At 44.7% G+C, this 576,716-nt stretch overlaps 6 protein-coding genes and 1 pseudogene across 20 annotated transcripts; 2 read left to right on the top strand and 5 right to left on the bottom strand.

Moving 5' to 3' along the window:
- The first annotated feature begins 2,280 nt into the window (after window positions 1–2,280).
- Window positions 2,281–25,134, top strand: HMGCS1 (3-hydroxy-3-methylglutaryl-CoA synthase 1). 5 transcript variants are annotated; one of them, XM_090038025.1, is made up of 11 exons: window positions 5,851–5,951; window positions 7,215–7,672; window positions 8,134–8,259; window positions 8,831–8,995; window positions 9,704–9,872; window positions 9,992–10,162; window positions 12,550–12,656; window positions 12,977–13,102; window positions 13,431–13,594; window positions 13,949–14,055; window positions 23,583–25,134. In XM_090038025.1, exons 1-10 carry the CDS (start codon window positions 5,902–5,904, stop codon window positions 14,039–14,041), a joined length of 1,629 nt encoding a protein of 542 aa, XP_089894151.1. In that variant the 5' UTR covers window positions 5,851–5,901; the 3' UTR covers window positions 14,042–14,055; window positions 23,583–25,134. The 5 variants fall into 5 exon arrangements, with proteins under 5 accessions (XP_089894152.1, XP_089894151.1, XP_089894150.1 ...); XM_090038026.1 differs by lacking the exons at window positions 5,851–5,951; window positions 23,583–25,134 and adding an exon at window positions 2,281–2,445 and having other exon boundaries at window positions 13,949–15,669; XM_090038024.1 differs by lacking the exon at window positions 23,583–25,134 and having other exon boundaries at window positions 13,949–15,669.
- On the bottom strand, window positions 15,816–29,984 carry NIM1K (NIM1 serine/threonine protein kinase). Its single transcript, XM_090038029.1, has 3 exons — window positions 29,342–29,984; window positions 18,698–18,966; window positions 15,816–18,000 (listed from the first exon to the last, which is right to left on the bottom strand). The coding sequence occupies exons 1-3, from the start codon at window positions 29,631–29,633 to the stop codon at window positions 17,257–17,259; spliced, it is 1,305 nt and encodes a 434-aa protein (XP_089894155.1). The 5' UTR covers window positions 29,634–29,984; the 3' UTR covers window positions 15,816–17,256.
- A 59,123-nt stretch (window positions 29,985–89,107) lies between these two features.
- Window positions 89,108–118,578, bottom strand: ZBTB35 (zinc finger and BTB domain containing 35). Of its 5 annotated transcripts, XM_090038017.1 has the most exons (8): window positions 118,296–118,578; window positions 111,671–111,809; window positions 106,789–106,890; window positions 106,019–106,163; window positions 101,372–101,735; window positions 101,047–101,269; window positions 92,636–92,766; window positions 89,108–91,311 (listed from the first exon to the last, which is right to left on the bottom strand). In XM_090038017.1, the coding sequence occupies exons 1-8, from the start codon at window positions 118,512–118,514 to the stop codon at window positions 90,637–90,639; spliced, it is 1,998 nt and encodes a 665-aa protein (XP_089894143.1). In that variant the 5' UTR covers window positions 118,515–118,578; the 3' UTR covers window positions 89,108–90,636. The 5 variants fall into 5 exon arrangements, with proteins under 5 accessions (XP_089894143.1, XP_089894142.1, XP_089894146.1 ...); XM_090038016.1 differs by having other exon boundaries at window positions 101,047–101,735; XM_090038020.1 differs by having other exon boundaries at window positions 101,047–101,735; window positions 118,454–118,573.
- A 35,040-nt stretch (window positions 118,579–153,618) lies between these two features.
- SELENOP (selenoprotein P) lies at window positions 153,619–163,330 on the top strand. The gene is given in 5 exon segments (XM_090038021.1): window positions 153,619–153,775; window positions 155,507–155,722; window positions 158,418–158,630; window positions 159,228–159,345; window positions 161,480–163,330. Coding segments are annotated over 4 exon segments (951 nt in total). The 5' UTR covers window positions 153,619–153,775; window positions 155,507–155,519; the 3' UTR covers window positions 161,897–163,330.
- Window positions 163,032–197,236, bottom strand: CCDC152 (coiled-coil domain containing 152). Its single transcript, XM_090038022.1, has 8 exons — window positions 197,162–197,236; window positions 194,437–194,542; window positions 182,335–182,403; window positions 174,685–174,749; window positions 173,242–173,344; window positions 165,149–165,276; window positions 163,829–163,915; window positions 163,032–163,567 (listed from the first exon to the last, which is right to left on the bottom strand). The coding sequence occupies exons 1-8, from the start codon at window positions 197,207–197,209 to the stop codon at window positions 163,445–163,447; spliced, it is 729 nt and encodes a 242-aa protein (XP_089894148.1). The 5' UTR covers window positions 197,210–197,236; the 3' UTR covers window positions 163,032–163,444.
- Window positions 197,237–217,304: 20,068 nt separating this feature from the next.
- GHR (growth hormone receptor) lies at window positions 217,305–422,382 on the bottom strand. Of its 7 annotated transcripts, none has more exons than XM_090038010.1 (10): window positions 422,198–422,380; window positions 368,872–369,006; window positions 320,561–320,641; window positions 231,893–232,022; window positions 231,414–231,574; window positions 229,508–229,686; window positions 226,808–226,976; window positions 224,489–224,576; window positions 220,700–220,769; window positions 217,305–220,423 (listed from the first exon to the last, which is right to left on the bottom strand). In XM_090038010.1, exons 3-10 carry the CDS (start codon window positions 320,628–320,630, stop codon window positions 219,443–219,445), a joined length of 1,848 nt encoding a protein of 615 aa, XP_089894136.1. In that variant the 5' UTR covers window positions 320,631–320,641; window positions 368,872–369,006; window positions 422,198–422,380; the 3' UTR covers window positions 217,305–219,442. The 7 variants fall into 7 exon arrangements, with proteins under 7 accessions (XP_089894136.1, XP_089894137.1, XP_089894138.1 ...); XM_090038011.1 differs by having other exon boundaries at window positions 422,203–422,380; XM_090038012.1 differs by lacking the exon at window positions 422,198–422,380 and adding an exon at window positions 422,029–422,127.
- Window positions 422,383–465,161: 42,779 nt separating this feature from the next.
- Window positions 465,162–465,837, bottom strand: LOC149868119 (uncharacterized; annotated as a pseudogene).
- Window positions 465,838–576,716: the final 110,879 nt, after the last annotated feature.

The raw sequence follows: 576,716 nt of genomic DNA, 5'->3' as shown, positions 1-576,716 counted from the left end.
ACTGCTATTCCAGTCACATCTGGAAGCCCTTGCACAGTCAAGGAACTACGTTCTTTCGGTTTGTTTCCCAAGCTCCGTGGGTTTGTGTACAGACATCTGAGGTAGCTAGTCGATTGCTCTACTTTCTCAGTAAGACTGAGAATGCCTTCCCTTTTGCCCCCTCCTGCTTGTGCTTCTTCCATTTCACCCATTTCCCCACTGACCTCAGGACTTTGTTCTCCATCCCCCGGTGAACCCATTTTAAAGCCCTCCTCAATGTTAGTAAGCCTCTGAAGCTGTTCTTCTCCCTTTTCATCAGGTGGATCCCATCTCTTTTCAGCAATCCTTCTTTTGGAACAAGATCCTGTGGTCCAAGAAGCCAGATCCCTACTGGTGACACCAAACCTGAAACTGGTTAAAGTGTCCTGCTTTCTGGTGGGTGTAACAAATAGATGTGTGACAGGAGTATGCTACTGGAGCTTTTCTAGTGGTGACTCCACCCTCCTGTTATGGGCCAACCACCTGCTTACTTGCCTGTCATGCCTTGACCTTAATTGATTAAATTGGTTGAGTAATTAGCAGGAGGCTGCCCCACTTTATGCACCCTGGTGCCAGGGGCGCTATCTGTGGCTCCTTTTCCTCCCCTACACCACAGCCCAAGCCTTACAGATGGTACTGATGTGGTTTTGACCTGGGCCCTGTTGTGACTTGGCCCTCTCCTCTGCCCCCTCACTTCCCACCTTGCTCTGGGACTGGGGTCAATGCACCCCAAATGCTGCACCCTCTCCAGCACCTAGGTCCCCATGCTCCCATGGAGCCCCTATAAAGCCTCCTCCAACCCCTAATAGCCTCACCCAGTCCTCTGGTTAAAACAGCAAACACAAAAACACAGAGCCCCTGACTATAACATAAAAAGCTAAGCCATCTAGCCAAACAATGTTCAGTCCCTAGCAAGAAAACACTCTAACCCCAGCAGTGACCAGGGGATGCTCAAGCCAAGCCCTAGCTCCTCCTCCCTCAGCCACCAGAGGGGAACTACCCTCCTGGCCTCCTGCCTGGGCTTATATGGGCCAGGCCCTGCCCCTTCCTATCAGCTGGCTCCCTGGCGGTTGTCCTGGCAACCAGCACCTGTTACCCTGGCTACCCTGGTAACTGACAGCTGGGCCTCCCTCTTCTTGCCACTAAGGGTCTCTCCGGAGCTGTTTTCTGCTCTCAGGTGCAGGGCACCTGAGGCCCTGCCACAAGATGTCATGAAACCTACTACTGCTGACTACTAAGGGAGCAACTTTGTGAGTGATATTTTGTAGCTCGCTGGCCCCCCTTTTATTCCCAGCACACTATCCTGGCAAGAGCAGGCCTTTTGGGTGTTGGCAGTCGTAGGTGGCATCTTTACCCTTTCTGTACCTGCCAGGAACCAATTTGTGGTTTTGAACCTGTTATATGCTGTTGAGATAAGACTAATACACACTTGCGGGCCTAGGGCACCCTATCTTGCATTTAACACACTTACAGGCCGCCATCACATGAAATATCCACCATGTTATCAGCTCATTGGGCCTGGTGTTATATGGCATCAACAGACTGGTACAGGCTGTGGTGGAACGATACACCCAGGATGGCTGCCGCGAGCCGGGGCAGTGATTCATAGATGTTAGGGGTTGGAAAGGACCTCACAAGATCGTCAGATCCAGCCCCTCCACACGTGGGCAGGAAAGATGACTGCCCATATTGCCCCAATCGCAGGGCATTGTGGCGACAGCTGTTTTCTGCCCTTGCACAAACTCAGTTCCAGGCAGCTGCCCAGCTACAGCCACGCGGCTGGTTGCAGTGCAGTGCAGAAGGTAGACGGGTGACAGCATTGCCTGCAAGGCCATGTCATGAGGGGAGCCCCACGTGCCAACCCCCATGTCCCCCATGCCAGGGTGGGGAGCGAGCCCGCTGCAGGCCCCCAAGCAGGGCAGGGGTACAACGGGCGCACGGCGGCGGTGGCGGATGGTCCCGGTCGAGGCCGGGCCGCGCGATGCTCTACAGCCTGGCTCCCGTCGCTAGGCAACCGCCTCCCGAACCCCGCGGGGACCTGCGGCCGCCCTACCGTCACCCGCCGTCGCCAGCGCGCCTCCCATTGGCCGCCGGGCCGCGGCGCCCTGCTCCCATTGAGCCGCCAGCCCCTGCGCCGCGCTGCCATTGGCGGGCCACACTCTGGCCATGTACGTCACTTTCTCACCCCATTCCCCCACCGCTTTCCTCCCCGCTCGGCCAGTGGTGGCGCCGCGCCGCGGGGGCGGGCCTCGCGCAGCGCCGCGGTGATTGGGCGTCCGAGCTGCAGCTCACGGCTCCCGCGGCCGCCGGGACTGCGGGGCAGGTTTAAAGGCGCCTCGGCCGCCTTGCGGCTTCATCCCCGGGGCGGAGCGCACGTGCGGAGCGAGCAGTAGCGGGACCCGGACCGGGAACCATCGCCTCGGACAGGTGCGGGGCGGTGCAGTGCACGTGGTCGGGGCGCTCAGAGCCGGAGCGCGTCCTCCTGCCAGGGAGTGTACGTGTGCTGAGGGCGGGCGGGCGAGGGGTACTCGGGGAGAGGCAGGGTGTCTTAGGGCGTCTCTCGCTGGAGGGGAACGGGTCCAGTCAAAGATCGCCCTAAGACATCTTGGTTACAGAAAGGGCTCTTCAGGGAGGCTGCCCAAAAGCGTTAAAGCCGTCGTCTTGTAAGGAAAAAATGTTTTGTGTCTTTGCTTGTTGTGTGGCAAGTCATTCATTTCTCGTGCCCCGTGAGCCTTCCTTTCTTGCATGAAAGAAGAATGGACAGGAGGTTTTTCATTGCCTTTTCTAGTCTTTGGTGCATTATCTTTCTTGCGTAGCTGATACATTTTTAAATAGCTGAAAACAAAAAGCAAATCTGCAACAGTGCTTAAATTCACTGAGGGCTTCAGACAAATTGCAGCATTTGGTGGAAAATCTTGCTACTGGCATCTTGCAACCATGGCAGGAATCATCAAGAGGGCTGCTGTGTATGGCGTGTCTCCTAGAGGCTTTTTAAAGAGACACAAAGTGAAGTCATTCCTCATTGCTTGTATTTTATGTAATCAGTGCTATGGTTTTTATAATACCGAGCTCTTGCTAACTGCGCTCTCATTTTGACTCTGACTTCTACACATCAGCCATCTTCACATCTTCCCTTGGTAAAACTTGAGTGAGATTTGGACAAGAGGTCAAAACCCATTCCTTTTCCCACCTCTTCATGCAGTTCCTTTGCTGTAACAACTAGGTTTCCTTGATACAGCTTGTGTGTCACTTGTCCTGGGTCAGGCATCTTGAATGATATATGACTTGATGTGAAAATGGCAAGGGAGCTGTTGTGAGTATTTATGGTGAATCGCCTGTATGTGGGTAGCATCAGCAGGACATCATAGAAATAGTTTCCCTTACAACCTTTTTACAGAGATGGAAACCCTGGCTAAACTAATAAAACACTTTAAAGATGCTTGCTGTATGAAATACATTTTTTTTAATAGAAGAGCTTATTAGATCTTAGAACTAGGGAACTTTAAATACCAGATGGTCTAGTAGCATGGAAGAGGTAGGCCTTCAGAGCTGCTAATCCAGTGCAGGAGGAGTGCAGTCTCCTTTCATGCAGCACTGTTAATATAACAGCCCTGGTTCAGCCCCCAGCAGCTAAATAGAACCTAATTAATTTTCATCAGGATTCCAAATCCTTTTGGATACTGACGATCAAGCTTTCCTGAGAGCTAATATGGCTGCCAGCTTAGCAGAAGCCATCGCTTTACCAGTTGGTATGTCGGGCATCTTATGCACGATCTTAACAAGATCTGCATTAAGATGACATGAAGATGCCATGGGCTAGACCTAATAAATGACTTGGGCCCCTACAAGTTAGGAGCTTGGAGCACAGTGGCATTGACAGACCTGTGGTATGAACCTAGACTTCCTATACAATACATGGAAAGAGTTGGGCTCTTCAAATGGGATCCAAAACTGTTCAGGTGACAAAACATAAGAGCTGCTTAAAGCTCAACCAGGCAGCTCTTAGAACTTCCTACCAGCTAGCTGTAAAGGGTAGAGATGTAGAAATATGAAATCCAGCATCTCTGTGGGGCTTAAGTGCCTCATTTTCTGGACTGCCAGAAGGTATATCTGTCAGCTTGGTGTCATATTTCATGCAGAAACTACCATCTCTATCTTACAGAAAGGCAAGGGTTCCCACAGCTGGGGCTGGAACCTGGGACCCTCACTCTGACTCCCCCCCCAGTTGCCATCACAGTTCCGCTACAGAGTCACTTTCTGTCCTTGGCCTAGTGACTTTTCTGTCCAGTGGCACCGCTTCCACAGGAGGGCTGGAGAGCACTCCCCCCAGAATAGCTGGTGGGCTGGTGATTGCAGCACAGGGAGAGGTGAGAGATGCAGGCCTGAACTACCTTTAGCCAGAAGAGGAAACTCTGGAGATGGATATTCCAGTAACTTGTGTAGTGTTTACAACATTTGATTGTCAAAGCCTGGGCTCCAGATGGCAGTTAAGAGGGCATCAGTAACACCACTTTTATTTATTTATTTATTCTTCAATAGGGAATCTGATGCTGTGCACTAGACCATGCTTACTGGCTTCACTTCCTCAGGGGGCTTGGACAGAGAGATGCTTAATTTCTGGATCCTTTCTGGATTTAGGCATTAAGTAGATGCCAACTGGCTTAGGCCTGTCAAGATTGGGGTAGTTTTGGGCACATACAAAGGCCCCTGAGGAACTTTTTAAAGTCTGAATAAAATACTGGATTTAAGCTTTTTGAGGGTTGGGCAGCAGCCAAGCAGAGGGGTTTGTGTTTTCAGTTGCGCTTCAGGACTAAGCACTTTGTTGGCACCCAAAACTGCAACCAGCTCCAGTGTTTCCTTTTGAGGGAGATACTACTTCTCTGCTTTTGTTTGTTGTAATATGACATAAATGTCCTACTACTCATTACTGTTGAGACCTAATCTCTTTTGAGTCTTCAGAACAAGAACTGACTGTCTTATTGTACAAGCATCATTCAAACTACTGTAAATCTATAAACACCCACCCTTCACTTAAAGAAAGCTGGGGCAGTTAGATTAAACTAAGAGGTGAAAAGCTGCACTTGTCCTACCTACATACTAACCGTGCCTGTGAGGAAATCTGTTTTTTTTGTTCTGTGGTTGGCCTTGCATTGAAGTGAACCTCTCGTGGGCACTGCAATGCGACTGTTCATCAGAAAAGTCTGAGTCCAGCCCTATTGCAAAAGTCAACACATGACCCAAGTATTTGCAGCCTGTTTTGCAAACACTGAAGGCTGAATGAACCATGTGCATCTGAAGCCAGCTTTCTCCCCGTACATTCCCTCCCACCCCACCCCCCACTCCCAGGCACTGTGCTTGGCAGCTTAAACTGTGATTCAGCTCCTGCAGAGACACCAGGCTGGACTGGGAGTCTGCAGCCCTCCTTTGTGTCGGGCAAAAAGGGCCCTGCCAGGGGTGGATGAAAACTGCCCAGAAACCAGTGCACTTTTCAAGCACTAATTTGATAGTTGCTCAGCTCCTTTTACAGCAGGGCAGCCATCTTTATCCCGTGGTAATTTCTTTGCAAGTGCAAATTGGCCCCGGATAAAGTGACACGTGCATCCATGACAGTTACACCGCGCAGTCAGTGCGAGGCCAGCAGAGACCCCGCTCCCCTCCGTCCCTCACGGCTTGCAAGGAGGCTTCCAGCGGCGGAGGCTGAGCTGCCCAGGGGCCCCCGGCACCAGTCAAGCCTGTTTAAACCTGACAATTGCGGCAGCCCTCGGGCCCCGCCCCGCCGCCAAGGAAGGCGCTGCCAGGGACTGGCGAGGCGGACTGTGCATGCGCAGCCTGGCCGGTCAAGGTGACAGCGGGGTGGGGGCGGGGCGCGAGAGGCTGTCGCCCATGCGCACGGCCGCGGCTCGGCGCCGTGAGGCGATGGGATTCCGCAACGTGTGAGTGAACCCGCTGGGTCCCCGTACCCCTCGCCCCTCCCCCGGGGCCTCGTTTTGACCCGCCACCCACAGGCTGTGCCCCGGGGCAGTTGTCTCCCGCCCGGGTGCGGCTCGCGGGGCTGGGCCGGGCCGGGCCGCAGGGGCCGAGGGAGGCTCGGGTAAGAGGTTGCGTCGGAAGAGGGCGGGGAGCAGCGGCCCTGAGCGTGGGGATCAATTTAATCCTTGAATTTAGGAACATAAGTAAAATGAGCGGTGGGGTTTTTTTGTTTTTAACTTCAGCCTGACGGTATGGGGTCAACTTTAAAATGTTGCTGATTTCTGCTAATTTTACCTTTCAAGAAAAAGCTTAGAAGTAAATGATGAAGAAAAGGCATTTAAAATGCCGGTGCTGAGAAGGGGTTATAGTTATAACTTTATTTAATTTTTTATCGGGCAAAAAAAGAGCTGAAAGCTGAATTCTCTGAGGCCATCAGGGTGGTTCACGTGTCATTTGCAAAACAGGTTTAGTCCCAAAGACGAAAACCCCTATCTCATTTGAAAGAGGCTTTGATGGTATAAGATCTTTGTCTGGAAACCAGTAACTTAGTGTTAAAATGAAAAGTGATTTGGATTTCCTCTACCTTAAGAAGGTATTAGAGGAAATTTTCTACACATACCCAAAATAGTGCCTGACTTGAAGGAAATTCAGTGATTTTGAAGGTCCAAACCCCGTGGAGTATGTTTGGGCACTTTAGCATCCTCGTTTGTAGGAGTTTGAAGTACCAAGCAGCATTTTTAGTTACAAAGACAGAATGGGTTATTTGCATATCACTTTTGCATTTGAGGTTGTCCTCGTGGATAGAGCACACTCATGTGGCCTTTGATTTTGTGTCTGTGTCTGCTTAGATGAATGTTTTAAACATGAAACTTGGAGGGCTTTTAAAAAAGACTATATAGCATTTCAAAGTCAACTAATGGACAACAGTTTAAAAAAAAGTGTGTCCATTATAAAGAAGGAAATAATGACTAAACATAACAATAGAAAATCATATTCAGATTAAAAATCATTTTTGACATATGCACATTTAAAAGCTGAATGAATATAAATAACACACAATGGCATACCCTCCTAACAAAGACAAAAGCACTCCTGCTTGCTATGAGAGAATAACATGTAGCAAACTGCTGGATGGAATATATAGGAATTTAAAACGTGAAGTGGATGTCCAACGTGAATGTGCCCAGATAACTTATATTTTGTTGGTCTTTTTTCCCCTTCTTAAGTTCAAACACCATGCCTGGGTCTCTTCCTGTAAATGCTGAAGCCTGTTGGCCAAAAGATGTTGGAATTGTTGCCCTGGAGATCTATTTCCCATCTCAGTATGTTGACCAGACAGAATTGGAAAAATTTGATGGTGTGGATGCTGGGAAATACACCATTGGCTTGGGCCAGTCAAAGATGGGTTTCTGCTCTGATAGAGAGGATATCAATTCTCTCTGCTTGACTGTGGTGCAGAAGCTCATGGAGAGGAATAGTCTCTCCTATGACTGCATTGGGCGACTGGAAGTTGGAACAGAGACAATCATTGACAAATCGAAATCTGTAAAGACTGTTTTGATGCAACTCTTTGAAGAATCTGGTAATACAGATGTAGAAGGGATCGACACAACGAATGCATGCTATGGAGGCACTGCTGCTCTCTTTAATGCTGTTAACTGGATTGAGTCCAGTTCTTGGGATGGTAAGTATGCCTCTTGGCAGTAAGCAAGGATATAGCTTTCCAAGTATCCAAATAACTATGAAGTGATTATTTAACCACATCAAGTACACATTGCAAAGTGTGGGATTTACACACCAAGCCTTTCAACAAGCTGAGGCCTATTTACTAATAGTGTCTTTGAGAGTAACCTAAATGAGCACGTGGCTGATCTGTATCTCCACAGAAATCTAAATTTAGAATATACATTATAGCGATGGAAAGTGATACTGAGACAGATGCACTGTTTCTTGCAAACCTGCATGGTATATTCCAAGAAGGGTTAAAGTAGAAACAAACTTGAAAAACTCTCAATGTATTAAAAGATTCTTATTCCTTCAGCCATCTATTCTGTAAGGCAAAGCTATAAGAACTGCTGGCTGATATTATAGTATAGTATCCATGAGGTTCCTTTTCACAAGATTCCTGTTTCTCTTCTTTTACAGGGCGCTATGCACTTGTTGTTGCTGGAGACATAGCTGTATATGCCACTGGAAATGCTAGACCAACAGGCGGAGCTGGTGCTGTTGCTATGCTAGTTGGTCCAAATGCTCCTTTAATTTTTGAGAGAGGTTAGTTTTAGCTTAGCTTAGTGTTTAAAACAAACGCTATTTATAAGGATACTGAATTTTCTCTGAACTCAGAAGCATGTGCCTGCTACTCCTGGATGCCCAGCCCTGCTGCTAGCATTTTCCCTGGCCCCCAGAGAGCTAGCTTCCTTCTTAGCCATGTTGTTATAATTCACACTTTCCATCTCTTGGCTCTGGGCTGGCTGCTTATTTCCCTCAGTGGAATTCAGCTCGGGTAGGATAAGGAGGTGCTTCTGCCTGCCTTCCCTTGGGGCTTTTTCCAGTGCAAAAAAAGAACTGTACTGGCTAGGGCTTGTCAACATCACTTCTGTTTGCAAGAGGAGGCCTTTTGGCCATTCTTCAGCATTTCCAGCTCCCACTGAACTGGGGAGTGAGATCAGTTGTTATCAAAGTAGCATAAAAGTGCAGCATGTTACCACCAATAAGCTCTTCAGCCAGTCTCACTTTTTTTAGTTGTTTGCAACTGACTTTGGGCAAGGTATATTTCACTAGGCATATGAAATGATGGAAGAAATTGATTCCTTTAATCTTTCATCAATTTATTTTAAAACAGGATTGCGTGGGACCCATATGCAGCATGCCTATGACTTTTACAAACCGGATATGGTGTCTGAATACCCTGTAGTTGATGGGAAACTATCTATACAATGCTACCTCAGTGCATTGGATCGCTGCTATTCTGTTTACCGCAACAAGATCCGAGCTAAGTGGCAAAAAGGTATGTTTTTATTATCAAATCTTGCTTCCAGGCCCTGGTGATATAAAATGGATCTGTCAGGTCTTGGAGTGAGAACGTGATTTCTGAATGCCAGACACAAAATACAGGCATTTAATGTAAGGACTACTCGTAGATACATGTGTAAGAAGCCAGATTTTGCTCATTTCAGTTTGTTGTGGAGAAAAATTTTGGAAGTGCACATTTAGGGACCGTCTTGCTTTTGCCTTGAGGGTGAAGGTAACAGACTTTGGCAAAGCAGCAGCCTCGTTCTAATTTTCAGAGTGTGATACCTTGCTTTTAAGGGGTTGTGCACGTTTATCTTGTGTTAATCTGTTCTTTAATTCAGAACCGTCAAAGTTTCATTTTTTAGTAATTGTTCAGAATCAATGGATTCATTAAACCTGGTCTCATCTTCAAAGCTGTGCTGGTGAAATTTAGATACATATTTAACTAGCTTCTTAGTCTGGTGCTTTCTGAGTACTGTTATTCTTAAATAATAGCTTGATTGCAAATGTTGCTTCAAAAATAGGAAATGTTTGCATTTGGCACATATAAAGGACTTTTCTGTAATGACTTCACTTTGAAACAAATTACTATATGTATAGTAACTGGTGAGCAGAGTTTAGGGCTTTGCAATATGGCTTTTTTTAATGTGAGCACTATCTATGTGTGGCAGTGTTAAGATTTTTGGACTTTCTCGTATTCCAGAAGGAACTGACAGAGACTTTACCTTGAATGACTTCGGATTCATGATCTTCCATTCGCCATACTGTAAACTTGTACAGAAATCTGTGGCCCGACTGCTGTTGAATGACTTTCTTAGCAACCAGAATCCACAGATAACAAATAGTATCTATAATGGGCTGGAAGCTTTCAGGTGTGTTGCTGCTATCTGTTTTTTGAACTAAGGAAGAAAGAAGTATCCTACCTGTTTTTTCCTTCTTTCATCTGCATACCAACATTTTCTAAATGCTTTTTTTTTTTTTTTTTTAATAGGGATGTAAAACTGGAAGATACATACTTTGACAGAGATGTAGAGAAAGCCTTTATGAAAGCTAGTTCTGAGCTCTTTAATCAGAAAACTAAAGCTTCTCTGCTTGTGTCTAATCAGAATGGAAATATGTATACCCCCTCAGTCTATGGTTGCCTCACTTCTCTTCTAGCTCAGTAAGTATAGAGTCAGAAATATAAGTAGTTGTTAACTGTTAACTCCTGAAAAGGTTTGGGAGGGTAACTTTTGGTCATAGCAGTCCAGCTGAAAACCCACTTGGCATGAAAATTAGAGGTGCACCGATTTTTTTTATATTGGTCCAATATCAGATTGGTACCAATATAAAGAAAATTGGCTGAAGTGGCTGATAACCTGGTTGAAAAATGCCTGTGCATGTGTGCAGCCACAGTGCAGCACGCATGCAGAGAGGAGTTGAGCCCAGCAGCGTGCAGATAGTAAGTTCGTTGTGATGAAAGGGGAAGGAGGAGAGAAGTGTGGGGGGTGCAAATCGAGGACTCCTGCAGTAAGGGGGAAGGTGCGCTGCCCAGCTGGAGTGGGGCGGGGCACGGGACCCAGGACGGAGCTGTGACTTGTGGGTGAGGGGCACCTGCCACTGTTGTGTGCGCCCTGGGAGGGCATGGGGCTGAGGCATGTTTTGCTGGATCAGTGCAGGGCAGGGGCGGGCAGGCTAGACTCCAGACCTGCACTGGGTACTTCTTGGCAGGGGTTGGGCAGCCGCGGCACTAGGATGAGGCTATGAAGGGGGCTGCAGCCACCCCAAATTTCACCATAGCCCCACCTGCCCTCCCCAGTAGTGCCACTTCCAGTACCGCCACCACCCGCCTGGTGCAGCCCTGGCTCTTCCTGGCATGTGGGTGGAGGTGGGGGTTCAACCAGGGCTGTGCTGGGTGGGTGGTGGGGCTACAGCAAGACTTGGGGTGCCTGCAGCCCCCTTCTAGTGCTGCTGCTGCTGCCTGCCCTAAGCCCAGCCCTTGCCGGGAAGAGTCCAGCACAGTCCCAGCTCTAGTCTGCAGCTGCAGCCTGCCCCGCCCTGCCGTGCACAGATCCAGGGGCACACAGATCCCTGCATCGCTTTCTGCAGCCCCCATGCCCTTGCAGGTGTATGCAGCAATGGGTGCTGCCCCCTCCCTTCTTTGAGCTCCTGCTCCATCCTGCACCCTGACTGGGCTGCCCCTCGGTGAACATTGCCATTCTCCAATTGACATTACAATGGAGAACATTAAGATACCTCTATGAGGTGGGAAATTTAATAAAAATGAGGGTGGGGTAGGAAAGGAAAAGGGATTAAATGTTAGTTAACTTTCACTGTACAGTAATCCTTAATTACTGGAGCATGGAAACCTGCTTTAAACTCCTTGAAAGGCTTTGTTTTAATAGTCCCCAGCCCCTTACCTCCCCTGTGTGGGGCATTGATCTGCCCCCCCACGCCCCTTCCCTCCCCTCTTTCCTTCCACAGCACCGGACTTACCAGCTGGAGGTAGCTCTATTGGAAGTTGGATCAGTATCGGCCAATATGCCTCCTTAAGTATTGGCTATTGGTATTGGCCCCAAAAATCTCTATCAGTGCACCCCTCATGAAAATCATTTTGCTTTAGTAAGCCAAAACACAGAAGCTCACTTTAGCCAAATGTTTTTTGTATGTATGCAGTTGTTGTAGGAAAGCAAGTTTCATAGATGTTAGGGTCGGAAGGGATCTTTTAGATCATCAAGTCTGACCCCCTACCTTAGGCAGGAATGAGTACTGGGGTCAGATGACTCTAGCCAGGTGTCAGTCCTCTGGGTGCTAGGGCTGTCCTAATAGTTGCCTTGCACAAGGTGATCGTACTGGAACTTCGCAATAAATTAATAATATGCTTGTATGGAGTATCCACATCAAATGGATCAGTACTTGGCCTCATGGGGGCATGTTTCTGTGTGTTGAGGAATTGGCAAAACATTTTACACCATTCATGTAAAAAGACCTGAAAAGATGCTTGTGGTGGCTAAAGATTAGAAGACTTTTCCCTCTCACCATTTATTATAGGAGGACTGAGAAGGTGATTTACAATGATCAGCTTAATCCCTAGTATTTATTTTCTGTCAGCATTTTCTTCACAGACAAATCGCATCTAGACAGACTAAGAAGTCATAGAGTAGCCTGAAAATTGGAAAAACCTTGCTTTAAAGTCTAACATTTTGGGCATTAACTTATTTTGCTTAAGTTGGTCTGAGTGTAACTGCCAGGTCTGGATTTGTTTTGAAGGCTACTGTTCATATCGCATGATGAATTGCCATAGCTCTGTGTGAAAGGTTTGGAAGAGTCCTGCCCCAAGACCTGTAGTTTAACGAGAGGAATGCAGTGTGTAGATGCTTTACATTGATCACTTGTCACAGTCATAAGAGGTTGGGAGTGTTCTGGTTTTTTGATGTTATAAGAACTCTGATTGTATGCAACCTGCCTTGATCCAAAAAGCTACATCGTGGAAGCTAGATATCACTCAACTACTTTAAAACTGGCCCTTGATCTTGGCTTTTTCATTAACAACTGTTACTTGATTGGCAGGTTCTCCCCCCAGCAGTTAGCTGGACAGAGGATTGGTGTGTTCTCCTATGGTTCTGGATTTGCTGCCACCTTGTACTCTATTAGAATTACACAGGATGCCACACCTGGTAAGTTAACTTGGATATAGTCAGTCTCTCTGTCTCTCCCTGATGTACGTGGTTTTGCAGCAGACAGGCTAGCATTGATCGGACTAATTCTTCATTGTTAGGTGAGAATAAAACCCAAGATGCTGTTTTGCCATGTTTTAATCCTTAAAAGGCTAATTTCGTAGCTCATTCTTCTAGCACATTGATTCAATTAGAGGACATACACTGACTGTCCTTCAGTGATTGTGTAATCCAGACAATAGCATATTCACATGCTTTTGAAATGCAGCCACAGTCTTCAGAGCAGTTGTATTGCCTGACTTAGAGGTTTTATATTGCAGGTTCTTCTCTGGATAAAATAACTGCCAGCCTTTCTGATCTGCAAACAAGACTTGACTCACGAAAGTGTATTGCACCAGATGTCTTTGCTGAAAACATGAAGATTAGGCAGGAAACTCATCACTTGGGTAAGATTTTAAGTAAATGTAATTCACATTGTGAGTAACAAAGTGAACTTCTGATCCTATAAATGAATCTGCCTAGGCCCACTCATATATTCAACTGCAGAGGGAGCTAAGAATAAAGGAAGTCCTTATCTTATGCAAAACTAGGAAACTTAGGTCTTAATATGCTTTCCTAGCACAGATAAAGTGATGGCACATCCTTGTATCTTGGTACACGTGCTTTTCTGGTATAGATGCAGTTTAGAAGGGGACAGTGGAAAGATCTTTTGTGATGTAACTTTTATTTTTATTAATATATTTAATGTTGTATTATCTACTGGCTTCTCTTTAGCCAACTATATTCCACAGTGTTCAGTAGATGATCTCTTTGAGGGGACATGGTACCTAGTACGAGTGGATGAAAAACACCGAAGAACTTATGCACGGCGCCCATTGCTTGGTGATGGCCCTTTGGAAGCAGGAATTGATGTTGTCCATTCAGGAATTGTTCACGAAGTAAGAATGCTGCACTTCTTTAATGCTTAAAGCAAGTGACCATAGCATTTGTGCAGGCTTGTTTGATGCAAAGGAGGAACAGGAGTTGACAGGCTATGACCTGTTCTGTTAAAACAGAGAAAATAAGAGCCAGTAATGAAAAATGTAAACTGTAAATGTAAAAATGTAGGCCTATTCTCACATTAAAGTTTGCAGAAACAGCCAGTTAAACTTGGACCATACTATTATGCCACCAGTGTTTGGGATGAGAGAAAGCTGGGATTTGGGGAAGGAAGCATGTTATTCAAATGGAAATTCATTTGACACAAAAATCACATACATGATTTTTATTACATTTGTTTCTTTGTTTTTTAGCACATCCCAAGCCCTGCTAAGAAAGTGCCAAGAATCCCTGCAGCAACAGAACCTGAAGGTGTTACTGTTGCCATTTCCAATGGAGAACATTAAGATACCTCTATGAGGTGGGGAATTAATAAAAATGAGGGTGGGGTGGGAAAGGAAAAGGGATTAAATATTAGTTAATTTTCACTGTACAGTAATCCTTAATTACTGGAGCATGGAAAACTGCTTTAAACTCCTTGAAAGGCTTTGTTTTAATGTGGTTTGCTGACACTTCATGCAATGGTTTCGTAACACTAAAGCATGAATGTATTGTGGAGTGGGGCATGCCAAAGGCTCTGAACTTGGTCTCTAAGAAAAGTGGTTCTGAAATGGGTGAGAGTCTTGTACTTGTACCAAGGAAATGGGAATTCTGCCTTCAAAGCAGTTTGAGACTTTGAAGCAAAACTAAAGCCCCCTCCAAAGTCTGACCAAAAATAATTTTGACCTGTAAGCTGCACTGTTTTAATGTTAGGGTGCTTGTGTTGCCTTGTCTGAATATTTAGCACCCAAAAGGGATAGGGGCTGCAGAGTCCTTGTTCAAGGTGCTGTTAATGGACTAGAGTTGCTTTCCAGTTAGTTCAGTCAGATGGATTAAGTTGTGATGTTTTAAAAATCCATTATTGTCCACATCCTGGTGTCCGTATTCCATCATTCTAATCGCACTATAGACCCTAGTACCACACACAACTTTACATAGCAGGTTTTGGCAGAACAGGGAGAAAAGGGCATCTGTTCAAAATAAAGGGTTTAATTTCCCATGTTATCTAACCAAGCTGGCACTTTTTTCAGGCATGTTGAATGCACTTTTCTAAAAGACTTAAGGATTTGAAACAACATAATTCTAGCATCCAATTCATAAATACTATCAGAACCTATTTTAACTGGCAGACCAAGAAAGGAAAAAAAATGACAATTTTTCCCTAACTTTGGTCTCTTGCTTTTCTTGTGTGTGTGTGTATGAATTTTCTTACTGAATTGTGATTTGGGATTGGCTTCCTGTTTCAAGCTCTTTATTTGTTATACAGCTATAAACTATTGCAGGAATACCATGATTTTCTTCAACTTGCAAGCTAAGACTTGTTTGGTATGCAAGGAGGAAACCTACAAAGCTAATGAGGAGTCCATTTGGGCAGCTTTTGCAGGCCCAGACTGGAGGAGAACTCTGAGGAAAGCTTTGCTAGCTTGTAAAATATATTTAAACTGAGCTAATGGATAGAACTAAGTCTTGTTAACTTCTGTTTCACTGTCCAATTCTGCCAAGGTTCATTGTCTAACACAACTTTGCAGAAATGACAAAATGTGTATCAAGATACAAAATGCAGACTTCTGGTGTAATGTAGTGTTTGTATAATCTATTGTATGTCTGTCACTTGTTCGGCTTTGATAACATTTTGGATTTGTACAGTTGAGTTGCTAAAATAGTATTGTTTACTATGAACTCATGGAGGTCAATGGCCTAAGATCTTCCACCAAAATTGATGGAAGAATAATGCATGGAGATTTTATTGTGCAAGTGTTTGGGCTTTAAGTTTCATGAAAGCAAGTTGATGTGGTACAAGAAAATAAGTCTGTTCTAGAACAAAGTCTGTTGCTGGCAATGGACAGTCCAAGAACTACTGGCACAAAAAATTAACCTCATAAACCTTGCTAACACTGAAGAAGATTCTTTGTAAAATAAAGTTTTAGAGATATGGCACACGTTTGGATACTGAATTGTTCGGGACTTTCAGTGGACTAGGATAAATGAAGGTTTAAAAGTACAAGTCCACAAACTGGGGGTCTTCTGGTACAAGTACCTTTTCTCTTAAAATAGTCCTGTTTATAAAGCTGAAGAGGCAAGTAAACTGAAATACGTAGATTCTAGGGTGTACTTTGCAGTATAGCAATCCTGCTTTTGAAAACCCAGCAATATATTTTCCCTGTTCCAGTCCTTTAGTTACCTTACCTGAAGGAATGATGGTTTCTGTGTGCCAGTGTGATGATTTTAAGAGTTCCATTTCATCGGTGTACAGTCATTGGTGAAACATCTCTTCCATTTGCACTTAAACAGAGTGCTGGAAGGGGAAAAGGAAAATAGACCATATCTGGTGACAGCAGAAGGTTGGGCTATTCTATTCGTTCTGTCTTTTTATTTAGGGTCTTCAGAGTGCAGCCATTTCATAACAGGGCACAAAGCAATTGGATTAAATAAAGCAAGGAGGAATGTATTGGAGACTGCTGCCTAGGTACCAAAAAAATCCTGCTTAGGTGTTTTTTTTGTGGCTTGTAGTAGTTTGATATCAAAATAGTTTCAGGTTACTGTGCCTGCCTCTTGCTGAGGTAGCAACTAATATTAGAAGCACTAGTCTGTGGTGCACTCATGTCTTAATAAGATGTGTTTGCTCAGGGCTTTTGCAGTGCAGCAGCATTGGACTTCTTAGATGACATGTGTTGAAGTAGGAAAATGTCAGGTGAGAGGTGTGAAGTCAGGGTGTTCTTGTAATATCCCTTGTCTGTGGCTGGAGTAGGTTTGGGTAGCAAATAGTTTTCAGCTCAAGAAGCTTCAGATGTTTTATTAACGCCTTATTCATTCAAGAGACCAGTAGATGGCAGTACAACTCATCATACAAGATGGTTTGTGACTGCTAAGGGCTACTTGCAGGGTATGAACTTATGATGGGATTTGCTACAGCTAGATAAATCGGAGAAAGTGCTGAGGTTTTTCAAGGGTGTAGGTTTTTCAAAGTGCTGAACCTGGACTTAGGAGCACAAAGAGAGGGGGTGGAGGTAAGGGAGGTTGATAGCTCTGTTTATATCAGTCAAGGTATAAATGTTTAACAGTGAAGTCCTAATATACAGCTATTTATAAATTATTCTAGGGTTAAGTGCCCAGCTGTAGGTTCTTTACGAGTAAACATACACTACTGTTCAGTTTTTTGATTTTTGTGTCTTCCTGTACAGTGGTGACCTGAACCTAAAGTAGCTACCCTTTTCCCCGTGTAAAGTACAGATCTGCTCCATTTTTATTAAAAAAGACACCTTTGCTAAGCAATATTTAGTTCTTATACAATCAGCTGGGCTATTTTTAAATGTGAACAGTCATGGGGACAAGATGCTGGCACAAATAAGTCTGTTAGAAGTCAGAGTAAGGATGCCTATCCTCTGGTGGGAATAACACATTTGCAAATAAAGGCATCATTTTCAGTTTATTTAAAAATTTAAAAAATGTAACAGCAGAATTTACTATGAAAAATGAGTAAAACCCCTCTGTTAAACACTAAATGTAAAGCCTGCAACGCACTCTATAAAATAGAACACAGCTTGGACGTGTGTCTGAAGCCATGATATGACCCCCTTTTTAAGTCCTGCTCCTTGGGGTCTGGTTGTGTGACAAGTGGAACACACTCCAGTGCCCTCTTCTTTTGTACTCTGTGCAGAACTATTCTGTAGATACCAGTTATTGAGCTGCGAGCATCCTTTCTCCCGTTATTTTGAATATGTTCTTGTGTGATTCCCAACTCCTCTAAAATACTTTTCACTTCAGTTTCCTCCTCTTTGAGTGTATTGGTCTCTGACAAATACTTTGGATCCAGTTTAAATGGTTCCAGTGGTTGTGGATACCACATCCCTTGCATCCATTCACTACTCATAATAAGTTGAATGGAGTATCGTTCACTCGGCACTGGTTGAAGGACTCCTCGAATTAGTTTCTGGCAAGGTTCTGAAAGGGATGGGGGCAAACTGTACATTCCATCAAGAATGCACTTCTTCAGTCTGGCCACTGTGTCTGCTCGAAATGGCATGGTACCAGTCGTCATAAAATACAGGAGGATGCCTAGCGCCCAGATGTCTACATAAACACCAACGTAGTTTTCATCTCGGAAGAGTTCTGGAGCAGCATAAGGAGGAGAGCCGCAGAAAGTGTTGAGAGTTTCTTCTCTCTTACTTATTGTGCTGAAGCCAAAGTCTCCCACTTTCACGCAAGTATTACTGGTATAGAATACGTTTTCTGCTTTCAGATCCCGGTGAATGATACTGTTCTCATGCTGTTGAACAAAGCAGGACAGTTCAGTATTAATTTAGGTACAGGAAGGCTTTTCCCAGTTTTTCTTCTGTATGCCCTGAGGTACAGAAGTTGTTTGCCATGATAAAGACTTTGCCAGCAGTTACTGTACTGTGGGTCTCAGCTATTGTTGTCTTCCCCTCCCTGCAAGTGTTAGGGCACCTTTAGCAGCCAAAGAGGGGCAGGAAAATGCAGGTTTGCACAAACAAAGTTACTCTGCCCTGTACTTCCATCACCACAGGGGAGGGGAAAAAACCTACTCGATCAATGAAACAGAGATGAAACAGTGATATGGTTGCATGTGCTGGGTCAGTGCTCAGGGCAGGAGGAGGGGTGTACTGGCTGCCCCTGGACTCCTTCCTGATTTCCAGCAGTTTGAAATACCAGAACTCTCTTCTTTCCCAGTTCTTAGATGTTTATGTCACAGAGGAGGGAGACTATTTCTGGTTGGAAAGGGCATGAGACAGTGCAGCCCAGCCTTAACTCTACATTAACTGAGGCTTTTGTCAGAAGCTACCAGGGTTTTTAATAGTAAGACAATGGGCTTTATAGGAGCTACTGATCATTCAGTCCTGTCTCTGGGCTCTGTTCCTCTGGAAACTTCAGCCTGTTTCTTTGGAACCTTTCATTCATCTATGAGGTCTACTAAACTGATTACAGCCATTAGAAAAACAACTCACCATGTGTTTCACAGCAGATACCACCTGAGAGAAGATTAGTTTACTTTCTAGCTCTGGTAACTTTCCCTCTGTGCTGATCTTACTGAAGAGTTCCCCTCCTGCTGCGTACTCCATCACCAGATGCAGCTTGGACAGCGTCTCCACCACTTCATACAGTCTGATGATGTTTGGGTGATGCAGCTTCTCCATGCTGGAAATCTCCCGGGACAGCAAGCGCTGAGTTTTCTGGTCTAACTTTGTCTTGTCCAGAATCTTAATAGCTACTTTTTCTGGAAAGAAACACGACAAGTATCAGTTCATGCTACTGTTTCAAAACATTGGGTGTTCAGTCAGTTGTAAAGGTAAATCTCAACTCTTCTACATACTATTCACTTAGATGCTAAGACAAGTCCCATCACATTCCACCCGTTCAGAGCCAAGGCCCTTAACTTTTTATTTCTTAGACTCTTCCAAGCTGGCCAATGGGATGGTATAACTTCCAAGGGGTTAAGTTAGCTACTGATCTAGACTACTGTTAACACCACAGTATCACCACAGTGTGTCTTATAGTCTTGGCTGCTGGGAAGGGATGTGAGGGAAGGCCTTACTTATTAAAGTAGAAAAGGTTTGTGATATGATAAGGACATGCTAAGGCTATATGTTTGCCATCTTTCCTCTCCTAGTCCCATTCCCCCAAACCATGCTTGATTACCACTACCACTGTTGTCATGGTTTGTCCTTATTCAGTCTTCTGGTTTGCCAGTCAGCCATGTTCAGATAAACACTGGAGCAGCAGCCAGTACTCTTACCCATTACTGTAATTACTTGCCCATTGGGCATGTCCACACAGCTGAGGGCAGAGCCCCCTGAGCTAGCTCCAGTACTGGAAGGAGCATGGCTACATGATGCTCTACCCAGCTGAATAGGCTCTGGTTCTCAGCAGGGTATAGCACTGCCCTAGTACCTGGTATGAGAGCCAGCTTAGCACTGTGTTGTGTCTTATACCATACCTACTGGGTGCATCTACATGTGGATATTATTGCTGTTAACTAATTAGCTCTGGCGTCAGATAGTACAGTTCCCAGCAGCACTATCTTACAGGGGAGTAATTAACTGATCAAACACTCATGTGGACAGTGACTGCCAGGCACAAATTGCACTCAGCCCAACCAGCAATGGGCCAGATCCTGGCTCTGTCAGCCCCGCTCAGCACTGCCACCTGAAGCCCAGGGCTGACACTCCTGTGCTCCCTGCCAGCCTGGGGCTGCTCCACCCTGGCTCTAGTTGCTGCGGTCCCAGGAGCACATGTAGACTCTGTGCATGACAGCAGTTAACTCCAGTGTGAACTGCTCCAGAGTTTATTGCCTCACCTTAATAGCACATGTAGATGCACCCACTGTGTGCACTTGTGCTTCATGCTGTGGAGAACACTGAAAAAAAGCTGGACCAAGTTTTGTGTTTATATGCTATCTGTGTGCAAAATATATTCATGGTGCTGAAGCTAATTGCTCATGAGGAGGCAGAAGGAACAACAGAGGTCAGATCTATTAGCATAACCAGGTTTACCCTGTGCCTACATGATGTACCTGGTAAAGTCAAGGAACACAGTCTACTGACAATGTAACTATAACTTTGGTAGGTCTGCATCACCAGGATACTTCAAAGCAGGAGAAACAGTTTGTTCAGTGTCCTATATTTCTGTTTAAGCATTGGACTGTGACATCTTTGCATTGCTACTGAAAGCAGTTGCATTCAAATGACTGACCCAGTCAAGGTAAGCTAATGGTACCTTTGCTTCATCAGAACAGTATGCTCTTCATATGTTCTCTAATCCAATTTCTCTTGCTGAAATGTAGGTGAACTCCACTACAAATGTAAGGCCAAACCAGAAAATCCACTTCAATTACTAGCATATTAGTAGTAAATGAGGCCACAGTTATAATGTTATCTTCTAATCAAGTATTACACTTTGTTCTAGCCAGGTCATACCTCCGTCCTCCAGTTCTCGTAACATATTCATTGTGATTTCAAAAGACTTAATTGGAAAAGTAGTTTTCTGGAATGCAGACAACTACTGTTATGGAACTGGAAGGCGGAAACATCATGATGATAATCGTACCCTCAGCCTTCTTTGATTTGGATACAAGCCCTAACAGAAACACTGCTATAGTCCATGTCTCACTCTCTTGTCTGTCAGTTCATAGCAGTGACAATCCAACAGGTTTTTGCACTTGCCTAAGTTATATATATTAACAGCTAATCAAACTGGTTCATGAAACTGGGGTAAGATGCAGAGGAATATGTTTGGCACCAAATATATATATCTTTAAGGGGCTTCTAACTCCAAAAGAAGTGAGCCAGAAGACATCAGCTCAGAAGCCTCCTATGTGCCTAGATTCAATCAGCATCTACGTTTAGGCCTGCAAAAATCACTAGGTTCCGACAGTCAGGGTGGAATTCTATTGCAAGGCTAAGCATCGTAAGAGTCGCATGTAGCTTTAAGTATCTACAAGATCTTCCTACTTCACTTTGCACAATGGCCTGAATTGTACAACGATGATTATATTCTTTATGCTACTACATTCTGTACCTACATAACTAAATCTGCCCTATTGCACATGCCTGGAAGAAGGGAAGTATGGCAGCAGAGACATTCTTCTCCATTTATGCTCCATTGTGATTTGGAGAGGGTCCAGAGGAGGGCCACTTGCATGATCTGGGGGCAGCAGGGCAGGCTCTACGAGGAGAGACTATGGGTCCTGAACCTGTTCAACCTTCACAAGAGAAGGCTGAGGGGGGATCTGGTGGCCATCTATAAACTGGCCAAGGGGGACCAGCAGGCAATGGGAGAGTCCCTGTTCCCCCGAGCACTACTGGGAGTAACAAGGAGTAACGGCCATAAGTTGACTGAGAATAGATTCAGGTTGGACATCAGGAGGCGTGACTTCACGGTCAGGGTGGCTAAGATCTAGAACCAACTTCCAAGGGAAGTGGTACTCGCTTCTACCCTGGGGATCTTTAAGAGGAGGCTGGACAATCACCTAGGCAGGGTCTTTTGACCCCAGCGTCCTTTCCTGCCCCTGGCAGAGGGTTGGACTTGATGATCTGCTCAGGTCCCTTCCGACCCTACCAACTATGAAACTCTTGGAAATGCTGCACTAACCCCTGAAATAGTAGACAGTGGCACTCACTGTGTGCATCTACAAGAGATGTTTACTGTGAAGCTACCTAATTAGCCCTGTAGTAAAGTCTCAGTGTCTACATGTGCGGCCCTATTAAGCCACAGGGAATTAAATCCACGGCAGGTTAATATTTGTAAATACAAATGCTATCCTACATTGGAGTTTTTTTAGTGCACAGCAATGCACATGTAGATGCTGATGGGGCTGCCTGGGGCATGAGGGTGCTTCAGTGTGGGGGCAGCCTGCCAGCCAGCCCCTCTGTCTCATGTTGAGCCTGGCCAGAGCAGCCTCAGGCTGGCAGGCTGACCCCATGGACCTTCTGCCAGCTGGGGCTGCTCCGACCCAGCTCAATGCTCTGTGGTCCTGGGTGTATGTTTAAATGCGATGTCCAGGAGCAATAAACTCTAATATGCACCAGAGTTTATTGCTCCGTGCTAATAACGTGTAGATACACCCCGTGGGAACATTTACATGAGACACTGACTGCACAGTAGCCTAAAAATACTGCGCAGTAGCACGTCACAGCGTGGACAGTGCTAATATGCTACTGCATGTTATTATTAGGTTAGTGTGCCGTAGCATCACTTAAAAGACATTCACTGATGTTACTGCACAGTAACCACTGCACAGTAGTGTCTCATGTAGATGTGCCCTGTGAGTAGTGACTGTTTGACAATGAACTGACCGTTCTGGTAGTACTGCCACCTTTCTTTTGCTCAGTAGCCTTATTCCTAGGCCCCATGACTCTGCTGGCTGGCCAGTGGGCCAGCTTCAATAGGAAGGAAATGTAACGTGCTTTGAGCCATTTCTCTATGACCACTAGGTATATACCATGCTCTGCTGGGTAGGGAGAGCCTAGGTCTCCTACATCTTGGGATAGTGCTCTCACCACTAGCATTTCTGTAGAGAAAAGGAGGAGGATCCTTATGCTGGTTTTCTGCATACATAGGGGATATGGTTTTCTGCAGAGATGTCTGTCTGCTCCAGCTAGATGCCCTGCTCGGACAGCAGGCTGAGTAGCCATCACTGAAAATAATTAATTGCTGACCATCAAAGTGTATGGGAGAGCTGTGCACAACTGCTGGGTGAGGCAGAGCTCACCTCTGGGGACATGTGAGCTGCATACTAGTTCCCCACTGAAAGCATGGTAAGACACATAGCAAGCAGAGTGTCTTCCAGGCCCCAGGTCTGTAAGCCAGGGCTGCTGATAGCTATAGTTAGTGAATGGGCAAAATAGAATTCACACCTAGGCTTCCATGCTTGTGCAAAAGCATCCCTGCTTGAACCACTACCTCCTTGCTATCCCCTGCTGTTAACCAGAGAAAAGGCAGAACAGTGCAAGAATGAGATTTTCTTGACACTCATTTTTATGTACATTCAAACCAAGATGTGAAGAGATTCTAAGTTAATTAAAGCTAAGGCAGGTTTTGTTTTTCCACGTTATTCACCACTGATTCCACTCCCTGCCCCTGTTCTTCTTGTCACAACCTCTGTTGTAGCCTGCAGAAATCCAAGAAACAATCTGGCAATCTGGTCTTTTTGGAATGTTGCCTTAACCTTGCACCTGGTCTCAAAGTCTTTTCTGCTGCTATTTTTTGTTTGAAACAAAACAGGTAGAAGATGCACATCAGCAATGAGGGAAGCCAGCTGTACTGCACCTCTTTAAGGGAAACTTTAGCCATAATCAGTTTATTTCCTAACAGTTAATCTCCTTAACTTTTCAGCTGGGTCAAAAGTTAAAACCTTGAATCCTGTGAAGTGCTGAACAACCTTGGTAATCAGCAGCAGCAGAATGGCCCAGATAAAGGAAGCATCACAGAAATCTGTCTCAGGGCCTCACCCTGGGTGCATGGTGGCTATTAAGCTATTTACTTCTCCACCCACATGCTGGCATAAACAACTTTGTCTTAAAGAGTGTTGAAATAATTAACAGCCTTCACCTTCAGTAAATACTTCATCCCATCTTGGTGAAATGTCACTCTCATGGGTACTATTTTGCCCCTGGACAAATTAAGGAACCCTTATTTTCCATATCAGTTATATTACCTGATAATTTTAAAGTATTGTGTGTTTTCCTGATACCAACGCTGTCTATACATTTTAAGTGAATTCAATGTTTGTGAAATATACTGAATTATTTGCCCAATATATGGAAGTCCTTTAAATCCCAGAAGCAATATGCCCAACATGAGCCATTGTAAGGCAACCTCCCACACAGGTCCCCCACTCCAGTTCTTTTTGATGACACAGCTAGAAAAGCTAGTCAATTTGGGGTGCACGTGATGGATGACTCAACAATGTAGATGCCTGTGCAAATTGACTGGGCTACAGATCACTAAATTATTTTGCATAACCAACTCATGACAAATGACAATGCATAGTAAATACAGCAGGATTCAGACTGCTGACCTAAAAGGCTACTGTGTCCTGTTGCTAATCCTCAGGTCCATCCACTTGCTGACAAGGGCATAGCAGTCTACATTACACTTGGAAATGGAATTTAAAGTCCTGAATCAGCCCCTGTACACAGGACCTTTAGTGTGATAAGTTTCTGGGTTATATGTAATAAATGCCCATTAGCCAGTTTAGGCTAGAATCAAAACTTAGACTTGTTACAGAATTCCAAGAAATTGAAGCCCAAGGATTTTATACAACAGATAAGAAACTGAGGGCACTAAAGGGTTATCATGGTGGTATGGAAAGTCCCAGAAGATGAGGGCACTAAAAGTTCACCACGGGGGAAAATTCCACTTGGTGGGTAAAACTTTCCCCCCAAAGAAACTATCTATGCCATAATATCTGAGCCCAAATTTGGGAGTAGTGACGAGTTTGGGTAGGAGGGGCCCATGACGGCAACTCACCCAGTATATAACCCATAAACTACAGCCCCAATTTGGAGGTAACCTCACTTGCAGAACAACGAAGGAAGAATTGCAAATGTAGGCCAGATCAGACTGATCACCTGAACCACCCTCTCCGTGAATGCGAATCTTTTGTTCATGCTGAAGCCGCGGATCGCCCGAGTGGGACCAGAGCAAGGGGACTCGTTCCTACCACTACCGAGGCCAGCCCATTAAACCTCAATTAAAGAACAAACAGATATCTGGGTATTTGGCGTCTCAGAATCCTAGGACTGTAAATATAATGTAAATAATAATAGTTATATCTTTTCTAGTTCGAATTTAACTTTTAGTTGTAATTTTAATTGTTCTTGGAGTGCTGTTCTTAGTATATGTAGTTACAATGTTTTGATGTCTGTATTGTTCTTAAGACAAAGCAAAGTGTACACAGTAAGCATTTTTCAAATAAAATTGTGTTGTACGAATTAAGGGTGTAATCATTGTGAAATCGTGCAATTAGCCAAATACTCCCCAGCCAGGCGCATCAAACGATTCAGTAAATAATGCAGAATCTTTCTCCAGTCCATAACGCACTAGAGAACACCTGCACCCCCAAGAGTCATACAGCTGGTCCAGCTCTGAATCAGCCCCTGTACACAGGACCTTTACTGGTATAATTATGGATCTTGGAGTAATGATACAGATCTGGTGGATGCAACCCCATCCAGAGGTTGTACAGAAGAAGTCACAGCCCTTACTCCAGTCTAGGACCTGGAGGAGCAGTTGCACAGAAGCTGAAGACCCACACCTATCCTCTTCATTGCCCAAGCCCTCATAGGGTGATGCTGTCTGGTCTGCCAGAAGCAATGGACAGAGGGAATCAAGCAGAGCAGAGACCAGCCAGCTGCCATGGCAGCTGTTCCCAGGGCTGCCAAGGTGAGAAAGGAAAGACAGAAATCAAGCTCCGTTTGTTAAACTGGAGCTTATGTACCTGTTCCCAAGGGCTGTGTGCACACATACCTGGAGCAGGACTTCAACAGGCCTTTGAAAATAGACATTGTGGTGTCTGGAAGGGGCCTGCGGTGAAACGCCCACTTGTCCCTGGATGCCCTGTGGGTGTGGGTTGTTAGTGTGTGGTGGTTCTCCCTACAAGCTGTGAGTGTGTGCACTGTTGTATCCTGTTTCCTAATAAAGACAAAGCTATTTATCATCCCACCTGTCTCTGCTGAATGAGGGCAGAGCCCCCAGGGCGTGGAGGTCTGAGTGAGTCCCCCATCCCTGGAGCCCAGTGGCCTAGAGTAAACGTTATGTGGTGTCAGAAGTGACCTGCCTCTCGGTGGAGTCATCAGCAGTCTGATTATCAGCTTTCACCCACAACTAAAAAAATAAATTAATGGAGCATTTCAAACCTCCACCAGCATTATCCTTTACTGGAAAACTTGGGGAGACTTGGAGCTGGGAACAGAAGCTCTGATTATACCTTGCAGTCAGAAAGGCCAAGGAGGAGGCAGAGGATTATAAAATTGCAGTCATGCTTCACTGCACTGGAGATAAAGCCCTAGAAAATTACAACAACATGAAAGGGGTGTTTGCAGATCCTAATAACAAAACCCTTACAGAGGTGCTAGCAGCATTCAAGAACTACTGTGAACCCAGAAAAAAAACCCTGTTTTTGAAAGTATCAGTTCTGGCAACTTAGATACAATGAGGGTGCAAGCATAAATGATTTTGTTACAGAGCTCAGAAGCAGAGTACAGCATTGTGAATTTGGACCAGCTGAGGATGTTATGTTGAGGGACAAAATTGCCTTTAGCATAAGTGACTGCAAGTTAAAGGCCACCCTCAAAACGCTGGCAGCTATGAGAGTCTTTACAAAGGTGACTAAGCCCGCACCCTGGGTCAATAGCTTTGTGATCACACAAAAGAAGGATGGTTTGCTACTATTTTGTCTAGACCCACAAGACCTCACATCTTGTCAAGGGCTTCAACCCAGTACTCAGAAAGAGCCCATGATCTCGCAAGAGATCCCAGACCTGCCTTGGTTAAAACTAGCAGTGGACATTTTTGACCTACGGGGACAAGCTTATTTGATAATAGTCGACTATTACTCCAAGTACCCTGAAGGTTTGCACCTGCCATACAAGACAGCTGGCATGGTGGTAGCCAAAATGAAGTCTGTGTTTACTTGCCATGGCATACCCAAATACATCATTTGTGATCACATGACACTTGTAAGTCACATGATGAAACAATTTGCAATTGACTGGGGCATAACCATCACCCATTCTAGTCCCGGTTATCCACAGGCTGAATGCACGGTTCAGACCATCAAATCAATGTTTAAGAAGACTCTGTGGGACAGCGTTGATCTACACCTGGCTTTATTCAATCTGAGGAACATGCCCATTACAGGCTTTGAGTACGTTCTAGCACAGTTTCTGGTGGGGAGACTTTTGCGCAGTACCCTCCCTGCTGCAACGGCCGTGCTGACTCCTAGGCTACCATCGAATGGCTCCCACAAGTTGCGGAAATTTCAAAGGTGCCCAAAGAAGCACTATGACCGCACGGTTGCATTCTTGCCACCTCTATAAGAGGGGGAGAAAGAAAGGATGCAAACAAGTACAGGTTGGATACTAGTATCCATTATGGCAAAAAGGAATGAACCGTGTTCCTACATTGTAAACTCACCCTGCGGTAGTGTCTACAGGAGGAACAGAAGACACTTAAGAAAGGATTACTCATCGGTACCAGCAGAATACGTTGATGCACCTCATGAGACAGCAGCAGAACAAACATCAGAAGTAAAACCAGACCACCATGAGCAAGAGTTTTGTCACATTTCAGAGAATCCACCAGCATCCACAGACAGACCCAGTGACACCGCACAAACTAAGAGTAGATGTGTGGTAAAGCTGCCTGTGAAGTACAAGGACTATGTAATGGGACAGCTGTAGAGGCTAGACACCATCAGTGAGCCAAGTGCTAGCAACCTCCAGCTCCACAATCCCAAAACTTTCTAAGTTAAAGTAGCTACTGATGAACATTCAACTATACAAGAGGAAGCTCCCAGAGTAAAGAAGGGGGATGTGGTGTCTGGAATGCACCTTTACGGGGTCTGCGGTGGAGCAGTCCGCTTGTCCCTGGATGCCCAGTGGGTGTGGGCTGTTGGTGTGTGGTGGTTCTCCCTGCAAGCTGTGAGTGTGCGCTGTTGTATCCTGTTTATCCTTGGTAAAGACCAAGCTGTTTATCATCCCACCTGTCTCTGCTGAATGGGGACTCGAGGGCAGAGCCCCAGGGGTATGGAGATCTGAGCAAGTACCCCATCCCTGGAATGCAATGGCATAGAGTAAGTATAGACATTATCCTCATGCATGCAGGAAAATGAACATCAGCAAGAGCCCTGGTGCACAGGCAGCTACCCTTCAGAGGACACAGACATATAGCCACTGCACATGTACACTGTGGGCTGGGCAGGAAGATGGTGCCTGAGAAAAACCCCCCCAAATCCACGGGTTTTGGCCAAATGCACAAGCAAAAGTACTGTTTTTCACTGAAGGCCAATTATTAAACTGCTATTACTGCGAAAGGTAGGCAACACTAGTCCGACTGCCCTGTAGCAAATAAAACAAAGCAGGGCTTCTCCACGACACCCTTAACAATGAGTTTGCATTGAGGAAACTAGCCTTCACAATAAAAAGGGAAAATAAGAGAAAGCTAGAACAAGGATTGACGTTCGGATCTTACCGTTGCTGTTACAAGGCTGCAGCTGCCACTGGCTTTGCTGAGTGAGCAGGGGACCTCCCCAACCCACAAGTGCTTAGAGTGCAGCACATGAGGTGCATTAGGTAGCTCCACCTAGAGTTTGGTTTAGTTCACAGTAGGAACACTAAATGAAACATGGGAATAACAGGAGGAAAATGTTTCATCTGTGTGATGCAGGAGGTAAGAGGAAGTTCCCATAAATGCCCCATCTGGTCTTAACATCTATGGAAATCCAGTTCAGGCTTTTCCCCCAGACCTGGCTCATCTCCAGGGACTGCTCAGCCCACACTCTCAGTCCTCTGGCTCTGCAGAACCCCTTCAATCTCCCAGAGCTGTGAGTCAGGTCAGGAGCAAACTTCAACACTGAGGCGGCAGCACACTTGCAACTTTTCTCACCAGCCCCATCATTACCTACAAACCAGAGCTTTGTCCACCGTCAGTAGGCACATTTAGTACAAGTAATACCCACTCTTGCTAGCTTTGCCTGAGCTGCTTCTGGAGAGCAGGGTACAGAACTACACTGACTGTAAGGAACCCTTCCACGTGCTGCAGAGAAATCAAGTAGTCACCTGCTGTTATGACAAGAAAGAACTAGCCCAAGCTCTGCGCCATTTGGGACACCACAGAGTGCAGCCCCTGCATGTCCCAGTGCGTAGAGTCTGCCGCTTTCCTGAAACTAGTATAAGAAATGCTAGACTGAGGGCATGCTTCTTGGGGCTGTTTAAGGTCAAGGGATAATCCAGCATTTACCTGTGTCCCTCCCTATAAATACTTATTGCATAAGCTTGAAACCATCTATCTATTCAGGACCGAAACACTGCCTTTTATTTCAGGTCATAAATGCACAGCACCACAACTGCGCCCCAAGGGGCATTGCTTACCTTTGGTTAAAGAGTGAATTCCAAGCTTCACTTGTGAGAAATTCCCGCTTCCTATTTCCCCTCGGACTCGGTAGAAGCCAATCCTCTTCCCCAGAGTTAACTCTTTCACCACTTTTTCATTCTGGGTCATATCCTGGGTTAGTTTCTCGAATGGGGTCAGTCTCTGCTGTCTGCCCTCTTCGTCTTCCCCATACCTCTCGGTCCGTGCCAAGTCCTCCATGCTGTCCTCCCGGTCCCACCTGGCATAACGCTGTTTTCCCAGACCACCTCCATTCATATATCCTGTTGTCATAGTCCACAGAATAATCACCTTCCCATTTGGTTCAACAGGATGCTCCAATAGAAGGTTTAGGTAACATACTTCTGTATAGAAACACAATGTTGGGCATAATGCTTTGATAATCTGAACAAAAAAAAAGAAAATGTTGAAGGTCACAGGATCAGTTTAGGGATGATTTAGGAACCAAACCTGCATTTATTTGCATTTCTGCTCTGTCCAAAAATCAGAAATACAATTTAAAAGTCAGTTATGTCCAACTCCAGTTAGCAAGACCTTTAAGGGTAAAAAAAAGCCTTCACAATTAAAGTAGAAAACTGCGCATGTAGAAAAATGAGCTGTTCCTCTTCTCTGGAGCACAAACAAATGCCGTATAGGTGACACTTGAAATTTCAGGCTTTAGTCTGCTGCCCTGGAAATGACTTTGATAGGTACAGGTCAGACCAGCAGGTCAGCAGCTTTGAAGAAGTCCAAAGGCTTTCAGATCAGTGCAGACTGCTGACATTCAGTGGGAGTGAAGCAGCCCTTGGATCTTGGTTCAGGTCCCAGCCCGAAAGTTGGATTTTCTTTTGATTCATTAATTAGGCAAAGTTTTCACTGAGGTTTGAAAATGCCCGACCTTGCAACCCTGCAGTAAAAGTGCTTGCTGCTGCATTCTTTTGTTTCCATTGCTGGCCTGATGCAAACAAGCGATGCTGTAGGATACTGGGTGAAGCATACTTCGTGCATCAGCAAAAGAAAGGTTGTGCCTCAGTATCACTCCAGTCACATGGAAGGATAACACAGGATTAATTTGCTGCAATGTCACTTTAACCCTCCTTTATTTAGATGAGCCTTCTTTAAATCTTTGAGCCTTCTTGAAATTTTGCTACATGTGTGGATATGCTAAACAGAGAAATGAAGAAAGTCATTATAACATTTCCACAGCAGCTCTGGGTTTGACTGAGCTACAATATTCCACTGACAATTTCCCAATTTTGTTTTAATTCCAGGTCTTTGGATCTAGAACACATGCAAATTATAGGTTGTATTTGCAAGCAATCATGTAAGTTGATAGTAATGCATCTTCTTTCCTCTTTACCTGCATGCTGATATGATTCCTTCTCATGCAAGGTCATCAGTCACTGTTAATCACAAGTATACCTTGCAGTACCAGTCTGCATCCTTAAGGCACACAAGCAGGCTGCACCTCAGTTCCCTCACTCCAGCTCAGGAAATGGAGCAGTAGCTTTACATAGTTAATTGTTCCTGTCCGTTAGTTTGATGCAATCACCTTCAGCACGTTGCCTCTCTGTGAAGGCAGTGAGGCTGTCTCCACGACTCAAGACTGACCTCAGGCAGGTAAGAGTCACAGTAGTGCCACATTTAAGGGGGGGTGGGTGGGAAGGGGACTCTCATTCATTGTAGATATATAGCAAGATGGAACTGGTAGTCTAGAAGCAAGTTGCCTACATTAAGAGGGTGCAGTGGAGAAACGGAAGGAGCCATGAAACGACAATGCAAAGGGATTTGGGTACTACCTCGTCACCAGGGACCCGGATACCATAAAGAGTATTAATGTAAGGCACTGATACGGTTAAACTCTTCTTGCCATTCAGTCTTCCAGACTAGGGACAGAAGGTACACATAACCTGGTTTCAGTGATCAGAAACTGGTTTAAACCTGTAACAGAACAAAAGTTCAGTGCACATAAACCAGTTTCAAAATCAGCGAAACCAGTTTGAGATAAACCTGGAATATAGTATCAGACTTAACTAACCGAGGTCAAACCAATTTATGGAACTTCTGTCCCAGACCTCAGCCAGTGTCACAGTGTCCTGGGGACCACGAGACTCTTTCCGGGGAGGGGCTGGGCTGCTGCAGACTGAGCGGGGCAGCAGTGGTGGTGGGACTAGGGAGGGCTCAGGGGGCTACAGCCACCCAAAAATTTGGCTTAGCCCCAACAGCCACCCCCCTGAGCCCTGCCGCTGCCACTCGACCTGTGCAGGCTGTGGCAGCTATGCCCACCCTGCTTCCATCCACAGCACAGCCCCCCCACCGGGTAGAGACTTGCACTCCCTGGGACACCATGACAGTCACTCCCCCCTCACCGGCCCAGCAGCAGGAGTGGGGGCATGGCCAGATGCCAGCTAGCATGGCCCCCTGAGGCGAAGGGGGTAGAGAGGAGGTTTATTCCCCCCTCTGTCCCCTCTCCCCCCAGAGACTCCCATCCAGGGTCTGCCAGCTGGGTGCAAGCAGCAGAGGTGGCGGCCAGGGCTGTCAGACCCTGACCACGGTCCCCTGAGGGGAGAGAGGGGGGAATAAACCCCCTCCCTGGCCCTCTTGCCTCAAGGAACCATGCTAGCCAGCATCTGGCCACCACCCCAGCCCTGCCGCTGCAGCAGCTGGGGGGGGGGGAGCAGGGAGGGGGAACTCTACCGTGGGCTGCTGAGTCCTGCCAGGCAGACCCCAGCTTGGGTCTGTGCCAGTAGGACAGGGGACAGAGGGAGGGGGAATTAAACCCCTGTCTCCATTCATTTCACACTGCTGCTGGGGCTGGCCAACACCCCCTGCCGCTCAAGTGGCAAGGGCGGGAGTGGAAAATGCCTGGCGAGGGCTGCTTCCTCCTTCCCCCTCCAGACACACCCCGGCTGGGGTCCTTGCAGGCCACGGTGGGGGTTTAAACCCCTCCCCACTCATACTCAGCCTGTTGGAGCCTGGCCACATGGCCCCTGCTCAGCACAGCTTCCCTACAGCTCTAGCCCCCACCCGGCTTCTAGCTTGAGCTACTGCAAGCATGTGGCTTTATTTCTGGAATCAAAAGCGAGTGTCTGTTCACTTGCAAATTGGTTCAATCTATGCAGGTAAACCTAACCTGGAAAGATTGAATGAATTCAGGATCGGGTTTTTTGAATGTCTGTACTTAGCCCCAGATAGGCAGAAGCTCAGGTGCTGGGCAGTGCTTCCAAGAGGTATGTTTAGCTTCCTGCACTGACATCCTGAGAGATGCTAGGCACCACTCTGCACCTCGTATTTAGAAATAAATGATGCCTGTGAGGCAGAGATTAACAGGACAGTCTCATCACCCGTCCCCTTTTCAGCTGAGGGATTCAGACACAGGCTCCCTGCATGACTGTAGTCAGGTTACCCCACTACACCAAGATGCGTGAGCTTGCTGTCTGAAAACTGGAATAACAAAATCATCCTGTCTGTCTACCTCTTCAAGGTAAGGGCTGTCTCTTCGCTATTGTACATACACTTCGTGTGAACCTCCAGGCATCACTGGAGGACAAACAATAGACTATAGGAGCACGGTTAGAGAATGTATCTCATGATATTTCTTTTGTCCTTAGTGGTCCAGGTTTTTTATTTTAATGGTTTGGTTCTTTTAATTTTTTCTAGAACATAAATTGCAGTGTTCAGCCCCACTGCCACTAAAAGAGGCTATTTTCATAGTTGTCCTGGGATGAATATAATAAATAAGCTACAGAGCAAAATAGATCTCATAGCAACATGTGATCAACTCGCTGGAAACAGACAAACACCAAGAGAAATTTGTGGAGCAAACACAAAGACAGCATTGTTTGCAAGTTAACCCCAGTACCATTTAAATGCACTTTACATTTAGTTCTTTGGATCTAACTAGAAACAAAACTCTGGGAAGTGCTGAGCCCCTGCTGTAATGAGTGATTCAAGTCCTGTTATCCTCAGTGTGCCAAAACTCTTGATCAAGTTCATCCGTTTTTTACTTGAATAAGAAATTAGTAAGGTCTTCAGGATCCAGCCCACTGACTTGAAAAGGGAGCAGCTGGTGGTAATCAGTTGTTCGCAGCTGAAGGAGAACTTGCCATTCCACAGAGCTGGCAAACGAAGACCCTACATTCTCCATTTGTTCTCTTTTAACCCAGCCTAGGAACAGCAGGGCCTAATAGATACAGAACTGGACTGTCTCAGGCGCTGGACAGTATTCCTATTTGATGTCGGGCAAAAGTCAGTGTGGTAAACTTGGACCTCATCTGATGACCAGCTTCCCCATCCAGAAAATGAAGATTACTGAGGCAGGTGAGTATTGTTGAGAGCTGCATGTTTATGGCTGAAAATTACTACATAAGTGTTTACAGTAAGTCTACTAAAGCCCTTATCACATCACAGCAGCACAGCTTCTATTCATGGCCAGATTCTGGCTCTCCTGCCTGGGTGCAAAAAAGTGGTGAGGGGCACTAGAAGCCCCTTCTCCCTTGTGCCTTTCACAGCACAAGAGAGAACAGGTTAGCACAGCCAGAGATGTTGCAGGCCACAAAAAGATGTGGCTGAATGGCAGGGCTGGGGCCCAGCAGCCTGCTCTGAACCAATTCTTGGGTGGAAGCTGATGCTGGTTGACAGCACAGGTTGCATCTTTAGGGCCTGCTCCCTTTAAAAGCAGCATGTATTGAGCCTTCAGCAGAGGCATTAAATCAAGTACAAGACACGTCTGCCAGCCTCCAGGCACTCCTGTGGAACTATCTGCTACTTGTGACTACCAAAATAAAGTTCTGCGTTGCTGTCGAAGTCAGCTTTATTTGCAGTAGAACCAGAAATGTAGAAAGAGATGCGCTATTATAATGGCAAAGAAAATCTTGGTTTATTCAATCCGCTATGTGACACACTAAGCCAAGACTACCCATACTAATGGCCCACACTGAGGCTGCTCAACAGCTCATCTTTTGCAAGAATTACCCATGCCCTTTTAATCAGTTATCTATACAATAGGACTAAAGAAAATGCTACAGACACAGAGCCAGGCCGTGGCAAGGAAAATCCAGCACAGAATCATACAATCCATCCTTGTATAAGTATTGCTCTGGGCAAAGAAGCTCGCTAAAGTAGGCTATGCAAAGGCTTGGAATCAGTGACAAAAGCATCATGACTATAAGCATGCCTTCACCAGTTCTCTTTTTTACACAGATAAAATATTTGAAGTACCCGGTCCATTAAGAATTTGCTCCTACATAACCTTGTGGGAGCCCAAGGTTCTCAATATTTGTGGGAGCCCTGTTTTTAGAGCACAGATTAAACTAATATTTTCCCAACTTGCTTAGAACTCACTGGCTCTGCAATTTCCTGGCTTTCATCCCACTGGCTAGGTTTCCCCAGTTTTTTAAGATGAGCTGTTTTAGTGATACAGGAGCTAGCAGCACATATACCATCTATTTATGGTCTCTGTTCTCTTATTTGTTAACCTAAACCAAGAAAAATGCACCATATGGCACCCTGAAGGGCACTTTACAGATGTCTATAACAATAAATAATAAGGATAAATCAGAGAGGCTGAGGAGTTGACAGATTCCTAGTCTGGAAATACATGTCCTGAAGGGTAATTTATATCCCATAGTAATTTACTTGGCTTATTCGTGACCTGCAAACACTCAGTCAATTGCTGTCTAATATAAATCTTTGCAAAAAATACTAGAGAGACCAGAACCATGAGTAAGACAGAACGAATAGAGATGTTACACTTGAGGAAACCATCCCACCGAAGGTGGCCTTTGCTGTTAGTACCTTACTTTGCTATTTAAAAATGTTCACAATCAACACTGCACAAGTTCAACCCTACTTGATGATTGGCACCTTTTCATCTGCAAGAGATGGTGGATATTGCATCCTATGGTGTAGATGGTTTGCAGCATCTCAAGTGACTGAGTAGTCCAGTCTGAGATTTGCATGATCTGTGGCAGCGGTTGTAAGTGTATGTGTCATGATTGGGTGCTTCGGGAGCTGCTAGCTTCCTGTAGACTGTTCTCTTCAAGCAGCTGGAACCAATTCCTGTCATAGATTTCAATGCCCTGGTGGAAACGGTGACGCCACTCATTCTGATTGCTTGCCAAGGCTTCCCAGTGGTCAGGAACAATTCCAAACACCTTCACATCTCGCTTGCACCCTTCTTTGTAGTGGAAGTTGGGACGTCTTGTTGTCCTTGTTCCCTCTGATAGTTCCTCATATAGCATGTCCTTGGGAATACATCCATCTTCCAATCCCCTCAGGTGGCCTAGCCAGTGCAGTTGTCTCTGAGTAGGGCTGTCACAGTTGGTAAATTTGTCTTTTGAAGAATCTCTGCATTTGTAACTTTATCTTGCTATTTGATGGTAAATATGCAGCATAAACAACGCATGTGGAAGCTGTTTAACCCTTTTTCTTGATGTGCATAAGTTGTTCGTGTTTCCCCACCATACATGAGAGTGCTGAGTATGCAAGCTTTGTACACTAGCATTTTGGTCTTGATGGTAAGCTTTGAGTTATTCCATGCTCTTTTAATTAATCTGCAGGTGGTGGCAGCCCTAAAAGGTGCTCAGTTATCTTCAGATCCCACTCACCATACTGAAACCTGGGACCTCAGATCTAACCTATCATTACAGACTTGGGAAATACAATATAACGAAAGGAGAAAACCAAGAGAAAGAAAACCAGATGCCTCTACTTGAGCTCCTATATCCCTACATTGATATGTCAGTAAAAGCGGTCTAAATTGAAGGAGTGCATACTGGGTCACTTTTCTTTAGGTTTTCTAAGCCCTGTGTAGGCACCTATATTCAGGCACCCTCCTAGTGTTAATATTTTGGAAACTGTACTGTATCTCACAGCATGTGACGTGTCTATTGTGTAATGACAATGGAACAGCTGCTGAACAGGATTTTTTCCAACTGTAAACAGGGAAGAACATGAGATAGTCTTGTACAGACAAGTCTTTGGTGCAGCAGAGATCTTTAGGAAGAGGTCTCTAGGGACTGTTGCCCCTTCTGATGCTAAATTTATACCACCTTCCAGCCTTTGAAGATGAAAATAGTCCAGAGAGCAAGTGATTACATCCATTCATCTGATCCCTCTCAAATGCTACACAAGTTATCCCACTATTTACTGCGTAATGTTGTAATGGGACTGAACTCAACTAGTAGAGTGTTGGATGAGTTTACTAACAAAACATTGGTTCTATTCATTCAGCATACGTGATTTAGATATAATCCTAGAAAATACTGATAACTGGATTGATGGAGCTCAACTACTGAATGGATGGTAAGGTGTTTAACCTCAGCCAACTCTGAGCCAAAACCAAGACCACCCAACCTCAGTACACTGATGATGCTCTAGTGCGCGCTCACTCAGAAGCAGACCTTCAGGCAATCATCAGTGTTTTTACCAAGGCATACAAGAAAATGGAACTGACACTTAAAATTCTGAGGAATAAGGTTCTTCATCAACAAGCTCTTAATGAGCTATCCCCAGCTCTGGTCATTCAGATTCAAGATGAGGCTGGAAAACATTTGAATATTTCCCATACCTCAGAAGCCATCTTTCACAGAAGGCTGACATCAACTAAGAAATCCAACATTGCCTCAAATGTGCAAGTGCAGCCTTCAGATGCCTGAGGAAATGGGTGTTAGAAGATTGCAACATCAGATCCAAAACCAAGCTCATGGTTTATCAAGTAGTTGTGATCCCCACTTTACTGTACGGAGCTGATATGTGGACAATATACAGGAGACATCTCAAGTTTTGGAGAAGTACCATCAACACTGTCTGCAAAAGATCCTTCAAATCCAGTGGGAAAATAGATGCACCAATATTAGCATTCTCTTGCAAGCTAACACTACAAGCATCAAGGTGGTGATCATCTGACATTAGCTTCACTGACCCGGCCACATCATCCAGATGTCTGACTCCAAACTCCAGAACCAAGTTCTACTTGCCCATCTCAGTCAAGGTATCTGCTCATGTTACCTGTCAGCACTGTGTTCCTGAGGGAAGCCTGGCACCCACCTTGCTGGTCTTACAAAGGACTGTTTCTTCCCCACCCCCACCCCAAACAGAACCAAGCAGAAGAAAAGTTTAATAGGCATCTTGAGCTGTACATTCCCCAGTCTTAGTATGGGAGGTCTATTTAAACTTAAATTGACTAAAACTCGGTTGCCAGGCTAGGGAATGCTGAGGCAAGAGACCGAGTCAGAGCAGGTATGGGTGACATTTGAACAATGGTTAAGGTATCATCACAACGTCCAGCCTGTTGGAGCACTGATCACAAATGCTGTCAAACTTTCCCAGGATGCCTGGTGGAAATCCTCCCCACAAAGTTTATGAACACTCCAAGTAATCCCCTTAAGTATGTTAAAAGTGTACAGCAAGATCTGAAAGTCATGCTAAGCTGAGGCTTATTCACAACAGGTAAAATACAAAACACTGATGCTGACTTCACAGTGCAAGCATAACTAGGCCATCTGAGAAGAAGCAGTGTGGTATCCCTCCCAGTATATCTTCTATATTCATAATAATTTCAAGCTGGCTCCTAGGTATCTGGTTACGCCTTAAAACTTTATGTTTTTCCTGGTTGTTAATCAGTTTCCTGAGATATCAGATAACCCCTTGTCACTGAAAAAGGTAATTCATTCACATTGAAACTCTTTATATGACAGGATTTTCCCTGTCAATTATGGCCTGGGACCCTCTTGATTTACACCATTAAAAGAATGCTTTGAAGAGGCTGGACTAAGGGTATAAGAAAACTGTAAAGCAGCAAACAGTGTGCTTCGGCATCATCTGCTGTTGTGCTCCTTCCTGCCAATGGCAGGGGGTCGGACTAGATGATCTGTCTAGGTCCCTTCCGACTCATTGATTCTATGAGTCTATGAGTCTATGATCATTTTAGAAGGTTGACCTTCTATCAAGGGTAAGAACACCAGCAGACATAACAGGCCTTAACCCGTGTAGCACAAATCTTGTGGGGGTATCAAAAAGTTCTCTTATACAGTCCTACAGTAGGCTGTTCAGAAAAAGGGGGAGGGCAAGGTATTTTAAACTTCCCCAATTCTGCTCCTTCACTTGTCTCATTGATTCACTGCATGACTGAAGCAACCACATGAACCTTCTGTTGCTGAAGGTTTGCCGTTAGACTTTGCTCAGTACCTTAAATGCCCTTAAATCCAAAAAATGCCCTTGAAGTATTTCTGCAAGCACTGGAAAGCACTTATGGACCAATTGGAGAACTCCAAAAGAAACATACCCTGTGTAAGTTATGAAACTTGGAGGCAGATGGTTTGGTGGGTAATTAAAAAAATGTCAATACACAAGCACAGTCTGTGAAGTCAGATTGTTTTACGTTCCCAACCCCAATAGGAGAAAATATTTACACTTTTCTAAGCAAACTGTGAAAAGTGTCCAGAAATAACTAAACTAACCTCACTTGCAAAGCTCCACATTACCAGCTTAATTCTGTCCTCAAATTATTATTGTTTATTTAGTGCAGAGTTATCACTCTGTAAAATGACTGTTTGCGGAGACATAAAAATCTCCCTTTTTTTTAACCATACAAATTCAAAAATAAAACACACCCAATACCTTCGTGGTTCTCCATGCATGGATCATCTGTGCATACAACAGACATGCCTAATGAAGATAAGGACAACTGCATATAAACTCTTAAAAACATAAAAAAACCCTGTCCTCATACTAAAGGCATGTCCTGACAAAAGGAAATGAGAAAATTAATTAAGCTACTGAATGGGGAGGCAGCATATTCCTTGAGCACACTGTCTAGTAGCATTTACTCTCTGGTATTATCAAATTTAACATGTTTTAAATTCTGACAGGGACTCAGCCATCAGATTTACATGAACGAATATGTAGTGATGAACCGTATCATACCAGTAATTTTTAAGCAGTGTTCTTCACTCTGCATAATAGAGGACCTAGAAGAATGGAAGTTTTGATCTCTTGCAGTGGCCCATAGGTGGAAATAATGACCACTGTAAATCTGCAGATCACTGCAGGGGAATTGTGAGTCAATGTCTGTTGGCTTCTTAATTTGCACATGTAGCTCACATCTATACATTGAGAAACAAGTGAACCTTCAACCCAATATGCTTATCTTGTAACTAAAAATTACTACTTAAATAAAGGACTGCCCAGATATATAAAGGTTTGTTTGGCTGTTTCTTTTCCTGGATCCACTATATGGTTGGGAGAGATGTTAGATACAATTTCTAGCAGAAAATGGGAAGAATAGTTACAATTTAGTCAAAAAGTTGAAGGAATTTTTTTTCTTTTTTTTCCTTAATCAATGTTTAAGGCTCAGTTTTCAGTGAGTGAAATATTTCATTAACCATTTCAACAATATTTTTGGATACAAAAGTTACTTCAGATATTTTTAAAAAATGAAAGCTTGACATTTTTCCAATCTTTTCCCCTTAAAAAGCTCATCTTGTCACAAAAATACAAATAACCACTTTGGCTAAAACATGTTACCCTGCCCTGTCTTGTAAAAGATGTTCATTCTGGTTTACACTGAGATGCTGTTTAAAATGAGTGTTAATTGGTTTATGTCATGTTAACATAAACCCTTCAGCTCGATGTGGTCTGAGAACTGACCACCTTGCGGCCTTATGGAGCACAGTACAGGAACACAAACAGCCATTTGTACTGGTAATTATCTATCTGGACTGTGGCAGGGCACTATGGGTGTCTGCCACTTTAAGGCCCTGGAGCTGGCAGCCTCCAGATGCCTAATGGGGGCAGCCATTTTAGACTCAGGACTGCCTATATAAACAAGGCGGTTTGGCTGCCTGGAGGCAGGCAATAACATGGACTGGCTTGAAGGCTGCTGAGTTTCATTGGGAGGTAAGGGGGGAGCTGTAGGGATGGTAGGAAGGTCTGGGTCCTGGCTGGAAACTACACCCTGCTGGGAGTGGGTGGTCTGGTGGGGCTCCCAGTGGTGTGGGAGCCCCCAGGAAATGCCAGGGCAGTGATCACCCTGGTGAAAGATGGGTTGGGGTGCCTTAACCCCTAGCCATCACCTTTGGGTGGGTACACTGGAGGTAGTTGTGGGGGTACAAGCCCTGATGAGGAGAGTTGGAAGCCAGGTGTGGCCAAGGCTACCTGAGCCCTGTGGGGGTTTGAGACCCTGAAGAGGAGAGTTGGGGCCAGGTATGGCTACAGCCACCTGAGCCCATCTGTGGAGGGAAGCCCTGAGACCTGGAGTAAAGGGGGTGCTATGAGTGTGTGGAGCCCCCAGTGTGAGGGGGGCAGTGTGTAGAGCCCTGTGAAGGGAGAGGGGACTCAGCCAGAGAGTGAGAGTAACCCAGTCCTTACCCCAGTAAGTCCTCCAATGTGGGGAGGCAGAGTTTGGGTTGAATATAATACCAGTAGTAGCACTACAACCTGCTGTCCAGGGGGGAGTGAGAGTCCCCTGTGAGACCCTGAGGTACCAGCTGTGGTGTAAGGTAACCCCAGCTCTGGAGGACCCAGAGAGGGGGACCCCAGGATAAGAGTATGGGTCATACAGTGAGGCCTGCCAGAGCTTCCCCGACTGGCACAGGCGGGGCCAGGACCAGGAGGGTCAGAAGGGCAAGGAGGCCCACCCAGAGGGACACCCAAGAGTTAGGGGTCCTGACTGGCTTGGAGGTGGGCTGGGGCTAATGTGAGCTGAAGGTCCCAGTGAGGGGACCACACCCAAAGGGGAATGGATGGCAGAGAGATTTGTGGCCCGGTATGATGGTGGCAGAGTCCGCCTGAAGGGAGGAACTCAGTTGGGGTCCTATAGAAGGATTCTGGGCCCTATTGTGGGGGATGTCATCTGCAAGGCTTAGACTGCGGTGTAGGGGAGGAATGGAGCTGCAGATAGCACCCCCTAGCAGTGGGGCAGTAAATGGGCAGCCTCCCACCTAATTACATCTATTAATTAATCAATTAAGACCAAGGCATGGCAGGTGAGAAGTCAAGTGGTTAGCCCAAGAACAGATAGGTGGGCCATGTGGAGATCGGCCCTGGTAGGCCCCCTACATGTACAAACACTGACTTCACATTTTTTTCCATTTCTGAAGACTTTTTCAAGTTTGCTTAGAAAAGTGTAAATATTTTCTCCTATTAGGGTTGGGAATGTAAAACAATCTCTGACTTCACAAATTGTGATTGTGTATTGCCACCTTTTTTAATGCCCACCAAACCACCCATCTCCAAGTTTCATAACACACATGGGGGATGTTTCTTTTGGAGCTCTCCAATTGGTCCATAATTGGGTTTTTTTAGTGCTTGAAGAAATATTTCAAGGGCATTTTTTTGGATTTAAGGGCATTTAAGGTACTGAGCAAAGTCTAAAGGCAAACCTTTAGCAACAGAAGGTTCATGTGGTTGCTTCAGTCATGCAGTGAATCAAAGTGACATGGGGCGTGAAGCTTCTACAGGTGGTCAAGGTGTCCACATAACTTGTAGAAAGTGGACTGCAGTGCAGCAGAGAAATGCCTGAGCTAGCTTTAAACCCAGTAGCTCAGATAGGGAGCAGTTTAGCCACAGCATCAAGGAGCTTGTTGTGGATTCATTTGCCTTGACAAGAGGTCATTTCTGTGACATCTGTGATTAACTGGGTGCAGAGGACCAGCAAAAGTCCCATGTATAAGACCCAGTTAAGGGCTTAAGTGATAACTAGATCATATATTGCCTACCGGCACAGGGTCTGAATTTCATCCAGAATAAGTGCAGTCAATGAAAGACCTGAAGAAGGTAATTTTGCCTTGCAGAGTTCTTTGCTATTTCAGGATAAAAACAAACATGTAGCCTGAAAACTAATCAAAATCAAAGAAAAAAGTGAAGTTTTCAGACTTGTTTTCATCTACTTGTACCCAGCTGTGAAAATACGATCAAAGAAAATGAGCCAGCAGTTGGTAATTTATTTTGTATGACTTCACATGGCAATTACTAAAGCTTCAGTGATATCTCTCTGACAACCTTTTAATCTCAGTTTATTGGTGTGATCTGCTTTAGAGCAGCCTGTAACATTAATCCTGGCTTTCACTGATGCAGCTCAAGGAAAAGCAACGTTGTATTGGAGAGAGAGGTGCAACTACAACATGGATATTGCTTCATAAATTCAGCATTGGGATCTGCAAACAGACTGGTCCTTCGTGAATACAGTGCAGATGTACAGACTGAAGATCTGAGGATGCAGTAGCAGCCCTGAGGCTGCTGCTCCTTTGTGGCCTGTAGGAAGAAGATAACTTCTCCACCTGTCCTATAGAGAGATCAGTGACAGAGTCTGTGATCTGTGCACTGGGTGCCAAAATTAGCCTTGACCTGCTGTAATTGAAAAGGATCTAGCTCCTTTTCTAACAACCAGAGCACCCCAACTCGCTAAAAATACCAAATTCAATGTAAAGGAGAGTCTGCAGACACTGACTTGGGCTAAAGGAACACAGTGATGGACTATAAACATTGGATTTTACATGTATTTTAGGGAATTAGGCGTCTCTTTATCAAAGGACAAATTTAGCAACTAAAGTTGGATTCCTTAATAAAGTTTAAAACTCCTTCAAATCACAGATTTTCCTGAAATTTTTTTTTTTTTATTGCATGCATGCATACATTTACGATTTGCTGCTGCTTAAAAAAAAAAAAAAAGATAAGCGTGTTCATTAGTTTACCTACTTCTGACCTGTTCAACAAAAAAATTATCCCTATATAAAATGCAGAAAGCTAATGACAGATCAGCACAGTCCTACTGTAGCTTCTGCTAATCCCTGTGTCTTAGAAATGGAGCCAGCCCAGAGGGTGGCTTTGCTTCCTGGTGGTTATTATGTATTTATTTTGCTTTTAAAGCATGTGTCTACATATAAAACTGTTTGTTAGCATATAGCACACTCAGTAGGAATCGCTCCTTTCTGCATCCAAAGGAAATATTCGGAAGGCAGCATGGCCTATACATGCACCTCAACAATGCTCGTCTGACATGATTACTTACTAGAATTTCTGGTAGCCCACACATAGTGAATTAGAGCAGTTGTCAGGCTGCCCTAGCTTGTATACTGGAAAGCAATCTGACGCAGAGAGACAGCCTAGGGTAGAGGGGAAAAAGAAAGACAACTGTGTGTCATCCCTTCTGAGCTGCACCTTTGGCATGAATACACATTAATTACTGGGCTGGAAGTTGGTGGCTGTCATGGAACTAATGATTATGACAGAACTGTATTCAACAGGGCAAATGAGGACAGTTTTAACCAGAAGCACATGGGTATACACATGGTGCTTCAAAAGGGCTAATTTCCCAAAGCTAACGTGTGAAGGCCCCTCTCTGACTTTATTAAAATAATTTGGAAATATGCTTAAATTATTTGCTGGATTTGGACAACAGTGCTCAGGACCTTCCATGATTCATTCCTTAATAAGATTCATTTGTAGGTCATATGGTAGGAACCTATGTTTTTAGTAGAAGGGCCCAAGTTTAACCCTACCTAACACCATGCCTTTGGTCTGCCTAGAGCAGTGGTTCCCAGCCTTCTTTATACTGCAGACAAGCATGCTAACTCAAAGAATTTTTGCGGACTGGGTATAGAAACAATCTGATTTTCATCTTTAAATTTGTACCTGGGTGTGGGTGGGGCACCGCAGCTGCGGGCACTGAGGGACCCTGCAGGGGAGGGGGCTGCACTGGCAGTGGCCGGGGGGGACCAAGCTGAGGTTGCCCAGGAAGAAGGGGCTCCACTGCCTTCCATAGGAGCAAGAAGTGGAGCTGCCTCCCTTCCCTCTGACCTGGGCACTTCCCTGCCCGCATCCCCCCTTTCCCAGCTGCAGGTGAAGCTGGGGGTTCCTGCCCAGCTTGGCACAGCCCCCAGTACCTGCTGTGCAGGCAGTGCCTCACCGAGCATGGCCATGGTGGTGGGAGTGGGACAGAGCACACAGAGACAGCTGCTTTCCTCCCAGGGCTGCCCCCCCACCCAGCTTTAACCCTGGACATGACTCCTGAGCAGACAGACAGCGGTCCAAGTGGGGGGCTTGTGCCATGACCCAGCAGCCAACCCTTTGTGGCCCAGTGGTTGGGAACCTTTGGCCTAGTGTGTGTGCTGTGCGGTATGACTGAAGTCCCATATTGCCAGGGCCATTAAAACCTACCAGATTTATTCAGGGCAGTTTGACTCAGGGGCACCACTGTTGGCCAAGACACCTTTCCCACTGGCCTTCCATCCTGCAGGGACCAAACCAGGAAAGCCAAGGCTGCAACTGAACTCCAACTAGCTTCAGGCATCAAGGACAACAAAAAGTCCTTTTTCAGATATGTGGGGAGCCGGAGGAAAAGCAAGGGCAATGTTGGACCCCTGCTAAACCAGATGGGGCAACTGACGCCCAGGAAAAAGCCAACCTGTTAAATAGGTGCTTTGCGTCAGTCTTTCATCAGTCACATGGGATGCCCATGCCTGCTATGGGACAGGGAAATCTGGGTGAGGGGGATCCCCTACCCTCCATCAATGCTGACCTCGTGAAGGAACACCTTGAGAAGCTGGATACCTTCAAGTCAGCTGGCCCTGACAACCTGCACCCCAGGGTACTCAAGGACCTGGCGAGCGTCATAGCCCAGACCCTGGCACGGATCTTTGAAAACTCCTGGCGCTCTGGTGTAGTGCCCGAAGACTGGAAGAAGGCCAATGTGGTGCCGACCTTCAAGAAAGGGAGGAGAGTGGATCCGGCTAACTACAGGCCCATTAGCCTGACTTCTATCCTGGGGAAGATCTTAGAAAAGTTTATTAAGGAGGCCATCCTTGAGGGACTGGCCCAGGCTAACATTCTAAGGGACAGCCAGCACGGGTTTGTTGCGGGTAGGTCTTGTTTGACCAATCTCATTTCCTTCTATGACCAGGTGACCTATCACCTGGACAAGGGAGAAGAGATTGATGTCATATATCTTGACTTCAAAAAAGCTTTTGATCTGGTATCCCATGATCACCTCTTGGCCAAACTGCCCAGTTGTGGCCTTGGCTCCACCACAATCCGCTGGCTGGGAAACTGGCTCCGTGGTCGGACCCAGAGGGTTGTGATTGATGGCAGTCACTCATCATGGTGCCCTGTGACCAGTGGGGTCCCTCAAGGCTCTGTCCTGGGACCCATACTGTTCAACATCTTCATTAACGATGTGGACATTGGAGTCAGGAGTGGACTGGCCAAGTTTGCCGATGACACCAAACTTTGGGGCAAAGCATCCACGCCAGAAGATAGGCGGGTGATCCAGGCTGACCTGGAGAAGCTCAGCAAATGGGCAGACGAGAACCTCATGGTGTTTAACACCGATAAATGCAAGGTTCTCCACCTTGGGAGGAAAAACCTGCAGCATCTTTATAGGCTCGGCAGTGCTACGCTGGATAGCACTACAGAAGAAAGAGACTTGGGGGTCATCATTGACCACAAGATGAACATGAGCCTCCAATGCGATGCTGCGGCTAGTAAAGCGACCAAAATGCTGGCTTGCATCCATAGATGCTTCTCGAGCAAATCCCGGGACGTCAGTCTCCCCTTGGCCTCGGCCTTGGTGAGGCCGCAGCTGGAGTACTGTGTCCAGTTTTGGGCTCAAATTCAAAAAGGATGTGGAGAAGCTTGAGAGAGTCCAGAGGAGAGCCACGCGCATGATCAGAGGTCAGGAAAACAGATCTTACGATGACAGGCTGAGAGCCATGGGACACTTTAGCCTGGAAAAGCGCAGGCTCAGGGGTGATCTGATGGCCACCTATAAGTTTATCAGGGGTGACCATCAGGATCTGGGGGAACGTCTGTTCACCAGAGCACCCCAAGGGATGACGAGGTCGAACGGTCACAAACTCCTGCAAGACCGTTTCAGGCTGGACATAAGGAAGAATTTCTTTACTGTCCGAGCCCCCAAGGTCTGGAACAGTCTGCCAGTAGAGGTGGTTCAAGCACCCACACTGAACACCTTCAAGAGTAAATTGGATGCTTATCTTGCTGGGATCCTATGACCCCAGCTGACTTCCTGCCCTTTGGGCAGGGGGCTGGACTCGATCTCCCGAGGTCCCTTCCAGCCCTAATGTCTATGAAATCTATGAAATAAAGATGAACTTGCTATGGGCTGCCTTCTCCAATAAGGCTGTGCTCAGACTTTTCCTGTTTCCTGGTGAATTTTGATTTCAGTAGGATGCAACACATGGCTTTATTTTTAAAAATGACCCCTGTCCAGTGCTACCTAGCTGTATTGTTCTAAACAATTCAAAAGGCTCTTTGGAAATCTAGTAATAAGGAAACCATTTAGTTTGGAAATAGATGATGTGACACACCTTGACTCCAAATATAGTTAGCTCCAAACCCTTCCTGCTGTCTGTTGATTGACCACTGAGAATAGACTGAGGTGCTACAAGGGTCACCTTCCTGACCTATAGAGCCTCAGCTTTACTCGCCTCACTCAGTTTTTGCCAGCTCTTAGCAGAGGAGATTTTGCCAAGTAGAAGAACCACAGCTCTGTCTGGATGCAAGTTCAGAAATAATAGAGCCTACCTTCCAGAAAAGAAGGCTGCCTGTGTAGTAATGCTCACCATTACCACTTTTCTTATCTCTGTTAATTTTGGCTGAATAGATAACTTTATAACTTACTTATTTTCAGTAAAATAAGTAATTTATAAAAGATAACAAAAGATGTTTCTTGTGTTTTGCTTTTTTTCTATGATACTAGTAACTGTGTACTAAGATACAGACAGAGACAGAAGAATAAATAAACAAAAGGAAATATCGGAACAATGATTTTCCCTTACCTCTGCATCTTTGTCCTAAGCTCTCTAATGCAGCTCTTACTCAGCTCTACAGGTTAGAAAGCAGCTGATGCCTCTGACCTTCCTATCAGGGTTTCCTGCAAACTCCTATTTCACTCAGTCTGAGGCTGACTCCCTGAGCCTGCTGCCAGCCCATGGCTGCTCTGCCCTGGCTCAAACTGCTGTGGGCCAGGGCGCGTGTGAAGATGCTGGGAAGAGCTGACCCTGGTGGAGTTTATCACATCACCTTAATGGTACATGTAGATGCACCCAGCCATTACTTTTTTCAGTCATTTGGTTTTGATCTTTCTCCAGGTGCAAAACTCACTGTTTATGGAGTACCACTTAAATCATTATCACACTATGCAATCATGACTCTACTATAACATAAGAAATATATATCTAATACTACGATTCATACAAATGTACGAATGATAAGGCTAAACACAGCTTAGTGATGCCTATCTATAGTGACCACACTTTCAAAATGAGTCAAATGAATTCAAGATAATGTGTGACATTCCATAAGAACCACAAAATATTGTGAGTTTGTGACAGGTGAATATAATGTATAGAAACAGATTCATGTTTAAAATTCCTTTGTGAGCCTTCTAGTGGCCCTTCCCATAATTCAGAACCATACCAGATTAGCATATTGTATAGGTTTGACAAGTATGGTTATTTAGATACCCCATTCTCCCCACCCCTGTCTGGTTCCTACACATGACATTATCTCATGGAAAAACAAAAGATATACCAGTAGCTGTCACAAAATTAGGTCAATTATATCTTCTTAAACTGTCCACCCATCCTCCTATAAATAAGAATTTGCTCCTTAATGTGGATAAGTAAGAAAATATTTTAACACTAAATCTGCACTGCTAATTCCTTCTTATTCTTCGGGTTTTCTTCATTTGTTCTTTTTTTTTTTTTTTTTTTTTTTTTAAATAATTGCTGGAACAGCAGCTGACAGTTTGGTGCTAAGATGATAAAACAGTCATGTCCAAAAGTTTTTTATGTTCCAAGCTAAAAAATCATATTAGCCCAGGGGTGGGCAAAATGCAGCCCAGGGGCCGGATGTGGCCTGCCAAGCTATTCTATCCAGCCCGCGGAACCCCTAAACATTTAGAAAATTAATATTTATCTGCCTAGGGCTGTCAGTCATGTGGCCCTCGATGGATGACCAAAACTCAGTAAGTGGCCCTCTGTCCAAAATAATTGCCTGCCCCTGCATTAGCCACTGACAATTTGCTAGGAGAGAAAATATTACTTAAAGCTTCTGGCTAAACAATAACATCTGAAATAGGGAAGGCACTTTTCTTGTTTAGTAAAACTGGCTGCACTATTTCAGCAGAGGCAACTAAGCGTAGTCAGATAGTATATGATTTTGCTGATTGCTGTACACTGGCTCTGAGGTTTCTTGCCAGGCTGAAAGTGTGTTGGGTCATAGAAGGTCACAGATCCATGCAACAAAATTAAATAAAGAGCTCCAAAGTAGATGCTGGATGAGCTCACTGCTGGTAGGAAGCATTACATATGCATTTAAACAAGCCACAGGGGCCCTAACTGGGTTATAAACCAGTGACATTCTCAGTGAGAAATTACTATTTTAAGTTATTTCAGACCCATTTTAAGCATCTGTTAAAATTGCATGTACTTGTTTGGCCTGCTTACCTACTAGATGCCATTAGTTTAATTCATTTTGTTGAGAGAGGAATTAGACTGCCTGTATGGTATTTCTGGTTGTACAGATTACAGTTCAGACTACAGTGCTGATTACAACTTTGTTCACCAAGCAAAACAAATAATGCAAACTAATCACCTCCTTTGTTAAAGCAATCAATTTGAGAATACTCAATTCAGTTGCAAGTTTAAAATACCTGCATCTGCTATAGATCTGGGTCCTAGCGTAGCCAGTGTAGTTTCAATTTTCTCAGCTATGCGCAGACTTTAGAGCACCATACCCTGCTGCAGACACCAAACATAGAAGGAAAACCCTGTGCACCAGGGAATTTCAAACACCTTGAGAAGGGGAGAACTCATACAGTTGTCTACCCAGAATTACACAGCTCCCATTCTGGATCTAGCTTCTCCCCTTGCACTGGAGTCTCCCCTGCCTGTGCAGATAGGCAAGAGGTTTGTCAAGTGGGGAGATGGTGTGGCTGCAACCCACCCTCAGACCCACATTACTTTAAATTATATATGAATCCCCACAGGCAGAAGTCCCATGTAAGACTGTCCAACAATTAAGTCTCACTTCAGTCAGGTGTTTTGGGTAGAAGTCATTTACATACCATCTACACCCTATTTAGGGTATTTAAGAGAGAAACCCTTCTATGGACTCCCCACCCCAGGTTGGATCTCATACATAAAGCACAACTACTATCCCTACCTGTAAATTTTGCAAAGTATAATTTAATGCATGCCTGAGGACTCTGGCTCAGCCAGAATACATATACCTATTTGAAACTGCTGGCTGAACTAACGTCATTCATATTTTGGCTGACTCATCCATTGAATTTTAGTTTCCCTGGACAATGACATGTCTTTTTGTCTTGATTTTCACATTTTATCCTTTTCACAGGGTGGGGGGAGACATTACAAAGCTCTACATAAAAGAACAAGAGGAACAATTCCTGACATTTTTCATTTTACCATTTGGTACAAATAGCGCATGCACCACTGTGATGTACATACTTTTCAGTAATTGGCTTCTCTGACATGTAAATAGCAACAGGGCCCGATCCTGAAAACATCAAGCACGTGCCCCATGCAGATCATGTTCTGTAATTCATAGGCATAATTCACCAGTGGTACCAACTTCTCTACTGATAGCATAGATTCATTCTTCCAGTAACACGTAACACAATTTTTAGGTAACTATAAGGCAGATCTATTACACAGGCTCTGGTCAGCTGAGAATTAAATATTCACCAGCAGGAAGTAGCTAAAACAGGTTTCCAATCCCCTCTGAAGTGTGGCATTGTGAACATCTTTGCTCAGAAGCATGCCTGGATCTACAGTGGATGGAGCAACCACAGCAGTGAGTAAGTTCTGGGCAATTTGCTGATCCCTAAAATAAACTACCAGAACTGAAAAATCCTGAATTTGGTGATTCAAGTACTGTTCATACTGAGGGCATTGTAACATGAAACAATGTGCATCTCTGCCCTCCTCTAGCTAGGCTCAGATTCGTTCTATTCTCAACCTCTCTCGTGTGTAGGGTAGCTGTTGTGTGTCAGCCTTAACCTGATCTCCAGCAGTTGAAGGCTGGCTTAAGAGCTAAAACACAAGGTTTAATATTCCTCTGTAGAAACATCCAGTTCTTTTCTGAACCCTATGCTTCTTCATTCCAGAGGGTGGTTCTGTGGGCAGGGGTATGTGGGGAGTGGATCACGGCTCTGCCCCAGACGCTGACCCTACACTGTTATGGCCCCGCGATCCCAATCCTAGCCCTGGCTCTGCCTCCACCCATCCTGCTCCCAGACACAGCTCCCACCCACTCACAGCCCCATCCCATGTGCCTGGTCAAGTGCGCCTTGCCTGCATGGGTCCAGGGTCAGTCTCCATGAAGACCCCAGGGTCACTGGGCAGTGACAATGCAGGGCCAGGGCCAAGGCCAAGGGCACAGCTGCAATATACTCCCCACATGTCCCTGCCCTCGGAGCCAGAGCCTGTCACAGGGGCATGCAGGGAGCAGATCACAGCTCTGCTCCCAGCCCCAGCCCTGTGCTGTCACTGCCCAGAGATCCCAATCTCAGCCCCAGCCCTGCCTGTCCCGCTCCTGGATGCCACTCCCCACCCACCCACAGGCCCATTCCAGCTGCCTGTCTGAGTGCAGGGCAGAGCCACATAGACTAGTTTAAAAATGGCAGAATTCAATCTAAGACTTGCCCCCACTCCCTTCCCCTAGCAAAGGGTGAACGTGTGTTCTGTTCCCTACTGATCTAAACTATGCCGCTTAAAGAAAACCACATAACGTAGATCGATTCTGCCTCGGGCTTTTTCAGTGTCTGTATCTAGCCTGAATGGTGAATGGGGTCACAGGATAAAGATAGCACATGTTGATGTAATTAAAGTCTATTTTGCCTATTAGACACCTAAGTATGATCCTGTTCCAGTCTGCTTAAGTCCCTGAAAAACAATTAATGAAAAAGATAGGGGGGTAGGTCCTCCTGCAACGGCATTCAGGATTTAGTTGCACAGATAGGATAATAAAATATTACAAGAGTGAGTGAATTCACATCCTCAGGGTCTTGACCTGGGTAGTGTAGAATCACACTTATGTTCCTAATAAAGTGGAATAGGATCTGGTCTTGTATCACCATGCAAGTGCATAAGGGGACTGAATTAAGGTTTCACAGGCAACTTAAATCTTACATCCCCTTAGCTTGAGTGCTTGCCCTTGCAACCTAGTAATGTCACTTGAGAAATTATTCTGTGTAATTTTCCGGCTTTCTCTTCATTATGTGGCACTCAAATGGACTTTCAGTCAGGTTACAACTTTTAGATCTTTTAGCAAAGATTGCTGCCGCTTCACCTGACCGAGTAACTGAAACAATACAGAAATTGTAGATAAATACTTATGTGGAAACAAGGGCTTGTTTGTTTGGGTTTGTGGTGGGGAATTTGGTGATTTTATTTAATTGGACCAGCTTAGCTAACATCTCTTCTAGCTATACAGTTGGTTCAATAAAAGATATCACCAAAACCCCACCTTGATTCTCACATATTTCCTGTACTATCATGGCTACACTTACATACTAGCTCTACTATTTTATGTGGAAAAACACTTGATCAAGGAGTGCCAAGGCATTAGCCAGAAGCAGAGGAATGGTGTCAGTCAGAAATTGTGGGTTCCAGCAGTCTCTGGAGGGAAGAGGGGTCTCCTGAGCACAGATCCATTTGTCTGTTTCTCATGGGCTTGTTACTTCTGCTCCCTCTTCTCCAACCTCACTTTGTCCTACTCCTGTTTTATGCCCTGCCCTCCCTTGCCTCTTTGCATCATCCTATTCTCTTTGCCCACCCAGTTCCAGTATCCTTTCTTTAGCCTTTTAATCCAAGTCTCCTTATGTAGGAAGTCACTACCCACTGTTCCGGTCTCCCTGTCTTTGTTCTCTTCTACTTGAATCCTCATCCCATCTGTTTGTTTTGCTCTTCAGCCTGCCATTCTCCCCAAGCTCCTCATCCAGTGTTATATTGTGTGTCCTTGCTGGCTCTTTATTCCAGCCTTTTTGCCTGGCCAGTCTTCTACCATCCCTGCCTTCTCCTCAGATCCTTCTCTTTTTCTCACCTGTTCCTGGGTCTCCCTGCTTATCCAGACCCAGTCTCTCCCAAACACCTCATCTGATCTTCATCTCTTTCACATTCATAGCCTCCCAGTGAATGTTATTTATTTAGATGGAAAAAGAAAGATGCTCCTCTTTGCTTTTTGTTGGTTTTAAATATCTTGCAGTGTTTTTCATAAGTGGAATTTGGCGACTAACCTTCACCCTGTATCTTCTGCCAATGAAGTCACATTCAGTTCAATGCACAAGTGATTTGCAGTCACCACTTTGATGGAGAAAATAACAGTGCGTGCATCTACACGAGATGTTTACTGTGCAGTAGCCTAATAAGACTGTGCAGTAGTGTGCCAGTCAAGAACCGTGCTGATAAGCTTTACTGCGCAGTGTTATTAGGCTACTGCACAGTAAGCATCACAAAAAACCATGCACCAGTGCTACTGTGCAGTAACTGTAGTTACTGCACATTTAGTTAGTACTTCATTAAGCAAGTACTAAACTAAGTGTGCAGCAAGTACTGCACATTAATGAATGTGTAGATGTGCCCAGCGACTCACAACACGCTGCACAGACATGAGGACTAAGAAGGTTTCCCTTACACTAGAGAGAGGTTGATACGATAAAAACCCTTTAGTAGAAAATTTGGGCTTGAAAGTTAATGCACAAATCCTATTTTTTTTTTTAATGACAATTGCTCTCGGCTCCAAGGGGAGCTGTTTCCCATACCCTGCTCTAAAATTTGTTGACACAATTATGCTTCTTCCTTTAAAAAAAAAAAACCAAAGTGTCTGTACAGAATAAATCTGCATAAAGCCATTCTTTGGTTGTGTCCAAAGTGCTGAGATTGAAACTGGTACAATACTCACCATCTCCATTCATGGGCCATTTAAGTGCCAAGCTAAGCCCTAGATACAATCTATCCCAATTACCAAAGGCTCTAAAGAGCCAAAAGATTAGTCAGGGATCATGGATTAGCAGGTGAGTCCCAGACATGCTCCCTCCTGCTCAGGAGCCTCAACATTAGGTTTGTACAACTCTGCATAGGGATGATCCTCTCATGACCAGAGCTTAATTTTCCACCAGCCATGTTACATGCAAACATCTGGCCCCCATGTTTTGAACTGTACAGGGTTTACTTCAGGCAAATTACAGGCAGCTGATGAATATAGTGCATCAAAAAGGTTTATTTTGCCTTTCAAGTCCATGAACTAGAGATCACAATATGGAAAAATTCCTTTAATCATTTTGCTGCTTTGTATGATAACAATAACTCAGCATAACATTAATGTTAGAGTTGCTTACATGTGTGCATTCAAATTCAACACCTTTTTAGTCCTTGTTAGTAGAATCCATTGATTTTCCAATTCTTTGAAATGCAGGACAGGCATCAATGCTGAGTTTAATAAAAGGAAGCTGTTTCCTGCCTTTTGAAATGGCAGACTAACTTGGCCAGTGGTTCTGGTTCTCTTCTGGGACATCAACATAACTTGTTCAGATCTGCAGCAGAATTGCTCCCGTAAGATATAAGCAGCTTCAGTTAAGGACACCATATTTTCTTCCAGACAATACACCTTGGAATAAGACACATATCTTGTTTTTTGAAAGACAAAATAAATAAAGAAAAAAAAAAATCTTTCTTTGTAGTAGGTAACTGAGTAGTAGCAGCCAGGGCCAGAGTCTGCCCATTGTTCTGTGCCACACATACCGTGTGCAGACACAGTATTTATTTTTGCTTTTGCCCAGTAATCAGCAAAAACTGCTTTTACCATATTTCCTCACACATAATACACACTCCAATTTCTAGCAGCTGTTTTTTTGGAAAAAATGTATGTATTATATGTAGGAAAATGTAACTAAGGGAATATGCTAAGGGAATGGGAATACAATAAAAAGTCCCTGTTAGCATTTAAGTAATAGGCCAAATTTATACCCAAATCCATCACTCCAGTGGGTTTGTACCAAGAATGAATGGACCCCAGTGACTTCCACTGATAAAATAGGGAGCCAGAAAAAAAAGTGGAAGTTACAGAATGCCCCGAGTCAGCTTCCACTAGGAAAGCAAGCAAATTAAACACCTCACATAGTAGCATTACAATAAAATGCACTACTTAGCGTATAAAAAAAAGTTTATATTCAAAGGAAATGATTGTCCATTTAGCAGACTATACAGGTAAGAGGGCTGAAGTGTTGTAGCCGTGAGCTGCTTTCAGACATGAAAAAACCCAAACAAATCTCAGTGCTTTACTTTAAGCTTGGCATGCCCCTATGCAGAGTGCAGCACATTAGATGGACCTGGCTCACCCACTGTCTGTATAGAGAAAAGTGGCAAAAAGGCCTAGTGGAGTGCCCGGTCTATACAGATGCTACAAAACCAGGTTGAACTAACACCCCACCTCTTCTGACGCTGCAGAACCAGGCTGAACTAACATCCCACCTCTTCTGATAAAGTGCTGTTCTTTTTCTTTCTTCACGTGTGTCAGTGCCCATGAAGAAGGGAACCTGAAGGGCAGTTTGAGCCTGAAAGCTTGTTTAACATTGGTCTCAGCTATAAAATTGGTCCAGTAAAAGATGCTACCAAAAAACACAAACAAACAAACCCTTGATTAATGCAAGCAAGAGGGAGATGACTTACAGTACTGCAGTGATTTGCAATTCCTGGCTACTAAAGGAAAATTTGCATGCCCTATTTTCTATTGCACTGTACTTAATTTAGCCCAGTGGAACCCCATTATTCCTCACCTGTTTATTATATGACCCTGACACTTGCAAGTTATTTAGTTTTGTCTTGTGTTTTTATTTCCAAATGTACTAAACAGATCTGACCCAGAAACAAACCAAACCAAACACCAACAAGAGCAGGAAAGCTCCAAGGCAGTCCTCATTAGTTACCATAATAAAATGTCAAACATTAAAAGGAAGACTAAACTTATAAAGGAAAAAAAACCAAACACACCCTTGTAACAAATCCTCATGAATAAATAGCCCTAAAACACTATTCTCATGAATGCCTGTAAAAGTCAAATTTAATTAAGACTAGTACTAGAAAATGAACTCAGAGCAGAAGATGAATACCTGAAATCAGACAATCTGGTCTAACTTCATTGAATTATACAAAATAGGCAAGTGGTGAATGAATAACCATTCTTAAGGTAATTTTTCAAGGGATCTCAGAATGGTATACATGCAATTAATATAACCATATTTACCTAAATCCAAGATGACTTTGAATTTAAAATGACCACCCCCCATTAGATTTTATACGTGAAAAATTCTACCTTTCTTAAAATTTTCAATGCATATAATTATTTTATTTTAGGGTCATTTTACATTAAATTCCCCCACTGCTGTGGCAGGGAAAGCAGCAACAGGGACCAAGCAGTGGGGAAGCAAGTGGTGGGGGAGAGCAGGTGGAGCTGACAGCCTGACTACAGACCCTTGCACCCCTGCACCTTGCCCCCCTGCTACTGGCTTTTCTACTGCACCTGCATCACTGCACTTTGCCCCTCATGCCTTTCCCTCTGGTGTTTGCTCCCCAGATGCTTGCCCCCGCAAGCTCCCCGCCATTGCTGCTGCACTTTTGGTTGGCTCCGCACTGGGTCTCTCACTGCTCTCTGGTTGTGTGCTGCATCCTGTTGCTCCCTGCCGATTCCCTCACCACTCTCTGGCTCCCTGCAGAGCCTGGGAGTGGTGGAGAAATCAGCAGGGAGCTGGAGAGCAGCAGAGCCCAGCTACTCCCCGGCTACTCTCTGGCTCCAGCCTGATTCCTCCACCACTCCCCGGATCAGCAAGGAGCAGTGCAAGACCCAGCGGGGAGCCAGAGAGCAGTAAGGAATCTGAGCTGCTCTCTGGCTCCAGGCTGATTCCTTCACAACTCCCTGGCTCAGCAGTGAGGGGGCAAACAGCGAGGGAATCGGCATAAAGCCAGGGAGTGGGGCAGGGCCCGGTTGCAGGTACTCGATTCTAAGATGAGGCTTCTTTCCCCCCCACGATGACCAGGGACAAAAATCTCCTCTTGGGATCAAGTAAATATAGTTATTTTTGAAGGTGGGGGGGTGTCACGGGGCGGGGCACAGGGGCAGCCATGATCCCTCTAGTGCTCCCCCTACCAGGTCAAGTAGGTGATCCAGCACCCTCTTATCTCGCCCGCCATGTATTTGATGATATCTGGTTCTATATGGGAGGCTGCCTTTGATCCCCTAGTACACGGTGTTATGCTGGAACGATTCCCCGTTCTGTATGGGGTGACTCGGTGCACCCCAGCCTTAAGGGCTATGTGTGCCTCCAACCTCCCCTTTAGCACGCCCCAAGCCTCGCAGCTGTACCAGACGTTCTCGTGTCATAGGCTCGCCCCTACCTGGGGTCTCTCGATACGCGCACTCCCTCTCTGGGGTTTCTCCATACGTGCGCCCGATATCCTCACCCCTCCCGGGCTTCTGTCTACCCTTTCACCCTTTCCGGGCCTCTAGTTGCGCACTCGGCTCTGTCAAGCTCCTATCAGCCAGGCCCCTATCCGCACGTCCGCCCCTCTCCAGGCTTATTCTCGTGCACCTGCCCCTCTCCGGGACTTCTACCGCACGCTCGCTCTTCCCCAGGACTTACTGTCAGTAGGGTGCTAATCAGTTGCCCTGGAGCCTCCTATTTTAGTCTGCCCTCCGGGCTTGTCCTCATGTGCCAGCCCCTCTCCAGGACTTTTACCGCACGTTCACCCTGGCGTCCTGTTCCCGCGCACCCTCTCCGGGGCCTGTGTCGTGCTGCCCACGCGCCCCTCGCCCTCTCCGGGGCCTGTGCCGCGCTTGGGCTTCCCAAGGTTGGGGCTCAGGCGGCCTTAGCCTTACCTGGCCCCAGACCCCTTTCCTGGGTCATACACCCTACTGGGCAAAATACCACCCTCACGGGCTGGGGTCTCAACACCCCACATACCGCGCCTCTCCGACGCTCACCCGCTGTGCCAGCTCCGGCACCAATCACTGTGCCACCTTGGCACCGCTTGCTGTGCCCTTACTGGGCACCAGGAACCCCCAAGCTACTGGGGAGCTCCTGTGAGGCCTCCTCGCACCCCTACAGCCTCACCCGGTCCTCCGGTATTCACACAAACAGCCCTACTGCAAAGCAAACTACTAGCCAACCGGCTCTAACTCAAAATAAGCCTACCGGCTATAACATAAGGGTCCAGGCCCAAACTGGCCCTCTTGCAGAGGCCTCTCCGCCCTCACCAGGATTCTCTCTGCCCTCACCATGCTGCGGCCCCTCAGGCTGCACCGCTCATCTCTGCTCTGCTGGGCTCTTCTGCTGAGCTCCCGCACCTCAGACTGCCAGAAGGGAACGGGCTCTGGCCTCAGTCTGGTCACTTATAAAGGCCCGGTCCTGCCCCCTTCTAGCCAGCTGACCAACATTAGTTGCCCCGGCAACCCTCACCTGTGCTGCCCTGTTGGTTGGCAGCTGTCCTTATTACTATTACTAGTAGCGAGCACCCTAGTGCTCTGCTACAGGGGGTTTTCTGTTTGCTTGTTTTAAGACTCACACTGCACTTTAAAAGACATCTCATGTTGTCTGACCTCAAGACAATTACCAAATGATTCCAGTCAGTGTCAGGGAAATATAAATCTTGGAACCCCACAGGAAATATTTCTTGAATGTGCAGTCAGCTTAAAAAGCTGTTTAACTAAACATCTAAGCAATAACCTGGAATTGAATTTAGTTAGTGGAAAAAATATAAACAAATATCTGGTATTCAAAAATCAGAGTTTTAGAGAACAAGTTCTAAGAGCAAGAAACTCATTTACTCCATCTCCAAGAGTTCAGGATTGATCTCCACAGTATATCTGCAACTACTTGATCCGTGTCAGTTTTAAATGTCTCAGTTAGTGTAGATACTGCCAATGTCTGAGAAGAGGTGTCTATATAGAAAGTGAGATTTATTTCTACTTTGTGTAGAAGTGTTCTCAAACAAACAATTTTTAGTTATAAAAATCCCCAAACATTTTGACTGGTGAAATGAAAAACTGAAACATTCTATAAATCCTAAAAAGCTCCCAAGAATTTTTATATCCTAAAAAGTTATATATATCCTAATATATATCCTTAAAAGTTTCCAGGAACTTAGACGTCAAATGGTCACAGACTCCGGGAAGATCGTTTTAGACTGGACATAAGGAAAAATTTCTTTACTGTCTGAGTTCCCGAAGTCTGGAACAGACTCCCCCCCAGAAGTGGTGCAAGCACCTACTCTGGATGCTTTTAAGGCACGTTTAGGTGTTCATCTTGCTGGGATCAATTGACCCCGGCAGGTTTCCTGCATCGCAGGTGGGGGGGCTGGACCCAATGATCTTGCAAGGTTCCTTCCAGCCTTAATGTCTATGAAAATCTATGAGGATATCATCTTAAAAAACAAGTCTACCTCAATGATGTTAAATTGCCTCCACTGTCCTTAACAATAACTAGCAACCTGCTTCAGCATGGAGTCCAGAGAGTGTGCATATTTTTAAAAGCCTACGAAACAGATAAAAAAAGCAGTACTTGCATTTTCAGAAGAGAAACAGGAATACAATGCCTGCTACTTGATTTCTTTCCTTTTGGAAACACTGGGCTTGATAAAAACAAATCTGAACAGAATCCCCTTAGCATAAACAATGGAAAACTTTATTTAAATGGTAAACCAAAGATTTAATTAGAAGCAGCTTGCTTTGTTCCTAAAAAATAGCAGTGGTTTTAGGAATAAGTAGTAATGGCATGACGTGCTGAATGTGCTTGTTTGTTAGTGTGAGAGATTTAAGTGTTTCCTACAAGAGAAGTTATGTCAAATTGCCTCCATATTCTCTGAAATAGCCTGTCTTAATACTAAGCAATGTACTGGTATGATAGGTGATTGGCATTTCTGAAAAAATATTTTAAGGAGACTGAGAAATAGTGACAAAAACTAATATTCAAGGGGAAAAAAAGAGCTTCCTTCTTGTAAACAGATGTTGAGGATCTAAATGGAAAACCTGAAACTTGGTGGATAAAGAAGATTCTCACTATATTTTTAGAACATACTGCGTGTCTCTACACATGGGCATTTAATGTGCATTAGCCCAGTTTAAGGCACATTAAGGGCTTATGTCTACACGTGTGCATCCTTAATGCACCTTAAAAATGTCTATTTTAGCTAATTGCACCTAAATTTGAAACCTGCATAAAGCAAATATCAAATTTAGGTGTGATTAGTTTAAGTATGATAATGCATATGTAGAGGTGTTAATACACATTAACACAGGGACTTCAGTGCTGGGTCTGCCCAGGGCTCCAAGGCTGGGCTGCACTCTGGTAGCCCCTAGCTGTAGGGTATACAAGCCTCAATCTCAGCTCTATCACTTAGCAGGCACTGTGATGAAACGCCTCTGCTGCATGCTCCCCATCCCTGGCTGTACTCCTGTCCTGGGTGTTGCTGGCAGCCCTTCAGGTCTAGCATTGCAGGGACAGCCACACAGTGGCTCAGACAGTTGGCATGGGGAGCATATCCAGCACATTGTCCCCATCTAGCCCTGGCCCTGCCTGCATACCCATACTCATCCTTGAGTACCTGGCATGAATGACGTGTGTCCCTGGAGGCTGGGGGGCATGGTGACCACCTGCAGGTGGTGGCAGCAGCAGGGGTGTAGTGACAGTGAGCCGAGAGCTCCCGCAGGCAGCTGCAGGGGTGCTGGTGGCTGGGGGAGGGGGACCAACCGCAGACGCCGCCAGCAGCATTGGCATTGGCCAGCAGTAATTGGTGACTGCTCACAGATGCCGCTGGTGGTATTGGCGGTGAGGGGGGTGTGGTGAGCAGCGACCACCCACAGGCACCACTGGCAGTACTTGTCTCCGGGGTACACTGCCAATCTCAGGGGGTGCATGTACACCTGCATGCACTCCCTACACATCATCATGGGTGCTTGGGGCCCCAGATGGACCCAGGAGGAGGTGTACAACCTCATGGCTCTCTGGGGCAGGGCCCACATCCAAAGGCAGTTCGCATAGGGCAGGTGCTCAAATGCCCACATGTATGAGGCCATTTCAGCCAGGATGCATGCACAAGGCCACTCCTGGATGGCATGGCAATACCACATGAAGGCCAAGGTTTTGCAGGCACAGTGGGTGGCCATGACTGACTTCAACTGTCAGTCCAGTTGTGCCCAAAAGACCATGCCCTACATGTGGGAGCTGACCTGCATTTTGGTGCCCCCAGAGCCAGGCTGCATCCCTGTGAATGCCACCAATAGTCTTGGTGCACTGTGACCAGTGGGGTCCCACAAGGCTCTGTCCTAGGGCCTATACTATTTAACATCTTCATCAATTATGGGGACACTGGTGTCAGAAGTGGACTGGCCAAGTTCACCGATGACACCACACTCTGGGGTAAAGCATCCATACCTGAGGACAGGAGGGTGATCCAGGCAGATCCAGGCAGATCTGGACAGACTCATGAAATGGGTGGATGAGAACCTGATGGTGTTCAATACCAAAAAATGCAAGGCTCTCCACCTTGGGAGGAAAAACCTGCACCATGCTTATAGGTGAAACATTTCAAAAGTTTCGAAACCTTTCAAGTTGTGAAGAACCCCAGCTGAGTTCCCCCGCACCCCCGTGCTACAGTTGGGTTCAGGAAGGGAATTCAGCTCAGCTGGACTGAGTTCCCTTCCCCAACTTGATTGGGGTGGGGAGGGGAGCTGAGCTCAATCACACAGCCCCCCGATCTGCCTGCTGGATGAGAGAGGCTGTTTCAAGCTTCCCCATTGTAGCCTATGGACAAAATATTGCAACAGCATCAAAACAAAATGGAACAGTGGTTTCAAATCAAAACAAAATTCAAAATGAATCACTGTTCTGTCAAAATATTGAAACACAAGTCAAAATGGAATGGTGCCGTTTTGCACAGCCCTACATCTTACCTCTGCAATGTTGCAAACTTGTATAAAAGCCTGTCTCTTGCTTCTTCAGGGCCAACATCTGAACATGGGAGAGAGGCTTCAGGGCCCTGTGGGAATGCCACAGCAGGGTTGATGCCACTCACTGATGGAGTCACCTAAATGTGCTGGCTGTGCCAGCGGCACACCAGGAACTGGACCCTCCTGGTTGAAAATTGGACGGCACAGAAGCAGGCACTGCAGCAGGCATGAGAGGCGTGGGAGCTGGGTTGGTGGGATGAGGACATCACCCAGGATGGAACATGTTGACCCACTCATCCCATTCCTGCAGCACAATGCACTGCCACCAGTGCTGGCTGGCACAATGGGGTTGGTGGTACAGGAGGGTGACAGTGGCATCCTGGAGCCCATGGTCACCAGGGCTGGTGAGAGCAGCTACACAGTAGTGGGGGCCCTGGAAGGCCACACACCAGTCATCCAGCAGGTAGCCAGAGTGGATGGGGGAGCTGGGCAGTGCAAGGTGACTCAGCAGGAGGCAAGTGGAATGGTGGCACGTGAGCAGGCCAGCTGCAGCAGCCCTGAGGAGCAGGGGACCCTGTCCCTGGGTGCCAGGGCCAGGAACTAGGGCAATCAGGGCTGGGAAGTGCATCTGCAGCAGGAGCAGAGAGGGCACAAACTGCCTGTTTCTCTGCCTACTGCTGCTCTGACACAGAAAGCATCAGCCCAGAGGTTACAGTGCAGAGGATGTGCTTTTAAGATAGCTGCCAAGTGCAGGCAGGCATGTGTTTCAAGGCTGGAGCTCCACCCAGTGGCCACAGGGGCACATGGCAGGGCTGCACTGACCTGGGACTAAAGTTAGTTCCATGTCCCACCACGTGTAGACACCTGCCAAAAAACGTTTAACATGTATTAGCTCACTGCATATTAAATTTAAGCCCACTTAATTTCATGTGTAGATATGCCCACTGAATGTGTCTACAAGAGGCACATTACTATGCAGTAGACTAATCTACTGTACATTTAAAAATCACCATGTTGTGGGCTCCACAATTCAAAAAGGATGTGGAGAAGCTTGAGAGAGTCCAGAGGAGAGCCACGCGCATGATCAGAGGTCAGGAAAACAGATCTTACGATGATAGGCTGAGAAACATGGGACTCTTTAGCCTGGAAAAGCGTAGGTTCAGGGGTGATCTGATGGCCACCTATAAGTTTATCAGGGGTGACCACCAGGATCTGGGGGAACGTCTGTTCACCAGAGCGCCCCAAGGGATGACGAGGTCGAACGGTCACAAACTCCTGCACGACCGTTTCAGGCTGGACATAAGGAAGAATTTCTTTACTGTCCGAGCCCCCAAGGTCTGGAACAGTCTGCCAGCGGAGGTGGTTCAAGCACCTACATTGAACACCTTCAAGAGTAAATTGGATGCTTATCTTGCTGGGATCCTATGACCCCAGCTGACTTCCTGCCCTTTGGGCAGGGGGCTGGACTCGATGATCTCCCGAGGTCCCTTCCAGCCGTGATGTCTATGAAATCTATGAAATCTATGAAACCATCTATAGGTGTGGGGCATTTACCGTATTTACATACAGGTATTAGCTAACAGGTACTACATTAATTGTGCATTAGCACTCATGTAGCTGCTGACCTGGAGATCTCTGTCCCTGGGCCTCACGCTGCTGAGTTCCTGGCTCTCCACAGGAGCCAGTCTGCACCAGGACTGGAGAACTCTCTGCTCCTTCCATGCTAGGAGCCATAACAAAGGGTGGCCAGCCCCTACTTGCCCCCTACAGCAATCAATTCCATGCCAAGCAGGGCAGCTGGCGATGAGTCCTATGCCTGCTGCCTGGCAGGAGGCTTGCTGGCAGCTGCCCCATGCCTGGGACAGCTCCCAGTGAACCCCCTGCTGGGCAAGGAAGCCCCATGTAGCAGGGGGCTCCCTGGCCAATAGGCATGGGGCCAGGAGAGTTATGCCCACTGCAGGGGCAGCTATCTCCTGACTTGGTGCACATCAGGTTCCCATCCCTCAATATGCACGGGGCCAGGAGACAACTGCTGCTGCAACCAGCAGAGCACAGTGTACATTGGGACACATATAGACATGCTCCCAGGGAAGGCTTACTGCACGGTATTTTGCACCGCAGTAAGCCTAATGAAAATTAATAGCATGTGTAGATATGCTTTCTTAGTTTCATAGTTTCACAGTTTCTAGGGTTGGAAGGGACCGGAACAGACCATCAAGTTCGACCCCTTGCCCTGGGCAGGAACGAGTGCTGGGGTCATAATACCCCAGCCAGATATCTATCCAACCTCCTCTTGAAGACGCCCAAGGTAGAGGAGAGCATGTACAGCAAAACCACAAATGCCAACAAACTAGACCAATCCAGACTGATATTCTGATGGTGTCAATTGGTACAGATCTGCTGATTTCAATGAGGTTATATTAGCTTAGGATCTGGAATAGTACTGAGGTCTAATAATATTCTAGTTAAAAGTTTATACAAATTTACTTGCCTGAATATCCACTAATATTTGGAGATCACCCATTTCATTTTCCATTTAACTTTCTAAATTATATATAGAGAGTAACAGTTCATTTTTTTCAGCAGATTCTTAGGCCTGTTAAATTAATACAATACAGTATTTGAATTGCCACATAAAGGGCACATCTACATGTGCTATTAGTGTGCTTAAATACACTCTGGAGCTTATTGCTCTAGAGTTCATTATTCCTGGGCACCGCATCTGCACATGCACCCGGGAACACAGCATGTTGAGCTGGGTCAGAGCAGCCCCAGTTGGCAGGGGGCTCTGGGAGTCAGCCTACTAGCCTGGGGATGCTTCCCCCAGCTCAATGTGCTGTGGAGGAGCTGGCTGGGGCATGAACAGTGTGTGCCCGCAGTGGCTGCGGGGGCACAGCTGTGGTGGCGGTGGCAGGAGCACACCGGTGGCAGCGTAAGCCCAATGGCGGTATGCTTGGAGCTCCTGCAGACAACACCAGCACTGTTGGTGGCGGGGAGGGGGAGGTGGCAAACGCTGATCAGGAGTCAGTGACCACCCATAGGTACTGCCAGCAGTGGCAGCCAGTGGCGATCATGGACCACCTGCAGACGCTGCCACCAGTGTTGGCAGCAGGGTGGCAAGCAAGAACTTCCCGCAGGTACCACCAACAGTGTTGTCAGTGCCTTTTTACAGGGGGTGCACATGCACCGGTGTGCACCCCCTATGTGTTGCCCCTGGGCTGGGGAATGAATGTGCTTCAGTGCGGGGCTAGCCAGCAGGTAGCCCCCATACTGAAGCACCCTTGTGCCCCAGCCAGCTGGGGCAGCGTCTACAGGTGCACTGCTGTAGAGTTTTTACTCTGAAGCAGGATAGTACTTGTTTTTACAAATAATATCCTGCCATGGAGTAAATTAGTTTCCTCCAGCCTAACAGGGATGCATGTGTAGACGTTCGATGTTTACTGTGCAGCTAATTAGTCAACTGCACAGTAAACATCTCATGTAGACATGCCCAGAGTGACTCATGAAAATAAGCAGAATGAACTTTCCGCTCAGATGATAGCACAATACCTATTTGTTTAAACATTTAAATTGGTAATTAAATGTGATATCAGGAAGTGGATTCTGATCTTATCTGCAAAATTATAAATTAATTATAAACTCACTGAATATGAGCAATAAGGATTCTTATTTTCTGCAACTACTGTTTCCCCACTGACCAAACTATAAACATGGTCCACTTACTTTTGAGTGAAAGAAAAATATTATTATGTTTGTACAAGCTGTCCACCTCTAGTTTCCTGCAAGCATGCAAAACCTTCACACTTTACTTTCTTATACTAATACTCACTTGGCAAAGCAAAAGTAATACTCACCATTCAGTAAACGCAGAACCCCTGTTAGCACCACATGCCTTCATGATGCAACAAGAAAACTTTGGGCAACAAAACCTAACATGTCACGCTGACTTCTTTCCCGCTAGATCTTGAATTAAAATTATTAATAGAGAATATAGCATAGTCTACAGTGTTGTAGAAGCTTCAAGCTATTACTGCTTGACTAAAGTTCTGAAATAGCCCTAGCTATTTTTACGCCGATATTAACACAGTGCTGCTGGCATTTCATTCACTGACTAATCCATCCTGGATTTGCTTAATACTGTGCCTCTTCATGGCAACCACCCACCAACATAAAAAAAGACTGTTGCTTGCATGGGAGCAGAACTGGATGAGGACAGCAGAAATAGAAAGGAAAAACAAATCAAGGGGGGAAAGCTGTCTAACTCTTTTTAGTTTATGATAGAAAAAATCCAATAAAAGAGCTAATGGTATTCTAAAATAACAATATTAATACTGGAAAGTGTCAAGAGTGACAACAGGACCACAAAATAAATTAACTACATTCCCATTATAATAAACATTTATAATTGACTAAATCTGATGGGACTGGGGCAGTGTGGGTGCTAAGGTGTAAGGTTGGCAACCCAGAGGTTTCAAATAGCAGCAGAAGTGCTTATGGTGCGGCCCTGTCAGAATCCAATTAGTCTACAAATTCTGCTAAATACTGCATCACAAGGACATAAAAAAGGACAGGACTAAATCTGAAACTGGAAGGCAGTAGGGGAAAATTATAGGTTGGAATTCATCAAGTGAATCTATCAGTAAAATTATCATTTAAAATTTATTCATATTAAGCTACAAGCTGTGGCAACAAAATATACCTTGGGAAAATTCTTGCTTTTTAATATTGAATAACCATGCCAAATCTGAAAAGCTTATGGTTCGAATAGCTATACATTTAAACCAGGGGTATATTTTTAAGTCTCACTGGGATCTTTGGGTTGACTCTGTGAACAGATGAAAGTTAGAAAATGTGGCTGAACGGCCCCATCAGATCTCATAGGCTAAACAAGCTTAAACAAAGACAGCAAGATAAAATGAGGTGAGAGATTCCTAATGATAATCTGGATGCTACAAGAAGTGATGCCAAAAATTCAGAGTGGCATTACTCACTTCGACTCATTACTAAACTAATGTCTTGTGCCTGGAAAGCATGATGGGCCAGATCCATTACCCAGTGAAGTCAGTGGGAGCTCATGGATGTAATTCCATGTAAAATCAGTGGAGCTCTGCCAGTGTACTCTCCTGAGAGAGGTCCCCTTACACATCTTTGGCTATTCAAGTTCCTATAGCTTTTAACAGAAGTGCCTTCCTCAGTGAAAAATTTCAAAGCACACTGCAAATTATACTAGGTAGTTTTAGCAATACAGGGTGATGGGAGACAATGTTTAAGGTCTGGTTGTGAAAAATTATTAAATAGATTACTCTTATTTTTCCCGTAATGAAAGTGACTATTAAATAGATTACTCTTGGCATGTACATTAGTGGAGAAATGCATGTATATTAAATAAAGATGTTTGGCTTGTGATTTGGATTCTTGGGAGCACCAACCATGTTCCAGTAAGTCAAAAAGGTCAAAAGTCCACCTGAGCCCATAAGGCCATCAAGTTAGCATGGCTAAAGCATAGCAGATTCTGTGATCAATGCCACACAAGAGAGATGTGGTTAATGCCCTGTTCTGTCATATTTGACTCGTCAGTCTAAATGACTAGTGCCCATTTATATCTGGGTTAGCTAGGAATGACTTTTGGCACAAGCCCACAGCAAGGCTCAAACTTACACTTCACCAATTAGGCTTCCCTATGATGACCTTTTAGAAAGCAGAAGCTTTTTAAAAAAAGAAGCAACCTTTGAGGTGATGAATTGGAAACAATCTTTCAGCCAGACAGCTTGCAAAGGAGTAGGCATGAGATCAGCTTTCCCAGTGGGGTCTCTGTTTCATATGAAATACTGTGCTTAACTATTATAGTCTACCTTTCTGCCACTAAGCTTTTCACCATCCAGTGTATTTATCTGAGAGAATTCACCTGCTTTTATACAGTTCTTGGGATCTTAATCTCCACCTTCATCAGATTGATCCCTCCATGTTTCATTTGTGAGAGCAGCATTCCTCAGCCCTCATACAAGCACAAAGAGCAAACCAAACATTTATGGGATGATCTTCCCAATGCAGTGTCCCATAAGAATAAGGCAGCCTAGCCTAAATGCTGCCTCTCTAACTTCCATCTCAAGCAGGCTACTAACATACTTCTCTATTTTGCTTCCTAGCACAATCAGCAACTGATCAACAACAATCATTCAGCATCCACAACACAGCTCCACATCGATTCTAGGGGGAATTAATTCTCTTTACTCTGCTCTCCTGAACTGGATATAAATCTAAATAAGTCCTGCAATTGCTTTTAACAAATACACTTAGGGCCACCCACACTGGGGGTAGGAGGTGGGGGGCACTGTTCTTCTCAGTTCTGGTCTAGGTGGGTCATTTTATTGACCTTGTCATAATAGAGTCCTGGTCCTGAACTCGCTACAATGTGTCATCTGCAACAATATATTTCAGCCTGCATTGTCATAACACTGCCCATTAGAGCTCACCCCTCAGTGGATAAAAATCTGCAAAGAGGGAAGTGGGGGGAAGAGTATGGCTTTCACTTCAAGCTCTTCAAGTTCAGATTTCAAAGCGGAGGCTCTTCTGGGATACTGTTCCAATGATACAGTGTCATATGCTTTGTCGCACTGCTACCCAGACGTTGCAAGTTAGTCTGCCAAACTCTAGCCTGTAGAGTCAGGTCTTTTGTCAGCTGTCTTCAGTTCACACAGCTCTAGTTTTGACTTTATGTGGTTCCCAGCATGCCCAAGAATTACTTTTCTTAAGTATCTTTCCAAATAACTAACCTTCTTTGACTTCTACCTGCCACTTGCCTGTAATTATGACAATAAGCTGAAAAAGCCCTTTTCCATGTGTGAAGGCAACCATGAGAAAAAGTATCTGGTCTTTTTAATTCATTATTTATTTATTTAAAAGTTTTCTACAAAAAAAAATCAACAATAAAAGGCTTGACTGAGGGAGTTCTTGGTAGGTTCTTTCCTGTACTTACAGCTCTGGTTTTGAAGTTATAAAGTATAGAAAAATGGTAAAAAAGTGAGATGTATATTTTTGGCAACCCCCACCATGAGCACAAAAGAAAGAAACCTCCACTGAAAAACAATGCTGTGATGAGGGCATTCTCCTGGGATGGGAAGACTCAAGTTCAAGTGGTGCTAAACTGTGGGGTCAGTTTCAAGCTCTGGTTTATACGAAGTCATTGGGCCACAAAGAGGACAACTTTACCATGCCAGGTTAGTGCATTCATCCAGCATTTGGGAGATCCATGTCCTAGATCAGGGAAAGGAGGGACTGAATCTAGGACTTCCATATCCCAAAGGAGTATCCTAATTACTGGGTTGTTCTGCAAGTCAGGCACAGGTATACACTCAGTTTCTTTTCTCTCTCACCGTTAGATACAGTTTCCAAAGGGATGGGCTGTTGGTTGGCTGAGATGCATTCCCGTTCTGACAGTTCTTCACAGGACTTATGAGCCAGCTCTTAAAGTCCTCTACAAGGGAAAATCTTTTTCTTTTTTTTTTTAGTCACTGGGACATTCACTCCCATAAGGACTGCAGCAACGGCTTTTTGTGTGAGGTTACAAAATGGGATGATCCTGCATCATTAAACCTCCGCAGTAATTTGCTTCTTTTGACATAGCCAGTAAGCATGGAGGATATTAACAACTCCAAGATCACAACCTAGATTCCTGTATTTTTCTTGAAGCCTGTATTTTCATGTAAAATGGGAGGCCAGTTTGTGGTAGCTGTACAAATCAGCGCTTTCATTGTCCTGCCAAATAAGCATTCAGAAGCTCATCAAGCCTAGGGTCACTCAAGGCCACCACCACCAAAGAGGTGATGTAATCTGTGCCTGGGAAAGCTGCCAAACCTACCTCTTACAAGGACTCCAGCTCTGACTCTGGAGGGAGTCCCTGAATCATTCTCCTGACCTAGCAGGACATTGGTTGTTTCAAACGGTATGGAGCAACCAAGTGCAGGAAGGGGGAGGGGAGATAAAATGGGGAGCTGGGAGAGAAGGCTTGTGAGAAACACACACACACACACATCCTGATGCAAGAACACACTAGAGTTTATTACCACTGAATTCTACTAAGAAAACTCATCTTACAACAAAGCTTTGATGATGTTTCAATTAAGATACTTAAAAATGGACAATTACGTCTTTGATGGCTAGCAGCACGCAGTTTGCACTAGGATTACTCTTAATGCTTTCTTTTGATGTCTATTAGAAAGCCTATTTTACCAGGTACTGTACACCTCCTGAATGGTGCTGAGGGTCTCAATTCCCTCCATATTAATGGGAGCTCAAGATTCTCAATATGCAGAGAAAACAGCCTCAGTTCAGAGCAACCTTAGGAGCAAATATTTGCAGAGTCCTCAAGAAAAGTAACTGCACAGAGGAAAAAGAGAACATCCACTGCAGGACTTATTGTGGGTGAATTCAAACAGGAGAAAGTACATATTGCATTGGCAGAAAGGTAAAAGGAAATCTTCATGTGCATGAACAGTATTTTTTTTTAAAAGCATATTCAGTGTGTGTGCGTATTTACTTGTAATGTCTGGTGTCAAACGTGTCCCCTGCACTTTTGCCAGCCAGGTCTTCAGTGTTGCAAAATCTGACCCTTTGCTCTAATGCACAAATAGGATCACACCCAATGTAAAAATCCCATTATCATTAAAAAACGTAACACATTTAAACATCAGAAAGACAATCTGTGGGTAGCTGTGAAAGTAATTACTGATACTCCAGAGATCTATGCCTGACTAATGTTACTCAAATGAGAATATAGCTATATTGCAGAGGACCCAACTTATTAAAATAAATGAAGAGGAAGAGATACCATTGGCTTTGATGCATGTGCTCTTTTTAGCTAACCTCTGTAAATTATTGAAGAGCAGAGCCAATATTTTATCGGTCCGATGACAACACTAACCTTACAGAAGTTGAGAAAATGAGGTAACGACTGACTTGTTCAATGATCGTTTGAAGAATATCCCTATCTCCTGGGACAGGAACATTTCAGTAGTACTACATACAGTTTCAGTTGTTTCAGTGTTTTGTTCCTATCCAAGTGGCTTCCTGGGAACCCTGTACAACATTAGAAACTCATGAACTAGCGCTATAGGTAAAGTACAAACAACTGGTTAGACTGAAAGAAAATGCACTCCCTTCTACCCCTTGTTCCCTGTTTTTAAAAGGTTAAAAGACTCTCCTTAGAGGTGTGTAAATGCCTCCCCTGAAAACTGAGGGCACTCAGAAATGAATAGATGCATCCTCTTCAGTTTTTGAGGGTGCTGTGTAGATGACCTTAAAGATCAGGAGTGGACAATTTGCGGCATCTATGTGATGTGGTAGGATAGAAGGAGGCAGGCAGATGGGGAGAGGAGCAGAAAGTAAAGTAGCAGGTCAGGCAGGAGAAAGGGACCAGAGTGGTTCTTGGGGAGGCTTCAGGGCTAATTTGTGGTACAGCTTCCAAAAAGGTTGCCCCCTCCACCACCACCCTTAGTTCTGGATTGTGCTTAATTTGTATTAAAATATCATCCATACAAAGACATTTAAACATAAAAGAACAATAGCTTGTAATCATTCAGTATTAAATAAGTGCAAGGGGATTAGCAATACATGATGCAGAAACAGATTAAACCATCAATAAATATAGTGCTGTAAAGAGAAGAAACGCATTGATCGCCCTATTTTAAGGCAATAAATCATCTGGAACTCTCTCCAAAGGGTGTTACACTGCAAACATTGAACAGGCAATCACAAAATAGGGCCACAAAGGCATAGAATGCTATTAACATGCTATTAGTATCTGGAAGGAGATGTGTAAGTAGCAATATTAGTCTGTTTCAAGGCATTTTTTGTTTTAATTTTAGCTAACAAATAATGGAGCCCTGCTGTGTGCTGCATGTAGGTGCTGGAAGGAAAAGTATGCGGCTCTTTCTAGCTGGCTTTCTAGCTAGAATGCAAGCACAAGAGCTGGCCACAACCTCAATGGGACAGAGCCACTGAATGGTGAGGATATGTTAACCAGAGACTATTATTGAAGCCTGCACTGAGTTCAGTTCTGTACAAGTAAAGTTGCTGGAAAATTATGAAGAAATTCTAGACTAGAGTTTCAACTACATTGCCGATAAAATGAATAATTCCTTTGGACTAGGAGTTATAAGTTAACTCATAACTTATATGGAAGAAAACAAAATCCCTGAACCTTTGTCTTATTATGAAGAAGAAATTAAGGTTGAAATGCTGGTACTATTGGCCGTGATGGTAAAATTTAAATTCAACTCAGTACCTAAATGATGTGCTTTGACACTGTGTTGGTGGTTGGGTGAAACCTCACTGGAGCTAGTGGATGCAACAGCTACTGTTCATTTAGGCTAAATACAGAAAAAACAGTTAAGCTCCTCTGTGGGAATAGCTGATACAATAGGAGCTCCTGCCCCAAATACAAGTCACATGCAAGGCCAGTGAGGCACCTGAAGTATGTAGGTGTTACACTGGGGTGCTGAATGCAAATGTAAGGAACAAGGTGTTGTTTGACACAGCCATATGCACATGTGAGAGAGAAAGAGGCATACAGAGTGTGCAGAAACAAAGCTCCTGAGACAGCCAGGGAAGCACATTCCTCATTATATATAGAACATTCCTCAAAAAAAGAGGTTTTTGGAAAACCACATGTTGACAGCCTGTGGGCAGGATTTGGCCTATGGAGCCATTTGATCTGGCACACTACATGGGGATTTGGTGGTAGTTGTTTTATGGGAGGAAAGAACAGCAGTGGTTGGCACTTTCCCTATACCCCATGGGGAAAAAAAAGCAGTAGTGGCTGGGTCCTAGAGCCCGCCCATCCACCTGCCTGCCTCTGACCCAAACTGCGTAACTCTAGCCCACGGCTTAAAAAGGTTGCTTGCCACTGGGATAGAGTGCTGGCTACAAAAACTCTTGGAGCTGTGAAAAAAGCTCCTGTTGCTTAATTATTACTATTTTCAAGAATACAGGACTTTGTAAATTCTTTATAACAAATACCACTGCAACAAAGAAACACGTGACTCCACCATCTGTCTCCCTAGTGGGAACAACTTCAAACACTGGCTAGCCATGTAGGTCAAAGGAGGTAGCAATATTCATTTAATTGTTGCTGCAGAGATCTACACCCTTTGAATAGCAAGTGGCACTTCTCTTTCGAGCAAAGTTGAAATTCTGCAGTGATGTTTTTGCACCTCCTGAATTCCATACCTGAGTGGGAGTACGGACTGAGACTCTCAGAATGGACATTAATGTAATAAAGGCATATATTCCATATGAAGGCAGCTGATTATACAACTCCTTTGTTTAAAGTGTCCATAAGGGAGGCAGAGTCCATGTAGAATTCCCTCACTGAATTGTAGTCCACCAGCATGGGTGAAGAACGGAGGAACTGGAGAGAACCACGTTCTACGTATTCTGTGCTGACAAAGTGTCATAAAGGGCAATTACTCTGATAACTCTGAGTCCACCTGAGGAAAGGCTGGCATAGAGCTTTATAATACTGTGGGAGTCTCTTACTTTATGCCACCTGACCATGGACCAATTGGTGGAGAAGCTGAAGGAGATAGGCATCCAAAGAAAAAGAGGTCAAAGGATACAGGACCTGATTGAACTCATGCTGGACTACAAGCAAACCAAGGAATTGTCCACCCCAGTTCCAAGTGGGTGTGGGGATGAAAGCTAGTCTTTCCAACTAGCTGCTGGGAGTGAGCCCCCGAGCTAGAAATGCCATAGGAATGACCCCTCACAAAGAGGGGAAGTGAGGGTTAGGCCCAAAATGGCAAAGTGGGCCGCCTCCTGCATAGGTCAAACCACCCAATTTGGAAAAGAGGGGGTGCTATAGCTGTGGGGAGCCAGGCCACATCAGGTGCAGCTGCCCACAACTAAGCACCAAACCCAAGCCAATCAGCTGTGCAACAGCTGTAAGCAATGGGGAGGGTGACCCAAGCCACTTCGAGGGTGTACCTATTGCTACAGGATTACAAACCTAGAGAAGGTGATAGCTACCCACCAGACTGAGATAATGGTAAAAGGGAGAACCCTTGTCAGGGAACTGGACAAAGAAGCCAGTGCATCATTAATCAATACCAACCTTGTTTCACCTGCAGATATAGCCCCGGGATGGACCCATACCATACAAGGGGTAGGGCCCCAGTCATTTGAGGTACCAGTAACCCATCTCCCCATTGAGTGGGGAGGCTATGGGATGTGCACAGTGCTAGGAGTGCTGGAAGAGGCTCCTGGCCCCATATTGGTGGGGCAGGATATTATGGAGCTTGAATACCTGCAAAGGGTGGGGGACCACTTCATAGAGCCCTACCATGTTAATCTGGTGACTCGTCAACAGAGCAGAAAGGTTAAAGCAGAAAGGGTGGAAACCTCCCAGGGCCCAGTCACCCAACTGGCTGCAGAGGAGGAGAAGGAAGAGACTCCTCCTGACTGCAACCATCCACAAGCTGCTGAAGGAACTGGCAACCTCGAGGCTGGGTTAAGTGACAGCCCCAGAGAGGAGCCCAGTCAGTCAGTGGAGGAGGAAACTGAGACTCTTGGGGAGAAGTTAGAGAACATCTGTGAGGGTGAAGGTGCACTCCTTAGAGGAGCACCAGATCTCCCCAGACAAGAGGAGTTCAAGCAGGAGGTTCTAGAGGACCGCTACTTGGAGAAACTTTGGGAGATGGCTCAGGAGCCAGAGTCCACCCCAGATAAGGGGGAACAGGTGGTCTGGGATAAAGGACTCCTCTGTGAGTTGTGGGTGTCTATGAATGATGCTGAGACCTGGGAGCACTGTTGCCAGCTCGTAGTATCTCTTAAGTTCAGACAATAGCCTTCCATGGCTCATGATTTATCTTGTGCTGGCCACATGGGCAGAGAATGGACAAGCCAGCAGCTGCAGGAGAACTTTTATTGGCCCAGGATTGCCCAGAGTGTGATAGACTACTGCAGATCTTGTGAGACATGCCAGTGGACAGGCAAAAGTGGGGACAAGAGAGGCTCCCATACAGCCCCTCCCTATCATTGATCAACCCTTCAAAGAGTGGTGGCAGCACCACCCCCAGACTTGCGGGTGTGGTCCAGGAAGGGGGCCGTCCAGATGTGAGGCACCCCCAAGGAGGTACTTGGAGCCTGGAAGGTTGTTGGGTACAGCGAGGTGGGTGGCTCAGCACAGGAGCACCCCCTACCAGGCTGCCATAGAGACCACTGAAACCTTCCAGACATCACATCTCATTGAAACCTCACATGTAGGCTGCATTTAAAAAAAGGCTTTAATTAAGCTAAATTATTAATGGTTGCTGTATTATAACAAGGCCATGCCAAGAGATCCTAAGTAGCTCAACAGTGACAAAAGACAACGAATGATGGTTTACATATCGATAGGGCCACCCATACCTAAGAAGGTAAAAGTGCCTTGTAAACATTTATTAAAATTAACACTTCTTTTAACACCTCTACTGCACGTTTGGGGAAACTCGGGTGTTAAAAGACTGGCCCAGGGATAAAAAGTGACTGAGGAAAGGATGAACCCAGGGATCTTGATTCCTAGATGGCAGGTTTGACTGTCAGACTGCAACTCTGCTAAACCACAAACTAAGAACTTTGTCTCATAATCTTTCTTTATATTTTGATTCATGGTGAAACAAAGACTTTAATTTTAACTTGTCTGCACAGAAATTGTGCCACCTGTACTCCAATTTCTTCCTGTAGTCTGCAAGATACTGTGTACCTTTGCCCTGCTTCATCTGTCCTTGCTTATTATTGTGTTGCCTGCCATGATTTTTCCTGCACTAGCTCTGTCCAAGGAACTCTAGTAGGTTATTCCCTTTCCAAGCACTCAGCTGTGTGTTTTATAGTGAAGTACATGGAACTGCTCACACCTTTAAAGTTAAAGTTAACCAGCGAACCAAGATATCAAACCCCTTCTTAGGATCACCTTCAACTGTGATATGAGACTTGTGGCAGACACTGAACTATTTAGATTCTTTGTAGTTGAACACACACACGTTACCCCCTATAAACAATAACAGAACTCATGGCTGTTGTCACTCCTTTTTTCCCCAGTGCAAAAAGTCAAGAATTGGTAAATATCCATATATCTAAAAACACCAAACAGATCTGAGACACTGATGTAAAATAATAATAGCTGGATCAACTACTTTTTTTATAGGGTCTAAATACATTCCTGCATGATGTCACATTTTTTGTGCAAGCTTGTTTGGTTAGGCATTATTTTGGAGGAGAAGAGTCAAAAGCATTTAACCCAGCTGTTATCTTGCAACTTGATATTGATGAGCTAATCCTGAAACTAGATTAACCCACATGGATTAACATGAAGCTTTACAGCTGTGTAGTCGTGGCTGTCACGACAACGAATAGAAAATGTATCCTACTAATCCTCTCTGAACAGATCTGCCTCCATGAAGCTTTAACAGGATTTATCACCAGCATTGACATACTTACAATAATTTTATGGCAGATACCTAGATTGGTATAATCTCTAGCTCTTCATGTCTTAACAAATGGCAAAGTACTTATGAATGAATTGCAGTTAATCAGAGGAAGGGAAAGTCTGTCCTGTGAATGAGGCAAGAGATCTTTATTTTACATGTATAATTTTGATTAATAAGAGATTATTTGGATTTCCAAACATTTGTCAGGGGCACCCATCCAGAAGGAGTAAACAGGCACCCTCTGTCATTTTATAAATCTAGTGGAATGAATAGCAATAATAAATATACAAAGCACCTGGCATTTTTGATGCATAAAGAAAAGACCCTTGTATTACAAACATAGGGCTTCTATCTTCCTCTCAGACAGCTTGAAACCAGAGTTCTACTATTTTTTCCCAATACCTTGTTCTTCTTTGGAGGGAAAGACGCTTTGGTTTTTGACCACAGGAAAGAGAGCCAGGTAGCTTGGGTCTGGTTCCAGTTCTCCCATTGACTCCCTGAGAAACCCTAGGTAATGCATTACTTTTTCTGTGCTCCTATTACCAAAGCCGTACGATGAGAAAAACAAACATTTGCCTACTTCTCCTGGATGGTCAGAGGCCAATTTAATGTTTGTAAACAGAATCATAGATTATATTTGACATAAACTCTATGTAAGTGCTAAGACCCAGGTTGTTTCCCATCACTGAAAACCCACACAGGGGATGGGACATTGCAGGAAAATCCTACAGAGTCTCAAGATTACTCCATTGCTGGGGGTGAGGTCAGGGGTTTGTGTTCAGGTTCTTCCCTTAAGAAAAAAGAAAAGAGAAGTGGAAAAAGTTTACTTCATTTCTGAGTGCCAGTGATATGCCAGAGGTCAAGGCTGCCTAGGCAGAATCTCTGTGTTCTGTTTCAGACCTAGGGCACTCCGCCCACTTCTGGCCATTACAGCTTCAGTTCACATGCTCTTGCTTGTATTTGCTTCAATGAAAATTAAACATTTTAAAAATATCACTCTCTATATTCCTCTGTTTTGTATCCCTCCCCACTTGCCAGACCTTAATCCTTTCATGGACCCTAGACAAACAAACTCATGCCCCTTACTTAATACTGTATATTTATATTACTTTTTTCACTCAATAATTATAATATGTAAAATAAGTACAACTGGACCCCTTCTTCACTTGGGCCCTAGGCATGTGTCTAGTTTGCCGATGCGTTAATCTGGCCCTGCCCCTTGCACAGGCTTAGCACTTCAGCTGGGATGATATGTCCCACCTGTCTATATTTTGAATCTCGATCTATAGTGGGAACTGCTGGCATACTTACTAAAGAGGACACACGGGGACAGATCCTATCCCATTCATTAGGCACCTAAGCATGTTTCTTTTCCACCCTGCTTAAGTCCCTGAAACAGTTAAAGCACAAAGTGGAGAGGCCCTCCTGCTTTAGGATTTACTTGCAGCACTGAGATTATGGCGAGTCACAAAAGGTGGTGTGTTAACACTTTTTCTGGGACCTGATCACAATGAAATAGGAATCACGTTTGGGCACCTAATTCCACTTGGCCATTTAAGGGGAGGAATAGGATGTGGGCCATTATGATTCAGTGACAGGGTCCAGAAAATTCTACCAATTGTTTTAACTCCAGGGTGAATAGGTCCCAAAGGGAAGACCTATTTAGTAGTAAAAGGTTTATCAATTGTATTATTATGATTCTACCACAACAAATGGTCAAATTCATATCTGATGTTGTTTAATTGCTTGCACTGTCATTTATTATAATTAAATGTTTGTACGGAAGTGGCACATATCAGGACTCTAGTCACGGAGCGGCCACCCACTGTGGTACGATTGTTCCGATTTTCACACAGAACACACACAGAGAACAGAAAGATGATCCCTACCCCCAAAGAGCATGGATTTTAAGGAAAACTTTTGATCAAACCAATCTAGAAGCACAATACTTCTGCCACCTTGGACACATGGAAACAAGATCCTAGCATCACAATTCCTGACCTAGTACATCAGAATCTGAAAAGAGCAGAAGTAAATATATAGGGCAGATTCTGATACCACTATGTTTCACAGCAGTTAATCTCCAAACACATCTACTGATGACTAGTACCACCACCTGCACTGCTTCAAGGATGGCAGTAGGACTGTTTCTGGAGTAAGGTTCTCTTTACTGAAAAATACCTAATTCCGGCAGGAATGTCAGAGTCTGGCCAAGGTATTTAAAATTGTCAAAGGAAATAAACTGAAGAAAGTTACTGCCTCACATCTTTAGTGAATGGGATTGCTTAGTCTGTGAAATTTAAGATAAGTAGCAAAAATACTTGCAGGAGAGAAACCCAAAAGACGTTTTCTTGGTTTTTGGAGGTGTGCCAGTAACTCAGAACCGATAGGATGTGTACAGTGGGGTGGTTTGTTGTTATATATAATATACATACAAAGAGGGTGCATCTACACGTGCGCTTTACTGTGGACAAGACTAGTTCTGTAGTAAATCTTCACCGTCTATGAGTGCCAGTATTAGGGCGCAGTAAACTAATTAACTGCCATAGGATAGCACTGTCAGGGACAGTACTAACTTATGGTGGGGTACTTTACTGCACAGAAATTCACATATAGACTATGGTGATCAGGGGGCATAATTTACACCTGGTCAGCCCAGCCAGCTGGTGGCCTACTCTGCCCCAGCTTGAATTGCTGCTGTCCCGGGCACACATGTAGACAATGCACCCAGGAGCAGTTAACTCCAGCTTGAACTGCTCCAGAATTTATTGTGTCACATTAATTGCATGTGTAGACGCACTCAGAGAGTATCTTTTTCAGGTCGTTGTACACTTTTCTATTCTTTTCTTTACCTTTGGAAAAAAATAAATTGTTAAAATATATGCAACTTTAAAGAATACTCACTGTGCATAAAGTTAAATACGTGTGCGTGTATGGAGGATAAAAACTTAGGCTGCAGCCTGCAGAGCACGTGCCAGCTAGCCAGGTCACAGGGCAAGACAAGTCCAAGAGTAGGGTCTAGGGGGAGTATGTGGGGGAGGAAACAAGGTAGGGGGCTGGATCAGATGCCCATGACCTGGGGCTTTCTTCCTGGGGCAGGGACAATAGCTCCTCCAAAAGTCTCTTCCTTTACTGTTTTCAGCCACCCTGGGGAGCATGACCAGCACTTGTCTCACCCCAATCCCAAATCCCCAGTTTATTAAAACATGAGACCTTTTTCAATTTACTTCCTCTTTATTTCTTTTTACAATTCTTTTTCTTTTTTTTATTTGATCCCTCCAGTGGCTGACTTCATTCCACCCACCCCCATCCCATTAACTCTCCACCTCCCAGCTTTATGTCACTCTCCCCTCCTTGCCCCCCATCTCTCATACACTCCCACCTAGAGCTGGGATAGAAGCCTGTCCTGGTCCACCAGCCCTGTAATGGCAACTCACAGCTGTAGCTCCTAGTCAGGCCCCTGTTTCCTAGTACTCTAATGGCAAGTCATAGCTGGGCAGGTGGCGGACAGTCAGAAAAGGTTTTTATTTTGAAGGTGCGGCAGCTCCAAACGTGGCCTAGCATTAACATGGATCAAACTTTGAGCAGCTCAAAGCACAACATGTAACAAGGCCCTACATGCGACATGCAACTTGATTCAATGCCTACTGAAGTCAATCAGAGACTCTAATGATTTCAAGGAGCTTTGGATCACCTCTTAGGTTATTTTTTACCACTATGGAAATTAAAATTGAAATATAAGGGGAAGAAATTATATCATACAAAAATACCATGTTAGAAGAGCATTAGTAAGTGCTTAGAAGTCAGCTGTTCTTTTTATTTAATAGATTTCATAGACATTAGGGCTGGAAGGGACCTCAGAGGATCATCGAGTCCAGCCCCCTGCCTGAAGGGCAGGAAGTCAGCTGGGGTCATAGGATCCCAGCAAGATAAGCATCCAATTTGCTCTTGAAGGTGTTCAATGTAGGTGCTTGAACCACCTCCGATGGCAGGCTGTTCCAGACCTTGGGGGCTCAGACAATAAAGAAATTCTTCCTTATATCCAGCCTGAAACTGTCTTGTAGTATTTTATAACCGTTCGACCTCATCGCACTGCATTACAACCTTTAATTACACGATCATATTACAGCTCAGACAATAGATTATCATTCCATTTTCCCTGCAGCTGTAGACTAACACCAATATTATCTGGTAATGTTCGCCATTCTCTTTATATTAGCTTCATTTTTGTAATGTTGCTGTACATCATTATTGGCTTATGTCTTTTGTACAAGGTTTTTTTTCCTCTTATTTCTATGGCATTTAGATTTTAAAAAATGTAATGGGTACTATAATGAAGATTTTAAAGATGACAAGGTCATCTAGGTCATCTTGTTTGGTTGATGAAAACTGACAGTCATGGACTAGATTCACAATCTCAGTCAATTGAAGTACATCTCAATATCTCACACTTGTCAGAATATCACACGCGTGTCAAATCTCTCTTGCACACAAGGTAAAACTTACGTCTTGGCTTAATGCTAAGTCTCTAGGTATGTCAAAGCAGAGATTTATCCTGTGCCCTTTCCACAGTCGCTATCCCTTCAGACATTCCCATCTTACAAATGCCACCGGCACTTTCCTTGGGCACTTTACCAGGCACAGTGAGAAACCGATGTGAACGGAGGGGCTTTTCCAAGAAAGTGACTGTCCAAGCTCAGATAAAGCCATCCACCCCTCAGAGGATGGTAACAGCTGCCTTTGCTTACAGAGCAGGAGTAGCTGGAGAAATGAGCTATTCCCTCCAGCTGCAACAAGCTCTGGAGGCGGCAGATCCATCGGCCGCGAGGGCAGGCTCAGCCTGGCTTCCTTCAGACAGTTACCGTAGGAGAGCAGCAGAGGGAAAGCCAACGGCGAAACTTTCCCGGAGTTGTTAAACCGCCCCCCGGTTTGGGCTGGCCAGTGCGCGGTCACCTACCTGCCAGGCCGCCGCCCGCCTTCTCCTGGGCTCAGCTCGCCCCGCGCCGGCCCGGCCTCCCGCCCGCCCGCCAGGGGGTGCCCGGGGAGGGCGCTCCGCCTGCGCCGGGCACCGCAGGCCACCGGCCCCTGCCAGCAGCGCCCAGCTTCAGCGCCCCGGGCGGCGGGCGCGGTGCGGCAGTCCCGGCGCGCGGCCCCTGGCTCCGCCGCCCGCGCCCGCGCCCGCGCCCGCGCCGGGCTCCCGCCTCCCGCGGGGCCTATCAGCGGCGGGGGCGGGCCGGGCCGGGCCGGGAGCGGGCGCCTCGCGCCGCCGCCCAGACCTTGGACAGCTCCGCGCCCGCGGGCGGCTCGGCACGGCGGTGGAGGGAGCTCACGGCGGGACAAACCCAAGTGGCTCATCCCGGCCCGGGCTTCGGCACCCGCGTCTTCACAGCCTCCAAGGTCGGAGATCCGCAATCCGCTGGGGGCAGCCTGCTCCGGCGTTTTACCACCCGCCCCCTGGGAAAGGGTTTCCTCGTAGCCAACCTAAACCTCTCTTGCTGCGAGTTGAGGCCGCTGCTCCTTGCTCCGCGACCCGCCGCCACCGGGAACAGTCTCGCTTCCTCTTCTTTGCAACGTCAGTCATCTTGCTCAAGGCTTCAAGTGGTGAGTACACCCGTAGGCTTGTAGAAAATGAGGGCTGGAAGGGACTTCAGGGAGGCATCTAATCCTACCCCCGCTCAAAGCAGGACCAACCCCAACTAGAGCCTCCTGGCCAAGGCTTTGTCTTAACAACCTCAGCAAAGAAAAAAAACTGAAGAAAGAAAAAAACCTGAAGCTCTGCATTTTCTTCTGGGAACCAAAAACCTTCCAGCAACCGAAGAGCACCGAGACCCAGTGCCTTTCACAGTCGAATAGTGCTCAATCCATGCAACAATCCCAGAAGACAAATAAGTGAAATTAGACCCACCTGGCAGGCTGAGGTCTGTGGGCCCAAGACCAACTTTTCCAAACTACGACATAATTTTAGACAACACAGGGCACAACCTCACTATTGAGCACAGGTGAGGCCACCCCTGGAGTACCATGTTCAGTTTTGGGTCCTCCACTACATAATATAATTATATTAATTAAACCTAACATTCAGAAAGCAGATGTTTAGGCAGCTCTGCATGAGCAATTGTGCAAACATTGCTAAACATGTGTGCACACTCCTTACCCTGCATATGAACATGACTTGATAGTTACAGGCATGTCCAAATCAGGTGCTACTGGCTGGTGCCAAATTTGGAAGAGTGAGATAATAGTGAAAGTCTTTGCATCTCATTGCAATTTACTCAGTCATTTATTATTTAAAATAGGTAACACTTTTAGAAAATAAATAAACAATTGATCATGCTGTTGGCTAGCAGCTAACAATGCAATTTATTTAGTTCAGAAGTTTGTCCCTCAAGATAAACAGCTGAATTATTTATTCATCTTGAACAAATAAACTGATTATGTTTTGCTTTGTTGCCAAATTCTGATGGAAAACGGTTTCTAAATATAGCACTTTAAAAACACTTACAACTGCACCTGGAAACAAATTGAATAGCTATAGTAATAGTTCTCTCATTTGAAGTCTTTAGGCTACTGATTTACTGATAATTTCTATCATATAGAATCATAGAAGTTGGGTCAGGAGGGACCTTGTAGATCTTCAAGTCCGACCCCCCGCCTGGGCAGGAGAAAAACCGGGCTCAAATGACTCCAGCCAGGCATCAAGCCTCTTCTTAAAGACCCCACAGGGTAGGGGCCAGTTCTTCCACAGCATAAGAATTTGTCTATTATCCCAGTTAAAATTGTATGGTACAAGACCCTTATCATCTACTCTATAAAAAAAAAGCAGCAGACTCCCAAAAGATTTACTGAGGATTTAATTAACTTGATCTTATACATTTTAAAAAGCTTTCAATACTTGTGTGAGAGTTCAAGGCACAATCCTATGTCCATTAAAGCCTGCGCAGGGACTTGCATTGACTTACTAGACTTACAGTTAATGAAAAGTGACTAACAACTTCAGAGACTGAAGTCTCCTTATAACAGGCACAGAAAGCTTTCCTGACTCCAATATAATTCTGACCTCAAGTTGTTCAAATAAATTGTTGTCCCTGGTGTCTCAGTTGAGGTTAATAGGAAAGCTTCCTTGTTGCACTTAAGTGGAGTGGTGGATTTTGTGATGCAAACTGGACCCAGGCTATGAAATTAAATTCACAAAAGCCATAGAACATCCATCAGAAAACAGCAACATTTACTTCCTTCTACCAGGCTGGACTAAACTTGGATATAGTTCCCTGAGTTTTATTTTTGCAATACATGTGGTTCCATCTTGTGAGAGCCAGAGCAGTGCTGAGTTACGTGTTCAGGGTTGCTCCAAGACATCTCTTCTGCAATTGGCAGGTACCAGTAGGTGAGAGTAGGCAGGATTTATTCCCTGGAGCATGTCCAGGCTCTTAAAGAAACAGCACAAGATACATTCGAAAGGTAGCAAAAGGATGACGAGGTCGAATGGTCACAAACTCCTGCAAGACCGTTTCAGGCTGGACATAAGGAAGAATTTCTTAACTGTCCGAGCCCCCAAGGTCTGGAACAGTCTGCCAGCGGAGGTGGTTCAAGCACCTACATTGAACACCTTCAAGAGTAAATTGGATGCTTATCTTGCTGGGATCCTATGACCCCAGCTGACTTCCTGCCCTTTGGGCAGGGGGCTGGACTCGATGATCTCCTGAGGTCCCTTCCAGCCCTGATGTCTATGAAATCTATGAAATAAAGCATTCTATAAAAGCATTGATTAGAAGATCAATATAAGCCCACTCCCTTACTGAATGGAGAAGGAAAATGCAGAGAAGGCTGAAATTTGATTCCTTTTTTTAAACTTCAGTCTTAGAATCCCTGTAGTGCTCCATGCTAACAGCACGTGTAGATGCATCCAGTATTTGGGAGGATACTCCCAGTTTGGAGGATAAGGAGGTAAGTGACAAACCAGTGTGGATTTGTTAAAAACAAATCAGGACCGGCCAGTCTATTTTCTTTCTATGGCAAGACAACAGACCTTGTGGATACAGGGTGAATGCAATATACCTCTACTTTAGAGTGGCTTTTGATGCTGTCTTTTATGACAATATCATAAGTAAACTAATAAAAAATGAAACATGAAACTACCATAAAGTTAGTGTAAAACTAACTGGATAATCATGATTCATCATTCAATATCAACTTTGGGGGAAGATACTGAATGGAGTTTCCCACAGATCTGTGCTTTTCAGTGTCTTCATTAATGACCTAGATGACATAATTGAATGCACTCAATAAATATACAGAGGACACCTGGCTGAATGGAGTTGCAGGCACTTCGAATTTCATCCTGTTTACTCAAAGTGCAGGTTACTACTTTTAGTAAAAGCAGTCAATTGCACAAATACAAAAATGCCGAGTGATGTCCTAGACTGCAATACTGGAGAGAAAAAAAAAGATCTGGTGGGTATAGCGGATCACAAACTGAGTACAGCATAGTACTATTGCAAAAAAAGAAACATATTGGCACTTACAAAATCAGAGGAACTAATTCTTCCACTCTGTTCAGTACTGGTGAAGACTTACCTGGGATATTGTGCCCAGTTTGGGACACAATGCTGAGTGAGATATAGATAATCTGGAGAGAGTCCAAAGCAGAATAACAAAAATTAGAAGTCTAGAAAATGACACAATGAAAAATGGCCATCATGGTTTAGACAGACATGATCTTGCTATTAGAAGGGGATTGAATTAGATGTCCCCCTAGGTTCTCTTCTTTCTAACCCTATTTTTTTTTTATTGTGGTGTGAACCTCCAAAAAAATTAATCTCGCACATCCTCAGGATCTTGTTAGGGTTAAGCAGTTAAATACCCTATTCTATTTCTAGTGGGCACAACCCAGTCCTGGGATGTAGAACCAAAAAAGATGCATTCTGCAATTAGTACTCCCAAGAGCCAGGGCCTTTCTTGGTACTGGGCACAAGCATTGAAAGCAGACTATGTCTTACACCCCTGAGCAGGGAAGAAACAGTCCGATTAAATCTGGGGACAGGAGGAGCAGCGCAGCTTGGGAGTGCTGATGCAGAAAGGGATGGAGCAAAGAGCCAAGGCTAGCAAAGGAAGGCCTGATCCTCAGGGAAACATGCAGAAGAGTCTGTAACCACTAGAGAACACTCCCCTAAAAAGCTTGGAATAGAATTAAGTTTCAGCACCATCCTGCTAGCAGCAAATAGCTGTGAAACTCAGTATAAAACTGTGGTTCATCTCCCTCTAGTGGTTAGCGCACGCAGACGGTGACATTCTATTGCGGGGCTCTCTCAGCTGAGGTACAGCAATCCGAAACCTTGAATTTCATAGCCCCACGCTGCTGATGAGCCATAGGGGTGTAAACAGGGTGTCCTAAAATACTAATGGTATGTTTGGGTTCTTTGCCTCCAGCTGCTTTTGTTAAAAACCTAAAACATCACAAAAACAACTTCATGTTTTTAGAGTTTGAAAAAAATCAAGCTAGACATTTAGGGTATGCCTGAATGCCCTTCAAATCTTGTGTTTCATAGCACAGGATTCAATGACAGGATCCTTTATTTTTATGAACAAACACTTCCTTATCTGTGTAAAGTTTGAAAGGGGAACAAGAAAAAAAAATCAATGTTCTCTTTTTAAGCTGAGTTAAAAAATGGTTTCTTTGCTTGGCAAATGTGTCCCATTATCCTCTGTTTCTCAATAGTGTGCAAATTGTTGCTATATTTGCTGCGGTGGCCAATCAGAAGCATGCATGTCACAAATGGCAAAGACATTCAGCAGATCAGAGAGGGGACAGGCAGCATAGCAGTAGATAGGGTAGGGACAAAAAACAGAGAGCAAAGAAGCAAATCAGACATGGGAAGGGGATTGGAGCAGGACTCACTGAGCATGTGGAGCTAATGTGTTGAATGTGTTCCAAAAATATTGTCCCACACTGCTATTTTGGATCAGATCTGTAGTCTACTGAATACACGGCCTCTAAGCTAGGGGCGAGCAAAATATGGCCCGCAAGCTGCATCTGGGCTGCTAGGCCCTTCTATCTGGCCTGCAGAGCACCTAAAATTTTTAGAAAATTAATATTCACCAAGATGACAGGAGCCAGGGGCAGTAGAAGCTAGGGAAAATCAGCAGCAGGACTAAACAGCTGCAGCAGCCGGGTCAGGCTGGGCCAGCCCTGTCCCACTCCACCCCCTCCCCAGCTGGAAGTCTCTGCCTAGCAGGAGCTTTTGGCTTGGGGCTGTTCCTGCCTCCTTGCACCAGATGGAAATACAGATAAGGATGGGGGGAGGGAGGCAGACAATTGCCCCAGTCCTCAGGGCTGGGCCAGCTCAGCTTCTGCAGTCCCAGTGCTGCAGCTAGGAACCACTTGACACTGGACTGGCTGCCTGGCCAGTGGGTGGACAGGGGGCAGGGGGGAAATGGCTGCAGCAGGTGGAGGAAAGGGACAGCGAGCGCGTGCAGCAACAGCTGGGTGGGAGCACAGGACAGCAGGAGTGCAGGGTCCAGGCTGGCAGGAGCTCTATGGAGCCAGGCTGTTTTCTCCCATCTTCTTGCTGGCGCAGCCCAGCCCAGCTCCATAGAGCCCCTGCCAGCCTGGGCCTTGCGCTCCTGCCACCCAGCACCAGGCCCTGCTGGAGCTCATCCTGATGCACCAGCCCTGCACTCCCACCCAGCTGTCGCCGTGCTCTGTGCGTCCACTCGCTAGCCCTTCCCCCCACCTTCCACAGCCATTGCCCTGCTCCCTTCCCCCACCCCCCACTTGCCTGCCCACCAGCTGGCCAGCTGCTTCAGCAGCACATGGTGCATGGCTGCAATGCCAGGACCGCAGGAGCAGCTGGGAAGTGGTGCCAGAGCGGGGAGTGCGGGGCGATGGGGAAGTGGCAGGAGAAAGGCAGCAGTGGCAGATGGTGGGGGGGGACAAGCAGCACTGAGCAGTAGCACTGAGCGGTGCCTGCAGGCCCAGAAGTGGCAGGAACGCAGAGCCTGGGCTTGAAGAAGTGATGATAGGGGCTCTGCCTGCCAGGGGTTGGGTGCGGGAGGCTGTAGGCAAACCCTCCCCCCCCACATATGCCACAACCCTCCCCAGTCACCCTCCCCACCACGCACTCACAACCTCCCACAAACCCCATACCCACCCACATGCTCCCCCACCTATCCAACCCCCACAACCCCCCCACAAACCCAACACATACATCCACTCTCCTACACCCTACATACCCAGCCACAATATACAAGAGTAAGTCTTCATTTTAAGCTAGTATGAGCCTCTATGGGCACTATACAAATGCATGTAAATCAGGACAAAAGTATTTTTTTAAATCAAATTAATAAATGTTGTAGTACGTTTGATTTTTAGAATATAATTTGGTAATTTTCTAGTTATGAGATGGCAAACCCCCTTGCTGAAAGGAGTACTTCTGGGGGGACAAAGGGATGGACTTCTGAAGGCAAAGGTCAGGTGTTAGGGGGCAGGACTTCTGGTCACAAGATGGTAACTGGGGGGGGCAGGGCACCTGTCAAGCAGCAGGGATACCCATGCAGCCCTTGATGGATTGCCAAAACTCGGTAAGCAGCCCTCCACCCAAAATAATTGCCCACCCTAATCTAAAAGATGAGGTTTAACAGTCTTTTTTTTTTTTTTTTTAAAAAAAACCTCTCATTGGGCTTTTATTCAATCCTTGGGGCAGGTAGTTCTAAATGAAGAGCTCGAGGCCACAGCAGAAGCACTCATGGCATGTAAGCATGTAGGTGATTTGAGCAGCATGGAATGGGATTATGCCAAGTCCCTTAAACAATTATAACAAAAGGTGGATGGATCTTCTTCCTGATCACCGCTTTTGAGACTTTACCACAAGACCAAGAAGATGCTTCTTACAAAAGTAGGTGCTGATCAAGGTGGAACAGCATCACTTAGGTGCCTAATAAGTGGAACAGGATTGGCTTCCTACATGTCCAGGGAGCAGGAGTAAAAAAAATGATGTATACATGACTAATGGCAGGGGCACTGGGATGACAGCTTGGAGACCTGATACCATCCATGCGTAATTTTCACACATCAAGAGATATTGGTCTTCTGTTTTTTCAGATTAGTAAATTGCCCTTAGGTCATGGGCAGCTGATGCCACGTTAGACCAGTCAGCAACTGGAGGTGGGCCCCCATGGCCAATGTCACCGACAGGGGGCCCCCTGTGGCCAATCGCACCCCCATGAATCACCACTGTCTTAGGTGTTAGCTATGTAAAACTTCTGCTATGGGGGAGATGTACGCTATTAATCAAGTAGCCTTTACTTCTGAACTGCTTGTTGCTTTTAGTGTATGAGTAAGCCCTCCCCATACCCTTCCCTCAAATTAAACTGGTGAATACTTCATGCCTTTTTAATGTACACTAGACTACAGGTATCAAATTCACCCCATGCCAGATCTGGACTGTGGGGCTACTTGTAGGCTGGTTCCTGCCTGGACAATGGGGTGGCTGCAATGGTGGCAGTGGAGGGACCGCAGGTGCTGGCAGGACCAGCAGAGACACCAAAGGAGACTGTGGCAGCACCTCTGCAGGCTAAATGTTTGACCCCCCCTGCACTAGACTAGTGATTAGCCTGAATTTATTTTGGCTTTGTTACTTAAAAACGAGTAGTTTAAATTTGCAGTAATGGGCAACTGCTTACATTTTGCTGCTTTTACAGGAACAGTGTGTGAAATGTTACATGTGGTCATGTGCACTTAATCATAAAAAAAACCCCAAATCCCAACAAATCTCTACCCTTTCAGGTACTCTCATCTGCTTTTTACTGGCTTTTTTCTGGTTGTTACTAAAAACATGCAACTCCTGAAGCACATCTGAAGAAATCCTGTAAGTGACTAAAAGAAGTTATCACTTTTGCTTATGTATTTAAATGTTAAATATTCACATTGGTTTTCTAATTACTTACTTTAACTGAAATTAGTGAAACTGAGCATGGTGAATTGACAGAAACCCAACAAAGGAATCAAACACACACAGTGGACCAATTTCTACTCTGTCGTGAACAGGGATAGGCCAAGAACAGAAATAGGCCCTATACTTACAAAACGCATTGATTTTTTAATGTAAACAACAGCATAAACAGAAACAATGCAATCTATTTCTCAAGTTGCTGGAGAGCTTAATGTACATCCATATTTATAGTGGAATAGTCTCTTAAGGGAAATGATGGAAGATAAGAATCATTTAGAATGAGACTAGATTAAGCACCTGGATTCAAGAGGAAGAGTAATACCGTACTTTCAGGAGCATAAACAAAATAATCAAATCAGTGTAAGCAGTCCTGCAGATCTTAAGATTTTGTAAGAATTTAATTGCATAAAATGTTTCCTTCCTCAGTTATGAGAATAAATATTCCTGTTAATGAGAAGTGGTGAACACCCCTGCATTTTGCTAAAAAAATCTGTGGAAAATGAAAATCCTTAGCATTCTTGAAAAGAAATTCAAACACTTAAGTTCCATATATGGAGCTAATTATTCTATCAAAGCAAATCTGGAAAAAGTTCATTTTCATTAATGAGATAAGAATCTGGCCTATAATTATTACACTAGAAGAAGAGGGAATACTTTACAACATTACAGCTAAATAAACTTTCTTACCATTTGTATATAGATAACAAGTGCTAAAACTGAAGACAATTATTTCCTAATTTATTGGATGAAGCAAATAATGCCAAAGTTTCTTTTGTGGTTGGTACTGTTTTATTGTCTAATAATACTGATTAAAATATTTACAGTCCTACTTTTAAATGCACAGTTTAGCACTCATACCTATGGCTTTAATTTTTAGCACAAGATTTTTGGGTCATGTCAGAGCAAGTTTCATTAAAAAAAAAAAAAGAAAAAAAAGCAAGCCAGGAACCTGATATATCTTACAGACATGGTTTCTATCCATGTGTTTTTAAATGTATTCATAAAACGAAGCTTTTAAAAACATCTGGTGAAAAGAGGATTTTAATTCAGCTCATATTTAACAGATTTGGCTGAATTTTTCCTATATTAAGTAGTCCTCTTCAGGACTCTCACAACGTGGAAGCCATTTCTTCCTCCATTCCCATTTAAATTGCATGAAAAAAAATATAGCTGACAAGGTGAAGCAAAAATATAAAGCACTATAACATTATCTACATTGCTTTTTACTGCATTAGCTTCTTAACCCCTCTAGGAGCTTTGTGGAAGTTTAATTAGTCAGTTTTAAAAAGGCACAAGAATTTTTGCGCTTCAAGAACTCAATAGTGCCAACACTTCTCCTCAGTCTAGAACTTCAAAATTTCTAGCCTGAAAAAAGGCTGCTCAATTAAGAAGAAAGTAAAGTGAGGATTGCTGCTACTGTAAGGCATTGTTTCTGGATGACAAACTGATCTGAGCTTTTTCTAGATGTGTAAACCAACTGTTCTTAAATATCCACACATACATTAGAATGCACAGATTCTACTTTTTTTTGTTTTTACTGCCACACACACACACAGACACACACATACACACAAAATATATTAAGAAGAGCTTGCTTCTGCAAAAAAAAAAAAAAAAAGTCAGTGACAACTACATACATCAGGGCATGGTATTCCACCAGTTATTAAGCTTCCCATAAAGCTGCCCATTGCTGGAACAATTTTTGCTCCATGCTATTACAAGAAAAGGGAAAATCCTTTCTGCAGTAACAAGACGAGACTTATATATGAAATATTCTAACTTTGGTCCACTTCTCTGGTTTCCTAAGGGCAGCAGTATTGGAAAGCTGACCACTGATGGTGCAAAACTCAATGCAAAAGTTAACAAAATAATTTGGTATTTCATTCCTAAAAATGCATGGTCCAGTCATTAGTTTTCAGCATCCACTTTTTCATCTGATGTGTCCACTATTTGTTGAGTTTTTAAATCTTCAGCTTGGTCATGATCGTCTGTATTTGTTTCCATCTCACCTACTCGACCAGGTCCACTTTCCTCCAGGTCCCTCTGATTCAAGTTTTCAGTCTCTATTTGTTCTGGATCGGCTTCCTCTACAAGTTCTGCCTGTACCTCCTGCATTTTTATCTGATTTACATGTTCAACATGAAGCTCCTCTACATGTACTTCAGCACCGTGGTCAGTCTGAATATGTTCCACTTCTAAGTAACTGATCTGTACCTGCTCTTGTAGGTCATCCATGTGTGTACCTTTTACCCGATTGTCCTGTATAAGATCAGGATGCACCTGTTCCACAGTTACTTGTGCAGGGTCCACTTGTACCTGAATTACGGGTAGCACATGAACTTGCTCTACTTGTTCTATAATAGTCATTGAAGTCACTGGTTCAGTTTCCACAGCTTCCACTGGGAGAATCTCCTCAGCCACTATTCGCTCTGAAATGTCATGAATGTCTTTGAGATGACGTCTCAGTTCACTGCCTTGCATAAACCACAAATCACAGAAGGTACAATGGTTGGGTTTTTCCCCTGTGTGTATTACCAAGTGATCTTTAAATTGATCCCAGCTGTTAAACACACTGTTACATACCTGAAATAACAGATGCAATATGTTAAGCAATGCTAATAAAAAACTGACAAAGAAAAGTACATTGCATATTCTGGATCAGAGGTTAGATTATTAGGCTGTAATTTCTTTTTAGAAGGATTTTAAAAAGTTATGGATTAATACAAATCTGGCAAGAGAAATCTGGAATTATTACAAGTAGATTATTTCAGAAGTTGAATATGCCACTTAAATTCTGGCCTGTGCCTACCATGAAGATAGTGATATACCCTTGGCACTTATACATTGGTTCTTCATTTTTTATGAAAATGAAGAATATTTTAAATGTGCAATTCATATATTGTATTCCACTTTGCTCCTGAGGAAAATCAGATCAGAGAGCTCTGGCCATCCCTTTTCCTCTACCAGTTCAAAAGTTACGCAGTAAAGTTGCCAAACTACTGAAGAAAGCATTATGCCTTTTTCCTAAAATTAAGATAAGGTTCTGGTGGCACTGCCAATTTGAAGCTTGCCCAACATTTGCCACCAAACCATAAAAAACAACAAATGAATGCCCATACTTTTAGCTCCTTACAACTTTGGCAGATTTGACAGTTTAGACTTTAATTCCTCATGCCAGGTGTCTTTTTTTTTTTGTAAATTTCAGTTAGAGTAGTTTAGCCATTTCTAAGAACAGACCTCGAGAAAAAAAAATACATTGTTATGTTGGCTATATTAAAAAAAATAAAAAAAAATAAAAAATGTGATGACCTTTTCCTTGTATTCCCATGCTTTTGAACAGAGACTGGACGTTTGGAAGGTGGTAGCAGTTGTGAGAAGTGCCTGTGAAAAAACATCTCCATCTGGCTAAGTTATAAAGCCACTGTTGTTTTCAAATGCTCAGTAAAGCCTTTGATTTTAAATGTGAAAATCTTGAAAGATTCCATCCACCTCAAGAGCAATTAAGCCTCTCACAGCTCCTAGTGCTATTTAGGCTGCGTATACACCATCTCTACATTACAAATGACCATATTTTACTCCTTCAACTGGTACTGGCTGGGCAAGGAGACTGACATTGGGCTGAGAATCCTGTGGAGAAGACAAGGAGGGAGCGAGCAAGGACTAGGAATAAGGCATGGAGCCAAGAATGCAGAATACACAGGACTGAGACAGTAACAGGCTGGAGAGTATGGGGGAAAAACCAGTCAGGCTTGAGGAAAAGAACAGGCAGAAAAGAGAGTAACAGTCTTTTGTCCACGACAGAACACTGCTTTAGGGCTGAGGAGAACCAAGATTCCCACTTTAGTGCTCTTGAGCCACTAGTGGTGAGCATCCTCAGACTCTCCACCTGCCTCTTCTTATTACATACCTGGCATTCATACAGTTTCTTTCTTCCCTTTTTAGCTCCAGCTCCAGACTGACAGGCGGTCAAGTGACATTTGAGTGTGCTATTTCTAGCAAAACGTTCATGACAGTTTGGACATTCAAACGGTTTTTCACCTATTGAGAAAGAAGCAGGAATTTATAGACATATAGAAAGAATAAATTGTTTTAGCTTTTTATTATATAAAATTACGGGATCATAGGAAAGTCGGGCTGGAAGGGACCTCACAAGGTTATCTAGTCCAGCACCCTGCTCAAGGCAGGAGCATCCCTGACTAAACCACTGAAAGCATGCGTTTGTCCAAACTGCTCTTTAAAGATTTCCAGGGATGAAGACTCCAGTTTCTCTAGGTAGCCTGTTCCCGTGCTTGGCCACCCTCAGACTCAGGCAGTTCTTCCCACTATCCGATATATTAATATAATATACATGTATATTACTGGCAGTTTAAGGATTTGGAAATAATCTTTTGAATGTGTAAGAGAAAGTAAGATTATACTAATAAAAGGGTTGTTTAATTTAATTTAAACCAAAAGAAGCAAAGGAAGCAGTGGCTGCTGATATTCACACCAACTATAGGCTATGGGGGAAAAATGATGCAATTGCTAGCTAGCTGTTTTTAATGGAATCATTACTTGCATGTGGAAGTTATATAACTTCATAAGGAACCCTTTTTTGGTAAGGCTTTGGTTTCATCCAAACAGTATTATAACTTGTTAAAATGAAAAACTAAAGCAAGGACTGAAACTGAAAAATTGCAAACAGCTTTGCATTACTTATGTCCACTTCAATGAAGTGTGTGTTTGTTATTCAACAGAAACTGTGAAAGTCACATTTGTTTCAGAGTTAACAGAAATCAGTAATAATTCTCCTAAAATTGGTAAAACTCTTCCAGGACAAAGCGACTTAATATTTTATTAAGTTTGGTAACTTCATTTCAAATCACATACACCAGACTTAACAGAGCAACAAGTCGACAAAATGCTTCACAAAAAACCTTCCACAGTATGACAAATTCAAAAAGCACCTGTTATTTACCATAAAAAGGAGAAAAGTAAGAGCTAGAATACAGTTAAGTAAAAACAGCCATTCAGTGATAAAAATAGGCACTACTATTTACTTCTTTCATCTTACAAAAATAAAGTTACCTGCAACAAAATTAAAGAGTATAATTGCAAGTGAAAACAAGGATATATTTTCTGACACTCAATTAATAATTTACCCATGAAACCCACTGACAGTGCAATATAATTGAATCAGGTTATTTACAAAGGATGAGATATTTATATGAATCACAACATCTACAGTTATGATGGCTAAGACTGAAATGGATGCCCCAAAACACTGATAGCTTTTTTAAGCACTCAGCTGAGACTGGAAACAAATTTTATTTCTGCTTCTGAAGAAAAAAAATATTTTCTTAAGTGCTTGAATGTCTAAAACTGACACGTAAAAATCATCAACTGTCTTTAAATGTTTGAGTGGATGGACTTCTGAAATAATAAGATCAATATATAAACTAGGGCTGTCCAACTGCAGTGTGTATGCTGGACAATGCACACACCATAAGCTGTGGGGGTGGGCCTCCAGGAGTTCCCCCTCCTCGGCTGCTCGCTGATCAGGTAGCACTGATGGTGCACAGCCCCTCCCAGATCCTCCCCCTCAACATGGCAGTGGAATAGGAGGCTTAAGGAACTTGTGGACTCCCAGTTAGACAGCCTTGATATAAACCAAATCCCAGGATCCACTGACAGGACAGTCACACAAGGATGCTGCTGGGAATAGAAAAGGAAAAGAAAAAAGAATAAAAGAAAAAAAATAAGGGAGACCATAGGGGGGGAAAGAGCTGGATGCATGAGAGGAAGAAAAAAAAAAAAAATCACCCATACAGGAAGATAGGAAATTCTCAGTATCCTCTAGGTTGTTCTGACAGTGGATGCCAGGATATTAAACCAAGCAAAAGCAAAGCAGTTAACTCCAGAACCAGTTAACTCCTGACAGCTAGATACCACAAACCCTGTTAGTCAACAATTCTGGGCTTCATTGGAGCAATGTAGAGAACATACAAAGGGAAAGCTCTAGGCACCACAGATCAGTATCCACACTTTAGCTTCATCCTGATTCCACCGGGCTCCTCATTTATAAGAGAGCACAAAACAAACTGCCACTCAATAAATGGGCACACACACTATCTTTTAGCTGAAATCCTTGAATGCAGGATAAAAATCAATGATTAAAAAAACAAACAAACCCCAAACTCCAAAAAACAAAAAAACCAACCCCAGATTTTTTATTTAAATTGGATTTTTTTTATTTAATTGTATTTTTATTTTTGTTAAGATACTTCTTTAAAAAAAAAAAAACTATATAAAAAGATAGTCTTAATTTAAGCTATATTAAAGCTCAAAGATATCATTCTAGAATAGGGATTATAACTTCTAATTATATACTTTTTGAGATCACATATTCATGTAGCCTTTTTAGAAAAATTTTATAAATAGGTCACAATAGGCCATAGACTATATTAGGGGCCCAATCTTATGGGGTTCCCAGAGGCTGCTCTATAGATTGGTAAAGATTAAAGAAAACCATTCTATCCAATAGGACTCTGTGCTTAGTCTTGAAGAATCTATTAATCATCTCTGCGATGCTCAGTTTCAGTTCTCAAACCGTAGATTTGTCTCTCGAGAGATAGCATCCTTGTTAACAGCAGTGTATGAAGATGAGATATAACAGACCTGATTACCTACCCATCAGCTCTATTGTCTCCCCGCAAGTTTGTGTACATGGAGTCAAGCCCTTAACCTCCTGAAACTCTGCACTTTTAGAGAAAGGTAAATGAATAGAGGATTGTTGGAGGTGGAGTAGATCTGGGCAAGGAGAAGGTATCAAGATAAATGCAAGGAGGGAGGGACAGTAGGAACAAAAAGAAACATTTTGAGCAGAGGATTCCAGAACTTTGAGTACAGCCTCTCCACTAATTTGAGATCTAGTGAGGAAATGGTATGGCAGAGGGGAAAACCTATCATGGCAGCAGGCTTGCCAGGCCATAAGAGAGAGAAGAAATCAAAGATGAGAAGAAATCTAGAATAAAGTGAAGGAAGTCTGAAAATAACAACATATGACTGCAATGGTCATTTGATGTCCTCCTAATATAGCATGGCAAAGATATCCTCCAAATATCTGTGATTAATCTAGTGAATAGGAGATAGTTCACCTCCCAATGGCTTCACAAGTATCTGCTTCAATTAGCTTTGGTAAATAACATAACCAAGTCATATTGCTATGCACGCTTGCAAACTTGATTACCCAGAGATAAACCCAGAGATTTTGAATAAGAACTCAAAGTGTAAAAAAAATTCTGACTTGGTGTCGTTTTTTAAACTGCAGCAAGTTTTAGCATAGGTACTCCATAATTATACTTTTAAGCAATGTTTTTGTACCTACTTATATATAGTACAAACTATGCGCAGTTGGTTTGTTTCAAGGGCCAAATCAGTTCCAAATTCTACTGGGCAAAACCCAATAGTCAAGCTCCAAGTTTTGACTGAGTAGAACTCAATCATTCAAGTCTGTATGGCTCTACCAACAGCCAAGTATCCTCCTTCCCAGACTCATCAGCCTGGGGCTTCAGGAACTCCCTAACTCTGTAGCAGACATCCTACATGCAAGTCCAGGGCCCAGAAAACCTGGGATTCAGATACCCGCAACCTCAGTTGCTCTTAGCCAAAAGGCCAGGGAGCAAGTCAGAAGGAAAGCAAAAAGGCCATTACCACAAAATTGTGTAGTCAAGTCTCTTGTATTTGAGGAAACTCACAGGGATCAGCAGGCCAGAAGTGCCAGGGTCAAGCCCCGGGGAAAGCCACATTTTTAGCCCTCAAGAGACCTGGTGATCATAGTATTTCCTCTGCATAATATTAATCAAAAGCCAAAAAGCTTATAATTTACCACATGGTTCATTGGGCTGGGCCCCAACAGTCAACAGCATTTCAGGCCGTGGTGACCCCATGGCTCAGAACTACTCAGTATGTGTATGTATTCAGATACCCCCTAACAAAAGATCCATGTGCTAATTAGCCCCAACTCATGACTGGAACAAGGGGTTCTTGGCATAAGGGCCCCATTTGATGATGTTTGCCAGACATTTAAGGCTGATGAAGAAATAGGAATCATTGGTAGTGGGAAAGAAAGGCACAGCTCATCTGTGGGAATGGAGAAAAACACAATGCAGTCAATGTAGTGGCTCATTAGGACTTACAAAGGAATTAATTATGAAGGGGACTGCACTTAATGGGCACTACCATGCCTTATTCAAAGATACCATAAATCCTTTTGTCTCTGATCAAGAGCGCTTGCAAATAAATAGCAGCCTCTTGTGGGCCAAGATCACTTTGAATTGCACTGTGTCCTTAAGGGTAGAGACCTGTCCAATGCACTGTGGGTAGACCCCCCCCCAAGAATCTCTTATAGTCTCCCAATGGGAGGATCTTGGCTAAACATTATATTTTTATGGAGAAGAGAGATTTCTCCCTAGCTTCCTCCTTTGGCCTTTTAGCTAAGGGCAAGTGAGACTTGGGAGCCTCTGAACTCCAAGGCCTCTAGACATGGGGCCTGCACATAGGGTTTGGGAGTATCTGAAGCCTCAGGCTGAAGTCTGGGAGGGAGGATACTTGCCAGTGGGAGTGTCACACACAGACTTGAACGATTGAGTTCTGCTCAGTTGAAAGAATTTGGAACTAATTTGGCTAATTTGGCCTGACAAACAAAATTACTACCCCCCGCCCCCCCCCCCCAAAAAAACCAAACCAAAACACCCCAAAAGCAAATAAACCTGGCAGTTTTAAAAATACTACGATCACTTGGATGGTTTTGCTAGGTTGAAGCCTGTTTCTTGCACTCTGGGCATGCTGACCCCTGTGAGTTTCCCTAAACAGAGGAGACTCAACCACATAATTTTGTGGTAATTGGGGACTGCTTTCTTGCTTTTCTTCTAGCTTGCTCCCTGGCCTTTTGGCTAAGAGCAAGTGAGATTCGGGGCATCTAAGCCCCAGGGTCCCTGGGCTTGCACGTAGGATATCTGCTACAGATCTGGAGAGTACCTGAAGCCCCAGACTAACAAGTCTGGGAAGGAGGATACTTGGTTAGTGGTAGAGCCACACAGACTTGAATGACTGAGCTCTGCTCAGTCGGAGTCTTAGAACTTGACTATTTGGTTTTGCCGAACAGAATTCGGAACCGATTTGGCCCTTGAAACAAAAAAGTGGTGGCTCCCATCAGTATGTTTGCCCATATGGGCCATGTATTTGATAGTCATGCTCTGTATTGACTGTACTTAATCAACTTCATAGCCAGCTTCCATTACTGAGGACATGCTGCTTTGGGCAACAGTTTAATGGCAGATAAAGTATTTAATGAGATTTCCTTGTATTGAAATGTAAGATGGGGATCTTTTTTTCACCCCATGCTGATTGGGAAAAAATAACACATCTTATAATCAAGTAAATATGATACTTTGAGACTGATCAAATCACTAACTGCACTATATATAGTTCATATTTTCAAAATTGTATCTTACTGAAACTAACTCATGATGTGCAATCAAGATATTGTTATTTCCCCTCTAAATGTGAAGTAATGCGATAAAGAGAATGCATCTTGCCTGGTTGACATTGCCATAACTATTTTGCAAATTAGTTTTTTTGGGATTGATATACGAATCCAAAGAGAGTGCAGTTTAGTTGTACACAGCACATTCAAGAAGCTCAGACAGAAGAGAGCTGGGTGAGTCAGGAAAAGCCTTTTCATTACCAAGTTGCATGGAGGATGTACTTACTGATATTAGTGAGAATTTTGTTAATTTTCCTTGGCAGATACTGAAATCAATCTGTCACTATATCAAACATGCTGTTAGCCTGGCATTGCTAATTAACAATTCTATTAATGCCCAACATGCCAGACTTTCATTTTGCAATTCCATTTTTATACTATTTGCTACAGAGTTTGCCAAATATTAAGTGTGGTCCTAAGGGCCTACTGAGGGTCAGTGAAAGTCTCCCAGTGATATCAGACCTACCAGCAAGTTTAACTTAAAGCTTTAAGCTACTTTTTAACTATTTACTTTGTTTGTCTCTTTGAAAGCCAAATTTTGTTTTTGCCGTAATATTTATACAGTGTCAAGAAATTCAAACAGGATATGGAAAATAAGTACATCTAGAATGCCTTCAACATAGTGACACAAACTTGTTTTGTTTTGCCCTAAAATAGCCCACTGTCAAATAAACACCAGCTCTGGTGTAATCTGTTATTTTGCCAATCCAGTATAAGCTATTTTCCTTAAAGTCATCATGCACATTTTCTGTAGGGTTACTTAAACGTAGCTTGGTTATAATTAGGGTGACTGTACATCCTGGTTTGGCTGGGACAGTCCCAGATTTTGAAGGGTGGCCTTGGCTGGTTGGTGAAAATTAAAATGAGAATCCTGGCATTGCAGGGGTCTGAGGTATAGCCCAGAGAGGAGGTGAAGTGGTACGGTGCGCCAGGCAGCTCCGCCTCCCTGATAGAAGGCACCTACGCCTGTGGCTGCCAGCCTGTGCCTGCAGCAGCGCCGCTGACTTGCAGGGGAAGGTGGGGAAAGTGTCTTGGGTATCCTGGATTTCCTTATGGTCACCCTACTCATAATTAGGGACCTACCTAATTTGCAGGGACTGGCTCCCAATTTTGTGGGCAGAATGTGAGCCTGGGTAGCCATTTTGTAGGCAGAGCATGGCAGCCCCCTCCCCCCTCCACTGATTGGCTGTGGCCTAGATGGCTGCTCCCCTGCCCCTCCCCCCAACTCCTTGCTGCTGACTGGCTGGGAGGGCTGTCCATCATGCAGGCCCCCCCTCCTGATTGGTGGAGAGGGGTGGGGCCACATGACAGGCAGCCCTCACAGCCAGAAGCAGGGGTGTGGAGGGAGTGGGGCAGCTGCCATCTTGCCCACAGCCCTTCGAAAGGGCAGCTCCCTCTGAGAAGCCAGCATTTTCTTTTCTGTAAGTTTTGTTTTTTTTTTACCTTGCAGATTTCACAGGCAACGCTGGATTTCTCAGAATTCGTGAAACCGCAATTTTGGTAGGTCCCTAGTCACAATGGATCACATTCCCACTTTTAAATGGGCCTGCCTAAATCCTACAATACCTCTACTCACTAGGGCAGGCAGCAGAGGAAGCGTGACGGAAGGGTGCAGGGGAGCAGTATATATGACTGTGCATTTGGAGGAGCAAGGCCCTTCTAAATGACAGTCACAAGATTAAGGAATTATGTAATGTCCGATACCACAAATGAGAAACTTTTTATAGTGAGATCACAAGTAATGTGGTAGAGATTCACAAGGATCTCAGCAAAAATAGGAAAAAACAGTGGTCTAATTTTAAAAATAAAATAAAAAAATCTAGTGCTGTCAACCAATTAAACTGTTTGATCACAATTAGTTGTGCGATTAAAAAAAATTAGTCACAACTAACCACAATTTTAATCACATGGCTAAAAACTTAGTTATGCACAGGAAAACTAAGTTATGCAAAATTATGCAGGTACTTTTTATGCTTGGGAGGGGGTGTTCTACATACCCTGGCAGGACATGTGATACTGTGAGTCAGGAGTGAGGGACAGCAGCAGGGTTGGGGGGGTCTGTGGCTTGGGAGTGAGGGGTAGACATGCAGACACACAGACACACCACCCAGCAGGTAAGTGTGTGGGGGCGGGGGGAAGAGTGTGAAGGGCAGATTGAGGCCCCCCACAGTGGGGGACGGAGTGGGGCAGAGGTAGGTGAATGGGACCCTGGGGCCAGGTGGGGTTATGGGACACCACTGCAGCTCATCCACGGTGTATGTGCGTGGGGGGAGGGGCTCCCGCTGATGCATGCACCCCCAGGTTTGTATGTGGGGTGGAGATAGGTTGCTGCTGTGTGCTGGGCTCTGTGCCCTGCTGCCGTTGCCCTAGGAACCGTGCAACACCAGGCTGTGCCTCCTGCCAGCAGGCAGGGGATGTGGCACAGCCAGTGCATGGCACTCAGGACAAACGCACTGGGGCAAATAGCCCAGCTTGCAGCAGCAGTCCACCTCTGCCCTGTGCACAAATCTGAGGGGCACATGCGCCTCATGTCTTCCCAGGGGATGCGCGCAGAAGTCTTTAGAAGTCTTGTTTTTTGACAAATGTCTAATGATATTGGAGATTTCCATGAATAAATGTTATTCATTAAGATTTGCATTCACTACTAGGTAAAAATCAGATTTAGAGTTTGTAATAACAGGAAGCATTTTTCAGGCATATGGTCCCGCCCCCCCCCCCCCCCCCCCCACAAAAGAAAATCAAATCAAAACCAAAGGAATAGGAACATGCCTGAAATACAGAAATGTTTTTACCTGTGTGTTTCCGCAGGTGTTCTTTAAAGTGTCCAAAGTGGTCAAACTGTTTATCACAGTACTGGCATACATGTATTTTTTTGCCAGGTTTTGGCTTCTTGCTGGCACCACCTTCATCAAGGTGGTAACAGGTGAGGTGCTGTTTCAATGCACTCTCTCGTAGGTACCTTTTATTGCATATGTCACACTTGTAACTCTCAGTGGAGTGAGTTTTCATGTGTTCCTTAAAATGGTAAAACAATTTAAATGAACGGTTACATTTCTCACAGTGGAATAAATTGTTCACGTGAGACAGCTGAAGTTCCACAATTTCAATACCTTCTACCTGTTTGCATGTGGGATCAGTTGCAGTGTCACCTTCTTCTTGGATGTGGCATTCTCTCCCCCCTTGGCGATACTTGCTGGTGATATCTGCCAGAAGAGCCAAAGCAGACTCATCTGACGTATCTGTAGTCTGTATATATTTTATAGACTGCTCTGCTGATGCCACTTCCTCAAGTGTTTCAATGCTGTCATCTTCCACTTCAATTGTCCCTTCAGCAATCTCCACCTCAATTTCAACAGGCTCTGATTCTGCTGATGGCAACGTTTCTGTGATAACATTGGAGGTTTCAGCTATCTTCCTCTTTTTGGTTTTATTTTTACCTTGTGTTTGATTGGAGTCTAGTGGTGATGAATTTTCTTTGTTCCTGTAACGTGGGTGTATGTAAACAGTCAATATCTAAACCCAATAACAATTTTTTGCAACGTACTGAATGTACACTAACTTATTCAAGCAGTATTAAAAAAGGTATTCAGAAGCACCACACAATATTAATTACATTCTATTTAAGAAATTAATTAGCATAGTTCAGGGGTTGGCAGAGTGCCAAAACCACCTGCAACCTCAACTTGTAAGATGTTGGTGTGCCAGGGGTGGACAGCAGGGTAGCTGTGAGGGGCCTGATCCTTGTTGTGGCAGTGCAGCCCCAGCTCCTTCCCTGTCACACACTCCGAGGCACACATGCCAAGCAACATGCCTTTGTGTGCCATGCTTTGGTACCTGTGCCAGGGGTTGCTTACCCCTGATCTAGTTCCTGCTGCTGAATGTCAGGGTTAATGGACCAAGTCTGACAGAAGGTCTGGAACACCACTTCTACTTGAAGCTGCCAAGGCATTTTAAACAACTCTACCCAAGATAGACTGAAGGCATGATCTAGTATCAGGCCCCCAAAAGAATGAAGGAGTTGCCATCAGGCTAATTAGTTTCTCACTGGGCTAAACAAACACTCAGGATCCCTGTAAAACATTGCACTTGATGCTTGTGGGGAGGGAACAAGGATGGCTGGGAGGGGAAAAACAAAACAAACAACACCTTTGGCTTGTGTGGCCCAGAGAGGGATCCAAGTTCCCCTGATCACCCTCTGCCTTCCAGGGCCTTTGCTTGTGCTGTACTCTGGGTGATCATAATGCCTGCAGTTCTGCATTGAGATGACGACTTATAATCAAATGTCATGCTCCAAGTCTCCTGCCAGTTGCCTCTATCCTTTTCACACTGCTGATACGTTACTTGGCTTTTGGAACTTTTTTCATTTTTCTTCGGAAGAAACAGAGACTGCAGCTAGAGAGATGGTCTCCCGTGATCTTCAAGGGCACAAAGAAAGTTGCTCATATGCCCAGGATAACATCAAGAGTCAGCTTTAGCACTGGAAATATATTTCACCCTGGTTAGACTGAAAGACATATGGAACTGTACTTTTCTTTATGTGCAGCATGGAACATTATCTCTTCTTGATTCCCTGCATTATAGAGAACTCTAGCCTTGGTGGCATCTTGGAACTCTCCTATTTTCTACCTGTAGTATGCACTTTGAGTCCTCAAAAAACATTTAGCAAAAATATAGTCCTAGTTCTTGACATGAGATACCTGCTTAGAACTTAATGGTCTGTCATACACAGGAGGTCAGAGTTGACGGTCTAGAGGTCCCCACTGGTTTTAAGTACATTCAAGCAAGGAAGCAGTCACCGATCTTGTTTGGACTGCAACCTCACTTCAGTGTTCTTTGACTCATCCACATTCCAGCAACTTTCAATCTAAGCCCATCCTGAGTGACCAAATGTCTGCAGGGTTTATAACCCAACTTAATTTTGGAATTTCTGCACTGTGGGATTATGCTGCATCAAATCACCTACAAACAGATGTAGCTGAAGATGTCTAGAATCAACATGTAGACAGCTTTCATAGTAGAAATCATCATCTATTTTTTTCCTTTCCTGCCAAGTGTTCTCCTATTCCTCTACCCCTCAGAACACTCAAGTTCTCTCATATGCACCACAGCCATTTTTTCTGATTGGAAAGACTGGTTGACCCAAAAACGAGATGTGCGCAAAGATGTTCCTTAACCAGAGTTTGATGCCAAATGATGACAAAAAGAAAAACCTTGCTGCACCTCTAGTTCCTGACAGCCCAGGTTACAAACAAGAAACCAAGATAAGGAACAGAATCCAGCTCTTAAATTTGGCCTTTAGACTGCTTTTTGTCTTGTACATAAAAGTATTAAAGACATTAGTCACTTTTATGGATCCATGATTGACAAGAGTTCTCTAGCCAAGAAGCTCTCACTGTGAATCATGTGCCTTCTATTTGAAAGTAGGGACTGTTAGCCCATAGTTACATTATTTTTGCTTCAATACTTCATATTAGAGATGGATAAACTAGGACAGAGATTAAGTGGACAGTCAAGCAAAAATTTAGCCAAAGCTTATTTTTTCTAACAAATAAAGCACTTCAAAAATCTAACACCAAGGAAAATATTGCTAAAAATAATACGTTTGTGTTTTTTTTAAAGCAAACATTTATAATTTCCTTGCAACTCAAATATTGCAGCATTACAACTAGTACATGAGATTTTGAATAAAGTGTGTTCTCCATCTTCCAAGTCAATGGAACTGTAAGTCGTGAACTGCAAATAGTGATGCTGGATTTATGTTTTTAGTGAAGATACAACAGCAATAGAGGTTTCTAAATCTAGACTGTTACATGTGGCTGTCTGTTTTTATCTAGGAACAAAACTGGCCAAAGTTGGTTCTTACTCCTGCTGTTAGCATTACATTGCACTCCCTTCCTACATCAGGAAAATTACAAATTACATGTTAAACTCTACTGCCAATCTGAAGAACAAATTAAATATTGATGCTGAAAACATAACTCCTAATCTGTAGCATCACTGGGCATGTCCCCACAAGCGTGAATGTGCATTTCCCCAGGGACAACCATCAGTGGCACATATTTGTGCTGCTGCTAGTTTGTTCTCAGGCGCACCACATGCGCGCTGGCGCACACAGCAAATTGCCCCAGGTTGGGTGGGGGCGGGGGCTGGGGCCAGCACCTGAGCTGGCATCAGCAGACTCATCTGGGGTTCTGGGGGCCTCCCAGGGCTGCAGCAGCAACAGCAGCAATCCAGGCATACAGAGCCTGGCAGGCAGCTGAAGCTTGGCTCTGGCTGGCCAGGCTCTGGGCTCAGGCAACAGGCTGCAGCCATGTTCATATTTTAGATACCATTTGCGCTGCAAACATGCAGCATGGCAAACAATCGTGAACACCATGTGCACACAGCACCTCAAAAGGCTTCAAGGAGCTGTAAACTGCACGTTCCTGCTTGCGGGGATATGGCCACTAAGTTTTTCTTTTAAATACCTACTTAGAAACAAGCATTAGGGGCATTTATACACATACCTTTTTGTCCTGTGATGTGCCAGAGATCCGCCACTTTGGAGCAGAGTTGATAACAAATGAGTCTGCTCCACATGCGAGCTGATGCAAACTACTGTGCCACATGCAGTTGTATAAGCAGCAAAATGTGCATCAGCGTGCAGAAAATGGCGGTGGTTCACTTTTGAACTAAAACACCTTTTCTGTGTTTTAGTTCAAAAGTGCACCACTGCCATTTTCTCAGCACTGATGCGCATTTTGTTACTTATATAACTGCAAGCGATGCAGCACCAGTGCTTTTCAGAGTGCTCAGTGCTGCGGTGCTTGCATGTGTAAAAGTGCCCTAGGAGAAGAATGTAGTCAATAACTTCTCCACACTGCTGAATGTTAAATAACTTGTTATCTGGTGAAGAGGCCACTGTGGAGAGATGGAAAGGAAGAAACAGCTTTCCCTCATCTTTCTTCTAGTGCCTGCAGACACTCGCCTGCATGAGTGCCTGAATGGAAAAATGGGATATGATTGTTGGGTTTAGAAGCAACATTATTTCCCCATCATAGGAAGCAGAGTAGGAAGTGTGGAATAACTAGGGGCCTGGACACACCACATATTACCATCTGGGTAATTTACCTCAGGTTTGTACTGAAGTTACACCAGCATTTAGAGTACACAGACAAGCAGCTTTTGTCAATGTAGCACAGTCAGTGGGAGTGGCAGGGGTGCTGGTAACAGCCTGTCTGCACTGTGCAAATGGCTACCATAGTTTGCTGCATATGCATAACCTCTATGCTAGTGTAACTTATACTGACATAGTTCTAACCTTGAATTTTTGCAAGTAATTCTATGCTAGATTGGAGAAAGTACAGTTTAGGAGTCTATACTTTTACACTGGTGGAAAGATCAAATAAAGATCAGTGTGTCACCTGTTCAACCTAAAAGAGCACGAAGAAAAAAAAGGATCTCCAGAGAGCACGGAAGAGGAAAAAGCTCTCCAGGGTTGCATTCTTTTTTCCACAGGTGTTCAGGTTCAGCAGGGCTTATAAACCATGTTCCAGACACCAAATACCAACTCACAAAGTTTGGAGCTCAGTTTTACCCTTTCTTTTCCTCTTCCCTCCCCACAGGAGAAGGCTTAAAGGCCTCATACTAGACTTTGAAAGGACACTACAGAAATTCTTAAAGAAAAAAACAGCACAATACAGCTGGCTGCCAGCTTCAGCCACAAATCTTCCTCAGCTATTACACATCTGATAACACTGAAGTATAAGTAAACTATAAGCTTACCTAAGTTCAAGTGCTTTAATGGCTTCTAACATCTGTAGATACTCAGCTGCTTTCCAAACATCATTTGCTTCTTCTTCACCCTGAACCATGAGTTTTGCTGTGTAGGTGAACTCAATTAAGTGACGAAATGCCATGTTGCTTACACCTGTTTACAAGCAAAACATCAAGTTGCATTTACAATTTACTCAGATATTAACTTTTATGTGACAGATGTAAGAGTTTTGTTGCTTACCAATCTTTTTCTGTCATCTAGATTTTTGTCCTGTTGATGGCTCCTGCAAGCTACCTTCTTGAAATGTTTGCAAAGCCTTCACAAAGTCGACTACTGGACACACTGGAACTTGGATAAAAGCTCACTCACTAGATTCCCTCTAATATAGGTACTATGCACCCCATAATATAAAGTTATGATACAATTAACTTCATGTCTGAAAAATGTGACACATCAGGAAAGTAATCACCCCTTCGCCTGAATTAGCTATGTACAGAAGTTTGTAGGGAGTGAATCTCCACTAGACAACTATTGCCATTAGGGGAGGAGGGGAGCAGGGGGAAAGGGAGGGAAAAAAATCAGCCTCTGCTCAAAATAAGTTCTTAAAACTTTGTATTTGAAAGAAATCTTTTGTTGACAGTTGGTGCCTGAGAACAAGAATAAAGCAAGGTGGTTAGTACCACCAATGCCTATGCATCAATAGGTGTCATTAATGTTATAGTTAGTTCTTGTTTGGACACAGAACTACACACATTTGGATTTGTATAAAACAGATTACCTTCAATCTCTACTAAAGGTTCCTGAGTGAAGTCTTGGAAGAATTTATAGAAGAACTGGCTGCAGGCTGCAAGAACAGCTTTATGGGCTTTGAAATGATGGCCTAGAAAGAGAAAATTGAAAATAAAATGTTTTAAGCCAACATATGATCATTCATAGTACAGCTGATGCAATGGATTCAGGCAGGGACAAAAATGAAATCAGCATCCAAGTCTATCATAGGAAGGTGCACTCTGGGTGCCACCTTGTGGCATAAATTGGATCTCCACTGACATACACAGCTTCAGCAAATTAAATGATGTAATACAGTAGGAGGACCAAGTTATTGCAGCAAGAGTTGATCCCTCCTGGGGTATCTTGGAAGCAGATACAAGAATAACCTTCAGAAGATTTTCCATAGCTGCTGGACTCAACTCTCAGCCCTTCCTAGCTTTACCTCTCCAATCCAGTACTCAGCCCTTCCTAGCTCTCTCTACAGACTCAGTGCTTTCTCCTCAAGCATAGTTTCTGTGAGAATTTCCCCAATTCTCCTCTTCAACTGAGCTCCTACCAGCCTTTGTAAAGAGCAGGGAAACAACTAACTCAAGACTGAGTAGGGATGTGCCCCTTTAGGCAATGTTTCATCCTTGTCCCAGCATGAACAACTGACACTAAAATCCATATATCTGATAGGAGTGTTTGTTACTAATATTGTTGTTTGTACAAAAATGTGGTATAACTCAACTACTGTCAACTACTGTTTATTTTCCAATGGGACAGAAGAAAAATGGAGAATACAAGAAATTAATACATTCCTCCTTATGCCTCCAGAGTACACGAAAAATGTAGAGGCAAATTCATCAGCCTTATTTTAATTCTACATTTAAATACTAGGCAGATATACAGAAGACTGTGTGTAGCCATATTTCAGTAATTCTCTAAAAGCAGTGCTCCTGCTTTGAAGTTAGCCACATGGCACAGAAACTCATACTCCTGTTCCAATGCAGATATGATTATTGGTTGAAATTAAAAAGAAAAAGTTAATATAACATAGCATGTAAACCATAGTACAAAAGAATGCAAAACGCAAGCCATCTGGGAACTATTTTATTATCAACAGATATCTAGCTACTTGTCTGGAGAAGTGGCTCTATCACCACATCAGTACTCTTTTATTATAAATGCTTCATTCCCATAAGCCCCAAGCATATCCAGCATCCCTCAGCTCCATTTTTTCCACACATTGCAATGAAGATAAGGTTTCAGTCACTGAAGTATGCAGATATAAATTAAGAGAAAGCAGAACACATGAAGATTCTGGGACTGCTTTGTCATTCTCCTTCAAAACTGAAGAATGTTTCCTCTTTAGTTGAAATATGGGTAGCAGAAGCATCTTTGTATTCTTGGGGGATTGACTGTTCTTCTCATGACATATCAACTGAAAAAATCTGGGAGATGCTGGATTATGTAGCTCTGCTAGCCAAACTATTTACTAATAGAAGGAGGCCAGAATCCTAACCATATGACTAGAACATCATAGCTGTGCCTTCATGCTAAGTATAGGCAAAAAAACCTTAAGTATTTACAATTCGATTGTGCCATCTTAGATTCATAAACATTTCCATCCAAGTTGTTTGAGAAAAGTTCACCTCCTTAACATGTTGGCTGCAGGGTACGCATAACTCAAACACAAGAAGGAAATCAGAACTACTGTCTTGTAGACTTACAATTTGGGAGGCAAAATTATGCTCCTTCCATTACAAAGACATTTACATACTTTTCTAAAGACTGCGCTAGCTTTAGTGAGTTGGTTGGAAACATTAATGTGAACTTTGCTTTAGAGATTGCTATCCAAGTAGGTGACTTAAATTGTCATGTGAAGTAAATGCCGTTCACTGGAGGTATGTACAGCTTATTAGAAGCAGACTGGTACATCATTTCTCTATTTTCTTTTTTTAAGGTTAACAATGAAACGTTACGTTACATGGATTGCTAGCTTCCAGAGAATGGGTAACCAAAAATCAACAGCCAACAGAAGCTCATGAACACATTTCCCAAATACATTTGTCCTTGCTCACAGCTGTTTGGGGTTAATCAGTTTTTCCATCAAATCTAAATATAATCCAAATACTTTTATTAAGATCACAAAAGCAACCATTGGCCCAAAATGCTAGACAGTGGGAGTGCACAGACTCATCCTTGTTATACACTATTAATTACTGGAAGTGAATGAAAGATACCCTTATCTTCCATCACTCTCACCTTCACCCCATTATGAAACTGTCTAATCACTACAGTGATTTTTCTCAAGCCAGTCACTCTTAGAAGCTTCTATGGGGGTTTTTTCTGCAGGTGTGAAGTTCTTTTGACCTCTACTGTGTCTCTGCTTATTTTTTAATGTTCCTGCTCACTATGTTTCTTTTGTATTTGCTGTGCAGCAAAGATCATATCTGCTGTTCCTCTCCTTTTCTGGAACTGCACTGACTGTCGGGCTAAAGTTGCTCAACTATGTGACAAATAAATGTTTGAGCATGAGTCTCATGAGGAACATGCCATCAGCCACTAATAAGAAAACTTCCTTCCATATAAATATGGATAAAAGAAGCATCTTTGTATTCTTGAGAAATAGTTTTCTTATGCCACATCAACTGAAAGAACTCGTTTGAGAGATGCTGCATTATATAGGCTGTCAGCTATACAGATTTCAACCAAAACACCATCTGATTCAGGCGCCTGCCTTCTCAGTCTTTGAGATAACTTTGGTAGTGAGAATTTCCATTTGTGACTTATTGTAGTTGATCTATAGCCTCAGTGCTGCTGCTGGATTCCTTATTATACAAATTTTACTTTGTGATCCTGACAATCCTGTAGCGATTCAAATGCAAATATCTGGAATGGAGCTACACATGGCAAGTTTATTTTGGGAGCCAGAAAGGGCGCCTGGAACATCATGATTACGTTCAGCACACTTCCTTACAGAGACTATTACTCTTGCACCAAGGGGAGAGGGCAGCACCACAGCTGCACTATGGGGGCATTACCACTGTCCAAGGCACAGAACTAGGGATGCACCACTAAAGATTTTTTAGGCTGATACCAATGGCAGATTATTAACAATCATATTGGCTGATACCAATCCGATAGCCAGTATACAGCTGACAGAGCAGTGTCCAGCTGGTAAGTCTGTGGGGGAAGCGATATGGGGAAGCAGATCAAGGCCCCCATGGTGAGGGAAGGAATGGGGCTGGTGTAGGTGCTGCCCTGCTGGGGCAGGGCACAGGACGGAGCAGTGAGCAGCTTGTCCAGGGGCCACAGGAGGACAGGGAGGGGAGGCAGCTCCCCACTGCTGTGTGTACCCCTAGGGGAGGCGGATTAGTGCATAGAGCAAAGGTGGGCTGCCTGCTGCAGGCGTGGGGCCAGGGGTTATGCCAGCCTCTTTCCAGAGGAGACTGGGCTGGGGCTTGCACTCAGGGCAAGCAGCAGCAGTGCTTAAAGGGGTGGCTACAGTGAATTTTGGGGTGGCTGTAGTCTACTCTGTAACCCCTGGTATGGACTGATATATCTGTGCATCTCTACACAGAACCTCCCTTTGCTGTTGTACACCTTGGCTGTTGTATTACTAGTGTTGCGTTTGTCAATAATACGCTGACATGTTTGATGGCCTGACTTATGACATGCACTGAAGTCACACTCAAGATAACAGTATGTCTCCTTTTGGTATGGGACAGATGGTGTATTCCAAATCTTGACAGAACTTACAAGATTGCTCACATGTGGCTGGAGAACTGTTAGACAGGGATTCATTTTAGCCTGACAACTAAAAGGAATGGAAGAAAAAATACCCAGAGTGAATACAGGTTTATCTTGCTTTATGAGTGTTCTGTAATTGCAGATTTACTCTTATGTGATGACCCTTTTTATACCGAAAATTTGTTATATGCAAGGTAAATTCACTCTTATGTGCTCAGTGTGTGGGGGAAGCCCACAGTCAGCTGCTTTGGACATTGCATTGTGAGAATGAAATGCACCAAAAGTCTCCTGTATTGATCTGTGCTCCTTGCTCGCTGTCTATGATGTTTTTCTGTAGTTGCTGTCCCCATTATGAGTGCCTTGCACTTGTATGCACTGTCTGCTGTTGATGAGTACCAAAACTATCTTGTAAAAGTGGCAGAAACGGATCTGGGGGTCAGTACAGTTGAGGTCTTGGAACCTATCCCTATTTGTTACATTGTAGAGTGGGTTCCCTTTATGCAAAGTCGAGTTCTGCAGCCTTTTCCAGGAATGCACATACGGCATAAAATGAAGGAAACTTGTACTTCACTATTAATCCTGACATAAAAGGAAGAATTGCATTACAGTGAGGGAATCCCCTCTCCCCACACTTCAAGAGGAGCAGGAAAGAGAGCTTGAGGTTGTGAAAACTGGCGGAGGGGGCAGAAGTGAATTCTTTTTACTTGGAAAGGACTGGAGAATGGATCAAGCTCCACCAGGATGCCTCTTTTAGATAGCAAATCTCTTGTGGCCTCATTTCCTATTTTCCCCTACCTATACCTACAGGTGGTAAGTGCAAGGCATTTTGCCTAGGTTGATTTAGGCAGGACTCCAGAAAATGTAAACTTTTGTTTTGCTATGAACAACAGGACCAGACTGAACACAACTGTAATTTAGTGCTCCTGATACCTATTAAACTCTTAGCACGACTCATCAGACAGTTAGTTTAAAATTTTATCATCTTTGGTATTCAGAAGTCTACTTGCAATTTACAGTACTTCTTAATGAAACTGGAAGATATTGGTTCTCAAACTGGGCAAATCTTAAACTCATAGGTGACAAAAATCATAATGAAAAATTCCATTCCTTCCAGAATTATATTTGTATCAACAGGTTCCTAGAGCAATACATACCATCTACAATCAGGGTGATATCTGTAAACTGATCCTGCTCCCGTTGTTCATTGAGTCTGTCCAAAATAACTTTATAATGTTCTGGGAACTCTTGAATGTATTCCATCATCTCTTCAGCTTCCATGATGGATGGACTAGTCTAAAAAAGATTATTAGTGAATTAAGATCATTTCAAAAAGGCTGTATGAACACAAACTAATTCACGATTGCTTTATTAGATCTAGTAAGCATTTTAAAAAGTACCAGGGAAAATAAAATGTGATTTAGAGTAAGTGCATTACAATTAAAATAGGTCATCAACCAGTATATCCAAATTTAATTAGCAGATAGACAGTATAGGCATTTGGACACATGACGAAGATAGCCCTTTTTTGCAGCTTAACTGCATCACACTTTACACCTATGGGAGTTTGTTGAGCTTTAAATGAGTTTCTTACATTGCAAACTTAACCACATCCCCATAGTTTCATAGTAGCTAGAGTCGGAAGGGACCTAGGTAGATCATCTAGTCCGACCCCCTGCCTTGGCAGGAAAGAGCACCGGGGTCAGATGACCCTGGCAAGGTGCTCATCTAACTTCCTTTTAAAAATCCCCAGGCTAGGAGCCTGCACCACTTCCCCTGGAAGCCAGTTCCAGGCCTTAGCCGCCCTGACTGTGAAGTAGCGCCTCCTAATATCTAATCTAAACCTACCCTCCGCCAGCTTGTGACCGTTATTCCTGGTCACTCGTGGCAGCACACGGGGGAACAGGGACTCCCCCAATACCTGCTGATCCCCCCTGACCAGTTTGTAGCAGGCCACAAGGTCCCCCCTTATCCTTCTCTTGTGGAGGCTAAACAGGTTCAGGTCCCGTAGCCTCTCCTCATAAGGCCTGCCCTGCTGACCCCTGATCATATGAGTGGCCCTCCTCTGGACTCTTTCCATATCGTCCACGTAGCTTAGTTCGCAACTTGTAACGTTGGAGCCGTCAATCTGACAGCTCACTCCTTGGCTGTGAGAGAGGTGGGCTGAAGGAATAAGTGGTGAGGAACCTAATTCTTTTTTCCCCACCCACCCTCCACAGAGCCTGCCCACCTATCCTGCAGCCAGGGGTGAGCTGCCAGCAGGCTGAGCAGCCCCTGAGCTGTGGGGGATCCCAGTCCTTCCCTCTGCAGCAGTAGTGCCAGCTGGGGCTGCCCCAGCTGGGAGGCAGCACCTGCCAGATCCAACTGTTCCCTGAGCCTGCTGGGGCTTCCAGTGCACCATCCCCACTGTCTCCCTGCCACCTGGGACTGTGGGAAGGGTAGGCAGATCTCCCCTCCCCCAAATCAGGCCTCTTGTTGTAACAGAGAAAGAAGCCCCTAAATTGAAATGGTGGATTTTTATTCATTACAATTAAAAACCCACCATTTCAATTTAGGGGACTAAACCCTTGTCATGTGTACAACCACCCTATGAGGGTTAAAAAAAGAAAAAAAAGAAAGCCTTTATTATAGACATTGTTCCTGCAAAACACAGATAACTGCAATTTCAGTAAGAACTTGGCAATATAGTACCAATGTATTCATATGTTTGCTCTGAGGAACCCTGCAAAGCTACCTGACGGCAAAACTGTTTAATCTTGTACTTGGTGGTCTAAAAATCACCTATTGTAAAAGCATGTGTAGACGCACCCACCATCTACACATGTAGGTGTAGTAACATTGTGTGCGCACTAGCTTGGGAGTAAAGTTGCTCCCAAGTCAGTTCACACAAACAGGGTTACTGCACAGTAAGGCATCTACATGTGCCTTACTGTGCAGTAATTACTTGGGAGTAAATTTGCTACCAATATCATGTTTTGTGTGGAGTACGGGCATGCATGTGTAAATATTTGCCTGTACTGTGCCGTAATTTTCAGATTGGTAAATTGAATTCTAGCTCCTGCCCTCCCATGTGGCTCTGGGTCCCGCAGCTCCCCTGGTGGCCTAGCCACTAAATGAGACCAACTACGAACTGATCCAAATACAGGAAACCCTTGCCATTTGCGAACTCCGGGTATGTGGATTCAAATATTTGGGAGGAGGGCAGAGCCGGGTGGAGAGCACATGCCAGGGACGTGGAGGTGGCATCTTCTCCCCTGCAGGCAGCCGTGGCAGCACTCAGGTGGGGTGGGGGTCAGTCCCCAGGCACTGCGGGAGAGCACTGGGGACAGGGAGAGAGGCGGCAGCGGCATTTTCTCTGCCACTGGAGGCGGCCGCAGTGGTGCTCGGAACTGCTGTGGCAGCGCTTGGGGGGCAAGGAGTCGGTCCCCAGGCACTGTGGAGGACCCTGAAAACAGTGGGGGGGGGGGGGGGAGGGGCAAGGGTCAGCTGTGGTATCTGACAGGGAGCCCCGTCAGTATTCATGGATTTCGCTATCCATGGGGATTGCTGGAATGTATCCCCTGCGAACGGCAAGGGTCTCCTGTACAAAACTATGTATGCCGTACATAGTTTGCACAGAAGGCTAGGGAAGTTGCTTGTTAGTTTTAGAAGGGCTTTCAAGGGCAAACGATAAACAGTGAATTGGTAAGATCCAGTACAGAACACCAAACGAAAGATCAAGTGACCTGGCAAAGAGGTTCCCCTATTTGGTGGAAAGGGTGTACTAATTGGCAAGAACTAGGATGTGCATGACATAGAAGATGCCTTTGAACTGTACTTGACTACATGAGGGTTATATTCATGCCTGTGCCAAGCCTGCAAATGACCCAAATAGCACCATACATGTTAGTGTTCAGATTTTTTTGTAGACAATAAATGTGGCCAATTTCTTTTTTTACTAAGAACCGAAGCATCAGCAGATGCATGACAAGCTCCAAGGAGATGATACTTCCCCTCTATGTGGCATTGGTCAGACCACAGTTGGAGTACTGCATCCCATTTTGGGTGCTGTACTTCAAGAAGGATGTAGATAGATTTGAGAGGGTCCAGAGGAGGGCCACTCGCATGGTTAAGGGCTTACAGGACAAATCCTATGAGGAGAAACTGAGGGACCTGGACCTCTTCAGCCTCTGCAAGAGAAGGCTGAGAGGTGATTTTGTGGCCGCCTACAAATTCATTGGGGGATGCAGCAAGGGATCAGACATGGTCTGTTCACCAGGACGCCTCTTGGGGTAACAAGGAACAATGGCCAAAAACTGACAGAGAGAAGCTAGATATCAGGAAAAACGTCTTCACGGTAAGGGTGGCCAAAATTTGGAATGGGCTTTCAGGGCAGGTGGTGCTCTCCCCTACCTTGGGGGTCTTTAAGAGAAGGCTGAATAGGCATCTGGCTGGGGTCATCTGACCCCAGCACTCTTTCCTGCCTAGGTAGGGGGTCCGACTTGATGATCTGTTGAGGTTCCTTCCGACCCTAGCATCTATCAATCTATAAAGCCTGCAGTCGCTTCCTTGTAACAAAGACGTGGTTAAGCGCACAGCATCCCACATGGTATCCTGACAGTACATGCATAGACCATCCAGACTGAGGGAGCCTGACATGACGCCTCGATGCAGGAGGAGGGGTGGATGTCGTATACTTGGACTTCAGGAAGGCCTTTGATACGGTATCCCACCCCATACTGGTGAACAAGTTAAGGGGCTGTGACTTGGATGACTGCACAGTCCGGTGGGTGGAGAATTGGCTGGAGGGTCGCACCCAGAGAGTCGTGGTGGATGGGTCGGTTTCGACCTGGAAGAATGTGGGCAGTGGGGTCCCGCAGGGCTCGGTGCTTGGACCGATACTCTTTAATGTCTTCATCAGCGACTTGGGCGAGGGGGTGAAATGTACTCTGTCCAGGTTTGCAGATGACACTAAGCTATGGGGCGAAGTGGACACGCCGGAGGGCAGGGAACAGCTGCAAGCAGACCTGGACAGGTTAGACAAGTGGGCAGAAAACAACAGAATGCAGTTCAACAAGGAGAAATGCAAAGTGCTGCATCTAGGGAGGAAAAATGTCCAGCACACCTACAGCCTAGGAAATGACCTGCTGGGTGGCACGGAAGTGGAAAGGGATCTTGGAGTCCTAGTGGACTCCAAGATGAACATGAGTCGGCAGTGTGACGAAACCATCAGAAAAGCCAATGGCACTTTATCGTGCATCAGCAGATGCATGACAAACAGGTCCAAGGAGGTGATACTTCCCCTCTATCGGGCGCTGGTCAGACCGCAGCTGGAGTACTGCGTGCAATTCTGGGCGCTGCACTTCAAGAAGGATGCGGATAACCTGGAGAGGGTCCAGAGAAGGGCCACTCGTATGGTTAAGGGCCTGCAGGCCAAACCCTATGAGGAGAGATTAGAGAAACTGGACCTTTTCAGCCTCCGCAAGAGAAGGTTGAGAGGCGACCTGATGGCTGCCTATAAGTTCGTCAGGGGGGCACAGAAGGGAATTGGTGAGTATTTATTCACCAAGGCGCCCCCGGGGGTTACAAGAAATAATGGCCACAAGCTAGAAGAGAGCAGATTTAGATTGGATATTAGGAGGAACTTCTTCACAGTTCGAGTGGCCAAGGTCTGGAACGGGCTCCCAAGGGAGGTGGTGCTCTCCCCTACCCTGGGGGTATTCAAGAGAAGGTTGGATGTGTATCTAGCTGGGGTAATGTAGGCCCAGCACTCTTTCCTGCTTATGCAGGGGATCGGACTCGATGATCTATTGAGGTCCCTTCCGACCCTAGCATCTATGAATCTATGACTTGACCCATGAACAACACTAATGGAGTCAGGTAACAACACTGATGGAGCTTGCTTTGACAACACGGGCGACACCCTGGAGACCTACTTTCCTCACTGCCTACTACTATAAAGTTCAAGCTGAGGTCGAGGGGAATTCTTAACGTGTACAAAGATTCTATTTTGTTAGCTCACTTGAATCAGATTCATCTGGCGCCTTACCGTGGCTGGGCAGTGCCTGAGGCCCCATTCCCACTCCCTCACTGCAGGGGCCTTGGTCTGCCCCCCCCCGCCCCATGTCCCTTCATTCCCCCCACCTCCAACACTTATCAGCTGGACACTGCTCTCCAAGCTGCCAGGCTGGCGGCATGCATACTGCGGCTGCACATGTGTACGCGCCGTTTATCAGTGACGTTATCAGCTTTTTTTGTCTGATGTGGCCAGTAAAGTCCATTTTCCTTTTATTGGTGCTGATACAGTATGGATCAATGTATCGGTGCACCTCTAGTCAGCAACCTTTTCAGGCTGCAGACTAAACTGACCCAGTTTGGCTCAGAAGCAGACAAGCCACTGCCACCATCACTTTTCCCCATGGCAACATGTGGAGTGTGTTTGCAGCCAGGACTTTTCCCTGCACTAGTGGGGGGCTTTGGTAGCAGTAGGTTTTCCTGCCACTGCAGGGACAAACACTGGCTTACCACATGCACCCTGAGAACATCCAAAATGGAGCATGTGGCAAGGCACAGAAGGTCAGATTCTCCCATGTGGATTCTCAGTTTGGGGCTCTAAGAGCATGGGAGGTATTACATCCTCTCTAGCAGATCTTAAGAACATAAGATCTGCCATTTACTTCGGTGGCTCCCAACCTTGGGTCGTAACCCAGATTAGGGTCGCAGGGGATCTGCCCCTCAAGCCTGCGAGGCTGTCCTAGCGCACAGTCCATGCAGCTCTCGTCACCGCTGCCCCCCCCGCGATGCTGGCTTGGGCTCTGCTGGACATGAGTGAGCCAGCGGCAGGGGTTGCAACCCAGATTTAGGGTCACAGCCCTATAAGGTTGGGAGCCACTGATTTACTGGGTCAGATCATAGGTCCCTCCTGCCCAGTAGTCTGCACCACAGCAGCAGAGAGCAGAGGCTGAAAGGGATAGTGAACTTGAAGTTTTGCCACTGCTCCCCCATCACTTGCAGTCTCCAGCATTTAAGCCCCAAAAAGTTCTGCTTGAGAAGCTGCACCCTAGTCTGCAATGCTTGAGAGCTCACCACAATGCTCCTTTCCCTGTCCAAGCCTCTTCTGAATCAGGCTAAACCAGCAGCTTCCATAGCATCGGGTCGCAGCAAGGTCCCCACTTTACTGACATGCTGGGCAACAAAGAACTTCCCTCGATTCGTTTTAAGCTTCCTACCTGCTAGCTTTATGCTGGGAGTCCTAGTTCTCGTCTGACGAGACAGGGAACAGCAAACCCCTATGGACTCTCTCTCCGCTACTGAGCCGTTTGTCAACCCTTCTGTCCCCCTCACGCCTTTCCCCCGAGCTGACCAGGCCGAGCTTGGGAAGGCAGCCTCGCCACCCCATCTCCACCCCACCTCTGCCCTCTGAACAGGGCGGAGTAATTACTGGACCCCCAGGGCCGCCTCCCCACAAACACTCCGCTCGAACCCCGCGCCTCAGTCTCGCCCATGCCCACGTGGCCACCAACTCGCCGCCCCACTGGCTGGCTGCGGTGTCCATCAAGCCAGCCTCAGCCAATCGCGAAGTAACCTCCCGGAGCCCGACAGGAGAGGCAGCCAATGAGAGACCGGCAAGCGCCGGGCGCGGGAGAAGGCGGAAGGCCTAGCGCGCGGGAGGTGCCCGGAGCACGGGCCCCATGTGGGGCGCCCGGGGCCGGCCGGCGAGCCGCGGGGACGCTAGGCGCGCATGGGGAGGCCGCGGCGTTGGGTCGGGGGGGGGGGCGGGCCGCGCCCGGCACTCGGCGGCACCTCGGGCTCCGCGGCCGCCGTTACGTCATCAAAGCGCGCATTAAAATCTTCGGTCCGCGCTGCCTGCGCCGCCCCCGGCCGCCTGCGCGCCCGCCCCGCGGGGACAAAGCTCCGGCGGCCGCTTGGCGCGAGGGGCCCGCGCGCGGCTTGCTCCTTACCGCTTCCTGCTCGCCAGCTCGCCCAAAAGCGGGGCGGGTGCCGGCCAATCGCGACTCGCATTCCCGGCCTGCCTTGCGGGGAGGAACTGACGACGTTGTCACCTCACACGCCCGGAAGCTCTTGGGAAAGTAGGCGGGGCCCGGTGCATGCTGGGAGTTGCAGTCCGACCACATCGGGCCCCATTGGCGCGGTGCATGCTGGGAGCCGTAGTCCGACCTCCCCGGCGGCCCCCCCAGTCCCTTGGCGCGGTGCATGCTGGGAACTGTAGAGCTTGCCCTTGCTCTAGGAATGGCAGGGCACTAGAGCAGGCTGCCTGAGTGAAGCCTTTCCAGCGAGGCTGGATGGGACATGCCTGGGATGCTGGGGTGTGGTGCCATGCATTGTAACACCGACACTGTAGATGATGCTCTGAAAACAGCTTACTGTGCAGTAAATGCACATGTAACATGCCCACTGTGTACAAGATTAACCTTGAATATTTAGAACAGTTTTGCCACCAGCTCGGCAGTGCCATACCTAGATTCCTGGCGGCCCCAGATGAACTTTTGGTATCCACCCCCGCCTGCGGTATCAATGTCTTTAAACAGTTTGTTCTTGGTTGATAACATTGCCAGTCCCGTATATGCACAATGTTAGAACTTTTGTGTTTGCAATTGTAATTTTTTTTCCATTGTCAGGCCACCTTTCTGGGCCATGTGCAGCCACCCAGTTCACCCATGCCTGTGGGTCTATGGCTCACCAGAGGCAGGATGAGAGGCTGTGAGGAGCCTTTCCTTGGGCTGTGCTCTGCTGAGAGCCTGCATGTTGTGTGCTGAGCTCTGCCGTGAAATCAGCCCTGGGGCGGGTGTCACCCTTTGTGCTTCCTTGCAGCGTTTCCAGCCCAGGCCCATCCACTCAAGTCGAGTATTCCTAAGTTTGGGAAGATCAGTGGAAGATCACAGGGGAAGGCTTTGCTGCATTCCTGCACCTCAGAATAGGTGAAAGCTCTTCAAGCACTAAACGGCTGCAATTGGGCTTGGTTCTGACCTCGTTTGAGTTAGGGCAGCGTCAGTTGCGAATCCATGACATTCATGTAGGGGTGGGAAAAATGGCGTGTTCAGCTGATGGCCGGACACCATTTCCCTGCAGCCCTTGGCTGCATCGCTGGGGTTGGTTTCTATGGAGACCCCAGTAGTGGTGGTGCCATGACAGCAGGGGGCCAGGGTTTCCATGGATATCAGCCCCAGCAGTGCTGGAAGTGTGCGCACCTGGGTGGAGAGCTGCTCTGGGGCTGGGATCTTGTGGTGGTGACAACAGGGCAGAGCTGCGATCCACTGCCTGCATACCCTTGCCTGGGGTGTGCAGACAGTGGATCACAGCTCTGCCCTGGCTCTGGACCACACGGTCACCACCACAAGATGCAGTCCTGGAGCATGCCCTGCTGGTGCTGCTGGGCCTGGTCTCCTTGGAAACCTGGCCCTGCACTGTTACAGACCCCTACTGCTCCTGAGGTTTCCATGGAAACCAGGCAGGGGCTGTTGGGAAATGGAGTCTGCCACAGGCCTGATCCAGTCTGCTGGTTGGAACTTGCCCATCCCTGCCTTAATGTAACTACATTGAAGGGAGAATCTCCAGTATCACAGCAGCCAGGTTGTTGCTAGTGAAAAAGTAGAAATACTAGCTTCCCACAACCTCTTCACTCACCAGGCTGTGCTGTCATATACAGAAACTGAGTCTGAGGAGGTTGCGACCCCTGCCATCAATGCTAGTCACACTGGGTAAGTAATCCAAAGGTTAGAGATGTAAGCAGACCCATGTAATCTGCATTTCAAGGAAATTTTATTTAGATAATATTGGTCCTGCTACTACTATTGCCTAATCCACTTTCCCGGGTAGCCACAACCTCAAGCATCATATCCATGGCTTTTCTAGCAAGAGTGGCATGCCAAACTGCAATTACTAGTAGCTATAACCTGGGATAAGGTGGCTGCTTTAGGTGATTAAAAAAAAAAAAAGAATAGTATTGCAAACCAGTCGAAGCAGGAATGTGAAGGTAGCTATTAAGGTTGTACCTCTAGGGCATTAACAACAATAGAAAAACAGACTATTTATATTATTACATGCTCTTATGAGCTCACCTGCATAACTGAGTTAATCTCTAACAGGGCTAGATCCTTTGGCAGCTGCTTTCCTCCAGGCCCACAGTCACTTGAGCTCCCTGATCCTGGAACTTCAGGTTCCCCTCAGTTGATGGAGTAACTGCTTGCAATTTTGGCACTACTGCATACTGAGTAAGCACTACTGACATCAAATAAAACCAATGTGCAGTGAAATTCAACTGGACATTGGCGAAACTTTCCTCCTTAGGTATTTGAAATTGCCTGCCGTTGTTTTGTAGTCCATACTGTTCATAGCATAAGAACACAAAATGATTGCCAGTGTTTGTTAGTTTCAGATTAATAATTCTTAGTTTATAATCCTTAGTTTTTACAGGCATTACAGTTTATAATCCTTAGTTTTTATGGGCATACACCAGGATTACCCTGGTGAAAGGTTATTGAACTAGAAACCTGTACCTTCCTGTTTGTGATGTTTACCATTTTAGTAAATAAGCAGCAGTGATATTTAAGAATTATTGCATTTACTTTATTTTGTGATGTAAAAGTTAAGGTGCAACCATTGTTTTCAACTATTTCTCTGTTGACTACAATTTCACATGTAATGCCCCTAAAAACTTAATAATTAGCCATCAATTCTAGCTCTCGCTCAGACCATATGATTACCTTACAATTTAACTAGAAACTATTGGCCTATGGACTTTAAGATTGATTAGGGGAGAGATGCAGTAATTGGCCATGGACAGGGAAAAATAGTTCAGCCACAAAGAAAATATCTTGATGGTCTGTGGTCATTTCCTGATGACTAAGTTGTTGTATTAAATTTGCAACTGCAAGTAAACTAGCTTTACGAGCAATTTGACAGCTCCTCAGAGCTGTCAGACAGGAGTTGGTCTTGAAAAACAACCCATTTACTTTCTGTATGTCCTTTCCAGTTAAAATAACATCTAGCCTCTCTAACAACTGCAATTGTTTTCCTGTGTAATTAGAGAGAGAGAAGTTTGTTTTTATCTATGAGATGTCCTTTTCCTTTTCCTTTTGCTCCGTTCAATCCTGTGGCTGCACAGCACTCTGGTGAGTTCTTTAAGGGACTGGAAGAAGTATCAAAGTGTTCTTGTACCGTCCCTTAAGGATCGTTGATTGAGTAGCTTTCCAGTACCCCTTTCCAGCTTCCAGGCAACTGTTAATCTAAACCAGGGGCAGGCAATTATTTTGGGCGCAGGGCTGCTTACTGAGTTTTGGCAATCATTGAGGGCCGCATGACAGGCAGCCCAGGGCAGATAAATATTAATTTTCTAAATTTTTTAGGGGCCCCGTGGGCTGGATAGAATGGCCCAGTGGGCCACATCTGGCCCCCGGGCTGCATTTTGCCCACCCCTGATCTAAACTCGACATATTCATATAGTAACACTTTGAAAGCAAGGTCATAAAGCACTATCCAGAAATTATTATAAAACATTTCCACTTCTGCTAGAACCTAACTATGAGCATACAAGTGTGACTTCATTGGCTTTAGTAGAGTTACTTACCCTGGTAAAAAAAAAATGCCAGTGGACTTCTCAGCATGTACTATTTGAGATTCTCTTTGTGCTCACTTTGCACAAGTATAAATGACTGTAGAAGGTGGTAAAAGAATCAAACTGACTAATTCATTTTAAAATGTGCTAACAGGAAAATAGAAAGTTAAATTTATGTGACTTACACCAGCTGACAATGTGGCCAGTTTGGGCTGATTGATTTCTTTGCCTAAGAAATTAAGGGGAGTGGGGGGGCAGGGAGAGTTTGTTTTGTACCTGTTGTTGTTGTTGTTTTTACTTTACCACATATTTTGCACCAGTACAAGCACTGGTTATAATTATAAAATGCAAGGCTCAGTAAATTGTAACTGAACTGTGAATTGTTTAGGTAAGTTGCATATCCTCACATGTTATATCTATAAGACAAACAAGTCAGCTTGTTCTTTCATTATCTGTAGGTTTTTTTCTGAGGAAGTACTTGATTAGCACAGGATGTGCATTTATGTTAGCTGAGGAGTTTCTGCTGGCTTGCAAACCCTTGGGCAGAACTGACCTCTCACTTACAAGTCTTATGTTGTACATCAAACAAGTTACTCTCATTTGACCCTAGTTCAAATGAAGGCAGAATTGCATCCTATTCTTTTTGTTCCCTATGGTGAACAATTATGCTCATGAAACAGGGATGAGGGAGGTTAGAGTCCATCCTTTTTTATTTAAATGGTATTTTCTTTTAAAAGATCCTATGGTTATCCCATCAGTCTAAAGCAAGACAAAAACATTAAGTGACCACTTTAAAATGGGGTTACATTCTGCATAACCAGGAAAACTGAATTTTGGTTTAAGAGCTGAAGCCTTATGGGTGCCCATACATGAGCAGGGTGGCTGCTACGACATGCTGTAATTCCAGTGCATCACAGCAGACTCAATTAATTGAGTCTGCTGGACTCTGGCAGTTACTGCACTCCAGCAGCCTCCTGCATCTCGTGTACCAGTGTCCCTGCGCTTCAAAATGGCAGCAGGAGCACTTAATCTAAAGCTTATTCAGCAGGCTTTTGACAAAGTACCCCCACCTTCTTTTGACACGTGGGGATGCTTATACACAAGACGCTCCAGGTACTTTAATTAGAAGCACACTTGGAGCCACTCTAATGAAAGTGCCCCCTCCCCCGCACACACACTCCCAGAGCACGTGTATAAATGCCGTATGAGTTCAAACCACTGTAAGCCTAAGCATTTTCTTATTTTCTGTTGTTATTCCAGTAAATTCAGCAGAAGAGCTCCTCCAGACCTGATTGAAGACTGTAAACTGTCAGGTCTGGAAGACTTCGGGGCAGAGCCCTGGAGCATATAAAAGGAGCTGCGTGCCCAGCACAAGGGGTGGTGCAGTGAGGGACTCAAGAAGAGCAGAGCCAAAAAAAGCTGGGGAGGTCTCCCCCAGCAGGCAATAGGCCCGAGGTTCCTGGAGCTGCCAGTGGAGGAGCAGCCTTGGGAGTGGTGTGAGACTGCTTGTGCTGTTGACGGTGCACAGGGCTGGTGCATGGAGACCCGGCCCTTGGAGCGGTATGCGACTGTTCGGGCCCATTATGGTGCACAGTTCAATGCACAGAGCCCAGGCTTTGGGAATCACATGTGGCGGCTCGAGCCTGCAACCCTGGCAGGGCCAGCGGGCCACACAGTGCATGGGGCAGTGCATGAGGCAAAGGCCTTGGGGCTGCAGCAAGGCAGCTCAGGCCCTATCTCCCGGCAAGCAGCCAGGTCCCATGGTGCGCAGGGGGCACACAGATGCAAGCCTTGGGAGTCAGGGAGCCGTGGAGGCTGCTTGGGTTAGCCATCCAGCGTGAGGACGGCTGGCCAGAGCCTGAAGGGCCCTCAGTGTCAAACCAGGGCACAGGGAAATGGTAGTGCTGCATCAAGGCCCAGCACTCAGGAGCCAGCAGCAGTGGTGCAGGAGCTGAGAGGAGCTGAGCTCTCCGTGCTCACAGCGGGGCACAGGGTGGGGAGGAGTCCAGCAGCATGGGAAAGGCCTGGAGAGGTGCTGCAACAGAGGAGACCCCATTGAGCTGTGCCTTGACCACCACCACCTGAGGCAGCATGAGTCATTGGGCCCTTGGGTCCCACAGGGGAAAGACGTTTGGGACGGGTAAACCCAGAGAAGGGGCTGGGTGAGCAGCCCCCCGCCTAGTCAAGGCCGTAAGGGACCCCATTGGAAGGAGGACTCGGGGACTATATCCTATCTCCTTGACGGCTGGCAGGCTTCATGGTCACAGCAGGGCATAGCAGGCCTGCAGTTTTCACCCGCTTGTGCCCCAAGAGAGAGACAGTCCCACAAGCACCCATGTCATGAGTTCTGCCTGTTAGCAGCATGAGGTGGGGGCCCCGAGAAACCCCTGTATCTATCTCCTTGAAAGCTGGCAGACTTCATGGCCTTAGCAGGGGCCACCATCCCTGCAGTTTTCACCCTGCTGTGGCTTAACACGCACATGTGAAATGAGTTTTGCATGTCCGCAGCTCGAGGTGCAGTTTCCCTCAAACCCCTGCACCTATCTCTTTGAAACTTGGCAGGCTTCATGCCCTCAGCAGGGGCTAGCATGCCTGTAGTTTTGACCCCACTGTGGCTTAACGGATATATGTGACATGTGTTTTGCTTTCAAGATTTTAAGTACAGTTTCCCTGAAACCTCTGTACCTATCTCCTTGAACCTTGGCAGGCTTCATGCCCACATACGGGGCTACCATTTCCGCAAGTTTCATCCAAATCAGGCCAAAAATGACCAAGCTATAGGCTGTTTCAAGCTTCTCTATTATAGCCTATGGGCGAAACGTCAAAACAGTGTCAAAACAGCAAAACTGTTTAGAATTGAAACAAAATTTGAAATGAAACGCTGTTCCATTGAAATGCCAAAATGCAAGTCAAAACAGAACAGTGCCATTTCACACAGCCCTAGAGACCAGCCCTGCTATAGCTGGAAGAGCTTTCACTCTGTGGTGATTCAGGCCATCGTGGACCACTGTGGCTCCTTTATGCATGTGACCACAACACCTGCGTGTTCTAAAACTCCGTGTTGCCAGGCCTTGCGCAGAGTGGCCACTTCATGCTGGAGGATCCCTGATACCAGGAATACCAGCTGTGGCAGCAGCAGCAGTGACACTCCCCCTTCCCCGCCAAGGTCTCAGGCAAGCCATACACCTGCCATGGGAGGCCAGAGCACCGGGTGCAAGTGGTGCTGATTGACCACATCCTCCTGCACTCCCTGTTGTAGCCAGCCTGCACTGCTGCCCACCAACCTCCCACCCCCCCCAGCACCATTCTTACTACAGACCCATCTCAGAAGAACAAGTTTTTATTTCTCTCACATCAAATAGAGCTCCCTTCCTCCCCAACAAACAGAGCTCCCCCCTCAAAACAAAGCCCCTCCACCACCCACCCACCAAAAATAAAAAACCCTCTTCCCTGTACAAACCACTTAAAAAGTGCTTTGTGTGCTCTCCTGGGGTGGAAGGCCATGGGGCAGGGGTGCTTAGGGGACAGAGCCCAGGGATAGGCAGTCAGCACCCCGCCTTCTGGCTGTTTCCCCATGGGTGTGTATGCCATGACAAGCTTGGTGGCCAGGGGGCACGCTCAGTGGTGACAGCGGTCCCCCTGTGCAGGTGGCTCCTCCTTCAGCAGCCAGTTTCCAGGGCCAGCGTGCAGTCCTGGCCCCACTGCAGGCAGCTCTGGCTCCACACCCACTACAGCAGGACATGCAGTCCTCCCACTCCTGGGAGCGTGGGGCTCTTGGATGACTGGGGCAAGGAGTTGCCCACACCCCCACCCTCCCCACAGGGTTCTTCTCTGGGGAGGCACCCTGGGCCCAGCCCCCTCACATGCTGATGCTGTGCCCTGAGTGTGCCCCTGCTGTACGTGCCCCAGACAGTGTTTGAGGAGCTGTTTTCATGAACTGAGGGGTGCCTCGCCCACTATGCCCTGCTGCTGATGATCACCATGGTGCCATGGGTGCGCCTGCAAACCTGGCACAGGTCTCTGAGCTATGATGGTTGCGGGGGGCAAGCCTGGGCTCCCCACAACTTCTGTCACTGTCTGGAGGGTTACCTGTGGTGGAGCTACATGTCCCTGTCCTCCACAGCTGAGGAGGATATTGCTCCCAGCATCAGTGCATTCCTTGGCATGAGAGAAGCCTATGCCCACCTAGCCAGGGAGCTGGAGGGACAGGTTGCTGCAGGCACAATTGGTCCTCCCCTGGTGACACGTCACCATGGGTGCCACGCCAGGGTGGGAGCTCAAGTAGGCTGCCTGTGCTGCTGTACACAGCATAGCTGCAGCTTGGGCCTCAAGGCCCAAGGATGGTTGTCAGTTGCCGCCTAAAGGGCGTAGACCTGCGGGCAGTCCCTGACTGATCATTATGGTCGGTCATTGTGATCCACTGTGCCTGCAAGACCTTTATGCGGCACTGCCCATGCTCCCGCATCCAGCCTGACAGCCCCTCATAGATGTTGGCTTTGGAGTGTCTGCCCCTTGCAGACTGGCACTGTACTTCATCTAGCCCCACAGTGCCACTAGGTCGCCAGTCTTCTCCATGGACCAGCTGGGGCCCCAGGTGTCAGGCACAGATGACGCCATCAGGGGTTCTGCACTGGCTCTTTGGGCCTCTGTGTGTAAGTCCCTATGTTGCTAGGCCTGGGCAGCTGCCTGCAGCACCCAACTCAGGGGCACGGTGTGGGACTGGGAGCCACGTGGCTGTGCCCCAAGACAGACACAATGGCCCACAGTATCTGCAGGCTTTGGACAGGCTGCTGGGAGTGGATTGCAGGCAGCTGGAGCTGGTTCCAGCAGTCAAAAGCTGCCTGAAGCTAGGCCTGGGGGCTGGAACACCTAGAAGGAGCTTGCAGCACCCTGCAGGCCTGGACAGCATGGGCCTGGCAGCTGCAGTGTCAGGCAGTGGTGATAGGATGCAGGTAGGCTAGCACAGCTGGCCTGCAGCCTGCCCAGGGGGACATAGGGGCCTGAAGTTGCCTCAGGCTCCCTGCCGATGTGCCCCAGGGCTCAAAATGCCTGCAGGTTTTTAAGGGCCTTAGGCAGGGGCTGCCAAAGAGGCAGCCCAGACCCGAGGCAGCCCAGCCCTGGCTCCTCCCAGCCCGGAGCCCTGGGGCTAGCTAGCCTTAGGCTGGCCCCTAATGGCAGGGCTGATTGGGTGCAAATTTGCTCCTGGTTGGCATCTACACATGCATTACTACGTTGTAACTAACTGTGAGTAAATTTGCTATCTGCAAATGCTACCCATGTCAATACTTCAGATCAGTAGTGTTTCGTGTGAGATTAAGTCCATGGAATCACATAATGCTGTAAAACTTTACAGACACCTGCAAATGCAGGCAGCAAATTTACTCACAATTAGCATAATTTACTGCGCAGTAAGTGTGCACATGTATAGACATGCATGGTTACTGCATGGTTACTGCGCAGTAAACTACACTACCGCATAGTAAAGTGTCTCATGTAGACACACGCACTGTTTATTTACCAGGCTTGTATTACTTCCCTGGCCATATAAAGACTGGCCAAAGATCTTAGGCCTGTAACGTACCAGATGCTGTGGAGACCCCCTGTAAGAATTATCCAGTTTCTCCATACTGGGAGTGTTTACACATGCATTTATTGTGCAGTAACTTACTAAGCAGTAAACAGTTTTTAGGTCGGCATCTACATGTGCAGCACAATAATGCTATGTGTAGACTGACTTGGGACTTGGCACTTTTGGCCTAGTCTTGTACTTAAAATCAATGGGAGTTTTACCATTAACTTTTGTGGGAGGGAAAAGCAAGATCTTTGGGAACTCTTTGGAATGAGAGGGGAAAGTTGTGTGGCTTCTAGTAGCTTTAATTTTGTAGTCTGTCTCCCACTTCAAATGGCTACTAATTTCACTAGAAACAAAGCCTAAGACTTTACTATCAGTGTTTGTTTTAAGGATGACATGATATTTCATTTTACAAACATCTTTTGGTTCCTTCCCATGCATTCTCACAGGAAGTCTGGCAAAGACCTTGCAATGCTGGATCAGCAAAAATAAGCTTCAGTTTTTCCTGTTTGGTGCCTGGCAGAAGTTCAGAGAAATACTAGCTTTCAATTAGTTCAGCAGAAATGCTATGAAAAAAAGCTGTGGTGCTTTGGAAGTACTTTGCCAAATACAAGGAGTTTACCACGGGACTGGAGAAAAAACCCCCCATATGCCTGATACTTAACAGCAGTAGCAGATAGCTGGCATGTACTAGCAGACTGCCCCAGGGAAGTTAGGGAGTGGTGGTGGATAGGCACTATTGCTTTCTTCATGCCAACAAAGCACCCAGATATCTCACGCAGCTCCTGTAGCTTTCTGCATCTGGAAAAATGGGGAGCCATGGAAGACAGCTGTTGAAATTTCCACTTATGACTCCTCTTCAGAGTTATCAGGCCAGGACTCAGTCATTGCTCAGGTTCCATAGGTTAATCCAATAGGGATGGGTTGGTGAGCAAATATGAGAGGCCACAGTAGATCTGATCTGCACTCAGGGGGAGTCCCTGCTCCCCCGAGCACTACCAGGAGTGACCAGGAATAATGGTCACAAGCTGGCAGAGGGTATATTTAGGCTAGGTATCAGGAGGCGCTACTTCATGGTCAGGGTGGCTAGGATCTGGAACCAACTTCCAAGAGAAGTGGTGCTGGCTCCTACCCTGGGGGTCTTTAAGACAAGGCTTGACAATCACAATCACCTTGCTGGGGTCGTTTGACCCCAGTACTCTTTCCTGCCACAGTTTCATAGTTTCATAGTAGCTAGAGTCGGAAGGGACCTAGGTAGATCATCTAGTCCGACCCCCTGCCTTAGCAGGAAAGAGCACCGGGGTCAGATGACCCCGGCAAGGTGCTCATCTAACTTCCTTTTAAAAATCCCCAGGCTAGGAGCCTGCACCACTTCCCCTGGAAGCTGGTTCCAGGCCCTAGCCGCCCTGACTGTGAAGTAGCGCCTCCTAATATCTAATCTAAACTTACCCTCCGCCAGTTTGTGACTGTTATTCCTGGTCACTCCTGGCAGCGCACGGGGGAACAGGGACTCCCCCAATACCTGCTGATCCCCCCTGACCAGTTTGTAGCAGGCCACAAGGTCCCCCCTTAACCTTCTCTTGTGGAGGCTAAACAGGTTCAGGTCCCGTAGCCTCTCCTCATAAGGCCTGCCCTGCTGACCCCTGATCATACGAGTGGCCCTCCTCTGAACTCTTTCCATATTGTCCACGTCCCTCTTGAAGTGTGGCGCCCAGAACTGGACGCAGTACTCCAGCTGCGGCCTGACCAGTGCCGCATAGAGGGGGAGGATCACCTCCCTGGACCTGCTCGAGATGCATCTGTGGATGCATGACAGGGTACGGTTGGCCTTCTTGACTGCCTCCCCACACTGCCGGCCCATGTTCATCGTGGAGTCAATGACGACTCCAAGATCCTTTTCCGTCTCCGTGCTGGCAAGAGGGGAGTTCCCCAACCTGTAAGTGTGGTGCCGGTTCTTCCTCCCCATGTGCAACACCTTGCACTTATCAGTGCTAAACCCCATCCTATTCTCATCCGCCCACCGTTGCAACCTGTCAAGGTCAGCTTGTAGCCTATTGCACCCTTCTAGTGCGCCCACATCCCCCCACATCTTAGTGTCATCAGCAAACTTGAACAGGGTGCTTTCTACCCCCTCATCCAAGTCACTGATGAAGATGTTGAACAGTGCGGGCCCGAGGACCGAGCCCTGCGGAACCCCACTGCCCACATCCTTCCAGGTCGAGAAGAACCCATCCACTACCACCCTCTGGGTGCGGCCCTCCAACCAGTTGGCGACCCATTTGACCGTGTGGGCATCGACACCACAGTCTCCCAGCTTTTTGATGAGGACAGGGTGAGAGACAGTGTCGAAAGCCTTCCGGAAGTCCAAAAAGACTACATCCACAGCAACCCCTGCGTCTAATGATTTGGTGACCTGATCGTAAAAGGCCACCAGGTTGGTCTGACAAGACCTGCCACTGATGAACCCATGTTGGTTGCCCCTGAGCATACATTCCCCCGCAAGGCCTTCCTGGATGTGTGCCAGGATAATTTTTTCAAAGAGCTTACCCGGGATTGAGGTCAGACTAACTGGCCTGTAATTTCCCGGATCCTCTTTTTTTCCCTTTTTGAAGATAGGGACCACATTGGCCCTCTTCCAGTCCTCCGGCACCTCGCCAGAGCACCACGAGCGCTCACAGAGCCGCGCCAGGGGTCCCGCAATGACCTCGGCCAGTTCCTGTAGAACCCTAGGGTGAAGATCGTCCGGACCAGCGGACTTGAACATGTCCAGCCTCTCCAGAAGTACCCTAACTAACTCCTCGCTAACCCTTGGCCCAGGCGTGTCTCTCTCGGGGCCCGAGGGGGGCCCAGCAGGGAGGTGGCTGAACTGGTCCCTACTTAGGAAGACAGAGGCAAAGAAATCGTTAAATATGTTAGCTTTGTCATCTGGCGTGATGACTAAGTTGCCCATCGTGTCCTGCAGGGGCCCCACATTACCCGGGACCCTCTTTTTACCCCCTATGTATTTGAAGAAGGACTTCTTATTGTCCTTAATCCGGGAAGCTAGTCCTATCTCCAACTCTGCCTTGGCCCTCCTGACTGCCCCCCTACATCCTCGGGCGACTGTAACATAGTCCTTCTTGGTGATGACCCCATCTCTCCATTGGGTATATGCCTCCCTTTTAGCAAGGAGACATTCCCGGATGCTCTTAGTGAGCCATGGGGGTTTATGTGCCCTCCTGCTCCCTTTGACCTTTGTTGGGATTACCTCCCTTTGGGCATGGAGGATCGTCTCCTTAAGGAGCAACCACTCACCTTCGACATCCGATTCCCTTCCCCTCTGGGTCCTCAGCGCTTCCCCAACGATCCTCCTTAGCTTGTTGAAGTCAGCCCTCCTAAAGTCTAGGGCTGTTGCCTTGCTGCAGCCCTTTGCCACCTTACGCTGGATGGTGAATTCCAGCAAGCGATGATCGCTGTCTCCCAGGTGGCCCATCACCCGCAGCCCCCTCACCAGGTCATCACCCGTGGCCAGCACCAGGTCCAACAAGGCGTCTCCCCTGGTGGGACTGTGCACCTCCTGGGTTAGATGGAGGTCCTGCACTCTGGCTAAGAACCGACGTGAGCGATCAGACTTGGCTGACTGCTCCTCCCAGCAGATGTCTGGGAAGTTCAGGTCCCCCATGATGACCACATCCTTAGCCCTCACTGCCTCTGTAAGCTGACCTAAGAATTCCTGGTCGAGCTCTTCTCCCTGGTTGGGAGGTCTATAGTAGACTCCCACCATTAAGTCTCTCTCCCCTGGACTGCCTTTTACTCTAACCCAGAGCACCTCAGAGTGCCCCCCCTCTACCCCCTTGCTAATTAACGAGGAAGTATATTCCTCCTTGATGTAGAGTGCTACTCCTCCACCTTTCCTTCCTATCCTGTCCTTCCTGTATAGCCTATAGCCCTTGACACTCACCGCCCAGTCATGCGATGAGTCCCACCACGTTTCTGTGATCCCTACTATGTCAGGGCTGGTGACAGCTAGGAGGAGGGCGAGTTCCTCCTGCTTCTTCCCCATACTTCGAGCATTCGTGTAGAGGCATTTGAGGCCTTCAACGGTTGTGCCCACTGACCCCCTAGTCTCAGCAATGCCCCGTCCCCCATCGCTTACCTGTTTCTCCCTTTTGACCATTGGTCTGGGCTCGCTGGCTGTTGCTGGGCCTGGTAGTTCATCGTCTCCTCCGCCCTCATCTTCCCCCTCCCCCGACGAGCCTAGTTTAAAGCCCGCCGAAGGAGGTTCACCAACCATGGCAGGGGGTTGGACTCGATGATCTGCTCAGGTCCCTTCTGACCCTAGAAACTATGAAACTATGACACTGAATTATTAGGCAAATCAAAATGTTCACTCATATGTGTTTAAACATTTAAAATAAAAGTCATGTAAGTAGGATGATAAAGACTGTTAAACTCCTCAGTGTGCCAATGAGTGTAGATTTAGTGAATCCTATCGGGAAGTTTTGGGTGGCAGTAATAATCATTACATGCAAGGCACTGGGTTGTTAGTACCATTCTACTTGGTGCTGGCTAGACATCAGCTGGAATACACTTCGCAGTTATGGACACCACAATTTAGGAAGGATGCTGAGAAACAGAGAGGCTTCAGGAGCAAGTGGAGAGGATGATAGAAGCCTTGGAACGCAAACTATGAGGTCTGTTCTCCCTTGACACGGAAAGTAGAACAAGAGGCAATGGGTGTAAACTACAGCAAAGCAGGTTTAGATCAAATTTTAAATTTTAGGAAAAAATCTAACTGCAAGAACAACAGTGCAACAAAACAAGCTATCCTGGAAACCCCACAGTGGAGACTTTAAGAAGAAGATGTATCAACATCTGTCTGGGGCAGTTCTGGATGAGAATCCTGCATCAGCAGAGAGGGTTAGATGTTTATGGGTCCTTTGAATGATCTAAGTGTGATGGCAGGTGCACAGATTATCTAAAGGTTGACAAAAAAGAATTAAATCTCTCCTTCCTTCTCTGACTATAGAAAGTATCATTGCTGCCTCCCTTGAGTGCTGTGGACTCAGTTCTGGGATTTCTTGGTGATTCATAGAGAACCACTATAGCAGAGTACAAGACTGCAAGTTACAATAACTTGGGTACCATTTTTACTTTGGCTGTATCCTAGCTAACCCCAGAGTCCAGGAAACTATGAACAAATAGAAGAGAGTGGCATCACTAAGGCAGATAGAAAGATCCATAAACAGACAGACATATAGAGTAGGCAACTGTCAACTGGGCTGGATTAACCCTTTAGTAGGCCCTGGGCAAACAAACTTATGGGCCCCGGGCTGGTTGAGACCCTACTCCCCTCCTCACCCCAGCGCTGCTGCCCACGGGAAGTGGGACTCAGATCAGTGTTGTCAAGTCTCACAAAAAAAAAGTAGTAGGCTTTGAAAAAAGCCCAACACATTTCAAAGAGAGGGCAGTGGGGGTGGGAGGTGTGTTTGGGGGTTGTAAGGGTGTGTGTGTGGACAATAGGGTAAGTTGCGGTGTATATGTGGGAGGGGGATTCTGGGGGCAGGGTGTGGGGTGTCAGAGATCTGGAATGGAAACAGCCTGTGCAGACTGCAAGATGCTTGGACCTGCATGGGATAGCTCAAGGCAGCTGGAGCCCACAAGCATGTGATGAAAGGAGTGGGAGACTGCCCCACTCTCCATCCATTGGGCAATAGTTGGAGTGCTTGGCTATTAGTTGTATATAATTAATTAGGGGATCAATACAATGACTATTTAATATAGGGCTTATGCTATTGGTTTTGTATTTGTTATCTTGACCACCCCTTAAGTGTAAATAGTTATCAACTGCTATTTTTTGTATAAACCCATCTTTGTCTATTGTAAGTAGTGTATTGCAAACTTTTGATAGTATTTAATATTCGCTTGCATATAGTAATTATTTTCTGTATATAATTACATTTCTGTAAGTAGTTACTCCTGAGTCTGCAAGGTCTCTGCATCATGAAAGGGAGCCCCTCCTCTCAGGGAGCCTCTGGCCAGTCCTAGGTGAGCTGAGCAGGGGTGAAGTTACCTGGCACTCCAGGGCCCCAACATATGGACACAGCTGCAGGTAGTGTCGCCCACCAAGGTTTATATAACCAACCTCTAAATAAAAAAGTCCAAATAACTGCAAACAGGAGACTCTCAAAATCAAGGTAGCTTAAAAAAAAACCCAAGCCCAATTCTGCTTATTATAAGTGGATTTGGCAACACTAGCTTGGGGCTGCTGCTAGGGGAAGGGAAGGGAGGTGGATGAGGCCATTCATGCTTCTGCCATGAAGGGAAGGACCAGGCACCTCAATAGCTCAGAGCTCTAAACATATGCGTAGTTTGTCTATGCATTAATCTGGCCATAACTCTGAATCCTCTGGATCATGGTGTATGTGTAAGAAGTCTAGTCACATGCCTGATGAATCCACTTGATGGTGTCCTGCAACCATCACACCAAGACCTTCTATGTGTACACCTAGTCAAGAGCATAGAGGAGTGGAGACTGCCCAAGACTGACCATCCCTGCTTTAGACCATTAAGACAGAATCCAAAGGCAAGACCAAGTCCAGATGTTCAGTGCCTCAATGGTTTTAGCTTCTGCCAGAAAGTAACAGATAAGAACTGCTGCTGACTGCCTAATGCCTCAGCAAGGATGTGATTCTGTCAGGGTGATGTCCCTTAGCTTTCTCTAACCAAGGAGTACCCACAATGCAGTGGGGACAAGGTTTTCAGGTGCCGTATATTTGCCTTACTTTGAAGGTTACAACATTGTGGTATTTTATAGCAAGTCATATGAGGAAAGACTGTCAGTCTGTGGAAAAGGCACTTAAGAGGGGACATGATAGCAGTCTTCAAATAGTTGAAGGGCTGCCATAAATAAGAGGGAAAACACCTTTTCTATCTTGCTGAAGAGATGAGGATGCAGACCAATGGCTTGAGGTTGCAGAAAAGTAAGTTTAGCTTCTTCACTATTAGAATTGTGAGGTAGTGGAATAGACTGTCTAGAGAAGTTGTGCACTTTCCTCTCTGGAGGTGTTCAAGGAGCTGGGCAGCCACTCGTCAGGGATGATCTAGACCAGGGATGCTCAACCTCCAACCTGAGGGCCAAATGTGGCCTATGGAGCCTTGGCATTCAACCTGTGGAACTCCCCTTGGGTCAGGAAATTTTGCTGGGGAGGGGAGAAGCAGTGGCCATTAATATGGTCACCCTCCCTGCTCCACCAAATTCCCAAACCCCGAGCCCTGCAAAGCTGATTGGACCAGGCTGTACCCCCTTTGTCCCCAGGGCCAGGGCATGCCCCCACCCTCCACATCTGGATCAGGGCCTGGCAATCACATCTGGATCAGGGCCAGGCCACGCTCCCTTCCTCGCCCTCCCCTCTGTGGGGCCAAGTTATGCCTCTTTCCACCACCCTGTAGGGCTGGGTTGGGACTTGGCCATACCCCCTTCCCTCACAGAGGTAGGTTGGGAATGTGTTGTGCCCCCTTTCCCCTTTAGGGCTAAGCTATGCTTCCTTCCCCTGCAAGGATGGCTTGTAGTCATGGGGATGGGCTGCTGAATGGTGCCCATCACAGGCATTGGATCAGGACCACTGGCTGGATCCAGCCCACAGACAGATGGGGCACTGATCATCCAATTTATCTATACATACCTATGCCTATGTTCTACTATAGGTATTTCCTGTGCTTCTGGGCTTTGCTGGTTGCCTCCATCTGCCCCTTTTCTGCTACAAGTGTCAGGGTGTTTTTAAGCCTCCCTCGGAGGCACAGGGTATTGGCTAGAGCCAAGGCTGGGGACTTTGATTGGGATGTGCCAATGCTTCTGCTGAGACCAAAGCTGGAGGTTCCTGGCTAGAGGGTTTTGTCCGTCCTCTCAGGGTCAGACTGATCACCATATTTGGGTTCAGGAAGAAATGTTACCCCATGGTCAGATTGGTATACACTGTGGTGGGGGGTGGGGAGTGTTGCCTTCCTTTGTAGTGGGGGGCATGGCCTTCTACCTGGGATCTCTTGCGCCTATATTGACAACATTTTACAGAAGCAGGACATTGGCTGACATGGTTTCCCTGCTTTACCCATGGAAGATTAAGACATTAGGTCTGTGTTGTGTCAGAGTTTACAGTAGTCTTATGTAAAGTTTAGATTATGGTTTGTATGGGATGGTTTGGATAGGAATGATCCTGCCTCAGGCAGGGGGTTGGACTAGATGACCTCTGGAGGTCTCCTCAAGTCCTACGTATCTATGATTCTATGATTTGTACAATGGAGTAGAGTTGTGCCCGGAGTGCAGAATGCACATATTGCACAGCTCCCTTTCAAGGATCAGTATTTTAACTGTTGAAGGTTTTTTTCCTCCCTTAGGCATTGCCATCAGAGGTGAGGAGTATAAACCAAGATCATTCTGTTAGCAAAGTGGTTCTCAACCTTTTCAGACTCAAGTCACCCCTCGTTAGACTCCAGGCAACCCTTGTGAATTGTGTTTGTACCCTAAACAGTGCTAACATCGCATGGCGTCCCTAACGATGCTTGAAAGGATCTCAAGGCACTCCAGGATGCTACGGCACCCTGGTTGAGAATCATGGTATTAGCACAGGCCAAATGCAAAGCAGCTGCCCCTTTCATTCACACATTTATGCAGTGACACTGAAGTTAAAGAGAAGGATTCCATGGGCAGCTGGTGAAAATCAGACCTCTACTGGGGTCAACAGAAATATGCTGACTTCTATCAGCTAAGGATTGGGCTAGCCAGATTTTGCACTGCAGGAGTCAGCAGTTCTCAGGATATGGTTCACTGAGTGAGGCTCCTGTGGACTGTCAGTTTAGCTTTCTCTCTCTGCTGAAGTGGCCCTATGAACTCTGGATGTTGAGAACTAAGTGCGTGATCACAGCTTCTCCTTTTCTCTTGGGGGAACACATATAACCAACAGTTTGATATGATTGTAGGTGACAGGACAGCTTCTAGTTTTCCATGATTCTGCAAAGCACAATTCTATCATTTGCACCGGATCTTGATTCAAAGGTCATTGTGCTATTAGGAAGTCCCTTTTCTTCTGAAACAGTCTCTTAATTCCTTAGAGCTGGAGCAGGTGGCTGTGAATGTATGCTAATTGGCTGGATGTTGTAGCAGTGAGGGGCACTTCTGCTGCTAGGTATTTAACCTACGTATTTGTTTTGTTCCATCGCAACCTGGTTCTGCAGTTCCCAGATAGCTTGCTGTTGACTGTACCTTGATGTCAAAGTAGTATGTGTACTCAAATCAAAAATGGCAGTCAGAATGCTCCAAAATGGCTGATTACCAACCAGGTTCTTCAGGTTTGTGTCAGCTGCAGACCTGTGTGTTCTTATCCTGTGAAAAGGGACCCAAGATTCTTTTCTTGCACGTGTACAATTTTCTAGGTGCTGACATCGTATGTTCAATGGGAAACACCACGAACACCAACATGCAGCATAGGTGGTTAGATTCTTGGCTTCTGTTAATAGATGTAGCACCACTGATTTAAAACACAAGCTCCAGTTTGCACCATCTAAGTACCTGGCCCTAAAACCTCTACTTCAGAAAACAAAGTCTGCATGTGAGGCTATACACTTGGGAACGATAACCAATATGATGGTTGAAGTAACATAAATCTATTCATAAAGTCATGACCGAAAAATATTGTTGTGCTCAGTTTGCCAGTTATAAGGAAAACGTTACTTAGTTCAATTTTAAGAATGCAATGACAACAGCCAGCATCCTTCTTGCTCACTGGGTGGGCCCATCAGTCTCCCCTTCAGTCACATACATTTTCTGCACATACAGATGCAGAAAGCAGAACTTGAATTCAGTCCACTGATCACTGCAATTAGTCAGCTGATCACTGAGACCATGAATGTGTGTGTCATATTTTCCATGCTTTGGTTGGGGGCACTGTAGCAAGGTATGCTTGGAAGAGCAGTCATAAATCATTAACAAGAGCTTGTTGTTCACAAGAGTTTCTGGCAAGAGCCTTTTAAGGTCACCTTGAATGAATTGCCGTTGGTTTATCTATAAGTGCTTTCCCACACTCCCTCCTTCCTTGATGAAAATTGCCTGGTTCGTTCACTTCACAGAAGTTTAGGGCTGGAAGGGACATTGTGAGATCATTTGGTCCAGCTCCTCTGCTCTGGGCAGGAAAGACTGCTGTGTTTAGTTGTTCTTTTTAAGGGAGTCTATTCCTGAGTCTGGTCACATGAACTGTGAAGAAGTTTTTCTTTATACCCATTCTGAAACCTTCTAGGAGTTTATGACCATTGCTCCTGATTTTCTCCTGGGGCACTTTGGTGAATACTTGTTCACTTAGCTCCAGATGCTCTCCACTGATATATTTGTAAGCTGTCACCAAATCCACCAAGTCTTCTCTTTTCTAGGCTTAACAGTCCCATATCTGTCAGCTTTTCTTCATATGGCTTGCTCTTCAGGCCTCTAATCATACAAGTGGCTCTTCTCTGGACTCTCCCAAGCTTCTCCACATCCTTCTTGAAGTGTGGCACCCAGAACTGGATGCAGTGCACCAGCTGCTGCCTCACCTATGCTGAGTAGAGCAAGAGAATAACTTCCTTAGTTTTGCTTGAGATGCACTGGTTGATGCATGCCAGTGTATTGTTTGCTCTGCTAACTGTAGCATCCACTGGTGACTCATATTCATTTTATAGTCAATTATGACCCCCAGGTCCCTTTTGGATGTGGTGCTAGCTAGTGTAGCACTACTGAGTCTGTAAATTTATTGGAGATTTCTCCTCCCTAGATGGAGCACTTTACACTGCTCAGTGTTGAACAGCATCTGGTTTTGGTCTGCCCACTTCATAGATTCATAGATTCATGTTTGGGTTGGAAGGGACCTTAGCAGATCTTCAAGTCTGACCCCCTGCCCTGGGGAGGAAAGAGCATTGGGGTCAGACAACTCCAGCCAGGTGCATGTTTAGCCTCCTTTTAAAGACCCCCAAGATACGGGAAAGCACTACCTCCCTTGGAAGCCCATTCCAGATTTTGGCAACCCTTATCGTAAAGAAGATCTTCCTGAAGTCTAATCTAAATCTGCTCTCCATCAGTTGTGGCTGTTGTTCCTAGTTACTCCAAGGGCTACCCTGGTAAACGGAGCATCTCCTATTCCTTGCTTTCCCCCCCTGCTGAATTTGTAGGTGGCCACAAAATCACCTCTCAACCTTCTCTTGCGGAGGCTGAAGAGATCCAGGGCCCTCAATCTTTCCTTGTAGGGTTTTGCCTGCAGGTCCCTAATTATATGAGTGGCCCTCTTCTGAACCCTCTTGAGGTTGTCCACATCCCTCTTGAAGTGTGGCGCGCAAACCTTGATGTAGAACTCCAACTGTGGCCTGACCAATGCTGCATAAAGGGGAAGTATCACCTCCTTAGACCTGTCTGTCATGCCCCTGCTAATGCATGATAAAGTGCAGTTAGCTTTACTGATCACTCCATCATATTGATAACTCATGTTCATCTTGGAGTCAATGGTGACTCCAAGATCCCTTTCTGCTGCTGTGCTGCTGAGAAGGTCCTCCCCCAGCCTGTAAGGTGATTCCTTCTTCCTAGGTGCAGCACCTTGCATTTGTCCTTATTGAACTGCATCCTATTCTGTTCTGCACATTTTTTCAAGCTGTCCAGATCCACCTGGATTCATTCCCTACTCTCTGGTGTGTTAACTTTACCCCATAATTTGGTATCATCTGCAAATTTGGATGGAGTGCTTTCCATGCCCTCATCCAAGTCACTAATGAAGACATTGACTTGGTCCAAGGACTGCACCTTGTGGGACTCCACTGCCTGCCTCTTTTTAGTTAGACACCGACCCATCCACCACCAGTCTCTGGTTGTGACCTCTAAGCCAATTTGCCTGACTGTGTAATCATCTATGTCACAGTTGCTCAGTATATCTAGGAGAATATAATGAGGTACTGTATCAAAGGACTTTAAAATCCAAGTAGATGACATCCACCTCTACTCCTGTGTCTAAGCATTTTGTGATCTGGTCATAAAAACAAACAAGGTTAGTCAGGCAGGGTCTACCTGCTATGAATCCATCCTGGTTGTGCTTTACCATTGCTGTCCCCACTGGACTCCCACAAATGTGATCCTTAATATTTTTTTCAAAGTTTTTCTGGAGGATAGAGGTGAAACTAACCAGTCTATAGTTACCCAGATCCTCCTTCCTCACTTTCTTGAAAATAGGGACCATATTGACCCTTTTCCAGATCTGAGTGCCAAGAGTGCTCAAACAGCTGTGCTAGCAGCCCTACTATGACACTGGCCAATTCCTTCAGCACCCTTGGATGAAGACCATGAAGGCCTGCTGACTTAAACACATCCAGCCTCTCCAAGTGTCTTTTCAGTAAGTCATTGTAACAGTTGGTGGGGTTTCACCTTTATGCCTGTCTATGATCCAATTCGGAGATTTATCCTGATCTGAGTTGAGGAGTACAGAGGCAAAAAACTCAGTCAAGTGCTCAGCTTTGCCTCCCCTATCTGTCACTAATTGCCCTAGTTTGTCTTGCAGGGAGACTGTGCTACCTTGTGCCTTCTTTTTGTTCCTTATGTACCTGAAGGACTTTTTGTTGTCTTTAATTTTTGTTGCCAGTCTAAGTTCCATTTCTGCTTTGGCCTTTCTGACTGCCTCCCTACAAGTGCAGGCCAAGTAGATATACTCTGCCTTGGTAGCTACCTCCTGCTTCCACAGCCTCTTTTTTTGCCCCTAGGTTTTCCTGGACTTCCCTGTTCAGCCAAGAGGGTTTCTTGGCCCCTTTGCCCCCTTTCTTGCACAAAGAGATTGTCTCCTTCTATGTCCATAGAATTGCTCCCTTTAGGAATGACCACCATTCCTGGAATCCTATTTCACCAATTTTCTTGTTCTTCAGTGCCTTGCTAACTAACCTCCTAGGCACACTGATGTTAGCCTTTCTGAAGTCTAGCACTTCTGCCCTACTGGTAATCTTTCCCACCCTACTTCAATGGTAGTCATGTACATACATGATTATATATATATACAATTAAGAACAGAATTTGAGCCTGATGTGGAGAGGTACACAGTGCTGCTGGCAGGGCATAGGATCAGAAAGAATGAATAACAAAGGATCCTTTGAACTTTTCTTTGTTATTCATTCTTTCTGATCTCTCTGGCCCAACTCTAGTGTGTTAACGTATTTCTTGTGACGGAATGCCCAAAGCTGATTTCTGCATCCCCAGTAGACTTTCATTAACATCAAGGAGGTAATTATCATGTTGCTGGGATGAGACTATGGCTGGGAGGTTTCTAGATGAGTATTACTCCTACACCCACTGTTTTGTTTGATTCATGATACAGCAGTGATAATAAGATAATATTTTACAAGCTCAGAAAGCTATTTGAGGAAGCACTGGATTTTTTTGCCTGGGTCTCTGTGACAGCATGAGCATGGGTGGGTACTATTACTTCTTTCAAATGCTATTCCTAGAAGCTAACGACCTTAACGTACAAATAGAATGTCCTATGTGAGGGGAACACCTTCTCCTACCCCAGATTATACTGTGTTTTTGCCAGGGAGCTGCCCCACTTTCAGCCCTTATCAACTCAGCTGCAGCAGTAGAAGGCTGAGCAGTCAGAGTGAGCTGAAGAAACTTGGAGGCCTTCTTTCTTGGCCACATAACTCCTGAAAGGCACTAAGTATTATAAATAACACAGCACAGAAGAAAACTACTATTTTATTAGCCCTTGTCTTTTACCTGTCTGGGCTGTAGCCAAATACATAACAGCCAGATGTGTGCATTTTTCCAAAAACAGATTAATCAGGAATCTCAATCCCCAGCTTTTTATAACTAATAAGCTACTGCAATTATTTTACAGCAAGCTTCAAATATTAAATAGACCCAATAAGAAATCCAGAGCAACTCTGGTCTGTTGAGTTTGTAACAAGTGCAATGGTCATGTCTCATGATGAAAAAGAGATTAATTTTGGCAATTACTGTGTGCTACAGATAGTAAGCTGTTCCATTATAATCACATAGTTTCCAAACTGAAAAGCAATATTCAGACAAGTGTCCAAAGATCAGATTTCTCACATTATGTCCTTATATAACTCTGGCTGTATATATCAGGTGTTTCAGAGTTCACAGAAACAGCCTCTAGCCCTGTATTTCAGGATATCAACTGTCTCTGCTTCTTACAAATTCTGGGAAATGTATATCTGGTTTCATTACATTTGACCCTAAATATCCCATGGTACAACACAGGGGACCAAATCCTGCAGTATTTATTCTAGGAGTTACTTTAAACATTATACTTTTGGTTCTGATTTTGATTTTCCTGAAACCAGGAACTTGATTGGCATTCTCAGACCCTTTGGGCAGGTCCCCAAGTCTAGGGTGTGCAGTTTGTAGCACCACAAACCGCATGCAGACAATGTGAAAATGTTCAAAATTTGCTATCAAGAAATCCTGGTAGCAAAAAACAAAGTGCTGGAGCACAAAGCAGCACAGCACACACTTATTTTGTATACTGTTTAGCACACCAAGTAAATGTGAGCTGGCACAAACAGAAGCTGGGCCCTCCAGAACAATGCTTTGGCCGCAAGCCAGGCCCCCATGCTGCCTCTGCTGCTCCAGCATGCCACTAGGCTACCAAGTAAGACTGCTAGGGCCAGCATAGGTGCAGGCCCTGGCCTCCCCTACTCCTACCCAGGACAATGTGCAGGGGTTGCGATGGAGCAAAAAGCAGTGGCACAAGTTTGTGCTGCTGCTATTTGTGCCTCTACAGCCGGGTCCAGGCAAGCAAAGATGCCCTGTCTGAGGCGTCATATACTGTACAGATGCAATCATCTGGATGAGGCCTACAAGTGCATGCCTCTGAACATGGGGACCCACACTTTGAGTCAATACAAGTTTGCCTTGATGACCATGGAGTAATATCTGTACGCTTCTCTATGGCCTGATTTATTTTAGTGTAAATTAGAAGTAATCTCACTGAGGTGAAAGGACTTGCACTGACGGAACTAGATTCAGCTAGTTAGGCTAAATGAAAAAAAAAATCAGGCCTCCAGTAATAATTTATGGATTGAGCAATGGACTTTGAATGTCAGTTCTCAAAACTGACTGTGAGATACCAGCCAAACTTTTATACGCGTCAGTCACAGAATCAAAGCTGTTATCAAAGTCTTGATGCAGTTAGGACTGGATCCTTCTCTAACCTTGTCTCCTACAATGATAGTGTATCTCAGGTCATCATTGCATTCCAGATTATTTTACCAAAGGAGAAGTCTGGACGGCTTCATAATTCTCTTGTAGTTGATTTTCAGAAACCTCCATGAGGCTCTCCAGGCTACAGGGCTGTACCATCCCAGCTGATTACAAAAGTCCCTATCCAGGCAGAGCTCTTGTCTTGACATACCACTTGCTGACATATTTACCCATGGATAGGTTTCACAAGTCACAAAAGGGCATCTTCTCATGCAATGGCTTTAAAAGATGCTTGTCAGAATTCTTCTGCTGGCAGGATTTGGGGCTGGTGAAGTTGGCAAAACCGAGTGGGGAGATGCAAAAAGGCACTGCATTCTACAAGGTATGAAGACTTAAGAAAATCAGCTCTGTGGTATGATTTAATAGTCATCCCAGACTTATTTAGTTCCACAAACATTCTGCTATTTGTAGAAACTGGATCATTTCTGTACAGCACTGAAAGCAAAAGTATGTCTACATCATTCAGTTATGATACAGGCAGCACCATGTTAACACATACTAGGTCTTCTCTGAATCACTTGTCTCCTGAACCGAAAGTAGAATAGCCACCTTAGACCTGAGAGGCCTTGACCATATCACTGTCTGATGGCTGGGGAACTGGCTCCTGGGTTGGACCCAAAGGGTACTAGTTGATGGGAACAAATCGACGTGGCACAAGGTTACCAGTGGAGTCCCCCAGGGCTCAGTGCTAGGGCTGGTACTCTTCAATATCTTCATTAATGACCTGGATTCAGGCATCAGATATGGACTGGAAAAGTCTGCGGATGACACTAAACTATAGAGGAAGGCAGTCATGCTGGAGGACGGGCTGGAGATACAGGCCAACCTGGACATGCTTTCAAAGTGGGCAGACCAAAACCTGATGGCATTCAGTGTAGAGAAGTGCAGGGTACTCCAACTTGGGAGAAAAAAACAACATCATACTTATAGGCTCGCCGGTTCTATGCTCACTAGCACCGTGACTGAAAGGGACTTGGGGGTCTTAAATGACCACAAGATAAACATGAGCCCCCAATGCAATGCCATGGCCAGCAGAGCAAACCAAACTCTGGCATGCATCCACCAATGCATCTCAAGCAAAACCAGGGACATCATCTTCCCGCTTTACTTGGCTTTAGTGAGGCCGCAGCTGGAGTACTGCATCCAGTTTTGGGCCTTGTCCTATAGAAGGGATGTGGATAAGCTTGAGAGAGTCCACAGGAGAGCCACCCGTATGATCAGAGGCCAAGAGAGCAAGCCTTATGAGGAGAGGCTGAGGGACATGGGACTCTTCATCTTGGCAAAGAGAAGGCTCAGGGGGGACTTGGCTGCCTATAGGTATACAAGGGGGGTACACCCGGATCTGGGAGAACAGTTGTTCACCAGGGTTCCCCAAGGAATAACTAAGTCCAATGGTTACAAACTTCTAGAAGGCTGATTCAAACTTGATATAAAGAAGACCTTCTTTACAATCTGAGTATACAAGGTCTGGAACAGACTCCCCTCAGAGGTGGTCCAAGCATCTACACTGGATTCATTCAAAAGGCATTTGGATATTTATCTCGTTGGGATCATCTGATCCCTGCAGACTTCCTGCCGTTGGCAGGGGGGGCTGGACTTGATGATTTTGCAAGGTCCCTTCCAGCCCCTAATGTCTATGAAATTTATGAAATCTATGAAATTAGGTCACATTCTGAGCTCCCTTATTTAGAGACTGGCATAAGCCCATTAGCACAAGGCTTCTGGTCACACACAGAGGCAGCCTGGTGTACTTGTGTCATCTGTGCCATGGGTTGGCAACTCCTGCTTTATGTTTCCTAAATTAGATGTTTGAATTGAAGAAAGGGATGTATGATATCTTGGTGAGTAGCTCCATGTGCACTGGTTATCAATGATAACAAAACTGGTTATTAGGACAACTCCAAGCAAATGTCCCTTTTGAATGTTGTTGAGTTCTTCATCTCACCATTTTCTTATGGTAACAAACCCCACAGTCTAATCATACATTGTGAGAAAGGGTATTTATTTTTATTTCCTTTGAATTTTCCTCCATTACATTTCATAGAATGGCTCTACTTTAATGTTATATTATGAAAAGTCCCTATTTATCTACCTTGTCTAAATCATTCATCATTTTATATACTTGAGCCATGTCTTTTCCTAGTCACCTCCCTTCTAAGGTGAACAATCCCAGTCTTTACAGTTTCTCTTCAAAGGAGACCTTTTTCAGGCCCTTGATAATTCTCATTGTTTTCCTTTGAATTCATCTTGTGCTGCAATATTTTGCTGAGTCAGGGTGACTAGTACTGCAACCAGTAATCCAGAGAAATCAAATATTTATATAATAGCATTATAATTTTTTTTTGTTATAGTTCACTGCCACATTCCCTGTTTAATTTGACATCTTTGCTTTTTGACTCCAGCTGCACATGGAGCCACTTGCTGAGATATCATACTCAGGTCCTTTTTTTCAATTGTTACAGCTCAGGGGTTTTCAACCTTTTTTAATAAGTGTACCCCTGATGGCTGGACATTGAGTGGGGGGGAGCAGGGAGAGGTGGCATGTGGCCGGATGCAGAGTGGGGGACGTGGAGTGGGAGGGGAGGTGGTGTGTAGCTGGATGTGGAGCAGTGGCAGCACAGGGTTGTGGGTGGCATGCAAACTTCCCCTTCCCCCATGTCCGGCTGGCCGGGCGGTGCCTGTGTGGCCCACAGAGGGGTGCTGCAGCCCTCCCCCCCACCCCCAGCCCTGCTCCTGGGAGGTGGTGGCACAGGGTGGTGGGTGGCAGTGCTCCATCCTCACCTGCCTGCACGTACCCTCTAGGGCCTTCCCATGTACCCGTGGTTGACAACCCCTGATATAGCTGATTTAGGACACTGTTTTGTGATACAAATGCCAAACTGGCACAGGCAGCTTCTGTGTGTGGCATGTGGCAGACTACGGAGGGAACAGGCAGCACACTGGCAGGAAGCAGAAAACAGATCATCAGATCAGGCAGGGGGCATAGGGTAGGAAATAGAAACCAGAGCATCAGCTTGCGGAGGAAGCACAAACCAGGGAGCAGAAAGCAAAGCAGGAGTTCAAGCAGGGAAAGGGGATTGGAGTGACACTTAGAGAGGGTGAGGGGCTAATTTGTGGCATGCCTGCCAAAAATGTTGGGCCCACTGCTGTAAAGTATATGTCATTAGAAAACTCATAAATTTGAAGGATAATTTAGGATTCCTAGATCATAGAAGTATATTGAAATAGGGCTGAAGGAATATAGGATCAAGTCCAAATGATTATCTAACTTGCACTTAACAACTTTGAATGATGGAGATTCTGTACCTCTCTAGGCAGTCTGTTACAATGCTAACTGTTTGGATGGTTAGAAATTCTTCATAATATATTACCTAAATTTCTCTTGTTGCAATTAAGCCCATTACTTTTTGTCCTGTGGACACAGAAAACAACTAACTACTTGCCATCCACTTTATAACAGCACTCTTTGTAAGTAAAGACAAAGACTATTACCAAATTCTCTCTGTCTTCTCGGCTCCAGACTAAATTATTTCAGTTCTTCCAGTCTTTGCTCATTACATGTCTTCCAAACTTCTAATTTTTATTGCTCTGCTCTCCAATTTATCCATTTCTTCAAGTAAGGAGACCAAAACTGGACAAAGTACTTAAGTCAGGCCTTACCAGTACTGTTGAATAGAGTGGAAAAATCATTTCTTGTGACATGCATATGACACTGCTGTTAACGAGACAATTAACAAAAAGGGATGATTCAGAAGCTCTTGCTTTGGTTGCTTAAATCATCGTTTAGATGATTAGGTCTCACCAACTAAGTTTCTAAATGCTAATTTCATTATCACTGAGGAAAAGGATAGTTCCAGTGCTGTGACTCATCTGAAAGTTTAATCAAAACAGCTCAGAACACTGAGTATCTTAAATTCGACAAGTAGAGTGCCAAGAAGCTATCACTTTGCCTCTCCCTAAACAGAGTGAGTAGAAATAGGACAATAATTAAAAATACAATTCTGAAATTAAAAGCCTTTCAAAATTAGAATTAACAGCTGCCTCCTGAAGAGAGACAGGAACATGGCCAAGAGTTGATAAAATATTTACTCTAGCATTCACAATTAGGGTTTAAGACAAGTACTTCCTAGGAAGCTAAGGTCTGGGAGATTGTGACATTCCTGCAAGCTCGAGGGCAGTAAAGGTGGAGAACACAATGGTCTGAACATTATTCTGTAATTGAACAATTTTTAATTCCATGATGGCGCTGTTTGCAAAATAGAAAAGGATAAAAGGTGCATTTTTTGTGATTCTTTTATATTCTAGAGTGTTTTTATCTTACATAGAGGTAGTGTAAATTGGTTTAGATGTGAAGGCTACTTATCCAAATGTTTTCTTACTTACAAAAGGTATATCTTCAGACTAGAGTTTGGACAAAGTTTGGGTTAATACTTATCTGAATTGGCTGGGTCATCCTTTCCCACAACCATTATGTTAGTACTTCCTTGTTACTTGCTTTCAAAGCTGGGTGTTTTTTTCCCCTTGTCTAAATCTCTAAGTAATATAATAATATTAAGTAATTGAGACAGTAAATGAGTAAATGAACACTTTAAAGCTAAGTACAGACAGTCAAAAAGCCCAAGGCTGAATCAATTCAGTCGCTGCAGTCTAAGCTGCAGAAATTGAACTAATTTCCAAGTGAATAGACAGTCACTTTTGATTCAGGAAATGCAGGCACATACTTTTGGGGGCTTGAGCCAGAAGCAGGGGGATGCTGGAGTGCCCAGCCTGCCAGCTCCAAGGTTTTTCCTCCCTTCCTGCTTGAGCAGAAGGGCATGGCCAAGTCCCAGCCCAGAGCTAGCTGGAGGGTGTGCCTGCGTGGGTGTGGCGGAGCAGCACCTGCCAGGCTGAGGGGAGGTGGGTAAAAAGGTAGTGGCATTCATAACAGCTTGAACAAGAACAGTCCTTTCTCTGAAGTAAGCATGTATTGAACAGAAGGGAACAACTCTGCAGAGTCCTGCTAGCTGTGATCATGGATTACAAATCCTTGAGGCACCTGGAAGCAGGCATGAGTGCAAGTGATGAGCAAATCTGCAGAGTCCTGCTGCTGTGGGTCATGATTGCAAATCCCAGAGACTGCAGGGGCAGGAGGAAGAGGAAGTGAACACACAGCCTATGCTGGGGGATTCTGATTTCACTTGATCCAGGAAGAGGTCTGGGACAGAAGTTTCATAAACTAGTTTTTACCTAAATCAGTTAATTATGATACTACTTTCAACCAGGTTTATCTTAAACTAGTTTCAGCCATTTTGAACTGGTTTATGTGCACTGAGCTTCTGTTCTGTTACAGGTTTAAAACAGTTTCTGAAGACCTAAACTGGTTTATGTATAACTTCTGTCCCTAGCCCAGAGCAAGATCTCTGTGATAGTCACACTAAACCAGGGGTGGGCAAAATATGGCCTGTGGCCTGGATGCAGCCCGCCAGGCCATTCTATCTGGCCTGCGGGGCCCCTAAATTTTAGCAAGTTAATATTTATCTTCCCCTGGCTGCTTGTCATGCAGCCCTCGATGGCCTGCTAAAACTCAGTAAGCAATCCTCCACCTGAAATAATTGCTCACTCCTGCACTAAACATTTCCAAATAATTTTTTAAATATTACAAACTCACATACACTGCTAGTTGTTAACATTTTTTGCCAACAGATACTGTCCAGTTGTCACACTGTTTTCTTTCCTAGTTCAGGGCAGTTTGTGATGGCTCAGGAATCATTGCTAATAACTGGACAAATTATGACTTTTTAATGGTAACTACTGCATGTTTTTATCCTCAGCATGACTATGTAGCCAAAACAGAATGGTAAACTTGCAGCTCTAAGATGGTTCAGTTTGACTCTGTATTTACCTATATACCAGACTGGATGACACTAGATTAGTAGTTTCCAACCTTTTTTAGACTCAAGGCACCCCTCAGAAAATGCCAGCTGTTAGTTTTCACTCGTTTGTTGACTACAAAAAATAATAGAGCAATTCTTCTCTTGTAAAGAACTCAGAAAGATCTCAACAGGTCAGACTGTTTTTAACACTATGGATCCCTCTTGGGAATCTCTAGGTTTATCTTGTGCATCACATTTGCACACCTACTAGTGCTAACATTGTGTGGCACCCCATGGCATCCTTGAAAGGGTGTCAAGGCATCCCAGGGTGTTGGACACTCTGCTTGAGAATCACTGCCTCTGACATTTAGTGGAAATACATATAGGTCTTATGAAGTTTTGCAGTGAGCACCTCCCAGAAAACACCCCTACACATCTTCCTCAGCCTCTGAAACAGTGACGGTAATGGAAATTGATCTTTATACTTCTGGTCTTTCATTCCATGAGGTAATAACTGGCAACAAACCAGTCAGGGTGCCTGGAGATATATCAGGGTGTGTCTACAGGTACATTTACACTGGCTTAAATTTACTGTGCAGTAAGTTACTGCACACTAAGTGTGAATAGGCTGGTGTCTACACGTGCAGTGACCTAGGACTAAATTTGTTCCCAGGTCAGAGCAGCATGCCATGTGGCCCTGTGGACACTGGGAGGAGCTCCAGCCTTTGGCCACATGGTTGCCAACACTTGGCAGCCATCTTGAAAGCTCACCCTCTATACTGTGATCCCTGAGCAGACACTTCCTGTGTCACAGGAGCAGCATGGAAGAGGCACAGCCTGCATGTGCCAGCTCTCCTCCTGCCTTAGCTGCATCTCCAAGCTATGGCTGACCCTGGTTCTGGCCCTGGCACCCAGGAACAGGCTCTACTGCTCCTCCAGGCTGCTGCAGCTGTCTTCCTCATCCACTGCCATCTAAGTCCCAAGCGGCAAATGACAGCCATGTCCCTGGGTACAGCAGCCATGGAGGAGTGCAGGGCAGGGTGCTGAATGCCTGATTCCCCTCTCCCAGTGATGAGTTACTGAAGTTGACAGGGTGGGGCACATATGTGGGTTTCCAGGCCACCAAAATGTGGGTCAGCTTCTGCATGGAGAGCATGGTTCTGGGGGCCCCACTGGACTGGCAACTGTGGCCAGTCATGGCCACCCACTGGGCCCATTTTCTCTTCATGTGACACTGCTGCACCATCTGGGAGTGGCCCCACCCATGCATCCTGGCCACTCAGGCCTCATAAATGGTGTGTTTGAGTGCCTGCCCTGGGTGAAATGCCTTGGGACTTCCTCCTGGCCCCACAGTACAACAAGGGCATGCAACTCCTCGTGGGCTCAAATTGCACCCATGGGGCTGCAAATGGGTGGGCTCACGTGGGCGGGGTCAGGACTGGAGATGGATGAGGTGGATGACATGTTGCCCTATGCCAGCTGACTGGGCCCCTCTGCAGCTGGCTTTGTGATGCTAGCCCTGAAGGACTTGCAGCAGCTGTGGAGTCACAGCTGTGCAGCCGAGGTACTTAACCATGGTCCTGCAAAGAGAGAGAAGTGTGGGTTGAGCAGCAGAAGGCAGCAGGTGCTATCCTGAGGGCTCAGTCATCAGGGCCAGCAGCCCTAGGGGGATCACAGGGCTGGACAAGGGACACATCCAGCTGCAGCCCTTTGCTGCACTCACCAGTAGCCAGAGGACAGCTTGGGAGGGGAATGGCCCAGGCATAGCCAGCCACTGGGCTGTCCAGGGGGCACATGGGGCCTGCTGGGCTCCTGGACAAAGAGCAGTTCCTGCTGGCTCCCTAAGCACCACAAGGCACAAAATGGTTCCTGGGATTTCTACCTTGCAGCTAGGGGCTGCCAGAGAGCAGCCCAGGCCAGCACCTGGAGAGGGGGGCAGCCAGGAGCCCTGGGGTTGGGCTCTAGCTGGCCCCCTAGGGGCTAGGTGGAGCCAGCAGGGAGGCCCTCTGGGTTACTATGCAGTAACATGTCTACATGTGCATTACTGCTCAGTAACTAATTGGGTAAGTAAGTTACTACTCAGTTACTACTCAAGTAAGCATAAGACGCCATATTTACTGTGCTGTACAGGCGTGCACGTGTAGACACATGCCCGTACTGTGAAGTAATTTCAGTTACTACGCAGTAAATGCACACGTACATGCGCCCACTGTGTCATAAATACAAAATCCCATGGAATATATTTATTTGCTCATTTGCTACTGCTCATTATTGTTGTTGTTATTATTCTCCATCACGATCTCCTAGACAGGTGTCATTATCTAAACAAGGATGGAAATCTTTCACTTTGTGCTCAGGATCATTGTCTCAGCATAAGAAACGTGTCTAACTAGCAGCGCGCTGGAAATGCTGGGTGCTAATGGAAATGTCCAGGGTGCTTGGGCAAAGTACTTAGAGCACATGACAGTCTTAGCTGTACTTCAGCTCTGTACATGTGTGGGGTGGATCCAAGGGTGTGCGAGCATACCCTACTTCCCAACTGAGAGCTCTGGTCTCAGCCAGCAGATGCATGTGCAACAAACTTGCTGCTGTCGCTACACCCCCGCTTTGCTGCATTTTGGAACTGTTACTGTGCATGGGTAGGACTTCTGGACCACATATGATAAATGACCAAAAGGACTCTGGTGAGGAAGCAGCATAGTGGCTTATTCTCTGTAGTATTGGTGTTACTGTGGTGCTTAGGGGACAGCCAAAATGGAGCCCCAGGATGCTGGACATGGTGCAAACACGGAAGAGTAGAAAGCCCAAGGAGCTAAATAGACAAGCCAATAAAAGGAAAAAGAAGGCTATGACACACATATTGAGCAATCTGATGGTAGCAAATGGCATGTTAGTCTCTGGTTGGATCTTCTCTGCCATTTCTGTTGCAAAGGCCCTGTAGCTCTGGGGTGATACTGGGTCCTAGTGTTAATATTGCACAGGTCTGGGGCTGTGGATCTGGAGGAATGGCCTGGGCAAAGCATCATTGATTCCCTTTCCTACTAGTGAAACAATATTTGCATGAAATGCTTTGGGCAGATTCTGTCCTTGTTTCCTGGGTGACAGCAATACTGAATTACCATTGAACTTGAGAGATCCTTGGACTTTAGAAACTCTAAACAACCTAAACACCATCATCTGGCCTTCAGGAAGCTTAATGAATAAACTACCACCAGCAATATCAAATCAGTGCTATCACTGCAGCTATGTGGGACCTACTCCTTAGAAAGCAGATGACACTGCTAATAACATTTCCATAGCAACACCAGTTGCTACGAGCATGCTAGACATGTCTTCTGCTCTCTGCCCAGCTTCTCAGACAATATCAAGCAAAGATTAAGGTGTCAGTCCTTCCCTTCAAAGCACTCAGTGGCCTGGGCTTACGATACCGAGAAGACCTCCTAAAGCTTCTTGGATGAAGTGTGTGGTTGACATCTACACCCTTCTGACACAGTGAAACTTACCACCATGGCTAGGTACAGATATTTTAAAAGCTCAAGGTGGAATTGATATAAGTTACATGGATTTTTGTAAGCAGCATAGTTGAGATTGGTAGCAAACAGAACACATATTCACCTTTGGTGTAGGGGCAAATCTTAGACTGGTGTTCTAAAGTAAAAAAATTTAAACCAGTCTGTATGTGCTGAACTTCAGTTGTGTTTTGGGTATAGACCAGTTTCCGATCACTTATACCAGTAAAAGTGTAAAGTCTGTACATGGCCCATAAGAGAAAAGTTCATCTGTGCACTAACCAGAGCTTTCTTAGAGCAGGATGTCCATATATTCTCCAAACCTGGAAATATGTTGATGAGGCTGCTCCAGGGTTGCCATCAGTGACTACCTTTAAGTATGGCAGGACTAAAGTCTCAAGACTGACTGCAGGCACATGTCCTTGGAGCAGCTTCACTAGCAGCTTCCGGGTTTGGAGCATAAGGGCAAGCATGGGTGCCCCTCACATTCTTAGGAATAGTCCAGTTGTGACAACCTGCTGCCATCATATTGACACTGCTCCCAAGTGCCAGCATCAGGCACTGAAACTGGACTCATGAATTTTGCCACTCCAAGGGCAGGGTCTGTTTCTTCAAGAATGTACCTTTTTGGTCAGGGTGCATTTCTTCTGTTTGCTTTCTCTAACATAGGCACTGGGCACTTCATATACTTACAAAACAAACCCAGCCACTACCAGAAGGAAATACTTCACGGCACACACAGTGAGGAGAGGATGAGTGAGAATTGGAGAGGTTAGAAGATAGTCACATTGGTTAACACATTACTACAACAGTGCTCAGATACTGTAGCAACAAGGCCAGCATAAGAACCTGTACAGGACAGAAGGCAACAGAACAGAAAAGCTATTGTCAACCAATATAGCCCACTGATTTCAACAGAGCCACATTGATTTACACCTCTACCACTTACAGGTGTCAATATAAGGAGTGTTGTCTGTATGTACCAGTACAGTTTACTGGCAAGATTATTGAATTAAGAACAGTTTTTAAGGAAGAGTGTTACCTTTGCACATACACCAGACAGGGCACACCACAGTGTAAGGCAAATAAGAGATAAAGGATCGGAGAACAAACTTGCTAACTCAGCAGAAGTATCTATACTTTTTCCTCTTTGTGGCCTGGAGTTAGGAAAAGAATGTGACTCTCTGGCCAACACCCTTCCTCTGACTGTACCACTGCCTCCAAGTTACTGGGGTAACTGGCAAGCTACATAGCCTCATACTCACATTTATTATGTTAAAATATCTCCTTGTATTGTGTCTAGTAGTTACTGCTTTCAGAGAGTTAATCAAGAAATATTCGGTCTGCTTTACTAAGGGACTTTGCTTTGCTTGCAAAGTCGTGAGCAGTGAGTTCCCTGAACTTTGAACCACATTTGAGAAGTGAGATAAACAAGAGCAGTATAAATACCGGAGTGCACTACTGCCGAGGCTATTTATTCTGCAGAACAGAGTAAAGCGGAGCTGCCAAAAGGAGGAGGGAAAGGGTAAGTGTTCTGTTTTGCTGTGAATAGCTTCAAGATTTCTGGCTTGGCAATACATTAACTTGGTTCTGTGGTGAGGAGGGTTGGAAAGTGGCATCTGAAATCAACTGAAAAATTTATTTTTGACTCAAACATAGAAGAAAATATAATTCAGAATGCAACTCACTTTCATTGCGTATGCTTGACAGCTGCTGTTGGTGATTGTATGCCAATATTCCAGAAGACTAAAATCATTGAAGATTCACAACACATACTGACATTTTATATATATCTGCAACAGACTTATACGAAGGGCTGCAGTTATGCAAAATGCGTGCAGGGACTGAGAGAAAAATTCTGGCCCCTTTGAGGCTAGAGGGGCCAGAGTTATAGCTGTGTAACTTGGAAATTTTCCTTTTACAGAAAAACTTTTTAAGGGTACATGAGGAAAACACCATATTTATCCTTATTTTGTGTTTATAATGTTAAGTCATGGAACTCAAATGTATGTGAGATCAAACAGGATTAGGAAAGGGAGTCTGGGGTACCTCATACAATACTACAGTACAGAAGAACTAGTGTAATTTTTCAATTTATCTCCTGTATTGTGAGAGGTTTCTAAAGCTGCTAAGCCAAGAGGTGCTCTACTCACGTGCCATTCAGAAGAGAAGTTTTACAATAATCGTTATGTTTTACGATTGTCACAAATAGAAAATGAGCTGTGCGTGCAAAGCAGATTTTAAGAGATTTAAGGAAGCCTGAACAACTTCGTATTTTTTCATTTCCTTTTTTCTGTTGAGAATTTGTTTCTTTTGTCTGCATTAGGTTGGGGCTTTTCCTGGCTGCAAGCCAAATTGAAACAAACTTCTAAAAGTTCTGGATGAGAGGCAAGGATTTTGGTGATATTTTTTATTAGACCAACTGTATAGTTGAGAAAGCTGTTTTGGCAGCAGGTGCCCTTCCTCGTGTCCTTGTTAAATGAGGAAAGCATAATATTTATTCATATTTTTTGTTTACCATATAATGTTACCTCATGGAAAGCAGGTCCCTGAGGAATGGCACTAGTATCCCAAAGCTTGTTCAACAACTCTCCCAACTATACTGTTGGTTCAATAAAAAATAGTACAAACGATCCATTCCTCTTACATTGGCTGGACCATCACAGCTACGACAATACTCCAACCCTACTGTTACAACTTCTAGAGTCTTTTGGTCTGCTTGCAGTTTTTTTAGCAGTTGCTATGACCAACATACTCGGGTAGTGCAACTGCTCTGAAGTCAGTAGACTTGCACTTGGGATTTGTTTGGACCAATGGGCCAAATCTTCACTCAGTGCATGCTGGCTGAGTACCATTAACTTCAAAGCACAAAGAAGCTAGAAGCAGCAACACCAGAGTCAGTTCTACACGTATTCAAGTTGCATTTTGTCACAAAAAAAGTCAGGATTGAAAAGTAATTCTTTTAATATCAAGGAATCACTTAATTGCTTTTACCATTTATCCATCATAAAATACAGCAAAATCAAGTGTTTTCCATTATGTAAGTGCTTTCCAGAGTCAAAGGGATCTTTCCAATAAATGTGCATTTGTGTTCTCCAGAAACTCAAAGGGATATTGCCAAATAAACATCCTGGGCCAAATCTGTGCATATTTCCTGTGCAAGCCCAGTGGAGTCAATGGCCTGCTGTGTTTTGTTATGAGAATTTCAGCAGCTGGGTTGTCTGAATGCGCATATTTTACTTTGTTATCTTTGCAGGGGAGGCCCAGCCATGTGGGCAGGGCTGGGGCTGGCCCTGGTTCTCTGTCTCCTCCCAGAAGGAGGGACAGAGAGCCAGGGTTCAAGTGCCCGTTGTAAAGAACCTCCAGAATGGTATATTGCGGGCCAAGATCCCATGCTGAATTCTAGAGGCTCAGTGACTGTGGTAGCCCTCCTCCAAGCAAGCTGACACTTGTGCTTGCTGCAGGCTTCCAGGTAAGAACATGTCTTCTTTCTATGTCTCTCTTAAAATGGGACAGAGCAGTTTTTAAAGGGCCTGAGGAATTTCATACATAGACATGGTCACCTATCCAGAGCTTCTTCAACTGTTTGGGAACTAAACAGGTCCTGTGAGGCTGAGACAGCATAACTCCAGCAATTGGGGTCAAGTTTCTCAATAGACAAAGCTGTTATAGGAGTTCAGGTTCCTTGATCATGCCCCAGTATTTCATGACAGACAAAGTGATCAAGTACAAGTTTTGCCAGCTTCCAAAATCAAGATTTTATTAATAAAACCAAACCCCAAATAACTCCAGTCTCAGCTGAACATGCTGGAAAGCCAAGTGGGGAGGGGCCTGCAGAACACAGCAGAGGACTGGACTGTTGCTTCTGCCTGGCTGGAGAGTGCTGCTACCACTGCATTACAGTTTTCCTGGAATCCAAACTCATCGAAATAGAATTTCATGTGGGCGTCTGATTCCACCTGGGTGCCCTAACTGGCCACAGTACTTTACTGTGGAACAGGCTAATTAGCTGCAGAGTAAAGCATCACTATCTACACATGTGATGGTAGTAGTCTGCAGTAGACTAATTTATGCTGGCGTAAGATACTGCTGTTGGGACAGTACTTTCATACACTGGGGTAATTTACTATGATTAAATGCGTGTGTAAATGCTGACCGCAGGTGTAAATTGTGCACGGTTAGCCCAGCCAGGTAGAGGCCAGACTTCTGTCTCCTATCTGCTACCTAGCCACATGGCTCTACACTTTCAACACTTGTGGAGGGGAGGGGCTCTGCCAGCCCCTCCACCGCGTAATGCTGCCACCTGGAGCCTGGGGCTGACTCCCCTGCCAGCCCAGGCCTGCTCTGTCCAGGCTCAAATTGCTGCTGTGCACTCAGGAATAGTTTACTCTGGCTCAAACTGCTCTGGAGTTTATTGTTTCACATTAATTGCACATTGAATCCTTGGCCTGTAGGCACACATTGAATCCTTGGCCTGTAATAGCGAAGAAACTCACATGGAAGACAATCTGCCAGTACATTCTGAAGCCCTGCTTTAAGCAGTAAAATCAGATGCTTAAGTCATGTCTATACAGTGACTTTGCAGAAAGGTAAAAGCAAATAAACTACATCCTTAAAGGAAGATTAAGATACAATGAACTAATGCCATCTTATACCCTGATGGGACTTTCCACCTTCAGTGGTTAGCAAGCTTGATTTCTGCCCATTGATTTACACCTCACTTGGATATTCTTCACTTTGCTACTTTTCTGGCTGTCCCTGTGCAGGCAACAGGAAAGAGAGAGCAGTGTGAAAGCAGAATGAAGCCCGTGTTGAGTTTTAGGAGGAAGGGTTTCAAAGGAGCCTGTTCCATTAATCTCCTGACATATCCTAGCCATAAAGTTCAGCTATATACATTTCATTTGAAATGCATGGACACATTCCTCCATTCACAGGAATGTCCTTCGAATCAGCTGACTGAAGCTGCAGACAATGAGGAGGAGTCTCTACAGCCTTGCACCTTATACCCTTCATTGTTGGAAATCAGGGTCACGTACAGATAGTGCCAAAGCTTATGTTAACAGCTGAACACACAGGCTGTTTTCTTGAGTTGAAAAAAGAGAAAATATAGGACTGGCTTGAGGTTTACTATCCCTTTAAAACTGCAGCTATTTCTTCCACATATATAGGACCATTTAACACATATCATTATACATTTCACCAGTTTTTCACCTCATAACAAATCTTGAATACTAATTTTGCTTATTCAAGATCTGAGTGGAAAAAGACAACTCAAAGCTGGTAGTTTAATGTCATTTTCCCCATCTGAGTAAGGGTCCATTTCCTAGAGCTAAGCCAAGGCTTATAGGGAGCCATCTCCTTGTTATATATTTATTCACTGCCTAGCACAATGTAGCATTCTAAGCATTATTACAATTCAGGTAAGTGAAAGAATAATAGTAGCAGTAATAAACAAACTGGTTTTGAGCAAGATGAAGCAGCAAGTACCATAACATGAATTCATATTACACTTATGAAATCACTTTGGCTCAGAAAGTGACAGTGCAGGCAGGTTTCACAACTTGACTTGTTTCCCCAGTGGGCTGTCACCTTAGATTAAAAACAGGTTTAGTATTTTTGTCTCAAAAATAAAATTTGAACAACTAAAGCTAAAATTTTTGGCTCCGCTGAAGTCCAAGTCAGTTTTGTCATGGACTTACAAGGAATAGGCAAACTAAAATTTTATAATGGACCAGAGGATTTCAAGGTTTTACAGTAATAAAGAATTTAATCTATTCAGTTTATAGAGCAAATGTGTTAAAGGAATCTGTTTAAATTGAAAAAATGATCCATCACCACATGACAAAGAACCAACCCTTGTCTTGCTAATTTTAGAGGCAAGAGTTTTCTCATATGCTGGTGCTTGAGTTGTCCATTAATAATAGACAACACAAACCTGCACAAGCAGTGCAGCTATTCTGTTGAGCCAATGGCAGGAGTATCCCATTTCCAGCTATTACAATAGTTTTCATAGTAGCTATGATTACGTAGGCCAGAAGCATGGGAAAGGAAAATCACTCATCCCAGGATGCAAATGTACATTTAAAAACATAACATCTTTTTCCCAGGAAAAAGATCAAGATGATTCTTACCTGGTTAACAGTCTTTCTCCTATAACCCTTCATTAGCTTGGAAGACTTGCGTGTGAAGTTAGAGAACTATGGGCTTGTCAACATTTCATATGTGGTGGTCAATCACCAAGGAATCACTTCCCAAGAGAAAATTCACTTGCTGAGAAAGGAGGTCTCCGAGCATATTGTTGTTTACCAACAGGATGAGAATCAACCTGATGTCTGGACTACCTTAAATGGAAACAAAGATGATTTTCTTATATATGACAGGTTTGTATAATAAAGGGGAAATCAGGGAACGGTTTAGATTTCTGGTTATTTCTGTATTTTCTCCAGTGATTCTCTAATCTAAATTCCATAAAGAGTTCTAGCAGTCAGGACCAGAACCAGGATTCCCTTCTTCCATGAGAAGACCCTCATCACTAGGTTAGAGCCAGGATCCCTCTTGCTTGCTCTCCTTCTGATCACATTAACTTCGTATTGCTGACTGGCCAGTGGCTCAGATTCAAGAGACAGGAATTTGGACATAGCCCTGTACTATCAGATAATTCTGGTCTATCTGCATCATCTGGAGATGTCCTGCATAGAGATCCTAGAACTCCCTAACTCTGAATTGCTCTTCAGAGACATCTAACACTGTATTGATTCTATGAGACACAGTTATGGCAAGCAGGAGTCTGTAAGTAATGCAGACACTACTTTCAATTGCAAGCATTTTGGTGCAGGAATCCATTTTTAATTGTGTATTTGTATGGCTTATAGCACAAGGGGTCCTGTTCATGACCAAGGTTCCCATATACAACCACGATAACAGTAACAAAAACTCATACACTTTGTGCTTAATGATTAAACTATTTCTTTCATTAGGTGTGGCCGTCTAGTGTATCACCTTGGGCTGCCTTATTCCTTCCTGAGTTTCCTGTATGTGGAAGAATCAATTAAGATTGCCTACTGTGAACAGAACTGTGGAAATTGCTCTTATATGGTATTTTCCTTATTTCATTCTTTATTTATAAGTGCGGGGGAGGGGGAAGATTGACTGAAATTTAGAGGATATATTTTAACCTGATTTATCTCAGACACTGAATTTCACTGATCTAGGCATTTTATGGTTTTTCATTAGTAGGCAATTTGTGAAACGATTTTCAAAATGGATCAAATCAGTATGAAATAGACTGAAATCTAAAGGTCGAATTCCCACAGCTCTGCAATGAGGATCCAGTCTAGCTTTCACTGAAACCAGGAGAAATACTCTTATTAACTTAAATGTGTCTTTGGCAAAGTACTGCATTGTATGCAGTAGATATATAGATGGAGATGCTCTAGTGTATCTGAGGAAGAACCATTCCTTTTTGAGGCAGCATGTAAGGTCTGACTTGACATGTATTTTAAATGCCAAATGACACCTGCTGGGATTTCCACCATGTCTAAGCACCTAACACATTGCTTTCAATGGGTGTGAGGTGCTGAGGTACTTTAAAAATCCTACCAGATGCTCACCTGCATCTTCGGGTTACTTAAATACTTTTAAAACGTGGCCCATAGTACACAGCTGCTTAGAGTTTATGATTTCACCTAAGTTGAATGGAACAGATGATTCTTGGGAATTGGAGAATGCTGTAGAGACTCTAACACAGCCAGAAATTTGCTCAACAGTAGGTATGTCTACACATGCACCCCACTGTACAGTACCCACCCATACTGTACAGTTCTGGGAGTGCGTGGATCATTTCTGACCCTACTGTGTAGTAGCTCATTGCTACTGTGTGATGGTGGTGGCATCACAGCTAGTGCCCACCAATACTACACTGGTGTAGTGACAAGCTACATCACCATAGCTTGTTGCTACAGTGACATAGCATCTTGTGTAGATGTGCTCAGTATGTTTTGTTTATTAGCATGACTTGCAGTGCCAGCAGTGCCAGCTGTGATGGAGATTTTTTTTGTACTGAGGAAGCCTGCTATCTAGGAAACATATAAGTAGCTTGTTTCACATGCATGCAGTAGCTTGAGTGTAGAATTTAATTTCTTTCTCAAATTTGATCATCTTTTCAATGTTTGCAATGGTATTTTATAGGTAAAATAAGCTGAGGGAAGGGGTTGTAGTTCTATTTAGCTTTCCTAAAATCCTAAATACAGCTTTAGCAATGTGACCTTCTTTACCTAGTTGTTACCTAACCTATCTATTTACGACTAAATTGTGTCAAAAAGGGACAGACTAACATCAGTGGTGGCTTATATGCACAATGCACCAGAGTGACATCAGGAGAGATGGTGCCTCAGAGGGATCATTCCTTCCTGTGTTTACAGTAGACTTAAATGAGGTGCTGAAAATGTCTTCCACTGGGCCAGCTTGATTTGTTTTTTCCCTGTCCAGTTAATCCTGAGAGAAGCAGACTTTGCCAAGCAGTTATGAGCACTTGTACCTGTGACTGGGATTTAGTTCCCTTAAATTGAAATGGTGGGTTTTTAATTTGTGGGTTTTTAATTATGACCCACCTTTTCAATTTAGGGGTTTCTGTCACTGTTACGGAACAGCAGCAGGAGGGTGGCTGGGTGTGCTGGTGGTCAGAGAAAGCAGTGGGGACAGTGCATGGGGCTCTAGAAGCCCGCCAAGCCTGAGCTACCTCTAGCATGTCTGGGCTTTGAGCACCCTGTGCACTGTCCCTGCCACTTTCCCCTGCTGCCAGCTCACCCATGTGACATGTACACATGCATGATTTTTTTTTTATCTACAGTGGAACAATTTGCCACAATCAAACTAATCCAATACATTGGAGGTGGTCTAAGTTGCCACACTCAAAGACATTTTTACAGGAAAAAAAATTGTGCACGTGTACCTGGTGACACCATTATGTTAGACAAATGACAATTTCTCATCACTTTTTGTCACATGTACATGGCCCTATCATCATGTGTACAAATGTCCTGTGATCTCTTGAAAGCTGGGAGCTGCCCTGTAATGTAACATAACATAGTTGCCTCCCCTTCCTCCAAAGTGAAATCTAGACCCTACATTTTTTTGTCATGTAGAATCAAGCTTTCAACATTTTTTTTAAAAAGTTCATTTACCCAAAGCTCAGCACTTACATTATGTCACATTAATGTTTATTTTTCAGACACCAGATGTTGAAAAGGTTTGCAATAACATAGATAAGTCAACTGATGAAGAGCCAGCAGAGATCACACCTGAACAACACAACCATCATTCCCATCAGCCAAACCAGCACAGACACCATGGACATGGGCACCATCACCGGGAAGAGGATCAGCTTTCAGAAGATCAGAACCAACAGGCTCATGCTCAAAGACATCATTCCCCTGGGAATAATCGACGTCATAACAGGGTTCTGGGACGTAATAGACAGGATCAGGCAGGTAGCCAGGAAAGGGTAGAAGCTGTCCCACAAAGAGAAGTGCTTGAGATTCCTTTACAGAGTAAAAGGCTCTGAAAAAAAGGAAATGCCAGTTGCAAAAATCAGTTAACCTGAAACTTTTTGAAAGCATCAGAATCAACTTCTAGTAGCTGATGCTGACACTGACGACACCTGTTATTTGAAGAAGTGGGGAAGGCAGCCACCTGACACTGTCGAGGAACACTTCCAGATACCTGCAGGTGACAGGGCCAGCTGCTGGCAGAGAACATCACTGAATCTTGACAGTGACGTTTGCTCCCAGCTGCTTGACAGTCACTAGCAGAAAGAGAGCATGAAACCAGTGACAACTGACAGTGACAAGGGAAGACTGGAAACTGAGCCTGAAAAACAAACTAAACATCTTTAAAATCAGGAAAGACCCCTTCCATTTGAAGGCACTTCTTTACATTACAACATGTAATAAATAGCTTTAAATTTATCAGTCATACAAGATATTTAATTTCCCACAATTGCAAAATTCTGCCCAAGACAGAATAAAGAAATGCATAAAATTAAAATACAACATTGTAAGCAATTTGATGAGTGCTACAATCATGCTCCTTTCAGCTACCATCAGGAGAGGGCTTTTTAAACAAAGTAATGTTATTTGACCCTTAGTTTGTTTTTTCAGTGCTATTTGGAAGCTGGCTGCAGTCTGGTTAATTTGTCTTTCTTGTCTCTTTTCTAATATTCTGCATGCATGAGTGAAGGCAGAAGCATAAACTATAACCTAGGGGCTTCTGTTTGATGTTTAGCAACCAAGAATGGAAGAAGACCAGAAAAGACATTTTAATCATGTTTTCTTACTTATGTTGAAAGAACATGGAAAATATTCAAAAGGGGTTTTTTTCTAAATGAAAGAAGTGACAAAATGATCAAATCATATTGTTGTTAAATACAAATTAGCTTACACATAAGCAACTTGCCAAACCAATGTTTTAGTTCAACTGTAATGTATGTTATAGCCAAATACTACATTGTTCAAAAGTAATAGTTTTGATATTCTTTGATATAGTTTAGGGACTGGAACCTTTATCAGGATGTAGAAAAAGCAGACTCCTGCATCATTCCCATTAAAATTAATGGACACACAAAGTAGTACTAGTAGATCTTGATGCAGGATGAGAAACTAAAACATGACTTTGGCCGAATTTGGTCCTAACAGAAGTAGACACAACTCACAGTGAACTGTGCCTGTTAATATTAGGGTGGAATTTAGCCATCAATATTGATTATTAATATAGTTTACTAATAAAACTTGTATAACATCTCTTTCTGTAATTGTTATACTTCACTTATCTGAACTGAATGTAATGTAGTATAGGTTGAGGGATTAATGAAAGAAAGAAAAAAGAATATTCAATACAAGTGAACTGCTCTGAGAGCACATACCATATTAATGACGGTTTAATAGGGAAATCATAACTCCTACAGAACCTGAATCCTTTTATGGTGAATGCTGATCAGCAAGAAAGTAGTATTGAATGTAAGCTGAATGTAAATGTATGGAAGATTTGAAAAGGGAGTTTTCAATAAAAAGTAGATGACATTTCAGTTGTGTCATATATTCTGATTTTACTTTCTAAGTGCATGGCTCAAGTTATTGTACTTATATTTTTCAGTTGCATTAAGTCAGGAAAGGATTTCTGCAATACATGTTAAAAGCTCTCAAAACCGGCTCCGTCTGAGGTGGAAATCCGGGCTTCTGCCGAGCCGTTTCTCCAAGTCTCGAATGGTGTTACGGAGAATTTCAATTTCCTTGTTTTTTTCTTCCTGGAGATGCTGTAGCTTCTATAAAAGTGCAAACAAATATTTCTTTGTTTCACACAAATTGGAACTGAAATACAGAATCAGCATATAACACAATATTCTGTTGGCATTGGGACATTTTTAACTACAATATTAAGATTTTTTTACAATATCAGTTGTATTTTACAAGGATAATTTTACAAAATCCTTTTCAAAGCACAGCTGCACTTTGAAGCACTGTATATCATCCACAAATACCCACTAGATATTCTATACAAGTAGCAGTATTGCTTAAACACATACCCTTCTGTAGATATTTTGAGGTAAGGCAGTTGTATCTGGAAATGATTTTGTTGCTTTATTCTGAACTCTTGCTAATTTAGCATTGAACTAAAATAAACAAGAAAAAAAAAGTTAAAAGCCCAACAGATGAAAATGTCTTTACTTATGTAGGTATAATTCTCACTGTTCTGCATGTATTTGTACCTTTAACTGTAACTGGCAGTGTGACCCATGGGCATTGCAACTACTTAATCTGGAGATAATGAGACAACTTCATTTTTAAATGTTAGCTTGAAAAATACTGCCCCACTTCCTGGGTCCTGATGGTTCAAAGGGACCATAATGCCAGCTTACCAGCTAGTGGAAAATTCCCTTGGTGTAGACATTGGGTGCTGTTATCTAGCTTAGGACTTGAGAGCTACATGAACCACATTTTCTACCTGTGCACTAGTGCCGAGAAGACGCCAGTCCTGAGAGTTGTGCTTTTTCTTTTTTTTAACATGTGGAGGATTTGAACTCTGATTTGTTTATTTGGCAGAAATAGAGTGGCTTTGCAACCTCAGGTGTGAAATACATCTCTGGCCCTGAGGCTTACAATCTATGTGTAGACCTCTACTTAAGTGTTTGGTAGCACATTGTAAATTACAGCATAAGAGCACCAGGCTCTCGAGGTTTATATGCAGATCTCTTCTGAGCACTGTGAAACCCAAAAAGTAAAAAGAAAAAAATCGAATTATTTATCCATCCTTCCAGTTACATGTGGCTATGTTTTCACAAGGATAACAGCTGTATTTAAACCAATTCTATCACAAAAATAAGAACAGACTATATTGTAATACTTTTTATTCTCCTTAAATTTTAGTTATGCCACCATTTGCAAATGGCAGTAACTTGTATAAGACAGACAGACAGACAGACAGACACACACACACACACACACACACACACACGAAGGAGAACAAACCCCAATTTCTTTCACACAGCCATCTTTGAGGGGGTCAAGGACTTTTTCCTCAGCTCAGTTAAAACCCATACATCTCAAACAATGTACACTGCAGGATTTGCCCTTTATGATAATAGAGAACAGAGCAGCCATATCACATTACTAACTGGCAAGAATTTCTGTGGATGAAATCTCTCCTAACTATGCAGTTGATCCAAAATAAGATATCACCTACAAAAATCCTTGCTCACATATTCTCTGGACCATAAGGACTATATATAACTCCAAACCTACTATTACTAATGGTAAATTTTTTTAAAATCTAGACTCTTCTATATAAATATACATATAAACAAGATATATCTAGTTGTTCTTTGATTTGACTTCCTAGTACATACCTCTATTTGTAGTTTGATTATCTCATTCTGTTTCTCCTTATCTTGAGTTCTCAGTTGCCTGGTTAACTCTAAAACCTCCAGCTCTTTTTTCCCTATTTGTTCTTTATGTTCTTCTTCTTTTAGTTCAACTGAAAACAGAAACACAAATGACAGAACATTATAATTTTAAAATATAAACACATATACATATTATAATTACAAGAGAGTTCATTGTATTAACAAAGTAGACTTAAAAGATGGCAGAAGCTATATTGTGGAATAAATTAATAAGTGAACTAAAAGCATAAACTGAAGGAACTTAAAGTCGTATAGGGTTTTTCTTTTTATTTTGTTATATGGGATATTTTTGGTACCCGTATTTATGGTACCACTTTCCAGAACAAAGATTTGAATGGAAACATCTCCCATGTATTAAGGTTTTCATTAACCTGCAGTATTCATGATTTTACAATAATGCATTTCAGTTGACCAAAAAACCACACTCTTAAAACTATTTGGAGTCCATTCCCACTCCTTACCACAAAGTGGATTCTCTCTTTTACAGGGTCTTAGAACTTCAGAGAGAATTTTCTTTTAAATAATGTACAGGAGTGATCTAAGGGCCTAGGACTCTATTGTAATTTACATTGGTTTGTGTATTCAGGAGACACAGATGAGCACGTATCTGGGGGTAACCACTTATAATAGGCGCTATTATGGAGCCTTGCCATTAAGTGGTGAAAGAGCAGGCCCCTCTATATCAACAGCTAGTCCCAGGTATCAATAGATATCTGACATGGCATTATTGTAATTTACATGACTGTAATTTTATCCCTGATTTTTCTTGGGTGGAGTGAATGGGAAGGTAAGTCTACACAAGGTTAAAGCAAGTTTCTCTGGTATATGCTTCCATATTATATCACCATTCTGTTTACACCAGTTTAATGGCTAATTACACTAGTGTAAAGATTGCAAAATGAGCTCCAAACTAGGTATAAATTTTTCTACCTATTGTACAATGGGTATATTGGTAAATAGTGAGAATGAGAAACTGACCTTTAAGTATTTGATGACATGCTCTGGACATGCTAAAAACTCAGTGCAGCCTTCAGAAAACTTACACTTCCTATTCATGATGCAGAGTTATGCTTCTTCATTTAAGTTTTTGGCCAAACATTCAGCGTATTTTAGTTATACAAAGAAGCTGGTGATAGAATCGGCCTTTTTGATACTATCTTGTTAATCTGCAAATTATTGTGCCACTACCCTAATTGTGCCTGCCACCTTCAGACCATTAGACAGGCTGTGGAGCAGCCAGTGGGTGAGTTTAGGCCCAATTAGGTGTAGCCTGATTGCAAGCACCTGCCTGATTAAAGGAGGGCTGGGCAGACAGGGTATAAAATCAGAACCTTGGGAGCTGGAGGAATAACATTGCATGCCTGAGGGCTGCAGCTCCTGTAACACCTGGAGGTTAGGGTAGGAACTATAGGGATGGAGGCGGTTCCTTTTGGTCCAGGGTAGGACCTGAAACTACACCCTGCTGGGACTGGATGGTGTGGTGAGACTGCCTGTAGTGGGGCAGCCCCCAGGAAATGCTACACCTCTGCCTCCCCAGTGAAAGGGGAGGATGGGGTGCTAGCAGGGCCGTTCCTAGGGGTTGCAAATCGGGGCCACTCACCACCCTCGCTATGCCCCCCACTGCTGCCACCACTGCCACATCTGGGCCCCGCACCTGGCTACAGTCATCTCTGGGTGCCAAAAAGCTTCAGCCCCCACTGACTTCTGAGTCATCCCATGGAGAGGAAAGGTTTGGGGCCAAGGTCTGTTAGGAGGAACCTGAGGCCTGAGGTGTGAAAGGCCCAGAGAGGGGCCAAACTCCACTGGGAAGGACCTGAGGCATACAGAGCATGAAGTGTGGCTCAGTGAGTGTTCGGATAATGGTGGCACAGTGAGGGGCCAGAGTGAGTGTGGTCCAGTGAGAGGCTGGGGGAGTTGTGCAGTGAAGAGCCAAGGGGTCAAGACCCAGTGAGGTCTAAGTGGGCCAGAGGCCAAGTATGGCCCAGTAAGGAGCCAGGGGAGTAGTGGATTTGGATGCCATCTATGAGGCATGGGACACAGTGTATGGGCAGTTCAGAGCCATGTGTCTGGCCCATGGCACCAGAGCCGCAAATGGGGCAGTCTCCTGCATTACATATATTCATTTTACATAAAAGGCATGGCAGAAAGAGCAGGCCAGACTGCCCTAAAACTGGTGGGGAGCATCTGTAATGGGGGTGCCTGGGGAACCCCATTACACTGTTAGAAATGGAGTATTGTTAGAAATGGAATATTGTTAGAAATGGAGTATTGTTAGAAATGCACAGCTTGCATCTTGCGCCTGATAAGAAAGAAACACTGCCAAGGACTTTTTTTTTCCTTGGCCAGCCTTGCCACAGTTTTTCTTAAATCGCAGACTCTCCCCCAGCCTCCCCCTAGCCTTTCTCATGCAGATTATAGAAGCTGGAATTCAACTGACTGTGTCCTTGAAAGGGGGGGTTTAAACTCTTGGTGACCTATAGAACTTTCTGAGCATGCTTGATTAGCTGATGCATATTTACTTCTCCGCCCTGCATGCTTAAGTAGTTAATTATAATGTACATGTGATGGATGTAGTGATGTAACCACATATATGTTTGTATGAAACGGAAATGAGCTGTAAGAGTTCCTGTTTCTGCACACATGCCCAGGAGGAAAAAGATAAATACAGCCTGCAAAAATTTCTTGGTGGATTCGGAGTAATCTGAGTCTTTGACTCTGCTCTGACCCTATTTGCAAATACACCTTTTGTGCCATCTAATGTGTGTCTGTGATTTTAGTGGCCTCCAAGAAACGGACCGCAATTTTTTGCAACAACACTGTAATGTAAAAGTTTTTGCAATGTAAAAGTTTCTGTTTTCCTGAGCACAGCAGGAATTAATCAACAACGAGGGACTGAGGGGCCGGTGCAGCTGAGCCGGATCCGGAGGGGAAGCCCCCCGGGTCCCTCTTAGCTGAGCCGGTAGGGAGCCGCGCTCCCGAGCCGCGCGAACAGAGCGCGCAAACAGGTGAGGGCTAGGGGGTTGTCCCCCAAGCCAGGGAGTGCCCCCCGGGACTAGCCTAGGGGAGCAGGCTCCAGTCTCACCAGATCCCCCCAGTGGGGGTGCTCAGGGGGCGGGATCATTGACAGGCACTTCCGGTGACACCGGAGCGCCTGATTGGTGGGTAAGGCAGCGGCGGGTAATTCAAACCGCCTCCTTTATAAACGGCGGTTTGACGTAGCTTCCGCCACTTGGAGGTCAGGAGCAGGGGGGAGAAGAGGGACACAGGCGCACGTGTGTCCTTCCCACACGTGTGCCTCCTTTCTGGACCTGGAGCGGAGGAGAGTGCAGCAGTAGCAGCGGCGGCGGCGAGCGGAGCAGCTGAGGGGGCAGCAGCAGCTGATCCCCCTAAGGTAAGTGGGGCTGAGGGACTGAGGGGCCGGCGCAGCTGAGCCGGATCCGGAGGGGAAGCCCCCCGGGTCCCTCTTAGCTGAGCCAGTAGGGAGCCGCGCTCCTGAGCCGCGCGAACAGAGCGCGCAAACAGGTGCAGTCTGTAAGAGCGCGCCGGCGTTTGCGGTGGCGTTCGCGCTGGCGGGCGAGCAGGCGGGGCCCGGAGGCTGACCCCTGCTCTGCTAGTAAGGGCAGCAACTCCTGCGATGGTGTCGACACGGAGTTCTGCCAGGGCCCCTGCCCGGGGGGCGCGGCCTTCCCGGGGCTTGTCCGAGGCCTCCACCCAGACAGAGCCCTCGGGGGGGCTGCCGTCCTCCAACCCCCTGGCCTGCGGGAACTGCCTGGCAAGGTCTGGGGGGGCAGGGACTGGGGACTCCTGCACCTGTCCTGTAGGTATCCGCCTTAGGACCCTGGAGGAGCGGGTGCAGGAGCTCCTGGAGGAGGTTAGCAGGCTGAGGGGAATCCGTGAGGCAGAGGAGGAAATTGATAGGTATTTTCTTTCTCTGCAGGGTGATACAACAGAGGAGAGGGCAGCCCGGGATGAGCCCTCCACTGCTGAGTGGCAGACGGTCTCCCGCGCCAGGGCTATTAACCATGTTGCGGCACCAGTTCCTCCTGTCCATCTGGAGAACAGATATGAGGTCCTGGCAGCCCTGGAGGAGGAGGGAGCAGTGGAAGATTCCAGGGAGGAGACTTTGTGCACACAATGTCCTGTGCAGGCGGCGGGAGTCAAGAGGCCTAAGAGGAGGAAGCGTCGCGTCATCGTGATTGGTGACTCCATCCTGAGAGGTACGGAGGGCCCCATCTGTCGCCAGGATCCCTCAGCGCGTGAGGTCTACTGCCTGCCCGGAGCGAAGATTCAGGATGTGAAGGGGATGCTCCAGTCCATCATCCAGCCCACGGATTATTACCCCATGGTCCTTGTCCATGTGGGTACTAACGATGCGGCCAGGAGAGCCCCTGATCGCCTGATGGAGGACTACCATGCTCTGGGAGGCATGCTGAGGGAGATGGGCGCACAGGCGGTCTTCTCTTCCATCCTGCCAGTGAGCGGTCGAGGCAGACGTCACGAGATGTGCATTGCGGAGACCAACTGGAGGCTACAGGAATGGTGCTTCGAGGCGGGCTTTGGCTTCCTCAGCCATGACTGGCACATCGTGATGAGAGACATGCTGGGATGGGATGGGCTCCACCTTTCCCCTAAAGGTAAGCGTGTGTTCTCTTCCAGGTTGGTGAACCTCCTTCGGCGGGCTTTAAACTAGGCTCGTCGGGGGAGGGGGAAGATGAGGGCGGAGGAGACGATGAACTACCAGGCCCAGCAACAGCCAGCGAGCCCAGACCAATGGTCAAAAGGAAGAAACAGGTAAGCGATGGGGGACGGGGCATTGCTGAGACTAGGGGGTCAGTGGGCACAACCGTTGAGGGCCTCAAATGTCTCTACACGAATGCTCGAAGTATGGGGAAGAAGCAGGAGGAACTCGCCCTCCTCCTAGCTGTCACCAGCCCTGACATAGTAGGGATCACAGAAACGTGGTGGGACTCATCGCATGACTGGGCGGTGAGTGTCAAGGGCTATAGGCTATACAGGAAGGACAGGATAGGAAGGAAAGGTGGAGGAGTAGCACTCTACATCAAGGAGGAATATACTTCCTCGTTAATTAGCAAGGGGGTAGAGGGGGGGCACTCTGAGGTGCTCTGGGTTAGAGTAAAAGGCAGTCCAGGGGAGAGAGACTTAACGGTGGGAGTCTACTATAGACCTCCCAACCAGGGAGAAGAGCTCGACCAGGAATTCTTAGGTCAGCTTACAGAGGCAGTGAGGGCTAAGGATGTGGTCATCATGGGGGACCTGAACTTCCCAGACATCTGCTGGGAGGAGCAGTCAGCCAAGTCTGATCGCTCACGTCGGTTCTTAGCCAGAGTGCAGGACCTCCATCTAACCCAGGAGGTGCACAGTCCCACCAGGGGAGACGCCTTGTTGGACCTGGTGCTGGCCACGGGTGATGACCTGGTGAGGGGGCTGCAGGTGATGGGCCACCTGGGAGACAGCGATCATCGCTTGCTGGAATTCACCATCCAGCGTAAGGTGGCAAAGGGCTGCAGCAAGGCAACAGCCCTAGACTTTAGGAGGGCTGACTTCAACAAGCTAAGGAGGATCGTTGGGGAAGCGCTGAGGACCCAGAGGGGAAGGGAATCAGATGTCGAAGGTGAGTGGTTGCTCCTTAAGGAGATGATCCTCCATGCCCAAAGGGAGGTAATCCCAACAAGGGTCAAAGGGAGCAGGAGGGCACATAAACCCCCATGGCTCACTAAGAGCATCCGGGAATGTCTCCTTGCTAAAAGGGAGGCATATACCCAATGGAGAGATGGGGTCATCACCAAGAAGGACTATGTTACAGTCGCCCGAGGATGTAGGGGGGCAGTCAGGAGGGCCAAGGCAGAGTTGGAGATAGGACTAGCTTCCCGGATTAAGGACAATAAGAAGTCCTTCTTCAAATACATAGGGGGTAAAAAGAGGGTCCCGGGTAATGTGGGGCCCCTGCAGGACACGATGGGCAACTTAGTCATCACGCCAGATGACAAAGCTAACATATTTAACGATTTCTTTGCCTCTGTCTTCCTAAGTAGGGACCAGTTCAGCCACCTCCCTGCTGGGCCCCCCTCGGGCCCCGAGAGAGACACGCCTGGGCCAAGGGTTAGCGAGGAGTTAGTTAGGGTACTTCTGGAGAGGCTGGACGTGTTCAAGTCCGCTGGTCCGGACGATCTTCACCCTAGGGTTCTACAGGAACTGGCCGAGGTCATTGCGGGACCCCTGGCGCGGCTCTATGAGCGCTCGTGGTGCTCTGGCGAGGTGCCGGAGGACTGGAAGAGGGCCAATGTGGTCCCTATCTTCAAAAAGGGAAAAAAAGAGGACCAGGGAAATTACAGGCCAGTTAGTCTGACCTCAATCCCGGGTAAGCTCTTTGAAAAAATTATCCTGGCACACATCCAGGAGGGCCTTGCGGGGGAATGCATGCTCAGGGGCAACCAACATGGGTTCATCAGTGGCAGGTCTTGTCAGACCAACCTGGTGGCCTTTTACGATCAGGTCACCAAATCATTAGACGCAGGGGTTGCTGTGGATGTAGTCTTTTTGGACTTCCGGAAGGCTTTCGACACTGTCTCTCACCCTGTCCTCATCAAAAAGCTGGGAGACTGTGGTGTCGATGCCCACACGGTCAAATGGGTCGCCAACTGGTTGGAGGGCCGCACCCAGAGGGTGGTAGTGGATGGGTTCTTCTCGACCTGGAAGGATGTGGGCAGTGGGGTTCCGCAGGGCTCGGTCCTCGGGCCCGCGCTGTTCAACATCTTCATCAGTGACTTGGATGAGGGGGTAGAAAGCACCCTGTTCAAGTTTGCTGATGACACTAAGATGTGGGGGGATGTGGGCGCACTAGAAGGGTGCAATAGGCTACAAGCTGACCTTGACAGGTTGCAACGGTGGGCGGATGAGAATAGGATGGGGTTTAGCACTGATAAGTGCAAGGTGTTGCACATGGGGAGGAAGAACCGGCACCACACTTACAGGTTGGGGAACTCCCCTCTTGCCAGCACGGAGACGGAAAAGGATCTTGGAGTCGTCATTGACTCCACGATGAACATGGGCTGGCAGTGTGGGGAGGCAGTCAAGAAGGCCAACCGTACCCTGTCATGCATCCACAGATGCATCTCGAGCAGGTCCAGGGAGGTGATCCTCCCCCTCTATGCGGCACTGGTCAGGCCGCAGCTGGAGTACTGCGTCCAGTTCTGGGCGCCACACTTCAAGAGGGACGTGGACAATATGGAAAGAGTTCAGAGGAGGGCCACTCGTATGATCAGGGGTCAGCAGGGCAGGCCTTATGAGGAGAGGCTACGGGACCTGAACCTGTTTAGCCTCCACAAGAGAACGTTAAGGGGGGACCTTGTGGCCTGCTACAAACTGGTCAGGGGGGATCAGCAGGTATTGGGGGAGTCCCTGTTCCCCCGTGCGCTGCCAGAAGTGACCAGGAATAACGGTCACAAACTGGCGGAGGGTAAGTTTAGATTAGATATTAGGAGGCGCTACTTCACAGTCAGGGCGGCTAGGGCCTGGAACCAGCTTCCAGGGGAAGTGGTGCAGGCTCCTAGCCTGGGGATTTTTAAAAGGAAGTTAGATGAGCACCTTGCCGGGGTCATCTGACCCCGGTGCTCTTTCCTGCTAAGGCAGGGGGTCGGACTGGATGATCTGCCTAGGTCCCTTCCGACTCTAGCTACTATGAAACTATGAAACTATGAGATTGTATCTTTGTTCCCAGTTTCACTTTTGCAGTCAGCACATACCCAGCAGGACCATATTCCCCGTGCTCATTCTATCCAGTTGTTCCTGATTTTCTGCTAAAACAGAGCCCTGTACACCCCTCTGCCTGCACATTCTTAGCATGTGCCTTTTTTGGACCAATGACATGGGTGGAGACTGCTACAATTTCAACTCTCTAGTTCCATAAAGATGCTTACTTCTTTTGTACATTTAGCTTATATGAAGACCTGCTACACCTATTCATTTCAGCAAAGTTTAACCCAACTCCACGAACCTGTAGACTTTAGAAAACTTACATTTTCTGTTCATGTCACAATAAACCTTTGTTAATTCCATCTTGTGGACTTCTTCTCTGTTTCTAATTTCTGTCACCAGTTTGTTGATTTGACTCTCATATTCCTGAGAATGTAAGAAATATATTGTAACAAATCTTTAGCCACTTGGACCACCCTGGTTACCATTATTCACTACATACTTAAAAGGGAATAGAGAAGAAGGTACTGTCTGCCAGTTCCTTGCATTCATAATTAGCTGTCACTTAGGCCATAAATCTCTCAATTATTTCATAGGAAAATGTTATAGTGATTAGTTAGAAAAATTCCTGTGAAACAGAACATTCATAGCTAAGTCTACTTTTCATATTATACAGTATTCTTTATTTTCTGCTCTTTCTGGTCTATTCAAGGTGTCCAGTTATCTCCATATCTTGAGTGAAGTCTTCAGTTTTATTTTCCATCTGCGCAACTCTATCAGTAGACAATTGTGTACTAGTATAATTAATACTGTTAATTTTTCCCCTTACTAGTGGAGCAGGGCTTGTGGAGAAGTAACAACAACCCAGGGTTCAGGTGTGGGGCTTCAAACTAGGATTTAAGTAATAATCCTATATTGACTTTATTAGGTTATGACTATTAGACTGTGCTTTATATAGCATTTAAAATGTATAATTTTGAGAAATTCCTTAAACCAAAGCACCTATATTACCTTTTATAATGTAGGTAATAATATCAAATTACCTACATAAAATAATTACATCTCATCTTGCAGTACTTTTAATCCCCAGACTATTGACATAACCCCGTATACTGATATGTTTGTTTTACTAAATAGCTCATGATTAATATAAATGAAATAAAAAATCCGTAATAAGGTTGCTTTTAGTTATTTGCAGATTTAAGATACAAGAGAGGGTAGATGCATTCCTTTCCCCACCGGCTGTGCCCCTGCTTAGCTTTCACAGCTATCTTAGATTAGAGTCCATCTTAATGCAGCGTATTAATGCCAATTAACACCACTGCTAACCAGCACTGGTGATGTTATTAGAAGGAAAGGGGCAGGTGGACAACTGAGTCACAGAAAAGTCACAGACTGAGCATGTTGAGAAGTTGGTGGAGTTCTGTGTGTTTTCATGGGGCTTCAGGAAAGTCACAGAATTTCATGGAAATTCAGACTACATTTTCATGCTCCTGCTACCACTTTGTACTCCCCAAATACAGAGCATAGCTGAAAAGACACAATTTAGCTTTAAGGATTAGAAAGCTTTTGTGGTTTTCTGTTGTACCTGTCAACAAGTTTAGGGATGCTGCAACTACACAAAATTAATACTGGAAAATCAGAATTTCAGACTCCAATTACTCAAAGAGCTAAAAATCATTTCTTGAGAGGCTCTGGTTGAAAGAAATATATGGTAGATAAATGTTCTTTTTACTTTGCATATAAAATGCCCAGTCACGTCTCACCTGTTCATGAGCCTTTAATTTCTTTTCCAAGATATGGATGTTGTTCTTCAGCCTTTCATTTTCATCTGTGTAAATAAAATATTGTATTAGGCAGATGAGATTTAACTTTCTCCATTAATTCAAAGGTAAAATAAAGGATAGTTCCACATGTATCCACCTGAAGTTTAAATTATAAAGCTTCCTTACATTTTGTAAATGCCATTATGATATCACTTACATATGGGGGTACTCAAGTACATTTTTTATAATTTTTTTAAAAACACAATTTTTGTGTAATATTTGTCTTAGTTTTATACTATTGATTTAATCAATCCTTTTACATGCCATGCTCTTTGGATTAGAAACTAAGGGTGCCTAAACACATGCTTCTGATTACAATGTGTTGGAGTAGACTCGATTGAGTCTGCTCGAGTGCTCTAATTAGAACAATCCAGTGTGCTGTAACATTATGTGTATCAAAATGGCGGCAGGGGCACTTTAACTAACTTGTCAAACAAACTTCAGTTAAAATGCCCCATGGCCATTTTGAAATACAGAACACATGGGATGCTGCAGTGTTTTAATTACAGCAGCTCTCCAGGAACATGTGTATAGACACTCTAAGAGTTAGAACCAGTAAAGGGTTCAGGCACCTACAAGTTAGACTTCACTTGCATTCCGCATAGGGCATTGCTGTTGCTGCCTTTATCTTAAAATAAAGCAGCCACAAATGTATTTTGTGGAGTTATACGTTATTTACCACTATGCTTAAGTTTTAGGTGTCTGGCTCCTGCCCAGAATCTAGAGTTAGGGCACCTCAGGAGGGGATCCTATACAGAACAGAATGTATGATTCATGTAGCTAGAAAGAGCAAAAAGAGGGTACCTGATTTTGTACCCTAATATTTCAAGGGACATTCATTTGGGACTCCTGTATTATAGTCTTGGCAATAGATATTTGCTGTTCTGACATTTTACACTCAAAAGTCATTGTATAAAATATAGAAACACTCCATGCATTCTTGCTGATCAATGAGAGTTTTAACGAGGAGGGTTGAAAATAATTGTCATGAACCTCACTATGGTGGTTTGTGGAGGTTGTGCAGATTTGCATTTGCTGTACTAGATATTGCATTTGTTGTACTAATATGGCATATGCAGTCTTGTTGAAAAGCTGTATCCATTTATGTTGCTGCTATCACTGTATAGAGTTTGATATGCTATCTGTGTGTCTTTATGATTTGGACATGGTATAGCCAAGGAACTAAGGAATACACATTTAAAGAAAAGGGCATGGACAGAACTGCTAAATATCTCTTTAGCAGAGATATTTTTATTGCCCTAGTGACACTAGGCAAAAAGAATTACCACTCCCAGGCAGAAGGAGACTATTGGGTTGGGTACCCAAGGCATTGTCTGCCTGTAAAGGGGAAGTTGACTCTTCTATAGCAAAAGCATCTGAGAGGAATGGAGCATTAGTTGGAGGAATGCCAGATGTCCCAGGGAGAGCAACTTCTGAAGGATTCTGAGACTCCAGATGAATTGAGACATTGAGGATGGTGTGTGTGTGTTTTGTGTTGGGGAGGGGTTGGCTTTGATACATTTTAAGGACTGTCTGTGAAGTGTCTGAGATCTTTGGATTTTTCCCAGGATGAAGAAGGGTCCAAGCCCCAGCATACAGAATCAGTGTATAGAATCAGCAGAAAGGCTGATTTCTGGAGATACTGGCAAGAGTCTCAAGGTCCCTGTCAAAGAAGGTCAAAGAAGTGGAAGGATCATCGCACAAATGCCAGTATCCTAACTGATGCTAACACCACCAGCATAGAATCATTGATTATTCAGCATCAGCTGCAATGGACAGGGCATTGTGTGAGCATGCCTGATGGATGTTTACCAGAATAACTGCTGCAATCCCAACTCAGCCAAGGACAAAGGACATGTGGGGACAGAGAAAACACTTCAAGGACATCCTCAAGGTGAACATTAAGAAGTGTGGCATTGACATCACAAATTGGGAAAAAACTAGCTTGGCACAGGATCCATGGAGATGCCTTAAGAGAAAAGGTACACCTTACTTTGTGGAAAACAGTTTCACCCTGGAGGCAGAAAAACAACAGAAATGGAAGGAAACGAAACAAGACCAAGAAACCCACGGTTTGATCTCCCTTTAGCCAACACCTGTGGCATCTGCCAAAGAGTCTGCAGATCTAGGACGAGCCTTCTTAGCCATCAATGGACTCATCTACAAACCTTTATTTCAGTGGTTTCCAACCTTTTTTATACCATGGCCCAGCAGGATGTGGTGCATGGAACCAGCTGCCTCCATCCTGGGGTTGCCCCTCCATGCAGCTTTAACTCCAGTTGCTCGCCTGGGCAGACGGATGGAGGTCTGAGCAGAGGGCTCATGCCACAATCTGGCAGTCAACCCACTGTGGCCTGGTACTAGGCTGCAGCCCAGTGGTTGGGAATCTCTGTTTTATTTGGTCTGTGGGAGTAATCATCCTCAGCTGTGAGGGATTGCCAGTGACGAATGGGTGAGCAAGGAGATAGACGTAGTTAGCCATATTAGTCTGAAGTCAGGCAGAAGACAGAGTAGATTTGCATCCTATGGATTATAAAAATTATAAGTCAGAGAAGTATAACATCAGCTTTCATGACCCAAAGCTCACTTTAAGAGATGCTGTGAAAGGATGCACAGAGCAGTGTATCAAATAGAAATTGTGATTTGATTACAGAAGGCAGGGAAGGAAGTGAGGAAGTGGGTGGAGAGAGGGGAAGGGGAAAGAGGAACTCCCTCTTCAGTGCTGGGAGGAATGAATAAGTAATAAACCCATAAGGATAAAAGTGTCACAAAAGCTAATCCAGGTAATGGGATAAGAATCCATAGTGCCTGTTTACATGCTTAACACAATCCAATCTGTGGACAATTTCTTGTTCTGCAATTTTGCATTCAAATTCATTTTAAAGGTTTTGTTGTCTTAGAACTGCCACTGCGGTCTACTATTTCCAGGAAGGTTAAATTGTTCTGCTGCAAGTTTGTATGTCTTTCTGCAATTGATGTCTAATTGGTTTTCATTTAGTCTTACATGTGACAGCAGAGGGGCACTATAAGCAGGTGAAGGTATATATGACATTGGTAGAGGTGCAGGTGAATGGACCTCAGATGTTATAATCCATGTTATTTGGTCCAGTGATGATGTGGTCTGTATTGATGAGGGGGCACAGCTTGCATTTGGGTCTGTTGCAAGGTCTGTTGCTGCAGTGAGACAGGGAGTTAGGAAGCCTGTTGTTTGAGGTGAGGGGACTGCCTATATACCAGAATAGGTTTGTTCCCCGTAGCTGCCTTGAGACAGTCATCCAGGAGGAACTGGAGTTTATTAATGAAGTGTTCAGGCTGGCGGCTGTCAGTGACAATCAAAGAAACTGTTTTCCTTGTCTGATGATTGGTATTGTAGCAGGTCAAAGCAAGGTCTGAGTAAGGAGATACCATTGGGAATTCTTCCTGTAGCCTCGAGCAATGAGAAGGAATTGAGTCGCAGGTTCATCAATTCCACTTCGCTGTGCCCTCACAGATAGGCACCCAGGGCACATGAGCTGCTACAACAGTTACTGCTGATGAAAACCGTCTGCATTGAATGTTGAATGAATACTGCCAGTGAAATGTGTGTGTACAACCACTTGAAGAAAAATGACTAATTTCTTCACGGAATTCCCTAGCACCTATCACTGTTGTATCTGAAAGCTGCATAAGCATTAATGAGTATCATTTAAAAAATTGGCTAAAATTTGATATCTTTCATGTTTCAAGTATGCAGGTTGTAGTCATATTGGTTTAGAGGAAAAAGCAATCAGGACTCATGAAATAGTTTGCAAGGCCTAATTTAGTAAAAGCTCCACTGTCTTAAGATTATAACCTAAACACAGAAAATGAAACAAACGCATTATTTTTGGAAGCTAATTCTCATTTATACTAAGGAAACATTATAACACAGTGGGAGTAAAATTATATATTATATATAAAATTACACTGTGGTGGAAAGATGCATCATCTCCCCTTTTAGGCTCTTTACACTGCTAGAATAGTATAAAGTGGATTTAGTGAACATGAGACAGGCCCCTATGGGCATATTTACTAGGGCTGTGCGAAGCTTCAGTCACTGATTCGATTTGGCGGAGTTTTGGCCGAATTCAGAGACCCTTTAATTTCTCTGAATTAAATCGGAACCCTCTGAATCAATTTGGAGAGATTCGGAAAGATTTGACAATTCGGACATAGTTTTAAATGTTTTTTCTACATACCTCAAGGTACCAGGCAGTTCGTGAATGCCACATTGGTGGGATTGATGGAGCGTCTCATAGGAGTGTGGGGCGGGGGCTGTCCCCCAGCGTGCTCAGCAGCAGACCGGGAAGCAGACCAGAAACAGTTTTGGTCCGCTTCCGGGTCTGCCAGAGAACATGCTAGGGTGGCTCCTGGCACCCCTCCAGCTTGGCAACTGGTGCCTCCTGGGTCTGCCGGGGGGGCACCTGGGGTCCTTCAGTGGCCAATCGCCAAGCTGGGGGGCCCCCACAGTGTGCTTGGTGGCAGACCCAGAAGTCAACCAGAAATACTTCTGTTCCACTTCTGGGTTTGCCGCTGAGCATGCGTGGGGCCCCGCCTGCACTCCTGTGGGATATTACATCTGCCCCACCATTGTAGCGTTCATGAGCTGTGCCTGGTACCTTGAGGTATGTAGAAAAAACATGTAAAGCTGTGCCTATGGCCGAATAGCTGATTCTCCGAATCAGCATCAAATCTTCAGATTCGGATTTGGCTGAATTAAATCAGGACACAGATCTGAATCAACAAATTGAATCACTGGCCCCGATTTGGGCCGCATATGAATCCAAATCTGAATCCAAATCAAATACAGCCCGTTTCGCACACCCCTAATATTTACATAGCCTCAGTACCATGACAGGAAGCACTACAATGAGGTGTGCTGTGCTCACTCAGTTATGTACGAACTCAAAAATGAAAGTAGTAAAGCTTCCTTAGTGTGCACATAACTAAGTTCCCCTTTGGACTTCTGTTTGTGGATGGAGTTTATAGGGAGTAGACTCAATTTATCTCATTTCAACACTGCATCAGGGAGTGGTGAAATGAGATAAATGGTGGTGCAGACATACTCTGGGTCAGTTAAAAGAGCAAGATGCCTCCTAAACAGAAAAGTAACCAACGAATCTGTGTTCAAAAAGTTTATCCGTGGCCTGAGAAGTTCAGTGCAGGGTAACCTCCTGTGTGTTTATGCAGCTTCTCAGACAGGTTTTGCAGCCAACAATCATTTATTTATTTATTATATTTATATGCCACTCTCCCCTGAACACACTCAGGGTGGCTTACAATAAAAAACATAAATTATAAAAACAGATGAATTTTTTTAAATGAGTAGTACGTAATAAACAGCAAAACCCTAAGTTTCAGGGCACTGTTTTAACACCTCCTGCTAAAAGCCTGCCTGATTAGTCATTAGGACCTCCATGCTAGCACAGCTACTCTTCTAGCAGCCCCAGAACTAACTATATGTTAAGTTCTACATGAGCTGCAGTTGCTGTCACTGTTATTCTCTATTTTCTGTTCAACTACCTAACAGGTTTCAGTAGATACTCCTTCTTATGCAGCTGCCTCTCATCAGATGCAAGCTTATTTAACTTGATCATGTCAATGTATTTCTCATTTTGCAGTCTTTCATATCCTCTTTTTTTGTCCGGTGTTGTAAACAAATCAATTATTCCACTAGATCTTGCCTTGGGATGTGTGCCAAGTACTTCAGCCTCTGTAATTTTCTTAATTGATTGGTTATGCAAAACATCTTGAAGTCAACAAATCTGCACTTCAAACTAATTAGTAAAGATTATAGATATGCAGGTGGCAATCAACAAGTCATGTTGAGCAGAGTGCCACAAGTGGCACAGGCAGCTTGTGCATGTGGCATGCAGCAGAAGGGGCAAGCAATACACCAGCAGCAGACTGGACAGGAACAGAAAATAGAGCAGCAGAACAGGCAGGGGAAGGGGATTGGAGTGGCACTCACAGAGCGCACAGAGAGTAATTTGGCATTTCTGGAAAAAAGATTGACCTGAAGTAGCCTAACTAACACTACCTTGATTTTTTTTTGGTTAGATTTCTCATGCAGCTAAAAAACAAAATACAAAACAAATTTAAAGGCTAATTACAGACATGCAGGGGCATTAGGGGGATAGTAAATTGATTCAAAATGACTGCCCAATATCAGGTAAGTCAGGATGGGGGACCTAGTGGGGGAGTTGGGGGTCTACCGGGGGATGGGAGGGAAGCATAAGGGGTGGGGGGCAGACACAACCCATGGGTGGGGCTGGTGACCTATAGATGGGGGTGCATGGGGCCAGCACTACTGATGGGAGGGAGCAGGCACGACCTACGGCTTGGGTTGGTGGGGGCAGGCTTGACACATGGGTAGGGTGGGGCCCCCCACAGTGAACCTACACTACCATCCCCCATGCACCACCCCTCACTGGGATTTACCTGCTTGGCTCTGGCAGCATTGAATGCTAATAAAAGTGGCTGCACACAAAGTGGCTTGTGGGATGGGGGTTGAGAGGGCTGGCTGGTTGGTGGGGAGCAAGGAGCTGGGGGTGCAAAAGATAGGTGAGTGGGGTGTGTGTGAAAAGAGCAGCCCTGGGGCTGGGGTCAGGGGCTGGGTTTTCCCAGGGAAAGTGTACAGAAGTTCCATGCACCAGTTTGACCTAAATAGAATAAGTGTGAAACTATACAGATCTAAATTTATCTCAAAATGGGTTCTACAATTTTTATATCAGTTTGTGTGAATGGAACTTTTGTACAGTTACAGGTTTAGACTGGGTGCTGTCACTGAGACTGGGTCTGTAAGTGTAAGGTCAGAACTGGGACAAGTTAAGTTTAAATTGGGTGGCCATTCTGAACCTGATTTAACCCCCCCAAATGGCTGTACTTAGCCAAAGTGTTGTTAGTGCAGTAGCATAACAAACAGGGAGGCAATCAGGGTACAAACCCCAGGCACTGAGTTAAATGGCATGCCAGTGACAGGAGTTAGGGTGGCACTGTGAGGGCACAGGAGTAGTGATGGAACTTGGGGAGGGGGCAGGAGTAACGGCAGCACCTGAGGAGGGAATGGGGTAACTCAAGGATTTGATTGCAGGAAGTCAGAAATCAGTGTTGTGATATCCCAGTGGTGACAGGATTTTGCAGTGGCAGCTATAGAGGGAGGTGAGAGGACTCCTGTATTAACAACCTGGCTGCTGACACTGCCAGCACCTCCCCACTCCTACAGAATTAGTATGTTTCATTGTGGGGAGGCATGAGGCTGATGACGGGACTGTGGTACTATGGTTTGTGTCTGGCATGCACATCTTACCAGTTACACTTCTGTGTTAGTGCATAAATAGGGTTACAGGAAATAGACCTTCATCGTACATGTATGCAATACAAGTGAGCACAGGTTTGATTCTTTTCATGTTTTAAAATTCATTTGATCGTGCTTTTCAACTGGTGAGTAAATAGTGAATGCTTTCTTCTAACACAACCATTAAATATAAAATAAAATTTTATGTTTATGGAATGGATAGAAACTTGTGCCAAACCACAATGCTGTATACTTTACAAAAATATTTTGTTTACCTCTCAAGTTGCACTGGTTTTCAACAGTTTGTCTGAAACCCTTAATTACATTTTGGAGAGAGGCACATTCTAAAAAAAAACAAACCAAAAAAAACAAAAAAAACCCTTCATTATTTTTCAAGAAATTTTTTTCACTATTTTCATTTTAGAATTCATTGATATGTTACAGGCAACAATATATTTTTTTAAAGAAGCACTGATCTTTTGTTACCATGAGTTGTAACCTAAGAAAAAAGATGCACACATTACCCCCAATGACCCCCAACAGCTGTGGAGCACCCCCGCTGACCCCCAATACAGCCAGAGGTAAATGGGGCCCATGGTGGGAGAGGACTAGCTCAGCTCAGCTGTGGGGAGGCAGTTGAGAGGAGCCAAGGAGGGTCTCACAAGGAGGGCCTGCCCCGGCTCCTACTTTGCTCAGCCCCGCAGGGAGCCACACAACTGGAGCCTTGCAAACAGGCCCCACAAACAGGCATGCTTGTCTGCCAGGTGTGCGAATTAGTGTGGGAGTTTGTGTAGAAGGGTGAGCGGGAGGGCCCAAGACCCTGCCAGTGAGCCCTAAGGAAAGCAGTCCCATCAGCAGCCGGTCTCCCAGTGGCACGATGTGGATGGGCACAAGCTGCACCCTGAGGGCCCCCTCAGAGTCTGTGGCATCCCCTTGTGGCACCTCAGAGGCCTCCACCTAGACAGAACCCATAGTTCCGGGCTCCACACAGATGCAGCCTTTGGCTCTCAGCTGTGGGGGCTGCCTGGCATGTTTCCAGGCTCATGGGGCTGGGAGCACGGCCACCTCCCGTTGCAGGGTTTGCTCGACTTTGGAGTCTCTGGGGCATCAGATTGAGGAGCTCCAGGCTGCAGTCCAGAGACTGTGAGCCATCAGGTATGGTAAGCAGGAGATCGACTCCTACTGCCAGGCCCTTCACCCCTTAGAGGTGGAGGGTAGACCAAGGTTACCCTCCAGGGGATCTCCCGTACTGTCCAGCCAGGGGGTTGGACCAAGGTGGTCAAGGGCCCCAAGGCCCGCAACAGCAAGGTCCCCTCCCCTCTGGGGCTTTGCAACAACTATGAACCTCTTGCAGCCCCAGTAGAGCCTGTGGAAATGCCAGCTCCTGCAGGCAAGGGAGGATCACCCACCCCTACTCTCCCTAAGATGAAACACAGAGTGCTCATCGTAGGAGACTCTCTCCTGATGGGGACTGAGGGAGCAATCTGTTGTCCTGAACCCGTAGCCTGGGAGGTCTGCTACTTTCTGGGGGTCCACATCCGGGACATAGCTGAGAGGATTCCAAAGATTCTGTAGCCCTCTGACCACTACCCTGTGCTCCTCATCCATGTGGGCACAAACGACACGGCTTGGAGCAACCCCAGCCGGGTCATGAGAGACTACCGGGCTATGGGAGTGGGGCTGCAGGTGGTCTTTTCCTCGCTCCTCCCAGTTGTGGGTCATGGGCTCAGGAGGGAGAGATGGGTTGAGGTAGTCAACCAGAGACTGCAGTGTTGGCGTCATCATGAAGGCTTCCGCTTCCACGATCACAGTCCGCTCTTTAGTGAGAGAGGCGGCCTTCACCTCAATCCACTGGGGAAGACGCTTTTCTTAGCTAGACTTGCTGACCTGCTTGAGCGGGCTTTAAACTGAGCACATGGGGGGACAAAGGGAGTACCACCACTGCAAGGCCACTGGGCAGTTTTTGTAAACCCAGCAGGCTAAGGCACTCAAAGGAACTCAGCCCTACCCCCACCTCAGAGCGATCTGTAAGAAAGGCAAAGGCCCCCAATGGGACACTTAAGTGCCTATACACTAATGCCAGGAGCCTGGGGAACAAACAGGAGGAAATGGCCCCCTTGCTCAACCAAAAGGATTACAATCTCATATGAAGATAAGGAGACCTGGTGGGACTCCACCTATGACTGGGCCACAGATATAAATGTCTATAACTTGCACAGGAGAGATCGTGTGGGCAAAAGGGGGGGGGGGTATCTCTCTATGTCAAGGAAAGCTATGCGTCCCTGCAAGCTGACATTGGCACCCAGAGGGGATGATTGGAGACTCCCTGGGTCAAATCCGTGGCAAACAAGGCACAGGGACACAATGGTGGGGGTCTACTACAGACCTCTTAGCCAGGATCAAGAGCTTGACCAGGCATTCGCCAGGGAACTGACTGAGGCTGCACGCTCCCCATGCATGGTTGTCATGGGAGATTTCAAGTACCTTGACATCTTGTAGGAAGAGCACTCAGCCACATCCAAATGGTCACAAAGCTTCCTCATGTGTGTGGATGAGCTCTATCTGACTCAAGAGGTCTATGGACCAATGAGAGGCAAAGCACTGCTCAGCCTGGTACTGGCAACAGGGGATGACTTAATCAGCAACCTAACAATTGAAGGGAAGCTGAGAGACAGCAACCATGAGCTGATCAACTTCACCATCCTCCGTAAAGCAGGCAAGTCAGTAAGCAAAGCAGAAGTCCTCAATTTCAGGAGAGCTGACTTTGACAAGCTCAGGAGGCTTACAGGTGAGGCCGTAAGGGACCAGGACCCAAAGAGGAGGGGTGTTCAGGAAGAGTAGTTGCTCCTCAAGGGAGCAATCCTGAAAGCACAAGCAATGTCTATCCCCTCTCAGAGGAAAGGCAGCAAAAGGGCACAGCAGCTCCCTTGGCTCTGCAGGGAACTAGTGGACCTCCTGCATCTAAAAAGAAAGGCCGATAATGGATGGAAAGCTGGATCCACCCCAAAGGAGTACTCTGCACTGGTCCAGCCCTGTAGGGAGCGAACCAGGAAAGCCAAGGCTGCGACTGAACTCCAACTGGCTACACGTATCAAGGACAATAAAAAGTCCGTTTTTTGGATATGTGGTGACTCGGAGGAAAAGCAAGGGTAACATAGGACCCCTGCTAAACCATATAGGTTAACTGACAACTGATGTCCAGGAAAAAGCCAACGCACTCAACAGGTATTTTGCATCAGTTTTTCACCAGCCCCAAGAGACAGCCCTGCTCAATCTGGTATGGGACAGCCGGGGCGAGGGAGAACTATTGCCCCACATCAATGTTGACCATGTCAAGGTACACCTTGAGAGGCTGGACACCTTCAAGGCAGCTGGCCCAGACAGCTTACACCCCAGGGTACTTAAAGAACTGGTGAGCATCATAGCTGAGCCACTGGCATGGATCTTCAAGAACTCATGGCATTCAGGTGAAGTGCCCGAGGATTGGAAAAAGGCCAATATGGTTCCTATCTTCAGGAAAGGGAGGAAAGTAGATCCAGGGAACTACAGGCCTATCAGCCTGACCTCCATCCCTGGGAAGATCTTGGAGAAAATCATCAAAAAGACCATTCTTGACAAACTGGCTGAAGGCAACTTCTTGAGGGATAGCCAGCACGGGTTTGTTGTGGGTAGGTCTTGCCTAATCAATCTCATCTCCTTCTACAACCAGGTGACATATCACCTGGACAAGGGAGAAGAGATTGACATTATATAACTTGACTTTAAAAAAGCTGTCAATCTGGTATCCCATGATCATCTTACAGAAAAACTGACCAACTGCAGCCTCGGCTACATCGGCTGGGAAATTGGCTTCGAGGTCGGACCCAGAGAGTGGTAGTTAACAGAAGTCAATCACTGTGGCATGCTGTGACCAGTGGGGTCCCCCAAGGCTCCATCCTTGGCCCTTTCCTTTTCACATCTTCATTAATGCAGACATTGGTGTCAGGAGCAGACTGGCCAAGTTCGCTGTTGACACCAAACTTTGGGGTAAAGCATTCACACCCGAGGACAGGATGGTAATCCAGGCTGACTTTGATCGGCTCAGAAAATGGGCAGATGAAAACCTGATGGCCTTCAACTCCAAAAAATGTAAGGTATTCTACCTTGGGAAGAAAAACCTGCAACATGCTTATAGGCTCGGCAGTGCTACGCTTGCTAGCACCACAGCCGAAAGGGACTTGGGGGTCATGATTAACCAGAAGATGAACATGAGGCACCAATGTGATGTTGCAGATGGAAAAGTAAGTAAAACTCTGGCTTGCATTCATAGATGATTCTCTAGCAAATCCCAGGATGTCATCCTCCCTCTGTACTCCACCTCGAAGATGCCACAACTGGAGTACTGTATCCAATTCTGGGCTCCACAATTTAAAAAGGATGCGGAGAAGCTTGAGGGAGTCCAGAGGAGAGGCACACACATGATCAGAGGGTGAGAGGCTGAGAACTACGGGACTCTTCAGCCTGGAAAAGCACAGGCTCAGGGGGGACTGGTGGTTGCCTATAAGTATATAAGGGGTGTACATCAGGATCTGGGGGAATGCCTGTTCACCAGAGTGCCCCAAGAGATGACAAGGTCAAATGGTCACAAACTTCTCCAAGACCATTTGAGGCTGGACATAAGAAAGAACTTTACAGTCCGAGCCCCCAAGACTCGGAACACACTGCCGCCAGAGTGCAAGCCACCTACCTTTGATTCCTTTAAGAGTCAGTTGGACTTTTATCTTGCTGGGATCCTGTAACCCCAGCTGACTTCCTGCCCCTAGGGCAGAGGACTGGACTTGATGATCTTCTGAGGTCCCTTCCAGCTCTAATGTCTATGAAATCTATTAAACCTATGCCCACTCTCAATGGCTACCCGGCCCACTCTCCCAACTACTGCCTCTTAAAAAAAAAAAAAAAAAAAAAAGCACCCCACACTCACCAGCTGCTACCAGGCAGGGGATGATCCCTGCTGCCCCCCACTACCTCATTCAACATGGAGGGCTCTGCCATGAGCCCCCAGAAGCCCCAAGGCTGTTGCAGCAGCTAGTGAGTCTGGACATTATTGCTATAGCCTGTGTTAAGCAGCAGTGAGGTTCTACAGCCACCTACTGCCAGCTGTTGATAGCTGACTAGGAAGAGACTGAGTCAGACAGGTTTTTTTGGGTCTACAGTCCCTAGTAGGGGGGTCAGGTCCATGTGAACAGAACCAAATTGGACAATCTTAAATTTTTGAGCAGAAACCACTTCGCTCAGTGGACAGCCTGTTGACCAGGGCCATTGCAGCCACAGGTGGCCAAGAATATCGTTGTGGTGTCGTACAGGTGAGGGTGCAGGGAAAGGAAGATCCCCAAGAAGACCCTACAGCAGGGCACAAGGACTGAGTCTGTTCATACCTTCCAACTCCTGAATAACTAAACATTCTATTGAGACATGGCAGATGAGAAAGAGAGCATGCAGTCCATCAGAATTTATGGATAGACACATCCCTGTGTGACCCCCCAAGACAGGTATATGCTATAGGCTGATTTCTTTTTTCCTTTTCCTTTTTTAAACTTTCAGCAATGTCCAGTTGTCTTTCAGAATAACATTAGAGAATATACATTTTTTGACCACATTAAAAAAATCTTGGAACTCTTTTCACTGAAAAATTGTAGCCTTAGAGCAAATTTGAAATTTAACAGGAAAATGGGGGTTGCCTTTGTGGGATCTAACTTTTGCCATCCCTGTGAAAATGTGCCCAATTCTGGTCAAATTATCAGCCTCTAAAAACTTCCATCTGCACATGCCTGGGGAAAAGATTTTGGAAGATTCCTTCTACATTGGCACAATTTATGCCAGTGAGCTATAAAGGCTGAACTTTCCTTGAAGTTGCCCCTCCATGGAGCTATCACTGGGAACAGGAACTGATGGCATTGGGACTGTTTGCCCTGTTCTCAGTGCTCCTTCTGTTGGCGTCCTGGCAACGGGAATGAAAAGGCAGATAGGACTTATTGTAATGAAGAGAGGGAGACAAGGAATAATGACTAGGGGTGCACCGATAGAGGTTTTGGGGGCTGATACCGATAGCTGATATTTAAGGAGGCATGTCAGCTGATACTGATCTGATATCTGATACAGCTGCCTCCAGATGGTAAGTCCAGTGTGGTGGAAGGGGAGGGGGGAGGGAAGGGGCATGTCGGGGCATATCAGCATATCTGTGGTAAGGGAGGGGGCATGGGTAGGGCAGGCACTGCTCAGGGGAGCTGGGGGAGTGCAGGACGGAGGTGTGGCTCATAGGGTGGGGATAGCTTTGGCCACTGCTTGCACGCAGGGGAGGGTGGAGAGGGGCATGTGCCCCCAGATCTGTGTGGCACAGGGAGGACTGCAGCTGCAGGGTGGAGCCAGAGCTGGCACTGCAGGGCTCTTCTCAGCAGGGGCTGGACTTGGAGTGGGCTCCGGCAGTGCTGGGAAGAGGCTACAGCCATCTCAAATTTCACCACAGCTGTGCTCCCAGCCTTGCACCGCTGTTCAGTGCAGCCTCAGCTTTTCCGGGTGCTTTAGTGAAGATGGGGCATTCAACTGTGGCTGTGCTAGGCAGCAAGTGGCAGAGCGGGGCTGGGAGCAGAGCTGTGGCAAAATCTGGGGTGGCTGCAGCCTCCTTCCAGTGCTACCGGAGCTTGCTCCAAGCCCAGCCCCCAGCAAGAAAGGCCCCGTGGAGCACCAGTGCTGGCTCTGGCTCCACCCTGCAGCTGCCACCTGCCCCACACCGTGCAGATCCCGAGTGCACATGTCCCCCCTGCTCCCACTCTCCCAGAGTGCAAGCAGTGGTGGGAGCTGCCCCCACCCCATGAGCTGCGCCTCTGGTTCCATGCCCCCCTCCCCCCGCCCTGGTTGGGAAGCCCCTTCCCCTCCCTCACCGTGGGGGGCATTGATCTGGCCCCACATGCCCATGCTGGAGGCAGCTCTCCATGCCAACGGCTCAGCTCTGCTGCACTGCAGCTGCGCACAGCATGGACATTTATCAGCCAAATTATCACCCCCATAGAGCTGACATACAATATAGACAATTTTCTTCATACTGGTACTGATCTGATATCAGACCAATGTATCACACCTCTAGTAATGACTATGATAAAGACTCAGTCAAGAGACTCCGGAGTGGGAGTCTGGAACTAGGTGGTATGGGAGGGACAGGAACTGAAAGGGAAGAGAAAAAAGTATCAGGCGGGAAAAGAAAATGGGAGGTGAGGACCTAGAGGTGGATCTTAGGGACTGCTGCTGGAGAATGATCCATAGACAAGAAGCCAAGGAGGGGTGGTTGAGTAGGAGGCAGGAACTGGAACAAGAATTGGGTGGAAGATTCAGCACAGAAGGCTTTAGGATTGCTCTATTGGTCTAATGGTTTTATGATGTTAATTGATCTCCATTGTGCATATGCATTATGTTGGTCTCTAATGAAATAAACATATACTTTTACCAGCGGTCCCCTGCCTTATTCCATGTACAAGATGGATAACTTGGGGATTAATTAAGATTCTGTAGTTAATACGGCAGTTGTTTGTAAACTCTTTGTCTCATTTGTTGAAGAAATTAGAAGATGTATAGTAAAAGAGTTTGTGGATTGCAGAATCTGGTGCTTTGGTTTATTCCAGGGGTGTCAAACATATGGCCCATGGGCCGAAAAGGACTCCACAGGTTGGATTCTCTGGCCTGCCATACTATTGGTATGGCCAGGGGAAGTGGCCTATCACAGAATCCAGGACCCCAAGGCCCTGGTGGACATGACAATCAGCAATGGAGGGTGAGTGATAGCTGACACAGATCCACTTGCCCTCTGGCCACTTTAGCCTTCTTCACTGCCATGGCCTGACCTCCTCGGATGCCACCCATACTGCGTTCCCCTTGCTAGAACTGGAGTTGCCAATGTGGCATGGGGATACATGGCAGTGGCAGCTCTGCCTCTAACATGGGGTACAGGAATAGTGGCAGAGGCTGGAGCAGCTGCCACTTGTCCCAGATCAGAGCTGGAACTGCTAGCACCACTGTATGCTTCAGCTCAAAGCTGAAGTTGCCACTGCCATCACAGCTTCCTCATACCCCGGGGCTAGATCTGGCCCACACTGAGTCTACAGTCTGGATCCAGCTTTGGGCACAATGGTGAGTTTTGCACTTCTGGTTTACACAGTTGAATGCCATTGTGGAACAGCAGAATCCATAATTCTTCCACAGGCCATCTCTTTGATACTGGGAAAGTACCCTAAAACAAACATCTTACAAGTGGCCACACCCTGTGTACTCCTCATTTGATGGATGGCCACCTTGAAATATTTGGGGTGTGATATGTACTGCAAGTCAACAAGCAATATGCACTGAGCAAATAAAGTGTTACTTCTGGAAGTTACAGATTCACAGAAGTTTAGGGGCTAGAAGAGACCTCAGGAGATCATCGGGTGCAGCCCCTTTACTCTGACCAGGAAAGACTGCTGGGGTCAAATAACCCCAGCAAGGTGTGTACCCAGTCTCCTTTTGAAGATGTCCAGGGTAGGTGCTTGAACCATCCCTGCTGGGAATCTGGTCACACAAGTCTGGAGTCCAGTCACATGATCCATGAAGAAGTTTGAAACCTTCTTCTAGGAGTTTATGGCTATTGCTTCTGGTTTTCTCCTGGGGTGCTTTGGTGAATAGTTGTTCGCCTAGCCCCTGATGCTCTCCCTTGATATATTTGTAAGTTGCCACCAAATCCCCCTGAAGTTTTCTCTTTTCTAGGCTGAACAGTCCTATATCTGTCAGCCTTTCTTCATATGGTTTGTTCTTCAGCCCTCTAATCATATGAATGGCTTTTCTCTGGACTCTCTCAAGCTTCTCCACATCCTTCTTGAAGTGTGGCACCCAGAACTGGACACAGTACTCCAGCTGCGGCCTCACCAATGCCAAGTAGAGTGGAAGAATAACTTCCTTAGTTTTGCTTGAGATGGATGAGTCGATGTATGCCAGTGTACTGTTTGCTATACTAACTGTACCATCACATTGGTGGCTCATATTCATTTTATGGACAATTATGACCCCCAGGTCCCTTTTGGACATGGTGCTAGCTAGTGTAGCACCAATGAGCCTGTAAGTTTGTTGAGGATTCTTCCTCCCCAGATGAATTACTTTACACTTCTCAGTGTTGAACAGCATCTGGTTCTGGTCTGCCCATCTAACTAATCTGTCTAGGTCCGCCTGGATCATTACCCTACTCTGATGCATGTCTTATGATCAAAATTCACTAATGTTTGTGAAGCACTCAAAAGCCACAGTGATGAGTGCCATGGAAAAGCCTTTGGAGAAAAAATACTTCTATATACAGAGAAGGGTTAGATGTATGTGCAATAAATATTGCCACACACCGAATTATGAGAATAAAAGGATACTGAAAAACTCATCTTTCAGTGAGCACAATGCATTCTATGCACTGAATAAAGCAGGTATCCTGTAAAAAAATCTGTGTGTATCATAATGTATATGCACAAAGGGCTGAAATAAGGTTAAATTACATCTAGTATTGAGGTACTTGACATCACAACTTTAATATTGTTCAGTGCAGTTTTTGTATGTAATGTACAATGACACAGCTATGATTTACAGTTCTGAAAATTACAGGATCACAATATTATTTGTGTAGGTTTATATTGGTTTATTATATGGATTAATCAAAGATTTTTTGTGCTCCAAGTCTAACATTTTATGAGAAATGCCAACTAAAAAAAGCCAAGTGTATCTTCAATTTTTTCTTGTTATTAACAGATAAATGCCTTTAAACACTCAAAGTCATTTTATCATCTTAGCTAAGAAATTTAGTTCTGTGTGTGATATTCTTTCTGTTTATGAATTGAATTTAAGGTTTGAGATTAAGCAGAGTACAAAGCAGGGTTAATTCAGGTTGAGTATCTTACTAAAAGTAGCTTATTTGTCTAACCATGTCATTTTTCCTTTTATAACACATATGGTATGTGTAGTAGACTGCTCTGTAATTTCCGCCAAATGTTCCATTTTAAAACTATGAACTTATGAAATATATATATATATTTGTTTGAGAAATTGGACATTTCTTATTACTAAATAATTTAAAAGGAAACATTTATAAACAACAGATTTTTCTGTTGTTTCAAAACACTTGTAATATTAACATGTGAACACAAGATGGAACTCCTGTAATACAATAGAAAATTCTTATTTGGTAGTATCTTTGCCTTCTTTGGTGGAGGAGAACTCTTTAGAGATTTCTTATGGAAAATATTTTACAAGAACATTAAAGATTCAGTCCAGTACTTGTAAGAATTAAGAAATACTGGAGTTATGGTTGCATGTTTGCAAGAGTATAATTTTTCTTGCAGTCCCATCCCTCACTATTTCCCTTGAACTTTTGCCACTAATAAGGCAAGGGGCCAACAGACAACAGCCTCCTTTGTTGTACAACAGATTCATCCCCAGAGCACATTCTATCCCAGTGACTCTCAATCAGGATGTCTTGGCCCTTTAAGGGTACTGTGGGATATCACACAATGTTAACACTATTCATTTTACAAACATGATTCACAATATAAACCCAGAGATTTCAAACTGAAATCTATAATTGTGGTCTATCTGAGTTCTATGCAACAGAAAAAGTGGTCTATTATTTTTGTGTAGTAAAAAGAAAAAAAGAGAGAAAACAAAGAGCTGGCATTTTCTAAGGTGTGCCATGAGTATAAAAAGCTTGAGACCCATTTCACTATCCTGTGTACTAAAAGAGGAAGTGTTTCCGTGGGGAAAAAGGACACTACACACTTAGGGTGCAGGGCTGGAACCAGCATGTGTGCTGCATACGGTACCCAGCACTGGTCTGAGGTGCATGCTGCACATGGTGCCCATGCCAGACAGGCCTTGTATGGTGGATCCAGCACACAGTACTGGTCTATGGGCCCAGTAGGGTTTGCAGACTGGCCCTGTGCTCCTATTCGGCCCACAGAACCAATTGCGTTTGACACCCTATCCTTACATAATTTTTCTATGCCTCTATCTGATTTTAACTCTGTTCTTCATCATCCATTTCTCCCAAACTTTCTGGTGTCATGCTTCCTTTTTCTCTCATATTTTCTGCTTTGCATCTTCTAGCATTCTACCCCTGTATTTGTAACCATTTCTTGCTTCATGTTCACTCTCCTTTTTCCTTTTTAAAAGTCCATTTTGTACAAAAATCCTTCTCTTGTTCTCATGAATAAAATACCATCCTTTGTCCTGTATTTTGTTTTTTGTGAGACTCATCTTAGGTGATAGTTCAGCAAAGGGGCCAGTATACCTTTCAGGAATGCCATAGGCCATTGAAGGAGGAAAAATAGAGAAAAAGGAAAAGAAAATTTCTGGGAAAAATGCAAAGGATCTGGAAAACAAGATCCATGAAAACCACAAAAAAAGAAAGTCATAAAAAAGAAGAAAGTCTAGAAGTACACCAGCGAAGCCACTCGACACTCACAGATAGCCTGGCAACTGAGGATTCAAGAGTGGGTGTTGAGGAACAAGCCCAGAGTAGCTTCACTGATATTCTTCCAGGATTAGAACCTTGCTGCTCTGTTATAGATGAACCCTAAAAGAGAAAGAAAGAATGAAGAAAGAAGGGAACAGAGTTTAAAAACTGCAACCAAAATAGGAAGAAAACAAAGAAAAATAAATAAAAGATGAGTTTGCTCCTATAGGGAATATAGAATCATTCCTATAATCTAAATATATTCATATTAAGAAATGTTTCTGTTGAAAGGAAAATAAATCTTATTGTTTACAAGTGTTAGGTATTATATTTTTGGCCGAATCTTAGCTGTATTATATATGAGTGAAACTCATTCCAGAAAAAGACAGTGATATTTTGAATCACTCAAATTATTACCAATAATTAAATTATGAAAAATTAAAATTTAATTTAATTAATCTTTACATAATATCTTTATAAAAATGAATAATAATTCATTCTGATAATTTCATTATTTTATGAGAGAGGATACCATTATTTTGGGTCCTACAGAAAAAGAACAGTTTAAAAACCGTCACATGAATGAATAAGATTTGATGCAATTTTTATAACGAGAAGCAAATACATTTAATACTTGGGTTTTTAATTTTTCTTTATCTTGTAGGGCCTATTCAAACAAAATATTCACATTGTGGTGGGCTGATGAACTTCTTAGGATTATAACAAGATATCTAACTAAAGAAGAAAAAATGTATAGAAAGTTTAATTTATATCTCTGATCCTTGTTGTGTTATTCTTGAAGGACAGGAAATAATGGAATTATACTTATGAAGTTGCCAAATGTAAGAAAGGAATCTACTAATTTTTCAACAGTAAACAGAGAGACACTTACCCTCTTTTATTGAATCTTCCTTTGATTGGCTTAATGTTAATAGCCTGTTGGATTTTTCTAGCTGAAGAACCAGAAGGTTATTCTTTTCATTAATTTCTGACATTTTCTACAGAAAATTATTGACAAAGCTTCAGGTTAATGCTCAGTTAAAATCTTTTGCTCATTTTTTTCATCTACATCCTAGGATGTTAAGTTAAATATTAAAAATAAACTATCCAGTTAATATTTATAGAATAGTGCAGAATCTCCCATGTTTATTCTATTGACATAATGCATTACCTGTATAGATTGGGTTTCCAGTTTCCACCAAAGATAATGAAGAGTTTGGTCTCCAGGCTTCATAAGCATTACTTAAAATCACACTAGGTGTGTCTCATATGTTCATGAATATGCTTTTGCTACTGCACATTAAATTTAGTACCTGTAATGTGAGGTACTAACTAAATGTGCATTAGGCTTCCCTAATGCACAGTAGTGAAAGTGCATACTTTTTTAGTGATGCATGATGTGCAGTAGCTTAATTTTACTGTGCTTTAGCATACTAGCACAGTTTTTGCCATGACACTCTAATGCACAGTAAAAATAGGAGACTGCACATTAAACTGCATGTGTAGACACACCCACTATTGAGCATCACCTTGTGGTTGTGTCTCTCCATTGATGCAGAACTTCTGGAATCAAGTGATCAATCAATCAAATCCAAACAGGTGCAATGTCCTTCAGAAATGTTGGAACATTGGACCCATTTGGATTTTTTGGGCTTTTTTACATGTGCAAGTGCTGCAGCACTGGATGCTTTGAAAAGCGCCTGGTGCTGTGGTGCTTGCACTTGTATAAGCAGTGAAATGTGCATCAGCGCAAAGAAAATGGCAGCAGTGTGCTTTTGAATTAAAATACCTCAGAGGTGCTTTAGTTCAAAAGCACACTGCTGCCATTTTCTGCATGCTGATGTGCATTTCACCACTTATATAACTGCATGCAGCACAGCGCAGTGTATCAGCTCACATGTGGAGAAGACTCAATTTAATTGAGTCTGCTCCAAAGCAGCAGATCTCCAATGTATTGCAGGATAAAAAGGTACATGTATAAATGCCTTTTGTTGCAGAATGAATATTCTAAGTCAACATTAAAAAGGGGTATGCTGACCCTCTGGTGTCTGAATTCCAAAAGTCTATAGGCCAGTTCTAGCTTTTTCCATTAACTACTGCTGGAATTTGATAAGGGGGAAGGTATGTGAGTAGCATAAATAGAGGAAACACTTTTAAACAGTTTTCATGGGAAGTCATTATATCCCCCAACTCCCTCCCAACTTAGGTTTTCCTCTGCATATTAACCACTTGTGGGAACCCCCTGAATAGGCATACTTTCTCAAAGCCATGGACTATGCTTGCAGGGAGGAGGTGTCCCCATGTCTTGTTCCAATGGAAAATGCTCTTTTGGTACTGAAGAGAGCTTTGGATAGAAATACCAGTGAATATCAGGTTTCTTCTGATACTGGAGAAGATCCTGAAGCTGGTGAGAAACTAACATATACCCCAATATTAGTGACAGCACCAGAAGCCTCACTCTGTGTCACAGCACCAGTGATGGCTTGATATGGGTGAATTAGGCTCTATGGGTCAGATTTTTAGGTGCCTCTCTGTATTCTTAGGTATCTAAGTACAAAATTCTTGGGAATCTGGCCTTACTTCCATGAACACTGGCATTGGACTAAGAGTTGTTCCTGACTTCAGTGTTCCCTCTAGGCTGTGTAGCATATGTGGCCATGCAGGTGGGCCTGGCAGCACAGCATGAGTGTGCCTGCATGGCCACGCATACTACACAGCTTAGAGAAAACGCTGCCTGACTTGTCTGGCTTTGAAGTTGAAGCAGAGGAAGCTACCAGGAACAGGCTTATAAGGGCACATTGCTTCTGCTGCTGCCTCCCTGTGGGTCTGAGGCATGATGATCTGACTACATGTCAGGGCATGTCTACATGAAACACTAACTGTGCAGTAGTGCATCACAGCACAATGTTAATATGCTACTGCGCAGTAATGTCACTAAAACGGTGCGTTCTGGTGCTACTTTGCAGTACTTCCAGTTACTGAGCAGCACTTCTGGTTACTGGTTGTATAATCAAGCACTAAATAAATGTGCAGTAACTGGAAGTGCTGCAAAGTAGCACCAGAGCACACCTTTTTAGTGACATTACTGCATATTTAATTTAGTACTTGTATAATCAAGTACTAAATAAATATGCAGTAAGCACTGCCCACTGAATAATAATCTGCAGAACACGGATTCAACAAGCAGAACAACAGAAATGATATCTGCCTCCTGAAATATGGACAAGATGAACTCAACACTTAAAACAATCTTTATCTGAATCTTTGGGACCTAAGGACTCATGACTTAAAATTCCAAAGACCCTAGGCTAGACAAAAGTGCACAATGGCTCAAACAAACGTAACAGTTCCTAACTAATTTTGCATCATTGCTTTCCCAAAGGGCAATGCATCCATTTTATAGTTTGGCCTCAAATATTCAGTGATGAGTCAGGTTACTTCTTTGGTTAACAATACACAACTTCCCGGTAGGGTCCCAACATTCTCTAGCACTAGAGAAACATCACACAAGCAGTAAGAATTTGTAGATACCATTATAGCAGAAAAATAATCACTTAAAAATGAGTCCCTAGATTTTAAAAAATATGATTTCAACTGTATTTATTTTCCTCACATACCTTTTCTATCTGTGAGAAGTCATCTAAAAGTTTGTCAGGATTCACCATTGTCTTCACATGTGCTTCACTGGTCTGATTAATTTTTTCTAGAACATTATATAAAAAGGAATACTGATTTAAGAATTTCTACTTGGTGAACTAAATTATTTCCTTGTTCACGTTGTCAGAGAGATTTCATGCATGTGACTACAAATCAAATAATCTTGAATGTTCAAGTAAATTGCCATAGAAATAGACACATTCTAAGTAAAATGATTATTAATAAGCCAACAAGGACTGTAGTTATTTTCTAGACATCTTATTTGTCCCATGGAACTGAGAACCACTTTTTTAAAAATAAAAAAATCATTATTACTAGTAGTGTTAATGATGTTCACATGTCAGAAAGGTTGAGAAAATAATCTCAAGCTGAATGGCAGGTACCTCAATAATTTGACATTTCTGTAGAGCTATATGATGGTATTGAAGTCAGAAGGATTTTTCAGTGTTTAAGTTAATACCAAATATAGCTAAATATTTTATAAGTTCACATTCTGCTGTCATACCTATTACTCAGGCTTAAATTGACTTTTATATCTAAAGTTTTTGAACAATTATTTGAACTGAGGCCAGGAAGCCCTGCATTAATGAGTAGATAATAGTTTTACAACAAAAGGCAAGTACAAATTTTAAAAGTGCTGGCCAAACTTTGCTCCCATCCAAGACAACAGTATTATTACTTTAGTCAGAGCACCCTGATGTCAAATTAATTCTGGACAGCTTCAGCTTTTAACTGTCTGCTGGTTTATGTATTCACTTTTTAGATATGCTAAGAGGCAAAATAGCAAGATCATAGTTTGAAATACATACTATAAAAAAGCCTGAATAGATAAAAATACTGAAGATAAAATTAAACTGGAATGTAGATGCAAATTACTATTTTTGATTAACACATTAATTATGTCATTAGAGGTATAAACAGATGTCGCCAAGTGAGGTGGAAGAACTGCGGTAGGAAGTGTCTGGGCACAGCTAATCTGCTTCACTGGCTGCAACTCATGCTGCCTCTTGTCCCGCATTAGGCAGGTGCCCAATAGGTAATGTGTTTCCCCATAGGGGAATGTAAAAATGTACCCTGGAGAATATCCTGGGAACATCTCCATAAGCAGGGGAAGTTGGAACTCCCTACTAATAGAGATATGTCTAGGAGATTGAATGGGGTGTGTCTCTGTAACCAGGGAAAGCTGGGTAGGTGCTTCTGCAGTTTAAGGGTCGTGATCCTGCATAGGAATTCCCAGGGCATGCAGGATCAGGCCCCTCAAGCCCCAGGAACACCTGCCCCAGGGCACCTGGAGAAAGTGGACAGCTTTGGGCTGACCATGCTCTCCCATCATAAAGGTAAAAGACATCTGATGCAATAAAGTAACACATATTGATACCACCTATTTTGTGGCCACATAATTTTGGGCATTTGTGGTGCAACAAGGGGTATAGACATCTGTTTGCTTGGCCTTTGGGCCACCATAAAAATATTTAGGTGGCACAAAGGTGATGCCTGTTACCTAAATCAACAGATACTCTTAGCAATGTAAACTAAATCTGTAGATATTTAGCTACTATTAGTACAAATACGATATCAGGAAATTAACTTTCTGTAATTAATACATAACTGTTTTTTGGATTCATTCACTGTTCATACAAAATAATTAAATGGCTAATGCATGTATTTATTTATCAGATTTATATGCTGCCCTTCCAGACAAGGGCTCAGGGTGGCTTAGAGAAGAGAGTAAAATAGTTTATACAACATATGAACAAGATAATAGGACAGGAGAAACAAAATAACTTAGCTTAATAAAGTGTTAAAAAAAAATATAGCAATCGCTCCTTTAAACAATATCCCAACTTAGCTTTGTCTGCTAAGCACCTGCCCAAATAGGAAGAACTTACAACACTTCTGGAAGATGTCCAGGCTCAGTTTCTGGCAGTCCAAGAATGTATACAGGAAATATAGCTTAGCTTTACTGAACAAACATTTCTTCTTAATAAATTAATTAATTAGCAATGTCAATAATCTGTGGTTTCTCATAATTATGAACATTACATTGTGATTTGAAAAATTAGCAAAAAGTCTGACGTGTTCCATAATCTGGTTCTTAATTTATCTGTACAGTATTAGACCTTCCTGCCTAGGTAGCTTTATAAATATCTATGTCCCTCCAAAGTATACTTGTTGATGAGGCACTTATGAATGCCATACTCTGTACTATATAGTTATTTTTAATATGCATTTCTATTTATCTTAATTCCTCTTCACTATGGTCATCCATCTCTTCCATTTCTCTTGTTACTTCTTTAATTTTCCATTTATGTTTTACACTCCAAATTCTGAGTGGGTAGAGAACTGACCCATATTCTTGTTATATATGCCTACTTTATGCTACTATTTGTCAACTTTGCAAGATGCTGAATGCCTTTAGGTAAGTGCTGAATGCCTTTATATTTTGTTGAAAGAGAGGAGGTACTCAGTTTTTTGCCGTACCAGGTCAAGAGTGCCATAGACTTCTGTTGAACTGAAATACTGAGAGTTAAAAAAAAGAAATACTTTTCAGAAGATGTTTTATTATTATGATTATATCATTTTCCCCAAATAATTCAAAAAAGAAAGCTTGCATATTGGCATATGAGTCTCTTTTTGTTATATATAGTCCCTTTTCTAATGACATTATTTGCAGTAAGCCTTCTATCCATATTTTGAACCCTGGATATTCTTATCTTTTTCGCTACAAGAAGAAACAGTGACATTTTAATGTAGATATTCTGACTATAATCACAATTAAATTAAATAGTTTCTTTTACTCTATTCTGGCAAACAATTCAGTCTCATCCCATTAAGGCAGTAAAAGTATGTTATGAGATTTAAAAAGAAAACCATCAGTCTTTTTTTCCTACGTAACTCTTTTCATTTTGGTTCTGCCTACCAACGTAAAACCAGAGAATGGTGTATATCAGAGGAATATTACTTCTTATATTGTATTGTAGCAGCTTTACTGTTTTTTTTCCTGTTTCTCCTTTTGATTAGGTGGGCACTGGCATTTGCTCTTATCTTGCTTTAATTATTTATTCATAGGCAGTTCTGAGAGTACAAAAGAAAGGAAGGATATTGTGTGTGGATATAAAAGGTTAGTATCTTATTTAACGTTGCATAAAGACACAAAGAAAAAAGACAATTTACAAAATTAAATTCTACTATATTTTAAACTATAAAATGTCACATTTGTGCTAAGTTAAAAATAATGTGTAGCAATTATCTTGGGAATATTTTAAAAGAAGCAAATATCAGTTCCAGTGTTTCTCCTCCCTACTCCTAATTTGTGAAATCATCGTATGGTTAACAGGGCAGGGATCACTGAGGTGCGGCGGCCATGAACAACAACTGAAGAATATTGTAATGTGGCACGCAACCCTCTTTATCTCCAGCAACCCACATGATGGCATGCAGTGTGTCAAAGTGTGTCAAAGTGGTGGGCCATCCAAATCCGAAGATTTAGATGCAGTCTGCTCGTGGAAGTTTTAACCGCAGTGCGCTTGCAGGCGCTATGGTGCCCACTCACTCTATCCAGAGTTGCCCACAATGGAGCATACAGGCCCTAGCTCCACACTGAGGCACGTTGCTGCCCCCTGCTTAGTGCTAATGGTTGCCTTGGAGTGTGCCATAAGCAGGAGTACATGAGCTGTGGGCAGGGCATATTCAGGGCCAGGCAGACTGCTGCCATGGTCCAGGCACACCAAAGTGACCTGGCCTCAGAAAGTGGGTTAGATCCTCCTTTGTGCTGGACCTTGGGGATGCTCATGTGGGACCACCCCGTGCTACCAAAAACACCCATTACCATTAACAGAGTCAAAATTGTGCCCCAGTTTGGTGCCTTCATCCTCAGGCTGCATCTCCTGCTCTGGCAGGGCCAGTGGCTCAAAGGTTGGTCCCTCTTTGGCGGGGTGGGTAGGCACCAGAGACACTGCTTGGCTCTGCATCGCCTGTCTGTGACTGTGAGGCATGAAGAGCCTGTGCCCAGGAAGAAATAATGCCCTTGCTCACCTCACTCCCTCCCCTCGCCTCAGACTTCCCCCTTCTCTCCTCAGGAGGAGTCAATGTGATGCTTCTCCCAAAAGGCGGGAAAACAGCCCAGCCAGCAGACTGTACCACCAGTGGCATGGAGGGGGAGTGCGGAATAGCTTTCCCCTCTGCCGCCCGTGCACCCTGAGTCTGGACTGTGCTGCAGGGGCTGCAGGGCTGTCGCTGAGGTGGCTCCTCCACCCCTCGAGGCAGGAACGCAGAGCTCCCATGGAGGAGCTGAAAGGTGGCGTGGCTGGAAGTAGATGCCCCGCTCTGGGAGCATGGCTGCAATGCTGGGGCTATTGCTGTAATGCCATAGCTATTACAGAAAGAAAGTGGCTGCAAAGCTGCTGGTGCTTGTGTAGCAACTTCGTACATAAACAAAGCCATCAGGCAACATGAATGCGATGGGGGGTGGGTGCAACGCCCTTGGAAACAAGTAGGGCACAGAGTGAATTCAGGACATTTGTGGCTGATGTGCTCCAGACTGATGTGCTCTTTGGGAAGCAAAGAGGGGTAGGGAAAATTGGTTCGGTGCTGAGAGGACAGAATCATTGCAGGTGCCAAGGAGTGCGTACACTGCCACCTCATCCATCTCTGGTAGTTCTAGGAGTCATGGGAAGAACGAATTGCAGCACTCCCATTGACCTCTCTCACACAGCAAGAAGGTTATGATTATGACTTAGAGACAAAGATAAAACATTACCAATTTTAACTAACTGGGGGCACAGGGGAGAGGAAAAGAGCGATAGAAGTTCAAAGCAATTTTAAATAGCAATTGCTTTCTTAATAGTGAGGCAAAGGTAATGCTCTGTCTTTTATGTTAACATTTTAAGTTAAGACCAGTAAGTACAACCCTGTCATTCAAGCTTCGCATTTAGAACATGATGTAAAATTTCCACCTTCCTTGTTTTCTAGCAAACAAATTATACGGGAAAAAAAGAGGGTTGCCATAGATCAAGTATTTTGGCTTTGGGTCATATTCTTTTAAATGGATGTGAGCACAGTCTGGTGTGTTCATAGACAACTAATGCTAATGGATGGTTTTTCCATGACTTTCTCCGACATCTTTCTCTCTGAAAACAAAGTAGTCTATACTGCATGGATTCGGGGCATCTGGTCTGTGTGAGCATAGGAACTAAACTCGACAAGGTTCTGAATGCCTCTGAAAAGTCAAAACAGTTTCAGTTCCCTGGTGCCTAAGAGGAGTTACCTCTCAGGATCGAGTCCTTACTCTATTGATACAAAGCATGGGTTGAATTTTGTTCTTATTCTCTGTTAAAAATATAAAGCTATTTCAAAGACTCTACAACTCTTTGTCAATTACACTGGAGGACTATTCATTTATATGGAACATATTGAATTATGCCATCTGTTGATTGTATGGAACTGAATCTATAACTGATCTCATAACTGAGAAAGTTAAACAAGGAGACATCAAAACATATTTTTTTTTGGTCTAAAATAAGGTCCCAAACCTCACATGATCCAAAAACTTCTCTTGTAGAGTCAAAAAAGATAGGCATTTTATTTTATGTTTTTTACAGATGCACGCGCTCTAATATTCTATTCTATCAACAAATAAATTGCCTTGGACTAGCCCTTTGTCTAAGGGTTCTGTTTGCAACAAGATTCCAGATAAATCTGGTGTAAAAAAATGCAGTTGATGTTATGATGCTACACCTTTCTTTAGTTCCTATTTTATACGTTCTGCCATGCCAAACAGGATTTCAGCCTGCACCTCTTAATTAGGAAACGTGTTTAACTGGAAAGTTTTCAGGCAATGCAATGGTACTTAAGTTTTTAGTGTGACATATTCAGAATGGCTTTTCTGTCTGTTCCCTTGACAACATCTTTCAGTCTCTCTATAAAATTTATAAATAATTCACCACTGTCTCCTGTAGGTAGTCTGTTCTCTTTATGGAACCTGCATTACAGCATATTAAGGATTTGAGAAAGGTCTACAAACACAGCATCTGTTATCATCCCGATCAGTGGCGTACAACATGGTCAGGCACCAAAACCTGTTTGCCAAAGTCTCCAGTATGACTCATGAGTACCACCTAATGAAGCTTATCTGATCTGTTTTTTGAGAATAGACATTTTTACATAGAACTGTGCAAGAAACAGAGCCACTGAAGATGACAACAAAACAGCCTCTCACAGGGTAGTATGCCAGCCAGCATGGATCCTTTTTAACATATATACCAATGACCAACTCATAGGCCGTGTCCAGATGAGTGCAGATGTTTGGCTCCCGGGGGACAACTAGCAATGGCACGTCTTGTGCTGCTGCTAGTTGTCCCCAGAGAATGCCCATGCCATGTGTGCTCTGGAGCATGGCAGGTTATCTCAGGTGGGGTAGGGGAGGCTGCGGCCAATAACTGCTGGCCCCAGTAGTCTTACCTGAGCGTCTGGGAGCTGGGCAAGCTGCAGTCATGTTGCTCCTGTAGCTGGGAGCCTGGCCAGCAGCTGGAACATGGCTCTGGCTGGCCAGGCTCTGGTTTTGGGCAGTGCATGCTGCCTCCATGTGTGTCACCCCACTTTTTTTCTGCATGGGTTTTTCTGACCTCTGGATCTCCCAGGGTCAAACCCCACCTCCCCTGTGCTGCAAGGTAGCAGCATGGGAAACCCAACCAAGATGCATGTCACAGCTTTTCACTTGCACCATAGAGAAGCCAAGCAGAAATTAAACATAACTTGGGATAGAATCCCACTGACTAATCACCTGAACCCTGTGTACTTTGGGGCTACACTGGACAGAACACTTACCTTAAAAGCACAAGTAGAGAAGATGAAAAGGAAAGTCAGTGCCTGTGACAATGTACTTCAAAAGTTGGTCACCTCAAAGTAGAGAGTGAACCCAGGCAGCTATGTTATGAAGCACTGCTGTTGTGTTACTTGTGTTACTCCACTGTAGAGTATGCATGTCCAGTATGGGAACATGCCAAGAAACTAGACACAGTTCTAAATAAGAGCTGTCGTGAAATAACAGGTTGTCTAAAGCTAACACTAAAAGATAGCTTAGCTTTACTGGGTACCATTGCATCACCTGATATCAGAAGAAAGGTGGTGAGCCAAAAGGAAAGATGATGGCATATGGAAGACCCCAGGCATCCACTCTACAGTCATACAGACATAACTAAATGGCTTAAAGTGTGAGTTTTGTTACCAATGTTACACTGTTGGACATGATGGCTGACAGGAAGCAACTGAGGTTATGAAAAGAAAGATTATGTGCAATCAGGTGCTCTGAAATGGACCTGGAACCCCAGGAGGACCTTTCTAGAAGGGCTGATCTAGACTGGTCAACATGGTGATGCCTGAATCACCTGCACATGCAAGTTGGAACATCAAAAACAAACATGAACAATGGGGTTACTCCAGGGGTGGGCAATTATTTTGAGTGGAGGGCCACTTACCCAGTTTTGGCAAGCTGTCAAGGGCTGCATAGGTAGCCCCACCCCTTGACAGATGTGCTGCCCCCTAGTCACCATCTTGGGACCAATGTCTCAGGGCCAGCACCAGCGGGTCCCAGAGTAGGGTGCAGGCTGGTAGGGGTCTGAGGACTTGGGTTGGGCTGCACCAGCAGGGAGAGGGGGAAGCTGGCTCAGCTCCATAGAGCCCCTACCAGCTGGGACCCAGTACTCCAGCCTCCCTGCTCTGGGCCTTGCCGACGCGGGCCATTGGTGTGGGCCCCGTGCTCCTGCTGGCTCCCATGCCTGCTTACTCCCAGTGCCCCCCTCAGCTCCAGGGTAAAGGTGGGGGGCAGTGCACAGCCCCAACCCTGTGCTTGCCAGCAGGGAACAAGCTGGTGCTGAGTGCGGGGAAAAGCGGCCCCTCCCCTGGCTCATGGCCAGTGCCCAATGCTGCAGCCCCTCATAGCCCATGTGGGGCTGCCTGTGCCTGCTCAGGGACAGCCCCGTGCAGGCTGCGAATGGCTGCAGCAGGGAGCATGGGGCATGGGAGGGGCTGCTTTTCCTCCGCACTCAGTACTAGCTCATTCCCTGTCTGCGGTCCTCCCCTGCCCTTCCCTCCCCCCCTTCTTACCTGAGTTTCCCGTGCCAGTGCAGCCACAAGGAGCCACATGATCCCAGGCCAGAAGCCCCTTCTGGGGCTTCCAGATGTGGGGGTGGGGGTAGGTGGGCCCTGGTGTTGCAGGAGCCTGCCAGGGCTTCTCCTGGGCCCTACTGCCCCTGGCTCCTGTCATTTTTGACAGGAATAAAGGACAAATAAATACATATTGATTTTCTTAATTTTTTTAGGGGCCCCACAGGCTGGATAGAATAGCTTAGTGGGCTGGATGTGGCCCCTGGGCTACTCTCATGGCACAAATATATGCAAGTGTGGTAAAGTGCAGACTGTAGAGTATCTGCTTGCTTGAAAGTGAGACCTGTATGAAGGAGAACTTCACTGCAGCAATGGAAAGAGCCATCACTTGCATGATTCTGCAAAAATATCTAGTTTATGATGAGAACATGAGAAGGAGGAGCATTTTTTACAGCTGTCCCTATGCTGGTGCAGATACCATCTCCTCCCAGTTCAATGGGCCTATCTAGCAAAATGTCAGACTTGTAGAAGTTTTCTAATCAGTAAGAGTTCTGTTGAAATGGTGTTTTCTGTTCCCTAATTTAAGTGATCTGCTCTTCTGTTCTATTTAGGCACTTATATAAAAGCCATTGCTGTACGATCTGACTAACTTCTATCCTTATTAGGAATATTCTTTTATATTGTTTTCAAGATACTTTCTCATATTTGATATGAAAATAGGTAAGGTTCTCAACTACTTTTGTTGACTTTTCAAATAAGTGTAATTTCCATACATATCTCAGAGATATTACTTTTCAGTAATATTCACATTTCTATTTTATGCTCACTGTAGTAGTTGGGCATTTTCTGCTCAAGTCAATGAGACCAACACTGACTATCCTTTCCTCTCAGTTTGTGAACTGCCACGTGTGATACTTTTAGTTTTCTTTGCATGTGTTTGTTGCACAAACGGCGGTTCGTTCCCTGGAGGCGCGCAGAGATCATAGACACACAGACATCAGTCGGCACTTAAGGATCTATTTGCTTGCAAGCAAGGCCAGAGAAGGGAGCTCAGCTCAAATCAGTCTCTGGCCCTTGATTGTGTTTGCAAGCGGCATTTATCTTTTCAAATCTTCTGGGCGTGTGCGCAGACACAGAAGTTCTTGTAGCTTACTTTCGTTTCATACAAATATACATGTAACTACATCATTACATACATCGCATGTATAGTATAATTAGTCATTTGAGTAGGGAGGGCGGAGAGGTAAATATGCAACAGCTAATTAAGCATGCTGAATACCACAAGAGTTCATTAACAGTTTATTCCCCAAGGCTATGCAGTTAAATTCCAGTTTCTGTAATCAGCATGTGAAAGAGTAAGGAGGGAGAGGGAGAAACCTTGGGTAGTGTTCTTTTCTTATTAAGGGCAAGATGCAAGCTGTGCAATTCTAACATGTTAATGAATATTAGGCAGCTTGTACTGTTTTTCCCTTTTCATAGATTTCATAGACATTAGGGCTGGAAGGGACCTCGGGAGATCATCGAGTCCAGCCCCCTGCCCAAAGGGCAGGAAGTCAGCTGGGGTCATAGGATCCCAGCAAGATAAGCATCCAATTTACTCTTGAAGATAAGCATCCAATTTACTCTTGAAAACACTTTCCATACATATCTCAGAGATATTACTTTTCAGTAATATTTACATTTCTATTTTATGCTCACTGTAGTAGTTGGGCATTTTCTGCTCAAGTCAATGAGACCAACACTGACTATCCTTTCCTCTCAGTTTGTGAACTGCCATGTGTGATACTTTTAGTTTTCTTTGCATGTGTTTGTTGCACAAACTGACCAAAGTCAGTCAACATGATTTACTCCTGCTTTACTAGTGCCGTAGCACTAGTAATAGCAAGAAGTTAATCAGAGACTATTTTAAGAACTGGTGAGAAACTTGTCTCCTATTTCAGTAATAACAAATAGGAACCCAAATTCAGATTCAAACATTTTCCTGTTTTCTAGTTGAGTGAATAAAAAATTACACACACACACACACACACACACACACACACACACACACACAGATCCAAAGGGGTGCAGTGGAACAGCTGTATTCCCTCCATTTTTCTTTTGGAAGAACTGTACTACGGGACACTCCAGGGACTTTAATCCCCTAAAGTATGTGATAATCTCCTCTCCCACTTGCCACTGTTGCTTCCCCACTGTCCAGAGGGTATGGGAAGCACCACAGGTATTCCTGCCCCAGCTGGACTGCATGCCTGCATCTGCTTCTCTCCTGCTCCGCTGTTGCTGCTGTCCCCATCCTCATCCCCAAATAGGCCCAATCCCAGCACAGCCCAGCTGGGGTGGATAAGAACAGCTCTGGTACTCCTCCTGCCCCCAGAACAGCAGAGAAAGCTGGTGAAGAGGGAAATTTTCACCTGCTTTAGTGACTTATAGTCTCTGGAGGCTCTCAAGGATGGTCTGCCTATATCAATGGAAGTCAAGGAGACTGGGAGATAATGGGGGTACAGCCAACCCTGCAGTGCAGGTTGTTACTTGTGTATCCCCCCCTTTGGGCAATCCTCAATCCACCCTGTATACACACACTTTCAGCTTAAGCATTGTTATCTTTCTAAGAACTCCAAAACTGTTGAACAAAAGCCTCCAGGCTTGCCTTTGACAGAATGGACCATGGCCCAACACAAGGTAACCGCAAGAGGGCAGTGACTGAACATTTCCTATTCATTTTTCCTTTGTGTAATGCATCAGGTCATAGGCAGCCTTGTCAAGTGGTTAGGCCACTGGGGGAAGACAGGAATCACGGGCATGGTCTAGAATACAGTCTGCATCAGGGCTTGGGAGTAAATTGGATGCTTATCTTGCTGGGATCCTATGACCCCAGCTGACTTCCTGCCCTTTGGGCAGGGGGCTGGACTCGATGATCTCCCGAGGTCCCTTCCAGCCCTAATGTCTATGAAATCTATGAAATCCAAGTTAAAAGAGCCTTGGACAGAGTCCAAGACACAGGCTAGGTCAAGGGGTCTGAGGCCAAGTTACCAGATCCAGAGGGAAATCCAGAGGCAGAGGCCCAAATCCAAGCAGGGTCAGGGTCTCAGATGCCAAGTTCCTAGATCTAAAGGAAAACCTACAAGCCAGCATCCAAAAGCAGAGCCAAAAAGGTAAAGAACCAGGAATGCCAGAGAGCATGAGCACAAAGCAAACCTGAGTCAGAACCACTAGTTGACTGCTGTTAGCTACCACAGGTAGGCTAAATGGAGAAGCTGCTCTCCCAGCAGCCAATCAAAAGGCCCAGACAGTGGCCTGCTGGAGTAATTTACTTGGTTAGGGCTGCCAGTCAAAGCCTCAGGAAGGTGTGGCTCATTAGGCATTTAACACAGATCTGACTACCTGTCACAGCTCCTGACACTTGGGAACAGGGAACATTGGTGACAGTAGTTTCCCTAACCACTGGCTTTTCCATAGGACCGTTATGCCTCTGCCCTGCTCTTTTCCCAGATGTGTTGTGCCCAAAATGTCTCTATTGGCAGAAACAGATGGGAATCCATTGCATGAATGGCTCTTCAAAAAGCAGTAACTGCAGAGTGAATTTTTAAAGGAAATAACATGCTACTAGGGGCCACTGTTTTAGGCACCAAAGGAATTAATTTGCATTTGGTTGAAATTTACATCGAAATCAGGAGGCCTAGAAACCATTACATGTTCAAAAATGATAGAATAAGTTTAGCTTTTCAAAAGTGCTGAATACCCTCCAGTTCTCACGGACCTTGCTGTAATTGGTTAGATTAGGTTAGGTTGGGTTGGGTTACATACAAAAAACTGCATCTGCACCTGCACAACATATTTGAGAGGATCTATTATGATTTCTAGAAGTTTAATGAAACTTGCCTTCCTTTACTACACCACTCAGGAGCTGCATCTTCTCTTCTCCCTGTTGAAAGAATTTTCATGATAGCTAAATGTCTCCTTGAAACCTGAGCCCACTCCCTGAAGCCTGCTTAAAATAGATCCTTAAACACAGAAGTACAAATAATTCCAACCCTCCTTGATGCTATTATCTGCTGGTGTGAGCCAGAGTGCTTCAATCAGTGTGAAATATCATAGCTGTGGCTGCTCTTATCAGACTTTCTCAGAGAATTATCGGTGTTTATATAAAGATAAAAACAAGCAAGTTCTACAACTGTGGAGGACATTTGATTTTAAAGCATAGTGAGTTATTAAGGATTGTGTGGGCTGGCTTTTGTTTAAATCCTTTACTGGTGGGCTTCTTCTATAGATTGCATTTATGAGAAGATAATGAGCGTAGATTTAGAGCTGACCATCTTAAACAAAAATGTTGCATAGCCCAGTGGTATGTATGCCTAGGGGTAAAGTTACGTTTCATACATAAACACAGCAGGAATCTCTTGGAAGCCAATTTCTGTCTGCAGAACCAGAAGAGGAAAACCAGGTGAATAAAATGACAGAATTTGAAATTCAGTGCAAAATAGCAGACTCACTAGGAGGGACACTAAGAAGCTGTGGATTACCGTTCAGCAGTAATTAGTGATCCAAAATAAATATACTTTTGTTTTAGCATTTAAAATATTACTGCTAAAGTGTTAAATAAATATGAAAATTTATTAACACAAACATTCAAAATATTACAGTTGTGCTATAGTTCACTGAGGAAAATGATCCAATAGAAACACCCAGACTCCTCAAAGTCTTTCCTGTTATGTAAACCTTGAGGGAGACGGCAGACCACAGGGTTGTTGCTGAAATGAAAGTCAACCTCTTGGAAACCTTACAGCAATACATAATTTCAGATGGGGCCCTTATTAAAAAAATAAAAACCTGAGCATGATAAGAAAAGGTAGTGGACAGAATTATTCAGATATAGGAGATGGAAAACAATAGGGAATAGCATGCATATCCTGAAGGTTGAAGATGATTTTTTTTTTTTAAAGTCTATAACCTATAGGCTGAAAAAGTTTCCTCCCACTTGGCTAAGAACCAAAATCTAAGCCTGACAGGGAAAGAAAGCACTGAAAATATACTTTCTGTTAATTTATACAAGACCTCTAGTGTGCTATGCTCTTACAGACGGAAAGGCAGATTTTTGAACCAAAATCATTGGTAATTACTAAGGTGCCTTAAAAAAATAATTATAAAAAAAAGCCATGGCCAAGAGCAGTGTGCTCACTGCAAGGACAGCATGTGGCAGTGCTCTCAAGTCCCTATCCCTGGCAGCAATGACCAGTGCCCCGTGCTCCTGTTGGATGCTGTGTGGGCCCTGCTGGCCTACCATGCCAACTGCCACCTGGCCCACGGCTGTCTCGGCCCTCCTGGCTCCTCCACACACAATGACTCCCTGCCTGCTCACTCTTGGCCATTCTAGGGCTTCTGCTGTGCACCTGCTGCCTCCATCCATCCGCCTGGCCAGACCCTGGTAGGAACGCTGATGATGGGCTCTAGGATGCCACCGCTGGGCCTACTGTCATCCTCCTGGGCCTCCAGCTCCACCACATCTGAGCTAGCCGGGCCAGCCAGGACTGGTGGCAGCACATTGTCCAGCACACCTGAGATGAACAGAGGCTGGAGACCTTTTGCATGACCTGGCCCACCTTCTGGAACTCCCTGGAGCAGCTCCAGCCCCACCTGGAGGGGCAGCACACTGGCATGTGACTGCCTCTCCCCGCAGACACCTGGCTGGTCCTCGCCCTGCTCAAGCTGGCCATACCCGTCAGCCCACAGTATGTCAGCCACCTGTTTGGCATGGGCAAAGCTACGCTGGGGAGGCCGTCCTGGAGACATGGCATCATGCTTTGTGTGCACAACTTCTTGGTGGTGGTGGTGGGATTCTGTGACCTAGGATTCCTCCACTGCATTGCGGCCCTCAATGGGACCCACATCCCCATCACATACCCACCCCACAGAGACTGCCCCTACTACAGCCATAGAAGCCGTAATCCAGGTGATTGCTCCGTGGTGATCCAGGCTGTTTTGGACCATTGAGGCACCTTCATGCACATGAATGTTGACTGCTTGGACAGCTGTGGTGGTCCTACCCCTGCTCAATGGGGACTCCACATACCTGCTCCTGCCCTGGATCATGCAGCTCCACACTGGCCACCTGGACCCCCACCAGGCCCACTTCAAATGCTGCCTGGGCTGGACTTGCACCCTGGTGGAGCATGGCTTTGGCTGCATCAAGGGATGCTGGTGCACCCTTACTGCCTGGCAGTGGGAGCACAACCTGTGGCAGCAGCGGCAGCCCCCTTTCCCGCCACCCACGAAGAAATGTGCACCTACCGGCTGTGGGTGTGGGAGGCGGCGGCTGACCACCTTGTCCAGTGCTCCCCACTCTAGCCCACCTGCACTGCCACCCATGGAACCCTCACATCCCCACCCCCAGCACCACACTCACTACAGACACATCTCCCAAGAACAAGTTTTTATTCCCCTCACATCAAAAAGACCCCTCCTCTCTCCCCAACAAAGTTCCCCTCTTCCCTCCCTCCCTAACAAACAGAGCCCCTCCACCATGCACCAACAAGAAAACACATTCTTCTGTGTGAAAACTATGTACAACCTCCTTTGTGTGCTGTCCTGGGATAGGGGGCTGTGGGCTATAGACAGCATGGCTGCAGTCTGGGTCCTAGGGTGCAATTATGCCTGTCAGTTGCCACATAAAGGGCATGGACTTATGGGCATTCTCTGAAAGATGATTGTGGTTGGTGATGGAAACCCACTGTGCCCATGAGCCCTTGACATTTACCCATCACTGCTGCCCTGACTGGTCATGCCTGTGCTCCCGTGCCCTGGCTGACAGCCCCTCATAGTCATGACGTTGGAGCGCCTGCCCTGCTTAAACTGGCGCTTCATCTTTGCCTTGTCCCATAGCACCACAAGGTCACCAGTCTTCTCTTGCGACCATTTGGGGTTCCAGGTGGTAGGCACGGGTATGGGCACAGTCATGGATGAGGAGGATGCCACTGTGGGTCCCGTGCTGACTTTCTGGGCTCCCAAACAGCTGTCCATGTGTTGGTGGGCCTGGACAGCTGCCTGCAGCACCTAGCGCAGGGGCCCAGCATGGGACTGGCAGCTGTGTGGTAGAGGCAATGCCCTGCAATGCACCTGTGAGCTCAGGTCAGGCTGCTGGGGGTGGGCTGCAGGCAGGTGCAGTTGGGTCTGGGGCCTGGCTGGAGCCTGCAGCAGTCTGGAGCAGCCTGCAGACCTGGACGGTGTGGATCTGGCAACTGCATGACAGTGCAGTGCCGGGCAGTGGCGCTGGGATGCAGGCAGGCTAGGGCAGCTGGCTTGTGGTACAGGGACCTGGAATGGTCTCAGGCTCCCTGTTGGCGTGCCGTAGGGCTCTGAGAGCCTGCAGGCTTTTAAAGGCCTGAGGCAGGGGCTGCCACAGAGGCAGTCGAGACCTGGGGAAGGAAAGGATCCTGGCCTGGAGCCCTGGGACTGGCCTCAGGCCAGGCCCCTAGTGGGAGGGCTGACTTGGGAGCATACTTGCTCCTGGATAATGCCTACATGTGAGTAACTATGCAGTAACTAATTGCAAATAAATTTGCAGGTAGCAAATTTACTTGCAATTAAGCATTTTTTACTGTGCAGTAAGCATGCGCATATGTAGATGCGCACACTTATTGTGCAGTAAATTATACTACTGTGCAGTTAAGTGTCTTGTGTAGATGCACCCAAGGTCACATATAATTAAATAATCCAGTAAAACAGATAAGAATTATTATGGTAAGGCATGTCAAGCTATTTTCTGGTCAATAAAAAAATGGATGATCTGAAAAGTAAGTATTGCACCCGTGAAAAAAGGATGATAAAATTCAACTAATCTAACACATGCTAGAGAGGTGTATGTTGTGGCACTACATTCATAACTTATGAAAAGTATCTAAGATCATTGTTGTGTTCTGTGTTATCTGCCCCAGGAAAAAAACACCCTCTTCTGGCCTAAGTCAAAGGGTATTAAAGACTGGGGAAATGTAGTAATATTTTCTGCTCATACAGTTGCCTTTTGCACTAGTCTTCCTTTTAAAGGCCTCTAACAGTTGGACCTTAATAGGATTACAAACAACGGTACCAGAGAAACAACTCAGTTGTAGAGGAATATGAGGTTGCATCCCCGAGGATATTTTCAATTCCATTCATATCAAATACAACACCATAGTTTAACATCTGAAATTCCTTTGAATCAGGAAAGAGCCTGGATGTGAACTTTGTTATTACTGCTTCTCTCCCCATTTTATCATTCCAGAAAAATGCTTCAATAAAAGTTAAAATATATACAGTATTTATCAAAATTAAAGTCTGCAAGAAGAGTAAATATGACTCTTTGCTTTAACCACATGTGAAACAGAATATTGAAATATTGAAAATGTCTCCTTAGATTTTAACTTCATCCAAAACATTGATATAGCAACAAAGGAAGTAGGATCTGCAATAGGTGATTTAACAGAAGTAGGATCTGCAATAGGTGATTTATGAAAGCAGAAGAAGTACAGCTCCAGAAAATATTTTGGACTCTATACTTTGCGCTGGCAAACTCTTATAAATCATCATAGCATCTGGTCCATTGTAGGTTTTTTTGTGAGATAAATTGTGTTCTTTTTTTGTGCATCTGTTTCTTTTTTGTTCACCATCTTGTTTCATATGTACATTTACCTGAAGAGGAAAACATTTGTGTGTGCATATATACATGAAAACAAAAACATCTATCAGAACTCCTCAGTGAAAAGCTGCCTGAATGTTACCATGACCCATATTTGTCCCTTTAATCTAAAGATGAATACATTTTGGAAAAAAAGAAATAAGAACAGATGATGAGGTGTGAGAGTCTATTTTTTTAATTAGATTCATCACACAAAAAAGAAAAATTTCAGCACATGGCTGATTTATGTTAGCTATGTTAGAAAAGCATTCTGTTCCAACTCTGCAAGTTTTCCTTTTACTTGTGTTCTTTTTGCCTCATGAAAGATGACCTAATCATTCTTTTTCAGCTCCAGTAATAGAAAAAGTGATATATTGGTAGATTGAAAATGGTTGGGCTGAATTTAGTGGCATTACAATATCTACCAGAATGTGTGTCTCATTATTTGTAATGGGTTATTGGTAAGGAAGAAGGAGACCATGAACTATGTTTCTGACACTGCTTGTATTAATGGCATATTTCTGTAAACTCAGCAGGAATGTTTTGTGAGACAGAATGAACTAGGCAAGTGCGTGGGAGCATAAAGGAAGTGAAGACTTTTAAAATATATATCATTCTATCTCCCCACAATAAGAATGATTAATTTAGGCTCAAAAACTTTCCTACAAATGTAAATATCACAGTCTTTTTAGTGCCTGTACCCATGCCTTTGAATTAAAATGAATCAACAAGTGCAACTTGTTACTTGACTTCAATTTATATTAAGGTAAGTATAGAAAGTGATTGGGAGTAGGGATAGGAACCCAATAGTTTACAGACTCCACCTTCTCCTAATGCATCAATCTGGCATGATTCTGATATTCTGCAGCACAATTGTAGCATCAGCGTTTACTTCATGCTAAGAGAAGATTACTCACCCAGCGTATGTCTACACAAGATGCTAACTGTGTAGTAGCCTAATAATACTGTGCAGTAGCATGTCACGGCACAAACAGTGCTAATACACTACTGCGCAATAGTATTAGGATACTGCTCAGTAGCGTCACTAGAAAGGTATGTGCCAGTGCTACTGCACAGTAATGCTAGTCACTGCACATTCATTTAGTACTTGTTTATACAAGTATTACACTTAATGTGCAGTAACTAAGGTGCATTAATGAATATGTAGACATGCCCACAGTGGAAGGAAAGGAACACACTGAGTCTGTGGCCACCTGGAGTTCTCAGTGAGAAAAGCAATATTTCACTTGATCCTGAGGAGCCATTTTAGTTCTTTGGCTTGTCAAAAAGAAGTTTTGACTGAAGTCTAAGTCTTTAGAAAAAATATCCAAGCAGGAGCAAACAAATGGATTAGCAATCCAGCCTACAAACTTTTGCTTCTGTTATGTCAGGTTGGGGCTGCAGGCTTTTCACATTCCTACCTGACACTGATATGCTGGTACACCTTGTAGCATAGACTAAGCATACAGTTAACTGGTTTACTACCTATGCTCAAAGAACTTCTGAGCAGACATCCTTTCAGAACTTTGTTGTTAGCGTCAAGAGCAAGCTATGGAGAACACACAACTTTCACTTACTACCACTCTGCTCTACCAATAGATCTCTGCAGTCTCACATGGTTCCTCCACCCCTGGCTAGTTTTAAGGAAGAGAATTTTGCTCTGTTCTCTCCCACCTGTCTTGCACCTTTGAATATAACATGATACTCTCTTCTGTCTGCACTGGATCCAGGCAGGTAACATTTCATTAAATGGCCGCCTTTCACATATTTGGAAAAAGACTCATGAAAAATATTGAATTATTGAAGCTATTTAGTGTAGGAAAAATCCAAAAGTTAATTTTTGCTCTCAAAACAATTATGTCAAAATATTCAGCACACTGAATTATCTAGCTCAAAACACTATACCAGTTTTTTTGCAGCTGTTCTCTGTGGAGAGTCACTCTGTTTTGTAAAGTCTTAGGGTATTGCTTACATGCATGAAGAACTCAGGAAGGAAAAACAGTTTTAGTATGTTTGGCCCTGCTTTTCCTCGACCACTTAAAAATAGACTGATTCTGTCACTCATACAGTGAATCATATATTACTTTGGGGCTAAGATTCAATTTGAATAAGGGTACCTGATAAAACTGCTGATATTTTAATGTTCACAGAGCTCTTTCCAGGGATTACAGATGTGTTCCTCCAAACAAAATAGGACTATAAATAATCAGCTGGCAGCAGTAAAATCCATCATTTGACCTCATTACTTACAGAAGCACACCCACATTTTTAAACATCCATAATAGAGCTGCAGGTACATAATCTCAATAGTTACACATCTAACTCCTTGATTTGTGATCACAGAACCTGATTTTAATCTCAGTGAAATCAGTGGCAAAATAACCAATGACTTAAAAGGGAGAAGGCTCAGGCCCACAGTCAAGTAGGCATGTCTGGCAGCATGAGCTTCTGCTGGCCGCTCATCCTCAGGTGTTTTAAGCTTATGAAGTCTCAACACAGACAAGGCTTTATCTTCATTTTGGTACCTTTATGTTTTATTTCTGGGTGAAGAACCTCCATCTGGCATTCTCTTCTGTAAATTGTAGATCACAGTCCTAGTGCCTTTCCCTAGGGGCCATCCCTGTCACCTGATACCCTCCATAGCTTGGACAAACCCTCCATCTGAAGCCTGCTGCAGGCATATAAGCCTTTTGGCTTCTAGTTTAATTGTTTACAAGGCATGAGGTAGGTGTGATAGGGAGTCAGTGGGTTTTAATCTGTGTTTTGGAAGAAAGGAAGGGTTTTCTCTGCTTTACTGGGCTCCTGTTCCAGCTCTCCTTGTTAAGCTGAGGCTGATGAATATACAGTATTGTATGGAAAATGAAATCCATTGACTATACAACAATTTTCATGGAGCCAGATCCATATTATCAACAGCAGCATGTAAGCTGTCCAGACAGCTTTCCCAAATGGTCACAACGTTTGTTTATGAAGATTTTCCCATACCGTTGTATTGTTGGCTAAAAATATTGGAAGCACTAACAGAATTTATATCTTGCAAAAAAGGTAAGTTTCATTGACAAGGCATACATACCAAAGAGAACTTCAAGTTATAGCATGATACTTAATTGTCATCATATTTACATAAAGACATGTATACATTTGTGTTTATGCATTTATACATGCGTGTGACCACACACACACGCACATACCCACCACAGAGAAAACAGGGTGCAATTCTCCCACTCCAAGCAACTGTGGCTGTGTTCTGCTCCATTTAATGGAAAACCCTTGCTTTTTATTGGTTAAAGTCTTAATACCCCAGAAACATTTTAACATCTTAAGCTTCTACAATAAAACACGCTGTGTCAAGGTGAATCAAAGAAAATAAATTTATTAAACTTTGAGAGAAAAAAACCCACTGACATACAGAAAGTTAAATAGAAACTGCAAGACACAACTCTTCATACGGCTGTATAATGGTTTGTGAGACCAGCAAAGTACCAAAATAACATTCTGAGATTGATTGAGGTATTTAACTATTTTTGGTGACAGAAATATAGTAAGAGGCTTTTTCCAAACACATACGTAGCTGTTAATTACATTAGTGTTTACCATTTATCAAAATTTACATGAAACTAAATAACGTAGCTGTTAAAAAAATGTAGCAGCAAATTAGCATAATGTCTAATGCACATTTACCATAAAGTACATGCTACACTTAAAAATTCCATCCAACCATAGGGTCCAATCCTACAGTCCTTAGTCACAGGAAGAGTTGCACTGAATTAACTTTGCGTGAGGAAGGTCTGTGTGACTAGGCTCATAGATTGCTATTCACGTTTTAAAAAAAAAAAAAGGAAATTATTGTCCCTGGTTACATTTGCTTTCTAAAAATATTTCTGCTAAGATGAAATGGGCCTATAAAGGTAACTTCTGAAGCAAATAACGATTAATGGCAAAGCTTTCTCAATTTCTTAAACGACTTAAAAATGAAGAAAGCTCTCCCACTGAGTGTGGTTCTCTCTCCTTACAGCTTGCTGAAAGTCGCCCTAATGTGACTGAGAGAGATTCTCTCTCTCTAGGCTGTAAGAAAGAAAAGAGTCTTTAAATCAATACCATATTTTTTGTTAACTTCTTTTAATTCTGTTCCATCTCAGAGGTGCACTGCTGGCCAAATCCTGAGGTTCTCTTTCAGTTTTTACTCAATATTTACTAAAGGCAAAAATTAGCAACATCAGCAATAGCTTTGTCTGAGTAAGAACTTCAGAATTTGGTCTCGTGTCAAGAGATTTTGATGTTTTAGAGTGTTTTCTTCAAAACCATTCAATAAAAGTGTATGTGCAGGTCTTTAAAGAACTTGGTAAACAAAAAATGACTGTAGTGTCTACTGCAGTATAAAAATGTATTATTGGCACTAACCAGAATCTGGTGAAGAATGGGTTCAATTGCCCAAATGTTTTGCACATTTTAAAGTTTCCTACAAAGTTTAAGTAATATATTTTTTATAATAATCGTAAGAAATTAGTACGATCAATTCATGTACATTGCTATAATATTTTTTAAATTTCTCAACAGGTTTCTTTGGAGGTACAAAATGGCTCTGTATAAAACTATCTTTTCTTTTTTGCTGCAATGTCTAAAGCAGAAACAAGCTCTTATAATAGTGCAGCAAATACATTCCTTAGATGGATCATTATAATTAAACAACAGTGTGTAGTGTTATATAAAATATTCATATCTTTGTCTAGAATATTAAAATATCTTTATTAATTTATATAAACTAAAATAAATTTGTACTTATTCAAACTAATTTTACTTTCTCATCTATATTTTACATTTTCAGTTCCCAATTATTAATATTAGGGTTTGCAAGCCAGTCAATTGACAGGTCAAATATTGTCAACTGATCAGTCAATTGATTGCATATTTTTTGACTGGTCAAAGATTATAGCACTTCTACAACATCCCCTTCCCTCCCCCCGCTTTTATAGTTTTCTTGACAGACATATGGTTTTTATTGTTTTTGACACATTTCTTAATGGAAAATTTGTGCTTTTTCTGTGTTTTATTTGGACCTATTGGCAATTTTTTACAAGTTTTGACTGATATTTGACCAGTCAACTTCCCAACCCTAATTAATATAAAGATCTCAACTTGTAGTGTAATTAACATTAAATTCTTATTACACTTCAAAAATCACCTGATTTTAGCTTTTTCAAAAAGTATGATTTACTGTACATTTAACATAGTCATTTGATGCTGTTTCACAAAAATCAACACCCACAATAACAAGACAGCTGTTGCCACTAACCAGTCTCTTGAGACAATTCATAGATAATATTTACAGTACACAAGAAGAATATTTTGATTAATGGTGTATGCTTCAACATTTCAGGTAAAAGCTTAAGAACCACAAAAAAAATTTAAACATTTTTTTGGTTCAAGCATACAAGCCCAAGCCAACTCTATGCCATTAAATACATATTATATGCACATAGTCAAAGAAAACCTATGGCATGATTTTGTTCAATTGGTCTGTGCTCACGTAGCCACATGATACCATAAATTCTTTGTCTGGCACAGGCAATGCTGTAGCATTGAGCACAAGGCCTTGTGGAGAGTGTACTATGTGAATGGAGGTATAGTCTGGGACAGGCATCTCGGAACTTGAGGCTTCTTCTGCTGCTGTGCTAGGATTCACAGCCGTAGTGGTAAGGCTCTCTGTGGTGAAGTAAGTGTCCTCATTAAAGCTCTGATCCTGAACATGTGGCTCAACCTCTTCATGAGAAGTCACAGCGATACATTTTTTCACATCTGCTTCGCAGAAATAGGCATTGTCCATGGTGAAGTTTGGTTGACACTGTGCAGCTGGTTCTGTATGGGCCTCACACTGTGCTCTCCCTGTCTTATTTTTTTGCCCTGGTGAAAGTACAACACTTCCTGCTGGCGTAATGTCACTTACCTGTGCATAAAAGTCAATATTTGTCACTGAGCTCTGGTTGCTTAGCTGGGTACGGACCGGTGGAACTGGGCTAGGTGATTCAATACTGTCAGCAAAAGGTGGTTTTGACTGGTTATCTTCAGACTGACTAATAAGTTGCTGGTTTGCTGGGTCATCTAGATTTGTAAGTGATTCATTATTATCTTTCTGATCAAGGCACAAGAGATTCTCCTCTTTTTCATTTATCTTTTTGGACTGATCAGTATCTGAGGTGCCATCACACGTGTCGCTAGCACTGAAGTCAGTCTCTGGCATATCTGGTTCACAACAGCTAGCTCGTCCAGAATCATCATCCTTCACACCAAGGCAGCTGTGAGACTTCATGTGGGCATCACTCAGGAGCCTGTCTGTATCAGATCCTTCGGTCTTTTCATCAGGGTCATCTATGTCCAACTCAATAAATTCAACCCACAAGTCATCGTTGTACAGCTGTGGCTTGTAGCTGTCGTGGCTGGCTAAAATGGAGTTCACTTCCTCTAGTTTTCCTTTCTATAGAGCAAAACCAAGGTGAAACAGGAAAAAGGAGAAAGTCAGGGGCCATTCTGATGTTCATGTATAATGCATTCATCCAAGGAGTATGCTGCTGTAATGGTACCAGTTATAAAGGGTGTTCTGTTACACTCTGGCATCCTTCCTAATATTAAGCACCTCTAGCGATGACATTTCCCTGGAAAATCTCTCTTCATGGGAGAATACTTTTCCATCAATCATTACTGTAATTATATCTGCTCTGAAGAGTTATATTATACCATGAAATAAAATTACCTTCAACAGGTCTGGATCAATCCCTTTAATCTTTGGAGCTGGAATTGGAGGGAGAATCAGCATTTTTAACCTTGAAAAAAAATGAAACACAGCAGTTTAATTCCAAGTAATTTAAAATGCTCTTTTCGGAGTTCAGAAAAATGAACTCAAAATTCTTAGCATTCCCTTTCTTTACATTTATTTAAGGGGTTTAATACAATGGAAATTTCAAAGTAATAATGAAGGGGAAAATGGTTGTTTACTACTCTCATTTAAAATAAGAAACAGGTTTTCTGAAATCTGGCTGGTTAAAATCAACTAAATTTGTGTACAGCTCTCACATTTGGACTCTAGTTTTCAATAGTTTACACTTCACAGAACCATAGTTCTTGAGTACATTCTAGGAAAAATATGTATAATGTCCCTCTTGTATAATTAAAAAAAAATAACCTTATATGAGTCAGCATGGATTACCCAATATACAAAACGACTTTCCTAAAGTGTCTTCTGGGATAAGGTCTTGCATAAGTTAAATAAGAAATAGGGGATTGGAAAGGGGGAGGTGGTAAAAGAAAGGAAATTGTTTTAGGCCTGATAAACAAAAAATGTAGATTCATTACTGCAAAAGGTTAAGTTCAAATCAAGACTTGCTACAAAAGCCTCTATTTTCCCAGTCATTAAACAGCCATCGATGGAATAAATAATTTCCATGACAACAGTCTGGAGATAATCCTTGTGGGATGAAAGCCAGCACACTGCTTGTACATGATTAAATTGGATATACATAGTTCTTCTGCTTGTCCTTTACACAATGGTAAATGTAGCCAATATGTAGGGAACTCCTCCTTAATTCTGAACAGTATCTTGCATTTTGAGAAACAGTGGCATGCATACAATCTCTTCCTTGTGTTTTTCTCTGTTGCAAAAACATGTTTACTGTGGCCATGAGAGGAAAAGCTGGTCTTCTTTTTGTATAATGCACCCATTTCCTTGTCCTATAGGTCAGTGAATGGATGAAGTACTGGCTCCAGCTTAATGTGTTTTTCAAAGTTTTTGTTTCAAAGCTCATGTATCACAGGACTGTAGCCAGTATTTCATTGATGTTTGCCATGAAAAGATTTAGGTTACAGTAAAGCTTAAATGAAATGCAGACACCTAAGTCTAAAATCGCAGTCCTGAAAACCCCTGCTCAGTTGCTACTTAACTCTGGAGGTGCCTTGAATAGCACAGGTATATCTATTTGCCAATTTGAAGGTCCAGCAGGTGTCTAAAATCCTGCTTCTGGACAGAACACCTCAGTTTTGGCAGTGTTTGGCTAAGCATACTTAGCTCATGCCTATGCCTGACTGATCCAGCTGGAGTTACTCCCCCTATTACTGTTGGGTGTTCTCACAGCATCTACAGGGGCAAGCAATGGCAATTACCATTTTATTTTAAAATGCAGCCAGAAGAGGTCCTTTTGCATAGTGATTTAGAGCACTTACCCTCAACATGGGAGAGCTAAGTTCAATTGCCTCTACATCAGGGGTGCTTGTGCCTTTGCCCATGGGCCAGATCCAGCTCATGGAGCCATGTCATTTGGCCCATGGGGCTCTGCATGGGTTTGGGAATTAGGCGGTGAGGAGCAGTAGCAGTTTTAATTGCTGCTCCTCTGCTGACAAATTTTCAGACCACTGCGGAGCCCTGTGGACCAAATAGCATAGTCCTACATGCCCAATTGTGTCAGTGCATGGCCAGATCTGGGCACATGGGATTGGGCCAATGCAGGACTAGGGCAGCACAGTGGGAAAGGGACAGTTGAATGGGGTGGCATGTGGCTGTATCAGATTGAGCAGTGCCTGGCCAGATTGGGCTAGGGTGCGATTAGATGTCACTGCTCTAGACCCACATGTCCCACTTTGTAAGAGAGCCCTACCATGAATCTAGAGGCTGTATTTGGTGAAAATACTCTTTATCCCTTCTGCTTACGTTGTGCCCTTGTGCAGTAAAATGGGTAGGGCTTCACCTGGAATAAGGGTCAGGATACCCCCTTCCCAGGGCTGTTTATGCTTTTTACATGAAGCAATCATTGGAGAAAATACAGACAATCCTCAGAGCAGGGACTGAAGCTCAGACTCCAGCTGGCTTAGTGCCCTAACCACAAAACTAAAGACACACATACTTTTTCTAGCCCAGTAAATCTTGCATTCCTTTCTGCACAGTGGCACAGCTTCAACAGGAGTGGGGAAGAGTGCTCTGACCTAGAATAGCCTATGCCCTGGTGATTAGGGATTTAAAAGATGCTGGTAAGAAGAGGTAAGGGAGAGTGCTCAAACCAGTAGTTTCCTGTATAAAAAGGACAGTCACCATCAGTTACTAGGCTTTTTAAGGGAATTAGCTTCGGGACAATTTTCAGGAGTGTGGATCCTGAGTGAGGAATCACTTTGAGTAGGACACCTAAGACCTGGAGAAGGGTGGGACTTAAGACATATTGTCTACCCCAAGGGGACTCTCTGCTCAGTGTCCCGGTTCTTTCTGAAGCACCTAATTCTCCTTGTATGTTGTAAGGGGAATCTATGTTTCTCAACTTGGGTTTCTGATTTTATTATGGAGGTAAGGGGTCAGATTCTAAAAGGTATTTATGCACTGTAGCCAGCTTTTAGTTAGGTTTTAAGTGTTTGCATGATACACTTGAACAAACACGGAAAAACAAGTTACACAAAATCTGTAAGCAGTAAGAAGGGCTAAATTAGCCAAAATGACAATGCACTGTCAATTGCTCAGCTCTAGTCAACAGTATCAAGGGAATGATTTTTGGAACCTGCAAAGAGTAGGAGTCATCAATGTGATGAAACTAGACTGCAGAAATTTATACACAATGTTTAGTGAAAATCAATGAGCTTTATAAACTGCCTGGTGGATTTCTGCTTCATTTTGGATACTGTGTAAAAATTTTCACTATGCTTAAAAAAAAAAAAAAAAAAAAAAAGCCCGGCAGTTAAGTTGTCTTATGTAGAAAGTCACAATGATAGGTCCCAGACAAATAAAAATCCAGATTCAACCCAAGTTTAAGCTGTCATTAAAAAAATCTCAAGGAAAAGGCTTTTTATTTTTGCCTCTTTCTTTCCACTCTAAGTCTTCTGAAATCTGTACTTAATAAAGCATCAAGGGGCATTTATACATATACTTTTTTGTCTCACAAAATACTGAAGATGAATCAGCTTTGCTCTGAAGCGATGGATGAAGTCTGCTCTGCACATGAGCTGATGTGCACCACACTGTGCCAACTGTAGTGATATAAGTGGCGAAATGTGCGCCAACATGCAGAAAATGGTGGTGGTGCACTTTTGAACGAAAGCACCTTCTATGTGTTTTAGTTCAAAAGCAAGCTGCTGCCATTTTCTCAGCACTGACACACATTTTGCCACGTATACAACTGCAAGCGTTGCAGTGCTGGATGCTTTTCAAAGTGCCCAGCGCTGCAATGCTTGCATGTGTAAAAATGCCCTTAGAATCCAGAGAGTTTTTTTCCAGATCAGACAGTTTCAGATTCTGAAATTGGCTTCCTTATCCCATATTTAACTGCTAGATCTTGTCTGTGGCAATTTTTTGCTGCTGGCCTGGAAGCATTTGAATTAGAAAAAATTTAAAATTTTGCTGTTTATGTAAACATGCATTTATATAAGCCTGTTAACATCAGATTTGAGCTGTCAATTTAAAATAAGACTTAAAAGTCCTTTACAGAAAGGGCAGCAGGAATGTATGATTTGATTAAATAATGTCACTCATTAACACCTGCTTAAGAAAACTAAGGAAATTAAACAAACTTACCTTTGTTTAGAGAACAGAATTAAGAACATCACCACCACTAGCCCACATGTTCCAAAGATGATAATGAAGAGCCATGGAAACTGGATTTCTGAAATAATATAGCAAAATCATACTGGCAGGAATCTATGCAAAGCTCTGCTGTAACCTTAAAGGCAACTTCCCTTTCCTGTGCCAAAGGAGTTGTTACCCTTTTTTATGGACTTCTTGGCCACTTAAATCTAAAAATTCTGTGCTGAAATCAAGGTAAAAGTGTCCTTCCAATTGTACAAGTTTTTATATTACATGTCATAAGTCTACTTAGACTCATTGCAAAATAAACTGAAATAATCCAATAAAAATCCAAACCCTGCCAAAGGCAGCAGGGGCTGCAAAAGCAGTATTTATACTCAGAAGGAGGGAAATACTCCCAGGAGGGAGATATCATATCTTCTCAGAGCATGATATCTGTATTACTGCCAGCAAACCATGCTGAAGGCACATTTTACTGCTTCGTTCAATGAAAACAGAACTCTTATTGTTGGTAACAGCATCTTATGCCAGAACATAGGCAAACCATACTTCTTTCCTTGGAAACCATGCCTGTATGTGTACACTACTTTCTGCAAGAAGACGACATTGACTTGTACTTTGAGCAATGCCAACTTAATCTGGGAACAGGGCTTTTTCCTTCTTTTTTCTGCCTCAGATCACTGCATGCAAGGAGAGATTTGAGCCTCATTAGTACTGTTGTAGAATAGGGAGGAGAAAAAGCTGACCAGTGAAATGCTATTCTTAAATAATGACAGCCCCGTTATACTGAAGCTGTGACTGGAGAGTACAAAATGCACAGAAAACTGTTCCGGTTGCAGCCCTTAGATTCCTTGTCTTTCAGACCTCACACATTTTTATGGCTAAGAAATATTGTCTATAGTTGTAAAATTCTATATAAGCACAGAAACACAAACTTTCTTGACAAAAGTATTTTTAGGCACCATTCTTCCTGCTCTGTTAATAGCTTAGCTTTTTTATTCTTAGGCCAACTTTTTCTAACTTGTGCACTTAATAGTTGCCTCAATCCATCTAGAGCCAGGGAAATAAGAGGCCCCATTCTAAAATGCATGGAACTCCCAAACGTCTCATTGAAGTAAGTGGGACCTAGAGATGTGCAACTTCTTTGAAAAATCAGGTGTCTACCTGTGCATTTCAGTGCCTAGCTTAAGGCTGAAAATTTCAGCCTGAAGTCTACGTTCTATTTGGAGAAATGCCAAATAAAGAAGAATAAATCATGTCAGACACACTTGTGATTGCTGCTGAGTTTTTCATTTTGTTCCTAGGCAGAAAATTACAAATTTATATCCCAGTTATGCCAACTCATCCAGGCACAAATACCTTTATACCAACTTAGACCATCACTGAAGTGAGAGGGATGCAGGTATATGCACCAATAGGGCTGAAAGGAACTCAGTTAGTACAATGTATTTGGAAGTCATAATATTCTTTGATATTATGCTTAGATGCAAATCTTACTTAAAATTTTAACTCAACTTGCCTTGGCCAGAAAGAACAATGCCACATGGACAGAACTTCGTTAAGAGATCACATGAACTTGAAATGAAAAATGGTGATAAAAGAAGTGAAAGGAAGTATCTTTGGGAATCTGTATTTGAAAGGTTTAGAATTAGGCTACTTAATGACTTGGAAAAGCGAATAAAATAGCTTATTAAAGGGTCAATGACACCAAATTTGGAAGAGTTACTAAATCTGCAGCTTAGGCCTGAAAAAGCTCTGCCTTAATTTTAGAAAGAAAGAAAAGGGATGGGTCCCTTCAGCCATTATTTCTTTCTCTTTTTAAAAAGCTCTCTTTTAAAACTGGGAGGGAAAAGTGGGAGTCAGGAAGCCACTATCTGGATGATCTCTGGGACCCCAAGAAGGAGGCACACCATCTTTCCAGTGCATTTGGCCACATATGTAAAAACATACATGGAAATGGTTTCTCATCCCTGCTGTGCTCAGTTTATTCCCTGACATGATATGTGATTGTCCTCACTTTGGCATGCATGGCATGGATGACAAAAGTTGTTTTTTATAATCTTAAAATTAACTGTTTTGATTTCTGCCAAGTTGGGAAGCAGCTCTGCTGAGTTTGTTTTTGAACCTTTTAATCTTATTCCACAGCACAGACAACTTTTGCAGTGCCAGAGAACCAGCCTCACCAAAGAGACTGGACTGCAGTCACCTGAGCACCTAGTGTACCCAAGTGATGTACACAAAGTAAAGCAATGGCAAGCAAATCAATGGTTATAGCCTCATTTCATTGTAGACTTCTTTGTCCTCACTCACCTTCAGCACACAGAACTGCTTCACTAGCCATAGAAAAAGACACAGAAAGGGTTTCACTGAACTCCCCAAATTTTTCAGAAGTCCGTTGCCTTGATCGGATTCGTATCTCGTAATCTCGTCCCATCTTCAGAGAGTACAATGGAACTGTTGTGGAGCACACGGGTTCTAGCTGCAAGGATAAAATGATGGATGCTTAGTTTTTGGTTACAAATTCCTTGTTGGTTCAAATGTAAACATCTGCAGGCATTTTTACTCACCTGGAACCTTTATGTTATGTACAGCACATGTCACGCTGGAAGCCCTTTCAATGTTTCAAAACTAATCTACTGGCTTCCCAATAACAATCTTGCTAAAGTAACATGGAAGCCCTGGAAACAAGTCTCTGCAGGACCAATGTTATGAACTAAAATGCTTCCTGTGCAAAACTACACCAAACTCATTGCATATCTTACAAAATCCACTTATTCAGGAAGAGTGTATGCCTCTCTAAAAGTCCAAATATAACTAAATTGGAACGATAACACTAAAAACCTGTAATAGATTTTGGAACGTATTCCAGGCCTTGGAAAATTTTCTGTTAAATATTAAGTATAAACCTGCATCGGTACATATTGATCTATATGATTTGCATCACTATAGTAGTGTAGAATAGTACAGCAAAGAGTGTAATCCAGTCAGGTGTCATCCTGAAGGATTTTATAAATGCAGCAGGTGGTGAAATCAACGGTAAAATAAATTATCCTTAAAAAGTAAGGCTGAAGAAAACCTACACAAAATTAAGTCTATCCAACTAAATCTTTATCCTTCCAGGTCTTCCACCCCTCCTTTGTTGATCATTATTCCTTCGTGTATTACCAGTAAGTGAAATTTAGTCATATTCTAGCTTGCACATCAGGGCACAGTTTTCCCTGTATTTGAAAAATATCACACATGTTTGTGAAACAGAAAAAAACCTACTATTTTTATTGTTGATGGAAATTTTCATAAAGACAGACTAGAATTCTGGTTTAATGAACATTATGGGAAATCTTGTTACAGTACTGTAACACAATTAAAAAGTCACTCCACAGGAAATAATTCCAAACCAATGTACTGTCTGTGTTCAAACTGACTGGTTATAAACAACAAAAGTTTTCACATTCTTTGTTGCCTAATTAAGTTTTATGTCCAGTTTAATTTTGCTGTGTGCCTCGGAAGATGAGGGAAGAGATTCATTATTTGGAATTATAAAAAAAGTCTTACAGAAAATACTTTTGGTTTTTCTGTATAAAGCTATGCATTACATATGGAACATTCATGAGTTGATGCTTAGTCATAGTATTATTTCAAGGTATCAATTAATGGTTTTCAATGGAAGTGGGAGACAGACTGGAAGAAATGTACTTGATGTACACCAGAAAAATCAGACAAGCTCATCCTGATATGTCTGGAGTATGATCAGATATAAATTTAACTTGTAAAATGCTAGAATTCTTTATATACCACTGTTAGAAGTGCAAAGGTACCTGGTACATTATGATATATTCTACAATGGACTTTATCCAGAGGATAATCTCATGAAACAGGTAATTTATATTGGAAAGACAGATCTCAACCGAACGTTCAGTGTCAAACTTCCCTGTGACACCAATATCAATAGACATTTTTTGCAAAAAATATCAGAAGTAATATTCTAACTCTTCTGATGTCAATATAAATTTTGCCACTGACTTGACTCAGGCTAGGATTTCACTCTTTCATATTTCACTGTCATAGAAAGAACCTTGTCACTTTTGTGCCTCGAAAGCCAAGTACCCATTAGTGCAAATAATAATCATCACACAGTACAAACAGAACAATGATATCACCCATGGCTGCAGCCCGTAGTGGCAGCCTGCCTGCGCCCTGTGCATAGAGCTGGGGGCACATACCCTCAGTTGCTCCTCCTGGGGTGTGTGAAGCAGCAGGAGCCACCCGCCCTCCCTGTGTCTCCTGATGAGTAGCTTGCAGCTCTGTCCCATGCCCTGGCCTGACCTGGCTGGGTACTGCCTGCCCCTGCCCTAAGCCCAGCATTAGCCCCACGCCCTCCCTCACTCCAGGGGCCTTGATCTGCACCCCCTACACCTCTTCCTTCCTTCACGCTCCTGCCCCCACAACAGATGTACCAGCTGGATGCTGCTTTCCATGCTACCGGGCTGCACTCCTGGCCACCTGTGTGTGGCGTTGCGGTTGCACACATGCACATGGCATTTATCAGCAACATTATTGGCCACGTCAGCCAAAAAAAAGCTGATTGCCGATAGTGCCAATTTTCCTTTTATCGCTGCTGATACTATTTGAGACTGATCTATTGGTGCACCTCTAGATGTAAGGCAACTTTAGTCTAGAACGATTGCCTTGACATGAAGGTGTAATGTGCTTTAATTAATAGATGCTCCCTACACCTGAGAAAGGCACAAGAGAAGCCTTGAGGCAGTGGCAGCCAACCTTTTTGGCTAACATGCCACAAGTTTAGCCCCAACCCTCCTGAAGTGCCACTCTCATTCCCACCCCCTAGACATGTACCTGATAGAGTTTGTGCCTTAAATGCTGGAAATAGAGGCACCTGGGTCACATATACCACACACCAAAGTTTTCTGTGGCATTTGTGGCATGCATGCTGTAGGTTGGCCACCCCTGCCCTAAGGTATTATAATTATTACATAAAAATGTCCTTCATACCTCCTTCCATTTTGTATCATTTACTTCTTTGTACTGCAGCTCATACTCCAGGGTAACCCATCCCTTACGAACGTCTGCTGTTGGTGGTGGCTCCCATCTTACTTGAATATCCACATGGATCCCAGTTAGGCTGATGTTAAGTAGAGTCCAGTTGAGATTAATAGGGGGATCAGGTAGTACTGTTGTATAAACAGAGTGTTTGTTTAAATAAAACAGCCAGTTCTCAGCCTGAAACCAGTATTCTTCCCAAACACTGTTCCTGATTTCATTTATGGCAATTACAGTCTAAACCTAAAAGTTGTCATCAACATTACTAAAGAGTTGATACAAGGAAGGCATATTTCATTTGAGGAAGACATTTTCAACATGAAACTTAGAGGGCCCACACCTGCTGATTCCAGGGTGAAACCCTGGCCCCAGTGAACTCAATAATAAAAATATATATTGGTTTTACAGGGGTCAGGACAATGCATTATTTTGGAAAATCAGATTTATGTTCCAGAATTTCGAAATTCTGGACCAAAAATTGTTCCCAAAGTTAATGCTAATGCTACCACCCACTTGTTCTTTATAGTCAATGGATTTATTCCACCTGTGTTTTATAGCTAATTTTTGCTGAAATGTGCATTTGAAAGGAAATGACCCTCCCCTCCCCCTGCAAACAAATAAAATAAAACTACCCTTGTTAGGCTGAAATCCAAGGGAGTTTTCCCTGTGCTGGGACTCCAGGATCATTCACAGAACATTACGGTTTAAATCTGTTTTTTCACAATCTCAACTAAAATTCCTTATGGCATTGCAGCAGTTCTGTTTTTGGTCTCCACAGAGAACTTCAGACTTTCTCATAATTTATTCTCAAACAGACGACAGTTTTTCACTGGTCCAGAACACAAAGGATCCCCCTGCTTCCCACATTTCCATCACTTCTCACTCCCAGGACTGTTACGCAAAGCTTGTTGTAAAATGTGTTTTATTTATTAACTGAACTACAGGGCAGCCCACATATGTTGATTCTTGTTAACATCAATTTTGGAATAGTACTACAGTGTCCTTTCTATGTACATGACAATTTGCAATGAATATGAACCTATAGCCAGGAAACTACACATGATCTTAGCCTAAAAAAGGCCGAGAAGTGATGAGGGTACATAATGCACTTTGTATGTTGCCCTAGTTCTAGACTGCTATAATTGTAATCAACTTAATTGGCTGTAATTAAAGTCATGTGTAAGATTCATATGTTACTTTGACCTCCTGGTGAGGATAAGTCTATGGCCTCTGGATGGCAATGAAATACAGTTTTGAAGCCAACAGATTAACAAACCATTCAACTGCATAGTAAGAGACACAGGTTGCCCAAAAGTTAGAAGTGGTTAATTTATTTCAGAAAAGGTCATAGTCTTCACAAAAACTAAATTAAGAACTCTATTGCTTCAGAGTACAAATGATGCTGTAATTATCCTATTATCTCTTAATCCAATTTGGAACCAATCAAGGAACCAAAATTTGCAGCTTTGAAACAACCTCCTTGCTCATGTAGAACATAAATATGCATTATCTGTTACTGATGCTTCAGCGTGAGGGCTTCAGACTGACACATTTCAACATACTTGAGAAAGCAGTGGTATTTTAAACTTGAAAAGGGAGCTCATTGACTTGTTGAATCATTTCCTAATGCATCTTAAAAAGAAGCTACACATTAGCCTTTATCATGCATGTATTCTTCCAACTTGGATAGTATTTCCTAATGCTGTCCCATTTTGCAGATTGCATTTTAAGGTTAATCTTACTGCACTGAGAATTTAAATATACAGACCTCCAAAATTAATGCAAAAAGGTACAGTAAACAAAATCTATACACCAGGAGAAAAAAATAAAGCAGCTTAAAATGCATGAAAAAAATTACCTATTTCATCAACACTGAAACATTTCTCATCAAACACTTTATTTTCATTGGCAAGTCTAACACAATAAGGTATCCAAACAGAGGTGTAAGATGTATTGAAGTAACAGCTATTTTCTCCAGTAGTTACATAATCAGGACATTCTTTCCATTCTTCATCACCCCTAGAAAGACAACACAGTAATTTAAATACATACATATATATATATATTGCCAATGTTCTGACTACATATACACATATACACAGCTCAGACCTGCTTTTATTAAGACTAATTCCTCCCATGTTTAATCATTTGCCACAATCACTATTAGCCACTGCAAGACATTTGACAATTAAGATTGTAAAACATGCTCTTATACTGAGCCTTTTCAGTCTGTTCTATGACATGAAAATATCTGTGTTCTTATGAGCAATGCAGTCACTATTAGGCACACTGAAATGCTGGACTGTGGGGGGTTTCTTGTTTCGTATGATTTTTTACCTTTTCATGTACAACAGTTGCATTGTTCTTGGAGCAGTGTGGTTGTGAACATCTCCATCAGTCCAATGGCAAGAAAATGTCTCCATCTCAGGTGATCTGCACTTAATGATCTGTGGTTCACCCAAAGGAACTAGAATGAAGAGCAGGAACAAAAAAAGGAGACAAATGGAATAAAACACGTGAGACAAGAGAAACATGGTGCTGAAATCCTCAGCTACAATTTAACAACAACTAAACTTTTCCTTCAGTTGTTTATATATACAATAATGTACTCACTGAAGTATAGCCAAAATAAAGACTTCTGTTGCAAACATGCTTTAAACTGTAATGTGTTCACCCTCCAAACCTGAATTCACATACCCATGTTGCATACAATACATATATCCCCAGTGGGATAAATCCAACATTTGGATCTGATACATGGAAACACTGGAATATGAAACACTAGCTTTACCGCTGACTTTGTGGAGCCAGGCTTTTCTACTTAAATCCATGTCTAATAAGGTCATCTTGAAGTCAAAAAAATATATTTCCACATTATATGTATTATTACATGCACAGACAGAATTTGAACTGCAGTCCCTGCTGCGACTGCAACATAGTAGGGAAATATCCAAGCTAGCTTCAAAAGAGTTACCTCACCAGGTATTGGTAGCAGTCTAGCCATGGCAAATGTAGTTTAGCATGCGATAACCCCCTAGGCTAGGGGCAGATGTTCAAAAAGCCTGAGTCTGAATCGATTCAATTTTTGCAAGTTAGTACAACCTGGCTCGGCTTAATCAGTTTGTAAGTGCACAGACATCCCAGAAATGCAGGCACATATCTGAAGTGGCTCAGGCTAGAAGCTAGAGGGCGGGGTGCGCTAGGGCAACTCTCCATTCCCTTTCACAGTGCTGAGCTAAGGGAGCCACGCCAAGACGTTCTGATTAGAGAGGGACCCTCCTCCCTTCTGACCAGCCCGGCATGGAAAAAAAATGAACACAGAGACATTACCAGCTACCTGTTGATTCTGCCTTTGTCTCGTTTCTCATAGCATGGACTGACCATACACAGCATGTGGTCTGCTGCTACCTAATGCTGAGAGGTGTTTGTGTAAGGCAGAGGGGATGGGGTAATCCCTGCTTAGCAAGGAGTGGGGAGGGGGAGCAGGGGGAAGCCAGGCAGATGTCTGCAGTCTCTGCTGAGCTCCACCCAGGAAGCAGAGGGGAGAGGCCAGTCCTACTGTGGAGGAGAAGATCCCCGCCCATCCCAGAGAACATGCAGGGGTACTGGGGGAGTCTGGTTTAACTTAAACCAGCAAGGGGTCTGGGACAGACATTGCATAAGTGGGTTTGACCCAAATCAGTTAAGTCTGATACTACATTCAACCAGGTTTATCTCAGCCATTTTCAAACTGGTTTATGTGCACTGAACATCTGTTCTGGTACAGTTTTAAACCAGTTTCTGATTACTTAAACTGATTTATGTATGATGTCTGTCCCTGCACTAGGCACAGACCTCACTTCTTAGGCTTTGGCACCCTGCACCAAATTCTGTGCTGCCTAAGCTACAGAACTACTTATCACACTGGGTGGCTGAGTGGGTGAAAGGTGGCTGGGAGCTGGAACTGGAGCCTTGTGCACTGGGGGCTGCAACTCCATCCACCCGTTACCCCAGGCCTGCAGTCCCCAGAACATGTCCCCACATCTGCTCCTGCTTCCCCACACTGCCTGCTGCCAGAGCAGTGCAGTAGGGGCAGGAGGATGAGAAGGAGCCGAGCAGTAACTGGGCACAGCGGGAGCAGCCCCACCAGAAAGCTGCATGTGTGGGCTAGGGCTGAGGCCATTGGCGGGTGCAGGTGGGAGTGTGGCATGGGCTGTCCTGAGCAGAAGCAGGCGGGGCTCGGCCCCATGCAAAGAGCTGCTGGATGGATGCAATTAGCTGGCAGGCTGGTCTGTGAGCTGTACTTTGCCCACCCCTGGTCTACAAGACAATTCAGTCACTATAGTGTGAACATATCCTAATTTTTGTGGCAGCCTTATTCTGCCCTATGGTGCTTCAGTGCTTTTAATTACCATTCTCCATCATATAGACATGACACAGACCCATTACATGAACACTGCAATTAATGTCAAGCCAATGTATGAGAAAAATTATAATGGAAACAAGATGGTAATATTAATGAAGCGTATGTACGTGTGCAGGACTTGCTCAAGGTATGTAGAAGGGTAGTGTTGCCTCAAATTTCTCCGCAGGGAAACAGGGACACTGATAGATTTGCCTAAAACCACTGAGAAAATAAGTATCAAAAGCTCTTGTTTTCCCTTTCTGAGTTCAGCAAGATCATTAGGAAAGAATCTTCAATCCTCATGACATAATTGATTTTCTAAATCTTTAATTTAATGTTAATTTGCTGTTGATCTTTAAACTGATTTCATGATCCACCAGTCACTCTTGACGTAAAAAGCTGATAGCTGTGGTGAAACAGAAAAAGTAAAATTTGAATGTCTGCAAGTGGCATGAATGCCACAAAATTCTCCATTTACAAAGAACTGAAAGCAGGACTGTCTCAGGAATATTATGAAACACGCAACCTCCATATATTTTGCTTCTCAAACATAGTTATCCAAAACTTAAAAACATTTTTGTCATACAAATGTAAATAAACATGCCTTACCTTAATAAAAGCTCCTAAAATCAAAGAACTTGACAATAACAATGAAACACAACTATATATTTTAAATGCCAGTATTTACACTGCATGGATATCTGCACAGTATTATACTCAGTTTTCAAGTGACTGATAAGTTTAGGTGCTAAAGTTGAGGCATCTTTAAAAGGCCATTATTTTCTGAAACTGCTGAACACAACCCTCTAAAAGTTAGATGATTTACAGAAGTTTGCACCAACATGAAAATTTAAACTTACAAGATTTTTTAATTAAAAACTTATATTGGAGGAAAAAAAGCGGGGGGGAGTACTCATGTGAACCTATTTCAGAGACAAGAATAGCTCTGTTTCTACTACACAGCACATGCACTCAATAAGACAGTAGTCTGCCACATTTCATAGGCATCTGATATTATATACAAAGAAAAAATAGTCTTCCTTACTTTCCTTATTTCTCATCTATGTAAATCAGGAACAAAAATGGCCATTTCAATGAAAGAAGTAAATGTTTTGGAAAACTGTAAGACGCTGATAAAACCCTTCTGGGATCCTTGGACAGTCCACCTATAGGTGTCTCAGATTTATGTTATATTTATTTTGACTTAGCAGCTCTATAGTAGCTCAACTCCATGTGGGGAAAAGGTTCCATATTCACCTTTTAATAAAGTCTAGATGGAGAAACCCATAGTTTGTGGTGCTTATCCAATCATGAGAAAGCAGAATACTCACAAAACAAAAGCAGATGTTGCATCAAGTGCTTTTGGATGTCAACACTGAAGTTCTAACATTTAAAACTGATGCAAATACTTCCTGCCAGGCATTGTTACCCAAACACGGACAAGAGATATAATCAATATCTTTTCAGGAAACTGGCATCAATATATTTAGTTAATAAATGCCCCCTCCCCTTTCTCCTGTCTACAATGCTGCTGCATGAAAGGAATTTTCCTATGGTCCATATACTTTCAGTTTCCAGATTTGTAATTTATGTCTTTGTTTTTTTATGATCAGTGCCAGAGTTTGGAACAAAAATTCTCTCTAGGCAATTACTTCCAGTCTCTGTGTCAAGTTTCCAGGTTCTATAACAGTGGGTCTTTATGACCACGGGAAACATTGTGAATTTGACTTGTATAATGCTTGGCACTCTAAGCAAATCTCCTGAGAATTTTTTACTTCCCATAAAAAAATAAATTATCAGCATTTTACAGGACTTTGCATGAACTCTCTTTCTTGAACACACTGTACCAGAATGTGATAAATGAAAACAATAACTGAACTGAAATTCAGTTAGGCATGAAGAAATAGGGATTAGGCTACTGAAAGCTAAGGTTATAGCCACTAATCTCTAAGGCTCTCAAAATGGGGATTTAAAAGCCAAACAACACAATGACACACATTTGATGTTTTCTTGTTTGACCAGTGTACTGTCAGCAAAAACATTCAGGAATAGACAGTTACAATAATTTGTAACATCTGAAACTTGGCTAAATATTTGGATCCAGTATTGGAAGAAATAATATTGCACGCAACTCCCTATTGGATATGTCATTTCTATTATAACTATAGAGCAGAGCAAGTTAAAAATTCCCAGGTTTGCCTTTGGAGATGGCTAGTATGTAGAAATGTACAATTACAATGATGGCATAAAAGTCAACCAAAAAAAGCTCTTCAAAGTCTGTTTTTTATTTTGTTATGACCACAGATTAGCCATGGTCTGGGCTCTGGCTCAGCTGCAAGTAGCTCTGCCAGAACAGTAGCAAAAATAATGGTGTGGTTTATGGAAACAAATTAGAATGCAAGCGTGTCACCTCTTTTTCTTACGGTTATCAGTCAGTCAGTCACCAGTTTAGTATTTTCCCTCTCACTCAATTTTAACCCTACTAAATTGTATAATCACTGAAAAAATGTAATACTACAACTATAGCTCAACAGAAACAATTCTCAGACAGGCTACTAAACCAAAAGGTACCCAAGGCAAATCTCATATCAACAGAAATTACATCATTTGTTTTGTGAGAACTGTGTATCCTAAAGTAGGCCATACATGTAGGATGATTTCTATTATGCTAGATACCAGGAGAACAGCTTCTTGGATCCTAACTCTAATTCCTTTAAGGCTGCTTAGAGAAATGAACAAGGTTTGCTGCCAATGGATGGCCTTTTTAAATATTCACAGGCTTCTACTAATTAAGTGAGTGTGAAACATATAGAAAGCTGGAATTTTCCCTGCAGGCGAGGTAAGCAGAGATAAAAGTACTAGCACAGCAGATCCCTTCCTAGTCTATCTCTACCTGTGCTCTAAGTTGAACTGCCAGCATGGATGGATAACAGTACAGCTGAGTCAACCTCCTTCCTCTTTGTGGAGAGGTTGAACATCTTTTGTGTATGTAAATTCATGTTGGAAGAGGTCCCCATGCAGAATCATGCCCAGCAGAAAGAAAGCAGAGCTTATTAGCTTAAAAACTGAGGTTTCATTGCTCACAGAATTGAAGCAAAACACTGAAGCAGAGATCAGGTTGCCTAAGGAAATACTTTTCCAACCTTATACCAGGATTAAATAGATCCTTAACAAATCCTGCTGGCTTCAACCATGTGGGGAGTTGCTTAGGGATGTTTAACAGCTTCCCTATGTGGAGTGACTAATTAAGAAGAATGAAAAAAGAAAAATACCACTGTCAAAACAGGAATCTGACACTTTCAGATAACAAGGGAACAATAGCCAAATGTGCTTTCCTTTAGGGCCAGCTCCTCTCCTGACAATACATCCTCCTGCACAAAGCCAGAGTACAACTGATAGGAACAGACCTACCCTGAAGCAACTGAGCCCCTGCTGCTTTTGCACAGTTTCCCCATATCTTCAGTCCTAGGGCTGGATCCTGTGACATGTCCTCTCCCACCCACTCATGCCTCCCCTGTGCAGCAGGTAGGAACTTCCAATAGCCCCCCAAAGCTGACAAATAAACAATTAAGACAGAACCAGAAGGGGCACCAAAAGGAAACAAAAATATTTCCAATTATTTCCTAATTGATCTTATAGTGAGCGACTCAGGTTGCAATTATATATCTAGGAGAGATGGGGATGTGGGCACTCATGCCTTTTTATCAATGAAAATTGAATCCTTTCTACAAAAAATACCAGTAGAACATTCATGCATTGCACACAATTACTGTAGTCAAGCCATATATTAGGCTGGTACTTCCTGGGAGCATTTATGATCATACTTTGATAAAAGGATGAATGAGGGTGCATCTGGAGAGCACAGAGTAGGCAGTACAAAGGATGAACAATGCTTTTCAAGAGCAAGCAAGCACAGAGTGCCTGCTGTTAATTCTGTTTCTAACCCAAAGTGGCCATTTCCAAGCCCTCAATGAACAGAAAATAGGAATCAGGGTAGGAAAAAAAAAAAAATCAGGGTAGAAATACTGTTTGGGATTTTATTTTAGCTATATGCACCAGGGCCATGCAGGACCTGAGCATGAGAACTCCCCTTGTGGCACCAAAAGCAAATACAAAGAATCCTTGCCTTCCTTTGTACTGAGCTACTGTGCAGAGCATCTGATACTTTTGGGAATGCTTTTAAGTGTACCCATTTGGAGGCTCTGTTCTACAAAGACTTCATCATACCCCAGCACAAATACTCTAGGGGAGGACTGAAAGCTACTGAGCTGGACATTAAGATCTGAATTGGTAGATTTAAAGGTGCTCTGCTAGGTTACATCTTTATTTATTGGTAAGATTATTTTCCTGGAATTAGTTGCCTGCTGAGGACTTTTTAAAAGGGATTAAGTGTTCTTTATTCTAATGACATTAAACTATAAAGGAGTATTCTGCACTATACTGAGGTCATTACGTATTGGGGCATATTTGTGTACTTTTAGATTTACACTACATAGGTGTAAAAGCATATATATGTTTATTAGGAGAAAAGGCATACAATTAATTAGGAAGAAAAATAACTTATTTATTCAAAAGATACCTCCTACTTTAGTATTTTTTACTTTTGAGCAATAGAAAATGTGATAGGTGATGCAAGGAGATTAAAAAAAACCCATCCCAGACCATACCCAAATGATTATGTGGATGCAGACTCACCACAGAGAGTGTCATAAACTCACTAACAAGGTGGGGATACTGGGAGATAAGAGCAAGGGTTTACAAGTGGCTCCATTCTGGCTTTGAGTGGATACCAGTCTCTTGTTCCACTGGGAGAGTACTGGTGAATACAGTAGACTCTGCGTACACCAGTTAAATCCCAATGCTAAATCCCATGTTTCCAAGTCCCCAGGATCCAGGCAGTGATGTTTTAATTTCCTAGCTATAAAACTCTCTCAGGTGTCTTCTTGGAGGAAGACTTCTTAGCTAACTGGACTGTAGGTTCATGGCAGTCCTGATGCCTTGACTGTGGAACCAGCACAGTTAGCTGGGCTCCCTCTTGATTTGACATTTTCCTAACCTAAATGCATCCTGCACCTGTCTGAACCCTTCATACATAACTGACAACAGGAGGTAGAAAAGTGGGAGTGGCAGAAACAGTGTGTTGTGGACCAAGTCAAGAATCCAGTACCACCCACTCCACATGGAAACACATGTCCAAGCTGCAGTATGATCCCAGATAGGCTTCATCAGCCATCTTTAGCATAGAGATAAGATAGTAATGGAAGACTATCATCCTCAACTGTGAGGGACTGCTGAAGAAGACATAAAATCCCTCCTTCCCATGCTAGGAAGGGATTTCAATCTTTGACTTTGAAAACTGGTCAAGCTAGTCTTGGATGCAAAAAAACACTCATAAGCATGCACAATGTTGGATAAGATTTCTGTATTTTATTAAGGACAATACCCTGATTGGTCAGCACAGTTTACTTCCATAGATGCAATACTTACACATCTGCAGTAGATGGCAGCAAATATTTACACAGTAGTGTCAGAGAGGCCACAACAGAGATGTTTTTGTGGGAGAAACATGGAATATGGGGAATGCATTGCAAAATTAATGTTAATAGGTGGGGAAGCCAAAATATATGACAGTGGAAAAGGGGAATAATCAAAATGGACCTAGAAGATAAATGAAGAAAAAAGTAAGAGGAGAAACAAAGTAGAAGGGGAATAGGATTTTGGGGGAAGACATGTGACAGCATAAGCAGGATGAGTGCAAAGAAGAGAAGACAGAATAGAAAGGAATTGCAGTAAGAACTCTGTTATCCAGCACCCAGGAGGAATGGGGGATGCCAGTTAATCAAATATGCCGGTTAATCAAATATGCCGTGGCTGGTGCACCCAGGCTTTCACTCCCTGGCATCAGTGTGCCAGGGGACAGGGAGGGGGGGCCCTGCGCAGTCTGCTTTGCCCCGGGCTGTGGTCCACAAGGAAGAAGTGGTGGCGAAACCAGAAATGGGACTTCACTTTTGCCGCGTCCCTTGGAAGGAAGATTTGCATTGACAGATGCCGGCTAGTGGAGCGTTCTGTATGGTAAAGTGCCGGATAACACGGCTTTTGCTGTAGATAACAGAGAAAAAGAAGGGCACACCTCTGTTCCCCTCCCTCGAAACCACAACCATGTTATTTACAAATCAAAACAGAATTCATTAATTCACGCAGATATACCAGTGTACCACAATGCTTCAACAGTGAAGCCACCAGGTTACTCTGTGAGGCATATACATGATGATCCTGATAAACTTGATTTTTACTTCTTACCCTAAATTAATGTTACTTTGCATCTTGAAGGAAAAGAGGCAGGCAGAAGATGGATGAGGGGATGGAGATGGCTTGGTTTTAACAGACATGGAGAGAGCATTCTGCACATAGAAGGCAGCACAAAAATCAGGGATGCGGAAATGCGAAAATAGATGGGGAATTAAGAAGATGGGAGTGGAGGAAGCAGGAAGCAAAATTGAAAGATGAGGCAACACATTCCTTGCTGAGATCCTAAGCTTAATGGAAACATTAACAATGTAATGAGCACACTGCATTAAAAACCTCCCTTTAAATCAAATTAGATGGTGAAAACGTAATAAGGTGAGTGATGAGCTTAGGTTAAAAATGAGGCCAGCAGTGATCAAAAGGAAAGCACATTTAGGTAAAAATGTATTTGAGGTACTTACAAAAAATGAGTATTAAATTGTACAAAGCATCATAGAAGAACATGTTTCATACATTAAAGGATGCTCCCAATTCCTTGTGTTGGGAGGAAAGTATCTTTTCAAAAGACCCCTCAGCTGCATAGATACAAGCACATCTCCATACCATGGCACACACAGGGCCTCTCCTACCATGACTATGTTCTTCTCTGAGCTTCTGTGAGCTTTGTCTATGAATTTGCAAGGTCCAGGGTGCAAAAGATACATAGCTACGTATTAATAATTACTAATGAAACTCGCTCTGAATTTAAAATGATCAGAAAAAAGATCCGTACTGAGCAAAGGACCTCCCTCATGCTTCATAAGGTGAGAGGAGAAATGAACAGTTCATCTGGGCAATCGATGGAGACACTGGACCAGAACCAGACTGCACTCTTACCACTTACAGCTTCAGTGGTGGTACTCCTGATTCATACCTCCGTAGGTCCCCCAAAAATAAAATAAAATCAACCCTGTTATAAATAGGGACAGTGCCATTTCTGACTGTTCAAGCTACTTCTGACATCTGTAAATATTTAAGTACAGAAACAGCATCAGAACTATTCACCAAAACCAGGATTGCTTGGTTTGTGTGGATGATAATATCTGACTGACAGGCAAAAAATCCTATGAAGGATTGTCTAGAGATCTTTCACATCAGGAGCACACTAGACACCTCAAAGGCTACCTGTGTTCAGCGGCAAAGAATTCAGAGTTCCTTTTAGTGAAAGCTGCTGCTTTCATTAGCCCTGTCTCTACAAAATAACAGTCTGTTGGAAGCTTTCTAATGGCAAATGCTCAATGCATTCGAAAAACAAAACAAAAAGCCCTCCCTAGATCCCTTTAATAAAATTTCCCATTGTGGTTAATGCTGATATTTTCAATTCAGACTTTCCTGGCTACACTCTTAAATGTCAGACCAAAAAGCAGACAAAGTAACTGCTTTCTCTGTTTGCAAGCTTTGCAGCAGTTGTTTTTATATAAAACAAAATCATTCCATTACCTTTTCGTGTTTCGGGGTTTAAGCTAATGGAGGCTTATTTATCACTAACAGCCTCCTCTGAAAGGACCTTATCAAGACAACTCATTTTGAGGTATGTACCAAAGGAAAGAAAACTATATTGGGCAACAACAGATGAGATTTCAAAACTGCCATTATTTTTGTCATTAACTCTTAATTAGGTAGCCAAATACTGGAGAGGGCAACCTACGGCTTGTGGGATGAATCCAGCCCACGAAGAGACTGGATCTGGCCTGTGGTAGCTCAGGGAATGGGCAGCATGTTTCAGCCACAGCAACAGAGGAGGTGACCCCAGGGTCGTAGCACCTGCCTTTTTAAAAATAGTTTGCAAATTTCTACCCACATCTTTTCTAAATGGAAACATGTTTCCCAGTTTCAGAGTTTAACAAGTTAGACCAGGGGTGGGCAAATTGTGGCCCAGAGGCTGGATGCGGCCCACCAGGCCATCCTATCCAGTCCGCAGGGCCCCTAAAAAAATATAGAAAAATAATATTAATCTGCCCTGGGCTGCCTGTCATTCAGCCCTTGATGGCTTGCCGAAACTCAGTAAGCAACCCTCTGCCCAAAATAATTGCCCGCCCCGGAGTTAGACAATGGATTTTGTAGGGTTCCCATTTTTATCTGTTCTTGGGGGCTTTATGATGTTATCTGGGTTATCCAGAACTGACTGTACCATTCATAACTCTCAGGTCCAAACGGTTTAATTTTGCTTTTTACACAGCTAGCATAATAGTCAGTATTGTAACTGAGTGCTGCCATGGTGTGCGAAGAGGGAGAGTGTGCACAGAAATAGCTGCCACCATGGGGACTCAGTAGCCACCGCTGTCCTGTGCACTGCTGCTGGCCTGACACAGCTCTGATACTCAGGTTAGCATGGATGTTTATTGATTCAGTAATTCAGAATGTTATTAGTGCAATTAATCTTGAGCTTAATTTACAGAAAGAACCAATAAAACTGTAAGGAAAAAACCAAAAATGAACAGTAACAAATGCCCGTTTCCAACCAAACCTGTCCTCAAATTGATTGTATGTCTAATTTTTTCCTTTCATTTACTTTTTGCAAAATGCTTCTAATAGCTGCTCCTTTTAGGCATTTAAAGAAAACATATTTGTCAACAGGTCTGTCCTTGTCTTGAAAAGGCTTCTTGGCCTTACTAAGGATTTTTCCTTGAATAGTGTTTCTAAAGCAATATCATCCTTATCATACCAGTGCTTCTAAAGCACTGCATTACAGAACCTAATTATTACAATGTAAAAATGCTGCCAGCTAAATCAGCAACATCTCCTTTCTAAACATAATCATGACACAAACACCCTACAGAGATGTTCAGTCAAATACAATCAAAGGAATAGAAATCAATTACTGTGGTGTTGCATGTACATGCCTATTGCCGCCTTGGGTCCAGCTGGATTTGTGAGTGTGAAAGAAAATAACAATGGCACCTTTATCTAAATTTAATCTGGTGTATATGCAATATGGCCCAGGATGACTTAATTGCTGTTATGATTTTTTTTTTTTATTTAACCAAGAGTAAAACTCAGAAGTATGTAAAGACTAAAGGAGAGAAAAAAATATTAGTTTGGGGTTTTTTAGACAGTTCCAAATCCTAAAGGAAGCAGCAGGCATTTAAAATTAGGCTGGACTGAGCCTAATTTTACATTAGAGAATATATGAAGAGAAGCAGTGTGTTTACTGCAAGAGAGACAGACTAAATGGCCTACCCCTCCACTTTAAAGAGCCTTGTTACACATTGCTCACATACTGATCGATGACAGTGCTAGCTGGAGTTTGCAGCAGTCAGACCTTAGAGCAGGGGTGGGCAAAATCTGGCCTGTGGGCTGAATCCGGCCCACCACGCACTTTCATTTGGGCCACAGTGCCCAGCAATGAATTGTACCCCACCCATCCCTTCTGCTCATGAGGGAGGGAGTGAGGCACCCACATATACACATGCCCTGTTACACCTCGCTGCCACCCTTGTGGACAGAAGAGCCTGGCCAGGCCAGCATGCAGCTTTCACGCAGGGCTGCTGCTGCAGCCACTGGGGACCTGCTCAGCTTCCCTGGCGACCTTCTTGCTCCAGCCACCAGGTAGGGAAGTGGCGAGGGTGGGGGCAGAGCTGTAGCTGGGCAGGAACGTGGACCTGGCACCAGTGCAGAGCCTGTGCCCAGAGGGGTGGCTGCAGCACAGAGCTTGGATGGGCAGCATGAGGGTATGAAGTGGGGGGGGGAAATGTAAGGGCCCCCGCCCCCCCACCCTCTTTTTATGGTGTGCAGCCCCACAGGCAGCAGTGGCAGTTGCAGGTGAGGGTGCTTGTGCCCAGCGGTGTGTGGCTCTGCCCAGCGCTGCACATTGTGGCGAGAAGCGCAGCCCCCACTGGGCTGTCTATTGTCAGTGCTCCCTGCCATGCATATGTGGCCCCTGCAATGGTGTGGCATGGGAGGAAAGTCCCATGCGCTGGTGCTGGCTGCCTTCACAACAGGGGGCAGGGAAAGCAGCCAGCACCAGAGCTTGGGGCTTCACTCCCGTGCCACACAGGAGTATGGGGGACTGTGCATGTGTGGCAGGGAGCGCTGGCAATAGAGATGGCCCTGCAGGGGCTGCATGTCTTGCTGTGCACTGCTGGGCACCAGCGCTGGTGCCGGGCATCATCACCCCCACCAGCTGCTACACCATGTGGGGAGTGTGGGGAGGTCCTTACATCCCCTTAACCTCCCTCACATCCTACAAATGCCACACACCCACACCATGCCCCAACATATACACAACCCCTAATATACCCCATGTCCCCCCCACACAGTGACTCCCCCTCACTAACCACCCCACATACACCTCCCCAAGCCCCACCATACACACATCGCCCTCCACTCCACAATATACAAGACTAAGGATTAACTTTTGAATTATTATGCAATCACCTCTATATACAGTATGCAAACACAAATCAAATTTTTGTTTGTAATAAAATTAAAATATGTTATAGTAGGTGTTTGACTTTTAGTGTATGTTTTTTTTTCTGGTTTTAAAATAGCAAACCCCCACTTCCACCCCAAAAGGAGCATTTCTGGAGGGCAATGGGAGGCCTTCTGGTGGCAAAGGTCAGGGGTTAGGGGTAGGACTTCCACCTCCAAGATGGCAACCAGGGGGCAGGGCAACTGTTAATGGGCAGGGCCAAACCTTGTTAAGTGTCTCTCCACCCAAAATAATTGCCCGTTCCTGCCTTAAGGCTAAAAACCTTCTTTGATTGTCCCTCATCTGCACAGTTGTGACTTGCCACTAGACAACTGGTGAACAGGGACCTAACTAGGAGCTACAGCTGTGAGTTGCCACTACAGGGCTGGTGAATCTAGGCAGGCTCCTATCCCTGCTCAAGGTAGGGGTTTGAGAGATGGCATGGGGGTGGGAATATGAAACTGGGAGAAGAGTTAATGTGATGGGGGTAGGTAATAAAATGGTAGGTGGAAAGGAAATGGGGGTCGGGGAAGGGCAGTGAATGGAAGAAGTCAGACACTAATGGATAAAATAAAAAGGGAGTGGAAAGAAAGAAAAGAATTGAAAAAGAAATAAAGAGGAAGTAACTTAAAGAAGTTTTAATAAATTGGGATTCGGGTCTGGGGGGTGCTGGTTGTACTTCCTGGGGTGGCTGGGACATGGGAGCAGTAAGGGAAGGCACTTTTGGGGGAGCTACTGTCCCTGCCCTGGGAAGGAAGCCCCAACTTATGGGGGGCCCAATCTGGCCCCTTACCTTATCCTTCCCCCCTTCCCTTAGACTGCACTCCTGGCCCTGCCCATGCCCTGCGCCCTGGCTGGCTGGTATGGGCTCTGTGGGCTATTTGCATGGGATTGCACCCCTGGGAAGGTCACAACCCTGGAGATGGGAGGGGCAGTTGGCTTGGTGCTACAACCACCCCCTGGGCCATAGAGTTCAGGGGGTGGAAAGTTTGTCCATATAGAACAGGAGGGTGGGGAAGGCGACACAGCATCCTGGGAAGCTGGAGGAATGCAACTTAGGCAGCTCATCTGTGGGGAAAGGCCACACAGTAATGGGTAAGATGGATCAGAAAGAAACCTGCCCTGAAGTGGCATAACTTTAAGTCCTCTGAAGTGTGCTTAAGACTAGGTTTGTGTGTTAATGTGTGGACAATCCAGGGGTTAGAGCTCCAGGAGCTGCCTAAAATTAATGTACAATAAGGCCCTTAATTCCCATGATTTGGTGGTGTGTCTACAGGTTTCTGTACATCTGCATAGTGCTGAGTGGCCAGAAGCATGTTTCCAGATTCAGTCTCATTTCATATTATATTTGATGTTTCATATGCAAAAGAAATTTGGATCATGCAGCTGTGGGTAAAGTACAGTGAGTAGACTTGTAGAGTAAACTTCAGTCTTTTGTGGCTTCCAAGGCTCATTTCAAGTTTTTTTTTTGTATCCTCTGCTGACCTTTCCTTTTACTCTCTCTCTCTCTCTGTGCAAATCCACAGTTGCCAATTTTACTCTAGAGAGCTGAATACTCTTAGTTACCAGTGACTATACAAGGCGAGGTCAGCAGGGAGAGCACAAGATGGCAAAAGTCCTCAGATTCTTTGTTTCTGGATGTAGTACTCCAACCAAAAGCTCCCAAGGAGATAGTCACCCTTTCCACGAGGAAGGGCAAAGTTGCTAGTGTTGTAAGAAGGGGTAAAAGTCAGAGATTTGCCATATTTACTTGAATCCAAGATGAAGTTTCCCAACCCAGTCAGCATGGGAGGCGGGGGGAACCCATCTCAGATTTGGGGACTGGCCTGGAGCAGGCAGGTGCTGCAGCCTCAGCTCTAGGCCTGGGGCTAAGGCTAAAGTCAGAGCTGACCTTTTGCCTGCCCTAGGTCAGGCTGGCTTGTGTGGTGGAGGGCATAGAAGAGATCATTTGGTGATGTAGGTGAATTCATGGAAGAGACAGTGTGATGGGGTTTCCAGGGAAGACCTACAGTATACAGGGACACATGGGGGGACTGTGCAGCCTGCGTTCCAGACCACTAATGATTCCGCCTTCCTGAGCTGGGCTGGAGCCAGGACTGGGGCTGCCATCACTGACTGCCCTGGAGCCACAGTTAGAGCCTCTGTAGAAAGTAAGTGGTGGGGGAGGAAGGGGCAAGTGTCTAGGGGGAAGGCAGGCAGCGCGGGGGCTGTAGGGCTGGCACCAAGGATGGGGATGGACAAGCAGAAGGGAGGTGGGCATAGTAATGGGAAGAAAAGAGGCGGGGGGGACATTTGGTGGGGGGCAGACAGCAGATAGGGTAGGCAGCAAGGGGCCAGGCATAGGGGGGCATGTGAGGGGCAGGTAGTGGGATACAGGCACATGTATGGGTGGGCACAAGGGTGGGGGTTTGGCCACCTGCCCCCCAGGGTTGCTTTTCTCGGTCCTCGGACCTGTGCTATTCTTGGTCCTTGGGCCTGTGCTATTTAACATCTTTATCAGCGATTTGGAGGTGGGCGTGGAAAGCACGCTGTTCAAATTTGCTGATGACACAAAGATGTGGGAAGAAGGCACACTGGAGGGGAGGGTCAGAATCCAGCTAGATCTAGACAGATGACAGAGGTGGGAGGATGAGAATAGGATGGAATTCAGTGCAACAAGTGCAAGGTGCTGCATCTAGGGAGAAGGAACCTGCAACACACCTATAGGCTGGGGAATACCCTTCTCAAAAACACAGTGGCTGAAAGGGTCTTGGAATCATTGTTGACTCCAGGATGGACTTGAGCCACCAATGCGAGGAAGCAGTCAGTAAGGTTAACCGCACCTTGTCGTGCATCTACAGATGCATCACAAGCAGGTCCAGGGAGGTGATCCTTCCCCTCTATGTGGCACTGGTCAGGCTGCAGTTTGAGTACTGTGTCTAGTTCTGGGTGCCGCACTTCAAGAGGGATGTGGCTAACTTTGAGAGGGTCCAGAGGAGGGCCACTTGCATGGTCAGAGGGCAGCAGGCCTGCTCTACCAAGATGGACTAAAGGGACTGAATCTGCTGCCTCCACAAAAGAAGACTGAGAGAGGACCTAGTGGCTGTCTATAAACTCACCAGAGGGGACCAGTGGAAAATAGGTGAGGCTCTGTTCTCCTGGGCACCACCTGGGATAACAAGGAATAACAGCCACGAATTGATTGAGAGTAGGTTCAGGCTCGATATCAAGAGGCATTACTTTACGGCTAGGGCTGCTAGGCTCTGGAATGGGCTCCCAAGGGAGGTGGTGCTCTCCCTACCTTGGGGGTCTTCAAGAGGAAGTTGGATAGATATCTGGCTGGGCTATTGTGATCCCAGCACTCGTTTCTGCCCAGGGCAGGGTGTCAGACTTGATGATCTGTTCAGGTTTCTTCTGACCCTAGAAACTATAAAACTATGAAATATGAAGGGAGGGGGGAGCACGAAATTTAGATGACCCTCCAATAAGCAGATTTTAGTCATGGAAAATTATAACACATTTGTAATTTACCATGTATAGAATCTAATTAATGGGGGGTTGTCTTAAATTCAAAGTTGTCTTGGATTAGGGTAAATATGATACTTTCTGGTATCAGAAGACAAGGTTAAGATCAACAAATTCCAGCAATTTCAGACAGAGAAAGGAGTTAATACAAACAAGCCTCTGCAAGCATGTATGTAACACCTTTCATCTCAAATGTGTTTTGCAGCTAATAAATGTGCCGTCTTCATTAACACTGTTTTTTAGGTGAGGAATGTGAGGCAGATGGTGTAGTAGGTGGCCACAGGCCTTGGGAAGTAAGAAAGAATGGGAATTTTCAAAGCTAAAGCTATTACTCCAAAGTTTCTCACACCAATGCCTTGTTGTTTGATGTGTTGGATATCATCCACTGCCAGTCAGGAAATTCCATTTATATTCTGAAAACATTAATTATTAAGTAATAATAATTTATAAAGTGCGACAAGTTTACACTGGGCTTTAAAGAGTAAGACACTTTCCCTGCCCTGATTACCTTGCATTCCAGGATGAATAATGCAGGATTCACTGCCTCTAATGATACAGATTTCAAGACTTTTTTCTGCCTCACATCCCATGGCTATCTCCATTTTGTCCTATTTTTTCTCTACATAGTTTGCAGAGATAAACAAAGGCAGCATTTAGACCAATTATATCTCTGGCTTTTACTTTAATAATTTGGTATTGTACAACTGACAATGGCACATCACAAAGCATTTGGTTCTATTTGGTCAGTCTTATGCAAAAGAACTGAAACACTAAGCATCCTATTTATACCTCAGCACATGATGGAAGGGTTTCTACTTGGACAGGTCTCAAGAACAGTGTTATAATTTTATAATTACACCATTTTCTCAGCAACCACCACAAGCTATAATTATGTAAAATGGCCAAGTCTATGTTTATAGTGCCCCAAAATACATGGAATTAAATGACTCATTCACCTCCTGCACTGTTAGCAGAAACACATCATGACAGCATGGAGTTATGGTTTTTAAAGTACTTTTCTGACAACAAATACAAATAGTCAGAAGCAGAAAAAGTGTGAAAATGGGCATGAGTCATGGTGCATCTTGGCTAAGTAGTCCTGGCTACTTACAGCAAATGGCTCATTTATAATGAAAAGGTTAATATAGGCAAACCCTTACAAAGCTGGGGTTTGAATCTCTCCTATCTTACTCTGATTTTCAATTTACACCTGATCTCTGTCTGGGTAAACAAGAGGGGAAATCAGGTCCCCCATTCCTTTTTTAGACTGAAAATGACCCTACATTTTTCTTGATTTGCCCACATTCAGCAAAGCCAGTTTGACAGGCTGTTAAGAGTTCCTATATTTAATCTGGGTGATGGAATTGGTCCTGCAAGAACCACAGTGATCAAAAAGATCATCATAAGTCTTATGTCCATGCACCTAATGTGCTTAACACTTAGTTTTAGATCTATGATCACAGGCAATTTAAGGAACACGTAAAAAGTGTGATGAAGGGATCATATCAAAAGGAAGGAGCTCAGACTTCTAATTCTGACACTAACTACTTTTCTGGACTTGGGCAGGATTGTCCTGCTTCAGTTTCTTTAAGCATATAGTGCTATTTATCTACTATCCAGAACTGCTACAAAAATACTCTTCCAAGTAGATTTATCTATCACATCCTTTAGATGACAGTGAAGTGACCATCTCTGAGTTCCACTGTGTACAAGGAAGGGTTTTTTGGCCGTTTAATTTGTTGGACAACTGGGGAGTTGGGAAAGATTTTAGACAAGTTTTTAGGCACAAAGTGTCTTTCCTCAGATGGAGAAGGGCATTTTGTGCCTGAAATTTTGTCTCATCTCTCTCAACTATGTAGCTGGTCCAGTAAAAACTATCACCAACCCCTTCCCTTCCCTGGTTCTTACATATTCCTGGACCATCATGGCTACAGCAGCACTCCAACTTTCCATTGCCTAGATCAGGAGCGCAGCAACTTTTTGCCAGCACAGACGGCCCCATGCCACAGGTTGCCTACCCCTTGCCTCCGTTTTCAAACCACAGCAGCTACCTGTTCCTCACTCCATGACATATGCAGATATAAGATGAGGTACTTTTTTTCCCCATGCTGATAGGGAGTGGGGGACCTAATCTTACAGCTGAGTACATACAGTAATTCATTGTTGGGCACTGGTACTGAGGAACTACTACAAAGAACAGGGCAAGTACAAGTACTAGGCAAAGAAACAGTTTGAATGCAAATTGATGCTCTCACTATACCCAAGCGTTGTATTTCTGATTATCTAGAAAAAATATTTGCTAGTGAAAATAGAAAAAAAAAAAAAGAGTAAAGTCTGTGAAATCTTGATGTTCAAGAAGCAGAAGCCAAGAAAATGTAGCGTATGAGATTAGAACATCTCAGGAAGTTCCCAACAGAAGAACAAAAACAGATGGCAAAAACAGACTTTAGACCAGGGGTGTCCAACCTTTTTGAATGTGGGGCCGGATCACAAACTTTTTGTTACCCAGTGGGCTGGTAAGCCATATTCAAAGACCTCACAGGAAGTGGTATCACATCAGGAAGTGATGTCACATGACCTTTGACACCACCAATGAAGTTGCAGGGGTTGACATGGTACTGGTTGACATGGCATGCAAGAGCCACTTGGCTACAACCGGGTTGACCTGGTGCTGGAGAAGCCACGGGGCCAGGCTGGGGTTGACCTGGGGCCCACCCGGCCTGCCGGTGCCATGCCCAGGTTGACATGGTGCTGCAGGACCCACCTGGGCAGAACTGGGTCGGCACCAGCCAGGAAAAGCAGCATGCAGCTGAAGCCAGCTTCCCAGGTGCTGCTGGGGACGGGAGGAGGCCAGCCAGGTCTGCATCAGCCAGCAGAAGCAGCGGCAGAGCCATGTGCCACTCGGGACTGACCGGTGCAGGCTCGTCCTGTCCTGAGCGGCACACGGCTCCGCCGCTGCTTCTGCTGGCCAGTGCAGACCCAGCTGGACTCCTCCCATTCCCAGCAGCATGTGAGAAGCGGCCCCCTTGGGGCCTTGCATGTGGATGGCTGGGCCCCGAGAGCTGCAGTGCCCAGGGGGAGACTGGCCAGGGGAGCAGGTGCCACCTTGCTGTGGGGCAGGGCAGGGCAGTGGGGTTGGCTTCAAAGGGGCGAGTGAAGAGGCAGGCATGGGCCAGCAGTGCCAGTGGCTGCTGCTTGGCCTCCCGCACGGGGCTGCTCCGGCAGCACAGGGCACGGACTCGTGTCGGGGTGGGGAGGTGGGAGCAGGAGCACGGGTGCTCCTGGACATGAATCTTCCCTGCCAGCTGTCACGGAGTGGGGCCTGCGAGTGGCCATGAGCTCGCTAGCGCCCCCTGCCGTGTCAATTAAGGTGATCCAGCACCCTCAACTTACCCGACATGTCTTTGCTGTTATGAAGTTCAGTATGGGAGGCTGCCTACTCTCACCTTAGACACCGCGCTGGTGTTGCCTCCGTTCCCAGTGGGGTGCTCCAACACCCCCAGCCTTATGGGCAATGCATGCCTCCTACCTCCCCTTTAGCACGCCCCAAGCCTCGCAGTTGCCCTGGACGTTATTAGGTCAGGTGGTCATGCTGTAACCATCAGCTCTGCTCTCCCGCAGAGCTCCTGCTCTTGCGGCTGCCAGAAGGGAACTGCCCCCTAGGCTCTGGCCTGGGCTGTTTATAAAGGCCCGGCCCTGCCCCCTTCCGGTCACATGGCCCGCCCGGCTGCCTCAGCAACCAGCACCTGAGCTGCTCCTGGAGCTTGGCAGCTCCACTTCTCCACTTCTAAGAACAGGGCACCTCAGTGCTCCTGTGACACCAGCAACTGGATACAGACCCCCATCCTCAGCCATGCAGGCTACATTAGCAGGATCTGAACTGTCAAGGAGGCGGCTGGACATAGAGTGCCTCTGAGCCAGGCTCCTCCTGCCTCCCGCCCAGCCCGGCTCAGGAAACCATGCTCCCCCCAGCCCCGGCCTGGCCCTGAGGCAACCTCAGCTCCGCGTGGGAACTTACCCGGTGCCTCCATCCACCACGCATTCAGGCAGGGCACGGGCCATGCTGCAGCTCCTCCGGCCACACACAGGTGCTGTCCTCAGCTCATCCAGTCAGGTGCAGCTGGGGCAGCCCCGTGCCGCGCAGCCCTCGGGGCAGCGGGACCCGGCTCACATGATGAGCCTGGCCCCGCAGGGCTAAGCAGTTCCCCTCCCTTCACTGCCAGCTGGGGCCTGCAGGCCAGCCCTGCCCGCCTCACCTCGCCACTGCCCCACCGCCGCTGTGGAGCACGGAGCAGGTGCCAGGACTCCTCGCCTGTCCTGAGCAAAGGACCTCAGGCCAGATGAAATGGTGAGGGAATGTGGGCCATATGTTGGACAAGCCTGCTTTAGAGTCTAATGTTGCAAGACCTGAATTTTACCTGGACTTATTGGACTGTCCAAGAAGGTAATTCATCCATAAAAGCCTGTCATATTTGTGTTTCATAACTACCTTTCTGACCATCATGTTCTATTAGAAGCTAATCTTTAACCTCATACACTATAAAAATAGCGTCTTTATCACCTAAATCATTCCAAAAGAAAAAGCCTAGACAAAGAACACCAGTATCTCCATATGAAGCACTTGCCAAACAGATGTTCAGCCACTCAATTTTGGCTGGACGTTTGTAATAATTATGGGCCTAACATCTGAAAACTTTTTTCAGCACTGAAAAGCTTGGACTTGCTTCTCTAGGGCCATATTCTTTGACTTGCAGCCTTGTTGGCATCATTGGGATGATATTTTAAGAACAGAGCATGACCTATGGTCTGCAAAGCGGATTTTCAGCTCTTCCATTTTAGTTTTGGCTTGAACCAGGAAATGAAAGGAGGAGAGGCACTAAAAATTAAAGATCTGTTTACATTCCATTAACTTTCATGGTATCTCCAGTAGGAAAGGCTGACCATGCATTGCACCATACAACACAGAAGAGGCAGACATTTTCATGCTGAATGCATGTTCCAGAGCAAGTTATAAGGGGTCTATGACATCAAGAAACCCATCTTTCCATGAACAGTTCAAATGCTAACAAGCACAGCCTGCATTCTGTTCTGGCTGATGTGTCTGTGTAGATGTCAAGACATAGCTTGATTGATTATGGAAGTTTTCATGCCTCCATTGGCATAGCAGTTGATAGTTTTAGCTAAGGGATCAATGATTCACTACACATGGACACAGAATTGTCTTCTCTACCCTACAGATGCCAAATCTGCTTCAAGACACATTTGGAGAGAGTGGGGGAACATTGTTCTCCTACTCCTACTCATGCTGGACCTGGAGAAAACATCAGTCCCAAGGGCTTGCATCTTTCACAAATGCTAAAATAACTAAAAATTAAACAAAATATAAAGAAAAGGAAAATCCAGAGTTGGCACAGAAACATAGGTGGTGTTTCTAGTATAGAGCAACTTAATCATATTTGACTATCTTTAGTTGTTGGATCCAACCATTTCAAAACACTCATCATCATTTCACAGCCCCAAGCACACAGATGTCAGAACTACTAAAGGTATTCAAACTATATAGAGACAATTTTATACTTGTAACAGGAAGTAAAGACATCTGCAGGAATTCAAGTCTATGAAAATGTGTATTTTTTATATTAATTATTCCTAACATCAGTGACTGAAAGGCTTTACCATGAAGAATTCAAGTTATATAGGTAAGGGCATTCTGAAATGCAACATAAGAGATTCCATTTTGTGCAATCTAGTTATGGATACCTCAGCATACATTCAACAAAGGACACAATACCTTCAGTGCAACACTGAGTGGCATCTATGCATCAGCCACGTTGCATCTGGGGACCAGAAGGAACAACAGCACATTGATGACATTTAAACACAAATGATAAAGACAACACCAAGGTCTTTACATGTATAAGGACTAGTGGTTGCTCCTCAAGGGAGCAATCCTGGATGCGCAAGGAAAGTCCATCCCGTCTTGGAGGAAAGGGAGCAAAAGGGCACAGCAGCCGCCTTGGCTCTCCAGGAGGAACTGGCGGACCTCCTATGCCTTAAAAGGAAGACCTACAAAAGATGAAGGACTGGCAACACCACCAAGGAGAAATACTCTGCTCTGGTCCAGACCTGCAGAGAGCAAATCAGGAAAGCCAAGGCTGTGATGGAACTCCAGCTAACTACAAATATCAAGGAAAATAAAAAGTCCTTTTTCAGATATGTGGGGAGCCGGAGGAAAAGCAAGGGCAACATTGGACCCCTGCTAAACCAGGTGGGGCAACTGACAACTGACGCCCAGGAAAAAGCAAACTTGCTAAATGGGTACTTTGTGTCAGTTTTCCACCAGTCCCATAGGACAGCCCTGCCCACTATGGGTCAGGGAGGCCCGGGTGAGGGAGATTCCTTGCCTTCCATTGAAGCTGACCTCATGAAGGTATCCAGCCTGTCAAGGTGTTCCTTCAAGTCAGCTGGCCCTGATGGGTTACATCCAAGGGTACTCAGGGAGTTGGCGAGCATCCTAGCTCAGCCCTGGCATGGATGTTCGAGAGCTCTTGGTGCTCTGGTGAAGTGTCTGATGACTGGAAGAGGGCCAATGTCATGCCTATCTTCAAGGAAGGGAGGAAAGTGGATCCAGCAAACTAGAGGCACATCAGCCTGACCTCTGTCCTGGGGAAAGTCTTGGAAAAGAGTATAGATTTCATAGATTTCATAGACAAGGGACCTTGGAAGATCATCAAGTCCAGCCCCCCGCCCAAAGGGCAGGAAGTCAGCTGGGGTCATAGGATCCCAGCAAGATAAGCATCCAATTTACTCTTGAAGGTGTTCAATGTAAGTGCTTGAACCACCTTCGATGGAGGGCTGTTCCAGACTGTGGGGGCTCGGATAGTAAAGAAATTCTTTCTTATGTCCAGCCTGAAACGGTCTTGCGGTAGTTTATAACCATTTGACCTTATCAACCCTTGGGGTACTCTGGTGAACAAATGTTACCCCAGATCCTGGTGGGCACCCCTGTTAAACTTATAGGTGGCCATCAGATCACCCCTGAGCCTGCGCTTTTCCAGGCTAAAGAGCCCCATGGCTCTCAGCCTGTCATTGTAAGGTCTGTTTTCCTGACCTCTGATCATGCATGTAGCTCTTCTCTGGACTCTTTCAAGCTTCTCCTCCTTATCAAGGAGGCCATCCTTAACAGACTAGCTGAAGGCAATATTCTGAGAGATACCCAGCATGGGTTTGTAGCAGGTAGGTCTTGCCTGACCAATCTCATTTCCTTTTATGATCAGGTGACTTATCACCTGGACAAAGGGAAAGAGATTGATGCCATATACCTCGACTTTAAAAAAGCCTTCGATCTGGTATCCCATGATCACCTCTTGGCTAAACTGGCTAACTGTGCCCTTGATGTGCTGGCTGGGGAACTGGCTCCATGGTAGGACCCAGAAGGTGGTGGTCAATGGGAGCCAATCGTCTTGGTGTGCTGTGACCAGTGGGGTCCCACAAGGCTCTGTCCTAGGGCCTACACTGTTTAACATCTTCATCAATGATGTGGACATTGGTGTCAGAAGCGGACTGGCCAACTTCGCTGACAACACCAAACTCTGGGGTAAAGCATCCACACCTGAGGACAGGAGGGTGATCCAGGTGGATCTGGACAAACTCATGAAATGGGCGGATGAGAACCTGATGGTGTTCAATACCGAAAAATGCAAGGTTATCCACCTTGGGATAACCTGCACCATGCTTATAGGCTCGGTAGTGCTATGCTGATTAGCACTACAGATGAAAGGGACTTGGGGGTCCTGGTTGACCACAAGATGAACATGAGCCTTCAGTATGATGCTGCGGCTAGTGAAGCGAGCAAAACATTGGCTTGCATCCATAGATGCTTCTCAAGCAGATCCCGGGACGTCATTCTCCCATTGTACTTGGCCTTGGTGAGGCTGCAGCTGGAGTACTGCATCCAGTTTTGGGCTCCACAATTCAAAAGGGATGTGGAGAAGTTTGAGAGGGTGCAGAGGAGAGCCACACACATGATCAGAGGTCAGGAAAACAGACCTTATGATGACAGGCTGAGAGCCATGGGGCTATTCAGCCTGGAAAAGCACAGGCTCAGGGATGATCTGTGGCCACCTATAAGTTTATCGGGGTGCTCATCAGGATCTGGGGGAACGTCTGTTCACCAGAGCCCCTCAAGGGATGACAAGATCAAATGGTCACAAACTCCACTGTGACTAATTCAGGTTGGACATAAGAAAGAACTTCTTCACTGTCTGAGACCCCAGGGTTTGGAACAGACTGCTGCTGGAGGTGGTTCAAACACCCACTTTGAACACCTTCAGGACACCTTTGGATGCTTATCTTGCTGGGATCCTATGATCCCTGCTGACTTCCTGCCCCTGGGGCAGGGGGCTGGACTCGATGATCCTCCAGGGTCCCTTCCAGCCCAAATGTCTATGAAATCTATGAAATAATAGCTGCCTGGCTGTAAAGACAGTAGGCTGGGCAGGGAAGCAATACTAGATCCTTTGCAGAAAGGGTGGGAAGGGGCTTGCGTGCAGGAGCTTTGAAAAGGTGCAAACCTAAAAATATGCACGGAGCTGATTGGATTGCCAGCACAATGCAGGGGTCTGGTTGGCTGAGCCATTTCCCAACTTGAGGGAGAGGACTGAGACAGTCTTTCCACCCAGGAAGGGGACTGAAAGCCTGCTCCAAGGAGCCAACACACCAGGAAAGACAGACAGCTTGTGGCACTCCTTGTGGACCTGAGTCCCCTATCTTGGAGAGGAGCTGTGCAGACTCAGGTGCCCCAAGAAATGGGAGGGGGGAGTCGGTGCTTGTGGCTGGGTCCGAGCCGTGGGAGAATTTAGGCTGCAGGAATAGGGGACCTGCCGGTAGAGGGAGGCAGGCTCTATTAAGCAACCCTAGTTTCACAAAAAATGCCGTGGGTAGGCTTTTAACCTCATAGTGCTTGTAGAAAGTTTGTTTACAGTGAAGGAATCATCCCACTGCCTCCTGGACAGAGGTTTCTGTTTGAAAGAAACACTGAGACCTCGCACCCTACTCCTCAGCAGCCTGTAGGAGCTGCGCACTGCCATCTGGTGACCACTGATAGCTACAGCAGTGTTGCCATTTGTTCTTGTAAGGTGACCTGAACTCCTAGTGGAACTGGGGTTTAGAGTCTATAATTTCGAATGGATGGGGCTGTTGTAAGTGGGATCACTTGCTGGATGGACTATTCGCTAATGTCGGGTCTATAGATAATAGTTTGCTTATGGGTTTTCATGGCTGTTGTTTAACCTATGTAATGCATACATACATGTATATTATATTTGTTATTAACCTTTTCTCTTCTTTTTTGTAAATAGTTATAGCTAAAATAAAGAACTCTGTCTGTGGATAGAGTGGATTCTTGTGAAGGCGAGAGTGAGGAACACATTTTTTTTTGTTTTTGGCAGGACACCTCAGCCAGCTGAGCTGCCTGAGGGAGAGCCTCAAACTATTGACACCCTGAGGATCTTGAATCTGGTATAGCACCTGGCCCTGGTGCTGAGGGAGGGTTATACATGTCAAATAATTTCAAAATGGGAAGACTGTGAGTAATTAAAAAAGCACAGAATCACTTCTGCTCTCTGATGCCTTCCAGAATCTTTTGCTTCTTTTGGGAAGACAAACAACAGATACACCCAACTGACAGGGGTCTTTTCAAGCATAGCGCTAATCTGTAGCAAATTAAGTTCTATGGAAACAAATAAAAAAAACAACCTCCCCTCCACTCAACATTTTTATCATCTTGCTTTAAAAAAATAAGCCTAAAACAGGCACAACCTGTACTGCTCTGGAAAGGTGGCAATACATTACATTATTTCAGAATGGAAGCCTTTAATTACGTGGGGTTTTTTTTCCATAGAACAAGTAATCCAAAAAACCTTGAGTGCTGATACAAGGAAATCTCACTGTGCAGTTCAAAGCCTACAAATAAGTGAACAGGGGCAGTGGTATTAGGACCTGGAGAAAGTTGGGGCTTAAGGTAAGGCAGACACTCTCCTTATATCCTTCTTGGTACTGTAAAAGTCACCAGGATTGAAAAAAGAAAGACAATGAAAAACAATTTGAAATATAAAACAGAGCCATGATACTCTAAGGATGTTTACTGGAACTATGCGAAATTCTCCATTTTGACAGCATCTTCAAGAAACCTACTTTCTTGTGGCATAGCAGATAGCATTACATTTACCTGCCAGGGTTAGGAATGACACCAAGGGGGTTCTTTGGGTAAGAGATGCCCCTTTTCAGACAATGCAATTGTACAATAACCCACCCAAGTGCATCTGCAGTTTGAAGAGCACATGACCAGTAATGGTATCTGATGCAGATACCTTTTACTAGTATCTCTGAACTTAATCTTCTGTTGGAGCATCTACATGAGACACTATGGTGACAGCTCATTGCTATGGCAATATAGGATCGGCAGACACAAACTGCGTCGCCAATGCTACTGTGCAGTAGGATCTGAAATGACCTGTGTACCACTGGAACTTCACAGTAACAGTGGCTACTGTGCAGTCATTTAGTGTTTGCTAAAGCACTTGCAACAACTGCGCAGTCAGGGTATGTGTAGATACGCCCTTTGAGGCTTTGTTGGACATTACTTTTAGGCAGCTTAGGGAGCAATTAACCCCTAGATTATCTACATATTAAGATGTATAAACTAGTTTTGAGCACCTTTTAGGCATCTTAAAGTTACGATACTCCAGGGCAGGTTTATTTCTGATTCATGTTACCTAGCTCATGTTCCACAAATGTGTGGCCACTCCCTAAAATAAGCTGGCCAAGTTTCAGTCCTCAAGCATCCCAGGATATAGTGTTTTCTTCTCCCACCCTTCAGTTCTGTGTGGACAACTTATAGCTGTAGCTCCTACTCACGTCCCTGCTCGTGACAGCCCTCTAGTAGCAGGTCACAGCTGTGCAGGTTGGAGATCGTCCAATAAGATTTTTAGCCTGAACATGTAACTACTCTAAACTTAAATAAACACTAACACCAATCAATATTTGAGAAGCTTAAAGTGCAATGTATAACAAGACCCTTGGTCGCAGTCAGAGTTTTAGTCCATTTGTTACTCATAAAGGGTCTGACACTGTTAGGGATTTTGCAGAGATAACTCTGTCAGCATCCTCATGAAAATATTCTGGACTTGCAAGATATGGCTCTTAGAGGTCAATTTCTACAGCTGATAGCTAGAATAGCCACTAATAATCTTGATATCCTAAATTAAAATGTATTAAAGACAAGGAACTGTATTTCTTTAAATACAAAAAATAACAACAATATTAATTAATTAAATGACGGATTAAATTAAATTGAACCAGCGATTTAATTCCATGAGATTGCTATGAGTTAAAATCATAGAAAATTAGGGTTGGAAGAGATCTCAGGATGTCATCTAGTCCAACCCCCTGCTCAAAGCAAGACCATGCCCAACTAGATCATCCCAGCCATTGTGCCCCTGCTGATTTGTAAACTGTAGATAAAAGTATATTCTAACCCAGGAGCGGGTGATTATTTTGGGCAGAGGGCCACTTACTGAGTTCTGGCAAGCCATTGAGGACTGCATGACAGGCAGCCAGGGGCAGATAAACATTAATTTTCTAAATGTTTTAGGGGCCACGCGAGCTGTATACAGTGGCCTGGTGGGCTGCATCTGGCCCACGGGCCACATTTTGCCCACCCCTGTTCTAACCTGTACAGAGCAACATGGCATCTGGTTTTTAGAAATCCCAAATATTGTTCAAGTTCTTTCTGTTGAGCAGTTACCGGGTTGCTGTGTTTCCATCCTGGACCTGCATACTGTTCAGTTTCCCTTAGTTCGGCTAGCCTGTAATACATTTCTCTCTGGCTTTCTGGCACAATTTTTTAGCATAGAATGGTTACTTCTCAATGGACCTGGGACCTCAGTCCTTGTGCCCCATACCAGCAGAACTAGCACTGACTTCAAGGATATTTTAGTAGCTTAAGCATGACCTCAACCAAGAGTTTGCATGCCCTTCCTCTTCAGGGGCCCATGATAATTGTTGGATATCCCACATGAGCCTTGTAAGAGCGTGAGTTAGTGACCCTTCTGCCTTTCCTTAGCCTGGCTTTGCCTGGAGGAGCCAGTCCTTTTAAAATGCAGACAAGTCTTACCAGGGTGTGAATTACAGGGTGAAGCTTGGGGGGGGACGACAATAGCAACCCCCCCAAAATGTGAACATCGTAACCTAGGTGGGTCTCCGATTGGATTGCTCCTTCACTTTGGTGGACTTGTTAATTAATGAACCAGTTTAATTTTTTTTGCAGACCCCTCCAAGAGTCAAAGTGTAAGTCGAACCCTGGGCCTTACTCACAAAACAAACAAATCAAACTAAACCTATCTTCAGACCACAGGAGAGGCCTTTTTGCTCTGGCCCCTTCCTAGGATCAAGCTTGCCTAGAATTCACTCCATCGCCGCATCACAGCCTGCTTCTCCTATCCCCTACCCCCCCGCCTGAGGTCCCCCCATCTCTCTGGGGATTTTAACTGCCTGCCTGTACTCCTTCAGTAGCTAAGCAACAGGGCCTGTCTCTTAAATGATCAGATGGCCCTGTTACAAAGGGTTTCTAATATAATTTCTCTCTCTCATTTTTTTAAAGACCCCACAAGAAATACCGGGTTTTATGTTAATACCTTTATGTTCCAGTCCTATTTGTTTTTTCACGTGAGCATTTGGGGGGATTTTGTCAGAGTCCTGTAGGGTATCTTCACCCCATCATTTTGATATAGCTTCTCTTTCTCATCATGGATTCAAGCTCTCCTTCTTCCTCTATCTCCCCTACTAGCTTGCCTTTCCTTGACTTACTCTTCTGTCATAAAAGCCCCTTCTGCTATGAAAGCATCCATTTTGTTCCCCTCTGTAAACCTCACTTGTCCTTTTTTAAACCTCATACTCCATCACTTCTTCCCCCTTTGTTTGGGGATTTTCCATTCTCCATTCCCTCCTCTGTGCAGGTAAACTTGGTTAGGCTGGTTTCCTAGCTCTGACACCTCCCTTTGAGAAACAATTGGTCAGAGCAGGTCCTTACGGTTGACAGCTTCTTTTGTTTACTCTGCAGGTTCCCTCGGTTCAGGAGTGGAGAGACAGGACTTTCAAAGGACGTGGAATCAGACTGTGGAACTGACTCTTGAACTAAAACCTTTCAGTTAAATGCAAATCTTTTTTTTTTCCTTTCAACTTCTGTTTTCATCCCCCAGATTTCTTCCTAGAGTCAGAAACAAGCAAACAGCAAATAAAATATCTGTAAAAAATTCATTTTTACTATTGTCTGGGTAGAAGAAACAGAGGAAGAAGCCTATCCATATTCATACATGCTTGGGAAGCACTAGGCTGCTGGGCCCAAAACTGACTTTAACATTGCCTTTAATATTCTTGGTGCACCATTTGTTTTTAATGTAGTGATGCAGGAGAGCACAGTCTAATCTTTTAATAAAAGTTGACCGTTCTGCACAGGGGGAATAAAGGAAGTACAAAGACTCTTGAGACAAATCCTAGCAACCTTGACACAGTATTTTTAGGGTAAATATTCTCCTTACTGACTGCTTACACAACTGCTAACTCATTCAAGTATAACCCCTTTAATAATGTTTAGGGTGATTGCTGGTTTTGTGCAGATACGTACACTGGTCTGTGGGCTTCTTGCACAACATGGTCTGTATTTTATCATTCTGGATGCTGATCATCGTGTCTAAAAAGGAGATGTTGGTGCTGGAGTAATCTAGAGAAAAAGTCAGATGGAGGGATGGCGATTGCTGAATTTCTGATGGAACTCAATCAGAGATTGCAGGTTTTCAGTTTTCAATGATTGAAACATACCAAAAAAAGCTGTGATATACAGCCAAGCCCTCAGATACCACTGAATTTGCACTGAAGAGAACACCTAGGATTGCCACCTCACCAGTCTTAAAAAGGTTTTCACCCAACTAGGACACTCCTCCAGAGAGACAGATCGCACATTTGAAAGAGCCACCCGGATACCACATGAAGAACTGCTGCAGTACAGAAGAACCGCCCCCCCCCCACACACAAATCGCACACTGCTGGTTATGACATATCACCCCTCCCTCAAACCTGTATGGAAAATCCTCAAACAATTGCAACCCATACTAGAAAGAGACCCTATTCTTAAAGACATCTTTCTAGAGCCATCCATCCTAGCTTTCAAACAAGCACCAAACCTCACCAAACTCATCGCCAGAGGCAAACTTCCTCAGACCCAGAACACACTAAATGGATCCAGACCATGCCATGACAAGAAATGCAAAACCTGCCAACACATCTCCACTACCCCCAACAATCACTACACCCCACAACAGAGCCATCAGCATTCCCGGATCTTACAGCTGCACCTCCAGAAATGTAACATATCTCATCCAATGCACCAAATACCCTGATGGAAAATACGTAGGAGAGACCAAACAACAACTGTGCACCAGAACGAACGCACACTGGAAATCTATCAAAGACAGGAATACCCAATTACTGGTGGGGGCACATTTCTCACAAGGAAGCCACTCTCTCCCCAATCTCTCAGTCCTGATCCTCAAAGGGAACTTACAAAACACTTCTCAGAGATGAGCCTATGAACTCCACTTCATCAGTCTCCTGGATACTAAAAATCATGGACTAAATATAGACATTGGATTTATGACACAATATAACCAGCCGGACGTCTGACTCCTCAGGTACCTCTCCACTATTCATCCCCCCACCCAGTCTGTCTCTCACCCATTGACTCCTCAATCTACATCTTCACTGACTGCCTTTCTTGCATGCAGCCCAGCCCAGCCTCTGGCTTCTTTACTTACCATTCCATCCAGGAAGAGCACACACCAACTGCTGAAACTTCCTTAGCCTGACGAAGGGTTTTTGAACCCAAAAGCTTGCTTAAAAATTGTTTTCCAACTAGTTAAGCTGGTCCAATAAAAGATATGAGATCCACCCAAAGAACCTGGTCTACCTATGTCCTTAGACCAAAACAGCTACAACGTACACCTTTATTAGAATTATTAAATTTTCATTGACTTTTGATTACAGACAACTGTTTTATTAACCCTTGCAACACTGAAATGTGGAAACCTTAGCTGTAGAGGTCTTCTGTCATATTACATAAAGCAGACATTGCTAACAGAGTGGTAATACTCTTGGGCTCCTATACACTTGCAGGCAAGCTGCTCCGACATGCTGTAATTCCAGCGCATTGGAGCAGACTCGATTAATAGCACCACATATATCAGCGTCTCGCTGACATTTTCCAGCACGGGGACGCTGATACATGTGATGCTCCAGGTGCTTTTAATTAGTGCAGCTCTCACAGCTCCCACCAAAGATAATTATTTCCCACCCAGAAGCTCATGCAGATTAATTTATATTTGAAAAACTATTTTAGACACTCAAATAAAGTCTGTACTACTGGGGGGTTTTGTGGTAAGGATGAGACTGATTGCAAGTTGCACATGCAGTAAACCCACTCAGAGAATTCAGGTCAAACAATGAGAATAACTTGAAACCTTACTCAAACTGGAACATTTTGATTTGATTTTTGTACTGCTTGAAAAAGTTGGGGTTTTTTTGGGTTACATACTTCCCTCCCCAACATTTGCTTATAATTTCTTCTATCTCTGAACTTAATGGTTTCATCAGGGAACAGAAGTGGAAATACCAAATTACTGTGAGAAAGGTTAGTTTTAAAGTATTTCTAATGCCAAGGAAGCATAAGAAGTCTTATGTGAAAGCCTCCTTTTGTAAGATTTCCAGACTAGTTTCTAGACCAAAGAGGTTTGGCTAAATCAAACATTGTCATATTAAAAAAACCTCTTGAGTTTGAAAGAGAAAGCAAGAAAATTATGGTTGACTCATATCACTATGAGTAGCATAACCCAGATAATTGATGGAACCCCATATGAACAGAATCACTGAATGAACTACTACCGCACAGTGTAATATTGTCTGTTGTGTAACTTTTTTTTCCTAAAGTGTCAGGGAAATTATATATATAGGCATATACTGTATTAGAAGTAGGCCTTGTAGTACTTCCTGTTAAGATTTCCCAGTACCTCCTATCTGAGATTTTGTATTCAGTTGCTCATCTTTAAGCATTGGGCTGAAAACTTTCATGCCAGCTGACATCTCATGGAAAATAATCAGCCTGAATAGTTAAGCCACTTCTGACAACAAAGCTAGGGAAAAATGCATTGTTTGCCAATGTTAAAGAAGCCTGGCAAGCTGTTCTTCGAAAAGGCCCACCACGCCCATGCTTTGGAAGGGGCCTGAAGTATGGCAGGGAGTGGCTTCTGAAAGACGGATGTGCCTTGTGAAAGTTCCCAAATTTGGCTAAGTTTTACATTTTGGAAAAAAATCACTGCTCATATTTGCACAGGACAGACTTTGATTTTTTGCAGCTGAATTCCCCCAAATTCTGTCCACACAAGGCACGGTCTAACTTAGAACTGGTAGAACATTTTCTCTTCAAGTGCAGCTCTGGGATGCTGTGGGCTGTGTTGCTAGGCACCTAGCAGGGTGACGGTCTGCCTTGAGCCCAGGCACTGAAGAGAAGGTTATCCAATTCAAACACAGAAGGGATAAGAATTGGACCTGCCTGACACAGGGAATAAATTAGGGCAAGAAGCCAATCAGGATGAGGGGGCAGCAATTGGGACCAAAGGTTACTACAGATAAGGAAAAAGAAACGGATTGGCTGCGCAAGATTGGGCCTGGGAACAGAAGTGCAAAAACAAGGGCAAGGGATACTGGGATCCGATGAGATGGTGAGTGGAATGGGACAGCTGGGACAAGGAGATTGGGACTGTGAGCCAGTAAAGCACTGGGAGCTGGGACTAGCAGGATGAACAGATTAGGAAAAGAAATTGAAGGTGGAAGCCTTTTGGAGGGGAGACTGGGACAGGGAGGCAGTGGAAAAGAGGAATATAGGTGTTGGGAATTGGAATTCAAAGCCGGAGAGAAAACAGACTGAAGTCATCATCAGAAAGTTGGAAATGATACTGGCTGGACAAGAAGACTAGGACTGAAAGTGGGTAGAAAGGCTGCAGAGGCAATCTGAGGAAGGCAAATAGCATGAGAACCTTCAGTCCACTGTCTATAATAAGCTATTGCTGACTGCTTCCAATTTTTCATCTCTTTTATTCACCTGGGTGAAATGCAACTCTACACAACAGTACGCCAGCACAAGGCCTACACACCACGTACAAGTTTCCCTCACTTTATGTGGGTTCTGTATGTGCAAATTCGCTCTTTTGCAATGAGCCTTTTTATACCAAAAATTTGTTATATATGAGGTAAATTCACTCACGTGATTGGCGTGGTGGAAGCCTGCAGTCAGCTGCTTTGTGCGGTGCATTGTCGGACTGACACGCACCAAAATATAGTCTCCTGTGTGGATCTGTTCTCCTTGCTTGTTGTCTGCAACATGTTTCTGTAGTTGCCATCCCCATTATGATAGTACGCTGTGCTTATGTGCACTGTCTGCTGTTGGTGAGTACCAAAATTGTCTTATAAAAGTGGTAAAAATGGGTCTGGGGGTCAGCACAGTCGAAGTCATGGAATGTAACCCTATTTGTTACATTGTAAAGTGTGTTCCCTTTATGCGAATTTGAGTTATGCACTGTTTTCCAGGAATGCCTGTACAGCATAAAGTGAAGGAAACCAGTATGTTCCATGTACATTAGGAACAGCACAGTGTGCTTCAGTGGTTCATCAGGCTTTTAGGCTAGGGAAAGACATTCAAAAAACTTGAGCCTGAATTGATTCAATCTTTGCCAGACATTCCAGAAATGCAGACACATGCCTGCAGTGGCACAGGTTAGCAGCCAGGGTGCACTAGAGCAGCCTTCCTTTCCCTTGCATACCACTAAACTGAGGGGAGGCCTGGCCAGGCTCCATGCAGGATGCTCTGATTAGCCCAGCAGGGAATTGATAACTGTGTTTATCATCTCTAACTGAGAGTTTACCACCTCATTAAGAAAACAATAAAGGGACATTATCAGCTACCTGTTGATTCTGCCTTTGTCACAGCAGGGACCAGTAGCCAGCATGTGGTCTGCTAGTTAATACAGATACCCCTCCAAGGCAGAGGGGAGGGGGAATTTCTGCTTAGTGGGGAGTGGTGAGGGGGAGAGTGGGGAGCAGCCTGCAGTCCCTGCTGGAGCTGCAGCCAGGGATCAGACAGTAGGAGACAGACCTGCTGTGGAGCAGAACACCCTGCCCAGCCCGGAGAGCATGCTGGGATGCTGGAGGAGTCTGATTTATCTTAAACCAGCAAGGCGTCTGGGACAGACATTGCATAAACCAGTTTGACCCAAATCAGTTAAGTCTGATACTACATTCAACTAGGTTTATCTCAAACTGGTTTCAGCCATTTTCAAACTAGCTTATGTGCACTGAACATCTCTTCTGTTACAGGTTTAAACCAGTTTCTGATCACTTAAACTGGTTTATGTGTAATGTTTGTCCCTAGCCTTAGTGGCCTGCTGTGCACAGGATGAATTTGTTTCTATAGTGCTCAAATATACAGTTTGCTTTTATCATAATGGCTCCTTATATAATGATACTGTAGGTCACTGTGAATTGGCAAGATGTGTGGTTAGTTATTTGAGCTAGGAAGCTGAGCCCAGGGAGTGACATTCTTTGGAATTCTACAGGCACGTAAGGTAGTGGCACATGCTGTAACATCCCTAGAACAGTGGAAAATTGCTGACAGATTAATCTTTACCTGGCCATGGAAAGTGCCCACTATGTCTTAGCAAGGCATAAGTTAGATACATTTTCTCTAGTTTTCCTCTTTCAGAAACTGCTAAGCAAGTATGTTTGAATTCTGTTCAAGTTAAATTCTTTTTCTCACAAAAATGCAAACCGTTTTAAAACCAAAAGATTTATTAAGGAATAGATTCAAATGTCAAATGCTTACAAGGGGCTGTAAAACCTAAGAAGCAGTACTGATAAATAAAGAGTATCAGTAATATGTCACAGAGATGAGTCAACTGTTCAGGTACTCTGTATGTGTAACACACCATTGTGTTTATAAGATCAATACATGTTATCAGAGTCGTTCATCTAGTACTTTTAGTAGTAAATGACTATGTCCCTTGCCCTCAGATTTGTGGTCACCCAGATGCACCTGCAGTATAAAAACCAATAATAGCTCCTATTCTGCCTCCCGAATGAGGAAAGAATGAAGACTTCAGAGTAAATTTCATCCTGGTGTCAAGAGTTGGTGAAAACATCTTATACATACACACATACCCCAAAGCTGAGAAGTATTTTTCCCATCCCAAGAAATGTTTCAAGATTTAAAAATACTTTCTATTCTACAAAACAAAAACCCAACTATTCTACTGAAAACCCCCCAATTATTCTACTCAAAATAGCACATATCTTCCAGATAAGTGCCTTAACCCTTGCCTATGTCTATTCTATTCTGCCCATGTTTTCTACCTCCTGCTTCCAGTCTATTTTTAATCATGGCAAGGTAGACAGTCATACACAGAGTCTCTCTACAAGATCCACATGCATCTCCACTACTTGTTTTTAAGAATCCATTATCTTTAAAGACTTTGTTCCTTCTGCAAAATAGTGTTTTAGTTTAAAAAAAAAATTGTCATGATGTACCACAAATTAATGACTACTAGAGAGAAGAAAGGCAGACACCCACACTCACTCAGACCAGCTAGGAAGCTACAGCTGATATACAAGGTACATAAAGCCCTGTTTTAAAGAGTGGGACAACTTTCAAATTCCACTAGGGGATGGGGAAAAACCTGAGGCCTGACACTCTAAGGAGCATTCTTGGATCAGACTGGGGTGGAGGTACAGGCAGTCCTGTAACCATGACACACAATTAGAGCTAGGCCATTGGAGCAGATGAATTGCAGCTCTGATCCAGTATGGTAATTCCTGCCATTTCAATCCTATAAAAGCATCAAATTACCTCTCTTAACTCTGAATTAGTAAAACCTCAGTGCTAAGGAATCAGAAAAGTGTGGCAAGAAAAGCACTAACTCCAGAATTTAGAAAAGGACAAGGACACCTCCCATAACCTTGCATTTTCTTCCAACTCTTCAGCATGTAAACATCACCATCTCAGGCTTGTCTACACCTTGATGCTTAAACAGAAGTCTGAGAGGATGTAGCCAAGTGTGAGGGGGCTCAAGTTAGTGTCTAACTTGACCTTTCCTAGCAAGTCAGTTTGGCCCAAGTAATTTCAGTCTGCTTGAAAGAATGTCATAGAGGTGTATGCAAAGAGTCAGAAGAAAAGACAGCTTAATAAACCTCCCTAACATCCAACATATAGGAACTTAGGTCCAGTAAAATATGATGTGCCTGGCTCTGGATATATCCAGCATAAACCCCTCTTAATTTCTCAGCTAACAGAACATAGGTAGCATTCAGAGTAACTTCAAAATGTCTTCCAGACTCTTCCAAGCCTCTCTCAGGCTGCATTACTTCTAACACAGCTAGCAGTATCAGGATCCCGGTATATGTTTACTTTATAAATAAGAAGATTTGAATGTTGGAAACAAAATTTTGAGGATTTATGAAATGAACACTCTCCAATTGGCATTTTTCATGCTATTTCCTCCCTATAAATTTCCTGCCAACTTTAGCCATCTCACTTTGAACTAATAAAATGATGCTAAATGGCCAAATCCCACTTGAAAAGCTGAAGAAACAAACAAGCTTTCCATACTAACTTTATCTGCCTCAGCTTTTACTAAGATTCATGCAGTTCAGTGCAGGTCAAGTTCTGATGCTTTGAATGTCAGCCTGTACAAAGAATGCATTATGTATTTACTATAAAAATTCATAGGACTGGTGTTAGAAACACAGTGGCTTACGTGTTGCTTCTTTGTCCCTTCCTATAGGGAAAGTGAAAAAATAAAAGGGGAAAAATGGAAAGACTTGAACAAATGCAGCATGTTTAGTGAGCTCCCTACAGTGGTATGCAGAACAGGAAAGCGTTTGGAGCAGATTGGAATAGCAGACTCTCTTTGTAGTATATATATTTTTATATATACTAGAGGCTGATTTTTTTTAAGTGTGGCAGTTATTCCTTCTAGAGAAAGTGGTCACTCCTAAACTATGAACAGAAGGAAAACAGTTTAAAATCTCTTAGAGTGAAGTTGCACATTACATTTAGACCATATTAAGGGCACTTAGAACCTGAGTATCCACATATAACAGCTTGTTAACTTATGCTAAGTGCCCTCTGAGCATCTCATAAGTTACACCACTTCATGCAAGGATGATCTTTGAGCAGTGCTACCTAGCTTGTGTTAGGGTAACTTCAGTCTGCTAAATGGAAATAAAATGAGTAATATGCAGTCTTGCAGCATTCCAGGATGCGCCACTCCCAACCCCCCACGATCTCCCAAAACCAGAGCACGGAAAGAGCCCAGGTGTCCTGGCTCCTAGCTATGCCCCTGTTCACCAGCCTTCTAGTACCAAGTCAGAGCTGGGCAGGCAATAAATGGTATTAACCCATTCACGGAAGGTGTTAACTTTAACACCACTTAACATCCACAGGTTTAGTGTGGTCTAAGTGTAACGCGCAACTTCAGTCTTAGCTTTCAAGTTGTTAAGAAGCAAGCACACTCTTCCAGTTATGAGAAGGGGTTTATAATAGTGCAATGGGCATCAATTTGAAACATCATGGTGCTCAAGTAAATGTGCTAGTTAAAAACATGAGGGTCAGTCTTATTGAGCTCTAGAGCATGCTGACATGCAACCATTCAAGGCTAGGGAAAGACATTCAAAAAGCCTGAGCCTGAATTGATTCAAACTTTGCAGGTTAGTCTAACCTGGCTAGGCTAAAATGGTTTGAAACATTATCTCTGGACTGAAAAAAATTCAGGCACATGCCTGCAGTGGCTCAGACTAGAAGCTGGGGGGCACTACAGTAGCCCTGCCTTCCCTTGCACAGGTCTGAGCTGGGGGGAAGGACCGGGTGTGGCCAGGCAGGATGTTCTTATCATCAAGGGCACCTGCCTGTCTCAGCACTGAATTCCCAGCTGGGATCTGCAAAGCACAGCAGAGAAGCCCCCTCCCCATGGTTTTTTACCCTGCTGCAGCCCAGAGAGCCAGGTTGGGATCCCTTAGCCCCATCCCCTCGCCTCCAAGAGGCTGGAGAGGGAAGGGGGAGGAGGTAGGGAAATGCATCTCTTCCAGGGGTGGGGAACCCCCATTAAGTCTCAGGGATCTGTCCATCCCTGGGCTGGAGAGACTGTCCCCCTCAACCTGCAGGGGTGGTGCCAAACCTGTGCCACACCATACTGAGAGATGAGAAAGGGGAATCCTCTCTCTGCACCAGGGGCAGGACTTGGCACCTGGTGGGGGGGGAATCCCACTGAGGTTCAGAAATCCTGCCAGCCCTGGGTTGCATGGACTGTTCCCCCCGAGGGGGACAGCAGGGGGTTGGGGCATGTGCTGGACAGCCAATCAAGGACGAGCCCCACTGGGCTTCATTCAGATGCCCTTGGCAATGGACTGGAAGGTGTGCTCTGTCTCTCAACCAAGGATAAGCCCCGCTGGGCTGCGTTCATATGGCCTCGGCAATGGTTGCTGGGATGGAAGTTGTGCTCTGTCACCTCTGGCTACTGCTGTGGGCCACCGCAGGGGTCTGGCTGCCTTTTCAGTTTCCAAAGAAAACATCAATTTACTTCATTATTGGTTCCACCTATGCAGCTTAGAGAAACTTGTGAAGACTGAGTTTTTGACTGTCTGTACTTCGCTTAGAGGTGGGGAGAGACAGGTGGAGGTAATCTTGGTGTTTTTAGGTCCATCTTGGGAAGTGGAGAGAAGGGGCAGCTTTCCAGTGAAGAGGACTGAAGGAATGGAAAACCAAGACTTCTCCCATGCCACCTTACAGAGAGTGCTTTGAGGACTCAGTCTTATTGAATATTGTTAAACCATACTACATGATCCGGGTCCTTGTCTCTTTGTAATTCCCCCGCTTCCTCTCCCTTCAGCTTCTCTCTTTCTTCCATTGGGGCTTATAATTTGCACTGTTGGGCCCTTTCTTAATTTCTCTCTCCTTGAGTCATGTCATTTCTTCCATTCTCTTTCCCTTTTCTTTGGACTTCCTTTGCTTCTTTGCAGGGAAAGTCCTACAGTGAGACTTCATTTTACATTCATTTTCAGCATGGGCTTATACAAGGACTTATTAGTTTAACACAGCTGTCCCCAGATGATGACTGACCAGATGGGAACTCTCTAAAATACATTAAAATAAAAGGTGGCTGGCATTTCCCTTCCTTTCATTTGCACATGGGCTCCGAGAGAGTAACTGAGAATCAAGGTACAACTCCCAAGTTCTCTGCTAGCTCAAGATGGGAATGGCCACATTTCTAATTCAAGTTAAAAAAGCAGATTTACTACCAAGAGATTAACAGAAGAATTCTGCAGTTATATAAGCAAGGGCATATATACTGTCTTTTACTTTGTACATGGAAGTGCAAGTTGTTGCAATTGGTGCTCTACCATAAAACTGGATGTAAGTATGAATCACAGGGAAGGAGAATGTAGTCCGGCTTATTTATAAAAATTCCATTTTGCAATCTCAACCTGGAATCTAACAGGCAGCCACAACAACCTGCTGATTTGTTATATGAGCCCATGTGCTCACAGAGATATATGCAATTTAACAGAGAAATAACAGTAAATCAAATGAACTCTCCCAGTAAATCAAATGAACTCTCCCAGTATCACAGAAGGGAATGAATTAAATCTTCTAAATGCTACAGAACTGTTCCTCCAAGTTGATGTCAAAGAATTTAAAAGATCTTGCCCCCCTATGCAGAATGGAGAACACAGCTGCTGTAGCATTTTAGCAATTTGTTACGTGGTTTGTAGACAGATTTATTCCTGACAAAGGTTCTTGCTTGGTAAAAAACCCAGTACAAGATTTTACTTGATCACAGTAATTTCTTCTCTGCAGAGCTTCCTATAAAACTATATGCAAGATACATTGCATAGTGCATCAAAATGGCAACAACTGTTTTCAAAAAGGTGGGTGAAAAATTGTTGTTCTGGCTCATTTTAATTTCTGAACAATTTAAACCCACACAATAAACACTCACACATTAATTATGGAATCTAAACAATATGGAGCTGATTCTGTAATGCTTGCTCAGGCTGAGCAGCACTGAGGGAAAACAAAATGCACTGGAGCTTTCAGAGCTTGAAGCTTTACAGTGCGGTTCCAATGGACGGGCCAACAGAAACGCAAGTGTTACCTCACAGTTTGGCACACTCCTGGTACTGTATCTGTATGAATCTCAGCCACCAGAGAAACCAAAACATTTATAACTTCTGCCCTTTGCAGCTCTAGCACACAGTGGAAAAAACAGTGCGCAGCCAGGAAGAAATAAATAAATAAGCTAAACTCCAGGCCCAGCCTCCTGCATGCCAACTCCAACAATGTGCACCAGTGGCATGAGAAAGAACCAAGTAATTTTTTCTAGGTCTCGCCCAAACTAAGAGAGATTCTGGGCACCACTAACAAAAGGCCTAGAACATGCAGCTTCCATTCATAAAGTTTTACATAAGTCAGTGTGAGTTCATCTCTCCTAGGAATCAGACCCTCACAAGGAATAACTAAGGTAAGAATGGCAGAGGAAGAGGCAGAAATCCAAAGGGGAACGAGACAAGCGACTGAATGAAGACAACCCTAGTGAGCATAGCACAAATTGTAGCAGAGGTCCCTTCAGAGCATGATGCCCATGCTGATATTGCCCAGCTGTCCATGATGGACATGCTGATAGTGCAGCCTCCACTGAGGTTAATGCAGGCCTTGTGTGTGCATGTAACTCCCCCCGCCAAAAAAAATCAGTTCTCTTTCAGTCCACGAGGTGTGATTTCCCAAGCACATCTGTCCAAATTTGACCAGTAATTTTACTTTTTTCCTAAAGGCAGATGTTTTCCTCCTCTAAGCATAAGGAAAGCCTGGGTATTTCATTTCATAACACCTGAATTTTCCAATAGTACTGTGAGAGGAACATAATTTGCATGTGCAGAGTTACAGAAACTCTTCACACATGTAAGTTGCTCTTTAGAAAACAGCCAGCACTTGCAAGGCAAGATAGTTTTCCATACTTGTACATTATTAATTGTATATTCTGAAGAGCAGATTTTACATTTTTTAGATGGTATCCAAGATAAGGTCTCTGCTCTGCACAATTTACAGCTCCAGACTCTCTAAGTAGACGGGGGTGGGCAATTATTTTAGGCGGAGGGATGCTTACTGAGTTTTGGCAAGCCATCGAAGGCCGCATGATAGGTTGCCAGGGGCAGATAAATATTAATTTTCTAAATTTTTTAGGGGCCCTGTGGGCCAGACAGAATAGCCTGGCGGGCCACATCCAGCCCCTGGGCTGCATTTTGCCCATCCCTGAAGTAGACTCAATAGAGCAATGGTTCTCAAGTCTTTTTAGATGCATTGAAAAACGAATATAAAAACATTATGAATACTGTGATATAACTATTACAATTATATCAAGCAATATGGTATTAATTGCTTATATAATTATTAACATATTATATGCACCCCTTCAGGCTGCTGGCAGGGAGTATTCCCCTACTTCTGTCTGGCCCAGTGCACATTTTCTTCCAGAGCAGCAGTGGCCTCTGCACACCTGGCTCCAGGTCACTGGTGGCAACCGGGAACCACTGGGTCAAAGTTTTTCCCTTTGTTACTTCAGGGCATCTGTCACTGAGCTCCAGCACTTGGGCCCCAACAGACAGAGCCTGGGGATGTCCAGCCAGGAAGGATGAGGTGCTGGGCTGCACACACAGCACATGCGAAGTACTGAGGGGCAGGGAGGGCAAAAGGACACACAAGGTCTATGAGAGGGGAGAGGGCTGGCCAAGGGGTGCTATGGTGTGGGTGGCAGGGTGAATCTGTACTGAGTACCTTGGTTTTAAGAAGGTCACCAGAGCAGAACCAAGCAGTGAATGCAGCAGAAAGGCATGCTTGACTGCATTATGCTAGGAGCACTACTTCTGCTGCAGCTTTTCCCAGTTTGGCTTAAATGTACCTCCTAAAAACAGAGGTGTACAGGGCAGTTTCATCGTCCAGCCGTAGCAGCCCCAAAACAGATGCTGCTGCCACCAGGTAGAAATGCCCTGTGCGCCTTGGCCAGGAGGCACATTGAAGTGGAACTGGGAAGAGCTGAAGCAGTGGTGTGCCTCCCTGCATCATGTAATGTAGTCATTCATGCCTTTCTGCTGCAGCTGCTTCTCAGTTCAGCTCCAGCATGTCTCCTGAAAACCAAAGCAGCACTGCAGTTTCACCGCATGGCAGTAGTGCTGAATTTGCCGCACCTGTGGCAGGTTCTTATGGCATCCCAGTTAAGAACCACTGCTATAGTGGTATAGTAGTCCACTGTGCACAGCAAAAAGAAAAACTAGAGCCTAGATGAGCATAAGTTATATTGGTATTATTCATTTAAATTGGTTAATACATCAAAATTATAGTGTGCAGATGCTATACATACATTTAGCCATACAAACAAAATGTATATTAGGACTATATTAAAGTTGTAAAGTCAAGCATTCTGAAGTCAGGAAATGCCAAAGTTAGTTCATACATGGCTGCCACTAATTTTGCATGGAATGACTATGACTTGGTTAATGGTTTCATCCTTTATTTGGACCCCACTAGAGGTAGATTAGACACATACACATTTGGTAGCAGAGCAATGTTGAATCTAAGGAATCTTGACTTCCATTGCAGCAAGGGCAGGAAAAATACTGACCTGCAGGATGGATCCAGCCCCTGGAGTGACTCTGTCTTGCCTGCATCAAGTTCCTCAGTCCTGCCTGGTCCAAATGCCATCTGGCCTGTGGTGCATCCCACTGCCCCCTGGCTTGTGATGCATCCCACACAGTGGGGCTGGGGCAGCTCCACAGCTACCCTGCCTTTCCAGACAGCCCCAGCAGTGGTGGTTCCTTGTGGCTGCTGCTGGCCCCAACCCCACAGTACTGGCAGCAACCCATGCCCGCAGCCCCGACTCTAGCATGCCCTGCACCCTCTCCAGACTTGGCCTGGCAGAGCGGACCAGCAGTGACAGCTGGGCAGAAGCTGCTGCTCAGGGGGTGTGTGTGTCGGGGGGTGGGGGGAGCAGCCCCTTCCCTTAGCTGCTTCTAGGCCTTTCTTGCTGAAGTTGCCTGGAGCCTGTGCCCAGGCTGCCCTGTGGCTCCTCTGCACCACTGTCACAGCTGTCCCACTGGATGGCTTGTACATGGCAGGGACGGTGGCAGAGGGGAGCTGTAGGGCAGCTTGGGCACGTGCTCTGGGCGGCTGCAGCAAGAAGGGCCTGGCAGGAATAAGAGGGAGGGGCCACTTCCCCCCATGCTGAGCAGCAGCTTCTGCCCAGCTGCTGCAGCAGCTCAGTGTGAATAGGTGTGCTTCAGGCCAGGCCTGGGGCTGGGGCTGTGCACTGTTGGCAGTAGCAGGGAGAAGCTGCATGGCATATGGGCTCTGGACTGTTGGGGGGGGAGGAGGGGAGGGGAAGTGGTGGGGTGCTGAGTGGCCTGTGGCAGCTCCCAGAAATACCTATGTGGCTCACGGACCCAAATAATTGCCCCCTCCTGCATTAACAAGCTCTGGAAAAAAGTATACAGTCGGGTTCAAGGACTCTTCTGGGAAATTAGTTGACTTCCTGCTTCAGGTTGGCAAAGGCTGAAATGTTTCATTTTGACCATGCTGACTGAAACTTTTTTTAAATCATCAAAAACATACATGTCAGTGTTTCTGAATCTAATTTTCTTGGCATTCTGGGTATGCTAAAAATGCCAAATGTAGTTATTTTTCCTCTTACATTGGGATGAACCAAAATTATAACATACTGAGGTCCCAGCCACACATTACAGTTAAGATTAACCAGTTAGCTGATCTGGGCATTTAGTGGAATGATAAAATGATGAATAAGTTATAGAATCACAGAAAGTGAGGGTTGGAAGGGACCTTAGGAAGTCATCTAGTCCAATCTCCTGCTCAAAGCAGGACCAGCCCCAACTAGATCATCCCAACCAAAGCTCTGTCTAGCTGGATTTTGAAAGTCTCCAAGGATGGAGTTTCCACCATCTCTCTGGGTAACCTGTCCCAGTGTTTTACTACCCTCCTAGTGAGAAAATTCTTCCTAATATCTAACCTAAACTTCCCTTGCAACTTGAGACTGTTGCTCCTTGTTCTGTCATCTGCCACCACTGAGAACAGTTTAGCTCCATCCTCTTTCAAACCCCACTTCAGGTAGCTGAAGGCTGCTATTAAGTCTGCTCTCAGTTTCCTCTTCTCTAAACTAAATAAGCCCAGTTCCCTCAGTCTTTCCTTAAAAGTCACATGCCCTAGCCCCCCTCACCATTTTTGTAGTCCTCCGCTGGACTCTCTCCAATTTGTTCACATCTTTTCTTTAGTGAGGGGCCCAAAACTGTACACAGTACTCCAGACATAGCCTCACCAGTGTTGAATAGAGGAGAATAATCACTTCCCTGGCAACACACCTATCATTGCAGCCCAGTACATCGTTAGCCTGCTTGGCAACTAGGGCACACTGCTGGCTCATATTTAGCTTATTGTTCACTGTAACCCTCAGGTCCTTTTCTGCAGAGCTGCTGCCCAGCCAGTCATTCCCCAGCCTGCAGTGGTGCCTGGGATTGTTCTGTCCTAAGTGCAGGACTTTGCACTTGTCCTTGTTGAACCTCATCAGATTCCTTTTGGCCCAATCCTCCAATTTGTCTAGGTCACTCTGAATCCTAGCCCTACCGTTTTCTCCTCCAAGTGCTTAGAAGTGGATTCCTTGAGGATCTGCTCCATGATTTTTCCAGGGACTAAGGTGAGGCTGACTGGTCTGTAGTTCTCTGGATCCTCCTTCTTCCCTGCCTTGAATATGGGAACTACGTTTGCCCTTTTCCAATCATCCAGGACCTGGATTGACATGAGTGTTAAAAAATGATGGCTAATGGCTCTGCAATCACATCAGCCAACTCCCTCAGCACCCTTGGGTGCATCCCATCTGGACCCAGGTACTTCTTCACACCCAGCTTTTCTAAGTAGTTCCTAACCTGTTTTTTTCAGAACTGAGGGCTGCTCACCTCCTCCCCAAACTGTGCTGCCCAGTGCTGTAGTCTGGGAACTGACCTTGCCCCTGAATCACTGTACACAGTACTCTGAATCAGCCGAATACGAATTGAATACTTCCCTATTTGCAGAGGCCTAGCTGGGAGCCCTACCAGCTTGATCCACATGGTGTGCCCTCTTGGCTAGAAGCCCACTACTTATGGGTGCAGGGAAAGCCTGGGAGAAGGATCCTGGGCTCCCCATGCACTGGCAACCAGGTGTGAAAGGATCTGATGCCTTATCCCACAATCACTCCTCCTGCCACACAAGTGTGGCATGCCAGAAGGAGCAACTGTGTGGATTGCACATCAGATCCTATCACACTTTACCTGCATGTTTGGCAGGGGCCTTAGACACAGAAATTTCATTTTCTTTAGCTGGTTTTAGTCAGTGCATGTGCAAGTGCAAGTGCAAGATGTAATACTGCTAAGTCACTTATTGGAAGTTATTGCTCAGGTGGCTGCTTGGAGGTCCATGGAAATGAACTGATGAATTCAATCCAGTATAACACATCATAAAATCCATGATTACCAGTGACAATAAAAAGAAATGTTGTTTCCAATTTAAGAATTAATACCTGGGCTTTCACTCAGACCAAATCTTTGCGTTATAATAGGCTGATTTATCCAAATTTTAAAGACAGGAAACAAAGCACAGTGATGTGAACTGATTACCCTCCCCACCAAGTCATACAAACAGTAATAGTTTGCACTTCTCCCGAGTCCTGGGCCCATGGGTATACCGTAACTGTTGTCCCCATGATTATACTTATAAGTTATTTTAATCACATTTTCCTGACATGAAATTATATGATATTGGATCATGTCCAAACTTTGGCAAACATTCTTAGTCCATGATACAGATCAGTGACCCTAGTATTCTTAAAACATACATATTCTACCCTTATCTCTGTAATTGAGAAGAAATTTATTCAACAGTACACCTCTTACAGAATTCTAGCAACATAAAAGCATTTACTGACCATTGTAGAAAACACATTCTTTTTATTTGGGATTAAACAATATACCACATCCCACACAAGGCAAAATGTAAGTCAGTTGGACCAGTATCCAGCATTTACTAGTCAAGTTACAGTTGTAGTTGTACATTTATACTTAGCCATTGTGTCCAAATGAACATGGTCATGCAGCATGAAGCCACACGCCACACACTGGTGGACCCTGGTATAAAAAACCCCTGCACCTTAAAGAAGTGGGGTGGTGCATATGGTGGCAGCATGTGTCACCAGAAACCGGAGTCTGGCTGGCTGGAGCCATGCTGCAATGGCTAGGTAGGCTCCATGCTGCTGGATTGCCATAGCTGCAAACCCCAGAGTCCCTCATGACCACAGACAAGGCAGCTGGCGCCAGCTCAGGTGCTGGCCCCAGCCTCCTCTACCCCACCCAGAGCAATGCACCACGGCAGAGAATGCATCTACGGGTGTTTCCTGGGGATAAGCAGCAGCGGTACATACTGTGCTGCTGTTGTTTGCACCCAGGGAAATGCACACTCCTGGTCATGGGGACGTGCCCCATCGGTTTAAAAGTTAACCCTTCTGTCTGAGAGTTTTTACGGTATTGTTAAACGTTATATTAGACTATCTAAAAAGATATGAGAAAAATATTCTTTTCTTTTTTTATGATGGGGTCTCTCTCAGTTAAAGATATTTCTGATGCATTTGAAGAGAAGGCTAAGCACCTTGGCTGAGGAAAGGTCTCAGCACAATGGAGATCCCGTCTGTAGTTACTAGCAATGGTATTTTAGCTTCGCACTGATAACATCTCCTCTTCACAATCAGCCCCATTGCCTCTGGCTAAATGGAACAAATGTTGAACTTTTCTAATAACTCTGCTCAGACTCGGCATATTCCCTTCCTGTCTGGCAGTGTATATGCTGGTATGTTTTTGAAACATCCTCTTGACACATGCTTGTGCACGTAGGGCTGCAGCTGCTGCTAATTAAGAACGGATAAGCTAGCTGGTTTTATAATGCAGCCTTCCAGCAGATAAAGCTAACCTGCAAGTTAAAGATGCATCTTTCTGCTTTTCTGTAGTTTTTAAAAGGAATATTTTGGGTTGAGTACACACACACACACACACACACACACATGGATCTTAATCTTGTCCAAGCTGCCAGTGGGTCTACAAAAACATTTGTATGTCTCTCTCTCCAGGACGCCAAAAGTAATTTTTGTTGCTTGCCTTTGAACTGCCAGTCAGATCATCATTCCACACATGCACCCATCACAGACTTTTTTAATGACAGGCTTTAAAATAGTCTCTAGGCTTGTACAGACTAACCTATTTAGAGGTAGCCTATTTAGAGCAGCAGCATAAAGCAACACAAAGAAAACATCTGCAGTACATGCACACACATGAAATTTTCAAACTGCAACGCTTGTGCAATTCGGTGGTACATGGGAGTTCTGAAGTTAGGTCAAATCTATTTAGGACTAAATTTTTGGTACATATATTGCATGTGCAGATATGACCTACATTTTTAAGCACTGCACAAAAAAGCTGCTCATGGGCCAGCTTCAATAGTATAAAAAATGATTTGAAAAAGCAACCTTGTAGATTGCTTATACAGCCAGATAAGAGGGAGATGACAATCCATCTCCTGACTAGTTACACCTGGGAGTCTTCTTGTGGACTTCAGAGACATACTGGGCACAGAAAGAAGTGACATTTGTCATGTGATCAGTCCCCTGAAAGCACGTTACAGCCATGCCATGACACATGTGCAAAGCTGCAGAGCACTTTTAAAATGTCTGACCATATGACAAATTAACCATCATCAAATGAGGGATCAGATGAAGGTGCTCCACTCTGGAGCGCCTTAGGGAACTTGTGTTCTCTAGGGTTAATCTGTGGCACAACCTGTCCCTGGGGATGTCTGCAGGAAGTGAGGGGGGAGAGGAGAGGGGGAGTGAGCTGTGGGCTAGGGTTTGCTCAGCCTGAGCTGGAGTGGGACTGGGTGGATTGGAGACCCCCACCTTGCAGCTCCCCACACCCTCCAACCCCACTCCACAGCTCAGGCCTGGCAAACCGCAGCATACAGCTCGCTCCCCTCTCTCTTCCTGCAGACAGCACTGGAGCTGTAGGGGGGCAGGATGCTCCTCCACTGCAAGCAGGCTCTCGGGCTTCTTGGCAAATGTCTGCTGGGTGGAGAGGATGGCACTTTAACTTAGGGTGCTTTATGTAAGGTGCCATGAGTTAGAAAGGGGTCATGCATGTCTGTCAGCGCCCATTGAGTTAGTGGTAGAATGCTGCTTGTGCTCTCTCTTCATGAAGGGGCTTTGTAGTTATTTTGTTCTCTCCCTTGTTTGGTTTTTTTTTACCATGAAGCTTTGTAGAACTGGCCCTTGGAAGGTAGGGGGAAATGTGTCATGATACACAGATTTTCAGCACCATTTTATGCACTTAAGAGAGGGCTAAAAGGGCTGATTGTTGACCAAGTGAAGAAGCCTTGGCTCCTTTATCAAATCTCCAGGCATTCTAGCTGTCTGAGAGTGAGCTGTTCTTCAGATATGTAATGCAAGGGTACGTACTCTCTACATAAATACATCTAAATAGAACAGCAGGGAATTTAGGAAGATACTCTTAAAGAAAATGCCTAAGAATACTTAAAGTTCCCCAGTATTGTGTACTGAGGACCAAAATGTGGTTCATCTGGAAGTCATTTGGGCATTTTGTTGCTGCCTTCAACTGACAGATTTGGCCCTAAGCAATAGCTTTACACATTCTGGGGTTTGAATTTCAAGGACATTTTTAGAGGGGAGGGGTGAGAAAAGGAGGGGGTTTGAAGCCACCTGTTCTTTAAATATGCATCTGACCAAGTGAAGAAGCCTTGGCTCCTTTATCAACATTTACTGCCAAAGCATGTTCCTGCCAAAAAATCCTTTACACATATGCACTTTTGAAGCTCTGTCGTTTGCCAAAGTTGAAAGGTCCAAGAATATACTGGAACAACAATTTATTAGTGCCTAATATAGTCAAATATGATAACTATCCAGAAAACAAATACTCAACAGAGTTGTCAAAATGTCAGTAAACATGTACACAACAAGTGAGGAAGTCATTATAACCATTATAACCCCATGTTAATTTAAAAAGCTTTGCATATCTTAGAGTGAAAAGGAATCAAACACTTGGTACCAATACAAGATGCATGCTAATATTTCAAACCTAAACATACTGTAGTAATAGAAGGTGTAATTTAAAGATGCTTCCTAAATAAGGAGATTGAGCTCGTTTGATGAGCTTTAGTTCAAAGTACCTTGCTGACATTTTTTAGTGCAAGGGCACTGATACACACGATACTCTGGGTGCTTTTAATTAGCGCTGCTCTTGGAGCTGCACCAAAGCACCTCCCCGTCTCCCGGCACACATCTATATATGTCCCAGGAGATGGTCCCTCAATAAAGTAGCTATTAGAGAGACAAAGGCACTGCAGAGATTGCTTCTAGCCCCACAATAAAGTTAACTGTTGTTCATTTTTCTTTCTTATTCATTGGATACCTTGTGTTTATTGAATCAGGTGAACACTACATGTCCTGTGAATGGTAATTCACTAAACATGCTTCTTGACTCCACAGCAACATTCCTCAGGGACAGGTACATCAAATTCTGTGGAAAATATATAGTACCTCCCTACACAATGTTTGCATTTTAAGTTACAGAATGGATTTTGGTGTCTGCAAGTGACACTGTCTGACTGGCTATCAGTAATGCTCAGAGCTGCAACAGCCAGAAAATATCCAAATTAAATGGGTTCTGTTATGTTTCATGTATAAATTCCAATTCATTAGATTGATGAAAAAGAAACCAAACAAACTTCCTTCCAGGCAGGGCATTCCAAAAGGATTTCTGCATTTCTTGGGTGGTTAAAATGCTTCATTCTTATAGCTCGAATCAGTTGGTCATTTGTGGCTCCTAATTAAACAGCTGTTTCCATAGAACAGTCTCTCTCAAATTGTAGGTGTACCCCTTTGGAGGGGCACCAAAGGTTCCTGGAGGGATGCTGGCCATGCACATGTGAATCATGTAAGTGCTACCCATACAAAATTTGGCAACTGAAGTATGGGGCTTTGAGAGTGACTGACTTCACTGTAGTGAGAGCTATATCCTTGAAGTTTGGAAATATTGGCATTAAGAAACATTTTCTTTCCTTAATTTCTCCCCTCTAGCTACTTATGACTTTTGATTCCCCCTGCCTTTCAACGCTACCTCATGCTCCTCATCCATGTGGGAACTAATGACACGACCAGGAGTAATCTAGACCGGGCCATGAGTGACTACAGGACTCTGGAGGCTGGGCTCAAGTGGTTGGGAGAACAGGTAGTCTTTTCTTCTGTGCTCCCTGTTGCAGGCTGTGGTCCCAGAAGGGAAGGATGCATCAAGGAAGTGAACTGGCGACTCTGAGAAGGCTTCGGATTCCTTGACCAGGGTGTGCATTTCAGGGAGACAGGACTCCTGGGAAGCGACGGCATCCGCTTCACAAGGAAAGGTAAGTCCCTGTTCATGGCCAGAATGGCTGATCTTCTGGACAGGGCTTTAAATTAACATGTCCAGGAACCAACAAGAAGTAAGCCCAGTAGATAGGGACACTGGGAGAGCCACTCTTGCAGGAGCTAAGGGAATAGTTCTCCATCAGCAGGACAGGAAGATGAGGGACTCAGTAGGATGACTCAGGTGCCTATATACTATCACCAGGAGCATGGGAAACAAATGGGACTAGCTAGCCCTCCTACTCTCCAGTATGCATTATGATCTAATAGGAATTACGGAGACCTAGTGGGATTCCTCACATGACTGGAGTGTAGCTAGAGAGGGCTACACCCTGTATAGAAGGGACACAGTGGGGAAGAAAGGCGGAGATGTTGCTCTCTATGTGAAAGCGCAGTATACCTCCTTGGAGACTGACTTCGACTCCAAAAATGAACAGCTTGAAACTGGGTCAAGTTGCAGGGGGGTGGGGAGGGGAGGCACAGTGAGAGAGGACTAATTTCAGGTGTATACTACAGACCACCAACCCAGGGGGAGGAACTTGATCTGGGGTTCACCCGAGAATTGACTGAGGCTGCATGTGCACACGACATGGTCATCATGGGCAATTTTAATTATCCAGACATCTCCTGGGAGGAAAACTCAGTCAAGTTGGAATGGTCATGATCCTTCCTGATCTGTGCTGAGGAGCCCTTCTGGACTCAGGAGATGCCTGGGCCAACCAAAGGTGATGCTCTGCTAGACTTGGTCCTGGCTAAAGGAGACAACCTGGCGACCGACTTAAACATAGAGAGAAATCTGGTTGTCAGTGACCATGGAGCCACCATGTTCACTGTCTGATGTAAAGCAGACAAATTGGATAGCAGGATTGAAGTTTTGTACTTCAAAAATGCAAATTTCAACAAGCTTAGGTCACTAGTAGGGCAAGTGCTGCAGGAGCAGGGACCAAAGGTGAAAGGTGTGCATGAAGAATGGTTGTTCCTTAAGGACAGGATCCTTGAAGCACAAAGAAGTCCATTCCCATGCATAGAAAAGGTAACAGAAGGGCTGGGAAGCCCTCTTGGCTAAACAGGGCAATCACAGTCCTCCTAAGAAAGAGGTTTATAAACAATGGAAGCTTGGGGTGGGCCCCAATCTAAACTTAGATTAGCAATGGGAATTAAAGACAACAAGTCCTTCTTTAGGTACACCGGGAACAGAAGGAAAACAAATGGAGTGGGGGGCCATTGCTCAACATCTCAAGAGAGCTGGTTACTGGCACACAGGAGAAAACTGAACTCCTGAATGACTACTTCGCCTGATTCTTTCACCTGACCAAGGAGAAAACTATGCTAGGTTGAGGAGAGGATGAGCACAGTAGGAATAATCACCTTTCTACTATTGCCATAGAATTGAACTATTATAATTAATAAAATTAGACATATACAAGTCAGTGGGACTGGATGATCTTCATTTGACAGTGCTGAAGGAGCTGGCTGAAGTCATTGTGGAACCCCTGGCAAAACTCTTTCACAACTTGTGGCACTCTGGAGAAGTTCCTGAGGACTGGAAGAGGCCCAACGTTGTGCCCATCCACAAGAAGGGCAGGAGGGAGACCTGGGTAACCATAGGCCAATCAGCCTAACCTCCATCCTAGGGAAAATCCTAGAAAAGTTCATCAAGGAGTCTATCTGTGATAAGCTTGCAGAAGGTAAGATTCTGAATGAAAGCCAGCATGGCTTCATCATGGGCAGGTCTTGCCTTACCTGATCATAAAAGATAAGGTTGGTAAGTCGCCACCTGGACACAAGAGAACAGATAGACATTGTATACCTAGACTTCCAAAAGGCCTTTGATCTAGTATCCCACAATGTCCTTGCGAGAAAATGGGAGGATTGTGGGCTTAACTCCGAGACAGTCAGGTGGGTGAGAAACTGGCTGCAGGATAGGACCCAGAGAGTCATAGTGAACGGATCTGTGTCATCCTGGCAAGAAGTGGGCAGCAGTGTTCCGTAGGGGTCAGTGCTCGGTCCAGTACTTTCCAACATCTTTATTAAGGATTTGGATATGGGGGTGAAGAGCTCACTGGCCAAGTTCACAGACGACACCAAGTTATGGGGAAACATGGTTATCCTTGAAAATAAGCTACAGATACAGGTGGACCTAGACAGGCTGGCAAGTTGGGCGGATCAGAACCTGATGATGTTCAATGTTGAGAAATGTAAAGTGCTCTACCTTAGGATGAGCAACCCCCAAAACACCTACAGGATTGGCGGCACCAAACTGACTAGCACCACAAATGAAAGGGACCTGGGGGTAATAACAGACTACATACAGTATGAATATGAGCTGGCAGTGCAGTGCCATAGCTAGCAGGACACATAATACTCTGGCATGCATCAATTGATGAATCTCCAGCAATGCCAAGGAGGTGATTCTTGTGCTCTGTTCAGCATTGGTGAGACTGCAGCTGGAGTACTGCATTCAGTTGTGAGCACCACACTTTAACAAGCACATGGACATGCTTGAGAGACTCCAATGAAAAGCTGCCCATATGATCATAGTCTTACATGGCAAGCAGTACGAGGAAAGGCTGAGGGATCTGGGACTCTTCGGGCTGGGGAAAAGAAGGCTGAGATGGGATCTAGCAGCAGCTTACTGCTATATTATGGGAGTACATCAAGGGCTCGGTGAGCAACTGTTCACCAGGGCACCTGAAAACCAGGAGTAATGGCTCCAAACTCTTGGAAGATTGATTCAGGCTCAACATTAGGAAACATTTCTTCACAGTTAGGGTGTCCAAACTGTGGACAGAGGTGGTGCAATCACCTACCCTGGAAATCTTCAAGAGAAAAGACTACACAGTCACCTTGCTGGGGGGTCACCTGACCCCCAGTTATTTTTCCTACTTGGAGCATGGGGGCCTGGACCCAATGATCTTCTGAGGTCCCTTCTGGTCTTACAATCTATGAACTTTTTCCTAATATATGCACATTTAATTATAGTTTTCTCTCCTTATGTACCTCTACAATTAAATAAAAGAAATTTCCTTTCTTGCTTGGCCATTTTACAGAAAACTATAAAGTCAAGACAGATGAAAATGTGCCCATTTCAGCTGGTAGTTATTTGTATGGTCCAGAACAGGTCTTGAACTGCATATGTTCACTTATCTAAGTAGGATCAGGATTTTTTGGCTTAGTCATGTGGAGATGAGGGTCTAGTGAAAAGCACTTAGATTTTGAGAAATGATTCAGAGATTTTAAAAATATTTTCAAAAGCAGGTTGCCTCAAAGGAAATCAGTCCAGATACAGCCAGAATGTGAATCTGGAGTCTCCCCAGAGACAATCAAACTTGCTAACATCTGGCAATCTGAGTAAACAAAAACCAGCAGACGTTATTGTAGCTGGGAGCCTCTTTCTGCCTCTCTCAGTATGCCAGATTTCAGACCAGTCCTCTTTTGACTTTTCCTCACTCACATTTTCTTTTTGTTTCCACAGTTCAGTTTTTCCCAACCAGGATTCTCCATCCCTTCCTTTGCACTTCCAATGCTCAGTCACGTGTGCAATCTTGACTTGCTGCACCTTCACACTTACTAGCTTCATTTTGTCCATGGACACTAATGATATGAACTATTTTTTTAATTTTTGGAAAATTCTGATAATTTAAGTCACTGCATCTCCATCACCAAGGAGCAGTATCTGTTTAAAACTTGGAACTGATTAAAAAACATATTGACAAATGTGAGAACTCTTTCAGACTTGCTATAATTTACAAAGAGAACAGTTTCTCAAATCCAAGTTATGACTTAGCTATTATAAGGGGCAGACTTGGAATCCTACGTCACTATTCTGGATTGAACAACTATCTGGAATATCCATGGCAATGTTGTTTGTTGCCTGCAGTGTGCTTTTATTTAAAGGATTACGAGGAAATAAGAACCCAATGGACTTAGACTTCCTTTTTTTCCAGAGGCACTCTGTTTCATATGGAACTGATTATTCTTGAAAAGATCCATATTCTAACTCCAAATCATGAAAAATAAATACTGCCTCCATTTTGTAATATGAAAGTAGTTTCAATATAATATTGACAACATGCACCTACAGATGTGACTAGAAACCATGCAATAAATGAACAGTGAAAACACGTAATATTTGAACATTCCCAGACACTGTGATCAGTGTATTTCAGAAATCTTGCAATCCATTTTATAGGATTAGGATCACTCTCGTTGCCCACTGAGCAAGTGATACAGGGGCTCCAAATTTTACAGGATTCAGCCAGCCCTAAGCTTTCGGGATCCATTTTTTTGGCAGATAACATTTAGATTTTTCAGAAGAAAAAGGAGCTAAGAGTTGACAGTTGTTAAAATGCATTAATAAAGATGCACTGCACTTGAAATCTTGTCCAATGTGTCCCAACCATGCAGTTGGTCCAATAAAATATATTAGTCACAAAAATCCTTGCCTCTTACATAATAAGTAAAAGCAATTTTAGCTCTTAATTTATATAATCTGAAGTGTATGTTTTCAGCTTCACTATACTTCAACTGGAGGCTGCTAGTCTAATCTGAGGCCTTCTCAGTTCTCTGGATATTTGATTTTGAATTACAAATAATAAGCCATAGACTTCTCTGTTAAACACCCAGATCAACAACTCTAGGACTATGTCTACACAAAGAAGGGATGCTTTTGCCATATATGAGAGTCCCAGCATGCAATTGCATAACTAGGCATGGGCAAATGGGGAACCAGCCCTGGGTAGCAGTTCAGAGGGAGCACCAAGATGATAGCCCTGGGTAGCCTGTGTGGTAGTGCCAGCAACAGCAGCAAATCAGGGCATGGGGAGCTCACACTGCAGTAACACCTATCCCATTTCTTTCTGGTACCTTAAAAAAAATATCCTACTATTATTGGAAATTCTCTCTTGAATTTATCAAACTACTCAGTCCTTCTCAGGTTTGGTTCAGTCTGTAAATCTTACATTTATAGCTGAAAAGAGAATACCGACATTCTTAGGACTTGTGGGGGAAGGGGGTGTGGGGAGAGAGAGAGTGGGTTGACAGACCTCTTTTAGCAAAGGGAATAAGTGGTTTATGGTCATTTGTCTCCCCCTGCATGTAGAGACATGAAGCTTATTTGTATCCATGAGCTGAGGTCAATGATTTTCTGTTTAACCACTGTCCCTGTTTTTAGTGCATGACACTGATATTTCAGGGCCCCAGATCTGACCATACCGTTCTAAGAGGGCTGCACTAATTTACCCTGCTTCCAAGTATCCAACGACAACTTAGTTTTGAACTCACTATTATTATACCTCAAGACTATGGGCTCTAATTCTTCCTTTAGTTTTCCAACACACTTCATTAAGATTTGTATCCTGCATCCATTGGGAATTCTTGTACAGTAGTACTTACAAATCCCTGGTTCAGGCAGCTGTATTTCCCATCTTTGCTTACTATTTTAGGGGATAGCTTTAAAATCCTTCTTTGTTTGGAAGCTATGCTGGAGATGGCATCAACCATCTTCCCGTTGCTGTCTTAATGTTTCTCCAATGCATGTCATTTCTGCTACATACAACTGGAAAGGCAAAAATGAAAATTTCAAGCTCAGCAGCTCTAGCTCTTTCCCAAGCTGCCTGGCAGTTTTGACCATGCTCCTCTCCTATACTGCTCCAGATGAAAACATCACATCTAGACCAACAAAAATTGCTGTATTTTCCTGTTAAACACCTTGGATATAGAGCAGAACCCAAAGACAGTCTACAGAAACAGCCTCTGGAAGTGGGTGTTGAATGTACACAAACACGTGCTCTATTTTGCTAAGGACACTTACCAGAATCCTCCTGATGCATCAAGCATAGAAAAACATTCAACATGAAGCATATCCTCAGAGTCCTTCCTTTGCAGGTAACGGAAAATGCTCCTTTCTTGCATATTTTTTTAGTTTGGATGAAGCAAAAGGTTCCCTATTTTTTTTTTTTATTTACAGTGACCAGCAAATTTCTCCCTTTTGTTGGTTCTTTCTTGATTCCCAGAGCAATAAACCTATTAAGTTCCTCTTTCTGCCTCTCTCTTTAGGTTAGGGAAACTTTCTTAGGGCCATGAATTTTGTGGCAGTTACTCACTTCTAGCTCATTCTGCACTCCATCAGGAGTTTTCTTATTCCAGAAAAAATGTCCTCAAAGACTTTCTCTCAATTATTTAGTTCCATAGCTCCTGTAGAAGTCTACCTCCTATTTTGCACAAAGGTTTGATGGTTTTAAATCCAAGTAATGGATACCTTTCCCCCCCAGTATTATTACAAATTGTATATTTTCTACCATGTTATCTGCCCACACATTTGGTTTATGTACCTCTGCAGTGCAGACATGTTTAAGGCTGACAGCGCCACGGTTTACCGATTTACCTTCTACTGCCTATTTTCCCCCCCATACTCTGCTCCTCACAATTCCTTGTCCACACTTGATTTTCTTGTTATGTTCTGATAAGGATTAACTGAATTGAAAGTATCATAACTTACAGTGTTGACAGACTATAAACATGCGTTCCTAGATATCTTTATTATGGGTCTAATCAAACACAACTAGAAGCAAATACCAGCATTCACATTCTGGAACAAGCCGTTCTGTAGTTTCTAACGTGTCTATACTGGCATTTAACATGTCAAATAACATAACTGTAATTAACATATGTTAAAAGGTGTTTAGAAAACATCATGCATAGGCATAAAATTGATGTTTAACTCATCCCTATGCACAGGGTTTGTCCTAGATCCATTAAAACCATTTGAGCTTCAGCCCTCTCCACAAATCACCTCTTGCTGTGTACCATCTTTTTCACTCTTCGAACTGCATCTTCTGGAGAACCCCTTTCTGTTCCTTTACTTTCTATCTTTGAAAAACAAAACCTAGCTAGACAGAAAACTATTGAGCAGACTTCTGAAAATTCAGTTATTACTTTTCTCTCCATGCTTTGCATATTTATTTATGACTGTTAAACAGCCATTTCTTCTGACTGTAAAAACAGTTCCTGACTTTCAACTGTTATTTATTATATTATTATATATTATAGCAACAGTATATAAGGATAATATTATAATAATAAGCTTTCTAGACATCATTTGCTAGGAGTGTTTGATCTTAATAAACTAACTGATGTACAAATGCTGTCTGAGCCACAAGCAAGACAAATGAAAAAGCTTTGGTGTTTAATTGCATTGAACAGGCAGATGATACAAGTGGACAAAAGCCAGACAGAAGTTTCAGACATTAATTATGCTTGTCAGTTTCAGTGTGAACATAGCTATTTTATCAGTACTAAGAGATATCAAGTTAGTTTCTTCATGTCAAATTTTAAAAATATATATATTTTGCATATATTTGACCACAAAACAAACAACAACAGACATCCATTATAGGGCATACAAGGGTTTAATCAACTAGCTTTCTAGACTAGGGACAGACATTCAAAAAGCCTGAGCCTGAATTGGTTCAATCTTTGCAGGTTAGTCTAACCTAGCTAGGCTGAACTGGTTTGAAACTGAACAGACATTCTCTGTAGCCTGAGGAAATGCAGGCACATGCCTGCAGTGGCTCAGGCTAGAAGCTGGGGGGCGCTAGGGCAGCCCTCCCTTCCTTTCTGCAGGGAGCTGAGCTGAGGGGGGTATGCATTGTCCCAGGCTTTTGCCTCCTGGCTGCTCAAGGGGCAGGCAGGAGTGTCGCCAGCCCCCAGCTAGCACTCTGAGGCAATGGGCTGAGGAGGGGTCAAGTGCATGTATCTGTTGATGATACAGAGCTTTTCAATCTCCCTCCCTGCTTATGTATACTGTCTGCAGCAAAGTGACAGGCAAGCAAGCCAGGGGTGGGGGGCTGATAGTGCAACTGCCTTTATCATCCAATTAGCAAAACAATGGCCTTTTTCCATTACTTCAAACTTCTTAAACAGCTTACCAGCTGACCTGTTGATTAGCTCCAAACAGACCTAAGCAGTCACTGTTCTGTCTGCCTGCCTCGCTGAAATTGGAGAGAGACACACACGGACACCTCTTGGCATTAGCTAGCATACCACATGCCTAGGGTCTGTGGTCTGTATTGTGGGAGATAAGAGGGAGGGTGCAAGGAGGGTATTTCCTGCTTGAGCAGCAAAGTGGGGGGTTAGGGCAGGGGAATCCAGGCAGACCTTGCTGTGTCTGCAGTCTCTGCCGGAGCCTTACACAGCACTAGGTAGTGTACCACATGCTGGCAACGGTCTGTGCTGTGGCAGAGAGGAGGAAGGGACTGCTGCTTAAGCAGCGAGTGGTGAGGAGGTGGGGGGAATGGTTTAACTTAAACCAGCAAGGGGTCTGGGAGAGACATTGCATAAACCGGTTTGACCCAAATCAGTTAAATCTGATACTACATTCAATCAGGTTTATCTCAAACTGATTTTGGCCATTTTCAATTGGTTTATGTAACTTGTAAACTTCTGTTACAAGTTTAAACCAGTTTCTGATCACTTAAACCAGTATATGTGTAATGGCTGTCTCTATCCCTTAGAGTTTGAAATGTTGCAAATAATACATTAGTAAAAACTGATTCCCCAAAGTACTACCAATTGTAACCTGCAACTGCTATTCAAACTGAACTTCTCCTGCCCCCTGTAGACACACACATTTCTAATGTGGGAAGGAAGAGAGAGAGAGGGGGGAACGGAAAACTGATGCAGCAAACAAAGGAGGTCTTATAATTAAGAGACAGAAAGGGGATCTCCAGTATTTTAGTTTTTGCCTCAGCTCTGCTCCATACTTCCCTGTGATCTTTGGCAAGTCACTCACTAACTCTGTGTCTCCATTCCTTTATTTGTAAAAATACCTCCATAAATGGTATGGACCTGTAATTAATGCTTCATGTACTTTCCAGTTGTTAAGTAAGTACATAGTCTTTAGTGTTGTTGTTTCTTTTTAACTACAGAGGTGCTTCCTGTATACAAAATCCAGTTAGGGTTACGGCTACTTTAAAGGTTCATCTAAAATCTTGGAACAGAAGGTGTTACAGAAATTTCTATTACAGTATGGCTTTCTACAACTGCTGAATAAAGATTTCAAACTTTTTACTTTCCATGTTTTTAATTAAATAGGATTAAATTTAATGTTGCATATTATCACATTAACAGATCATGATTCTCACACACGTTGCGGGCAAGGTTGTTTCATATGGCAAGACACTGTAAATTATTAGTTGAAAAGTGTTAAATATCATTAAAAGATATAATGATCTAATAAGCTTACTTATTTTCAACAAATGTTAGCTTTACTGAGAGCCATTTTTCCAAAAGTTATATCCAAATCAACAACTGTGCCTGCAGCATAAATGAAGCCTTTGGAAATTAAGCTGACTGTAGCTCCTACTGAAGTACAGCTTAAGACAAAGATGAAAAAATGAATCCAATAACTGCCAATGTTGTTTGTGCAAGACATATAGATAGTGAGACAGACTGGATTTAAGACAATAGATGCATTGCCTTCCAGCTGCCTCTAGCCAATACTGTTAAACCATTAACAATTTTATATATCTTCTACACTAAGTATATGCTCTCCAGCCATAAAAACCAATCCCCCAAACCCATTACACAAAAAAACAGTAAAAAACCCAAAGCTGTAAGATGCAGATAGCCTCATTTCTCCAGCTACACCAGTCTGCAGCAGTGAATTGCCAAAATCATTGTGTTCCTGTGGAATAATACACAAAACGCAGAGAAAAGGACGTGACAGCCAGGAATAAAGCCTCCTTGTCTAAGGGAATCTGGCTGCAGAATTAAATTCTATAGAAAATTAGATGAATCCAGCTTTTAGCAAATTATAAAGTCTTTCTATTTGAAATTTCAATTCTAAGCGGATCACCACATACAATGCAGAACATAGGATAGGAAGGGGCCACCTAGTCCACTGAATCCAGCAACATGTATTCACTGGCAACTATTTGTCCAAAAGGTTCAACAAGATCATCACCCTGACTTTTCTTGCATCCATAGCCACAAAACATCCAATATGAAATTCCTTCCCACTCCCACTTACTACAACATGCCATAAGTAAAGAACAGGGGAAACAAGGGCACTGCCAATACCCTGGCCACTGCAGTGGCAGTAAGTTTGTTGTTAAAATATGTTCAGACGATTTTAGAAGGAGGACCAGCCCTCATACTACAGAGAAAGGCAAAAATCCACAGTCCCTGCCCATCTGATCTGGGGGGTAGACTACTTCTAGACCCAAATCTGGTGATCAGTTTGACCTTGACGACATAAGCATGAATCCTCACAGCAAACCTCCTCCACACTCCAAGGTGATGGGCAAAAAGATCTGGAGCTTAGGTGATATCAAACACCACCCTACGGAGACTGAATGTCCTTCCAAACTGAGCACTGGGATAGCAAACACCTAATCTACATACCACCCATGCTGATATCACACTCAAACCATCATAGTATTCTTTCCATAAATTTGTTGAGTTCCATCTCAAACAAATTTGCATTGCTCACACTCACTCCATGTTTTTGGAAGACAATTCAAAAACATTATTTTCCTGACCATTAGAAACCTTCCTCTAATTTCTAGTCTAAATTTATACCCATTTGATCTTGTGTAGATGTTAACTCAAATAGCCCTTCTCCCTCTATAATATTCACCCCATGAATAACCATCACCCCATCCATCTTCATTTTATTATATTAAAAAGTCAAGCTCTTTTAATCTTCTCTCATATTGCTCTAACCATCCTAGTAGTACTTCTTTGTACCTATTCTAGTTTAAATTAGTCTTTTTGAATATAGATTACCAGAACTGTACACAGTATTCTAAATGAGGTCCTAGCTGTGGTGCTAATCTCTTTCTACTAAAACTCACCTTCAAACTGATTTGCTTTTTTTACAACCACATCACACCATAAGTTGATGGCCATCCTATGATTTACCAGTCACACAGGTCCCTAACTTTTTCTATTCTCATTAAGATGTGAGCTTTTACTTTATAAGCACTGCCCCCTAAAAATCATAAACAGTTCTTTTTGGAGTGGACGGATCCTAAAAAGAGAGCAGCCCAATATTCCAAGAAGTTCACTAGGGACTTGTGCTACACAGTACACAGGTGATGGGTGGCTGTACCCAACCCCAAGACAGGCAAAAAGGACACTAGGTACCATACTGCAACGAATTACAAAGGAGGAAAGGCCGTGCTTCTCTCCTCATGCAACCTTTCTAAGCTCTAACTTTAACCAACACCAGCAAAGGCCAGCAAAAGCTGCAGTGGAAAAATAACTTGACTGCAGGGCCCACTAATTGTTTTTATCTTTTTTTCTGTGTGTGCTTCATACCCAGGCTGAAGGTACCTCATGGTTAATTCATGGCTTTGATATATTACACTGGAAGTCTCTGGTCAGGTATAAGAGTTAGTGTAAAAGGGCTTAGACTTTACGGAACAACTACATTGATTTTACAATGGTAACGTGAGCATAGAGAGAAATATTTCATTGGCTTTATATGATAATGGAAAACAGATCCTGTATTTTTCAGACCATAAGATGCACCGGACCATAAGACGCACCCCTCCTGGAGCCTCAGTCTCCGCGGCAGCGAGTCCCTCCTTCGGACTCCTGCCCCGTCTGTTCCGGCCGGCCATTTTTATTGCCGGCTCCCGGCCACCGGCATGGGCGCCGGCTTCCGGTCTAAACAAGCGGCGGATGTCCCGCTCGGGCTCCGCCGCCTCCGTGGGCAAGCTCCGCCCCGTCTCCCCGGGACACGGCATAAACAAGCGGCGGGTGTCCCGCTCGGGCTCCGCCGCCTCCGCGGGCAAGCTCCGCCCTGTCTCCCCGGGACACACACCTTCGGACCATAAGACGCACCCTCGTTTTCCCCCCACTTTTGGCGGGGAAAAAGTGCGTCTTATGGTCCGAAAAATACGGTAGGTAGGATTTTTTTTTGCGACTGCAGCATTTCTTCTCTCTCATTGCTTTATCACTTGCACAGCATTTGTGTGCCAAGAAGATTAGCAAAGGATCAGATGCACACATGAATAAGAATGGAATCTGCTGTTACACTAACTACAATGAAGTGTGAACCTGACTCTGTTTAGGTCACTGTTGTAGAAACATGGAGAGTTAAATGTGCTAAAGATTTAACTAGAATTGTTCAGGGGACAGAGATAAACCCACTAGAGTGGGGACCCCACCATTCTTTGCAAGTGTACACCATTTTTTACTCCCTCTGGGTAGATTTTCTATTGCATACTAGATGTTAAGGGAGACATATCAAATCCAGTCCCTGGAAAATTCTGATTTACAGTCACATTGTACCAGGCCCCATCTCTCTAGATCACTTTTTAAATTCCCTTACCATCTTATAATCCTTCCTGGAAAGTATCTAATAATAAGATCTTTCCCTAGAAAATAACTGGTGGTTCACGATGGATCGGAATGAGGTTGGTGACCCAGAATGCATCAGACATGTCTGCACATAAGAAAAAAAAATTGGCACCTTTCTATGCCCTTGTTTACTTGAAGTACTTCTATAACCCCCATTACTGCCTGACAGCCCTACAATTTTTAATATATTTATCCTTACAACACTCATCTAAGTAGGGGAGATTATATTATCCTAATTATACAAATGACTTGCCCACAGTCACAGAGGATGTCAAGCAGAGCAGGGACTTAAGACCAGGTATTCCAAATCATTCCAGTGCCTAATTTCTAGACCATCCTGCCTTGCTTGGTGTCTAACTCAAAAGAAAGGAAAAATGTTCATTTACCATTTAGTCTGAACTATCCCCCAGTACAGTGATAAGATGGTTCCTCCAGAAAGGGGATACAGTATTTTGGTGGATCTTCCATGGCATACCAGTTCAAGCCATAAATAGATAACGTCCCTTTCCATAGCTGTCAACCTGGCCCACTTCCTTAGCACTAAATTCATTTAATAAGGGAAAAGAAAATATCAAGTGGTTTGTAGTTAAAGAACTTGGCTCACATTTCTTTCCAAACCTAGTAAGATCTAATTTATTGCATTTCATTGCCTTTTGTGAACAACAAACTATTTTAAGACCAGTAAGTGCTCCATGATTGCTCTAGTGATAAAAACCAACAGAATGTGTTTGAACTTTGAACACAATCATTTCCCTTTGGTTTTTAATGTATTAAAACCTACAGTATGTACAAAGGTTAGGCAGTTTAAAAAGCTGAAACATAAGGCTAAGTTAAATATGATGGAAGTTCACAATAATGGTTGGAAAAAATTCAGAACAAATAAAAAAGAAACCAACGCTATTGTTTTGCAACCACTTTAAATAGAGAAGGTTTGCTGTAACAATATGTATGGATCTCAGAGGCAAAACCAGCAGCAGCAGAAAGGAGGAGTCCGAAGGAGGAACAGGAAGTGAGGGGGAGGAGACCGAAAAACAAGGGGTAGAGAGGCTGGGGGAGAGCAGTAGGCCCTGTAACCGCTCTGTAAGAAACTGCTATAATGAAGACACTGTTTATATCAAGTAGGGAGCTGTTTCTTGATTACCCATACAGGGTCACATGAAACAAATGCCTTTTTCTAAAAGCTGTTTAGAAGCTACTGACTGTCTCAATGGAGAGATCTTTTTATATTAGATTCTTCGGTTCATTTTTCAGAAGGTAAATTCACTGAAAGATTGAAAGTTGCACTGAAATAAACTGTATGCATTTGAATTGAACTGTGAGTTGTATAAAATTTATTTAGCTGTTTCATAATATAGCATTTGCATGTGGTATAATTATTAACGTGTTTTTATGTAGAACTCTAAACATAATTGAAACATCTGTGGTCTGGTTGAACAGTGTTTTTCTTTTGCTTTGAATAGAATGCCTTATTGTGTAGGCTGGAGAAGTTAGTAAAATGATTTCATTAACTCCTAAAAATGTACTACATAAGAGTATAAGAAATGAAAACAAATCTAAGCTTGCTAACTTCTCCATATTGTATAAACTGTTTATGTTAACAAAACAATTTATCACATGCATAATAATGAGTAGATATATTACCACTGCAAATAGAACATTTGTTCAAATCTTCAATGACACTTTATTGGCACATGCTCTTTTAAAGTTAAAGGCCATTTTTTTGGTGCAAAAAACCAAAACTCCCACAAACTAAATTCCTGTTAAAACCATTTTTGACCACACTTTATTCAAGTAGTATATCATATTTTCTTGCATATAATCCACACCTTTTCCCTAGTATCAGGTAGCAGAAATTGGAGTGCATATTATACGCAGGAAATACAGATTGCCACAGGCCTGGAAATTTGGCTTTCCAGCCAAACTGGCCAGGGTCGCCAACTTTGGCAACTCCCAGAGCCAAGGGAATTAGTGCTGCCATTACTTCCCTACCACCATTTGTTTTTACAAATGAGGAGCCCTGAAGCTGGATGACATGGGGCAACATGCCATACATAACAGACAGGAGCATGGGGTTGGCCTTTCAGTTTGAATTTTAATTTAATTTAATTCAGTTTAAGTTTTTATTTGCACATAAGCAGGTATAGAATTTTAGACAAAGGACCAGATGTAAAACAAGACACAGGTACCTAAAATGGAACCTGTGGTACCTAAAATGGAGCTTTATATGGATGCAAGTCCAACACTGCAATCCAATCTCATCCTCTTCTGTACACGCTTAGAACTGCCTGACTAGTGAGGCATCTACCTCCTGCCTAAGGCACACTGGGATTCAGGAACTAGGTAGTGAGCTGCCTGTGCCCCCTAAGGAGCCCAATTGTGTAGGGATGCTCAGAGTATGCTTCATATACTATGACAATACTAAGCTCCTCACAAAAGGAGATTCTTTTTTAAAATGTAGCCATAATATAAGAAAATGGACATGATTACAATTATCATTAAGTAAGAAGGGTGAGGACCTTGGATTTTTTGAGGAGCTTTCAACCCACATCTTCCATCTCCCAGGAGAGTGCTCCAACTTCAAAGTTATGGGGATTCCTCCCACTCATTCTAAAGTGGTGCCACTGAATACAGAGATCCTACATGCTATTAAAACCCTTTTAAGTCAGGGTAGTAACAGTCATGTCCTAGGTGCCAGCAGGGGCACTCTTGAACATCTTCCATCAATCTACTTCACTCTCATATGGCAAACCCAGAAATGCATCAGTGAAGTTTCTTCAGGATTGTCGTCCACTGTTGCTGGTAGCTGCTTTTGAGATCTCAGTCTTTGGTGTGGCTGAGTGCAGCCAGAGGGAGCCGGCCAACAGAAGATTCAGTGTCTCATTTTGGGTGTGACATGTAAATGGCAGAAGGCAGGCAGGGCAGTCTCAAGAGTAGGTACCCTGCCAGATGCTGGACTGGGGATGTGGCACAGACATATGTCCAAGTCAGAGGGTAGAGATTCCTCCTCCACATTGGGAAGAGCCACAGAGTGCTAGGATTTGACTCATGTGGCTGTTTTGTGGCTTACTAGGTGCCTGTAAGATATTGTGGTGCAGAGATACTATGGTGATACATTTAAGTTCCAAGATAAAAGACCATAAAATTGGCATTAGTTAACCAATTTATACTTGCTATGCAGACTAAACTGCAGAGGGAAAGAAGTCCTTTAAATAGTCATAGGGTTGTTAAGTAACCTTCGTTTGGTGCAGCTGGGTGCAGCCCTGTTGGCCCCAGTGGGAGGGTGACAGTGTCAAGTGACCAGGAGAAACCCTGAAAAGTGTCTGTCAGTATGTGATTCCTATACAATACTACTGCATGTTGGAAGGAAAGTACGGCTTCTGCAAGTACTCTGACTAGAAAACATCTATAACAAATTATTTTGTATTGGAAATTATGGAATAGTTGCTCACATTCCCACATCTGAATAGAGTTTGTATTCAGGAACATTCTTCAATTGCTATGTGCAAATATATGCCTTTACTACAATTTTTCCTACAGAGTGGCATATTCAAATGGAAATGGAGAAGCATCTTGTAGCTTTAGGGTCCTTTAAAATTCTTGGCAGCCTCAACCACAGCTGTTACATTTTTATTAATGGACTACTTATGTAGTCAAGGACACCTGGAGTGATGTTGCTGGGGTCCAGTGCTGTGCAGTCCTGTGCTCCTCTTCTCACATTCAGATAAGATGGTAGCCAGTCGCATGAATTTTTTACTCCTCTTCCATTTATTATATTATTAGGACTTCCAGCTGTATTTCTAGTTAATGACTAACTGGCTGGTTTCACCTCAGCACTTTTGATCTCATCTCCAATGAAATATGAAAAAGGGAAAGGACTCTTTCTTAATCTCCCTTCTGCACAGAGGCATTACCTCTCTCAAGCATATGAAATGCTTCTCTGCTGGGAGTGGGTTTTCTCTCCCTCACTAAAAGATGTATATCATGAAAGATGTAGAAGGTTCAAATGGAGACTGGAACAACTTATTTTAAAGGTTCTAACACAGAAGCGTAAATTAAAATAATCCCCTCTTCTAGGTGGGGTGATACTTTTTCCTCTTAACAACCCTGTTTCTAGTCACTTTTAACTTTACCTACATTTAACAGTTTGAATGAAATCTTTCATGTCACACGTCTCTCTCAGACTGGCAGGTGTTTTGTAACTTAACTCTAAAGTAGAGGTTGGCAATATATGGCCCACAGGCCAGATGGGTCTCCTAAAGCCCCATGGCTTTGCCTGTGCCAATCTGACCTGAGCAAGAGAAAGGAGGATGTTGAATTCTTTGAAAAATTGCTCTAAAACTCTGTGAGCTTTCTTTTCTCCCCCTACCTCCTCTCTGATTTTACATATACAAGTCATGTTCTATCAGTGGTAACCAGGAAATGCTCAGGAGCTTTTGACTCCCATTGTGTAGTCATGTTGCATAATAAGGAGGTGATGGATCCAATGCATTTCTAAACATTTTTTATCTGCAAAATTATTCAAGTCTTTCATGAACTGCAACCAACTGCACTATGGATTTTTCCTAAGCCAGTAAGAACACAGAGCAGCTGTTTTATGAGTTCACAAGCCTACACCACAGAAGTATAAGAGGCCCATGTACTAATTTCTTCTCTGAATAATAGTTGCCACTTCTGTACTTCATGAGGGTCTGGGAGCCAAGTCTCCTGAGTTCTATTCCCAGATCTGCAGACCTGAAGAAGAATGCCTCGCATCTGAAAGCTTGTCTAGCTATATCCCAACTACAGTTGGTCCAATAAAAACATACCGCCCTAAGAAATCCTTGCCTCAGATCTGCAGGGATACACATGACCTTGAATAAAAAAGTTGTGCGCTACGTTTAACTCTAGGCTAAGGTACAGATCTCTCAGTACTGTTGTAAGGCTCAGTTAAACTGTGCATACCATTTTGAGAGTCAGGTGTAAAATGGATAGCTGTGCGAAGCATTTCATTATTACTGTACTTCAGTGGTCACCAACCAGCAGATCTCAATCCACTGGTAGATCTTGGAGCCTCTTGCGGTAGATCTCAGAGCCATTTGGAGTTGATCTGAGGCTGGGTGGAGGGCTGAGTGCCCATGTGCATGCATCCACATGCCCCAGCAGGTCTGTCAGTGTGGGAGGGAAGGGGTGGGAGCTAGATTGAGGCACCTATGGTGTGGGACAGTGCCGCAGAGGCAGTAGCAGGGGTAAGTTGAGTGAGGCCCTGGCTGGGTGGGACTTACCTGCCAGGAAGGTGCACCCCCAAATAATTTTGTTTTCCTTTGCCTCGATCTGCCCCTCCTTTCCCTCCCCACACACTTACCTGCTGGGTGGGGTGGGAGCAGGGCGGGGATGGCAGCACACATTGCATGAGTTGCTTTTAAATGCTAAAGGTGATCTCCTACTTAAAAAGGCTGAAGACCACTGCTTTACTTACTGTCATGCTTCTCGGGACAAAACAAGGAAATGCATCAAAACTAATACCAGGAAACTAACTGCTGATATTTTCTAAGTAATTTAAAGCCTCATACAAAAAATAGAAAATAGAGTTGCTTTATCTTAATGGAACAAATTCTTCAGTCTAACAAGTAGGGAGAAAATTCGCTTTTAATTTTAGGAATAATAAATTCCCACAACTAAAAAAATGCTTTTACCACACTGCAATAGAACTTTGTTATAAAAGGGAGCAACTCACATTAAACAATAAGCCTGATAAATCTAATCCCCATAGAGAGTTTTTCCTGTAACTTGATACTTCAACCAATCTGCTAGATGAGCTGGTGCAGTAGAAGACAAAGCCAGCTTTTAAAAAGGAGACATTCATGTTCATGTTGGATGGGGAGAAATATAACCTAACATACTGTATATGCATGTATAATAATAAATATATAATACAAATAAATAAAACAAAATTATATCAGTGCAAAGAAATATGATGTCATTGGGATAACGGATACCTGGTGGGACTCCACCCATGACTGGACCACGGGTATAGAGGGCTATACCCTGTACAGGAGGGATCGTGTTGACAAAAGGGGCGGGGGTGTAGCTCTCTATGTCAAGGAAAGCTATATGTCCCTGCAAGCTGATGTTGGCGACCAGCATGGACAGCTAGAGACCCTCTGGGTAAAAATTTGTGGGGAATACGGCACAGGGGACACAACGGTGGGAGTCTACTACAGACCTCCCACTCAAAGTCCTGAGCTTGACCAGGAGTTCGCCCGGGAACTGACTGAGGCCGCTTGCTCCAAGACCTTGGTTGTCATGGGTGACTTCAATTACCCGGACATCTCCTGGGAAGATCAGTCAGCAAAATCCGAGCGGTCGCAAAGCTTTCTCTCGTGCGTGGATGACCTCTACCTGACTCAAGAAGTCTATGGGCCAACGAGAGGCGAAGCGCTGCTCAACCTGGTACTGGCTACGGGGGACGACCTAATCGGCGACCTAGTGATCGATGGGAAGCTGGGTGACAGCGACCACGAGCTGATCACCTTCACCATCCGCCGTAAAGCTGGCAAGTCAGTCAGCAACACAGAAGTCCTTGACTTCAGAAAAGCCGACTTTGACAAGCTCAAGAGGCTAGTCAGTCAGGCCCTCAGGGACCATGACCCCAGGGAGATGCAAGAAGCGATCCTCAATGCACAAGCTAAATCTATTCCAACACGGAGGAAAGTCAGCAAGAAGGCACAGCAGCCCTCCTGGCTCTCCAGGGACCTAGCGGACCTCCTGTGGCTAAAAAGGAAAGCCTACAAAGGATGGAGGACGGGATTCACCTCCAAGGAGGATTACTCTGTGCTGGTCCGGTCCTGCAGGGAGCAAACCAGGAAAGCCAAGGCTGCAACTGAACTGCAACTAGCTTCAGGCATCAAGGACAACAAAAAGTCCTTTTTCAGATATGTGGGGAGCTGGAGGAAAAGCAAGGGCAATGTTGGACCCCTGCTAAACCAGATGGGGCAACTGACAACTGACGCCCAGGAAAAAGCCAACCTATTAAATAGGTACTTTGCATCAGTCTTTCATCAGTCACATGGGATGCCCATGCCTGCTATGGGACGGGGAAATCTGGGTGAGGGGGATCCCCTACCCTCCATCAATGCTGACCTCGTGAAGGAACACCTTGAGAAGCTGGATACCTTCAAGTCAGCTGGCCCTGACAATCTGCACCCCAGGGTACTCAAGGAGCTGGCGAGCGTCATAGCCCAGCCCCTGGCACGGATCTTTGAAAACTCCTGGCGCTCTGGTGTAGTGCCCGAAGACTGGAAGAAGGCCAATGTGGTGCCGACCTTCAAGAAAGGGAGAAGAGTGGATCCGGCTAACTACAGGCCCATTAGCCTGACTTCTATCCTGGGGAAGATCTTAGAAAAGTTTATTAAGGAGGCCATCCTTGAGGGACTGGCCCAGGCTAACATTCTAAGGGACAGCCAGCATGGGTTTGTTGCGGGTAGGTCTTGTTTGACCAATCTCATTTCCTTCTATGATCAGGTGACCTGGACAAGGGAGAAGAGTTGATGTCATATGTCTTGACTTCAAAAAAGCTTTTGATCTGATATCCCATGATCACCTCTTGGCCAAACTGGCCAGTTGTGGCCTTGGCTCCACCACGATCCGCTGGCTGGGAAATTGGCTCCGTGGTCGGACCCAGAGGGTTGTTATTGATGGCAGTCACTCATTGTGGTGCCCTGTGACCAGTGGGGTCCCCCAAGGCTCTGTCCTGGGACCCATACTGTTCAACATTTTCATTAACGATGTGGACATTGGAGTCAGGAGTGGACTGGCCAAGTTCGCCGATGACACCAAACTTTGGGGCAAAGCATCCACGCCAGAGGACAAGAAGGTGATCCAGGCTGACCTGGACAAGCTCAGCAAATGAGCAGACAAGAACCTCATGGTGTTTAACACCGATAAATGCAAGGTTCTCCACCTTGGGAGGAAAAACCTGCAGCACCCTTATAGGCTCGGCAGTGCTACATTGGTTAGCACTACAGAAGAAAGAGACTTGGGGGTCATCATTGACCACAAGATGAACATGAGCCTGCAATGCGATGCTGCGGCTAATAAAGCGACCAAAATGCTGGCGTGCATCCATAGATGCTTCTCGAGCAAATCCCGGGACATTCTCCCCTTGTACTCGGCCTTGGTGAGACCGCAGCTGGAGTACTGCATCCAGTTTTGGGCTCCACAATTCAAAAAGGATGTGGAGAAGCTTGAAAGAGTCCAGAGGAGAGCCACGCGCATGATCAGAGGTCAGGAAAACAGATCTTACGATGACAGGCTGAGAGCCATGGGACTCTTTAGCCTGAAAAAGCGTAGGCTCAGGGGTGATCTGATGGCCACCTATAAATTTATCAAGGGTGACCACCAGGATCTGGGGGAACGTTTGTTCACCAGAGCGCCCCAAGGGATGACGAGGTCGAATAGTCACAAACTCCTGCAAGACCGTTTCAGGCTGGACATAAGGAAGAATTTCTTTACTGTCTGAGTCCCCAAGGTCTGGAACAGTCTGCCAGCGGAGGTGGTTCAAGCACCTACATTGAACACCTTCAGGAGTAAATTGGATGCTTATCTTGCTGGGATCTCGATGATCTCCCAAGGTCCCTTCCAGCCCTAATGTCTATGAAATCTATGAAAGAAAGAACTTTGTACCTACTTTACAAAACTGTTGCAAGGATGAGTCAGTCAGTGGTTCCCTTTGTTTACAAGCATAGTATAAAAAGGGGCCTTCCTGGGACCGATTAGGAGTTAGCCTGCCCACCTGTTTCTGGACTAACCACCCACCTCTCTCACCTGCCATGCCTTGTTGTTTAATAATAGATATCTTAATTAAGTGGGAGGCCACCCTTTGGTGGCCCTGTTCTCAATGGCTTATGTATGCAGCTCCAACCACCCCTATACTGCATCCCAAGCCTTGCAGATGGCATCCACATGATGTTTGTAACCTGCACCATGACTGGTGCTCCAGGGTCTCACATGGACTCTCTCCCTGGAGCAGCAGGTCACTGTGATCAACCTCTTGGTCTTTCTTTTGACCCACACTCAGCCTCCTTGTGGTGGAGGACTTACCGGGGTTAGGACTCACCCCTGACTCTCTGGCTGAGCCCCACTATTTAGCCTCAGGCCCAACTACAGTCTTGAGCATCTGAAAACATACCTTGGCCTCTTCCCCACCCCTGGAGTTCCTACTATGCCCACTCTAGGGCCTCTATACTACACCCCACCCTGGGGTCTTATCATCATCCTCACACTCAACTACTCCCGGGGCTGGCCCTTGCACTGCTCTTCAGGCTTACTTCTAGTTCGGCCCTACTCAACACGCCCCTAGGACTGCCCTTCAGACCTAGTCCCCATTCAGCCCAACTCAGCCCCCCTCACATACAGCCCTACTCCCATTGAACCCTACTCTGTTCAGGGCCACCTACATCTCTGCCCTCTCAGGGCCTTCACAACTGCTGCCTCCCTTCAGGGCCATACAACTATCCCGAGCCAGGGCCTCCGGGGTCTTTCCCCCTTATGGTCTGAGGTGGCCTCAACCGTGCCTGGCCCCAGTCCTCTACTGAAGTCTACCCCCGAGGACTTAGGTGGCCGTAGCCGTGTCCGGCCTGAGTAGCCATTAAGACGCTCCGACTTGCCTTTCACCAGTGTGGTAACTGGCTTGGCATTTCCAAGAGCCTCCTGCTTTTACCTTCTAGATGTTCCTGCTGAATGTCAGCCAAGCAATGTTTCTGCCTGGGTTGGCAGCAGCAAACTGCAGCCTCTTTATACCTGGTTCCCAAAATAGCTGCTGCCGTCAGGTACCTGGTAGCTTCCTGACTCTGCCCTTGAAGTGGCTGGCAATCAAAGGTGCACTGCCCTACATAGCTAGCAGCTTTGGCCTTAATGCTTAGAGTTTGAAGCTGGAAGAGTAGGTACCAGTTGGGTTCCCTGGGTGCAACCTTGGAGAAATGACTGAAGCCGATTCAGCGCGATGCCACCAACACCTGCATACCTCTGAGGTAGGACAGCAGGCAACTGTACAAATTCCTGATCTGTATCCAAACCTGAAGTTTAAACAGGAAGTCTCCACAACACTGAAAGTGCCTGTGCTATGACAGATATGATTTCCCTTAATTAACTTGCTAATGAATAGAAGGTTATTTACTAGGTTGAAGCTGGTGAGGGTTGCCTCCAATAAAAATCTAATTAGCAACTGGATTAAAGCATACTCTGAGAAGAGGGACAGTTTTCATTCTTTTAAGAAGGCTGTGATTAATTCACTTAGCGGGGGTCTTAGATGCTCATTTTAAAGTTCTGAAAGGTGTCTGATAGATAAGCAGGTGACTTGAGGACCTGGCCTTCCTGCTGAATTTCTAAGGCTTCTTATGTAAATGGTCTGGATTCAGAAGGAAAAGTATTGCATTATTCAGTGCACACCTAACTAAATTGTTCCTGGGGTCCAGGTAATCCCAAATATGGGTTAGTTTTTCCTGGAAATGGGGTGATATTTTTTCATAGTCAGAGATGGAGGGCACTGCAGTTGAGGAGAGGCATGAGGAAAAACATTCCTTTCTTAACAAGGTGATACATGATTAAGAATAGATGAGGCTGCACTGCACATCTACAAAGCTGATTTAGCTGCACTGTATGTGCATCATTTTGCCTTAAGTGTAGTTTCATGGTTTCTAGGGTCAGAAGGGACCTGAGTAGATCATCTAGTCCGACCCCCTGCCATGGCAGGAAAGAATACTGGGGTCAAAGGACCCCAGCAAGGTGTTCATCCAACCTCTTCTTAAAAACCCCCAGGGTAGGAGGAGCCTGCACCACTTCTCTTGGAAGTTGGTTCCAGATCCTAGCCGCCCAGACCGTGAAGTAGCGCTTCCTGATATCTAGCCTAAACCTGCCCTCTGCCAGCTTGTGACCGTTATTCCTGGTCACTCCTGGCAGTGCACAGGGGAATAGTGACTCCCCCCAATGCCTGCTGATCCCCCCCGACTAGTTTATGACATGCCACAAGATCCCCCCTCAGCCTTCTCTTTTGGAGGCTGAACAGGTTCAGGTCCCATAGCTTCTCCTCAGAGGGCCTGCCCTGCTGTCCCCTGATCATGCGAGTGGCCCTCCTCTGGACCCTCTCCATGCTGTCCACATCCCTTCTGAAGTGCAGTGCCCAGAACTGGACGCAGTACTCCAACTGCAGCCTGACCAGTGCCGCACAGAGGGGGAGGATCACCTCCTTGGACCTGCTCGAGATGCATCTGTGGATGCATGACAAGGTACGGTTGGCCTTCCTGACTGCCTTCCCACACTGCTGGCCCATGTTCATCTTGGAGTCAATGATGAGCCCCAGATCCTTTTCCGCCTCCGTGCTGACAAGAGGGGAGTTCCCCAACCTGTAGGTATGGTGCCGGCTGTTCCTCCCCAGGTGCATCACCTTGCACTTGTCTGTGTTGAATCCCATCCTATTCACTTCCGCCCACCCTTGTAACCTGTCTAGGTCTGATTATAGCCTGATGCTTCCTTCTAGTGTGCCCACATCCCCCCACATCTTAGTGTCATCATCAAATTTGAACAGGGTGCTTTTTACCCCCTCATCCAAATCACTGAAGAAGACTTTGAACAGTGCGGGCCTGAGGACCGAGCCCTGTGGAACCCCACTGCCCACGTCCTTCCAGGTTGAGAAGGACCCATCCACTACCACCCTCTGGGTGTGGCCCTCCAGCCAGTTGGTGACCCAATTGACTGTGTGGGTGTTGACACCACAGCCCCCCAGTTTCTTAATGAGAACAGGGTAAGAGACAGTGTCGAAACCCTTCTGGAAGTCCAGGAAAACTATATCCACTGCTACCCCTGCATCTAATGATTTGGTGATCTGATCATAAAAGGCCACCAGGTTGGTCTGACAAGACCTGCCACTGATGAACCCATGTTGGTTGCCCCTAAGCATGCAGTACTTGCTGGCCCCTCCTGGATGTGTGCCAGCATAATTTTCTCAAACAGCTTGCCTAGGATAGAGGTAAGACTAACTGACCTATAGTTTCCTGGGTCCTCCTTCCTCCCTTTTTTGAAGATGGGAACCACGTTGGCCCTCTTCCAGTCCCCTGGCACCACACCAGAGCACCACGAGTGCTTATAAAGCCATGCCAGGTGTCCCGCAATGACCTCGGCCAATTCCTTTAGAACTATAGGATGGAGATCGTCCAGGCCGGCTGACTTGAATACGTCCAGCCCCTCCAGAAGCTCCCTAACTAGTTCCTCGCTAACCTTTGGCCCAGGTGTGCCTCCCCTGGGGCCCGAAGGGGGCCCAGCAGGGAGGTGGCTGTTCTGGTCCCTGCTTAGGAAGACAGAGGCAAAGAAATCATTAAACATGTTGGGTTTGTCGTCTGGTGTGACGACCAAATTTCCCAACGTGTCCTGCAAGGGCCCCACGTTACCCGGGACCTACCCTATGTATTTAAAAAAGGACTTCTTATTGTCCTTAATCTGGGAAGCTAGTCCTAAATCCAACTCTGCCTTGGCTTTCCTAACTGCCCCCCCTACATCCCCGAGTGACTGCAGAATAGTCCTCCCTGGTGATGACCCCTTCTTTCCATTGGGTATACGCCTCCTTTTTAGCAAGGAGACATTCCCGGATGCTTCTGGTGAGCCATGGAGGCTTGTGTGCTCTCCTGCTCCCTTTGATCCTTGTTGGGATTACCTCCCTTTGGGCTTGGAGGATCGCCTCCTTAAGGAGCAACCACTCTCCTTGGACATCTGGCTCCCCTCCCCTCTGGGACCTCAGCACATCCCCAACTATCCTCCTTAGCTCATTGAAGTTTGCTCTCCTGAAATCTAGGGCTGCTGCCTTACTGCATGCCTTTGCCACCTTGCGCTGGATGGTAAATTCCAGCAGGTGATGATCACTGTTGCCCAGGTGGTCGAGCACCCGCAGCCCCCTCACCAGGTCATCACCCGTGGCCAGCACTAGGTCCAACAAGGCGTCTCCTCTGGTGGGGCTGTGCACCTCCTGGGTTAGATGGAGGTCCTGCACTCTAAGAACCTACGTGAGAGGTCAGACCTGTCTGACTGCTCCTCCCAGCAGATGTCCGGGAAGTTCAGGTCCCCCATGACTACCACATCTTTAGCCTTCACTACCTCTGTGAGCTGACCTAAGAATTCCTGGTCAAGCTCTTCTCCCTGGTTGGGAGGTCTGTAGTAGACCCCCATCGTTAAGTCTCTCTCCCCTCAACTGCCTTGTACTCTAACCCAAAGCACTTCAGAGTGCCCCTCCTCTGACTCCTTACTAATTGACGAGGATGTGTATTCCTCCTTGATATAGAGTGCCACACCCCCACCTCTCCTTCCTATCCTGTCCCTCCTGTACAACCTATAACCCTTGACATTCACCACCCAGTCATGCGTAGAGTCCCACCACGTTTCCGTGATCCCCACTATGTCCGGCCTGGTGTCAGCCATCAGGAGGGTGAGTTCCTCCTGCTTGTTTCAAAACATGAGCCAGTTAGCTTTGAAATGAACTTAGCTCAAAAACATTGATGGACACACAGACAAGTGCATGCATGCATACATCCATGCATGTGCACATGCCCACCCACCCCAGCAAGTTTTCACTGCTACCCTGTGAAACATACTACATCGTATAAGAACTTGTTCCTTTGCCCTTTTGATAGCTGTCCTAAGAGTTAGGTAGAATGGTGGGTGGTACCTACCAGATGCCACACGTGGGTATTCCCATTTGCAGAAAACACCAGAAGAATTCACTATTGTGTTTAAGTGTACTGAACTGAACTGTGTGTATTACAATTGCCTTACACATACTCTTATTTCACCAGATAACTTTAAAACACTTCTCACTTCCATCCCTAATCATTTTTGTTATACATACATACTCCAGAAAGGTGTTAAGGAGTTTTAGAATTCGTAATAGAGCAATCTTTCCCCTCCTGTGCATTGCCAAACAGGTAAACTATTGGTTTCTGACAATTTACAGGATAGTTATTTTACTTTGGGGTGGGGAGGAGGAGACACATGCCCAGCAAATAAATAAATGTATTAAAACAAATGGCTTTATGGAAAACTATGCAATACTAACTGTAATTGTCATTAGTGTTCCTAATAAAGTAATTTAATTATTAATTGGAAAATATTAACCTTAAAAGTTACTAGCAGTCAGATTCTGTAGCACTTGCCAATGCCACTTTAAACATCATGGGTTGCAAACAGTCTGCTCATCCAATGTCTTTTGTTTTTCAATAGTGAAACAATAGGAAAAGGTCAGTTCAGAAGATGTCAAGAATCACAGTGTCATAGAAATCATAGAAAGAAGGACCCACAGGCTGGTCTTATGGGCTAAATGCAATCAGACGAGGTTCAACAGGGACAAATGCCAGGTCCCTGTTGTACATCATGCTAATCTGAGTATTCATATGCACTTGTTTAAAATTTACATTTGTTAAATGTTAGCCCAGCTGTTCCATCTCTTACAGCAGGCATAGCTAACAGCTGCTAAGTGCCTTTCAAAACAAAATGACTGACAACCTTTAGAACAGCATGTGACAGCAAAGCATGTAATTGTTGTAGTCACTCTGTCAAAAAGTGGCAAATAAAAGGCATGGACATATATTTTAATGAAAACAAAAATGGGCCCAAATCTACAGCCTTGATCAAGGACCCAGGCAGAGGTCTGCATCTCAATTCTGTAGGGTAGCCCCACCTCTAAAATCAAGCTTACACTGTGGAAGGGGGGAAAGAGGACCACACAGAAGAGACCAAAAACAAAGCAAAACACACTGAATGCCGATATACATGCCTGAATATAGTTCAGGATAGTGCTAATAGTTAGAATAGCTTTGCTAAGAAACCAGTTAAGACAAGAACCTGCTTGTTTATCTAGTTGAGTGTTTCCCAAACTTTTGTAACTGTGGGCACATTTCATCCTACACCTAAAAAGGTACACACATTTTTCCAAAATATAAACATAATCCATTCCCCTGCTAGAGGCATTCATACCAGTGCTGAGATGTAGTGTTAAAAAAAGAACTCCATAACCTTTCTGAAGTTCACAGCATCTCAGTAGAAAATCATGGATCTAAAATCAGAAATGATATGAGAAGGACCTTGAGGCTAGAGAAGTGGAGAATCACTGATCTAGCTGATGTCATTTAAGGATGACGGGGACCATACCTCACACCGCTGTGCCCTGCTCTTCCTACCATCTGCCTCCTCCTGCTTCCCGCCTGTACATCAGGAGGCAAGTGCAGCCTCCACTGCTGAGGCTACTCTTGCGTGGTCTTACACATCAGCAATCACCACCATGGACCTGTTGTGGGGGGGTTATGGAGAGGACGAGCCAGACGCCAGCTTACAGCAGGGTGCACTCCTGGGAGCGTAAGGCGGGCTGGCACAGGGGCTGCCTAGGGGCAGGGAAGGCTGGGGGAAGAACGCAGCAGTGGCAACAGTCCCCAGAAGAGAAGCTGCAGGCACCACTGGAGTAGCTGGGACAGGCACAGGGGACAAGAGTGTTTATATCCTCCCATGGGGATCCTGCAGCACACTTCTGGCACTCTCATGGCACACCCTTTGGGAATCATTGATCTATTGTACAGCTGTAGTCCATCCCTCTACATTTCAGTGTTACAGCTCTGGAAATGTTCAGCAAACCAACTTCATGGCACGGAAGACCACAGGTTAGAGTAGTCATATTTCTCTCACCTCAAAATGAGCTACTTCATTTCTTCAGCAACTGTCTTTGAGCTCTGGTCTCAGTTAAGCCAAAGTGGGGAGCGGGGAGGCCTAGAGGGTACACAGAGCACCAGAGAACAGAGGTGTGTGCTAGTCTGTGTGTGAAACATTCCTGTTTTTGTCCATACCTGTCCCAGACACCCCACTGAGAATGGGACAAAAGCGCTCCTTTGACCAAACTGATGGGATGCCCAGGACAGCTGTACTGGGTGGTGTTCACCCATGTGGAGAAAGACCAATAGAATTTCATTGTCAGGCCTCCAAATTTGTGCCACCTGCCCCTTGACTTGCACCCAAACACAGCCCTGTGCCACTGCCTGGCCCTGGCCCTGGCCCCAGCCACCACCTGAATGCAGCCCCTGGTCCTGTACTGCTGCCTGAACATGGACTCATCCCAAGCGCTGCTTGCCTTGTGGATCCAGATCTAGCCTGGGGCCCAGAGCAAGTTTGACATTACTGCCCTATTTAGTCAATCCAATGAATGCTGTGAATGTGCATCAGCAGCAGTACATTTTCCTTTTTTCTATTCCAGACATGTACTACAGTATGTGTTTTGCTGTGGCCGGTGTGTTTATCCTTAACACACCATTTGCTATGCAGTGTGCACCATAAATGGCAGCTGTTTATTAAATATATACCAGCTTGTATCTGCATGCAATGGACCTATTGTACTTGATGCCCACTCAGACAAAATGCACATTGTTTATTTTTCTGTGCAGGATTTGAAATCTCTGTATTCCAGCCATTTTAGTAAATGTGAGGCCATGGAAAGAAAAATAAAGGCTGGCAAAATTTCATGTAAATAATGTAACTTAATTTAAATGGCTGAAACACAAAGGGAAAAAAAACAGGAACCAACAATATTTCTCATTTTAAGTCATCTTGTATAACTGTAGAATAAATGGACATACTGCATTCTCGCCAACCCCTCTGCCTCTGTTAAGTGTCTGTGAATAGAGACTTTTGTTTAGCTCCATAGAAAGTGAGATTTTAGGGTGGAAATGCTGACAGCCACAAGCAGCAGGACATCGCCACAAGCAGCAGGACATCGCTATGTATGGCTAAGCAAAAGAAGTATTTATGGCAAATAAAATTTTAGTCTAGAATTTGACCCTTACTGAAACCCAATTGCAGTTGTTTACCATCTTGATTCTCTCTGTTGCAATAAGGTCATCTCAATACTGTATTGTATTGGAAACCACACACTTTAATTATAGCCTTGATACCCGGGGCACTTGGCACTAACAAAACAAGATAGATCACAGTCAGATATGATCAGACACCTAACATCTATGGCCCAATTAAACAAAGTATTTAGCTCATTAACATTGAACATTAGAGTATTTAGTTAGCCACTTAAGCAAGTGAAGAACTTTAAAAGCACCTGTTTAAATGTTTTATTTGTGGGGGGGGGAGCAGGGAAAGCAGCTTCTTCCTTCGGATGGTGAAATAACCCAATAGCTTTTTTAAAAGATACAGAAAATGACCCTTATTTCCAGCTCTCTGAGGACATGACTCTGTGAATTGTTCTTGGAGTGTCAGTGTCTGAAGTTTTAAGGGTATTATTTTGGTTAGAGCTGTAACAACCAGCCTTTGTACCCTGGGCTGTCACCATTCCTTGCCCCCCTCAGAACTGGTAGCCCCAGTCATCCACCCCTAGTTATGCAATGATTTTGGTTGTATTTTGAGTAAATCCTTGCATTTTCCTTGTAACAGACACAGAAATCCTGCACAGTTCTGAAACCCTCCATCCCAAAGACAACCAGAAAATGCCCAAGAGCAAGTATGGAGATGCTAAATGGCTCTGAAAACTGGTCTATCCCTCCTTATTATGTAAGTCATGTAAAACAGTTACCTTTGGACAGAAAATACAAAGACATCATTAACATGGTAAGGAGGATCTTTGCTTATGTGGTGATAACAGATACCATGGATAATCCCACCCCTTGCAAATGAGTGGTCCAGATTTAGGCCCAGATTCAGAAAAGGAGATATATGTACAAAAGCAACCAGGGCGCATGGTAGAGGTGATATCTTTTATTAGAACAACAAGATTTTTGCCAAAAAAATATTTAATTGCAAGCTTTTGGGCACAAGCACCCTTCTTCAGGCATCAGTTAAAAGACTGTAAAATTTCTCCTGGATAGAAATGAAAGTTTCACAGAGGAGGAAAATTCCTCTGGGCAGGCAGTTCTTAGCTAGTAAGGAGTCTCTGAGCTCTCTTGTGAGGCTCTGTTACTATGCAAATTACCTTGAACCAAGGCTGGAGCCCTGTCTCAGGTTTCAGGTGGTCACAGTTGCTTTCTGCTTGGGAAATTATGAAGACTTTGTTTAAAAAATCTACCCAGAAGAACTTCTGCAATCTTTTCTCCAGTGACTGATGAAGGATGTTTGTGCCCCAAAGCTTGCAATTAAAGAAAACTGTTTGCAAAAATCTTGTTGGTCTAATAAAAGATATCATCTCTACCACAAGCCCTGATTGTTTTTTCCTCTAGACCAATATGGCTACAATCTGGATACCTGATATATGTGCAGTCACTTTTTAGTCAGAATTCACATGCTTTTCCACTAATAGATGTGATTCAGTAAAGTGTTTCCTAAATATTTAAGCACCTGTGAAGTCCTAGGCATCTCAGTGCAGATTTATGTATTCTGATGTGATATAAGGATGGACTGAGGAGGTGGGTTACTGCACATGCTCTGTATTTCTGAGGTTTTGAATGAAATGTGTGGGTTAGCGTTTAAATTCTACGCAAGGCCATTTATGATTCAGTAATTAGTTATCTCAACACTTAAGTCCCTGGGGGATCCATTAATCTCCTGTAGAGGAGGACGACTATCCCTCCCCCTTTTGCTCCATAGCCTAATGATATGCTTTGCTCCTAGCCTACCAAGAGAGACTTGAGGTTTAGGGCTTCTGCAACCAGTGGTTATATTTGTGATTTGAACATACATACTTCACTTCCCGCTTGCCCCAACCGGACGCTAAGAACCATATGCAAGCATTTATATGCATGTATATATCCCCTCATGCTTGGGCTAAGACATCTATTTACTATATTAAAAGTCTTAAACACAAAATATATTATAACCTCTACATGTATAACACAACATTTAATACATGTAAACGTATGTAAACAATATCCCCATACAATTTTCATTTTTGATGGGTAAGCAGAGTACTCCTAATGTTTTCATTTATTTTCATCTTCTCAGAAGAGCGGATAAGTAGATTTTTGGTAAGTTTCTATATCAATCCCCCGATGAATGGAAATGTAAACTGTTTAAGACTTGAACTGTCATCACTTTTTCATCAAAAAGAGCTATATCAATTTAAAAAGCCCTTAATTATACATGCCAAGAGGGTAACACAAACACCTGATGAGTCCACAGGAGACACATAGCTCCTGCAAAGCAACCAGCAAGATGTCTTTGGGCTTGTCTACACTACGATTCTTGCTAACAGATGTGCTGGCTAGGGATGTTGAAGAGATTACACCTCAGCAGATGGAGCAATGCCAGTGAAATCCAGATGCAGATGGAGCTGTTCCAACAGAAAAAGGCTCCTGTTAACTCAGCCAGTGTCATTGAGGGAAGTGGTGGTAACTCCAGACAGAAAACCTTCTCTTGGTGTTGTGCGCCACCTCTCCATTAGGAGGCCCTGCTGGCATAACTATGCTGGCAACCTATAATGGCAATAGATTTGAATATAGAACAGCCTTTAGCTCAGGGGTAGGCAAAATGCAGCCAGCAAGCCAAATCTAGCTTGCACAAGGGCTTTGTCCAGCCTGCAGTGGGTCCCTTGGTCCTCCCACCCCCTAGGCACGCAGCAGGGCTGGGGTGGATCCATGGTGGGACTGCCTTTCTAGGCGGCCCAGGCAGCAGCAGCTCTTTCTGGCTACTGCCACTGCTGGCCCCAGCCCTGCAGTACTGGTGGGGACCCACGTGTGCAGCCCTCACCTGGAGCACCCCATGCTTGGTCCAGACTTGCCCTTCCAGGCTGAGTAGCTGCTGAGCAGAAACTTGCTCCGCGCAGGGGAAAAGTGGCCCCTCCCGCTCACCACTGCTTGGCCCTTCCTGCTGCAGCTGCCTGCAGCCTGTGCCATGCATCTCTGGCGCCATCACCACCACCTCTGAGCTGCCCAGCAGAGCAGTGGTGGCAGTGCAGAGCAGCTGCTGGGCAGTCTGGGCAGCAGTGACAGTGGTGGAGATGCAGGGCAGCCCTGCACAGCATGGGCTCTAGGTGGATGCAGCAGGAAGGGCCTGGCGGTTGTGATGGGGAGAGGCCACTTTTCTCTCATGCTGAGTGAAGTTTCTGTTCCACAGCAGCCGCTGCTCAGCTTGGACGGGCAAGTCCGGAGCAGGCGTGGGGCGCACAGGGTCAGAACTGTGCGTGCAGGTTCTCACCGGGACTGCAGGGCTGGGGCAGTGGTGGTGGCAGCCAGGAGGAGTTGCTGCTGCCTGAGCTGCCTAGAAAGGCAGTCCAGCTGCACAGCCACCCCTGCCCTGCTGTGTGCCTGGGGGGCAGCAGGATGTGCCATGGCTATGCAGTGCAGAAGAGGCATGGGGCCATGCGCCCTGCCGTGCCACCCTACCACCACCAACAGCATGCAGTACCGGTGAAGCACCACCTTGTTAGGAACAGAGGCCTATTATAAACATCAAGGCCAGGTCCATACAAGTGCAGGTGTTTGGTTCCCCAGGGAATACCCATGCCATGAGTGCTTTGGCATGCAGCAAGTTACTCCAACAGTGGTAGCAGAGGCTGGGGCCAGCACTGGACTGGCCCCAGCAGCCTTACCTGGGGGCCTCCTGGAGCTACAGCAGCAGCAATCCTGCTGGGCACAGCCTGGCTGGCAGCCACAGCGTGGCTTCAGGTAGCTTGGTTCTGCTTTTCAGTGGTGTGTGCTGCCTGTGCATGCCCTGCTCCATTTTTTTTCCCCATGGTTTTTTTTAACCCCTGGATATCTAGAGGTCAAAAAACTCTGTGGAAAATATGCAGGGGTTAAACAAAAAAAAGCATGGAAAAAACCTGGAGCAACGTATGCATGGGCAGCATGCCCTTGTAGCGTGGAGAACACGGACTGTGTAGTATGTGGTGCTGCAGATGTGTTTGTGGCATCACATAGCACATAGCTGTGCTCGTCTAGATGTGCCCCAGGTATATAACTGAGGAGTTGATTCAATCCAGGGGAAAGCAGGCAGAGAAATGTATATCCCACAAAGCAGCTCGTTAGAAGCAGATATAGTGGGCGTAAGCTTAGCTGAAGAAGCATGAATAGCTGCATTTAAAATGGAAAATGATAGATTATATTACCTTACATAACAATGAAGATATGTATGGATTCTACGTTGAGTAACTCAGTACAAATGTTTTAACTCACTGTTACAGTATTCTAAAAAAATCTAAAGTTTCTAAAGTCCGATTAAGTGGCCATGCAAGAATATAATCACGTTAAGTAGAACAGGAATTAAATATAATGCTAGGTGGACTGGGTGTTCAAATGTAGTTTTGCTTTGCTTTCACTAATCATGAATGCTTCCTTCTAAATGTGCAGGGGTGGGGGGAGGAGTGAATTAGTGTAACAAGCCAGCACCACCACATTATTACTGGATTAAAGTTTATTCCAGAATCAAAACAAAACAGGACATGTCCGGTCTCTTTTCCTCTGGGAGGAGACTGGCTTTGGAACTGCTTGAGCCTGTATGTTATTCCATTAGTGGGATGGGCTCCAAATCTGCTCTTCCCTGCCCTCATTTGACTCATGCTGGCTTGTTTGACAGTCTGAACACACTGCTGGGGTTCAGCAGAAGTGAGCAGACAAAATCATTCTTGCTTCATTTTTCAAACTGTGATCACTACATTTTTTAACAGGGAAGGTATTTGGGCTAAATAGCTTTGATTTTATGTAAATTGCACTAGATGATTTATAACTGTTCTATTTGAATATGCATTTAACACAATGAAAATATTTTTATTTTATACATATAAAATACAAACAAAATTGCATAGAAATACACACGCATGCACACACATACTTATTGTTCAAATAAAGCCATTACTTCACGACACAGTGAAAATAGGTATGTAGTCTGCTGGTAAATTTTATCTTTTGCTCAGTTTTTTCATTACAGTAAGCTAAAACAATAAAGCTTTCAGACAAAGTCTGCAAAAGTACCTGTTCTTAGCCAACTGACTTGGTTAGCTCTGGAAATAGGGCTTAGATGCTTTTGAGGATTTTCCCACTGTGTGCCTCCACACTGGTTAATAACTGCCACCCTCCTGTTGTGACCCTTGTCTTTGCCATCTACTGTTTTATTTTCCACACTCACTATAATCTTATCTTATGCCTTTAAGAAATAAGATTAAAGGTGGGGCTTTATCCGGGTCAGGCTCTTCTGTTAATTGTTTATACAGTAACTATCCCCTTATACAGCAGTCAGCAACTCAAGAGTCATGGGTTGGAACAACCTGATGTTGGCGTGAGGTGGGCTAATGTCCAACATAGCAATGGTGGTGGCAGCAGTTTTTCTGTGCTACCACTTCCTCCCACCCTCAAGCTGTGGCACAGGCACAGATCCTCATGGACAAACCCCCTTATGGGCAAAGCCCACCATTGTCGGCATACCGCTGAAGCCTTTTGGCTGTATACTGATGACTCCTGACATTATAGATTTTGGGGTGAAGGAGGAAAGGGGGAAAGAAGGATGCAATGCTGTTAGAGTAATTTCACTTGTGATTGCGGCCTGTGTACCATTAGTGAAGTGAGCTGGAGAGACAGGCCCACTAGCAACAGCATGAGAAGCTTATATGCCAGACAGTTTGCATGCAGGGTCTCATGCAACTCCTAGCATAGTTGATGGGAAGGTTTCAGTGGGAGCTGGGTCAACACAGAGCCAGCAAGTGGGTGACTGAATATTCAAGATTTGATCCTGATTGCCCCTTGGGTCCTCCTCCATCTGCCTGTTTCAAGACATCCCTTACCTGTCAGAGGGCATGCATTGGATTTCACTGTGACCCCAGGGTGGACCTAGAGCTTTTGCAGAGGGCCAGCCTGAGGCTGACACCACTGATGTTGTAGTTAAGCCCTATTTTCAGGACTTGGGGGAACATGAACCTTGTGCCAGGCTTTCTGTACATAGGTCAATTTCACACTCCACAGTAGCACCCCACTGCATGTCCCCACATGCAGGAGCGTGCACTTGCACTGGCAAGAAAAGGAGCAGCAAATTCATGTAGCTATTTTTTGCTGTTGAGCATACCTCTGCATGTGCGCTTTGATGTGGAGCAAAATGCCCTGCTTTGGGGAAACTGCTATTTCCCCATTTCTCCCAGGCTCCGGTGTGAGCTGGGGCAGAACTAGAGGAGGGGAGATGCTCTGGCTGGCATTCAGGGCATCTCCCAGAAGGACCAAGCCTCCATGTATGCCAGTGTCCGCTCCTGTGATGTGCGCCACTTGTTTCACAGAGTTTTTGTTTTTGCTCCTGGGATTTCCTGTTAGCAAATTTGCTCCCATGCTGCAAATGTGCAGCATGTGGGGTGTGTTTTAATACAGAAGACAGACTGATACACACACACACACACTATACCTCCCCAATATGTAATATATACATAGTGTGCACACGTACACACACACATATAAGCGTATGTGTGATATATATATATACACACTAGCAAAATGCCTGTCATGAATGACGGGGTGGGGAGGGCAGAGTGGGGATGCAGTCCCATATCCGGCCCTGCGCCCTCCCCCCACTGCTCCGCTCCAGCCCCATCCCACCTCCTGCCGCCACTCTAGGTCCTGCCCTGCTTCTCACTCCTGCTGCTGCAGGTCCTGCCCTGCTCCCCCGCCTTCCCCCTCCCCCTTCCTGCACTTTTCTGGGTCATGTCCTGCTCCCCCTGCTGATCTGGTCCAGCCCCACTCCACCCCCCCCCACCTTGCTCTGCATGCAGGGTGGGCATGGCACATGGCTGTGTGGAGCAGGTGGTGTGCAGCCATGGGGTGCGGTGCAGGGAGCAGCCACGGTGCAGGGAGCACTCGCTGGCTGCGTGGTGCGGGAAGCAGCCCCAGAGTGCATCTCAGGGCATGTGGGAGCGGGGTGTGGCACACACCGTGGCATGTGGAGTGGCCACGGCAGGAGGCGCACCTGCTGGCTGTGGTCATGTGGTGTGGGGAGCAGTCCTGGAGTGTGGCACAGGGTGCGTGGAGGGGGTGGTGCACGATGGTTGGGACATGGTGCAGGGAGCAGCCGTAGTGTGGAGGTCTGCAGGGAATGCCTGCTGGCTGTAGCTGCATGGCATGGGCAGCAGCCCTGGGGTGTGGCATGGAGTGTGTGGGGGGCGGCCATGGTGTAGGGAGTGGTTGCGGTGCAGGAAGCAGCCGCTGAGTGGAGAACACCTAGTGCAGGAAGCAGCCACAGAGTGGAGAACGTCTGCTGGCTGTGGCTGCATGGTGTGGGCAGAGGACCTGGCTGTGCCCATGTGGCACAGGGAGCAGCCCTAAGGTGTGGTGCTCGGGGGCGTGCATGGCACATGGGGGGCATGCCATGCAGGGGGGCGTAGCTACAGAATGCGGTGCGGGAAGCAACAAGACACCAACAAACTCGGTGGAGCGGTGTCCAGAGAACCTCCTTGGAAGTCATGGTATAGTTTGCCATCTGAACGCACAAGGACTCTGGCTGACTGCTAACAATACCACCCCTTTTACTGTGCCCTCTATTCAAGTCCTTTTACTCTGATCTGAAAGAGTTTCACCTGAGGGACATTTACTGTACCACTTGCTTGTACTATGCCACCCTTTACCATGAAATCTCTTACTGGTAGTCGTTTTAACACCATGAATGTACCAGGAAACAACAAGCAGCAACTTTTAGGGGGTACAGAGGTGACCAAAATTCTTTGATAACCTCTGTACCAGAGAGGGGCTTTTGATACAGACAGGGATTTTAGGATAAATGGGTCTTTGATCCCAGCAATCTGAGTGATGATTGCTATCCACTTGGTAGTGTCCAAGCATGCCGCAGGAAGCTTCTGCATTTTAAGCAGCCTAGCTGAATGTAGAATAGCTTGACATGAAGATATGTAATATAAGCAGTGATTCAACCCATTCAGTGCCACAGCCTTTACACCAGTGGTCTTCAACCTTTTTATGGTGACTATCATTTTTTGTAAGTAAAGGGCACCCCAGGATCTACTGCTCTGCTCCGCCCCCTCCCCCCCACCCCACCCCTTGCCCTGCTCCTGGGACCCGCTCCGTCCCCTGCCCTCCTCCTGGCCCGCACCTGCTGGACAAGTCACCTGGGCTCTGACTCCACTCACCCAACCCGGCCTGGGCGGCAAGGGGCATGGCTCAGTCCTGCCACTGCTGACTGTGGAGCCTCTGACAGACTGAGATCAACTGTCAGAGGCTTCATGATTGACCCTGGTTTCGAGATCGACTGGTTGGTGACCACTGCCTTAGACTGTTCAATTTGCTGCTTCCCTTTGATATTTTGTTACAAACTCATCTGTGGCCTTCAAAACAAAGATAACAGCTACAATTTCCCCTTCAGAAAAATCTTCAGTGCATACACATTGCCGCAACCAAAGAACTCACGTTAACAACAAAGACATTTCATCATGAACTCACCCTCACTCGTAGGAAGAGAATCATTTGCACAGATCAGTGCCAATGTGAATAACAGCTGCCAAAGATCCATACCTCTGGGTTCTGCAATCATAAAGAGACAATGAAATCAAAGAGATGATTTATAAACTTGAATTATTCCATTTCAGTACCATTTAAGCTAGCATCTAGTTTATTTCATTTCTGAATAGCGTTAAACCAGAAGTTTATGAAGGTAGTGTATTATGATAATTTAGTGCTTTATGAGGCAATAAAATGCATCTTACAGTTTATGGGAGGCAGTAAACACTACTCTCAGAAACGTACTAGCTGATGAAATACGGTTAAAAGACAATAAGGCTTTTTCAGCACCTGGTCTATGTCTTGAAATCACTAGCACACATTTCTCCATGCAACCCTCTGAGGATGAAAGGATTAAATCTTGAACTCATTCTTGAAAAAGAGAATCCCCTTTAAAGGGGAAAAAATATATTCCCTTGGCAGTTCATACTTCTAGGAAGTTCTGCTGGTTTCTTCCCCATGAGTACAAATGTGCATTGCAAGGCTGCCTAGCACATTTTTAGTACCACCCAGAACAAACATGTATCAACACCCTGATAATACAGAGGGGTGGAATGGGCCATGTGAACCTGCGCCTTCAGAGATCAGGGTCAATTCCCTACTGTGCCACAGACTTGCTGTGGGACCCTAAGAAAGTCACTCAGTCTGTCCATGCTAAAATAGTGCTTCCCTACAGAGTTGGTCTGGAAGTTTCAGAAAACAACAGGATTGCATGTCAGAACTGAAATGTTTTGTGCAAAAAATACGTTTTCACTAACTTCACAGGTAACAAAGGCTACCAACTCACCCAGAAGCTGCAGATCAGCCCGCTATAAGGGCCAAGTAAGTAGCAGAGATAACAAGATACTATACATACCAGAAAACTGGCCCTTAAGTTTTAGGGATATTCCTGAAAAAAAAAGTCTTAAATATGTTACAGCAATTACCAAATGAATGCCATGGCTGACCAGCCACTTCAGTGCCAGCACCATGTCCTGTTTGAGACTCCAGAGTAGAGACGGTATATATCAGATACACAAGCTCAGGTGATTCTTAAGTTTTACAATTAGCACACTGTCGGGGAATACAGGCCCCGAGGTCACGGTGGGCCGGGCGGTTTGAGAACAAAACAGGCGGGATTAGCGGCGAGGAGTTCTGAGTGGTACGCAGACTTCTGTGGTTTCAAAACAAAACGGTTTATTACTCACGCTTCTGTAGCGTGGGCACAGATGCTTGCTTCAGTTACAGTATGTTACAAACAACGGAGGGGTCTGTTGGCCCACGGGGTTCCCGAGTGAGCCCTTGCATTCTACCCCAAAGGACAGGTGTGGCTGCCCACTCGTTAGTCCCAGGGCTGGTCAACAGCTCATTAATAGGATAAACAAATGACAAAACTGTAACGCGATGAAACAAAGTAAACACTGTGACGCCAGTCCAAAGTGGACGAATGAATGGTCGAAGAGCAGTGTCGAGGTCGAATGCCGAGATGAAGAGGTAAATTCGTAGCCGGTGGTTGGTATCAGGTTGGGATGATCGATATCAAGGTCGGTAGCCGGTGCCAAAATTAGTCGATAGCCAAAGGAATCAATTAATATGAAAACGAGTTGAAACGATCTGCAAAACTGCAGCGAGGAGGAGACCAATAGGCCAGAAGGCCTTGCTGAGAAGCAGTCCCTGTAAGAATAGCCTCTGCTCTCAGCTCTAATCTCTCCTAGCGAGACAGTCCCTGACAAGTCAGCCTCTGTTCGCCAGTCAAGTGGGTCTCCCCCCCGGCTGGGGGCTCACAAGCCTTTTATATGAATTTAGTGGCCAATCAAATTGCTCTCTTCATGGAACTTTCTGGTCAAATTACCTCATGCAGTCCGCAGACCGAGCATGCGTCCGATCAAACTTTTCATGCGACTGAGCATGTGCAAGGTGGAAAACTAGGTCAGGTCTGATTGACTGGCCTAGGGGTCGAGCAGGGGGCATATGCTGACCATGCTGTGGAATTTTCCATTAGCCTAGGCCTTCTGCACATGTCAGAACCAACTCCCTGTGTTGGCAGCAGTCAATCAAAATTTTGCTCTGACACACACATACAGTCATTTTAATCCCCTCAGAACTTAACCAGGATCTGAAAAGACAAACCAAGAGCACTGTCTGCATCTGCCAGTCATTTGTTCTCCAGCTGCCTAAGCCAATGATTCTCAACCAGGGTGCCAGGGCACCTTAGGGAGTTGCCAGATCTTTTGAAGTGTTCCACAGGATGTGAGATGATAAGCACGTAAGCTAAGTAGCTAAATGGCAGGCTCGTGCTTATCCCTGCTTGAATGATCTGCAGAGTCCCTCTGCAAGGAGGTAAGCACTGTAATGTAAATTAGTTTTTGAAACCGAGTGCCACTCAATTCACAGGAGTTATGAAGGCATACCGCAAGTCCTGTGAGGCATGCCTCAAGTCCAAAAAGGTTGTGAATCTCTGGCCTAAGCTCACATACATGCCAGTCACCCTCACATACACCCCTGCCATTCTAGTTCGTATGGGATGGAGGGAAATAAGGTTGGGAAAGAAGAGTTTCTTACAGCCCAAGGACAGGAAGAAGAGTTGAAGGGCTGCATTGCCAATGGCTCACAGGAACAAGTGGATTTGTCCAAGTGGAACTCTTGTACAGGTCAAGCTGGCAGCAAGCCTCTCCTCGTAGGGCCTGCCCTGTTGCCCCCTGATCTTGCGAGTGGCCCTCCTCTGGACCCTCTCCATGTTGTCGACATCCCTCTTGAAGTGCGGTGCCCAGAACTGGACACAGTACTCCAGCTGCGGCATGACCAGTGCCACATAGAGAGGGGGAGGATCACCTCGTTGGACCTGCTTGAGATGCATCTGTGGATGCATGACAAGGTGCGGTTTGCCTTCCTGACTGCATCCCCACACTGCCGGCCCATGTTCATCTTGGCATCAGTGATGACTCCAAGATTCTTTTCTGCCTCTGCACTGATGAGAAGGGAGTTCCCCAGCTTGTAGGTATGGTGCTGGTTCTTCCCCCCCAGGTGCAGTACCTTGGACTTGTCAGTGTTGAATCCCATCCTATTCTCTTCCGCCCACCCCTGTAACCTGTCTAGGTCCGATTGTAGCTTATTCCTTTCCTTCTAGCATGCCCACATGCCCCGACATCTTAGTGTCATCAGCAAATTTAAACAGGGTGCTTTTTATCCCCTCATCCAAGACACTGATGAAGATGTTGAACAGTGCGGGCCCGAGGACCGAGCCCTGCCGAACCCCCCTGCCCACATCCCTGCAGGTCAAAAATGACTCATCCACCACCACTTTCTGGGTGTGGCCCTCCAGCCAGTTGGCAACCCATTTGACTGTGTAGGTGTCGACACCACAGTCCCCCGGTTTTTTAAATGAGAGTGGGGTGAGAGACAGTGTCGAAGGCCTTCCAAAAGTCTAGAAAGACTACGTCCACTGCTACCCCTGCATCTAAGGATTTGGTGACCTGGTTGCAGAAGGCCAGCAGGTTGGTCTGACAGGATCTGCCTCTAATGAACCCGTGTTGGTTGCCCCTAAGCATAATCTCTCCTGCTGCCCCTGGTTACCCCTAAGCATCATCTCCCCTGCAACCCCAGCGAACCCTGAGTCAGAAGCACCCCAGCATGTCCGGAGAGTTAACCAGCAGCAGACAGCAGGTTAACAGGGGTCTTCCCTGTAAACCCAGGAACTAGTGTCAGGGGAGAGAAGATCAGGTTCTGGCAGACAGACATGGACCTGGAAGAAGAAAGGACGGTCCCAATGAGGGTAGTGGGGTCTGGGAGAAACTGAGCTGGCCAGGGCAAAGAGGAGATTTGCCTGGCCTGCTGGAGGGGGAAAAAAAAAAACTGGACATAAACCTGGACAGGGACAACCTAGCAGAACCTGAACTTGTGTAGGGAAACAACCGCAATAAAGCCTTTTGGGGGGGGATTTGTTTGAATTCTGGAAACAAGAGATAATATAGGCTGGGAGAAAGCTACCTCCCTTTTAGGTCCGTGGGGGAAAAGAAGGACCATTGGTATGAAAGTTCCCCCCTTTCTTTTGTTTGATCTATGTTTAGTTAGGATTTATTTCGTACACCTGGGGCTTTTAGTTTACCGAGGTTGAAATAAGAATGGAAGGGACAGAGAAGCGTAGAACAGGACAAACCTGGATTATCACAGGAATGTAGAATCCTCGGGAAGGAGAGGGAAGGACAACCAGGAAGCAAAGAGACAGAGAGATAGAAAAAGGATGAGGGTAATGTGATCTGATGAGTACAGCTAATGATGGGATCAACCAGGGAAAACCCAGGCCAAAGAACCTCAGAGTAAATAACTCAACAGAGTTTGGGCAGAGACCCCACAGGCATCTCACACACCAGAGCAGTGGAGAATAGCAAATGACCACCTGGAAGTAAAGGGGCAAGGAGCAGGGGAGGTGGAGCCAGGCGGCCGATTGCAGCCCTTCTGAACGGACCTCTGTGCAGAGAACCATCCATCCTTTCCTATATTCTTGCAATATTAAGGTGTGGCAGAAAAGTGAGGAGGACAAGTCAGAGATCAAGGTAATTCTAACACAAAAGGGTGGGCAAAGGGCACCCACTCGCTCACACCCTTCAAAGAAACCCTATTGCTCCACAAAACTCTCCAGAGAGTTACTTTCCTCAATCCCACTTTCTCTTCTCCTAGCACTCCTCTCACCTTATTTCTCCCCAGATTCAGATCCATGACCTCTGCCATCCTCTTCAATTACCCTACAGGCTTCTTCTGATTGGATAAGCAGGTGAGGGAGAAGCTGAGCTCTGGTGAACTTCCTGTGGTTGTACAGAATGGAGCTCCATTTTGCTGAATCACAGGAGACTTGTAGTGCAAAGGGAGCTTCTATTAGGTCTCATTTCTCCTAAAAATGCAGCATAAATTCCCTTCTTACCCCACATAGATGCACTCTTTCTATCATCCTCCTAAAACTCTCCTTGTTTCCCTCCTTTTCTGATGAAAAATGCACAAGGAAATTCCCATGCCATTAAAATAAAAATGTTGTTAATGGAAATAAAGTTGCTCAAAAATATTTAACACAGCGTGGTGGAGCACCTTGGGGTGCTCGCCACATGGCAGGGGCTGCAGTAGGCTGGGGCAAAGCCCAGCAGGGAAGGCAGCCAGGTGAAACCCCCCAGATATCATTCTAAGGGGGGAGGTGTGTGGCAGCACACCTTTGGGGGTTCTCACCACTTGAGGGCTCTCACAGGCTCCAAGGGGAGCCTGCTTTGGAGGAGCAGCACGGGAAACCTCCCCCCTATACCATTTTAAGGGGGAAGGTGTGTGGCAGGACACTGTTGGTGCCTGCCACTTTAAGACCTAAGTCAAGCAGCCAACAGGTGCCTGATTGCAGCAGCCATTTTAGATTCATGGTTGCCTATACAAACAGAGCACTTTGCTGCTGGCAAGCAGGCAGCAACATGGCCTGGCTGCAAGGCTTTACATATCATCCTAGAGGTAAGGGCAGGAGATGTAGGGAATGGATTGGAGGCTCCTGGTCCTGAGCATGACCTAACTGCACCCTGCCTGTAGTGGGTGGCCTCGTGGGGCTCTCAGTCATGCGGGAGCCCCTAGGAAATGCCAGGCCAATTATCACCCCGGTGAAAGGTGGGTAGGGGTGCCTTAAACCTAGCCCTCACCTTTGGGTGGGTTTGCATAACACTGGAGGTAGTTGGGGGACAGGCAGGGTTGCAGCCACCTGATCCCTGTAGGGTGCAAGACCCCGAGGAGGGAGAATGGGGGCTAAGCACAGCTGCAGCCACCTGAGCCCTGTCCGGGGTGTAAGAAAACGTAGTTGAGGAAACGTAGTTGGGGCCAGGCACAGCTATGGCCACCTGAGCCCACCGGGGAGGGAAGCCCTGTGGCCCAAGTGAGGGGGTGATGTGGAGCCCCATGTGAGGGGGCAGAGATGAGGAACCCCAGTGATGGGGGAGGAAAACCAGAGGGCTGAGAGCCCAATATGTTTATATAGAGAAAACACAATGACATGCTGCTCTGGGGGGGAGTGAGAGTCCCTTTGAGACCCTGGAATACCAGTCATGGTGTGAGCCAGCCCTGCTCCCACACTGGGTGGGTCACCTGCTAGTAGGGCCAGAAGGCAGACCCCAGGAGTGAGAATGGGGCTAGAGTGGCAGAGGCCTGACGTAGAGTACCCTCAGTTGGTCAATGCTGGGGTCAGGACCAGAACGGTCAAAAGGGCCAGGGGTCCACCGCGAGGGAGGCCCAGAGCTGAATGAAGACTGGGTAGGCCCCCTGAATGGAGGGATCTTAGAGGGGTCCTGATTGGAGGATTCTGGGGCTCAATGGGGAGCTGGTGAGATTAACAGCTGGATGCCAACTGCTAGGCATGGGCTGTAGTGTAGGTGAGGTATGGAGCCGCAGATAGCTCCCCCTGGCATTGAGGCAAGAACGGGTAGCCTCCCACCTTAATTAACATCTTAATTAATTAAGAACAAGGCATCGCAGGGGAGTCAGGTGGGGAGGCGTGCCCAAAGGCAAGTGGGGCAACTAGCACTGTGGCTAGGTGGGGAGCCCCACTGCCACACACAGCAACACTACAAAATCTGAGAAACTTGTTGTTAATCAAGATTCTTTAGGTTTCTCACTGGTTAAGTGACCTGAGGGGCCTAGCCACTTGGTGTACTTTTTGAGTATGCAATAGTTTAGTGACTACAGTAGTCACTGGGAAGTGGGAGACCTGATTTATACGTCTTACCAGGCTGAGGACAAGTCCTCGAAGAAGGGCTGGAACCCAGATATCCCCCTTCCTCTGTCAGATAAGAGAAGCTATACCATCCAAAGAAAATACGCTAGGCTCATGGACTGAACTCCTTGCCTCCATCCATCAGACACTCCTGTAGCACTACAAGCATCATCAGTCTTGTGATAACTATGCCCCTCCCTATCATGGAGGGGCAGACTGGAGCTGCAGGAAGTGCTCTGGTACTGACAAGTAGATAATTATCTCTGGAGACTGAGAGAGAATTTGTCCTAGGTCCTGAAGTAAACAAAAATTGCATTAATGGGAAACACTGTTCTTGGTAAAGAAGACTGCTCTTGCAAAATGGCACCTACCTTCCTGTAATGAGACCCACTGCCTAGCAAAAGGGAATATATTCAGAAGCAATAAGAGACTGCAGTGTTAATGGCTGTCTCACAAAAGTGGGTCCCACAAGGACAGCATTGTTCAGGCCATGGAATGGCTTCTCAGGCTCTCTCAGCTTTAGGAGGAAACTAACTCTGTGCAGAGTCTAATAAATGCTTCTTCCATCACAGACCTTTACATCTGCAAAACAAACTCCATAAGAGACACTCCTGTGACTTAACAGATTAGGAAAACAACAGCTACCATGCATTATATTCTGAGGAAAGCTGTGCAATAGGCTATGTGCCCAGCCCACACTGGGCAGAAAAAGGAGAAGGTTCAAACCAGAGGAAAAAAATACAACAGCTGACTGTCCTCAGTGCAGCCATTGCTAAGGAACCCAGCCATAGGGGAATGTGGCTAGGGGTCAGCTGGCTAATGTGGCTAATTGTCCGGCAGACAAATAGAGCCAGAAGCTATAAAAAGGGAGAGAATTTCTCTGGTCCTTTCTATAGAAGTGCTGGAATGATATCAGTTGCAAGTGGACTGGTACTACCAGCACAGGGGTGAATCAGACTTGACACTACCAGCCAAAACTAGGCTAGAAAAGAGAAATATAGTGCAGCTTTTAAATGTTCTGGGCTATGAACTGTGAGGCTACATACATGGTTCACAGCTGATCTGTGGATCTCATTTCTGTGCCCTTCCTCCATATTTTAATTAACAATCTGAGGATAAGGATGCATGATAGTTCAAGAGAGATATTTACAATTTCAATGGCCCACGAGTCCACAAAGTTTGCACTGGGCTTCCAGCATTGTTTTATACCAGCCAAATAAAACACCTCAACACTGTTAGCAAGGACATGGTTTCAGCATGGCCTCCAAGTCTGGCCAGTCCCTGGACTTGACAGAAAAAAATTGAAAACATCATACAGAAAGCCTCCTTTTGCCCTTCTACATTACCAATTTCTGCCTTTACTATCCGAGTTCACCCTCAGAACCCAACACTGGAGGTATTTTTTTTCCTGCAGCCAGATTTTGTTAAGCTGCCCTGCCATATTAAATTATGCACGTGCATTCAGGAACCAAAAGTGTCTTGTATGTTGTAACATGAACAACAGTTATTGAGTAGGCCTGATTTAGAAGGAAAGATTTATTTTTCTCTCTGCTGCTGTATTTCACAGCAGAGGAAGGAAAAACAAAGAGTAGGGTACAGAAAAGCTCCAAATAAGCCTGAATGTACATAATTTAATTATTAAACAAATACAAGCTACTTAGGAGAAAACAAACATAAAGGTGATCTCAGGATCTCAAAATTTATGTTGCATTTAAGATGCACATTTGTAGAAAACAAAGATTGAGCTTGCCCTTGCAATATTTTCCTGGGGATAAACACTCTGTATCTGTGCAGTACATTTATGCCAACTACCTCAGCACAAGATCTGCCTTAGCAAATAGTCCAATTTTTGTTCTTGAATAATAAATGGCATAGTGATTCACCTAACAGGCTTGACAGAAAGCACTTTGCATGCTTACCCATGCTCCACTGAACTCCAATAGGACAGAACAAATCTCCAGCTGGAATGAGTTAAAACCCTTCAAATCTACACAGTTCAGAAGTGACACTGGACCAAGCAGCTATTTTTCTCCCAGCTGACACTGCAGTTAGGATCAACTAACCAACAATGCCTGGATGAATGCCTGTTTCTGTAGAACGGCTTTTTTAGAATGCTTTTCAGTGTTATGCACCCAAGTAGTAAGAAGCAGAAATAATAAACCGTCTGAATTTGTAATAACAAATTATGTTCTGAATATTGCTAGTAGTAATCCAGGATACTAAAGATTAAGGAATAATAGTGTGGAAATAGAAAATGTGCCTTTCAAAGAAAAACTCCAGTGACTTAAATTCGAAAGAAAAATTTCATCTGTACAAAGTGACCGAGCTGCATAAAATGCTCCACTAATTATGTACTGTTTCATATGCACCTTGGGGTTAACATAAGGTGCGTCTTCCCAGTAAGCTGAAGCTGTGAAATGTAGAATTTTATTTCCTTAATCAGACTTTATAAGAAAAAGATTCAAATGTACATAAAACCAGGAGTTAAAGGAGGACTAATAAAAAGATCAGATAAAAAAACATTCCAATTAGAAAACCATTTTCATTTGGGTCACGTTTTGTTCAATTCATTTAATTTATTAAACACATGTAAATTTCAGAACTAAAACTACTTGACAACTTCACACACACAGAAAACCATACAAACCTCAGCTGGATGATTCAATACCACACAGGTTGGGATCAAGCTACAGACGGTCTGGATTTGTACCCATCATAAAGACAACAACAGCTGAGGTCTGAAACGTTCTTAGCCTTGACATGCTAATGAATTTAGCTAAGAAAACACTGGTAGTTATAAAACAGAAACATATTATGGGCAGTGAAACTGTCATGAATCTCAGTGGTAGCAGAGTCCGGCTATTGTTGAGTACTTCTGAAAAATCCTCAAATATTTTAGACAATATCTCAAAGTCAAAACATCCATTATTCAAGTGAACCTTGAAAAGCAAATGAGATTTGGAAAAACCTGTACATTTATTCATGTGATATTGTCTCCAATGTGTTAAACTCAGAGAGGTTACAAAATGCAGTTCAGGAAGCTGGCATGAACCTAGACAAATGGAAATGTTTAATGGTGCGTTAAGCTGGAACAAATTAGTTACAAACTCTAAACTCAAACTAAATTATTTCACATGTTGCTAACCATATTAAAGTCTGCAAAGGAGGAATTTACACAGTATAAAGCAAGATATAGACTTAAATATTAGATACAATAAAGGCTGTTATGTGATGGCCAAAGAGTTTCATTGGAATGACTTCAGGATGACAAAGTAAAAATGGAAAAGAAATTAAAAAGAAAACTGGTCATGCTAACTAAACATTTATAACCCATTTTCTACTGCATTTATTCTCTATAGCTATACTTGCATATAAATTTACACAGGTTTAACATAAGGTGTTATTTTTAACCAATATAGTTCAACTAGTGAAACTTTCTATAAGAAAATTCTTCATAGCATCATAGAAGTAGGTTCGGAAGGGACCTTGTAGATCTTCAAGTCCGACCCCCAGCCTGGGCGGGAGAAAAGACTGGACTCAAATGAGTCCAGCCAGGTAGTCATCAAGCCTCTTCTTAAAGATCCCCAGGGTAGGAGCCAGCACCACTTCCCTAGGAAGTTGGTTCCAGCTCCTAGCCGCCTCAACTGTGAAGTAGTTCTTGCGGATGTCTAATCTAAATCTACTCTCTAATAATTTGTGTCCATTGTTCCTTGTCATGCCAGGGGGCGCTAGGGGATACAGTGTCTCCCCTAAACCCTTCTGGTCCCCCCTGGTGAGCTTATAGACAGTCACCAGGTCCCCCCTCAGCCTTCTCTTGTGAAGGCTGAACAGGTTTAGGTCCTGCAGTCTCTCCTTGTAGGGTCTGCCCTGTTGTCCCCGGATCATGTGGGTGGCCCTCCTCTGGACCCTTTCAATGTCGTCCACATCCCTCCTGAAATGGGGCGTACAGAACTGGACGCAGTACTCCAGCTGTGGCCTGACCAGCGTCGCATAGAGGGGGAGGCTCACCTCCCTGGCTCTACTTGAGATGCACCTGTGGATGCACGACAAGGTCCGGTTAGCCCTGCCAACTGTGACCTTGCATTGTAAGCCCATGTTCTTGTATCAGGTTAAATGTAATTTATATTTATCTTGCACCTGTAATCATCAGGTGCAAGTTAACCCAATCCTGGCTTAAACTGATATAAAGAACATCTATACAGGAGTTTGCATTTGTTTAACTAAATGTTTGTCTTTTAAAAAATCAATTTCAAATCAAACCAGTGCAGTTTCTCTACGGACACAATCACAATTCCTCCTCCATCAAATAGAAGTAATAGACAATAGGGCCGTGTGAACCTTCAGTCCCTGATTCGACTCAGTGCAGATTCATCCCGATTTGGTGGCTGAATCTTTGAATCTGAATTGAATCAGGAGACCCTTTCATTTCTCCAAATCGAATTGGAACCCTCCGAATCGATTTGGAGAGATTCAGAAAGATGCAGAGATTTGAACATAGGCACAGTTTTAAATGTTTTTTCTATATACCTCAAGGTGTCATGCGGTTCATCAGCGCTGTGATGGTGGGGCAGATGGAGCGACCCATAGGAGCATGGGGGGGCTCCCAGCACACTTGGCAGCAGACCTGGAAGTGGACTGATGCACTTCTAATTCACTTCTGGGTGGCCAGGGAGTGTGCTGGGACCCCCCCGCACATCCACCGGCTTGGTGACTGGTGCCTCCTGGGTCTGGGGGGGTCACCCAGGGTCCTCCCGTGGCCAGTCACTGAGCGGGGGGGGGACATGGGGGGCCCCCTGTGCACTCCCTGGCAGAGCCGGAAGTGGACTGGAAATACTTTTGGTCCACTTCCAGGCTTGCCACAGAGCACGCAGGCCCCCCCTGTCCTGTGATGGCCAAAGAGTTTCATTGGAATGACTTCAGGATTCTCCATCTGCTTCACCGTTGCAGCGTTCACGAGCTGTGCCTGGTACCTCGAGGTATGTAGAAAAAACTGTTAAAACTGTGTCTATGGCCAAATTGCTGATTCTTTGAATCAGCATCAAACCTTCAGATTTGGATTCGGCCGAATCGAATCAGGGACCAATTAATTAATTGAATCACTGTCCCCGATTCGGGCCAAATCTGAATCAAATACAGCCCATTTCACACCCCACTAGTAGACAACTATAAAACAATTTATGTCCCCACTACCATCTGTAAAGCCATATACAACAAAAGCTGTGTTATCCAGCACTTTATGAACTGGAAAACTCCATTAACCAGCATCCAAAGGACGCAAAGGGGGTAAAGCAAAACCGGAAGTCCTACTTCTGGTTTCGCCGTTGTAAGCTGAGTTCTTCTCCTTCACTTCTTTGGCCCATGGCCTGGAGCAAAGCAGCCTGCATGGGGCCCCCCTCCCTGTCCCCTGGCACACATTTGATTAACTGGTATATTTGATTAACCAGCATCCCCCATGCCTGGGAGATACTGGATAACAGAGCTTTTGCTGTACTTTGGATGCTGTTCCACAGGTCAATTATTCACTGCATTCCCACTTTATATTTAAATCTGAACAGTCAAGCCATGCAAAAAATCAGTAAATATTAAGTGACTTTAGGCATTCTGAAATGATAATAGGGTGGAACCTTATTTGATAAAAATCAGCATAGCTCTTTTGAAATCACCAGAGTGATATTGATTCACTACAGCTAAACTAGCTTGATATTTTCTCCCAGACTGATCAAGCAAAGAGGTTTCAATAATCAGAAGGTTTGGATACATATCCAGATGACTCTTTAAACACTTTTCACTATGTCAACCACTAATGATACACAGTCTTATGAGACAGCTACCAGATACTTTTTAAAAATTAGTAGTTGTAGAATGCATGCTGTTACCTTATTGCTTTACTAAAGGTGTATTTTTAACAAGGTCTGCATGCTCACTGCCCCAGTCAGCTGTAGGGAAGTTCACTCAAGTACCCACCTACATTTATTCAATGAAACTGACATTTATTTACTAGGTTCTGTATATAATCTTAGAATAAATATAGACTTTCAGTATATTCATTTCTTTATAGATGTTATTAATGCATCTGTTATTGCCTTTTATGGTCTTCCAGAGTATATTCTGAATCACAGTATGGAACTCAAGTTTTGCACAGATTTCTTTCTTTAAAAAAAACCAAAAAAACATTTACAAGTATCATTAGTTTGAAACAATTCAGTTTTTCACAAGGAAAGGAATAGTAGCTGGGTTTTTTGTTGTCCTTTGGCTCACAAGAAATGTGAAGATGCTTATCTAATTCTGTGCTATCAAAAGAGGACTATGTGCATTACAACATCACAGCTATTTTTTATCTATTATTTGTCCTTACACATTGCACAGATGCTTTTGGTTTAGGAGCAGTACATCCTGCATTTATACAAGGGTTTAAACTGGGTAACCCCTGAGGTGTCTTCCAATTTTATGGAATCCCTGCTTGAGCAGTGAGTGGGGTGGGGAGGAGGGGCACGAGGAAGCCAGGCAGACTCTGCTGTGCCTGCCATCTCTGCTGGAACTCCAGACAGGGAGCAGAGGGGTGTGGCCAGCCCTGCTGTGGAGCAGACAGCCCTGCCCAGGGCTGCAAAGCATCTGGGATGCTGGGGGACTCTGGTTTAAGTAAAACCAGGAAGGGGTCTGGGACAGACATTGCATAAACTGGTTTGATCCAAATCAGTTAAGTCTGATACTACATTCAACCAGGTTTATCTCAAACCCAGTTCCAATCTTATGATTCTACAAAAATGAGGCTCCACTGTGGTGGTAACTGTATAAACCTAAAGTATGAGTAAGTAAAAAATCATTTGGAGCTGCAAGAGGACTAGTATGCAATAATAGACCTCAAATTTGGCCAAGAAGTCATTAGAAACCTTGATGAAAATGAAATTTAAAAAATGGCAGAAGCCAGCTGGGTGAGAATCCAGGATATAAGCAGAGAATTTGTCAAAGCAATGTAAGCAAATAATGAATTCAATCATCTGAAAGAGAAAGTGAAGGCAGGATTGTGGGGGGGAGTAGCTGTAGAGTCAAGTTGGATCTGAATCTGGCTTTTGTAGATGCAGTTAATTAGAGCACCTTGAATTCTGACAGGAACAAATTAGACAGTAATGTGTGATCTCTGGATTTAGCTAAACTGTTAATAATTGGTTTAATCAACAGAAAAACTTAGGTGGCTCATTTTTCCTAAGTGAGCATCTATCATTACTATGGTATTTTATAAGTAAAGCTGTAATTTTGGATAACAAATGGGAGGGGTGTCTGGTGGTAACATGAGAGTCTAATCTGAAATGGAAAATCTCAGTTCAGTGCCAATGCCAGTGCTCCCATCAAAAGAAATCAACCAGCAAAAGGCATAGATCTAGACCCTGATCTACAGTAACCAACAACAGCTACAGTTTTATTATTAGAAGTAAATTTATAGCGTCCATATAATACTTCTACACAGTGTCCTCCTATCCACAGATTTTAGAGCTCTTACAAAGGAAGCCAGTGTCATTTATCTTCATCCTACAGATAGGAAAATGGAGGCACTGGGAAGGGAAGAGATATGTCCAAGGTCACCCAACAGGCCAGTGGAAGAACCAGGAAAAGATTCTAGGTCTGTTGAGTCCTAGTCCAATGCTTTTTTGCATACATAACAATGCCCCTTAGTGAGCCGTTAGACTGACCTACCAGACACCTTGGCTAGGGACAGACATTAAACATAAACTGGTTTAAGTGATCAGAAACGGGATTAAACCTGTAACAGGACAGACATTTAGCGCACGTACACCAGCGTGAAAATGGCTGAACTGGGTTGAGATAAACCTGGCTGAATGTAGTATCAGACTTAACTGATTTGGGTCAAACCGGTTTATGCAATGCCCATCCTAGACCCCTTCCTGGTTTAACTTAAACCAGAGTTCCCCAGCATCCCAGATGCTTTGCAGCCCTGGGCAGGGCTGTCTGCTCCACAGCAGGGCTGGCCACACCCCTCTGCTCCCTGTCTGGAGCTCTGGCAGAGATGGCAGGCACAGTAGAGTCTGCCTGGCTTCCTCCTCCCCGCCCCCCCAATCCATGCTCAGGCAGGGGTTCCACCCTCCCCTTTCCCACAGCATTGACCGTAACCAGCATGTGGTAATGCTGAGAGATATTTGCGTAAGGCAGACAGGACAAAGGCAGACAGGACAGTGTCCACTTAGGGCTTTTTGGAGCTAAAAGAAGAGCTTGAACTAATGAGAGAGGCTTTTGTTTTCTTGATGGGCTGATAAACACTGTGCAACTCCCTGTTGTGTAAGTAAATGCTGTGCAACTCCTTGCTGGCCCTGGTCAGGAGCAGTGAGGAGGTGCTGGGGGGGGTGGAGAACCCCTCTCTAGAGTGTCCTGCTAGGGTCTGGCCATGCCTCACGCCCTTAGCACTGTCAAAGGGAAGCGAGGGCTGCTCTAGCACTTACCAGCTTCTAGCCTGAGCCCCTGTAGGCATGTGCCTACATTTCTTCAGTCCAGAGGAGATGTCTTTATGGTTACAAACTGGTTCACCCTAGCCAGGTTAAACTAACCTGTAAAGATTGAATCAGTTCAGGCTTAGGCTTTTTGAATGTCTGTCCCTAGCCCTTAGGATCACTGAATAAGGCTGTAATAGTATGAAGAACTACATGTAATCCAAATGTCAAACAAGTGATAATTCAGGTTGTCCTAACAGTTAGTCTTTCCCAAACAGAGACACTGAGCTGTAATTGCTGCACATCTATTAGCTGACCTCAATCAGCATAACAAACAATAACAGATGCTAAATGGAACATTAACAACATTTAATGTGTCAAAGATCAGTACATTAGTAACTCTGTATCACAACCTTTGTTTTCAGACATGAAGGACAAAATGGGTGAGCTCTGAAGCTCTCAACACATAAAACTGTGGCTATAAATAGAAAAGCTAGTTAACAGGGACACTGGCTGCCAGACGATGCTGAGCCTGGTTGCATCAGTGTCATGACCCCCACCTACAGGATGTTCACAGGACTACATGCTATGTAACAAGAAGGGTAAAACCTCTGGAATAGATTTACCTGTTAAGTAGTAAAATGGAAAAAAAACCAGGTCAACCTTGCCCTCTTATTATTGCAGTTATATATTATTTATATGTAACTATAGGTGCATTTGCTTTGTCTGTTTTACAGACAAAATATAAGGTCTTTGTCCTGAGGAATATACAAGCTAAGGACTAGATTCCCTTGGCAGGGAGCAAGCTTGGGTTCTAGGTTTCCATGTAAACCCTGCTGGCAGAAGTATTTATATGTATTAACCAATGACTAATGCAAAATACATGAACAATCCTGGCACCAGGGACTGGAACATAGGACTCCCACTCCCAAGGGCATGCCTTCATCCTGGAATACAGGGTCTTTCTTGTTCTTCTGGCACCACCACTTTGCACTGTCCAGTTGCCCAGCTTTGATTGAAGGCTTAGAGGATGTCCTTATCCTACCCATGCTCTAGTCTGGAGACGAGGGCGTTTTCCCACTTTGGATGTGGGTGACATGGATTTGAATCACCTCAGCCTGATGAGTGCCTAAAATCCAGGCCTCACACTTCTTGCACCAGCTGTGCATAGCCCATGCTGAGCTGCCCTAAGGCTCCTCTGTGTTGCCCCTGCTGCCCTGCAGGGCAGTCTGGAGGTGGTGGTGACAATGCAGGGCAGCCCACTGCATCCGCCGTGCAGCTGTTGCAGGAAGCACTGTGCAGCACTGAGAGGGAGAGGCTGCTTTTCCCCCACACTGAGCACATTTCTGCCCCACCAGCACTGCTGTTGCTGCAGCTATTCACCATGAGCAGGCGAGTTACAGCAGGTGCGGGGCAGGTCGGTGCTGTGCACAGGTCCCTGCCAGTACTGTGGGGCTGGAGCCCTAGAAAGGCAGTCCAGCACAGAGCTGCCCCAGCCCTGCTGCATGCCCAGGGGATGGCAGGACATGTCACCGTGGGACAATGCCTGGCCAGACAAAATCCCTCCGTGGGCCAGATCTGGCTTGCAGGCTATATCTTGTCAGGACTATACAGGAGTATATAGAGTTTGTCTTTTAATACCTCTCTGGGCCTTATTTTTCTCCCCATTTGTCAGGTAGATTTAATAATTCTAACCAACTTCCATCCTTAAGCTCAAATCATTGTTTTTAAAATGTTTGGATATCCTGAGATTGAATATATTTTGCAGTCCTGTAACATCTTCTAAGAGAAGCATGACAAAGATAACTTGGTAGCTGAATAGCGGTTTTGAGATTGATACATAAGCACAATACTACACATGTAGCATGAAATCCATATCATATACTATGTGACCCTTCAGACAAGAAGCATTTTGAAACTTGAAATTAGAAATACTTTTCCAGGAAGACCTGTCACTACAGGAGCTGCTCTTTTAAATTTACAGCTGCAACACCATACTCTACTTCAACCTTGTACTATGTAGTAATATTCAACCATTGCTGGAAGCTATAGTATGAATTCATAGAGCTGTTAACTCAGCATTATAAGAAACATATGAGCACAGACTAGCATTAAGTACAAAAAATATTTTATATAAAGTTTTGAATTTATGGCCACCATATAATTATCAGTCAATTATAATGAAATTTATTGTAGATTTTCATTACTGTATGTTAGATACAGGAATCATTCTGTGGAAATGTGCTAAATCAGGTAAAATAAGTGTGGGATATTGAGATTCTCCTATACAATTTTCTGAAATGATCACTGCTGCATGTTTATTGTACTACGTTTTAGAGAATTACTCTAAAAAATCTATTTTTATTAACTTCATAGCAGATGCTCAGTAGAAGTATGGGATTTGTTAGACATAATCAAACTTCCCCTTCATTAAACCCATATAAACACTTACCAGAAACTCTAGAATACTCGCATATTCAGGAAATGTTACAGTCTATTTCCATGCTCATGTTTCTGAATGAATAAAATGCTATGAACATATCTTATTGTATAATAGGTAAAGTGCCTGCGATCTTTTCAGTTTCTAGCAATAGAGGACCTAACTGCACTAATCATGCAGTATCTTATTGAATGAATTAATCCCATTGATTTCACAAGGGACTATTCATGTAGAAAAGCTATTACTTGCTGGCAATTCAGCAGTAAACTGCCCAACTAATCATTATGCAACCAGTTCTTAGAAAGCAGACACTTCTGCAAGTCTGATGATCAGATTAAATGTCCAAGTATCTTTGCCCTTTAGAGCTGTAATGATGATACACTGAACCTGATTTTGATTGAACAATTAAAAGAGAAAAGATTTTTGTTCCACCCCTATTCTAATTCATCCACAAAATTTAGTAGAAATCTTTATACCTTTCTGCCAAGGATGAAAAACCAACACTAGGACACATACAGGATGTAACCTGCATATCAGTATTGGTGGATATATAGATTCATAGATTGTAAGGGGCTGGAAGGGACCTTGCAAGATCATTGGGTCCAGCCCCCCCTGCACTAGGCAAGAAAGACAACTGCAGTCAGGTGACCCCAGCTGGTGACCATCCAGTCTCCTCTTGAAGATTTCCAGGGTAGGCGGTTGCACCACCTCTGGAGGGAGTTTATTCCACCCTCTGGACACCCTCACGTGAAGATTTTTTTTTTCTAGTGTTGAACTGTTTCTAAGATTGCTGGAAAGTTTTGTTAGGTAGGAGGACTTGGTAGGTCTGTATTTTAAGTAGAATGTAGACAGACCAGTATTTTCAATCCACAAAATGCATCATTACCTCATGGGTTAAAAATATACCTTTAGAAGAAGACAACCATGTTCTAATTCTTTAATTTCTACTTTCAACCTACAAAACAATAGATTATAAACTTAAATCTCACTCGCCTGCATTTTACTCTGTAGATGTAACACCCAGAGCAGCTCCTGTTTATGCAGGCTCACCATATTATCAATACACACTTCAGCAAATCTGCATTTAAGAGTGAGGGACAGGTGCTGATCCTGTACTGAAGTAGTTTGATAAGCTTTGACAGGAGATGCCATTAAAATGAGCCACTAGTGCAATGAGCCACCATCAACATGAGCCACCAATGCAATGTTTCAACTGGTAAAGCAAACAAAAAACTCTGGTTTGCATCCATAGATCTTTCTCAAGTAAATCCCAGAATGTCATCCTCCTGCTGTACTTAGCTTTGGTGAGGCTGCAGCTGGAGTACTGCATCCAATTTTGGGCTCCACAATTCAAGAAGGATGTGGAGAAGCTTGAGAGAGTCCAGAGGAGAGCTATGTACCTGATCAGAGGGCAAAAGAATAGGCTTTATGAAGAGACACTGAGAGCCATGGGACTCTTCTGCCTGAAAAACTGCAGGCTCAGGGGTGACCTGGTGGCAGCCTATAAGTACATCAGGGGTGTGCATCAGGATCTGGGAGAATGCCTGTTCACCAGAGTACCCCAAGGGATGACAAGGTCCAATGGTCACAAACTCCTCAAAGACCATTGTAAGCTGGACATAAGGAAAAAGTTCTTTACTGTCTGAGTCCCCAAGGCCTGGAATAGACTCCCCCCAGAGGTGGTGCAAACACCTACTCTGGACTCTTTTACGAAATGTTTGGACACTTATTTTGCTGGGATCCTTTGTCCCTAGCTGACTTCCTGTCTCTGGGGCAGTGGGCTGGACTCAGTGATCTTCCGAGGTCCCTTCCAGCCCTAATGCCTATGAAATCTATGAAAATCGGAATGTCTCAGAACACCTCTTACAGCTTCTGACACTTTCTGACAGAAATTTGCCATGCTCCTTCCAACATGTTCAACAGAACTATGGACAATGTCAAAAGCTAGTTAAGGCTCTGCCCTCCTTAGCTTCCACCTGGACCGCAAGTTTTTGGTTTTCCTTTTTCCATGTCTAAGGGTAATTTTCAGTATTTTGAACCCAAATTAGTAACTGTGTTTGTTTGGTTTTTTAAAAAATGGAGGGGAGTATGTGCTCCATTCAGAATAAATGAGAGGCATGCATGAAGTAAAATATGTTTGTTGTTTTAAATATGTTAATTTCAGTTTATAAAATATGCCACTCCCCAGTGTGCAACATTCAACTCAACAGCTCCCAGTATGCATAATAAATTTATAAGAATAGATCAATTAAACAGAAGGACTCAACAAGTTAATTGGCTTCTTAAGAACAGAATCCAGAGTGTTACCATGGTTAACATATTAAAGGTTTATTCTTACATGGATTTATTCAATAGATACTGTACTTTAAATTCACTCTCTGTCTTAATTTGAATTATCTTCCAACAGTCAACAGCTCTCAGCCTCCTGGGAAATCTAGTTATCATATTCTTTCCTGACAGCACCCAAACAGGCCAATTTGGAGAAAGCACCCAAGCAGGCCAATTTGTCCCATCCTCCCTAAGCCAAAAAAGCAAAATATTCATTGTTGCCAATTTAGAGAAAGACACTGAGAGACTACTTTCAATACCATCACCTGTTAGTGTCAGAGCTTCCCTTTCATAATTCAACACTGGTAGTAGAATTAGATCCAATATGCTTTTTTAGGCTAGGGACAGGCATTCAAAAAGCCTAAGCCTGAATTGATTCAATCTTTTAGTCTAACCTGGCTAGGCTGAACTGGTTTGTAACTGAACAACGTTCCAGAAATGCAGGCACATGCCTGCAGTGGCTCAGGCTAGAAACCGGGGGGGGGGTGCTAGAGCAACCCTCCCTCCCCTTGCACACTGCAGAGTTTAGGGGGATGTGGCCCTCTGATTAGAGAGGTCTGCCTGCACCATCTCAGGCTTCTCCCCACTTGCTTGTCAAGGGGCGGGAGGGTTGCCAGCCCCCTGCTAGCACTCTGAGGCAAGGGGGGAGGGTGCAGTGCACAGAGCTGAGCTGAGGGGAGGCATAGCAGGCCAAGACACTGATTAGCCCAGCAGGGAACTGATAACAGTGTTTATCATTTCTAACTCAGAGTTTATCACCCCATTAAGAAAACAACAGAGGGACATTACCAGCTACCTTTTGATTCTGGCTGTCACCAGTATCCAGCATGTGGTCTGCTAGCTAATACACAGATACCTCTCAGCAAGGCAGACTGGAGTGGGGTATTTCTACTTAGCAGGGAGTGGTGAGGTGGAAGTGGGGAGCAGCCTGCAGTCCCTGCTGGCGCTGCAACCAGGGAACAAAGGGAAGGGGCCAGACCTGCTGTGAAGCTGAGAGTCCCACCCAGCACAGAGAGCATGCCAGGATGCTGGGGGACTCTGATTTATCTTAAACCAGCAAGGTATCTGGGACAGACATTGCATAAACTGGTTTGACCCAAATCAGTTAAATCTGATAGTACATTCAACCAGATTTATTTCTGGCCGAAATCAGTTTTTCTCAAACTGGTTTATATGTACTGAACATCTGTTCTGTTACAGGTTTAAATCAGTTTTTGATCATTTAAACTGGTTTATGTGTAATGTATGTCCCTAGCCTTAATGATACAGTCCCATCCCTTGTGGAGCCAAGTGTTTTGTCTTCTTGCAGAGAAAGGTATACGATTCCCATTTTATGAAGATAAAATAGTTTTCAAAAGCTACAGTGCAAGCCAGTGACGGAGCCAGAAATTGAATCTAGAAACCCCTATGTAGACGTCTGTGTTTTAACGAGCAGACGACTTTTAGGACTTAACTTACCTGGGAAGCACTACTCAGAACAGAAAGTGAGGAATACAGAGAATTAATAGTAGATGTTTGTGGATTCCCTGGTACTGTGTTATAAAAGAAGAGAAGTTATTCATAGACCATTGTATACTACATTGTGAGAAGCAAGAATTTGTGTAAATGATATCTTTTATTGGACTAGCTGTTTGGTTTGGATGGATTTTGACAGACAGGTTTTCAAGCACAATTTCACTCCCACTTAGGTCACTAAGTATACTAAATTTTTATTATAGGAATACCTCTTGAGGAAGGCAACACAACAGAAGCTAGAAAGACAAATGCCAGAACCAAGTGTTATATGAGTATAAATGATCCCTACTTTATCAGCCTATCTTGCTTATTAAAAAATACAATTTAAGGTAATCTCTCACATTTAAACTAAGGTGCAACTGGGTACATGTAAAATGCATTCTGGTTTTAGAAATAGTATGGATTATGGAGATATTCTTCATACACAAAAAAAAGAAGGAAAATATACACTAGAATAGCCATGAACTTCTGAAGAGCATCTGAGGTAGAGAAGAGAGAAGAAGCAGTTTATCTGTAGGTGCTGTACCTGAAACAAACACCTTGGAAGGAAAGTACTGGTGTTCAACATAATCTGCTTAAGCAAAACAAAACTCTTTTCTTCATAGATGTACACATATATATCAATAAAAATACCAGGTAGGACCCATGAAACTGTTAGAGTAAGTGGATGCTGTGTGTAATAAACATTACTAAACCAATATAAATGCATTTTCACTTTTCTAGAATGGGCTTTTAATACTAAAGCAAATAATCTGCAGGAACTGGGCTTCGGAGGCCTACAATATACAACTGCCAGGAAGTTTAGACCACAGCCTATAAAGAATATTAGCACTGCCCATCCAATTCAAATGAATCTCTACTGGTAATTTGGGAATAATTACAGAAGTGTTGAATTTGGATCAAAATGTGAACTTAGTTTCAGCCCTATTTATAACAATATCTGTTATAGGCAACGTTGCAGTTTACAGTGGAGACCTTTTATAGAGTGGCCTTCCTTCAGGAAAGCATAGTATTCATGCCGCTTGGTTCAATCTGTATAGGTCTAAACTTAGACAGTTATACTAGGCTGAAGATAGCACCACAATTCAAATATTTTCTTGCTTTTCCAGAGAAAATGTTCAGTCATTCAGATCAGAATTTTATGCACTGCTTTTCATTCCTTACTGAACTATTTTCTTGGGACCTAGGGATTTATGATGTTCAACAGCATCTCTGTCACTGTAGTTTTCATCTCTAGTTCTACAAGGCTTTTTTCTATCCCACTCACCAGGGGTATCACACCCATCTGGCCCTGTGGGCTAGATGAGTGCTGTGGGGTTGGTCAACAGGCCAGACGAATGGCATGTGGCTGGCCCCCTGGGCCAGGTCAGGCCCATGCACCTTCTGTGCCCCCTCCCTGCTCACTTCTGCCAGGCTGGGACTATGCTGTACTCAGCCAGTCCAAGAACCATGCTGAATGCAGTGCCTGCTCTGGAGCTGGGAGAAGGGTGTGGAGTAAGGAGTGCCATATGCAGTGCAGGTTTTGGACCAGACACTGCATGTGGCATGTGTGACTGGCAGGGGCAGGCACCATATGCAGTGCATAGAATCATAGACAATGAGGGTTGGAAGGGACCTCAGGAAGTCATCTATTCGAGCCCCCTGCTCAAAGCTGACCATCCCCAATTACATCATCCCAGCCAAGGCTTTGTCTAGCCCAAGCCCCAGCTGCCACCTGTGGGTGGAGTGAAGTACAGAGTCCAGCTCCCTCTTCTCCCCCACGCAGGCACCACTGCTGGATTGGAGCCCATGTTGGGGGGAGGGGGAGGATGTGGGCTGCTCACTGGAGGTTTGGGGCTCCCCGCCTTGCTGCATCCCTCACAGGGGCTCCAGAGCCCAATGGGCAAGACCTGGCATAGGAGGAGGGGAGCACCATGCCGTGCTGCACTGTGCCACCACGGCTACCAAGCTGAGGCACCTCCTGGTCACCCGGCAGCAGCATGGGCACAACTTCTGCATTGCTGCCACTGCCGGGCTTCACCCTGGCAGCCATGGTGGTGCAGCACAGGTGTGTGTGAAATGGCTCATATTTGATTTGGCTTGAATCGGGGACAGTGATTCTATTCATTGATTCGGATAACAGTCCCCGATTTAATTCAGCTGAATCCAAATCTGAAGATTCAATGCTGATTCGAAGAATCAGCGATTTGGACATAGACACAGCTTTAAATGTTTTTTCTACTTACCTCAAGGTACCAGGTAGCTTGTGAATGCTGCAATGCTGGAGCGGATGGAGCATGGGGGAGCCCCCCTGCATGCTTGGCGGTGAACCTGGAAGCGGACTGGAACCTCTGGGTTGGCAATTGGCTGTGGGGGGACCCTGGGTGACCCTCCAGACCCAAGAGGCACCATTTGCCAAGCCGGGCTCTGTGTGTGTGGGGAGAGGGCCCTGGTACGCTCCCTGGAGGACACGGAAGTGCTTCTGGTCCACTCTCAGGTATGCTGCTGAGCGTACTGGGGAGCCCCCCATGCTCCTGTGGGATGCTCCATCTGCCCCACCATTGCAGCATTCACAAGCTGCCTGGTACTATGAGGTATGTAGAAAAAACATTTAAAGCTGTGTCTATTGCCGAATCTTTTCGAATCTCTCCAAATCAACTTGGAGGGTTCTGATTTGATTCAGTGAGATTAAATGGTCTCCTGATTCAATTTGGATTTGAAGATTCAGCAACCAAGTCAAGCTGAATCAAATCAGGGATCGAAGCTTTGCATAGCCCTAGTGCAGCACTCTGTCCCACAATGGGTCCCAACTGCTGGGTCGTAGAGGCGGCTCCTGCCCAGAGCTGGTTTGGCCCAGCTGCAGCCTCACACCCTACTGTGGGAGCAGAAATCTCAGGAGGCATGTTTATTGTGACCCCATCTGCTGATGTTGCCACTCTATTTGGGGTTGTGACTCACAGTTTAGGAATCGCAGGGTTAAAGCAAACAGTGCATGCATGCACATGCAAGTGTACACACACACAGAGTTATGTTTATATTTAGTTCTTTTAACCAGTTGCAACCAGAAAGGAGAACACGCTGTGCAAATGATAAGTGGATGGTAAAGTTGCACTTCAGAGGGTTTTTTTTTTTTAAGAAATACCTTTCCCCCACAGGAAGAACATTGAGCTGAAAGAATCAACTGTTTGGAAAAGATTACCTTTTAAAAGAACCTTTGCTTATTCTAACTGTTACAGTGGACCAGATGCTAGACAAAGGGATTGCAACACTTGGCTTCTCTAATTACCTTGATGTAAAAGGAAGTGAAGCTAAACTCTTGCCAGTCAGGTAAAACCACTATACTGTCCCTAGGGTTACAGTTTGCCATTGTCCAAGAGATATATTACTTACACTGTACTAAATTATTACCTTTAAAAGGACACTTTGAAAATCTACAAATCTAGACACACTTTTGGCTGTGTGCTCCTTAAGCAACATACAGGTGGGTTTTTTTTGCTATTCAGATGAGATTACAGTATTTATTTAAGCTGATCTGATAGCGGCTTCCTTTTTCAAATAGTTTTGTTAAACAAAATTTTAAACAAACAAAAACACCGTGTGTGTGCGTATGCGCAAAAATATTCAAACAGTTCCAAAGAGGTTACAAAAGGAATACAAATACTTTGGCCACTGTACGGCTGTTTGCATCTTCTCTGATAGTCTTTAGTATTGGTCACTGCTTGTGACAGGATCCTAGACCTGAAGGGCCACCAATCTGATTTAGTGCAGCAATTTCTACATTTACACCAGATCCTATAAACAGAGCCACTATCAACACATCTTCTGGAGAGAGAGGCCATTTTTTATTCTGTGTTCATACTGCGCATAGCATGATGAGCTTCTGGTTCATAAGGAGAGATCTCAGTACTTCAGAAATACAAATAATAATCACACTGAAATGAAGTGCTTTTGATTCTTCATAAAATGCTTTTTTGATATAATGCATAATGATATCTCTATCCAAATTTTATTTACTTTGGGACTTTAAAAATATATAGAGGATTCTCTACATAGAGAATACAGAAAATTTCAGAACCTTTTTAGACTGATTTTGGGCTAAATCCAAATTTCTGACATGCTGCCTATTTATGTCATGTATTCTGTACGGAATACCTGCACAAAACCCCAGTGATATAAACAGTATTTTAGCAGAGGGCTCAGGTACAGGCTATGCAAAAAGATGTCCAGCAAAAAGCAAAGGGAAGGATCTAACCTTCTGTTTTTGGAGATGGAGACTCCAAAACTAGGACTCCATGCATAGGACTTACATTTCACAACCTATTTTTTCTTTGAAAGGTTTCTTCTTCTAAGGATCAAGGGTACCAGTTAAACAAGGTGTTTAAACACATGCCTAACTTCAGATACATGAGGAGACCCAACAATTTAAAATTCTTCAGGTCCTTGGATCTTTGAAACATCATCTCCATCCTCAGAAGTCTTTTTATTAACACAAGATGTCTTGCTAAAGATGTTGTGTAACTCAACCAGAGCCTTCGGATTCATGCAGGATGAGTTTGGCAAAATTCTGCGAACTCAAAAATAACACAGATCAAACTAGCGGACCACAGTGGCCCTTGCTGTGCCTAGCTGAACTGAATCTAAGAAAAGTGACATCTTCCATTAGAGGGAGATGCGACTTAATTTCTCCTTGATCCCCCACGTAAGGTTTATTTTAACATAGTGGAATGATATAAACAAGAGAAAATAAGCCATTTTGGAAAAAACATGCTTGAGGCTTAATCCATTCCAGCTAGGGTTGATGGGGTCTCTTTTTATTAATGTCAACGGGTCCTGAATAGGCCTTAAATTAGAGCATGACTGAAGAGTTGACCTCAATCCTGGTTAGAGTAATGTAGTTCTGGATTCTTGCCTACTTTTTTGTTCAGACTTCTGCAAAGGCCCAAGAAATGCTATATTCTGATGCTGCAACACACAAATACCACTTGTCTCAGAAGAAGTGGAGCTGCAACAAAGTCTATTTTAGGTACCTCAGGGATACAGTTGCAAAATTAATCAAAGGAAGCTATTCTTCAGGTGGAAAGGGAGGCAATAAGCTGTTAACAAGACTGCAGTGCGGAAGGATGTTATATAAAGGTAACTATTTACACTGAATCTCAGAACAGGGGGAAAAAAAATCAAGATGCAAGTGGATGCTCTTGAGACGCACAAAAGAGGCCTGAGAGAGACAACAAAGAGAAGGCAGAGCTGAGGCCAGCACAGTTTTCCTTGAGAACTTCCTGGCAGCAATCCAAAAGGAAGGTAGCAGTGGCATGGTGTGGAAGGAAGTTGTGTGCAAGACTTAAGGAAAAGCATTAAAATTGCATGTATTCTCTTAAGGAAGGACAGATGAGACCTATAGCCTGTCATAAAAGAAGGAAACCTATAGCACATCACATCATAACTAAAAGCTCCTTTTCTTATTCATACAGTGCTGCTGGTCTTATAGTAAGAGTCTTCCACAAAAATGTGCTTTCTGAGCTTATGCTAAGCCCCATGACCTAGGTGGATTGTATTCATGGAGCGGAAGGGATAAGGAACCGACTTCGTTTTCCATTTGAACAACAACTCTCTCATAAAGCTATGCAAGAAAGGGCAACACACTGTGCCTCACAAATTTGTATCAGAGTACTTCAGGATGAGCATGGCTCATCTTCCCCTGTGAGATTCTGTAGAGGCTTTCAGAGGATTGCTTCACAAGTATTTTGTTAAAACACCTGGTCATCCTGAAAGGAAAAGTTAAAAAGAAAAGGAAAAAAAAAAAGCATTCTTCAGAATTATTTTTAGAGTCCCAGGAATAAATCGTCTCCAGCAAGGTTTGTCCATGTTGACATCCACTCAGCTTTCAGCCTTAGTCTGCCTCCTCCCTCTTCTTCTCTGTTACCGAGGCAGAAGTTTCTTGCTTTCCTCCTCTAGCTCCCTCTCAACCCATCTCCTGATCTCCCTAGCGTCTGTTCTCAAGCCTTCCCATACTCCTCTCCTTAACCTCTCATCCTCCTCTGGCTTTCCCAGATTCCTTTGGCCTCTGTGACTCCATCTTCTTCTTTCCTCTCTAATAATGCCTTCAATATATGTCCTTCACAAGATCTTCCTCATTTTCCCCTCCACTGCTTTGGGAGAGACCAAAACAACCATTTCCACTTCCTGTCACTCTACCCAATAAACTGGGGATCAGAGACTCGGATGCTCATATTCATGCTCTAACCATATCTCACACTTTCTTTCTGCTCTCACATCTGAGCTTTCCTATCCATTTATGTAGCCAGCACTCTCACAGAGGGTCTCATCCTCTCGCAGTTAAGTTACTGCAATACTCTTTTCTCTAGTCTTGACAAACACAATCATATCCTAATCATAGCCATTAAAAGACAATTTTTCCAATCCACTGCTTTGTGTGTGCCACCCTGTAAGGACTCCTGCAGTGGGGACCCTTCTGGTGAAACAGGAGGCGTGTGGGTGTCAGGAGACAGCCTTGCTGCAGCTGCAAACCTGCCGGGGCTCGGTCGGTGCTGCAGCCACTTGGACAGTCCCCACCCCTACACCTCGCCCCCAGTTCTGCTAGGAGGATCCCTGCTGCAGGTGATGGTTCCCCTCCCCTGCCCAGCTGCGCAGCAGGACTAGCGAGTGCAATGTCTTATGGCCAGAAACTGGGTCAGAGAAGCTTTTCCCATTCTGCTTCATGGCCTTGAGGGCTTTAAATGGCCCTGAGGGCTACTCAGCTAGGCAGCACACATGGCAGCTTAAAAGCTGGGAACCTGGGACAGAGGGCTGAGGAAGCTGTCCCTGGCTCCACTTCCTCACACCTCCAGCTTTAAATCACCCTGTGTGCAGCTCATCTGGGTAGCACATGAAGGGATTTAAAAATCTGGGGGTCCCTATTTACAGCCTGCCCCCTTCCCAGGCATGAGTGAAGACAGGCTGTCAAGTAATGGGCTCCCTTAAGTGGGTGCCTAGGAGCAGCAAGGCTAGTGCCACCTGCCTAGAAAGCCCTAGTGCCACTTGGCTGGAAATCTCTAGCCAGGGGGCTGGGACATCTGTAAGCTCCAGATCCCAGCCTGATTTTCTACTGGTAAGAATTCTTACCACAGAAATTAAAGCCTGTACATAACTCAAATTAGAGTCAGAAAAACAGAGCTGATCTCTCTGTGGCAAAAAAGCTACAACATAGGGTTCTTTGGTACAACACTGCAAGATGGTCATATCTACCTTTCCTGCTTTATTCAGTCATGAAGTGGAAACTATTCTAACTGAGATCTGTCTGCCTTGGTCCCTAGACATGCTACATCCTTGGATAGAAAATGTTCAATTTATAAGTAGAGAAAACAAATACATTCACTGGTCCTCAACCCTTCCCTAAGCCTGGAGCCAAAACACTTAACACACTTACTCCTCAAGCCATGGGACTGGCATAATAATAATAAGAAATAGAGTGGTCCCATCACACACCCCAAACAAGCAAAAGCAAGGAAGAGTTGGGGTTAAAGGTGTTTCTTTAGAGATGGAGTCAGGATTTACTGAGTAACAGAAACTCATGTGCACAGCCCCTGCGATGGATTAATTAGCGTAACCCCAGATCCACACCTGCTAGGTTCTGGATTTCAGCACAATGCACCATCGCTTAAGCAGGACAATGGAAAGAGTCTAGTTTGTGCATGGCACCGGTATGACAAGAACACCAAGTCTGTCCTGTATCTCTCCCTTAGTTAGGTTTTGGAGCTAATCTACTTCCAAAGTCAGTCCAAGCCTTGATCCTCCTAATCTTCAAAAACATGAATAAATCAGGACTGAACTGCATTCAAGAATGCACATCAAAACTGACAAGCCAGCAATGTCCTGTGGGACAACACAACTCACAAAGCCTGGGGAAAAATTTTTAATAGCCAAGGTAAGTGATACTCGGAAGCAAACCAACTGTGGAATGATCACTTTTCAGAAGGGCTGAAAAACTATGTGCCCTTATACAGCTCTTCCACCCAAGCTGGCATTGTAAGGGGCAAAAACCATCACGAAGTCATTTATCAAGGCCCTCTCTTTACTAGTATAATCTGTGGAAGAAGTTTCCCAAAATAACTTTTCTTTTTGTTTAGGCTTGCAACATAGAAAATGTTGAGAAGCTCAGCATTTTAGACACGTAGAAGCTGTGGCTCTGCATACTCTGATGTTCCATCAGGCCACTGGCATCAACAAGGATGCATTTCAAGGACAGTGGCAGTTATTTACACATACTCATTGAAATATGGACAAATTGGCTTCTGTTTAAAGAAGGCATCCACCTTTTGTTTTGTTTTGCTTTTCCTTTCAAGGAAAATCTAACATAAATGTTAACTAAGATTGTTTTTTCTTTTCATAAAATAGGAAAGTGAAACATTTGGGGGGTAAGGCATGCAGTACATGCTTCAATCAAGGTCATATCTGTTCTTTCAGAGCTCATAATCTCTGCCTCTGTTACAATAACAGCAGAAATGTTTTCTTATTAGCAGTACAGAGCTGTGTAACAATAGATGTTTGTCTTGGCCCCAGGAGTTGGTCTGAAGGTTGTATTTACATTTCACCCTGCATAAACACCATTCAAAAAATATTACAGGACAGGGGGTTCAGAAGGTACCTCATATAAGCTATGTAACACAGAACCAAACACTGCACGTAGGGTAACTTCAAGGTTGATTTCCATTGCAATGGAGTTGCACAAAATGTAAATGAGGCAGAATCTAGCTCAAATTATTTACTAGGTGGTAATGTTCCTTTCACCACATAAGACAGGGTTCAACATATTCCCAAACTTCAGTTTGGCAGCTTCTTGGGAAGTCCATGCTATGTCCCAGATGAAGTCAATAATTATCCATTTCACACTGGATGATGTTTTGAGATAAATAACCAGTGTTTACAAAGTGCATTGAATTGTGGATGGCAGGAAGTCCAAAACATTGCTACCTGAAACTTCTGTTGACACATCAACGTGTGCACATGTGATCCTTAGATTAGGAGAGAATCAGTAAGTATGTGTGAGGCGGTGGATATAGAATTAGGAAGATTATTACTGAAATAGGATGTCCATTTCTGGTGTTCACAATTAAAAAAATATGAGGCTGACAAATTACAGAAGATTTATGGGGGAAAAGGGCTACGTAAATGATGGGACGTCTGGAAAACCTGCCTCACTACGAGGGATTTCAGAAACTCTATGTATCTTATCAAAAATGGTGGACTTAAATGAGGGGACTTAAATATGTTTTACAAATACCTACATGCAGCAGAGATTTCTGATAGCAATGACTCTTTAATGAGAGGATCTGAAGCAAGACAAATGCATAGGAGAAGTTAAAGTTTTAGCAATGTGAGTTATAAACCATTAGAACAATTTATGTACCAATAGAAGGGAGGTATTTGTCATTTCTTGACATGCCTATCAGAGATTAAGTATATTTTGAAATATGCTGTTACTCAAGAAAAAGTTACTGAATGATGGTCTTTACCTTATTTAATTGTTTGTCCAGTTACAAATGAAAAACTCAGATTAGATGATCACAATGGCTTCAATTTGCCTCAATAACTGTAAGAATATAGGAATCTGAAAGCCAAAGTGCAAATTGGGGCCACATCCAGATTAGTTCTGTAGACATGTAAAAAGGACCAAAATGGAATTTAGTGGAATGATCCAAATTGGTCTTGATCAGCAAGATACAAAATACAGTATTGGAGTATGCACCGAGGAAGTGGAAGACTTGTTTTGGCTTTTCTTAGCCTGAGGGGATTCAAACCCACATCTTCCTCTTTGAAGAGTGTTCTGACCAGAAGGCTAGGGAACAGTGCAAGACATCTCTTGAAGATGGGCCAGCAGTCAACCAAGGACAAAAGACTCATAAGGCAGAGCAAGAGGAAATATGACCTTAAAGCTTAGGGACAGAAATAGGAGGATCTGGCTTATATGCAGTAACTGTCTAATACAACATGGATCTGGCATCTCCCTGAGGTAGCCAAGAGTAAAATGCTGAACAGGGTGGTGAAGAATGAAGAAAGACTTAGATGCACAAATGGAGGCTTTTGTGCAGTGGGCTAAGGGGCAAGGGCAGGGGCAGGAATTAGTCAATTTAGGCATATTCTGAGGACTCTTCCAGGACTGGACTCCTGTTGGGGGTAGAGGGGCTGGGGGGAGGAAAGGGAAGGGGGAGTACTTAGCCAGTCAGTCCCTACCCTACACCACTGCATGGAATTGTTCTGTCCTAAGTGCAGGACCTTGCACTTCTCCTTACTGAACCACATGAGATTTATTTTGGTCCAATCCTCCAATTTGTCATGGTCTCTCTGAATCCTAGCCCTACCCTTCAACGTATCTACTACTTGCCCTAGATCAGTGTCATGCGCAAACTTGCTGAGAGTGCACTCTATCCCATCTTTAGATCTTTGATGAGGATATTGAACAAAACTGGACCCAGGACCAATCTCTGGGGCACTGCACTTGATACCGTTTGCCAAGTAGACACTGAGACATTGTTTACTACTCTTTGAGACGGACGATACAGTTAGTTTTCTATCCACCTTACAATCCATTCTTCCAACTAGATTTCCTTAGCTTGCTTGCAAGGATGTTGTGGGAAAGCATATGAAAAGCCTTGGTAAACTCAAGGCATATCTCATCCACTGCTCCCCCAGCATCCACAGAGCCAGTCATCTCAACATAGATGGCAAGCAGGTTGGTCAGGCATGACTTGCCCTTGGCGAATAAATATTTTGGAGCCCACAAGGGTTTCTCTGCCACCTTGAGAAGGCCAGGCCCATCTGCAACTTTGAATTCACAACCTTTTAAAGGTCAGTACACCACTCGGAGCCCTGATCCTCTTTAAGAAGTTCTTTGGTGCTCCTCTCTCCCAATTCACCTATCCATTAAATCCATCCTGTCTCTTTTTATATCTTGTGTCCATAGGTAAAATCTTCCAGCAACTCTATATTCCATGCATTACTTCTGCTGTGATTTATTAAATACTGTGATAGGGCGAACTGATTATCACCATGGTTAAGGAGCACAAGATGACACTTTTCAAATGATGCCATATGCCTCTAACCCAGGAGTTCAGCTTTTCAAGTTAATGTAAACTTTTTGTGGGCTGAGACTGTTACATACATGTCTGCACAGCACCCAACACAATGGGCCCAACCCTGTCACAGATGTTAGGAGCTACCAAAATGTAAACATTAAAAATGCAAACATTTATTCTTGCAACTACTTATCCTAATTATCTGCTCATCAACCATCACTGTCTTAAAACACACTGGAGATGAATGAAAAAGAAAGACTTGTATGCAACAAGTAGCTAAAGCTATCAATGGTGTGCTGGCCATTTAAGAAAAGCGCTATTTCAGCTCTTACTGACACTGTTAGTGAGCTGTCTGACTGAATGGATCAGCTATTAGCGTAATGTAATTTCATTTTGTGCATTTTTACATTTGAGATACACTTCTCTTTCATGGCTGCCTGCTGCTGTGCTAGATAATGGAGTGTCTCCATGGTAAAAGCCAACTGCCACCGGTAAAGAGACATTTGTCTTTAAACGGAGCAGTGAAGCTCATATGTTTTGACTGTAAGCAGCAGTAAATTCAAATTCAAGAAACCAAATCTGACAGAAATAAGTAACAACAGGAACTATCTACATTGATCAAAATAAAAACATCCATAATTACAACTCTCAGCAAAGGCACCTTGTACTTTAGGTCTTGCCTCAGGATTGTACCTTTACAGATTACTTGAGTATGTAATCACTGCTCCCTTACTCACAGATGCACAGGATTCCTTGGTCATGAAGTCCAATCTTTTGCCATTACAGGCAACCATGACATATTATTACTTCCGTAAAATTCATTGAGTTCCGTATTAAACCAATTACTTTTGGCTCTGTTATTCAAATTCATAATAAAAGAAACCTATTTTTTGGGAATTGCATATTGTCAAGAATATTAATTGTATTTTGCAATTGCAGATTGACAATGACAAGACACTTGGGGAATTCATGTTATATGCCTCTGCATCTTATTTACAATACATACATTTTTTCACTTCTGTTTGCATGTCTCACACCAACCTATTAAAGGTACAGGAACATTTAGGTATACATTTGCAGCATGTGTGTATTTTCCATCACACTGTCCTGTGACTCAGTACAGATAAGACCACAGAAGCTTTCTGGTTACCTGGAGTTTCTTCTTACCAGAGGTTTTGCAGCTTCATGCTGCTTCAACATTTTCTCCCTATTCTATTCCAAGAAGAATTTGGTGAATTACAGCACATGAAAACAAGAACAAACCAAAAAGGAACTGATGCATCCCAGTTTTCTGGTGTGGATGCACTGTGATATTGTAGAAATGTTTAGCTTATAACTAAAGGAGCATCTTCAAGCTACCTCTGTTGTCTGATCTTTGATATGGCAAGCAAGTCACAATGTGCCATTTCAGTGGCCAGAAACTTGCCCATCTGTTACAGGAAGAGTCCAACAATTAGAAGAGCATTAAACAAAAATCAATTCTCAATAGTAATGTGGCTAACTAAGGAGAGAAAATGTTCTTGGCAGTTGTATTTCTCATCAAAATTTGGAAAATGAGCCCTACTCTTCCTTAAATGTGTCCTGAGGGATTAATAAAGCGAGAGCATTGCTTTAAATCTTGTGCAATCCACAACTTCAGCCAGACATGTCTCCACTGATTTAGGCTTGTTTGCTCTTTTTCTAAAAATTAAGTATTAAATCAGGCCCATGAATTCAAGGAGGCCTGTTTTCAGGGGTCAGGAGGAGAGTCACTAAAAACTGCATTCATCTGGTTTCCCAACCAAAGGAACAGAATAGGAACATGAGAGAGAGAGAGAGAGAGAGAGAGAGAGAGAGAGAGAGAGAGAGAGAGAGAGAGATTAAGATCCAGATGCTGCCAAGAGTCAAATGAACATAACCAAATGCTTTCAAATGATCAGAAACAAAGATCTCTCTCTTGCAAGTCCCGTACACAGTAATTATAACAGAACTCTTTACTTTAGACATCTCTTAGGATATACTAAATCAGATAATGGAGATAATCACAGATACATTCCTTAATGCATGCTATAAACGTAACCATATATGATGTCATCACTGATTGAATCCAAGTTTTCTTCAGTTCTAACAGTTCATTTATGAAGGTGCATGTGAATTCAATAGCCTTGTTGCAATTGAGAGAGTACTGAGTCATCAGGTTTCAAGACTACTTGCAACAGGTAAAAACAAAGTATTAATACAAAGAGGTGTACATATGTATTTTCCTTAACATCAGATCCCTGGGGAAGGTTTAACAATAAGAGAAGCAATTGATTCTGACAGCAAATAAATATGTTGCAAGGAGCATTTCTGAGCAAGATAATTAGTCTCGCCCCCTAGAAAGCATATGAACTATTGTAATAGCAATTTCTGATTTGTTGATTGTCTGATTGTTCTGATTTGTCTGATTTCCATTTAATAGTAGTTCTAATGCAGACATCATTTAAACAATATATGTGAATCCAAGCTTTCTTCCATCTTCATTTTTAATTACAGGGTTATTCATTTAATGAAGTTTTGATTTAGCTTGCCAGTATTTAGGAACTGAGTGTTTAAGATGAAAGGTTTCAATTTGGTATTATTGTGCTGTCTTTCAAAAGTTTGGCCACTTGACTTCAGAAAATAATTTATTTCTGGGCATAAAAGTTAACAGGCATTATGTTTCAAAAAAGGGAAAAAGAAAACTCAACTAACTAAATCCAAACATGTCTCTCAAAAAAATGCCAAACTCAAAATGAAAAAACCACACCTACAAATGGACATAAAAATATGCATCTTGGGAAAATATTACTTTAAAACAACAGATTTAAAATAAGTTTGAATTCAACCTGTTTTCCCTAACATTCTGACATATCACTGTGTCTTACCAAAAGTAAATCAGCAGGGATCCTGGTTTTCTCTGATAAAAAAGAAAAAAAAATCCCAATTTTCAGATGAAAAAAGGAACCCAAAACCCACATTTTTCCATGATTACAATGAAACATCACTACATATAGATGCATGTATATATTAGTGGTGTTTCATTTTAATCATGGAAAAATGTGGATTTTGAGTCACTTATTTTCCATCCAAAAACTGGGGATTTTTTTCTTTAATCAGAGAAAACCATGATCCCTGGTAATCAGTCAGAATACAGAGGACAACAGATAGTTGCCAGGAGAGAAAGGGTTATGAAAGTACACTGCCTTGACACACAAAGTTGACAGTTGGGCAAGCATGGGTTGTATAGTAGTTAAACAAAGGCCTTATTCAACCAGAAGGCCCCGATCCTGCAGACTGTCTGCACTATGAATGCTTCCATTGAAATTCATGGGGAAATATGCATATATAAAGGACCTCCATTTCATATTAGCATTCTTGGTTATAGTCTATGCAGTAACTTTTTTACCCCATCTAGAAGACAAAAGATTTGACCCTTTTGAAAAAAGGTTTCTTACTTTAGATGGGTAATTAACGACAGATCTAAAAGTAAATAAATAAAAGAACTGCCCTTAGTTGCTCTAAGTAAGGGTCTACTTAAATTGCAGAGAAATTAAACAATTTTTATGGGTTGGCTGTGGCATAAATAGCAAATTCTGCAGATGTTTCTTGGATGTGCTTCAGTGGCCTTGCCCCTTCGTACTGATTGGCAGAAAGGCCCCAGCAGGGGTAGAAGTGATGAAGGGGCAGCTGCCATTTTGTCTGCTGGCACCTTCTCCCTCACTAAGGTGGGCTGTAAGGCTTGGCCACAGCTGCAGCTAGAGCCACTGGCTCCCACTGGGGAGCCAGCATTATATTTTTTATCAAGTTTTTAAGTTGATTTAATGGACAATCCCAAATTTTCCAGTTTCTGCAAAATCATGAATTGAGTAGACCTTTAGTTTAGGTGGTATGAGAAGCAGGTAAGTTTTTCCTCCTAAACCAGGCAACTTGTTTTGAAGACACCATCAGCTTTATATCTGAATCTCCACTCAGACTGAGATTAAAATACTAGGACTGGCTGTTGGTACTGTGATGAATCTGCCAGGCTGAGTTTCAGCATGTATATACCTATATATGTGTATTTGTATATGCATGTATTTACATGTCATACACGCACACACCCATGCTGTCACTCAATAAAACAGATATATAAAAGGGACTCAAGATATGATCTAAAAAAGTGCAATGCATACACTGTTATAGTTGCTAACGCACTGTAAGAGGTAAAACCTTCCCAGTAATCTAACAGTGGAGAAAGTGACAACTCGTGACAGAAGGGTCCAGTGTTGTGGTGACTAATAATAAGAACTCTTACAGTGAATAAGAACAAGAACTTCTTGCTAATGAGAGCTCCAAGAACTTGAATAAAATTTTTCCATGGAAAAGGTGGAAGAATAATAATATGGGACATTAAGAACTAGAGTAGACAGAACATTAGAAAATACACCACAGGGATAATAACAAGAGGAACATGGCCTAGAATTGATTACTTTATTTTCCTTTTAAGTTTCTATTACTCTACAAGCAGTGGTTAATTTGTAGAAAGCAAGAGAGAGTCCAGATAGATGAAGGATGAGACTTAATCACATTAATATAGAATACTGTACAGGAGAGATCTTTCTCAAAGGACCTCAAGCTAATCCCTCCTGTTAAGCAGCAATATAAGTCATTGTGCCCCTAAGTAGGAATTGAAAGAAATCAGAAGCGACAGGCATTTCCCTAAAGGAGAGGAATTACATTTTAAATTCTTGTGCACAAGTAACCTGTTTTTATGGATTAAAAGTGGTTCTCCCCTTTCCCAAGAGTACTAAGGACAGTTTAGTTTTAAGACCCTTCCCCTTTTACCAGATGCCAGCTTCAGCAGTGATTATGTATTATATCATGACTGACTGGTAACTTTCAAAAGTTGTGCCCTTCAGGCCCATCCCTCTGAGAAGAGTTTATAGTCCTGATGAATGGCTCCTAATCATGTATCAGCCTGTGCAAGTGTGTGACAGTGCTGAAAGGGACCTATCAGGTTTCTAAAAACTACATTTGTCCCTGGGCAAGTCAAGTATAAAAAAGGCACTTACGTGAATGAACACATCAGGTGTACTCAGCTGTGACACTATAAACAAATGGTAGACAGTAAGCTATACAAAATCTTTCATAGCAAATGATAACTGAAAGAAAATAAGCAATAAACACCCAAATAAAAAGCAACTTTCACCTGCCGTGGCTCATAAAGTGTTAAAATTAGGATTGCCAAGTGTCTATAAATTTACAGACTGCCAGGACTAAATAAATAAATAAATAAAATCAGGCTAAAAATGGCTATCAGTAAAATCTGTAAAATCAAATCAAAACAAAACAAAACAAAACAAAACTATTAACCACAGTAAAAACACTAATCAGCTGCAGCCTGGTTGAAGCTCTGACAGCGGACAATAGTGCTACCTGCTATCTGAGTGGCAGCAGAGCATCCTGAAGGGATTACCCCATCAGCCATGTGCTGCTGTTGCTGCTGCACCTCAGGCTGCCTGTAATAATGCTGGATCACAGGTATGTTTCTTTGGGGGTCTGTCCCAGAGTGTGGTAAGCGAGGCCAGTATGGTGCAAGATGCAGAGGCATCAGGGTGTGCAGTTGAGTAGGAGGCCTCTGATGGCAGAGAGGGGGCAGCATAGTGTAAAACTATTGCTGCAGTCAAGCAGGGCTGCCAACCTAAGAAAAAAAGAATTACTGCAAACTATTTACTGACGACCATACTTTTTTTATTAGGGTTGATGTTAAACCCCTAAATTTGAACCCAGCCCTTCTAACTGGGGCCTGGCAGCATGGCAGTGCCTGGCAAAAGAGTTACATTTACTTTCTGCAAAACATACATTGATATAAAAGGCTGGCTGTCAGTAAAAAGTTTGCAAATTGTCAGTAAAAAAAAAATCCCAGTTTGGCAATCCTGGTTAAAACATAAGTAAGAACAAGTAAAACTGCAGCTCTAGCAGACCTATAATTGATTGTTCACAGGATGTAAAGAGTCATGGAGGGAAAACAAGGTAGCAAGGTACAGTTACAGGAAACAACTGAGGTATCCAAGAAAGCACCGGTAGGACCAAACAGGGAAGAATTCTAGACTGGTTTAGGAGTCTTGAGTGTAAGAGGCCCAAAGCAGCTTTGAAAGAGACTGGGCTGAAATAAATTGACTGAAGGAGGAGGAGCTGAACAGAAGGTGAATTGGCATGGACATTTAGGTGCTAAGAAGAGTACACAGTGAAGACCAGAGGCATAGCTAAGAACAGAAAGAAAAACCTAGTAGGAAAGAGGTAACTGAGAAAGGACACTGAAGAGGCTGTATGAGAGTTCCAAACATCATCAGGAGGTAGGACTTATTAGAGAGTCTACATGCAGTAAAGGGTTCAAAATAATCAAAAGGAGCTCCGGATAAGAACAACCCTGAGAGGAGGAAAAAGTAAATTGTTTTAACCCTTTTACTCTCTCTTGATCCTCACATAGCTGAGGACAAAAGGTCCTGCCATCCACCAATCAGTGGTAAATCTCTCCCAATGGAAACACTGACTGAAATGATAACGCATTTTCATATAAAATAATGGACGCAGATTTACTGATCTCAGCACAGAGCACAGCCACGGGAGACCTCCAAGTATCTGGATGGGCTTTGGGGACTGTAGGCAGAGCTTGAAGACCATAATGAGATCACTGAATACTCTTGTTTTTCACGTTTGATGTGCTAAAGGTTTGAGCTATTTCAAGAGACAGATCCAGGAAATGACAGGTAATTATAGGTCACACCAATCTGCTGTGTACCACAGGATTTCAAAAGAGCACAGATAAGGAGGCTGCAACATTGCATAAGAGAGCTTCTTTAAATTGAAAAATAAAATTCTGAGTTCAAGGTTCTCAAGAGGCCTCTTTCAATGCAAGCCTAAGATCAGTAGTTGAGGTAATTCTCTGACATGTTCTTCCTTTTGCCTGCTTTTATTTTGAAGGGAGATAAATGCTGAAGTCTCTTAGCTTGTACTCTTGAGCAGTCCTACAACAACATGGCATGGGCAAAAAGTGTCTCATCTGCTCTTTTTAGCTCCTGGTAATTGAAAGCTGTTCACAGTCTTTCCAGGAGTGTTCTTTCTCCAGTTCCATTTTAGACCTTCCCCCATATGGCTCCAGTCTCTTGCACTTCATGGCAATGGTTCTTAAGTCTCTAATGACCTTCCTCTTCCTAGCTAAAGCTCAGAATGAGCACTCCCATTCTCCCTCCCTCCTCCATCACCCATCAGGTTTGATTGTTCCCTTCTTGAATTCTTGTTCTTCCCTGTGGTAGCTAGAAAGTGATACTTGGAGATTTGCTTTTTAGAACTGGCTTGTCAGTAAAGTAGATACTGAATTAGAACAGCTGTCCAGGGGAACGGCAAGGGATAATTGATTTCAAAAAGCCTGCTTGTGACAAAACTTCCTTCAAGACCCACTGTGTCTGGAGTGGGCAGACACAGGCTGGGGAATTGAAGATATGTACCAGGCTGTTCCTTGAAGCTGCATAGCATAAACAGCATGCCCAAAATAGAGATAAGGGACTCCGCAGCATTGATGCTAAGTCATAGAACACAACTGCAGACCACTTGGGACTTCCAGTTTTGGTGGACAGACCAAATTAAGACAACAGTAAATAACCAAATTAAGATGTGTGCATACAATGGGTTTATTGGATCAAAGGAATATGCTGATAGTATAGAACAGGATACGATGTGGACAATATGATGACCACAGGGAGACCAATCAACAGTACCCAGGAATGAAGAATCATCGAAAGAGAAAAAGAATATAAAAGGAGGAATTTCAGAGCAGCATAGGTCCCCCAAGAGGGGAACCCAAGGCCACCATGAACAGAGGGCACACCACCAGCCCATCTCATCCATCCCACTGGGAGGGGAAGGAGGAGGAGGAGACATCAGCCCTTGACCTCCAAGCTGCTGATATTGGACATTCAAGAGAGAACCACAGGGTAAAGCTCGCGTACTGGCCAGACGTACCTTCCCTCTGTGACAGCCTCACAGATGCACAAAAATATTAGAAGAATTAAGTCACTTTTAAACATGACTAAGGTGGAGATCATTTGAATGTTTTCACTCCTGTGACTCCAAAGTTAGAACATTAACCCTATCTTGTGTCACCCTGAGGCAAAAGTCAAGACAATTAGGTAAAACAGTCTTTAACCAGAAAGCAGTATTCAGCCTCAGTTGTACAAAACTTCCCTTCCATTATGACAAATCTACTGTTCTCTTGCCCAAGTACTAGCAAGTGTCCAGGGCTTTGTTGGTCCATTCCCCAGTGAAGAAAATTCAGCAACATGGAGTCTATAAGTATCTTGAGTATAACTTGCTTTGTATACATACATGTGCATGGCAGTCCTGACACAGAGGTGTTAAAAACAGCATGCAGCAATCCTTTTTTTCTGGAGTCTCGGAGGCAATGGTGATATAAGTTTCCAGGGTTCCTCAATAACCAACTCCAACCAGAGTTCATGGCAAAACCAAACTCCATCTATCCAGAGCCTTGCACAACTAATCTAACAACATATTGTTCCAAGACTGAACACTTGCATGAATGCTAATGGAATTTGGAAAACTGTGAGAGAGCACCACCTGGTGTAACTTGTCTTTACACCACATGCCAGGTGAGAGCAACCCTTTAAAAACATTTGGCAGGATTCATTCATCCTACATGCCAACTTAAGTATTTTTACCATGAACTGTGAGAATATATAGTTCTATGATAAATGTGGATCTCCTTCAGAGCTGTAATGTTTACGATTAGTTTAAAATAGTAGATCTACTTATATCAACTGTTGTCTTAATGAATCTAAGGTTAATATATTGGAGGCATTTGTGTTATTAAAAGACAATGAAAACCATGTAAAATGTTGTAGTTACCTAGTTAATTCAGTAATAGTGTCAAAATAATCTCTATTAAAAGAAATATAATCATCAAATGTCTGACCCACCTGTTATTAACAGAGCTGGGTGAGCCTTCTTGAGCAAAGAATTTATTTACTAGAAGATGCAGATTGGGTTAACTGAGCCTATTGCCAAATTTCAGTTAAATTTGGCAACTAGCATTGGTTGAAAAAAGTTTAAAAATGAAATGTCAGCATGTTTCAATGTGAAAATGTTCTTACTCTTAATTTTGCAGCAACGTTTCATTTTTAAACTGAGCCAAATTTAACTTAAAAGGGATAAATAAAATATCCCAAAAGAAAGTGTTTGGTTCAAGGTGTACAGAATAGCAAGCCTGACCTAATACATTTTGTTGTTGTTGTTGTTCTTATTTTTGCAAAGAACATCTGAAATGCTTTGGTTTCAGGTTGGTCCAAAATACTTTGTTGTTGTTATTGTTATTAACATTTCAGTCCCTGGACTGAAACATCAATTATTTCCATTACTTCCATCATTAAAATCAATGGAAAGCCTCCCATTAAGTTTAAAAGGCATAAGTTCAATGGCAGCCTTTATGTTCCCTGGGGCAGAAGACGGAAATAGCATTTCCACCTGAAATAAAGAACCACATATATACCATATTTACTTTATTCAGATCCCTGTCTAAAATTAATCTCTGCTCTTGGATTACAAAGACCACTGCTTATCACAAGGGTAACTAACACCAGTAATGGTTTTAAACAAGATGGTTCTTGTCTCTATTAAAATGACAAAAATGTATTTAGCACCAAGTTAGTTAAAACAGATTAGTGAATATATTTCCTAACATAATATTTTTTACTGTGGCCGAGTTCCAGTCATTTCGGGAGCTGTTACTTTGAATTTCCATTTGTCAGTGTAAAAGCTCAGTCCAATGTTGTTTGAACAGGGATTTATGTATTTTTTTCTATGATGAGGATGAAAATATTTCCTTACTTCATGTTGATTCCAGATCATATTCCAACTATCTTCTCACAAAAAAAAAAAAAATCACTTCTATTCTCAGTCACCTACAGCCAACAGCCAGCTTCATTCCTTCTTTCCCTAGGGAACAATGGGGATGAAAAGAGCTATTCAGCTGGACCTCTGAAAAGTTACAGGGAAAATCTTGTTTACAAATACAGAACAACCCAACGTATTCTTCTTGGATAGTTAAACATATTATTAAATTACCTTCTTAGCAATAGGCAAATGGAGAGGGTGGAAAAGAAAACACAGCCTATACTTCATTACTGTGGAGCACAGCATTGCTTCATTACTGTGGAGCAGGAAAGCAAGTGAAGCTTTCATTATCATACAATCATAGTCCACAGCAGCTTCAGAGAGAGATATCACTAAGAGAGAGATCACAGACTGTCAGGGGTAGGTTATGAATTAAATACCAATTGACTACAGACACCCTCCCAGCATTTCTGCCAGAGGCTCTAACCATGTTGTGAGTACAGTAGGATGAACTTCATTCCAGAGCTAACCTGGAGCAGCATTACTAGATGTTATGATTTTAATTACAAGCTCTAATGCTTGTTGCTTTTCTTAAAGTATCAGCCCCTGAACTTTAATGCTCAGGTTGGAATCTCAGCTTTCTGGCCCTCAGAAAAAAAACTTGAAAATGTAATCCAAGAGCCCTCTAAAGGCTCTGAAATTGGGAGACATAAAAGCCTGAATTTAAAAAAAAAAAAAATCATGTTGGCTTAAAACCTATTTTGCGATTTAAAAAAAAAAAAAACAGGCAATGTCGTACACACAAGTCTATGGGAACGGTTTGCCCCTTCCCCAGTTAACTGGAGGGGGTTTGGTGGCAGAGAGGTTAGGGTGTTTGGCTGCAGCACCAGCATGGGAGTTAAAGTTATGGATTCAGGCCAAAGGTCACAAGAGCCAGTCCAGCTACAATTATTCAGACTGAGGAGTGAAAGGCAGTTTAGCCACCATCAGCAGCAAAAAATGGTATGCCTTAGCCACACTAGCCCAATGGGCCACTAGGCTTGAACCTCAGACTATCTGGGATGAAGGCCAGTGAGATTAGTAAGAATCTGAGGGAAACAAAGTAAAAGAAAATAGTTTTCTTAGTGGCCAGGTCTTGGGGAGACATTGATAGACATTTCTTTTAAAGACTGTTACACTGTTGGATTAGAAGGAATATTATATTTAAAGACAGTGGGTGCATATACGTGGGTTATTAAGGCAACATGATAAACTCTGGCGCACTTTACATTGGGGTCAGCTGCTCCTGGGCACAACATGTAAACATGTGCCTGGGACCACAGCACTGAGCCAAGGTGGAGCAGCTCTAGGCTGTTGGGCTCCAGGTGGTGGAGGGGCCAGCTGGGTCACAAGGGTGCTAAAGTGTGGGGCTAGATAGCAGGCACCCCCACACTATAGCACCTTTGTGCCCCAGCCAGCCCATCACCATCTACACATGCATTTCAGTGGAGTTAAGTACTCCACTGTAAGACAGTATTGTCTCTAACAGTACTATCTTACAGTGGAGTTAATTAAGTTTACTGTGCCCTAATACCAATGTAAGATGTAGAAGGCGATGCTTACTGTGCAGCTAATTAGTCAACTCAGCAGTAAAGTACATATGTGGACCCAGTATGTGACATCCTGGCCATATTTAAGTCATATTTTGAATTCAATGGGACCAGGGTTGGGACTAGCTCCTGGGCACGGTATCATTGAGGGTGTCAAAGGGTTCTCCTTGGGAATGCTGCAATGAAGCTGGTACTTTTATCTATGAAAAATGAGACCCCTACAGGATATAATGTGTCCACCCCAAGTGTAGGATTGATGCATGTAAAATGCCACAATTGGATGTGGCCCAAAATTGGTCTTTTGTTGTCTCTAAGTGCCAGGGCTACTACTGTAACAAAACTGCAAAGAACCTACTTGTTCTGGTAGTACATGCAACTAATGCACATCCTTCGCATCAGCCAGGAATGCTCTCCATGCTCTCCTAAAACGCTCCTTCAAAACACTTCCTTTTAGTCACAATCTACAGCTGCTCTTAGAGCCCCTTCTGCTTCTGCTGCCATTGCCCTGTGTTAAACAGTGAGAGCTGATAAATTCAGCACAAAGGAGAGTCAGTGAAGCACTTTATATGAAGGAGTTCAAGCAAAAAGCCATAATCCCCAGGTAGCATGACATATTTGTGAGACAGGGACACACTTATAACTTAAAAAATCATATTTACCATGATGGTACAGAAAGTTGTAACAGTTATAGGATCCTATAGGACAAAGGTAGGTAGGAGAAGACAGTAGGGGTTTTCTCTCTGCCTTGCATGACATTACTAACCCAATAAATGCCTTGCATTTCAGTCACAGTAAAATGGAAATTTGTTTATAGCAATAATACTTACAGGACACTTTATGCTTCTGGAGCACTGTGTAAATATTAACCGATTTGTTTTTACAAACATCCCTATAGTTTGGGTATCTGGGTGTTAAACAGCCTCATCTTACAAGGTGTAAAAATTGTGGCAGGAAGGCCACATGATTTATTACAGCTAGATACTAAGCTTGGTGTAGACCCAAGAATGACTTCAAGACTTCCCTACACTGAATCCTGTCCTTACTCCCTTAGAGCAGGAAGCCTCTAAATTCTGCTATGCTAATTCAGACAGAATAAATGGGCAATAGAGTCAGCACTGCAAACAAGAGACCAAGTAATTATACAACATTACACTATTAAACAAGGCTTAGGGTTCCAAGGACAGAGGCCTTGGCTTGCTTAGTCCCTGGCAAATAATCACCATTAATATCTTTGTAGTCTTTCTTAGAAATACAGAAAAAAGGAGGAAACTCAGTTAAAAACTTTTGAAACTTAAAATAGTAGGGTAAATCTTCATTTTAACAGCATCCGTTTCCCTGTACAAAACTTTTATAAGGAAACCCCTCTGCTTGGCAGCCATGTAAATGGTAGTAATTGTCTTTTTCAGAGACGAGAGAGAAAAATGTTAGTTCAGATGGGGTGAAACTTTTGTTCCTGCTGTTGTTGTTGGAGTCTGATTCTGCCTGCCTGAAAGCAAAACAAGACAAAATGCAAACAAATGGGAAGAGGAAAGAACAGCTAAGAAAAATGCAGCTCCATTTGGCTCTAACTCTTAGCAACCTGACTATTAGAGAAAGAAAGAAACAGCAGATGGTCTTATCAGTCATTCCAAAAGCTTGCAAACTTGCATTATTGTTGAGCTGTTTCAGATCTTGCTCTCAGCTGCCTTTTCAGCCATGGGTATTGCAGCAGTGTTGCAAGATCCAATCTTGGTTGTCTAAGCTAGACTGGTCTTTAACAAATTTAAACAAACAAACAAAAAAGCATGGGAAAGGTATGTCTTTCAGAATTAGATTAAGGAGGCCCAAGTGCTTCAGAACCTCATATACCAGAAACTGGTGGAAATGGCAGCCATGGAACTAAAAATCACTCCTTTCTGTCCGCCATTTTCACGGCTTCAGTGTTAATGACCATAAAAAGTGATGGACAGTTGAGCCCATTCTCTTATTATTTTGTCCACCAATTATGCCCTAATTTCCAGCACAATCAATCTTGGTTCACTGACTGAGCAAGGTCATATCTCAACCCAGCCCTTGGTGGTATCAGGAGGTTTTCTTCTTTGGACAGATCCAGACTTTCTATCTTTAACTTTGGCTGACTTTTCTAAACAATTTTATGTAACAGGCTGAGCTGCACTTCTGTAACCTTGGAAAACCTAGAGCTTAGGCCTTTGCACAATAGTTCATAGCATTATCTTGCTTGAATTGTGTTATAAAAGTCAGGGTTTGTTACAGTTTTGTACAGAAAAGTCTGGAGGCACCATGGCACTTTGGTTTACATGAGGAAGCCACTAGGTCAGCATTTTCAGCTGCCAGGTCTTTCCTTTCACAATCACTGTTTTGTAAGAAAAAAAATCGATTCATTATTACTGATTTGTAATACATATCCACAATTCCCAGTAATGGTTTGCTAGGTTATAAGCAAACAGAGATTGAAAGGGTTTCTCCCCACAGCAGCCTGCTGTCTAGGTGTACATATAAATGCATTTTCCTCCATTTCTTCCACATTCCTGCATCAATATACTCACTGCAACCTATCAGAATGTTCCTTCATATCAAAGGATGCTCCTCCAGCAAAAATCAAAGCCATTCAAAACCACCCTTTTTCTCAGAGAACAGTGATTTTAAAATGCAAATTTGAAACTTCTGGGTCCCCAAATCACACACATCCTAAAATCAATTGCATCACCTGAAAATTCAACCCATGCTTGTACAGTTCAGTACAGCAGATACGTACTCCGCTCATATCATTCTCAGTAGAACAATTAAGTCACGTAATCTGAGTTTATGCTATACTTGTGGCTTGTATATGTTGTCATTTCCTGTACTGTAATATCCTTTAGGGAGAAAAAAACTTGGTAAAGAACAGAAAAAAGCAACAAGCTCCTGAATTCAATGGCCAGATTGAGATATCAAGTGATAAGCACTCCATAATAGTTATTTCACACAGGAACGTGAGAAGACATTAGGGACATTTTACTCATGATGCCTCTAGTGGTCCATTCTTATTAAACCCGGTCCTGGAAGGAAGCTGGAAAGAAAGAAGGAAGGAACCTCCTTCCCTCCCATTTCCCCCAACCAACACTACAATATTTCACATTTCAGTTGCCAATTCCTTATTGCATGGCTGTTTAAGTAATGTTCCCAGGGCCCACGGGACAGTAATTAATCTCCTTATCTGCAATTATGTCTGTTGCCAAGTACAATTCTAACTAGTACAGGTGCTTTCTCTTCCAGAGCTTTGTTGCCATTTCTAATGTCAGCCAGAAGGAACTTTGACATGGTCTCTCCTTTCCACTTTTTTAACTTTTCTAGCTCAGGAGTTGGCAATGGGTGGACTGCAGATCCAGGGTGGTGGGGAGGGGGGATACTTTGGCAGCATTTCAGCAGCATTCCAGCACAAGGCCTTTGCCTCCGGTGGCATGGAGAGGCACCAGCTGCTGTGTCACAAGCACTGGTCCAACACAGAGCTGAGATTGTTTCAGCCCGCTGCCCCTAAAGCACTGCTGACTGCTGCGAAATCTAACTAGGACAGTAATGTCAACAAATTAAGTCTGCATTACTGATGGTTGTCTTGGATGTATAGAACTCCAGTAGACACCACAGTGCTCTTATGCCCCAAGATCACTCACAGAGAGAGAGAGAGAGATGGGAAAGCTCTAATTTTAGGGGTGCACAAATAAAGATTTTCTTGGCTGATACCAATGGCCAATTATTAACCAGCCATACCAGCCGATACCAATCTGATAGGTGATTAACAGGAATGCAGCTGGACAGGTTGGAAAGCAGCATCCTGCCAGTTATTCTTTGGGTGTGGGGAGGAAGGCCATAGGAGAGGAAGAGGTGTATGGTGGGGAGCAGACTGAGGCCCCTGTGGTGAGGGAGGGAGCGAGACAAGGGTAGGCACTACTCAGCCAGGGCAGTGCATGCTGCCCTGGGGTGAAGAGTGGGACAGAGCCGTGGGCAGCTCATCCAGGGGGTGCATGGAGGGCGGCAGGGGGGGAGAAAGGGGAGGCTCCCCACCACTGTCTGCACCCCCAGGGAGGCATGGGGGGGCATGTGCCCCCCTGGATTTGTGTGAGGGGCAGAAGCAGGTTGACCGCTGTGGGCTCAGAGCCAGGGGCTGTGCCAATCTCTTTCCGGAGGGGGCGCTGGGCTTAGAGCGTGCAGGTATGGGGCAGAATCAGTTGCACAGGGCAGGTGCTGGTGGTGGTGCTGGGAAGGGTGGCCAGTCAGGGTATAAAGGCATCCATTGCTTTCCACCTCATCCACAAAATGCATTACCTTGTCCCGGAAGAAAACTGGGTTGGTTAGGCAAGGCTTGCTCTTGACAAATCCATGCTGGCTGTTACTTATCCTCTATGGTGTTAGAAACTGATTGCTCGATGACCTGCTCCAGTATCTTTCCAGAGAGTTTATCTGTGTTAATAGTAGAGAAAAGTTCAGAATTCTAATGTTATTTGGCTGCACATCTATAGCACACAATCCTTTTCAGAATCACAGAGTTTGAAAAAAGCTTCATTAAGTACCAATTATCTATGTAGTAGTTAGCTCTAATTAATAATTCTTACAAAGACAGTGGATCCACTCCTGAACCGACAAAAATGACAACTAAGAGAGTTCTATACTGCCTCCATTCTGCAGAATGGAACTATAAAGGAGAATGACAAGTTTACAATATAACTGGTTCATATTCTACTCTTCAAAAACAGAGGCTGGGGCCTGAAAAGAGTCCTATACTCTTCAACCAATAGAATCCAATATTCCTCCAAAAACCTCTACCCATACCCATATGTACCCTTCATTAATCAATTATTTACCACTATTGCTTTTAGTGTTGCTCTGGCTTCAGAGAGACATCACAATGCTTTGTGAAGGGCACAAAGCACTGTAGAAGTTTTTTAAGAGTAATTATCATATAAGTCATGGTCATGCATGTGATACAGCAACAAGTAGGCTTAAAACTAAGGATAATATGGAGCTCGTGTACATGAACAAAGAATAAAAGAATATCAAGATTAAACAAGAAAGCACATGTGAGGAGCTATAAAACACCACGTACTGAAAAGTAAGAACAGAAATGTGAAGATTATATGCAAAATTAACGTAAATGGAGATATAGATTGAACAAAACATTAAGGCAAATAACAAAACTGCATTTCAAACATGGAAGGTCAGGAAAAGAAGGCAGATTTTCTAAGAGATGAAAAGGCAGTTTATTGGCATAGGCAGATATTGATTAGAAATTAGTTCTCTGTCTCTGTGTTTATTAAAAGACAAGAGCAGGAAGCATAAATAGCCTTAGAATTGGCAAAATCCAACATGGAAAATCAGAACCTCAAAACAATCACCGTTACATATAGTCAAATGGATCCTGATCCTAAAAAGACCTGCTCATGTACTTAACTTGGCACCTGGTGATTGTCCTAAAGTCAATGCAATCATTCAACATACATAAATTTAAGTGGGCTCATAAGTCTTGTAGAACTGGGTCTCATGATACACACATATTACTTGCTAGGCCTGTGCAAAGCAGCTAGTATTCGCTTCGGTTTTGGTTGTTTTGGGGGACAGTGATTCGATTCGCTGATTTGAATCACTATCCTGAATTGGTTCCGCTGAACCTGAATTGAAGATATGGCCACTGCTGAATTGGCCGAATCAAAGGCCCTCATCCCGTGCCTGCTCTCCCAGCCTCAACAATGACTGCTCCACCTGGCCCCAGCGTCCCGGGCACATTTAAAAAAAAAGTCCTGCACTCACTGGTTGCTGCCAGGCCGGGGGGGAGGGGGGAATCTGCTGTGAGCCCCCAGAGGCCCCGACGGCTGCTGCAGTAGCCGGTGAGTGCAGGGCTTTTAACATTTTTTTTTAAGGCGCTAGGATGCTGGGGCTGGGTGGGGCAGCCACTGAAAGTGCTGGGAGAGCAGGCGGGGGTTGGGGGCACTCACGGGGACTGGGGGAGCAGGCAGGGGATGGGACCTCGTGGGGATCCCCCATGGTCTCCTCCCCCTCCCTTCCTCCAGCTCCCCACCCCCCACTTACCGGAGAGCTTTGAATTCAGAGAGCTTTGAATTGAATTTATTGGATTTGGAGATTTGGCCATGAAATTGGGCCGAATCTCCTCTGAACTGAATCAGCACCTGAAGCTTCGCACAGCCCTGTTGCTTAGTACTGATATCTTATATCATAGTGCGACTAATACTATTACAACTACAATGTATATTTTCTCTGGAGTCATCTATGTACCCCTTGCATCATCTTTGTGCCTGGCTTCTTGCAAATTAAACTTCATTCTTAATTATTATAAGATTCTTTGTTCTTTCCCTGTGGTAATATAGGCTGAGAATCACAAACTTATTTAGGCACCTAATTAGCTATTTATGTCAATGATAAAATAGGCTCATAAATCTCCATGAGAATCAGGTTCAGTATCAGTGGAAAGACTCCTACAGGTATCAATGGGCATTGGCCAGATCCTATAAAATGAACACCCTTTCCCTGCCCACACTTTATTTGCAAGACACACACTGACTGAACTTTGCCAACAGCAGAATTAAGAGTTGGCATTATAGTGCAGTGAATATTTATGGACTAACAAGCACTGGTAAAAAGTTTTTTGTGATTAATGGGCACCTACACATGTGCCCGGTGCCTGCTCCAATGAGTACTAATTAGCGCATGTTGAAGCAGACTCGATTAACCGAGTCTGCTGTAGCATGCTAATTAACATGCTCCAGCAGCCTCAGTGTCATGTGCATTCAGCAGCCCCATGCTTCAAAGTGGCATCAGGAGTGCTTTAACTAAAGCTCGCTCAATGGGACACTGAATACAACTTTGCAAGTCAGCCATGGAGCTGGCTTTTCCAATCATTCAAATTCCATTAACCGGAAGGTTTCCAGTTTCTGCTCAAGGATTTGGGGTATATTGTACTATACCACAACAAAGTAACAGGGTAATACAGCACAAGACTTTCCTTTTTCATAGGACCACTCTAAGATGCTTGCATTCAAAGCTTTTACCATGTTAGGGGGCATAATTTCATCTGCATTGCAAATCATAACTGTAGCCTGTTTAAATTAAGGGATAAGTACGTTGTAACAAGATCTCCTGACTTAGTTATATTTATAGTGTAGACAAGCTGCTACTGGTAAAGGATCAACAAGCCCATGTTATTTCTGTACGGAATATTGATTTCCTTTAACCACTCTGTACACGCTCTATATTAAAAATTCCCTCTAAACTCTGAAAGTTTTATGCTATTTAATTAAAAGACAAATGGAAAATGAATGACGATTCCATGATTCAGGAGAGGTTTTAAGCTGGACAACTTGCTTTACTGGTTCTTCACAAACAAAACTTATATTAATTGTACTCCCATCTCTGGGAGAAAATGTTGGTATGGTCTGCTGCACAGGACTTCTATTTCCTCTACAATAAGACATTTTAATTTACTAATAGACTGTACTATACATTTACACAAAATTTAATGATACATCCTGAGTTTATTACAGTTTTTCAGACAGTTAGGATGTCTACAACTAGTTTTGGTAATGGAGAGGGAAAGCCAAAAGTGGGAGACTTCTGTAACGCACTTGGAATTATCTGCTCACTGCTTATTAGCAATATTATGCAACAGCTCTTTGTTAAACTATGCAACAACACCAAAAAAAAATCAGAATGGCTAAGTGGCAAGAATCACATGATCATGTATGTAGTGTCAAGGTTGTAATAAGATAAAAGACAAAAACAAAAAAACAAAACAAAAGACCCAGTGGCAGAAGCACAAAATGCAATTAGCAGGTCTCTGTAGATGCAATGACCTTTAAAAATCTCTCACAGAAAAAAGAAAAGCTACTGACTATATGCATAGAGTCAAATTTAAGAGCCTATCTTCATGGACAAAGTACAAGTGAACCAAACCAAATTGACTGTAATGAGGTTTAAAATAAACCACTGTATAATCAATCCCTTCATAGTTTCATAGTTGTTTCATAGTTAGTAGGGTCGGAAGGGACCTGAGAAGATCATCAAGTCCGACCCCCTGCCATGGCAGGAAAAAGTACGGGGGTCAAACGAGCCCAGCAAGGTATTTCATTTGAATCCATTTTCCCCAATTTCCCTGTGTTGAGAAACTCTTGAATTTTTTAAAATCAAGTTTGGTCCTCATAAAAGGCAATGGCCTATTTGATGACACAAAATGGTGAGCAGAAACCTCAAAAGCAATACAACATCCAACTCCCTGCATGAAAGAAAAGGACCACAGAACCTACACATCAAATATGGAAGACAAAAACTGAACAAGCAGGTGTTGGACTTGCAGCCCTAAACACTCCCATTCTTGAATTACCATATTCAAAGAACAAGGATAGGAAGGAGAACAGCAGCTTTTATATACTACCACGGCCTCTGCTCTGGTTGTGAGTGGGCAAATCATTCTCCAGATCCACTCAGTTCTTCATGCTGCCCTGAGAGAAATGTATTCAGGTAGAGGCATCTTTATATAAGATGCCTCTGAGTCCAGATTGTCTGAAAACATAAAGGTGGGTTATACTGCTGTTTTGGGCTTCTACCACCTCAATCTATTATGAGCAGGCCATGTTTTCAGCTCATCAAATAAGCTCATTCTGATTTAAGCTGTTCTTAAGGTCTACTTCTTTACATGGTAAATTCCAAAATCTATTATGTTCTACTTTTTTCAGTTAGATCTTGATAACAATCAACGTGTAACTTAACGCAAGCAGTCTAGCAATGGTTTAGACAAGAGGTAGGCAACATACTGTCCAAGGACAGATCTGGTCACAAAGAGATTGTATCCTGCCTGCCAAGTCAAGATGGTGATAGCTGCTGGCAGCAATTAGTGATAGGAAGTGGCACCAATGGTCAGATTACAGGCAGTAGCCCATTTTCCGACTGAGCTGTGTTAATTTAGCCTGCCACTGCTAAAAGGCTGCCAAATGCTGACTTAGATGGAAAACTATCAGAGGATAGATTATTTTTGCTAACCTGATTGTATTTATTATTGGTATATAACTATTAATAAATTTAGCAGATAAGTACTGACTGATTATAAAATCCAGAGCATACAAACACTGGCACTATAGAAAAAGGTGCAATTAAAAGGTAACAATTTTAGTAATTGATGGAATATAACAGTTGAATTAATATAAGAAGCTGACACATTGACAATTTTGCCTTAATTGCTAAGGAAAAGTCAAGCAATGAAGTAAAAGCAAGCTGGGGCCTTGTATTTTTAACTGAAACTGATAATAATTATCAGAACTTCTTAACAAATGGTAGAATTGTAATAATAAAAGTGACACTTTGATTCAACTATTATATTTAAAATATTAAAAGTATAAATAAATACTTAAGTATCTAGCTACTTCCAAGTAGCACTTTTAAATAGTGTAAAAGCGATAAGTTGCTCCATGAGTATATCTTAAAGGGATTCAGTCACTAAGAGGGGAAATGAAAGGAAATCTGCTTTGGTAAAGGTTTTCTGCCAGAGCATATTTTGACTTTTAGAGTGTAAGATTTTTTCACCCACCCTAGACTACCCTTCAGCAGAAAACTTCTTTTTCAGTGCTTCCTAATTGTTGTACATTAAACATCACAATTATCCAACTCAGAACAGAACTCTTTTTGGTAATCATGTTTTCCATCTCTCTGGGAGGTAGCTATAGTGGACATGAACTTCTTTGCCCTATGCATGTCAAATGAGTCTTTGCTTTAGATTTCAAAGAATCACACAGCGCTATTTTACAACTACAATTAACAAAGAAAACAAAGCAAAACAGAAACAAAACCAAGCCACCCTTGAAAGTATATTTAGATTTCTACATTTTCACTTTCTACTTCAGAGATCATGATCACTTTTATTTTTCCTTTTAGAAACAGAATAATTTAACCTAGTTTTCACATATTCATAGAGTGAAATCCCAGTGGATTTTAAGTGCTAAAGCACCATTATGGCCATCCGTTCTGACCTCCTGAAAAACAACAGGCAAAGAACCACATGCAGGAGTTTTCCTCTCAAAGCCATAACTTCCGCTAGAGCTATGGATTGGCAACCCCTGGCATGCGTAGCAATTTGTGACACACAGAGACATTTTCCCCAGCATGGCAGGAGTGTGTGAGGAAATTGTTTAAAATTTTTTTTTTAAGTTGCTGCAGGCGCCAGCGCCACTGAGGTGGGGCCCGGTCCAGCCCATGCAGCTCCGCAGGGATGGGGCACAGCTGCCCTGCCCGTGAGTGGATGCTGCCCGGCTGGGGCAAGATGCTGCCCTTGGGGGGCATCCAGCTCTAGGCTCAGCCTCCCTGCATGCCAGGCATAGTGCGAGCTGGGCGGAGCTGCACCCAGTCCAAGGGCCTGGCCACACGACCTCCTGGGAACAGCCACCACAGCGGCCCTGGCCTGCCCACCGCTCTACTCGAGAGGCCAGGACTGGCGCTGTGCAGGGACAGTGCTGCAGCCTCCTGGCCAGCTTGGCCCCAAGCACCATCTACAGCAGTTGTTCCCAGCACCCAGGGGGCTCCTGCAGTTCAGGGGACTACTGCCGTGGCCTGGGGTGCTTTGCCTGGTGCACACAGAGGCTGAGCCTGAGCCAGAACCGCCCCTGCCGCCCCCCGCCTCCCCATGCCCAGCACCCTGACCTGGCCAGGCGACATCCCCTTGCAGGCAGGGCAGCTGAACCCCATCCCTCCAGAGCTGCGCAGGCTCAGTCAGCCCCACCTCAGGTGCCACTGGGGGTGCCCACCACAGCCTGTGGAGCCCCCACTCCCAGCCTGTGGAGCCGTTGCAGCTCCCACTCCCTGCCCGACACCTGCTCTTCTCCTGCTGCTGCCTTCACCAAACCGACCTTCCTGCAGTGCCTGCCCCCACACCTGCTTCTCCCTGCACCTCCTGGACCCTGCCCCGAGTGCCTAGCCCCGGCGCTCAGTGCTCCGGTGCTACCCCAACCCAGGAGGGACAGGGCATCTATCTATTCAAGCCCTGGCTGGGCCCTCCTTTCCAGCCCTGGGTCCAGGCTCCCCCCACTCTGGGACCACCAGGGAGGCCTGAGTATCTTGGCCCTGGCAGCTGTTGCTAGGATGTCACTGCCCCCCCGCCCCACCAGAGACTGCCCTGGACCAGCAAGCCCGAGCCACAGCCGGTAGCAGTGGGAGACATTGGTGGCAAGAGACATACTCTCTTTTTCCCTTTTTTTTTTCTCCGCTCATTTTTGTCCCTTCTTTTTTTCTTTCTTTACCTCTTTCTCTTTCTTTTTTCTCTTATCCTTTTTTCTCTCTCTATTTTTTCTCTTCTTTTTTCCTTTCTATCTCTCTTTTTCTCTCTCTCCTTTTGGTCTCGTCCTTCTCTCTTTCTCTTTTTTCCCTCTCTCACCACTACATGCTTAACAAAAAAGAATACACACAAACAAAGGTAGTATATTAAGTTTTTTTTTAGAAAACCTGGTATGTACTGTAAAAAAGAGCAACATTTATGATTAACTATATTAATATGCAGTGCATATGCATACATATGTCCCCCACCCCAGTTTTGTTTTTCTGGCATGCTGGCACTCCAGCACCTTACAAGGTAGACACTGAAATTTTTTTGGCACTCCAGCCAAAAATGTTGCCTAGCCCTGGTATAGCCTATCCTTTAAAAAGGTTTCTAGGCTGGATTTTAAAAAAAGTGAATATGATAGAGAATCAATCATTATCCTAAATAGCTGTTCCAGGGGTTAATTATCCTTATTGCTAAAAACATGCACGCTATTTCAGGTCTAAATTTGTCTAACTTTAGCTTCCAGTCAGTGGATCATAGTGTAGCTTTGTCTCTAAACAAAACATTAAAACTACTAAAAAGAGAGAGAGAGAATGCTAGAGACATTGATTACAACATTTCTGAAAAACTGTATTTATACTCAACTTCAGAAAATCATAAGGTTTTTACATAGCACTACAGCACTATGTAAGGTGCATAGTACAGAGTTTTTACATAGCGCTATCTGTATGCTATCGAATACAGAGAGTTTTTGGACTAGGTCCTACCACAGAGGTATAAATATGTCTGGCTCTTGGAAAGGATGGTAATTACAGGGTTCAAGAGGCACCTCATTCCTACCCATACTTCCAGGACAAAAAGACTGCTATAGCATGCTCTGTGAGTACACCTAAAAGCAAGCAGGGCTCTGCAACTGCTGCCAGGAATGATGTGTAATCTAAAGAAGGGGTAGGAGGGTGGGAGAGACTCTTAACTGGGTGTGCCAGGAACCAGGGCAGTTCCCACCCAGAAAACAAGATAGCATGGCACCAAGGACACATACCATATAATCAGCATTTATTGAATTTTACCGAGGAAGAATTTTCCTTGCTGGTTAAACCTTTCTTTGCAGGATGTCATTGAAGATTTACCAGGGACTTCAGCAGTCGAATAGCTAAGCCACCTGCTGCTTTGATAAAGCTTAACCACTGGTACTGTATGCTCTACAAACAGAGTAAACCATCCCCTGAGGAGACTGTACCTAGACAGACTGCCTGGAGGCAGAAGAATAGGAAAAAGTGGCCCTTGGAGCAATAAAAGCTCAACCCAAAGAAAGGTAAATACCTGAGCTTAACACAACAGGCATGGAAAGAGGTATTATGCATATGGAACCAAATGCTGTTTGCCAGCTCATCTCCTGCCCTTTCTCTTTCACTCAGCAGCATTTCACTTGCTTTAAAATCTACATTAAGATCTCATTTGTAAGATAATAAGGAACATGAATAATGGACTTGTTGATGTAATTCATATTAGTTAAAATTGGGGTTGCTGCTCCCAGGCAACAGCACAATTAATTCAAAATTAAATGAAATAAATCTAATGCACTGTAAGAGGAAAACTCAGAAAGCAAAGAACAATCTTAGTAGAAGTCTCAGCAGTCCTTATTTATAATAAAAGTTAACCTTCATTCCATTTTCATATCAAATTTCAGACATGAAATCAAATGCTACCCAAGGTAATTCTAAAAGTGCATTAGAATAATACAGCAAGTCATTAAAAAAAGTCAGTCAAGCCAAATAGCTCATCACATGCCAGTCTGTACAGCTAACCACACAGAAGGGAGCCATTTGCCTGGCATGGAAGCTGACCTCTGACTTCCCAACCTGAATGACTAGGTAACCAGTTACATTTAAGTTGTTTGGGGGGCAGACTTTGGTACAAGTCCATAGTAAAGCTCAAACTCGTGCTTCCGACTCTTCACCTTTGATGACACTTAGATTCATGCAAGTGACAATACAGTCAAAACAAAATATATATGATCCTCCCACTGAGTATAATACATACATTAAGCTTTTACTTTTTGGAGTCTGGTAAATAATGCCATAAAATACTATTTTACATTAAAAATACACACTGTAGATCGGGGCTGACAATGTTTTTGACCACAGTGCCAAAAACACCTGCAACCTCAACTTGCAAAATGTTGACATACCAGGCGCAGATGGGAGAGCTGTGAGGGGCCCCGATCCTTGTTGTGACAGTGTAGCACTGGCCCCCTCCCCATTGTCTGCCCTGAGCTGTGTGCACCAAGCAAAATGCTTTTGTGAGCCATGCTGTAGCACCAGTGCCAGGGGTTACCTACCCTAGCCCATTCACTGGCACAAAATAGACTGCAATACGAGGGGCGTGTAAACAACTAAAGAATATAAATAAACTTCAAAATCAAAATGCTGCTCCACACACAATAGGATGGTAAAATGGATAGGACCGACACTCTAACCCTGTCTCATCCATTAACCCTTGATGTGACCTGGAACTAAATCATTTCCCTCTCAAGGCCTCTGCTTCCTCTTCTCTCCTGAATTGCTTGTTGAAGCAACTCTACATTTGCCTAACTAATCTATTTTCCCCTTTGCATTTGGAAAACAGCATTTGTTATCTTTACTAGGAAGGACAAAACAGGAAGCTGAAGTTTCATTCCTAGAATGCTTTTATTCCAGCTCTGACTGAAATCAGAACCCAAATTTCCATCAAACAAGAACTGGATTGGGCCATAATGGAGCAAGTTGTACCTTGGTCAAATCTTGTTCTTCTGAGGTATAATGACCTGGAAGATGGCATAGAGTGCACTGTCAGCAAGTCTGCAGATGACACCAACCTCATCAGAATAGTAGATATGCTGGAGGGTAGGGCTAAGATTCGGAATTCTCCTTGGGCCATTCCAGTATACATGCTCTGGCCCTTTTTCAAAAGTCAGAATAAAATATTAAGAGGATGACAGCTAATTGTACCACATTTATAGAAGTTGTAGTCCTCAGCCACCTGCTAATTACAAAAGAACTCCCCCCGCATTGGGCAAAGTTGTTTCACGTGGAAGAGAAGAAGGATGATCTGCTGTTAAGGTTTAACTTGAGACTCGAGACAATCCCTGGAGCTACCACAGATTTCCTGTGTGGTCTCTGATTCCCATCCAAAATATAGGACCAAAGCTACAGTATTACCCCACATCTCAGGGGTAATAAATACTTTAAGGAGTGTGAGGTGACCACATGCATGTTCATCTGGTTATGTAGGTATCTATGATGAAGAGGTAAGTGCAAAAGGACTATTGTGCTCTTGATGAAGAGCAGTAAAGTAGGAGTTGGATCCATATAGCACTTCATCACTTCCAGGTTTTGTTCCTCCTTTATATCAGCATGGAAAGCTTCTCTTCAGTGTCAAGGAGTAGGAATTAGGCTTCTAGAGAAGTGACCGACAGGAACATCTCTCTGCAATGATGGGTAGCATACACTGACTTTGAGCTTTTGCTATAACTGCATTTCAGATGGCTAACCAACATGTGCCTGTAACACTTGAGATGTCACCATCACATAGGCTCAGGTACAACATAATATAGTAGGTCAGCAATAAATATTTCAAGACTTACATTCAGTGTTATTTTGCTATCTCTTCCCCCTTAATAGATTGACAGCTGCACCACTGACAAATATTTTAGACAAGCAATAATTTATTCTCAATTATTTGTTCCCTATCAAGCCCCGCCCCCCAAAAATATACAATAGTCCATTATTATAATACAAATTAGTTTCTCCCATCAAGACAAGCCTTCTTGTCACAGGCCATCCCATGTGAAGAATTACGTGGCATTGCCTAATCCAGATCGAATAACCCCTTCACAAATAATTGCATAATCCAGGGGTTTTCAACCTTTTTTAGTAAATGTACCCCTGGTGGCCGGATGTGGAGCGAGGAGGAGTGGGGGTTGCGTGTGCCTGGATGCAGAGCAGTGGCAGCATGGGGTGGTGGGAAGCAGAAGCCACCACCGCGTGCAAGCTTCCCCTCTTTCCACCCCCACTCCACCCCCACACTGCATTCAGCTGGCTGGGTGGTGCCTGCACGGCCTGCAGAGGGACACCTCTGCCCTTCCCCCTCCTCCCACCCCTGCTGGCCCTGCTCCAGGGAGGTGGAGGCATGGGATGGTGGGTGACAATGCTCTGTCCCCGCCCACCCACACATATCCCTTAGGGCCTTTCTAAGTATCCCTGGGGGTACGCGTACACATGGTTGACACCCGCTGGCATAATCTTTTAACATTAACTTGCAATTCAATAGAACCAAGAAAAGCTTTTTTACGCAAATGAGTAACTGTTCATCTACAGCTCTTCAGTGCTAAGTAATTCAAAGCTTTCACACCCATGCTATTTCTTTTGTAAGATTATCTCTCAGTATGCTATAGTATTCCCCTAAAGGGAAAACTATAACATAGTAGCAGACTATCAATTTATGAAGCTTGAAAGACATTAAGGAGCTCTTAAAAGATACATAAAGTGAAGATTTTTGGTGACTGACTCTCCAAATCAGTTAGGGTAAATATATTCAGTATGGATGGCTAAGTTAACACAGATCATGGATAGAAGTGTTCCACCATTCACATAAAATCAGTCCTTTGAAAACCTCCTGATGAACCTAACATTCATTTCTAACTTTCAGGATTTTGATAAGGTGCTAAATGCACTCACCAGCACATCAAAAAATGTGCAGTTCTCTACATGCAACCACTGCCCAAACATTATGGGGTCGATGGGCAGAAATTAGTCAACAAAAGATATATACTGCGATAAAGCTCTTAGAGTATAAGCCCATTAGTGAATTACAGGTATCATCAAAGTTGCCCTATTGCCTTTAAATAGGAGATGTCATAAGAGCAGTCACCCTAAGACTGAATTTTAACTGCTGGGAATTTAATATGTTATTTAGAATGATTCTCTCTAACAGTTCTATGCTGCCAGAAATCAATGGTACAATACAGTACAACATAATTAGAAGATAATAACATTCATGGGATGATGCATTTATTAAAATGTCATAAAAGAATAAAAAAACATTGCTTGGCTACTGCTCTATTAAGCAAAGTTTGTGCCTTGGTTATAGAGCTGCAAGCAGTCAAGAAAGAAGTAGGAATACTTGGGATGGCATCACACTCTGCAAACATCCTGTGAAGAAAAACATGCCCCAACTAACATATCAGCATTAAAGAAAAGTACATGTGAAGCAGTATGATTGTTTTGAGAAGATCTTAAGAGACTGTGAAGTCCATGTCAGAGCTGTGCCTGGGAGTGGGTGGGGATGGAGTGGGGAAAAGTGCTACACTCCAGATGTTCTTTTAAGTCTTTGCTCAGAGAAGCACTGTGGTTGAGGAGAGAAGGCCACCTATAGGTGGTTGGATTTAGAAAATCTGAGGACCCATTCATTGTTCCAATATGTTGGAGGACATTTCTGTGATGGGTTTTTGTTTCTCTGCTGGCTTGAAGTACACTGGGGAAGGGTCTTTCACTCTGGGGTTTCTGCAGCACATTATACAAAGAGCACAGAATTCCACTTGTGGTTTTGGATTGCTACTGCAACTAAAGACCTAGCACTAAGTGCTCTGCTTTGTCACTGATTTTTGGAGCTATTATCGGTAGCATCTATTATCACTGCATAACTAGAGCATAGCCTTGGAAGATCACAGGAACTAGCTTCCATAAACTTTATCTACATGGTAAGATGAGCTTCAAGTATTTGCAATGAACTGGCAAATAGGTTCAAAGTATTGCCATAGGACCTGAAGCCTCAAAGACAAGGCTCCTCTTGTAGCAGATGAGCTACGTACATATAAGAGAAAGTCACTACAATCTAACTAACCAAAGCAAAGGTGGAAGATAGGAAGTACTGGTGGGAAACCCACCATCAGTGACTTAATTCAGGAAGGCTGGAGCAAGTCTTCAGAACCCCACTCAATCACTGCCTTCTGAAAAACTCTCAAAATGTAAATTAAATCTGTTGGAGACTGTAACAAAGTGCATGGCTCAGGGGCAGAAGCCCAGCTGCAGAGGGTTAGAAGGTGACATCCTGCCTAGAAGCACTGGGCCAGCTGACAGTGGTGACTAGCTGGCCCTAGAGGAGTTAAAACACCCACAAAGGGTAGCAAGGGAAGACTGTGGTGCTGAGGGGGAAGCACCAAACTGGGGCTGTGCTCTCAGAGTCTGAGGAAGGACCAGACTGTGTTTTATCCATGTTATTGTCTGTATAAGTTAACAACTTTAACTTATAAAATCACATCTCCAGAAAACTGCTTTAAAAATCAAAACAAGGAATAACCTACCTGCCAAACTTGCAGACTCCACTTGGGTTGCCAATGCTTCTATGCTACGTTCATCTGTTCTTGCACTGTTTTATTCAGTTGGAGAATACTGTGCCCCTGTATGGGCTCAATCATCACACAGCTAACTGGTGGACTCCCAACTTCATGCTACAATGCATCCTGTGTCAGGCACATTGTGCCCAACTCCACTCTCATGGTTACCAGTCCTCAATAACATTGCTCTCCTTCATCTGCACTGCACAAATGCTGAAGTAAACTTAGTAGCCAGACACCATGATAATCCTACACTGCCAGTGCACTTGGCATATTCCACTCGCCAAGAGCTCGGCTCACCTCAAGACGTCCAATACAGTCCACTTTTTCAAAATCCTTTCACTTTTCCTTACTTATTCAATGGCTCAAAGAATGGTCAGCACAAGCACCAGTTAATCACCACATCATCTCTCACGCCATAGTTAGTCAACCAGGATTTAACTGGCCATGCCATTATTGGGCACTTCTGAACTGTTTTTGAATTGGACAGAGCCACTGTGCCTCAAAGCTATACCAATGGGGTCTTTACAATGACAACAAATGCTCTTGTGGACTAGTTCAAACCACATCCCACACTGTTGTCCATTTACTGTACTACCTGGTGGCCTTCAGGCTCTTCACACTGGTGATGACATCACCTTAAGATGGCTGAAAAAATATGTCAAAACCACATACACTAAATAAACAAATACAAAAAAAATAATCTGTATAGTTGGTTTTTTTATTATTATTTCTGTTGTTTTTGGTGGGGACAAGTTTGCCCCAGGAAAAGAAACTGCCTGGTGAAAGGAGTGATGATATGTTACAGAGATTTAGTTACTTTCTATGCCTCATCCCTACTGATAAAAAGCAAGATCTTTCAACCAAAGGTTGGGCTCCTGTTATGTGGCAAGATGTGGGGTTTTGTTGTTTTTAATAAGAGGCCCAGTATGCAAGTTGGTGTGTTAGGCAAGTGTGCACTGACAAGTCTGTTTCCAATTATAAATCCTCAATGTGCTTTCTGACTGCATGGATGAAGTGTCGCTCTCCATATGCACCAAATGGTAATTGTTTATTCACTTCCATTGCAATTGCACTTAAGGATGATTCTAATCACAGGTCAGGACCTTACTGGATTAGGCACTTTAACCACAGTGAGTGAAAAGCGGTCCCTGCTCCAAAGATCTCACAGACTACAGTTTAGACCAGTGATTTTCAACTAGGGTGCCACAGCACCCTGGGGCACTGGAAGCTCCTTTATGGTGCCACACAATATTAACACTGTTAGATATATACACAGCTACAAATGACTCACAAAATGAACACGATTCCAAATAGAAATCCACAGTGTTAAAAACATTCTGACTTTCAGTGATCTTCCTGAGATGGTTGCAACAAAAAAAGTGCTCTATTATTTTTTCATAGTTAAGATGGTTATAGGCCTCCTGAGGCCTGTGAAACTAGAGAGAGAGTGTCAGAAACCAAATAAAAGCTAAGAGCTGGCATTTTCCAAGAGCCTTGAGTCTAAAAATGGTGAGAACCATTGATTTGGACAATTTTACAAATTCAATAAAAAAACAAATGGGGTGATGGTAGGGGTTCAGACAACATACTAGCAGCAGAAATAGGTGTGCCTATCAATTAACAATCATAGTGTTTACAGACAATTACTTCCTTATCTATTTGAAATAGGCTACAATTTCTTCCACCTTCTCCAGCCACGTAGAGTCCCTCACTTTTGTTTGTCTTTTGCTTGGTCTTTTGCTTGGTTTTCTGCTGGTGTTGCCTGAGTTAGGGCTGTTCAGACTGCAGCCCTAGCCATGAATAATGGGAATATAGGACAAGGCTGCTCTGTGGACAAGTGAGCCAGGAGATAGCAGAAGTGCAAGGAGTCCTGTCAACCATAATAGACAGCTGGGTGAGCAGCTGAAAACGGGTGCTGTGGTTATCACCCAACCACAGACTTAAGAAATAACAGGTTGAATGAGATTGATAGGCCTCTGCTGAGTTCATGAAGGTGCAAATGCCACTGTCAAGGAGCAACTGAAAGACAGCGCTGCAAATTAGCATGAAGAAATTTCACAGCTTCCCTTATGCATTAACTCAGTAACCCTGTGGGTGGATATGGGCAAATGATCCTCTATCTCCAAAGCCCTCAGCTGCAGAGTATCACAAACTCATATCCTGGTGTTATTCAATATGTACATTAAGTTATCAGCAGGGCTGCTGGTAAAACAGGGTAAATTGCTAGCAGTTTGCAAAAGCAGCCTAGTATACCTCCCTTCCTTATCATCTTCCCATGTACAGAGCATCATTTCCAGTGGATCAGTTTCTTAGATGGGATATATATATATATATTTGCTCATGATAAGGGCTGGAAAATAAATACAATTATTATTTTTGCACTACAGTGGATTTCAGTAGAGAGTTACTAGGTAATGCAATTCGTTATGCACATATTTAGACCACATATACCAAAGTGAGATATTTACTCTCAAGATTAAACATTACCCCAATGTAAAGAACCCAATACATGCAGAATTGTTTCATTGTATTATTTGTCCCCTGGTGTATTTACAATTACATCCTTTTCCATTTTATTTGAATTAGGATATAGTTACAGCATAATGGGGCACTATGCTCCTAATTTTCAGATCAAGGGATTTTTTTCTGTAGTAAGAATGACAAAGGTTATTCCAAGAAGCGAATAACAAATTAACAGTAGCAGTAAAGGAAGGCTTAGGGCCAGACTGTGACCTGCACAAGCAGATACATGTAGTAAAGATCAGGGGACATGTACTAGCCACTGGGGAAGTATCCACAGCTCCTAGAAGGACCTGAGAAATTTTAAATCTAGTTAATTAAAATAAACAAACAAACAAATTATTAACAGGTTGCTGTCACAGCTCCAAGGATAAATTTAGTGCTTACACACATGCTTTCCTTGTTTTTCAAAGGGATATTCTGCTCCCCCCACCTCCCCTCTTGTGTTTCATAGAAAATTTCACATGAAACCAGGTAAAAACTGACTATAGACGAGAAACAATAACACTGACTGTGCAAGGTGCAGCCATAGGCAGAAATCTCTTCACTAATCTTCAGCAAGAGTCATTTGTTTGTTCCTTGTCACCAACCCCAGCCTTTTGTACAGCACAGAGCCTGACAAGGTCCTGGCTCATAACAGGGCACTAAGAACTGCCACAAGAAATCAAGCAAGAAAAAAGGTTAAAAATCTCCCTTTAAGCTTCTGCTTCTCAGCAATACGGAACTCATTCCAGATGCACAATATTAAGAAATCAACTATTAAGAAATGACACCTCCCTCATAAGGCAAATACTGTACCTGGATGATTTTATAGCTAATCTTTGTTGTGTTATACTCTCCAATAAACCCAAGTAAATCAAGCCTCTGCCCTTTAGATGGATGTTCTTTGCAGGAATGATCAGGCTGAATCTGAGTCCCTCACTTACACTACAAAAGGAGCTTCTTGGGTAATCATTGGCTAGGGATTAATTTCTTGTTATTTGCATAATACTGTGACAATATAAAGTACTGATATTTGTTATACAGGGAAGGGAAATGTTTCTTTCTGAACAATCTGCCACATGGGGGCCAGAACATTAACAACATTAACCTTACCATTAAATCCCATTTTCCTTACTTATGCAACAATTATTACTCTTGCAGTACAATGGGTGGGTAACGTAAGTAAGTAAGGAAAAGTCTCTAATGTATCAGTGACCAAAACAGCAAAGTCTATGCTCCTATTTTAGATCAGCTTGAGAAATGCAGAGCCTGAACAAAATCGGAAGAAGGAGCTGTCCTTTAGCATTATTATTGAATCATTATTATTATTATTATTAAATATGAGATATTATGGTAGTTTCAGAGGTCTGCCTGCTTGAGCTCTACCTGTGTAGGTGTTTTACAAATGCAAAAATAAACAAGGGATCGTGCAAGCTCCCTCATCATGACATCTTATGAAATAAAATATTTAAATATAGATATATATCAAAACCAACCCTGTGGTTTTTTGCAATGAACCAACTACAGTAATCAATAAAAAAGCTTCAAAGAACTCCTTTGGTAAAAGCCATGTCTATCCAGTAGGTATGGCATTAATGTTATTATCAGTCCAAACTCACTGGAAAGAGAGTTTATTTACATAGTAAGAGGTTCAGGGAATTCATTTGTGGATAGTAAAAAAAAGCCTGTCTATAGATAGTTCTAAAAGGTTGCTCTTGAAAATAAATGCTGTTTCATTAAATACTGTGCAGCAGCATTACCAAAAGGCTGGAGAAAAATTTCTAATACTTCTAGGGAACTCACTGTCATTAGTATGAATGATTGCATGTTAGCAACAACATTAGAAAACAAAGAAAGTGCTGTGCTTGTTCATTTTCTCCCTGTTTTTCAAGTTACAGGGCAAAGTGAAGTGGAGGATTTGATTGGTTGTAGAGCCATCTGCCTGCCTCTCTCAGACAGGTATCAAACCTTGGTAACTGTGTACTGGTCTAAAAATTAGAAAATGAATGATTGACAGAAGGAGGTTTAAAAACAGTGGACACAGCTGCTCCTGGGGCCCTTTGATTGGGGGGGATGGGCAACCCACATGAAGCCGCCAGCTGGGATGGAGGGAGCACCTAATTACTTAACTGATGAGTCCTTAGGACCCTGCTGTTTTCCACCCTCAGGCTATGGTTACTAGTCCCCCTTGCCCCTCCCCGCCCTGCCACCTTCTGGGGCACCACACCACAGGCCTTTCCTACCCCACCTTCCCTGCTAGGCAGCCCCAGGACAGAGCTAAACAATAACTGGTAAACTAACTAGTTATCACTGGGCTTATCAGTTGAAGGAGAAATCCTTCAGCCTTTCACATCCCTACTACTAATCATAAAAAAGGTGTACATTTATTAAACCAAGTAGAGACTTCCGAGACAGACAGGCTTCTGTAATATTTCTTCCCTTCCACTACAAAACCGAACAATTTTTAACAAATCACAGAACTATTCCTGTACCTCACCTGTCTCAAAGCAATACGAGCAACCAATGCAGGTAGTCTGTCACACGCAGGCATCAACAGTCACTGAGGACATACATAAAGACCCAATCCCATATTTTGGGGATGCACAATTTGCCCAGAGGATATACTGATTTTCAGTGAAGCCTGACATTGCCCTTGTCTGACATGTAACTAAACTGTCCTGTTTACTTTTCTTGTTATGCTGACCTGCTGCTATGTTAACAGTTGCAGTATTTAATCACTGTGCAGTTGGAAGAGATGCAAAGGGGAAAAAACTCAGTATCAAAGAAGGACAAAAGTTTATGTAATACAATTAAAACCAGGCAAAAGGGAATACTGCAGTTGATTAAACAGATCAGTCTTTTAATACAAACCATGTATTAGTACCCTCAGGGGTACTGTTAAATTACAAAAGGAAACTCTTCCTACCAGCTTCCTGGTCATATCTTTTGCATAGATAAAGTACCATATTTACCTGAATACAAAAAGAGGTTTTTGCTCAGTAGTGGCATGGGGAAAAAAACCCTTTGCCTTTTAAATTGCGTGCAAGGAAATCTCACTAAATACTTTGTCTATCATTAAACTGCTGTCAAAAGCTACATGTGCTCAGCAATAAAAACCAACTATGAAGTTGATTAAATGCAGCCAACACTGACCATGGCAAACATGCTTAATTTTTTTATTATTATTTTTTTAAGGAAAATTTTTCACGTTCCAAGCCAAATCAGCCAAACTGATTCCAAATCTATGAGGTAGTCAAGAACCATAGATGGCCCTACTACTTGCAAACATCCTCCACCCCCACCTGGGGCTTCAGATGCTTCCAAAGCATTTGGCAGGCATCAAACATGCAGTTCTGGAGGCTTAGGGTTAGGATACCCCCAAGTTTCACTTGCCCTCAGCAGTATAGCCGCAGGAACAAGCTACGGAGGAGTCTCCCATTTCCACAAGTGGATGTAAAGCCAAGGTCTTCCTACTGGAAATAAAAGTGGGAGGTTAACTATACATTACCTCCAGCTGGGTACTACTCCATGCCACAAAAGCAGTTATCCCCGTAACTAAGAAAACTGCCTTAGTAGTTACTGTATTTCCCCTTCCCCTGTAGGTTCCCATCAGGTAAGTTTCGTGCTGATGGAAACCTACCACAAGAACAAGCTGGTATAGGCCTTCTGAAGAAGGTGAACAGTAGTGCCCCCTCATGGCCAACTCTTTTTCTAGTCATGGTGAGCTAAAACACTGCATACAGTTCACCCAGAATCCCTCTGTTGTCCCATCTCTAGCCTAGTGCATATGATTAGTGTGACCCTCCTCTCCATGAGGTTGAAACTGGACCAAGTTGCCCTGCACCTCACCTACATATACATTTTTGGAGCATCCCAGAACTAGTGACAACAATACCTGGTTCCAGGTATGAGTGGGGGCTAATAACACCTCCCCCCCACAAAGGATCCATGTGCTATCTAGAGTACACACACATACTGAGCAGTGCTGAGCTCTGGGGTTATCATGGTTTGAAATGCTGTTGACTCTGGTGGAGTCCAGCCCAATGAACTATGTGGTAAGTCATGAGCCTGTGGCTTTGGACTAATATCACGCATAGTTTCTGCTATATATAAGTAGGTGCCAAAGTGCTGGGCAAGAGTGTGTTTATGAAGTACCTGTGCTCAAACTTGTAGCAGTTTCAAACATAGGTAACATATATCAGATAAACTAAGTGCATGGGTGCATATATCAAATAAACTAAGTGCATGGGTACTATATGAAAATTGCTACATCCATGTTTATTTTCAAGCTGATTGTTTTTAAATTTGTTCCTCGCTTCCATGTGCTCAGGGAGAGCAGGGTCTGACAGTAAGGAGAGGGGAAGGGGCTGCCAGGGGAAAGAGTTAGGAGGAAGCAGAGAGCAAAGGCTACCTGACCCCCAGATTTATTTTCCCTGCTGTGGGAAATGGACAAATTCAAGGCAGGGTCATCTTCTATTTGAGTAAATATGATATTGAGGATTGGCTGGTTTTACTGTTTTTTAAAGAAACAGTGAAACAGTGAAAAGAATAGAAGATAGGATGATTTCTTTGGGTTGGTCCCCCCCCCCCGGAAGTTTAATCATGGAAAACAGTTGGGAAGCTTTGCAATCTTCTAATAATGTCTCATTAACCAAAAATACACTCTTTGTTAACATAACACTTACTGAGAAAATGATAGTACACCAGTGTAATTAGCATTTAACAACAACCCTCAACATATAAGAGGTCTTATAACTCAACTATTCACAGTACAACCTTTGCCACTGTACCCCTCTCTATCCTGCATGGTGAAATTGCATGCAAGAGCATTTCCATGACAAAAATGTGCCCTCTAGCTCTTCTTTCATTCCTGCCTGATCAGTCACACAGCCTCACTCAGGCAGATTGCACAAAACTCTAGAGCCAGAGACAATATATTTTTATTAGAGCAACTAAATAGCAGCAAAAAAATCTTCTTTGCAAACTTCTGGGCACATACACCCTTCTTCAGGCTGAGGAGAATTCAAAGTGCTCCTAGGTAGAAAAGAAACTCCATTCTGCATCAGGAATGTAGAGGGTAGAAGTTTTCAGGCAGACTATGCACTCCTGGGGACCCCCACTGACATCAATGCAGGGGCTGCCCACACCACAGAATCAAGGCCGTACACACTGCCTACGTATAACCCTCCCACTCAAGCCCAAGCCCAGCTCTCCCTACCGCAGGCTAAAAAGAGTCCCTTAATTGTTCTTTGTGTCTGATTACTGAGAAGCATTCAACTATTACACAGAGGGAGATCATATTTATTAATTTCTGTATCTCCAACTCTGGGCACCAAAGAAAAAAAAATGTATACAAGTGACAAGGACCCTCAATGAGAGTAGTTTAAAATGAGGAGATTCAAAGCAATTATCTCTGGGTTATTTTTCTGTGCCTTTCAGAATCATATTTTCCTGCACAACCAGGGGTACCAGAGACTTCAGTTAGTTTTTAAACACGTAAATTCAAATCCTCAGAAAATAAAGTGACCCCAGGGCTGGGATTGTAAAAAGAATCCAGAACAAATATTGCAAGACTGACAATGCCATGAAATAGGTAATATCGTGATATAGTTGGACAAAGGATTGCACATAGAGTTTTAGGGGAAGTGGGGGTGGAATTGGACTCCAAAAGATTTGTTCATCTCAGCTATTCATGAGACCACTCTACGCATAAAAGTATTTCCATACCACAACTTATATTTAAAAAAGGCCACTGGAAATTTAAAACTGATTTTAATGTAGGTAAATTTCCCAAAATCCAGGCTGGCAGTGTTTTTCCCAAATGTCAACTCCTTTGTACAGTCAATTGAACCAAACATTAATGTAGCAGAAAAACTCAGACACAAGGCAGCTGACACCATCTGAAATAGATGCCCGGCTTTCCTTGCTTAGACAGAATGTAAAACGGCAGCTCAGCTTTTATGCACACATTTGCTTGCTGCCTGGTTCAGGAATGTTTAATTAAGTATAAACACAGTGTTGACATCCACCATATGATTCATTTAGCAAGCAAATGGCTTTGCTTTAATATATGGTGCTTGAACAAGTAGACCACAATGCAAAATAATTACAGCAGCATGGCTGCAGTGGAAATGAATTTAAATGAACAGTGATTAATGCTGCACAAATAATAACAGCACGTATGGCTCACAGCAGCTTGCATCTTCAAAGTGCTCTGCAAACCAGTCCTTTATATATGAGACATCACTTTCCTCAAACACAGACAGCCACGTCAGTTTGAAGATTAGGCTTTTAAGATAAGATAATGCTACAGTTGGATTTGGAAGCCTACCTTGTAGCAAGTGAAAAAAACTGGATTACTCCGGGAGCACTCACCTGCTGCTCCAGTGTTCAGCACGTGCAGCTGGGCTCCAGGGTCAACTTTTGTAGGAAAGACGAGGCATGATACATGGAGAAAAAGAGACACACTGGAAAGAAAGCCTTCGTGGCTCAGAGGCAAACTGCACAACAGACAATGGGCGAAGGTCAAAGGACGTCATTCTCTAATGGCAAAGGTTCTCAAGCCAAGCCCCTCCTTTCAGCCACCAGGCTGTCATACATGCGACACTGACAAGCAACCCCAAACTCGAGTGTCACACCCACCTCCCAGCTGCCCAGCCTTGCCTCCTTCCTCATGAACAGGTCCCTGTCAAGCCATACCTTCCCCATTAGGCCAAACTTTCCCCTCCCAAATGGCACAAGTCATGCCATTTAGCATTTCTGTAACCCTTTCCAGGGAAAGGTTCCAGAGCAGTCTCTCAGCCCAACTGGGAAAATTTCTGATTTCCAGGAACAAGCTCTCTAACAGAACAGGGACTAAAACAAGAAAATGTGTACAGAGATCATCTGGAAGCTTAAAGGCGAAAAAGAGCAATGATCCCATGTACCCAAAAGTCAACAATTAGATTCCAAGTATTTTAGAAACTGAACTCAGTATTACTTTGGTTAACAACCAAATCTCACTGGGTGCCAGAGACAAAGAGAACATTTTCATTTTGCAATAAACCTTAGGGAGGGCAAAAACTGTTACCAAGGGCCTTCCCTGGGTCCAAAACAAATTAGCTTGTCCATTTATTATCTACCTTTGCAAAGTCTTATAAGTAGCAGTTAGGATCAAAATAGAAACTATACTGGAAGAAAGTTCAGATAAGTAATTTAGATACTGCAGGTGCATCTACATGAGATGTTTACTGCAGAGTAGACTGTTTAGCTCCACAGTAAATGTTGTGCATCTACACGTGAGTTTCTATCATGCTGGAGTAAATTAATTAACTCCATAGCAAGGAAGTACTTGTAAATACAAGTACTTATACATACAAGTACTATCCTGTTGTTGAGTTTTTTCATTCTGCAGCATGACACATGTAGACGCTGCCCCACCTGGCTGTGGCACGAGGCTGTGTCAGTGCAGAGGGCTGCCTGATTGCTAGTCCTGTGCTGGAGCGCCCTCATGCCCAAGACAGCTTCCTTGCAGCACAATGAGGTGGGGTGGGGTGGGGATGGGGAAAGCAGCCCCAGGTTGGCAGACTGACCCCCCTGCACCTCATACCAGCCAGAACTGCTCCGACCTGGCTCAACATACTGCAGTCCTGAACACACATTCGAACGGTACATGCAGGAGCAATAAGCCGCAGAGTTTATTGACTCGTGTCATGCAATTAGCACTCTAAGCCTTGGAAAAGTGTTGCTGGGATCCTTACTGATTACAGGCCAAATGGGGCCTTGTTTAAACATTTAATTTGAAACATGACAGTGCTGGAGGCAGCATTTCAGTGTTATGCTAAATGTAGCTGATGGAACCTGTCCAGATTTCTCAGCTAATGCTTTCCAGCATTTCACCGGCTAGTCTAAAGATAAAGATGGACTTTAGTCTCTCTTTTGATAAAGCTGGTTTCAATCCAAGGCTTTTTCTTTAAAAAATTAAATAAAATAAATGTTTGTGTGGACGGTAAAAAGTAGAAAAGAAAGAAAAAAAAATCTATCCTTTTAATCACAGAAGCATGAACTCAAGTATGTATGTTTAGGGAGAAGCAGGCTTTGGTTGGTAATAACTTTTACTGGATGTGCTATGTAGTTGGCACAAATATTGGACCACTTTTGGGCAAAAAATGCCCTTCCTCAGGTCTTTTTCTTATAAGAAAAAGATTCCATTAATTTTCGCTAAGGAAAATGTCCCTTCCACAAATTTCTGTCAGAGATGATCTAGTTACCTCAGTACAGGGAAGGGGACTGGATCATATTTGACAACCAATCATCCTCCCTCTCTCCATTCCTCCAGATTGTGAGCTCCTCAGAAACAGTCTCTCAGAGTATGTATGTGCATGCATGTGTTTAGAACAATGCAACGTATATCTCTTTGGGACTTCTCAAGGTTATCTTAATATAAACATTATAAAATACTCAAAATCAAAAAAGGAAAAAGCTGAGAACAAGGGATGGAGAAAATGCATACAATTTTTAGAGTCCATGTGCAAAGCTTAGGCCCTTGATGATGAAATGTCTTTAAGAGTTAAATTTAAAGTTTGTCAGGGTACCTTAGAAATAAATCTGTTGGGACAAGTGAGTGATCAAACTGTATTTTGTGGTTAGATATGACAGTGATGGATACTATATAAATATCATTAGTAAATAAGCAGGAGATTGGACTAAATGACCTCCTGAGGTCTCTTTTACCCTACTATTTGATAAACCTCATGTAGCAGACAACCTGCTGCTACTTCTTTCTATTTCTTATTATCCTGAAATATAACATGCACTGAGTTTGGAAGCTGTGATCAGGAGCTGTTGAAGTTGTATTCATTGTAAAAAAATTATCATTTTTCATCTGTGATGCTCAACAGAGGCACCAAGCTGACATATCCTTTGTACAACAGTTCATAAGAGATACCTGCCAGTAATTTTCACAGGAGACTATTAACATCTCTTCCTTGTGCAGAGGGGAAGACCCATCCAAAACAATTCCATTTTTCAGCCTCTTTACTACTGTTATTTGCTAAACTATAAAACACAAGAGACTTCTTAATCACCTGAAACACCTATATTGGATTCCAAAAAGACAGTCAACATGTCCAGATTTCCAGTCCATTTTTTTCAGCTGAATCCATTCATGTAATTTGACCCAAAGTCAAAACAGTTTTAGTGTCACTGAGCATCCATTTTTTAGTGAATTTACTACTATTGAAATAAATCTGTTGACTCTAATCACATGCATATGAAATACATATGCATACACACAGATATATACACAATATACAGAAACACTGTTCTACATAAATTGATGTATTATACATACACACAACTCCCAAATAGTAAATCCATAACTTTTCTAGCTTTGCTTTAATCAAGCATTGTTTAATTCTAGCAGCCCTACATATCACACTGCATTCAAGATTTCCTTTAAATCGCTTATTTTAGGCAGTTGACTCAGCAACAAAGATTAAAAGCCACCCAGCCTTCTGCCTCAGTGCCAAGCCTTCCTAAAATTGGAGATTTTTTTGCAATAATGATAATAAAATACCAACATAAAGCCAACATAGGTCAATTCAGATGTTGTTCTGCTCTCCAACAACAAAAATTACTAGAAAACCCCAAACAACATGCAGCTCATTCACATGCAACCGTGTTTTTTCATATCCTATTGTAATCTGTCCTACTAGACCTGCACATTCCTCCCAGTTCCCCAGAGCAGGGATCTTTTTATTTGTCAGGCACACTTTACCAACTACAAGGTATATTTACGGCACTATGGGAGTAATAAGCCTGTGGAACCTGGGGCAAATTCTCGTACAGATGCCAGGTGAATCTAATCCACAGTTCAGTGTAGATCAAAACAATTTTAACTTTAAACACATCTCAATCTTTTGAAAAAGTCTGCAGGAGTTGTGGATGTTTACTCAAATCACAGTGCTCAGCCATGTGGATTTATTTGTCTAACTTTGAGCAACTCACATTTTAAAATGCTGGCTTCAGTAACTGGCCAGCAGACATTTGCAGTACCTTTTAAAAGGACAAAATTTCTCCCAGGAGTGCAGTGGCTGTGGAAAGCACCCCACATACAATTTCCTCCTCCAACAGAGGGCTTTGTATCACCTGACAGGTCACTTAGGGCTAGATCTACAAAAGGAGACTTAGGTCCCTAAGTGGGGCTTCAACAGAGTTTAGTCACTGCAAATTCCTGCCTAGGCCAGAGGTTCCTATGTTTTTGCCCAAAAGGTTCATTAAGCACCTACAGTTCTGCTTCTACACATGCTGAAATTTATTTTCATGTTATTATTTCAATAAAGATACAAGTTAATTATTTCACTGATGTTTACCAAACCTGACTCTAGATGCATCTACACACGTGCTTTACTGAAGTTGAATAATTAGATCTGCAATAAAGTGTCACCATCTACACATAGGCTGGTATTAACCACACAGTAAACTAATTAACTCCACTTTAAGACAAGTTACTGTCAGGGACATTACTATCTTATGTGATCAAATGCACATGTAGATGGTGACCTCTCAGCGTATTTTGTATTTGGTCAGCCCAGCCAACCAGGGACCAGATCCCAGGCTGCTGCTAGCCCCTCTGCCACCCAATATCACCACCTGGAGCCCAGGGCTGACGACACCCCCCGCCATGTCTTCTGCCAGCCCAGGGCTCTGCCATGGCTCAAAGTGCTGCGGTCCAGGATGCTACACTGAACAGCAGTGTACTCCAGCTCAAAAAGCTCTGGAGTCTGTCATGTCACATTAATTGCTTGTGTAGATATATCCTCTAAGTTATCACTTATATTTTTCCTGGCAGAGTTCATGGTAGTGGTAACCACCCAATGTGTACAAGAAAAATGTAGAATCATAAAATATCTCTAGGCTAAAAAACAAATATTTCCTTTTAAGTCAAAATTAGTATCAAAACCAGAAGAGGCAGTAAAAATCCTGCAACTTAATACAGAGAGATGGGGATTATCACCAGCCTCTACTAGATAATATCACCCCAATCTGCATTTAGTTAGCTGTGCACTATAATAAATATCTGATGGAGATTTGGGCTTTGATGCTTTGGTTGGCTTTATTTGGTCAGAATCTTTTGAATGCATGTCTAAAAATAGCCAAACTAAAACATGATATTTCAATATATTTGTTATCAACGGTCTCTGATAGGTGCCACAATTGACAAGGTTTATCTTCAGCTTCAGACTTATTTGTTCTCAGAAGACACCATGGTTTGTTGCATTTCAAATATACAAAAGCAGCTGGTTCATGGCATTTTAAAGAGATAACATGTAAAATATCATAACTGGAAGAAAGTGCTGGTTGGTAACTACTCAATCCCAGAATCACTTTGGTCATCTGTCTTGAACAACAGGGCAATTCCACAGGCTTTAACAGAGTTACTTTAGTCTCACATTTGTGTAAATCAGGCATGAGGTCCAGCATGCGTATGCATGTGTAAAATCATAAATGAAAATACCATACTTTTTTTAAGTTTTAATAATATTGATAATAGTCTATGCCTTATAAACAGGTGGAATATATTCAAAGCAAATCAGATATGGTGTTTACTTTGTCTTCTGAAAAACAAAACTGTTTGGTGACTAAATTTCAGCTACAAAAATCTAAAAATCTTATTCTTTGACAGCCTTATCTCAGACAATGGCAAGCTGCATCATTTACTTTCCAAGACAACAACAAGTTAAACTGTTTCTCCCAATATTTCACCACCTTTGCAGAACTTAAATAATTTAACTAAAATTATCAAGGAAAAAAAATCAAATCTATTTTCCTGCCTATGGAGACCCCAAGCATATGCCAGAATGTAGTTAGATATAATATGCATAAATGACACTTGAACTGAAAATTTTCAGGGTTCAGTCTGAAAGAGAATATACTAACAGATACTGGAAATTTTTGTTCCAAATACTTTATCTACAATTGGCATGACTAATTCAAAAAAGATAAAAGAAAAACATGTTCCAACCTACTATAGAAACCAAGTTCAGACAACCAAGAAGTTGAAATATGAGAAAGAAAACCCTCTTTCACCAGCCATGCAAGGTACCTCCACAGACTCTACAGGAAATGAATTACATTGCTGAATCCAGCAGACAGTTTCTATGAGGAAACCCCAATTCTGGTATTTGCTTCCTCACTTGACCTGCAGGTCCTGGATTTTTTTAACCTTCTTGGACTGCTATAGTGTCCATCTCGTCTTGAAGATACTTTGTGGGATGACTGCAAAAGGAGACACCTGGGCTAAGCACACACCGTTATAAAGCCCAAGGCTGAATTAATTTAATTTTTGCAGGTTTGTCTAAGCTGCGTAGATTGAACTGATAGGCAAGTGAAGACATTTACTTTTGACTCCAGAAATGCAGCTACATGCCTGCAGTGGCCCAGGCTAGAAGCTGCGGGGCACTAGAGTATGTTTCCATGCTCTGGTGGAGCAGACAGCTTGGGCGAAGGCTAGTCTGCTTGCCCTGTGAGCAGGCGATTTGTAGGGTAGGAGCAAAGCATTGTGGGATGCTGGGGGACTATGAGTTAACTTGAATTTGGAGGGAATATGGGACAGAAATTCAAGAAATGGATTTAACCTAAATCAGTTAAGTCTGATACTACATCTATCCAGGTTTAACTTAAACCCAAATCAGCCACTTTGAAAGTGGCTTATGTGAACTGAACTTTTGTGGTGTTATAGATTTGAATCAGTTTCCAAACACTTATACCGAGTGAGGTGTCATTTCTGTTCCTAGCCCTGGAGAGTATGTCCACCAGTATGACTGTGTTGAGTTTAATTCAATGTAATGGAAGTGACAATTTCCTATGTATTTGGAGTGGTAAATCCAATTTGATTTTCTAGGAATAAGGCTGAATGCATACAAGATCCACGGAGTCCTAGTCACATGCCAGAATTCTCAAAATAAATGAATGCTTGTGGTGGCCAATACAAGGTGTTGAGTGCTGTCTTGACTTTGGAACTCACAATCTCCACAATGTCAAATCTCATGGGTGCAAGTTTTCTTCAGGCTCAGTTTGCCAATGGACGATGGGGTGGGATAGTTGTGAAGGATACAGCTGCTTTATGTACAAGAAGGACCTTCTGCCAGCTGGAATGCACAATAATCAATAAACCAATTCTAATGGGGATACGTTGCCTTTTAGACCCCTTGTAGCATCTGCCACTGATACAATTAAATACATTAAGTTAACAGTTTTCTCCTGATAGATTTTTCACTGCTTCATTAGCAAGAGCACTCAGGGAGGATCAGGTTAGTGATAAAGTAACATTAATGGTCTGCCTTGTTAGGCGATTATCCCTACTTCACAAGAATCTTTAATTCATGTTTCACTTTCAGCTGGCTCACACTAACAGCAGAGAGAAGAGCTTCAGTTAAGGAAGTAATTTAGTCTCTTTAGAAAGCTCTTGGATTCACTCCGCTACCTTTAAGTAGAAAGCAAAATGTAGCTATTAAGGCAACTTGGCACAATATTAAATTCCAATGTTGTGCAAAAAGGAACAGTTCAAGTAAACTTAATGCCAGTCAGTTTCTTATCAGGACTTCTGACCATGCTGCTGCCCTAGAGACAGACAAGGAACTCCAGCAGGAGGACAGCTGACAGATTTATAGTTTGGAAGCCAGTACAGAACTGAGGGGAATGCCAGAGCTGTAAGCATCATTTAACTGCCCCAGAGGATGAACACATGGGATAGGATATATACGACCAAAGACCGTGTATGCAGCTGACATCTTCAGATGTCTGCATGGAACATGTCTTATATTTACTATGCAGCACTGACAAGGCAGATGATGAGCTTGCTCCAGCCCCCGAAAGACATCACATAATGCTTCTAGTGACTGCCACCTAGATCTCACCCCTGCTTCCCCCATCCATAATACAGCCAACTCCACAACCATATTAAATCCGCATGTATGAGATGCAAGAGAGTGTGTGCTACAGTTTCAATCAGGAGTGTGCTATGTTACATCAGAAGCTATGGATGGGAATTTGGAGGTAAGACCTACGGTGGATATATTTTGATGGTGGCAGCGCGATCGACAGATGCATTAACTCCTGCAGTTCCCTGCTGCTGCTGGAGGTGGTCTGGATCCAGCCTGTAAGGAGCTCATTGGTCCGGATCTAGCTTGGGGGACCAAGTGAGCTTGAAACCCCGGTACAGATACTATGCCGAGAAACATTTTATAGAGCTAATGTTTTCACTCGATCTGAGCCTTCAAGAGGCTGAGAAGTAATACATCCCTTCAGGTCCTCTCTCTCAATGTTCATGGGGACTGTTTTGGATCGCTGTTTTCCATCATCTCAATGCCTAACTAAATAGATGAGCCAGGGCAAAACAATGCTTTTCTGTCTCTCCAGGCTCCTCAATTATTCTATCTAATGCACTGTAGCATTTGCCTATTCTGTTTCCACTTTACTGAATACTAAATAGTCAGTTTTTAACAGTCTGTATGCCATGCCACTCCACAGAAGCCATTGAGACGACAATGAAATAGAGGTATCATAGTATCATAGTATCATAGTAGCTAGAGTCGGAAGGGACCTAGGTAGATCATCTAGTCCGACCCCCTGCCTTGGCAGGAAAGAGCACCGGGGTCAGATGACCCCGGCAAGGTGCTTATCTAACTTCCTTTTAAAAATCCCCAGGCTAGGAGCCTGCACCACTTCCCCTGGAAGCCGGTTCCAGGCCCTAGCCGCCCTGACTGTGAAGTAGCGCCTCCTAATATCTAATCTAAACTTACCCTCCGCCAGCTTGTGACCGTTATTCCTGGTCACTCCTGGCAGCGCACGGGGGAACAGGGACTCCCCCAATACCCGCTGATCCCCTCTGATCAGTTTGTAGCAGGCCACAAGGTCCCCCCTTAACCTTCTCTTGTGGAAGCTAAACAGGTTCAGGTCCCGTAGCCTCTCCTCATAAGGCCTGCCCTGCTGACCCCTGATCATATGAGTGACAAGACAATCAGACAATCTAAAGCCAGCCACAAGAGGTACATCCATGAGTCACCCCATTATAAAACACAAAAGGTGACTACTGGTGGTTCTCTGCATTATCATGCATAAAGCAAAAATCCAGTCTTTAAATCTCCGGGACAACAGGGACTGAGAGGACTTTCAATGTATCAACTTTGCTTTTCGGGAGGGGGAAAAAAAGGATGCAGCAAGGCAGATCACTATATAACTACTCTCTGGGATGGAAAAGGACATGTGTGGGCTCTGTACTGAGTTCCATTTTGTCCTCTTCAGCTAAAGAATGAGACCATAAATGAAGAGTGTTGCAATAGCTGGGGGAAAGGAAAACATTGCAGAGTCAGAAGTCAGTGCACAAAGGCAAATGCCTATGAGCAAATATTTACACTGTGGTAGATATGAAACAACCATTCTTGCTCATTTGGGAAATTCACACTTTTCCCTTGATCCCTGCCCTATTTCAGGGCTGCATGCTTCTCTATTTATGCTGACTCTCTTTAAAGAATTCGTTCCCAACCTTCTTTTCTACTGGGGATTGGAAAACTCAAAGAATTTTGGTGGGCCGGGTATAGAAACAATCTAATTTACATATTTAAACATAATTTTTACAAGGGGTGGGGGGGTTGTGAGGATCGGAGGCGGTTCTCTTCCCTGTTGTTCAGAACCTCATTGCCCCTTTTCACGGAAGCACTCTTTCAAAAATAACAATCCAATGAAGTTTGCTTGATCATCTCTTAGCCACTGCGTTTGATACAGAAGTGACTAGCCACAGTTACCACAGTCCAAGTTCAAAAGCTAAAGTCACAGTCATTGGCCAGATGAGGACATTCTTGCTCAGCTAGTCAGCAAGGTGTGGGCATGGCCTGGGCTCAGAACTGTTGCTAGCAGTGGTTAAAGCTTGTGCCATGACCCGGCAGCCAACCCTTCTCGGCCTAATGCTGGGCCGCAGCACAGTGGTTGGGAATCTCTGTTTTAAATTATCTCAAAGGCCTGCAACTCCCTGCCCCCCCCCCCCCAAAAAAAAAAATTGATAATCATCTAAAAGGGAGTGTGTTGGTTTGGCAAGCAATTTATCATAGTTTCAGTGCCGTGAGCAAACCTGAAAATGTATATCTGTAAGCAGTTCTCATGGTTTCCCCAGGACAAGGGAAATCTGTGGGGCACATGCCAAACACAGATTATTTTTGGAGAGAGCTAACTGAAACTGCTCTCCATTTCCTTTGAGCATCATTATTATGAATTGTCTCTATTATACTAGCACTTGTGAGGCCTTCTCATCAGCCAGGACCTCACTGTGTTGGATGCACAGAAGAGAAAGATGGATTAGCATTAATCTCTTCAAGAGTTGTATTACCCTTTTCCAGCACCTTTCTTAGAGCTGTTAGAGGAACAGTAACACAGGAAAAATAATGAGGCAAAGTGAAAATCTGACATCACTTCAATGTGAGTGCAACATAAAGGCTGTGGCTACTTGTTTATACCTGATCTTACTCTCTATCAGTAAGTTTCCAAATGTCCAGGTCCAGGAATTTATCGTTGTTAGTACCAAATGTTGGCACCCCTGTAGCTTCATTCTCTGCAGGTGACTTTGTATTTTAGTTCTGTTGTCCTGGGCATTTGCTGCCCCTCCAGATTTGGTATCACCAAAAAGCCAGAGAATGACTGAATTCATTATTTTACATTCCCCAAAACTGAACAGAGGTCTCATTAAGAGACTTCCATTTATATGCAGCAGTCTACACAATCAGAAGTAATGAAGGAGCTCTGAGATGAATACAAGTGAGCTGTGCTTGAGGACCAATGAATGAACAATTGAACCCTGCTGCTAAGGCAAAGAGGCTGCCTTTTTTTCCCCCAACTGTGCATGCCTCATCATTGTGATGGAGTTGGTGTCTCTGAATTACTTGGAAGGGTTCCATGGACGACAGACAGTGTGAGAACAATCATGCTACTTTAGTCAGAGAATTTTAATTACATTTTCAGAAGTGCTTATCAGTATCAGTGAGATGAAAGACTACCCAAACCAGTGATTTATTCCAACAGTTCCAAACAATAAAATACCACATAATACTGCTAACATACAGTACTTTACCATTGCTACAAGACCTACCCTGCCAAGGCACAGTGGCGTGCTGAAAGATCTATGCATCACTCAAGAGCTACAGGTTATCATTTTGGGCTGTTGAACTAATATGCTGGCTTCTAAGACTAAAGCTATTTCTTGAGAGGGAGAGAGAGAGAGGAAAGAAACTAAAAAACTTGTTGGTTACAAAACTATAGAGGGCTTGCATGCCAAGCTTGCAACAGGAGTTAGAGAAACAGAAATGCCCACTGGTCTTTTAAACAAAGCTCTAAGCATCTGGCTTCACTTAGGTTCAAATGCCTTTTTATCATATGTGAACTGTATGTTTGACTTGCCTAGTATTGTATCATTTGACTTTGCATATTCAATTAGTCCCTAATCAAATGCTAATATATAGCTTTGGTCAATTATTTAATGAAGATTCACAGTCAGAGGATAACCACAGTTTCTCCGTATGCTGTGGGGGCAGGTAAATTATCCTCTTTTTTCTCATACCCAGTAGTGATGCTGATGCTAAATTGGTCATGGAGAAGATTATGACAGTTTTCTGTTCACATCCACTCCTACTTACATTGCTTCAGGATGAGCTTATATCAATTTTCCTCTAAAACAAGAATTTGTGAACTAGAACCAGGCAGAAGAAATCTCAGACTGTCAAACTGTTTATATGGAATGAAAAAAATTAAAGGAATCAGAAATAGAACCACTACTGGTTGAGAAGTATCTGTAAAACTACTATTACATCTCTGCAATACTGCTGTCTCTGGGAAGGAGCAAACGTGATTTTCATGCTGACTTCCCAGGTATCTGATCAATGGAGGCAGGTGTCCAACAACTTTAGGAGCAAGACTCTTCCATGCCCTAGAAAGTGTGCACTTCTGCTTCCCAGAAACAAACCTACATACTCAGAATTCCAATTACCACATTGCAGGCTCTGTCAGATAAGGCTCCATGGTGGCAAAATGCCATTTCAAAGTCCTAAGCTATTTAAATTTTGTTTAACAAGTTTGAGATGTAAACAGCTAGTAAGATATGCCTCTTGTGTTTCAGCCTTAAGAACAAAAACAGTGGGTCATTTCTATTGTTTTCCCAACCCAGCATTACACACTTTAGTATCAGGAGATAGGGAAAATGAAATCTGCAATACAACTAAATAAGATACTTCACGATGTATCTGCATGTGCCATCAGCTGGGGAGAGGTATCATTTGTTCTTAAGGCAGAAAGGCCTATCTTCAGTTAGGGGCTGCTGGATTTCATCATCACTACAAAATGCTACAGTCGAAATGCTGCAGGGAAATGATCTTGAAGGGAATGCTCAGAGATAGCACCTTAGAGATTCTACATTACTGAGAGCATTTCAGTAACCAGAGCGGATCCATATGAATGTGGCCATTGCTGTTATATTTAAAACTTTTGCAAAGTAACATTTTAAGAGTTAGGCTGTATGCCTCAGCCACTGGACAAATTCAGGGGTTGGGTAGCAGTACAGTAACTGGGGAGGGGGTGGAGGGAAGGGGAGGTTAGGGTAGCAGCCCCAGTTGCTGCCTTTATGGGGGCAGAGGAATGGGGAGAGGGCAAGCAAAAATAGCAACCACTGCAGAGACGGCTGGATGTACCATTGCCATGAGCACTATGGTGGCTGGCACTGTCCAATGAGCCACAGCTTCTCCGGCTGCAGAGCTGGTCCTGCTACACTTCCATTGGGTAGGCTATGAACCATTCCACAAAACTGAATGGCAAATGTTCAGTCTACCTTCCCCTGAGCCCCACCCAATACACCCCATATATCTGGGAGGTAAAAGGACAAGGCTCATTTCTAACTCTACAATCAACAAGACTATTCAGACTGTATTGCAGTTAGCTGCATAGATTTTCACTCTTTTGCTTTTCTTAACTGTTATTCTTGGACAGGCATCCAAGATGCCAGCAATGGATTTGAAAATATCTTTGCTTAGTTTAATATTTTATTATTTCTTAATAAATTAATTTGGTTATACAATGCACATGCTTAAGAAAGGAGGCAAAGACAGAAAGTTGCATCCAGAGAGATTAATAAAATACTGAACTTTCTTCTAAACTCACAGCAAACAACCAATAGATGTGTACAAGGAAAAAAAAAACAGCATCACATCCCTGTATCACATTATTTTACATGTCACTATGCAATTCAAAGATGTGACTGCACAAAGTATTAGTTATTTTCTTTGTTCTCCTGGATCACTGGTGACATGTAAGTGCTGCCAGTGTGGGGAGAAGAGAAGGACGCAACTCTGTGCCACCACTGCAGTAGAAGGGGGGGGGGGGCACAACTATGCCACTGTCCCCACTGCTGTTGGCCGTTGGGCACAGCCAGGCTGCAACCTTATGCCCCATGGTTGGGGCAGAAATCGTGCTGCCACCCCCACTGCTGCTGGGCCGTAGCTCCAGCCAGGTTGCAGCCCCATGCCCTTCTGTCAGTGCAGAAATCAGGTTGCAGCCCCATGCCACCCAAAGTGCTCCCCTGACATCTTGGCAATGCTCTGGATACTTTCTTAGTGATGATGTGGATGCTGCTTGCCTTCCAACAGTGTCCAGTGCTCTCCCCATGCAAAAATGTTGCCCTCCTTTTCACCCATGGTGTGCAGGACAGCATAAATTATAATAACGTGAATTACACTGGCAAAAGTGGAATTCAACTGATTTTTTAGACAACACAATCTTGCCTGTTGCTTGCCCATCATACACTCTACCATCATTGTCATGCAAATGTGAAGTATATATATTTAGACTTTCTTTTGTCAGGCGCTCTAATGTCAGGACATAGTTTAATTAGCCATAGCAGCAGATGACAGGAAAAGTCCCTTAACAGTGGTCAGAGACAAAGTGCTGACAACTTTATTAGGAAAGAAGCAGGTTCTTGCTTGTCCAAACAGGGAAATATTAGCTCACCTCTGTACCTTAGCAACATGAACTTGTCTTTTCAGTCAACCAAGGCCTGCAGGACAATCAATGCTAATGTGCTTCTTGTGGCAAACAAACTACAGGCACACAAGTGCTATTGATGGGCCAAGCAGTTGAAGCCTGTGGTTTCTCAATACCAGCTGAGGTCAGCCACATTAGCTATGCCGATCACCTCAGGATACACCACAGCATTAATCATCTCCCAAACCTCTACCACTATACTATCAGCAGATTACTTGTCAACAGCAAACTGGATAGTCATGAACCTATGGCAGACTAGCGTAGCCAACTTCCAGATGGCAATAGCAACTGGGTCTCAAAGTGGAATGGCTTTCCTCATTTGTGTGTCCTGGTCCTGGTCGGGTTTGTGCCTTCTCACAAACTCCAAGGAGAAGTTCCAGAGCAAGTGATGCTCACCAGAACCTACCAGATGATGCAAGCCATGCCCTGCACTAGAAGAGAGTTTACATACGGAGAAGCAGTGCTTGCATCATGCAACAGGTATGTCCACTCTGCCACATCAACATCAAACATAAATAAACTTCTCCCAGACTCAGGACTTCCCTCGAAGGGTAAGAAAAAGCCACCGAAGTGTCCCCCACTGCTTCTTCTAAACTTTGTCTGTAACTCATTGATGTAACAGGGTAGCCACAAACAAGAGCAGCCTATCTACCTGTTCCAGATCCACTGTGTGGCACAGGCTGAACCAGACAGAAGAAAAGAGCTTGCTGAACTGGACATGCCTCAGTTGCATGCGTTAGTGGGATAATTATGCTTCTGGCACAGGGGTTTAAGAAGAACAATCAGGTTCTCCCAATACACTGCAAACCAATTTTAAGAGCAGCTTGAGTGAATGAGGCACCTGGAGCCCTGGGATATGTCCCCCAGCATTTCAACCAAAGCTAACTGAAACATAGTTGCAACTGTCCAGACAACTGGAATACAGCTCTGCAGTGTGCATAATCACAGGAGAATGTGGGAAGTCAGTGTGTGTATGCTCAGGAGTCTGAAACAAGGTATACTCTGGAGTGCAGACTTGCTTTATGACCCAACCCCAGATTTGAGGCATATTTAAGTACAAACTGCTCCAGCAATTTCAAAATTTATAGCTTTCCTGCAAGTTTCTTTGCAACCATGTGTATCCTAACCTGTCATTAGAATTCCTGGGATGTGTTTTACTCTGTTACTACTGCATTTAATTATATAGGCATTGCCTCATGGTGTCAAATGAACAATGAATATGCATACTTTCATTAAACGCAGCAGGCAAAATCACCTGTAGAAAGCTATCCCAACTCATCACTTCTCCTTCCTTCTCCTCCTTCCTTATTCATATCTTTCATACACAAGGAAAAACAGATTACAGTAAAAGCTCCATTATCTGGCATCCATGAAGAATGGTGGATGCCGGTTAATCTAATATGCTGCGTCCGGTGCACCAAGGCTTTCACTCCCTGGCATCAGTGTGCCAGGGGACAGGGAGGGGGCCCTCATGCAGGCTGCTTTGCTCCAGGCCGCGGTCCACAAGGAAGAAGTGGGACTCGACTTGCGGTGGCAAAAGCAGAAGTGGGACTTCCGGTTTTGCTTTTGCCGCGTCCCTCGGAAGGAAGATTTGCATTGACAGAAGCTGGCTAATGGAGCATTCCAGACGGTAAAGTGCCGGATAACATGGCTTTTGCTTTACCTGGAGATAATCAGAGCAGTGTCTGCTAGGGACCTGAGGTAGGGTGGGAGTCAAATATACTCATTCTCTAAGAATAAGCTGCCATCAGGACCCATTTCTTTTCTCATCCATCAGCTAATCTTAACGGTTGCAGCAAGCAAGGGGAGGAGTGGTTACACAGGCAGTCCAGACACCTAACAAGATCAGATCTTTCTAGAACCAACCCACCAGCCTGAACTTGACCCTAAATTCAACTGGCAGCCAGTACAGAGCAAGAAGCAGAGGCAGAACGTGCTCCTTGACCGAGCACATTTTGATAAGCGTTTGGTGCAAGCGTCAAATTGAATTTCCAAATCATCTGGTGACATAAAGCTCATTGCAACAATCCACTCTCAGGGGGATTCAGGCATGAATCATTGTGGTAAGATCTGCATGAAAAAGACGGAAAAGTGTTAAAAAGGCCTTTGGCAGTTACACGAACACCCAGAAGCAACAAGACAACCCAGTTGCAAACTGCAGTAAGGAATAGCAGGCACACTCCTTCAACAGACAGAGCTGTTATACAAAATTGACTAGTTCTTTTGGTTGCTTCCCTCAACTGTAATTATTACCTCAGCTTTACCTGGACTTAACCTGAACCAGGCAGTCCACATACGATTTATGGTCTCCATTAGACAGATATATTCTATTGGTAGATACCCAGGGTTATATTATAGTGGTGCACCGGAACATGGATTCAACTCACAAGGCTAGGAGAAGCCCAGGGTTCAGCAGATTTAGCAGTTTTAAAATATGACATCAAATTTATATTCCTTTTTTCTGTTTTAAAAAGAAGATTTGAACAAGTTGAATGGGGAATATCAAGAGAAGATGGTGCCCAGGATTACTGATTAATTTGATTGCTTGTATACTTTCCACTAAGGCCAGAGACAGACATAAACTGGTTTGAGATCAGAAACCAGTTTAAACTTGTAACAGAACAGACATTCAGTGCACATAAACCAGCTTCAAAATGGCCGAAACTGGTTTGTGATAAACCTGGTTGAATGTAGTATCAGACTTAACTGATTTGGGTCAAACTGGTTTATGCAATGTCTGTTCTAGACCCCTTGCTGGTTTAAGTAAAACCAGGCTTCCCCAGCATCCCAGCATGCTCTCTGGGCAGGGTGTGCTCTGCTACAGAGCTGAGGTAGTCCTGTTCCTCTGCTCTCTAACCAGAGCAGGGACAGGACATGGCAGGACACAGGCCAGCATGGTACCATTAAGGCAAAGTGGGCAGGGAGGGGATTAATTCTTCCCTCCTTCCCCTTCTTCCCAGCTGCAGCTGGGGTCTGCATGTCAGCCAGGAAGCAGACGGGAGGGGGCTGCAGTGGTGGCCCCTGGGGCTGGCAGACCCTGGCTGCAGGGCAGAAGGGACCAGAAGGGATCTTCTCCCTGCCCCCTTCACCTTAACAGGGCCATGCCAGGATGGTTATCTTGTGGTGCAGGGAGGGGGACTCTGGTCTGTGCTGCGGTGGACTCTTCCCCCTCCTCTTCTTCCCCCCAGGGCAGGGAAGAGGGGCTCTGTGGGGTACTGGAGGGGCACTACTCCTCCTCCTCCCCTCCCCCCTTCCACTGCCACCGCAGGGCTGCTCTATGTGAGGCTACCCGGCCCAGGAGTGGGACTCTTCCTGTAGCAAAACCCCCAGTTTTTTTTTAAATGCATTCCCTCCCCTACCCCAACCATTTCTGACTTTCTCTCTGCCCTCCCTATCCCTTATAAGTGATTACAAGTAGTACTAGGTAAGCTAAGTTCTTGTATACTATTATTATAATAAGCCCCTTTTTTAATATATTGTAAATAGTGTTCTGTTATGTTCGTATTGATTTTTACTGTTTTATATTGTATTATATTGTATTCCTATCATTTGTGCATTGATTTTTATTGTTTCATATTAATATTGTATAGTTTAGGCCTGTGTCTGTAAAGTGATGTCAAGTATCCAGTCCCATCTTGTCCCCATGCCCTGTTGTGTAAGTATGTTGCAATTCTGTAACCTCTCCCATGTAAACTGGTTTTCCTTGAATGCCTGAAACAAAAGAGTGAATGGATGAGTGAAACACAATGATAGCAGGACCCCCTACTAAATCACCATGCCATCAAAACCAATACCTGGACCAACGACTCAGCCATTGGAACCACCCTCAGCCTTCAAGAAACAAAAGATGAGGCAACCCAGCACTGTGCCAAGGCTGTATATGCTCAGTATGAACATCTGGAACCTCTGGAACAGGACTGACATTGCCTGGACAGGCCCTCCCCATAGGAGATCACAGGTCGTCTGCCCCATAAGAAGGGGTAGTGAAGACTGACTCCTTGGGGCACCATCTTCACCTGGACCAGACCCGCTCCACGTCAACCCCCTCTCCACAACACCTGCTGGAGAAAGACCCCGACTGACCATCAAGGACCCCCTCTTAGCCTGGGTAGGTAGCGATCACCCCCCACCCTCTCTTCAATCTAGGACTTGGACTCTGTTTCTCTTCCCCACCTGGACTCCAGCCTTTCCGCTGAGTCTCCTTCTGCTGCCATTGTGTGAGCGCTTGTGTGAGTGTGTGGGGGAACTAAGCTGTACAGTACAGTGTTCGTTTAAGAAAACTGTTATTTGGACCCCTGAGTTGGGTTTTGCTTTACTATGGTTCGGCCTGCTCCAATCTCTGCTCCTCGCCCCTCTAACTTCTGTCTCTTTTCTCCTTCTCCTGCTTCTGGCTCACCGCCACCTCCGACACCTGTCCCATGCTCCTGTGGCTCCAGCCGTCCTGAGCTCGTCTCTGCCTGCAAACCCCTGTTTCTTTGCTATTGCCCCATCCCCACTGCCTTTTCCCCTGATCTCTGTTGCTGCTACTGCCCCATCCCCACTGCCTTTTCCCCTGATCTCTACCACTTTCTCTTTAGCTACCAAGCACCCCAAGCATAAGTACCACAGGCACCAACACACACACACACTGTCACCTGAGTCAGTGTTTAACCTGTGTGTATATGTGTATATATGTGTGTATTGTGTATGATTTCATGTCATTACCATTACAGCATGTATGTGCTTGAATTGGTGCATGTGCCTAGACTGGTAATCTTGGATGTGTATGTGCCTGAGGCGGTAGTGTGCGTGTATGCACCTAACTGATTTATGTTTGTATACATACAATTGTGTCACGCCCTCCCATCTAACAGCATGATATTGAGATCCTGAGCATTGGCCTGACCCACAGGGTAGCATTCCCATGCGCTTCACCCCCTGCAGCTACACTCAGCTCCCCATGCCCTGGCTGGGCAGTGCTGCACAGAGACCCCCTCTCACCCTCCCAACTCACCCCATGAGGAGGAAGGCTCTTGCAGTGCTCGCTGGCCCGGACCAGCCAGGGCAAAGGAAGCAGCCGTAATGGAGCTGCAGCTGCCAAGGGTGACCCCGGCCTTGAGGCCCAGCCCAGCCTGGCCTGGCCTTGGTCAGCCCCGACTAAGGCAGCTGCTTGGTGGGCCATGGGGGCAGGACCATCCCTGGTGGGTGCAGCTCAGTGACAGGGACACCAGCACAGCCGGGCAGCTGCTTCCCCTGTCAGTGAGTGCAACCTGGTGTGTGCAGCCAGCAGCTGACGGGGCAGCGCTTACCTGGACCGGCTTGGGAGCAATGCAGGCCCAGAGCCCAGCAGCTGCCTACCCCACGAGTCCCTCACAGTGCCTCCGAGTGGGCTCAGGTAAGCCCTGCCCAGCTGGCCGCTAGCTGCACAGGCCGGGCTGCCCCTGTCACTGACCCGCACCCACTGGGGGTGGCCCTGGCTCCATGAAGCAGCTGCCTTATCTGGGGCTGAGCAAGGCCAGGCCGAAGGGCCAGGGCCACCCCCGGCAGGTGCAGCTCTGTTCTGGCTGGGCCAGGCCGGGGAGCACGGCAAGAGCCTCCCCTCTCCGTCACGCAGCCGTGGGGGGAGGAGGAGGAGTGGGAAGAGTTCCCCCCATCACTGAACAGCGCCCCCCCTCCCTGGGCGTTAGGGCCGGGCAGCATGCACAGAGACACCTCGGTGGAGGGGGAAGAGTACCTCTCAGCATGGAACACAGCCCCCTCCCCGCCCCTTGTGGGGGGAATTGGGGTAGCGTTCCCATCTGGGCACCGCTGCAGAGCCCCCTCCCTCAATGGTGGGGGAGAAGAGGGGGAAGAGTCCCTCTCCAGGGCCTTGCAGTGCCCCCCTCCCCAACCCATGGCAGGGGGAAGGAGGAGGAGGGGGAAGAGCCCCCCCCCCCCAGCACCAAACAGAGTCCCCTTCCCTGCTCCACAGTGGTGGGGGAGAGGGAGAAAGGGGAAGAGGGCAGCCGGGTGTGCCGGGACTGCTCTCAGCTGTCAGGAAGGCGCTGGGATGGCAGAGCTCTCCCCTCCTCCTTCCCCCACCCACCCCCACAGCAGACACTCCCTCTTCCCCCACCCTCCAAACCCTGCAGGCCCAGGTGGGGGTTTAAACCTGTCTTCAATCTTACTCAGGCTTGCCGGGGCCTGGCCACAGCCCCCCTTAGCTCAGCTTCCCTGTTGGAAGGGAAGGGCTACTTTAGCGCCCCTGGGCTTCTGGTCTGAGCTACTGCGGGCATGTGCTGAATGTCTATCCACTTGCAAACTGCTTTATTCTCTGCAGGTTGGACTAACCGGCAAAGATTAAAACAATTCAAGCTCGGGACAGACATTTAAATGTTTGTCCTTAACCTGAAGGACCAAATTTCTCCAGTCTCTCTTTTTATTGATGCAATGAAAGTGAACCCAGCTCTGGCACTTAAGTGATACAGCTTGGTTGCTGGCATTACCTATATATTAACGTCTTCTTCTTGGACTACTAGCCCTCACTGTTGCTGTATGTTAAATGCAGACAAGCTGCATCTAATTGTTTGTAGTTTAACAGGCATGCATAAGGAAGAATTTGTCCTGAGCAATCAAAGCAGAATATTTTACATAATCTGAGCTTTCCTCTAATTTTTGTTCACTATCCAAGAATAAATTACAAGTTCCAGTCAGGATAGTCACTGAGTATCAAATGATAACTTATCATAACTCTATTAAGGCCCAACACTAAGCAAAGCTGTAAAATTAATTTATCTCGCAAGAATGTAATATTCTTCTTCACTATCTTTGACTTAAAGAACTTAACATAGAGATCTGATGCTGTGTATCCACAGTAATTTTCATTCTGCAGGAAATTGGTATGGGCCTGGTCTGAAGTCTTTACGCTGGTCACCATGCCCTCCAAAGTAGGAACAATCACACAAAGAACCACCAAGAAAAACTACAGAATTTTACCCTCAGATTTCCTTGAAATACAGAGAAGCAACACAGTTGTTGATACTCTTTCCTGATGTATACATAAAAAGTACCACATCCTCATCACCTGTGGCCCTAGCCAGACCTGAAGGGAGATGTCACAGGTCTCTAGGCCTGTTCATTGCAACCAAATCTCTGTGTCAACTCTGTGTCAGCTTATCAAGACTCATCTATGACTGTATGGCTCCAACAGGACACAGTGTACAGAGTGAAGGCACAGAAGAGGGGGAAGAATAAAGGACACTGCAAATGCACTCAGATACACAGATCTCACAATTTGTCTGCTCTGCGAGAAAGAAGATGCTGTATAAAAGACAGGAGAATAAGAGCCTGATCCAAAACCCTTCAAAATCTATGGATAAACTCCAATTGGCTCCATATCACCCTACATTAAAATTTCTAACGTCAGTGTTTAGTGCAGGGGTGGGCAAAATGTGGGCTGTGGGCCAGATGTGGCCCACCAGGCTATTTTATCCAGCCCATGGGGCACCTAAAAATTTAGAAAATTAACATTTATCTGCCGCTGGCTGCCTGTCATGCAGCCCTCGATGGCTTGCCAAAACTCAGTAAGTGGCCCTCTGCCCAAAATAATCGCCCACTCCAGTTTAGTGTTTACTAGGTAGAACAAGCTGAAAACTAAACTGCAGTCAGCTTTAACTACCAATTTCAGAAACCGAATAAAATCCTAGGAGAACAAGAAATCCAAACTCTTTGTACATTTAGATTTCTAACACTTTCAGCAAGAAGACTTCCTCAGCAGCTCAAGAGCAGAAATTGAATTACAGCTTACAGAACATCATACAACAGCTCCCCTTTCTTGGGGCTTACTCCACAAAGCTCAACTCCTAGTACTTTTTCACAGCAACATAATTTTATCACAGTCATTATGGTTATTAGCAGACTCAAATATGGATTCTTCTTTTGCATAAAAACAGCAGCAGGCTCTGTCTTCTCATTTCATCCACTTCTGCAGAAAAAGTGGTTTTTAAGGGAGGGAGGGATAAAGATGATTGCCTACCCAAACACTCCAAGAAAATCATTTTCTAAGATTGTGAAAGGGATTTCTTCTTGTCTCCATGATTTGTATACTAACAGAAATTCAGAGTTTAACACAGGAGCTCCAATGAAATCTGTACCCACTGTTCTTGGTTCACCTACACAAAGTTTCCCAATACAGAAGATTTCAGAGAAGCTGAAAAAAATAGTTACTTTACATTTTTCTGTTACATTTTTTTTCAACCTTTCATCATGTTCTCAAAATTGCAAATGATTTAAGCTAAGTTTCCTGATTTTAATGAAAACTCAACATTTTCCGTTACATAAAAAGCCTTGCTTAGGCAACGATGCAAATTCTCTAAACTACATTCAATTCATTTTTTTCAACAAGTCCCAAGAACACCTGTACAAGCAGAAGAGTGAAGTCACAGTAATTATTTCATGAAAAGATTTCTTAGTAACTTTTTGATTGATTTGCCAGGTCTAAAATAAAGGGGAAATTTGAAAAGGGGAACATTGATAAGGTCAGTCAAGTAGCTTGGGTTTTATCCTGCTTTCCTTAAAACAGAGTTCTGGTTTAAATGAATAAAATCTTGGCAGGAGTGAAGAACACAAGGTTGGGCCCTTTTGGATTAAAATCTATGTTCATATAGCAAAATCTACTAAATCAGGTCAAAATGCATGGGCAATGATGGTTAATCACATAAACTGTCAAATTACTTGGGTTGTCAAAGAATGGTTTTGCTTTCCCTGAATGATGGTATTTTACCCCTAGAGACAGAGTTTATAATCCTCCAGTTATATCACAATTCAAATGTTGTTGTTCAATTTAAAGACAGTGGTTCCTTTCAACTTGTCACTGATTTTTCTTGAAGACTGGCTGAGTTTGTAGACTGTAAAATTGTATTTAGAGAAATAGTTAACTTGGATTTTAATTAAAAATCTTAAATATAGATTTCTATCAGTATTGTTCCCCAAACTATGTGGGATAGCTGAAAGCATTCCGATTGCTCTCCATGACAGCATTAGTTCATAGGTAATCTTTGTCCCTGAATCATTACCTGAAAACCATGACAGTAAGTAACTGGAAACTGAGACCTTTGATCTTAGCTTGAATGTAAAGCTGATGTAGGATCTCTCTACCCTGCTACAGATATTTTAGATCACGTATCCCACTGATTTGCACCTTACATTTAAGCTTATGCAAAGTAGGTGCAAAGTCTAACAGTCATGATTACTGTGTTCTTTCCCCTCACTTTATACACTTCTAAATAACTACATAGGACATAAAGCAGTGGAGAAAGGCACTTCCCATGCCTTAAATGCAAGTCTTTGTACTAGGTAGGAGATGGAAATAGGTGCCACAGTAGCTCCTTCATTCTGGAAACAATAAGTTATGTGCTTACACACAAATATTTTAATTCTTCTATAACAGGGGTGGGTAAAGTGCAGCCCACAGGCTGGATGCGGCCCGCCAGGCCATTCCATCTGGCCTGTGGGACCCTAAAAAATTTAGAAAATTAAAATTTATCTGCCCTTGGCTGCCTGTCATGCGGCCCTCGATGGCTTGCCAAAACTCAGTAAGTGGCCCTCTGCCCAAAATAATTGCCCGCCCCCATTCTATAAGCACGTAACCTAGGTTTAACTTCACCTCACTTAGAACTCCCATTCAAAACTGCACCCCACTCTCATATCCTCCAAGTCCTCCACATACTGTTCCCTTCTGCCACGCGTGACCCATGCATGACACTAAAAACTTCCCTCAAAAGTATTCCCAAGTCCCTACTGCTAGCCTTTCTCTCCCTCCAAGTAGAACTGCATAGGCTATATACCATTACACACATATAGGGAACAAATTTAATATCTTAATTCTGGGTTAAAATTGTAAATCTGAATAAATCCAGATAGAGGATCAGTATGCCTGGACCGTGCTTGGTTATATATATCAGAGGAGCAAAGGAGTCTGTTATGAGTGACACTGAAGAGCATAGTGAGGGGTTTTAAAGGCATATGAATTAAGAGCATCTTAACTAGTTTTCTTGATGATTCATTGATTGGAAATGAACACAAACACAAACACAAACAATGTTACTCTGAAACAGTAACCCTGTACTGGGGTTTGCACACATACATTCTCTTTAGTACCAAATTTAATAAATGGGGTTCTGTTTAAATGAAAAGCCCTGGGAGTGAAAAAGAGAGCGTTATGCACCTCCCCAGAGTATGTGCTCACCATGTGCTCCCCAGGTCAATATAAATAATGCTCATTAATTACAGGAACAGCCTGCCCTAAGCTTTTCATACCTCATTAACTCTAGTTTGCTGTTTTGTGAAAGCCTTGCATCTCTAATATCAACCTGATATTGACAGGACTAAGTCAGGTCAGAGCTGCTTCAGAAGCCTTGAAATGGATGACTTCTATCTAATCAATTATGCAGTTAAACAAAGTGCAATTAGGTTACAAAGTACAGAGTGGGGCTGAGAGATGCCAGACACTTACGCAGTCTCCGCAATGTGAGGAATAGGTAACAAATTGGGATCCACACTGTTATGCAGTCAAGCGAAGCATGCAGTAATCAGTATACACATATATGTATTATGTATGTACACCAAGTATTCTTATTAGCCCTTTAAGATTTAACAATTTGGAGGCAAAATAGATTAGCCAGCATTTGGTAGGTGTTCATACAACTTGTGGGATGCAAGAATTCACACAACTGCTTTCCAGTCTCACCAGAGATATATCCCAAGAACATTATTTCATTTGGGTTAAATGTTAAAAGCTTAAAAAAAAAGGTCTCACCTGATTATACAGCCCATCAGCTCTGTTAAGCATTTTTTAAAGTTTATATTATCTAAGGCACTTGTTAAAAATAAAGTTACTATTGATAACATAAGTAATTTTTCTTTTAAACAGTGACTCATTTGTAGAAGGTCAACAAAATGTCACGTTAAAATGTATTTAGCATTTCATAAACTGTAGCTGATATGATATGGAAAACATCTGTCTCTGTGTGAGGATGGCCTCTGATTTACGGAGAGAATTCCTTTCTCATATACAGAGGAACATTCCCTCAGAAATAAGTTGTTTTCTACATATCACACATGTCAAAATGACCTGTAAATAAGCAGCCTTTGCATGCAGAGAACTTCGCTGGGGATTCATATACACTAAATGAAGATATTGCCTGTGGTAAACAAGCTGAGCACAAAATGTTCCTTCAAGCCTCGCCATAAATCTTTTCCTGCCAAGCAAGTATCTTATTGCATCAGCCTCTCTGCCTTTACCACTATCTGTGGTGGCTGCCTCAGTGCCTCTTTGCCTGCTTTTCTCACATTTCCCTCTCCCTTGGAACACTATCCCAACTCTACTCTTCACTCAAATCTCTTCTAATATCTTCAGTGACAGCCAGCAAAAAGGGAGCCTATAAAAAAAGATACTCGTAACAAAAAGGAAAACCAAACTTGTATTGACCTGTCATGATATGAAGTGCTTAACTGAGCGCAACACAAGTAAATTGTGGTAACCTGTCCCCTTGCCAATCCCAGCAGTAGCAGAACTAGGGGTAGGTGAGTGGGGTACCAGACCCAAGTACCAACCTCGAGGGGGCACAGGATTATTGGCTGCCGTTGCTGTTTGCCTGGCCACTGCCACTGCTCTGGCTGCTGCTGCCATCTAAGGCAGGGGTTGTCAATCAGGGCTACGCATACCCCAGGGCTATTTGAGAAGACCCTAGGGGATAGGCATGGGCGAGCAGGGACGGAGTGCTCCCACGCACCATCCCACACTGCCATGCAGGTGCCACCCACCCAGTCAGACGCAGGGGCTGAGGGAGGCTTGCACGGGGCGACTGCTGCTGCTACACATTCGGCCACGGGTCACCCCACGTCCAGCCGTCGGGAGTACACTGCTCCGCATCCAGTTGCGGGGGGTACACTGATCCAAAAAAGTTGAAAACCCCTGATCTAAGGTACAAAAATGGGTTGTCAGGCCTCTGCACCCTGGCATCAATACTGGTTTTTCTCCTCTCTTCACATTATTTTTGGTAGCAAAATATCTAGCAGCCCTAAAATTAAATTTCAAACTCGTTGCAAGATTTCATAGATTTCATAGACATTAGGGCTGGAAGGGACCTTGGAAGATCATTGAGTCCAGCCCCCTGGCCCAAGGGCCAGAAGTCACTGGGTTCAAAGGATCCCAGCAAGATAAACGTCCAAACATCTCTTTAAAGGAGTCCAGAGTAGGTGCTTGCACCACCTCTGGTGGCAGTCTTTTCCAGGCCTTAGGGGCTCAGACTGTAAAGAAGTTCTTCCTTATGTCCAGCCTGAAACGATCTTGGAGGAGTTTGTGACTGTTTGACCCTGTCATCCCCTAGGGCGCTCTGGTGAACAATCGTTCCCCCTGATCCTGATGTACACCTCTTATATACTTGTAGGTAGCCACCAGGTCCTGCCTGAGCCTGTGCTTTTTCAGGCTGAAGAATCCCATGGCTCTCAGCCTCTCATCATAAGCCCCGTTTTCCTGCCCTTTGATTATTCATGTGGCTCTCCTCTGGACTCTCTCAAGCTTCTCCACATCCTTTTTGAATTGCGGAGCCCAGAATTGGATGCAGTACTCCAGCTGCGGCCTCAACAAGCTCTTTGAGCTTTCTTCTGACTAATAAAAGGTAGTAGAGCTGTAAGAGTTGAAGTAATACTGCTCAATTTGCTCTCTCAGTAAGCCATCTTCTTAACTTCCATTCCAGCCATGTCAAATAACAGTGATATTCCAAATACCAAAGCCTGACTTCCTGTTTAATATTCTAAATGTAACATACAGATCAACAACAGGCAACTTTTGCAGTAATGAAAAGCTTCACAGTCAATTTGACAGATGTTGGACCCGCAGTTAATTAGTATATTTACTTATATAAATTTATCTTGGAAGTAAAAAAAAAAATCTCACTTGCCCCTCCCCTTCAACCTAGGACACCAAATTCTCCAATTACACCTCTTTTTCAAAGACAGGATTTTGCCACTTTTACTGATGTTTAAATCAATAGGGTTATTTGCAGAGTACTGTAAAGGCATGGACAAATATACATTTTAGCTACTTAAAAAAAGAAGGAAGGAACAGGTTTTGGAATTGAGCTGTTATGTCTGCACGATCCTCTAGTCACAGAACTAGCTAAACTGACCCAGCCTTGACTATGAATGAAGCTACAGTTGTATTGTTACTAGGGATGTACAGATAAAGATTTTCTTGGCCAATACCAATAGCTGATTATTAACCAGCCACAGAGGCTGATACTCATCTGATAACCAATATTTAGTAATAAAGCTGGTCGAATGAGCTTCAGTTCAAGTGCCCCCACCACCATTTCTAAGCGTGGGGATGCTGATACAGGAGACAGGGCAGCATTTTAATCAGAGCAGCTATTGGAGACACTATAATTAAAGCACCCCCATCCTCCCCCCAGAGGCTTCCTTTCCACCGGGGGAAGGACCCTGCTGTACACAGTGAAGGGGAGCAGCTGCCACATCCCCTGGGGCGCAGATCCCCAGGCACTGCGGGTCAAGTCATGCTGGGCCACGCCAGGCTGGGCTGCTCAGCTCTGCCTGCTCCTCCCCGCCCCAGTCACGTCTGCAGTTTTCAGTGCCTTTTACGGAACCTACCCCTGCCCCAGCCCACACCACACTGCACCAGAGCCCAGGACATCGCAACAGCTGGTCCACTCCAGCCCAACCTGGCCCACTGGTGAGGGGATGGGGGTGTATCTGGGGTTACCCCGGCTCACGGGAGGGAACACAGGTGTCTGGGGGTCCCAGCTCCATGGGCAAGAAAGAACACAGGCATCTGGGGGCCCCGGCATAATTAGTTATCAAAGAACATTATTGGGTACAACAGCCAAAAAAAAGAAGCAATAATATTAATTTTACTTTTATCTGTGCCAATCTGATATGCAGCTGATATATTGGTGTGCCTCTAATTGTTACAGTAGCATGCAGAGATAATGTTTGTACCTTATTAACTTGAATTGGTATCCTTCAATACCAATATAATTGTTACATCTGTCTATACATTAAATTGCTGTTAGCATAAGAATTAGTGGAAGCATCTAACCTAAGTTTATAGTTTTCTCACCTTGTCACTATAGGAATTTCTGGTAGCCAGACTCACTAACTTTCTCCTTTAAAAGAGAAAAATGTGGGAAAGGATGGGCTTCCCTTTGCAGGCTGGCAGAGTTCCAGCCTGCAAGGGGCTGGTAATAGTTTGAGGGTGATCCAGCAGGGGGCACCACTTGCACATGCATGCACACTCATTCAAGTGGTAGGCAGGCAGCATTGAGAGCAGCTCCTGCAGCTCCCCACAGGTAAGTGTGTGTGTGGGGGGAAATTGAGGCCCCCATAGTTGTGGGGGGAGGAAGCTGGTCAGGGCTGGGGGTGAAGCTGGGCCACCGTGTAGGGCCCAGGGCAGAAATGCATGGCCACAGGTCCTGGAACAGGACAGAGCCACGGCAGCTTGCCGGGGGGGGGGGAGGGCTGGCTCCCTGCCACTGCATGCACTCCCAGGTGTGGGGATGCAGCAGGCACATGTCCCCCAGATTTGTGTGTGGGGCAGTGGCAGATGTGGGCTGGCGGCTGCGATATCAGGGTTACCCCTCTCCCTGAGGCCTCCATGACCTTGGCATGGCATGGCAGAGTGGGGCAGGAAGGCTCTGTACCACTTCTGGGAGCCCTGTGCTGCCATGGCGAGGCACCCCCTGGCCTGCCCTGCAGTAGTGGGTGTGATGTTGCAAACCTGTGCCCCCCACTGCTGCCAGGCAGGCAGGAGGCCTCACCACGGCGGCACAGGTATTCCAGCTGTGGCACTGAGACGCCCTGCCCCGCTCTGCCCCACCATGTTGGGTCCTGCCTGCTGTGCTGCAGAGGTCGCGGGGGTAGGGCAGCACGGTGGGGAGCCCTGAGCCTGCAGCCACCCCCCCACAGGCTCCACTCCAGCCGTGCCACCTGTGGGGGAGAGAAAGCCTGGCTCCACACTCCACTCTGGCAGCAGTAACTGCTGCCTCCCACAGGTGGCAGCTCAGGAGCTACTGTGGACCTGGCTCCGCAGCCCTTGCAGCTGGGGGCCCCTTCCAGCAGGGCTGTGGGGACAGGGGGCTGTAGGGGGAATGACAGGCACCAGCAGGGCCAGAAGACTGTGTTAGGAGTGAGGGGCACCAGCAGGGCTGGGGAGCTGTGGGTCCTGAGTGAGTGGCACTAGCAGGGCCAGGGGGCTGTGGCTTGGGAGTGAAGGGCAATGGCATGAGCAGGGTATTGTCATATCAGGGCTGCTCAGTGCCACACAGTAGCTGTGGATGGACAGCCACAGCTGGATCCACATCCTAGTGAGCGAAGGGGGCTGGGGGAGCTCTGATTTTCCATGAGAGAAAATCTAAAATCAAATGTCAAAATGTATAGGTATTTAGAATTTCTTTTTATTATCGTGACTGAGGCACTGATAAGCTTTAAAACTGGAAATATATCAATAAAACACTGTGTTAAACTGATACCTATATACAGTGGTATTTCATTTTAATTGCGGAAAAATATGGATTTGTGGTTTTTCAATCAGAGAATTTGCAAGAAGTTTAAAAAAAAAAAATCAGATAATTTGCTATTTTTAAACAGAGAAAACCAGGATCCTTGATAATTACAGCTATTTTAAAATAGTGTGTCTGATGATTGCCAAAAACAAAATATACAAACAAAAAAGTCCAGCAAGTTTCAACAGCAGGCTTCTCAGAAAACACCTTATGAACAGCTTTGTTTGTACACCCTTTATAATTAAAATGTACATGGCATCTCTTATTGGCCAACAGGTTGCAATTCTTGTTATTCAAGGCTTAGATGAGGTAGAGGAGATGAAAGACATTACATTCCTGTTTAAATGTTTCTGTGCCATTCTGTAAAGATTTCAGTAATACTGCTGTACTTTAAAGAAACTCAACAACACAATGTAATCCCAATCCACTTGGCTCTTATTATTTTAAGGACTGTCTTTTAAAAAGATCTTTACCGTCTCAAACAAATATCTTTAATAAAGCACAGAACTTTAATAAAAACACATCTGCTATAGCCAGCAGAGATTTAAACACAGATGAGCGTGCTGATCAGCTGCTCCAGTATCTTTTAAACAGCTTTTAAAAAATGAATTCAAGTTAAACACCTATCCACTATACATACTGAATAATTGGTCTACTCTGTCTTTTAAGAATTGCTTGCTGGCAGGCTGACAGGGTGATTTATCATCAAGTGGGACCAAGGCTGGGCACGAGGCCACACTCCGTGTGCAAAGAGACCGGCATCAGTGTAGCTATTTCACACTTACACCAGTGCAACTAAAAGCAGAAATCTGGCCCTTGTGGGCCGCTCCTTGCAGCGATGCCTGGAACCAACCCCAGCTCTTACCGAGCAGTTCATAAACACGAGACTCCAGAGGAGACGCTCGGGGACTGTCCCAGAGAAGCAATTGCAGTAAACATCTGCTCGCTTGGGCCCTAGCCTTCGGGCTGAGTCTGTGCAGGGACCGCGGTTCAGACTCCTAGCAGCCCACGCCAAGACTTTAACAACACAGCCCAGCATACTTGGGCTTGTAGTGGTTGTTTCAAAAGCAGCCCCTGCTCCCTTGCGGCTCACGTGCCAGACTCCCAGCGAGTCACGCCTGGAAATCCGACCGCAATTAGGGAAAGCGGAGCCGTGCAGGGCTGGAGGCGAACAGCCCGTCCCGGGGGCCGGACACGGCTGCTCCAGGCAGCAAGAGCTCGGCAGCAGACTTTAAAACACCCCCCCCCTTTGAAAGCTGCGAGGCCTGGGGATTAACGCACCCCCTGGAGCAAAGTAGAGGGTTTCGCCACGGCAAAGACCGGCGACAGCTTCCAGGGCGCCGCTCCGCCTGCCCACCCGCGCCGGTGCGGGTGCGGGTGCCGCCCCGCGCACGGAGCGCCCGGGCCCGCACCCGCCTCCTCTTCGGGCCCAGAAGTGCGGGCTGCCCCCCGGGGCGCTGCTGGAGCCGCTGCCCGTCGCGGCCCCTCGCCTGCGGGACGGCCGCCGCCCGGGGGCCCCACGCGCATCCTCAGCCGCGGGCGGGCAAGGAGGAGCCGAGCCGAGCCCGCCCCGCCCCGCCCCGCCCCGGGCCAGGCATCCTGGCTCCCGCCCGCCGGCCGGCTGCCTCCGCGGGCGCCTCCCGCACGCACCCAGCGCGCCTCCGGCGCCGCTGCCCGACAGCCCCGCGCCCCGCACTCACCGGCTCGGCTCGGCCCGGCCCGGCCCCGGCCCCGGCCCCCGACAGGGACCCGCGGCCCCGCCCCCCGGCAGCAGCGCCCCCGGGGCGGCTCCATGCACCGGCCGAGACTTTCCCGGCTAAAAATAGAGGGGCCCCGCGCTCGGGTTGCAGCGCCCGCCGCCCGCCTCACCTCACCTGGCGGCCCGCCCCGAGCTCAGCCGCCCCTGCCCCTGCTCCTGCTCCTGCTCCTTGCCATGGCCGCTGCGCCGCGGTGGCAGCCCGGGGCGGGGAGGGTCCCGGGCGCCGCTGCCTGCAGCCGCCCGCCGGCCCGCGGCGCGTGTGGCTGCGCCGGGCGCCGCCTGCAGGCAGCTATTGGCTGCTGCTCCGCGCCGCCCCGGCCCGCCCGGCCCCCGCTCCGGGGAGCGCTGCGCCCGCCGCCACCGCTGCCCAGATGCGGCGCTGGAGGCGAGCGGGAGCGCGTCGTCCCGGCCGTCCTGCCCGGGCCCCGAGCCCGCCTCCTCCCGGCAGCCGCGGCAGGGGCCACCAGGGTTCCCCAACCCAAGGCGGGCAGTGAAGCCGACTGGGTCGAGAACAGCCGAGCCAGGAGCTGTGCTCGCCATGCGGGGCTGGTCTGTTTGAAAGCCGAGTGCCCTGGAGCTGTTTAAGGAAGAAGGATATGGGGAAAGTCCCCAACAGCTGTATTTCGAAGGGAGCTAGGTCACAACAACAGAGAGGAACAGCAAAGAGCCATCAGGCTTTTCAGGACAGCGCCACGGTTGCTTTCTTATGGAGCACCTTAGGGAAGGGAGAGATGCAATAAATAATAGTAGTGATGATAAGAATAAAAGGCAGAGGTGCATTTTAATGCAGGGGCTTTTCTCTCATTCAGTTTACATTCGGGATGGGGGAGAGAGAGGGAAGGCCACAGAGGAACATGGGCACCTTGGAGTCCCTGAGTATTGCACCGTGTAGCTGCTTCTCACCTTGCTCACCTGGCAGAGCCCACGGTGCCCAGGTCTCCTGCACAGTGTATGAGGATGATTAGGGGGGTTTGTCTGTATTACACCTCTGAGGTCCTCAGCCACGTGCTCCTGCACACATGCTCTCAACCCAAGGAGGAAGGCAGGGATTCCTCCAACCTGGGTGATGGTTCACAAAGCAAGGGGTGGGGGGGGGAGTTACTTTCTTTCAGGAGGAGGTGGTGCTTTGTTCTCCTTCATATAATGTCATACAATAGGTCAGTAGTTTAAAACAGTTGTGAGAGACCTGTGTTCATTCAGTTCCTTCCCTTGCTTAAAGGATTCAAACATGCTTCTACCTCCTAGGAGAATGGCCTAAGCACCAAACTACAGGCTGCTCCTGGGTCGTAGGGATGCTGTCCATCCCTCTCCTTCCTGAAGCTGTTCTCCCTTGCATGGAATAAGCAAAGGTTCATTGGCCCAGACACCAAGGGCAAGACTGAGCATAGCTCTGTAGCTCAGTAGTCAGCGCCCTCACAGACCAGGGTTCCAGTCCTAGATCCAAAGCCTGCTTTTGAGTTTTATCCAATGCCTATTTAAAACACCTAATAATTTTGAGCTTTAATTACAAAAATGTTTTATAAGGAATTAGTAACAGCAACTGTCCAACATCTAAAGAACTATCAGTGAAAATGCGTATTTCCCACGTTTGAATAAGCACTACTAACAACAGACTGGTATATATTTCCCTGGAGCTGTTGCTAATTCTCTTTAAATGTTTTTTTTTTAGGCCCTGTTATTGCTTGTGGCCCTGCTTTGCTGGAGGTGAATACAAATCCCTGTGCCTTCAATAGCCTTTGGATCAGGCCCTTTGGTCTCTGTCTTGCAAACACATGACATTATGACATGTGCATTGTGCATGTGCCTGTGTAGGTTCTGGTTCTCAATTTCTCTTCCCTGTTCCAGTCCAAACAGCATAGTCCATAAGCAATGCCCATTTCTTCCCCATTTGCCTTCTCTTGCAATAAGAAAGAACTGTTTTCAAACATCCTTGGTTTTATGAAAGGGGAGGAAGGGAAGGAAGGAGCTAAAGAGATTCCTCTGGGTATTGTGTGTCGCTAGCATTTGCTACTACTGTTTGTATGTCAGTTGTAAAGTAATTTCTCTTTCTTTGAACTGCATTAAAACAGTAATCTGAAAAATTAATTTTCATATGTTGTAAGGATAATGTAACCTCAAGACAGCCTTAATTTCTCCAAACCGTAGACCTCATGCCTAATAGATGTAAACTATCACTGGACACTTACAGTAAGGGTGCTTGGATGGGGAGAAATGAACTAAGGTGACAGGACATTTTCGTGACCATTGGTGAAATGATCATACTTCAGTTTGGGATTTTTGCTATATTCAGCATCCTGTTAAGGCCAAATGTATCAGAGTCTCCCCTCCCCCCGCACACCCGCCCGCAGAAATTAATTGCATCACTTGTTATAAGTTCATATGGCATGTATTTTATATATATGTATATAGTCATATAATTCATTTTTCCATTTTCTGTGTAAAATATCCAACAAGAGCAAAATTGGATTACTTTCAACATATTCCCTTTTCTACAAATATGATTTTCTTCTCATATTCATTTGTAACTTGTCAGAACTGGGGGCTGTTTCTTCTCCCAGTTGATGTGATAGCAGATAACAAGATAACTGAATGTATTTATCATGCAATATACTTGCTGCATCTGAGAAGTATAGCAACATCAAACCTGAGGTTCTGACACCCTTATTCATCATAGTCTTTCACTCCACAAGTAGTTCTACTCAAAAGGATATTGCAAGCAGGTCCATAGTAACTAATGGAACCACTAGTGATTGGCAGTATTCTTAAAGCTGATATCCGAATGTTTTTAAAAACAGTGAATCCTGGTCTCCACTTCAAAGCTATGCTGCCTAGCCATGTCAGTCAGAAGGATGATTGTTATTGATGCTGGTATGCTAGTAAAAGCTCTAAAGACTGTTCTCTGAAATAGTTAGTGAACCAGGTGAACCAGGATTGATTCAGCAGAACTGTGCCCTCACTCTTGAGCTTTGCCAGTGCATCTATACTGAGAGATCTGCACTAGCAACCCACTGGTGAAGCTAAAGTGCCAGAAGTGTTTACCTTTCTTGATAGAGCTTACACCAGTTTCCCAGACATAATAAGCAATGTTATAACTTTTTGCTGGTATAATTGTACCTACCCTGGGCAAAGCTGTACAGTAGCATAACTAAGGCAAGGTGACTGGGCAGCAGCTCTGGGCATTGACTTGCAGGGGGTGGAGAGTGTGGGTTGGGAAACTAACAGCTGCTGCCACTGCTAGCCAGCCACGCTGGCAGGCAGGTACCCCTACTGATCCGTGCTGCTGTTGCTCTGGGTGCTGAGCTGTCCTGCCCTATTATGCCTCTGCAACTATGTTCCTTATAAATGTAGATTTCTCCCTGCTCTAACTGACCCAGAAGTTCCAGATTTGCCAGAAGGCTTTGGGGACTGTGGGCTAGTTTTGATCTTGCATTGGTTCAAAGATTTCACACTGGTTTAACTCCATTGAATTCAGTGGAGTTTAACTTTAAATAAAGTCAGGTTCAGAACCAGGATAGTTTTGTTTTTCTTGAGTGAGGATGTGCTGGTGCAAGAAGTCATGACAATTTCCATCACACTAAACAGAAACCACATGAATAAATCAGGCACACACTCCTGTATGACCCCTCACTGTTTACAGTCCATATTCCTTTCCGTGAGTTCGGATATTCTTTTTGTGGTATGTTTACCAGAAAGTTTATGCACCCTTAATGTCATGTTCTTCACTGTGCGTTTCATACTAGCAGGACACCTACCTCCAGTTGGTCTGTATTAACAACTTTGGGGCCCCTGTAGATGTATGGTAGACAGTAATGAAAAAGGGAAGAGTTCAAAGGAAAGGTGGGGTACCCTTAAGCACTGTGGCACTCAGATTCACAGAAGTTTCGGGCTGGAAGGGTCCTCGTGAGATCTGCTTAAGGCATCTCACCACCATTCCAGAGGTTGAGTATGAGGCTCGCTATGGACTTGTTCTGAAGACGTCCACAATAACTGACCCAGCTGTAAACAATCACTTGGTCATGGGGAGGGAAGGAAGAGAAGTGGCCAATCTTTGTAAGCCACTGGCTCTGGAACCTAGTGTGCCCTATCTGCACTGCTATGATTTGCCATCTAAGCCCAGCTGGATGATTCATGACTGACCAAAATTAAGGAAAAAAATAGTCCTGTGGTTGGGGAACATGCATGGGGCTTAGGGGCAGAGGAAGCTATGCCACAAACTTCTTAGGAAACCCAAAACAAATTATTCAGCTTCACAATGTCTCAGCTTCCCAAGCTTATAGGAATAGTTTATGTGGAAGAAAGCCACAGAAAAAAAATCTCTCACCCATTTTCACATACTGCACGTTCTATTTACTTGGTATGGCAAGAGCGAGTGCAAACTTTTTGTTGTGTGCATAGGGTTAATCATCTTAATTAGGCAGCTGGGAGGGAGCACCCATGTGGGCACTGCAGGGGCTACAGCCCCTGACTCTGGGGGGTGGGCAGAGCTCCACTGCCCCCCCCAGGCACAGGCCACAAGGCCTTGGAGACGGGCACTGTCCTGACCCCCAGGGCAAGAGCAGGGATCTCTAGTTGCATCCTAGCCCCATCTCCCTGTCCCTTCCCTGCGGGATGTTCTGGGACTGCACACATTGATCACAGGGCCCTGATGGCACAGTCAAGTCCAGGAGGAGACCATGTACTCGAAGAGTCCAGAGAAGAGCCACCTGTGTGATCAGAGACTTGCAAGGCAAGCCGTACAACAAAAGGCAGAGGGACTTGGGCCTCTTCAGCCTTAAAAAGAGAAGGCTGAGAGAGGACATGGTAGCAGCTTACCACTACATCAGGGGAATACATCAAGGGCTCAGCAAGCAACTGTTCACCAAGGCACCATTGGGGATAAGCAGGAGTAATGGCCACAAACTCCTGGAAGACTCTTTTCAGGCTTAACACTGGAAAGAACATCTTCACAGTCAGGGTGTCCAGACTGTGGAATAAACTCCCTCTAGAGGTGGTGCAACTGTCTACCCTGGAAATCTTCAAGAGGAGACTGGACGGTCACCTCGCTGGGGTCACTTGACCTCAGTTGTCTTCCTGCCTAGTGCAGCGGGGCTGGAGCCGATGATTTGCAGAGGTCCCTTCCATCCCTTACAATCTATGAATCTATGAATAATTGCTGCATCTTCACAGTTAATGTTTCCTATTCAGTCTAACATATGAGAATATCCACAAAAGAGATGTATTCATTTACAGTATCTTCACTGCAACTGTACATTGCACAGCAAAAAAAAAAAATCTTATTGCATACTAGAGCCTCACGTAAGGAGAACCACATTAATACAATACACATTCTGACCATAATGTGACTTGCACTGTGCATGCCACTGTGCATGCTGTATGCAAAATAAATAAATAAATAAATAAAAAACCACTTAATTGCAGCTCTGCTCTTAGTCTGAGGATATATGGAAAACTTTAGGTTGTGGGCTGTCTGAGTGACTTCCTCCAAAGTTAGAGCCAGAGGATAGACAAAAAGCATTTATGAATAACTTCAGAGTAATTACATAAACAACAAACAAATAAAAGCAACCAACCCATGCAGAGAAATAGGGCATTTTCCTTAAAGAACAAAAAAGTCTGAAAAACCAGCGGGGGAAGGGAGGAGAAGGAAAAAGTGAAAAACCAAGGGGAAAAAATTATTAGAACTTGTACTCTGTCTCTGTTTCTCATCTATAAGGCATCTATCTTACTGATAACTCTCCTATACAAAATTAAATAACAACAGAGTCCATAATAAACACACTGAATGTCTCTGTTTCAAATGTGGTGAATTTCAAAGGAAGAGAGTATATGGAGTATTTTTTTGCCTGTATGATATGGTTGTTTATGGACAACATTCCTGGAGAAAAGCTTTCTTGAAAAAGACCTAAACCCAGCCAAACTCAGACTCCTCTTCTGGTGAGGAGCTCTTTAGCTGGTATCCTGTTCCTGAGAGTTCCCTTAGCCCCAGTACCTCAGAAGCCAAACTTGGAGACCTGCAGCTGGTTTGTGAAAGTCAGAAAAGATGGAATGGTCTCAGAGACAATGACTACAAGTATTTATCAAGCACTTAAATGTAAGGGTAAATAATGAATATGTAAGGATAAATAATTTTCATAATGAATCTTGGTTCTGATATGTAGAATATTCCTACTTACTACATATCGCTCCATGACTTCACTTAACATTGGATCAGGACCTAAAATAGCATACAGTTTAAATGCCTGGATCCAATCCTGAATTATTGAAATCAACGAGGGTTTTGGCTGCAGGAATTCAAGATAAATCCCCCATTCTCTACAGACTATCCATCATCTGATAGGAACTTTAAGCATTAATGCAAATGCAAGTCTCATTCAGGCATTGCTGCAAATTCCTAGGTTTTGGTTTTATGACTCTAAACCATAATTTCCACATAAAACATTTTGCCATAGCTTTATACTGACTATTTTTCTTTGATTTAGTCTTTTCCTTTAATACTTAGGTAAAAAAAGACATAAAAAAGAGGAGCAACAGCACAAAAACAAATCATCCTGCATTTCATAAATTTATATTCACATCAACATTCATTTAAAGAGAAAATTAAGTTTAAGCTAGTATTACCACACAAAAATTAAAAAAAAATAACATAGACACAGTCATAGAGATTTAAGTTGCTTGGTGTATTCCAAGAATGGAAATTAAACAAAAAAGTAATTGCCTGTATCTTGTTCTTAGACACATGTTTGTTCCAGGAACCCTATCATCCTTGATTCTTTAAAAGCCATCTGAAATACCATGGGTAGCTGATAGCAAAGATATCAAGACAAAAAGTCAAAGACACTGTATATTATTTACTGATCATCATCAGCCTTACAGAAGAATGCTGTACCTTTCATAAAGAATGGCATGAAACCCATCTAAAGAGCCTCTGTTCAGCTGAGGCTCTTTAGGTCAGACACAAATTACTGGATGGTGAGAAGAAAGTCTTGTTTCTGCAGTCTGCTGAATTTATTTTGTTGACTTTGTTGGAATATCACCGAATATCCCTGCAGAAATGTGTTTTAAGGAGGTGGTGGAATTGTTATTTCTCCTGTAGGAGCATTCAGCATCCCCGCCAGGAACCCTATTTTGCTCAGCATTTTTTAAACAATAACAAAATGAAGTTCACTGTTCTAAAGAGTTTGAAAGCCAGTTATTCGGAGCCTTATAGCATAAGGTACTGAGCATCTCTTGAGAGGTACCAGACTGCCCTCAGCCTGCATACTTCAGCAGAGACTGTGGATGTTTAGCACCCTTTAGAATTGGACTGTGGTACCCAAGACATCAAAGCTAAACAGCAATAAGGAAGATGGTCCTGGAGGGAAGAGGTTTGTTAATGGGAGCAGCTTGGATGGATCAAAGGAAGACCAATATACCTGAATTACTTTTACTAAAGTTCTGCCAGATTAATTAAACTCAGCTTGATCATTCCACTGAAGAGTAGCAGTGTGAGGAGCTCTAATCCAGCCCTACTACCACCGAAACTGATGCCCTGCAATTGAAGCAGGACTGTGCCTTAGTGCCTTCCCTAAAAAAAGTCTTCTACACTTGCAGTCAGTAGTGATGGAGCCTAATTTGATTTGCCTGGGGCATCTAATACAAAAACAAGAAGTAGCAGAATACCCTACCTAATAAACATGGGATCAGTTCTCATGAGGTCCTATTCCTGCAAGCTAGACATTTCAGTACCTCACAAGTCAGATTCTTGTGAGAGCAGAAATTGGTAGAGCAAATCAAAGTACTTTTGGTATAATTGTTTTTTTTTACATCATTTCTAGAAGATCTATTAACTGGGAACCATACCAGCTGCCTAACCTGCAAACTGGCAGTTCCCTGTATGGAAACTAAGGCTACATACATACATTCAAATGATTTGGGAGAATTCTCCTAGGTTTGGTCTCTTGATAGAAAAACTTTCCTGGAGATTCCTGAACTAGGGTGACCATACATCCCAGTTTGGCCAGGATACTCCAGGATGCCGTAGCCCAGTCCTGAACCTGTTTGTTTAAAAGTCACAGGCCAGAGTCTGGCAGGAAAGTGATGCAGCACACTGCTCCAGGCAGGCAGCTGGATAGGCACTACTGCTCCTCTACAGAAGCAATGTGGGTGGCCTGGAGCAGGTACCACCATGCCCACATGTGGTGCATCCTTGCTCCCACAAAGAAGCAATGGTGCCTGCCAGATATACCATGCCACTCCATCTCCCTGCCAGACTCCAGCCTTGGACTTTTGACCAACCAACTGGGACCGGGCTACAGAATCCTGGAGTATCCTGGCCAAATGGGGGCATATGGCCCTTCTGGCCTGAACAGACATTCAAATGTTAAGTCCTTGAACAGGAGAGAGCTTGCAGTGCTGACTCTGTGCAGCCAGAGATCAGCACATCTCATACATCTCAGCCTGCTCTGCCGGCTCCCTCTGTCTGCCTGGAGACAGAATGGCAGCAATGCACAGGGCAGTCCTGACTGGCTGACTCAGATTGCTATCAGCCAGTGTCTCCCTGTTTGGCTCCATTCTTGAGCAGCAAAGTCCAGCAAGTGACACAGTCTCCTGGGGAGGGAGCTAGAGCAAAGCATCCTGAGATGCTAGAGGATTCTTCTGTGGCTTCTCTCAAAAGAGAACATGTACAGACATTTACTCTCAGGAGAAACTCTCCTGGGAGTGGTTTAAACCTGGTTGTTCCCAGGTTATTTTTCTTCCAAGGTGGCCATTTTTGCTTTGTGAGAAAAATCCTGAATATCTCTGTCATGAGAACTTCACCAATTCAATACTGGAGGAGATTTGTAGGATTGTGGAGGAAGGACTGCCAAAGGCAGTATAAAGAAGGGACTCTCAGGAAGGTGCATGGAGAACAGATATGCGGCCCTAGCAACGAGAAGTAGGAGCATGTTCCCTTGGTGGAGGAGGACAGGCAAGGCCTTCACAAGGTTAGAAGGATCGAGCCGACAAGAACAAGCAATGGATGACTCCCTTTTGAGAGGGATGGAGGTATCCATCTGCCGGCCTGACCTGTTGTCTCCAGAGGTCTGCTACTTGTCCAGATCTGAGATGTCACAGAAGGATTATTGAGACTCATTCAGCCCTCTGACTACCTACCCCATGCTGCTCGGCCATGTGGGCACCAGTGATACTGCTAGGGGACACCCTAGGCAGATCAGAAGTGACTACAGGGCTCTGTGTGCAAGGGTGAAGGGGATGGGGGAGCTTAGGTGGTGTTCTCTATCTTTCTAGTTGAGGGGAAGGAGCCAGGAAGGAGTGGACACATTCTGCAGATCAATGCATAGACGTACAGATGATGTTGCCAGAAGGGTTTTGGCTTCTTTGACCATGGCACATTGTTTCAAGAAGAAGGATTGTGAGGAAGAGACAGGGTTCATCTGACAAAGAGAGAGAAGAGCATCTTCTCAGACAGACTCACTAATCTAGTGAGGAGGGCTTTAAACTAGGTTTAAACTAGGGGACAGAGACCAAAGCCCTGAGGTAAGTGGGGAAGTGTCTAACCTGAAGGAGGTGGCAACAGGGGAGGCCTTCTCATTCATCCTGAGAAAGTAGGGGAATCAGCTAGTTACCTCAGGTACCTGTACACAAATGTCCGAAGCTTGGGAAACAAGCAGGAAGAACTTGAAGTCCTTGCATGATCACAGAATTATGACATGATTGGAATAACAGAGACAGAGAATTGGTGGGATAGCTTGCATTACTGGAGCACTGTCATGGATAGGTGTAAACCAGGGGCGACATGTAGGGGCTGCATGCAGGTATACTTGCACCCTCTGAGCATGGTGGTGCACCCCCTACAAAGAGGCACTGCAGGTGGTTGCCACTCGCCACCCTGCCACTGCTGGTGGCCTCTGCGAGTGGTCATCGACCCCTGATTGCCACTTACCGCCACCCCCCTGCTGCCGACAGTGCCAGCGGCATCTGCGAGAGCTCACACTTACTGCTGCTGCACTCCCGCTGCCATGCTTTTGCCACTGCCGTGAATAACATGTGCCACCGGGGGCACGTGTCATTCACGGTATAAACTGGTCAGGAAAGGTAAGCAGGGTAGAAGAGAATGGGGAGTTATGCTTTTTGTAAAATAGCCATATGATTGCTTGGAGTTCCAGTGTGAAGCTGGAGATAGACCTGCTGAAAATCTCTGGGCTAGGGTCAGAGAAGAGAGTGACAAGGGTAGACCACCAGACCAGAAGGCAATCATGGACAAGGCTTTCTTCAAACAGCTAGTGGAAGTTTCCCAATCACAGGCCCTAGTTCTCATGGGGGACTTAAATCACCCTGACATCTACTGGGAGGGCAATACAGCAGTGCTGTCAATCCAGGAAGTTCTTGGAGAGTGTTGGGGACAACTTCCTGGTGCAACTGATGAAGAAACCAAATAGAGGCCACACTCTTCTTGACTTGCTGCTCAGAAACAGGGAAGAATTGGTGGGGAATGTAGTAGTGGATGGCAACTTGGGCAGCAGTGACCACAAGATGTTTGATTTCAGGATCCTAAGGAATGGAAGGATGGAGAGCAGCAGAGCAAGCACCCTGGACTTCAGAAAAGCAGACTTCAACTCACTCAGGAAACTCATGGGCAGGGTCCCTTGGGAAGCCAGTCTGAGGGGTAGAGTAGTTCAGGAGAGTTGCTTGTACTTTAAGTAAATCTTACTGAGGGCACAGGAACAAACTATCCTGACGTGCAAGAAGACTAGCAAGTATGGCAGAAGACCAGCTTGGCTTAGCAGAGAAGTCTTCAGTGAGCTAAAACACATAAAGGAAGCTTTTAAGTGGAAACTTGGACAAACAACTAGAGTATAAGAGTAGTGCTCAGGCACACAGGGATGAAATCAAGAGGGCCAAAGTGCAATTGAAGTTCCAGTTAGTAAGGGATGTGAAGGATAACAAGAAGGTTTTTTACAAGTATGTCAGCAACAAGAGAAGGATCAGAGAAGGTGTGGGTCCTTTACTAAATAGAGGAGGCAACTTAGTGATAGATGATGTGAACAAGGCTGAAGTGCTTAATGCCTTATTCACCTCAGTCCTCCCAGGCAAGGCCAGCTGTCAGACTATTGCATCAGGCAGCACAGTTTGGGGAAGAGGGGAGCAGCCAACAGTAGCAAAAGAACTGGTTAGGGACTGTTTAGAAAAGCTGGATGTGTACAAGTCCATGGGGCCAGATGGAATGCACCCAAGTTAGCCAATGTGATTGCAGAGCTGCTGGCCATCATCTTTGAAACCTCATGGTGATTGGGAGGGGTCCCTGACACTTGGAAAAGGGCAAATATAGTGCCCATTTTTAAGGAAGCTACCCATCTTCAAGGAAGAAAAGAAGGAGGACGCAGGGAATTACAGACCATTCAGCATCACCTCAGTTTCTGGAAAAATCATGGTCTAGGTCCTCAAAAAATCCTTTTCTAAGTACTTGGAGGAAAAGAAGGTAATTAGGAACAGTCAGCAAGGATGCATGAAGGGCAAGTCATGCCTGACCAATCTGACTGCCTTTTATGATGAGGTGACTGACTCTGTGGATGTGAGGAGACTAGTGGATGTGATATACTTTGACTTTAACAAGGCTTTTGATATAGTCTCCCACAACATTCTTGCCAGCAGGCTAAGGAAGCCTGGGTTGGATGAATGGACTGTAGGGCAGATACAAAACTGGCAGGATCATTCAGTTCAGAGAGTAGTAGTCAATTGCTTGATGTCTAGTTGGCAGCCAGTATCAAGTGGAGTGCCCCAGAGGTTGGTCCTGAGGCCTGTTTTGTTTAATATTTTCATCAATGACCTGGAAGATGGGATAGAGTGCACCCTCAGTAAGTTTGCAGATGACACTGAGCTGGGGTGAGTAGCAGATATGTTGGAGGGCAGGGCTAGGATTCAGAGAGACCATGACAAATGGAGGATTGGACCAAAAGAAATCTCATAAGTTTCAATAAGGACAAGTGTAAAGTTCTGCACATAGGATGGAACAATCTCATTCATTGGTACAGGCTGGAGACCAACTGTCTAAGCAAGAGCTCTGCAGAAAAGGACCTGGGGGTTACAGTGGACATAAGCCAAAAGTGTGACCTTGTTGCAAAGAAGGCTAATGGCATACTGAGCTGCATTACCAGGAGTATTGTCAGCAGATAAAGGGAAGTGATTCTTCTGTGCTATTTGGTATTGGTGAGGACATCTGGAGTCCTGTGTCCAGTTTTGGACCCCTCACTACATAAAGGATGTAGACAAATTGGAGAGACTCCAGCAGAGGGCAATTAAAATGGTTAGGGCTGGGGACAGACATTACACATAAACCAGTTTAAGTAATCAGAAACTGGCTTAAACGTGTAACAGAATAGACTTTTATTTCACATAAACCAGTTTCGAAATGGCTGGAACTGGTTTGCAATAAACCTGGTTGAATGTAGTATCAGACTTAACTGATTTGGGTCAAACTGGTTTATGCAATGTCTGTCCCAGACCCTTGCTGGTTTAAGTTAAACCAGGCTCCCCTAGCATCCCAGATGCTTTGCAGCCCTGGATGGAGTTGTCTGCGCCAGAGATCCTCCCCCCTGTTCCCTGGCTGGAGCTCTGGCAAAGGTGGCAGGTACAGCAGCTTCTGCCTGGCTTCCCTGTGCACCCCTACCCCCCCACTCAAGAAGGGAATCCCCAATCCCCTCCCCCATATCACTGACTGTAGCCAGCATGTGGTATGCTAGCTAAAGCTGAGAGATGTCTGTGTAAGACAGACAGGACAAAGGCAGACAGGATATTGTCCACTTAGGGTACCAACAAATCTATTGGTAATGTCCCTCCATTCCTTCCTTGGAAAAAGTTGTTTAAGAAGAGCTTGAACTAATGAGAGAGGCTTTTGTTTTCTTGATGGGCTGTCAGGCCTACCCAAGGCCTGCTGCACCAGGGTCCCTGCCCCACTGGAGCTTTGCAACAGGTATGAACCTCTTGAAGCCCCACCAGAGCCTGCCAAGCTGCCAGCTCCCACAGGCAACACAGGCTCAACTGTGGCTACTGCCCCCACTCTCCCTAAGACAAAATGCGAAGTCCTTGTCATGGGAGACTCCATCCTAAGGGGGACTGAGGGGGCAATATGCCACCCCAAACCCTTAGCCCGGGAAGTTTGCTGCTTCCCGGGAGCCCATATCTGAGACATTGTGGAGAAGATCCCTGGGCTCCTCTGGCCCACTGACCACTACCCTATGCTCCTTATCCATGTGGGCACCAATGACATGACTCAGAGTAATCCCAGCTGGGTCATGAATTGCTGGATTTTGGAGCTGGGCTTAAGGGGTTGGGGGCGCAGGTGGTGCTCTCTTCGATCCTCTCAGTCTTGGGCTATGGGCTGTGGAGGGAGAGGAGGACTGAGGTGGTGAACCAAAGACTGTGGCACTGGTGTCATCAGGAAGTCTTCAGCTTCCATGACCACAGTCCGCTCTTCGGTGAGAGAGGCAGTAAGCTGCTGGGACGGGATGGCTTCCACCTCTCTCCCCTGGGGAGGAGGGTCTTCTCAGCCAGACGGGCTGACCTGCTCCACAGGGCTTTAAGCTAAGCCTGCCTGGGGATGGGGGGACTACCACCACTGCTGGCCCACTTGCAAAGCCAGCAGGCCAAGGCACTTAAGGGAGCCCACCCCTGCCTCAGCTCTGGAATGCTCTGTGGGCAAAGCAGGGGCCCCCAAAGGGACACTTGCCTGCCTGTCCATGAATGCCAGGAGCTTGGGGAATAAACAGGAGGAACTTGTCCTCCTGCTTAACACAAATAAATACGATGTCATAGGGATAACAGAGACCTGGTGGGACTCCACTCATGACTAGGCCACAGGTATAGACGGCTATACCTTGTACAGGAGATATCGAGTGGACAAAAGGGGCGGGGGTGTAGCTCTCTATGTCAAGGAAAGCTACGCGTCCCTGCAAGCCAACATTGGTGCCCATGGTGGACAACTGGAGACCCTCTGGGTGAAAATCTGTGGGGAACACGGCACAGGGGACACCATGGTGGGAGTCTATTACAGACCTCCTACCCAGGATCAAGAGCTTGACCAGGGAATTGGCTGAGGCCGCACATTTCCAGTCCATGATTGTCATGGGAGACTTCAACTATCCAGACATCTTGTGGGAAAAGCACTTGGCCAAATCTGAACAGTCACAAAATTTTCTCACATGTGTGGATCACCTCTATCTGACACAAGAAGTCTATGGGTCAATGCTTGACCTGGTACTGGCAATGGGGGATGACCTTATCAGAGACCTAACGATAGAAGGGAAGTTGGATGACAGTGACCATGAGCTGATCAACTTCACCATTCACTGTAAAGCTGGTAAGTCAGTCAGCAATACAGAAGTCCTCAACTTCAGAAAAGCTGACTTTGATAAGCTCAGGAGGCTTGTCAGTGAGGCCCTAAAGGGCCTCAGCCCAAAGGAGAGGGGAGTTCAGGAAGAGTGGTTGCTCCTCAAGGGAGTGATCCTTGATTCACAAGCAAAGTCTATCCCATCTCAGAGGAAAGGCAGCAAAGGGGCACAACAGCCCCCCTGGCTCTCCAGGAAACTAGTAGACCTCCTGAGGCTAAAAAGAAAGACCTACAAGAATGAAGGATGGGCTGCACCTCCAAGGAGGAATATTCTGCACTGGACCGGACCTGCAGAGACCAAACCAGGAAAGCCAAGGCTGCAACTGAACTCCAACTGGCTACAAGTATCAAGGACAATAAAAAGTCCTTTTTTAGGTATGTGGGGAGCCGGAGAAAAAGCAAGGGCAACACTGGATCCCTGCTAAATCAGATGGGACAACTGACAACTGATACCCATAAAAAAGCCAACTTGCTAAATGGGTACTTTGTGTCTGTCATTCACCAGTCCTATTATGGGACAGGAAGGCCTGGGTGAGGGAGATTCCTTACCCTCCATCAATGCTGACTTTGTGAAGGAACACCTTGAGAGGCTGGACACCTTCAAGTCAGCTAGCACTGACAGCTTACACTCCAGGGTACTCAAGGAGCTGGCAAGCATCATAGCCCAGCCCTTGGCACAGATCTTCAAGAACTCCTGGCACTCTGGTGAAGTGCCCAAAGATTGGAAGAAGGCCAATGTGGTGCCTATCTTCAAGAAGGGGATGAAAGTGGATCCAGCAAACTACAGGCCCATCAGCCTGACCTCTTGTCTCGGGGAAGATCCTAGAAATGATTATCAAAGAGACCATTCCCAACAGACTGGCCGATGGCAAAATACTGAGGGATAGCCAGCATGGGTTTGTCACGGGTAGGTCTTGCTTGACCAATCTCATTTCCTTTTACAACCAGGTGACCTATCACCTGGACAAGGGGGAAAAAATTGATATCATATATCTTGACTTTAAAAAAGCCTTCAATCTGGTATCCCATGATCACCTCTTGGCAAAACTGGCCAACTGTGGCCTTGGCTTCTCCATGATCCACTGGCTGAGGAATTGGCTCTGCAGTAGGACCCAGAGGGTGGTGGTTGATGGAAGTCAATCGTTGTGGTGCCCTGTGACCAGTGTGGTCCCTCAAGTTTCTGTCATTGGACCTATATTGTTCAACATCTTCATTTATAATGTGGACATTGGAGTCAGAAGTGGGTCTGGCCAGGTTTGCCGATGACACCAACTTTGGGGTAAAGTATCCACACCTGAGGACAGGAAGGGCAATCCATGCTGACCTTAACAGGCTCAATAAATGGGCAGATGAGAGCCTGATGGCATTTAACACCAAAAAATGCAAGGTTCTCCACCTTGGGAGGAAAAACCCGCAGCATGCCTATAGGTTCGGTACATTGGCTAGCACTTCGGAAGAAAGGGACTTGGGGGTCATGATTGACCACAAGATGAACATGAGCCTTCAGTGTGATGCTGTAGCTAGTAAAGTGAGCAAAATGCTGGCTTGCACCCGTGGATGCTTCTCAAGCAAATCCTGGGATGTCATTTTCCCCTTGTACTTGGCCTTGGTGAGGCCCCAGCTGGAGTACTGCATTCAGTTTTGGGCTCCACAAATCAAAAAGGATGTGGAGAAGCTTGAGAGAGTCTAGAGGAAAGCCATGCACATGATCAGAGGTCAGGAAAACAGACCTTACGATGAGAGTCTGAGAGCTATGGGACTCTTCAGCCTGGAGAAGCACATGCTCGGGGTATTCTGGTGGCCACCTAGAAGTTTATCAGGGGTGCTCATCAGGATCTGGGAGAATGTCTGTTCACCAGAGCGCCCCAAGGCATGACAAGTTCAAATGGTCAAAAGTTCTGTGACCATTTCCGGCTGGACATAAGGAAGAACTTCTTTACTATCCGAGCCCCTGAGGTTTGGAATAGACTGCCACCAGAGGTGGTTGAAGCACCTACTTGGAACCCCTTCAAGAGACATTTGGATGTCTATCTTGCTGGGATCCTATGACCCCTGCTGACTTCCTGCCCTTTGGTCAGGGGGCTGGACTCGATGATCTTCTGAGGTCCCTTCCAGCCCTAATGTCTACGAGTCTATGAGTTAGCATCTCCCTGCTGGGGAGTTGCTAAATGCTCTGTTACCTGCTGGGCTGGTCAGGAGGAAGCGGGGTACCCATCCCTAATCAGGCCATCCTGTTGGGGCCTAATGAAGATCCCCCCCCTCTGCTTGGCACTGTGGTAGGAAAGGGGAGCTCCTCTAGTGCCCCCTGGCTTCTAGCCTAAGCCACTGCAGGCATATGCCTGTGTTTTCTCAGTCCAGAGGGGTGGTTACAAACTGGCTCAACCTAGCCAGGTTAGACTAAACTGCAAAGACTAAATCAATTCAGGCTTAGGCTTTTTGACTGTCTGTCCCTAGCCTAGGAGGCTGGGGCACTTAATTTATGAGGAGAGGCTGAAGGAACTGGCTTTATTTAGTCTGGAGAAGAGAAGACTGAGAGGAGATTTAATAGCAGCCTTTAATTAACTGAAGGGTGGTCCCAAAGTGGATGGAGCTAGATTGTTCTCAGTGGTGACAGAATAAGGAGCAACAGTCTCAAGTTGCAGTAAGGGAAGTTTAGGTTAGATATTAGGAAAAACTCTTTCACTAGGAAGGTAGTAAAACACTGGAACAGGTTACCCAGAGAGGTTGTAGAATTTTCATCCTTGGAGGTTTTTAGGACCTGGCTAGACAAAGCCTTGGCTGGGATGATATAGTTGAGGATGGCCTGCTCTGAGCAAGTGGTTGGACTAGATGACTTCCTGAGGTCCCTTCCAACCTTAAGTTTCTATTATTCTATGATCTGTAGTTGTGGAGACCAGTGACTCTGTCAGGAGAAATTGGATGTCTCTATGTGACCTCGGGCAATAGTTCCTTCTTCTAGAGAAGCAGCTCTATTGTGGTATTTTCTTCCTGCTTGACATAACTGTTCTTGCCTCAGGGTTTTACCATGGATTTTATAGTCTGCAAAATTGCTCTCCTGAGACCATATAGTGTTGAAAGACAGCCTTGAGTGTTTTGGCCTTCTTTGGTGCAGCTTCTGCAATACAAGTGGAACCTCAGACAATGCTTGATTGCCTTTTCAAACAAAGGAGGGTGTTTAATTCTACATGATTCCTTTATCAATTGTCTTGGTGGAATTGTTACAGGAGGTAGCTTCAATCCTGTCTAGGGGAAATTTCCAACTAGGAGCTTATGCACTGACAACTCACAGCATGGATGACAGCCACTTTCACCACAACAGCATGTCATTTCAGGGAGATCTGATTAGAAAGGAAAATTGCCTTCTGAGTTCACACATATTGAACTCCTAATCATCTCTGAAGTGTTCATATCTGATGATTTATGTACTCGTGACTATCAGTTTTCCCTGCTCTTTCTTTTCCAGCTGGATTTTTCATTTCTGTATTGCTACCTGAGCACAAGAACAGAGAGCAAAGCCAACATGGAGAAAGATGTGTTCAGTATACCTCTTTTCTAGTATTGTGTTTATGGGGCCCCCTGTGATGGAGGCTGATTGTGCACTGATTTATCGTTGCAGGGTTGTGACAGTGTGTATTGGTTCTTAAATGAATAAATCAGCTCTGAAGCCATTGGGAAAAGCTCTTTTGTTCTAATCTAATTCACCAGGAGTCAGGGTTGTGTGCTAAGATGTTTTCTTCCAGAGTAGTTCTAAAGTCAAAGAAAAGCATTAGCAAACATGCTTTTCCATTTCCCTTGAAGTTTACTTGGTACAGTTCCATGGATCCTGACACTTGTAAACAGATTCTCACATATGATATCTGGCCAGCTGAAACCTTAGATAGGGGCTCAATCTAGAAATAGCTCTTTCAGAAATTACCCCATAAATCACTTGACCTAAGAAGGGCACCTAACAAACTTGCAGTACTATAGCACACACCTGTATGCGCTGTGTTAGTAATGACAACATCTGTTTTACTTGGAACTAAAACCTCTGGAATGGTGTAGGAGCATATGAGTGGCTTTGTGTGCAGGGGATTATATGTTCAGCTCTGGCTGACATTATACATTTGCATGCACCTGAAATGGTGGAACCAGCTGCCATGAAAGCCCTCATCTTGTAAATTCCCTTCTTATAAATTTTGCCTTTCAAAGCTGAATATTTCAGAATAGTTCAAGTAATTGAAATCGTAATATAGTTGTACATATGCTAGAATATATCTACTGGGTTCTCTCCATTTTATAGTCTGTGAATCCATTAACTTCCCTGAAGTCAGGGTGACAGGAAGGAAATAATTTCACATTGCCATTGTGGAGATTTATCACGTTGGATTGTATATTAATGTATTATTTATTTATATTGCACCATCAGGCTTGCTGAACAATGAACAAACACACAGACTGACATTTTTGCAGCTGCATATGAATCTGGGACTCCAGATATAATGAAAGGAGTCAGAGGAACTTGCAGTTGGGATGGAAGGACTGGGGGAGGGAAGACACAGCTACTACATTTCAAGGATGCAGTGATTCAGTTTTGAAGGGTCCTTGTTGACTCTTTTAGCACACTCCTGCTGCTGCTAGTTTAAAACTATTCACTTCTTGTGAGTGACTCATAGTTATCATTTACACTCCAAGAATCTCTCAATTTTACTCAATGCACATAGTTAATAGAAATAGAGGACATAGAAATGGAAGGCAATTTCTGTTTTCTGATCACTGTTATAGCAAGTGACCACATCATATAATCCCTTTCATAAATGAATCAAGCTGATTTGGGTTTTTTTGTCAAACCACTCCAAACGGAGGGCTGTGCCAGAACCTCACTGCTCTGATGATTAGAAACCTCTTCAAATTTTCAGCCTACATGTCATAATGGCCTGTGAATATTCACTTGTGTTTGTGTCCTATCACCCACTGTTGTACTGGAAGATCCTGGTGTCAAAATAACCCACACATTAAAAATGTGGGGCAGCTCATGTGGTGGCAGCATGCGCCACTGGAAATAGGAGTCTGGCTGGTAGAAGCTATGCTCTGGCTGCCAGTCAGGCTCCATGCCTCCAGATTGCTGCAGCTGCAGCTCTGAGAGGCCCTCGGGACCCCAGGCAAGGCTGTTGGGGCCAGCTGAAGTGCTGGCCCCAGCCTCCCCTACCCCACTTGGGGCCATGTGCCACATGCCAGAGCGCGTGTGCATGGGCGTATAGAGACAAGCAGCAGCAGTACATATTGTACATATTGTGCCAGTATTTTTTGTCCCCAGGAAAATGCACATTCCTGCTTGTGCCCATAGAGGGTTACCATATCCCCTTTCAGCCTTTGTTCTGCTAAGCTAAACACATCTAGCGTAGAGCTGGCCAAAAAGCAGATTTCTGATTTTCTGGACGTTTCACTTCAGAATGGCTGAAACTGGACCCCCCAAAATTTCTGCTAAGTGGAAAATCTGAGCACTCCAGTTAGAAAACACAAGGTTTCCAGAATGAATTATGTCCCCAGGACATTCTAGCTCCTCATCAATGTTCTTGCTCACAGCATGGATAACTCTGACAAAATGTGACCTGCATAGAGCAGCTTCCTGGGATTCAAAGTCTGTGGCTTGGGTCACAGCTGTAGCCCTCAGGCTTGCTGGAATCCCAGATCTTCCAGGTGTGCCTGGCTGTACAGGACAGAGCCATGAGGCTGGCTGCCTGGTCCAGAGCCACAAACTATGGAACCCCCGGGCCTTGGGCAGTGTAGCCAGTGAGTCTGCCCTACAGCCATGGCCCCTAGCCCTGAGATAGTCTGCCAGGAATGCTGTCTTCCTTTGGATTCCACAAAAGTTCATTGAAACCAAGTGTACTGGGATCAGCATGTTAACATTTGCTTTGTCAGAAATTCTCTGAGCAGCTGAACACTTTCCCAGTAGCCACTCACTGCACCTGTTCCAGTTTCAACCGATCTCTCTTGAATATCAGTATTGTAATGTGGAGGTTAGGGGACAAGTGGGGCACCAGCACCAGCACCAGCTCCAGACACACATTCAGCAGCCCCCAGAGAGCCCAGGCTGCCACTGCCACAGACAGCCCTGTTCAGGGAGTCTGCTGAGGCAGCAGAAGCCTGTGCCACTGCCACAACTGTGGCAGCCCCTGTGAAGGGTGGTAAGTCCCTGCATTGATAGCATTGATGTTGATTTCATTGTAGGGGCATTTTAAATTTATTTTATTTCTATTATTTTTTTTCAGTGGAACAATATTTTGAAAATACTGAATTCCTTATTAAATGAAAAAACCCCCAGGGTTCCTACTCATCTCTAGTATTTTACCTGTGTAAAATCAAATCAAATAATCTACTGTAAATCAATGCCAACTGAGGCTTTATCTTACAACTCTAAAGCAACTTAGAAATTATAATACAAGAGACGTTTAAAGGTAGCTTCTCTATCAAATTATGAAAGTAGAACAGATTCAACATGCAACACATATTCAGTACAGATTTTGCTAAACAGTGGGTGTGTCTACACATGTATTTTACAGTGCAGTACATTTAATGCCATGTAAATGCACGTGACCACCTGCAGATGCTGCCAGCGGTGTCGGTGATGCGGGGGGAAGGGGGGAGTGGTGACTGCCTGCAGGTGTCACAAGCAACGTCAGTGGTGCTTTTTGCAGGGGGTACACCAGCACTCACGTGCATCCTCTATGTGTCACTATGTGGCTGGGGCTGTACATGGGGGAGGTAGTGAACATTTTTCCCATGTCAGCTGACTGGGCCTCCATGCAGCTGGCTGTGGAGGGCTGGCCCTGGAGGGCTGGCAGCAGCACCCCTAACAGGGTCACGGCCATGGAGTGGTAGCTGTGTGGCCAAGGTACTTCACCATGGTCCTGCAAAGAGAGAGAGGTGTGGGTTAAGCAGCAGGAGGCAGAAGGTGCTGGCCCTGGGGGCACAGCCAGCAGGGCCAGCAACCCTCAGGGGATCACAGTGCTGGACAAAGGGTGCAGCAAGCTGCAGCCCTTTGCAGCACTCACCTGTGGCCAGACAGCAGCTCTGGAGCGGGACAGACCTGGCAAACACAGCCTACGGGCTGCCCAGGGGGGCACATGGGGCCTGCTGGGATGCACCAGTGAGCACAGGGTCCTGCAGACCCCTGGAGTGTCTGCCCCACAGAACAAAATGGCCACATGCTTTTCTACCCTGTAGCAGAAAGCAGCCCAGGCCAACAGCAGAAGAGGGGGCCAGGCAGGAGCCCTGGGGCTGGGCTCTGGCTGGCCCCCTAGAGGCTGAGCAGACTCAGCTGGGAGGCCCCTGCATTACTTTGCAGTAACATGTCTACACAAACATTACTGCACAGCAACTAATCTGGCATAAATTCGATGCCTGCATCAAATTTACGCCCAAGTAACCGTAAGCCACCATAGTTACTGTGAAGTATGGGCACGCACGTGTAGACGTGCTCATACTGCTCAATAACTTACATTACTGCATGTGCAGATGCGCCCACTCTACCGTTGCACCCTTGTGCCCTAGCCAGCTGCGTCAGTGTGTATACATGTGCTGCTGCAGAGTAAAAAACCTCTGCAACAAGATGGTACTTGCATTTACAAGTACTATCCTGCTGCAGAGCTAATTAACTTACTCCATTCTAATTGCCCTGTATGTGTAGATGCCGAGATATTTACTACAGAGCTAATTAGTCAACTTCACAGTTAATGTCTTGTGTAGATGTGCCAATGTGCAGAGCCCCCTGGATCATGGACGGGAATGATATCTTTCAAAGAATGTCAAGTTGCTGAAATGATAGGATTCCACTGAAATAGAATGAAAGCTGAAGAAATTTATATTTGGATGATAAAACCCCTCAAATATTAGCAGGTTAAACCAAAAATATTTTTGGTTCAAATTAGGTCCTATTACAGACAAAAACCACTGGATAGTCATCAATGTTAGAGAAAATCAACAGTAATTCTACAAAAATCAGATTTAAAATCAGGTTGATGCTCGTAGTATGGGAAACAAGCAGGAGGAACTCACTCTCCTGCTAGCTGACACCAGCCCGGACATAGTGGGGATAACTGAAACGTGGTGGGACTCAACGCATGACTGGGTGGTGAATGTCAAGGGCTATAGGCTGTACAGGAGGGACAGGATAGGAAGGAGAGGTGGGGACGTGGCACTCTATATTAAGGAGGAATACACATCCTCGTCAATTAGCAAGGAGTCAGAGGAAGGGCACTCTGAAGTGCTTTGGGTTAGAGTACAAGGCAGTCGAGGGGAAAGAGACTTAATGGTGGGGGTCTACTACAGACCTCCCAACCAGGGGGAAGAGCTTGACCAGGAATTCTTAGGTCAGCTCACAGAAGTAGTGAAGTCTAAGGATGTGGTAGTCATGGGGGACCTGAACTTCCCGGACATCTCCTGGGAGGAGCAGTCAGCCAGGTCTGAATGCTCACGTAGGTTCTTGGCCAGAGTGCAGGACCTCCATCTAACCCAGGAGGTGCACAGCCCCACCAGAGGAGACGCCTTGTTGGACCTAGTGCTGGCCACGGGTGATGGCCTGGTGAGGGGGCTGCAGGTGCTCGACCACCTGGGCAACAGTGATCATCGTCTGCTGGAATTCACCATCCAGTGCAAGGTGGCAAAGGTCTGCAGTAAGGCAGCAGCCCTAGATTTCAGGAGGGCAAACTTCAACGAGCTAAGCAGGATGGTTGGGGAAGCGCTGAGGTCCCAGAGAGGAGGGGAGCCAGGTGTCCAAGGAGAGTGGTTGCTCCTTAAGGAGACCATCCTCCAAGCCCAAAGGAAGGTAATACCAATGAGGATCAAAGGGAGCAGGAGGGCACACAAGCCTCCATGGCTCACCAAAAGCATCCAGGAATGTCTCCTAGATAAAAGGGAGGCGTACACCCAATGGAAAGAAGGGGACATCACGAGGGATGACTATACTGCAGTCGCTCGGGGATGTAGAGGGGCAGTCAGGAAGGCCAAGGCAGAGATGGAATTATAACTATCTTCCCAGATTAAGAACAATAAGAAGTCCTTCTTTAAATACATAGGGGGTAAAAAGAAGGTTCTGGGTAATGTGGGGCCCCTGCAGGATGCATTGGGAAATTTGGTCATCACACCAGACGACAAAGCCAACATGTTTAACGATTTCTTTGCCTCCGTCTTCCTAAGTAGGGACCAGAAGAGTCATCTCCCTGCTGGACCCCCCTCAGGCCCCACGGGAGGCACACCTGGGCCAAGAGTTAGCGAGGAACTAGTTAGGGAATTTCTGGAGGGGCTGGACGTATTCAAGTCAGTCTGGATGATCTCCATCTTAGAATTCTAAAGGAATTGGCTGAGGTCATTGCAGGACCCCGGCATGGCTTTATGAGCATTCGTGGTGCTCTGGTGAGGTGCCAGAGGACTGGAAGAGGGCCAACATGGTTCCCATCTTCAAAAAGGGGAAGGAGGAGGACCTGGGAAACTATAGGCCAGTTAGTCTTACCTGGATCCTAGGCAAGCTGTTTGAGAAAATTATTCTGGCACACATCCAGGAGGGGCCAGCAGGGGACTGCATGCTTAGGGGTAACCAACACGGGTTCATCAGTGGCAGGTCTTGTCACACCAACCTGGTGGCCTTTTACGATCAGATCACCAAATCATTAGATGCAGGGGTAGCAGTGGACATAGTCTTCCTGGACTTTCGGAAGGCCTTCGACACTGTCTCTCACCCCGTTCTCATTAACAAACTGGGGGGCTGTGGTGTAGACACCCACACAGTCAAATGGGTCACCAACTGGCTGGAGGGCCGCACCCAGAGGGTGGTAGTGGGTGGGTCCTTCTCAGCCTGGAGGGATGTGGGCAGTGGGGTTCCGCAGGGCTCGGTCCTCGGGCCCGCACTGTTCAACATCTTCATCAGTGACTTGGACGAGGGGGTAAAAGCACCCTGTTCAAATTTGCTAATGATACTAAGATGTGGGGGGATGTGAGTACACTAGAAGGAAGCAACAGGCTACATTCGGACCTAGACAGGTTACCAGGGTGGGCGGATGAGAATAGGATGGGATTCAACACAGACAAGTGCAAGGTGATGCACCCGGGGAGGAGCAACCGGCACCATACCTATAAGTTGGGGAACTCCCCTCTTCTCAGCACAGAGGTGGAAAAGGACCTTGGAGTCATCATTGATGCCAACATGAACATGGGCCGGCAGTGTGGGGAGGCAGTTAGGAAGGCCAATCGTACCTTGTCGTGCATCCACAGATGCGTCTCAAGCAGGTCCAAAGAGGTGATCCTCCCCCTCTATGCAACACTGGTCAGGCTGCAGTTGGAGTACTGCATCCAGTTCTGGGAACCACACTTCAAGAGGGATGTGGACACCATGGAGAGGGTCCAGAGGAGGCCACTCACATGATCCGGGGACAACAAGGCAGGCCCTATGAGGACAGGCTACGGGACCTGAACCTGTTCAGCCTCCAAAAGAGAAGGCTGAGGGGGGATCTTGTGGCCTTTTACAAACTAGTCAGCGGGGATCAGGAGGCATTGGGGGAGTCCTTGTTCCCCTGAGCACTGCCAGCAGTGACCAGGAATAATGGTCACAAGCTGGCAGAGGGTAGATTTAGGCTAGATATCAGGAGGCGCTACTTCACTGTCAGGGCGGCTAGGATCTGGAACCAACTTCCAAGAGAAGTGGTGCTGGCTCCTACCCTGGGGGTTTTTAAGAGGAGGTTAGATAGATGAACACCTTGCTGGGGTCCTTTGACTAGATGGCAGGGGGTCAGATTAGATGATCTACTCAGGTCCCTTCCAACCCTAGAAACTATGAAACTATGTTGACTCTGTTTCTGCTTCATTTGCACATTGACTTTTCCAGAAAACTTTTGTGATTCTTAAGCATCTGGTACTCAACCTTTGGCTATTCATTTCTCTTTCCTTCAATGTCCCAGTATTTCCTTTTAAAAGTAGAAGCCTGATGCCAAGTCTGTCTTCCTTCCTGCCTTTGACACTTTGGGTTTTACTTGTCTTCGTTTGTATCAGCCTTGTTCCTTTTGCCTATGAGTGCTGGCAGGTAGAGCCATCCTACTCTGGCTGCTTTTCCCTCCCATAATTTACATTGCTTCTAGCTTAGACTTCTACGAGTACAATCAACATTCCATTAGGATATTTGACATTACATGAGTGATTCATGAGTTGGTCTAAAAAAAGATATTGGATTTACCCAAAAAACCTTGTCTGCCTGGATTCATTTGCTACACTCTGTATTTCAGAGATGCTTTTCAACTCCACTTTAAAGTCTCTAGCTTTATTTTTTACCTTTTTCACCCTTTTGCTTTTCACTTTACTATTATTTTAAAAACTTTTCCTCCATATTACAATTAAATCTTACCTTTGCGAGCCAGTAATCACTTTCTTGCCTCACAACACCTTCCATGCCATCAGCTCATGCTGAGAGAATTGTTTTTCTATTTCAATTTGTTTCCCAGATTGCTAGCTACTCATTTTGAGAGTCTTCTGGCCTATTCCAGACAGCAAGGGCAGAACACCCTGATTGCTTCTGTTAAATTGAAGCCTCCTTCCCTTCTCCCAATAAGAAACATGCATTCAAAGAAAAGAAGATCACCCACCTTCTGCTTTGAAAGTCCACTGTCAGCAGAGCAAATCAGAGATTTTAGTTGAAGATGAACATAGATGAAGAATGGAAATAAAGTGTTTTAAGCAGGTTTCACAATCCTCGTTCTCCCCCTTACTTTCCCTATTTCCGGCAAAAGCTGGCAACACATCTAGATAAGGTTAAGCAGCAGTTGTTTAAAAACTTATTACCATGTGAAGCACTGGTCTTTGCTGTGCCTTGCCTACACCTTTTGGGAAACGAGCAGTGAGAACTGCTAAGGTGGTGCCATGTTTGGAATTTCCTGTCCATTTTGTGGAGCTGACTATTGGGCAGTCCTAGAAAAGAAAGAAAGAAACAAACAAACAAAAAACCGTGTGGGCCACTAGAGCATAGGGAATAACTGGCTTGATAACAATGGTGCCAGGAACGATCTCAAGGTTTGGGTGGGCCAGAAAATCCACAAGACTCAGCAACATGAAACTGTCACCAAACAAGCAGGCAAGCAAAATTATAACAGAGCTCCAAAACTGCTCAAGCAAAAGCACTGTATGCAAGACACAGGTCTGAAAGTACCACTATGCTCAGTGCTGGTCAAGCCTCAGCTGGAGTACTGTGTTCAATTTTGGGCACTGTAGTTTAAGAAGGATATAGAAAAACTGGAGAGGATCCAGAGCTGAGGAAAGAGGATAAACTGCTTTGCCTAGCTGTGCAAGGCAAAGGTGAGAGAACTAAGTAGTTTTAGATTAGAGAAAAGGAGATTAAACGGAGACATGGTAGTAGACCTCAAATATTTGAAAGGCTGCCATGAGGAAGAAAAAAAATCCTTCTCTTCCTTGCCACAAGAGGCAATGGGTTTAATCTACAGTACAGCAGACTTAGAATAAATCTTAGGAAAAACATTCCAGCGGTAAGAAGCAACAGCAGAAAGCTGTAGCGTCTCCCCCACTGACAATTTTTGAGAGGCTGGCGAGACTCCTTCTATGTGGGGAGGTTTAGGAACAGCAAATCCCACATCTTGGCAGTGGGTTAGATAAGACAACCCTAAAAGGTCCTACACAAGTCTAGAGACAAAGTTGACATTGGATTTTCATGCTCCCATCTGGAGATTTTTGCTATTTGTTTGTACCGTGCTCATTTCAGAATGGGATAACAAACTTAGCTTTTACAGCTTCAGTGCACGCTCGGTTGAGGTACTCTGTCTGTGGGGTTAGCATGTTAACTTCCTGGGCCACACAAGTCTTTTTTTTAGTTTAATTAGGACCAGACTGAAGCTGCTCAGCAGATTCTTTGTGGTCAATGCACCAAGCTAGGGGAATTTCCTAAGCCTGGACAGCTATTTTCTGCAGAGAAAAATTTTCAGTCTCAGTGAACCCCTTTTCCTTTCTTTGTACCTCACTTCAGCTTATATGCACTTACTCTCCATCATGTCTACTTCCATGTATTATAGCCTGGATCAGTGGTAGGAAATAAACACAGGGTTCTCTCTAATAACAATGTGGTTGTTGAACCCTTCAGATCCATATAAACTAGGCCTGTGCGAATAAGGAACTATTCAATTTGGATTTGACCTATTCAGATGCCAGCAATTTGATTCGGAGAGCTGAATTGCTTTTCCATTTGATTCAGCCAAATTGGCTTCGGAAAATTTGGAGCCAATTTGGAGAGATTTGGTGATTCGGCCATAGAGTACAACGGGGAATCAATGAAATATTTATAACTTTGTTGTTTTTGGCTGATTGAGATGAAACCTGTAGGAGTGGTAGCCTCTGCTGAGAGCCTGAAGCCTGCTAGATTTCAAGGTGATAGGTGTAGGAGTTTCTAGGAAACTGCACCTCAAGGACTTGAAAGGAAAACTCATGTCACATGTATGTGTTAAGCCACAGTGGGGTGAAAACTGCAGAAGTGGTAGCCCTTGCTGAGGCCACAAAGCCTCCCCAGTTTCAAGAAGATAGATGCAGGGGTTTCTGGGAAACTGCACCTCAAACTGCTGACAAGCAAAACTCATGACATAGGTGACACTGTGTGTGTGTTAAGGTGCAGTGCATTGAAAACTGCAGGCCTGCTAGGTCCTGCTGTTGCCACAAAACCTGCCAGCTGTCAAGGAGATAGGTGCAGGGGGAGTCTGGGGTCTGGGGCCCTGCACCTCTGGCCACAGACAGGCAAAACTCGTGACATGGGTGGGTGACAGTGTGTGTGTGTTCAGGTGCGCCCTTCCTGGTGCTGGGGCCTTTGCACAACACGGTAGTGTGCCCCAGTGAGGGCTTCTCCTCCCCTACAGCCTCGGCTCAGTCCACCACTGTAAACAGCAGCAGGTCAAAATAACTTACCTAGCTCAGCACCAGTGGCACAAGCAGCATCAAAGGTAGCCAGACTGAACATTCAGGCCCTTCTTTCTTCTCAGGTAGTTGGACCTAGTGCATGTCTGTTAGGTATGCCCTCACTGTGCGACTGTGTGTGTTCGTGTGTGTGTTTGGGTGTACCTTTCCTGGCACTGGGGCCTCTGCACAACATGGCAGTGTGCCCCTGTGAAGGCTTCTCCCCTACAGCCTCAGACCGGTTCACCAATGCAAATGGCAGCAGGTCAAAATAATGTAAGTGACTCAGCAGTCAGCACCAGTAGCACCAGCAGCATTTAAGGTAGCCAAACTGAATTGTCACAGAGTCTTTCTTTTTATAAAGGAATTGACAGCAAGAAGTAAAGATGTTGTGTTGGATATATGTTACTCATGGTGTGTGATGGCTTATCCTGTGTTTTTAATGTTTATAAGTTTATTATGAAAAAAAAGGGAATAGTTAGAGAAATATACCTTAGGAAGCTTTAGGTTTGAAAACTGCTACCTGTGACCTAGGAGGAACTACTTTTCACAGCCGGGCCTATGAACTTCACTTCATCAGCCTCCTAGGTACAAAAACTCATGGACACACTGCAACCTGCTGGATATCTGACTTCCCAGGCACCTCTGCACTTCTATCTGTGCTGCTACATCTCCCTTCCCCCCACCCCCAGCCTGTCCCTCAACCCCTGATGCCTCCATTTCTATTTTCACTGACTGGCTTTCTTGCCTGCATTGCATGATAGGCCAGCCTCTGGCTTCTTTACTATTCCTTCCATCCAGGGTGAGCAGAAACACCAACAAAGGGATTTTCAACACAAAAGCTAGCTCAGGAGACTTGTTGGTGAGGCCCTAAAGGACCATAACCCCAAAGGGAGGGGAGTCCAGGAAGAGTGGTTGCTCCTCAAGGAAGCGATCCTAGATGCACAAGTTAAGGCTATTCCGCCTCAGAGGAAAGGCAGCAAGAGGGCAGATTGGCTCTCCAGGGAACTGGTGGTCCTCTTGCATCTAAAAAGACAGACCTACAAAGGATAGAGGATGGGATCCACCTCCAAGGAGGAATACTCTGCACTGATCCGGACCTGCAGGGAGCGAACCAGGAAAGTCAAGGCACAACTGAACTCCAACTAGCCACAAGTGTCAAGGACAATAAAAGGTCCTTTTTTAGATATGTGGGGAGCTGGAGGAAAAGCAAGGGCAACATTGGATCCCTGCTAAACCAAAAGTGAGAACTGATGACCGATGCCCAGGAAAACGTCAACTTGCTAAAAGGGTATTTTGTATCAGTCTTTCATAAGTCCTATGGGATGCCCTTGCCCGTTATGGGACAGGGACACCTAAGTGAGGGTGGTTCCTTGCCCTCTATCAGTGCTGACCTTGTCCAGCCTCTCAAGCTGTTCCTTCACATCTTCAAGTCAGCCAGGCCCGACAATTTATACCCCAGAGTACTCAAGGAGCTCACTAGCATCATAGCTCAGCCCCTGACATGAATCTTCAAGAACTCCTGGTGCTCTGGTGAAGTGCCCAATTACTAGAAGAATGCAAATGTGGTGCCTATCTTCAAGAAAGGGAGGAAAGTGGATCCAGCAAACTACAGGCCCATCAGCCTGACCTCTATCCTCCGTAAGGTCTTAGAAAAAATCATCAAGGAGGCCATCCTCAACAGATTGGCTGATGGCAACATCCTAAGGGACAGCCAGCATGGGTTTGTTGCGGGTAGGTTTTGCTTGACCAATCTCCTGAACAAGGGGGAAGAGATTGATGTCATAAATCTCAACTTTAAAAGAGCCTTTGATTTGGTATCCCATGATCACCTTTTGGCAAAACTGGCCAATTGTGGCCTTGGGTCCACCATGATCTGCTGGCTGGGGAATTGGCTCCAGGGCCAGACCCAAAGGGTGGCATTTGATGGAAGTCAATTGTTATGGTGCCCTGTGACCAGTGGGGTCCCTCAAGTATCTGTCCTTGGACCTATTTTGTTCAACCTCTTCATTAATTATGTGGACATTGGAGTCAGAAGTGGACTGGCCAAGTTCGCTGATGATACCAAACTCTGGGGTAAAGCATCCACACCTGAGGACAGGGCGGTAATCCAGGCTGACCTTGACAGGCTCAGTAAATGGGCAGATGAGAACCTGATGGTGTTTAACACCAAAAAATGCAGATCTCCACCTCAAGAGGAAAAACCTGCAGCATGTCTATAGCCTTGGCAGTGCTCCTCTGACTAGCACTATGGAAAAAAGCAACTTGGGGGTCAGGATTGACCACAAGATGAACACGAGCCTTCAGTGTGATGCTGCAGCCAGTAAAGCAACCAAAACACTGGCTTGCATCCATAGATGCTTCTCAAGCAAATCCCAGGATGTCATTCTCCCATTCTACTCGTCCTTGGTGAGGCCGCAGCTGGAGTACTGCGTCCAGTTTTGGGCTCCACAATTCAAAAAGGGTGTAGAGAAGTTTGAGAGGGTGCATAGGAGAGCCATGCATATGATCAGAGGTCAGGAAAACAGATTTTATGATGAGAGGCTGAGAGCCATGTGACTCTTCAGCCTGGAAAAGCGCAGGCTCAGGGATGACCTCAGGGCCACCTATAAGTTTATCAGGGGTGTTCACCAGGACCTGGGGGAACATTTGTTCACCAGAGCACCCCAAGTGATGACAAGGTCGAATGGTTATAAACTCCTGCTAAACTGTTTCAGGCTGGACATAAGGAAGAACTTCTTTACTGTCTGGCCCCACAAGGTCTGGTATGCCTGCTGCCAGAGGTGGTTCAAACACCTACTTTGAATGCCTTCAAGAGTAAATTGGATGTTTTTCTTGCTGGGATCCTATGACCCAAGCTGACTTCCTGCCCCTGATGATTTTCTGAGGTCCCTTCTATGAAATCTATGAAATCCCAGGCAGCTAAGCTGAGTTCACCTGGAGCCTCACAACTGCACTGCAACCAACAAGCCTCAGGCCTGTCAAAGATGTGATAGGTCTGGGCTTTTCCCAGCCAGGAGAGTGTGAGTGTGAGTGTGTTAGCTGGAGGTTATGGTGCGTCCTACCCACCTTTCACCAGGGGATCATTGGGCCTGGCATTTACATGGCTGTCATGCCTTCAGCAGTTCCACCAGGTCTCCATACCCTGGCAGGGTACACTTTTAGAGGTTGTGCCCAGGACCTGGGGCCTCCTCCTTCCCCACAGCCCCAGCTCATACCTCCAAGTTCATCCTGGCAAGGGAGTGAGCTCAGCAGGGACATGTTCTTCCCCTGTTGGCTGGTGATGCAGTGAATGCCCCCTCCAGCTGAAGGAAATTGGTGCAGACGGAGTGAGGAGGATGGCCCTCAGTCCATCTGCAGGTGGAGCTTGGGGAACCGCAGAACCAGGAGGTTCACCTTCAAGAACACCAGATGTTCCACCAAACCAGGATCCGAGCAGGTGCAGTGGGGTGTCACAACATCCGCAGCAATGCTGAACACCCTCTCACTTAGAACACTGGTTGGTGGACAGGACAGGTCTTGCCAGGCAATCATGGCCAGATCCTGCCACATCTGACTGCAGCTTACCCAGTAGGCCAAGGGGTCACAGTTCAGTGGCTCCACATCCTCGGCAAGATAGGTAGCCACTGAAGCCTTGGTGCTACCTGCCTGAGGTTGGGGTCTGGTGTGTGCGGACCCCAGCATTGAAGCCAAGCCCTTGGCCCACACTGGCAGTGGCTGGCGTGGAAAAGACTGGCTGGTGCTGGGAGTGCTGGCATGGGAAAGTGGATACCCTTCTTCCACATCCCTCTGCCTCTGCCCTTTGGCCTCCCTGACTTTGTTGACCAGTACCTGCATCCAGTGATCGAGGGTTTTGGTGCTGCCAGTGCACATGCTGCCCTTCACCCTCAGGTCACACATGCCTGACAGTACTGAACCACAAGGATCCATCCATCTCCTGATGCCCTCCTTCAGCTGCCTCACCAGTGCCTGCACATCTGGTGACACTGCCCAGCCCCAGCCAGGAACACTGATCCCCTGGAATCTTTCCATTTGGATCTCAAGTTCCCTCACTATGGGATCACCTGGCTGAGGAGGGCATTGCCAGTGCTGAGGATCTCGGTGACCTCAAGGAAGGATCACATTGCCAGGGAAAACACTGAGGTGTTTTTTTTCTTTGCAAACTTTTAAAAAAGAAAGACAACAAATATAAATTGAATGAAATGAATTGGATTAGTATTAAGTAGAGAGATTCTAAGCTAAACTAAACTAAGCTGTCTCCTACCCAATCCTTTCTAAGAACAAAAAAAAGCAGGCAACTGACTGACTAGGAAGCAAGCCAGGCAGTCCAGTCCCTTTCTGACACTGTTGCTCACTCAGAACCAGCTCACAAAAAGCACAGCAAGCCTGCAGACAGAGGTTTTTATGCTGTTTCTATGTCCCTCCCCCAGACACTGATTGCAAAGACAGTCAGAGAGAAATCACGCTCACTTGCCAGATAGAGATGTCAGTCCTTCCCCCCCGCTCCCCCACCCTCTTCTAAGTTTCTGTTTGCCCAGAAAGACTGCCCTCTAAATCTCTGAATCGATTTGGAAAGTTTTAAGCTTCTAGTGATTCGACTCAGAGGCTGAATCTCCAAATCTGAATCGGTCCGAATCTTCTCCAGATTGAATCGTGATCCGATGCTTTGCACAGCCCTAACATATACCACCATGATAACACAGGTCTTCAGGGCTCCCCACTGAGAAGTAGTCTCAGATCCAGATCCAGCGGACAGCAAGGGTGTGGAATGTAAATATATTGCAGACCTTGGAACGCAGACCTGATCCTCAGGCACCACAGCAAAGCGTCACTGGTAGAAAAACAGAGAACAAAAGGAATTCACATCTCAGCCTGGCTACCTCCTTGATGCTGATAAATATAGGCAGAATATGTATTTGCCTGATATCTGGAAAGCTTCCAAGAGTTAAATACCACTAATAAGTGGTAGTTTGCTTTGATCAAATTGGCTTATGAACATTCAGCAAATTTCTTAAGCAGCCTCCAGAGCTCTTTTGCCCATTCTCCTGTTTGCTAGTCTGCACATACTGGGCATGTTCCCACGAGTGCACAGATGTGGTTTGTGGTGCTACAAAGCACCCATTCGCAATGCTGCTAACCTGCAATGCAGTGTGTGGGGGGGGGGGGGGGGGGAGGGGGGGAAGGAGGGGTTTGACACCAGGAGATCCCAAAAAACCCCCACCATTGAAAAAAGTGGTGCACTGCATGTGGCAGCAGTGTGTGCCACCAGAAGCAGAGCCTGATTGACTAGAGCCATGCTCTGGCTTCCAGCCAGATTGAGCAGCTGGATGGGTGCGGCTGCTGCCACAGGAGCCCCCCAGGACCCAGGTAAGGGTCCTGGGGCAGCACAGGTGCTGGTCCCAGCTTTCCCTACCCCACCCAGGACAATTTGTCCTGCATGAATCCCACATGTAGGGGATGTATGGTGGCAAAGAGCACTGGCATAAATTTGTGCCACTGCAATTTGCCATGGCAACTTTATTGCTTCAGATGAATAGGATGTGTTGATGCACCCAGTGGCTACTAGGTCTGTATTAGTTGATTTGCTGGACCTATTCCTATTAAGTCATCCTCCCATTATTACCCCATTGCCAGTGTGCACTAGTAGTGAAAGGCAACTACATACCAAACCCCAGCAACTGGGTCGCATTACTAGATTTGTTCAGGGGCATAATAGGTGCTTGGTAACAGAGGCAACAAAGGCTTCTGCAGTTGCATACATTTTATTCTGTGATAACAAGTTCAAAGTACATGTTTCCTAATGGAGGCAATTCACCACATTACATTTGTACAAAGTGACATTTATTTTTGACAGAAGATTTTAGTTCAGCTCTAGTGCAAATGCCAAAAAAGTAAGTGTGTATACACTATGAGCTATGGTGTGGTTAACTCCTCCTTACCCCTCCCCGCTGCCATATGCCCACTTTAGGTAACAGATTCAGACAAATAACCTATAATTCTGCAAGGAAAATATATGTATAAATGGTCAGTTGGAGGAAAGTAGTACTAAAAAGCCCATTCACACTGTTTTTCTTTTATTTTGGTTTTTGCAGATTTGCGCTCTTTAAAAAAAAAACAGGTATCCTTATAACTGTGTTCAGTACATAAAAAAAGAAATAATGATCCCAAGCCCACTTCAGTGAAGAAAGCGGAGTTAGTGAAAAGTCCGTTTGAAGTCAAACTCTGGAACTTTGATATCATGCATCTATAAACTGAAGAAAATGTTTACACAAGGGGCTGAACTTGCAACAAGAGAGATTTAGGTTAGATATTAGGAAGAAATTTCTTCCTTGGAGGGTAGCTAAGCATTTTAACAGATTACTTAGAGAAGCTGTGGAATCACTCTTTTCCAAGTTTATGAGTGGGTTGGTTGAGGACCACAGGTCTGAACCAGAGAGGGTTGGGGGCTGGAGCCTCATCTGTGGGCTAGATAAAGCACCATGTGTCAGGATCAGGCCCTGTGCCACCTTCCCTCAACCCTGTGCAATCTTTGCCCAGGCCATGTACACTTGGATCAACCGCATGCCCATACTGGCCTCCTCATGCTGGGAACAGGCCCTGTACACTCAATTTAGCACTCAAGGCCATACTCTCTGGCCCCTGGGGCTCTCCCCAAATCCAAAAATCCGGCAGCAGGGGGTCAGCACTCCCCTACCTCCAAATTTTTGGACTTACAAAGAGCATTGGGGGTCTGATGTTTCACATGCTGGATCTGGAGTGTGGGCCAGGGGATGAGCACCCTGTCTATACCTCTGTATAGACAAAGGTGATCCTGCCTTGAGCGGGGTGTTGGACCTGATGACCACTAGAGGCCCCACCCAGCTCCACTTTTCTATGATTCTATGGATCCCTGTGAGGTAGGGTGACTGTATGTCCTATTCTTTCCAGGGTAGTCCCATTTCAGACTGTGTAGTGTAGCAAGTGGGCCTTCCCAGGGCCAGTTGTCTGCTTGCCCACCTGTTTCTGGGTTAACTGCCCACTTCTCTCATCTGCCATACCTTGTTGATACATAATTATGGTGTTAATTAGGTGGCAGGCTGCCCATTTTCCCATCCTGATGCCAGGGAGTGTTACCTGTGGCTCCATTCCTCCCCTACACTGCAGCCCAAGCTTTGCAGGTGTTCCCTCCAGCTAGCTAGCACTGGGACCCAAGCTCCAAAGTCTCACCGGGACTCTCACTCCCTACTGGAGCTCCTGGTCCCAGCACCCTCACACTGGGTTTACTCAGTACACACACAAAACAACATACACTGGGTCCCGTACCCACACACTGGGCTCCAACTCTACACATTCACTCTCAGGGCTCCAACCTCTGTCCCCAAGCCCTCCCTGGGCAACCCCCTTATAGTTTCATAGTTTCTAGGGTCGGAAGGGACCTGAGCAGATCATCTAGTCCGACCCCCTGCCGTGGCAGGAAAGAATACTGGGGTCAAATGACCCCAGCAAGATGTTCATCTAACCTCCTCTTAACACCCCCGGGGTAGGAGCCTGCACCACTTCTCTTGGAAGCTGGTTCCAGACCCTAGCCACCCTGACCGTGAAGTAGAGCCTCCTGATATCTAACCTAAACCTACCCTCTGCCAGCTTGTGACCGTTATTCCTGGTCACTCCTGGCAGTGCTCAGGGGAACAGGGACTCCCCCAATGCCTGCTGGTCCCCCCTGACTGGTTTATAACAGGCCACAAGATCCCCCCTCAGCCTTCTCTTTTGGAGGCTGAACAGGTTCAGGTCCCGTAGCCTGTCCTCATAGGGCCTGCCCTGCTGTCCCCTGACCCCAGGAGGTTCCTTAATAGTTCCCCAAGGCTCAGGGCCCCACCTCTCCTGGAACTTCACACTGGCTCCTTTATGCAGCCTCAGACCTCCACCTCAGGATCTGCGAGCTGCCACAGGTCCCTCCACCAACTTGGGCCCTGCCTCAGTGCTCCACAGGGAGCCTGCCCACCCCTACTTTCATAGATTTCATAGATTTCATAGACATTAGGGCTGGAAGGGACCTCTGGAGATCATCGAGTCCAGCCCCCTGCCCAAAGGGCAGGAAGTCAGCTGGGGTCATAGGATCCCAGCAAGATAAGCATCCAATTTACTCTTGAAGGTGTTCAATGTAGGTGCTTGAACCACCTCCGCTGGCAGACTGTTCCAGACCTTGGGGGCTCGGACAGTAAAGAAATTCTTCCTTATGTCCAGCCTGAAACGGTCTTGCAGGAGTTTGTGACCGTTCGACCTCGTCATCCCTTGGGGCGCTCTGGTGAACAGACGTTCCCCCAGATCCTGGTGGTCACCCCTGATAAACTTATAGGTGGCCATCAGATCACCCCTGAGCCTACGCTTTTCCAGGCTAAAGAGTCCCATGGCTCTCAGCCTGTCATCGTAAGATCTGTTTTCCTGACCTCTGATCATGCGCATGGCTCTCCTCTGGACTCTCTCAAGCTTCTCCACATCCTTTTTGAATTGTGGAGCCCAAAACTGGACGCAGTACTCCAGCTGCGGCCTCACCAAGGCCGAGTACAAGGGGAGAATGACGTCCCGGGATTTGCTCGAGAAGCATCTATGGATGCACGCCAGCATTTTGGTCGCTTTACTAGCCGCAGCATCGCATTGCAGGCTCATGTTCATCTTGTGGTCAATGATGACCCCCAAGTCTTTTTCTTCTGTAGTGCTAACCAACGTAGCACTGCTGAGCCTATAAGGGTGCTGCAGGTTTTTCCTCCCAAGGTGGAGAACCTTGCATTTTTCGGTGTTAAACACCATGAGGTTCTCGTCTGCCCATTTGCTGAGCTTCTCCAGGTCAGCCTGGATCACCTGCCTGTCCTCTGGCGTGGATGCTTTGCCCCAAAGTTTGGTGTCATCGGCAAACTTGGCCAGTCCACTCCCAACTCCAAAGTCCACATCATTAATGAAGATGTTGAACAGTATGGGTCCCAGGACAGAGCCTTGAGGGACCCCACTGGTTACAGGGCACCATGATGAGTGACTGCCATCAATCACAACCCTCTGGGTCCGACCACGAAGCCAATTTCCCAGCCAGCGGATCGTGGTGGAGCCAAGGCCACAACTGGGCAGTTTGGCCAAGAGGTGATCATGGGATACCAGATCAAAAGCTTTTTTGAAGTCAAGATATATGACATCAATCTCTTCTCCCTTGTCCAGGTGATAGGTCACCTGGTCATAGAAGGAAATGAGATTGGTCAAACAAGACCTACCCGCAACATCTCTTCCCAGCAGCTCGCTGCCTCTCTCTCCAAAGAGCGGGTTTTGGTCATGGAAGCCAAAGCCTTCCCGATAACACCAGCACCGCAGTCTTTGGTTCACCACATGGATCCTCCTCTCCCTCCTCAGCCCATAGCCCGAGACTGGGAGGATCGAGGAAAACACCACCTGAGCTCCCAGACCCCTAAGCCCCGCTCCCAACTCCCTGTAGCACCTCATGACCTGGCTGGGGGTGCTCCAAGCTGTGATCTTACCTACGAGGGATGTGCGGGCCGGGGTTATTAAGGCATCCCAGCCTGCCTTTCACTGGGGTGGTAACTGGCCTGGTATTTCCTGGGGAGTCCCACAGCACCAGGAGCCCCACCAGGCCACCCATCCCCAGCAGGGTGCAGTTTTAGGTCATGCCCAGTACCAAGAGCCTTCCAGCCATCCCCATCAGCTCTTGCCCTTACCTCCTGGTTGTTGCTGCTGCAGCTCAGCCAGACAATATGTCTGCCTAACTTAGCAGCAGCAAACAGCAGCTTTTAGATACTAGGTTCTCAAAATGGCTGCCACCATCGGGCACCTGGTAGCTGCCTGACTACCCTTAAAGTGGCAGGTACCAACAGTGCCCTGCCACAGGAGAGCATTCCACTGGTATTGTTCAAATGAATGGTTTTGAATCTTGTTCACATTCTGGTGTACCCACCTGAGACCAGAGCTTGGAGACAGCTGAGTGTGTTGGAGAGTTGGGGAGACACAGACTGTCCTATTTTATGGGCAGGGAAATATAGTCATCCTACTATAGGGGGCTGGACTCGATGATCTCCCGAGGTCCCTTCGAGCCCTAATGTCTATGAAATCTATGAAATCTACTGTGGGGTGAAGCTCTTTACCTCTGTAGCAGGCTACAAAGTTTTGCTTAGTCTACAGGACAGATGGAGGCAGAGAGGGGAGAGTTCTGCTGCCACATGGGAGCTGTGTGTTGAGGCACTCACAGGTCTGGGAGTGACCAAGCAAGACTGCATGATGTGCAGCAGTGTGCATTTGGAGTGGGGAAGAAAGGAGAGGGAGTGGGGCTGAGGTAGGTGCCAGAAAGTGCAAGCTGCTTGCTTCTGCGGGGCCCTAAACTGCAATATAAGCAGTTTTAATCAGATCTTAAGAGGAGAACACAAACTGGATACGTAGTGTTCCAGGATGAAACAGCTAGGCTTAACATATTAGGTGCTACCATTCATACAGAGGTAACCTGGGCGGTACTCCAAGAGGGACCCCCCTCTCCAGTTGAAGGGATCAAAGCAGGTGCACAAGCGCTATAGAGCAGAGCCAGACCACCAATGGGGACTTAACCATATACCTTTAAATGAGAGAACAGTACTGGGAACATAACCAGTATAAACCAGGGAGTACAGGGGACACTACAGTGCCCTGAGGGGGCAGGATTCAACAAAGGTTAGACACTTAAAATCATAGACATATTCATCCAGTTGACAAAAGACAGGGTTAGCAAAATATAAAACATAAGCAGCAGAACAAACAGTGCTGGTTGGTGAAATATAAAAGGCACAAAATGTCAAATAACAAGGAATATAGGGCATAGGTACCTGGAAAGCAGTTTCTCCTTTCCACTGCAAAAGGAATTTCTTCTTGTTATTTCACTCACCCCAGCTGAAACTTGAACATGGATCACCCACATGGTAGGTAGAAACACTGCCACACAGCCACCAGTGCTGGCACTAGTCTGTGCTGTTAGGGGTCTTGACCTTCCTGGAGCCCTGGCCTCACATTGAGCTGCCTGGCCTCTGATTGGAGGAGCTGGAAGCAGAACTGGGAATCTCTCAGGTTGCTGCTCAGATCCTTCCTGGAGCTGGGGAGCCTCTCCTGCTGGCCACAGCCTCTCGCAGGGGATCCTGGAGCTCAGTGGGGTTCATGGAAGGTGCATGGGGTTCAATCAGGGGACATGGAGGGTGAGTTTCTGGGGCCTGATTGGTGAGGAAAGGTAATCCCAAGTCCTCCAATCATCTTTTACCCCTTCAAAACCTAAGTCACTGCCAGCTAGCCCATCACACAGAAATAAACAATATTTGACAAATGGCTCATGCTATTTGCATAAGTATCTGCCCACCTTACTCACAGGTGTGTCAATGGTGTGCATCTCAACTGCAGTTATGTCCTACAGGGCCAGAGACCCCTCACTGATCCTGAGTGACTGGAGGAGCTCTGCCCTCACAGGAGGCCCTCAGTCTTGCTAAGTAGTACTACAAACCTATGTAAGAGGGTACACAAACCTATGCAGTATTAAGCAGGAGGCTCAAAATGCCAGTTTAGGTCAAAGTAACTAAATAATGGATAAGCTAATGATTTAAAAGATACCAGCACTACTACAGAACATTATTGTCTTACTAGGAGAGTCTTTCGGCTAGTTTCAGTTACTTTTAAAGCAGGCTGCAATTGTAGCAGAAGAAGCAAAGGGCCAAAATGTGTTGAGTTCAAACTATTAAGCCTGCATGTAACAAAGGAATGAGGAGGCACTCCAGCATCCTGCCGTGATAGCACAGTTCAGCTCTCCACTTGGAAAGAAGAGTTAGATAAAAGAAGGTCAATAATCTGTGCCTCAGAGTGAGAGAGTGTGTGGGTGCGGATATTGCTTGAGCAGTTAGATCCAAACTTCCAATAGGTATTTATTCTATCAGAACAAAAGCAATTGTTTGATTTAGAAGGAAACTAATCTGGTGATCTTCTTTTCATTGTGTTACCATTCCAAGCATGTTACTGTGAGTCAAAGAACTGCCTCAGTTATAAACAGGAGTAACTCCACTGACTTCAGAGGACTTATATGTTCAATAGCTGGTTCTGATAACCAGGGATCCTGGTTTTCTCTATATAAAAATAGCAAATTCTCTAATAAAAGCCACAAATTCTCTGATTAAAACCCCCCAAATCTGCACTTGTCCATGATTAAAATGAAACACCACTATACAGAGCCAGATTAACACATAGGCAAAGTAGACACATGCCTGGGGCCCTGAGCTGCAGGGGGCCTGGTCCTTCTCTCCGTGGGTGGTGGTGCAAATGGCCACAGCCACCACTCTTCCCGTCCCCTCCACTGGGGTTGCGGAAGAGTCTGATCCAGGCAGCTTGCAGCTTCTGGGTAGGGCTGCTGCTGCCACCCCCCCAGGAATCTGCATGCCTTCCCCAGCGTCCAAGTCACTCCAGACACCAAGGGAGAGGGCAGTAGGGAGTGTGGGGAGCTGCAGTTGGATGGGAGCGTGGAGCCCATGCCCAGGGGCATGGCAGGAGCATGGAGCTGGGGGGGGGGGCAGGGTGTGGGTGTGATGGATGGTGGGAGATTTGGGTGCCCCCCACACACTCCCCTTCACAGCACACAGCCCCCAGTGCTGGCAGTGGTAGCCCTCAGGGCACTCATGGCCTGCACAGGCCTGGGCATGGCTCTGGTCAGCACTGCACAGTGGGAGTGAGGATTTGACACAACATTTCATTTTGGATTATTTATCATGGAAAATCAGAGCTTTCTCTGACCTCTTTGCTCACCAGGATGCAGGTTCAGCTGCAGCTAGCCCCCCCACTGTTTTGTGGTGCTGAGCAGCCCTGATATGCCAGTGTCCTGCCCATGCCATTGCCCCTCACTCCTCTTGCATAGCCCCCTTACCCCTTCTGGTGCCCCTTACTCCCCACCCACAAGCCCCCTCTCCTCCCAAACCTGCTGGAAGGGCCTCCAGATGCCAGAGATATGGGGCCATGGATCAGGGTCCACAGCCCCTGCCCCCACCCCCAGCAGCACCCAAACCCTGGTTGCCATCCATGGGATTCAGTGGCTGCTGCGGCAGAGCAGAGTGTGGAGCCTGGCTCCCTCTCCCCCATGGGTGACAGACAGTGGAGTCCATGTGGGGGGTGGATGCGGGCTGGCTGCTGTGGGCTTCGGGCTCCACATCCTTCTGCCTTTTCCCCAGGGCCTCCACAGCCCAGTGGGTGGGACCTGGTGCAGCAGAGCAGAGTGCAGACAGGATGGGAAGCTTGGTAATGACTTCTGCCAATTCCCTTAGCACTCTGGGGTGGAGATCATCAGGACCTGCTAATTTGAACATGTCTAGTCCCACCAGAAGTTCCCTGACTAGGTCCTCACTGACACTGGCCTGGCTGCGCCTCCCATGGGTCCATCCAGGATTCTGGTGTGGGGGATGTCCCAGTCCCTGCTCAGAAAAACGAAGGCAAAGAATTTGTTAAAGAGGTTAGCTTTGTCATCTGGTGTGACCACCAGAATTCCAAGCATGTCCTGCAGAGGCCCCACGTTACCTGGTATCTTCCATTGCATGTATGCCTCTTTTTTTAGCTTTGAGACATTCCTGGATGCTCTTCGTGAGCCATGGGGGCTTTTGAGCATTCTTGCCCCCTTTGATCCACATTGGGACTGTCACCCTTTGGACTTGGAGGATTGTCTCCCTAAAGAATGACCACTCTTCTTGAACTCCCATCTCCTTTCCCCTTTGGGATCTCAGAGCCTCCTCGACTAGTCTCCTTACCTCATTGAAATCCACCCTCCTGAAGTCCAGGGCTGCTGCCTTGCTGCAGGCCTTTGACACCCTGCGCTGGATGGTGAATTCCAGTAGGCGATGATCGCTATCATGATGTCCATGTCCCTTAACTTAACTGCATCTGCGAGTGACCTGAGAATTTCCGGTCCAGCTCTTCCCATTGGTTGGGTGGTCTGTAGTAGACCCCCGCCGTTAAGTCCCTTTCCTCCTACCCCCCTTGTATTCTGACCCGGAGCACTTTAGTCTGCCCCTCCTCTGACCCAGTGCTGTTTGCTGAGGATGTGTATTGCTCTTTGACATAGAGTGCAACACCCCCACCTTTCCTCCCTGTTCTATCCTGCCTGTACAGTCTATAGCCCTTGATGTTTACCACCCAGTCATGCGTTGGATCCCACCAAGTTTCAGTGAGTCCCACTATGCCTGAGTTTGTGTTAGCTAGCAGGAGGGCAAGTTCCTGCTGCTTGTTCCCCATACTATGAGCATTAGTGTTGAGGCATTTAAGGCCTCCTGAGGGTGTATGCACCGCCCCCCCTAATCCCAGGACTATCCAGACCCCTGTCTCTTACCTGGGTACTTCTTGTGTTCGTTGCCTGTCTTGGCTGGGCTGTTCTTGTGGGTGTCTCTCGGTTCAGTGTTCCATGGCTCCCTCCGTCCTCATCCTCCCCTTCCTCTGATGAGCCTAGTTTAAAGCCCACCTGAGGAGATCAGCCAACCTGAAAGAGAATGCACGCTTACCTTTGGGGGAAAGGTGAAGCCCCTCCCACTCAAGCATGTCTCTTGTTCTGAAGTATGGGTCGTGGTGCAAAAAGCCGAAGCCCACCTCGAGACACCATTTCCTAAGTCGCAAGTTGACTTCCCTGATGCAGGTTTCATGGTGTTGTCCACGTCCGCTTACTGGAAGGACAGATGAGAAGATCACCTGTGCCCCTGTCTTCTTCAGCTTGCTCCCCAGAGCTTTGTAGTCCTTCATCAGGCAATCTGGGCTGCTTCTGGCTGCATTATTAGTGCCCACATGGGTTAGTAATCAGTGGGCCAGATAAGGGCCAGGATCATCTCCATCACGTCCTGAATCCACACTCTGGGCGGGCAGGAGACCTCACGTATCATGGGATCCTGGTGACTGATGGGACCCTCTGTTCCTCTCAGAATGGAGTCACCTATGATGAGCACCCAGCATCTCTTCTGGGTCAACTTGCCTTCTTCAGCCTGTTCTGTGCATGGAGTGGCCTCCTCTCCAGAGGTTTCCTCCTCTCCTTCCTCTTCCTCCAATGTCACCAGGGTCTCATACCTGTTCCCCAGCTGGACTGGGGGAGTCCTGGCTCTGGAGGGAACCTTCTGCCATTCCTCTGTGGAGGGAACCTCCTGGGATGCTTCTCCCTTTGGTGCATGGCCCTTCAGGGAAAGGAAACACCTGTCAATTTCATCCTCTGTTTCTCTGATCCCCCTCAGTCTGCTAACCTCCTCCTGGAGCTCCCTCACCTGACCCTCCAAGGCCCTAAGATGTGCATCTGCAGGACAGGTGTGGGGGCCCTCATTCCCTTCCCCCCAGCTCCGCTGGGCATTCCCCACAGGCTAGGGGGCAGGGTGACACCAGCTCCCCTGTGGGCTCCGTCTGGGTGGAGGCCTCAGAGAAGCTCCAGGTAGGCAGTGCCCCCCAGGCAGGGGCCCTAGCAGCACTCAGTGTTGATACCATTTTTTTTTTATTTAGTGCGGTGCCTTCACCTCTCCCTTGCCGAAGACTTCCTCATGCCCCTTCTGCCTGCCCACCTGTGCAAATGCTGGCACAAACACTGGCACACCCTTACAGAGTGTGCCTGTTTGCGTGCTCTGTTAGTGTGTGGCTCAGGAGCGCAACTCCCTGCCAGCTCAGTTAAAAGGGATCCAGGGGGCTTCCCCTCCGGATCTGCCCCAGCTGCACCAGCTCCTCTGCCCCACTTACCTTAGGGGGATCAGCTGCTGCTGCCGCCATTTGGGTAAGGGGGCACGTGTGTGAGTGGAGCCCCACGTGTGCCCAGTCAGCCCCTCTCCTCACTGCCTTCAGCCCCAACTGCCGGGGGCTGGGACAAACTGCAGTATGTAACTGTGTGGGTCTTGGGCCACAATTGAGTATGATTGTATACTTTTTTTTAAATGTATGAGTTTAAAGATGAAGCTGCCAGATGGAAAAGATGCATATTGGAGAAAAATGTAAATACTTCAGGTCACTGGTCTCCCTTCAGAGCACTTGTTCAGGTTCCTCTCCTGGAATTTTTGGGAAAAAAACAGATCACCAGAATGCACTGATAATAGCCAAAATCAAACTGATTATCAAATTGATGCACTGGTACTTCTTCCTTCCATCATGAAATAAGATTATTTTAGTGATTTTTGATGCAACTCTCTTCATCTACCTGCCCTGGTTTTCGTAAGTTCTGAACACTGGATGGCCACTGACTTGAAAGATTGTACTATTATAAACTCAAGGGGTTGATTTGCCTAACCTCTACCTAGAACTATAGTATAGAGCACCAAGACATGTGGAAAAAAAGACTCTTAATGTAAAATACATGAAGAGTTTTCAGAGAAGAAGTGTCTGCAGGCAGAAAGGAAAGAACTATACATTGAAGGCAGATCCTAGCTCTTGCTTTCTAATTAGCCACATGCACTACCCAGTGCAAAAGCATTGCTAAAGTAAAGGAACCACACACCTTCCTTTAAACTTCTTCCAACATTCCCCTGTAAGCTGCTCCTGTTCACCTTCTGTTTGAGTGTATGCATTACAAGGATGCTGTAGGCCAGTTTCCAGATGTTTAGATGCATTGCAATGTTACCACTGAGATGGTTAGTCATGCAGCAGTTGTTTGAATAAAAGAGACAGAGCCACTAGGGATTCAACAGGAGAAGAAAAAGCAAGACTTCAGACTGAAAACATTCTTTTCTAGAGAGTGAACTATTAAAAAAGCAGCAGTGAATGGGGTCCTGCTTATAAAAAAAAAGGAAAATGCTTGACACTGGATGTTTCTACATGTGCAATTAATGTGAAGCAATACACTCCAGTGTTCATTGCCATTTGAACATGCACCTGGGACCACAGCACCTGGGACCACATATTGAGCTGGGGCAGAGCAGCCCCAGCTGACAGAGGGCTCCGGTGGTCAGCCTGCCAGCCTGGGGCTGCTCCCCCTGGCTCAACATGCTGCAGAGGGGCTGGCGGGGGCATAAGTGTGCTCAATATGGTGCTAGCCCCCACATTGAAGCACCCTCATGCCATAGCCTGCCGGGGCAGCATCTACACGTCAGTGCCAGATTTAGGCTTAAGATATAGTTTAGGGCCTCATAATATGAGGGGCCTCTAAATAAGAAAAAAAATGGACATTTTTGTTCTAATATGACAAGAATATACATATATATGACTCCACAGTTATTATTCATACTGAGTTCATAAATTTGTGCAGAAATAACAATAATTCATCTTACTTTTCATGAAAATCTATTTCCATGGATTCTGTGGATTATTTTTATCATGTGGGGCCTCTTAAACTGGACATAGTTTAGGGCCTCAGCATGTCATAATCTGGCACTGCTACACATGCACTGCTGCAGAGGTTGAAGTTTTTTTACTCCACAGAAGAATAGTACTTGTATTTACAACTACTGTCCTGCTGTGGAGTAAATTACTCAAGTCTAATGGGGCACACGTATAGATGCTGAGATGTTTACTACACAACTAATTAGTCTACTGCATAGTAAATGTCTCATGTAGATGTGTCCACTGACAGAATATTTTTTCTGCTTTTACTCTGTGCAATTGGGCTGACTGTGATAGGTCTCCTTAAGAGAGGAAGGAGGACCCAGGAAATTATAGGTCCGTTAGTCATACCTTGGTCCTGGGGAAGCTCTTTGAGAAAATTATCCAGGTGTATATCTGTAAGGGACCAGCAGGCGAGATTATGCTTAGGGGCAACAAACATGGGTTCATTAGAGGCAGGTCCTGTCAGACCAACCTGGTGGCCTTCTATGACTAGGTCACAAAAGACTTAGACGCAGGTGTCGTAGTGGATGTAGTCTTTCTGGACTTTAGGAAGGCCTTCAACACTGTCTTTCACTACATTATCATTAAAAAATTAGGCAACTGTGGTGTCGATGCCTACACAATCAGATGTGTCACAAACTGTCTGCAGGGCCACACCCAGAGAGTGGTGGTGGATGGGTCATTTTGGACCTGGAGGGATGTGGGCAGTGGGGTTCCCTAGGGCTTGGTCCTTGGGCCCACACTGTTTAACATCTTCATGGGCGATTTGGATGAGGGGGTGAAAAGCACCTTGTTCAAATTCGCAGATGACACTAAGATGTTAGGAGAAGTGGGCATGCTAGAAGAGAGGGACAGGCTACAACTAGATCTGGACAGGTTACATGGGTGGGTGGATGAGAATAGGATAGGTTTCAATACTGCCAAGTGCAAGGTACTGCACCTGGGGAGGAAGAATCAGCAATACTTACAGGCTGGGGAACTCCCTTCTCATCAGCACAGAGGCAGAAAAGGATCTTGGAGGTGCTATTGATTCCAAGATGAACATGGGCCAACAATGCGGGGACGCAGTCAGGAAGTCTAACCACACCTTTTCATGCATCCACAGATGCATCATGAGCAGGTCCAAGGAGGTGATCCTCCCCACCTACAAGACATTGGTGAGGCCACAGTTGGAGTACTGTGTCCAGTTCTGGATGCCACACTTCAGAATGGATGTGGCCAGCATCAGATGGGTCCAGAGGGCCACTCGCATGATCAGAGGGGCAGCAAGGCAGGCCCTACGAGGGGAGGCTATGAGACCTGAACCTGTTCAGCTTCCACAAGAGGAAGAGAGGGGATCTGGTGGCCATCTGTAAACTGACCAAGGCATTGGGAGAGTCCCTGTTCCCCCCAGCACTACTGGGACTAACAAGGAATAACGGCCATAAGTTGCTGGAGAGTAGATTCAGACTAGACATCAGGAGGCACTACTTCCCAGGCAGGGCGACTAGGGTCTGGAACCAACTTCCAGGGGAAGTGGTGCTCACTACTACCATGGGGGTCTTCAAAAGGAGGCTAGATAATCAACTAGCTGGGGTTGTTTGACCCCACCATTATTTCCTGCCCATGGCAGGGGGTTGGACTTGATGATCTGCTCAGGTCCCTTCTGACCCTACCAACTATGAAGCTATACTGTAGGAAGACATAATCGGGAACAAAAAGCCTGAAAGAGCTGAGAATTTAAGCAGACAAGAATCGTTAGCAATAAATAAATTAGTGACTTAGACAAGTTGGTGCCCCAGAAGAAACGCAAGTTCTGGTTCTACTTATAACTACCACACATGAAAATTATTCTCTAATGAGCTCAAAGGGATGAGGAAACTAGAAGTGGTGTACTATGATGGAACTAGTTAAGGACTCATGACAGACTGGTTTCATTTATCATCTAGCATAAACGCATCTTATACTAGAGTGATCTCTTGCGTGGTCTAAATAGTTCTAGTTATTTCACCAACAGAAAACATGATTGGTTTGACTTTTCACATATTTACCGTGGAGATATGCTTTCTGAAAAGGTGAAGGGGTTTGTTGTTCATATGCTGGATTACAAACAGATAATTTCTGCATATATCACAACATCTCCCTGTGATATTCTGGAATCTCTCTTTCTCAGGTACTGGAAAGATGACAAATGACAGGTCTAAGGTTCTGACATTTACGAAAGCAGAGGTGCAGAGACTTCTGTTGACATATACATGCTATAACCTTTGGAAGTGCCATTGATATTTTCACTTTGAAACTGATGAATATGAAACAGAAAGAAGTGGAGTGGTATATGTATGGTCTTATAAAATAACACTATTGGTAGGAGTCTAAACAGACTGCTATAAATGCACTAAATCAGCATTACTACAGGCTGTGGTAGGGATTCTTTTAGACCAGCAGCCAGCAACCTATGGCCTGCAGGCCAAATCTGACTTGCCACGTGATTGGTTTGAGTCTGAGAAGCCTGGTCATCTGTGGCAATTCTGCCTTTGGAGCTAGCTCTGTTAAACAGCCCATCACTCCAAAGGTTGTCCATGTTTGTTCTAGACTTGTTTTTTAGGTCTTCATCCAATACAATGACAACCAAACTATCCCACTAATGGCATCTGGTGCCCAACTTGAGATGGGGGCTGATTTTTGTATGTGTAAGCACTCAATTACAACTGACATCATTAGGGATTGTGGATACTTAGGGCATCTTTACACGTGCTCTGGGGTGCAGGTCCGGGGCGGGGGGAGGTGCTTTAATTAGAGTGGCACTTGGGAGCCACTCTAAGACACCTGCAGAGTCTTATGTATTCGGTGTCCTGTGCTTCAAAATGGTGGCAGGATTGTTTTAACTAAAACTCATTCAATAAGCTTTAATTAAAGTGTCCCTGGTGCCATTCTGAAGTGTGGGACACTGAATACATGTGATGCTGAGGCTACTGAAGCATACTAATTAGCACAAATCAGAGTAGGTGTCAGACAGGTGCCCTTAGTACTTAAGATTTTAGGGTCAGCCTTTCAGCTTCATTTCTCAGATCTACAGGCACCCAATTTATTAAAAGCTGTTTTATCTCTTGGACTATCTCACAGATAAATGGTAAGGGCAAATTCAGGACTATTTATGAGGAACTCAGATGCTATGGTAATGAGTGCCAAAAAGGTAAGCTCATGAACAAATTGTTAACTTTATGGTCAGTTTAGGGTTTTGATAGTGTGCAGTAAGCAACGAACGCATGCAAAGAATAAAGAGAACAAAAGTTTTCCCTGATATACTAAATTAAAAGTTTGCCCTGATGTACTAAATTTCATCTAGTCAGCAGAGACCTTGAGGAAAAGGTAACACCTTCCTGTGTAATTAATGGCTATTGATGGGATTTTTAAGAAGTATTTAACTGACTTGTCCAAAGACTCATTTTTTGAAAATCCCACTTTAGGTCACTGGGCCTACACACCCAGGAACAAAATTAAAGTAAAATGAATGATTTTCACTTGGGCAGTGCTGGTATTTTATATGTACTGAGAGGCTGTGGGCACGTCTATATGTTGCCCTACATCACCATAGTGACATGCTACATCACTGTATGACTCGCCACATAATGGAGCAATCATGTGTCTACACATGATTGGCAGGTACTTCACTGTAGCAGTGCATGCCCCTATTTTTGTGCACTGTTATGGTGAAATAACGGTGAAAACTAACTATGTGCTGCACGCACGGTGCAGTATGGGCAGTTATTGTGCCGTGTTTCAGTACTTCCGAGGTACTAAAGCACAGCACAATAACAACATCGCTGTAGAGTGACATGTAGATATGTGCTGTATTGACAAACTTACTGTTCTTTTAAAAGTTTTTTTTGCACAATAATATTAAATAATAAAGTCAGAGCAAATAGTAATACATCTTCAGAGCATCCTTGTCTGAAGAAAAGGAGGAATAGGTCCCTTAATGCAGATCTGTTATCTAAAGCTATTTCCCAGAAAACACACAAAAGTGCCCATCCCAGGCAATTAGAAATTGTTCTGTTTATCGAAGAATTTATTTAATACTATTCTTCTTCTTCTAAATACTTCTATTATAGCATCTTTTTCATTCAAGTCAGGAAGTGGACACTTAGAAGCTGTGGAAAAGCTTTGAAAGCACTTATTTCACAGTTCTGTTACATATCCAGCATTACACAAAGGAGTTTCATCAATGATTTTGAACAGAAATACTGGATTTTCCAGACTGTTACAGAAAATCACTAAGCAGCAATCATTATGAGCTGTCAAATCAGTGACAGCACATGAGAAATCCATGTTAAAACAGTAAAAAAAAAAATCCATAAGGTTGTTAGTGATAGAATACGCTCCTTTACCCCAATAACTCCATTACTATCAATTCAGTTACTCCTGATTCACACTAGGGAACACATTGTAAGAAGAGAATATTATCTAACAAAATCCACATTCAAACAGTTAAAAAAATCAATAGAGCTGTTCATGATAGAACAGGGCATAAGACTGAAGAGGAACATCCTGTTGTGGGTTTGAGAAAGATACAGAGAATTGAACTAACAGACTAACAGAAAGCGAGAACATTGAATGGTGTTGTAGAAACAAAACCAAGACAAATGGTGCATCTACATGAAATGTTTACTGTGCAGTTGACTAATTAATTGCGTAATAAATGTCTCAGGGTCTACATGTGCACCCCTATTAGGGCACATGAAACTAATAAACTCCACAGTAGGGTAGTGCCTGTAAGTTCAAATCCTACCCTGCTGCAGAGTTTTTTCATGCAAAGCCATACACATGTAGATGTTGCCTGGCTGACTGGGACACAAGGAAATGTTAGCAACAGGGCTGCCTGCTGGCAATAAGCTCCAGATTTTATTCATGTGCACTAACTGCATGTGTAGACATGCCCAAACAGCCTGAATCTATGCTGTCTATATAGCACTTACTGGATACTTTACTGGTACCAAACTTTATTGTGGCTATGTTTTCCCCCTTACTTTTGTAAAATGAAGAATATCCACCACCCAGGGTCTTTTAACCTTCAGTGAACAAGTTGTTTATATTGTGTTCCAAACAGACCTGTGTGTAACTGTCCAGGGAGGAAGCTTGGTAAGAACAGATATAAAGAATCACACCAAGGAATACGTTTGTAATGCACACCAATAAGATATGCTGGTCCAAAAAGCCTATGAACTCTGCTACATATTCTGGAGCACTGTATACTGGCATCTTAAGTATACTTCACACGCACACATTTCTAGAGCCTTCTCATAACAAAATTCACCTGAAACAGTTTAATTAAAAACTCAGTCTTTTGGCAAATGTGGATATAGCTTTGTGTACACTCCAATTCTTTGGCCCCCAAACAGACAATTTCCTGCTTATGAATGGAATGCCTATATACAGCCCTTTGCTAAAACACATGCTCCTGGTCCTTTACCTTTTTTCCTTGACTTGTTCTCAATAAAGGCTACAAACTTCCACGGTCTGCACCAGATGAGATGAAGCAGCCAGATACTGCTCTTGGTCACTAAGGTGCAAACCAGAATAATGTTATTGATGTTCTTGTTTACACTGTTATAGCTGAAGAAGTGTATAATTCAAAGGGCCCATGCCTCCCTCATCTTCATGTTCCTTTATACTCCAATAAGTCCATTACCATTGATACAGTTATTCCTAATTCATACTAGGGAGCACATTGTAAGAGGAGAATATCATTTAAAGTGTGCAGAATTTTTTCCTATAAACCCCTAAATCTGTCCTTGGGATGCTTGAAGATAGTGTTGATAAGGGTCAATGGGCGCTATGTGCCTACAGCCAAGGGAAAATGAGTCCCAGTCTGTTCCTGAATCTTTCAATATCTCTAGAGTAAACATTCTAGGAGTATGAAACCAGTAAAGAAAGCCAAAGCGAAAGCGACACAAACTTAATATTTCAGCCTGTAAGATTTCATATAAACATTTTTTTCAATTTGGACTCAGACAAGTGGTCACCCCTTCCCTCCCCCCTAAAAAAAAAAAGAAAAAAGATTATGATATTCTGAACTGCCAGGTACTTCCTGTTGTTGTATTCTTGTTTTAGCACATGAAAGTGAAAAGATATATCCCCTTCTCAAAAACCTCACTAAGGATTTCAGACATCATATGTCAATAGAGCAGTGGAAAACTGCTGGGGCATACCAGAGAACTGGGGCTTCTGGCACAGGAACATTTTTTTTCCTAATTAAGGGTATGGGTCTGCTTTCACTTGCACCACTATAAAGATTTCCTCTCAGGTATAGCTAGTGAAAGAGTAGAATTAGGCAGGCATTGTATATTCCCCCACCCCAGCTGCCAGCCCTCGTAGCACTAAACCAGTTACAAGACCAGTTAAAAGAATCTCAAAACTTTTTGGCAAAGCAGTGAAAGCCTTCCCTGCTACAGCTAGCTTTGTCTGCCCATTTGTTTTTAGTGAATGCTGAGAAAGAATAGTCATTTTGACGTTATTTGAGGAAGCATATTTCAGAGCTGGTAACAAGGCAGTGAATTGCAAGTCAGCTTTCATACTGGTCTCTATTCTTCTCTGGACTTTTTTGCAACTTGTGAATTGGCCCAATTTCTTCTTCTCAGCTCCTCTCTCCTTCTTTTTCCTCTGCTATCAGCACTTTAGGAAGGTGCAACTGTGAAACTCATAAAACCACAGCTAGTGGTTGATAATGAGCATTCTTGTCAGCACCAGCATCAGTTTTATTTCCTATCCTAAACTGTCTGGAGCATTTATTTGTGCTGTTATACAGCTTACAGGCAGGAGACAACAGTGGTGAGTGAAGTTATCATTTTATATAGAAATATATGCAGAAAGTACATCATGATCTGCCTTCAGATGCATGTGCTCAGTTTTTGCTGAAGTCAGGAGACTTCTGCACATATCAGAAGACAGGGTTCGGCCAGATGTGCATAAACTGACAGTGAGCGTCTTCTGGAGCTGTATAAATGCACGAGTCTGACGTATGATATGCACCGTATACACTAACTAAATCAGAGATGCATAAATTTTTGTGAGCCTATACTTACTTCATCAGATGCTCTGTGATATGGTCATTGTTGGGAATCAGACAGTAGTCCTTGATCATGCAAATGCTTCTAGGGTGCATGGCAGAGAGCACAAGATTTCTGTCCTCCAGTATAAGGAAGAGTTTCGGCTATAGATTTAATTCTTTATGGGTGGAAGTCTCATGACCATATAACCTCCAGGCAAAAGGTAAATAGAAAGAAGAAGGGGTAGGTCGGTAGGAATAGAGAGCTACTTTGGACCAGTATGTAAAATTAGGTCTTGGCCCTGCTCACAGGCTACTGTATCCAGATTGGATCCTCTATTATACTAAGGCTTCTTTTCCCAGATATTGCAATAGGAATACTGGCTTCAGATGGAAGTTGAACTCCAGATGAAAGAACAGTAATTGAAAAGTGGAAAGAGTTTTGTCATTATTACTTGCTTCACCACTATGTTAATCACATATATGGTCAAGGGATTCATAAAACACATGCTGACAGTTGTGAAAGCTGCCCCTTACAATGAGATATGGAACTTGCTGGACTCCTTAGACAGTGAAGAGCCCTTGCAATTCTGGCATTTGATGTGTTTGCTTATGAAGTGCGGGGTACACATGTCCTTTCAGAAGAGAAAGCTCAGCAACAGAGTGCATTCTGCTAATCAGTCTGGTAATCGATCCTGGGAGAATAACACTAAAGCTTTTCCTCAAGCATTCATTTCAGACATGGGAAATGTCAGGATTTTAACCACGGAATGTAATTTGACATCTTGTGAAAGATTAAAATTCATTTTATGGTCCTTTGGAAAGGCAGAAGATGATGCACAGTACAGATCAAAAGCACCTGCATCTCTCTTAATGAAGTGACAAAAATAATGTGGGGGCTAGAAATATGATGATGCTGTCTTGAGCTCTCTGATGGCACTAAGAGGTTTCAGTTTGTATTTCATCTTTAAGATGTTTGGATTAGAAATATATCTACTAGAAGGGAAGTTTTGAAAAAAAGGGTTATTGCTGAACGCATGATTTTCTTTTATCTGATAGTATCGTGTGCATGTCTAGTCTTATTCTGTTTTCACATGAAGTGTTACAGTTTACATAGAAAGAACAGATGGGTCCATTCCTGAAACCAGTTCAGATATATAATACCTTTATAGTAATTCTGGACTATTTCAGTGTTTCAAAGTGACAAGACTGGCCCTTATATATTCATAAATCTGGGAGACAGGGTAGATCAAATAATGACACATGCTTATAAGTGCAATATTTAACTGTGAGAACATTGTACAATGGCTAGACTACTCTGGTTGTTCTGGATGAATATTGTAATTATGGTTGGAAAAACCTAGGCATCAAAGGAAACTAAACAATAAAATATTTGTATAATTAAGCTAGCTAGCATACCGGTATTTCTGTATGAGGCTTACACTTCTGGAATATGTAACATTCCCTGACAGAATAGTTCAGCTTTTGTTTGAAATTGTATCTAGAGCAGTTTATAAAAATATAATACCACAGAATAGATTTACATATTTATTTTGATGTTCGGCAAATAAAACATAAAAGAATATTTGCCCTTGGTGTTCTTAGTGTTTTTAATTAAAAGTGCAATCCAACAAAACAGAAGCCATAACAATGGCAAAGAACTATCCTTCTTTGTGCAAAAAGAAGCTAACATCTAGGACTAAAAATCCCATCTCAACCACCACAAAACGTTAATCTAAAAAACATTTCATATCACCTCTGGAAACTACTCCATCAACCAACCCAAGCAAATTGGTGTCCTAAGCTTCAACCAGTCTAAGTTATACCCAGGGAAACAATATTAGAAGACAAGCTCCTTGGTGAAATGCTTTATCAACATCCTCGTCTTTCCTATTCCCAGGGCTGGACCCTACCAGGTGGTAAGTACATGGGTAGGGCCAGCACCACCCGCAGCCAAGGAAGTAGTTCCAACAATGTCAAATGAGATGCACCAAGGTTGAACTAGGATTTGTATTGGCCAAATTTTAAACCATTTGGCAAAGTCATGTATTCAAAAGTTGGGAAATGTCCCTCCTTCAGATAACCACCAACCTTCCCAGAGCCTTCTCTCTCATTTTTCTTCCTGAAACCAGACTACTGTTGACTTTTCAGATGGGGGCGGGGGAGGATCTAACTTTTTTCAGAAATTGAATAAATTGAAATAAATAAATTGGTAGAATAAATCAAACTAATTGCAAAGCTTTGATTTTTAAACCCAAAGTTCCTTCCTTGTTCCTCCATGACCACTTGTTCTGTCAAAGGGGCTTAACACAGAGCTGGCTATGAGAAGTATGGATTGTACAGTCCTGTGATCTGGTCAAACTCATCCTACAAACTTAGAGGACACATTTTGAAGAGACCTTGTCATATGTTCCTTCAGTTCTCAGCCCCCAGGGTCATAATAATATTATTGTCCTACACAAGGAGGGAATAACAGATCTATGCAGAAACTCATATGCTAGATGTTTTGAGGGAAGGAGCCATCATTCATCACCATGTTGTAAGCTGCTTTCAGTTTGATGAAAAAGGAATGAAAAAGGAGAAAGAAGGGTTTTGGGATGGGAGGGATGGATGAAAACTAGTATCAGTTCCCAGATGCCTTTTTTGTAAGTGTTAGTCTGTAGGAAACAGAGTACCCCCTATGTAACAGAACCAAAGAGACATATCTTAAGGCAGGCTAGACCAGGACAACATAGTACTGACTGATCAATACATTCAGAGACCTTGGCTATGCTTATCTGGTGATGCATGCAGTTTATAGTAGGGACTATGCATAGCACCTAGTGCACATAAAAATAGCAGGGAATCAGCAAGTAGTGTGTGTCATACAAAGAATATTTGATAGCACTGTGATTAGAAGGGAAACAGTCAGAGAGGTACAACAATTTTAAAGTACTTCATATGCAACTTGGCAGTTTTTATAGAATTATAGACTCATAGAAAATTAGGGTTAGAAGGGGCCTCAGGAGGTCATCTAGTCTAACCCCCTGCTCAAAGCAGGACCATCCCCAGCCAAAAGCTTTGTCTAGTTAGGTCTTGAAAACCTCCAAGAATGAAGATTCTACAACTGTTCTAGGTAACCTGTTTCACTATTTTACTACCCTCCTAGTGAGAAAATTCTTCCTAATATCTAACCTAAACTTCCCTTGCTGCAACTTGAAATCATTGCTCCTTGTTCTGTCATCTGCCACCACTGAAAATAGTCTAGCCCCATCCTTTTTTTAATCTCCTTCAGGTAGTAGAAGGCAGCTATTAAATCCTACATCAGTCTTCTCTTCTTTGAACGAAATCAGCCCAATTCCCTCAGCTTGTTCTCATAAAGTCATGTGCCCTAACCACCTCACAATTTTTGTTCCCCTCCACTGGATTCCCTTCAATGTTCCCACATCCTTTTTGTAGTGGGGGCCCAAAACTGAACACAGTACTCCAGATGTGGCCTCACCAGTGCTGAATAGAGGGGAAGAATTACCTCACTTGACCTGTTGGCAACACGTCTACCAATGCAGCCATTAGCTTTCTTTGCAACAAAGGCTCCAGTGCCGGGTGGTGGCATCCCTGAGCTCACATCCCTGCTGGGCCCTGTGGCCTCTCCTCCACATCCAGCTGCTGGTCCTCTACAACCAAGAGACAGAAACATTTTGTGAGATTTTGCAACATTTCAGAGGTAAGATGCTCTGCATCAGGGCCTGTGCGCTGCCTGGCTTCAGATTGGGGGTTGGTCATGCACAGGTGCCCAGAGACCATGATAAGTCAGGGTGAGAAGGCCCGAGCCTAGGTAGCTGCCAGCCAAACCCCGCATCCCCACGTGCTTCCCTAGGGCCAGTGGCCCAGGGTGGGACAGGCCAGGTTCCTGGCAGGATCTGCTGCTGCAGCTCCAGACCCCACTCCCCACTTTCTGCCCCATCAGGCCATCCGTTCTGCTATGCTGATGCCCAGCCTACAGAGCCCAGGCTTGGGGTTTGTGGGGCTCTTGGACAATTGGGACAATGAGCTGGCCATGCCCCTACCTTCCCTGCAGGGGTCTTGTCTGAGGAAGCACCTGAGATCCACCCCCCCAATGCTGCTGTTGCACCCCAAGTGTGCCCCTGCTGCATATAGCACAGCAAGTGCACAATGAGCACAATGACTACTATGCCCTGCTGCTGCTGATCCTCAGGGTGCCCCAGAGGACTTCAGCACTGGCTTTGATACCTTCCTTGGGGTGTGAGAGGCCCATGCCCAGCCAGCTGTGGGGGCACAGTCTGTTCAATAAAATGCTGAATTGTGTCCTGCCTCTCTGTGTGCTGGGCAGGGGGGGAAGGACCTGGAGCCAGGGGAGTGCAGGTGGGCCAGGCAGGGAGAGGGGGCCGGGGCAGAGGCAGGGGCTGGAAGGGCTCTGCCCCCAGTATGGGTTTTTACCACATGTCCAGAGATGGTGAGGATGGCATCTCAGTGTGATCCTCCCCATCAGTGATGGTGTCCAGCTGCTCCTGGAGTCCTGGGCCCACAGTGTGCAGGCACCAAGCCAGCCCCACCCCATCCGGGAAGGAGCTGGCACAGTTGATGGCCAGTGGTGACATGGCTGGCTGTTCCTCATGGTGGGATGCTGGCAGAGATGGAATTGGGACTAGCAACCCAGATCAAGGATAACAGAAAGTTTTTTTTGTTTTTTTTTTAAATACTTGGGGGTGGGGAAGAAGGTACCAGGTAATGTGGGGCCTCTGCAGGACACGCTAGGAAATCTAGTGGTTGCACCAGATGACAAAGGTAATCTCTTTAACAATTTCTTTGCCTACATTTTCCTGAGTAGGGACCAGGTCATCCCCCCAACCGGGATCCCTGACGGTCCCAGGGGAGGCACAGCTAGGCCCAGGGTCAGTGAGGACCTAGTCAGGGAACTTCTGGTGGGACTAGACATGTTCAAATCAGCAGGTCCTGATGATCTCTACCCCAGAGTGATGAAGGTATTGGCAGAGGTCATTGTGGGACCCCTGGCACGGCTTTACAAGCACTCATGGTACTCTGGTGAGGTGCCAGAAGACTGGAAAAGAGCTAATGGTGGTCCCCATTTTCAAAAAAAGGAGGAAGGAGGACCCAGGAAACTACAGGTCCGTTAGTCATACCTTGGTCCTGGGGAAGCTTTTTGAGAAAATTATCCAGGTGTATATCTGCAAGGGACCAGCAGATGAGATTATGCTTAGGGACAACAAACATGGGTTCATTAGAGGCAGGTCCTGTCAGACCAACCTGGTGGCCTTCTACTACTAGGTCACAAAAGCCTTAGACACAGGTGTCGCGGTGGATGTAGTCTTTCTGGACTTTAGGAAGGCCTTCAACACTGTCTTTCACTACATTATCATTAAAAAATTAGGCAACTGTGGTGTCAATGCCTGCACAGTCAGATGGGTCACTAGTTGGCTGGAGGGCCACACCCAGAGAGTGGTGGTGGATGGGTCATTTTGGACCTGGAGGGATGTGGGCAGTGGGGTTCCCCAGGGCTTGGTCCTGAGGGGGTTGAAAAGCACCTTGTTCAAATTTGTGGACGACACTAAGATGTGAGGAGAAGTGGGCACGCTAGAGGCGAGGGACTGGCTGCAATAAAATCTAGACAGGTTACAGGGGTGGGCAGATGAGAACAGGATGGGTTTCAATACTGACAAGTGCAAGGTATTGCCCCTGGGGAGGAAGAATCAGCAAAATACCTATAGGCTGGGGAACTTCCTTCACATTAGCAAAGAGGCAGAAAAGGATCTTGGAGTCATTATTGACTCCAAGATGAATATGGACCAACAATGTGGGGATGCAGTCAGGAAGTCTAACCACACCTTTTCATGCATCCACAGATGCATCATGAGCAGGTCCAAGGAGGTGATCCTCCCCCCCTACGAGACATTGGTGAGGCCGCAGTTGGAGTACTGCGTCCAGTTCTGGGTGCCACACTTCAGAAGGGATGTGGCCAGCATTGAAAGGGTCTGGAGGAGGGCCACTTGCATGATCAGGAGGCAGCAAGACAGGCCCTACAAGGGGAGACTACGGGACCCAAACCTGTTCAGCCTCCACAAGAGGTTGAGAGGGGATCTGGTGGCCATCTATAAACTGACCAAGGGGGACCGGCAGGCATTGGGAGAGTCCCTGTTCCCCCCAGCACAACTGGGACTAACAAGGAATAATGGCCATAAGTTGACAGAGGCACTACTTCACAGTCAGGGTGGCTAGGATCTGGAACCCACTTCCAAGGGACGTGGTGCTCGCTCGTACCCTGGTGGTCTTCAAAAGGTGCCTAGATAGGTGCTTGGTCATTTGAACCCAGAATTCTTTCCTGCCATGGCAGGAGGTTGGACTTGATGATCTGCTCAGGTCCCTTCTGACCCTACCAACTATGAAACTGAGCATGGGATACCAAATTAAGCCTCATAGTCCTCATGGTTCAAACTGACCCACTTTCCAATGTATATTTTATACCTTCATTTCTTCTGTGTGAGGTCTAAATTTGAGTCATTGCAATGGAATGTAATTAACTGACAAAATCAAATAGGTAGCAAAATAAAAAAGATGTCTATGTAGTGACAATGAAGAAGCTGATAATTTAAAACCAACTTTAAAAGGCAGTCTGAGAATGTTTTATTTACTAATGTGTTCTATTCTGCTCCTTTAAAATGCTCTGACTTGTATTTTTTTAAGATCATGAACCAAAGTCTACTGTCTGTTCCAGTTTACAATAAGGAAAACTGTTCTTTCATAGTTTACATATTTTGGGATATTCAGACCGTTTTTAAATCTATAAATGAATCCATTGGGGGTTGGCAGCTAAAGGGGGCACAAAAATGACATTATATGACCTCTGGCATGTTTGCTTAACATGAAAAGTGCCAGCAAACATAAGACAAATTAACTACAGGGACAAATTTTTCCTGAGCCTGTTTGTTCTTTGATAAACTTCTTTCAACTATATTGTGCCTCACTGGTGTGTCTGATTTTGACAATACCTTCCAATAAAACTACAGAGTGCCTTTTATATGACAAATTCTTCAGTAAAGGAGTAGCCTCAGCTATTTCACACTCTCCAATGCCCCTACAAACAGCATATTTCTGAAGAAACTAAACAAGAACAAGATGTTGCTGACTGGGAAGAACAAACAGTGTAAAGCAAAGTTTTCAAACACATGTTGCCATGAGGGCCAGATTGGGCTCACAGACCTCCTGCCCCTCCTCCAGCATACTTGATCTGGTGGTTGCTCCAGCCAGTCTGGGACCTGTGCTGCACAGGGGTAAAGGAAGGGGGTCTATGGGCTGGATCCAGCCCACTGATTGGCCCCGCACCATGGGTACACATCAAGCCCTATTTTGGTTTGACCAGATCTGGAGGCACTGAAGGCTGGATGGAAGGGCTCTATGGGCCAGATCTGGAGGCAGCACTGACGGCTGGATGGCAGGGCTCTATGGGCCAGATCTGGCCTGCAGGCTGTATGTTTGACACCCCAGTATAAAGTAAATTTTCACAAGTATTAAAGGACATGGCTCCTAAGTAATGTAGAATATTCACAACACCTCTACTAATTGACATAGATGACATTAATTCAACTAGATCCAGCGAACAGGTGAAATGATCATTTTACTTGCATTCAGTCACACTGTGGCCCCTGCTCCTGGCTACATATTCAATCAATTAATGGCATGATAAAGGAAGGAATAAGCCATAACTTTGTGGCTGGTTCCTATCATGCCATTAATTGAACATGTGGCCAGGTATGCCCCTATGGCTGGGAGCCCTCAAGCAGCTGTGAGGTCCCAGCTGAGGAAGCATATGGTGTGCCCCCATGACTGGGAGTCCCATCAGCTGAGGGGGCTTTCAGTCACAGAACTTTGCTACTTGCCAATACAGGGGGAGCCCAGGATTGTGATTAACTGGTCATGATCCTAGGCTCCTCATGCACCGACAGTAAGGTATAATGATATCTGAATAAGGTAAGGTATAATGATATCCCACAGTCACACCTTCTGATATGCATGTGTGGCATGGCAGGAAGCATAACTGTGTAGATCATGCATCAGAACCCATCATGATTTACCTGCACATCTGGCAGGGGCCTATATATTAAATGGAATTGTGAATAGGTAGACAGAGAGCAGAATTTGACCCATTTTGGTTAATAAGTTGTTCGTGCTGTTTATTTAACCACCTGCTTCAGCTTTCAATGGTTTGTATCTTGTCTCTTTTTCTCAGGAAGATACGTGTACCAGGTCACATTTGTGTTGGCATTTTGTGTTGCAAGTACATATTTTGTGTTTGCACTCCCAGAATATCTAGCTATGCCAAGAAAAAAATCTTAAAGCTAGATCTCCCTGAAAGGCAAACTTCATTGAAGGGAAGTGAAGAAAAGCTACGGAGGACTTTTTTACATGTACCCTGGGTTGGTGGGAGGGCGTTTTAATTAGAACAGCTCTCAGGAGCCACTCTAATTAAAATGCATCCAGTGTCTCATGTATTCAGTATCCCACATTTCAAAATGGCAGTGGGGGAGCTTTAACTAACGCTCATCCAACATGCATTAGTTAAAGTGCTATTTTGAAATGCAGGGATGCTGATACATGAGACACTGCAGCATGCTGGAGAATTCTGATTAGAATTCTTCAGCAGACTCAATCAAGTCTGCTCTAACGAGTTCTAACCAGAACGTGTTGAAGCACACTTATAGGTGCCCCGAGTGTTTAATTCATACCACACAATTAACATAAAAAAGAATATAAAAGTAATAGATTGTGACTCAACTTTTTACCCCTTTCAGGTAGTTTTTTAATGAAAGTATCTTCTGATCTGTCTTGCTGCATTGTTTTGTAGGTTTATTACGGCTGCCTTTATTCATCTCTCTGATTTTTCCTCTAAGCTGTGTATCTTACCGTAGCATAGAATGGAAAGAGAAAAGAGGAGCAGGTAAGAAGGGGGAGAAAGACTTTGACTTTTTAATTACTTTATTCAGGGGTTCAGGGATACAACAATGGTGGCTGCTTGCAAAGCGAAAGCACAAACAACTTACTACCAACCCAAAAACTAGATCGGACAAGTCTCTTTGTCCTCGGATCCAGAAACCAAATTGGGCAAGGGAGTTTTTTTTCCACACGGGAGCCACCTGCACCCATTTTAATGCCCACAAAAGTGTGTCCAACGCACACCAAATACCAGAGAACCAAAAGATCCGAGCCACAGACCGTCCACAAAAGTGCGTCCCACGCACACCAAATCCCGGGCCAAAAGAGTCCCCAGAACAACCAAACCACCAACACATCACACCGTGACACACCCCTTCACTGCATTTCCCATCGTGTCTCACATGCTACGCGGTCGGCGTGCCGGCCACACAGTCCTAAACAATTCTGACCCTGCTCCATCCCATCATACACGTCGCACAACCTTCAACTTCCACACAACAGAGAGCAAAAAAGCAGCCTGGCAAGGGCCCAGGACGCGGCAGAGCTGGAAGTCGCAGTTCGACACCGAGCCAGCCTGGTCGCCCAGACCGGTCATGACATCAGAGCGCATATTTGAGACGGCCGTCCTCCACCTGGCACAGCACGCCCTCAAGGGCCCAGCGTGCCTCAAAGGTGGGCACAGCCCGCTGGAGCACAGCGTGCTCAAACTCCAGCGAGAGGCGCGCCTGCACCAGGAGGCGGAAAAGCCGCAGGGCATCATCTGAGCCGGTCCCAGCAAGCCGGTTCCGGCGGCTCTTGAGGACGGCCAACTTGGCCTGACCCAGCACGAAGTTGGCCAGGCAGACGGGGCCCCTCTCAGCCACCCGGTATAGGCAGGAGCACACGTAGGTGGTCATAGATTTCATAGACATTAGGGCTGGAAGGGACCTCGGGAGATCATCGAGTCCCTTCCAGCCCTTATGTCTATGAAATCTATGACCACCTACGTGTCATAGCTCCTGCCCAGAGCCCACAGAAGCAGGCTGAGGGTGACAAAGAATGGCTGCAGGCAGGGGCAGTCAAGGAAAGCGTGAAAAAGGGTCTCCTCAACACCCCCCGGGCAGAAGGGGCAGGCTGTCAAGGCGGCTGGGTCCAAGTGGGACGCAAACGTGCCAGTGGCTAGGATGCCTTGCAGCAACCACCACTGCAGGTCACCAGTCTTCTTGCTGATTGGTGGCTTATACAATGTGCGCTACGCTGGGTGGGCCAGTGGGGAACCTGGCGGCCCCAGGCGCCGTCGCCACGGTGTGTCGGGGTGGCCCGCCAGCACTTGGGCGTGGCGGACGTGGATCACCCAGGCTTATAAACCTCTACGCGACGGAGAAGCAAAAGGACAACCCGTGTCACTGTCAGGAGGCACAGGGAGCGTCAGCAGGGTGCCAGGGCCGCCGGCCAGATCGTCGGCCACGGCTGGGGCGACTGATAACGCAGGGAAAGCCTCGCTCGGGGCATCCTCAGTGCAGGGGACCTGGCCCGCCCAGAGATGGTCCTCCAGGGTGGCTGCCGCCTCCAATGGGAGGGCAGCCCGGATGTCACACAGGAGACGGCCCACACTGCGAACGGAGCGCATGCCCAGCCGGCTGCTCAAGGCCTCGGGCGAGAGCCAGGCTGACCGAGCGGGGTCAAGGAGGTGGCCCAGGCGGAGAACACGCGCCTGAATGAGAGCGGCCGTGAGACTGGCAGAGGCCAGGCTCGGCACGGGGCGCCTCAGCGCTGGGTTGTGCACCAGGGGTTCCCCCAGCAACCGCGGGAACTGGAGGTGACGGGCCTGGGACTGGAGGTGGAACGTGGCTTGCCAGGCTTGTACCACGCTATGGTAAAAGGCTGGAAGCACGGCCCAGTTCAAAAGCGTGAGGTCCAGCAGGAAGAGCTCCCGGTCAAAGCCGAGGGCCCCCACCCTCTGCAGAAACCGGCATGCCAGGTGTTGCCAAGGTGGGCGCTCCTCACTGTGCAGGAGTTGCTGGAGGGCCTGGAGGTGGAAGGAGACCACCCTGCTCGCCAGGTCAACCAAACTCTGGCCCCCCTCAGTCACAGGTAGGTAAAGGACAGGTCATGGGAGCCAGTGGCGCCTGTACCAGAAGAAGTCAACCAGGAGGCGCTGGAGTCTCTCGAGCAGGTCCTCTGGTGGGTCGAGTACGGCGCACCGATGCCACAGGCTCGCCGCCACTAGGTTGTTCACGATGAGGACGCATCCACGGTAGGAGAGGCTGGGCAGTTGCCAGTGCCACCTTTGTAGGCGGGCCTTCACTCCTTCCTCGAGGCTGTCCCAGTTGCGTGCCATGAAGGCCGGTGGCCCCAGGAACACGCCCAGGATCTTAAGGCCCTCGCGGTGCCATCTGAGACCCCCGGGCAAGGCCGGGGGGGTCGTGGTGATCCACTCTCCAAGCAGCAGGGTATCGCTCTTGGCCCAGTTGATACGGGCCAAAGAGGCACGTTCATAGGCTCGCTGACAGGCTGTCAGGGCCTCCATGTCCTCCTGGGTGTTAAGGAAGACGGTCATGTCGTCTGCGTATGCTGAGAGCCGCAGCAGAGGGGCAAGGGATGGGCCCCGGCTGGTGGCAAGGCCACACCACTCAGGCGGCGCCGCAGCGCATGCAACACAATGGCCAGGGTATAGAGCATGCCCGACAGGGGGCAGCCCTGACGGATGCCTCTGCGCACGGGGAACGGGGCACAGAGCACGCCGTTCACCTTGAGCAGGCTGTAAGTGTCTTGATACAAGACCCGGAGGGCGCCGACGAAAAGGGGCCCAAAGCCAAAGGCTTCCAGGGTCCGAAAGAGGTAGGCATGGTCCACCTGGTCAAAGGCTTTCTCCTGGTCCAGGGAGAGAAGGCCAACGTCCAGGCCAAAGAGGTCGCTGGCTGTAAGTAGGTCGCGCAGCAAAAACAGGTTGTCTTGGATGGTTCTGCCCAGCACGCAGTAGCTCTGCTCAGGCCCAGTGACAGAGGCCATGACAGTGCAGAGGCAGGTGGCCAGCGCCTTGGCCAGGATCTTGTAATCCACACACAGCAGGGAGACCAGCCGCCAGTTCTTAATGCAGCCAAGGTCTCCTTTCTTGGGCAGCAGCGTGAGCACTGCACGGCGGCAACTGATCGGCAAGACCTTGTCGACAAGACTCTCCTGGAAAACGCGCAGGAGGCAGGGGCCGAGAAGAGGCCAGAAAGCCTTGTAGAACTCTGCAGGTAGCCCGTCGAGGCCTGGGGCCCTGCCGGAGGCGAGGCCAGCGGCGGCCGCCGCCAGCTCCGCCAGAGACAACTCCTGCTCAAGCTTGCCGGCCTCCAAGGCACCAAGGCACGGCAGGCCCGCATGGATTTCTCGCACGGCGTCAGGGCAGGACGGCTCAGCCGCAAACAGGTCATGATAGAAAGCCACAGCATGCTCACGTACTTCACCTGGGTCAGTGATGACCTGGCCCTCAGAGGTCTTGAGGTGATCTAAGACTTTGCTCGCTGTCCGCCGTCGCTCCAGGTTGAAAAAGAAGCGGGTCGGGGCATCCGTTTCAGCCAGCTCTTGGCAGCGGGCGCGGATCCTTGCTGCACGGGCCGCACTTTCCGCCAAGTCATGCAGGCACTTCTTCCGGAACCGGAGGCTCTCGCACAGCACCGCATCACTGCCAGCTGCCAGCAGGGCAGCCTCGAGCTTCACCACGTCCTCCTCCAGCTCTCTGATACGGCGGCACAGTTCATTGGTGGCCAGCTGTGTGTACTGCTGGCAAAAGGCCCGAATCTGTACCTTGCCCACATCCCACCACAGCTTCTAGGAGGAATATTTCGGTCTTGTGGCCTCCCAGCCCCGCCAAAAGTTGGCAAAGCAGTCCCGGAAGTAAGAGTCTTGAAGCAGGCTGACGTTGAAGCACCAATAAGGCGCTCGTGCACAGGTTCTCCCTGGCAGGCTCAGTTCACAAAAAGCTAGGCCGTGGTCTGACAGGCCTGAGGGAATGATGTGGCCGCTGCGTAGGAGTGGCAGGTGGTGCCTGGTGACATAAATGCGGTCGAGGTGGGCCATAGTGAGACCCCTGGCACTCATCCTGGCCCAGATGTACTGGCGCGCGTCAGAGTGCAGGGCTCGCCAGATGTTGACGAGGGCTGCAGTCTCCAAGACGGACTGCAGCTTGCGGGCTGAGGGCAGGTGAGCCTCGGGCCCCGTACGGTTGAGCAGGGTATCGGTGGTACAATTAAAATCCCCACGTACAAGAACCAGGTCATCGTCCTCACCGACCTGGCGCAAAAGGCCAGCCAAGGTCTCAAAGAAAGTGACCCTCTCCTGGCCATCAGAAGGTGCATAGATGTTGACGAGCAGCAGATGGTGTTGCGCTAGGGTGACACGAACCGTCAACAGGCGGCCGGGGACAAACTCTCGTGCCACCGCCGTGTCATGCTGCAGTTGTGATAATAGGAGAGTCGCGACCCCGGCACTAAGGTTGGTGCCGTGACTCAAGAACACCTGGCCTTGCCAGGCAGCGTGCCAGGCCAACTGGTTGTGCCTGTCGGAGTGCATCTCCTGGAGGAAGGTGACAGCCAGCCGCTTCTGGCGCAGGAGCTCCAGCACGGCCTCTCGCTTCACCGGGTCTCAACAGCCGTTGATGTTAAAAGTGCCAATGGTTGTGGCTGCCATGGGTGTGAGTTTGGTAGAAGAAGAGCGAGGTAAGGCGTAGATAAAAAGCAGGCCCCCAAGAGCCAAGCAAAGGCAGAGACAGGTCGAGAAGAAAAGGCCTATCGTGCCCTACTCTAGTCCAGGGACCCCGCCAGGCCCCACTCATCTCTCACCCGCTGGGCGAGCTTCTCCAGACAATAGGCCATCTGCCTAGTGCCCAGATCCTGCTGCATGAGCTTGGCCGCCACCCTGGCAGCCTTGATGAACACTTTAGGGTCCGCACACCACTGGGTGATGCGTGCCGCTATGTTCTTTTGTCCTTTCGTTTGCTTCAGAAAGGCCAAGAGCCCCCCATAGTCAGGACTGACCCAGGGGGGGTCTGCCAACATGGGCTGCACATTTCCCACAGAGGAGTGGTGAGGGCGCACACTGGCTGGGAGCGCTACATCCAAGCCCATCAACCTCCTCTGATCATCCAGGTCGAGGTCTGGCTCTTGAAGAGCGAGTCCCATCTTCTTGCGGGGGGGAGAGGTCATCTCGCTCTCGAGGTTGCTTGTGACACTCAGAAAGCTGGACTTCCATCTCACAAGCCTCCTCATCCAATTCAGTGCCCTGGGACGTGACCAAGAGGTCAGCAGACTCTTTTGCTGCTCCCTGGGCCACACCTCCAGAAGCGACACATTGTGCATATGTCTTCTTGCCCCCCCGTCTCCGAGAGCTGGGAGACGGGAGAGGCGTTAATGACCCCTGTCTCCCCCACATCCAAACTGCCTTCATCCCCAGTCAGCAGGGTCGCTGACGTGACAGCCGGAGCAGGGCCGGGCCCTCCAGCAGGGGCCTCCCCAGCACCAGCTGAGGAAGGCCTCAACGGGGACGGGGCTTCCTGAGGGGTCCCTTTTGCTTTCTTCTCCTTGTTGCTCTTCTTCTTCTTCTGCTTTGTGGCAGATGACCCATCCTTCACAGAGGATGGGCCAGACTGTGCCTGGCCTGTCTCCCCAGAGCCAGCCACCTCAGCCAAAGCCGTGGTGGAAAGCAACTTGCAGGAGGTCTGAGCCCCGTCATCCAACGGGGCCTCAGTGCCCCAATTGCTGACCACCCCGGCCTCAATCGGGGAGGTCAGAGCAGGCAGGGCGGAAGCGGAAGCATCCGCCTCTCCCCCCGGCGCCGTCTCTGCACTGGTGGGGGTGGGCACCGTAGGTGGAATGGGGGGGAGGACACACTCCCACGCCAGAGACTTCAGCCCCCTCAGATGGAACAGGGGCAGGAGGAGGTCGGGAAAGACTCCTAGCTGCACTGGGTGGGGCCTGCATCCCGGAAGTGGATGGGCTGTCCGTCGGCGTTGCTGTAGTCGCCAACGTTTTGGCCGATCCCCCCCGTGGGCACTGAGCCGCTAGGTGGGACGAGCTCCCACACTGAAAGCATGTGGTCTCCCCACAAGAAAAATAAATCACATACCTCTGCCCGTTGGACAAGAGGCTCAAGGACTGAGGCAGAGACCGTGAGCCCTCCCTAAAGAGCATGAACACCTGCCTTCGAAAAGACAGGACATGCCTCAGTTTGGGGTTTTTACTCCCTATGGTCAACCGGCGAAAGGGACTCGTAAGCACCCCATAGGGCTCGAGTACCCTGGCCAGGTCTCGATCGGTCACATGCGGGGGCACATTAGAGATCACCACCCTCACTGCTAGGGTGTCTAGGGGGGTGACAAAGTAATGCGCGCCCGCAATGTCCAGGCCCTCTATGCATACCCTATGGACTAGGGTGGGGTCGCTCAGGTACATCATCGGGACCGTGTTGACACGACCTGCATAACGGATGGTCTGCTGTCCCAAGAGACTAGCCAGGGCATCCACGCAGACCTCAACCCCAACGAAGGGAGGGGTGTGCACCCTCAACCCACAGGTAATGGGGAGGTTCTGGGAGGCATCCTCATGCCAGCTGCTGGCTGTAGGAGCAGCCATTCCTGATAGGACAGGGTTAATTCCCAACTCTAACTAAGCAGAGCAACAACAAAAAAAGTTTATAGTAACTAAAAAAGATAAGTGTCTGGGAAAGCGGCCACAAAACTCTAGATGGGAGGGGGGAAGGGGGCGGAGGAAAAAAAAGCAGCTGGGGTTTGAAAAAGTGGAAAAAAAAAAAAGAAGAGAAAAACAAAAGGGAGAGGGGAAAGGGGTAATTTAGAGCACCCCGCGGAAGGCAAGCTAATGGAAAGTAACTCCCCGCTACAAGCAAGCAGAAAAGAAAGAAAAGAGAGAAAGAGCGAGAAAGAGACAGTAAGAAAGAAGGCTGTGAAGACAAAGAGACCGGAAGTACGGGGGGATGGGACAAAGAGGAGAGAAAAGGGGGAAAAAAAGCTGCAAAACAGCAAGAAAAGAGAGAGAAAGCAAGATAAACAGAGGCTAGAGACCTTTAGACAGGTGGGAGTGGGAAAATAAAAGAGATAGGAAGCCGGGGAGTCTTATGCTCAGGATTGCCCCACGCAGCTCCAAGCGAGCCTGGTCCGGTGCGTCCAAAGTGAAAGAAAAGAAAGAAAGAAAGAGTCAGGGCCACACTTAAAACACCTGTGTCAGCACGTTCAAGCAGTTCTATGTGTGCTAAATGTTCCCGTTATTGTATTCTATTATAGCAAAGTTTTGCTTTTTTGATTGAGGAGCATCTTCAGATGGCATTAAGTAACAGGCTGAGCTAACAGAGGGCTACTCTAATAGGTAATATGATTAATTGCAGTTCCAGACTCTGGCACAATGCAGGGGCTGAGATTGACAATCCTCAATGCTACCTGAGGATTGTTGCATGCGACACTTAGTACATGTTTTTTAATCTGAGATCATAGTAAGCATTACTATAACAACTGCTCAGAACATTTTCTGAATTTTAATATTACATGGTAATATTACAATCTCAGATAAAACACATGCTAAGTGTCCAAAGAAACAAAATCCCCAGGCAGTCACTTCATGTAGCAGACTCATTCCTGAGTTTGGCTGGTTTGGGTGGTATTCTGAGGGTTTCCAACAGAATGCTAATTTAGAAGCCATAAGTCACAAACCCTCATACTTCATTGTATGCATTACCCTATTGTTAATAAAGTGTGGGAAGACATGTTTCAGATGGGCAGGTTTCTGCAGTTTGTTCATATCATGTTTTTCCATACCTTCCTCTGAAGTATTTGTTCCTGTCTACTTTTAGACATAGAATACTAAAGGTCTGATCCAACCTAGTAATTCCCATCAATCCCTAGATTCACTCCTTACTGCTGAGAGAGACTGGGCCAGATCCAAATGATTCTCACAGGCACCTAAATAATATTTAGATGGAATTTAGGCACCAAAGTCAAAACAATCAATCTGGAACAGCCTTGCCCAAATCAACCCTCTTATCCCCTGGTAGAAGTCTCGTCCATATATCAGTATTCCTTAGCAACGGCTCTGTAATGTTCAATAGAGATGTTAGGATGGAGTCTAAATAGCAGCAACATATTTTTATATCACAGCTATATGACTTTTCTATTACTGTTCTGATCATTGATCTCATTTTCATTTAATTTAATCCTGACAAGTTACTTTAGTTACAGGTTGGTTGACGTAAGTACTTGCTAGCTTTTAAGTTTAATTGACTAAACTGCCTATCTTAGGCCAAAGTAGCAATATTTGAGGAATTTTCCGCATAGAAAATGATCAACAGTTGAGCTATATCTGGGGAGATAGGGCTGCCTTTCTGTACAAGAGATGCAGGAAGATGTGACTATGTAGTCACAGAGCTATCCTTAGGAGAATATTTTTTCTAATTTGATCCTTGTCAGAGCTGAATTATCCTCCAAATGTAAAAAAATCCTAGTAATTCATTCTTCAGTCCCGAGCAATTAGGTTTGTCCTAGGGGGAATAAATTCTGTACCATTCCATCTATTGACTTTTCTGTGAAATCCTATGAAATATGAACTTGCATTTCTACCTAGGAGAACTTTTACAGTGTTTTCTCTGATTCCTGATGAATTGCCTAAAAGTTGCAATTAAAGATTTTTTCCCCAAAATATTGTTGGTATAATAAAAGATTTCACCTCTACTATGAGCTCTGATTGCTTGTACCTTAACCATGCATTAAAAATCTGTTGTTGCAGCTATTTGGACTCCATCCTACTATTTCCTCCATTGAATGTTACAGTGGTGTTGCAAAGAACATTGATATATGGAATACAATTATATTAGTAACACTCAATCTTTACTCCTTATCATCTTCCATTTTGTTTGAAAAGAACTGCAATTATGCTATGAAAAGGGGTAAAACCAGTTTTATTTAAGACTTCTTCCTTACTATTTCGACTAAAATTCATGTCCCTTCAGAACATTTTTGTGACATTTCTATTTTGTTTCAATTATGGCAAGAATGTCAAATGTATGTCCTGTGGGCAGGATTCAGCCCATGGAGCCATGCTTCTGACCCGCAGGGCTTGTAGAGGGACCAGGAATTCAAGGGCAGAATGAGCAGAGGGCAGGGATTGCTGCTGAAGTCTGAGGCACAGAGTCCTGCTGGGAACATGCATTGGAGGCAGGGGGTGAGCAACAGTTGTGTTATCCTCTGGAGCCACTGCAAGAAGCCCAATGGTCAAGACCTGGCCTGGGATGTGGGGTGAATTTGACACCCCTGGATTGTGGCATGCAATATTTTATAATGAATGCTCTGTATTTGCATATCTTAACTATCATGTTGGAGTACCCATGAGCCATTTGGCATGGCAGGGCATATGGTTATAAGCCATCAAACCCACAGCTACAGTCATAGATGGGCTTCATGTTTTGTTTGCTCTGACATACACATCTGACTTTACCTGAAAACTAAAATAATGTATGATATTAAATATCAAACTTTTAGAGTTCCTGTTAATTTGATACCACTTGAACATTTTTATCTCTACACATCACCACTCAACCAACAGTTGAAATAAACCCCCCCCAGCAAATGCAGCTAGAGGAAACACCATAAATACACATGCACACACATTCATATATATCAGAGAGGATTGTTTGTCTATATTATTATTTGTCTTTGTGGTCTCCAGGCCTCAAACAAGATTGAGAGTGTGCTGTGCTAAGCACATAGCAAGAGATAATCCCTCCCTTAGTTTATGATCTAAATAGCTAAGGCAGAGAGGGAAGAGTGTTGAAGTGATTTGTCCTACTTCATACAGCAGGGAAGTGGCAAAAATGGGAACAATACCAAAGTCTTTTTACTCCCCAACAAATCTCACCAACTAAAATATGCTGCCTGATATCTTTCAGAATTAAGCCAACAGATACAAAATTTCAGCTCTAACAATAAAAAAGTCATTTTTGAAGATCAAAAGGGTCAAACAAATACCTTTCCTGGACAGTTGGCTTGCTAAGTATTTCTATTACTTGTGACAGGCTTTGTTACTATGGACTGGATAATCTAGTTTATAAATATAACCTGTTTCCTTTATCTATGGGCATTTCCTTCTGTACATTCTTTATTTGATTCATGTTTTGCAATAAATGTATATATAATATTGTAGCAGTGGGACAAGGTGGACCAGTTGCTCTCTGCCAGGGAGAGCCCTGGGAATGGGGGCAGGCAGCTGGAGGCAGGTTGACTCTGGCTTGGTAAATTTACCTGCAGGTGAGGAGATGCTGGAGATGGAGCAGCATGCCGTGCCACCATGGTGGTTTATCAGCACCTGCTCTCTTCAGGTTGGATGGCACATGGACGCTGATGTCATGCAACCATACCACGTCACCTCTAGAAAAGTGGAAGAGAAGCAGGTTGGAGGGAAGAGGAATGTACTGAGTGGTGAAGCCAAAGAGACACCAGAGCCAGAATGGAGCAGGGTTGTCTCTGCAGCCTGGAGGGGTCTCCAGCTACCCACCAGCCCTGGATCACATGGGTAGGGAAGCCCCATGGACCACGGCCCTCAAACCCTGGGAGGGGATTTTGTGAAGGGCAGCTGCTGGAACCTGAGGACCTGGCTCTGGAAGTAGGGCTGCCACTGGTCTATTTTCATTTTTTCCCCTTGTTTTTTTCACTTCATGCATTTTTTTTCCTCTCTCTTTTTTGGATTATTTGTGGCACTTAACTGAGACTAGGTACAGGGAAATTACCCTGGCCATTGGAGACCTGGGCTTGGGTGATAGGCCTGAACAATAGCCTGGTACTCACTGGGAGTAGAGAACAAATTAAGAACTCTATTATTTGTATGAGACCAATGAAATGATTATGAACTGTTTAAATGTGCTATAACTTGAAGCCTGCTCCACTCTGGAAGGGGGATGCCATATATTTACCTTAACTAGGGGGGTTATACTCCTTTTGTGTGAGCTGAACAAAAAAAATCTCACAGCTAAGTCCTGAATCGAACACACCAAGTTGCAGCAGTGTCCGAGCTGTGATTCAAAGCCTTGGACCTTTGGGAAGCCAAGTATAGCAGCTTGAGTTCCAGCACATTGGTATCCATCCTTATACCATTGGTTGGCATGTGGATAGGGTGTAGGGCAGAAGGAGCCCCAAAAAGAACCCACCAGAACTTGAGTACACCTGCAGGGATACCTATACCATCATTGGACCTTCCTCTTCTTTTTTAAGATCAAGGCATGGCTGGAAAGTTTAAGGCAGTGCCCTGGACACTTGTTGCATCAGCACTTACCCCATCCTGGTGGAGACATGATAAAGATGTTATACAGATCAATCACAAGCCTTTTACTGACTTAGATGAATTTTCTTGACTGAGGTCTTCCAATGGCTTCCATGTGGGTTCAGGCTGCAGCTGAATTTGCTGCAATACTAACTTTTGCACCTGAAGACTCTCATTATAATGATGCCCCTCCTTTTATATTGCCTCTCCCACAGGGTTGTGTTTGTTATTCAAGACTGAAGCCTACAAGATATGGCTAATTTCTCTTCTTTGAATTGTAACAGTAGATAGAGGCCCTGACTGACATCAGGAGCCCTATTGTGTTAGGCAGAATACAAATATATGTACAAAGCCAGTCCCTCCCAAAGAGAACTTGCAGTCTAAATAGTTAAGTCATGCAAAGGATGGGTGCCCTACATAGTGACCATGAGATCTTCCTATCCCGTCCAAAGTGACACAATGAATTAGTGGCACAGTTTATAGCTCACTGGTGTTCACAACGCAAAATCCTGTTCTGGGCATTGGTGCTTAAAGTGTGCCTTTGGGCACAGGACTATTTAATTACTGTATCCATGCAGCAGCTACAGTTCTAGTCTCTTCTTCTAATACTGTTTTTGCATTAAGTTATGTGGGAGAAGAGGGGAAAGCATAATATGTACATAATTTCTTCAGAGGGAACAGGAGCTCAAGACACTCCCTCTCAGGGATGTGCCCTTGTGTAACTGGGCTAGAGTCATGCTCGCTCTTGCTATTCTTTCTGCCTCCATGAAACTTCCTATGCGTGGAATAGCTTAGCAGGAGGGATAGAGAGTACCCTTATTCAACCTATTCTACAGTCTGGCAATTAGGGCACTCTTATAGAAGGTACAGTTTTGAACATATTTACACTGAGGATAGCCCAGTACTCAGGACCCCGACTTCGTATCATATGTCCTAACCCAGAGATTCTTATCTTAAAGGTCATCAGTATTAGCCATATTTTTGAATGAAAATGACTGTGGTTGTGTTTTGTATTTAATGCAAGGCTGCCTGTATGTGTTAGGTATGGTCAAAGCATACCTACTGGATTGGGTGCTCAGGGATGTACATGCAGATACATCTAGTTTGTAAATCTCAAAGTGACAGAGTTAGGAAATAGGTACAGAGATGCCGAGGCTAACCCAACTGCTGGTGTGTTTGGCTATAAGCAGTAGCAAAACTTCAGGTGTCCTCTTAGAGAGGAAATTTGTGGATTTGTGACAGCCTTTATTACTATGGACTGAATAATCTAGTTTATAAATATAACCTGTTTCCTTTATCTATAGGCATTTCCTTCTATACATTCTTTATTTGATCCATGTTTTGCAATAAATGTATATATAATATTGTAGCAGTGGGACAGGGTGGACCAGTTGCTCTCAGCCACTCACAATCTACAGTCACACAGCTTAAAGTAAGTTGTATGATCGTAGGAGGGGTGCGGCAAATGTCTTCATGTACCCTTGGATTTATGAGGCTCCACAACATTTGATTTTCCTGTTGATGCAAAGTTCTGTTCAGGCTACTTTATAATGGTGTTTGAGGCCTACATCAGAGTGGGTAGCTCTTTGCTAAGCATGAGGATAAGTGGATTTGCCATTAGCTGCTACGTTCTTGAGTGCTTCTGCAGTCTGCCTCAAAGCTTTAGCCATTTTTTTAACACTGATGGCATTTGGTTCATATTGTTGCCTCTCAGCTGAGCAGCTGCAATCAGGGAGTTCCAGCTCCTTAATGGAAGAGAAAACAGTGGCATGAATCCATGTTATAGTCTTAGTGCAGCCTTTCATTACATTATGCATACCAGCTCTTAAAGAGAGGTGGTTAGACAACACGTAGCCAAATATTTCTTTCATCAGCTGTAGGCAAAACATTAATCTACAGGGTGTTACTCTTATAAAATAACTTGATTCTACTGAAAGTAAATCAGGCACTAAACAGTCCCACTGCTGCTTACAAATACTGCTCTCCCAAACCCACACCTTAATGGTAACAATATAAACTTTTCCCATCAGAGACTGAGTAGTGTTCACACACCCAAAAAAAGATGCTGTAAAACTACACAACAGTATGACTAGTGGGTCCACAGCCTTTAGAGTTAGAACATAAATAAAAAATATAATCCCCTGACTCTAACCTCGTAGAGGTAAAAGTAGATGGACAGTGCAAAGAAAAAACTAAATGGACATAAAAAAAACCTGGTACATTCCAATTATGTGCTCTCTATCAGACTATGGCAGCATAAGGATTTTTGTAGCCCCAGGAAAGTTAGAAGATGTGTGTCCCTCCCAGCCCACACTCACTCACAGATTGTAACTGCTGCAAGTGTTTGACTGGTCTCAACATGTTGGAGCCCTAGTTAACGCCTTATTCTTTCTTTTTGGGAAAAAGTGGGCATATCTACATGTGCATTAAAGTGCTGTAGTTATGGAGCATTAAGTTAAGCACTGAACAGTAGTGCATGCCTTTTGAGTGACACTAATGTGCAATAGACTAATTCTACCGTGCATCAGCACAGCTTTTGCCATGAATACTAATGCACGGTAGAATTAGTCTACTGCACATTTAGTGTCTCATGTATATGTGCCCACAGTGTTGTTTATGCTCAATCTTTTAGTTACAGAAGAAAGTCCACATAAAATGTCTGAATGCCACCTCCCTCTCCCCCTCCTGAAGGATGTTTCTGAATCTCTTGAACTCTTAGACCTGCCTTGAGGATGAAGTAGAGGACATAAGCAAGGTTTGGAGAGCTGCGTTTAAAACGAGGTTCTTTATGTGTTATTTTTCTATCACTTTTCAAAGAAACAATGTGTGTGTGTATCTTCTGTAAAAAACAAACAAAGAAAAAAACAATTAAGCAGATACCTGAGTTGCATCACCCATTTCCGCACTAACCTGACGAACTAGCCTATAAGTCTATTTATTAATAGAATTTGATAATAAAGCAACTGAGTTGGCTACTGGAGAAATAGGTAATAGGATATACTGTTTTTTTCTTGATTAGATCAGAGTTGCTCTTATAAGCAGTTTTGTGTCAGTATTCATTGTTCTGAGTTCTAGGATTACTTTTCATGAGTTTTTCCCACCATTGCTTCAAAATATGCTGGTTACCGGGAGAAATATTCACTGAAATTTGTTCACTGAAACATTTGAGGAGGGAAAACTAAGATAATACCAATAACATGGAAGCAAATGCATACTACATTACAAAAAAGGAGAAATTGATTATTTATGCTATTTTCTAGTCAATGATTTGTGTTGGTATTAATCACTTTTTTTAGCATTTAGTCTTTGCATTAGAGTAACACCTAAACATCTCAACAGAGAATAAACTCTCTATGCATTGATGTAGGAAACAAAGTGCTTACAAAGAGCTTACAGACAAAGCAGGCAAAGGGAGAGAAGAAGAAAATATCACCATTTTTTTTGAGATGGTGGATTGAGGAACAGAGAGATTAAGTGACTTGCTATAGACACAATGTCTATAGCACTGCCCACAACTGAAACCCGGTTTCCTAGTCTGCCCCCTTGACCACTGGTTCCTCCTGTGGTACTGGAAACACTCCTTTCAAAGACTTTACCTTCCTGAATCCCAGGCAATCTAAAAGAGGAGCAATGAAGAAGATATAATCTGTTTTGCAAAAGCAGTTGAGGACCCAAGTCACTGGATAAAGGTTCTTTTTCAAGAACCTTGAGCCCAGAGAGATTTTTCTGAACACCACATGATACCAGGAACAAATAACATTAAAGAAAATAAAGTAAGCAGCTAAAAGCAACACCACAGCTGAAGTTCAGAAATGTGGAAAACAACTCAAAGTGATTTAAAGTCAGGACTGATAAAACATGGAAATGACACAAAGGTTAAGGACTGGTAAATGGTGAAGAGGGCAGATCACAGTTATAGAGCAAGATAGATTACTTGATAGACAGGGCACAAACACACAGTGGGTGCATCTACAAGAGATGCTTACTGTGCATTAGCCTAATAACACTGTGCAGTAGTGTGGTGGTTAAAAACCATGCTAATAGACTACTGCACAGTGTTATTAGGCTAATGTGCAGTAAGCATCACAAAATAACCATGTGTTGGCGTTACTGCACAGTACTGTGAATTCAATACTGTGATGCTTTATTAAGCAAGTACTAAACTAAATGTGCAGAATATAAGGCAACTAATAAATGTGTAGACACACCCTATGTGTTTTAATAGGATCAAATCTAAAGTCATATTTGAACAAATAATTGAGGCCATACAAAATGAAGGACTCTCATCCTGGATGCCCTGATTTTGAAAAAAGCCTTAGAGGTTATAATAGAAGATTGGCTGAACATGACCTCCCACTGCATTACTGTAGCAAGAAAGGCTAATACAAACTTATGATGTGAAACAAAGGAATATCAAATAGGAGGAAGGAGATTAAATTACCTGTCTATTTTGCATTATGTGGTCTATTCTGGAATACTTTGGGGTATTCCAGGTACCACTGGTGGCTCATACAATATTTCCCTACCTCTGTTGGAAATATTTTTCCCAATATATTCCAAGTTCCCTTTTGCTTTTCTCCTTTCCACCTTGCCTGGGTGGTACAGACTTCTTGTGATGAACTAATAATACACGTTTTTCATCTAAGTTCATTCCAATTAAAGAGTTCCAAGATTATAGTATAAATCTTTACGATCAGTTCTAAAGTCCATAATCAAGCACTCATAATATTACCCGTTATCCAATTTCTATTAGCGCAGTCCTAAAATTCAGTTACTCTATCCCTGTTCCTCCTTATGAAGTCGTAATCCTTCCATGAAAGAAATTTCCTCTCTTATTTTCTCTGCTGAGGTCATTAATTAAAATTTTAAATACAACTGGATCCAAGACAACATTTGAGGAGTACTAGAAATAATCTTCCAATACCATAGTTCTCCTAATACAGTCTTTTCCTGTCTCTTTTTTAACTGGGTCCTGACTACAGTCGTTATACTAATTTGCTCCTTCTCCTGTTTAATTAATAATTCCCACTGGGACACCATATAAAATGCTTTACTGAAGTCCAGAAAGAACTCATCTACTGAGCTTTCTTTGTTTAGAAAATTGACTATTAAAGAAAAATACCAGGTTAGTCTAACATGATCTACCTCTAATAAAATAAATGTTATCCCATTTTCCATTCACCTCTCTGTCCATAATAATTGTTTTTTTCATATGCTTTAAAGCCTTGAAAAATAATGGATTAGTACTTGTTAGATAATTTTTCCTCCCTGGACTACTAAACTATTCAGAGCCAAAGTAGCATTTGTAAAATAGCTCAAATCCACTCTACAGGCTGGGCATGAGTGGAATGGGGGGAGAGAAGAGGAGATGACAGTAGAAAGTGGTTCTCATTCCCCAACTCTCCAATCCAGAAGAGTCTCAAGCTCTAACTTTATTCCAGTATCAAGCTCTAACTTTATTCCAATATCATTGCTTCATATCTTAGTAGACTGACTTGTATTCACCTGGAAGATAGCCTTGCATACCCTGATGATAAATGCAGTCTCTCCCTCTGAAAAAATGAGATGTAGTTCTGAGTAACTTATTCAGACAATACCTGTGACTATGTATGCAGCCAAGTACCCCTTAACATCGCTGTCATATTCTTTTTATTTAATAGTTCTTTTTTTATTAAACAAAAAGGGGATGCAGCTTTATGTTATCAGTGAACAATTCACTATAGAGCTTCTGCAGAAGCTCTCAAACTTTCCATAATACATGTTCATTCTTTCTGAGCAGATGTACTTTACCCAAAGATCTGTTAGCAGGAGCTGTTTCAGAGATGCAGGTGATTCCATCTAGGCATTTTAATAATATCTAGCAGAGTTAAGAAGAATTAGCTGATAAGCCACAGCTGTTCCCAACAGAATTATCATATCACATCATTGCTTACGCCCAGTATTAGTGCTTTTTTCCTCCTTTTACCAATCAAGTCTGTAATTTCCTGCCTTCCTACTTCCTTTTGCTTCCCTGGAGTGAAATCATGACTACATTGAAGTTAATGGCAAAACTGCCATTAACTTCAGTCTAGCCAGCATTTCACTCCTATTGTGTTCACCTTTAAAATATTTACTGATTGCTGCCAGCTGTGGCTAACTAATTATAGAGGAAGAAAAATTTAAGAGCTAGTTAGGTTTGTGTGTATGCTCATCTCCTTGTTCCTCCCTTCAATTTTGAGCTTTATTTTCTCCATGTAGAAATTGTAAGTTGCTCAGCATTTTAGAGGCTTGGATACCTACTTCTATATCTAAATATGGATTTAAGAATCTGGTGATATTCTAATGTTATTGTGGAGAAAATACAAGGACTATATTTGGAGCATTTGCTGTATCTGCAGAAAGGAGAAACCAAGCTTCACATTTTATGAGCCTTGGATAACAGATTGATTACACAGATAATTAGATACTAGACCAGGAGTTTTCAACCTTTTTTGGTAAGTGCATCCCAGGTGGCTGGATGTGGAGCTGGGGTGGGGGTAGGAGAATCCATATGTGCGGCCAGATGCAGAGCAGCCGCAGCAGAGAGTGGTGGGAAGAGGTGGTGGCCACCACATGCAAGCTTCCCCTCCTCCCCCACCCCACATCCAGCTGGCTGGGTGGCACCTGCACAGCCCACAAAGGGGCACCACTGCCTTTGCCTCCTCCCTGCCCTGCTCCTGGGAGGCAGGGGAGTGGGGTGGTGGGTGTCAGTGCTCCATCCACACTTGTGCATACCCCCTATGGCCCTCCCAAGTACCCCCGAGGGTACGCGTACCCCCAGTTGACAAACCCTGAACTAGACAATAATTGGGAAGAAGCATCTGCTTAGATCAGGAATGAAGAATTCTTGGCATTAATGATTAAGCATTTTTCAACCCATCTGAAAAGCCACTGTGAAAAGAGAAGTAAACCATATAAGAATCATGGACGTTAAAGACAAAGTAATAATGCATGGAAAAAACCTCAGCAAGCAATTGAATACCACTTCCCAAGACAGAATGGGGAAGACAGCCCCAAACCATCACAACTTAATTTCAGTAGTTTCAAGGTTTATGTTAGTCCCTTAGACCTCTCTATACCATAAAATGATATGAATAAGTGTAATAGTCTGTATACCATTATTGGGTTTGTTTTTAGACACATTGCATCCATCTACACATTCACTACTGCACCATAGTTATGGCACATTAAATTTAGTACTTGTATAATCAAGTACTGAATGAATGCACAATAACCAACATTACTGAGCTGTGGCACTGGCGCATGTCTTTTTAGTGACACTACTGTGCAGTAGTTTAATAATAGTGAGCAGTAGTGTATTAGCACTGTTTGTACTGTGATGTGCTACTGCACAGTATTATTAGGCTACTGCACAGTTAGCATCTCCTGTATGTGTGCCACTGAATTAGATCATTTAAGTAGAAGTGAAAAAGATGTAAAAGATTTATGACACAAATAAAAGTCATGGTGCTTAGAAGTCTGAGGACTTGACAGAGGGTCCTACTTTGGTATAATGGAACCAGTGGAGGCCTACTTTGAGGTGGACAGAGTATGACATGCAGGCTGTTTGGATAAACATGTGACCCAGTGGTTACTAGCTTCTCTAGGTTTGCAGGATCTTAAGGCCAATACTATGTAAATTTTGCTCTGAACTGTGGTTTCAAGGAGCTTCCACAAAGGCCCTGTCCTCTGAAAAATTTAAAGGTTGATTTATTAAATGTTTCTATTTCAGTCTTTGTTGGTCAAGATGACAGTCTAAATTCAACTTGATTCAGTGCCCTCTTTGAGTCTGCACAGAGCATGAAATAACAGCTCCTATAGAGGCAGGAACTGCTTCATTCATCTTGTATTTAATTCTACAATCCCCTAGTGATAAACTTAAATATCAACATGAGCTTTGCCACTGTTGATCATTTTAGTATAAATATTTAGATCTGGGCTCACAGGGCACATCCAGACAAACATGCACATGCAGCCTGCGGTGCCTCAAAGCAGTCTGAGGTGCTACAAACTTCATACAGTACATATGCAGCTGTTTGCCATGCTACTAATTAGCAGTGCAGAGGGAGTTTTTCTGTTTTTGTTTTTTAAACACCGGAGATCCTGGTGTCAAAAAAGCATGCTGCTGAAAGAAGTGGCAGGGTGCATGTGTCAGCAGTGTACCACCAGAAATGGAGTCTGGCCAGTCAGAGCCATACTTTGGCTGCCAGCCAGACCTTGATTGGCTGGACTGGCACAACACCATGTACAGAGGTATGCACAGTGGCAGAAAGCAGCAACACAAGTTTGTGCCACTATTTGTGCCAGGATTTTTACTGCAGCAGCTGCACTCTCCTACATGTGGGGACGTGCCTACAGAGGGACTTAAGTTCCACAAACTCCTGCTTTCATGCCTGAATTCAAAACCTTCAGACAGCTGTTGTCCAACACTGGAGGCAAATACAATTTTAATGTTAAAAAAAAGAATCTACCTATAGCTTCTGAGGTACTCCTAGGCATGCCCAGAAATACTTCAGTCTTGACAGTGGTGAGCCACTCTATTCTTATTACACGATTAAGCCTCCATCATACTCTACAAACAAGAGATGCCTTTGCTTCTTTGTCTTAATGGGGAAACTCCTCAGGCTCCACATGAAAAAGACCTGGATGAGAAGGTACAACTCTATTTTAATCCATAGTTCAGTGATTAGATCAGTCCCCAATAATCTAGAAGGCTTGAGTTAAATTCCCTCTGCCTGAGAGAATTCAAACCGATGTGGCTAGTCTTACAGGAGAGTAGTATAAACTTTAGGCAATTCTTGTGAGTTTGGTGAGGGGGCACACTCGGTTTCTCCTCTTCAAGCTATTCCACTTTTCTTGGAATAGTTGCATATTTGGGCCAGAGAGAAACCATGAGAATAAGATAGACTCCACAATCTACTGGTACAGGCCCTTTCTGACAGAAGAAAGGGGATCTCAGTTTTAACTATTGCTCTACTTAACATTTTGTCATTTTATATGAAGTATTCCATGGGGAAGGAACTGGAACCCAGGTTCCCTCCCTCCCAGGTGAGGGGACTACAGACTGCTTTCCAAGTGGAACTGCTTTGACTGGAGTCGTCAAGTACTCCCCCCCTGCCACGCCCCTCGACAGCTCATCTGAAACTACCCAATAGATTTTGGGTAGAGCAGAGTCCTAGGTGGAAGGTGATATGGGCTTGAAATCCTTCAGGCTGAGGAGAGAATTTAACACTGGTCTCTCACATCCTGGATAAATGTTCAAATTATTGAGCTACTAGATGAGAAGAGGCTGAGATCACTACCAACTCAGTTTTTCAAAGAAGGGCTAAGTGAGCTCAGTAGAAGATGATTCAGCACAGTGAATCCTTGACAGAGGGAAATGCCTTCTGCAGATCAATGTAAAGCATATGCCTTAAGGAGGAAGAGGATTTTGGAAAGATTTTTCTCCTCAGGATTTCCTTTTGACTATGTTATGCAGCTTCTTACTCAGTGTGCTGCCTTTTTGTGGAGTCCTTTGTTAGTCATCTAGGTGAGCTTTTTGGGGCCCTGTTTGGTAATGTTGACCAGACATTTAAGGCTGGTGAAGAAACAGAAGTCATTGGAAATGGGAAAGAGTCACAGCTTAGCTGTGGCAGAGAAAAGTAGTGTAAAAGTGTATTCAATGTAGTAGGTCACTATGGCTTTAAAAGGAGTTGGCACTGAGGGGAATTGAGCACAATGGGCACTAATACATATCTTATTCACAAGGGCTGCACTAACCTATCCTTGTGGTAGGGTTCCGTTAGTGGCATCGTTTCTCAGCCACCCCTTGGCTGGGTAGAGGCCTATTTACTGGATTTATGCCAGTAGGATAGGGACAAAGCACTGGGATGGAGGAGGAGGAGTTCTCAGAGCCCGGAAACGCATTGGCGATGGTCTTGGAGGAGACTGATAGTGATAAGAATGGGATGGAAAGTGGACCAAGAGATGAGAAATGAATCAGAGAGCAGAAGTGAAGATCACGAGTCTGACTGAGGCTGGAAGAAGGTGGAAAGGAGAGGGTGAAACAAGGTAAGAAAAAAGGTCTGGTGGGATCAGCAGTTTTGGAGAAGGCTTTATTGAAGAAAGCAATGAGGGAAGAGTCCACTCAGTAGGAATAACAGGAGAAGAGGAGGAAAGAAGATCAGAAGAGAGAAATGACAAATAAAACAGTGATTGAAGGGAAGAAGCAGACTAGTGGGAGGAACTGACAGGCTGGTGTCGGGGAAATTGGCCAGCTACTGCGTAGCACCCATACACCGAAGGGTGTGCTCATACACCAAGGAGCACTGGCCATGTCTCATCTCTGGGCTCGTTCCTAGCCGCGATCAATTTGGCAGAGAACAAGGGAGTGTCCGGTATGCGAGTTTATTGCTCTGCAGAGGGGTACTCAATGTCCAAAGTCAAAGAGCTCCCCCGATCTGAGTTCAATAGTACTCTTTATGTTAACAGGTCATACATATGCAAATATAAGTATACATAGGCATAAGGCATATATGTGCATGCATCTCTGGGGAATTTCCACAAGTTTGGGGTCCTTCTACGTGCTGTTGCTGGGTTACAGAATGCGGAACAGAGCAAGCTTAAGCCGGTTGAAGTTGGTTTGGTGGTCTCCAAACTTACTGTCAATCAAGGGGGGTATGGTTTCAAGCTTCTGCTTTTAAAAGGCCATCTCCTGCTTCCCTTTTTTATTTATGGTTGTTTTTCTTACAGCTGGGCACTGGCTAAGCAGCAGCTCTGCGGAGAAAGACCAGGGAGTTAGAGTGGTCAGTAAACTGAATGAGCCAACAGTGTGCCTTTGCTGCCAAGAAGGCTAATGGCATACTGGGCTGCATTATTAGTACTGTTGCCAGAAAATCAAGGGAGATGACTATTCCCCTCTGTTTGGCACTGGTAAGGCCACATCTGGAGTACTGTGCCCAGTTTAGAGTTTCCCACTAGGGCTGTGTGAAATTTCACCTGATGTTTCATTTCAAAGCTGTTTTGATGTGTTTTGAACTTGAAACAGTGATATCAAAGTGAAACAAAAGCCTTTGAAACAACTTTGAAACAAAACAAGGGCACTTGAAATGCTTTGAAAGTTTAAAAAAGTTTTGAGTTTCGAAGCCAGGCTTACTTGTTTTCAGCGCCAGTCTTAGCTGGCAGCAGCGGCCTTCTGTAATCTGGGGGGGTGGTGAATGAGTGGCCAGATGTGAAACTGGCAGCAGTGGTGCAGTCACCATGTCCACTCCACCCAGCTCTGCAGGGCCCCCCAAAGTGCAGGGCCTGCAGTGGTTGCCCCAATTTGCTGCCCCCTAGAGACAGCCATAGCTGCCACTGGTCCCAGGCAACAGCACCAACCTCCTGTGATCTAGGAGGCAGATCAGGGGCCTGCACCCCCGGAAGCAGTCCGGCACAATCCCCACAGCCCTCCTGGGGGTGCGGGCAAGCCCCTAATCTGCCTGCCAGATGACAGGAGGCTAGTGCTGCCAGCTGGGACAGGCACTGGGCACAGCCCATGCTGGGAAGATCAGTGCTGCTGCTGGACAAGAGAAAGGACCATAGTTATTTCAATGTACATGGACATGCTTGAGATGGGGGGAGATAGAAAAATCGTTAGAGAACCTTGTACAAAAAGTTATGTATGCTGAAAATATGTGTCATAAATATAGCATATGGAGAGGACTGTGGAGAGCTTGGGTGGTAATGAGGATGGATGAAAGGTGTCCTGATGGGATAATGCACATAGCATCAGTAATTCAAGTAAGGCCACACCAAAGGTTTATAACGTATTTCAGACAGCCTAAACTCTGTAACAAGTGTGAGTAGGAAAGACACCTGGCTGCATACTGCCAATATACAATATGGTGCAGATATGAAGGGAAAGGGCACAGGGTGGTGGAGTGTGAAGAAGTACTGATGTGCGTTATTTGTGGGGAAGAGGGACACTTGCAGCAGGGAAACCCATGGTCCTTCTCAAGTAAAGCTAGATCTATAGCGGAGCGGCAGAGACAGAAAATGGAAAGTGGGGAAGACGTTGAGTCAGAATGCATGACAGTGGGGGAGCCACCACAAGAAGCAAGAGCTGGGGAGGAAGGGAGTGAAATTTCAGTAGTCAAAGTAGTGCAGCTGGTGACAGAGGAGCAAAAAAGAAGGAAAGGTAAGTGGAATAAGTGACTTAGAGAGGAGAGAGAAGGAAAAGAGGAGAGAATGATACAGGAAGAAGAAGGCTTGCCAATGTTGCCACCTACATTTCAACTACTTCAGTCTCTTATTAAAGGTGGCTTACAGTGAGCTATTTAGCAGGCAACTTTAATTTTTTTTTGCCATTGAACAAGTGACAAAACAAGTGAGGGAATTTAATCTTTTTTTTTCTAGCTATAATATGCAAAGCGATTATACTAATTGGCTTTGCAATACATAGATAGATATTAGGATTCTTGGATATTTTCTTCCATACTGTATATTGTAGTGTTTTCTTTAATAAAAAAAAAGTTGTTCCTGAAATTTGTTAACTGTAATTGTCTACTCAAATAACTGAGTCTGTAGACAGAATGGAGAGAGAAAATTCTCAGAACGTGTATCACTAGCATCAACAACCAAGTCATCCTATTACTTTGCTCTTATCTGCTTTTTTTAGAGTACCCAAGAGTTTGTTATATGTTATCTTAATTTAGATTCTCATCTTGAAGATATTTATGAACTTGCCTGATTTTACCTGTTATTAGTTCCATTGATGTCCACGGGACTGCTTGTGCATTTAATTAAGGACCTATGTAAGACTGCAGGATTGAGCCTGAGGCATGTTTTTATGGGTAGGAGTTTACCTGTAATAATCCATATGCAATTATGACTTTACAGTGCCACTGTAACTAAAAAATTGAGAAGATTCTGAAAAAAAAGAATATAGTGGACTCAAATTTACAGTGAAATTGTAGGAAGTCTGTTTCCAGGGGAATTCTTTATAATAGCAATAAATAAGGAAATCAGAGTGGATTACTTTCCTGACAGAAATTGCCATGTGAACACAAGTTTATCTGACAGGGCCTCAAAATATTTAGTTACAAAAAATGGTAGTCCTGGTAGAGGTGTACACACTGATGATAGTGGTGCACTTTTTGCCAAGCAGGGGGAGCTTGAGCACCATTAGTCAGTCATTCACTGCCTTAGGCAGGTAGGTCAGCTCCTTGAGGCTATTTTGTATAGCAAGCTGGCACCGGCTTCCCATTTGGCTTTGGTGCCATGACCACTCCAGAAGAATGGGTAACCAGCTTTTCCTTCTGTGAGCTGCCCTTCGTCGTGTAGGTGGGTCTCACTGAGAGCAGCGATCTAGACATTGTATCTGCCCAGTTATCTCCCGATGAGGGCAGTTCTCCTTTCAGGTCTGTTGGTGTTTCCGTCAGTCAATGCACATACATTCCATGTGCCTACCTTTAGAAGGATTGATTTCTTTCCTTTTTGACCACCGTAATGGGACCTTGCCAGCTGCGGCATGCTAGCCAGGGTGAGGTGAAACAGCCAATGTTGGGGGCACCTTTTCTAGCCCTTTCCTCATTCTGGGAGGTGACCAGTGTGGTCCCGAATAGGGCTGCTCAGTCACTCAGGGGGCTGCTACATTCTACTGCTACTTCTGTCCAGACCTCCCCAGAGGTTTATTAGGTGCTTAAATATCTTCACAAGTGTCCTTTTTCTCTGATCCCATAAACTCTTCTACTTGTGAAGTTATGCTGGCTTCACTGTAACAATCAACATGAATAAAACTGAACTTGTACATAAATATTATACTAATTGCAATCTAATTATTTTTAGCAAAACAGAAAGAAATAATAGCACTAGAATAAATAAGAACCCAAAGGTACAAACTCTCCCCTTTGGCTCAATTATGGGGGTTTTTTTTTTTTTTAAGACAATGGAATATATTAAAAAAACCCCAAACAAACAAGAAATCAAGAAACCCTGTATTTAGCTCATTTATGCAGAGCTCATGCTATAACAGATTTATCTAAGCACAAAATGTTATCATAACCTTTGTTCTCTTTTTCTCTGTGGACTCTTCCTCCACAATCATGTGTGTTGCTTTTAGGCACTGTATCACATCTAATTAAATTGGAAACTCCCCAGGAAAGAGTTTATATTACATTCAGACTGTGAAGAACCTGACAATGTTTGGGTCCTGTATAGATAGCAGATATATTAAGTTATATAGGAATGGAAATTTCCTTGAAAATCTGAAACAAAGCTTGATTAAAATAGTTCATCCAGATTATTAAAAAAAAAATGAATCTGGCAGTGCTCTCCTATAATACAGGCCTTGCTTTCTCTTTAAAGAGAATGTAGGAATACATGACCCATCATTGATTACATGTGCACTATTAATTTTGGTGCTCATTCTTCATTATTGCTTTAAGTTACATTTCATCCTTATTTGGATTTCTGTGAACCAACAGAAAAGTTGACTAGCCTATGCTCTTGCTGCCTTTGAAAGTTATTTTAAAACTGTCAGTGAAACAGACAAAAGCCAGCAGTAACCTTTTTGATATATAGCAGAAGCTGAGAACCCTTAAAGAAAAAAAGAAACAAGGATATAAGCAGTTTTTCTCCAGCTCTGGGAAGAAGATGGTGATTGCAGTGTGTTGTTAGTTTACACCACACCGTCTTTATTTACCCTGGGGTGAACCTGCCCTACAGGATACAACGTAAACCATAAATCATCAAACACCAAGTGCAAAACAATAAAGAGTTAATTAAGCCCTGTGGTCTTTTTCCAGACCCTGAGAGGGTACCCAGTCTCAGTGATTCCACCTCTAGTCTCATAACTTTCCCCCTCCTCCCAGCACCCTTCCCTGTGATCCCTGAGACATGCCCACTGCTACAGCCTCCCCTCCCCACAAGCGTAGAACATTCTTCCATTTCTTTATCTCCCCCATACCCCAGAGAAGAAATCTGCATTTGCATGTGCTGACCCCGAGTGGTGGTGTATTGAAAAGTCAAAAGGCTTCAGGAACAGGTACCACCTTGTCAGATGAGGGTTAGCCTCTCTCATAGCATTGATCCATGTTAATGGGGCATGGTCTGTGACAAACTGGAAATGAGCCCTTAGGACAGGGGTTGTCAACCAGGGGTACTTTGAAACGTATTAGGGGTACGCATGGGTGGGTGGGCAAGAAAGGAGCATGCCCTGGAGCATGGCAGTGTCATCTCCCCCAGTACGTTCACCTCTTGGGGGCGGGGAGGTATGTGCCGGGCACTGCCAGCCCCACTGCAGCATCTCTCTGCCCCTCCACAACACACTGCACCACCTCCCTGCCTCCACTTCAGACCTTTGCAGCAATCCGGAGAGTGAGCTGTGCAGCTCACTCTCCAGATTGCTGCAAAGGTCTGAAGTGGGGGCAGGGAGGGAAGAGTGTGTTTGTTGCCCACCCCTGGAAGCACATGATTTGACCAAGCACAAGACCAGTCAGCAGCCCACAGAGCTGAGACTGGCCATGGAAAAGTGGTTCAGTACATGGCCAAGCAGACCACTGGCATTGGTGGCAGTAGCTGCAGGTGAGCACTTTCTGTTCAGTCCCCACTCCCAGGGCTGCCACTATGTAACCTCCACAATGGTCTGGGGACTGTACTACTTTAGCACTGGGGTGGGAAGCAGATTGAGGCCCCTGCAGTAAGGGAGGGAGTGGGGCAGGAGGAGGGGTGGGGTGAGTGGGGCCCTGGCCAGGCTGGGTGGTGGGACAAGCGGAGGTCCAGGGCTCAGCCTCCCTAGGGCCCCACTCACCCCAGCCCCAACTCCTGCCTGGCCCTGCTCCCTCCCTCACCGCAGGGGCCTCAATCTGCCCCTCCATGGCCCTTCCTCCTTCCCCCAGACTTACCTGGGTGTAACAGGGGGCCTTCTTGGGGCTGATTTCCCTGTGGCCCGCCCACCTGTTTCTGGGCTAACCACCCACCTTCTTGCCCATCACACCTTGAAGTAAATTAATTAATTGTTGTTAATTAAGTGGGAGGCTGCCCATTTCTTGCCCTGATGCCAGGGGGTGCCATATGTTGCTCCATACTTCCCCTATACCACAGCCCATGCCTCGCAGATGACATCCTCTGTTGTCAACATCACAACAGATTCTGGGCCCCAGAATCCTACTATTTGAACCCCACCTGGATTCCTCCACTCAGATGGCCTACTCCACCTTCATTCTAGGCTGCATAGCTCCCTGATCTGCTCCCCCTTATGAGTGTGGTCCCCCTGGGACCTTTGGATACTCTGGCCCTGGCCCCACTTCCAGGCCAGTTGAAACCCCAGGTCCTCAGCTCTGGGTGTCCCCCATGGTGGGCCCCTGGCCCTTCAACCCTTCCAGTCCTGGACCCAGCATTAACCAGTCGGGGGATGTGAAGACAGGTTTCTGAGTCTATGGCCCCACTCTCTCACTGGGGTCCACCTTCTGGACTCTACAAGGGGGTAACCCACCCAGTTGTGGGAGCTGGGGTTAAGGTACCCCAACCCACCTTTCACTGGGGTGGTAACTGGCCTGGCATTTCCTGGGGGCTCCAGCACCCCTGAGAGCCCCACCAGGCCACCCACTCCCAGCAGGGTGCAGTTTTAGGTCATGCCCAGGACCAGGAGCATCCTGACCATCCCCTACAGCTCCTCCCTTACCACCAGGGTGTTCCATGAAGCCTCACAGACATGTGATGTTGTTGTACCTCTAGCCAGCAGCAAAATGCCCTGTTTATATGAGCGACCAGAGCTCTAAATTGGCTGCCGCAATTAAGCACCTGCTGACTGCTTGGCCCCACGTCTTAAAGTGGCAGGCACAAACAGTACCCTGCCACATGGGGGGCACATGTACGTGTGCTCTGAGCCCCCCAAATTATTTTTTCTCTCTGTCTATGCAGCACCTGCCCCAGCCCCACTCCCTCCCTCCCTGCAAGGGCCTCTATCTGAACCGCCCCCCCACCCCGGCACCATTTAAAACAACAACAAATATAAAGGAGTACATGAGCTGAAACTTTGAGACCAAAGGGGTACACATGTTAAAAAAATTTGAAAACTCTTGCTCTAGGAGGTAGTAGCAGAGGGTCTCCATTGCCCATTTAATCACCAGACACTCCTTTTCTATATAGCATACTTTTGCTCCCAGGGAAAGAGCTTCCTACTTCGATACAGGATGGAGTTTTCCCCATCCTTAAGCTCTTTGGAGCAGACTGATCCCAGGCCTTGCTCTGAGGCATCCATCTGTAAAATATACTCTTTTGTCAATTTGGACTGTGCAGGACTGGTGAGCTGCATGGTAGCCTTTTTACAGTCCCAAATGCTGTCTCACATTTGGGTGACCAGTGGATCCTTTGCAGTGTCCCATTTTGCAACAGGTTCATCAGTGAGGCCATGATGTCAGAATGAACGACTGATAACAACTCCTTAACCCTGGAAATGACTTCAGTCTCTTTTCTGTCATTGGCACTGGTGACTCTACTAAGGCCCTTACCCAGGGACCTAATTTTGCCATTGCTCAGAATATGTTCTAGATATACCTCCATTAATCATTAATTTGGAAGTGGTAGTCCCCAGAACATTGTGAAGACCATAATATCACAAGATGTTGGGTTCAAAGGTATCTGCCAGTATCCTTCGGTTAAGTCCAGGACGGTTATGTATCTTTTGTTGTCTATACCCTCCACCATTTCATCTATTCTGGGCATAGGTATGAATTACACTTTGAAACTGCATTAACCTTTAAGAAGTTGATTCAGAACCTTATGATATGGTTGGGTTTTGGCATCAGCCCAATCCACTTGCTGGTTGGTTCTTTTATGACCCCCAAAGCTTAATCTCCTGTTTTACTGTTTCCCTGAGTCAGGCTGGAATTCTTGAATATCCCTTCCAGGGGTCACTGTGAACACCTCTTTAAATTCCTTTAGTAGGGCTCTAATTTCAACCTGTTGAGTTGGGGACAGTTTCCCCCAGATAAAGGTCAACTGGATCTAAGGGAGGTGGCCCTGAGCCCCCAGACCAGCTCCCAGAAAACACGTGGAGAACATATACATCTCTTACGCCCTCCAGAGTTTTAACAGGTTAACATGATAGATCTGTGAATCCCACCTTTTCCCCACTAGGTACACTTCATATTCCATGTGGCCTACCCTCTGTAAGACCTCAAAAGGTCCTTGCCATTTTACCAACAGCTTACTTTCAGAGGATGGGAGCAACAGTACTACTCAATCTCTGAGCTGATAAACCTGTAGCCTGGCATTTTTATTATACTGATGTTCTTGTGCCTGTTTGGCAGCCATGAGATTTTCCTTTGCAAGGGATCCTATGAAGTCTAATCTTCCTGCAGCTTCAGGACATCCTGGACTACATTCTGGGTGTGAGTCCTTGGGCCCACCAGGATTCTCATAGGAGGTCCAGCAAACCCTGGGGCTACCTTCTGTACAGTAATTTGAAGGGTGAAAAGCCTGTGGAGGATTGTGGAACCTCTTAAAGGGCAAATAACAAGTAGGGCAATGCTTGATTCCAATTTTGCAGCTCCCTGGTGACAATTTTTTACAGCAGTCCCTTCAGAGTTTGGTTATATCTTCTGACCAGGCCATCTGTTTGGGGTTGGTACACTGAAGTCCTTACTGAACATATTTTCAATAAGGCCCAGACTTCTTGTAATAGCCAGGACATAAAGGCTGTACCCTGGTCAGTTAAGACTTCTCTTGGAATGCCCACCCAGGAAAATATCTGCAGTATCTGGGATGCCAGCATCTGTGCTGATGCTAAGCAGACCACTACTGCTTTGGGGTAGCTGGTGGCATAGTCAATGAAGACAAGGATGAATCTGGATCCTCTTGATCTAGGTTTGAGAGATTCCAGAAAGTTAATTTTGACCTGCTTATAAGGTATGCCCACCACTGGGACAGGCACAAGTGGGGCCTTAGATGTGAACTGGGGTGCAACCAGTTGGCAGGAAGCACAATACTCTTTGATCTCCTGGTATATCCCAGAAAAACCTTCCCAACTCTCTCTCCTATTTCTTCTCTATCCCCAAATGCCCTCTACCCCAAGGGTACATCATAGGCGAGCTTCAAAATCTGCCTGTGGTATGGCCTTGGGATTAATAGTTGCGACTGTCAGGACCCTGTGGTTTTGTCCCTGGTCACTCTCCTCAGGAAGTCACTCTGCAGCTCAAAATGAAGATCCTGCATGGCTAGATATTCATCTATGATGATCTCATTGGCCTGACCCAGTCATCCATATAGAAGGCCATATTCTGGGTTCTCCCATTGGTCTCCGACGAACTCCTGGCCTTCCCACACCTGATCCAGCACCCCCTCTCAAAGAGTTCCAGAGTTTCCTTGACTGCTGTACAGATGAGTTTTGTCCCTTTGATGCAATGTTCTGTCATGCTTCAGGAGCACAGTTGTTGATCACTGTAGAAAGGTGCATGTGTCAGGGGCTACACACTGGTGCAGGCAGTGAGAAAGAGACTACATGCCTATCTAGGAGGACTGGGCCAGCAGGTGTGGGTGATTAGCTGGCTCAAAGGACATTAAAAGCTGCCAGGGAATGGAGCTGGGGGGAGACAGAAGGCTAGAGGCAGCAGTTTTGAACCAGGTTACTTTCTCAAGAACCCTGCCCCCTCCAGAGGGTCGTCCCAGATTATACTGGACCCCAAACCTTTTCCCTGCATATTTCCCTCATGGCTGGAAAAGGCTTCCCATCTGCCCCATCTCCACTTCTGGGCTGAGGCTCAAAAAGCTCTGGGTCTAAAAATGGGGAAAAAACCCTAGCACTGGTTCAGTGGTGCTGTGGTCAGCCTGGCTTCTCTGTACCCATAATGCCAATTGGATTAGTTTGGCCATTGAGCCCCAGTCTCACCCCACCACTATGAGGTACACTAGCTTGAAAGCCACCCTAGCCCTTATGTGGCCTTCCTTCTTCCAAAGGTCAAGCTTAGGTGCATTAAAGGGCAGGGCTGAGTATCCCCATATAATATACATGTATGTCTGACAGATTCATGAATCATTTGTGCGTGTATGTCTGGCCAAAGCTGGAGTCTGTAAGCCCTACAACATCGGCATTTCTGACTTTGTCCATATCCTCTTAGGTCTGGGTTTTCTCACTCTGCCTCCGAGACATAGGCATGTGTGTAGCTACAGTCCTTCTGTGGGCAGTCCTACAATCAATGTCCCTTTTTTCCACATCAGAAGCATGTTGTTTGTGCCTTTCTTCCCTTTCCTGGGTTGCAGGGAGGAACCAGGGGGCTTTCGTTCCTAGAGGGGTCACCCAAGGCCCTTCTTTCTGGCTGGGGTCACAGTGATGATCGAGGAAATGCTGCTACTAGCATTTCCCTAAAGACCTAGGCAGTTTTTCCCATAACCCCAGCTTCCTTGAGCCCAGAGGGGACAGATGGCCAAACATGAGCCCCAGGCAGTCTTCAGGGTATACAGAAGATGAGGCAAATTCTCTTTTCAATCTGTTCTAAAATGATGGGCTGATTAGAACAGTGAACTCTTTTAGGGCTTGATTCAACTCCCATTGGAATCAATGAGATTCTTTCCATGGACTTGAATGCACAGACAGCTAAAATATCACCAGTTCAACTTTTGAACTTTCCATCACATCTCACTTTCTCTCAGAGAAAGCAGTCATTCTTATTGCTTTCTAAAAGAGATGAAACTATCGTGATATCTACACAGTCTTGTTTAAAATATTTAGCTTAGAAAACAAGAGGCTGGATTCTATCTAAGCCATTAGTCATGTAAATGGACACAGGCAGCTAAGCTCAATTCTAGTCTACTCTTGGATCGCAGAAAAACAGTTAACAGTAAAAGGCTAGTTTTATGACTCATTCTTAAGGGTACGATGATTCTATATTACAAAAGTAGATGCATTAATGGATTTTCAGCATTTAAACAGGACGGAATAGAACTGTATTTCATTACCTAAGTCCACTTAGACACCTAATAAGTGGAATACTTATCAAGCCCATCATCTTTTTTTAATTACATTTATAAGTTTTTACTAAGCAAAGAACTAGGCCTAAAACCAACTAAATTCTGATTTTCCTTGCTTTTTAGTTTCAAATCAAACTCTGACGCTTTTTAAATGAAGTTTTCACACCGAAACATAAATCGAGGTCTATTTAACAAGTATAATGTGAAACAGAATATCCAATTACTCTTAACATAATAGCCTTTTAACTTCATAAATTAGAATTCTATACCTGGTTGTATAACAAGCAAAACAACTTTTTCCTCAATTCTTTCCTGTACAAAAATCACTGTAATTTTTAAAGGACATTAGCTACTGAAATACATTAGTGTTGTTTTAAATGTTTCTTTTCAAAATGGAGAGCTACTGATCTACCACTCAGGAATGCTTGGTTCGGTTTCTGATTGCCCTACTGATCTTGTATTCTCTGATTCAGTTTTCTGCTACACTTCCAGTCTCTTTAAGTGGAAACTCTTTGGGCAGAGACTATCTCCTATAATATTGAGGCAACGCTCAGCTTAATGTGGCTCTCAGCTCAAATGGTGGCTTTAGGAGCTACTATGGCACTAATAATTAAAGAAAGAGCATGACTTTTCTTGCACATGTTAAACATTGATGCACACTTAAAGTAAATTGTGGTAACAAATCAGATCATCCACTCTAGATTGGAAATGGCAACTTCAATTTGACCAGGCTGCCTAGCTGAATAATTATCTAACGAACAGGGAAAAATGAAAGACTTCAAAATATGAGTGCTGCAGTATATTTGCAATATGTGTCAAAATATCAGTTTTACTACCTAGATACAGAGAGAGACATTTTCAAGAAATCTCCAGTTCTGGAATAAAGCACATATTTTCTCTTCAAGCACTAGAATGATCTTGTTATTGGGATGTAACTATTAAAGAACCTCTGTGCCTTGTACTCCAAACTCCCCTGAATGCCATGGGTTCTGACTAGTATGATATATAAAGGGATTTTGCAATACATATGTTTCAGATACAATAATTTTAGCAGTTTGTGGCAGTACTTATTGACCAAACATAAATGAGAATGACACGGGATATATGGTTTCAGACATAAGGATGGAATGGCGATTGACAACCAAGATTAGATATCTTAGGGCATGAAAAATCAAGGTTTTTCACCATTTTTCACTATCTCATACATTATATTTGCTTTGACAGGCAGCGCTCCGATAGGGGTACAGCTTGGGGCTGGGTCCCAGAAGCCAGGTGTAGAACAGTGGGCCTTGGCTAGGGGACCAGCCAGAGTTGAGAGGTGGAAGCTAGGAAGGCTGAAGCCCTAACAGGGGAATGAAGACCTGAGGTGGACTGGTGACTTAAGGACAGGAGTCCTACCTGACTGGGGACTCAAAAACATCTGTGAGATATGGGGCATGATGTAGGGGCAGATGGAGTTATGCAATAAGCCTTTAAAGCAAGCAAGATCAAGAGAGTTGGCCATGGGAGAAGAGAGAGCACCTTAGGTTTGCCAGTCTCTTAGGGCAGCCTCTCTTTCATGAAGTTTCCATCAAGACTTTGTAGGCAAGAAGGCAAGGCGAGACCTTGAGAGACAGGGCAGAGAGATAGCCTAGCAGGGATGAGGGGGCCTGCAGGGAGCATCACAATAGCCCTCAAGCACCTACCCTGTTAAAATACCCGCTTCCTCCAAGAATCTGTCCAATCCCTGTTTGAATCTGGCTAAACAATCAGCTTCCATGACAACAGAGAGTTGTGCAGCAGAGAGTTCCACATTAATGACCTGCTGTGTGAAAAAGAATTTCCTTTTGTTAGTTTTAAACCTACTAATTTTCTTGTGCTACCCCTAGATCTTGTATTATGAGAAATAATAAATCCCTATTTACTTTCCCTTCACGATTTATTTTGTAAACCAGGGGTGGGGAAAATATGGCCCATAGGCCGGATCCAGCCCATGAGAACATTCTATCAGGCCCCTGGGGCCCCTACAAATTTTAGAAAATTAATATTGATCTTATAGATACCCTCAAAGAACTCTAGTAGCTCAGTGGGATATTATTCCCCTTTGAAAAAGCCATGTTGATTCTTCCTCAACAAGTCATGTGCATTCATATGCTAAAGATTTTTTAAATTATGATTATTGTTTCTACCAGTCTTCCAAGAATAGAAGTAAGACTCACTGGGTCCGTTTACACATGAGCCTGTCTGCCAAGTAGACTAATTAGCTGTGGAGTAAAGCATCACTGTCTACATGTGTGATGGTAGTAGGCTGTAGTAAATTAATTAACACTGCAGTAGATAGTACTGTCGGGGATGGTACTATCTTACACCGGGGTAATTTATTGCAATGAAACACACATATAAATGCTGACTGTGAGTATAAATTGTGCCCAGTCAGCCCAGCCAGCCAGGGGCCAGATTTCTGCCTGTCACCTTGCCACACAGCTCCATACTTTCAGCACCCTTGTGCCCCAGCCAACTCCTCTGACACCATCACCTGGAGCCTGGGGCTGACTCACTGTGTCCCCTACAAGCCTGGGCCTGCTCTGCCTTGGCTCAAATTGCTGCTGTCTTAGGCACATGAGTAGATACTCTGCCTGGGAGTAGTTTAGTCTGGCTAAAACTGCTGCAGAATTTATTGCTTCATATTAATTGCATGTGTAGATGCACCCATTGGTCTATATTTCCCTCTATCCCCTCTAGACCTTTTCAAAATACAGGAATCACATTGGCAATCCTCTAGACCCTGGTACTGAGTCTATTTTTAGTGATAGTTTGCATACTATGGTTAGGAGTTCAGCAATTTCCAATATGAGCTCCTTTAGGACCCTAGGGTGTATGCCATCAGGTACTGTTTAGTTTATCAATTTCCTGTACAACCTGACCTACTGAAACTTCATTATGGGTCAGCTCCACTGACTTGCCCCTACAGAGAAATGGCTCTGGTGAGGGAACCTCCCTAACATTTTCCACATACTATGGTGAATAATTTTATAAAGAAAACATGTGCAGCTGTAAAGATGTTCAGGTCTTTAGCAAGGAACTAATCTTTTTTTCCCCTGAAGCTACGCACAGACCATCTGAATCTTCTTTTGGTTACTTCCAGGGCAGGTGCTTTATGTTAATTTGAGCAGACTTACAGAATAGTACTGGACGTACTCTGCATGTAATTGGAATAGGGTACCATTGGCCAAAATTCCTGTAGTCAGCCGTGTCTTAAGCAATTTTCTTCAAATAAAAAAGCACTTAATCACTGAATTTGCTGTGTACACTGTGTCATTCACCCATGTCAGTGACATATGGCAGCAGAAATGTTGTGGAAGCTGGAAAATACAAAAGGCTTAGAATATTCTCTGATTGTGCAAACTAAAAGGTCAGGACAAAATTCTGTCTGCATATATATGAATGTAATTCCCAATGAAATTGTACTCTTATTTTGTACTAATTTACTAAATACTTTTATAATAGTATAATAAGATTTGTTTATTGTGAGCTTGCAATAAAGGAATAAGAAAATGTAATGCTTTACTATTATATAGTGGTTAAGACAATGCAATTCTCTTAAACCATTATCTTAAAGGCTGCAGTTATCAGTGAAATTTAAGAAAACTGATGATTACAATGTGTTTTATTCTTCTATAAATGGGCTTGATTCCAATAGCAAGTCTAATGAGAAAACAGGACCATATCATGTGCACATGTTAAACAGAAGAGCTTAATTAAAATTAATGTGCTAAATGATTCAATTCACTGCTTGTTCTCCTACCCAGATCTCTCTAAACACAACACCCATATAAAAGCAAAGAATTCCAAGCCAGAAGGCTGCTCCAGGAACACTGCCCCATTTGGTTCAGCATTCCAACACTTCGTCTTCTTTTGATCATTTTTAAATCACAGCTCCTATTTTTATTTCCTTTCTCTTTTCTCTATTTTTTCTTTCCTTCTGTGTATTTTTCTCTGCATATTTTTGCAACTGTTTTAAAACATTTCTTACTTTGGAGGTTGTATTTCGTTCATTTTCTTTCCCCTCCAACACCTTGTCAAATGTATTTTCTATTTCTTCTCTAGTTTTCTCCCAGCCCATTTCTTCAGCAAAATCTCCTTAATGTGTGCATGCTGTTTGCCTTATTCACACCTCATGCCTGTTCTTGTTTCTGTGCCCCTAAAATGGCATTCCTGGCTCTCTTTCATCCTCTAATTTGTTTCTTAACTAGTCCCATCTGTTCACTCTCTCATGTTATGGGCAGTCTCCCAATCCAGAATCTTATAAAGCATTCTCAATACATTTGCAAGGCTAATGCTGCTCCACTGGCTTTCAGCGGTGTAAGAAACAGAATTGGCTCCAAGGCAAACCCCGTGGGAGAGCAGGGCATGGGGAGCTGGCACATCATTCCAGAAGTGGGAGGCCTGGGTTCAGAGAGCCCACAGCTTGGCAATGCTGCCTGGACACAAACTCAGTGAGGGTGGAGGGCAATTTTGGCACTACTCCTAACTTGGCACCCGGGACAGGTGCTCCTCTCACCCACATCCAGCTACTCTACTGCTAGCTGTCTATGTTATAACAGAGACACAGCTGGGAGACATAGGAAATAGATGACATAATGTACATGGATTTTCTAAAAGATTTTGGCAAGGTCCCTCATTAAAGGCTCTCAGAAAACTGGAGTTGCCACAGGATTAGAGGAAAGGGCCTTTGCTGCAATGAAAGCTGATTAAAAGATAGCAAGAAAAGGGGAGGGCTGAATGGCCTCTTTTGAGGATGGAGAAAGGTCAATAGTGGTGTCCCCCAGGGACCTGTACTATTCCTGCTTGTGTCCAACATTGTCATCCCAGGCCTGGAAGGGATTGCTTCAGGAACCCCCTTCTCTCTCCTCTCAAGATCCCTGTTGATAGAACAGAGGGACACCCTTGTTACTCACAGAAAGGGAGAAATGAGGAGGAAGCTGAGTTACTTGGAGCTGCTGGGCTCTTCCTGTTTCCAGTCCCTCCCACGCTGTGAGAATGCTGCTAACAAGGTGAGAATTGTGTCTCCTTTATTCACTTGTTTGAATTAGCTACTCTTCCTCAAAAGGCAGGTAAGTGGAGACTGACCAATCAAAGGAGATATTTCACCATGTCACAGTTGAAATATAGGCTTTTTTTGACGTTTGAAGTTTATTAATTTCATTGTAAAAGAATTGGTTTGACTAATTTATTGACTTTTTTTAATTTTAGGTTCATGAAAATTTTCAAGATGGCCCTTCAGTTTCAGATGGCAGATATTTCCAAATTGCTTAACATTTTTCAGGTCGGAAAAATACATTTCCTGATGCAACAGGTAGGCAGTTATAGGAAAAAACCTCTAATTAAGCATGCCAAGGGGCCAGTGTTACCTGCTTAGAGTTTAGGGATGGACTCTAGAGAAGCTTGGCCCCTAATAGACATTCCTGAATCACTGGTGTCACACTCAACTATGTTCCTCAGAAGCTTGGCCTTCTTTTTCCATTTCCATATCAACCTACAGAAGGGAAGGAGACATGGCTCATGTGTATTGTGGGAACATATTTCAAAATAAAGACCACAGATTGATTTATAGTAACAAAGCACAAAAATTATTAAACCTTTTTTCCTATATACTGAAGGAATGTGAAGGAACAAATACAGTGTAGAGAGAGCTAGTTGGGTGCTATAATTTTTTAGGACTAGACTAATTTACTTAGGTAACCTTGAAAAAGGCACAGTTCCCAAAACTGTTAAATATACTGCTGGCTAGCATTAATAGAACAAGCAAATATAGAGGAACAGAGCAAACAAATTCAACATTATTGCTAGATTAGATGTGTGAAAAGATAAATGCACGAGGACATTTTTTATTGCACAATATGGCACGTTAATGAGACCGAGGCGTTCATACCAGATGGAAACCGCATTTACATATGTAAAATACTCTGTTAAATAGACACACAATTCCTTAGAGAGTCACAGGACAGGTAAACAATGCACAGCAGCAGAGAAAAACAGGCAGGCACTTGGTATAGATGTCAGTCCGGGAATGTAAACAATTTAAGGTGCATACTTCTCAAACTATTTTATCCAGTTATTTATTTAACAAAGACATTTTTTATCGCATCCCTTTGGCTGGAGTTTTAAGGAGTTTTAAATAGGCGGACATTTATAGCTGATTGACTGGGATTTGAGAGTCGTCTGATTCGGTCTGCTGGTAGCATCATCAGTTTAATTGATGGTTCAGCTACTTGCAGGAGGACACTGATGCTTTGCCTCTGTTTCAAAACCCTTGACTTTTTCTTGCTTAATCGATGGCACAAAGAATGGTCAGCACAAACACCAATCAATCACCACATCATCTCTGACCCTACAGTCATCAGTCAACCAGGATTGATTGGGTACTTCTCAACTCCTTTCAAATTGGACAGCGTCACTGTGCCTCAAACCTAAACCAAAGGGGCCTTCACAATGACAACAAATGCCCTTGTGGATAAGTCCCACATGGTTGACGTGTGTCTATTTCCTATGCTATCTTGTGGCCTTCAGCCTCTTCACACTGATGATGACATTGCCTTAAGATGGCTGAAACAATATGCCAAAACCACATATGCTAAATAAATAGAGGCAGAGGCCAGATTAACACAGTCTTCATACTATTATAACTAACTCAGTTAGTGTTCTGATTTTTATTGAAAGGATTATGCTGGATGAATCCTTAATACTGATGAAGTTATATAGGCATAGTATGCCTTATACCAGTATAAATTTGTTACCCTTCCCATACCTGAATAAGCTGTATCAGAACAAACACCATTATATCAGTTTGATAGTTTTCTCAATGGATGTGTTATAATACTTTATCTGCACCAATATAAATTGCTACATTTTTCAAGTGTACACAAAAGCTAAGTAAAAATCACATCTTCACTTACACAAATCTATCTTCTTAGAAATAAATGGCACCAAAGTTCTATTGATTCTCCAGGATAAATCTTAGACTATGTCCATTGCCTTAACATCTGTACTTGGAAAGAAATAGTAGACAAGATATGAATTTCATTTTCAGTATAAGCTTTCAAGTTTTTCTCATATATTACAATGAAGCAAAATAATTTATTTCTCCCTTTGCAGGTCACATTTAAAAAGGGATTTAAAGAAGCTGAAGCTAAGTCTTTGCAGAATCACAAACAGGGGCATCAGGTCTGGCAAGCTCAGTGAAGAAAGGTGCATGCCTTGTAGTGGTTCTTATTCATAGAATAACTTCTGTTTGATTACCCTACCTTACATTTTATCAGACAATGCTGCTTTTAAAATTTCACACTTTTCCCTAATCCAGAGAGTAACTGGTATTGTCCTATCCTGAGCATAGTAATGAATTAGACTCAGAAGTGTGCAACAAGGGAAGCAAAACTTTGGAAGAAAAATAGAGGAGCAGTGCCAGATAAGTTGGAATTTCCTGTTCTGTTGAATGCTCTTGCATTTTTCATTTTAAGTAATTTGGCCTTTCCCTCTCTCCCTGTCTCCCTGCTCCCCACCAGTTTTTAATGTCAATGTTTGTTATTTTTTTTTGAGAAAGTGAAGAGGTAGAACAGAGAAGAGAGAAGGCTGTCAATGCTGCACAGACAAATTAGAGGGAGATTTTATATATACACATGCATTCATACACACACACACACACACATTTTGAGGTGAGGCTCATTGACTGAAGTTTTTGAACCTTCACAGATGGTATTTATCTGACTAGACATAAACACTTTCCAATTCCAATACCTTTTTGCATGACTACTAACATTTCTTTGGTCTTACACACATTCCCAAATCTTATGGTTTAAAAGTGCTGCTGCTTCTGCTAAACTCAATAACAACTCTCACTAACTTTATTGATAAAACAGATGTATTCATGTAAATAAAATAACAGAAACTATATTAAGGTATACATGTTCTTTAAAACATACAATTCCTATTATTTTAACATATGGGATGAATAAAGTTGTAAATGAATTAGCTGACACTTACATGTCATGTTGATAAATATTGCTTATTTAAGCACTGGTATTTTCACAGAGTAGTTGGAACAGCTGTCAAGCAGGAGACATTCCTTAGCATTTGCTTCTATATTCAGAAACACAGCTAACTTTAAATCAGTGATGTTTTGAACATGTTGTCTTTAGTGACATGGCCTCGGAAATCAGGGACAAAACCGAATAGTGGGATATATCACTGTCTTAAAATATGGGAAAATGACAGTTTTTCCTGCACTAACCTATGATTTAATATGTCATCTTTTCTAGTGGTAAAAGGAATTTGTATGCCACTGTGCACACCTACACATTCATGAATGCACGTTAAGCTTAGTACTTCCAATATCATGTCATAAAAGAGCATTAGGTTCACATTTGCATGTTTTTAGTGATGCTTAATGCACAGTAGACTATTTTACAGTCTTTTAGTCATGGTTTTTTATGTGACACTTTAATGTGCAGTAAAATAGTTCATTTCGCTTGAAAGCACACATGTTCTTCCCAATGAAAGTTAATCAAGAACTTTCTAGTTTAGAGACTCATTGACTCATAGAGAAGTTAGGCTGGAAGGGACCTCCAGAGGTCAACTAGTATAACCTCCTCCTGCCTGAGGAAGGATCATCCCTATCCAAACCATCCTATAAGATAACAGTGAAGAAGTTTTTCCTGACATCCAAGCTAAACTTACATTGCTACAATTTCAAGCTATTGGTCCATGTCCTTCTCTCTACAATGAGAGAAAAGGTGCTTTCCCTCTTTTTTATGGCAGCCTTTCAAGTATTTGAAGACTGCTATCATGTCCCCTCTTAAGTGCCTTTTCCACAAGCTGATCATGCCTAGCTCCTTTGTATGACTCATTTTCCAAGTCTCCTCTATGACTTGTTTTCCAAGCCCTTTATCATCTTCATTGCCCACTTCTGGACTCTCTCTAACTTCTCCATGTACTTTTTAAAATGTGGAGCCCAGGACTGCACACAATACTGCAGATGTGGCCTAACCAGTGCTAAGTACAGAGGCACTAATCACCTCCTGCATCTTATACCCAATACTTCTATTTATGCATTCCCAAACCATATTTGCCTTTTGTGGGTGCGTCCACACAAGCACACATGTGCCTCTTGCCCCACCTCAAACCCCTTTGAGGCAGGGCAATAGGCAAGTGTGGGAACGAAAAAACATTCCCCGTGCTGCAAATTTGCAGCACAGGGAGAAAATTAGACCCCTGGATATCCAGGAGTCTAAAAAAATCAAAGTTTAAAAAAGTGAAGCAGGGCACGGTCCTGGATCATGCCCTGAGGCAACCGGAGGCTGGGTCCTCCATGGAGACGCTCTGGCAGCCAGAGCGTCTCTATGGTTGGCCCTCGACCTAGTGCTGAAATACGTGACCTGCCAGACCGCATGTTTCAGAACCAGGGTTCCAGTGCTGGTGAGTAAGGGGTTGTGGGGGCTGGAGGAGGAGGGAGGGGGATCATGGGGGGGGCCCGATGGCCCTGCTTACTCCCCCAACCCCCTAACAACTGCTGGGGATGGCCCCTCCCCTTACCAACCCCCCAAGACCCCTGAACCCTACCAGGGCAGGCCCCTCCCCCCGCCAGCCCCCCCGAGGCCCCTGACCCCTGCTGGGGCCGGTCCCTCCCCCTGCCAGCCCCCCAAGGCCCCCAACCCCTGTTGGGGCTGGTCCCTCCCCCCACCAGCCCCCCGAGACCCCTCAACCCCTACCGGAGCTGGCCCCCCTGCCAGCCCCTCCCCAAGGCCCCTGACCCCTGCCAGGGCCGGCCCTTCCCCCTGCCAGCCCCCCTGTTGGGGGGCCAAACCCCTTGTGTGGGGGCCATCTCCTTGTGGGAATGCTGCAAAACGTGTATTCATGAATTCATTAAACATGTATTTAGAGTTCACTTTATTATTATGATAACAGACTTGCTTTACCACTGTAGATATATCAATAAAACATTGTCCAACTGATCGCCGTCTGTCTTACTTGCTCTCTCTCTTTATAGTGGTCTTTTGTTTTACTTGTGGAGGAACATGGATTTGGGGGTATTTTACAGAGTGACTTTTGGATTTTTTTTAATCAGGGATTTTTCAGTTTTCCAATAGGGAACACCAGCATTCCTGCTAGGGAGGCCAGTGGCAGGACCCTGCCTGCTCAGAGCTGGCACTTTGGACCCATCTGGCTGTGGCTGACCTCTTGACCAAATGGGGCCAGGAGGACATGCTTTGACAGTTCAAAGCAGGCCACCACACCTGGAACATCTTCCTGGCGACAGATACCCAGATGGCTGGGCAGGGGGCACACACAGCAGTAGTGCTGTACGGAGGCCAACCCTGCAATCACAGTCCACTGGCAGCTGGCCCAGAGGGGCAGATGCCTCTCCTGGCTTTGCAGTCCCTATCCGAGTCTGGCAGGTTTACAGCAGGTCACAGCCAGGCAGCAGCGCCCACTGCCCAACTGGTGCAGTGGGTAGAGGGTGCAGGGAACTCTCAGGGCTGCTTCAGCAGTTCAGTTGCCACACAGAAGGGGTAGTGTCTGGCTGAAGATCTGGGAGGAGCCACACACTGGTCATTTTACCCCAAGTGGCACAATTTGCTCCACACCGAAGTGCATTTCTAAGCACGTGTACTGAAGCAAAAAGCCCTGGCTCAAATTTGCACTACTTCTATTTGAGCTGCTGTAATCACACATTGTCACAGGGCAGGGTCTAAGGGCGGCCGTGATCCCTCTAGCGCCCCCCCCCCCCCCACTGTGTCAGTTAGGCAAATCCAGCACCTTCAATCCTTGCCCGCCACGTCTTTGATGATATTTGGTTCAATTAGGGAGGCTGCCTTTTATCCCCCAATACATGGTATGAGCTGAACTACCCCTGCTCCATATGGGGTGGCTTGGTGCAACCCAGCCTTAAGGGCTATGCGTGCCTCCTACCTCCCCTTTAGCACGCCCCAAGCCTCGCTGCTCTTCCTGGACGTTATCCGGTCCTTAACCTCCTGCACCCTACCTGGTGGTTCTGGGCTTGGTCCACAACCAGAGCCCTTCTCTGGCACCCCCGGGCTTGTCACGCAACCAGCGCCCCTCTCTGGCACCCCTGGGCTTGTCATGCAACCAATGCCCCTCGTCTGGTGCCCCTGGGCTTGTCACGCAACCAGCAGCCCTCGTCTGGCGCCCCTCCGCAGTCTGTATTAGTTATTTGTATTCATTATCTGTATCAATTGGGCTCAGGCGGCCTGAGCCTTACCTGGCCCCTCTGGTCCTTCTGGGTCCTGTCAATAATGATTGTGCAATTAGGCTCAGGTGGCCTAAGCCTTACCTGGTCCCTTTGGCCCCTCGAGGTTCCCACTGCTGTGGGGTCTCTCCAGGATCCTTCCTTGTCTGTACCCCTGCTGGGGTCTCAATCAAGTCACAGTGGGGCTCAGGCGGCCTAAGCCTTACCTGACCCCTTTTCCCCCTTTAGAGTCCCCAGCACTGTGGAGCCCTCTGGGACCTTTTCCTGGTCCTACACCCAGTTGTGGCTCAGGTGGCCGCAGCCATGCCTGGCCCCCTGGACCACCATCTGGGTCACTTGCCCCACTGGCGCAAACAGCTGTACCCGCCCGGCACCGCTTGCTGTGCCCCGCTGGGCACCAGGAACCCCCAGATTATTGGGAAGCTCCTGTGAGGCCTCCTCACACCCCTACAGCCTCACCCAGTCCTCCAGTCTAACAATGACTAAACCATGAGCCAAAGGGCTGCAACATAACAACAAGAAGCCTCCTGGCTTATAGTGTAAACTCTGTGCCATGCTGGCTCTCTACCATACCTCCTTTAGGGTTCTCCCTACTCCGTATCCTCATGCAGCCAGTCTGGGTGCTCAGGCTGCAACCATCAACAGTGTCTGCTCAGCGCTCCTGCTCCTGCTCCTGCTCCTGCTCCTGCTCCTGCTCCTGCTCCTGCTCCTGCTCCTGCTCCTGCTCCTGCGGCTGCCAAAAGGGAACTGCCTCTAGGCTTTGGCCTGGGCTATTTATAAAGGCCCGGCCCTGCCCCCTTCTGGTCACATGACCTGCCTGGTTGCCCCAGCAGCTGGCACCTGGGCGGCCTTAAAGTGTAGCAGCTGCCCTTATTTCTTCCAAGACATGGGGCACCCAAGTGCCCCCCGTGACACATATGCTTGCATGTGTGGATGCATACTGTGTGTCTGCATCATACTGCTAACTCATAATGAACCTGTGATCTACTAAGACTCTCAGATCCTTTTTCATAGTGCTGCCATCCAGTCAGATATCACCCAAAGGAGATTTGCAAGGAACAGTGAATGATGACAGCATAAGTAAGTCAGTGCACATTTCAGTTTGGTGTGTACTTACTGTGAAGAGGCTTGTGGTGTCTCTTCAGAACAAAAGGACTATCCACACCTGGACTTACCAGTTGGTTCAGTCATGACACTGAGGAGGGACATCCCATTGTGTCCAGAACTCTGTTTACCTGGGCGCTGAGTGATCTAGATTGGACCCCCACAGGATGCTTGGCCTACATCCAGCTGGGAACTCCCTGAGGGAGAAAGTGGTAAGAGGAGAGAACTGAGGTAAGATGGAGGCTCTCAATAGAAGCTGATGATATTGAACTCTGGGAACAACGTTTGAGACCTGGTCCCAGCCAATAAGCTTAGAGGATCTCTACTAGAGCAGCATTCTGCCAAACACAGCAAAATCCAGGGTTTAAGCCCTGGGAGCAGAGGTATTGCAGAGGAGACACCTGAATACATGAGGAAGTTTCTTTTCTTTTGTGATTCTTCTGCTATGGGATTCAGAAACTGTTTGACTGCTAGGAGGGCATTAACACTGATCAACCAGGGAAATGGTCAGAGTACCCTGAAGGAAGCAGAGCAGACCTAGGGACAAGTGCAACTTCACAGGACCGCACCTGTGAAGCTGCAAAAGTGAAAGCTGTGTTTTGTTCTTTTCCCATTTTTTTTCTTTGTTTTGATGAAGGGAGGAATCCTCACTGTGACTGATCAAGTCAAGCCCTAAAACCAAAGAAAAGAGAAAGATAAAAGCAAAGAAGGACTGAGTGTAGAGGGACCCACCTAGTCTCAAATCCTGTAAAGAGGTTTGTCAAGGTTGCTAGTTCCAGTGGAAAATACCCACTAGTGTCTGACCCCTCTGGGGCCTTCTCGGGACTGCCTTCCATGATGAAGGCAACTAGCTTAAAGCGTGATGATAGGCAGCCCGGTGATAAAAGTAACTGTGTGGAAGATTGAGCTAACAAGATTCTGATGGTACCTTCTAATAAAAATAATAGCTGGTTGGCATAAGGTTGGATTGAAAGAGGAGGTTGGAGACCCAATAGGAGTAAGCCTAATGCCATAACAATGAGACTCATACTGAACACCATCTCCCAAAGGAAAAGTTCCATCAAGTCATGGCAGACGAGAAATTGGGCCGTGGCTAGAGTCTGATTACTTAAGGCTAGGGCATTCTGATTAACAATGTACAGGTGTAAATCATCAGCACATTGAGGGCTATACCCTTATGTGGTGCTCCTTTGACACTTACTTTTAAAAAAAATAAAATCACATTTAAAACAACATGAAATTGAGCTTGTAGTTATAAAAGACAAGTTAAAAGGGAACATATAATTCCAAGCTAGACCAAATTTGTCAACTTTGATTTCCATTTGACAGACCAACCAGCCATGCCACTCTAGGAAGTATGACCATGAGTAAGATGCATGCATAGAGACCATCAACAAGATGGATGGTGAAATCCTACCTGTTTGATGACAGTGTCCTCAGTGGAACCAGGATTTCTCCAGTGTGGGTTTACCTTTTTATTAGAATTGGAACAAACAGTGATGCCCAACCTAAGAGGATTCAGGGCAAATAGTTCTATGCAGAGTGGTAAGCCATGTTTAAGGAATTTAAGGGTTCAACATGACATAGTTTCATAGTTTGTAGGGTCAGAAGGGACCTGAGCAGATCATCTAGTCTGACCCCCTGCCATGGCAGGAAAGAGTACTGGGGTCAAATGACCCCAGCTAGATGTTCATCTAACCTCCTCTTAAACACCCCCAGGGTAGGAGCCTGCACCACTTCTCTTGGAAGCTGGTTCCAGACCCTAGCCGCCCTGACTGTGAAGTAGCGCCTTCTGATATCTAACCTGAACCTACCCTCTGCCAGCTTGTGACTGTTATTCCTGGTCACTCCTGGCAGTGCTCGGGGAAACAGTGACTTCCCCAATGCCTGCTGATCCCCCCTGACTAGTTTATAACAGGCCACAAGATCCCCCTCAGCCTTCTCTTTTGGAGGCTGAACAGGTTCAGGTCCCGCAGCCTGTCCTCATAGGGCCTGCCCTGCTGTCCCCTGATCATACGAGTGGCCCTCCTCTGGACCCTCTCCATGCCGTTGACATCCCTCTTGAAGTGCAGCGCCCAGAACTGGACGCAGTACTCCAGCTGCAGCCTGACCAATGCCGCATAGAGGGGACGGATCACCTCCTTGGACCTGTTCGAGATGCTTCTGTGGATGCATGCCAAGGTGCGGCTGGCCTTCCTTACTGCCCCTCCACACTGCTGGCCCATGTTCATCTTGGAGTCGATGATCACTCCCAGATCCCTTTCCGCCTCCGTGCTGACAAGAGGGGAGTTTCCCAACCTGTAGGTATGGTGCCGGTTGTTCCTCCCGAGGTGCATCACTTTGCACTTGTCTGTGTTGAAAGCCATCCTATTCTCGTCCGCCCACCCTTGTAACCTGTCTAGGTCAGATTGTAGCCTGCTGCATCCTTCCAATGTTCCCACGTCCCCCCACATCTTAGTGTCATCATCAAATTTGAACAGGGTGCTTTTTACCCCCTTGTCCAAATCGCTAATGAAGATGTTGAACAGTGCGGGCCCGAGGACCGAGCCCTGCGGAACCCCACCGCCCATGTCCTTCCAGGTTGAGAAGGACCCATTTACTACCACCCTCTGGGTGCGGCCCTCCAGCCAGTTGGCGACCCATTTGACTGTGTGGGTGTCTATACCACAGCCCCCCAGTTTCTTAATGAGAACGGGGTGAGAGACAGTGTCAAAAGCCTTCCGGAAGTCCAGGAAGACTATATCCACTGCTACCCCTGCATCTAATGATTTGGTGATCTGATCTTAAAAGGCCACCAGGTTGGTCTGACAGGACCTGCCACTGATGAACCCATGTTGGTTGCCCCTAAGCATGCAGTCTCCTGCTGGCCCCTCCTGGATGTGTGCCAGCATAATTTTTTCGAACAGCTTGCCTAGGATCGAGGTGAGACTAACCAGCCAATAGTTTCCCGTGTCCTCCTTCCTGCCTTTTTTGAAGATGGGGACCACGTTTGCCCTCTTGCAGTCCTCCGGTACCTCACCAGAGCACCACGAGTGCTCGTAAAGTTGTGCCAGGGGACTTGCAATGACCTCGGCCAGTTCCTTTAGAACTCTAGGGTGGAGATCATCCGGGCCGGCTGACTTGAATATATCCAACCCCTCCAGAAGCTCCCTAACTAAATCCTCGCTAACCCGTGGCCCGGGGCCCGAGGGGGGCCCAGCAGGGAGGTGGCTGTTTTGGTCCCTACTTAGGAAGACGGAGGCAAAGAAATTGTTAAACATGTTAGCTTTGCCGTCTGGTGTGATGACCACGTTACCCATGTCATCCTGCAAGGGCCCCACATTACCCGGGACCTTCTTTTTTTACCCCCTACGTATTTAAAAAAAGACTTCTTATTGTCCTTAATCTGGGAAGCCAGTCCCAGTTTCATCTCTGCCTTGGCCTTCCTAACTGCCCCCCTACTTCCCCAAGCAACTACAGAATAGCCCTCCCTGGTGATGACCCCTTCTTTCCACTGAGTATAAGCCTCCTTTTTAGCAAAGAGACCTTCCCGGATTCTTTTGGTGAGCCACGGAGGCTTGTGTGCTCTCCTGCTCCCTTTGATCCTCATTGGGATTACCTTCCTTTGGGCTTGGAGGATCGTCTCCTTAAGGAGCGACCACTCTCCTTGGACACCTGGCTCCCCACCCCCCCAGGACCTCAGCACTTCTCCAACTATCCTCCTTAGCTCGTTGAAGTCTGCCCTCCTAAAATCCAGGGCCGCTGTTTCTGTATGGGAGTGTTTCAGACTTATATCAAGGAAATGATGTTCAGTTTCCCGCATTAATATCTCTTTGTATAAACATGCTCCTCACTACCCACAATCATTCTATCCCATGACAGCACAAAATTTGCTATAGGAAACTATATTTGCAAATTTCCCATCCTACTTGCATCCTACCTTGTTTAAAGGTGATACTTAGGGTTCAGAATGAGAAGGATAATGACTAGTTTCCTTGTCAGCCTTTAAATATTGTGTTTAGATATCTGTTATTGTATCCCAAATCAACCTCCTTCCATAGACTGCATTTTCTCATAAATGAAAACCACTCATTTTCTCATTGCACCCTTGAAAGAGGAAATATGCAGACTATAAGAATGATTAAGGAGAGTGGATATTGCTAGATTCTTCTCTTGAAAAGTGCATTAACCATGCAGTGTGGCTATGGTGGCCATGAAAGATTTAATTAAACAGAACTCTAGAGCTGGCAACAGCTAGTCCTTACTGCTAAAGGCCCAGATGCTGCTTCAATGATACTAAGATTCCACTTTCCTGGGCCTAGTAAAAAGATTCCTCAGAAGAAAGCAGTAGCGCACAGAGGTAGCTCAGCTAGGGGGATGGCATTCTACTTAGCAGACATACCTACTGACACCAGCACCTAACTAAATTTGTCTCTGTGAAGGTGAACATGATCTATTCATCCTATAATTCTTTACAGTGGCAGATGGATCCTCATTTGGAAACACTTCTTTCAGATCTAACTCTGTTAGTCAATGAATGGTTGAAGCTGTTTAATTCTATCTCAAAAGATTCTTCTGGGATTATAATTATACACCACATTCACATTACATGCTGTGCACTGTGGTTGGGAAAAGAGGGAATTTAAACAGTCTTAACTGATGCTATAAGAAAATTAACCTTGGTCAGTAACTTTTGTTTTCCAATTTTATCCAACTAATATTACTGCATTAGTTTTGTTTGAGGCTCAGATAATGCTATTTATTTGTACAACATGTTCCTGTGCTTCATCTGTTGGGACAGAGGTATATGGCATTGACTGGGTGCCGTGGCAAACAAAAGGGTAAAAGAATAATCAGACAGTTGATAAAGGGACTGCCAGTTAGAATAGACTCTGACCTTCAAAATACTTAGCAAATATTCATTCATTTAAGGTTACCTTGCTCAACCAGAATGAGAACTTCTTGTGCTGAAGCTGAAAATAAAACTTCTTATGTTGACACTGAAATCATTATTAATGGCAGCTTTAAATCCAGTTAAGGTTATCAAAAACTCAGACGTTATAATAGAATGCTATCTAACACCAAACTTCTTCCCCCAGCTTCAAAGGGCCTTGTTACACATTACGTTGTAAGCTGCACAAATGTTAATTGGCTTAATGTTGATTGGATTAGTGGAACAGTCACACCTCAAGTCAAAAATCCTTCTCTGACTGTCTTTCATCTGCACAGCTGTAACTTGCCACTAGATGCTTGGTGGGCAGGACTAGGAGCTAGGGGCAGGACCAACTGTCTGCTCCCACCAGGTACAGAGCAGGCCCACCAACATGTCAGTTGCAGCAAGACCACAGAGACCTGGGAACGCAATGATTTTGATACTATCTCCACCAATTCCTTCAGTATGCTACCTAGCTTCTCTAAGTAACCTCTAAACTGTTCTTCTATGGGCTGTTTGTCTCTTTCCCTATCTTTGCTGCCAACTGTACTTGTCATCTTGTAGCTGCCCCTATTTGCCAAGACTGAAGCAAAAAAGCTTTAAATACTTCAGCCTTCTCTGAATCATCCCTAACTAGATTGACTTACACATTCTGTGAGGGTCCTATGGTTTCTTTAGTCTTCCTCTTACTCTTGATATACTGGTAGAATCCTTTTTATTGCCTTTTATGTCTCTTGCCAGCTGCATCTCAAATCATGCCTTGAACTTCCGAATATTATTTTTGCATGTTATGCTCTTATATTCTTCCCTAGTAATATGACCAAGATTCCACTTTTTGTAGGATTCCTTTTGAGTTTCAACTCATTGAAAAGATTCCTGTCTAGCCAAGTTGGTCTCTTGTTGCACTTCCTGTTCTTCTGTTGCATTGGCATAGCTTGCTCTTGTGCTCGAGGTACAGCCTCCTGAAAGCACAGCCAGTTCTCCTGGGCATCTTTTCTTCTCAGACTTTGCTCCCAAGGGATTCTGCCCACCATTTTCCAGCATTTGTTGAAGTATGCTTTTCTGAAGCCCAGTTTCTTTATTCTGCTGCTCTCCTTCCTTCCTCCCCTTAGGATCTTGAACTTTTATCATTTTGTGGCCACTGGCCCTCAAGTTGCCTTTCACCTTCACATTCTCGACCAATTCTTGTGTTTGCAAGCACCAAGTCAAGAAGAGCTTCTCCCCTAACTGGCCTGTTTACCATCTGTATCAAAAAGTTATTTCCAGCACACTTGAAAAATTGGCTGGACTGCTCATGCACTGTTAATGCTTCCCTCCCAGCAGGTGTCCTGATAATTGAAGTCTCCCATGAGAACTAGGTCCTGTAATTTGGAAGCTTTCATCAGTTGTATAAAGAAGGGCCTGTCTACCTCTTCCTCCTGGTTTGGCAACTTGAGGGCCAGTGGCCACAAAATGATAAAGTTTGACAACCTACAACAGATATCCACTATGACACCCCCACTGCTGTTCTCCCCTCTGTTTATCCAAAGCGTTTCAACAGGCCTACCTTCTATTTCATGCTGAACTTCTGTGCGCGCATGCGCATACACACACACACACACACACACACACACACACAGAGCATTAGGGCTGTGCAAACTTTGGTTGCTGATTCAATTCGGTGGAGCTTCGGCCTGATTCGGAGGGTTGGGAAACCTCCCAGAACTGTGCATTGCTCATCCCAGTGAAATTGTCCTTCATTCAAAGGATGATCAGAACCAGCATCTTGCACTGTCACCCTTCATACATGCTCAGGGGCATTCCAAAGATCCTTACAGACTAGGCCTGTGCAAATAGGGAACTATTCGATTTGGGTTTGGATTCAGCCAATTTGGATGCCAGCAATTTGATTCAGAGCTCTGAACTGGTTTTCCTCTTTGATTTGGTTGAATTGGCTCCAAAGCTTCGGAGCTGATTCGGAGATTCAGCCATAGGGTATAATGGGGAAATCGATGAAATATCTATAACTTTGTTGTTTGTTGTCTGATTCAGATGAAATTTGCAAGTGTGCTAGCCTCTGCTGAGAGCATGAAGCCTGCCAAGACTCAAGGATATAAGTGCAGGGGTTCTGGGGGAAACTGCACCACAAATTCATGAAAGAAAAATTCATGTCATTTGTATGTGTAACGCCACCGTGGGGTGAAAACGGTGGTGGCCCCTGCTGAGGCCACAAAGCCTGCCAAGTTTCAAGGTGATCGGTGCAGGGGTTAGGGGGAAACTGCACCCCAAGCTGCTGACAGGCAAAACTCGTGACATGGGTGCTAGTGCAACTGTGTCTGTCTTGGGGCACAGGGGGGTGAAATCTACTGCAGGCCTGGCTGATAGGCCCTGCCAGGCCATGAAGCCTGCCAGCTGTCAAAGAGATAGGTGCAGGGGGAGTCTGGCTTCTGGGGCTCTTCACCTCTGGCTGCTAACAGGCAAAACTCATGATGTGGGTGAGTGATACTATGTGTGTGTTAAGGTGCACCCTTCCTGGCGCAGGGGCCCCTGCACAACATGGCAGTGTGCCCAAGTGAGGGCTCCTCCTCCCCTACAGCCTCAGGCCCAGTCCACCACTTTACATGACAACAGGTAAAATAACTTACCTGGCACAACACCAGAAGCATCAGCAGCAGTATCAAAGGTACCCAAACGGAACTGTCATGGAGCCTGTCATTTTATAAAGGAATTGACAGCAAGAAGTAAAGATGTTGTGTTGTGTTGGATATACGATGTTACTCATGGTGTGTGGTGGCTTATCTTGTGTTTTTATGTCTATATGTTTATTATGAAAAAAAGGAGTACTTAAAAATATATCTTAGGAAGCTTTAGGTTTGAAAAACCATTTGTCAGGCTGAGGAAGTACCTGCAGTTGGTCCTGAATGGAAGGAATAGTAAAGAAGCCAGAGGCTGGCCTGCCCTGCAATGCAGGCATGAAAGCCAGTCAATAAAAATGGAAATGGACACATCAGGGAGTGAGGGTCAGGCTAGGGTGGGTGTGGGGGAGGGAAGAGGGATGTAGCAGCGCAGGTAAAAGTGCAGAGGTGTCTGGGGAGTCAGATGTCTGGCAGGTTGCAGTGTGTCAGAATGCCACTGTCTAATCTATATTGAGTCCATTAGTTTCTGTAACTACTACCTAGGAGGCTGATGAAGTGCAGTTCATAGGCCCAGCTCTGAAAAGTGGTTTGTACATTCAAACAAGCACCTAACCTCCACCAGAGTTAGGACTGAAGCCAACTTCCTACAGCTCAAAACACAAAACCTGCCAACTATCACCAGTACCCCCACAAACTGCACACCAGAATCGCCTCCTAGGTACAGAAACTCATGGACTCTATATAGGCAGTGGAGTTCTGACACACTGCAACCTGCCAGACATCTGACTCCCCAGGTACCTCTGCACTTTTACCTGCACTGCTATATCTCCCTTACCCCTCCCACTCCCCAAACCCAGCCTGTCCCTCACCCCCTGATGCCTCTATTTCCATTTTCACTGACTGGCTTTCTGGCCTGCACTGCTTCTTTACTATTACGTCCATGCAGGACCAACTGCAGGTACTTCCTCAGCCTGACAAAGGGTTTTTTAATCCTAAAGCTGGCAACCTGAGCAGCTAAGCTGAGCTCACTGGGAGCCTCGCAACTGCACTGCAACCAGCAAGCATCAGGCCTGTCAAAGACATGACAGGTCTGGGTGTTCCCCAGCCAGGACTGTGTGCGTGCGTGCATTAGCTGGAGGTTATAGTATCTCTTAGCTGCCTTTCACCAGGGGATCATTGGTCTTTGCATTTACAGGGCTGCCACGCCACCAGCAGTCCCACCAGGCCTCCCTACCCTGGCAGGGTGCAGTTTTAGTGGTCATTCCCAGGACCTGGGCCCTCCTCCTTTCCCATAGTCCAAGTCCCATACCGCCAAGTTCATCCTGGCATAGGAACTCAGCAGGGACATGTTCTTCCCCTCCTGGCTGGTAATGCAGTGAGTGCCTCCTCCAGCTGAGAGTGGGGCATTACTTGGCTTTTAAAAAATTCAAAAAAGGAAATTGGTGCAGATGGAGTGAGGAGGGTGGCATTCAAGGTTAGGAACACCAGCTGCTCTACCAAAGCAAGATCCAAGCAGGTGCAGTGGAGTGTGACAACATCCCCAACAATGCTGAACACCCTCTTGCTTGGAACACTGGTTGGTGGACAGGACAGGTGTTGCTGGGCAAACATGGCCAGATCCTGCCACATCTGGCTGTGGCTTGCCCAGTAGGCCAAGAGGTTGCAGTCCAGGGGCTCCACATCCTCAGTGAGATGGGTAGCCACCAAAGCCTTGGCACTACCTTCCCAAGGCTGGGGTCTGGTGCATTTGGACCCCAGTATTGAAGCCATGCCCATGGCCCACTTTAGCAGTGGACGGTGCAGAGGAGACTGGCTGGTGCTCCTGCTGGTGCTAGGAGTGCTGGAAGGGGGAAATGGATCACCCTCTTCCACATCCTCTCGCCTCTGCACTTTGGCCTCCCTGACTTTGTTGACCAGCACCTATATTCAGTGGTTGAGGGTTTTGGTACTGCCAGTGCACATACTCCCCTTCACCCTCAGGGCACCCATGCCCGCCAGCATGTGGACCATACTGGACCACAAGGGATCCAGCCATCTCCTGATGCCCTCCTTCAGACACCTCACCACATCTGGGACAATGGCCTGCCCCAGCCAGGAACATTGATCCCCTGGAATTTCTCCATTTGGTTCTCAAGTTTCCACACTATGGGGATCACTTGGCTGAGGAAGGCATTGGCAATACTAAGGTTCTTGGTGGCCACGAGGAAGGGCCACCAGGATCTGGGAGATGGTACCCCACTCATCTCTGTTCAGGGGGCTGCTGATCCTGATCTCCCCGAGCAAGGCCACTTCATGGATGGTCTTCTGTTGCTCCACCAGTCTTTTGAGTATCAGGTATGTGGAATTCCACCAAGTCTCCACATCCTGCATGATTTTGTGCTGTGTGATGCTCAGTTCTGCCTGTTTCTCCTGCAGTATCTTGGCCCCCTTGATGCTGTGGTGGAAGTAGCCTGCCATCTGCCTGCATTTCAATATCACTTGGCTTGTAGCTGTAGTGGTGATGTTCTATTAATGTAAATATGTCTACTACTGTATTTCTTCTTCTGTGTTGTAATGTGTACCTAAAATGAGGCACCTCCTTCTAAGACCCTGAATTCTGTGTTAGTCTCAATCTGAATCTGACTTCTGTGTTGTCTTCAGTCTCTATGTAAACTAACTATAATAATATTAATAACTAATAACTACTATATATAATCTGAATCTCTTCTTCTCCTATGAATATCTGATTTTTCTTCTTCTATGTGTGTATATTATAAGTGTGTGAGCAAATGTGCAATCTGTGTGCCTCTCTGCACAGTGATGGATCACGCTGGTAGGGACAACACAGCTTTCTTTTTCAAAGTTTGCAACAACAAGGAGAAAATATAAACTAAAATAAATTAATTGAATAGTATTAAGAGATGCTAAGATAAGCTAAGCTAAATCCTACCCAATCTTTTCTAACAACAAAAAGGAGCAGTTCAACTGCTGACTATAAAGCAAGCCAGGCAGTGCACAGTACCTTTCTCACACCGTTTCCCAGACAGAACCAGCTTACAAAAGGCACAGTAAGCCTGCAGACAGAGGCTTTTATGCTGTTTCTATGTCCCTCCCCCCAGACACTGTAATTGGAAAGGCAGTCAGACAGAAGTCTTGCTCACTGGCCACCTAGACATGTCAGTCTTTCCCACCCTGCTCTCCCTCCCCACCGCTTCCCCTCCATCTTCTAAGTTTCTGTTTCCGCATACAGACAGCCCTCTGAATCTCTGAATCTTTTCCGAATCGATTTGGAAGCTCTGAAACTCTAAAGCAGCCAGCACTTAGATTCCGACGTGCTGATTTGGAGTCTGAATCGTCTGTATCTTTTCCGAATCGGAAGCGCGGTCCAAAGCTTTGCACAGCCCTTTTACAGACAGTAACCCCAGCCCTCCTACAAGTCTGGAGTAAGTTCATGAGCCTAAATTCATCCCGAGTTTCACTGCGTAGAACCACCTTCCCCACTCCCTCACATGGCTGTAAGTCAGCAGCAATTCTATGGTCACCAGTGAGATGCAAAACTAGTGATTAGGGCTACACTGCTGTGGGGAGCCCTTGCCAACAACAGGGGTGAATTCAGAAGCTTTTAGGTACTAGGAGATGGCATAAGAGGAAGAAGCAGTGGGACACTCTCCTATATAATAGCCTGAAGGCTTTCCAGATTCTACAATCCGTCAGATCTCTATTCTGGCTGCCAGCATCACAAATCTGAGCAACTGCCCTTCTAAAGGACCATCATGCGGTCCCAGGGCCCTGCAGACAAGAGGAGCAGGCAGATGCAGCTGTGCCTGAGGGGCTGTCTGTCACCAGTCATGTTCAGAGATGCAGGGAGCATCAGGGGAGTTGTGCAGAGAGTATCATGGAATTTCCCCCAACCCTATCAGGCAGCAGCTGAGGAGACTCACTCAATTCTTGGGTAGAAATTCTCACACCTATCACTGACCCAGCTCCTCTTCTCTTATTGCTCTATTTTCCTTCGGAGATTGTCTTTTTGTTGTATATGTGTACAGCACCTGGCACAATGGAATCCCACTCCATGGCCGGGACTGCTACATGCTCCTGCAGGATAAATGCTAATCGTATCTGAGCTTGACACTGGCAAGGGACTGAGAAATGGGAGAGGGTTTTAATGAGTACTTTCAAATAGGTAAGAGCTTCCCTTTAGTTGAAGTTTTCACGACTGTTTTTTTCCAGATTTTCATCTTTCTTCCTCTTTTCTCTCCTGCTGGTGTCTGTACAAATGTGTGCACCTTGGAAGAGCAGATGTGTGAATTTATTGTGTGTCTGTGTATTTGGAAGCATGTGAATGGGCAATGACTGTATGTCTGCTTCTGACTTTGAGACACAGGCATCTCCTGAGCAAGTTTTGACAGCTCACAATCTTCTCATTTCTCTGCCCTGGGAGCATTGAGACACCACCCAGCACAGTTCATTCCAGACCAGGGCACAGAGGATCAAGTGTATAGCTTTAGGACAGTCCAGGATCCCACTGCTAAAGCCTACTAGCTCAAATGGCTATTTGAATTTTCAAGTTGGCTAATAGCCAGGTGATAATTGGGTTCATTGCATTTCCAGCTAAACCAACAGAACCTGTTTTATCTATTTAACCTCACTTGCACTCATTCCACAAGGAAGCATAGAGATAAGAAATTACAGGCTCTGGAGTTACACCTAGTGAATGAACTATGTAACTCTCAACAGACAGACCTTAACATGATAGACGTTACAAAACCAGTTGCAGAACCTGGTTCAACTACATCTGGTTCAGCTAAATTACGTTCATTGAGCTTTAGTTATCACATGATGATTGGGCCCCTAAATGAAATAACCCCATACATGTGTATCATGTTACAGGTTGTAACACATTATCAGGCTGTTAAGTGTAATGTTTATCATGGCCCTTAGACTGGAGATCAGGAGGAACTTTCAGGGCATAAGAGTGGTCAAGCAATGGAAGAGACTACCCTAAAAAAACTGAGGAATCTGTATCCTTGGAAGTTTTCAAGAATAAGTTAGACACTTGGGTGGGATAGTTTAATTGGGGATAATCCTGTCTTGAGCAGCAGGCTGGCATGGATGACCTAGTAAGGCCCCTTGCAGCCCTAATTTCCTATGATCCTAAGGCTCTTGGCTACATCTCCCAGTATACAAGAAATATGACATCTTTTCACTTTTAGGAAGGCTTCCTATGAAATATCTTCCCCTTTTTAGATACCTTTGTATATTTCCTTACTAAACTAATATTGTTCAAATTTAATTAACAGACTATAAGAAATTCTAACTACTTTAACAAATCTTCACTTCTTATACAACTTTACCATGCTTTGATCAATTTCTTTGGCCCTTCACCAACCTTTTTCTTTGCCATCCTTATTCATGTCCTTGTCAATATTTGTCTGTTCAGTCTTATGGCCATTAACCAGGTCAACTTGTAAACTGCTTTCAACCTGTGTGTCTGTTCTTGTTTCACCTTTCTTCTTTGTCTTGCCACATACCTTGAACAGATACCTGATTCATCTGTGATCACAGAGTAGGGGCAGATCCAGAGAGGGTGTGGTGACACAACTGCACCCTCCTTTGGCATGTGCTGTATGTACAGTGAACTCTCAGAGACCACTGCTTTGTCAACAGAGCTCTTGCTGGGTGTGATGGGGGGTAGTTCAGGACCAGATCTCAAGTCAGCCCGCCCACCTGTCCATATGGGGCAGTCTGCCCAATCTTTCCTGCCATGACTTTGCTGTTCCATAACTGGTGGTATAATGCACAAAGCTGCTCATTCTATGCCCCAATGCCAGGGGACACTATCCACGGCTCTGTACTGTCTCTTCACCATGACCCATGCCTTGCAGATGGCATCCAGTATGTCACTATGCTCCCAGCCTAAAGTCAGGCCAACAGTCCTACATCAGGTCTCATTCACTCACACATTCATACCGCCCCCCTCTCACTGAGGCCACTTGCACTCCACTCTCTCTCACAGGGTCTCTTTCCCACCACACAATACTGTGCTACCTTCACTCTGCCGTACTCCCTTGAGCAGCCCTGTAGACCATCAGGCTTATCTGAATCATGCCTCGGGTAGCAGCATGCAGTCTTTTGGGCCTCTTCCGCGACCCTCACCTGGGTAATGGCCAGCTGATTCACCAGTCAGAGGGATAACTCCACCCTAGCCCCTCACCAGGCTTCTCACACCCTACAACTTGTTCTCCTGGGGGTTGGTCCATGTGTTGTCCTTCTGGCTGTCCCACAGCTCTACTCAGTACACCCCCTTGGGCTGCCCTTCAGGCTGACCCTCAGCCTTACTCAGCCCTTGTCAGGGTCTTCACTACTGCTCCCTCTCTGGGGCTACAAAACTATCCTGTCCCTGGGGCCTCCAAGGTCTTTCACTCCTGTGGGTTCAAGTGACCACAGCTGTATCTGGCCCCACTCTTTTCCTGGGGACTTACCCCCTGGGGCTCAAGTGGCTGTAGCCATGCCTGCCCCCCTTATCCACATAGTTGTGGGGGCTGGGGTTATTAAGGCACCCCAGTCCACCTTTCAGTGGGGAGGTGAGCAGTCCTGGTATTTGAGTAGGGCTGCCACAGCACTGGCAGTCCCACCAGCAGGGTCCAGTTTTAGGCCATGCCCAGGACCAGGAGCCTCGAAGCCATCCCCCTAGATCCTGTCCTTACCTCTAAGATGTTCCACACTGCAAGGGAGCTGGATGGCATTGCTTCCTTAGATGCAAGCAGATAACTGCTGTCTCTACCTGGCTGCCTTTGTTTCAAAATGGCTGCTTTAATTAGGCACCTGTTGGCTGCCTGCTCCAGCCCTTAAAGTGGCAGGCACCAAAGGTGCATTGCTACACCTCATTTTTTGCATTTGCCATGAGCTTCATGAGGTCACTGGCATGGAGTCTGTCCAGAGTTCCTGTCTGCAAGCAGCTCTGGAGCATTGCTGCTGTTTGTTCTTCCTCTCCCTTTCCCTCTCCTCCCCTTGAATTCAGCAGCAATGGAAGTAGGGGACAAGTGACTAGCAAAATTGCTTACCTTTGCTTTCACACAGCTCTGGAGCCCAGGGGCTTCCATGCCTCTCCTGATTTCCTCCTTTCCCCTGTGAATTCATTGGAGGCAGGAGGGAGGGGAACAGGAAACAGCAGCAGTGTCCCGAACTGCTTGAAATCAGGGACTGTAGGCAGACCCTGTGCTGACCACCTGCTAAGTACATAGATCTCACAGCATGTATAGCTCCTAGCAGGAGCTCTGTTGATATGCCAGTGAATTCTCAGAGCTCACTGGCATCCAGGATCACAGTGAGGGCTATGGCCATGCCTCCTTTGAAAAGAAGTTCATCAGGTGACTTTCCACATGGCAGCAGGAGAGTTTTATAGCTGAGAAGTGTTAATATGGATCTTCTTATCCCTGCATTGTTTTGGGGCAATTTCTTCAAAATGAGTACTCCACATTTCACTATTATGTTGGCATAAGAGTATCTGAATCTAGATGTTTCATAATGATAGTAGGACATTTAAGCAAAATCTAGGAATTTCTTACCACTGAACTGTAGTCCAGTGCCAGTGATGACAGGTGTTAGAATTTCATGATGTGAATATATAGATTTAATGTGCCTAACAACTTGTTGCCACTGTTGTATCTTCAAGCATCAACTTCTTGACAGTTCTGCAAACTGAGCATGGTAACTCATTATAAACCAGGTTGATCATGCCTTTCCAAATTGAAGCTGTCAATTCTTATTTTGCCCAAATGAATGGGAAACGTGCTCGTGTGGTAACACTGATTCTTTCTGTTAAACCTCCCTGTACTTTTAACACTTTTGTATTTCTGTGTGACTCTTACCATCTCAGATGGTAGCTGACTTCTTGTGGACAAATAAAAGTGCTCTCTTTCCATGTTTTTGTTCAGTAATTTAGGCCCTACACAAAGCCATAGTTCCAGTCTTTCTTCTGCAAGTACTAAGATATGAAATGGTTCAAATGATATAGTTTGTTATCACTTTGAAACAATTCTAGCATCTTTAAAGGTATGTGGAACATTTTATATAACTCTTCTTTCACTTTTATCTTGCATGTCACTGGGAGGTACCCATTTCCTGTTGATATACCATCATCATGATGCTATTAATGCTTTTATATCTGGTTCTGTATTTTGTCTTTCCATCTGTCTATGGCATGCATCCTCTTCCTGAGACCAAGCACAAATCTGTTTGTTCGCATATGTAAACCGATAAAAACACCTTTTTTGTCATTTTTCTTTTGTATGAAGAGGCCAAACCCTGGAATTGGTCTTCCATTATTTCTTTTCTTTTCTGTTCTGTTCTGTTCTGTTCTTTTCTTTTCTAACATCTCTGTCTTTCAGTTTATCATTGTATTCATTCAGGCTCCAGGGTCTATCAATTGTTTGGATCCCATAAAAGCCATTTGAACAAATGCATTTTATTAGCCTCTAAATTTTTTCTGCCTCTACCCTAATTGTGCTTGAAAGAAAAACTCTTTCCCTTCCTTTGAAGAGTCCCTTTTTGCACTTCCTGTATGCTCCTTACTTTCTCTGACCTTTTGCATTTATTACAGTTTACATGTTATCATATCTAATTGTTATATCCCTAAACAATATGGTCATTAATGAGAAAGTCTATTCTTCTACTGTTTCTCCTTTGTTCCGTGTTCTCATCTTGAGCATCTCTCCCTCATAAGTGACATTAGTTATAGGAACACAATGATTTTCAAATATTTTCATTATTTCTGCAAAACTTTCCTCTCCATTACCCCAGGTATAAAATACCTTGTAGATGTCTAGGACCTCCTTACCTTCCAACATGAAGAGCAGAGCAATCTTTCTTTCGGTTTTCCTCCAACATATCTAACCAAATCTTTTGCATACAGCTCAAATTGCTGTTTGGATCTTTTCTTAGTATTCTCTCAGGAGTAGTGGTGGAAGTTACTTGCTGTCTTTCAAGCGCTATAGTTGCAAAATCAGTATTACCTCTGTTACTGGGTCTCTCATCACGCTTCATTTTCTATTCCTGGTATCATGTGGCAGTATGAAAATAGGACCTTTATGCCAAGACCTATTTACAGCAAGGAAGTAAATGGCTTATTAGTACCTTGTACATATGTGCCTTGTGACTCTGTCTTGTTCCTAATTCTCCAAAGCAGGAAGAGTGTCACACGAGCCCCCTACCACCTTTTTCCAATTTACAGGAAATGTGTCGTCTCTACACTGCAGGGAGCCTTTACAGCATAGCCATAGCACCATGTAAAATAGCTACACTCCTTCTATTTCAAAAGGTATCCCAGATGGTGAAGCCTGATGTGTTTGAAGGCATTGTTTCCTGGCACAGTAGGTCTGTAGAGAAGAACCTGAACTTTTTCTCAAGATGTTTTTTGGAGCCAAAAGGATACTAGCTCAAAAACTCTTAAAGGTTAACTACCTCAAATTCTCTGGTTAACTAATATCTCGTTTCCATTAAAAAAGAAAATATCCATAGGCTTGGATCTGCAGAAATCAAAGGAAATATTTTTTAGCAAATAACATACATGATGACTATAGTCTGTTCTGCTTGCAGACCATCTGTAAACAGATAGCAGTACTCTCAAATACACACATTTTATAGTTTACTCAATGACTTTTGCAAGACTTTTTCTTGGTTTGATCACAGCTATTTCAGTGCAAGTATTCAATAGCTGCTGTTCAAACTTTGACCTCCACTGCTCAGTTATAACTGGGCACATCTACATGAGATGCTGACTGCTCACTATTAGTATTAGGCTACTATGCAGTAGCATTACAAAAAAAGCATTTGCCGGCACTACTGGACAGTAGCTCAGGTTACTGCGTATTTATTCAGTATTTGCTTATACATGTACTTGTAAAAAGAAGCACTAAATAAATGTGAAGTAACCACTGTGCACGTGTTTTATTTCAAAGTGGACTGCCACCATTTTTTCAGCATGGAAACTTGCAGTGACACTGATACACGTGACACAGAAGGCTGCCAGAGCGTGTCAATATCTGTGCCCCAGCGGATTTCTGGTGCATCAGAACAGGCTTTGTGCATATGTACAGGAGTCCAAAAGGACTTCAGTGGGTATTTAACTGAGGTATAGGCCTTGTACTCTTTCTTATACAGGGTTAAGTTTCACCTAGTAAGTGTATGTTTCTAATAAAGTAATAAAAAAGTATGTGTAGATCATTTTCCTATTATTTGCCTTCAGGTATGAAAAGGGACTCTTAAGAAAATACTGCATAATAAAAGTAGTGAAGTGACACATCAAAGGAATGATTTAAGAAAGCTGGATTCCAATGAAACTTGCCCGGTCTCAAGTTTTATTATAAAATTGAAATTAGAACTATATGGAGAACAAATTCTATTCTGTGAAAGTTTTAAAAAAATTAACTTTTGTTTTTGTTCTGATCAGAAAACTCACCATTTTCAACATTCTCTGAAAATATATGAAAAAATCCTACCAAGATGGCAACTTTGTTTTAGTATATAATACAAAATTCTAAAAACTCAATTGTTTCCTAAAGGAAAAAATGGAAAAGGAAATATTTGTTTCTCAAAAAATTGGGAGGGGATGTTTCAACATTGTTGAATATTTTCCCCAAAAAACAAAATTTCCGGGCAGTTAACATTGTTTTGCCAAGCAGTTGATTTTGATGGAAGTACCTTCTTTGACAGAAAATATTTCTATCACAGCTTCTTTGAACAAGCTGTTCTCAAAACAGGTCAGATTTCTCAGGATTGGCTATTTTCTGTAGTTTACAGTTCACAGTGACAAATTGTCACTAAATAGGTACTTTGCGTCAGTTTTTCATCAGTCCCATGGGATGCCCATGCCTGCTATGGGACAGGGAGATCCGGGTGATGGGGATCCCCTACCCTCCATCAATGCTGACCTCGTGAAGGAACACCTTGAGAAGCTGGATACCTTCAAGTCAGCTGGCCCTGACAATCTGCACCCCAGGGTACTCAAGGAGCTGGAAAGCGTCATAGCCCAGCCCCTGGCACGGATCTTTGAAAACTCCTGGCGCTCTGGTGTAGTGCCCGAAGACTGGAAGAAGGCCAATGTGGTGCCGATCTTCAAGAAAGGGAGGAGAGTGGATCCAGCTAACTACAGGCCCATTAGCCTGACTTCTATCCTGGGGAAGATCTTAGAAAAGTTTATTAAGGAGGCCATCCTTGAGGGACTGGCCCAGGCTAACACTCTAAGGGATAGCCAGCACGGGTTTGTTGCGGGTAGGTCTTGTTTGACCAATCTCATTTCCTTCTATGACCAGGTGACCTATCACCTGGACAAGGGAGAAGAGACTGATGTCATATATCTTGACTTCAAAAAAGCTTTTGATCTGATATCCCATGATCACCTCTTGGCCAAACTGGCCAGTTGTGGCCTTGGCTCCACCACAATCCGCTGGCTGGGAAACTGGCTCTGTGGTCGGACCCAGAGGGTTGTAATTGATGGCAGTCACTCATCGTGGTGCCGTGACCAGTGGGGTCCCTCAAGGCTCTGTCCTTGGACCCATACTGTTCAACATATTCATTAATGATGTGGACATTGGAGTCAGGAGTGGACTGGCCAAGTTCGCCAATGACACCAAACTTTGAGGCAAAGCATCCACGCCAGAAGATAGGCGGGTGATCCAGGCTGACCTGGACAAGCTCAGCAAATGGGCAGATGAGAACCTCATGGTGTTTAACACCGAAAAATGCAAGGTTCTCCACCTTGGGAGGAAAAACCTGCAGCACCCTTATAGGCTCGGCAGTGCTACGTTGGCTAGCACTACAGAAGAAAGAGACTTGGGGGGTCATCATTGACCACAAGATGAACATGAGCCTGCAATGCAATGCTGCGGCTAGTAAAGTGACCAAAACGCTGGCTTGCATCCATAGATGCTTCTTGAGCAAATCCCAGGACATCATTCTCTTCTTGTACTCGGCCTTGGTGAGGCCGCAGCTGGAGTACTGTGTCCAGTTTTGGGCTGCACAATTCAAAAAGGATGTGGAGAAGCTTGATAGAGTCCAGAGGAGAGCCACGCGCATGATCAGAGGTCAGGAAAACAGATCTTATGATGACAGGCTGAGAGCCATGTGACTCTTGAGCCTGGAAAAGCATAGGTTCAGGGGTGATCTGATGGCCACCTATAAGTTTATCAAGGGTGACCACCAGGATCTGGGGGAACGTTTGTTCACCAGAGCGCCCCAAGTGATGACGAGGTCGAACGGTCACAAACTCCTGCAAGACCATTTCAGGCTGGACATAAGGAAGAATTTATTTTCTGTCAGAGCCCCCAAGGTCTGGAACAGCCTGCCATCGGAGCTGGTGCAAGCACCTACATTGAACACCTTGAAGAGTAGATTGGATGCTTATCTTGCTGGGATCCTATGACCCCAGCTGACTTCCTGCCCTTTGGGCAGGGGGCTGGACTCGATGATCTCCCGAGGTCCCTTCTAGCCCTAATGTCTATGAAATCTATGAAATCTATGAAAATCAAATCTTAGAAAAAAACAAATCAAAACAAAGCTTTCTAACTGTAAGGACCCTAGGACAGTGAAACAAGCCACCTTGGGAAAATGTGAAATTTCTTGCACTGAAGGTTTTCAAGATGAGGATAGACAACTATCTGACATGGCTTAGAAATAGCTAATGTTGACTTTTTGCAAGAAGCTGGACTAGATAGCCCCTGAAATCCCTTCTAACCTTATCATTCTATGAATGTCATGTTAGACTGTGTCAATAGCCTGATGCTGAGATTTTGGTCTATCTTCTCCCCTCCAAGTTCAAATGTTTATCTCAAGCATTTTGGTCCAGACATTGGGCTAGAAAACTCATAAGAACAGGCTTCTTGTCTAGATTCCAAGTGCATTTAGAATGCAATCAATTCCAAAATATAACAATTCAAAGTATTTTGGTTTTTCCACATCCTGACTTGGATAAAAACAGAAAATGACCATAACAGGTGCATTCAAACAAATTACAATAACAAAATCTAAACAAATTCTTTAACCTTGAAAGGTTATGGTCATCTGCTTGCCTGATCTCATTTCTTGTCATCCTGAACCCTCTCTGTTCTACCAAAGATGCCAGATTGAATGCCTCATTAACCACTTTCTGCTTTCTCCAGACTTTCCTCCTGCCACAGATTACCTTCTGCATAGGGTGCCCTGATTATTCTGATTCACAAAGGCTCCAATACAGCAAAGTATTTAAGCTGGATCATCATGTGTTCTGGCCTTAAAAATCTGAGTTATGGGCTGCATCTACATTAGACACTTCAATGCACACTACACTGTTCTACTGTGCATTAGTGCATCACAACAAAAACCATGCACAGTAGAATTAGTCTACTTCACAGTAAGCATCACAAAAAAGTTCACCTTTGCTACTGTGCATTAGCACAGCTACTGCACTTTTATCTAGAGGTACTAGATAAAGGTACTAAAGGTATTAAATTGAATACACAGTAGCAAAGGCACATTAATGAACGTGTAGATGCACCCATGGTACCTAACTTGAAGCATAAGTTCCAAGTTCAGAGTCTGCTGTGGCACTTCTTACAAATTAATAGTTGGACACATGTGAAGGACCTTGCTGAATCAGTGTAATGTAAGCCATTACTGTGTAAACAGGGTCAAATCTATTTCCCACTAAAGGTCAAGGGAACTGTTTTAGACCCTTTAGAAATTCTATTTTCTAACCTGCAATATCATCACTACTTCTCTTTTATACATTCTAGGGCTAAAATTTGATTTTTGCTTGGTTTAGCTGTCCAAATTCAAGAGATGAAAGCTCATCTGAAATCAACTGCAAAGTTTGATGTTATGTAAATGTGGGATGATCAGGTCACAACGTCACTGGACACGGGTGTCGTGGTGGATGTAGTCTTTCTGGACTTCAGGAAGGCCTTTGACACTGTCTTCCACCCCATTCTCATTAAAAAAAACTAGTCAACTGTGGCATTGATGCCTACACAGTCAGATTGATCACAAATTGGCTGAGGAGCTGCACCCAGAGAGTGGTGGTGGATGGGTCATATTTGACCTGGAGGGATGTGGGCAGTGGAGTCCCCCAGGGTTCGGACCTCAGGCCTGTACTGTTCAATTTCTTTATTAGCGATTTGGACAAAGGGGCGAAAAGCACCCTGTTCAAATTAGTTGATGACACCAAGATTTGGGGTGAGCTGGGCATGCTAGAAGGGAGGGATAGGATACAACTGGACCTGGACAAGTTACAGGGGTGGGTGAATGAGAATAGGATGGGATTCAATACTAGGACAGGATGGGCAGTAAGAACCAGCAGCATACCTATAGGCTGAGGAACTTCCTTCTCATCAGCACAGTGACACAAAGAGATCTTGGAGTCATTATCTATTCCAAAATGAACATGGGCCACCAATGTGAGGACACGGTCAGTAAGGCTATCTGTACCTTGTCATGCAGCCACAGATGCATCACAAGCAGGACCAAGGATGTAATCCTCCCCATCTATGCGACATTAGTCAGGCCACAGTTGAAATACTGCATCCAGTTCTGGGGACCGCACTTCAGGAGGGATGTGGCTAGCATCGAGAGGGTCCAGAGGAGGGCCACTCACATGATCCAGGGACAGCAGGGCAGGGCCTATGAGGAGAGGCTACGGGACCTGAATCTGTTCAGCCCTCACAAGAGAAGGCTGAGAGGGGACCTGGTGGCCATCTATAAACTTACCAGAGGGGCCAGTGGGGAATGGGAGAGACCCTGTTCCCCTGAGCACCTCTCAGAGTAACAATGAATAATGGCCACAAGTTGTCTGAGAGTAGGTTCAGGCTGGACATTAAAAGGCACTACTTCACAGTCAGGGTGGCTAGAATCTGGAACCAACTTCCAAGGAAAGTGGTGCTGGCTCCTACCTTAGGGGTCTTTAAGAGGAGGCTTGATAATTACCTAGCTGGGGTCATATGAGCCCAGTATTCACTCCTGTCCAGGGCAGGGGGTCAGACTTGATGATCTACTCAGGTCCCTTCTGACCCTACATCTATGAATCTATGAATTTATGTGTATGTGTGTGTATTAGAAGCTGGCTCTCTCATATTATATACACATTTATACATATATACATATAAATCTAATATTGATGACAAGTTAAGACTTTTAATTATGTTACTTTGCAGTTAAGACATTCACTGTATGTAATGTCAGAATTTGGCTCCTTGAAAAGGTCTCTCTATTGATGCATTCTAATACATCAATCATGAAAAGAATCCATCATTTGTATATTTATAAACACCAAATTTTTCATCAAACCAACCTCAGAAATATTACTTGGTCTGTGACTGAGTGAGAGAAATGTTGCTTCAGTTGGAAAAAAAATATTAGAAGTGAAGGTTCAGTACCGTTTTCTTTGCTGTCAGTCAGTCAGTCAGTTAGTCAGCTTTTTCAACATGTGCCTAAAACATTCCATTCCTGAAAAAGTATTTAGGATCCTGTATGCAGAGAAAGAGCAATTATGAGAGTGATTAGTAGAGCTACATTAATTTTGAGAATTAATTTTTGTGTTCATTGAAAATTTAGATCAATTCTTTGCTTTACAGTTTCAGTTCTTCATGACAATTTATAAAGCTGAGAGATATTATGGCTTATACTAACAAAGAGCTTATCAGGAACTTTTTGTTACAACAATACATAGTTTCACAAGTGTCAGAAAGACAGAAATTCTTCAATCTACATTCTAATGAACTGGATCTGACTGAAAAAGGGTGTAGAACAGACAGCATTTATACATATGCTTCAGGAGGCTTTGTGGGGTGGTTAAATTAGTGCAGCTCCAAGAGCTGCACTAAATAAAAGCTCCTGGAACTTCACATGTATCAGCGTCCCTAAGCTGAAAGATGGTGGCACGGTGCTTTGAATTAAAGCTCATCGAATGAGCTTTAATTTAAAGTGCCCCACTGCCATTTTTCAGTTTAAGGATGTTGATACACATGACACTGGAGGTTGCTGGAGTGCATTACTTTCCACGCTCCAGCAGACTCTTTTAATCAAGTCTGCTCTGGCGTGCTAGAATTACAGTGTATTGGAGCAGGATTCCTGCACCTGTATAGGAGTCCAGAGAGTCTAGACAGAGAAAAGGGATATTTTTAAACCATGAAAAAGAACAAATAAGCAATAAAAATAGCTTAATTGGCCCAGAAGTAATGGAACAACTTTTGTAGCAGGGCTTACGTCACAAGGATGAAGGAAGAGATGTATTATTAAAATGTTGTGAAGCTGAGAAAGTCAGCAGTTGCCAAATGAATTTCTCTTGAAAGCAGATTGTTCATAACATAATGTAAGTTCTTCACAAGTCTGGTAACATGATTCAAGTGAAGTTCACTATGTATTGAAATATTAGCTGACAGCATAAAGTTGGCTGTCTGAGTAGCCTGCTATGGTGTAAACCATTTGTTCCTGTCAGAGCTGAAATCTAAAATGTAATGTAATCAACTTTGATAGTAAAAAAATATAAAAAAATAATAAACAGATATTTAGATGACCTTGAATATGATTTGACTAGCCCTATATAGTTACACAATTTGTGCCCATTTCCTGCCCTGCAGAATCTGTTCACTTACACTCTGTCCTCAAAAGAGAAGGGATAACTTATCTCACTGTCCAACAATCCTTTTCTCTGTTTCTCCAAAGGCCAGGGTAGTCACTGAAAGGACTCTCATGGACTTCACTGGCCTTTGGATAAGACAATTTAAAGCCAGCATACCCTAAATTTATTTTCTCCCCTCCACTAGCAGCAAAAAGTGATAACTGTGAAATGGCGTTTATGGGAGCAGAATGCAACAGAGGAGAAAGTGGTAGTTTCATAGCAGCTAGAGTCAGGAGGGACCTGAACAGATCATCTAGCTTGACCCCCTGTAGCAGTAGTGAGGTCAGCGGGACACGGACAGGAAAGGAATTGTTGAAGATGGGCATTTTGAAATAAAGATCAGAACCCTGCCCCAGTTTTCCCAGTAATTTCAATGGGAGCAGGATTTCATCCACACACAGTGTAAATCTCTTGTTATGAATTTAGCTTATTACAGGGGATGGTTGGAAAAGCTTTTGCTTTTTTCTGTTTAATAGCACTGACCAAAACCATACCTACTAAGGCTGTGTGAAACAGCACCGTTTCATTTCAACTTACATTTCACTGTTTCAATGCGGCAGTGTTTCATTTCAAGTTTTGTTTCATTTCGAAATAGCTGTTCTGTCTTGTTTCACTGAAACTGTTTCGCTGTTTTGACACTGTTTCAACATTTTGCCCACAGGCTTTAATGGGGAAACATGAAACTGCCTATAACTTTGTCATTTCTTGCCTGATTCAGATGAAACTTGCAGAACTGGTAGCCCCTTCGAGGCCACAACACCTGCCAAATATCAAGGAGATAGGTGTAGGGATTTCTGGGAAACTGTACCTCAAGCTGCTGAGAAGCAAAACCCATGACACGTGTGACTGTGTGTGAAAACTGCAGGGATGGTAGCCCTTGCTGAGGCCATGAAGCCTGTCAAGTTCCAAGGGGATAGGCTCAGGGGGTTTTGGGAAACTGCACCTCAAACTGTTCAGAGCAAATCTTGTGTCACTTGTAAGTGTGAAGACACAGAGAAAGCTCAGTTCAAACAATGCTGCCTTTTATGCTGTTTTTCCATCCCTCCCCAGAGCACTGTGATTGGAAGGGACCTCAGGGAAAGATCACAGTCACTAGCCAGCTACACATGTCACTATCAGAGCAATCCTTCCCCACCTTCCCCTCCCTTCCCTTACTTTCTCTTTAGCTTCAGGCAAACCCAGTGTCAGCTTTCAAACTCAAAACATTTTGAAACTTTTGAAATGTTTTGACTGCCCTCATTTCGTTTCAAAGCTGTTTTGAAGCCTTTCATTTCATTTCAATTTTGCTGTTGTGAGCTCAAAATGAGTCAAAACAGTGTCAAAATGAAACAGCCGGTGAAATTTCTCACAACCCTAATACCTACTACATCTGTGGCTAGACAAGCCTCACCTACAATACTAGCTGGACAATTGCAGTAACATGGTACTGCCACTGATTCTGCTTTTAATTTGCAAACTTTCAGAACAGAGGAAGAAGAAAAGGGGGCCTCCCAGAAGCATAACCAGATGTTTGAGCACCACGTGGCACATGGGGGATTGCCAGTGACTGAGCTGATGGCAATGGCCAGGCCAGCAGCTTTGCAGCTGCTATTTTTGTGCCCTCCCTCCTTTGTTACACTACTTGAGTTGCTCAGAGATAGAAAAAGTATATAGGTTAATATGCACTATTGTATTCCTTTTCTTTTGCTGCCTTTACTTCTCTCTCCCTAACTATACCCACACTTGCCAGCAAGCTGAAAGAAAAAATAGGTGGACAAAACTAAGATGCCTATGATCAAGGAAACCCAAGATTTCATAACATGGTTTGCCCCTGCCCTTTGCTGCCCTGTCATGCTAGAACACCTCCTCCAAAACATGTTCCATATGCTGTGCATTATATACTCTTCTCTTGGACTGATCTCTAAAGAAACTTCTATGCAAAAGCAAAGGTACCAGTTTTCAGATGTTGCCAATTTCCTTTCAAAGCATGCTTAGAGTTAAAAGTCAGGCTTTGCTGATGTTAAAGAACATAAATAGCTTTGTGTCCTTTAGTTGCTCTCTCATTAACGTCTGAGAGTTTGTTCCAGACCTGGCAGAATACTGGGTAAACTAGATTTCAGCAAGAGAGAGAGTGAGCACACAAATTTTGACACTTTAAAATAGCAGAGTTGTTGATAGCATATGGCTAAATTAAATAAAAGCCCTATTTGTAAAGGTTACTCAGTGTGCAGCTGTCACACTGTAGGCACTTGGTATTGAACCCAGCAAGATCCAAAGTGACTCTACCATCAAGGGACAAACAACCCCTGAAAGAAAAAATTGAAATAACCCCTTTATTTATTTGTCCTATGTATCTGTTAGTCAAAGGCAGGTTTCCAGGCACCACATCTAAAAACTGTGGAGAGGGAAGCCTGAAAATCTCCAGACTCCTACATTCAACAGCAATTGAAAAAATCTAAATTATATTTCCATTCAATAAGACACACCTCAGACTGCCAAGGACAATTACATCTGCTGACACAGCATTGTAAATCTGCATACATTCTTTTGTGGTAACTTGAATGCTTCTCATGTTGTAGGTAATAGTCTTGCCTTCTTAGGCTATATTAATTAGAAGCATTCCAAATATGCCCAAGTCAGAGCCATTTGAGTTTACCAAATAAATAAAGAGCATTCTCAAATAACAGGCATGCACTAGTCCATAACAAGCTTGAAGATTTTATAGGTAAATGTATTAATGCAACCTCTCAGCATTCCAGCAAGGATGTGGGTGGTTAAATGTTATTACCCCCATTTAAAAATGCAGGGAAAGTGACTGGCCCAGAATCACACAGCAAGCCTGATTTTAACTCCCACTCTGCCTCTTTTGTGCTGGAAGGTTCAGAAGAGCTGAAAAGTTCTAGGCTACACTATGCTTGTGAATTCCCCTTCAGAGGAAGAATCTGCAGGTAACTCAGGGCTGTGAGATAATTAAATGGAGCACTGTTACAAAAGGCTTGAGTTCTCCACTCAGCACACTTAAGATGGACAATTTCTATTGAAAGGGTACATGAACAAAGGCACAAATCAGCAGAAGATGCTGGGTACAGGGGAGACCCTCTGTATATTTAATCAAATGTCCCTAGGTGGTACTACAAACCCATTCTTGTACAACATCTGTTGATCTATTAGGAACCCTGGAAGGAAGGATAAGATTGTCAGTCACTCCCTCTGCAGGCTAGTGAGAGGAGAGCACATACCAAAAATGAAAAATATTACAAAGAAAGATAGTTATAAAGTGACTGTTAGAGCAGCGTGAAGTAGTCATGTTTGGCATTAGAAGTTTACTTCCCTGGAAGAGAGTCCATTGTGCTGTTTTAATTGCTGCATGAGTTTTTGTAAATATTCATCGTAAATACACACATGTATCAGCTCTGGAAACAGACGTCTCCTTTCTAGCAAATGACGACTTAGGGATTCCAGTTCCTACGGAACTCCTGGGTACTTAAATGCAGCTGTCTTAATGTCTTGAAGATCTCTCATCCAAATCCTGACCAAGGAGTCACACCATCTTATCCTTGCAATCAGACCAATTCAAAACTAGAGATGAAAACAATGCAAAGGCATAATAAGCTATTTCCTCTTCTTTTTCTTAAGAGTATCTGGTGCTGATACTTAAAAATTAATAGTCCAAATGTAAAGAGTAGCTGAATTTTGAATGTCACTAATCTAATCATTACAGATTCTGCATTTTTTCTCTCTATCTGAAAAACAGTCATAAAAATAAATGCAGCCAATAGAAAGAAGAAGCTAAGTATCAACCTTCTTTAGGCTTCTAGAATTTCATCTACCTCAATGTCAGTTGCCAAGGAAACCAACAAATTGAGTCAGTGATAAACAAGGTAATTAACTTTAGTTATTTTCCTTTGCCTTCATGTACCAACCTTGAAATGACCTTTTATTTCAGCAATTGATAAAGGAAAGGTTCTTTCCTCTCTTCACCCCCTCTCCACTTGCACAATTTCTTGTATCAAGGAAAATAATTCTATTGCACCTAACAAAAGAGTTTGACAGATAGGTAGGTAAGGCATCCAGCCACAGCATTGGGTTCATTCACATTCACCAGTCTGAAGTTTGCACCTACAAGTTTCAGCTTTTTGTAACAGGTCTCTGGAGAAATAACCCTTGAAACCTAGCTGTGCTGCATGCATGCATGTGTGGAAATGCATGTGATCTTCATCCCTCACCTACAACCATCCTTTTGGAATACAGTGGTTAGATAGGCAACAGCAGATGGGATCAAAATAGGAGGATATAAATTGCGCTCTCAGGCATGAAAAGCAGCTGTGATAGACAGTATGTCAGAGCTGAGAGAAAGATTGGACAAGTGGCAGAGTTGGAAAGTCATGTTAGAGGTGCAAAAAGATTTAATAACATGCATATGGCTTGGGTAGCACAGAGGCTACTAAGCAGAGGCTCCCTGGTAGAATCAAACAGGGGTTATGATATATATGGAAGAACACAAATGAGGGGGAGAAAAACTACTCAGTTCACAAGTCCTACAGGATAGAAACAAGTGTGGGTTTCAAGTCATCAGCCCAAACTGCAATCTTGTCTTTCATCTAATACATTCTGGATCTGATTCAAAGCCAACTGAGGCCCATGAGAATTCTTACTGCTGACTTCAGGGTAATTTGAATGGCAATCATTATCAGCTTCTGTCCACAGAACTTGCCTGCAGCAAAAAAATGCGCATAACAATTACAGTGTAAAAAGCTTGACCATACAAATCCTAAAGCAAGAGCCATGATGTGTAGAGACCTGCTCAAATCATGATTGGGTGGATTTTGTGGAATTACAAAACTGGGCAATCTCTGTGAAATCCACATTTCAGTAAAAATAAAATGCTAGTTCCCCAGTATAAGCCAGCAGTCCTCCCAGCCATGCAGCCTTGCACAAAGGGGGCTGCCAGCACAAAGACCAGCAGGCAAGATGGCTTCTGCCCCCAATCCTTGCTGCCAATTGGTCAAAAGAGCTGCTTGTCATGCAGCCCCAACCCTCTCCACCATTTAGCTTCAAGCAGTGGGGCTGCATGCCGGACAGCCTTCTCAGCCAATCAGTAGAGAGGTGTGGAAGAAATCAAACTTTGTGTTGTGGTTGAATCAGTACTGACAGAGCCAGCTTTTCTTTATTTAGGGCTATACTGTGATCACAGGAAGAATTCCATGCAGCAAGGGGAATCACCCACTTGTCTGTTTCAAAGGATTTCCCGGACTCTCTAAGTTTACAAGCATATTTATACTTAAGACAGAGAAAGAGAAAAAATACAACCTTGGAGAAACAAAATGATAGTAAATCACACAGACATGCAGGCAGTTTACTTAAAGAAAACCTTTGTGTAAAGGGTAATATATCTAAACAAGGCATGCAGGATTCCTTATCTCAGAATATGTAACTGAAATAAGCAGTATCAGCACTTCTGGTCTCTGTCTGTTTTTCTAGTCAAGCAGGCCAGAACCCTGACTAAATTTACTATTACTTTCCCTGGTTTTTTGGGTTTTTTTCTTTCTAACAAATTAGATATTTATAGCCATTAGCATTTCAACTTCTAGTATTTCTTTCTCTTTACTTTCTGCTATTTCAACATACAAATTATATACTTTGTTTCTGGTTGATGGGCTATTCTGCATTTGCTTGGCAGCACAACTTAAGCAACATTGTACTATCACAAACACTAGGCATACTCCAATAAAGGCAACAAACAGTATCAACAAACTGTGAATGATGGTAGAGCCGAAGGAACTGAAAATAGAGCTAAACAAAGAACTCAAATTCCAACTATCTGACTCATGCAATTTAGCTGCTTCTTTTAGAGTATGTTTACTCAGATCCTGGATTTCTTCTGAATTATCGGGAATATAAGTACAACATTCTTTACATATTAAAGCACAGACCCCTCCTTTGCTGGCTAGTATATAATCTAATGCAAGTCGGTTTTGCAATGTCATTTGCCTTATTTCCTTCATTTCTGTATTTATTTTATCAAAACTATCAGCAGTAGCATTAACAATCTTTTCCAGAGATGCTGCAACTTTCTTTATCTTGGACATAGCTAAGCCTGCGCCATAGCTGGGGAACATCATACCACAAAACCTTTGATTTTCTGTAATTTTGCGAACATTGCAAACTCTTCCTTTAGGTAAGTGAGATCTAATAGTAAAGGCAGGATACGCTGTGGAGACATAGCATGTTCCTCTCCAACCGGAGGGAAGATTTTTATACGCCTTATCTCCACACACAAAATAGTGACCAGGTAATGCAGTAAATCCACCTGTATTACAGTTCAACCTGAAAATCCTTTGATTAACGACATAACAGAAAGAATACCAGTGTCCCAGGAACCGTTGATCCATGCACCTGGGGTATTAAATTCTGCTTCACATTTACTGACTCCTACTGCAACATGAGTTCCATTACAGGTCCAACAAAACTTTCCAGGGGTGGCATACACTAACTGTACATAGTCAGACCGGTTGCAACTTACATTCTGCCAGGTTTTGTTCCCATGAAAATTTGAATAGTAAGGGGCTAACATCTGAGTTGCATTTAAGGGTACCGGTATCATGGGTATCTCTCCAGTAGAATAGATAGGGACATAGTCATGTCCAACAATGAGAGACATTTAAATCTATCCCAATTTGATTAACTAAAGACAAGAACACATTTTTATGAAATGATCTTCTTTGTCAATGCAGAAGTGTAGTTTGGCTTACAGAGTTTCTTATAACTGAGTCAAGTTCATATAAGACGGCCCAAAAAGAAATACTAAGAACTACTCAAATCACGACTAACCAACTCCACCTCGGGAACCAGGAACTAGGTAGAGGCCTTTTTCCTCTCCCGAAGGGCATAGTGGTGTTGTTCGGGCACTTCCTCTTTGCTCTGTAGTGGCAAATCCTCTTCGCTAGTAGGTGCTTGGCTCACTACTGGTCTTGAGCTCTCCTGCTGGCAGGCACTAAGCCCACTACCAGTCTGTGGAAGCTGGTTACAAGGTTGATATGGAGAAGACTCTGGGTCTAACGGAGCTGATGTTTTTCTTACTGTGTGAAGCGTGAATCCATGTCTGGAGTCCTTGACACTTTATTGCAGTGTTGGTGGTCAGGAGTACCTGGAATGGGCCTTTCCAGTGAGGTTCCAGCAATGACTTTCGTTGATGGACTTTTATATGGACCAGTCACCAGGCAGGATAGAATGGCATGGCTCATCTGGTTCTTTGGGGAGAGCTGCCTATACCTGTGAATGAAAAACCTTAACACACTTCATTAGTGCCTTACAATAGTCTAGAATGGTATCATCAAGTGAATGTATATCGCAAAAGTGGGAGGCAACAGGTGGTGAGGCAGGGAGCCTCATGGGTCTTCCCATTAGAATTTCATGTGGGCTAAGCACAGTCTTTCAGTTGGCAGTAGATCTCATATGCATAAGGGCTATGGGAAGTGCATCTGGCCATTTTAGGTGAGTCTCAGCACAAGTTTTGGCCAGTTTATTTTTCAGAATGCCATTTTGGCATTCTACTTGGCCTGAGGCCTGTGGATGGTATGGGCAATGAAGGTTCTGTTGGATCTGCAGGACTTTGCAGACTTCTTTCATTATCTGTCCAGTAAAATGAGTTCATCTATCAAAGTTTAGGGATAAAGGAATACCAAACCTTGGAATAAAGTCCCTGAGCAACTTTTTGCTTACAGTGATGGTGTCAGTTTTTGCACATGGGTAGGCTTCTACCCATCCAGAAAACATACATACAATAACAAGAACATATTCATAAGAACAACATTTCTGCATTTGAATAAAGTCTAATTGTAAATTTACAAACGGTTCCCAAGGTGGGGGATGTGCTGCCTTTTTTGTTTTTACAGGCTTTCCCACATTATGGGCTTGGCAAATAGGACAGGTGTGGCAGTACTGTTGAGCCACAGATGGAAAAGTTGGAGCAAAGCAAGCAAGCTTAACAGCTTCTATCATCCCCACTTTGCTCACATGTGCCATGTCATGGTGTATGCGAGCAAGATGAGGAAGAAGGACCATTGGGGCATCCAGGTGGCAGTCTGGGGAACGCCACAAATGGTCAGGGTGTAACAAACACCCAGCCAGTCTCCATGTATGTTTTTCTGGTTCTGGATCCTGATCTTGGAGGAGGGCAACGTCATGAAGACTTGCCAATGGAGACTGGTTAGTTGGAATAGACAAAAACACAGGTGTAGCCTGAGAAGTGGAAATAGCCACAGCTTTGGCAGCAGAATCTGCCAGAGCATTTCCACGTGTAACATCATCATAAGGTTTGTGGTGAGCTTGGCATTTAATAATAGCAACAGCAGAAGGTAATTGTAAAGCAGTCAACAAGGCATTTATGTATGGACCATTACTAATCTTGGCACCTCCTGAAGTAAGGAAGCCTCTTTGTTTCCAAAGTTGACCATAATCGTGTACAATACCAAAAGCATAGCGAGAATCAGTGTAAATATTAATAGAGGCACCAGAGGCTAGGGTGCAAGCCCTGGTGAGGGCCACAAGCTTGGCAACTTGAGCTGAATACACATTAGGTAAGTGATGGCTTTCTATAACATCATATTGGGAACATACTGCATATCCTGCAACAAGGGAACCTTTTGAGTTTCTTTGACATGATCCATCGACATAGAATATTAGATCTGGGTTTTGCAAAGGGTTGTCTTTTAGATCAGTGCAGGGCATTGTTAGGTGAGCAGTAACAAAAATGCAATCATGGGGTTCACCATCTGAAGGGGTAGGTAACAAGGAAGCAGGGTTTAAAAACAGGGCACCTAGTTAGGGTGATATTTTCAGCAGGGAGAAGCAAGATTTCATACTTAGTTAATCTATCATTTGAAAGGTGTTGGGTTTTTTTGTTTTTAGTAAAAGGGCTGCTACAGCATGTGGGACAGCAACAGTAAGGGGAGAACCTAATACAAGGGTAGAGGAAAGTTCAACAGTGACGGCGGCTGCAGCTACAGCACGGAGACATGGAGGAAATCTGGCTGCAACAGGGTCAAGAGCAGAACTATAATAAGCAATGGGACAGTGCTCGTCTCCATGTGTCTGAGTAAGTACTGCAAATGCAAATCTGCTCTTTTCATGACAAAAGAGAATAAAAGGTTTAGTATAATTGGGAAGGCCTAAGGCAGGAACTTGTGACAGAGCTTGTTTAATAGAGGGAAAAGTGGCTTCGATTTCTGAAGTCCAGAATAAAGGCTCAGGGGTATTAACAAGAGTCAGATTTTTTAACGGCTTGACTATAGAGGCATAACCGAGTATCCACTGATGGCAGTAGCCAGCCATGTCTAGGAAGGTAAGTATTTGGGACACATTAGTTGGTCTAGGGATTTTAAGAATAGCTTCTATTCTGGAAGAGGAAAGCAGAAATATTATGACCTAAATAGTGGACACAAGGAGAACAAAGTTGTAGCTTTTCTTTAGATGCTTTATGGCCTTTTAGGGCAAGAGAGGTGAGGAGAGTTAAAGAATCAGTTTTACAGGCTTCAAGGGAGGTAGATGCCAAGAGCAAATCATTAACATATTGCACAAGCACAGAATTTTCTTTAAATATTATGTCATCTAGATCTTTCTTCAGAATTTGAGAAAAAACAGAAGGGGATTCAGTATAACCCTGGGGCAATCTTGTCCAGGTATACTGAAGTCCTTGATAGGTAAATGCAAAGAGAAACTGGCTATCAGGGTGTATAGGAATAGAGAAAAATGCAGAACACAAGTCAACAACAGTAAAATAACAAGCATTAGGAGGAATACAGGACAAGATAGTAGCTGGATTTGGTACAACAGGAGAAGTAGGTAAAACTGCAGAATTTACCTCACAGAGGTCTTGTACAAAGTGATAGGTACTTTTTCCAGGTTTTTTTCCAGGAAGAATAGGCGTATTACAAGGGCTCTTAGTCGGGACAATGATACTTTGCTTTAAAAGGGCAGTTATAACAGGGCGTATCCCTTCTTCGGCTTCTGGACGTAAAGAGTATTGAGGAACTTTGGGTAAAGGCTTAGCTGGGTTTAATCTAATTTTTACAGGCTGGGCAATATGGATTTTTCCTACTTCATTAACATACTGGGACCAGAGAAATGGAGGGACAGCTTTTATGATTTCTTCTTGCACACAGAAAGATCAGGGAACTCGGGCTCAGGAGGTGAGCTAGCTAAAGCAGCAAGTACCGCTATCTCATTATCACAGGGTACAGCTAAATAAACACCATTAGGAGAGCAATAGATAGTACAGCCGAGTTTACAAAGCAAATCTCTGCCTAATAAATTAACAGGAGAACAAGAACTAAGGAGAAAGGCATGTTGATCAGAAACAGGACCAAAAGAAACATGTAATGGTTGGGAAAAAGGATGAGGAACTATTTGATTTGAAATTCCTACAGCATTTACAACAGCAGAGGAGAGGGGAGTTGTGGAAAATTCTTCAGCTCATGGAGTAGAATGGCTTGCACCAGTGTCTACTAAACATTTTGTAGAGATGGCATTTATCATGCAGGAAATGAAGGGATCATCTTGATTAAGTGGGAGAAGCAGGGCTGTGATGATGTTACTATTCCTCAGGCTGGCCTAACAGGAGGCTCCCTGATTCAGGACAGAGAATTGAGTGAGAGGAGGTGGTGGCAGGTTAAACGTCATCCCTGGCTGGCCAGGCCGGTGAGGACATTGAGCCTTCCAGTGTCCTAGTTAGCCACAATAATGACAACTGTCATTATTTTGGGACTGAAATCCTCCTCATCCCATCCCACGACCACATCCCCTGCCTCTGAACTGTCCTTGATGGAAACCTTGGCTTCTGCTCCTGCCTAAAGTCTGTAATTGTAATGACATTAGCTTAGTTTCCGTGGATTCCTTTTTCTTTTCCTGGCAGGTTGTACAATGATTTGCAATGGTGACAAGTGGCTTAGTCTGCCAACCTACAGCATCGGGCATCTGCTAAGTGATCTCCTATTCTGGGGGCTTGAGTAGGCCAAGTAGCCTGTGCGATGAGGTGGTTGCGGACCTCAGATGGCAGAACACTCCTCATTAATTGGTTCAAATCTGCCCATGTTGGATTATAACAATGGATTACAGTTTCTAATTCATCTCTAAATTTCTGGGGTTCCTCTCTGATGTTGGGAAACAAGGTTTAGGAGATCTCCTGGGGTCCAGGGGACAGAGACTGTGATTGTAGTTTCCCCATTTGGACCTTGCCCTGGAAGTTGGCATAAAGGCATAAGCTGAGCCTTTTTAGATTTTAAAGAAGGGGTGGACCATACTGGGTACCAGACCTTAAACAAGAGGAGGGGGTTGAGATTTCAGGAGACAGACGCCATGCCTCAGGTGGACGTGGGCATGCCCCGGGGGCAGGTGACGGTTGTTGAGTGATAGTTTCCTGGTGAGGTGGGCTAATCCTGCTGGAAGAGTCTATTTGGTTACTTTGGACTTCTTCAGGTTCAGATTGTGCCTGGGACTGATATGGGGATGGCACATTAAGAAAATCTATTATATCTTCTGCAGATTCATTCTCAGTTATTTGTGGATAAAGTTGTTTTGGTGCTTATGGTACTGTTGATGGGGGCCCCCCTTTTGGTGCACTCTTTATTCCTTTATCTGAGATTTCAGTTTCCCTTGGGAGTCCTTAAGACTCCGAACTTGAGATTCTTGATGTCTTTTTAAAGCTTCTTCATGCGAATCAAAAAGTGTGTCCCACTGAGTCTGTGGTATATTACTACCTCTTAACTCAAGGTCTCTGCAGAGATGAACAATTTTACTTAAATCAAATGTTCCCTCCAGGGGGAACTGCAGGCTAAAATCATCTCCAGTATACCAATTCCATTTGTCTATAAACTTACAACTTTTATGGCCACAGTGTGTGTACATGTACAATGCTGGAGTCCCTTTTGACAAAGCCGGTACGGCTTTTAGACTCTGCACTCCCCATTTCTTTAAACTCAATTCACACAGGTCTTTCATACAGGAATGGCTTATTCAGGGTGTCTGGTCAGGTTGTGAGATTTGCTAGCAGCACAGAGATGCTGTGGCTAATGTCCAAAGACAAGACCCCACGGTAATAATGGCACACAATGCAGTTACTCACAATTAGACACAGCTCATTTATGAGGGTGGGGAAAAGGTAAACCTGTCCACTGGGTCATGAGGTTCCAGTTGGGCCCCCTTGCATTCAAAACTGCCCTTCCGGACAGTCTTGGGGCGGCTGAACCCAACCTTAGTCTCAGACCTGGTCCATGGCTCATATTTTTCAATTCATACTCTCAATTCAAACAAGTGAATTTCTGCGTTGAAGCACGAGGTTCAAGAGCAGTTCTTTAGTCTCAGCCTTGGTCAACACTTATCATGGAAAACACTCACACTCTTAAGAATTTCCACCTTATACCCTTGCTTTCAAAAAGCACACAGAACAAATCTGTTGTCTTCGGGGCAGCTGCACAAGGTTTCCACTCCTCAGAGAGACCTCATAGTTCTTTACAGAACTTAACTCAATTCACATGGGGAAATACTTTCATTGACAACAGCAACACAGAATCTTTAACCTTAACTCTTTCTACTCATAGTTACTACCTACACAGTGCGTCTGACAGTTCTGGCAGAAAAAAAAGTTTGGATAGGGTGAGCCTCAAGCAGTAAATCAGGAAGAAACAGAGACAGCCTCTCACTGAAAAGCCCCAATAGAGATTTCAAAAGGTCTTTTACCTTGGTTTGGCACCAGGGCTTCAGTGAAGAGATGTCTATGTCCCAACTGATCACTCTGGGCGTCTCTATCCGAGTCATGGCACCAAATTATGGAAGAACTCAAACTTCGCATTGTGGTTGAATCGGAACTGACAGAGCCAGCTTTTCTTTATTTAGGGCTATACTGTGATTCCAGGGAGAATTCCAGATAGCAAGGGGAATCACCCACTTGTCTGTTTCAAAGGATTTCCCAGACTCTCTAAGTTTACAAGCATATTTATACTTAAGACAGAAAAAGACAAAAAAAAATACTACCTTGGAGAAACAAAATGATAGTAAATCATACAGACATGCAGGCAGTTTACTTAAAGAAAACATCTGTGTACAGGTTACTATATCTAAACAAGGCATGCAGGATTCCTTATCTCAGAACATGTGACTGAAATAAGCAGTATCAGCACTTCTGGTCTGTCTGTTTTTCTAGTCAAGTAGGCCAGAAGCCCAACTAAATTTACTACTACAGAGGGCAGGGCCATGTGACAGCCTTGTCTGCCAATCAGTGGTGAGGAGGTGGGGGGCCACTGGGGCCCCCTTAACTAATCATAGATGTGAAGGGGACCCACTATGATAAGCCTGTGAAAATGGTGGCTGACTCCATGATCTGCCTGTGAAACCAGCTGGCCAGTTCTTCGAGTTTACCAGACCGCTAATGAGGTAATATCAGGCATGAAGATAGAATCAAATCAGTGTCTGTCTGGCATAAGACAGCTTTTCAGCATGCTGGGTGCAAAGGATGCGCCCGAGGTTAAGTGAGAGTTGTAGTTCCCACATACAAAACAGGAGACTATAGAAAGAAAAATGCTCAACCCAGAAAATTCCTCATCCCACATATAAGCCCTTTCGGTATAACATAAATAGATCTGAACTAAGAAAAATTAGTACAACTGACACCCAGGAAAAACCCAAAATTAGACAACCGACACCCAGGAAAAAGCCAACCTGCTTAATGGGTATTTTGCATCATTTTTTCACCAGCCCCAAGGGACCGCCCTGCTCAACATGGTACAGGACAGCCAGGGTGAGGGAGGCTGTAGACCCTGTAAAGGAAAACCTTGAGAAGCTGGACACCTTCAAGTCAGCTGGCCCAGAGAGTTTACACCCCAGGGTACTTAAGGAGCTGGCAGGCATCATAGCTCAGCCACTGGCACAGCTCTTTGAGAACTCACAGCACTCAGGTGAAGTGCCCAAAGATTGGAAGAAGGTCAATGGTGGTGCTAATCTTCAAGGAAGGGAGGAAAGTAGATCCGGGGAACTACGGGCCTATCAGCCTGACCTCTATCCTGGGGAAGATCTTGGGAAAAATTATCAAAGAGACCATTCTTGACAAACTGGCTGATGGCAACATCCTGAGGGACAGCCAGCACTGGTTTGTTGTGGGTAGGCCTTCCCTGAGCAATCTCATGTCCTTCTATGACCAGGTGATATATCATCTGGACAAGGGAGAAGAGATTGATGTCATATGTCTGGACTTTAAAAAAGTCTTTGATTTGGTGTCCTATGATCTCTTCATGGAAAAATTGGCCAACTGTGGCCTCAGCTACATCACAGTCCAATGGCTGAGGAATTGGCTCTGAGGTAGGACCCAGAGAGTGGTAATAGACGGAAGTAAATCATCATGGTATGCCATGACCAGTGGGGCCCTCCAAGGCTCCGTCCTTGGATCTATACTCTTTAACATCTTTATTAATGATGTAGACATTGGTATCAGAAGCGGACTGTCCAAGTTTACCGATGACACAAAACTTTGAGGTAGAGCATCCATACCTGAGGATAGGCTGGTGATCCAGGCCGACCTCAACAGACTCAGAAAATGGGCGGATGGCGTTCAACACCGAAAAATGCAAGGTACTCCACCTCGGGTAAAAAATCCCACACCACACTTATAGGCTTGGCAGTGCTACACTTGCTAGCACCACGGCCAAAAGGGACTTGGAGGTCATGACTGACCACAAGATGAATATGAGCCACCAATGTGATGTCGCAGCTGGTAAAGAGAGCAAAACTCTGGCTTCCATTCATAGATGCTTTTCAAGCAAATTTCAGGATGTCATCCTCGGTGAGGCCACAGCTGGAGTATTGCATCCAATTCTGGGCTCCACAATTAAAAAGGATGTGGAGAAGCTTGAGAGAGTCCAGAGGAGAGCCACACGTATGATCAGATGGCAGGAGAACAGGTCCTATAACGAGAAGCTGAGAGCCATGGAACTCTTCATCCTGGAAAAGCGCAGGCTCAGGGGGACATGGTGGCTGCCTAGATGTATATAAGGGGTATACATCAGGATCTGTGGGAATGTCTGTTCACCAGAGTACCCCAGGGGATGACAAGGTCATGCAGTCACAAACTCCTCCAAGACCATTTCAGGCTGGACATAAGGAAAAACTTCTTTACTGTCCAAGCCCCCAAAGCCTGGAATAGATTGCCTCCGGAGATGGTGCAAGCACCTATTCTGGATTCTTTTAAGAAACATTTGGACATCTATCTTGCTGGGATCCTTTAACCCTAGCTGACTTCCTGCCCCTGGGGCAGGGGGCTGGACTCGATGATCTTCCGAGGTCCCTTCCAGCCTTAATGTCTATGAAATCTATGAAATACATATACAGCTAGAGTCTAGCTGGTGTGTGCTAAAGCAGCAGACAACATTAGGCTTTTTCTCCCCTTATGCCTTTGCTCAGGTAGCTGACCATGACATGGTATGGAAAAGTAGCCCCATTTGACGCATCTGTTGGTGCTAGTGATCCCATCAGGGAAATTAGGGTGTAGCAGAGCTGCATATTAAAAACAATGGGAGTCTGTCCCTAACTAGTAAGACAGATGCCTTTAGTGCCTAGCATAATCATGACCGTTTCAGACCTTTCCCATTCAGAGTACAATTGGACTATAAAGTACTTGAAGCAAAGAGGCATTAAAACCTTTCTGTAAACAATTCATTTTCTCTAAAGATGCACAGAACAAACTTAGCTCTTTTGTCAGCCCAGTGAGGTCATTTTACACCTCTAATATGAATTGAACTGCATGAGCAGAAATCCATCATGACTTTAGAAGAGAGTTTTCTGCTCATTTGCAAACAGGCTGGTGGATTCAACAGTTTTCTGGTGTACATAAAGAGCACAGCTTTGTGAGATTGCAGTTATTTTAATTCTTATTTATTTTTGTTTTACATCTCAGCAAGGGGATTTTATAATTGTATTTTTAGAAGGTCACATCCTTAACACACCCTGGAGCTTATGTCCCCTGAATTTCCTTGGTAAATTTATCTTGACCAGAGAAGAACTCCCTTTTTCTCTTGCTGTTAATCTGGCAGGGTTGATTAGAAATTGCTACCTGAAAAGGTCAGCTCAGCTGTTTATGCCCTGCAGTTTATAGGCTCACAGACCCCTTTGTGATGTTTAGCTTCCTAAAAGCATTTATTAAATAAAACATTAATTAAATAACATGTAAAATTCTATTCCTTTATATGATCGTAGTTTACACTCAGAACTCAAGAGTTCGTAACTGTATTCTGAAGGAAGCTAAGGACACAATGATCAATGAGCAGAACCATCAACAATTACAGAGAAAAGCCAAAGACATTGAGGAGATCAAATAATGTACAAAGTTAGGAGAATGGTCTGATGGTTAAGACCCCAGACTGTAGCTCATCGCTGATGCCTGCCACAGATCTGGTTTGATCTTGGGCTTATCACTCAGGCTAAAAATAGACATTGTTTTTAACCATGCACTGGCATCATGGCGCAGTACAGGCTGTTACTATGCCATCATTTAGTACTTCCTTTTCCACAAGGAAGTACTAAATGACAACTCAGTAATAATGGCACCATAGGGGCACATGTAGACACTGTATTACTACCAGATATAATCCTGCAGTGTGTTGACTGTCACCATGAAAGCCATGGCATGCAGTTATTGGAATGGCTATTTTCTTAAGCTTTGAGTCCTTAAGCTGAATTTTCAGACCTAGTCACAATCGCTTGGAAGGGTGTTGGCAATTTCAGGATTGAAGCCAAGTCATTTGCATGTGCTTTATCTTTTGCATGATCATTTCTTCTTTCTCTTTAACTCTCCTCCACAGTAAACTGTGGTTGCTAATCTTTTCAGTGGTCTGCATAAATCACATCCAAGGCTTTGCCTAATTTGGGCTAGATTTTGAGAGCCAATGCCCAGCATGCAGGAAGGGAATAGTGCCCCTGCTTACAACCTAAACAAGGCTAGGGAGGAGAATAACTCTACCAGCAGTGAGGAGACTGGAAGCTACTCATTCTACAGGCCTGATTTTGAGAAAGCATCAAAGAAGGGACAGATCATGATGGAGATGGGCTCCCTGCTCCCTATTCCCTACTCCCTGGCCACTTTGGAGATTAACCCTTTAATGGAGCACCCACCTCTCTTGTCCGAGGTACATAGGAACCTTTTGTAATGTTGTCATTTCAAGGGAAGTGCCTTAGTTTGGTAATGAAAGATACTCTACAAGTCATCATAAGCCATGTGTCAGCCCCTAACCAACTTGCTTGAAGAAGTGGGAAATTTAGGCTGGGTCAAGGTCTGAGTTTCACCAGCAAGGAGATTTGTTTAAGGAAAATTACAGGTGTACTTCTGAGGAGGCCAGGGATTCATTAGAAGATTAATTTATTTTATGGTCAATGTGAGAGAGTGGTGGCCAGATGGCCATGCCCTGTCTCCACACTTTTTGCTTGAGACTGTACTCAATGTCTAGGCAGCATCAGTACCTCACAATGATTGGATTGCTGCCCCTAGCTTTAGTGAACTTTCTGGTACCAGGTGGCTGCAGCTTGGGTTCCAGCACTGGAAGCAAATCAACCCCACAAAATAAAAATGGAATAATTTGGAAGTGGAGGCTGTGCCAACTCCCAATATAAAGCTGTAGCTAATAAACATATCTTAAATGTTTATGTCATATTATATCTATGTTAACCCTGCTACTGGTTTATTGACATTTATTTTCCAGTTTGAGTTAAAGATATAGTTTTAGCTTGTTTAAAAACTAGCTGATTTATAAAAGTTATATAAACTTAAAAAATTATAAAAGCAGAATACAGCGGAGACTTTTATTAATAAGCTGCATTTTATTTATCTGAATGTGGAACGTATTTCCTGTCACTCAATTTGAAAGCATCTGTTTATTACTGGCATTTGGAAGAGCTGTCTGTCACACTACAATACTGCTGTTCCTTAGGCACACAATCACATTTCTGAGGCCATAAATCTTTTAGGATAATATGAATAAAGCTGTTACAACAGACCTCTATCATGCATAATATAAATTAATTTGACTTGGAAAAGAAATTGCCTCTGTTCAGTGCTACGTGACTGAACAGTACAATTCTTCATCCTGCGAATATTAGCTATTGACTTAACTCAGAATGGGAACTTGGTACAGATTTTACTTTGGCAATTGATGTTGCCCCCCCACCTCAACCAAAAAAACCCTTGAAATTCATTAGAAGATGGCAGCTTTCAAAAACAAAAGGATTGTTCTGATAATGTATTTATATTGCATTGCTCTGCATGTAACTTATACATTCTACCCAACCAAAATTGGATCTCCATGATTTTCTTTAAAATGTGGTCTTGTATCTCTGGTCTTAATTGTCTAGTGTGCTTATGAAACAAGGGCTTTGAATCCTCATCAGACAAGGTTTTTACCTACAAATCAGTGGAATCTGCATTTAAAAAAAAAAAAAACTTGATTGGTCTTCCTTCTTACAGAGGCCATGGTCTAAAGTGCATCAGGGTCAAAGAGATTTCCAGTTTAAATGAGATTTGGATTAAACTCTAAAGTAAAATGTTTTTGTCCTCCTACAATAGGTAAATAATTTAGGCTTTTAGCTTAAGTGTTTATATTACTGTTAGTGGCTTGATGATTCAAAGTCTCCACAGACTAAATATATTCTGTATTGCTCAGTTAAAACCGATTTAACTTTTAATATTCCTCTTTTCCTTATATACTACCTGGATGGCTGGTTCATTACCAACATTTTAAAAAATTCATATAGGACGTATAGGGTGCCTATACATGTGCAGGATGTCTGGTCCAATATGCTCTAATTAGAACACATTAGAGCAGACTCAGTAAATCAAGTCTTCTGGAGCATTCTAATTAGAATGCTCCAGCAGCCTTAGTATCACATGTATTCAGCATCCACACATTTCAAAGTGTAGGATGGTGCCATGAGCTTTAGTTTAAGTGCCCCAGCACCATTTTGGAGCACAGTGTGCCTGTCTTGCTTCAAGTATCCATTCATGTGCCTCCTTGGCACGGGTGCCTGGTGATAAGTGCAGGGAGGCTTCATGCAACCTCTGACAGGGGCCCTGATCACCCTGGGGAGGACCTCAGAACCCGCCTGCCATGACTTTGAGTGTCTCTTCAGTGGAAGGATCTCCTCTTGGTGGTCTGTCATGGAACAGGGTCCCCAGGGATGGCTGTGATACCCCTAGGGCTCCCTGACCGTGCCAATCCTGCCCAACGGGCACCCTCTTTCTCACCTGCCATGTCTTGCTGGTAATTGTAATAAAATGGGAGGCTGCCCTTGCGTATGTATTTGGGACATGGTCTTGATGGACCCCTCTGAACCCTGTGGGTTCTTAGGGCCCTTTGGGGTCTGTGACAGTTGTGTCTCTTTGGAGCCATCTATTAGTGGTCCCGCAGCACCAATCAAGGGCCAACTGCCCGCCTTCTCGCCTGCCATGCCTTGTTATTTGCTTGACTGGAAGATCTTAATCGGGAGGCTGCCTATTTTCTGTCTCAGTGCCTGAGGCACTATCTGCGGCTCCTTTCCTCCCCTTACACTGCAGCCCAAGCCTTGCAGATGTATCTGGTGTTGTTCAGGTCTGTCCTACTCTCTGCTCCAGGTATACACTCTCTCGCTTGTCCCTCAGCCTGCAACCTTGCCGGCGCCCTCTAGCTTGTCTCATACTGCCCGTTCTGGGACTTCTCGCCAGTGCCAGCTCCTCTCTGCCCCCCCTTGGCTCCGGGGGCTTCTCACTGCCCCCTGGCTCTGGGGCTGGGGCCAACGCACCCCAAACAATGCTGCACCCTCTCCAGTGCCAGGAACCCCCACACTACTGTGGAGTCCCTATATGGCCTCCTCCAACCCCTAATAGCCTCACCCGGTCCTTCGGTCAAAACAATAAACACAAGAACACAAAGCCCCCGGGCTACAACATAAAAGCTAGACTGTCCTGGTCAAAATAAGAATCCACCCCTACCAGAGAGACAGAGTGGACCAGCCCCTAGCAGGAATCAGGGGATGTTCCCACCATCAGAGTTCTCCCCTTTGTGCTGGCTGAGTTCCTCCTCCCTTGGCCACCAGAGAGAAACTGCCCTCCTGGCCTCCTGCCTGGGCTTAAGAAAGGGCTAAGCTCCACCCCTTCCTGTCTCTAGGTTTCCCTGGTTGCCCTAGCAACCAGCAGCTGTGCAGTCCTGGTGACTGGCAGCTGAGCTTCCCCCTTCCCGCCACTAGGGGTCTCTCCCGAGCCATTTCTGCTCTCAGTCGCAGGGCACCTGAGAGCTCTGTGACAGTGTCCCACTTCAAAATGGATGCCTTGTGGGACACCCTCAGCCTTATGAGCTAGATGCGTGGTTCCAAAACCACCTCTTTACCATGCCCCAAGCCTCGCAGATGGTATTTACGTTGTCTCTCCTGGACCTTGCTATAGGTCAGCCCCCTGTCCTCACTGGGCTCTCCGCAGCCCTGTCTCTGTTCCCCACACTGGCGCTGGGCTCTCCATAGCCCTGTCTCTGGCACTGGGGTCTGCTCACCCCCTTATAACTGCCCCCTTCTCTGGTGTTGGTGTACCTGCAATGTAGTGGGTCCCCAATGAGGCCTCCTCCTTCCCCAATAGCCTCAGCCCAATCCACTAGTAAAACAGCAACTAAATTCTGAGCACCTGGGCTATAACATAATATAAGCAGTTCAGGGTGTGCTCTGTCCATTTAAAACATCAACCTTCTCCCGGCACTAAGTGCCTTATAGGCCAGGGTCTCTGGTGAGCTCCTGGAGCCCCTTAATGCTACCCTGAGTAGAACAGGCAGCCAAGCCTCTCTGGTGAACTTCTTCTCTGAGAGCTCCTTCCTCCTTGGCTGCTGACAGAGAATTAAGCCTCTAGTCCCAGCCCTTGGGTTTATATTTGTCCGGGGCATTGCCTCTTCCTGTCAGCTGACCAGGTGCAGGTACCAGCTAATTTACTTGTTAGCCTGTTGCCATAGTAACCTGCACCTGTGGGCTTCTGTCTGGCTCTTAGGTCCCTCTCCCTAGGCAGTTTCTGCTCTTATAGAAGCACGTACCTTAGTGCCCTGTGACACGGCCCGAGAGTGGTTGTTCCTCCTGACAGATATTTTCAGGGCTCCACTTCCCCTACACTCCTTCCATATGCCAGCCTCCAACGGGCCACCTGATCTTGATGTGGCCGGGCCTCTGGTCTTCATGATTCTTACCCCTTGCACGATCTCTGGTATCAGGTCTTCTCCTTCCTTTCCTAGTGGACTATGGGTCTGTTGGATGTTCCTCTCTCCTGAAGGTCTCTCCTGCACAGTGCTGGATGTCTGTCAATTCTTTCAAGTGGTCCTTGTTGTTCAGCTGTCACCTGGATCCCTCAACATAGGTTTACCAACAAAATAAAATAACAAAACGAAACAGAAGACAACCAAGGAGTATACACAGGCCGGAAGGAAATGAAAAGGAAGGACATAAAGGAAAGAAAAAGGCAGGTACAAAAAAAAAGATCAGGCTGAACTGCCTTATTATACTTGCTCTGCCCTAGAGCCTGTGCCTGGCCACGTCCCCTGATGCTACTCTGCTCTCTACCCCTGTTGAGAGCTTCCTATACTTCTCTCTCTAAGTTAGTTCTTCTCCCATGACCTGGTCTGTAAGTGTCCAGTGTGGAGAGTGTCCACCATCTCCAGTGCTTCTCCCTGCTCTTCCTTGATTGGGATCTCTTCCCACATGCTGGTGCTGCCTGTGACAGGCGTGGGGGTTTTCTGCAGCCACAGCTGCCTGGGCATCTCTGCCTGATCAGGGCTTCCCCTTTCTTGCTGGTGCTGACTGCTGCTGGTGTGGAGAGCATCTGCTGCCTCTCCCACTCTCCCCCACTCCCAGCTGGTGCTGGCTTTTATCCTGGCCAGCTGGCAATTGTCTGTGACATCACCTGCTGGCCCCAGCTCTATATAGGCATGTCTGATGAACCACGTGGGTTTTTCTTGTCAGCATTGCTCAGCTGGAGTCTGGAGCCCTAAAATGGGTGAGTAATCTTTACTTTCGGGGTTTCTCCTCTGGGGGTGTGTAGCCCCCATGCTTGTACCCCTGGGACATAACCCCCCCCTTTAAGATGCCTCGGGGCTTTTCATTCTTCTGTTTTGGTGTCCTATCTGTCATCTCAGGTGTTTTTCTAGATTGGCATTTGGTGTCATCAGGTCTGGTCTCGTTCCTGCATCTAGATAAGAAATCCACTACTTCGTTACTTGTCCCTGGACGGTGCAGTTTATGGAACTTAAATGGCTGTAGGGCAAGGGCCCACCTTGTGATTCAGGTATTATCAGTCTTGGTCATACGTAGCCATCTTAAAGGTGCATGATACCACAGAAGTAAAACTGATAGGGAAGGAATAGTTTCATAGTTTCTAGAGTTGGAAGGGACCTGAGTCCCTTCTAGTCCGACCCCCTGCCATGGCAGGAAAGAGTATTGGGGTCAAACCACCCCAGCAAGTTGTACATCTAACCTCCTCTTAAAGGCCCCCGGAGTAGGAGCCAGCACCACTTCTCTTGGAAGTTAGTTCCAGATCCTAGCCGCCCTGACCGTGAAGTAGCGCCTCTTGATGTCTAATCTGAATTTACCCTCTGCCAGCTTGTGATGTTATTCCTGGTCACTCCTGGCAGTGCTCAGGGGAACAGGGACTTCCCCAGTGCCTGCTGATCCCCCTTGACTAGTTTGTAACAGGCCACTAGATCCCCCCTCAGCCTTCTCTTGTGGAGGCTGAACAGGTTCAGGTCCCATAGCCTCTCCTCATAAGGCCTTCCCTGCTGCCCCCTGCAATGCTTATTCAAGCTATTTCAAACCTACTAGTTAGGTATTATTAGTATTTATTTATTTAATTCAAAAACTGATAACCAATTGGAAGTTAAGTCCATTTGTTAAACATGTGGTACATTTTTGTCATCCCTTGTATTAATCTGTGCCTCAAAAGGATCTGCAGTTAAAGCAGGGAAGACAAAAAATTGTTTGAAATAGGTTTTACTCAGGCAAAACTCAGGTAGGTACACCGTCTTAAAAAAATGCCAATATTCATAACCTGATAAAATATGTAAAGAAATAGCAAGGATATAATGTGTAAAGAAATAAGGAATGTGGTTCTATCACGGTTTTCAAATATTCTGGGGAGAAAAAAATATCACTATCATCTACCCAAATCTTTCTCTTCAGTGCTTACTTTGTACTTGGCTGTCAAAAAACTCTCTAACTCAACCTGGAAATATATTTATAAATGCTTCATGTAATTTTAGTTCAATCACAAGTACTATACAGCCAATCAACAGTGTGTCAATCTGACAGTAAATAACAAGATTTAACAAAGTCTCCTTTGAATCTACCTTTCATATAACCTTGAAAGCATACCCTAACCTTTTTGAAATGGAAGAGATTTATATTATCTGAAAAGATAATATTGAGGACATAAAAATAGAGATAAAAATCAAATCTGTAAAGGCCAGCTTGCTTATATGAGATGGTGTGAACACAGGGAACACAGAAATGGTTTGGTTAATCAATTTAGACCTGCTGACCCTGGTGGACAAGTCTATCTTTCAGAGAGCTTCATGGCCACCTGGCCAACATGGAGAGAAAAGAACAGTTGTCATTCTGTTCAACCCTAAGGACTAAACTCATTCCTGATGTCCTCAACCTCAAGGTATTTAACTAGAAGTTAAAAATATGAACTGGATCCCTTGGATGGCTTAAAGCATTTGTAGAAAACATGAGTTTGTCCAGCAGATATTATTTTTAGTAAAGGTTTCATGCTGCTGTTTACCTGCTAAGATCTACAATTATCAGATGTTATTACAATATTAAACCCCAGCACCTAGTAGTAGATCCAGGAACACGGGAAGGGGGTCAACTTTGGCTGTGTCATGCATGCACAGTAAGCTCTAAGCTCACTGTGTGCTCAGCCGAGGCTCCTGCTGGAGCTCCACATGAGCAGTGAGTTCTGAGCATACCAGCTGAGCCCCACTGGAGCCTGTGTTTCTGTATGGCTCTGGAGCCCAGGGAGTGAATGCTGCTGCTGTTCACCATTCCCTTCCCCATCCTGACTGAATTCAACAGCAGGGGAAACAAAGGAATGAGCACTAGTGACTCTAGGCAGACTGGCGCTGTGTGAGAGTATAAGCTCTGACCAGACCCTACACAGACAACTCACATGTGACACAGCAAAGGAGTGTGTGATCATACTGCTGAACTTCTCTGGATTTTCCCCTGCCTGCACCTGTGTAACAGGGTGTCTGCATTACTTTTAGGGGGAAACGGCAGAAGAGAGCAGTCCAGGTGGAGCGGAACACTGCCTTTAATAAGGTAGCTTCAGGGGAATAGGCTCTAGGGGCCATAGGCTGA

Source organism: Crocodylus siamensis, chromosome 3 (assembly GCF_052110815.1).
Source record: "Crocodylus siamensis isolate JL-2025a chromosome 3, ASM5211081v1, whole genome shotgun sequence".
Lineage (NCBI taxonomy): Eukaryota > Metazoa > Chordata > Crocodylia > Crocodylidae > Crocodylus > Crocodylus siamensis.
Note: the sequence above shows the minus strand (reverse complement) of the source record. Positions and strands in the feature narration are given on the sequence as shown.

What these genes read in the sequence shown, in the direction of transcription:
- HMGCS1 (XM_090038025.1), top strand. Translation starts at nt 5,902, where the DNA reads ATGCGCACGGCCGCGGCTCGGCGCCGTGAGGCGATGGGATTCCGCAAC. An exon ending in TACACAGGATGCCACACCTG is followed by an intron (nt 12,657 to 12,976) that starts GTAAGTTAACTT and finishes TTTATATTGCAG; the next exon opens with GTTCTTCTCTGGATAAAATA. An exon ending in ATTCAGGAATTGTTCACGAA is followed by an intron (nt 13,595 to 13,948) that starts GTAAGAATGCTG and finishes TTTGTTTTTTAG; the next exon opens with CACATCCCAAGCCCTGCTAA.
- NIM1K (XM_090038029.1), bottom strand. Translation starts at nt 29,633, where the DNA reads ATGACAACAGGATATATGAATGGAGGTGGTCTGGGAAAACAGCGTTAT. An exon ending in AATTCACTCTTTAACCAAAG is followed by an intron (nt 18,967 to 29,341) that starts GTAAGCAATGCC and finishes GTTTCTTTCCAG; the next exon opens with AAAAAGTAGCTATTAAGATT. An exon ending in TATCTGCTGTGAAACACATG is followed by an intron (nt 18,001 to 18,697) that starts GTGAGTTGTTTT and finishes TTTGTTCAACAG; the next exon opens with CATGAGAACAGTATCATTCA.
- ZBTB35 (XM_090038016.1), bottom strand. Translation starts at nt 118,514, where the DNA reads ATGCGAGTCGCGATTGGCCGGCACCCGCCCCGCTTTTGGGCGAGCTGG. An exon ending in CGGCGGCCGCGGAGCCCGAG is followed by an intron (nt 111,810 to 118,295) that starts GTGCCGCCGAGT and finishes AATCTTTTTTAG; the next exon opens with ACTAGTCCATCCATCATGGA. An exon ending in ATTAAAGCACTTGAACTTAG is followed by an intron (nt 101,736 to 106,018) that starts GTAAGCTTATAG and finishes CCCACGTTACAG; the next exon opens with GAACAAAGAAAATTCATCAC.
- GHR (XM_090038009.1), bottom strand. Translation starts at nt 320,651, where the DNA reads ATGATTGCAGAACCCAGAGGTATGGATCTTTGGCAGCTGTTATTCACA. An exon ending in TTTCAGTGTTGATGAAATAG is followed by an intron (nt 229,687 to 231,413) that starts GTAATTTTTTTC and finishes TTTATACAACAG; the next exon opens with TACTACCTGATCCCCCTATT. An exon ending in ATTCTGTTCTCTAAACAAAG is followed by an intron (nt 220,770 to 224,488) that starts GTAAGTTTGTTT and finishes TTTTTTTTCAAG; the next exon opens with GTTAAAAATGCTGATTCTCC.
- CCDC152 (XM_090038022.1), bottom strand. Translation starts at nt 197,209, where the DNA reads ATGGTGAATCCTGACAAACTTTTAGATGACTTCTCACAGATAGAAAAG. An exon ending in GGAAGATTCAATAAAAGAGG is followed by an intron (nt 182,404 to 194,436) that starts GTAAGTGTCTCT and finishes GTTTTTTTTTAG; the next exon opens with AATGTGCCTCTCTCCAAAAT. An exon ending in AAACCAGTGCAACTTGAGAG is followed by an intron (nt 174,750 to 182,334) that starts GTAAACAAAATA and finishes TTATTTACACAG; the next exon opens with ATGAAAATGAAAGGCTGAAG.